Genomic DNA, 576,716 nt, shown 5'->3' on the forward strand with positions numbered 1-576,716 from the left:
TATTTCTTCTTGCCGTCGACCACTTCCCACGTGTCTAATCCACGCCATGACGGAACTTCGCAGTCTGTCAGAGTCGTCTTCTTCTTTTTTTCTAGGCCCTGACCGCTCCACGCGTGTCGAAACCACGCCATGAATGACCTTCGCAGCCCGTCAGAGTCGTCTTCTTCTTTTTTTCTCGCTGTCGACCGCTTCACACGTGTCTAACCCGGGCCATCACTAACCGTCTCAGCCCTTCAGAGTCGTCTTCTTCTTTTTTTCTAGCCATCGACCGCTCCATGCGTGTCGAAGCCACACCATGACTGATCTCCCCAGCCAGTCAAAATTGTCTTCTTCTTTCCTTCTCGCCATCGACTGCTTCACGCATGTCGAACCCGCACCATGACCTACTTTCCTAGCCCGTCAAAGTCGTCTTCTTCTTTCTTACTCGCCGGGGAAAGCTTCATGCGTCTCAAAATCGCGTTATGACTAACCTTCCCAGCCTGTCAAGGTCGTCTTCTTTCTTTCTCGCTGGCGACCGCTTCACTTGTGTCGAAACCACTCCGTGACGTACCTTCGCAGCACGTCAGAATCTTCTCATCGTAGATCACTTCCGGCGTGTCCAAACCGCGCCGTGACGGACGTTCGCAGCCTGTCAGAGTCGTGTTCTTATTTTTTTCTCACCGTCGACCGCTCCACGCGTGTCGAAACCACACCATGTTTGACCTTCCCAGCCGATCAAAGTTGTCTTCTTCTTCCTTTCTCGCCGTCGACCACTTCACCCGTGTACAACCCGCGCCATTACTGACTTTCCCAGTCCGACAAAGTCGTCGTCTTCTTTTATTCTCGCCGTCGACCGATCCACGCATGTCGATACCACGCCATGGCTGATCCTCCAAGCCCTTCAGAGTCGTCATCGTCTTTCTTCTCGCTGTCGACCACTTCACGCGTGTACAACCTGCACCATGACTGACCTTCCCAGCACGTCAAAGTCATCTTTCTTCATTCTCACCAGGCGACTGCTACACACATGTCAAACCCGCACCATGACTGACCCTCCCAGCCCGTCAGAGTCGTCTTCATCTTCTTTCTCGCCGTCGACAAATTACCGCGTGTCGAAACCGCGCCGTGAAGGAACTTCGTAGTCCATCAGACTCATCTTCTTCTCCTTTTCTCGCCGTCGACCGCTCCACGCGTGTCGAAACTATGCCATGGCTGGCCTCCCCAGCCAGTCAAAATTGTCTTCTTCTATCCTTTTCGCCGTCGACGGTTCCATGCATGTCGAAACAACGCCATGACTGACCTTCCTATCCAGTCTTTCTTTCTCGCCGTCGACTGCTTCACGCGTGTCGAACCCGCGCAATGACTGACTTTCCCAGCCTGTCAAATTCGTCTTATTCCTTCTTACTCGCCGGGCGACCGCTTCACGCATGTGAAACCCGCACCATGACTGACCTTCCCAGCCCGTCAGAGTCGTATTCATCTTCCTTCTCGCCATCGACAACTTCCCATGTGTCGAAACCGCGCCTTGAAGGAACTTCGTAGTCTGTCAGAGTCATCTTCTTCTTCTTTTCTCGCCATCGACCGCTCCATGCTTGTCGAACCACGCCATGGCTGACCTCCCCAGCCAGTCAAAATTGTCTTCTTCTATCTTTTTCGCCGTTGACCGCTTCACGATTGTCGAACCCGCACCATGACTGACCTTCCCAGCCTGTCAAAGTCGTCTTCTTCTCTCTTTCTCGCCATCGACTGCGTCATGATTGTCCAACCAGCGCCGTGACTGACCTTCCCAGTCCGTCAGAGTCGTCTTCTTCTTACTTCTCACAAAAGATCACTTCCCGCGTGTCGAAACCGCGCCGCGATAGACCTTCGCAGCCCGTCAGAGTCGTCTTCTTCTTTTTTTCTCGCCGTCGACTGCTCCACGAGTGACGAAACCACACCATGACAGACCTTCCCAGACAGTAAAAGTTCTCGTCTTCTGTCTTTCTCGCCGTCGACCGCTTCACGCGTGTCGAACCTGCGCCATCACTGACCTTTTCAGCCCTTCAGAGTCGTCTTCTTCTTTCTTCTCACCATCGACCACTTCCCGCATGTCGAAACCGCACCGTGACGGACCTTCCAAGCCCATCAGAGGCATCATCTTCTTTTTTTCTCGCCGTCGACCGCTCCACGAGTGGCTCCATGAAGGAGCTTCATAGTCCAATAGAGTCATTTTCTTCTTTCTTCTCGCTGTCGGCCTCTTCCCGCGTCTCGAAACCGCACCGTAACGGACCCTCGCAGCCCGTCAGAGTCATCTTCTTCTTTATTTCTCGCCATCGACCATTGCACGCTTGTCGAAACTATGACATGACCGACCTTCCCAGCCAGTCAAGGCTGTCTTGTTCCTTCTTTCTCGTCGTCGACCACTTCCCGCATGTCGAAACCGCGCCATGGCGGACCTTCCCACCCCGTTCGAGTCGTCCTCTTCTTTTTTTCTAGCTGTCGACTGCTCCACGCGTGTCGATACCACGCCATGACTGACCTTACCAGCCAGTCAAAGTTGTCTTCTTCTTTCTTCTCGCCGGCGACTGCTCCATGTGTGTCAAACCCGCAGCATGACTGACCTTCCCAGCCTGTCAAAGTCGTCTTCTTCTTTCTTTCTCACCGTCGACCGCTTCACGTGTGTCTAACCCACGCCATGGCTATCTTCCCAGCCCGTCAGAGTCGTCTTCCTCTTTCTTCTCGCCGTCGACCACTTGCCGCGAGTCGAAACCACGCCGTGACGGACGTTCGCAGCTCGTTAGGGTCGTCTTCTCTTTTTCTCGCCGTCGACCGTTCCACACGTGTCGTAACTGTCTGGCGATACATGAATAATAATAGATGTGAAGACTAAGCCAGTAATGCTGGGCATTTTGACAACATTTGTAACAAGATCAATTTTTAGTCAACATAAGAGTTCATTAATTTCCGCACTTACACAAATAAAGAGGAAGTGGAGGGTAAACTTATCTATCTTCCTGACTACCCTACAGACTGCCTTGTCAACAAAAACATTATTCTAGAAAAGTGAAAATATCGAAATTTAACGGAAAATCGTTCTGTACTAAAACACATTTGCGTGACGTAACGTGCTGATGTTTGCTAATACAGGATTGGGAGAAACAAGCTAACAGATTAGTTGTACTAAGTTCAGCTGACTGCTTCGGAAATTCCTGATTCAATGCTCCACTACGTAACTGTCAAAACGCGTCTTGCTTGATTTGACTTAGAGCCGTTAGTAATAGGATCATACTGTCCCAAGGTGTACGCAGTATCCTGACGGAAAATATTAGTTTAATACAGGATTGGTCCACGTTCTGTCATAGCATCGTATGTACTCGCAGAAGCAATGTTGCACCATTCCGTTCTGTTATTCATAACAAGCAGAATAGTCCATTTATGCATCACATGTGTACAAATACAAGCCTGTACTTGGAGAAAAAATTCAACAAAATGGCGCGAATAAGAAAAGAAATCTCGTCCGATCATATGCTTTTCACTCATACCTAAAGTCTGTAGAACAGCATTGTTAATAGGAATGTTAGTAGGACTTTGAAATATGAAGATTTTGTAACACGAAATTCGATAGCATTTTGAGAGTATAATAACCGAAAGCGGTTTTCTTTATAGGCAATAGTCTCTATGGTGAACTAAGAGAGACATTTCAACTACTGTGGCTTTGCAAAACAAAAAAAAATAACGAAAATAATTCTTCACAACGGGAACGCAATGAAAACGCTCGTCCTTACGTTATTAGGTATGTTTGTGTGTGTGTGTGGGGGGGGGGGGGGGGCTGTTGCAAGATCAGAAATGGAGAAAGGAGGAGTTGCCACATTCATCAGGAACTGTCATAAATTTAAGAACATAGACATTCATAAATCTTGCCTAGAACAGCATATGGAAGCATGTGCAACAGAATTAGAATTTCACAAAAAATCCTTCATAATATTAAGTGTATATCGAGCACCTGCAGGTAACTTTAATCTGTTTGTAAACCACCTTGAAGCTGTACCGGCCCATTTAACAACCAACAACAAAGAAATAGTGGTTGCTGGTGATTTCAATGTAGATTTCCTTAAAGACTCTCCCAATAAGAACTTATTTGAGTTAGTAACACTATCATGCAACTTAGTCAATGGCCTCTCAGACCATGACATGCAGTTCCTTCTGTTAAATGTTAATACTGAACAGGATATAAAATCTGTTAAATCTGAGCTCAAGAGGGTAACCAGTAAGCCAAAAATTGATTATTTTAGGACACTCCTCAGAGACATTCACTGGACTGATGTTTACAGTGCTCATGGCATGAATGAAAAATATAACATTTTTGCTAGTAAAGTGCTTACCTTATTCGAGCACTGCTTTCCCCCAAAACTTACCAAGGTTAGAGCAAAGTCTACAAAGAAGCCATGGATTACTCGAGGAATAGGGGTATCTTGTAAAACAAAAAGAAAACTATATCTGTCAATCCGAAACATTTCCAATGATGCTATAGCACATTATAAGAAATATTGCAAAATATTAAAGATTGTAATACGGATGTCAAAGCAAATATATTACAAGGAAAAGATAGTCATATCAGATAACAAAATAAAGACAGTATGGGATATAGTGAAGGAGGAGACCGGTAGAACCAGACATGAAGAGGAACAAATAGCCTTAAGAGTAAATGATACATTGGTGACAGATGTGTATAGTGTTGCAGAACTTTTTAACAAACATTTTATAACTGTTACTGAAAAGATGGGGTTGTCAGGTTCGATAGATGCTGCTATGGATTACCTTAGACCAGACATTTCAAGTAACTTCCATAATATGAATTTGACCCTCACTACACCAACATAAATAATGTCCATCATAAAGTCTTTAAAATCAAAAACATCTAGTGGGTATGATGGAATATCAACAGTTAATTAAAGAATGTGATTCTGTGCTAAGTAACATATTAAGCTATCTGTGTAACCAGTCGTTTATCAGTGGAATATTTCCTGAATGGCTGAAATATGCTGAAGTTAAGCCACTGTTTAAGAAGGGAGATAAAGAAATAACATCAAATTTCCGTCCAATTTCACTGTTGCCAGCATTCTCAAAAATTTTTGAAAAAGTAATGTACAGTCGTCTTTATAACCATCTTATTTCAAATAACATACTTTCAAAGTCACAGTTTGGATTTCTAAAAGGTTCTGATATTGAGAAGGCTATCTACACTTACAGTGCAGCAACTAAATCCCGCGAAAGTCTAGTTAAGTTAATTGAGAATATCCGCGAAGGAGGTTTCGTTAATGTGCAGATAACAGCCAAAGAGATAGCTGAAAGTTCACAGACTAAACCAAAATTTGGAGAAAGGAGAACTGGCAAGATGGCGAAGCAATATGATTATGAAGGTGACGATATGGTTTGCAGAGCTCAACCTTCAGAGGAGAATAACAGAACAGATTTTTTCTACCCTGTCGTTGACAAAGTGTTACAAAGTTTGAAAGAGGGGTTTACTGAGTATTCCGAAATACTCTGCTTTTTTTTCTCCAGACAGTTTTAAATACATCTAGCACGAAGAACTGAAGAAGCTATGTAAAAACTTTGAGGAACAGCTAAGTGTAAACATAAATGATGAATGTTCAAAGACATTGTTACGTCAGACCTTTTGACAAAAAATTAAAGTTATCAGGGAAACGGTGCCCGATGACGTGAATCTCCTACGTGAATACTGAACGACACTGCAAACCCGCTTGCCAACATTTACACCGCCCACAGAATTTTGCCAGCCGTGCCAGTAACTGTCGCCTCCGCTGAAAGCAGCTTCTCACGTTCAGAGCTCGTCAAGAATTGCTTCAGGAGCTGCATCTCGGGAGGACGCCTGCCTTCTCTGGCCGTGTTGCCAGTGGAACAGGACGTGGTTCCAACATTGAGTTCTGAAGATACTATTCATGAATTTGCTCGTCAAAAAGCGAGGAAAAGATGTTTTGTGTAAATTGTGAATACCCTTAGTGTTTATAAATTACAAGTCGTGTTTAATTTCTTGTAAACACGGAGCACAGTCGAGTGATGAAAACAATGAAGCATAAATCCTGAACAAAGCTTTTGAACCTTATCTGTTTTTGAAGTTCACTGAATTGGGTGGATTCCAATAGTTAAGTTAGTCTTGTTATTAACATTTTAGTAATTACGATAACTATTAAGATTCTTTCTCCAATTAACTATTTTCCTTTCACGACAGCAGGTCTCCAGCAGTAATAGTCCGCTGATACATTGGTAATATGTTAATAACGAAACTTGGAATACTTTTGAACATGACGGAGGTGTGTGTGACCTGTGTTGGAGGAGGGGCGGGAAGGGGGGGGGGGGAACCCCCTTGGCGGAACTTCAGCACTCGGGTCCCATGCTGGATGAGGTCTGCTCACCACTACTGGCTCTGTAATTTTATGTAAGCAGGATTTCACGCAAACACTGCTTTGTCTATTCGTATTACCCTTCTCTGTACGCGTTCAATATTCCTTGTTAGTCCTTTTTGTAATGGATCCCACACACTCGTGCGGTAGTCTAGGATGGATCACACGAGTGTTTTGTAAGATGTCTCCCTTGTAGACTCATTTCATTTATCCAATGTCTCGTCCACGAACCAAAGCCTGCGATCCAATTGACCTGCAACTTATAAAATAAATAAAATAAAATATATATATATAAGTTATTGTATATTTATGATGGTGATTGTAATTGTAATTGATATTTGCTTATCTGGAACGTGGACGTTTAATTATTCGTTATCAGACGCTTGACAATGGCTTTTTCGTAAAGGCAATGTTACTCGTAGTTGACCGTGAAATAAAACTGAAATAATCGGACTTCGTAATTAAATCGTTTCCAAAGACTGCTGCGGTAGGTGCGGACTCATAATCTAAATCTCAATATTTCAATAATTTGTCAGCCATGCCAATACGTCGTACAGAGGTGATTGTCTACTAAACATAAAAAAGTTACACAGTTAGTTAAATCAGATATATTCAATGAATAAGCCTACAGTTCATAATCCTACTTACTTTTATAAATATAAATTCTTTACAGAATCGAGTGCCTAGTCTGGTTGCAACTCGCAGTATTCTTCTATAACATGAAATGTGGCGGTGTGCCAGACAATAAAATAAAATACGTGCTTCTCGCACCACTTCTACCAGAGCTCTCGTTTTCTAATCAAACATAAGAGTAACGTAATTGTGCTTTTGTTTTATCAGTGACACAGCGCTCCAGTTGTGTGCCATAGGCTTTATTTATTTGTCACTGATTATTTATTTAATTAATATTTCGCGTTTCCGAGGAAACTCACGCTCGGCATGCAAATGTGCCTTTATATTGCCCCCTGAATTGCGAGGTGAAAGGACACACCTGCAGGCGAGCAATTCACCTAAAGGCACAAGAAAATCTAAGTTATCTACAACTATTTACATGACCTACATTATACACATTATACACATTATATACAAAATTTGAATGACGCGGGTGCGCCGTAAAAGTTCTTATGTTGGCAGATAGAGTGCGCGCATGCGCAGAAGCGTCTGTGTGACTCCGGCATTGCCGTTATATCGTACAGTTAGATCACGCGGCACAGTATTGCAGTTCATATTGTTCGTGTGCTCGCGTTTCTCAGTCGTTGCACAAAGAAAATATTCAACCAAGATTACATATGAAGACTACATTCTATGACAGGTAACTTAGTTTTAAATTTACAATATTTGTTATAACACAATACAACTTAGATTGTTGAATGTTCTTAGCTACATAGTATTGTTTTGAAATACTTCAAGGAAAAATGTCCGTATGTTTCAGGTGCGTTGACCTATACACATCGTGTCATTATTACAGTTCATATTCATCCGCTGCACAATAGTTTTTTTTTTACAGGTTAGTATCGTCGTGGTAAAGTTTTTTGATCACAGTAACATCGTTGTATAACAACGTGATTAATACATAAGCGTGTCCATTTCCCATTTCCATGATGCAGTTCGTTGTGACTAAAAGCATTGCTTATTACAGATCAGACGTGACCCGTCGAGTAATTGGTCCACGTGCAGTTCGTTTTTTACATTCCGTGGAAGCTTGGTTGCAGAACCTCGGACGGCACATAGCTGGCGTCGATCCTTGGACAGTCCAGGTAAGAGTGTCCGTCACATTTCGAGAACATTTCATTCCCTGAAGTTCCAACCAAAATTCTTCCACCCGTCGTGTTGTTTTCTGGACAGGCACTTTGTGTCCATTTAATCCAGTTAACATCTTGAAGTTGGGTACTGTAGTAATGTCACTAGACGATGCACGAATTATGCACTTCACATTTTCAGTTTTTTTTGCTGAATATAGCTCACCTAAATGTTCGTAGTTATTAATCAAAGAAATCGTTCATCGCGTTTACATAGATACGCTGCATAATGAATGGCATTAACCGTTTCTTTCACATAGGTTTCTGCGTAGTTGCAGAGTTAGTAATGTTCGTTAATGTCCGTGAACAGAGGTTCACTATGCAATGTCTTTTTGGCACTCGTTTTGTTCAAATTTTTACATAGTAACAGTTACATGATACATCAGTTAAAAAAAAAAAGTAATTGTACATACACACGTCACATATTTTCTTAGCATAAACATAATACAGTTGCACATAAACATGTTTGCATCATCATTACATAGCTATAGGTTATTACATTGTGTCACGTTTGATTACATGAATTGTCGATATTTACATCCTCTTTAGCGGTTTTGCTGGGATATTATCGATGTTTTTTTGTGATGTCATCTGAAATTAAGATAGGTTAGACACAACATTCATTACATCAGTAGGCAAGACCAGGCGTTTTCACTACTCAATAAATATTCAAAATAGTAAGAGAGAGAAAATGTTCGATTCCCCGCGTTTTGTGCGTGTGTGTAGAGTGTCTGTGTGGCCTTGACTACTGATAGATGCTTTTCGTGTTGAGAGATGTGCGTCTAATCTATTTCTCAAAGTAAAAGATCGCTTCACAGATGACGTCTGTCGGTTTGTCAGGTGTCATACCAAGTCAGTGGTACCTACAATAACAAATGTTCCGTGAAAAATTAATATATCATTCACTGCTACGTAATCATAAATTTTATTTTGATATTCCGTCTTCCAGGTGGTGGCGCGCGCTGAAAGAAGAGTTCTTCTGCCTTCAACTGCGACTCTGGAACCACTGAAATGAAAATTTCTACACTACTTATTATCTATGTTGTGATTTGTTTTAGTTCTTGCCACACAGCAGGTCGTTGAGATAACGGTACGTTATATGTCTTGTGGTAGAAGATCTTGTGAGGCTTAACTTCAATCTTGTATACATACGTGTTGATAACACCTAATCGTTTGGTAAAAACTTGTAAATATTTGGATAACACTTCCTGTAGTTTTTTACGTTCATGTACACTGAGAGCTGTAGCTTCACTTATCTTATGATCAAGCAATGTTTTCAAGTCCATTAGCTCTGTGTCAGATGAGTGTGTTTGCATGTCTTGAATGTCATTGTCAAGTACTAACTGAACCTTGTACCCTGTACAGTGTTTGTCATGCTTTAGAGTTCTCCTGTCCAAATCAATAATAATTACACTGCCTTTATCATTTAAAATACATTTACCTTTGGAGAAGTCTATAATGCAGTCCTTCTCGCTCATAATATCTATTCCTAATATGCAATTTGTCACAAGGTTTTGTACAACCAGGAATGGCCATTGTACGGTTCCATTACCTATTTTAACGTTTACAAAAACTTGCTTCGTAACCCTACATGACTTATTACCTAGTGCAGTAGTTATTTTACAGTTTTGGGCAGGAAACTCAGGCACAGGTTCCAATTCACACATCTTTTTATAGAAATTAAAAGACAAAACGCTCACAGCTGCACCTGTATCTAGGATAATAGTAGTTGGAATCCCACCTACTACACCAGTAGTGGATGCTAAAACAATTTCATTTGTGTTTAACCGACATTGTGTACTGTCTTGTAAAAGTTCATCTGATATATTGTTATTGTAGTTGTATCTTATAAATAAAACAGGTAATTTTTGTTTAGAATTATTCGGCATATCATTATTCTGTTGTTCAAGTGTGGTGTCAAATAACTGATTAACATTGAAGTCGCCCCCCAAGAATTCTTCAGCCACGACCTGGGGCATAGAAGTGACTGTTTCTAGTTTGTTGGATTAGCATTTGTACTAGGTACTGACACAGATTGAGGTTGTGCATCAGGTGTCATTTCTATTATATTCACATTCGGATATTGCCTTTTATGATCTCCAAACTTTTGCGGTTGTTGTTGCTGTTGCGCATTATAACTTACCTGTCGGTCGTAAGGTATGCTCCAATTTTGTCCTGGTGGCTGCTGTGGTAAAGCAGAGTTTGAATGAAAGTACTGATCGTTACGAGTCCAACCTTGATGCTGTCTTGGCTCGTAGTTATTATTATTTCTATTTCTGTTTGTGTTTTTGTTGTTGCCTTTGTGTCCGTTGTTACCGCCGTAGTTATTACCGCGGTGCCTTTTGTATGGATTGCCGCATGAAGTGTTATTACTGTTGTAACTATTGTTTGTATTGGAATACGCGTGTTGATTTTGATTTTCGTATTGAGACGGCATGTGAGTTTGCTGTTTTTGCTGTACCGCGTATCCAACTGTGGGCGCGCCAGAATTGAGTTGGCAAGCCTGCATGTTTTGCATACCACTAGTGTAAACATTGTGGCTGCTGTTTTGCCGCGCGAAGCGCTGATCTTCAAGTAACACGTCAACCGAATCTAGAGCTGTTAAAAAATAATCTGAATCGTCATCCGGGATATGTAGGAGTTTTTCTTTAATGTTGAAAGGCAATTTGGCCTTCAACGCACGGAGTATATCACGCGTTGCGACTGGTTCGTCTAAAAAGTGTCCCATGTTCAAGTATTTTTCAAAATATCTGCGTAAGTTACCATTTTTACTGTTAAAAGTTTCAGGTTCTAAAATTTGTCTTCTGAGTCGCTCCTGGACGGATTGCGACCAGAATTTGTTCAGAAAAGCACGCTCAAACTCACTGTACGTGGTACATACGTCAGCTTGACTGTATGCCCAGACAGCTGCATCGCCTTGGATGTAACCGACAATATATGAAATCTTTTTCCGGTCACTCCAAGTGCGTGGAAATGCGTTACTAAAAGATTTAAGAAAAATCACCGGATGAATGGTTCGTTTTTCTGGGATAAAAATCTGAAATTGCCTGTGTTTCATTAAGCTTTCTTCTTCCTTCGCATTGTGATATGGATTTATTCCACTGTAATTACTGGTATGTTCAGCTGGCGAGTAATTACGATAATGTTGCTGTGGTTTACCATGATAATAGCTTGTGTTAGTGTTTGCACATCGTGGTATGTGTTGTAGTCGTGGTGTGTTTTGTTCTTGTGTGTTTGTCGTGTGCGGTATGTGTGTGTCATACTCGAATGTATATTGGTTCCTGAACTGTGCATTTTGACTGATATTTTCGTTACATTCAGACTGTGGTCGATCGGTGAATTGTCTCATGGGTGCAGTGACGGATTGTACTGCGTCACTGATCAGCTGTTTGTTATTAGTAATGTATTGCGCTACGGAGTCGTGCACAATTGTTGGTAAATTTTCACGTAAGCATCTATCAAAATGTCTGTCTTTGTTCACTACCCAATCATGAAATTCTTTATTAATATTTTGAAAATGAGCTGTGGCATCAGATTGTAAGATGTCAGTCAGGTGTTGTTCAACATTGTCAAATTTATTCTGTACGTCAGTAATTCGTTTTTCAAGGTTGTCATGTACTGAAGGATATGTTTGAATTTGTTCAGTAAGAACTTCACACGTGACATTAAGGTTTTTTACTTGTGTCTGTAAAAGTGCTACGTCAGTTGTAGTCTTTTCTTGTCTCGTATTAAGCTAGGAAAATTTAGTACTGAGTTCAGTCATCTGTTTGGTCAGTGTGGCGTCTATAAGTTCCACACGTTTACATAAAGTGTCATTACCTGTCTTGAGTGCTATGAGGTCAGATTTAATTGCGTCATTTTGCGTCTGTAAGATTGCCATGTTTTCGGCGTTTTGTTTCATTAGCATTTGTAACATGTCGGCAATGTTTACTGTTTGCAAGGTCTGTGCCCCCGTCGCGTCATTAGACGTGACGTCATGCATCAACATGGGCTCTGACTGAGACTTTGAAATTTTTGTAGTGGACGGCCTATTGTCAAAATTTCCGTCAACACTTGCGTCAATGTTTGATAAATCGTCACTACCGGTTACTGTCGTAAAATCATTTTCTAACATTTGTCTCTCGTCCGAGTCGGATTGCGTCTGAATAGTACGTCTTTGCTGTTCCATTTTTGCGTATTGATTTCTAGTTATCACCATGCCACACGTGATATATGTTTCAAGAAAATATTTGACACTGATTTTAAAATAAAATGCAGTTGAGCATGAATCGCTCGTAGCAACAATGGCTGTCTGTTAATTTAAAAATATAAACTGAATTTGAGATTATTGGTAATGGCTGCTGGCCATGTTATTATGTATCGTACAGAAGTCGGCCATATTGTACACTCGTGTATTGGTATTGTTGCATACGTTATTGTTTAAGGAAAAGTACTGAGAATGAAATTTATCACTGAAAACTGTTATGTGCGAAAGAAACACTACAGAATCTACTGAAAAGCTAATACACCGAATTATACGTCTGGTCAAGCCTGCTAATGCAAAGATGCTGCGTCTTACCTTATTTTGCTGGAAGTTTCATTGCGTCTTCCCGCAAAATTTTAGAATTGGAAAATATCTTCAGATTTTTTGTTATCTCTCATACATTCACGTCCAGGTCCAGAAAGTTGATTTTTCACATGAAACAAAGAGAACAATGTAACAAATGACAAAATAACAAGTCCGACACGCAGTCGCCAATATAAAATAAATAAAATTAATAAAAAAAATATTGTTTTTTTTTAGATATTGATTATTCTATCTGTATGATGGTGATTGTAATTGTAATTGATATTTGCTTATCTGGAACGTGGACGTTTAATTATTCGTTATCAGACGCTTGACAATGGCTTTTTCGTAAAGGCAATGTTACTCGTAGTTGACCGTGAAATAAAACTGAAATAATCGGACTTCGTAATTAAATCGTTTCCAAAGACTGCTGCGGTAGGTGCGGACTCATAATCTAAATCTCAATATTTCAATAATTTGTCAGCCATGCCAATACGTCGTACAGAGGTGATTGTCTACTAAACATAAAAAAGTTACACAGTTAGTTAAATCAGATATATTCAATGAATAAGCCTACAGTTCATAATCCTACTTACTTTTATAAATATAAATTCTTTACAGAATTGAGTGCCTAGTCTGGTTGCAACTCGCAGTATTCTTCTATAACATGAAATGTGGCGGTGTGCCAGACAATAAAATAAAATACGTGCTTCTCGCACCACTTCTACCAGAGCTCTCGTTTTCTATTCAAACATAAGAGTAACGTAATTGTGCTTTTGTTTTATCAGCAACACAGCGCTCCAGTTGTGTGCCATAGGCTTTGTTTATTTGTCACTGATTATTTATTTAATTAATATTTCGCGTTTCCGAGGAAACTCACGCTCGGCATGCAAATGTGCCTTTATAAACTGAGCATATGTGATATTTCCATTTGATATTCGTCCAGAGTGCCACACTCAAGTCTTTGTATGAGTTGACTGATTCCAAAAGCGACTCACTAATATTACAACAACCATAGAATACGACGTTTCTGCGTCTTTTTATGTGCACAATTTGTTATGTAACTACTCTGTAAAACAGACTCAAATCTCTGGCAGAGTGTTCGACGAACCACTTTAACACGATTTGTCTTACATTTCTGCCCTCTTAAGGCAATCTGTCAAAGCCTGCTTTACTTTGAAATCATGTGAAGATATGGATAAATATTTGTGCAGCTCCTTTCTGACACTCCTTCGTTACAGATAACGTATCATCTGCACAGACTATGTCCTTACTGTCAGCATTGCCTGCAAGGTGATTACCATACGACATGGACAGCAGTGAGTGCAACACACATCCCTGAGGCGTGTCTCAAGCTACTTCCACATCTGTTGATAAGTCTCCTTCTGAGGTAACATGCTGCGTCCTCCAGATACACAGATAGATGAAGTGGGGAGAGGGAGAGAGAGGGGAAGACAGAGAGACAAGAAAGAAACGCTTTATTAGCGTGTAGCGGACGGCCCACGCAGTTGTTCTGCTCTCCTCGTGGTGAGTGTTGCCACAGTCCGACACGCACACTCCCTGCACTGCTCCCCGTTTCTTATACACTCCTGACAGCAGCGCTCCAAGCGGACACTGAGCTACACTCCTGAATACGATGTACAAGGAATGCGAATAGTATCGTTTATATTGATTTGTAACACAGTTTTTACGAAAGGGGACGTCTGTAATGCCTTAAAACTCTGCATTAACTAAAAGGTTACACCTCATTTTTCTTTCTTGAATTTCCTAAGGACCGTTGGTCTTATGAAGTGGTACATTTATTAACGATTCTCTGGTAAGTAACAGATATGTAATGAAGGATGTAGTTTTCTTACGAGGAAAAGAAAAATGGCTAGTAAACAGCAGAAGACTTGACCTTTAGCAGAAAGACCTTGTATAAATTCGACGACGTGAAGTTTTGTTCACTACACTTCCAGTCGAATCAATGAACGCGGACCGTCGGAAACTTGTACGGAATGTAATATCTGCAATATGTAAGGTACCAAATAAGCCACCACAGCTGTAAATGAAATGAAAAACAGACAAATGTGATAATAAGACATCAAAAACGATTAAACTTTTTCCAACACGAAAGAAAATAAATCCGCAATTGTTGCTACATGTGTGCCAGAAACGACAAGAATCTTACAACACATTCGCTCTCGAAGCAAGAACTATAAAATTTAAAGAAATATTCCTGTATTAGAAAATCGATTGAAGTGTAGGAATCTGTGAATCACGAGACTCCACACAAAATTGTTTCGTGTCAAAGAGAGTGTCCATCATGACAAGAACAGAGAGCAGCGACCATGCCTGCTTCTCATGCTTGAAACGTGTGTTTACGTTCTCTTCCTTTAAGAGGAGTAAGCTGCAGTTATACAAATTATTGCTTCACGAGTAAGTTGTAGCTTACGTCACAGAATCAATGAGATTCGACAGTTTTTACATTTATTTCACCATTATTCATGTCCCTGAGTAATTTCCTAATGCTTGGATGCAACAGTAGAGTAACAATTTCGTTACGTAAGTAGAAACGTTAATCTTACGGCCGGCTTTCTCGCCGCTAGGGGCGCTAGTCTACATCCAGTGGTCAGACGCTACAGACTTTTTAAAGCACTGAGTGCCACGACTGTGTGTGTGTGTGTGTGTGTGTGTGTGTGTGTGTGTGTGTGTGTTGATTTTCGATTGTCAGTTATTTTTAGCGCTCATTGCTGACTTATCAGTCACCTCCGATGCGATTGGCTAGTGAAAAGCCGAGTCTGAGTTCATAGTTCTGATGCTGATGTGCCATATTTGAGCTGTGTTTCAACACACGTGGGACAAACTTTACACTCCGTGCCCTTCTAGCTGGCGATCAGCGACACCAAGGACGACTGCGATGAACCTGAGGATCGTGGGTCACTCAGAAGGTCGATGTTACCATAACGACTCTTCAATCTGCGAAGACGTAGGGGATAGCGGGGCAATGCAGTACAACGGGGTAATACCGTGCACCGCTTTACCCAGTTTCCCACAGAGCGCAAAGAGCGCTGCACGGTGCTGCCACATAGCAGATGTAACTATAATCAGATACAGAGGGGTCTATATCGTCCAACGGCGCAGACGTCTTCGACAATGTTTCAAGTGATTTCGACTGTTTTCTTATAAAATCTCAAGATAATAAGTCTAGAGGTCAGCGAAATATGTTAATAGCAACAATATTTAAAGTAGCTCTATTTAATTACGCATTTCTTGATCTTCTTTTAAACATCAAATGTTAGACGTTAAATTTCGTGATTGTTGGGGGAGAATTTACAATGGCGAGTCATGTTGTCTCGGGGCAATACCGTGCCCGATGCAGGGTATTGCCCAGTGGTGAACGGTATTGCCCCATATGGTAATTTCTTTTGGTATTTTCGTGAACTATATATTTGGAAGTGTGTGTGTGTATGTGTGTCATCTTACAAGTTTTCTTTCTTCTTTTTAATCACAGATGGTGAGAAACAAAGCCAGAACCACAGAAAGGGGCAAAGGGTGGACGGAACATGAAATTAATTGCGCACTCAACAATGTTATAGAAAATGCAAAGCTACAGAGAGTAGCTGCAAGAATGTATGGAATATCTTTTTCTACTTTAAGAGATAGGCTAAAAACAGGAGATTGCACTAAAGTAACAGCTGAAAACTATATTAGCGACTACTGCCATTAAAACAGGGGATAAATGTGTTTGGAGACAAGTTGAAACCATAATCCAATAATTTAGTTTTACCAGTAAAAGGATTTTCTGTCTTTAGAAACTTTAATAAGTTGTAAAATTTATGTTTTTCAGTTCTAAATAAATTCTGAATTTCGAGTTTCTTAATTTGATTTATTTTTACAGGGTTTTTGTCATTTTATGTGCTATGCTGTATTATAAGATATATTGCGCGGTATTACCCCACCCCATGGGGTAATATTGTGCTACGTAACACTTTTGTAAAACAGCTGTAGGAACGTAAATCGATTTAATATAGCAAATATGAAGCCATAAACGTGTAGGGCATTGATTGCATGCCCAAAAAAAGATGTTCAGCATTTCAATTGAATTCGAAAAATACGAAATGTTTGAAAAATGGCTTACGTGCACGGTATTTCTCCGCTCTCCCCTAACGTATTCATTTGCAAAGGGGTATTGTTAGATATATGTCTGAAACGCTTTAATGTTTCTTAAACCGTCAGTGAATTACATGAGACTCTACATGTAGCAATATTTTGCTTACCTTGTGGCACCTATTTATGTTTGTTAGCCAAGTGATACATTTTCAAAGCTTACAGATATTCAGGCATAACAAGGGTAGGGAATTTTTTCTGACATAGCACAATAGCATCTTATATATTTAAACTATTCATCTTCTCGCTCTTGGTGGAGAAAGAAAATTTCATAAAGTGAGTGCCAGAATTCTGATAAATGACTTTGTGGGTATCGATATATACTGTACACATTTTATTGAAGACAATATATTATTACATAACTTATTTTTAATAAAATGCATTCTTTAGTGAAATTATTTATTATTGTTATTTTTTGTGTTTTAAGATTGTAATGAACTTGTAAGGTATACAGTTGAGCGATTCGAAGATAGTTTCAACTTTGTTATTTGTTTACTAATCCTATCATTACAATTTTCCATCAGACGTCTCCATCAACTGTTCCCATTGGAGAGAGAGCTGGTACACACATTTTCCAAACTTAACAATATGTTTTTCTGTAAGTGCTTACAAAATTCACCAATAGTGCTTGTTTTGCATGTCTAGTCGAACTGTTACCAAGTCAGTTTCTTTGTTAGTGTTTCGGTGTTTAGCCTATTACGTTTTATAGCTTCATATATCTGTCATCATCGGGAGGGCTCGTTCAACATTGCATTGCCATGGCGCAAGGCTAGTATTATTTTTGCTAGTTTAGAAAGATCCGAAAACACATATTGTTCGTCAAAATAAATGTGGGAGGGTGCAGTTTATACTGTATGCAACATGCAGATTACAGTACACATTAAATCTTTGTTATTCTGTAACTTACTGATGATTCAAAGTTAGCGTAATACTGAATTAAATATTTTTCTAGTTCGAAATGAAAATTTACGGGGATATTACTTTCGGGCAAAAAAAATTAAATTACGCAATTTTTTTACAATTTTAGAATGCTGCAGCTACGCTGTAGAGATAAAAAAACTCGGCTGGGCGCAGCGGGATTGCGCTACGGTTGGCAGCACTGTCTCCCCACCCCGCGCCACTTACCCTGCGGCGCCGCGACGCCTCGGCGCTTTGGCGCGAGTTTTCCAAACCGGGCGACTGCAGCAACTGTAACCAGAAAACAGTTCCGAGCTTTCCACAGTAACGATCGTTTTACAAAAATTAAACTATTTTGTATTTGTTTCGATGTTCTGAGGGAGTATTTTATTGGAGGAATCAGTGCATGTTTTGTGGAACTAATTTATTACAAATCAGTTTTTGTGATACAGTTCAAAGAATCGTACTGCACAAAGTCCAACATCGCACTCTTCACAACAGACACGTGCTTTTCTTCTCGCTTTTTCCCGATTGGCAACACATAAGGCACTTTCTCTTTGGCGCGTGCTTTTTCGCGGAAGACCGTACGTGTTACTCTGGAAAATGTCGTCCCACCAGGCGTGTGGCACTGACATCTGGCGAGGTCGTCCAGCTTTTCCACGCTGAAAGGATCAACTGTGTCTTCCGAGCAACCTCTGAGTGAGATTAATTTGAGAGCCAAGTCTCCTGAATTTTCCACGGAGTGTCTTGTACAACAGGTACGAATTCAGAGCTGCTACGTCCATGAAATGGCGAAATCGCTGCATATATGTTTTCGAAGACGTTTCCTTGTGGCCGTGTAACTGGTCCTGTATTGGTGAGCTAAATCAACGCCAGCCGTCCTGCCCCTGCACTCCAGTATCACTCCAGGTTTCCACTGCACTCTAATCTCCTCAGTCTACTGCAGCTCGCCGCTGTAAACACAGGGAAGCGTGTACGCGTCTCTCCCGCCTCGCCACCGCACTTCCATCAGCTTCCCTCTGTAAGAGGTCTTAACATTACCTCTCTCGAGTTTTGCCTCCTTCAAAACTGTTGGCATTTCTTTCTCGTTAATAGCAACAATTCCAATGCACTCGTTGCTTTTAGAAACAAGAAAGTCGAACCACTGAGGAATAATAGAGAACCTTACGGTAAACAAGGTATACTCATTGTTAAAACATCCGTGAAGCTAAGACGAAACCACTTTAGACTCTAGAGGATATTCGCTCTAACGTGGCTTGAACACAATGTCTTTTTCAGTGTAAATTACAAAGTGACACAGAGAGTCGCTACCTGTTTCACACAAGCGAAACTATTTACCATCAAAGCGAGCTTGACAGAGGCCCTGTCCTTTCGCCAATAAACAGCGATTCATCAATGGATAACACGTCCAGGAGTAAAAAGCCTCCTCAAATGTTTTCTGTATATGACCAATGAAAGATCTGTATCTGCACAATTCAGCACGAATACCAGTCATGCACCAACGCCAATTAAAAGTTAATCGCGGTAAGGTCAGCATTTAACCCTGATTAACGCGGTATTCGGCTGCAGCAACTTCGATCCGAGTTAATCGAGGGATTTGATCGTGATTAAAGTTAACCGAGCTCGAAGAGTCGATTGTCTTGAACTGATCGCGGTTAACTTATTGTAAACACGTAACACGGCAGAGCGTATTGACGTTGTAGATGGCATAGAAGACGAAGAAACGCTATATCTTGAACATATAAATCGTCGCAACCGTGTTGGTGTACTTGTGGAAAGGGGAAATCGTTTCGAAGATTATGGTGACCGGAAATTTGAAGAGAGGTTTCGTCTTTCAAAAGAAACAGTGTGGTAGTTATTGGATCAAATCCATGGTAGGTTAGAATTTCCAACTTACCGAAAAATCTGGTGTCGCCCATGAACAGACTTCTGATGACATTAAGGGCATACGCAACTGGAGCATTTAATATAGTAATTGGTACATTTTACAACGGCACAAAGAATTATAAGTGAAGCGTCAGGAATCATAGTAACAATGTTTCATCAATACATAAAGTTTCCTCCTCGAGCGAAAATACGCTCTGTGATGGATGGTTTCAGGACACTGGCTGGATATCCTGGAGTCACTGGTACAGTGCATTGCACTCACATAAGGATTCAGTCACCTGGGGGACAGAATGCAGAACTTTCCCGCGATAGAAAGTCATATTTCTCCCTTAATTGTCAAACAATCAGCGACCACAATTTAATAATACCGTAGAATGTGGCTCGGTGGCCTGGCTCTGTGCACGATAGTACATTTCGTAAATGCGCTCGAAGGGCACAGTTTTAAAATGGTGAAATACCAGTCGGTAATTTGCTGGAACCTAGTGGCTGTGCATGCAGACCTTGCTTATGGACATCACTTTCACACCCACAGAGTACGGCAGAGCACCGATATAATCCGTCTCAAATTACAAGGAACACTGTGGAGAGACGATATGGTTTGTGGAAGAGGAGATTCCCCATTTTATCTATGGGAATGAGGTGTAATCCACAAAAGAGAATGGCAATTGTAGTGAGTATGGCTGTCTTGCGTAATATTGCAAGGATAAAAAGCAAGGAAGAGCCAGCAGAAGATACGGAAATTATGCGGCTGCTGAGGCTATTACGTAGCGAGATGTCCGCGATATCGAAGATAATGAGCCAATGCCTGCCGGTCAATAAATGTATCGTGATCACACATTACCAGGACGAGCAGTTCGTCGCACTGTAATGATGAACATTTTCACTGAGATAAACTGTTACTTAATACATGTGAAATATGTAATTATTTTTATTTGAAATTATTACAGTGCACAAATAACAAAACGTTCTTTAAACATGTACATTACATTCGGTAGAATTCTTTCGCTTCCAATATTTTAATTTTTCTTTTAGCGCCAAAATTTTGATATTTTTTTCTTCTCATTTCTTCATCATTTCCAGCTGCTGCTGTAGTACTTCCACCCTCTTCTGCGTCACACTGTCCAACGCAGAGGAGGACGTTGCTTTAGGTCTCGGTGGCGTCCTTCTCCGATGTGTTCCTGCACTTGAAGGTCTGGAGAAGGGTTGTTGAACATTCTCCATAACAACGCGTGCTGGGATCACCCTTTCGCCAGCTGCAGCAGCAGTTACTGTTACGTTACTGTTTATGGTGCTGCTGGCATCGCCAACTGCTGCATCATCAACTACATCTACATTTAGATCCATTATTACGCTGTACTGTACATTCGAATCAAAGATATTTTCCAGTGACTTCAATGATGACTCAACTATTTCCAGTAGTTTTACATCATGTGGAATCTTTTTAGGTTCTGGCACTGCCTTCCCTCCTCCGGTTTTGTAGACTTGAACCTTCTCTTCAGCCAAATCCTTCCGCAACCTCCTCTTCAAATTCCGGTAACATGTTTTAAGAGTTTCAGGCCTTTTTTTTTCTTACACCTGAAATGGATATACACTCCTGGAAATTGAAATAAGAACACCGTGAATTCATTGTCCTAGGAAGGGGAAACTTTATTCACACATTCCTGGGGTCAGATACATCACATGATCACACTGACAGAACCACAGGCACGTAGACACAGGCAACAGAGCATGCACAATGTCGGCACTAGTACAGTGTATATCCACCTTTCGCAGCAATGCAGGCTGCTATTCTCCCATGGAGACGATCGTAGAGATGCTGGATGTAGTCCTGTGGAACGGCTTGCCATGCCATTTCCACCTGGCGCCTCAGTTGGACCAGCGTTCGTGCTGGACATGCAGACCGCGTGAGACGACGCTTCATCCAGTCCCAAACATGCTCAATGGGGGACAGATCCGGAGATCTTGCTGGCCAGGGTAGTTGACTTACACCTTATAGAGCACGTTGGGTGGCACGGGATACATGCGGACGTGCATTGTCCTGTTGGAACAGCAAGTTCCCTTGCCGGTCTAGGAATGGTAGAACAATGGGTTCGATGACGGTTTGGATGTACCGTGCACTATTCAGTGTCCCCTCGACGATCACCAGTGGTGTACGGCCAGTGTAGGAGATCGCTCCCCACACCATGATGCCGGGTGTTGGCCCTGTGTGCCTCGGTAGTATGCAGTCCTGATTGTGGCGCTCACCTGCACGGCGCCAAACACGCATACGACCATCATGGGCACCAAGGCAGAAGCGACTCCTCTCATCGCTGAAGACGACACGTCTCCATTCGTCCCTCCATTCACGCCTGTCGCGACACCACTGGAGGCGGGCTGCACGATGTTGGGGCGTGAGCGGAAGACGGCCTAACGGTGTGCGGGACCGTAGCCCAACTTCATGGAGACGGTTGCGAATGGTCCCCGCCGATACCCCAGGAGCAACAGTGTCCCTAATTTGCTGGGAAGTGGCGGTGCGGTCCCCTACGGCACTGCGTAGGATCCTAAGGTCTTGGCGTGCATCCGTGCGTCGCTGCGGTCCGATCCCAGGTCGACGGGCACGTGCACCTTCCGCCGACCACTGGCGACAGCATCGATGTACTGTGGAGACCTCACGCCCCACGTGTTGAGCAATTCGGCGGTACGTCCACCCGGCCTCCCGCATGCCCACTATACGCCCTCGCTCAAAGTCCGTCAACTGCACATACGGTTCGCGTCCACGCTGTCGCGGCATGCCACCAGTGTTAAAGACTGCGATGGAGCTCCATATGCCACGGCAAACTGGCTGACACTGACGGCGGCGGTGCACAAATGCTGCGCAGCTAGCGCCATTCGACGGCCAACACCGCGGTTCCTGGTGTGTCCGCTGTGCCGTGCGTGTGATCATTGCTTGTACAGCACTCTCGCAGTGCCCGGAGCAAGTATGGTGGGTCTGACACACCGGTGTCAATGTGTTCTTTTTTCCATTTCCAGAAGTGTATTTTGTAGTACCGGTAGCTGATATCATTTTTGTTGTGTGTATCTTGAACCGTTATTCAATATTAATCTAAGCACCATAAAAATAGTGTTTTAATTTACATTAGTAATAGATGTTTATTGATTTACGATTCAAATAAAATTTAATATTACCTGAATTAAATTGCGTCGCTATATTTTCCCAAGCATGCCGTTTTTCCCTAACTGTGCAACCATCCGTTTCTTTACACTCCAATATACTTGAATTGGAGGCAATCACCCCAAAAAGTATGTCTACCTCGAATGTGGAAAAATTCGGTGTCCTTTTCTTCTTCTCCATAGTGCAGTAACAACATTCACGTTACGCCAACAATATGTAAAGCGTGCGTAACTACCACAGACTAGGGCGGTCACAACACGCTTGCAACAGGGCAGTCAGCGAATATCATTATCTTTGCATGTATATGGGCGCTTACCTTTGTAACGCGCGGAGTTAACTGCCGTCAAACTCCCGTTTTGTTAATCGGCGTTTAACGTTGGTGCAGCACACAGACACCTTAACCGCGATTAAGTTTCAGGTGTGATGACGGGACCCTCGTTTATCATGCTTTTTAATCGGCATTGGTGCAGTTAGTCATAAATCTGCTTCCCGACTCAACTTTCCGGAACATTGGTGTCTCAAGGACTTCTTTCCTGGAATAGTACATTTCAAAATTCAGTCAGTAAATAATCCCTGAGAGGAATAAGATAGCGAATAAAGATTACAATTCCGCTCTTTTTGTTTCTACCCAGCTGCGAACACGCGATCGCTGTTTCCATATGTCCAGCATGTGCGTTTATAGACTCTTCAGCACATTTGTTCGTCTAGCTCGTCATATATTTACTACAAGCTGTCATAAAAAAAGTGATGCTGTTAGGTGGGCGTGGAGGATCTGCAAAAGAAATTTCTACATCTGGATTTCCTGTCGAACGGATTTACTCCTATCTGCACTGCAGTGTAGCTAATTGCAATTAGCAAACCAAGAAATCACCGAACCCGAACCATTGTCATAAGTTATCTCTTCTTGTCTGACGTCCCGCTCACATGTTTACATTTCTGAGTCACTGTCATTAAGTCATCATCATCGCAGTCTTCACCACTACTCGACACTCGATATCTTTTTTTTCTTTGAGTCATCACTCTTCTGTCTGGTTTGATGCTGTCCGTCACGAATTCCTCTTCCGTGCCGACCTCTTCATCTCAGAGTAGCGCATGCAGCCCAGGTCTTCAATTATTTGCTGGATGTATTTCAGTCTCTGTTTTCCTCTACAATTTTCACCGCCTCTAGTACTGGAACTATCTGCGTGATGTCTTCACAGATGTCCTACCACGCTGTCCCTTGTTCTTGTAACTGTTTTCCATATATTCCTTTCCTCACCGATTCTGCCGAGAACCTCCTTTCCTTCCTTACCTCATCAGTCAACCTAATTATGAACATTCTTCAGTAGCACCATATTCCCTTCTGTTCAGGTTTTCTGACATTCCATGTCTCACTGTCACATAAAACTGTCCCCCAAGCATACACACTCAGAAATTTCTTCCTCAAATTAAGCCTATTTTTGATACTAGTAGACAAACCAACATCTCTTTTTCTCAACACATGTTAATCAAATGGTTAAAATGGCTCTGAGCACCATGGGACTTAACATATGAGGTGATCATTTCCCTAGAACTTAGAACTACTTAAACCTAGCTAACCTAAGGACATGACACACATCCATGCCCGAGGCGGGATTCGAACCTACGACCGTAGCGGTCGCGCAGTTCCAGACTGGCCGGCCAGTGTGGCCGAGCGGTTCTAGGCGCTTCAGTCTGGAACCGCGCGACCGCTACGGTCGCAGGTTCGAATCCTGCCTCGGGCATGGAAGTGATGTCCTTAGGTTAGTTAGGTTTAAGTAGTTCTAAGTTCTAGGGGACTGATGACCTCATATGTTCAGTCCCATAGTGCTCAGAGCCATTTGAACGATTTTAGTTCCATACTGAAGGGCCTAGAACCTCTAGGCCACACCAGCCAGCACATGCTAATCGTACAGGGGTAAATGAGGTATCGTTAGAAAGTTTTTTAACCGGCTTCTTACATTGCATAGTAGTATTGCGCTAAAACTTGCTATTTGTGGAAAATTTAGCATAAAGGAGACTTTCAACTGTCACACCCAAAAGAGTATAGTTAATGCCGAGCTTCTTACCTATGTTCTACGAGGCTAACTTATTAATCAGGAATAAGAGACTCCCTCTTCATACCATCTTGTTACAAAAATAATTTTATTTGTTGTAAAGCACTGGATAATTTGTTTACAGTACTGTCGTGGATAATATGTGTGGGCACTGCAGTTGTCCATTATCTCTGCTCGTTGTACAAGTTGACTTTCCTACTCGATATATCGATATACTTTCTCAAACGACATATCTGTCATTGCCACCTTCAATTTACGTGAAAGTTACAGGTTATGTGGATGTACTGACAGTCCCTGATCCCTGCCAGGCGTACAAACGAGGACAAACAGTCCGAATGCTAAACACATTTCTGGAAACAGGAACGTATCGTAATTCACGATTATTATTTCACGGCCGTTCAGTTAATTTTTAAAAATGTTTTCTCTTGTTCCCACAACTAGCCTTATCCCAATCACTTAACTTACTCGAAATCCTGGCATTATTTAAAACTATAAAAGTGAGCAAGTATCGTACAGGTCCCGTGGTTATGTCGTGTATTCCATCGTCATGGACATGGATAAGTAGGGGATTTTCCAGTCGATTCTAGATAGGTTTCATAAGGTTTATGGGGCCTTTATAGCAATTTCAAAGTGCTAGAGATTTTGACCTGGCTGCATCATAAAGTTTTTGTATGAATTGGTTTGAGCTATCGACTTACTCATATGTCTTTTAGCTATTCCATTTAATGTGCGTGACCTGTGTCCCTCCTTGCTTTACTTTCTTGTGATGGCACTATGGGTCATCAGACGATTTGTGTGCGCTTTACATTGAACAAACAATAACGGCCAACATATAATGTGTGCTCACGACTAACTGCCTTTTCTAATAACTAGGGTCATGGTCATACTCACTTGACAGGCACGCCTTTGGTGCCTGTTGCGCCATCTGTAACCGTCGTGCAACAAATGCCACACTGAATGAATGAAAACTACGTTGCACCACAGAAAGAAAGCAAAGTCGTGGCAGGCAATGTTCTTACTGGAGCTGGAAATTTAGCTTGGAATTCTACACGAGATGAGTTTAATAGTTTCCACAACGAAACTCTGTCTCGGAAATTGGCAGAAAATCAGAGAGATTCAGATCGTAGTAAAAGTACACCAGCGCAAAGACACAGACACCACCCACACTCTGATGTTACCGATGACAATCACTGAACACGATTTCACGAAATTCGTTCACCGAAAAAGGTGAAGCAAGTATTCCACAATTCGAGTCAAGAACTGCTCCAGACATGAGAAACTTGGAAGCCGAGATCTTCAGTGTAGTTACGCTGTTTAAATCACTCAATGACGGCAAGTCCGTTGGTCCAGATTGTATACCAGTTAGATTCCAGATGTAACAGCCCCGTACTTAGCACTCGTATACAACCGCTTGCTCGACGAGAGACCCGTACCTAAAGACTGGAAAGTTGAACAATTCACACCAGTACACAAGAAGGGGAACAACAATATCCACTGAATTACAGAGCCATATCACTGACGTCGATTTCCAATAGCATTCTGGAACACAGACTATGTTCGTAATCAAACTGCATGCCTTTGGACTACCGTCTAAGTTGAGCGACTGGATTCGTGATTTCCTGTCAGAAGGGTCACAGTTCGCAGTAAATGACGAGACGTCGTCGACTGAAGCAGACGTCCTACCTCGCGTTGCTCAAGAATGTGTTACAGCGCCCTCTGCTGTCGTTAGTCTCGTCGCGGCGAGCTCTATTTACGAAATTTCAGTCACCAACTTTCTCTTCCGAATGCGAAAATATTTTGTTGAGCCCAACCTACATAGGTAGGAATGACCATCCAAATAAAATAAGAGAAATCAGAGCTCGAACAGAAAGGTTTAGGTGTTCGTTTTTCCCGCGCGCTGTTCGGGAGAGGAACGGTAGGGAGATAGTATGATTGTGGTTCGATGAACCCTCTGCCAAGCACTTAAATGTGAATTGCAGAATAATCATGTAGATGTAGATGTAGGGGTGTCCAACGCGTGGCGCACTGCACACATGCGGCCCAAAGCAAGTATAACGCGGCCCAAGATTTCAACATCTCACACGCTATCGGAAAAAAATCCGTTTTTGTAAATTTATGGTAAATGAAATGTTTTCAATTTGAAACTCTCGCCGCGCAGCTGCAAACTATAAAATATCTGCGTGATACAAGAAGCGACAGTTGACTCGATCCACATGAGTACTAAAGGGAATCTACTAAATATCTAGAGATTAAAATTACGAACAACTTCAACTACGACGATCACGTAAATAACGATGCGGGGAAGGCTCACTAAGGACGGCGTTTACTGGCAGAACACTTAAAAGGTGGAGCAGGTCTTCCAAGGAGAATGCCTACGCGAAACACGTCCGTTCTCCTCTGGACTGTTGCTGCGCAGTACAGGATCCTTACCAGACATGACTCACGGGAGACATCGAAAAATTTGAGAGAGGGGCAGGACATTTTGTGTTATTGCGATATTGGGCCACAGTTAAACGGATATGAGAGGCGAAAATATTTTGTTGACGCCCACCTACACAGGGAGAAATGATCACCGTGGTGAACTAGGAGACAACACACCTCACACCGAAAGGTTTAAGTGGTCGTTTTCCCCGCACGGTGTTCGAGAACGGAAAGGTGGAGACAGAGTGTGGAGGTGGTCTGGTGATTCCTCTGCCAGGCACTTAAGTGTGAAATGCACAGCAGTCATGTGGACGCAGGTGTGTGCGTAGGTGGGACAGAGGTAACCCGGAAAAGAAAAGAAAAAGAATCAGAATGTGTTTAAATGGTATTTCACTAATGTGTATTAGTTAAATGCCATTGAAGCAAATTAAATTTATTTTCATGACAACACTCAAATTGTATGTTATTTTCACATAAATATTGCCGAGGTACTGGAAAACGTACAATGAATTTTATATAGTATACTAATCGGTGAATTTAACTTTAGACAGATTCGTACATTGTTTGTGCTCAGCAGGACCACACAGGTGTCTCTGCCGAATTGTTTACATTGGCCGAAGACGAACAAAAGGAAATAATATCACCACAAGGCGTCACCATTTTGAAACAAAGATGTTCAATTTCTTTCAGTTTCCTCTTCCTATCTGAAATCGTTGAAGCCCCAATAACAAACTACACAACAATTTTGTTCAACAGTTCACCTTTATCCATCCTTTGCAAGACACCCATCTTGTTGACCGTGGACACGACCGCGTACCTTCTCTGTGACGTACCTTTACATTCGTAACAGATGGGCCTAAAGAGGCCACTACACACCCCCATGTTGACTAGTTGACTGACACTGCGCTTGGATCCCTGTTTACCGGCTGGCTGTGTTTGAATTTAATGATTGTCACCATCGATTATTCCCACTGCAGTACTGTATAGCTACCGTACTTAAGAAAAGAAAAAAAAAAGATTCAGATGAACCAAATATCTGGATTAAAGAGGGTCGAGTAACTGAAGTTCTACTGTTTCCACACCTATAATTACCTGCGCCCATTGGAACAGGAATCATTATATTTTCCTTGAAGTCTGGGGATACATTGCTTGCCTCTTATATTTTGCATACCAGGGAGAACTGCTTTACCGTGGCTGGCGTAGCAAGCATCTTAGCAACTCTGACGGAATGTCATCTATTCCGCAGGCCTTGGTTCTTTTGGTTCACGTTTGTATCCTGAGAATTTAAAAGCAAATTGCATAACATGTGTTAGTGATTAAATGGCAGCGGCCGCAGCCTTCCAGCACCAGAATCACTTTGCCTTCAATCACTGAAGGGTCGCTCTCATGTGGAGCTGTAGACGGACGCCCGTAAAACGAGTGAGGCCACATTAACACACTGATCATTCATCGCCAGATACACGGTGATGTAGCTGGGCAGCAAAAGTCATATTTCTGGACTTGTTTAAGATAATGATATTCGATTTTCATCTACATTAAATATTGTGAGAAAGGCTCCAGCGAATGACGTATAGTCTGAAACTTCCTGGCAGATTAAAACTGTGTGCCCGACCGAGACTCGAACTCGGGACCTTTGCCTTTCGCGGGCAAGTGCTCTACCAACTGAGCTACCGAAGCACGACTCACGCCCGGTACTCACAGCTTTACTTCTGCCGGTACCTCGTCTCCTACCTTCCAAACTTTACAGAAGCTCTCCTGCGAACCTTGCAGAACTAGCACTCCTGAAAGAAAGGATATTGCGGAGACACGACTTAGCCACAGCCTGGGGGATGTTTCCAGAATGAGATTTTCACTCTGCAGCGGAGTGTGCGCTGATATGAAACTTCCTGGCAGATTAAAACTGTGTGCCCGACCGAGACTCGAACTCGGGACCTTTGCCTTTCGCGGGCAAGTGCTCTACCAACTGAGCTACCGAAGCACGACTCACGCCCGGTACTCACAGCTTTACTTCTGCCAGTACCTCGTCTCCTACCGTCCAAACTTTACAGAAGCTCTCCTGCGAACCTTGCAGAACTAGCACTCCTGTAAGAAAAGATATTGCGGAGACACGACTTAGCCACAGCCTGGGGGATGTTTCCAGAATGAGATTTTCACTCTGCAGCGGAGTGTGCGCTGATATGAAACTTCCTGGCAGATTAAAACTGTGTGCCCGACCGAGACTCGAACTCGGGACCTTTGCCTTTCGCGGGCAAGTGCTCTACCAACTGAGCTACCGAAGCACGACTCACGCCCGGTACTCACAGCTTTACTTCTGCCAGTACCTCGTCTCCTACCGTCCAAACTTTACAGAAGCTCTCCTGCGAACCTTGCAGAACTAGCACTCCTGAAAGAAAGGATATTGCGGAGACACGACTTAGCCACAGCCTGGGGGATGTTTCCAGAATGAGATTTTCACTCTGCAGCGGAGTGTGCGCTGATATGAAACTTCCTGGCAGATTAAAACTGTGTGCCCGACCGAGACTCGAACTCGGGACCTTTGCCTTTCGCGGGCAAGTGCTCTACCAACTGAGCTACCGAAGCACGACTGACGCCCGGTACTCACAGCTTTACTTCTGCCAGTACCTCGTCTCCTACCGTCCAAACTTTACAGAAGCTCTCCTGCGAACCTTGCAGAACTAGCACTCCTGAAAGAAAGGATGTTGCGGAGACACGACTTAGCCACAGCCTGGGGGATGTTTCCAGAATGAGATTTTCACTCTGCAGCGGAGTGTGCGCTGATATGAAACTTCCTGGCAGATTAAAACTGTGTGCCCGACCGAGACTCGAACTCGGGACCTTTGCCTTTCGCGGGCAAGTGCTCTACCAACTGAGCTACCGAAGCACGACTCACGCCCGGTACTCACAGCTTTACTTCTGCCAGTACCTCGTCTCCTACCTTCCAAACTTTACAGAAGCTCTCCTGCGAACCTTGCAGAACTAGCACTCCTGAAAGAAAAGATATTGCGGAGACACGACTTAGCCACAGCCTGGGGGATGTTTCCAGAATGAGATTTTCACTCTGCAGCGGAGTGTGCGCTGATATGAAACTTCCTGGCAGATTAAAACTGTGTGCCCGACCGAGACTCGAACTCGGGACCTTTGCCTTTCGCGGGCAAGTGCTCTACCAACTGAGCTACCGAAGCACGACTGACGCCCGGTACTCACAGCTTTACTTCTGCCAGTACCTCGTCTCCTACCGTCCAAACTTTACAGAAGCTCTCCTGCGAACCTTGCAGAACTAGCACTCCTGAAAGAAAGGATATTGCGGAGACACGACTTAGCCACAGCCTGGGGGATGTTTCCAGAATGAGATTTTCACTCTGCAGCGGAGTGTGCGCTGATATGAAACTTCCTGGCAGATTAAAACTGTGTGCCCGACCGAGACTCGAACTCGGGACCTTTGCCTTTCGCGGGCAAGTGCTCTACCAACTGAGCTACCGAAGCACGACTGATGCCCGGTACTCACAGCTTTACTTCTGCCAGTACCTCGTCTCCTACCTTCCAAACTTTACAGAAGCTCTCCTGCGAACCTTGCAGAACTAGCACTCCTGAAAGAAAAGATATTGCGGAGACACGACTTAGCCACAGCCTGGGGGATGTTTCCAGAATGAGATTTTCACTCTGCAGCGGAGTGTGCGCTGATATGAAACTTCCTGGCAGATTAAAACTGTGTGCCCGACCGAGACTCGAACTCGGGACCTTTGCCTTTCGCGGGCAAGTGCTCTACCAACTGAGCTACCGAAGCACGACTCACGCCCGGTACTCACAGCTTTACTTCTGCCAGTACCTCGTCTCCTACCTTCCAAACTTTACAGAAGCTCTCCTGCGAACCTTGCAGAACTAGCACTCCTGAAAGAAAGGATATTGCGGAGACACGAGTTAGCCACAGCCTGGGGGATGTTTCCAGAATGAGATTTTCACTCTGCAGCGGAGTGTGCGCTGATATGAAACTTCCTGGCAGATTAAAACTGTGTGCCCGACCGAGACTCGAACTCGGGACCTTTGCCTTTCGCGGGCAAGTGCTCTACCAACTGAGCTACCGAAGCACGACTCACGCCCGGTACTCACAGCTTTACTTCTGCCAGTACCTCGTCTCCTACCTTCCAAACTTTACAGAAGCTCTCCTGCGAACCTTGCAGAACTAGCACTCCTGAAAGAAAAGATATTGCGGAGACACGACTTAGCCACAGCCTGGGGGATGTTTCCAGAATGAGATTTTCACTCTGCAGCGGAGTGTGCGCTGATATGAAACTTCCTGGCAGATTAAAACTGTGTGCCCGACCGAGACTCGAACTCGGGACCTTTGCCTTTCGCGGGCAAGTGCTCTACCAACTGAGCTACCGAAGCACGACTCACGCCCGGTACTCACAGCTTTACTTCTGCCAGTACCTCGTCTCCTACCGTCCAAACTTTACAGAAGCTCTCCTGCGAACCTTGCAGAACTAGCACTCCTGAAAGAAAGGATATTGCGGAGACACGACTTAGCCACAGCCTGGGGGATGTTTCCAGAATGAGATTTTCACTCTGCAGCGGAGTGTGCGCTGATATGAAACTTCCTGGCAGATTAAAACTGTGTGCCCTACCGAGACTCGAACTCGGGACCTTTGCCTTTCGCGGGCAAGTGCTCTACCAACTGAGCTACCGAAGCACGACTGACGCCCGGTACTCACAGCTTTACTTCTGCCAGTACCTCGTCTCCTACATTCCAAACTTTACAGAAGCTCTCCTGCGAACCTTGCAGAACTAGCACTCCTGAAAGAAAAGATATTGCGGAGACACGACTTAGCCACAGCCTGGGGGATGTTTCCAGAATGAGATTTTCACTCTGCAGCGGAGTGTGCGCTGATATGAAACTTCCTGGCAGATTAAAACTGTGTGCCCGACCGAGACTCGAACTCGGGACCTTTGCCTTTCGCGGGCAAGTGATCTACGAACTGAGCTACCGAAGCACGACTGACGCCCGGTATTCACAGCTTTACTTCTGCCAGTACCTCGTCTCCTACCTTCCAAACTTTACAGAAGCTCTCCTGCGAACCTTGCAGAACTAGCACTCCTGAAAGAAAGGATATTGCGGAGACACGACTTAGCCACAGCCTGGGGGATGTTTCCAGAATGAGATTTTCACTCTGCAGCGGAGTGTGCGCTGATATGAAACTTCCTGGCAGATTAAAACTGTGTGCCCGACCGAGACTCGAACTCGGGACCTTTGCCTTTCGCGGGCAAGTGCTCTACCAACTGAGCTACCGAAGCACGACTCACGCCCGGTACTCACAGCTTTACTTCTGCCAGTACCTCGTCTCCTACCTTCCAAACTTTACAGAAGCTCTCCTGCGAACCTTGCAGAACTAGCACTCCTGAAAGAAAGGATATTGCGGAGACACGACTTAGCCACAGCCTGGGGGATGTTTCCAGAATGAGATTTTCACTCTGCAGCGGAGTGTGCGCTGATATGAAACTTCCTGGCAGATTAAAACTGTGTGCCCGACCGAGACTCGAACTCGGGACCTTTGCCTTTCGCGGGCAAGTGCTCTACCAACTGAGCTACCGAAGCACGACTCACGCCCGGTACTCACAGCTTTACTTCTGCCAGTACCTCGTCTCCTACCTTCCAAACTTTACAGAAGCTCTCCTGCGAACCTTGCAGAACTAGCACTCCTGAAAGAAAAGATATTGCGGAGACACGACTTAGCCACAGCCTGGGGGATGTTTCCAGAATGAGATTTTCACTCTGCAGCGGAGTGTGCGCTGATATGAAACTTCCTGGCAGATTAAAACTGTGTGCCCGACCGAGACTCGAACTCGGGACCTTTGCCTTTCGCGGGCAAGTGCTCTACCAACTGAGCTACCGAAGCACGACTGACGCCCGGTACTCACAGCTTTACTTCTGCCAGTACCTCGTCTCCTACCTTCCAAACTTTACAGAAGCTCTCCTGCGAACCTTGCAGAACTAGCACTCCTGAAAGAAAGGATATTGCGGAGACACGACTTAGCCACAGCCTGGGGGATGTTTCCAGAATGAGATTTTCACTCTGCAGCGGAGTGTGCGCTGATATGAAACTTCCTGGCAGATTAAAACTGTGTGCCCGACCGAGACTCGAACTCGGGACCTTTGCCTTTCGCGGGCAAGTGCTCTACCAACTGAGCTACCGAAGCACGACTCACGCCCGGTACTCACAGCTTTACTTATGCCAGTACCTCGTCTCCTACCTTCCAAACTTTACAGAAGCTCTCCTGCGAACCTTGCAGAACTAGCACTCCTGAAAGAATAGGATATTGCGGAGACATGGCTTAGCCACAGCCTGGGGGGGGGGGGGGGGGGTGTTTCCAGAATGAGATTTTCACTCTGTAGCGGAGTGTGCGCTGATATGAAACTTCCTGGCAGATTAAAACTGTGTGCCCGACCGAGACTCGAACTCGGGACCTTTGCCTTTCGCGGTCAAGTGCTCTAACAACTGAGCTACCGAAGCACGACTCACGCCCGGTACTCACAGCTTTACTTCTGCCAGTACCTCGTCTCCTACCTTCCAAACTTTACAGAAGCTCTCCTGCGAACCTTGCAGAACTAGCACTCCTGAAAGAAAGGATATTGCGGAGACACGACTTAGCCACAGCCTGGGGGATGTTTCCAGAATGAGATTTTCACTCTGCAGCGGAGTGTGCGCTGATATGAAACTTCCTGGCAGATTAAAACTGTGTGCCCGACCGAGACTCGAACTCGGGAGCTTTGCCTTTCGCGGGCAAGTGCTCTACCAACTGAGCTACCGAAGCACGACTGACGCCCGGTACTCACAGCTTTACTTCTGCCAGTACCTCGTCTCCTACCGTCCAAACTTTACAGAAGCTCTCCTGCGAACCTTGCAGAACTAGCACTCCTGAAAGAAGGGATATTGCGGAGACACGACTTAGCCACAGCCTGGGGGATGTTTCCAGAATGAGATTTTCACTCTGCAGCGGAGTGTGCGCTGATATGAAACTTCCTGGCAGATTAAAACTGTGTGCCCGACCGAGACTCGAACTCGGGACCTTTGCCTTTCGCGGGCAAGTGCTCTATCAACTGAGCTACCGAAGCACGACTCACGCCTGGTACTCACAGCTTTACTTCTGCCAGTACCTCGTCTCCTACCTTCCAAACTTTACAGAAGCTCTCCTGCGAACCTTGCAGAACTAGCACTCCTGAAAGAAAAGATATTGCGGAGACACGACTTAGCCACAGCCTGGGGGATGTTTCCAGAATGAGATTTTCACTCTGCAGCGGAGTGTGCGCTGATATGAAACTTCCTGGCAGATTAAAACTGTGTGCCCGACCGAGACTCGAACTCGGGACCTTTGCCTTTCGCGGGCAAGTGCTCTACCAACTGAGCTACCGAAGCACGACTGACGCCCGGTACTCACAGCTTTACTTCTGCCAGTACCTCGTCTCCTACCTTCCAAACTTTACAGAAGCTCTCCTGCGAACCTTGCAGAACTAGCACTCCTGAAAGAAAAGATATTGCGGAGACACGACTTAGCCACAGCCTGGGGGATGTTTCCAGAATGAGATTTTCACTCTGCAGCGGAGTGTGCGCTGATATGAAACTTCCTGGCAGATTAAAACTGTGTGCCCGACCGTGACTCGAACTCGGGACCTTTGCCTTTCGCGGGCAAGTGCTCTACCAACTGAGCTACCGAAGCACGACTCACGCCCGGTACTCACAGCTTTACTTCTGCCAGTACCTCGTCTCCTACCTTCCAAACTTTACAGAAGCTCTCCTGCGAACCTTGCAGAACTAGCACTCCTGAAAGAAAGGATATTGCGGAGACAAGACTTAGCCACAGCCTGGGGGATGTTTCCAGAATGAGATTTTCACTCTGCAGCGGAGTGTGCGCTGATATGAAACTTCCTGGCAGATTAAAACTGTGTGCCCGACCGAGACTCGAACTCGGGACCTTTGCCTTTCGCGGGCAAGTGCTCTACCAACTGAGCTACCGAAGCACGACTCACGCCCGGTACTCACAGCTTTACTTCTGCCAGTACCTCGTCTCCTACCTTCCAAACTTTACAGAAGCTCTCCTGCGAACCTTGCAGAACTAGCACTCCTGAAAGAAAAGATATTGCGGAGACACGACTTAGCCACAGCCTGGGGGATGTTTCCAGAATGAGATTTTCACTCTGCAGCGGAGTGTGCGCTGATATGAAACTTCCTGGCAGATTAAAACTGTGTGCCCGACCGAGACTCGAACTCGGGACCTTTGCCTTTCGCGGGCAAGTGCTCTACCAACTGAGCTACCGAAGCACGACTCACGCCCGGTACTCACAGCTTTACTTCTGCCAGTACCTCGTCTCCTACCGTCCAAACTTTACAGAAGCTCTCCTGCGAACCTTGCAGAACTAGCACTCCTGAAAGAAAGGATATTGCGGAGACACGACTTAGCCACAGCCTGGGGGATGTTTCCAGAATGAGATTTTCACTCTGCAGCGGAGTGTGCGCTGAAATGAAACTTCCTGGCAGATTAAAACTGTGTGCCCGACCGAGACTCGAACTCGGGACCTTTGCCTTTCGCGGGCAAGTGCTCTACCAACTGAGCTACCGAAGCACGACTCACGCCCGGTACTCACAGCTTTACTTCTGCCAGTACCTCGTCTCCTACCTTCCAAACTTTACAGAAGCTCTCCTGCGAACCTTGCAGAACTAGCACTCCTGAAAGAAAAGATATTGCGGAGACACGACTTAGCCACAGCCTGGGGGATGTTTCCAGAATGAGATTTTCACTCTGCAGCGGAGTGTGCGCTGATATGAAACTTCCTGGCAGATTAAAACTGTGTGCCCGACCGAGACTCGAACTCGGGACCTTTGCCTTTCGCGGGCAAGTGCTCTACCAACTGAGCTACCGAAGCACGACTCACGCCCGGTACTCACAGCTTTACTTCTGCCAGTACCTCGTCTCCTACCTTCCAAACTCTACAGAAGCTCTCCTGCGAACCTTCCAGAACTAGCACTCCTGAAAGAAAGGATATTGCGGAGACACGACTTAGCCACAGCCTGGGGGATGTTTCCAGAATGAGATTTTCACTCTGCAGCGGAGTGTGCGCTGATATGAAACTTCCTGGCAGATTAAAACTGTGTGCCCGACCGAGACTCGAACTCGGGACCTTTGCCTTTCGCGGGCAAGTGCTCTACCAACTGAGCAACCGAAGCACGACTGACGCCCGGTACTCACAGCTTTACTTCTGCCAGTACCTCGTCTCCTACCTTCCAAACTTTACAGAAGCTCTCCTGCGAACCTTGCAGAACTAGCACTCCTGAAAGAAAAGATATTGCGGAGACACGACTTAGCCACAGCCTGGGGGATGTTTCCAGAATGAGATTTTCACTCTGCAGCGGAGTGTGCGCTGATATGAAACTTCCTGGCAGATTAAAACTGTGTGCCCGACCGAGACTCGAACTCGGGACCTTTGCCTTTCGCGGGCAAGTGCTCTACCAACTGAGCTACCGAAGCACGACTGACGCCCGATACTCACAGCTTTACTTCTGCCAGTACCTCGTCTCCTACCTTCCAAACTTTACAGAAGCTCTCCTGCGAACCTTGCAGAACTAGCACTCCTGAAAGAAAGGATATTGCGGAGACACGACTTAGCCACAGCCTGGGGGATGTTTCCAGAATGAGATTTTCACTCTGCAGCGGAGTGTGCGCTGATATGAAACTTCCTGGCAGATTAAAACTGTGTGCCCGACCGAGACTCGAACTCGGGACCTTTGCCTTTCGCGGGCAAGTGCTCTACCAACTGAGCTACCGAAGCACGACTCACGCCCGGTACTCACAGCTTTACTTCTGCCAGTACCTCGTCTCCTACCTTCCAAACTTTACAGAAGCTCTCCTGCGAACCTTGCAGAACTAGCACTCCTGAAAGAAAGGATATTGCGGAGACACGACTTAGCCACAGCCTGGGGGATGTTTCCAGAATGAGATTTTCACTCTGCAGCGGAGTGTGCGCTGATATGAAACTTCCTGGCAGATTAAAACTGTGTGCCCGACCGAGACTCGAACTCGGGACCTTTGCCTTTCGCGGGCAAGTGCTCTACCAACTGAGCTACCGAAGCACGACTGACGCCCGGTACTCACAGCTTTACTTCTGCCAGTACCTCGTCTCCTACCGTCCAAACTTTACAGAAGCTCTCCTGCGAACCTTGCAGAACTAGCACTCCTGAAAGAAAGGATATTGCGGAGACACGACTTAGCCACAGCCTGGGGGATGTTTCCAGAATGAGATTTTCACTCTGCAGCGGAGTGTGCGCTGATATGAAACTTTCTGGCAGATTAAAACTGTGTGCCCGACCGAGACTCGAACTCGGGACCTTTGCCTTTCGCGGGCAAGTGCTCTATCAACTGAGCTACCGAAGCACGACTCACGCCTGGTACTCACAGCTTTACTTCTGCCAGTACCTCGTCTCCTACCTTCCAAACTTTACAGAAGCTCTCCTGCGAACCTTGCAGAACTAGCACTCCTGAAAGAAAAGATATTGCGGAGACACGACTTAGCCACAGCCTGGGGGATGTTTCCAGAATGAGATTTTCACTCTGCAGCGGAGTGTTCGCTGATATGAAACTTCCTGGCAGATTAAAACTGTGTGCCCGACCGAGACTCGAACTCGGGACCTTTGCCTTTCGCGGGCAAGTGCTCTACCAACTGAGCTACCGAAGCACGACTGACGCCCGGTACTCACAGCTTTTCTTCTGCCAGTACCTCGTCTCCTACCTTCCAAACTTTACAGAAGCTCTCCTGCGAACCTTGCAGAACTAGCACTCCTGAAAGAAAAGATATTGCAGAGACACGACTTAGCCACAGCCTGGGGGATGTTTCCAGAATGAGATTTTCACTCTGCAGCGGAGTGTGCGCTGATATGAAACTTCCTGGCAGATTAAAACTGTGTGCCCGACCGAGACTCGAACTCGGGACCTTTGCCTTTCGCGGGCAAGTGCTCTACCAACTGAGCTACCGAAGCACGACTCACGCCCGGTACTCACAGCTTTACTTCTGCCAGTACCTCGTCTCCTACCTTCCAAACTTTACAGAAGCTCTCCTGCGAACCTTGCAGAACTAGCACTCCTGAAAGAAAGGATATTGCGGAGACACGACTTAGCCACAGCCTGGGGGATGTTTCCAGAATGAGATTTTCACTCTGCAGCGGAGTGTGCGCTGATATGAAACTTCCTGGCAGATTAAAACTGTGTGCCCGACCGAGACTCGAACTCGGGACCTTTGCCTTTCGCGGGCAAGTGCTCTACCAACTGAGCTACCGAAGCACGACTCACGCCCGGTACTCACAGCTTTACTTCTGCCAGTACCTCGTCTCCTACCTTCCAAACTTTACAGAAGCTCTCCTGCGAACCTTGCAGAACTAGCACTCCTGAAAGAAAAGATATTGCGGAGACACGACTTAGCCACAGCCTGGGGGATGTTTCCAGAATGAGATTTTCACTCTGCAGCGGAGTGTGCGCTGATATGAAACTTCCTGGCAGATTAAAACTGTGTGCCCGACCGAGACTCGAACTCGGGACCTTTGCCTTTCGCGGGCAAGTGCTCTACCAACTGAGCTCCCGAAGCACGACTCACGCCCGGTACTCACAGCTTTACTTCTGCCAGTACCTCGTCTCCTACCGTCCAAACTTTACAGAAGCTCTCCTGCGAACCTTGCAGAACTAGCACTCCTGAAAGAAAGGATATTGCGGAGACACGACTTAGCCACAGCCTGGGGGATGTTTCCAGAATGAGATTTTCACTCTGCAGCGGAGTGTGCGCTGAAATGAAACTTCCTGGCAGATTAAAACTGTGTGCCCGACCGAGACTCGAACTCGGGACCTTTGCCTTTCGCGGGCAAGTGCTCTACCAACTGAGCTACCGAAGCACGACTGACGCCCGGTACTCACAGCTTTACTTCTGCCAGTACCTCGTCTCCTACCTTCCAAACTTTACAGAAGCTCTCCTGCGAACCTTGCAGAACTAGCACTCCTGAAAGAAAAGATATTGCGGAGACACGACTTAGCCACAGCCTGGGGGATGTTTCCAGAATGAGATTTTCACTCTGCAGCGGAGTGTGCGCTGATATGAAACTTCCTGGCAGATTAAAACTGTGTGCCCGACCGAGACTCGAACTCGGGACCTTTGCCTTTCGCGGGCAAGTGCTCTACCAACTGAGCTACCGAAACACGACTCACGCCCGGTACTCACAGCTTTACTTCTGCCAGTACCTCGTCTCCTACCTTCCAAACTTTACAGAAGCTCTCCTGCGAACCTTGCAGAACTAGCACTCCTGAAAGAAAGGATATTGCGGAGACACGACTTAGCCACAGCCTGGGGGATGTTTCCAGAATGAGATTTTCACTCTGCAGCGGAGTGTGCGCTGATATGAAACTTCCTGGCAGATTAAAACTGTGTGCCCGACCGAGACTCGAACTCGGGACCTTTGCCTTTCGCGGGCAAGTGCTCTACCAACTGAGCTACCGAAGCACGACTGACGCCCGGTATTCACAGCTTTACTTCTGCCAGTACCCCGTCTCCTACCTTCCAAACTTTACAGAAGCTCTCCTGCGAACCTTGCAGAACTAGCACTCCTGAAAGAAAGGATATTGCGGAGACACGACTTAGCCACAGCCTGGGGGATGTTTCCAGAATGAGATTTTCACTCTGCAGCGGAGTGTGCGCTGATATGAAACTTCCTGGCAGATTAAAACTGTGTGCCCGACCGAGACTCGAACTCGGGACCTTTGCCTTTCGCGGGCAAGTGCTCTACCAACTGAGCTACCGAAGCACGACTGACGCCCGGTACTCACAGCTTTACTTCTGCCAGTACCTCGTCTCCTACCGTCCAAACTTTACAGAAGCTCTCCTGCGAACCTTGCAGAACTAGCACTCCTGAAAGAAAGGATATTGCGGAGACACGACTTAGCCACAGCCTGGGGGATGTTTCCAGAATGAGATTTTCACTCTGCAGCGGAGTGTGCGCTGATATGAAACTTCCTGGCAGATTAAAACTGTGTGCCCGACCGAGACTCGAACTCGGGACCTTTGCCTTTCGCGGGCAAGTGCTCTACCAACTGAGCTACCGAAGCACGACTCACGCCCGGTACTCACAGCTTTACTTCTGCCAGTACCTCGTCTCCTACCTTCCAAACTTTACAGAAGCTCTCCTGCGAACCTTGCAGAACTAGCACTCCTGAAAGAAAAGATATTGCGGAGACACGACTTAGCCACAGCCTGGGGGATGTTTCCAGAATGAGATTTTCACTCTGCAGCGGAGTGTGCGCTGATATGAAACTTCCTGGCAGATTAAAACTGTGTGCCCGACCGAGACTCGAACTCGGGACCTTTGCCTTTCGCGGGCAAGTGCTCTACCAACTGAGCTACCGAAGCACGACTCACGCCCGGTACTCACAGCTTTACTTCTGCCAGTACCTCGTCTCCTACCTTCCAAACTTTACAGAAGCTCTCCTGCGAACCTTGCAGAACTAGCACTCCTGAAAGAAAGGATATTGCGGAGACACGACTTAGCCACAGCCTGGGGGATGTTTCCAGAATGAGATTTTCACTCTGCAGCGGAGTGTGCGCTGATATGAAACTTCCTGGCAGATTAAAACTGTGTGCCCGACCGAGACTCGAACTCGGGACCTTTGCCTTTCGCGGGCAAGTGCTCTACCAACTGAGCTACCGAAGCACGACTGACGCCCGGTACTCACAGCTTTACTTCTGCCAGTACCTCGTCTCCTACCTTCCAAACTTTACAGAACCTCTCCTGCGAACCTTGCAGAACTAGCACTCCTGAAAGAAAAGATATTGCAGAGACACGACTTAGCCACAGCCTGGGGGATGTTTCCAGAATGAGATTTTCACTCTGCAGCGGAGTGTGCGCTGATATGAAACTTCCTGGCAGATTAAAACTGTGTGCCCGACCGAGACTCGAACTCGGGACCTTTGCCTTTCGCGGGCAAGTGCTCTACCAACTGAGCTACCGAAGCACGACTCACGCCCGGTACTCACAGCTTTACTTCTGCCAGTACCTCGTCTCCTACCGTCCAAACTTTACAGAAGCTCTCCTGCGAACCTTGCAGAACTAGCACTCCTGAAAGAAAGGATATTGCGGAGACACGACTTAGCCACAGCCTGGGGGATGTTTCCAGAATGAGATTTTCACTCTGCAGCGGAGTGTGCGCTGAAATGAAACTTCCTGGCAGATTAAAACTGTGTGCCCGACCGAGACTCGAACTCGGGACCTTTGCCTTTCGCGGGCAAGTGCTCTAGCAACTGAACTACCGAAGCACGACTGACGCCCGGTACTCACAGCTTTACTTCTGCCAGTACCTCGTCTCCTACCTTCCAAACTTTACAGAAGCTCTCCTGCGAACCTTGCAGAACTAGCACTCCTGAAAGAAAAGATATTGCGGAGACACGACTTAGCCACAGCCTGGGGGATGTTTCCAGAATAAGATTTTCACTCTGCAGCGGAGTGTGCGCTGATATGAAACTTCCTGGCAGATTAGAACTGTGTGCCCGACCGAGACTCGAACTCGGGACCTTTGCCTTTCGCGGGCAAGTGCTCTACCAACTGAGCTACCGAAGCACGACTCACGCCCGGTACTCACAGCTTTACTTCTGCCAGTACCTCGTCTCCTACCTTCCAAACTCTACAGAAGCTCTCCTGCGAACCTTCCAGAACTAGCACTCCTGAAAGAAAGGATATTGCGGAGACACGACTTAGCCACAGCCTGGGGGATGTTTCCAGAATGAGATTTTCACTCTGCAGCGGAGTGTGCGCTGATATGAAACTTCCTGGCAGATTATAACTGTGTGCCCGACCGAGACTCGAACTCGGGACCTTTGCCTTTCGCGGGCAAGTGCTCTACCAACTGAGCTATCGAAGCACGACTGACGCCCGGTACTCACAGCTTTACTTCTGCCAGTACCTCGTCTCCTACCTTCCAAACTTTACAGAAGCTCTCCTGCGAACCTTGCAGAACTAGCACTCCTGAAAGAAAAGATATTGCGGAGACACGACTTAGCCACAGCCTGGGGGATGTTTCCAGAATGAGATTTTCACTCTGCAGCGGAGTGTGCGCTGATATGAAACTTCCTGGCAGATTAAAACTGTGTGCCCGACCGAGACTCGAACTCGGGACCTTTGCCTTTCGCGGGCAAGTGCTCTACCAACTGAGCTACCGAAGCACGACTCACGCCCGGTACTCACAGCTTTACTTCTGCCAGTACCTCGTCTCCTACCTTCCAAACTTTACAGAAGCTCTCCTGCGAACCTTGCAGAACTAGCACTCCTGAAAGAAAGGATATTGCGGAGACACGACTTAGCCACAGCCTGGGGGATGTTTCCAGAATGAGATTTTCACTCTGCAGCGGAGTGTGCGCTGATATGAAACTTCCTGGCAGATTAAAACTGTGTGCCCGACCGAGACTCGAACTCGGGACCTTTGCCTTTCGCGGGCAAGTGCTCTACCAACTGAGCTACCGAAGCACGACTCACGCCCGGTACTCACAGCTTTACTTCTGCCAGTACCTCGTCTCCTACCTTCCAAACTTTACAGAAGCTCTCCTGCGAACCTTGCAGAACTAGCACTCCTGAAAGAAAAGATATTGCGGAGACACGACTTAGCCACAGCCTGGGGGATGTTTCCAGAATGAGATTTTCACTCTGCAGCGGAGTGTGCGCTGATATGAAACTTCCTGGCAGATTAAAACTGTGTGCCCGACCGAGACTCGAACTCGGGACCTTTGCCTTTCGCGGGCAAGTGCTCTACCAACTGAGCTACCGAAGCACGACTGACGCCCGGTACTCACAGCTTTACTTCTGCCAGTACCTCGTCTCCTACCTTCCAAACTTTACAGAAGCTCTCCTGCGAACCTTGCAGAACTAGCACTCCTGAAAGAAAAGATATTGCGGAGACACGACTTAGCCACAGCCTGGGGGATGTTTCCAGAACGAGATTTTCACTCTGCAGCGGAGTGTGCGCTGATATGAAACTTCCTGGCAGATTAAAACTGTGTGCCCGACCGAGACTCGAACTCGGGACCTTTGCCTTTCGCGGGCAAGTGCTCTACCAACTGAGCTACCGAAGCACGACTCACGCCCGGTACTCACAGCTTTACTTCTGCCAGTACCTCGTCTCCTACCTTCCAAACTTTACAGAAGCTCTCCTGCGAACCTTGCAGAACTAGCACTCCTGAAAGAAAGGATATTGCGGAGACACGACTTAGCCACAGCCTGGGGGATGTTTCCAGAATGAGATTTTCACTCTGCAGCGGAGTGTGCGCTGATATGAAACTTCCTGGCAGATTAAAACTGTGTGCCCGACCGAGACTCGAACTCGGGACCTTTGCCTTTCGCGGGCAAGTGCTCTACCAACTGAGCTACCGAAGCACGACTGACGCCCGGTACTCACAGCTTTACTTCTGCCAGTACCTCGTCTCCTACCTTCCAAACTTTACAGAACCTCTCCTGCGAACCTTGCAGAACTAGCACTCCTGAAAGAAAAGATATTGCGGAGACACGACTTAGCCACAGCCTGGGGGATGTTTCCAGAATGAGATTTTCACTCTGCAGCGGAGTGTGCGCTGATATGAAACTTCCTGGCAGATTAAAACTGTGTGCCCGACCGAGACTCGAACTCGGGACCTTTGCCTTTCGCGGGCAAGTGCTCTACCAACTGAGCTACCGAAGCACGACTCACGCCCGGTACTCACAGCTTTACTTCTGCCAGTACCTCGTCTCCTACCGTCCAAACTTTACAGAAGCTCTCCTGCGAACCTTGCAGAACTAGCACTCCTGAAAGAAAGGATATTGCGGAGACACGACTTAGCCACAGCCTGGGGGATGTTTCCAGAATGAGATTTTCACTCTGCAGCGGAGTGTGCGCTGAAATGAAACTTCCTGGCAGATTAAAACTGTGTGCCCGACCGAGACTCGAACTCGGGACCTTTGCCTTTCGCGGGCAAGTGCTCTACCAACTGAGCTACCGAAGCACGACTGACGCCCGGTACTCACAGCTTTACTTCTGCCAGTACCTCGTCTCCTACCTTCCAAACTTTACAGAAGCTCTCCTGCGAACCTTGCAGAACTAGCACTCCTGAAAGAAAAGATATTGCGGAGACACGACTTAGCCACAGCCTGGGGGATGTTTCGAGAATGAGATTTTCACTCTGCAGCGGAGTGTGCGCTGATATGAAACTTCCTGGCAGATTAAAACTGTGTGCCCGACCGAGACTCGAACTCGGGACCTTTGCCTTTCGCGGGCAAGTGCTCTACCAACTGAGCTACCGAAGCACGACTGACGCCCGGTACTCACAGCTTTACTTCTGCCAGTACCTCGTCTCCTACCTTCCAAACTTTACAGAACCTCTCCTGCGAACCTTGCAGAACTAGCACTCCTGAAAGAAAAGATATTGCAGAGACACGACTTAGCCACAGCCTGGGGGATGTTTCCAGAATGAGATTTTCACTCTGCAGCGGAGTGTGCGCTGATATGAAACTTCCTGGCAGATTAAAACTGTGTGCCCGACCGAGACTCGAACTCGGGACCTTTGCCTTTCGCGGGCAAGTGCTCTACCAACTGAGCTACCGAAGCACGACTCACGCCCGGTACTCACAGCTTTACTTCTGCCAGTACCTCGTCTCCTACCGTCCAAACTTTACAGAAGCTCTCCTGCGAACCTTGCAGAACTAGCACTCCTGAAAGAAAGGATATTGCGGAGACACGACTTAGCCACAGCCTGGGGGATGTTTCCAGAATGAGATTTTCACTCTGCAGCGGAGTGTGCGCTGAAATGAAACTTCCTGGCAGATTAAAACTGTGTGCCCGACCGAGACTCGAACTCGGGACCTTTGCCTTTCGCGGGCAAGTGCTCTACCAACTGAACTACCGAAGCACGACTGACGCCCGGTACTCACAGCTTTACTTCTGCCAGTACCTCGTCTCCTACCTTCCAAACTTTACAGAAGCTCTCCTGCGAACCTTGCAGAACTAGCACTCCTGAAAGAAAAGATATTGCGGAGACACGACTTAGCCACAGCCTGGGGGATGTTTCCAGAATAAGATTTTCACTCTGCAGCGGAGTGTGCGCTGATATGAAACTTCCTGGCAGATTAGAACTGTGTGCCCGACCGAGACTCGAACTCGGGACCTTTGCCTTTCGCGGGCAAGTGCTCTACCAACTGAGCTACCGAAGCACGACTCACGCCCGGTACTCACAGCTTTACTTCTGCCACTACCTCGTCTCCTACCTTCCAAACTCTACAGAAGCTCTCCTGCGAACCTTCCAGAACTAGCACTCCTGAAAGAAAGGATATTGCGGAGACACGACTTAGCCACAGCCTGGGGGATGTTTCCAGAATGAGATTTTCACTCTGCAGCGGAGTGTGCGCTGATATGAAACTTCCTGGCAGATTAAAACTGTGTGCCCGACCGAGACTCGAACTCGGGACCTTTGCCTTTCGCGGGCAAGTGCTCTACCAACTGAGCTATCGAAGCACGACTGACGCCCGGTACTCACAGCTTTACTTCTGCCAGTACCTCGTCTCCTACCTTCCAAACTTTACAGAAGCTCTCCTGCGAACCTTGCAGAACTAGCACTCCTGAAAGAAAAGATATTGCGGAGACACGACTTAGCCACAGCCTGGGGGATGTTTCCAGAATGAGATTTTCACTCTGCAGCGGAGTGTGCGCTGATATGAAACTTCCTGGCAGATTAAAACTGTGTGCCCGACCGAGACTCGAACTCGGGACCTTTGCCTTTCGCGGGCAAGTGCTCTACCAACTGAGCTACCGAAGCACGACTCACGCCCGGTACTCACAGCTTTACTTCTGCCAGTACCTCGTCTCCTACCTTCCAAACTTTACAGAAGCTCTCCTGCGAACCTTGCAGAACTAGCACTCCTGAAAGAAAGGATATTGCGGAGACACGACTTAGCCACAGCCTGGGGGATGTTTCCAGAATGAGATTTTCACTCTGCAGCGGAGTGTGCGCTGATATGAAACTTCCTGGCAGATTAAAACTGTGTGCCCGACCGAGACTCGAACTCGGGACCTTTGCCTTTCGCGGGCAAGTGCTCTACCAACTGAGCTACCGAAGCACGACTCACGCCCGGTACTCACAGCTTTACTTCTGCCAGTACCTCGTCTCCTACCTTCCAAACTTTACAGAAGCTCTCCTGCGAACCTTGCAGAACTAGCACTCCTGAAAGAAAAGATATTGCGGAGACACGACTTAGCCACAGCCTGGGGGATGTTTCCAGAATGAGATTTTCACTCTGCAGCGGAGTGTGAGCTGATATGAAACTTCCTGGCAGATTAAAACTGTGTGCCCGACCGAGACTCGAACTCGGGACCTTTGCCTTTCGCGGGCAAGTGCTCTACCAACTGAGCTACCGAAGCACGACTGACGCCCGGTACTCACAGCTTTACTTCTGCCAGTACCTCGTCTCCTACCTTCCAAACTTTACAGAAGCTCTCCTGCGAACCTTGCAGAACTAGCACTCCTGAAAGAAAAGATATTGCGGAGACACGACTTAGCCACAGCCTGGGGGATGTTTCCAGAACGAGATTTTCACTCTGCAGCGGAGTGTGCGCTGATATGAAACTTCCTGGCAGATTAAAACTGTGTGCCCGACCGAGACTCGAATTCGGGACCTTTGCCTTTCGCGGGCAAGTGCTCTACCAACTGAGCTACCGAAGCACGACTCACGCCCGGTACTCACAGCTTTACTTCTGCCAGTACCTCGTCTCCTACCTTCCAAACTTTACAGAAGCTCTCCTGCGAACCTTGCAGAACTAGCACTCCTGAAAGAAAGGATATTGCGGAGACACGACTTAGCCACAGCCTGGGGGATGTTTCCAGAATGAGATTTTCACTCTGCAGCGGAGTGTGCGCTGATATGAAACTTCCTGGCAGATTAAAACTGTGTGCCCGACCGAGACTCGAACTCGGGACCTTTGCCTTTCGCGGGCAAGTGCTCTACCAACTGAGCTACCGAAGCACGACTCACGCCCGGTACTCACAGCTTTACTTCTGCCAGTACCTCGTCTCCTACCGTCCAAACTTTACAGAAGCTCTCCTGCGAACCTTGCAGAACTAGCACTCCTGAAAGAAAGGATATTGCGGAGACACGACTTAGCCACAGCCTGGGGGATGTTTCCAGAATGAGATTTTCACTCTGCAGCGGAGTGTGCGCTGAAATGAAACTTCCTGGCAGATTAAAACTGTGTGCCCGACCGAGACTCGAACTCGGGACCTTTGCCTTTCGCGGGCAAGTGCTCTACCAACTGAGCTACCGAAGCACGACTGACGCCCGGTACTCACAGCTTTACTTCTGCCAGTACCTCGTCTCCTACCTTCCAAACTTTACAGAAGCTCTCCTGCGAACCTTGCAGAACTAGCACTCCTGAAAGAAAAGATATTGCGGAGACACGACTTAGCCACAGCCTGGGGGATGTTTCCAGAATGAGATTTTCACTCTGCAGCGGAGTGTGCGCTGATATGAAACTTCCTGGCAGATTAAAACTGTGTGCCCGACCGAGACTCGAACTCGGGACCTTTGCCTTTCGCGGGCAAGTGCTCTACCAACTGAGCTACCGAAGCACGACTCACGCCCGGTACTCACAGCTTTACTTCTGCCAGTACCTCGTCTCCTACCTTCCAAACTTTACAGAAGCTCTCCTGTGAACCTTGCAGAACTAGCACTCCTGAAAGAAAGGATATTGCGGAGACACGACTTAGCCACAGCCTGGGGGATGTTTCCAGAATGAGAATTTCACTCTGCAGCGAAGTGTGCGCTGATATGAAACTTCCTGGCAGATTAAAACTGTGTGCCCGACCGAGACTCGAACTCGGGACCTTTGCCTTTCGCGGTCAAGTGCTCTACCAACTGAGCTACCGAAGCACGACTCACGCCCGGTATTCACAGCTTTACTTCTGCCAGTACCTCGTCTCCTACCTTCCAAACTTTACAGAAGCTCTCCTGCGAACCTTGCAGAACTAGCACTCCTGAAAGAAAGGATATTGCGGAGACACGACTTAGCCACAGCCTGGGGGATGTTTCCAGAATGAGATTTTCACTCTGCAGCGGAGTGTGCGCTGATATGAAACTTCCTGGCAGATTAAAACTGTGTGCCCGACCGAGACTCGAACTCGGGACCTTTGCCTTTCGCGGGCAAGTGCTCTACCAACTGAGCTACCGAAGCACGACTGACGCCCGGTACTCACAGCTTTACTTCTGCCAGTACCTCGTCTCCTACCTTCCAAACTTTACAGAACCTCTCCTGCGAACCTTGCAGAACTAGCACTCCTGAAAGAAAAGATATTGCGGAGACACGACTTAGCCACAGCCTGGGGGATGTTTCCAGAATGAGATTTTCACTCTGCAGCGGAGTGTGCGCTGATATGAAACTTCCTGGCAGATTAAAACTGTGTGCCCGACCGAGACTCGAACTCGGGACCTTTGCCTTTCGCGGGCAAGTGCTCTACCAACTGAGCTACCGAAGCACGACTCACGCCCGGTACTCACAGCTTTACTTCTGCCAGTACCTCGTCTCCTACCGTCCAAACTTTACAGAAGCTCTCCTGCGAACCTTGCAGAACTAGCACTCCTGAAAGAAAGGATATTGCGGAGACACGACTTAGCCACAGCCTGGGGGATGTTTCCAGAATGAGATTTTCACTCTGCAGCGGAGTGTGCGCTGAAATGAAACTTCCTGGCAGATTAAAACTGTGTGCCCAACCGAGACTCGAACTCGGGACCTTTGCCTTTCGCGGGCAAGTGCTCTACCAACTGAGCTACCGAAGCACGACTGACGCCCGGTACTCACAGCTTTACTTCTGCCAGTACCTCGTCTCCTACCTTCCAAACTTTACAGAAGCTCTCCTGCGAACCTTGCAGAACTAGCACTCCTGAAAGAAAAGATATTGCGGAGACACGACTTAGCCACAGCCTGGGGGATGTTTCGAGAATGAGATTTTCACTCTGCAGCGGAGTGTGCGCTGATATGAAACTTCCTGGCAGATTAAAACTGTGTGCCCGACCGAGACTCGAACTCGGGACCTTTGCCTTTCGCGGGCAAGTGCTCTACCAACTGAGCTACCGAAGCACGACTGACGCCCGGTACTCACAGCTTTACTTCTGCCAGTACCTCGTCTCCTACCTTCCAAACTTTACAGAACCTCTCCTGCGAACCTTGCAGAACTAGCACTCCTGAAAGAAAAGATATTGCAGAGACACGACTTAGCCACAGCCTGGGGGATGTTTCCAGAATGAGATTTTCACTCTGCAGCGGAGTGTGCGCTGATATGAAACTTCCTGGCAGATTAAAACTGTGTGCCCGACCGAGACTCGAACTCGGGACCTTTGCCTTTCGCGGGCAAGTGCTCTACCAACTGAGCTACCGAAGCACGACTCACGCCCGGTACTCACAGCTTTACTTCTGCCAGTACCTCGTCTCCTACCGTCCAAACTTTACAGAAGCTCTCCTGCGAACCTTGCAGAACTAGCACTCCTGAAAGAAAGGATATTGCGGAGACACGACTTAGCCACAGCCTGGGGGATGTTTCCAGAATGAGATTTTCACTCTGCAGCGGAGTGTGCGCTGAAATGAAACTTCCTGGCAGATTAAAACTGTGTGCCCGACCGAGACTCGAACTCGGGACCTTTGCCTTTCGCGGGCAAGTGCTCTACCAACTGAACTACCGAAGCACGACTGACGCCCGGTACTCACAGCTTTACTTCTGCCAGTACCTCGTCTCCTACCTTCCAAACTTTACAGAAGCTCTCCTGCGAACCTTGCAGAACTAGCACTCCTGAAAGAAAAGATATTGCGGAGACACGACTTAGCCACAGCCTGGGGGATGTTTCCAGAATAAGATTTTCACTCTGCAGCGGAGTGTGCGCTGATATGAAACTTCCTGGCAGATTAGAACTGTGTGCCCGACCGAGACTCGAACTCGGGACCTTTGCCTTTCGCGGGCAAGTGCTCTACCAACTGAGCTACCGAAGCACGACTCACGCCCGGTACTCACAGCTTTACTTCTGCCACTACCTCGTCTCCTACCTTCCAAACTCTACAGAAGCTCTCCTGCGAACCTTCCAGAACTAGCACTCCTGAAAGAAAGGATATTGCGGAGACACGACTTAGCCACAGCCTGGGGGATGTTTCCAGAATGAGATTTTCACTCTGCAGCGGAGTGTGCGCTGATATGAAACTTCCTGGCAGATTAAAACTGTGTGCCCGACCGAGACTCGAACTCGGGACCTTTGCCTTTCGCGGGCAAGTGCTCTACCAACTGAGCTATCGAAGCACGACTGACGCCCGGTACTCACAGCTTTACTTCTGCCAGTACCTCGTCTCCTACCTTCCAAACTTTACAGAAGCTCTCCTGCGAACCTTGCAGAACTAGCACTCCTGAAAGAAAAGATATTGCGGAGACACGACTTAGCCACAGCCTGGGGGATGTTTCCAGAATGAGATTTTCACTCTGCAGCGGAGTGTGCGCTGATATGAAACTTCCTGGCAGATTAAAACTGTGTGCCCGACCGAGACTCGAACTCGGGACCTTTGCCTTTCGCGGGCAAGTGCTCTACCAACTGAGCTACCGAAGCACGACTCACGCCCGGTACTCACAGCTTTACTTCTGCCAGTACCTCGTCTCCTACCTTCCAAACTTTACAGAAGCTCTCCTGCGAACCTTGCAGAACTAGCACTCCTGAAAGAAAGGATATTGCGGAGACACGACTTAGCCACAGCCTGGGGGATGTTTCCAGAATGAGATTTTCACTCTGCAGCGGAGTGTGCGCTGATATGAAACTTCCTGGCAGATTAAAACTGTGTGCCCGACCGAGACTCGAACTCGGGACCTTTGCCTTTCGCGGGCAAGTGCTCTACCAACTGAGCTACCGAAGCACGACTCACGCCCGGTACTCACAGCTTTACTTCTGCCAGTACCTCGTCTCCTACCTTCCAAACTTTACAGAAGCTCTCCTGCGAACCTTGCAGAACTAGCACTCCTGAAAGAAAAGATATTGCGGAGACACGACTTAGCCACAGCCTGGGGGATGTTTCCAGAATGAGATTTTCACTCTGCAGCGGAGTGTGCGCTGATATGAAACTTCCTGGCAGATTAAAACTGTGTGCCCGACCGAGACTCGAACTCGGGACCTTTGCCTTTCGCGGGCAAGTGCTCTACCAACTGAGCTACCGAAGCACGACTGACGCCCGGTACTCACAGCTTTACTTCTGCCAGTACCTCGTCTCCTACCTTCCAAACTTTACAGAAGCTCTCCTGCGAACCTTGCAGAACTAGCACTCCTGAAAGAAAAGATATTGCGGAGACACGACTTAGCCACAGCCTGGGGGATGTTTCCAGAACGAGATTTTCACTCTGCAGCGGAGTGTGCGCTGATATGAAACTTCCTGGCAGATTAAAACTGTGTGCCCGACCGAGACTCGAATTCGGGACCTTTGCCTTTCGCGGGCAAGTGCTCTACCAACTGAGCTACCGAAGCACGACTCACGCCCGGTACTCACAGCTTTACTTCTGCCAGTACCTCGTCTCCTACCTTCCAAACTTTACAGAAGCTCTCCTGCGAACCTTGCAGAACTAGCACTCCTGAAAGAAAGGATATTGCGGAGACACGACTTAGCCACAGCCTGGGGGATGTTTCCAGAATGAGATTTTCACTCTGCAGCGGAGTGTGCGCTGATATGAAACTTCCTGGCAGATTAAAACTGTGTGCCCGACCGAGACTCGAACTCGGGACCTTTGCCTTTCGCGGGCAAGTGCTCTACCAACTGAGCTACCGAAGCACGACTCACGCCCGGTACTCACAGCTTTACTTCTGCCAGTACCTCGTCTCCTACCGTCCAAACTTTACAGAAGCTCTCCTGCGAAACTTGCAGAACTAGCACTCCTGAAAGAAAGGATATTGCGGAGACACGACTTAGCCACAGCCTGGGGGATGTTTCCAGAATGAGATTTTCACTCTGCAGCGGAGTGTGCGCTGAAATGAAACTTCCTGGCAGATTAAAACTGTGTGCCCGACCGAGACTCGAACTCGGGACCTTTGCCTTTCGCGGGCAAGTGCTCTACCAACTGAGCTACCGAAGCACGACTGACGCCCGGTACTCACAGCTTTACTTCTGCCAGTACCTCGTCTCCTACCTTCCAAACTTTACAGAAGCTCTCCTGCGAACCTTGCAGAACTAGCACTCCTGAAAGAAAAGATATTGCGGAGACACGACTTAGCCACAGCCTGGGGGATGTTTCCAGAATGAGATTTTCACTCTGCAGCGGAGTGTGCGCTGATATGAAACTTCCTGGCAGATTAAAACTGTGTGCCCGACCGAGACTCGAACTCGGGACCTTTGCCTTTCGCGGGCAAGTGCTCTACCAACTGAGCTACCGAAGCACGACTCACGCCCGGTACTCACAGCTTTACTTCTGCCAGTACCTCGTCTCCTACCTTCCAAACTTTACAGAAGCTCTCCTGTGAACCTTGCAGAACTAGCACTCCTGAAAGAAAGGATATTGCGGAGACACGACTTAGCCACAGCCTGGGGGATGTTTCCAGAATGAGAATTTCACTCTGCAGCGAAGTGTGCGCTGATATGAAACTTCCTGGCAGATTAAAACTGTGTGCCCGACCGAGACTCGAACTCGGGACCTTTGCCTTTCGCGGTCAAGTGCTCTACCAACTGAGCTACCGAAGCACGACTCACGCCCGGTATTCACAGCTTTACTTCTGCCAGTACCTCGTCTCCTACCTTCCAAACTTTACAGAAGCTCTCCTGCGAACCTTGCAGAACTAGCACTCCTGAAAGAAAGGATATTGCGGAGACACGACTTAGCCACAGCCTGGGGGATGTTTCCAGAATGAGATTTTCACTCTGCAGCGGAGTGTGCGCTGATATGAAACTTCCTGGCAGATTAAAACTGTGTGCCCGACCGAGACTCGAACTCGGGACCTTTGCCTTTCGCGGGCAAGTGCTCTACCAACTGAGCTACCGAAGCACGACTGACGCCCGGTACTCACAGCTTTACTTCTGCCAGTACCTCGTCTCCTACCGTCCAAACTTTACAGAAGCTCTCCTGCGAACCTTGCAGAACTAGCACTCCTGAAAGAAAGGATATTGCGGAGACACGACTTAGCCACAGCCTGGGGGATGTTTCCAGAATGAGATTTTCACTCTGCAGCGGAGTGTGCGCTGATATGAAACTTCCTGGCAGTTTAAAACTGTGTGCCCGACCGAGACTCGAACTCGGGACCTTTGCCTTTCGCGGGCAAGTGCTCTACCAACTGAGCTACCGAAGCACGACTGACGCCCGGTACTCACAGCTTTACTTCTGCCAGTACCTCGTCTCCTACCTTCCAAACTTTACAGAAGCTCTCCTGCGAACCTTGCAGAACTAGCACTCCTGAAAGAAAAGATATTGCGGAGACACGACTTAGCCACAGCCTGGGGGATGTTTCCAGAATGAGATTTTCACTCTGCAGCGGAGTGTGCGCTGATATGAAACTTCCTGGCAGATTAAAACTGTGTGCCCGACCGAGACTCGAACTCGGGACCTTTGCCTTTCGCGGGCAAGTGCTCTACCAACTGAGCTACCGAAGCACGACTCACGCCCGGTACTCACAGCTTTACTTCTGCCAGTACCTCGTCTCCTACCGTCCAAACTTTACAGAAGCTCTCCTGCGAACCTTGCAGAACTAGCACTCCTGAAAGAAAGGATATTGCGGAGACACGACTTAGCCACAGCCTGGGGGATGTTTCCAGAATGAGATTTTCACTCTGCAGCGGAGTGTGCGCTGATATGAAACTTCCTGGCAGATTAAAATTGTGTGCCCGACCGAGACTCGAACTCGGGACCTTTGCCTTTCGCGGGCAAGTGCTCTACCAACTGAGCTACCGAAGCACGACTGACGCCCGGTACTCACAGCTTTACTTCTGCCAGTACCTCGTCTCCTACCTTCCAAACTTTACAGAACCTCTCCTGCGAACCTTGCAGAACTAGCACTCCTGAAAGAAAAGATATTGCGGAGACACGACTTAGCCACAGCCTGGGGGATGTTTCCAGAATGAGATTTTCACTCTGCAGCGGAGTGTGCGCTGATATGAAACTTCCTGGCAGATTAAAACTGTGTGCCCGACCGAGACTCGAACTCGGGACCTTTGCCTTTCGCGGGCAAGTGCTCTACCAACTGAGCTACCGAAGCACGACTCACGCCCGGTACTCACAGCTTTACTTCTGCCAGTACCTCGTCTCCTACCTTCCAAACTTTACAGAAGCTCTCCTGCGAACCTTGCAGAACTAGCACTCCTGAAAGAAAGGATATTGCGGAGACACGACTTAGCCACAGCCTGGGGGATGTTTCCAGAATGAGATTTTCACTCTGCAGCGGAGTGTGCGCTGATATGAAACTTCCTGGCAGATTAAAACTGTGTGCCCGACCGAGACTCGAACTCGGGACCTTTGCCTTTCGCGGGCAAGTGCTCTACCAACTGAGCTACCGAAGCACGACTGACGCCCGGTATTCACAGCTTTACTTCTGCCAGTACCTCGTCTCCTACCTTCCAAACTTCACAGAAGCTCTCCTGCGAACCTTGCAGAACTAGCACTCCTGAAAGAAAGGACATTGCGGAGACACGACTTAGCCACAGCCTGGGGGATGTTTCCAGAATGAGATTTTCACTCTGCAGCGGAGTGTGCGCTGATATGAAACTTCCTGGCAGATTAAAACTGTGTGCCCGACCGAGACTCGAACTCGGGACCTTTGCCTTTCGCGGGCAAGTGCTCTACCAACTGAGCTACCGAAGCACGACTCACGCCCGGTACTCACAGCTTCACTTCTGCCAGTACCTCGTCTCCTACCTTCCAAACTTTACAGAAGCTCTCCTGCGAACCTTGCAGAATTAGCACTCCTGAAAGAAAGGATATTGCGGAGACACGACTTAGCCACAGCCTGGGGGATGTTTCCAGAATGAGATTTTCACTCCGCAGCGGAGTGTGCGCTGATATGAAACTTCCTGGCAGATTAAAACTGTGTGCCCGACCGAGACTCGAACTCGGGACCTTTGCCTTTCGCGGGCAAGTGCTCTACCAACTGAGCTACCGAAGCACGACTCACGCCCGGTACTCACAGCTTTACTTCTGCCAGTACCTCGTCTCCTACCTTCCAAACTTTACAGAAGCTCTCCTGCGAACCTTGCCGAACTAGCACTCCTGAAAGAAAAGATATTGCGGAGACACGACTTAGCCACAGCCTGGGGGATGTTTCCAGAATGAGATTTTCACTCTGCAGCGGAGTGTGCGCTGATATGAAACTTCCTGGCAGATTAAAACTGTGTGCCCGACCGAGACTCGAACTCGGGACCTTTGCCTTTCGCGGGCAAGTGCTCTACCAACTGAGCTACCGAAGCACGACTCACGCCCGGTACTCACAGCTTTACTTCTGCCAGTACCTCGTCTCCTACCTTCCAAACTCTACAGAAGCTCTCCTGCGAACCTTCCAGAACTAGCACTCCTGAAAGAAAGGATATTGCGGAGACACGACTTAGCCACAGCCTGGGGGATGTTTCCAGAATGAGATTTTCACTCTGCAGCGGAGTGTGCGCTGATATGAAACTTCCTGGCAGATTAAAACTGTGTGCCCGACCGAGACTCGAACTCGGGACCTTTGCCTTTCGCGGGCAAGTGCTCTACCAACTGAGCTATCGAAGCACGACTGACGCCCGGTACTCACAGCTTTACTTCTGCCAGTACCTCGTCTCCTACCTTCCAAACTTTACAGAAGCTCTCCTGCGAACCTTGCAGAACTAGCACTCCTGAAAGAAAAGATATTGCGGAGACACGACTTAGCCACAGCCTGGGGGATGTTTCCAGAATGAGATTTTCACTCTGCAGCGGAGTGTGCGCTGATATGAAACTTCCTGGCAGATTAAAACTGTGTGCCCGACCGAGACTCGAACTCGGGACCTTTGCCTTTCGCGGGCAAGTGCTCTACCAACTGAGCTACCGAAGCACGACTCACGCCCGGTACTCACAGCTTTACTTCTGCCAGTACCTCGTCTCCTACCTTCCAAACTTTACAGAAGCTCTCCTGCGAACCTTGCAGAACTAGCACTCCTGAAAGAAAGGATATTGCGGAGACACGACTTAGCCACAGCCTGGGGGATGTTTCCAGAATGAGATTTTCACTCTGCAGCGGAGTGTGCGCTGATATGAAACTTCCTGGCAGATTAAAACTGTGTGCCCGACCGAGACTCGAACTCGGGACCTTTGCCTTTCGCGGGCAAGTGCTCTACCAACTGAGCTACCGAAGCACGACTCACGGCCGGTACTCACAGCTTTACTTCTGCCAGTACCTCGTCTCCTACCTTCCAAACTTTACAGAAGCTCTCCTGCGAACCTTGCAGAACTAGCACTCCTGAAAGAAAGGATATTGCGGAGACACGACTTAGCCACAGCCTGGGGGATGTTTCCAGAATGAGATTTTCACTCTGCAGCGGAGTGTGCGCTGATATGAAACTTCCTGGCAGATTAAGTCGTGTCTCCGCAATATCCTTTCTTTCAGGAGTGCTAGTTCTGCAAGGTTCGCAGGAGAGCTTCTGTTAAGTTTGGAAGGTAGGAGACGAGGTACTGGCAGAAGTAAAGCTGTGAGTACCGGGCCTGAGTCGTGCTTCGGTAGCTCAGTTGGTAGAGCACTTGCCCGCGAAAGGCAAAGGTCCCGAGTTCGAGTCTCGGTCGGGCACACAGTTTTAATCTGCAAGGAAGTTTCATGTCAGTGCACACTCCGCTGCAGAGTGAAAATCTCATTCTGGACGTATAGTCTCTTTCATAGGTATACAAATCACAGTGATGTCGGTATCAATTTAGATTTTTGAAATAGGACTGTTGTAGTTTCTTGTGTTAGTATTGTACTTCTAAAAGAGACAAAATCTACAGCATTTCGCTCTTCAAAATCTAATTAGTACTTTCCGAGTAATGACACTATTTATAATTTAGGGTTTGCGAGGGACGTTCAGTAAGTAACGCTACACATTTGTTATTCTCCGCCAGTTTCGGAATATGTTGTGGGGAGTCGTGGAATACTCCCGCTTCAGCCCTCATAGTTTCATGAAGTTCCGATAGGTGGTGATACGATACGTAGCCTTCACAATGGCGTCTGTAACGGAGGTGCTTTCCAAGCCGGAGCTGTCAGTGAACAAAAGCACGGTGAGTCGTGAGGCGAGGCGTCCGTCGTCTCCAAAGCAACGCTGCGCAAACCCGTCCGACCTGCCGTGTGCCGGCCGGCCGGCCACGCACAGCTGCGACTCCTGCGACACTGGAGGCTGCGGACTCTCATTCGAGGCAAACGAGAGGCCGCCGTCAAACACGTCGCTGCTCAGCTGAGCGTCTGCGTTGGTAGCGCTGGCACACTCGTCCACACGCACATGCAGTGCCGACGACTCAGCGCCGCCAAGCCAGCCCTGGAGACGCGTGATATGCAAGTGTAGACACCTGCCTGAGAAAATTTACGTACATTCTGTACACAGCGTGGCAGGCCTCGCTCCACGGTACGCAACCGAGACCTCATAACATCGACACTGGCGTCTTGTTTATTACGACCTACTCTGCAACGCAACACGCGAAGCCCCTACAGTCCACAGAGCTTGTCCTAATACTCTTCTCACTAAAATGATTCGTCATAATATCAAGTATAAGCATTTTAAGGGCTTACTTTTTGTCTTGCTGCAGCTTTAACACGTTTTTAAAACGTGTAAAAGGTGCACATACAATCCATCGTTAGGAATACGGCGGGCGACGAGCCTCGACAATCGAACTGCCCACCCTCTGTTGCCAAAGTGGTTTCGCTGTAGTCCCTTTCTGGCTCCGCGAAGTAGTGCAGCGACATCTTACACATTCCGTCCACGTATTAAACATTACCGTAATACCTTTCATGACGCCAGAGGAGAAATGTATCATTAGTAGCTGCCCATATAAAATGCAGTGGCCGCACTCCGAAGTGTTTGAATAGTCCATAGTAGAAAACGACTGGGAACTGGCGCGATTAATCCAAACATATTTGCTATTCAAAATTATGAACAAAAGATCCGAGACCTATTAGATCCGACGCAGCGGTTCACACGGAATACGAATCGGTTAATCAAGGTGTTTTCTCTGCCGTGGACATACAGAGGAACCTGCGCAACACAGAAGCCCTACCACCTCGGCTGTATGGATTACCTAAGATCCATAAGAACAACGTTCCACTAGCACAGATTGTTAGCGCTCCTGGCTCACCGACGTATAAACTGGGAAAACACTTGGCCTCTCTGCTCCAGCCACACGTGGGGGAGACCGACACATACTTAAAGGACTCCGGATATTTCACTGAGAAGTTCAAGAAACTCAAACTTGCACCGAACGACATCCTGGTCAGCTTTGATGTCTTTTATTTTGTTTACGAAAGTGCCACTCAGTGACGCTCTGGAGCACATCGGTTCCATTTTCCCACAAGACTTCACAAACCTCTCTCACCACGAGCTGTTCCACGTGGAATGGCAATTTCTACGAACAGCTGGAAGACGTCTGAGGCCAGTGGTGGCCAACTTCTTCATGGAACATTTCGAAACACAGGCACTGGATTTGGCGACTTGCAAACCTAGGGTGTGGTGCAGATACGTCGATCATACTTTCGCTGTGTGGAGCCATGGTGAAGAACAACTCGGTGACTTCGTAAGACACTTGAACAGCTCCCAAGCCAACATAAAATTTACCATGGAAGTAGAGAATGTTAAACTACTAAAACTCGCACTTTTTCAAAGAAAGTATAGACATTACGTTACTTCACTAAAAAAAAAAAAAAAAGATTTTCTGTCTTAAACCTAGTGTTGTACTTAGTCATCTTGCCTAATAGACGCTATTATTAATGACATAATTGAAAAAAATACTTAATAAAAATGATAGCATCAAAAATTTGTCGTCAAAGTGTTTGATGTCTCCCACCCACCTCATTGACGATGGGATATGTGTCAGAAGAGACTGGTGCTCACAAAGGGCTTGTTTCAGCTGTATTACATCTGCATGTCAGTGGAGTTCAACAATTGGTTAACAAAAACGTCCTGTATTCAAACTAGTGGACAGTTTGGAAAGAATTATCACAAAATGTGACAGCTGAGTAAAGTATAAAATGGACTGTGAGAACGTAAAATGGAAAGTGAATGAATATTTCGAGGAGAGTCTACTGCTATACGTTTTTACCTCATTCACTGACTGTTGGACTGTCTTGTATCATGGAACGGACAGTTTTAGATTTCTAATTTGTTGTTGGACAAAACTTTATTCAGAATTGCTTGCACTTTCGTTTCTATGATAATTTTCTTCATTTGATGTGAGTGTTCATGTTAAAGTATAAGAACCTAAATTTTTTGTCCAGGAGACTCCTGGAGAGGAAACAGGTGGGAGGCGGATCCAGGGTGCTGAGGAGGAGGAAATGGAGATCGGTGAATACTGTGGGCAGCTGGGGCAGATGTGGATGGGAGGGCGACAGGGTCACTGTGCACTGGGCTGCAGACGGGCGACACGTGAGGGCAGTGGGGCGTCTGGTGGAAGGCTACACAGGGGATTCGGGTTCGATTCCTCGTCAGATCAGAAATTTTATCCACTTTTGGACTGGATGTTGAGTTGTCCTCATTGACATTTCTTCATCATCGACGGCAAGAAGCGGAAGTGGCATCACATAACGAAAGGATTTACACTACACAGCTGAACAACCCCCAGGTGGAGTCTCCCAGCTAAAAATGCCAATAGGTCATTTCATTCCACCTGCTTATAAAGATGTTTCCATCAACCTTACCATCCTGTGACCATATGCGAAGTTAAACAAGACGTAACTAAATAATTTTTTGCTATTTTTAAAACAGGGAATACGAAATATTAGTCCTATCACCATTCATTTGCATCCATGTTTATGTAGTACATATAACTACTCGAGTAACACTATCATAAGAGCAGTGCTGAAGAGATCCTTAAGGTAATGTAAGTAGTCATCGTCTTGAGGAAACAATACAGTTATATTTCTCGAGTGACCTTTACAAAACACAACAACGATTAAAAAATGCTCCTTTCATTACCAATAAACAATACTTCTATGTCTGAAATTTGCTTTTCCCAGCATTTTGTTGTTGTGGTCTTCAGTCCTGAGACTGGTTTGATGCAGCTCTCCATGCTACTCTATCCTGTGTAAGCTTCTTCATCTCCCAGTACCTACTGCAACCTACATCCTTCTGAATCTGCTTAGTGTATTCATCTCTTGGTTTCCCCCTACGATTTTTACCCTCCACACTGCCCTCCAATACTAAATTGGTGATCCCTTGATGCCTCAGAACATGTCCTACCAGCTGATCCCTTCTTCTGGTCAAGTTGTGCCACAAACTTCTCTTCTCCCCAATCCTACTCATTACTTCGTCATTAGTTATGTGATCTACCCATCTAATCTTCAGCATTCTTCTGTAGCACCACGTTTCGAAAGATTCTATTCTCTTTTTCCCAGCATATAAAACGTTTATACAACTTACAGGACTACAGCTAAGTGGCATCTTCAACACGTGCTGATGTTTGGACAGGTGAACACTCCATCATGTTCAAGTCGAAAGTGGCGAAATATCGGTGTTTGCCGAAGACTTCACCCAACTGCATACTCACAAGGTGTTTGAAGCAATCTCTACATTATTTCATTAGTAAAAAGTACTTGGTAAGGGCAGAAATAAGCCTTATATTAAACTAGCGAAAACTGCGTCATACACAGCTTACTGCCATATAATCTATATGATTGGAATGCATCGTAAGTTCTTATCTCAGACTGAATTTACCACTGTGTCTGCAGTATGGATTAGACAGTAAGTAGTGTGGGACTGCTGGCACTGGATAACTATGATCCTGACCTAAAGGTCTTTTCCAGAAACGCCATACAATCTAACTTGTTATATTTCGCAGTCGTCAGCACCAGCTCTTTTTTATCTTCAGTGTCATTCCGTGTATGCTACCATACTCATGCAGTTGTGCTTGTTATATTTTGCTGAGGTCATTACGAGCAGTTCCTTACCTCCAAGGAGTTCATGGGACTCATGACATCCAGCTACCTGACAAAGCCTAGGAGGTGGAGAGCGAGGGGACTGGGACTCATGTCATCATAATGAGCTCGTCTTTGTCTCCAAGGTCATAGTGGGAATCATAACATCAGCATCGTTGCATCTGGCCACGTGTCAGGGGTGTATGGAAGAGGAGGAGGAGGAGGGGAGGTACTTCCACGCCCCCTGCGCCACTGTAACCCCGCTCCTCAGCCAGACATGATAGAAATGCAGAAAATACTGTAAATTTTGTCAACTGTGCTTGCATTACTGACTTCCAAGAATTCTTTTAAGGACTGGCTCACCAGTCACATTGACGTCATTGCCTATTGCGTTCGATCAAAAGACATTAAGCAAAACCTGATTCTGACGTGTCTGTTACCAGTTATTGTAAAATTCCCACGACTGTGGTGACATTTCTAAGCCTTCGCTAGACTGTGGCGACTTATCGCCGACCAACTCAACTTCTTAATTTGCGTATTCACTACCTATCACTTGTTCTGTTTCATTATTGTTTGATAAATTGGTTAATAATTGTGGATCCGCGCAATTTGCTGGAGTCTGACGTAAACTACCGGTATTTGCAAATTGCTCAACGTAGTTCGTTTCATCCTGTACTAAATCGTTACTTTGCAACAGCCTGTTCACTTGTGCTACGACGGATTTTGATATTGTTTTATGTTGTACCAAACATGGTGAAATACTGATTTTTAGGAAAAACAGAATTCCTACAGTGACCAAGCAAACAAAAATAATACTTTACTACTGTCCACGCCAATACTGAACAACGAATCAAATTCACACAGAACGTGTACTATTATGCCGACAGTTTATGTAATAGAGTAATCAATAAGCGTCACACGACATAAAATTTCACAAATTGGGCACATGATTTTAAAGTCATTGCCTAAAGAAGAAGTGCAACATTAGTAAAATGAGCGCAGCGACATCTCTTACTTTCGAGAAAATCAACATTATCTGACTACATATTACCAAGAGAATCAACTAACTAACCTGGCACCAAGGTCGCCGTATGTATCCTCCCCACAATATTGTTTCTTATGAAATTTAGCCCACATTTACCCCCCACGGTTTAAAAATCTCCATGTTACGAAAACTATGTACTCACAAACTGTTATCCAACATAAACTCGTATGCTAACCCTTGACTAAACAGAGCCTAATTTGAACTGAACTGTAACTGATCTGAATTCAGCTTCTCTTTATATTAAACGCCCAACTTAAGTAAAACCATTATGTCGCGCTGGCCGGGATGGCCGAGCGGTTCTAGGCGCTATAGTCTGGAACCACGCGACCGCTAAGGTCGCAGGTTCGAATCCTGCCTCGGGCATGGGTGTGTGTGATGTCCGTAGGCTAGTTAGGTTTACGTAGTTCTAAGTTCTAGGGGACTGATGACCTCAGAAGTTAAGTCGGATAGTGCTCAGAGCCATTTGAACCAATTATGTGGCCCCAATCAAAATTTCCACTTACCTTGCGTCTTGAAAATATTATTGCAGATATCTCGAAAGCCCAACAGCAAACAGAAAGCATACAACGGCTAAGCTAGATTTCTGTTTCTAAATATATATTCTAACTGTTTCATGTGGTAATGCATAATGATAAGCAGTGGGGTGGGGAGAGTAACCGTTCCTATGAAATGATGTTCCAAGAAACGATTTTAGAGAAGTGTTTATTCAAAAAGATAGAGTAAAATCTCGAGTCATCTGTACACATAACATTGGTCTGAACAGTACCATGCTTAACAAAGTGAACAATGACTAACCAACATATACATCATATTCACCCTTGCTGTCCTTAACAATCGTTCTTGCTTCATCTAACAGACTCCATCACAAGTCGACGCAGAACCACTGAACACGTCCATCAACTACCACACTTCAACTAAGAATGAATCAGACTGCGCAGAGGCAAAGACCGCACCACGACAGGAGCAAAGATTGCTTAACAGTAACGTAACATGCTCTCTTTCTCTCTCTCTCTCTGGCATGCACATCGACAACACAAAAAACTCAAAATGACATAACCACCTTACAACCTAAAAAGAGCTGCTCAGGGATCAAGCAGCGATCCATTCTGTAATCGTCTCCAGCTTTTAATGCCATGTTTTTTTAGCCAAGAAATAATTAAAACTTTTCTGTAGTTGGATGCTTTATTAAATCTATAAGATAGTTACCAATAACTACAGGGATTGTGATTTGAAATATAAATATATTATGTAGTTTTACTTCACAGTTATAGGTCATCCAAGATTGCTTAACAGTAACGTAACATGTTCTCTTTCCCTCTCTCTGGCATGCACATCGACAACAAAAAAACTCGAAATGACATAACCACCTTACAACCTAAAAAGAGCTGCTCAGGGATCAAGCAGCGATCCATTCTGTAATCGTCTCCAGCTGTTAATGCCATGTTTTTTTAGCCAAGAAATAATTAAAACTTTTCTGTAGTCAGATGTTGGATGCTTTATTAAATCTATAAGATAGTTACCAATAACTACTGGGATTGTGATTTGAAATATAAATATATTATGTAGTTTTACTTCACAGTTATAGGTCATCCACGTTGAACAGTCGATTCCAACGGTTTTATCGTATAGTATAGCCCTGTATAATGTAGTATATACTATAACATACTTCGCTGTATAATTTGTAAATCCAACGTGTGCAGTGTATAAATTAATAATCTCGTAACATATTTCGGAGAACAATGTTTCCCCCTGTACCAATATACACTGAAGCGCCAAAGAAACCGGTATGCGCAAGCGTATTCAAATACAGAGGTATGTAAACATGCAGAATACGGCGCTGCGGTCGGGAACGCCTATATAACACAAGTTTTAACGCAGCTGTTAGATCGGTTACTGCTGATACAGTGGCAGGTTATCAAGGTTCAAATGAGTTTCAACGTGGTGTTACAGTCGGTGCACGAACGATGGTACAAAGCATCCCCGAGGTAGCGATGAGGCGGGGACTCTGCCGTACGACCATTTCACAAGTGTACTGTGAATGTCACGAAACCGGTAAAATATCAAATCTCCGACATCGCTGGGGCCGCTAAAAGATCCTGCAAGAACGGGACCAACGACGACTCAAGATAATCATTCAGAGTGACAGAAGTGCAACCCTTCCGCCAACTGCTGAAGATTTCAGTGCTGGACCATCAACAAGTGTCAGCGTGCGAAACATTCAACGAAACATCATCGATATGGGCTTTCGGAGCCGAAGGCCCGCTCTTGTACCCTTGTTCACTGCACAACACAAAGCTTTACACCTCACCTGGGCCCTTCAACTCCGACGTTGGACTGTTGATGACTGGAAACGTGTTGCCTAATCGGATGAGTCCCGTTTCAGATTCTATCGAGCGGATGGACGTGTACGGATATGGTGACAAAATCATCAATTCATGGACTCTGCATGCCAGCAGAGGACTGTTAAAGGTGGTGAAAGTTCTGTAATTGTCTAGAGCGTTTCCAGTTGGAGTGATATGGGACCCCTGACACGTCTAGCTACGACTCTGGCAGGTGACACATATGTAAGCGTCCTGACTGATCACCTGCATTCACTCATATCCATTGTGCATTCCTACAGACCTGGGCAATTCCAGCAGGACAATGCGACATCCTGTACATCCAGAATTGCTACAGAGTGGCTTCAGGAACACTCTTCTGACTTTGAACAGTTCCGCTGGCCACCAAACTACCCAGACACGAACATTATTGAGCATATCTGGGATGCCTTGCAACGTGCTGTTCAGAAGAGATCTACCCCCCCGCCCCGTCGTACTCCTACGGATTTATCGACTGCGCTGCAGGATTCATGATTTGAGTTCCCCCCACCACCAGTTCACACATTAGTCTAGGCCATGCCACGCCTTGCTGCCGCACTTGTGTGTGCTCGCGGGGGCCCTACACGATATATTTGTCGGGTGTACAAGTTTCTTTGGCTCTTCAGTGTATATCTTCAGTCGTTAAAACAAAATATTCTCTGTGATTTTGTGATGGTCTCAACGAAATTAGAGTTCTTACAACAATTTATTTCATTAAATTGTTTTCAGTTTACGAGATGTAACATCTCATTCATTTTCGTTCGTTAAAATTACCAGCTTTGCTGGATTTCTAGGCTGCTCATACTTTTACATAGAAAGCATACCGAATATTCTTATAAATGTGACATAGAATAAAAACCAGATATAATAGATGAGTACAATGAAAACCCATATTCAAGTGCAAAAAATGAGGTACTGCACAAAAGAAAACAAAGATGGTATCGTACGACTCAAAAAAACAGCAACTCGCATCTATTGATTCAGTTTGAGAAAAAAAATTGTAACTAGGACTGTAACAAAACGGACGAATAATATATACACTATACAATATGTCATAGTTTACAATTCACATACAGAAAATGGACATGTTAAATGCTAAATTACAAATTAACATGAATATTAACAAATTATGTGGAAAATAGAAATAAAACATTATTTATGAACTAGTGAAAATGATGAGTACCATGAAGTGTTGGTGTTATAGAATACAAATCCGACGAAATCGTAAGCAAGCCGATCAAATATTTTAACCATGTGTAAATGTATGAGTCACATGGCGTGTTGGTCCATCTGTGGAAAGCAATACAGCCGGCATTCAGGATGGCATGTCTTCGACAAACCCACGGTAGGTTTACGGAGGTGTACAGCAGCAGACGTATGCGCACAGGTCACGCATAACACTTTCCCCACCGACTCACGTCTGGGGCCTGCTGCAGCTGCTCGTGTGGATGATGGCGTATCAGCAACCCGACCACCGATCTGACGTATCAAACAAATCTGTTTATCTGGAGACGGGTTACCATTGATCTACTGTTCAAACTCGGTGTACTCTCTGCAGTCGCAGCTGACGATGTCGTCGTGTCACCACGGTAACAGGTAAGGGTCGTCAGCACCAGGGTTGTGCTCTGCCGTCAGGTTGGCCACAGATCACCGCCAATCCTGCACTACAGAGCGGGCTAAATTTTGACCTCCACAACCTGCGATAAGGCGTCCCCTACCGACACCTTATCTCCTTCCTGTAGTTTCTCTGTCCTCCAACCAGTTCCATTCCCATGCATCGGCTAATAACACTCTGTGCTTTGTCAGAGTTGCATGTGTCAACTGTTTTCCCACTTTGCGGCCCTGGTCGTTTCTAGAATTACTCCACATTCTTCTCTGCTGCGACTCTGCACACTCCTCAGCGCGTCACGTTCCCACAGCCCCTCCTCCTGGGGTTCTGTCTCGCGCTGGGCAGTGGTCCTAATCCTTTGACTCATGCGAAGGAACGGCTGGCCTGACGATTTTGGTATCGGAATAGTAAACCAGAATTTCTGGACATGGTCCACAAAACTTTTAGTTAAAGTCGTTGTCGTTCTGAAAGCGTAGAGTATAAGTAAGTACACATAAAAGTAACGAGTAATTTTCTGTTACGACTGTGTGTTGGCAGCAGGTCATTCTGAATGGAAAATTGAATGAGGCTGAGATCCGGTGGATTATTCATCCTGCGGAAAGACTTCCGCTTCGCTCGTCGCTGTACTGGGACTGTTCTCCGTGCGCCGCGCACTGCGTGTGTCGCCACCTCAGTCAGCCCCGACAGCCGACGACGCGTCCAGCGGGCGTAGCTGCGTCGCCTCTGGCTCTGCTTGCATCAAACGGGGCCTCCGTGCTGGACTGCGTCTGCTGGCACGTCGACCGCAGCCTGAAAGAAAACAGCGATGGTGATGGGGAAATATGGAGAAGCTACTGTCGATATCTACGTGGTGAAAGTATGGAAGTCACACTTATTCTGAAAATGTGATGCATTATTTATACAAAATTCCATTAGCGAATATATGTGTCGTCATAGTGCAATTAAGATGCCTAACTCCTTGAAAACGACACACCTACATGACGATCATGGGTGACCACCATACATTATCCTTACTGCTCACTTATGCTGTGTTGGTTTTTGTTTGTTTATTTCGAACACGCTCCATTAAACCAACTTGGTGTAATACTACATATATATCCTATGTGTGTGTGTGTGTGTGTGTGTTTGTGTGTGTGTGTGTGTGTGTGTGTGTGTGTGTGTGTGTGTGTAGTGCAGTGTAGCGTAATGCTTGTATTGTGTGATGATCAATATGACTATGATGATTATGATGATGGTGAAATAAGGGAGCCATTCCCGGCACATAACCGACTACTTCCGAATAGCACCATGTGGGCCGCAGAGCTTAACGTCCCCATCCGACAGACGGATCACCATCGACAGTGTCGCACGCCCTCACATCATCAGGCACTGCAGAGAGGCCTGGCAGTTAAACCAGGACGTTGGCGCCAAGTCTGGTGACCAGGAACATTACGTCACCACCTCTCCTCCCCTTGACGGCCAAATACTGGCAGTGGTAATTTTTTCCACCACTGGGGCTCTAACCAGTTTAGCTCTGGGTATAGAGCCCCTGCACAAGGGTGCGTCAGAGACCTCGGCCAAACAGGTGGTTAGACTGTGGGTTCAAGTAGACTACACATTTACTGTCAACAATACGGAATCAGTGTACACCATCTGTCTTTCTGTAGAGTAAATCCTATGTGGAAGTGTGAAAACGTGTACTAAATGTCTATGTAGCATGTAACGTGGTAACCAGCCTGGAATTCATTTAGCCAGATGTCAGATGATTCGAAAAATTTACCTGATTTGTACAGTTCCTACGTATCGAACCTAGCGGGACGTGGAAAACCACCTAAAACCCATGCCCAGTCCGGCCAGCTCGCCAGCCTTCCAGCCTAAATCGTTAACGCGCGGGCGGATTCTCTCTGGTGTCAGGCTCAGCTCCCCAAATCCCAGAAACGGCGTGTTACCTTGCGTGACTATCTGCGCAGGTCTTACTCCTCGCTTTTGTGTAATATTTTCTTTCTAAGTGATAAGCTACCCCAGACAATTATTCTGTAAGAATTTTTTTTAGTGAAAATGTGTAAAATTTGTCAAGAGTTTGATTCGTTTGTTTCCAAAACCATAATTATACGAAGAGTAAATGAAGTTCAACTCAGTTTCTTGAGCAGCAACTTCCTCCAGTTCTAATTTTCGTCAGTATCTACACTCAAAGAACTGCAGCATTCTGCACTGTTTACTGACTCCTGTTCATGTGCTACATCAGCTGTTGGTGTGGCTCTGTTTGTTTTACAGAAATGAATGTAGCATGGATTTTCAAAATTTGTGGTGAGGTCATCTTCAGAGAATCACCAAACAATTCTCAGAAAACACCATTAAAAGCTCATCTATATTAGATTAGATGAGATTAGATTTGTACTTGTTCCATAGATCATGAATACAACACTTCCTACTGATGTGGAACGTGTCAGGTTAATAACAGGTGTCTATACAAGATATTACATAACACAACATATTAGATGACACTATTTTTAATTTTTTTGTGGGTGTTGGGGAAATTACCCACCTATTATATCCCAAAATTCATCTAATGAGTAGAAGAAGTTGCCATTAAGAAATTCTTTTAATTTCCTTTTAAATACTATATGTCAGACTTTTGATGCTATTAGGTAAATGACCAAAGACTTTTGTGGCAGCATAATTACCCCCTTCTGAGCCAAAGTTAGATTTAACCTTGTGTAGTGAAGATCATCCTTTCTCCTGGTGTTGTGGCCATGTACACTGCTATTACTTTTGTATTCATTTGAACTGTTAATAACATATTTCATAAGTGTATATATATATATATATATATATATATATATATATATATATATATATATATATATATATACATATATAGTGAGGGTACAGTGAAGATCTCTAGCTCTTTATCTTTAAATAAGTGTTTGCAGGATGATCTTGGATGAGCTCCAGCAATTATTCTGATTACACGCTTTTGTGCAATGAACACTCTTTTACTCAATGATGAGTTACCCCAGAATATGATGCCATATGAATGCAGAGAATGACAAAAGGTGTGGTAAGCTAATTTACTGAGATACCTATCGCCAAAATTTGCAACGACCCTAATAGCATAAGTAGCTGAACTCAAACGTTTCAGCAGATCTTCAGTGTGTTTTTTCCAATTCAACCCCTCATCAATGGATGCACCTAGAAATTTGGAATATTGTACCTTAGCTACCGATTTCTGATCAATGTCTATATTTACTAATGGTGCCTTTCCATATACTATGTGGAACTGTATATACTGAGTTTTGTCAAAGTTTAATGAGAGCCCATTTGCAGAGAACCACTTAATGATTTTCTGAAAAACATCATTTACAATTTCATCAATTAATTCTTGTTTGTTGGTTGTGATAGCTATACTTGTATCATCAGCAAAAAGTACCAGCTTTGCATCTTCGTGAATATAGAATGACACATCATTAATATATATTAAGAACAGCTGAGGACCCAAGACCGAACCTTGTGGCACCCCATTCTTGATTGTTCTCCAGTTTGAGAAATCACCAGTTTTTGCGTATTATGTGAACTGCTTTTTTCGACTTTCTGCCCTTTCCAGTTAGGTATAATTTAAACAATTTCAGTGCAGTCCCATTTATACCACAGTACTTGAGCTTATCTAGAAGTATTCCATGATTTACACAATCAAAAGCCTTTGAGAGATCACAAAAAGTCACAGGGGATCACTTCTGGTTACTAAGAGGATTTAATATTTCATTAGTTCTTAGGTGTGCTTTTTGATGAATACTTGAACTGGGAAAACCTTATAGTACTCCTGCTAAAACTATTACAAGTAGCTATTTTTGACATGAGAACAGCTTCCAACTTTTGGGATATAACAGTCAGTAAGTCAATTTAATTTGCATTTTTTTTCTTTCAATGATGCCTTATGGGATAATATTCTTGGGTAAATCGAAACTTAAGTTTCCCAAAAGAAAGTTATTAGAATGAGGTGTGAGGTTCACACCAATACATCTTGCAGGTATCTCTTTAATCCATCACTAGCTCATTGTACGGGCATTCTCTTATGACTCTAGTAGTGTCATGGTGTCACCAGTAGCCCGGCTAGAGGCACATGCGACATTGATGCTGATGCAAGCTGGCAGTTCTCTGTGGTCCCTGATGACACACTAGATACATCGTGTCCTCCATTTATGCCCTAGATGGTGTTCGGTCGGCCACCGCCGCTCACACAACGCGTCTCCCTTGACGTGCGTCTGTACTGTATAGAAGCTCGGAGACCTAAACTAAGGATGATGTTCCGCAGACGAGTGTTGAAACTTGCGACTCTGCGCCGGTGCTTTGAGGTCTACATGTGTGGCAGTCTGTCTATAAATGTATGTTCTTTCTTGCCGGCCTACAACGCTATCCTGTACATATGGCTGAAGCTGTTAACCAGGAGTACTTATTCGTCGTCGGGGCGTGGTTGTACCACAAAACGAAACTTTCAGAAACTGTTTACCTAGACACTCAGCACCGTTGTGCCTATAGAGTGAAAACAGAAGCTGCACAGAGAGATTTTATCAGCGGCATTTTATCGCCAATCTCCGAGAGAAATGAATGACTAACACTCTTCAGTATTCAAATTACAGAAGCACCGAAGAAGCTGGTATGGGCATGCGCATTCAAATACGGTGATATGTAAACAGGCAGAATACGGCGCTGCGGTCGCAACGCCTGTGTAACGCAACAAGTGTCTGACGCAGTTGTTAGACCGGTGACTACTGCTATAATGGCAGGTTATCAACATTTAAGTGAGTTTGAACGTCGTTTTATAGTCGCACGAGCGATGGGACACAGCATCTCTGAGGTAGTCATCAAGTGCGGATTTTGTCGTACGACCATTTCACGAGTGTACCATGAATATCGGGAATCTGGTAAAACATCAGCTCTCCGACATCGCTGCAGCAGGAAAAACATCCTGGAAGAACGGGACCAACGATGACTGAAGAGAATCATTCAATGTGCGAGAAATGCAACGTTTCTGCAAATTGCTGCAGATTTCATCGCTAGGCCATCAACAAGTATCAGCGTGCGAACCAGTCAGCAAAACATCATAGTTATGGGCTTCCAGAACGGAAGGTCCACTCGTGTACCCTTGATGACCCCACGACACAAAGCTTTATGCCTCGATTGGGCCGTCAACACGGACATAGGATTGTTAATGACTGGAAACGTGTTACCTGGTCGACGAGTCTCGTTTAAAATTGTATCGAGTGGATGGACGTGTACAGGCATGGAGACAACCTCATGAATCCATGGACCCTGAATGTCAACAGGGGACGGTTCAAGCTGCTGCCGGCTCTGTAATGGTGTGGGGCATGTGCAGTTGGAGTGATATGGGACCACTGATACGTCTAGATAAGGCTCTCACTGGTGATCCTGTCTGTCACCTGCATCCATTCATGTCCATTGTGCATTCCGACGGATTTCAGCAATTCCAGCAGGACAATGCGACACCCCACACTTCTGGAATTGCCGCAGAGTGGCTCCAGGCACACTCTTACACAGCCCTTGACGATAGTGTACAGTTTTCCTCCGGCAGTGTATTTGGAACAGCGGCTGAAACATAGCAGTCAACATCTCCGAAGAATGGTGGCCCTGCAGGATCTGATCATTAGTGTGTGGCTTAAGCTGGGTTATACCTGAACACTCTTACTCTGTTCCTTGTTAATAGAGGACATTTACGAAGCTAGATGCGGTGTTTACGCCGTCATAGCCTGCTGTCTCCTAGTGGCTGGCCGATGTGTTGTCACTTACGCTTAGTCTAAGGACACAGGACAAGTGGCAGCAGACAGAACGAATGTAACAAGTGGAGAGGAGGATGAGATGCATAATCAGTGGTTGCAGCCTTCAGTGGTGTACGTACTGTGCACGGAGCAGGGGTTGGTGCAGTCGGCAGCGACGAGGCACGCGAGGCCACCGCTGAGTCCCCTGCCAGAGGTCCAGGTGATGCTGCGAACAGCCACCACGGCGTCGCCGCGCCCCTCCTCGTCTCTGGGCTGCTGGTCTCCCTCTGCAGGCGACGGTGGTCCGTGACACCAGCTACTCTGTGCCGGGTGCGCCACAACCGGCACCGCGGTGCAAGGCGTGTCGAGGTCCTGCACAGTTGCAACATCCAGTGACTTCCTGTAAAACATTTTCCGGTCATCTTGAGGGCTGCACTCTGCTCAGACAGGGCTTTAATTATCTGCCTCTACATCAACAACACCATCCATTGAAACTGCAACAACACGAGAGGGGCAATGGACAAACATCAACAAGGCATGAAGTGCACTACATGCTTCCACGAGCAGTACATCAGCGCTTCAGCTGGCTATCACCGCTGTGACAATGGTGGCGACTCACCTGGACGTGGACGCAATGAGAGGTGCGATGACGCTGGTGAGTCCAATGACGAAGCTGTAAACTGGGGTAATACCATAGGGTAGGGTGCCCTGTTTTCTGATGGTGGCCCAATACCAGGTGATTGGCTATTTTCTCTTTGGACAGTGCTCTCAAAGCGGAAACTAGATGAAATCCATGCACTGCCACCATTTTACTATCCTGCTAACTGCCAAGCATATCAGCCACGTTCTGTGCTTATAGCTGATTTTTTTCTTAATATCTTACGTTTGAATGTAATATTTTGTAGAAACAGTGTAAGAAACAGCCAACAGCCTTGCCGTGGTGGTAACACCGGCTCCCATCGGATCATCGAAGTTAAGTGCCGTCAGGCTGGGCTAGCATTTGGACAGGTGACCATCCGATCTGCCAAGTGCTGTTGGCAAGCCGGGCAGACTCAGCCCTGGTAACTAAAGGAGCTACTTGATCGAGAAGTAGCGGGTACGGTCTTGTAAACTGATATATGGCTGGGAGAGCGGTGTGCTGACCACATGCCCCTTCATATCCGCATCCAGTGATGCCTGTGGGCTCAGGATGACACGGCGGCCGGTCGGTACCGTTGAGTCTCCATGGCCTATTCGGGCAGAGTTTAGTTTAGTTTTTTAATGTAAGCAACGCAATCGCATGGTAAGTTGATTTTTTAGTCTTATTTATTGGTGATATATTATCGAAACCTGTGAGTAGCTTTCGAATGCAGTAATTCATTACATGTTTCGATAGGTCAACCATGTTTGTCAAGAAGTAAGGGTGCCTAATTTCGGATACTTTTATGGTGACAATTTCGACCATCTAACAAATGTGCTTCTTTCTAGATTTCGCTTTTTATTTCTTTTCAGGAGATGGCTGGACAGATGAGGATATGAGGAAGGCAATGAACTGGGTTTCTTAAAAGCGTCCAAAGTGTTTCAGGTGGCAAAATTCAGGCTTTTAGATTACGTAAAGTCAGGAAACTTGGAAAAGAAACTGGGCTCTAGGGTAGACGGAAAATGTGCTTTAGGAAGAGTCGTCAACTCAAGACAAGCTAGAATGCAACACAGCAATTTTAGAAGAAGTAGGACAATATTGTAAAAGGTAAAAACACTAAGGCACCCAAAAGGTCAGCCAGAACAACACCAAGGTGCCTATAACGAGTTGGGGGGGGGGGGGGAGGAAATAAAATGGACATATGAGTTATCATTTGCTAAGGATTCTGTTTCCCTCCTCTTGACAGACGACAAAGACAGCGCACATGACGACTGCCTCTATTATTCTGTCTCATACCATAAAGATAAATCAGGGGAAGATTGGGTAAGATGTTTAGAATGTTTCCGTTGGGTACATGAGCTGTGTACTGGGACTCAGAAACCTGGATGGAAGATGTACAAATGTGGAAACTATAAATGTAGTTATAAGAGTATCATTATTGTAATCGAACTGGAATATCTCAATATAACTTTTTGTAATAAAACGATATTTCTATAGGTATGGAATTTAGAATTTTCCTTATGAAATTAAGAGACAGAAAATTTGAAATTGCTCATCCTTTTAGTACACACTCCCAAATGAAAAACTTCTTTGATATAAATTATTAAATCTTATCTGTTGAGTTTTGCTATAAACGGATGTATATAACCAAAATATGTTATGTCGGACATAAATCCGTATTTTTTGGAAAATTTCAGCTGATTTTTAACCAACCATATCCTTAGATTTTCTTAGATACCCGAAAACAGGGCATCTCACACTATCGTCTATTCAGGATAGTCGCCATTCTCATTGCAGCATCGCGATGGATGTGTCAATGTGTTGAGGCTCCAAGAAGAGCATAGGCGGCCACGCTGCATTTGTCGTTCCCATGCATGGGCAGCAGCTGGCAGCATTGTATGGGGTGCTATTTTGTACGTAGCCCATAGTCGGTAAGGTGGACAGCAGCCGCCGATATTTCCGATTTGTCTAGTTCGGTGGCTGCCCACTGTTTTTAAGAGCTTGTTAACATTATCTTTCGAGCAAATAATTCAAGGCCTCATGTTGTCCATCGTGTCTGGGCTTGTGTTACAGTGGTAATGTTACGTAAATTGAAGGTGCAGGTGGGAGAAAGGAAAGGAAGGGAAAGAAACTAATAACATCAGCTGCATCTGGACTTTATACGGAATGAGCGGCGAAGAGTCAAAATGTGTGTCGGACCAGGCGAACAAGGACTCGAACCAGGGATCTTCTGCTTACTAGACGGTTGCATTAACCACTGCGCCACCCAGGCAGATCGTTTGTCGCAAACGCGCGGACTATCCCCGGCGTGCTCCCCGGCCGACCCAGGCGCCATCTACTTGCAGTCTCACACATGTCCTCCACACTCACTGATTTTAGATTCCCTCCAGAGATCGAACGCAGATGTCGTGGATTCATAGCCCGTCGCGACAAATCAGTTATCTGTATCCCTATTGTCTGTTCTTGCATTTCCTTTCACCTGACTCCACCTTCAATTTACATTATATTCATCCCAACTGCGGATTCTGCATGATGTCTGCTGCTTCAGACATCACACATTCATAAAACAGTTGTAATGGCCAGAAGTGTGTCTCTGTATTCATAATTTAGCAACCACTGTGACGTTCTTGGTACTAGGTACTTTATATTGTAGAATCATTTGCATCAGGTTCTCGGAAAGAGTGTCACCTCAAATTACTCTGTGTAATTTATCTAATCCTGTCTTCATGGTCCCAAGCACAGCAATGCGTGGGTGGCTGTAGTATAGTCCCAGATTCCATACTTAATATTCGTTGTTGAAAAAGCTGACCCCTATCTCCAAGCCCCAACCACTTTAGGCTCTACAGCACTCCTGTGACACTTTCGCAAAACACAGACTAGCCTGACACCCTTCGTATCTCTCTGTACACTCCCAAAATCCTCTCGTCGTGCTGTCTGCTGTGGTGCCCACAGTAATATTCTAGAATGGGCCCCACGAGCATTTTGGAAGCCAGACTGACTGAATTTCGCTTGTGTTCTACTGATAACCTGTCGTCTACCACCTGCTTTAACTACGATTGACCGTATCTGATTCTTCCATTTCCTGTCTCCACAAACTGTTTGTACAATTTCACTGATTTCAATAGGGGGGGGGGTGCAAAGTTTCGTATTTATGAACCTTTAAAGAAAGCTGCCAATGTCTGTATGAGTTCGAAATCATGTAAATTTGTGAGTGGGTATATGTGGAGCTTTTCAAGGTACAATTTCGTCACCTGAGAAATTTATGAGATTATTATTAGCATTGTATAGTAGGCAATTAACATACAATATGATCTGTAATGGTTACAGCACACTTCCCTTCGGTTACTTCTGCACATGTTGTATGATTCTGTATCCGTCTTGAGTCGTGGTACCACATGTATCAGTACACCTCTTAATAATATTTTGTATGATATATGTTCTTCACGAGTTAATAAATCCTCCACTTGATTGCCTTGAACATTAGCTCTCAGAATGCCTTGTGTATAAAGTGCTACTCGAGTTCCTCATGACCAATATTTTTGAGAATCTCGCTGGAATTAAGACGATCATTGTATTCAAAGTACCTCGATTTTAAACACGGTACGCAACAAATACGAGACAGTAATTTGAAATTTGTGGTAAGTTCCTATGGGACCAAACTGCTAAGGTCATCCGTCCCTAGGCTTACACAATGCTTAATATAACTTAAACTAACTTAGGGTAAGGACAACACACACGCTCAGGCCCGAGAGAGGACTCGAACCTCCGACGGGAGTAGCCGAGCAAACCGTGGCAAGGCGCCCGAGACAGCACGGCTACCCCGCGCGGCTGCGAGACAGTCGTAGATGTTAGACAGACAGTTTGAGTACTCACTACTGTCACTGAATCGGTTCGCACAGAGCACGACCACTTGGACGAGCTATCCATATACAGAAACAGGCATAGGTCGTAAGCTATTAGCCAGATGGGACGTCGAGCTGTGCTGAGGTGGAGAGGTGGTGAAACTCGTCCCCAACCTCCGGCGGTGGACTCGAATTGCTGCTGCAGGAGGGCAGTTGGGCGCCACTGTTCTGACTAGGTGAGGTTCAAATGGCTCTGAGCACTATTGGACTTAACATCTGAGGTCATCAGTCCCCTAGAACTTAGAACTACTTAAACCTGACTAACCTAAGGACATAACAGTCATCCATGCCCGAGGCAGGATTCGAACCTGCGCCGTAGCGGTCGCGCGGTTCCAGACTGTAGCGCCTAGAACCGCTCGGCCACCCCGGCAGGTTAGGTGAGGCGGATGCTTTCCGAGCCCAGGTTTTGCCCAGCTACAGACACACACATATGTGCACAGTAGCAAAAGGCGCTTGACGAAGACAAGGGGCGAACGGACGACACAGGTGAACATGGCGGTTGCAGATGCCAGAGGACCTCATTGCAGATAGTGATGAAGGGTGCATTCAGAATGGAAATTTGTTGGCGGGTTTGGGTACCCTCTGGAATGAGAACAGAGAGCGTTGTGGAACGGCTCTGAAAGTTGTAGTCAAGTGATTTGACTGGCGAAATGAAGATGGTGAGCTGGCCATTCTCATGTGTGGACATGCCGTTAGAAAAACTTCGCAGAGGGCCAGAAGAAAGGTCCTCTTACGTGAGTGTGGGTCTCCCTGTCTGCCAAAACAGCTCACTGGGCTCTCACTTCCTGCAACGACAAGTCTCTCATCATAGTATGCTGCCAAAGGTTGCTTCTGTGTTACAATAACCAGACGCTGGGAAGCAACACTGAGGATCCTCATTAACTTCTTATGTGCATACCGTTGTGTACTTGTCTTGGTCATTGTGATACGAACATATTAATTGTGTTGTAAATCGAATAACCAATTACCGATGGAGCAACGAGAACATAAAAAGCTGAGTAGCAGCGGCATCAAGAGCATTCCTGGCCAAGAGAAAGCTACTACTATCAAATACAGATCTTGATTTGAGGAAGAAATATCTGAGAATACGTTTGGAGCACAGTATTGTATGGATGTGAAGCAAGGTGTTTTGGAAAACCAGGACAGAAGAGAATCGAAGCGTTTGAGATGTGGTGCTACAGATGAATGTTGAAAATTAGGTGGAGTGATAACGTAAGGAATGGGAAGTTGTGTGCAGAATCGGAGAAGAAAGGAATATGTGGGACTTTTATTGGAAATTTTGTGGTAAGTTCCTATGGAACCAAACCACTGAGGTCATCGGTCCCTAGGCTTACATACTGCTTAATCTGACTTAAACTAACTTACGCTAAGGACAACACTCACAGCCATGCCCGAGGGAGCACTCGAACCTCCGATGGGGGAAGCCGCGCGAAACGTGACTACCCCGCGCGGCGAATATGTGGAAAACAGCTGACAAGGAGAAGGGACAGGATGATAGGACATCTATTAAGACATGAGGAAACAACGTCCGTGGTGCTACAGGGAACTGTAGAAGGCAAAAATTGCAGATGAAGACAGAGATTGGAATACATCCAGCAAATAATTGGGGATGTAGATTGTAAGTGCTACTGTGAGATGAAGTGGTTGGCAAGGAAAGAAATTTGTGGCGGCTACATCAAATCAATCAGAAGATTGGTGACTCAAAAAAAAAAAAAAAAAAAAAAAAAAAAAAGAACACGAAAATTGTGTGAACTAGTAATGTTCCAAAACAGCTCATTTTATGCAAGTACTCGGCGTAATCTAGTTTCAATTTTTCAGCTGGTGTTCAGATGCCTTTAGTTTCTGTGTAGCATGCGTCATTTTCACTCATGATAAGTAACTTTTCGGCCACATATCACTGCGTATGCTCAGGCTTCCAATTCAGTGCACTTGCTCAAAGACACATATAATTTGAAGTTTATTATAGATTCTCTAGAAGTATTGTTATCCTTTAAGCAGTTATAACCGTTTTTAGTGGCGGTATTGTTAGGCTATTGATCCCTTCTGTAATGTCTACAACGTTCATAATTATGTAAAAATTATAGAAATACATAAAGGGCACTTACATCACATCCTTTTCACGAACTTGCATCGGTGATGTAGGATCTGGCGAGTAGTTGGATTCTCCATCCTGTCTATCACTTGACTTCGTGTTATTCGCATACACCTGGAAAACTTTTTAAATCCAATAAACAACTGAAGATCATTAATTTAAAGCCTTGCCAAATCGAATTTTGTGTTATCTTCTGATTCGCAAAATGGAGAACAAATTCTATTCGTCTAAATGTTGACATTAAGTGTAGTTTCCCCCTAATGAACATGGTCCTTCACTGTGAGGCTGGCGACGTTTAGTCTTGCCTCGTAGCAGTATGCAAAAGCCCAGCGGCCTCTCACAAGTTCGAAACGACGCGGTGTATAGCGCCGTTTGACTGTGATGTACGAGGAAGTACTTACCCTGCGCTGACAGCTGCAGGAAAACACCTCTCTCTCCCCCACCGCGGCCGACGTGGCTGCAGACGCAGTCCAGCACGGAGGCCCCGTTTGATACCAGCAGAGCCAGCGGCGACGCAGCTACGCCCGCTGGACGCGTCGTCGGCTGTCGAGGCTGACTGAGGTGGCGACACACGCAGCGGGCGTCGCACGCAGAACAGTCCCAGTACAGCGAAGAGCGCACACGAAGTCTCTCCGCCGGTTGAGCGAAACCACAGGAAGTGCGGCGCCTCTCGCCTTGACCGCAGCCGTTTTCCTTCTTATTTTCAGAGCGGCCAGCTGCCAACACACAGACGTGACAAAAAATTATTCTTTCGTTTTCTGCGTACGTCTGCCACATGCTTTTTATGACAACAGTTAGTTCAACTAAAAGACTTGTGGGTGATGTCCAGAAACTCACATTTACTGTCCCCACAAAAAAAAAAAAAAGATTCGCCGTACCTGGCTTTTAGTGTTGAATTGGTAACTGAGAGAATTTGTACGTAACTGCAATTATTGTAAAAATATATTTGTGGATTGAAATGATTGATGCTGAACATACCATGTGGATAACACACCGCTGAGCCGAAACATCACGACAACGGCCAGCGCGGGATTCAATGCTACCAGAAGACGCTGTGAGAACGTGACTCGCTGAGGAGCGCGTACAAACGGAGTAGAGGAGAACTGGCAATCTTTCTACACTGAAGCGCCAAACAAACTGGTATAAGCATTCGTATTCAAATACACAGATACGTAAACAGGCCGAATACAGTGCTGCGGTCTGCAACGCCTGTATATGACAAAAGTGTCTCACGCAGTTGTTAGATCGGTTACTGCTGCTACAATGGCGCGTTATCAAGATTTAAGTGAGTTTCAGCGGGTTGTTTGGGTCGGCGCACAAGCTGTGGGACACAGCATCTTTGAGGTAGCGCTGATGTGGGGATTTTCCCGTACGACCAATTCACGAGTGTACCGTGAATATCACGAATCCGGTAAAACATCAAATCTCCTACATCATTGCGGACGGAAAATCGTCCTGTAAGAAGGGGATCAATGGCGACTGAAGAGAATCGTTCAGCTTGACAGAAGAGCAACTCTTCCCCAGATTCCTGCAGATTTCAATGCTGGGCCACCAATAAGGGTCACCGTGTGAACTATCCAACGAAACATCATCGATATGATTTTCAAGAGCCGAAGGCACACTTGTGTACCCTTGATGACTGCACCACACCAAGCTTTACGCCTCGTATGGGCCCATCAAGACCGACATTGGACTGTTAATGACTGCAAACACGTTGCCTGGTAGGACGAATTTCGTTTCAAATTGTATTGAGCGGATGGACATGTACATTTATGGAGACAACCTCATGAATCCATGGACCCTGCATGCCAGCAAGGGACCGTTGAAGCTGGTCGAGTCTCTGTAATGGTGTGGGGCGTGTGCAGTTGGAGCGATATGGGACCGCTAGTGTCTGTAGATACGACTCTGACAGGTGACACATAAGCGTCTGGTCCGATCACCTGCATCCATTCATGTCCATTGTGCATTCCGACGGACTTTAGCAATTCCAGCAGGGCAAGGCGATACCCCACATTTCCGGAATTGCTGCACAGTGGCTAGAGGAACACTATTTTGAGTTTAAACACTACCGCTGGCCACCAAACTCCCCACACATGAACATTATGGATCATATCTGCGATGCCTTGGAACGTGCTGTTCAGAGGAGCTCTCCACCCCCTCGTACTCTTACGGATTTATGGACAGCGCTGCAGGTTCATGGTGTCAGTTCCCTCCAGCACTACTTCAGACATTAGTCGAGTCCATGCCATGTCGTGTTGCGCCACTTCTGCGTGCTCCTGGGAGGCCTACACGATATTAGGCACGCGTACCGGTTGCTTTGGACCTTCAGTGCAGATACGGTAAGGGTCGCAAGTGGGGAAACTCACTGACGTACCTATAGGCGACTTCGTCAAAGAGACAGATTGTCATTAGCTGGTGCGTGGGAACGTCGACTGTTCGTGTGCTACTGCCCTCAGCATCCATGGAATCCGGTTGAAGGTCAAGGTGTTAGAAACTGCAGTTTCACTACAAAATTCTGTGGTAAAATATTCTTCAGTTGCAGTGGATGAGTTCATTATGATAATATGTCACATACACGCAGTGTCGGCAGTAGCACCACTACCAGCTTCACAGTACCAATCTTCCCCCTTCACTCGATGTTTCTTATAACTGGAACTTTTATATTTCAATTAACTTCTATCTTGGCGCACACTCGCTATACTATTCAGAGGAGAATTGCAAGATTTCTCTGTACCTTTAAAAATAGAGACTTCAAATGGTCGTTACAGTTGGACAAAATCTCGTCGGAATATCTACAGTCGACTAAAGTCTTTAGAAGCAAAAAATACTCTTTCCAATTATTTTCTTAACACTTTTCTTAACGGGTAGCACATCACTTTCAAAGTATCTGCTTTCTTCGCAACCACAGCATATTAGTAGAGTACACGACGCTCATTGATTGTACAGCAGGCGATATTGTATTAAACTGGGAACCTAGAAACGATGGAGAGGCTTCGTCCTGCTGTAGCCCTTTGTGGTTCACAACCCCACAACAGGCCACAACCGTCCACCCACCACTCCGCCGCCCCACACCGAACCCGGGGTTTTTATGTGGTTCTGGGGAGCCCCCTCCCCCGACCCCCCCCCCCCCCCCCCCGTTCTTCCCCCGCCCTCCCTCCCCGGGAACGTCTCATACCAGACGAGTGTAGCCCTAAATGTTTACATGGCAGAATAATTATGATGTATGCGTACGTGGAAACAGTGTTTGTGCAGCAATCACCGGGACACAGTGTAACTGAGGCGGAATTAGGGGAAACAGCCCGCATTCGCCGAGATATGTGGAAAACCGCCTTCCCGATCAAAAAGCAGCGAGTGAGACAGCGCTGCTAACCGGGTGGGCCTACAGGAGGTTTCTGGATTGATAAAAATTCAGCTCAAAATTATTTTTTTTCATTCATTTAATACTTCTTTTTCTTCGTGATTTATTTATGAAAATATTTTCACTACACATAAAATAACTTCATAAGAACTCAGCAAAAACGTGACGATAACTTATTAAAAACTCACACATAACAAGGATATTTTACTTGTTTCATTTAAGAAATTATTTCGTTTCCATAGACATTGAGGTGACAAACATCATGGCATACCTCCTAATGTCGTGTCGAACTTTGTTCTTCCCAGCATAACGTAGCACCTCAATGTGGCATGTACTCAACGAGTCGTTCCAAGTCCCCAGTAGAGATACAGAGCCATGCTGGCTCTGTAGCTGCCCATAATTGCGAAGGTGTTGCCAGTGCAAGATTTTGTGCACATACTGACCTCTCGATTACATCCCATAAATGTCAACAGGATTCGTATCAGGCGAACTGGGTGACTAAATCATCGCTCGAATTGTGCAGGATTGTCTTCAAACCAATTTCAAATAACTGTGGCCTGGCCATATCCGCACATTTCAATCCATAAAAACTCCATCGTTGTCTGTGGACGTGAAGTCCATGAACGGCTGCAAAAGATCCCCAAGCGCCCGAACACAACCAGGACCCTATACACTCCATGTAAACACTGGACACATCACTATGCAGCAACCACCAGCTTGCACAGTGCCCTGTTGCCAACTTGGGTTTATGGCTTCGTGAGGTCCGCGCCACACTCGGACCCTACCATCAGGTCTTACCAGCTGAATTCGGGACTCATCTGACCAGTCGTCATGGGTCCAACCCATTTGGCCACGCACCCAGAAGAGGAACTGCACGACGATATCGTACTGTTAGCAAAGCCACTAGGGCCAGTCGCCTGCTGCCAAAGCCCATGAGCGCCAAATTTCGCCGCACTGTCCTTGTGGATACGTTCGTCATACGTCCCACATTGATTTCTGTGGTTATATCACGCATTGTTGCTTGTCTGTTGGCACTAACGACTCTACGCAAACGCAGCTGCTCTCGGTCGCTAAGTAAAGGTCGTGAGCCGATGCACTGTACGTGCTAAGAGGTAATTCCTGAAATTTGGTTTCCTCGGCACACTCTTGACACTGTGGTTCTCAGAATACTGAATTTCCCAACCATTTCCGAAATGGCATTTCCCAGCTCCAACTACTATTTCAGGTTGAAGGACTGTCAATTCCTGTCGTGCAGCCATAATCATAATGGAACTTTCCAGAGTACGAATTATAGCTCCGCCAATCCACTGCACTTTGAGGCCTTGTGTATGCAATACTACTGCCGCCTGTATACGTGCATATCGTTGTCCCATGACCTTTTCACCCCAGCATAATGACAGACATTAACGTTCTTCACAACACGATCGTGAAAATCTTTCATTCGCCGGTGTCGGCTGACTCTTTTTGGTGACCTGCACAGCGGCATGTGAGAGGGCCATGCTGTCACGAACTCGAGTGCTGCACATTTCAAAACAGAAAGAAGCACATTTCTTTAATACACTGATGACCACCTAAGAATATACGTTCCAACAACTAATTGCTACTTACCTGCGTCGTTCAGGCAGGAAAAGACGTCGATGTTTCGGCTAATACACTGAAACACTACATATCGTCCCTCAGAGCCGAGCGTACTCCAGTTTTAAGGGTGTTATGGAGCTGAAATCTTCGTCTGTTGAAACTGAATTTAATTAACATATCTCCGCTAAGTATGCTCTTAAAATGTCCATTTTTGTTTGTTTATTGATTAATGGGAATATTTAAACACTAATATGATCCTAATCTCATGAAACGGTTTACATACACAGAAAAATACTATTCCTTAACAAAACTTGTTGTAGTTAACTGCACAGTATATGCTCAATGGTTTCCATCTTGTTACTAATTGCTCAGAGCTTTAGCTTCATTACAGAATATGAACAAACGAAGATGTCCCATTTGGAGTCCCATGAACATCATGCACAAGATAATACGTCACATTTGATCTATGTTTGTGAACATTTTGATGATTACGACAGTTTCTAATTTCCCTGTAAATGTCAAGGAAATTCATGCTGTAGTGGTATTCATTATGTTTCCTTTATTTTCTAATTGTAATAATAATTCTAATTTTGGTTCTATACAGCTTTGAAGAATAATGCGCACTAAACGAGCAGTTTGCATAGCCCCATTATGTAACACATTATCATAGAAATGGAATTCTAGTTGTTCTGTAAACATTTAACAGCGCTTCACAGGTTATGTGCTCATGTTAAGTGTGTTATGTACAAATCCCAATACACTATCTGCAGTGCTGACATATGTATGTTCTCTCTTCAAGTTAAAAGATATTTTTGAGATTTACAATATTCTTCAACTAAACGGTTTGTCTGCAAGAATTGCAATCAAAATATAACCTTTCTTTCAATTATACATCCTTAGCAGTAAATAGGGCATACTATTATTAGTTTCTGTAGGTGATGTATTTGGAAATCAATGAGATCCGCTTATTGGCATTAAGAATAACAAATCTTTGTGTTACAAAGAAAATGAATCTTCTATTTCAACTACTCCCTTCAAACTTAATCACAAAACTGTATTCTGAAGGAACAAACTGAAGGTACTCATTGGATATACATTCTAGAAAACACAATGCCTTGCATTCAAATACCAATATCAGGTGTGTACACAGGTGTGTGTATGTCAAGTTACATAGGGCTTACTAATTTATTCGTAACTCTATGCGATTGTGTATGTGTATGCTTTAATCAGAAATCCTAAAAGAACAGCACACCTTATTGGATTAACACCAATACTTGCTAACAAAATAGCATCACTGGCATTGGCAAATTGCTCTCATAGAAGTATTATTTCGGAGTTTGCTCCCCCACAACACTCCCCCAGTACTTAATAAATTAGTTATTACGAACCATCCATCTCTCTTCATCTAGTAATCTTTTCCACTACATCTAGGACATTACAGGTCTATAACCACATGAACGATTTATACTATTTATGTGACTGCATATTGATATACAGATCTTCATATCATTCACTCTCAGATTTACTGACTCTTAGCAATTCCCCAACCATTCTTAAATAGTAAATGTTCCTACTCTCCTAACACCAGCTCTTCTGGAATAACTCAAAACTGGATCCAGCTGTACTTTTCCTCAGCAGTGGCGTTATCCTCAACATATTAGCTACCTATGTACATAGCACAGTCTTGGATGGGAGCAGAATATGTATTCCAGATATTGGAAATTTATTAAATCCAATGTCCTTGTCATGCTTCTCTGTCATCTAGCAAGTAAAAAATTTACAAAACAGTAAACCCCTTTCCCAGCTAAAATTAACAAACAGTATACAACCAAAAAAATACAAAAGATGCCTCTACATTTGTCTGTGACACTGATAGTCGGGTGATTGGGAGGATTCTTAGGTATTTCAGGGTAATTTTGTCTGCCACACTTCTCAATACTCCAGCACATTTCAGGCTTTATATATTTGCTCTGCAGTTTCGTTTCCTGGATCTTCTAACAGCAAGGCCAGTATAATATTCCTTTGTAGAGTAACCAATTACTCTTCTTATAATTTGCTAAACTGATTTCTGGTACAGATTTAAACTTCATTCAACACAGGATTTGTCATCTGTTCCTTGATGATCATTTTAGCTAGTTTCCTGACACCTCTGTTATTGTCACCTCACTTTATATAATAAATTCTAAACTTTGTGCTTGGCACAAGCAAGCTCTGGGCTTCCTTAAAACCGATAGTTATCTGTGTAATGTGATAGTCATAATATTCTTAATACCTGTAGTATATTTCATTTCAAAATTGAATTTCTATTGAACTTCCTGTATAATTCCATTAATCTAATTAATACAGGGCTATTACAAATGATTGAAGCGATTTCATAAATTCACTGTAGCCCCATTCATTGACATATGGTCACGACACACTACAGATACGTAGAAAAATTCATAAAGTTTTGTTCAGCTGAAGCCGCACTTCAGGTTTCTGCTGCCAGAGCGCTCGAGAGCGCAGTGAGACAAAATGGCGACAGGAGCCGAGAAAGCGTATGTCGTGCTTGAAATGCACACACATCAGTCAGTCATAGCAGTGCAACGACACTTCAGGACGAAGTTCAACAAAAATCCACCAACTGCTAACTCCATTCGGCGATGGTATGCGCAGTTTAAAACTTCTGGATGTCTCTGTAAGGGGAAATCAACGGGTCGGCCTGCAGTGAGCGAAGAAACGGATGAACACGTAGCCAGTGGAAGTCGACGAATAAAGCAAGCAGGGAGCTAAACGTACCACAGCCGACGGTTTGGAAAATCTTACGGAAAAGGCTAAAGCAGAAGCCTTACCGTTTCCAATTGCTACAAGCCCTGACACCCGATGACAAAGTGAAACGCTTTGAATTTTCCGCGCGGTTGCAACAGCTCATGGAAGAGGATGCGTTCAGTGCGAAACTTGTTTTCAATGATGAAGCAACATTTTTTCTTAATGGTGAAGTGAACAGACACAATGTGCGAATCTGGGCGGTAGAGAATCCTCACGCATTCGTGTAGCAAATTCGCAATTCACCAAAAGTTAACGTGTTTTGTGCAATCTCACGGTTTAAAGTTTACGGCCCCTTTTTCTTCTGCGAAAAAAACCTTACAGGACACGTGTATCTGGACATGCTGGAAAATTGGCTCATGCCACAACTGGAGACCGACAGCGCCGACTTCATCTTTCAACAGGATGGTGCTCCACAGCACTTCCATCATGATGTTCGGCATTTCTTAAACAGGAGATTGGAAAACCGATGGATCGCTCGTGGTGGAGATCATGATCAGCAATTCATGTCATGGCCTCCACGCTCTCCCGACTTAACCCCATGCGATTTCTTTCTGTGTGGTTATGTGAAAGATTCAGTGTTTAAACTTCCTCTACCAAGAAACGTGCCAGAACTGCGAGCTCGCATCAACGATGCTTTCGAACTCATTGATGGGGACATACTGCGCCGAGTGTGGGAGGAACTTGATTATCGGCTTGATGTCTGCCGAATCACTAAAGGGGCACATATCGAACATTTGTGAATGCCTAAAAAAACTTTTTGAGCTTTTGTATGTGTGTGCAAAGCATTGTGAAAATATCTCAAATAATAAAGTTATTGTAGAGCTGTGAAATCGCTTCAATCATTTGTAATAACCCTGTATATTGTGAATTAGTTCACTATTCCTTAAGAAGGTAAGAGTTTAGTGATCAGTATTCACTACAGCTTTATTGCCAGCTTGAAGATCCTTAAATAATTTAAAGTTCTAGGTAACTGCAAGTGCCTCTTTCTCAGTCATTGAACAATTAAGGTCACCTTCATTTAGTATTTGAGTGGCAAAAGCTATGCTACAGATGTTATTCTGTGCATTGCTTAAATCTTCCAGGAAGGCTTCATGTGCTAATTCATAATCCTAAGCATTAGTTGAAACCCTCAATATTTCGTCCAGATTGCTATAGTGTAACAATTTTGTCCAGTGCAAGGTTCTCCCTGATTTGGGCAAAAATTTTCCTGTCCTTGTCACTCCATTGCTAGTAAGATCTCTGTATCAAAAACTGCATAATAGAGGATTATTGATTTGATTCATTCATAGAAATCTCGTGAGATATTAACTATTTGCTTTTTGCTCCCTAGGTATGGGCATTAAGCAATTGCCTCCACCTTCTGGGCATTACCTCAGATTTCTCTAGAATCTATTATGTATACAAAAAGTTTATGCTAAAGAGAGATTTAGATAGGTTCATTGCAACGTGTACTTGTTTAAAATTATCAAATACCTCTTTCAATAAAGCTGTATTAATTGACGATATTTCAGACATAATAAGCAAATCACCAATATACAGAATAATACCTTGCACTAATTTATAGCCTAATCCCAAATTTAAGGCTCACATGAACACTGGTACTGGCACATTTAAACCAAAGGGTAACACTAAATTGATGAGATCGTCCTTTGAAAATAAAAGCTGGGTATGGTTGTGACTAAGGATGGAGGCACTTACCAATAACTGGTAGTAAGATCTATACTACTGATATATATCACATCATTTAAATAGGCCACTAATTCTTCTGTAGGAAGGGACTTGTCCTTATTCATTTCCATTGTTTTGATTTATAGTCTTTGTATCCGAAATCTTTACATCTGAAATTAACTGAATCCCTCATTGGATTTTCTAAACACTAATAGTTGATTACAATATTCACTTTGTGACTTTTCTATTATTCCTTGTTATAACGTTTTCCCAAATTCGGTAACTGCAGATGGCTTAAAAGTCATGGGCATAGGATATCATTTTTTTTAAATGGTTTATTGTCTTGAATACTTTTACACTCACACCTTTTCTATCAGTGGAAAAATGTTTTTGTCAGAACACAAAAAGAGGAATATATTCGTCTGTAAAATACTCTGACAGGCAAGTGCGAAACCAGCTGCCCCAATCTTCTTTCCGTCTACTTCAACAAGAATTTTGGCAAGTGAACTTATTCATGCTGTTTTAACACAAAACATTTTAAATAATTTTATCCAATCTATCTCACAGTAAAGCCTTCGTACACAGCATCTCTCTCACACAGCCACTGCCTATATTTGTCTGTCTGTTACTGTCTTCTTTCTCTCCCACTGACATGCAGTATATTCCACTGCCATTATCTCCACTCTCACTTACATTGTTTCCCTTTGTCTCTCTCTCCTTTCCCTGATACTCTCTTTCAGCACAAAAAGTGTGAATGTGTTTGTATGCCACAATTTTTCGTTAGTAAGATGAAATAAGAATTGAGGTAGCTTGTTGCCCACTTTTCTGTCAGAGTCTTGCAAAGAGGAACATATTCACATTTTCTGTGAATTTTTCTGCTGATTCCTTTCTTTTTCCTGCTACAATAAATGTGCTGCTTATATAAAACGATTTCTATAGGTTAGTAGTTGTTTTGACGCTTTATATATATATATATATATATATATATATATATATATATATATATATATATATATACTTCGACACATTTATATATTTTGAGGCACATAAACAACAAAGAAGTATGCATAATATGAGGGTGACAGAAAATCGATGGCTTGACATTTTTCTGACAACAATTACCATGGCAGGAGGGGACACTAGGACAAGACATATGGAATACAGTACCACTCAATTTGGCTCTGAGCACTATAGGACTTAACATCTACGGTCATCAGTCCCCTAGAACTTAGAACTACTTAAACCTAACTAACGTAAGGACATCACACAACACCCAGTCATCACGAGGCAGAGAAAATCCCAGCACTACCACTCTCAAAGAGAAAACCACGCACACTGGAACTGTGGCTGCATGGTACGGCGCATAGTGAGCCGCAATCTCTGTAGCAACGTAATGGAATAAATGGTCTCTAACATGGAAGCCCTGCATTTCCGGACATAAGTTTATTAGAACTCTTTTGTTCCATATCCTCTCATCCATCAATCCCTAGAGTTTGTGTACGGTGAAAACAATCACCCTGTGTAACCTGAATGGCATAATTATCCTGTGGAACTGAACTATCAGATATTTCAGAAAACAAACACTGTAACAAAGTACTTGCAGTTTCTCAACAACTCTCGTGACCATGCCAAAAAGAAAACGACATGCCCAGCCAAGTAACAGTAATTTGAGTTACTAATCTACAAAGTCTCATGATACAAACATATATAATCTGAAATGGGACGAATTATTGTACACAACTCGCGTATCAGGTGTTGCAAAACGCGAGGAGTGCAACAAAATACGTGCAGTTTCTCAGGAACTGCCGCTGCATCGAGGAACAGAAGATGTCCGAGTTTTGGGGGCTGGTCACCTTAAAACCTTGTAGCTAGAAACGCATTGGTCTGATATTAAGGAATTTCTTATAGGTTACAGGCATGCATACATTGGCCTTCTCAGCAGGAATTCGGCCCTAGCAGTCGCAAAAGGGTTCAACCGCTCTATGTCCCTCGAGGAACAATGTTCGCGATAATGGATCTCTGGCTGACCCATCAAAATTAGCCAACAAAGCAAAAGTATTACTGGGCAACATAGGTGAACCATATGTGGGACCTGTAGCTAGGCCATTAATAATGGAGAGCTGTTAGTAGTGTTACTAGTAGTAGCTTTACTCATCCCTAGATCTCTTTTTACAAGGATATAGGACATGTCACAGTATTTAAGAGTTTAGTGAAATTTAAAATAAGCTAATTCGTATACACATACATTTACAGACATCTAGTTAGGGACAATCATTAGATTTATTCCTGGTATACAATACTTTTTTTACAAACAACTTATTAAATAATGTAATGGCTCACTGTTCACTCATATCTCACTATCAGTCACTGCACACACAATACACACATTGTTTCATAACACTTCACTCACTACACACACACACACACACACACACACACACAGGTGATCTCTGGGCCGTTTTCTGTACCACAACTTCCCATTTGCTAGCCAGAAAAACTGAGTCAGCATCCTTCTATAATGAGTGAGATGTTGAGCTCAGAAGGAAGAGGTGTTACTACTGTGCAGTGCATATCTTGAGGGTACGATTTTTTCTAGAAAAAGAAAAAAGAAGGAAAAAAGCATAGTGCAATGGTGTTACATGGAATGTTGGATGTTTTATAATCACTATTATTATTTATTTGTCTAACATTTTTCTTTACCAAACCCCTACTTTGTTTTATAGAAGTAGTCATTCAACACATAAAATGTATTGCATAACAGGTACTTTTTAGCTACCCTTTTAAATAAGTGTATTTTTGCAATTTCTTTTATGTATTTTGGTAATTTATTGTACAGTGTCATTCCTTGGTAGAAGATGCTGTTTTGAGTTTTATGTTTATTTTTTCTTGGCAAATGTAAGGTGAGTCTAGCTCTTGTTCCATGGTCATGGAGAGAACTGTTGTCCATAGTTCGTGGTTGTGCGGTAGCGTTCTCGTTTCCCGCGGCCGGGTTCCCAGGTTCGATTCCCGGCGGGGTCAGGAATTTTCTCTACCTCGTGATGACTGGGTGTTGTGTGATGTCTGTAGGTTAGTTAGGTTTAAGTAGTTCTAAGTTCTGGGTGACTGATGACCGTAGATGTTAAGTCCCATAGTGTCCGGAGCCATTTTTTGAACAGAACTGTTTGTGCAGTAATTACCAATGTTATTTTTGATGTGAACAACTGACTGGTAAATGTATTCACACGAAGCAGTTAAAATCCCCAGCGTTTTGAACAGATCTTTACAATGGGCTTTACTACCACTTTTAGTTATGATTCTTATGGCTCTTTTCTGGAGTTTGAAAAGTGTGTTCATATTTTGTGCATTTGTTCCCCTACAAAAGAATGCCATAGCTAAGAATTGAGTGTACATATGAATAATATGTAACTAAATGACACTGCATGTTACACACTGATGATAGGATTCTAAGGGTATAACATGCTGATGACATCCTGCTTGCAAGTACCTTGATTTGTTCACCCCACTTCAACTGAGAATCAATATTTATTCCTAGAAATTTTGAATTTTTTACACAGTCTATAGAGATGCCATGTAAGTTCAATTTAACATTCTCATTTTCCCTCTTCAAACTGAAATTCATGGCATTAGTTTTCTTTATGTTCAATGTCACTTTATTGCTTTTTGAGCAATTGTAAACTTCCTTGAGGGATTCATTTGCTTTCTCTGCAAGGAGTTTTCTTGTTTACTCAGTGACAATGATATTGTTGTCATCAGCAAAGAGAATTTTTTCGCCAGGAGTAACACTACTGGGAAAAGTCACTGTTAGTCCTAATACACTACCTTGCGGAACCCCTATATTAATGTGTTTTCGTTCTGATAAGTGTTTTACTAGATATTTAGACCTATTTGAAGTATGTATTATCTCTGCTCTTTGTACCCTATCTGCCAGGTATGGTCGAAACCAGTCCTTAGGTACCCATCTTATTCCTAATGCTTTTAATTTATTTAATAGGACCTTGTGGTCGACTGTATCAAAGGCCTTAGTAAGATCGAAAAGTATGCCTGTGACACACTCATCTTTGTCAAGAGCATCAGTTTGTGAATTCTACTATGGCTGACTCTGTATTTTTGCCACTTTGGAAACCAAACTGTGATTCGCATAAAAGATTGTATTTATTCAGGTACTTCATTAGTCTGTATTTCATACTTGCTTCTATTATTTTTGAGAATGGTGACAGCAGGGAAATGGGCCAGTAATTTCCTATGACTTCTGCATTACCTTTCTTAAGCAAAGGTGAAGTGAGGCAACTGGGTAAGTGGGGCCACTGGGTAAATCTTTTATAGCGAGAGGAATCAATAAGGAATCACTAAAAGAGTGGATATAATTATAGCTTGTGTATTTTTTTGATAGATTCTCCAGTCATGACGTCTAGAGAATGCAACCAAGGCAGTTTTACAGTGGATAGGTAAACTGTCCTGATTTGCTAAGGTGCGATATGACAGCACACACACGCTATGAAGTTTATTCTGGCCAGTATCGCCAACAGTATGGTAGTGAACATACCAGTCAATTCACAGAGGTCAGTTTGGTCCCCCATAGGTTAAAGAAGAATTTACAGCAAGGTAAGTGTATTCTACTTTATAGTCATTATTCATGGGTAGTAGTTATTTCCAACGGCCTTGCTGCAGTGGTAACACCAGTTTCTTTCAGGTCACCAAAGTTAAGCGCTATTGGGCTGGGCTAGCACGTGGATGGGTGACTGTCTTGTCTGCCGAGCGCTGTTGGCAAGCAGGGTGCACTCAGCCCTCGTGAGGCAAACTGAGGAGCTACTTGACTGAGAAGTAGCGGCTCCCATCTAGAAAGCTGACATATGCCCAGGAGAGCAGTGTGCTGACCATCTCCCCCTCCCCCCCCCCCCCCATAGGGGCCTTTTCGGGCGGAGTTTAGTTTAGTTTGGTTTTTAGCAAGTTATTAGATTACAGTGAATACGCCAGAGCTTATGTTGCAGTTGGTTCACAGACAGGAATATCGAGGGCCACTTCTTCCTATGGGGAAAGAAGTGTAATGCTATGGGTCACAGCCACAGACCGTGTCGTATGTACGACATCATCAGCTGTTTCCAGCGTCCTCGGTTAGGAAAATGCCAAATCCAGCTGTATCAACCCTCAACCACGTGCCTGCTTCCACTTCAACTTCCTTCCGCATTGTTGCAGCCAGAATCTAGGACACGGTGTCGTTTATGGTTGACACAGAAACGTTATGACTTCCTGATGGTCAGTGCCAGACAGCAGTAGTTAACCCTTGTTCGCATAACAGTGGGCTTATAGACCCGACGTCGTTCATTTTCATAAAAATATAGAATTAAAATTAGTTTATTGTAGTTGATGTCCTGTGTAAACTACGGAAATACAACTGACTTTCTTGAGAAGAAACATTATTTGTTGGAACTCAGATTACTTATTTTATATTTTCAATTTTGCAATGTTACATGTCTAATGCAAGGCAGTTGTCTTTTAGATCACTTAGCAAACGAACTGTCTGTCCCATAGTATATTTATCATTTATCTGAATGCTGTGTTAAAGTACTCACTCGTAGCTAGTTTTCTGTTAACAATTGTCAATTTGCTATAATTATACTATTTGTTGAGACATTGGAAATACGGCAAAAGCTACAACCGAATGCAGTTTTGAATGTAAGTGTATTCCTCATTACATAGACAGAAAGGCCCTTCACTTTACGACCACATAATTGCTACCTCCATAAAATATCCAGGAGCATGCATACAGAGCGAGTTGGATTGAAACGACCACAGATTAATCGCGAGTAAGGCAGATGCCAGACTGAGATTCATTGGAAGAAAGCCCAGAAAATCTAGCCCATCAGCAAAGGAAGTAGCTCACGCTTTCGACAAATACTTTAGTATTGCTCGTCGATCTGGGATCCATACCAGACAGGACTGATAGAGGAAATGGAGGAGATAGAAATAAGAGCGGTGCATTTCGTTACAGGTTCATTTAATAAGTACACAAGCCTCACGGATATGACCAGTCAAACCCAGCACACAAGCCACCCTGCATAACGGTGTGGTTTACTGTATAGTCGTGGTGCGGGAAGCTGTCGCAGCTGCGGCCATCGCTCAGCCTGCTCTCGGTGTAGCCCCAGCTCCACCTTTGCTCTGGAGTTCCTGGATAGGAAATCAGCAAGAGCAACGGCCTTCCACCCGTCAGGCTAGCGGGTCAGGCCTGCAACAAGAACATCAACAGCAGCGAGAGCCATGACCACAACCAGGCTGCTCTCACTGGCCTGACCCAGTAGCAACACTTCCTACTCCATCATCTTACCCTCTCCAAAATCAGCGTCAACGAAAGGTGTGTGTGGCTTGGCACATACCCCTGAACACCTTGCTGTAACCACTTTTGGCAATGTGGTGGACACCGTCATCACCTACTTATACTATTAGTAGTAGCAATGTTCTTTTACTGAAGAAAATCAGAGTAGTAACACCATACCACGATTAGAATACTCGGTGATTGCGGACACCATTGAGGTGCGAATCTCCTTCACTAGCATCGAGAATTCGGCAGGAGGGCGCCGCAGCGTTGTCGGATTTCTAGGAGCGTGCCTTACCGTCGTGGAAACGGAGTTCCTTAAGGGTGTTAATGATCTGCAGATCTGCAGTATCCTACCATTAAATGGATCAAACTGTCGCAACCCCCCACCCGCCAATGTTGCCTCTGGAGTTGAAGGCACAAGTCTTCATTATCTTTGGGAGGATAATGCTGTGATAACGCCGAGAATATCAATCACTGAGTGATTTCGTGAGACCCCGTTGTGAGCTATACTGGCCCAGTTTTTCAGGATGGAAGTTATGGGGTCAGCTAAAACACTCAGCCACAGGACTTCCATATACATGTCTATGATAGAGTTAAAGGAGAGTCTAGCTGTACTGAGTTACCTAAAGATATAGCAAATAAGAAGGCATGGATTAATGTCAAAAATGAAAAAGCCTGGTTTTGAATGGTCAATCCTGGCTTGCAAAAGAAATTATACAAAAGGTCTGTAGTGTACAGATAGATACCATTTGCGTAAAAATACTATCCCTGGAGGGCCTAACTTTGATGTTATCGAGTTCCCCATTAAGATCGAGAACACACCTAAATTTGAGGCTCAGAATACTGGAATATCGGTTCATGTTTATGGCTTGGAGAAATGCATGTCAGATGAGCAGGTGTATAGCCATCAGCCTCCTCCAATTATCACAATTTGCCACTGATTCTAAGGTGCATGTGCCGACCGCTGACCGCTGTGGCCGAGCGGTAGTAGGTGATTCAGTGCGGAACGGCGCTGCTGCTACTGTCGCAGGTGCGAACCCAGCCTCGGGCATGGATGTGTGTGATGTCCTTAGGTTAGTTAGGTTTAAGTAGTTCTAAGTCTAGGGAACTGGTGACCTCAGATGTTAAGTCCCATAGTGTTTAGAGCCATTTGAACCACTTTTAGGATGCATGTAAACATGGTCTTATTCTATGATGAGAAAACTAAGGAGAAACGCAATTATCATTTTGTTTGGATCAAAGACATGTCCCATTTTTTCGTCTCCAGATGAGTAAAAATAAGGGTAAAGAAAATAGGGGTACAAAACATATTTGCATAAGGTGCCTCAATGCCTTTTCGAGAAGCGAGTATTTAGCAAGCATCTTGTAGATTGTGCTTCCAAGGACCCTGTTGGTGTTACTGTGCTTACTGAGGAAAACAGGAATGCCAACCATCAGGAGTGATGTCTGTTTGTGATATATCCCAACTTTGAATGCCTCCTTGCTCCTGTGACACGCTGTGCAAGTGACCCTCCAGCCTCAGATACTGCATTTACAGAAAAACATGTATCATATGTTCTGTGTTTCAAATGGTATGGTCCTATGTTTCAAGTCTAAACCACCAGAAATCTTATGTCAGGGACAATCCTGCAGTTGGCTTCTCACTGAGCTAGAAAAACTTTCATTGTTGTTGTGGTCTTCAGTCCTGAGACTGGTTTGATGCAGCTCTCCATGCTACTCTATCCTGTGCAAGCTTCTTCATCTCCCAGTACCTACTGCAACCTACACCCTTCTGAATCTGCTTAGTGTATTCATCTCTTGGTCTCCCTCTACGATTTTTACCCTCCACGCTGCCCTCCAATGCTAAATTTGTGATCCCTTGATGCCTCAAAACATGTCCTACCAACCGATCCCTTCTTCTAGTCAAGTTGTGCCACAAACTTCTCTTCTCCCCAATCCTATTCAATACCTCCTCATTAGTTACGTGATCTACCCACCTTATCTTCAGCATTCTTCTGTAGCACCACATTTCGAAAGCTTCTATTCTCTTCTTGTCCAAACTAGTTATCGTCAATGTTTCACTTCCATACATGGCTACACTCCATACAAATACTTTCAGAAACGACTTCCTGACACTTAAATCTATACTCGATGTTAACAAATTTCTCTTCTTGAGAAACGCTTTCCTTGCCATTGCCAGTCTACATTTTATATCCTCTCTACTTCGACCATCCTCAGTTATTTTATTCCCTAAATAGCAAAACTCCTTTACTACTTTAAGTGTCTCATTTCCTAATCTAATTCCCTCAGCATCACCCGACTTAATTTGACTACATTCCATTATCCTCGTTTTGCTTTTGTTGATGTTCATCTTATATCCTCCTTTCAAGACACTGTCCATTCCATTCAACTGCTCTTCCAAGTCCTTTGCCGTCTCTGACAGAATCACAATTTCATCGGCGAACCTCAAAGTGTTTACTTCTTCTCCATGAATTTTAATACCTACTCCGAATTTTTCTTTTGTTTCCTTTACTGCTTGCTGAATATACAGATTGAATAACATCGGGGAGAGGCTACAACCCTGTCTTACTCCTTTCCCAACCACTGCTTCCCTTTCATGTCCCTCGACTCTTATAACTGCCATCTGGTTTCTGTACAAATTGTAAATAGACTTTCGCTCCCTGTATTTTACCCCTGCCACCTTCAGAATTTGAAAGAGAGTATTCCAGTTAACATTGTCAAAAGCTTTCTCTAAGTCTACAAATGCTAGAAACGTAGGTTTGCCTTTTCTTAATCTTTCTTCTAAGATAAGTCGTAAGGTCAGTATTGCCTCACGTGTTCCAACATTTCCACGGAATCCAAACTGATCTACCCCGAGGTGGGCTTCTACCAGTTTTTCCATTCGTCTGTAAAGAATTCGCGTTAGTATTTTGCAGCTGTGACTTATTAAACTGATAGTTCGGTAATTTTCACATCTGTCAACACCTGCTTTCTTTGGGATTGGAATTATTATATTCTTCTTGAAGTCTGAGGGTATTTCGCCTGTCTCATACATCGTGCTCACCAGATGGTAGAGTTTTGTCATGACTGGCTCTCCCGAGGCCATCAGTAGTTCTAATGGAATGTTATCCACTCCCGGGGCCTTGTTTCGACTCAGGTCTTTCAGTGCTCTGTCAAACTCTTCATGCAGTATCTTATCTCCCATTTCATCTTCATCTACATCCTCTTCCATTTCCATAATACTGTCCTCAAGTACATCGCCCTTGTATAAACCCTCTATATACTCCTTCCACCTTTCTGCCTTCCCTTCTTTGCTTGGAACTGGGTTGCCATCTGAGCTCTTGATATTCATACAAGTGGTTCTCTTCTCTCCAAAGGTCTCTTTAATTTTCCTATAGGCAGTATCTATCTTACCCCCAGTGAGATAAGCCTCTACATCCTTACATTTGTCCTCTAGCCATCCCTGCTTAGCCATTTTGCACTTCCTGTCGATATCATTTTTGAGACGTTTGTATTCCTTTTTGCCTGCTTCATTTACTGCATTTTTATATTTTCTCCTTTCATCAATTAAATTCAATATTTCTTCTGTTACCCAAGGATTTCTATTAGCCCTCGTCTTTTACATCCTACTTGATCCTCTGCTGCCTTCACTACTTCATCCCTCAGAGCTACCCATTCTTCTTCTACTGTATTTCTTTCCCCCATTCCTGTCAATTGTTCCCTTATGCTCTCCCTGAAACTCTCTACAACCTCTGGTTCTTTCAGTTTATCCAGGTCCCATCTCCTTAAATTCCCACCTTTTTGCAGTTCCTTCAGTTTCAATTGCAGTTTATAACCAATAGATTGTGGTCAGAATCAACATCTGCCCCTGGAAATGTCTTACAGTTTAAAACCTGGTTCCTAAATCTCTGTCTTACCATTATATAATCTATCTGATACCTTTTAGTATCTCCAGGATTCTTCCAGGTATACAACCTTCTTTTATGATTCTTAAAACTTTCATAGGAGTTTGATAAGCTTTACCATGACAATGTTCCCATGACGAAATCTAAGGAAAATGAAGATTTGTACAATAACATGGTTGACTGTCAAGTTTGTGGGCTGCCGTTAGGTAGAAAAACAGAAACTCCTCATAGGGACCACTGTCATCTTACAGGGAAGTTCCGTGGCGGAGCTCACAAGATGAGGAATTTGAAGTACCAGTGAACAAGGCAGATACCATAATTTAAGCGGGTATGCACTCACTTTCTTGTTGAGTACTTGGCTGAAATGGCTGGGAGAAAAATTAGTTCGGTGTCCTGCCTGAGAGTGTCGAGAACTATATTTCATTCTCCAAACGAATGATGGCAAGACTCACACCCTGCTTCCTTGACTCGCTTCGTTTTATGCAGAGACCACTCCAGAAACTTGTTAAAACTCAACCTCAGGAGGATATGCATATCACTAGAGCTGCTTTTCCCTATGAGGAAAAGTTTCAACCTGTGGCTAGGAAGGGAGTTTTCCCACACAATTATCTGGATATCAGGGCAAAATTCAACGAAACCAGGCTACATATCTTAAGTGCGTTCTCCAGCAATGTAACAGTCGGTGCCATAATGGATGCAGATTATGAACATACCATGAATATCTGATGGGAATTCAGCATCTCCACTTTAGGACAGTATACACAGATTTACCTGGATACAGGACGTGAGCTTGGTTGCAGATGTTTTCGAGAAACTTCATAGTCTATGCATGACCACACATTCTCTGTATCCCTCCCTTTGTCAGATGGCACCTGGGTTGTATTGGGTCGCAGTGCATCAGGGAACGAAGCGCAGCATCAAATTATTGACTGGTTCCAACATGTTTCTTTTCTTTGAGTGAGAGATTCATGGGGGAGTTTGCTAATGTGTCCAAAGGCACACCAAGGAAAATAGCTCACAGATGGGTGACAGGTTCAATGCATCCTTTGAATCGAATTACATCATGTACCTGGATGTAAAATCTTATGCAGGCATGCCATGCAGCGATCACTGCCAATTGGCGAGTTGCAATAGGTGTCCAGACAAATGCAGAGGATTAGTTGGAAAAATCAAGGGCAGTATGGCAGCTGCTGCTGATGTAGGATACGGGGTGGAGGCAGAACTCACATACCCTATTAGTCTGAATGATGCACAATCTGCTTTGCCACTGTGTCCAGAGCAGCTAACTCTGCGAGGATGCTCCACCCCAAAACTGATGACAACACTGGGAAATGAGGAGAAATATATTATTTACTATTACAATTCCAACAGTGTCTAAGCTTGGGGATGGAGCTGGTTAGAATCACTCAGGCTACCTCCTTCAAGCATTCTACCTGGCTGAAAGAGTATATTCATTTGAATACAAGACAGAGAGCTTCCATGATGTGTGCCCTTAAGAAGGACTTTTATAAATTAATGAATAATTCAATTTTTGGCAAAACAATGGAGAATTTGAGAGATCGTCGTGAAATTTTGATTGAAACTTAATTGGATGGGCGTTATGCCGTAAGAGAACGCATTGCGGAACCGAATTTTAAGTGGGTTGCCATATTCAATGAGAGCTTTTCTGCTGTGAAGATGGGGAAGACTGCAGTGGAGCTTATGAAAATTATTTACATGCAGATGTGTGTACTGGACTTATCCATATTCCTCATGTTCCACTTTCATTATGAGTTAGGGAAAACTTATTTCGCAGATCCAAAGTTACTTTATATAGATACAGGTAGCTTCATCTATTGGATGAAGAACTGTGATCCTGATGAGGTAATTAGGTGCCATGGTAACGAATACGGCATATTCTCATACAAAGCCCACAATCCTTATGGTATTGTTCCACAGAAAAAGAAGATTATTGGCCTTATGAAAGATGAGGTGAATGTATTGCCAATTGCGGAGTTTTTATATCTGTAATCAAAAATGTATGCGTATCACACATTGGAAGGTGCCACCTAAATATTTATTTATATAAACTCTATGTGTAATGCATCACGCAAATAGAATAGTTTTTAAGTTTCGCCTGCCAGTAACTGTCCAAGAATGGATAGTTGTTAAGTATATATAGCTCACAGTCCATCACAATTTTTGTAAAACATCTGCTATGGGACTGTGGAATTTAGTTGCAGTGAAAAAGTTCCCCTGTGTTAGTTTTTACCATAGATTTATATATCTGGGAAATTGTGAATATTCACATCCATTGCTACTGGCAAATTGTAGAAATATTCTCAAAAACTGTTGTTGCTGGGAGGGTTTTTTTCCTAGTTATTAGTACTAGCATGTAAGTTAAAAGTCTCTCTGCACTGAAGTATCAGAGCCAAACTGTGTCTCAAGAACTGAACTGTACCTCCAGAAATGACCTATACCTCAAGAACTGAACTGTATCTCAAGAACTGAACTGTCTCTCAAAAATCAAATTGTTTGTGTGTGAACTGAACAAATGAAAAATTCGTTACTATATATATCTTCATTGTTACTTAAAAAAAAACTATCCCCTATTTCGTTGTATATATAAAAGACATGCAGGACACAAATTACATTAGTTCTGAAGATGAAGGTGAAGTTTAACATGTAAGATAACAAAATGTATAGAATGGTTGCATGGGATATGCCTGTCGTGCTGTACATACTGGGTTATGGGTGCAGGTGGCACGTAACTGTGTCTGCTTCCACATACATACAGCAAACATGTCTAAAATTATATCTCCTATGCATGAAGAAAACTATAGACATAGTATCTGAGTAAAACTGTATACTATCAAAGTGGAAAAAGGGGTTAAGAGAAATCATATGCAGACTTTGAGATGAAAATTTTTCACAAAAAACAGATATTTTACATTTTCATACGCAGACACAACACTATTTTTCACACATTTTCTTCTGTGTCTTGAGTCGACGGAGAGCAGGACACCTGTAGACTTTCAGGTCTTGAATAGCAGCAAACTTGAATATTCGACGTATCCATGTGATCTTCTCTTTCCTCTTCACATAGATGATGGTATCTGTGTGGTTGAATAATAGAAGTGACGTCACTATATCTTTATATGGTACTCCAGGATCATGCCAGTGAATTCCAAAGTAGAAATATGTTAATCACTTGCACTCCTTTGTGTATTATCACACTTCACATCTTAGAAAGACCTTGGTGATACAATGTTTGCTGAGAATGTCTTTTTTATAGCTGCATCTTCTTGTGTATGCTACGAATGAAACATCTTCATCATCGTCATAGAAACCCTGAGCATTTGCAATGATGTTCACACCTTGAAATCCCATTGTGGAATGCTCTGTGTATGGCGCAGCACATGTTCATTTGTACAGCTTGCTACACAACGCAGGTGAGCGGGCAGTAGTTGACCACAAGGTCATGTATAACAAAAGCATACACTGCAGTGTGTTCTGGGATATTTGCCACAGATTCAAATTCAAATTGTACACCTTTAGATCCAGATTTATTTATATTATTCTGTTTTGAGCAATCTATTACAATGATTGGCGCCAGCTCCTTGAATTTCTGAGGAATGAATAGACATTCTTCCTCTTCATATTATGAAACATAGAACCTCGCATGCATGTCATATGCTAGACTGTATACATTTTCATCCCCTTTCAGGTGTAAATTATCATACAGGTAGAATTTGGAGTTCAGGATGTCTCTGGCATTAGTTAACTTGCAGTTATCAAATTTGGTGAATCATTTGCTATATTTCCTCTTTTATTGGTCTGAAACGCAAGTATGATGAACCTGGGAATCTTCAGATAAGCGGAAGTTTTAATAGACCATGTTTGTCTGCTTGCAGTCGGTAGCATTGGGTAATCAAAACCTCCTATGAACAGAAAGATCACGGTAGAAATACACCAGCATTCAGAACTTGTAAAAGCTTCAAACACTGCTTATCTGATACTATGATGTATGGTATTTTCCATATGGTGATCTCGTTCTCCTCTTGAGCTCCTTGAGTGAATGAATTGTTATGTGTTGCACTCCATAACACAATAAGTACCTGTTTAGCATTCATAACAATTCACCACATGTCCTCAAAGTATCTCATAAGCAGTTTTAAAGGTATACATGCAGTATATCTCTTGTACTCATCCATTGTTCTATCCATTGGTTCGTCAATGAGCGATCCAGCATTTTCTAAATCGTTCATATCCGAAGGAGAACCAGATACATACGTTTTAAGAGTTGTTACACCTAGATTGCGTGTACAATAAATCTCGACCTCATTAAGTTCTTATCATATCTCGGGAAACAAGAACGCTAAAGCATTACGCATAAGGTTCGATGCCACTGTAGCAGTACCTCCCATTTTCGTAACGATCCATCAAAATATATACGAAACTCTTGCATGGGAGGGTTAAAGTGTCTTTGTGTTGGAAGACAGTCCTGATTTCAATGCTCTTGTTTAAACGTGGTTGATGGTTCAAATGGCTCTGAGCACTATGGGACTCAACTGCTGAGGTCATTAGTCCCCTAGAACTTAGAACTAGTTAAACCTAACTAACCTAAGGACATCACAAACATCCATGCCCGAGGCAGGATTCGAACCTGCGACCATAGCGGTCTTGCGGTTCCAGACTGCAGCGCCTTTAACCGCACGGCCACTTTGGCCGGCAACGTGGTTGATGCATAAGGTTTCTGCAAGAAGTAATCCTAGCGTAAAATACACTCGTCATATTCCATCGGGCTAGTTATACTGAAAGATGTCATTGCATGGCTTCAGACCCATCGATTTAAGAAACTCGTAGTCTGCTTGTATTATCACCTTGCTGTTCTGATGTGAAGAGGCACACTGTGTGTTGAGCAATTTGGTTTCATACCTTATGCCCATATATATATATATATATATATACTTCTATGTAAATGTTAGGAAGAACATGGTGTACAGATACTCGCATAAGTAGGTATTAAAGTCTTTGTAGCGATGAAAATTGTAGAACACATGTGTTCTGTCGGTGAAATATGGCTGTAACTTTTCTGGTGGTTGCAGGTCTCCAAATGAGTCGAAACAGTTGACGTTATTTGTATTTTTCTTAACATATGCCATTCAATGGCGTTCTAACCCCCAAGCAACAACTAAATTCACAATTCTACATTCTCCAGATTTCCACATAGTCTTTAATAATGAATACCGCATAAAAACACCTCGCAATCTTGGAATGTTGAATTTTTTCCTACGAAACTTGAGCAGATCTGTATTTGCTGTATTTGTAAGCGGTCCATCCGGCAGGATAGTTAAGGGCTTTTTATCTGTAAAGGGACCTAGACCTTCCTTGTATGGTTTAAGGTATAGTCGTTTTTTGATGGGTGCTGCTTCCCTCATGTGTTTACGTCTTCTTGCTTCCTCTTGCCGCTTCATTGTTCTGGCAATAGCTACAGCACCACCAGCCAGTGAACCCATCGCTGAGAGACCTGGGAGGGCAGAAAATAGGAAGGGGATAATTCAACCTGATATCTTGGGTGTCAGTGAGACTCTGAGTGCTTTAACCGGTCCTTTATCCTTCAGGGTTGCATACAATGCTGTCAGGATACAGTTTTTTAAACATCCCTTCTTGTTTCTTCGTCGTTGTCTTCTTCTTCAGTGCATGACGTGCAGCGTTTATAGCTTGCCTGAAATCTACACTTAGACACAACTTCACATTACCATGCATTGTTTTACCAATTACAAATGCTGCAATGCGCTGTCCTATACCAGTATCCTTTCTTGAACATAATGCTTTGCCTTTACCAGCTAAAATTTGATCTGCAGCGTGATGTAGTGGGAGGTCTTTATGTTTTGCGCATACAATGTCATGTTCCAAACAGGGCTCGTCAAGCAGGTTAATCCCCTTATCACCACAAGGCACACTCATCACTATTTTCATAGCTGCATATATAGAAACTCCTAAAAATTTTGTCTGTTCCTACCATCATTCGGTCTTCTTGATTTGTCAATAACAAGAAACCTGTATGTGTGATACCAGCAACTCCTTACCAACATTTTGGCCACCATATTAGCACATTGCAGATCATCCACTGCCATCTGAGGTGATCAAACACCCTATTAAGAATGATGTTTTATCTTTAGTGTTGTCTAGGGGCACCATTAATCGTGGTGACATCAATGTAATCACTTTATATGAATAAAAGTGTTATTTCTGTTCATCTCATTCTGTATTTCTTTCAGTTCCTTTCTGTACCATACTGTGGTAGTTTTCCCTCTGTGAGGTTCATCTTCCCTCAAGCCATGTTACTCGGCTGTAACATACCATGCAAAGGTGTGTTTCGTACATAAGTCTTGCACACCAGTATAAGTACTAAGTTTTGGAATAATTCCAATTAAGGTTGTTTTATTCATCAAAATCAGCACATTCGCCCTATAAAATAATCCTCTCACAATATCAGAGTTTTCTGTCATGGTTATAACTAGTTCTGTGTTTAGTGAAATCTGTGTGGAGGTTATTAGTGCTCAAACAACAATAATGCAGCACCTCTTGGTTTGGTACGCTGTGCTGCTTCTCTTGTGTTTGATGCTGCTTTCTTCAGTGTAGCGACCCGTGGTGGGTGGTAGTTTGCGGTATAAATTAAATCTAATGGTGTCAATTTCCCTATTTTTGCCTTAACTACCACTTTTATTCGTATTTAAGTAATTCTCGGTTTTTGCTGGGGAGATTCTTTTATTAACGAAATTTTCAGTTGTTACTTTTTATTTATCCTATTTAAATAAAACAAGAACATTCAGTATGTTATAAATGCAAAAATATGAATACCTGAGAGAGTTAGTCTTCCTGTTTACATAAAAATAAGTCAAATATTATATTGTGTGAGGTAGAAATAATTTAAATGCCACAATATAACACAGCAGTCCTATTTTTGTTGTCAGTATTAAAAGAACACAGTAAATATTTGCGTTGTAAACACTTAAATATACTTGGTGTAACAGTAATGCATGCCAGATATTGCAGGACGCATTCCTCACATGTAGATGAAGAAATTATGTTATATGAACGTGGGTCTGGAAACGCTTTGTTTCCATGTTACAACTCACTTTTCCACCTGATTAATCATGAGAAATACACAAGAACAGAACACACTGGCATACTGCACGCTACTCTTTCTCGCAGGAGATGTTCAATATGCCCTTCATTGGCATTAAAATGTGCATGAAGCCCTCATTGTAGTGTATCTTAGATGCACTGATGAATCCATTGCGTATTGCGTCTGGTTTCACAGCCTTCCATAATACAGGCATGGAGACTTTGAGTATATTGTACTGAAGCCTCCACTCACAAGAGCTAAGAGCTCTCATTCAAATGCCCCCACAAACAAAAGTTCAGCAGGTTTAGGTCTGGATAGCATGGATGCCATGTTACTACCTAACCATCTGTCACCAAATCTGTTATTTAGAACCCAGCAGGCAGTAACACTAAAATGAGGAAGTGCTCCACCATGCATGCATTATATGTTTTGTCACACAGATAAAGGCACATATACTAACATATCTGATAGAAGATTTTCTACAAAATTATGATAACTTTTCCTGTTGAGCCTGGGTGAAAGAAAATGAGGTCCTCCCAAACAGTAACCAATAATGCTGGCGCAACATCGAGAAGAAAAATCTTTGTTGATGACTTGATTCTACAGTTGCATGAGGATGACATTTGCCATATATGCTGACTGTGAAAATGTACAATGTGATCTAGCTGAATATACGACTAATCTTGAACAGCACTGTTGCACTAAAATTAGGATTGACTCTATGATGAATAAACCATTTCCAGAAGGGTACCCTCTGCAGGGAAATTACCTGATGATACTGTCTGTACACACTGTAAATGGTATGGATTAAGCTGGTCCTAGTTCAACACTCGCCAGACAGACATGTAGCCAACATTCAGTGCTGCAGCTATACACTTCTACTAACTCAAGGGTCGTTTTCAACTGCATGAAGAATTGACACCAGCAGTAGCAGTGTCCTCATCCTTGTAGCCCCCCCTAGCTCCTCCCCCCCCCCACTCGTGAGTATCAGGCTTAAATGACCCATGTTCCCTAAGGTGACGACCAATGGCTTCAAACGTTTTCTGTTGGGGCACCTTCATCCTGAAAATCCGTCCCAGTACAAAAGTTGAGCACTAGCGCCATTAACATCATCTAGTCCATACATCAAATGGGGCATTTGGGTACACTGCCAATGCATGCACCAAGTCCGTGATTAAGTAGCAAACAGTGTGTCTGCAACGTTTGTACTGATCTCTGAAACAATTGTTACCTGTAAACATGCAATGACATACGTAGCATGGCAACAGGGACATGTGAAACAGAACACGTGATATAAAATGCAACCAGATATCACCAAGAGCTCATTTTCCCCCATGATTCTAATGATCTGTTCTCGTGTGTACTCCATGATTATGGAGTTGGAGAAAAAGAGTTATAATATGGAAACAAAGCGTTTCCAGATGCATGTTCATATAACATAATTTCTTCTTCTATGTGTGAGAAATGTGTCCTGCTCTTTGTGCCATACATTTTTGTTACATATGTACATCTCTGCCACAGAAACGTCTTTGGATCTGTAATAGTGAAATAATGACATGCTGGTAACTAGTTAGTTACCTGAAATGAGTTAATCATGGTGTAACTGTTCTGTGACTAACTACAAGATGTGTGATATCTTCTCTGTAATTGCAGAAACTGATCTGCCAATGCACTTATAAAATAAAACAAGTTGAAATGAATATAAAAGTGCACCACATAATTGGCGTTTCAGTCTCGATCTACAACCCAGACCTGCCTATAGGAAAACTGAAATGCACTATTGGAGGCTATAGACTCTCTCGCCAGGAAGAAGATGAGTACCACAATTACTTTACATTCTCTCGTGGAAGATTAGTAATATAATTACTTTATGTTCTCTTACTGATACTATTAAACTGCTTTAAACAATGATATAAAACCACAGACTGAAATGTTTTTCAGCAGTGAAACAGTGTCCAAAATGTATAAAGAACGGTGGATGACAAATGCAGAATAATGAGGGACTTTGGATCATACAAATTTCTAGAGAAGTTGAGAGCAGAGCACACTGACGGAAACAGTTGCTGAAGTGAACTGTAGCACATGGAGATAAGTGCAGCCAACAATATTTCTTAAATAGCTCAGTGTTATCAAATACTTTATTTGTCGTTATTTTATCTATGGGAAATAAAAGGAAACACTAACGACGAAATCTGTGGTGGAAAGATACTCTCAGTAACAGTGGGATGGGGACAGATGTGCAAAATCGAGGTAAAAACTCAAGGTTTAGAAGAAATAATGAGAACATTAATAGTTCAGTTGGAAAAGATGGAAGCAAGATTAATGCACGATGCTGGCGAACAATTACATTCAAAACTTTAGAAAACAACATTCAAATAGTTCAAAAATCAGATGCTAAATTTAAAGAAAGAAATTAAGGATGGAAGGAAGGAAGATAGTGTTTCATGTCCATCGACATTGAGGTTGTTAGTAATGTAGCACACATTCAAATTTTTCAAGGATGAGGAGGGAAACTGGCCATGCCCTTTCAAAGAAATCACGCCAGCATTTGCCTGCAGCAATTTACGGAAATCAAGGAAAACTTAAATCTTGGTGGATCCATGCAGATTTCAACTGACTTCCTCCCAAACATGTGTCCAGTGTGCTAAGAAATGCGCCACCTTGCTTACTAGAAATCAATGGACAGCTGTAGTTGCAGTTAGCAGAAAACACTGATAAATTGTGAGTGCATAGGAAGAAAATGAATCAAAGACTCAGCAAAATAGAAAGTTAAACTGAAATTTATTGCGAGAAAATGTCAAATTTGAATGAGTGTATCAAAAATCGGATTCAATAATGCAATAGTTAGGAACATTAATAGCAATGGCAGTGACAACTGTTTTATTTTTGGAGGCGAAAATTCAGTTGAAGTAATAAATAGTATTTCTGTAGAACAAGACGAAATTTTGAGTTGTAGTATGATGCCTGAAACACATTTTCATCAATTTCAACTTCTTGTCCAAAATACCAAAATAATATGTGGAATTTGCAGAATTTAACAAAGAAGATTTTCCAAAACAAATGTTAGGAACTTGCAGCGTTACATTTTTTTAAAAATATCTGTAGAAAGAAAGACGAAAATATTTTTGTGTTCACTCACTCTCATCTTAACAAAGTTTTGGCTCATTATAGCGCTTTCCACAGTATTTACTCTGACGATAGTTTGAAAATGCTGAAAACTATGTCACAGAGAAAATTGTGAAAGACTATGTTACATTCACGTGCAAGTTTACAAAGGGTGCAGTCAAAAGGAAGTTAACGTTTATTTCTCTGCAATATGTTGCTAAAATTTTGATTTGGAAGAGTTGAAATTCACTTTCACTTTTGGAGTCCTAACAGAGATTAAACCAGAAGCTGTAGTGGCAAGTGATGCTATGTGTGAATATTAATGATCATGTTCTCACCGAGTCATGAAACTGTGATCATGGTAAATGTATGGCCCCAGACAAAGCAGCATTACTTCTGAAGTTTTCACCCTTCCCTGCTGCACCTTTTGTCCTATTCTTATGTTGAGCTTTAAATGTAATCTTCTACCTCAGTCTCTCGTAGTTAGGAATCATCCTTACTAGAGATTAATAATAGTTAAAATTACAATGTAATCTTACAGAACAGGGAAAAAATCATTTATATGTCGTGTTTGCGTAAAGAGAAATAAACTGATACTTTTGGAAAGGGAGTGTTCTTATTATATATATCTGAAAACACTGCTGCATAAATTAATAATTTTTATATCTCTCTGTATTTTGGTTTTTTTCTGAAGTCAATGATGCATAAGACGCAATGATTACCATATTCAAAGAAAGGTTGATGAAATATAAGATTCATACTATTTTAAAGAAGTGCAAGTGGATTTGGGGAAATTTTGCATTTTCAGAATGATTTTTCCTTTGTTGTGAATAACTTGCAGGTAGAGAGCACCTTACTTGTTTTTGAAACTGTTTGAGTAAATAGATGAACATGTGAACACATATTAACCTTGGTTAGGGAACTATTGTCCATTTGTCTTGAAATTGATTTTCTGTTGACCTGTTTGCTGAAAGATGGTATTTCACACTTATTGCCGTCTTAGCATAATATTGTGGGTGTAGTCAGCTATAAACCTGGATACTGAAGTGACATCTGACTCATTAATGAGGAAACCTGATTATGGATCTCTTTGAGCTACAGTTTTGCAAATTGTGTTAACTCTGTTTACTATCCCTGCAGCAATTAGAGATAAGTGTTAATTTGTGAAAAGACTTACTTTTCACCACATCTTCAAAGAAAAATTGTTATGTTGCTACTTATGTGAGAATCTTGAAGAAGAGTTGATATGGTAGTTTGGTGTAAGTGCTACGTTGTCATGAATGTTGTATGGAAGATATGACCAGAACAGCTTTGTAACTTTGGTATTATCTTGAGGGTCTTAGAGTTTTGTGACATTATGGGGATATATTATGTGCTATATGTTTATATGGTGGCGAGATTTGAAATAATGATTTGTGATCGTCATTTTGATGGAGATGATGACAATGGTGTTGTATTCATTGTGTCAACTTCGTGTATGTTTTGGGCAGAGTATAAGTTGATTTTGTGCTATCACTTGTAATATTTTGTCTGTCATTGCTAAGACAATCTTGCAGTATGTTATTTGTGAGTCTGGTGGTGTTGCAGTATATGAATCTTAGTTAATAGATTTGAAATAATGGTATGTGACTGGGACTAGGACGTTATGATTGCTATAGGCCTGAAGTGTAGAATAAATTAATCTTATAGCGGACTACAGATAAGTTACATCTGATTACGGTTTTGCCAAAACTGCCTCACATTTTAGAGATAAAAACCATATAAAACTCAGTGCAAAACTAGAAAATGGATAAAACATAATGTATGATGTTGCAATTGGAATAATATTAGCAAGGTAAGCCTTTGTGAAACTTGGCTGTTGGATAAAATAATGTAGAAGCAATCTTATGAGACTACTGTGGAACCAATTTTAAGTATTCACCTATTTTCTAGTCGAGGCAGTTCATTACCTTCTAATTTTCGCTCTTTTTTCTTACCATAGAGCAACTCCTCAGGCATCTTTATAAAGCTTACTTTTCTGTTAAATTTATCTCTTTCTAGCAGTGTGAATTGCCTCTGCCACTTTTAACACACCTGTAGTAATCTAAAATGAATTATAATAGTAAATTAATGTGTTCTTTGTTATTTGCAGAATTTGTTGATGATCATCCTTACATCTTTTACTGAACTGTCCGTATGTGACACAATTTTATGAATTTGTATAGGGGAGACAGCGGACAAAAGTTATATTTGGCATATTGCATTTTTTATTAGGTCCCTGAAAATGTATGAAACAAAACGGACTACTGTACAAGTTCTGTGGGGCTTTTCTAACACGACTGCATTTAGTTTTCCCAAAATTACGTACACTTTGTTTTGTGAAATTAATTTTAAAGGATCAATGTATGTGCTACTTTTGTCCCTCTTACCGGGGACATTAATAACACTAGTAAGCTACAAAAGTAACATAATACGTAAAACTTCATTTTGCCAAATAAATGGTTTATAGAGTAGCTTAAAGTAAATTGCCATTACAAAAGATTAAAAAAAACACCAATAAACGGTGGAAAATATAAAACTTCAGTTATATTTGCAATTTTCAAATTAACTAAAGTAAGTGTTAATAATACTGAATAAATCCAGGCATAATGATTAAATGTTCATGAGTCAATCAAATAGAAGATTAATGCATATCATAAGTTCTGTTCAGATTCGCCGTTCTGATACACATACATATCCTCTGCTTTGGTACAAGCAACATGAGAGCAAGCCTTACATACCCAACACCGAATCCTCTTCTCTTTGGATGACTGTGGCAGTAAGATTCGTGACAAACAAGGCACTAGCTATCTTCATCTTCCGATGATCTTTCCTTAGGTTTATTCTGCTGACGCGATCTTGGCCTGCTGCTTTTTAAACTTAGCTTCTTCGCTTTATTCGTCTGTGAATGGGCTCTTAGCTCTTCTTCTAAAATCAATTTCTCTGGAGTAACGATCAAAATTGCTGACTTTACCCTGTTCCTCCCTTTTCTTGTGTTTTGCCTCGGACCTGCTTTTGGGAACTGAAGAATAGCTTCAGGTGAAAAGGCTAGGCGAACTGAAGGAGATAACTGTAAACCACTAGGCTCCACGTCGCAGGTTATGACACCTGGAAGTGTTTCCTCATGTCTTGATGCTGGATCGGTATTAGATATGCTCACAGCTTCAGATGGTCCGCTGATAGTCTCAAATCGCCCTGTCAAGGACATAGTTTGCTGTTCATGATCAGAAGCTTGTGGCGCTGCGCGATCAGAGACAGCAGGCTGCGCAAAATCGGTTTCACTGAGCACACTCCAATTCAATGGTACTATGCCTGTGCAATGAAAGCCTGCTGCAATGTTTTTGCGAGTTACAGCAAGTGGACGTGCTTCCCTTACAATTGAAGGGATGTAGAAAATTGACATGGTCTTTCCTGGATGATTTCTGATCCAGCTCTCGGCAAAAGCATTTACCATCTTTTTAAATGATCATAAACTGAACGATCTAAAGGCTGCGTCCTGTGGGTATAGTGCGGCGGGGATAACAACATAACTATCCCTTTGCTTTAGCAAACATTCAGGCTTCTATGGATACATTGTCAAGAAGCAGCAAACATTTGAGCTTAGGAGTTGGTTTAGCAAATTTTGCAAAGTGGTGCAGGAACAGCAAGAATTCTTCATCCTGCATCCTACCACTTGCATTTTCTGCTCCAGTGCAACCAATAGGACCATCTCAAACCAAATAGTCATGATACCTTAAGCGAAGGAGTACAAAAAGAGGAGTAGTTCTGCTTCCCCGAGCAGTGATAGCAATAGCAACTGTGACAAGGGTGCTCCTTTCAGCCAAAGTGATGGCTCCTATCTGCATTATTGCATGTTTAGCGACAATCCTGTTTGGCTTCTGGACAGTTGTGATACCTGTCTCATCCATATTCCAGATGTCCATGGGCTCGAACTTGTATCTCTCCATCACATTAGCCAAGTTGTTGGATTAAAACTCGTAGCTCGAGCAAGACTTGAGGCGACGGAAAGGACAACTGTGGATTCGTCTTCATAAATGCTGAAAACCAGTCAGGAACAGCAGTTTTATTATCTACCCAAGTCGATGGAGTTTGTATGTTATTCTTGCTGCCAATTCGTGAGCTAATTTATGGATATCCTTAGGACAAAGTCTGTAAAATATCGCCGGTGCAATAATCACATATTCAGCCATTATTTTTTCTTCTTCGTCAGAGAAAACTTTTTTTATGCATCTGTATCTGACATGACGTATCAGTGTGCTACCATCACTTACACACTTCTCTTTCTTGTTAATGCACCAATGCAAAAATCACATGGCACATACTGTTTTTTGCTGCTGCTGTAACACTTACGCTATAATTTTTAGCATCATGTGGCGAAATGTAATACACAGGTGTAGCAGTTAGTCCTTTGTAGTTGTCTTACCTATTGTTCTTTACTGTAATAAAATAACTAAGTAAATAACGGATTTGTTGAATAACACATTGTATCAATGTGTCCTAACAGTATTATACATAATTTACTGACGCTAATGAGAAAAAGCAGGGGATCTGAGTCTCTAATACTGTTTTCTCAGTGAAAGGGATGAAAGTAACAGTATTACTTTTGTCCCCAGCAGCAATGTTACTTTCGCCCCAGCCACAATTTTCTGTTAAATTCGTATTTTTGGCAAGACCTATACAAATAATAAAAACATTGATACTAACTGTGGCACAAAAATGAGCGTAACATAGTTACATTATTATAGTAGACTTACCCTTACAGCATTCCGTTGCCCTTATCACAAAACTAAGGGGTTTGAGAAAACTTACTCGAAGTACTGAAAACACGTTTTATTGCATCACACTAAACAGTTCCTTTCCAATAACAGCCATCGACTGATAGGCAGTGCAGAATGTTAAAGGACATTCATTGTTCGAAACATGTGATTTTCGGAGCTACATGCAAAGATGGGGTGGGAATGTTACTTTCATTCCCTGTTACTTTTGTCACCGGCCTCCCCTACTATGATTTCAGATACAGCTATTTTGAATAATCATTATATGGATTTACTTGTGAAGTTTGAGTCTCAAAGAGCTGTTTAAAAAGTAATAATAATTTGTGGTTGTGGAGGGATCAAACTCTATGACGAAGATATTGGCAATATTCTATGAAAATTAACTATTTTTGAACAGTATTGTCATGTCATTTGGTAAAGTTGTTCTCAGTAGAGATTTTCCAGGGATAATGTTTTCCTTACATTTGAAGGAATAAGTGGAGTAGTTACATGAGATAAGGCTGAGCATTGGCAATAATTTCAGTTTACAACTATGTTCAGGAATATATCTTATTATATAATTGGTGCATTATTCGTTTTCAAATTTGTGTGACAAGTAGTTAATTTAGTGCTTCTGATTGCAATTTAATGAGTTTTGTGAAAGTATTTTTGTAATTTCATTATTCTCGGCTTTTATTTCCTACTAGTAGAAGCGTGTAAATGGGTTTAAAACCTACCTTTGTCAAAGAAGTGCAATAATTATTCTTTGCCATGAATTTGTAATTGCACCTTTCATTTTAAAACTAACACCACAATACATATTCATTCATTTGCATCAATCTGATTTCTGGAAGATAATATAAAATTCTATAGTTGTCAAATATCAGTTCACATCCTGCTTGTTGTCATAGATTTATGAACTTTGTTTAAAATTTATTGTAAATTCAGTCCATATGATTCATTCATCCAAAGTTCGATTATGTTTGAAATCATTTATTGATCTTGGTTCCATATAAAAGTAAACTTTGATAAGTCTTATCAGCTTGTTACTTATGGATAAAACACACACACACTCACATAAACTACGTCTTTTGCAGATTTAACATCAATTTCAGAAACAATGTAGCCATTCTCTACACACTTTACGTCTTTGGGTTAACAGATCTGAAACTTCTATATTTTGCTTTTGTCTTTGTGACCTAATTAACCAATAGTATGTTTATTTACAACATGTTGATAAAATCCAGGAATTTTGTTTTGTTAAAACAGTATTGTTCAGTTTGTAATATGATGCATGATTAATTGCTGCTTTGTCACACTTTTTACTGACAATGGCTACTTCCCTCAAAACTTCTCATATCATAAAGACAGTTCGACTATTTGAAAACTTTGCTAAATGTCATATTGAGCTATGCATGACATTCTGTGAGGGTGATGAGGTTGATAGCCTCTTATCAAAACTGAATCTACCAATGGCAGTTTCCGTATATATACATATGGTACCACTTGTGATCTTATTTGTGCAGTTACTGGTTTTTGCTGGGAGCTAGGTTTATTAGCATACTTTTTAGTTGTTACTATTTATTTATCCTCTATAAATATAATATACATAACTGACTATGTATACACCAGACATTTAATCATACAGATACTGGATTACATCCAGTAGACATAAAAATAAATAAAATCATATATTTTGTGATGCAGAAATAATTTAAAAGAGAAGAATTAATAGATGAGTACTATTTTTATTTACAATATTAACAAATACATTAATAATTTATATCATTGTATATATATGCATAGCAGTACCTTTAGGGATGCGATTGTGACATTTCTGCATGCTGGTAATCAGTTAGTTACCTTGAATGAGTCAGTCTTGTGAAATTGTTCTACTATTAAATTACAAGATAAGCAAAATTTTCTCTCTGACCCTAAAAAATTATCAATCAATGCCATGAAGGAAAAACGTTGTTATAAATTCACAAGTGTAACATATAAATGGTGTTTCAGTCTTGATATGGATCTGATTACTGAAAACTGATATCAAGCATTTGACCACTGGACATTATTGCCAAGAAGATGGTAGTAATGCTATTTTTACTTTCTGTCACCATTACTATAAAATTACCTTAATTTTTGGAAAAATAATCGTTCTTGCATTTCGATTGCTATATAAAGGAGTTTTTTTAGTTCACTATTATCAGTATAACAGACAGTCGTTAGAAGATGCATAAACAAATGGTAGTAAACACTGTTTAGTTGTCTACAAATGCTTGTTCACTTATTCTGCTCGCATTTGCGCCACTGTAAATAAGGCTTCAGGTTAAGAGTTTGTTACTGGTCAGTTGCCACTGCACATGATGGCACTGCAGCCAGATCCTCATTGCTTTCTGATGCCACTGTGATATAAGTGGCACAGCTAACAATTGCCACACAGTTTTCCTTGTGCTTTCGCTACCACCACAGCAGAGAATGCTCCCTGTGTCATAGCTGTTTGTATCTATGGGCACTGGAAGCCAAAAAGAATAAATGTTATGCTGCTTGTGTTAAGCCTATTGGGAACTGGGTATGCAGGAGAAATTCCCATCTAGTAGATGCTATTGTTCGCTGCAGGTGATGGTGAAGAGCAGATTTGCAAGGAAATATTGCTTTATTGTATGTCTCACTTGTATTTCCTTTCAAGTGCTGTCTCCTGTATATTCGAAAACATTGCTAGAGGGGTGCATTATTTGATGGTTGGTTGATTGATTTAGGAGACAGGACCAAACAATGAGGTTCTCAGTCCCTTGTGATTAGTAAAGGATGGGAAAGAAAGTCAGCTGTCCTCTTTCACAGGAACCACCCTTGCATTTGTCTGAGGTGATTTAGGGAAATCATGGAAAACTTAAATCAGGATGGTCAGAGGCCAGTTTTAACTGTTGTCCTCCCAGATCTGAATCCAGTGTGCTAACAACAGATCCACCTCACTTGGTGCACTATTCGTCAGATTTATATTTTATAATGGGTGTTTACTACAGTATGTGAAGATGCTGCAATTTAGCTAACAAGGGGGCCTTACAGATGCTCTGCCCTCTACAATTTTCTCTTTACTTTCAAGATTGGACAACAGTTTCCAAAAGGAGTTTCTAAAACAAACTCGAAATAACTGCTTTTGAAGAGTATAAGATTTCCAAGAGCAGTGAAGTATAAAACGTGTAGTAAATTAACAAAATAAGTGGTAATTCAATGTATAGTGTAAACGTCTGGTAATTGTAAAGTAGCTTGTTAGAACATGTAAAATATCGAGTAAACTAAAAGCTGAGAGGCATGCAAAATTCCTTATTCTTGAAAATATTATATATAGCAACAATACTACTCAATCTCCAGAAACATGAATTGACAGCTTAGATTGATTAACACTACACATCAATAGAATGGTAAATAGTGGCTGGCAACGTAATGGTTGAAAGGCAACATCTTCACACTAGATGGAACATCAACATGATATCACTTTGCTTTCACAGTACTGAATGGCGAAAGTCAAGTTATGTCCTCCATAATTCAAAAAATCTGAATATAGCGTCAGAATAAAAAACCTAGCAATGATCTCTACATCTACATCTACGTGATTACTCTGCTACTCACAATAAAGTGCCTGGCAGAGCTTTCAATGAATCACCTGCAAGTTGTCTCTTTACCGTTCCACTCTAGAACGGCTCACGGGAACAACGAACACTTAAATTTTTCTGTGCGTGCCCTGATTTCTCTTATTTTATTGTGAAGAATATTTCTCCCTATGTAGGTGGGTGCCAACACAATGTTTTCGGAATCGGAGGAGAAAACTGGTTATTGAAATTTCACAACGAAAAACGCCTTTGTTTTAATGATTGCCACTCCAATTCATGCATCACATCTTTGGTACTATCTCCCCTATTTCGCGATAACACAAAACGAGCCGCCCTTCTTTGTACTTTTTTTATGTCATCCGTCAGTCACACCTGATGTGGATCCCACACCGCACAGCAATACTCTAGAATAGAGTGGACAAGCGTGGTGTAAGCAGTCTCTTTAGTAAACCTGTTGCATCTTCTAAGTGTTCTGCCAATGAATCGCAGGCTACCCACAATATTATCTATGTGATCGTTCCAATTTAGGTTATTTATAATTGTAATCCCTAAGTATTTGGTTGAAGTGACAGCCTTCAGATTTGTGTGACTTATCGCTTAATCTAAATTTAGTGGATTTCTTTTAGTAGCCATGTTCGTAACTTCACACTTTTCTTTATTCAGGGTCAATTGCCACTTTTCTCAACACACAGATATCTTATCTAAAGCATTTTGCAATTCGCTTTGGTCATCTGATGACTTTACAAGCTGGAAAATGACAGCATCATCTGTAAACAATCTAAGACAGCTACTAAGATTTGTCATGTACAGAGAGGGAGTTAGATCGACACTCTTCTCGAAGATTGGAAGGAAGTGCAGGCAGCTTCTGCAACTCCAACCTCTTGAAGGAATAAGCTATTGCTAAAGAGAAGGATACGTAACTCGGTAAGGAGTGGTTACTTATTCAGGGCAGAATTCATAAAATTCCTATAGCTTGACAACTGAAAAGTCCTACTGGCAATGCCTTGCAATAATTTTATCAGTTGAACCCTTTTATCCGGAATCTATCTCCCTGAATGCTACGGAGCTGAGGCTTGCGATTCGTACAAAGTTCCCACGTCTGTCGTAGAACGACACTGAGCTTGTGTCGTTATACTCAGCAGATCTCGACTGACTACAGGGTCCTCCTGAGCCCCCGTTTATACAGCTTTCGTGTGTCACAGAAAGCTTCTAGATCATATTATATCTACAGCAGAGAGGCTGACAACTTACTTGGTGTATTTCCATCATCATGTGATGTTTGAAAGATACTTGGATCCCTGTTTTGAGTCTGACCACAGCAGTCACTTACTCACGTAACGTCATTTGTCTCTTGGCGTCACTCCATCAGCGCTGGTGAGTATCACCTACAAATACTGTTGCAATGCTTCCTGGAGCGTGAACCTAGCTGCTCTTCCAGCTGAATAAGTCATAATACATTTAATTTATAATCGCCGCTGATTGAGATTCGCAACACCTCCCTCCCCCGGGGGAAATTTTATAAGCTCTGTTCTGAGAGGCTATAAAATTTCTGAAACCTCTGTTTCAGTGCCAGTGGAACATTGCTCTTTTGTTTATTAGCTTTATACATTCTTACAATACCTTTCCATCAAAATACATGGCGACCATTAACATTGATTGGACACATGAAAATTCACTCACACATAATTTTAAAACATTTAATATTGAATTCTCTTTTCCATTTGTCACTTTCCTTTATACGTAATACAGCAATTACCATTTCTTTTTAAATACATATCAACTAAATTTTTCTTTTTACACATTTTCCTTAATACTCTTTCAGTGGACATTTCCTTACACAATACCTTTTATTACTACAATTTACAAGTTTATCTATCTTTTATCTCTGCATATTCTTGGCGATCCAACCATGGGGGTGGTTGCTCTTGATGTTATGGACATGTTTGGTGATTTATTTTTCTCTCTCCATGCTCTGTTAACTGGAGTGGTTGAGAAACTTACAGTGTTTAGTTCGTCTTCTGCCTCATAGGTTTGGAGGCCTGTGTGTGCTTATACCTCACTATTTCCCTTTTTGGCTCCTGCTTACAACATTGTTTGTTACACAGATTTTCGCACAACAACCTCTACTTATTTCACACATGCTTCGTCCACATTTTCGACAACATTTGCAATATACAACAGATAGAAATAATTAACACTATTGTTACAGACCACGTGTATCCCCACATGGAATATGTACTCATTGACCAGCCTCGGAAGGTGGTCCACTGTTGATATTATATTTCGTTTTGCAGGTCACCTATCTTATGTCCTGCTGCTTTTAATTCATCTAAATGAGGTACTATATGCTCCAGTAGTAACATCACTAGTATTTCTGACACCTTCTGCTTCTCATCTTCCAGTGTACAACAATCAATATCTATATTTAAGGGTGGGACTATATCTTTTACAGTATTATTGGTAAGAATTATCCTCTCTGATTGTAACATTATTGGAGCACCATATCCTTTGCATTCACTCTTAAAACTCAATTTTCCTGTTCCTCTTATTATGAGATCGGAGGGTGGCAAGTCATTACATAGTATAGTCAATCCTTCCTCTGTTGGGACTATGAATAACCATTTGTTTCCCCATATCTGCGTCCAGATACTTTCGTTTAATATAATATATTTCAGTTTGCAATCTTTCAGTATTGTACTAACTGATTGAAGCATTCTGGCTTCATACCTCTCATGGTCATACGTCGAAATTAATACAAAATTCTGTTTACATTTTTGGTGCTTCATGGTTATCGTTTCACACACAAGTTTGTCTCCTGCCATTTGTGTGTATTGCCTCTTTCCATAATCAATTCTGAGAAACTCTTTCTCTGGGGTAATATATGTAAATAACCTCATATTACTATCATAGTCTGCATGTAAAGACCATATTTTATATAAAGAGTACTCATTGCTATCACTGATGGTACATTTAATACATTACTTAATGTACTGCTGGCTAAAAATACATCTAAGTCTATTACAAGTAATAGCTGATACCCATAGTCTTCAGTGAGTTCAATCAGAAGCTTTTTATCTCTCAATTCATTCTTAATTAGCCCCAAATACTTTACCACTGGAATAGGATTTATTAAGTGCAACTCTAATAATTTTTTGAACAGATCATATTCTGTTTCTAACTCATTAAACATCATCGTTAGCTGAACTAAATGTTCCGTGACTGCTACTAAAATCAATGTTAGCGGTATTTTCTTATCCGTACTATTTTCGAACTCCTCTATATGTTTGCTCAATTTATGTATTCCATTTCCTATAATTTTCTCATTTTTTAGTTTACTGCAATTATTTTCTGATTGAACCCCACTGATGATATCCTTACGATCGTTACTTGTTCCTTTGACAGCCTCAACAATTCTCACTGCTTTTCTTCAAGGAAATCTATCTTTGCTTCAAAAAATTACACATCTTCCTCGTATAATGTACTGAATAACACTTTACTTTTTTCCCCTATATAATTCAAAATGCCTCGTTTCGCACGTCCTTGCTGGTGTCGGGCTAGTTGATTTATTAATGTCCTCGCTTCCATTATTTTCCCGCTATGCCAGCTGATGGTTTGGTTCGCATTCCCACATTCTACGGTACTTAGTTTTGCCTTCTTTATTTCTCTTATGCAATTTGCCACTGCCCTCGTGGATACCCGATTTGTGCTTTCAAACTTATTGTGCCATGCCTGCAAATTAATATAACTTGCTATTCGCCGCGTTGTGCTGTGTAGCTGTACAGTTCCTTGATTATCGTTATATGTATCAGGTGCTGACTGGATTCTCTGCACCTGCACCTCCTGTGGAAGTATCTTGTTTTCTGTTACACTGGCCACTGAGAAGCTTCCAATTATTATTACTCTCCAATCTTTGCTGCCATCATGTGTAATTAAAAGAACTCTTTTAGTCTATTTGGATGCACTTTTATGTACTTCTGTCCTTTTATCCATACTACTACATTTGGCCCCCTTACATCTACAACAGTGAATGATCCTCTCCAGTGACTATCTAGTTCCCTCGAAAGCCCTCATCTTACACTTTCGGATTCTGTGTCTGTCATATTGTTATTTACTTTGTTCTTTGCGTTTCTGCGTGTTAGCCCTAGCCTCTTGATGTAATATCTGCATCCTTTGCCTTCTTTCTGTCACATAATCATTGTAATTATATATTACGTTCTCTGGCTTCTTCTGTAATACTCCCAGAATATTGCCGATCCTTTGCTATAAAATTTCTTAACATTTCCGTTAGTGTATGATGTGTGCACTCCAGAGCCCCATTCATTTGTGGATGGAAGCTGGTTGGCTGTATTTTCTCAATCTTTAATAATTTGTACACCCACTTCATAGTCTCTCTTAAATATTTACTTCCCATAGCGCTTAGCAGTGATGTTGGTATTCCGAATTTCAAGATTTCACTATCTACTAGTTTTCTTGCAACTGTATCAGCATCTTGCCCTTCTATTTGTTCTGCTATAACAAATTTAGTCAGAGAATCTTGGAACTTCAGGATGTATCTGTTTCCTGTATTCGATAGCGTCATAGGAACTACTATGTCAACGGCGTTGGCGTTGGCGTTATCTCCAATGACTGTTTTGTCTTCGTCTGTGTTATCTTATTCTTCTGGCAACTCTCTCAAGAACGTATAAATTTTTCGATCTTTGTCTTCATTCCAGGCCCACTGCAGTACTGTTTTACTCGCTCATATGTCCTACCCATTTCTTTATGTCCCCCTATCGGTGACTGGTGCATCTGCTTTAAAATATCCATTTTCTCTTCCTGACTCAATGCAATCTCTGAGTCCATCGGTGGCGCCACTTCTTGCTCTGCCTCTTCTATGCCTTTTTGTTCCTGTTGCACCTCCCTGGTCGCAGTTTCTGTTTCTTCCGGTGCTTCGTCTTCCGTCTTCGGCACTGATTCTGTTATTCCTTGTTGCATACTCGTAATCCGTGATAATGTGTCTTTCAGTACTGTATTTGGTAGTCGTATTCTTCTAGCTTCAACAGGAACTTCAGTAATCCCGATCATGGATCTGATATACTTCCTAATTACACAAGTGTCTTGTGGTCAGTGACGATTTTAAACTTCACACCAAATACATATGGCCTAAAATATTTCACAGTCCATACAACGGCGAGTAATTCTCGTTCCACCGTACTATAATCTTGTTCCACGTTATTTAATGTTCACGATATGAATTCTATGGCTAAACCCTTTCCCATTCCTCCCTGCCTTAGATAAACTCTGACTGCATGATTGCTGGTGTCCTTGGTTACTATAAATTCTTTTTCAAAATCCGAGTATTGCAATATCGGTGGACTAATCAGTTTTTCCTTCAACTGCTGGATTGCCTCTTCTTGGTTCGATCCCCACTCATACAGAATTCCCTTCTTCAATAAATCATGTAGGGGTTTGGCCATTTTGCTAAAATTCCTTATAAAGCGCCTGTATTATCCAATCAGCCCCAGATATGATTTCAATTGCTTCGTTGCCTTTGGCGGTGGGCACTTTTTGATGGTCTCTATCTTTGCAGGATTTGTCTGTAGTCCTGAAGCAGTTAGGACATGGCCCAGAAAAGTTACCTCTTTTCTTAGAAACTCATATTTATCTACTTGTAATTTCAAGTTTCCTTGTCTTAGCCGTTAGAATACTTTTTCCAGGTGTGCATTATGTTCCTCTAACGTTGCACCCACTACCACAATATCATCGAGGTAAATAAAAACCCTGTTGCCCTGTACTCCACTGAGTACCGTATTCATTAGTCTCTGGAATATCGACGGAGCGGTTTTTAGTCCCATGATCATTTTATTGTACTCATAATGTCCTGTGGGAGTGCTAAAAACTGTTTTCTCGGTCCTTTTCGTCTATCAACACTTGATAATACCCTTTCGCTAAATCTACATTGAAAAATACTTCGTTTTTCGCAGGATGTCTAATATCTCATCTATCCTGGGAAGGGGATAAACCATATTTAATGGAATGTCGTTTAACTTCCTATAATCCTCTACTATTCGCCATTTTTGCCGACCACTGGCATCTAGTTTGTTTGGCAATATCAATATGGGGAAATTCCATGGGCTAGTACTATGGGATATTATGCCATCAGCTAACATCCCTTGTACTTCTTTTGTTGCGAGTCTCGCTGCGCCTGGGGTATTCTATACGGCCTTTGATTTATTATCACTCCTTTTGCTTCTGGTATTAACGGTATATTATGTTTCACTACTGTAGTATGAGTCAATACATTTCCTAGTAAATGAAATACAACATTATATATGGCACATATCCTCTTGAAAGCCTGTACTTCCTAACTATTTAAATGTTTTGTTGGCCTGCTTTCTCTTTACATGAAGAGCCTTGACGTATTTACGCTCTTCATTCTGGTGGATACTTGTATAATTTTATAACTACTTGGTGGCGGAAATTCTTCTGCTAACACGTCTGGCATGTCTAATTGTACCTTTTCTTCACGAGTATTTAATATACTAGTAATACAAGTCCCTCTTTGGACTGTTACTATTGCCTCGGGGATAATCACGTCCCTGTTTCGGAATTATCACTTCTGTACTGTTCACTTTCGATACTCATACGAATCTTTCCTCCCTGGAACCGATCGTAATTTTGCGCCATGCTAGCCCCTGCTGGCTATATTAATCATACTTAAAATCTTTTACTGGTTGCCCTGCTAGCTACATTTCACTGATTGCCCCTTACTGGCCTTAAGTAGCAGTTTCTCTCTTGTGAACCTATGTTCTTCTGGCTTCTTGGTGCTATTCTTCATGTTAATTATATGACCTTCAACTGATTTCCTAGGATGAGCTATTTCCCTTCTCAGTTTTTCTATCTGCTTTTTGGCAGCTTCTAATTCACTCTCCACGAAATACACTTTAGCTTTTAAATAACGGTTTTCCTTCCTTATTTTATCGTTTTCTCTTCTTTCCTCTTCATATTTCTTAATTTCCGTATTTACACTCACTTTCAACGCATGGCACTCTGTCTTTATCTGTGAGATTCCCTCTATGTCTCTCGATATATGTCTATCCGGTCCTCATGGCCTTCGCCTTGCATACCTTGCTTATCTGCTAACGGTGACGCTCCCGATCGTCCGTGTTTGGTAACTGCAGCGTAACTGGCCCGTTCTCTGTTTACTACTCGAGATGGCTTCGATAACAGTGCGTCTTCTGTGGCTTCCTTCAACTCTAACCATTAAACTCAAAACTTAAAGCTTCTACGTACATAATCTAACACTACTCTGTGCTTTTCTAGTAAACCCCTTCTTAGTAAGCCTTCGAATGGCAAATACATTTGTGCCCTTACAACTTGGAATTCGTGGTAATATCCTTTACCTCTTTTCGTCTGCAGCTGTATTCTAACCTGTCCTTCAGTTCTAATTTCCTCATTTGCGATACTCCTTATTGTCACTGCCTTTCTGGTGTCTACTAATTTCTGCTTTAAAACCTCAGCTTTAATTATACTTACGTGTGCTCCGCTGTCCACTAACAGCCCTATCTTGCTCTCTATTGTAAGTAATCATTTTTACTAATGCAGTCTGCTGTACGTACTATTCCTGTCACCACAACGTAATGGAACTGCTGCATTACGTTTGTGGTCCGTTTCCCGGCTTCTCTAGTTGATGTATGTTGGTCCTCTCTAGTTGATGTATGGTGGTCCAACGACTCTCACTACATTCACAAGCATAGTGTCCTGTGTGACGGCATGTGAAAGATGTAACAGGTTTTGCTCTATTACAAGGAGGGAATGGCCTACTAGGTTACACTTTACACACCTTATTGGCAGAGGACATTCTCCGTGAGCACCATTTCCTTACAGTTGGTCAACAACTATTTCCTTTATGGGTAGCTTAGTTCTCATGGCTTTGGACTGAGCCCCCTTGTTCTGGTTGAACTTATTTGTACTCTGCTTTTGCATTCTCTCGGTAAATGCCCTATTTTCCCGCAGTTATGGCACCCCTTCTAATTAATTTGCTTTGAATATCCTACCTGCCGATATTTTTCTTTTTCAGAGGGGATTGCTCTCTCTTCTGTCGATGCTAAATCAAATGCTTCTGACAAAGTGCTTCTCTCTCCCTGTGCTCGCACTATCGTCTTTATCCTTTCGATAAATAGTCCCTGTATAAAAACAGCTCTCCCTAATTCTCCTATCAATGCGCAACTGCCTGGAATTTCGTCTGCCATCATTGCCTTCCTCATGGCTTCTCTGAAATGAAACTGCAGAGAATCTACTCGGGCTCCCCATTGCACCACACTTTCATCCCTCGTTTGCTGGTTATTAAAGATTTTGCACGTATAGAAATCTAATGTCATAATGTTTGCATAATTCTCCATGAGAATCTACCTCACTTCTGACCATGTTTCAGTGTAATCTCTAACGATAAGTTTACTGCGCGGAGAACCCGTTATTTGACCTATAATATATTTAAGAAACATATCTTTTATACTTTGGTTCTACTAGTTCGTAATCACTATTGAAATTATCTATAAATTCAGAGTGTTGCTCCTATATCGTTGATATAGATCAGGAACAACAGAGGGCCTGTAACACACCCTTGGGGAACGCTGGATATTACTTCTGTTTTACTCAATGACTTTCCATCTATTACTATGAACTGTGACTTTTCTGACAGGAAATCACGAATCCAGTAGCATAAATAAGGCGATATTCCATAGGAATGCAGTTTGGTTAGAAGACACTTGTGAGAAGTGGTGTCGCAAGTCTTCTGGAAATCTAAAAATATGGAATCAATCTGACATCCCCTGTCGATAGCACTCATTACTTCATGAGTATAAAGAGGCAGTTGTGTTTTGCAAGAACGATATTTTCTGAGTCTATGCTGACTATGTGTCAATAAATCGATTTCTTCGAGGTTTGAATACCGTATACGTTCCAAAACCCTATTGCAAATCGACGTTAGTGATATGAGCCTGTAATTCAGCGGATTACTCCTACTTCCCTTTTTGGGTATTGGTGTGACTTGAGCAATTTTCCAGTCTTTAGTTATAGATCTTTCTGTCAGCGAGTGGTTGTATATAATTGCTGAATATGGAGCTATTGAATCAACACTCATCATCTGAGAGGAACCTGACTGCTATACAACCTGGACCCTTGCCTTTACTGATTTAAGCTGCTTTGCGACACTGATGATTCTATGTTTCTGATCTTGGTAGTTTTTCTTGATTGGAAGTCAGGAATATTTACTTTGTGTTCTTGGGTGGAGGAGTTTCAGAAACCATGTTTAGTAACTCTGCTTTACGGCCATTGTCATCAGTGACTTCATCGTTGTGATCGCGCAGGGAAGGTATTGATTGCGTCTTGCCACTGGTGTGCTTTATATATGACCAGAATCTCTTTGAGTTCTTTGCCATATTATGCGACAGAGTTTTGTTGTGTCAATTATTAAAAGCATCTCGCATTGAAGTTCACACTATATTTCGAACTTCTGTCAAACTTTACCAGTCTTGGGGATTTTGCGTTCTTTTGCATTAGGAGTGTACTTACGCTGCTTCGGCAGCAGCGATATGACCTGTTTTGTGTACCATGGGGGATCAGTACCATCACTTATTAATTTATATGGTATGTATCTCTCAATTGCTGTTGTAACTATCTCTTTGAAATCATTCCACAACTTTCCTATGCTTACATGATCAGATCGGAAGGAGTGAAGACTGTCTCTTTCAACGGCGTTGAGAGCATTTTTATCCGATTTTTTAAATAGATATACTCGTACTTTGCTTTTCTTTTTGATGGTTGTACGTGTTACAGCATTCAGCCTAGCATCAACTGTCTTGTGTTCACTAATCGCTGTATTTATCACGATACTCACTATTTGTCCAGGATTATTTGTTGCTAAGAGGTCAAGTATGCTTTTGCAACCATTTACGCTTCGAGTAGGCTCATCAACTAATTGTTTAAAATAATTTTCTGAGAAAGCATTCAGTGCAATTTCGGATGACGCTTTATGCCTACCACCAGCTTTAAACGTATAATTTTTCCAGCATATCGAGGGTAGATTGAAGTTACCACTGACTATAACTGTATGAGTAGAGTACCTATTTGAAATGAGACTTAGTTTCCTTTGAACTGTTCAGCAGCTATGAAACTTCCTGGCAGATTAAAACTGTGTGCCCGACCGAGTCTCGGTCGGGCACACAGTTTTAATCTGCCAGGAAGTTTCATATCAGCGCACACTCCGCTGCAGAGTGAAAATCTCATTCTGTTCAGCAGCTATATCTTCTGAGTTGGGGTCTCGGTAAAATGATCCAATTAATAGTTTTGTTCGATTTTCAAGTATAGCCTTTACCCACTCTATTTTGCAGGAACTATCTTCTTCAATTTCACTATAAGGTAAACTACTTCTGACAGCAATAAATATTCCCCAACAACTGTATTCAATCTATCTTTTCTGAACACTTTTAGATCGTTTCAAAAATTGCTGCTGAACTTATTTGTGGCTTTAGCTAGCTTTCTCTATCTATAACTATTTCAGCTTCAGTGCTTTCTATTAGGGCTTGGAGCTCTGGTTCTTTTCCGTCAGAGCTACGACCATTTACAACTACAATACCGATCGTTTCTACAACTAACTTACTGTGTTTTAGCCGTCCCCTTTTCGACAGACGCCCTTTCTATGGTTCCCTGAGACCTTTTAACCTAAAAAACTGCCCAGACGCTTCCACACAGCCACTGCTACCTGTGTAGCCACTTCCTGTACGTAGTGGACTTTTGACCCATTAAGCGGAAACTGGAAACCCAACACCCGATGGTGCAAGTCAAGGAATCTGCAGTCTACACGGTCACAGAACCGCCTAAGCCTCTGATTCAGGCCGTGCACTCGGCTCTCCGCCAACAGACCACAGTTGGTTCTGTCAACGATGCTGCAAATGGTGAGCTCCACCTCAATCCCGCAAGCAAGACTGGCAGTCTTTACCATTTCCACTAGCTGCCCGAAACCAGAGAGAATCTCCTCTGCTCCAAAGAGACACACGTTATTGGTACTAATATGAGCCATGAATCGACATAAGCTTATTAATAACCAAAGCTAAATTCATAAGGATGTTCCTTACAACGAATGCACGTTAAATTACTGGGATCTGAATCACTAGGAAAAGTGTGGCCTAAGCATTTCTGAACATCGACACTAACATTTGCTAAAGAAATTATAAATGTAGAAACATGTCAAACAAAACTGGAATACTATGCAGTCTTTTCAACACACACACACACACACACACACGCGCGCGCGCGCGCGCGCGCGCGCGCACGCACTCTGTGTTGATTTTTTTCATCTGTGCTGCTACTGAAAAACCTACCACATATTGTGCATTCAGATATCTAGCCAGTCTTATGGAAGAACATTCAATAAAAAAAACAATTTGCCATAGAAAGTCTGCAATGTGCCAAGAAAGCAAAGTATAATAATAAAATAAGAACTAGGAAGATGCAGATGTACGAAATCCAGTACTGTAACATGAGTGAAGCATTATGAATGTAGATTGACTTGTGGTATTAGATGACAACAGCATCTTCATCGTCATCATCGTCATCATCGTCTCCTCTCCCCTCCACCCTGCATCAGTGTCAATACTTTCTTCCCAAAAAACCTTGACATTGCTATAGTGTTCCATGCCATTCACACTCTGTGTGAATGCCATCTTGAAATACAATGTGAAATGCTTTTGCTGTTCTATTCTCTCATGTGTGAGTCGGCCTTTATGGCAGTGTGTCTAATGACCATGTAGTGTTGGAGTTATGTGGGACGTTTCTTCAATTTTTACTCTTCCTGACATCACACTTGATTATTTGCGATTTATAATTCTACGTTTTTCAACCTCATTCGATATTACTGAGAACCCCTGAGACACCCGTAGGACAGGACAGACAGTTTAACTTGTGGAAAGCGACCAAAATGAGTGGCTGTCAGTTGCACTCGAACATACTACTTCACTCATTTTACAAACATTACAAGAGTAAAGGAAACATTAAAAACAGAGCAAGCCAAACATTAATTTTAGAAGTTAATTCCCGGCTAAATGCGCCATTCAATGTCACTCCTCAAGGGCAAAACAACTTTAATTTAAAACTGGCTGAAGGCTAACCACTTGAGACTCAAAAACAAGAATTTGGTTTTAAAATGCAGAAGGCCTCATCTTAAAACATTTCTCTAAATTAGGCAGAAGGCCCAAACAATCTCACTCCTTAAGGGCAAAGCAACTTTAATTTAAAATCGGCTAGAAGCCATACATAAACAAACAACAAGGACAAATAAGAAAAGACAGCACATCAAACGGCGCTCAGAAGTTTCCAAAGGTTTGCCTGTAACTCAAACACTAATGCTCGTTTATGTGAGACACAATGTGAACAGTTGGCACTGGCTGGTAGATTAAGTAAACACTCAACTTTCGTGCCCGTGATTGGTGAACCACAGACTGTATCAATGGGAACAGCCCCTCACACTCTGACTGCATGTGGACTCCGCCAGTAGGCCCGGCGAGACACGCACCACAGAGACTTCCTCGCTGCCCCACGGCAACCAACCAACTGCCAGCATTGCACAGTCGGAAAGTATAAACACGAGGCCAAAGATACTACAAGGGCGCGAATATCGATATACGTTGCTGCTATCACTTGCGGAGGGAGAGGATAACAGCACGATCATGATAACTGCAGGGGACTAATCACAGAATAGCAACCAAGGTTTAATGTAAGGCATAAGGCGAACCAGCCATGGCTCAATTACATTGAGGCTAAATGCATTTGACAGTAAGAGGGCAAATTCTAAAGTAGTATTGCGCACCTGATAATCAGCAGCATGACTGAGTTGAAAATATATAATTTACGCAACTGTTTCATTTCACTCTTACAGTGAGTATTGTAGATTGGGAGGAATGGCATGTGCACTGAAAGTTTTATGTTGATACATATTTTGATTATATTTTCAAGCTTTCTTACAAATTTATGTTGTCATAAGAGTTTTATGACGATGATGACACTGATGAGAATAATAAAAGTTTCTAAAATCTTGACGAATTATGTTACAGACGTTGCGTATAATGAATTTAATGATCATGAGATAAAAGCATATCTTGCACTGGTATCTTACACAAGCCAGTAAAGCCTAACTTCAAACTATTTAATGAAAATTGTGTCATAAATTTTTGTTCGTATTTATGTGCAATTACACACACTCACTCACACACACACACATGCACATGCTCAGGCACACACACACACACACACACACACACACACACATACACACACACTAGAGGTTTTCTCTTCTGTGCTGGTCTTGAAAATGTAACTCATATTGTACCTCCAGATATCTAGCTAGCTGGAAGAAGCAGAAGATGTGCTTTGTTGGTGCTGCACATTTTTGTATATTTCGACTGATTAACACATGTTGCAGTGTTCTTCTTCAGCACGCCAGGGAAGAAGTTGGCACAGAAACAGCTAATATAAAAATTCGTGCAATTAGCACGTTTATTTATATATAAAAGTCGACTTCGGAATTTTCCTTTGTGTGAGACTGAAGAGCCGAGTTGAAATTCTAGATTCGCATACTTTACTGATCACGTCAGTTCCTCATAATGTTTTATTTATTGTGTCAATATCCGTTTGTATTGTGGTCTATTGTGAAATTCGAATATTCGGGAGTGTCACAATCAATACATACTGTTATTGTTAATTGTAGGCTTTAACTCAATTTTGCTCTCATAAATTTTTTTAGAACGGTAGGCCTATCCTTTTGAAAACAATCCTTTTCTAATTGCACTGTATCATTAATTGAGAAATACGTTACTTGTGAGAAATTTCAGTCGCTTACAAAACTATATTTTCGCAAGTGTTTTTGGATAACTTATTTCGTAGAAAATCAGTGTTTGTCTTTCACAGTTACTGCCAAAGAGTAGATCACCCCAAATTTCACGGTGTATCGACGCAAATAAACGTGCATTTTTGAGAATTTTCAGAAGCTGCTTGTCATGTGCATAACCTAACTTGTTGTCAATCAAAGTTTGTGATTTAGGTACTGTAGCAGACATATAGTTTTCCATTAAAGAACGTACATATTACCTACATTTATCATAAATTAACTCCATTTTAAAGTTTCCTAGTAGCTATAACTAACCCTAAAACTTTTACTCTCTTGTCTTAATAGAAATATCGTTCTCTATGTTTGCTTCAGTTCTTACGGGAATTAGTAGCTTTATAGCTCAATGGACATAAAAGATAATCAGCAGGGTTAATTTGAAATTATTTGTTCAATGTCCTGCAATACAATATGCCAGCCAAAATTCAGTCCTGCAGTGAATGCTATTCTCAGTCATGGGATGAGCTGGTTGAATTTTGTAGGCAGCTGTAAATCGCCTTGACAACTGTCAAAGGACTGTCAGACGCTGCATATAAGTGTGATGAAGAGTTACCGAGAGTCATATACCTGTGGTGTCAGTATCAATGGTGACTCAAGAACTGTCCTCTTCTATGGACCCTGTGTCCTCTGCAGAGGGTACAGAATCTCTCATTACTCGTGCACTTGACTGTGAGTGGCGTTTCAGTGGTAGATCCAGGCATCCTCCACAGTGTCAACAGGGACCATGGAGAACTCAGGGTATTGTACTGATACCCTAAATATCAATTTCGAGGTGCTGTCTTTCACTGAAATTGAAACTGAAACTAAGCCAGTGGGACTCACTTCACCTGTTTTCGGGAAACCTTTTTTGTCCAGTGTCAGTAGGAGGTAAACGCAAAAAGGTAGAGGTGTTTGAACTGTTGGTAGTTCAATTGTACAGGGAATGGTGGTACCCCTTAGGGAAATGGCAGCAAGGGACAGGAAAGGGCATGAGGTGCACCCAGTGTGTATATCTGGAGGCCTCATTCAACATATTGAAGAGGCTATTCCAACAGCCATTGAGGGAATGAGGTGAAAACAACTGCAGATTGTTGCACATGTTGGAATAAATGAAGCCTGTTGTCTGGGCTCTGAGGTCATACTGGGATCATTTCAGAAACTGATAGAGACAACTGAGAAGACCAGCCTTGTGCACAGACTTTCAGCAGAGCTCACAATTTGCAGCATTATCTCCAGAACTGATTGTGGATCATTGGTTCTGCACTGAGTGGCAGCACTGAACCAGAGACTTCAAAAGTTCTGTGACAAGCTAGAGTGCTACTTCCTGGAGTTATGCCATTGTGTGGAGAACTGTAGAGTGCCTCTAGATGGGTCAGGTGTGCACTACACATCAGAGGCTGCTATCCAGGTAGCTGACTGTATGAGGGAGCAAACAAAAGTTTTTTAGACTACGCGACCTTCCATGCAATCCTGGGAACAAGAATTGCAGTAAATCCAGAAGTAGTATCTGTGTAAAATCGAAACAAATGCCTCCCACAGGTGAGAGTATTAAAATCCTAGTGGTTAACTGCTCAAGCATTCGCAACAAAGTGCCAGAATTCGAAGCACTACTGAAAAGCAATGAAGCCTCCATAATACAGAAAGCCATTTGAAACCTGAAATTGATAGCAATGAGGTTTTTGGGGAAAATTTAAGTGTACATCGTAAGGACAGGCTAACCGAAATGTAAGCAATGTTTTTGTCACAGTACTGAAAAACTGAAATCCACTGAGATAGAAACTGAAGCTGGGTGAGAGACTGATTGGGCAAGACTCAGTATCAGAAATTGAAGCTAGATGAGAGACTGATTGGGCAAGATTCAGTATCAGTGGTTGACATGAAAAGGTAATTGGACCCTCTACTGCCTACCAAACTCATCTGCTGATGTAACCGGATACTTAAGAGAAAACCTCAGTTCACCTCTATGTAAGTTACCCAGTCATAATGTAATCATTGATGGAGACTTCAGTCATTCAAGAATCAATTGAGAAATTATAGTTTTGTTAGTGGTGGGCATGATAAGTCATCCTGTGAAACAGTATTAAATATCTTCTCTGGAAGCTACCTAGAACAGATAGTTCAGAACCCCACTCATGATGGAAATATATTGTATCCAATGGGAACAAACAGAACTGATCTCTCTGAGGATGTCTACATCCAAACTGGTATCAGTGATCATGATGAGATTGTGGCAAGACTGATTACCAAAGTACAAAGGACAACTAAAACAAGCAAAAAGATATGTGTGTTCAGTAAACAAGATAAAAAATCGGGAGTGTCATATCTCCATGCGGAACTTGAAACTTCCAGCACAGGGCGGGAGCATGTAGGGGAACTATACCTCAAGTTAAAGGAATGGTTCACCATACAGTGGACAGATATGTACGCAGTACAACAGTTCGTAATGGGAGGGATCATCAATGGTAAGTCACTGTAACGAAACTTCTAAAGAAACGGAAACTAGTGCATACCAGGTGTATAACAAGGAACAGCACTATAGATAAAGAGATGTTGAATGAAACACATTTCCTTATCAGGAGGACAATGTCCTCAGTGATTACCTTTGCAGAATATTGTCAAATGATCTTGTACAAAACCCAACGAGATTCTGGTTGTAAGTAAAGGCTGTTTGTGGCACCAAAGTTAGTGTCAAGTCCCTAGCGAATGAGACAGAAACTCAAACTGAGGGCAGCAAAGCAAAAGCTGAAATGCTTAATTCCGTTTCCAAATGTTCCTATTCAAAGAAAAGCTAGGAGAACTGCCCCAATTTAACCCTTGTGCAACTGAAAGATGAGTGAAATAATTTTTAGTGTCAGTGGCGTTGAGAAAGAACTGATTTCGTTAAAATTCGTTAAAATTGCACAAAGCTCTAGGCCCCAACGCAATCCCTGTCCGATTCTACATTGAAATTTCGGATGAGTTCCCCAAGTATTGCTCACATAGGGATCATGAGAACAGGATTAGAACAGTTACAGCATTCACACAGGTGTTCAATCATTCTTCACACGCTCCATATGTGAATGGGACGTGAAGAAACACTGATAACTGGTACAATAGGTCGCACCCTTTGCCATGCACTTCACAGTGGTTTGCTGATATTGATATATATGTATATGTAGATGATGAATGATGTTTTTAGTTATTACAAAACGTTCCTGTGAAACAGCGGTAAATAACAACTAAAAGACATCGGGCATCGCTTCCAAAACACTTATTTCTTAGGTTGCAATTACAAAAGAATTTAATGGAAGTAATCCGTGCCCTTGTTGGGAGAAAGATTATTTTGTATATTTTTCTGGTTATTACAATGGACATGGAAGAAATACATCAACGTCTGCATGATTACTCTGCAAGTCAAACTTAATTGCCAGGCCGACGGTTATTCGAACCACCTTCAGACTATTTCTATAGCATTCTGCCCTCTAACAGTGCGTAGTAAAATATATCTATATGTTCTCTGATTTGTCTTATTTTTCCGATTACCACCTCTGTACGTTGGCGACAATAAAATATTTTCACATTCATGGGAGAATATCAGTGCTTGAAATTTTGTGAAATGATCTCGCTATAAAGAAAAGCGCCTTTCTTTTAATGACTGTCATACCAACTCGCTTATCATATACATGACTGTCTCTCCACCATTTCGCGTACTACAAAACGTGCTGCCATTATTTGGTGTTCCTCGACGTCCTCCGTCATTCCTGCCGGATAAGAATCCCATAGTGCACATCAACTCTCTAAAAGAGGTCGGAGAAATGTAGTGTAGGCAGTCTGTTTAGCAGATCCGTTGCATCTTCAAAGTCTTCTGCCAATAAAATGCGGTCTTTAGTTTGCCTTTCCTTCAACATTATCTACGTCATCATTCCAATTTAAGTTGTTCGTAATTCTAATTCTTAGATATTTAGTTGAATTGACAGCTCCTAGATTTGAGTAATGTATCACGTAACCAAAATGTAACGGATTTCTTTTCGTACTCATGATGAGGATCTCACACTTTTCGCATCATGTAGATATTTTTTCTCAATCATTTTCCATTTGGTTTTGATCTTCTTGTGACTTTACTCCGCTATAAATAACAGCATCATCTGCAACGATTAAGAGGGCCGCCCAGATTATCTTCTAAACAATTTATGTAGATTAAGAACGGTACAGGGCCTATAGCACTTCCTAGGGGAAAATCACTTTTGTTTGACTCGATGATTTTCCCTTGATTACTACATACTATGATCTTTCTGACAGAAAATCATGAATCCATTTGCATAGCTGAGGAAACATTCCATAGGTACGCAGCATGATTACAAGTGTCTTCTGAGAAATGGTATCAAAAATTTTCAAGATATCTAGAAATATGGAATCAATTTGAGATCTGTCGAAAGCATTTGCCTCTTCACCTGAATAAAGAGTTAAATATGTTTCAGTGAAAAACATAATTTTTTTCTGTTTCAATCTATTTGTTCCTCCTCTACTGCTTTGCTCTGTGTTTGTTGGTAAAAAATTTAATTTCGTCTAAGCTCAAAGTGTTTTATAACACTCGAAGCCTAATATGTTTACACCAATGTCGGTAGTATCTGTCAACTATATTTTAATTCTCTGTAGTGTCGGAAATGTAGTTTGTCTTCTTTCTCGCTATCCATAATAGTTTCCAGATTTGTTATATTTCTTTCATCAGGCACTCTTTGGGAGTGAAAAGGACGTGTCAACTTTGCCTTGCAGTCTATTCCTTTCTGAAATCTGCCATTTATCTGGGAGCAGTCTCAAAGGATGACAATTCTTCGTCTACATGTACATCTACACCAATGCTCTACCATCTGTCTTAAGGGCGTAGCAGTTCTCTGTAACAAGTTTACTTGTCAGAGGAATATCGATGTTTTCCTGCAAGGTATCACATTTTCCGTTCGTTGTTACTTTTATTTATGTGGTATGCAAGGTGGATTCAGTATACCTGAACACTTATTCTATTTCAGAAATACGTACTAATGTCTCAGCACCAACTGCACCAGACACTCTGAGAATCTTTTGTGAATGCAGTACTCCAATCCTCTGAAATTAAACTCATTATGTTCTATTCTGAGAGATCTTTTCCCATTCTTGTGTCAAAGTATCTCACACAACAAGTGAAAATAATCACATATTTTCAGCTTCATAATTCAGTGAGGTTTTTTGAATGAACGACTGTTTCCCACCAGTGTTGCCAGTACTGGCTCATGATCATACGTTCTGTGTGTTCACAAATTAACCGACTCAGATATATAGTGAGAGTATGAAATTAATAGTATCTTCTGTATAATCAACATAGTTACACAACTGCAGCCTCTGCCAATAATAAGAACAGTAGTAATAATAATAATAACAATAATAATAACAATAATAATAATAACAATAATATGCAAAACTTGCCTGAAAAAAGAATTGTTTTTGATTGATTTGGTTAATTTGTACATAATTAAATACAGTTTAGGGCAACAACGAAATAATGTGCAAGTTGGGGTTACTCTCTGTTTCGCATTTTTGTGCAAACGGCAGTCTGCATGCTTTTTAATTTTTTCGGACAAATCTACAAGATCCCTATCACATGCATTAGCTAACGAATTAACTGGCAGGCTGAAAATCAGACATTGTTACATTACACCCACACAACTTACGTTTATTACACACTCCTTTGTTCGCTTGTAATCACGCTTATTTGATTTCATCTCTTTCGCAGGCAATGGAGGTGATCTGGGAAGCCCTAATTACATTGCAGCCAACATTTTCTACTAATTTTCTTTTCTGTTAGAACTTAAAACATATTCGACAGAGTTCATGTTGACACTACACACGTAAGCAGATTCTAGCACACTAAACAACCAACTCCTAACACAAACTACCGTTTATGGAAATGATTATATTCATGTAGTATTGTCTACCAACACTATCAATTGACAACAATAGAAATGAGGCGCTGAGTACCATACAGACCAAAAGCACACTATCATTGATCCCACATTTAACTAAATATCAAACAAACCAGTGAGAGAGCTTCTGGCGATTGTTCATATTTACAATGTGGGCCTACAGCACGGATAAACCTCACCCACCATGAAATCAACAGCTATCTGAAGCATGAAATCACGCTACAGCATCACAATTGACAATGATATACTTCATGGTCCTCAGTGATTCAAACGGAATACTGTATGATAAAATCCATTACTTAATATATTATATCTTACTGATAATACTACAAAATATATTTTTCTGTCAGTGTAAGAATAACAGCTATTGATATCCCATCCAATTATACTATATAGTGAGTGAATTGACGTATCTGAGGAGTGTGCAACGGTGTAATGGGATTTATGAGAAGCGAATGGCGAAAAGAGTCTGCTGCAGTCTGCTACCACTTGGGGCCACTGACATGAACTTCTAGTCGAATAGAAAGGGCTAGCTGTGCACACCATGAACCGTGCACGTTGTTTATCAAATTCTTACGTATCTGGCCCATAAGTCAATTGCGTCACGCCAGTTGTGCATGAGCAAAAGCTCCTTAAATCGCGCTCAACTGAAGGTGTGCTCTCGACCGTGAAACCAAGTTTCACACACTCTATAGGAGTAGCAATGTAGTGCAGCGTGGTAGATTTAGCGCCGTATGTTTCAGATTATTACTTCTACATTACTTTTACTAGCATTCAAAGGAAAATCATCAAAAACTCTGAAAGGTGTCAAAAGTGAGGGTGTTCACATGCTCTCGTGCTCTTACACAACAGCTGCCACCGAGTGTTTCTTTGTAAATACCACACCAATGTTACCCTCCCAACGTCTGTGGTCAGAGAAATTCACGTCGACTCTTGCACTGCCCACTTGAGCTTAGGGGCATTATTTTACCTGAAATTCCATTCGATCTATTCTGTAACACTCCTTAGCACTTTCCCACATCGAAACACTTGTCGTTTTAGTACATTCGTACTGTGATTTCTATACAGGTAACGAATATTGAAGATAGTGCGCATCGTCTTTTGAGCGTCTTGTTCAGTGTGACTTCACGCAAAACATATCTCAGAATGTTGTCTCATTTATGTCACATGCAGTTGCAAATCGTTGTAAAGTTAGTGGTTGCCATATGGCAGACAGGTCTGCAAGTGGAATCAGGTATCAAAGTAAGCTATTTTTGTCCTGTGAGAAATCCGATATTTTCTTCTGTTTTAATTATTAGCCTTATGGCTACCTGATTGCACAATGCAGTTGCACCAAGGCCTTGCCTGGAGGCACGCACAGAGCCTGTGACCAGCTCAATAGGCAATGTCACAGCAGGGGTGATGCAGGCTCAGCAACCACAATGAATGAGTTTTCTTGGAAAAGAAGCCGTAATCAGGGGGGTGATGACATTGCCCTGGCCTTCTGAAATAAGTTACTACACAATTAAAGCACTGTCAATGGTGTGAACTTGCTGATATGACAGGCAAGATGGAGCAGTGATGTCGTGATTGCTCTGTGGTCAGTCTCGACGCTGTTATTAATTACAGATCAGGAGCGCTACCATTTCCCAACCACAGCACATCAGCTTATACACATAGCGCCAAATTTCGACAGGTATTATGAATCCTCACCAGAGGGGAGGTCCACGTCAGTCCACTAAATGTGTAGAAAGCTGCCACTGTCAGACTCTGCTTCCACCAAGTGTGGGCCTGCTACCTGGACTGCATCTGAATGCTGCTGACTTCGCACCCACTAGCAAACCACTGACCACTATTTGTCACCTAACCTGGGGTTCTGTGTTCCAGAGCCAAGGTGCACTTGACTGAGCACGTAAACACTGTTGTCGATTATCTTCTCATGTGGGCAAACACAGTAGTTGTTTTCCATTGTCTGTGTTGGTACTTATCATCGCTGTGAATCACGGCCATCCACACTTAGTCTACAGTCTCATTCTGCACATTCTGGCGTGCCTCAGCCCAAGCTGTGTAACTGTGCCAAGCCTGTCTGACCTTTGTTGCTGGCTGCCACTCGCTGTCTAAATCGGCATCTGTGCTGACCACATCGCTTCACCTGACTCTACATACTGCCCAATATAACAGGCCATTGCTGAGGCAAGCGTGCTGTCACTGTCTGAGTCTGTCCTGTGACTTGAGGATGTTGCCCTCCTTCCAGGAGCGTCACGAGTGTTGCAGTTTGATATGGAATACAAGGAATTTTCAGCTATGCTTTTTCATCACGAAATGTTAAGACAACAATCAGGTATCAACGCACCATGTCACTGCAACACCGCCTACAGTAACGTACTGCAGGTCTCCTGACCATCCATTCTCTCGTGATTCATTTTTCTTTCACAGAAGTTCACAATTAAAATCGTGTAGGTCTTTGCTCTTCAAAAACAAGTAAACAAGCAACCGCCATTATAATTCTTTAAGGTTATTTTTGGGAACAGAAAAACAACACAGTATTTCTTTTATAATGTGTGGAAATGAGAAATTACAATTTCTTCTATGACTGCTGCTCTTGTTGCTGCCATTTGCTTCACATCTTTATTGGGTTAAATTATCTGTTATTTATATAACTCTGATGCTGCAGCCTGTCCAGATAGCCACACATGTTTATGTACCACATACACGATTTGGGGAGGCGAGCTAACACTAGTTTGAATTAGCCTCATGGAGGGCTGATGAACCAGGGTATGATTTTTAGGCGATTTCCCAGAATTAATTATGTAAATACAGGCTGGTTAGTGTTGTCGTACCTCAGATACTCACTACACAAAAATTTAAAACAAAATGTTCTCAGTTTCTCACTTGAAATTTACTGTAGATGCAGACTGAGAGGATATATGAACTCAATAGTGGAGGAATAGTGGCATCAGGAAGGGCACACAGTCACCCACTGTCACTAACATCACCACAACCCAAACAAAAATGTCAACCCCCATCGTAAAATGGGACAAAGCAAGCAAGAATTAGAGAAAAACATGTAGTTGTGACTATGGGAGATAGAATGTTCATAATATTTAATACAAGCATTTGTAAGTTTTTCATGCTTGTTAACAGTTAGGGTTACAGTTGTCTTTTACATAAATGCTCTGCTATATTTTTCTCAACCTAGTTCATAGGAATATTAGGTTTTATTGTAATAGGTTTTAAAATGAGCACACTTCATATGCCACCATCACAGTGTAGACACTCTTGTGCTCCAATATGGCAGTCTTATGCTGCCATCATCTGATCTTCTGTAACTTGCTATAAAATTGCCATGAAGTCAAAGCATAAAAGGCACTCTGCATGTATAAATTTCATGATAAAAATCTAGTTGATGAAATACATGCAGTTGGTAAAATGCACACAAATGGTAAAAAAGCACACAGCCAAAATCCTCATATTGTCCATGCAAGTGGTGGTGAATATTATCATATAAAACTGCCTGCATTCTGATCTCAGCATATGAAGTGCGTTTATTTTCAGCCATACTGGTCGCTCCACAGCGCAGCATGTGTGCATCACACAATTGATTTTGACACAGCATATCTCTGTTTTTCGTTTTTGTGAGATAATTTTATGCTGCTGTATACTGGGTGTTAAAAAAGTACTCCACTTTGTTAGATGTGGTAGTATGAATCAAAACAAGACAAAAATGTACAGTCAATATGGACTTCAAAATGCATACTGTAAGAACTATGAGAACTTGTTCATCTTCTTCACTGTGAAACACATCAGCTCTTCTACTGCAACCTTTATACTACCAAACGCTAACAAACATGTTGATTGGTATGAGGTATCGTTAATTCCTAACAATTGACTTGTCTGCACTGATAGACAATATAGCATTCCACCAACGAATGGAGATGGAGCATCAGCCCAATTTCTGCTGAATGTATGAGAACGCCACTTGGACAATGGATTTTATGAGGTGACCCAGTACTTTGGCCAGCTCAATCCCCCAACTACCATCCCTTGAATTTTTGTTTGTGGGGACACTTGGAACGTTTGGTGTATGGACGCGCCATTAACAATGTTCAGACACTACAAAAATACATCATCAATATCCGCCAACACATCTGTCACACACGAGAGTATCTCCACAGGATGTGGTTACCCAAGATTCCCTAAGAGACAGATAGAAGCTTGCATTACTGTGAATGGACATCATACTGGACACGTCCTTCAGTGATGGCTCACAAATGCTGGCTGTATACATTAGCAGATGCATTGGAAGCTCTACTGTCCCACAATAACAGAATACAGTTGTCTTACTTGTTGTAATCTACTCATTTGTTTACTACCTTCTATAGACTGTTCAATTTGTTTGGTAGCTTTTGGAAAAAAAGAGCTTGCAGGAGAAGAGATGTTTCACAGCACGAAAATCAACAAGTACTCTTATCTCTTGCAGTGGGATGTAGTGGGTTTTGGTCAAAAAAATCGATTTTTTAAAAACCATTATTTTCTTGATCTACAGAGTTTAATCTATGTTTTGTGTGAATTTCACCGTGATAGCAACTTCAGAAAGGCATTTAAATTATTAAACTGATTAACTCTGCACTGGCAGCCACTCCCACCTTTTCCAACAATTGGGAAACTGCTTGCTTCAGCGGAATCTTTATCAGTGTAATGGCTATATTCTTTCGATATCTTCGGCTGACATCTATACCTCTGCCTGAAAACTTTCTTGCTTGTGGTTTATTTACGTTTTGACCATAATAACACATATTAGTAGGTGTGGGTTGAATTCGCCAAACTTTACGTGGAAATCAAGATTTACGCATAATGGGTGGTGGAAAACAGTGTATAGGAAACGGAGGTTTCATGGAAATCGATTTACTAACAAAAAAGAGGAAGCAACTCGAATTGAAGAACATAAGCTCTCAGCTTCAGCTCTCAGCTTCTGGATAATTGTACAGGTTAATGATGTTGATATGGATTCCACTGGATTCAGACTTATTGATTTAGAGCTTCTCTGCCAGGCTGTAAAATTTTCATGTTCATGTTTCTTGCAAACCCTGATTTATTGAGGAAGTGTCTTCAAGCAAAGACACAATATGCAAATGAAAGTCTCAAGAATTTAATGTGGATTAAATGCTCAAAAAGAACATTCTGTGGACTTGAAGTACTCAAAGTAGGTGTCTATGACGCAGTTTTATGTTACAACAACGGAAATAATGGCAGAACTGAAGTGATGGATAGAGCTGGTGTAGATCCTGGTGTGTTTGAAACAAAATCATTTTACACCATCGATGAGGGCTAGGTCAAGAAAGCTAACAGATCAGTGTCTGACCTGTAAAAAAGGGGCAGGAAGATTAGAAAAGATAAATCTGGAGGATGTATCAGTATGGACGACTTTAAAACTGAGGTAAGCTTATTACATCTAGAAGTATGATAAGAAAATTTTTGAACCTCATGTCTCTGTTTTACATTTCTCACATTATTAGAACATTTTCTCAGAAAGTATATGCGCTAATGCTATGAAATTTTCAGGAACTGCTTGCTATTAAATTCAAATTTTTAGATATGTAGACATTTTTAGGTATATAGAAAAAAATTTATTTTGGATATGTAAAATCAGAAACTCTGTTAATAATACAATTTGTACCACAAATTAATAACTGTAGTTCAGCGGTCTTATAACCTTCTCAGAACACTGAAATAGAATTTTCAGATTAATTGCATGATTAGAATTTGAGTTGAGGTTTTTCATAAAAAAAGACAATAAAAAATAAAAAATTTAAATTTCTTGCAAAATATTATTCCTGCATATTTTATTATATTTTTCCGTTAAAACACAGCTCATTTGGTTTACACATGTAAAATTTTAGATTTGTACATTAATAAATATGGCTGTAATGATTTTTAAATAAATGTTTGCATTTTCCATTATACCCCCCCTTAAGGTACAGTAAGTATTTCAGAGCCTATGTCTCCTACACGGTTTTTCTTGTTATGATATATACTACTGTCTCTCAAAATATGGAATACTAGTTTCTAAAACAATGTACACACTTTTTTTGAATTTGTCCCCTTTTACTGTATTTTCTTCTTTCTTTTAATTCTGTTGCGGACTGGGTAATAAATTTTCAAATTTCGACCATTTTTGAACATATTGTAAGTTTTGCACAATATCATTCTATTCATAGTAAATATGTTGGCACTTTGCCGGCCGCGGTGGTCTAGCGGTTCTAGGCGCTCAGTCGGGAACCGCGTGACTGTTACGGTCGCCGGTTCGAATCCTGCCTCGAGCATGGATGTGTGTGATGTCCTTAGGTTAGTTAGGTTTAAGTAGTTCTAAGTTCTAGGTGACTGATGACCACAGTTGTTAAGTCCCATATTGCTCAGAGCTTTTTTTTGTATTGGCACTTTGTACTTCTAATTAATTTTGATTCCCACAGTTAAAATTATTATTGCTTACTACATTTATCCTCAGTATCAACACAGCCTTTTTATTTATGTTGTTGTTACTACTACTACTACTACTACTACTACTACTACTACTACTACTACACTATTTCTGAAGACTGCTTCCATTACGACTGTCCAAGTGTTTCAAATACTTTCTTTTCCTGAGTATGTCACTTCAACAGTTCTGCTAGATCTGGAATACCACAACAACTACCCTGGGACATCTAATAGCCAGCAAACCATTTATTATGGACAGATTTTTTTTTTTTGTTATTGTAATATAAACCAAACTCAGATCTGAACATACACTGTTGCCCTTTAATTTTTCGCCCCTAACAATGTCCTTTCTCCTACATTCGTAGCCTATTCGAAAGGGTGAAAGGTTAAGAATGTACAACTCTGTGTGCCAGTCCCAACAAGGATCCCTAGATATTATTAATTTCTGTCTTTTCTTTGTCGTTACGGTTCCACTTTCTGTGCTCAGTCATAGCTAGGTGCACATGCTGGTACAGGGGAGTTGATTTAGTCCAATATGCTTGTGAGTCTTTTTTTATTTACTTGTGCTAAATCAAACATGGTTTGTGCCATCTACAACAGCGTCAATTGTGTTTTATCTCTGCTACAGAGCAGCTGACACATCCCTGTTTCTATCGAGACTGGCAACTTTATCTTTCCTGGAGGGCCCAATAGAAACTAGCACTGCAATAACTGCGGACTTCTCTGACTACATTTATGACTCTTAATTGGCCCTCACACAATCACGAAACCATCAACTATATCTTGTCCACAATCCACCTGGTGTTCTGCACTGCAGCAGCTCCTATATTCCCTCAAATGATGCTGATACTATTTCATGCTAGGATTTCACTCGTTTTTCTTTTTGTTCAGGCACAACTCTTGTAGCTGCTGCTATCCATCATCCTTTTAGTGTTTGCTAATTTTCATACACAGAGTACTAATATTTTCCACCATATCCTTACTGTCTCTGTTCTTGTCAGAAGGAATATCAAGTTGTGTTTCTATTAAGTAGGTTGTGCATCTTCGTACCTGCAAAATGATGAGAGTTAATGCTATGATTGTGGCATTCCATCTAGTTAACCACAAAAAGGATGCCGTATTAGGTTCATTTCGTTGCTAATATCACTGTACCAAAAACCATCTTGTCATATCTCCTCCACTAACATATTAATCATCTTTTTTTCCACTGGACATTAAAACCAAATGATACAGTTTTTTCTTGAAGTTACTATTATTAGATTATTTATTTGTCATGTCAAAAGAACAGAAGTGTCAAAAATATATATACAAAAGAAGACCAAAAATTGGACACGTCAAGTGCATTTGGTGTAGCTCTCAACAGGTCTTGCATGGTGCAGGTGGTTGGTGATGAGGAACACTGAGGGGAAATGGCTGTTAGTCTGCTCAACGCCACACTGGCAAAGAACTGAGTCTACAGAGAAACCCCAAGTCTGCAGACTGGTCTTGAACGTTGTGTTTGATCATAATCTACTGAGAGACCCCATATTGACCACTTCTCTGAATATCTATGAGGGAGTTCTTTGTTTGGAGCGATCCATTCTCCCACATACCGACATTTCTCCCGCCATCGCAAGTTCCTTGCCATATGTGGATTCTCAATGAGAGCCTCAATAGTTGTCAAGAAGCTCTTTCTTGATTTCAGCCTCATGTAGTGGTTGGGCTTCCTTCGTTGTGGCCTTACTTTTCTCATATTTCGCAGCTACCTAACATCTCATTTCAGGAGGAGCTATGCCAGTGAGGCAATGGAGTTTGTCCACAGGAATAGATCTTAAGCAACCCATGATAATCTTGCAAGGCTGATTTAGAGCCTCATCTACGTTCCTGGCATGATTGGACCTGTACCATGCATATTCAGCAGTGGAACAACACGGTGCATGGTTTAGCACCCCATGATGTACCTGTCAATTTTCGCACTGTTATTATCTCTGGATGCCACTTTCTGTTTGGTGTTTAGTCAACGCATTTTATATGTTAGCGTGCAATCCAGTATTACTCTAGGATTTTTGCGAGTAGGATTATGCTCGAGTACGGTATCTCCCCAGGATATATTTAACGATCTATTTGCCCGTTTATTCTTCAGGTGGAAAGTGCAGATCTGAGTCTTGGCAGGATTAGGTTTCAAGTAATTCCCATAACAGTAAACAGTGAATTTTTCCAGATATTTTGATAGCATATCTTCTACAGACTGAGAACAGTAAGCCTGAGTGGTGATAGTGCAGTCATCAGCATAAATAAAGCTTAAGGTTCCTTCAGGGATAGGTTGATCGTTGGTATAGATGTTGAATAATAGCAGTGCAAGCACACTGCCTTGTGGCAGCCCATTTTTCTGATTTCTCCACCTACTTTTCTTACCCTGAAATCCCACAATAAATAAATAAATCTGTAATTCTGGAGAAGGTTTCTAATATTGCACATGCATGTGAAGCCTTTAGTTATGCCATAACCTTTATTTAGAAGGACCCGATGGTTGATCATATCGTAGGCTGTGGATAGATGGATGAACACAGCACCTGTAATGAGCCATTTCTCATACCCATCTTCGATATGTTGTGTTAAGTTTAATATTTAAGATGTGTGGCTCTTCCCTTCTCTGAAGCTGCTTGATGTGGTATTAGAAGATGCTCCACCTTTCTAATCACTCTCTGAAGAATAAGTCTCTCCAGTATTTTGTAGAGGTGACAGAGTAAAGAGAGTGGTCTATAATTTTTGGGATCTTTCCTATCCTTTCCATGTTTCGGTATGGCAGTTACTCTTGATTTTTCGCCTACTTTAGCGATCTTGCTCTCTCAAATACAGTTTCCCATAAATTGCAGTAACCAAAGCATTTTAGCGGAACCAAAATTCTTGATTTGTTCAGCTCTAACATCTAATTTACATTTATTCAGGACTGAATTCAATTCTTCACGAAAGAAAGATGGAGATAAGACACTATTCTCTTGATCTGTTTGCCTGAATAATTGTTTCCTCTCTATATTTGTGGGTTTAGTTGATCTGTCATGAATCAGGAGTCGGTAAGCAATTTGGTCTGGTTTAATATTAACATACGTGTTGACCTGAGTGTTCTTACTCAGACGATGTAATAGCCTCCTGGCCTTTTGTCTTCTTTTACTCACGTCACAGTCTGTCATTAATTGTATCCATTCTTCTTTCTTAGCCTCAGATATTAAAGAGAGGACATTCTGTGCAAGGCTTGATGTGGCTTCACTGAAAGGATCTTCTTCCAACTCCCTGTAGTACTCTTGAAGAAGAGAGGTCGTTTCAGGGGTTATACCCTTGATATAGTTCATTCTGCATCTCAGGAGGAGGCATTAACGATGTTAACAAAATTCTCATATTGATCTATCACAGGACCTATAGTTAAATTTTCTCATCTAATAATTTTGAAAATTTCTGCCAATCAGCCGTTTTGAAGTTGTACCTTCGTCTGAAAGGGATTTCATGAGGTCTTACTTATGGGAGAACTTGACACATAATAGGTCGACGTTGTGTATTCGGTATGGGCTTAGAGACGTATTTAGTGCAGGTATTAAAAATACTTTCACTAACGAAAAGCAGATACGGATTATAACCAGTGTCCACTGTAGAAGGAATGAGGTAGTTTGCTGTCATGAAGGAGTGAGAGATGGAAAGTTTCAGCCCACATGAGGACAGCCTCACCATTTTGATCCTCTTGACTGTACCCCCAAGCAAGGCTGTGACTGTTGATATCAGGTATCACAATAGAATATTTCCCTGTAATAAAATTTTCAGGTGGGGTGAAGGAAAAATCTGTTGCTGGAGGTTTATATGCTGATGTGACTCTACAGTTACTTAACAGTAATAATTTCATTATTCTTATCTGACCGACGAATACTACAGACTTCAAGGTCAGGTCTTATAAGGATGGCGCTTCCATACTGTACATAATGTGTTTCAGCAACCAGTTTCATTCCAGGAACAGAAGGACATCTCTGCTGGGTATCTATATATTTCTTCAACACAAGGTATCACAGTACTTGGTGTGGCACATGTCTTGCAAGAGTTGTTGCTTGCAGGAAGGTATTCCTTCAATATTCATGGATATTATAGTCAACACTGGCCCAAAAACGACTGTTGATTAGATGTCTCTAATACTTCTGGTGTGAAAGGATCGGCTGCCGGGTTATTGTGACATTTCCCAGGGTACACATGATTGCAATTCGTATCTCTGTATTTATCATCAAACATTGCAATCTTCAGGCAGGCTCCTTTCGTGTACCCCATTATTAGATGAGGCACTAACTCTGGAGAGATCATAATTATTTGTAGTAATGCAAATGCTTAAAAAATGTCCCCTAGCATGCTTTACGGTAACATTTGTTGAAAATCAACTAACCTGAGTATAATCAAATAGACTTAGCTAATGGGACATCCACAGGGGGATACTGGTGCATCTCAATCTGTTCTTTATGAGACAATGTATGAATTGCATAGATCTATCTCTTGTGCCATGCACTGTAACCAAAGATATGAAACTATGTCGATGTGCAACTGCCTAGCTCCAACGTGTACAAATTTATGGGTATAAATGTATGAGTGAGCTACACCTGCAGTCCTATGTGGCACACTATTTAACTTACCTTTAGTAAACGTAGCCACATTAAACATAAACCATAAAAAATTTTAATAGCAGGAATACGTAATACAGAATCCAAATAAGTAGCATGAATCTGCAAACTATTTTCACAATTTTATATTTTAGTGAAAAGCAGCTTTTCTAGCTTTATATGAAACCTGTATCATCTTCCAACAAACTTCATTCACTCAAGTAATTTCAAACAAAAAATACTCCAATTCTGTTAACAACAATATTTAAAATCATAGTTTCTTGATTTATGATTCAGTTTGGACTCAAGATAACACTAACATTAGTCTTTCGACAGATGTCTAACAATACATGTTTCAAAAAGATCCATTTTGGACAGGAGTGCAAGGCAACAATTATAGTGTCTACATGATGTTCCTAAGAACTTTTTGGTTATAAAATGCCACGCATATTAGCTTGAAGTGCAGTGGTGATAATGTGAAGACATTCATTACAGCCTTTTTGGAATTTGCCACATATATTTCAGCAGTACTATTGTCAATATTTCCCATTGCTTCTGTCACTTGAACTCTTATTTTAATATATCACTGTGGGTTACTTAATTTTTTTCAGAATCTTTAGAATCATCACAAGCGTATTTTCAGTGATGAGTCCATTAAAATAGAAGAGTTACAAGCCAGAATTTAAGCTTCATGTGAGTATAGTATTGTAAGTTTGTGAATTCAAGGCTCTGTTCTTACCTGAATAATAATAGTAATGATTTTTGTCTCAGCAAGCATTACTGAGAGAACAAAATATTTTTGTTTTGATTAAAATAGACCAACCACAAAAAGCACAGTACCAACAGGAACTGAAGTAGAAATATGCAAATAAGTAGCTGGAGTCAATAGTGTAACAACATTACTATAATGAGAATGAAACAATTTAAAATCCATGCAATTTCCTTCCAAGTCACAACCAAAATTTCTAATGAAGTGTGTATGAGGATGGGAGCCGACAAACGATGAATAGATCAGCATTCCCTAAATATTTAAAAGCCACTGCAGTATTGTAGCCTAGATAGCAGCACACAATTATGTTGCAAGAACCATCATGAGAGATACATTCTCATTACAGTAAAAAGACACACAGCTGAAAGTGTTGCAAACTTCAGATATGCCTATCACTTAATAAAAATAGTCTCAAGTTTTGGAAAGTATGACAAAACTTAATAAACGAACTACCTTACACCAATAAGAAATTGGTGAGAAATCGAAAACACTGACCAAAAACAAACACTATGAAATATAAGACAAAGCATTAGTAAAGATTTCTGAAAACCTCACATTTAGTCAGAGAAATTATGGAAAATACACACTATGAAATTATGTTTAAAGCAGATAAAAGACAACGAAAAAAATCAGGTTAAAATAAAGCAATTAGAAAGAAAGCAAATTTAATAAATTAACTTATTACAATAAAAATTATGCATTTGGATTAAATTCATATTCTAGTAATCACACTGAGCTCTTATAACTGTCCTCATGTTTATACAAACAATTGGAATTATTATCTGACACTACATCATGACAGTTTTCCCACTGATGTTTGTACAGTAGTTACATGATATTTAAAAACAGACAAATAATTAAAAGATTTGATGCATAGAATTAATCATCATTTAATCAGAATTATGTACAGGGATTTTTAATACAAATATTTTTCACAAGAAATATGGCACTTAAACTGACAATAGTATATTGGCATAAAATTTAATGAAACATGAAAATTTGAATTACTACATAATTTACCAAAAGATCCTTTTGTGTCAAGATACACTGTTGATCCAAATCATTATACCCACTTCCCTAGGAGGAGTGTGTGCTACCCAGTGGCATTTTTGTTATGTCAAGTAGTAACGAAACTATATAACCAGCAATGAATGGGTGATCATTCTAGTTACAGTATGTGTAAAAAACTGGCATAAATAACTTTGCCAAAGAGCAGATGGTTTTGCCTGGTGCCTGGGTAAGTGCAGCTAAAAAACAGTGAATCTGGTTGGCTGCTCAGATGCTTCTATCATTAGCCTCTATGGAACATCTTTGAAAGATGGTATATCCACAAGTTGACAAAAGGTTGTAGGATTACCATGCATTACCTAGAACAAGGAGATCAGAACCTAGCTGCTCTGTAAAATGGGATTGATGGCAATCTGTGGAGACAGGAGAAAATGCTTGAGCAGGCACATGAGTTTCAAGCTATTCAGCAGACACTGTTGAACATGAGGCCCCAAGTTATATAACAGCTTTGTATTCCCATGTTGATCTAACAACATTGTCAGTTACTATAGTAATACAAATGGGATAATTGAGATTGGACTGCATACCAATAAAGATGTGTCACGTGTTGGGATAAGTGACATTTCTTGTGGACCAGGTCACTGGTTGTGCCCTGATGTGCCATCACCCAGATGAACAGTTGTTCAACACATGCACAACACAACAGGTGCAGAAAGTTGGGGGCAATGTCATGCTATGGTGGATATTCATATGAGACGCCAAGAAACAGCTGGTCATAATTGGAAGCACCATGACAGATGTGGAGAACACGAACATAATTGCAACCTCTGTGTCACTTAATGGTTGATGTATTCCCTGGTCACAATCACAAGGTCAGAATCACACTGTAATGGTTTGAGCATCATGATAGCTCACACTGTTGTCTTTCCCACCTCATTAAATCATTATGAAACGAATTTGGGATGCTATTGCACACCAACTACACAGCAACAAACTGATAGCCTGCAGTAAATGGGAACTGTGTGAGGTGTGTGTAGACATATAGTCCAATTTACTAGTGGAAAACTAACGGAGTACTAATGAGTCCATACCATACAGAAGCACTGTTGTATTGCAGTCTGAAAGTGCTACTAGGCAGATGATTACAATTTTTGCCTGATCTCTGCATACTTGCCACCATCAGTTATTTCCTAATGTAGAAGTAGCACAGATAGTTCACATGTGTGCAAATTTTGATCACACAAACAGCATTCCTATTAAGAAGGCATACCTCAGTAACATGTTTGCATAATCATGATATTTTTGTATCTTTCTCCATCGTTGAGAAAAATAGCCTGAGTGATGGACGTGTAATAAACACATTTATGCTGTCGCCTGGGTACTGCCTACAGCTTCATGAATATTGAAATGGCAGTTTCTTTCAAATAATTAGCACCATACTGGTAAATTCTCTTGAAGAATATGGAGTCGTGATTACTGCATAGGACTTCTACTCAAACAAGTAACAGATATCTCTCAATGCACCAATTTCTGGTAGACAGATCGTTATAGCATGGAGCATTTACAACAAAAAATTGCAATGTGTGCTTCATATATTGTATTTAGTATGCAACTTCTTTGAACATGAAGCTGTGAAAACGGATTTGTCGTATTTTTTGTGACCTTTCTGTAGCACATGCGAACAATATTCATAACGCACTTGTGGTCTCCTTTGAACATGTTTAAGTCTACAGACCTCAACAATACTTTGAGTGGTCTCTACGTAATGTGTATTATTGCATGCTTCTAAAGATGATAGACTGGATTAAAAGATTCCCAGCAAATATCACATCTGTGTAGCCTTCTTTTCAGTGTGTAGTGATAGCTGTTTCTTGAGGTTACTCGAGTTTTTATACAATTTGCCAAAAATACTACATTTGTGTGGTCGTTTACCGGTGTGTACTAATGATTTCCTTGAGATTACCAGAGTAAGAAAAATATTTGCCGCAAGTATCATATTTGTAGGGGTTCATTCCTGCGTGTATTTTCAGATGACCCAGTTCTGAAAACGATTTGCCACCAACATTGACTGTGTGCCCCTGTTCAGTGTGTATTAATTCGTGTTTCTTGAGACTGCCCCACTGAGGAAACGATTTACGCAACACTATATTTGTAGGGTCTCTTTCCAATATGTGTCAACAAATGCCTCTTGAGATGGCCCGACTGAGTAAATGATTTTCCACAAACTTCGCATTCGTGGGGTCTCTTTCCTGTGTGTATTAACATGTGGGTCTTGAGATGGCCCGACAGAGTGAACGATTTTCCACAAACACCGCATTCATGGGGTCTCTTTCCTATGTGTATTAACGAGTGGGTCTTGAGATGGCCCGACAGAGTGAACGATTTTCCACAAACACCGCATTCATGGGGTCTCGTTCCTGTGTGTATTAATTCGTGTACCTTGAGATTGCCCGAACGAATAAACGATTTTCCACAAACAGTACATTTGTAGGATCTCTTACCAGTGTGTATTAATCCGTGGCTCTTGAGATGTCTCGACTTAGTAAAAGATTTTCCACAAACATCGCACTCGTGGGGTCTCTTTCCTGTGTGTATTACGTTTTGGGTCTTGAGATGGCCCGACTGAGTAAACGATTTTCCAGAAACACCACATTCATGGGGTCTCTTTCCTTTATGTATTAATTCATGTCTTTTGAGATTGCTCGACTGAGTAAACGATTTTCCACAAACACGGCATTCGTGGGGTCTCTTTCCCGTGTGTATTAATTCGTGAGCCTTCAGACTGCCCGAAAGAATAAACGATTTTCCACAAACACCGCATGCATGGGGTCTCTTTCCTGTATGTATTAATTCATGTCTTTTGAGATGGCTCGACTGAGTAAACGATTTTCCACAAACATGGCATTCGTGGGGTCTCTTTCCCGTGTGTATTAATTCGTGTACCTTGAGACTATTTGAACGATTAAACAATTTGCCACAAACATCACATTTGTGACGTCTCTTTGCACTTAGCACAGTGTGGACATTAACATGATCACTTGTACACAAAATTCCATAGTCATCACATCTGAGTTGCTCTGCAACTTGTGTCACAGTATGTGTATTGCTTGTGTCACTAAAGGATTTCCTTAAAGTTTTCATGGTTTCCTTGGATGAAGATTGCTTCTCAGTCTGTTCCACGATTTCTTCTCGTACACTTTGTAAGGAGATGATGTTTTCATGGTAATCACTGCATTCAAGTTTCTCACTGTTGGCAGCTGATAATACTTGGTCACCCTCACTCATTCTCAAATGTTCTTTCAAGCTGTCATCAGTGGGCAATACCTCACCACATGACTTACACACATATGCAGGTGCCTGCACACCATCCATGTGGATGAAGATATGCATTATGAGTCTGTATTTTGAAGGGAAGCTCTGTAGGCAGAAACTACAGTTAAACTTATGGAATTCCTTTTCCCTGATGCTACAACTTAATCTAGTGCCACATAAGCTGTCTTCATGTGAAGTCCGTAACTTGGTATAGTTATGAGACATACTGAAATCTGTTGACATCTCTGTATCTATCTTCTGATCGTCATCGACTAGTCCTTGATGTAATGCTTCTTGATACGAAACGTTACAGCTGTCACCAGCACTTTGAATGAAACTGAGGAAGGAGAAAAGAGGTGTGAAATGTTGATTTACATGATACAAAAAGCAGTATTTCACCATCCACAGAATCAGGGACTATAAACCGAAAGAAAAAATGTATGGGTGTCACAGATAACTTATTCAGTACATGTAAGTGATTTAAAATTATCATGACATTCTGCCAGAGCAATATAATTTTTATAAGGCAAATGATCACAGGAAATTCAATAACGACCAGTCTCATTCAGTGCTGACTGGGTTTCCTAATTTTTTAGTAGGTACTGTTGTTTAAAAAAGTCTTGTAATATTTTTAAAATACTGTTCAACAATCTTTTAGATCAAATTATTACTTTTATTAGATATAATATCCCCCAGTTCTTGACGTAACAGTTTCCTCCCAAAAATAAAGGAAAAGAAAAGAGAAATTAATGATTTTAAAATAAAAATAAATCACTCTCTCCAAGTGGATCTTTCTTTGTTTTGGAGAACACTTTGAGCTTAGAGTATAAATTCTTAAAAGCACTCATGATAAATTTATTTCACAAAGCAATTAAGCATGGCATTTTATTTGATTCCAAATGAATCCCCAACTACCACAAACATCACATTTATTATTGGCTAGGTAGTATGGCCATCAACCAGGTGGACAACACCTGTACAGGAACACATACATAAATTTCCAGACTGATGAACAAATGTGAATGACACACACAAATTATTCCGAATTTAGAGTGCGTTGTTAGCAGCACAGCTTATGTTTAGCCCTTTCTAATTGACATATTGTCTGTCAGGCAGGATGCCAATGCAGTTACAGCCTCCCATTCGATAGTATCTTCACAACTCCTGGTCCCCTGGAGTTTCAATACATCCTCAACTGAATCACACACCCCTATCAATGGTGACATCAGCACAAATCATGTACAGTCCATCCTACCATAGTCTCCTGCGAGCAAGTGATGGCAGTAGGCGCATGGTCTACCCGTGTGATATCTGGGTATAATCATTCCACCTGCAGCTACCCCATTCCATCACAATAGAACTGGACATCTTTGAGCTTCCCAATGAGGTCATTGGAGTGTGGATATGGCTGTGGGTGTGTAGGAGCATGCACATACTTGCATGCTATTATTCTATCCTGATTGCTGCTTTTGACTGTTTTGTCTTTTGATGGATATGTGGTTTCAAGTAACCAATGACAGCGAAACATTACAGTTTGATTACATCAAAAACTGAAATTTTGCTGCCGTAGATGGCTATGCAGAGAAACATTTTAAGAAATATTTCTGTCTTGAGTTCGCTCATAGAGGTTAGCCTTAAAAGCTCTGAACAAAATAATCATGATCTCAGTTGTGCTGCAGATTGTTAATCTTTGTTTTCTTGGATATATTGCACCTCATATAGTTGTGGTAAGGTTATGACATAAGTTTAAATTCAAGGCTACAAAAGGCTGTCTAAAATCATCAGACACTAAGTTAATGTAGAATATTGTATCCCACTGACTACAGTACTGTATGTTGAATACCCTTTTGGGTATGCCCTATGTAGGTATATTTCTTATACAGTCGCTTCCACATCTGCCGGATTATAAGAGTAGATGCCTGGTGTGCCCATAATCAACGTGGCTGAAAACACCTCCCACTTTCAAAGCTTACAGATAGCATAGATGGCAGGCACTGACTTTCCCGAACACTCCTATGTAAACATATACAAGGAGGACACAGCCACAATTACACATATTTCCCACATATCAGATAAGGGAAAGGCAGTGTATTCCAGCCATTCACATTCTCAGGGTGGAGCAATATCCTTCAAATGTACACTGGATGTGGGTGCGCAGTTTCTTGGATGCTACAGACGAAGTATGCCACATGCTGATCGAATTTTTCTTGTCATTTGGCTTACACCTTACAGTAATTATTGTGCAATGTATCATTTTCGCCTGGGTTCAGTAGAACAGGCAAGATTGCTTTCTCACATAAAGCGGAAATTTTCCTTCTAGTTCAGCTGTTATGTGGCACTACTTGAAAATAAAAAGTCATATCTAGGTTTCTTGTGGCATTACATCCACCCTGTCTGAGCTATCTCCTTTTCTCCCCTCAGGTTTTTAGATTTGTTCCTGACTGATACAGCAGTTTCATGGGCTATCACAACAATAGTAAATCCTCCTCATCATTACTCATACTTTTGTTGAGCCAGCAGACAAAAGAAATGACGTTGACAGCTGTTCTGGGCTAAATATTCACTGTAGATGAACAACATTGGAACTATCACCACGCTTTGCGCGAGGTGAATACTGTGGGTTGACACTCACTTCCACAACAGGACAAGTGCACCAACAGTGTGGTGAATCTACCTTGCAATAACCATAGTCTGGCAAGATGTAAGCAATTTTGAATATCTCCAGATGGTAAAACAATCCTCTGTTTGCTCCATGTGGTACCCACCTCAGTGACCTTTTGACATACCTATGTGTGTAGGTTACAATTATAATGAAGCAGGATTAGAGATTAGTTGTGAGAAAATAAATAACTGTGCTGAAGTAAATTCTAGCACTTGTAATCAGAAGACATAGCTCATCTCACAACGCACCAGGAGATGCTGGTATTACACCTGCAAATTACTGACATTAATATCTCCTACAAATGAAATGGCTGGCAAAATTTTAGGGCAATATTAGCAATGCTTCTTGCAAAGAGGATCTTGGCAAATCAAAACAAAATCTATTGTTATCATTGAGTAACTGCCCTAAGAATTCATACAGCTAGTGTCTGATCTCAGTCCTCACTTATCCCTCACACACAGCAAATAATACAGGTTGCCCATCCAGCTGTCCTTACCCCCACTGGAAACCAGTCAGATACTGTGCCCTGACAGCATGGGAGTATTGAAACATTTACAAAGTGACTCGCATGAAATACAGTGATCTTCTACAGATAAAAAGTTTCATTTACTCAACATGTGCTATCAAAACATGAATTTTCCATTGCAGTATAATAGTAATTAAACCAATGATAAGCTTTTGGTGTTATTACTACAAGGCATTAGGGAGATGACAATTTGAAGGTTTTCACTGTGGAACTTTATGGTTCCATCACAAAACCATCAATATTTGCATCACATGTGATTCATGGGATATAGGGTATTTGTACCTGATGCTCTGAAAGTGCCAAGTCTCATTATTTGGACAGCTATTATCTTATATGTTTTTTCTCCAGTGAGTATGGTGGTGGTGTAGGTTTCAAGTATTTTCTATCTAGTTCTTTTGGGATAGAGTAGAACATCAAGTAACACCCCCCATCAGTTGCCACAACCCTCAAGCCATCATCAAATGTGTTCTTGAAGACATTGCTAGTGAAACTTCCAACACTGAATATACCAAGATGTCCCATTGGAACAACCTTCTCATAACGAAAGTGAATGACACAGCAAATATCCTAGTCTTTTGCTGGACAGTCATGGTTCAAGCTGGTAGAATTGTTGCAACACATATGTTCCTGATTCATATACAGCTTTCTGATATTTCTCATAGAGTTCTTGTCCTTTAAATGACACAATGAAATCCCACAACAAAGCTTGTGATATTTGGGACTTATGGCATCATGTCAAGATTGATTACGTGAGCAGTAACACATGCTGTTAACCCTTATGAACTTCAGTTTAATATTGTATCTCTTAACTGCATCTTACCATTTTAGTTATTCATAATTTTCCTCAAGAATGTGTTGCCTCATTTCTACCAGCCCTTCTTAATTGCTGTGTAACGCCTGAAAAATAACTTATGATAAACAAAAACTTACTATAGTGTTGTGAGAATATATGATATTTAGTGTACAATTAAAAAGTCTATCAGCATCTCCACGGCACAATGTCATGATTTCCTAATTTTGTGACGTTTTGGTAATAGCTAAGTTATTTCACATGTTTCAGTTGTGTGGCACCCACTTACCATATTAAACATTTATCTTGCCAAAGTGAAGTGACATGCCTGCCTTAATGAAACTGGGAGACATACAGTATATAAAACTGCAATGGAAGGATATCTACGGAGAGTCCACACGCTAACATGAGGTTAATGAAGATGGATGGCCGGTCTTTCTAGTAGTACAGGTACCAGCCACAACCATACCATATGCTAGGGAAATTATTTTGCAATTCCTGAGGACATGGTGCTCTGCTGTATAGTTTAATGATAATGACATCCAATTGGGTAAAATATTCTAGTAGCAATATAGCCTCCCAATAAGATCTCTGGGAGGGGGCTACTCTGGTGGATATCATCAGGGGAAAGAAACAATATCACTATAAGTGAGAGTGTGGAATGTTAAGTCCCTTGATTGATTAGGTGAGTCAGAGAACATGAAATCAGAAATGGATAAGTTGAAGTTCGATATGGTGGGAATTAGTGTGGTGCATGGGAGGAAGAACAACATTTCTGGTTAGGTGGGTGCAGAGTTATCAACACAAAATGAAATAGGAGTAATGCATGAGTAGAAGTAATTATAAATAATAATACAGAAAAGTAGGTAAACTATTATGAACAGTACTGTTGACTCCAAAACGGCCTTACTGTGCTGGTACTGCAGACGGCTGAAAGCAAGGGGAGACTACAGCCGTAATTTTTCCCGAGGACAAGCTGCTTTACTGTATGATTAAATGATGATGTCGTCCTCTTGGGTAAAATATTCCAGAGGTAAAATAGTCCCCCATTCGCATCTCCGGGCGGGGACTACTCAGGAGGACGTCGTTATCAGGAGAAAGAAAACTGGCGTCCTACGGATCGGAGCGTGGAATGTCCGATCCCTTAATCGGGCAGGTAGGTTAGAAAATTTAAAAAGGGCAGTGGATAGGTTAAAGTTATAGTGGGAATTAGTGAAGTTCGCTGGCAGGAGGAACAAGACTTTTGGTCAGGTGATTACAGGGTTATAAATACAAAATCAAGTAGGGGTAATGCAGGAGCAGGTTTAATAATGAATAAAAAAATAGGAGTGCTGGTTAGCTACCACAAACAGCATAGTGAACGCATTATTGTGGCCAAGAAAGACACAAAGCCCATGCCAAGTACAAGTTTATATGCCAACTAGCTCTGCAGATAATGAAGAAATAGATGCAATGTATGACAAGATAAAAGAAATTATTCAGGTAGTGAAGGGAGACGAAAATTTAATAGTCATGGGTGACTGGAATTCGTCAGTAGGAAAAGGGAGAGAAGGAAACATAGTAGGTGAATATGGATTGAGGGGAAGGATTGAAAGAGGAAGCCGCCTTGTAGAATTTTGCACAGAGCATAACTTAATCATAGCTAACACTTGGTTCAAGAATCATAAAAGAAGCTTGTATACCTGGAAGAATCCTGGAGATACTAAAAGGTATCAGATAGATTATATAATGGTAAGACAGAGATTTAGGAACCAGGTTTTAAATTGTAAGACATTTCCAGGGGCAGATGTGGATTCTGACCACAATCTCTTGGTTATGAACTGCAGATTGAAACTGAAGAAACTGCAAAAAGGTGGGAATTTAAAAAGATGGGACCTGGATAAACTGAAAGAACCAGAGGTTGTAGAGAGTTTCAGGGAGAGCATAAGGGAACAATTGACACGCATGGGGGAAAGAAATACAGTAGAAGAAGAATGGGTAGCTCTAAGGGATGAAGTAGTGAAGGCAGCAGAGGATCAAGTAGGTAAAAAGACGAGGGCTAATAGAAATCCTTGGGTAACAGAAGAAATATTGAAATTAATTGATGAAAGGAGAAAAAATAAAAATGCAGTAACTGAAGCAGGCAAAAAGGAATACAAACGTCTAAAAAATGATATCGACAGGAAATGCAAAATGGCTAAGCAGGGATGGCTAGAGGACAAATGTAAGGATGTAGAGGCTTGTCTCACTAGGGGTAAGATAGATACTGCCTACAGGAAAATTAAAGAGACCTTTGGAGAAAAGAGAACCAGTTGCATGAATATCAAGAGCTCAGATGGGAACCAGTTCTAAGCAAAGAAGGGAAAGTAGAAAGGTGGAAGTAGTGTATAGTGGTCTATACAGGGGCCATGTTCTTGAGGACACTGTTATGGTAATGGAAGAGGATGTAGATGAAGATGAAATGGGAGATATGATTCTGCGTGAAGAGTTTGACAGAGCACTGAAAGACCTGAGTCGAAACAAGGCCCCGGGAGTAGACAACATTCCATTAGAACTACTGATGGTAGACTTTTGTCATGACTGGTTCTCCCAAGGCCATCTGGTGAGCACGATGTATGAGACAGGCGAAATACCCTCAGACTTCAAGAAGAATATATAATTCCAATCCCAAAGAAAGCACGTGTTGACAGATGTGAAAATTACCGAAATATCGGTTTAATAAGTCACAGCTGCAAAATACTAATGCGAATTCCTTACAGACGAATGGAAAACCTGGTAGAAGCCCACCTCGGGGAAGATCAGTTTGAATTCCGTAGAAATGTTGGAACACGTAAGGCAATACTGACCTTATGACTTATCTTAGAAGAAAGATTAAGAAAAGGCAAACCTACGTTGCTAGCGTTTGTAGACTTAGAGAAAGCTTTTGATAACGTTAACTGGAATACTCTCTTTCAAATTCTGAAGGTGGCAGGCGTAAAATACAGGGAGCGAAAGGCGATTTACAATTTGTACAGAAACAAGATGGCAGTTATAAGAGTCGAGGGGCATGAAAGGGAAGCAGTGGTTGGGAAAGGAGTGAGACAGGGTTGTAGCCTCTCCCCGATGTTATTCAATCTGTATATTGAGCAAGCAGTAAAGGAAACAAAAGAAAAATTCGGAGTAGGTATTAAAATTTATGGACAAGAAGTAAAAACTTTGAGGTTCGCCAATGACATTGTGATTCTGTCAGAGACAGCAAAGGACTTGGAAGAGCAGTTGAACGGAATGGACAGTGTCTTGAAAGGAGGATATAAGATGAACATCAACAAAAGCAAAACGATGATAATGGAATGTAGTCAAATTAAGTCAGGTGATGCTGAGGGAATTAGATTAGGAAATGAGACACTTAAAGTAGTAAAGGAGTTTTGCTATTTAGGGAGTAAAATAACTGAGGATGGTCGAAGTAGAGAGGATATAAAATGTAAACTGGCAATGGCAAGGAAAGCGTTTCTCAAGAAGAGAAATTTGTTAACATCGAGTATAGATTTAAGTGTCATGAAGTCGTTTCTGAAAGTATTTGTATGGAGTGTAGGCATGTATGGAAGTGGAACATGGACGATAACTAGTTTGGACAAGAAGAGAATAGAAGCTTTCGAAATGTGGTGCTACAGAAGAATGCTGAAGATAAGGTGGATAGATCACGTAACTAATGAGGAGGTATTGAATAGGATTGGGGAGAAGAGAACTTTGTGGCACAACTTGACCAGAAGACGGGATCGGTTGGTAGGACATGTTTTCGGGCATCAAGGGATCACAAATTTAGCATTGGAGGGCACTGTGGAGGGTAAAAATCGTAGAGGGAGACCAAGAGATGAATACACTAAGCAGATTCAGAAGGATGTAGGTTGCAGTAGGTACTGGGACATGATGAAGCTTGCACAGGATAGAGTAGCATGGAGAGCTGCATCAAACCAGTCTCAGGACTGAAGACCACAACAACAAGAACACTGTTGACTCAGTTCCATAGGCAACACAGATAAAAAGGCAAAACTATCTATAATTGTACAGGCACGTATAATTACTAGCTCTGTCAATTATGAAGAACTTAAAAGAATATATAAGCTTGTACCTAGATAAAATTTTGAAGTGGAGCAAGCCTTCAACCATTAGGATTAAAAACAGTGAATTTCACAAAAAGGAGAAACATAGTGCCCTATTACTACACTCATAAATTCTTGAAGGTAGCAATATGTGAAGATACCAATGATATCATCACACTGGTTCAGTTGTAGGTACAGCAGTCAGTCCATTGCTGGGATACCACAGAAATCCAATGCTTTCAAAACAACTGTGTGACTCACCTCAGAACATTGCCAAAGGGGTGTGTGATGCATATCAAATAGGTCTAACCAGGGATATTAATCTTTTACTTCACATTGCTTTGCAAGGAACAGATATAGATCTAGACATAGTGGTCACACTCATCTGTGAGCATTTACTAGGTGAAAAATGGTAAATGTTTACCATGGATATACACAGTAAATGCAGAATTGAATCATTTCCAAAAAATGATTTTGCAACCTCATGAGTCCAGCCTTCCTATACAACAGGTCAAGTGGCTATTACAGTTCAAACACCAAAAAAGCACAGCCACAATTTGGGATGAGGACATCTTGTGCCAGGAAAAAAGAGCTTTACTGAACACAAAGGAAGATCTGATAGTGCATTACAGACAGAACAGCAGAATATTTCACTATGCACAGTTTGTTGTCTTCTGAAGTAGTTAGAGCTCTGTCTACCTTGCACAAGATACTTAAGTCCAAGGAGTTATTCTTCCCTTGCTCTTACTTCCATTCTGTATCATGGTTTTTTTAGAGAATAAGAATATTAGGAAAATTATTAACACAATTGATAACATTTGTCCTGTAATTTCACTCTAGTTCTGTGGTGACAAAACTTTCCTTCTATGATCGAAGCACAACTGATCAGTATTCATTTTACTGTCATTGCCAGATAAATCACTGTCAGTTTTGCTCCCAAATCAGCCAAGTTTGCAATGTGTGCATTAAGCCCTTTTGGGGAATTGTACTGTGTGAGATTTCCCAAATTCAGACATTGGTAATTCTAGGCATCCTTTGTTGTAGCTTCTCAAGTCACAAAAGATGACTCACCAGTTAAGTCTTCATGGCCTTACTAAAGCTGACTACAGCAGCTGCTGAAATTTAAGATCATGATGGTGGCCTGTAAACTGTCAATACAACAAGCTTATGTTTCCCAATCCACATTGCTGACACAGTATTCAAAGAGCTGTTCACCCCAACATTCATTAATCTGAAGGGGCTGAAACTTGACTCCAGTTTTTGGGTATATAACCACTCACCCTTTCCTCTTACTCATTCTACATGGTAGGACATTAGCTTGTACCAATCACATTGAATTTCTGTGACTTCCATGTCATATTCAATTAGAATAGTTAGCACTATACAGCTGCTGACACTTCACCTGCACTTTAGTTTGATTCTTTTTCATAAAAGAAGTACACTGTTTTTATTAAGGAACCAATACACAAACTAGCTGGTGTATAGAATGTGTTAATATCCTTACTTCTCTGTAATATTTTTACTTATCAATAATAATAAACTCACTCAAGGTGAACACTTGGTTAACACCAGCAAAATATCTGTACTGGCAGTGATGTTCTTGATATTATACAATGTTTTAATCGTTAACAAATTTCAGTCAGCATGAATTACTAACTTTTTTTGGTCTGTTGCATCATTACATTTTTCATTAAACCTGAATTGTCAACGTTTTTCCCTTTTCCTAATGTTTCTCTAGCTGACTTTTATGCATATCATTGCTCAACAATCGCCATCAACAAGGAAAACAATTGTGACACCAACGGTGTGGAAAACTAGATTCCATCAACAAGTGCAATTCCATGTTGAAATGTGCTTTTATGTTCTTTAAACAGGGCCACTATTAGTAACATTGAGTTCCAAGCAGTGAAAGGGTTGTCATGCCATAGGAATGACAAAGCTTAGATCAGCAATAGAAACTGAATATTCGTCAGGAAGCAGAACATGGTGTATTGAAAAACAGCACAACAGGCAGGAAGCTTAGACTCAGCAAATTTAGATTATCCACACTATGTAAATGAAAAGTTCTTAATTCTGCTGCACTGGGTTCCAGGTGCAAATCAAAGTGATTTCACAGTGTTATGCATGAAGATGCTGAACATTTACTTTTAAATGGTTCAAGCTATATGTGCACTTCCAATGTATCTTTAAGTGGAACTATAATTCAATCAACAACAAATGAGACTGCAGAAAAAATTTAGACATTCAAAACAGACATCAGGTGTTTTGCTTATTGACTGTGTAAGTTCCAAAATAGAAGCCTAATTTCCTGCTAAGTGATTGGAAATGAAATGAATAAAGTTGATGAAGAAGGGGCAATTATTGATTGCATGAATTGGACCTAGTGAGAGAAAAGTTTGCTATATATTACGCCAGCAATGGAGGCAAAACTAGGATTTCTTTACAACTTCTACCAAGTCAAACCCACAAAATAAAAGATGACATGTGGCATGGTGGAGGCCAGCTGTAAACATTGTTTTTAACTTTTGTACTTGTCTGTAATTCATACAACATAGATGAACAACAATCTTGTGTGACCAGTAAGTCTGAGAAACTGATATGTTTTAAGAACATGAAATTAATGCTTTACCTTGCATCTACTCTCATTATTGGAAAGCTTGGATTGACAGTTAATGATAAATGGCTTTTTTGTTTTAATATTAACTAATTTAAATGTTCACTTTTTACTGCCAAATATGTTAAGTTCCCTTCTGCCTTTGGATCAAGGCATTATTGTTGCTATGAAGACATTGTATCACAAGCCATTTGTGCTATCCTTATTGCTGAAAACGAGATGGAAGCATTGGATGCAATACAAGCTGGGAATCAGTTCCATCAGTTTACTTATAAAACTTACAGAACTGTTTTAGCAATTCCTGGAGACATTATGTTGGCAAGTTAGATGGTGACAACAATATCACGTCACCTGACAATGGAAAATTTTGCAAGACATTTAAAATCCTGAATCTGGTGTACAAACATTTCTGTCTGAGGTGTAAAATACATCATACGAATGTGAGGAGGACAAGACCATTTTGCCTACCCACCATGAAGTGTTAAATGCCTTGGACACTTTAGAAAGTTTTGCTGCAACATCTGAACAGATCATTAGTTTTACAGACGTTCTTACAGCTGGCCATCTAGTTAGCAAGCATTTTTGTTTCTTTCTGTGGCAGCACAATGTGTTGAATGTTTGCCATTAGAAAATTATCTGCAAGTGCAATTTTTCTGGAATTTTTGTTCCTCTCTGTGACAACATAGTATACTAGATTTAGAACATTATTTGAGTGTATAATTTTTCAGGATACAGTACAGTATCTAATGTAAGGGCTTTAGTTTTCATTTTTGTTGTTTATGTTGTTACTGCAAACCAATGTTATAAGTTGGACTGATGTACATTGTAATATCGTAAAGCTCCTTTTTAATCTTCTGCAATAATAGAACAGTTGATATAGTAGCGTTTTCTCTGATAATATGCATAATATTGCTGTAGTCTGTATATACTGTGTGTATATACAGCAAATGGTTAATATACAGAAAAATAGAACTCCAAAAACAGAACTTTTGAAAAATAACTTCTGGTATTTTGGTCCATAGGGGTTATTATTTTTCTTTCACTTTGAGTAACTAAAAATTTATACTGCTCAAAAAATTCTGCAGTGAATAATAAAAAACGTACCTTAAACTATCAGATGCATTTCTTATTGAGGCTGCCACCTGAAACAATACAAAGAATTATTGGCGATTTAAAATTGATGAAACAGTAAATAAATAAAATTGTATTAACACCCACTAACATCTGATTGTTCCAAACAATAGTTGGAAATATTATTATCAAAGAGACACAACATAACTGCAGCAGTTATTGAGGAAAATTATAAGTAAAAATTAACACTTCATTTCAGCACTTTGCTTTTAGCTTTGTAAATAATTATAAAGACACTGATTTATTTGAAAACAAATTTCCAACTTGATACTTCAAAATTAAAAGTGTGAAACATCATTCACCTGCCATGCACATACAGTAAGGTGAAGTACCAGAGAAAAATGTAAAAAATCGTCAAATTTTTATTGATGAAACAGGTAAAGAAAAGAACAGAAAAAAGTTCTATCTGAACTGGTATTGAATGTATTTTCTTCACAACTGTTGCACTGAATATTATGCCATATCACATCAGTTTCATCCACAGAGGAAATTAAGGAGTACAGCATGACATGAAAGTGATAGGAATTATTACATGAAGTGCTGTTATTTTATAGGCATATAAATGGCAAAGATTCGTGTATTATCATAAATAGGAAATAAACAACATGGTTAACGTGAGGACAGTGTGCTCTTCAAATGAATGAATAGGCTTTCATACATACAATGAATACATATGAAGAATCAATGAGCATGTGGACAACTACAATAGCACTAAAATAAGTGTTACTCGAGTCTAGCAGAAGACCATTAAGATCAAGGATAATCAAAAGATTCAGTCATCAAACCCAGAGATGATCACCTAATGCGAAACATGTCAGATTAAACAAACTATTTCACATTAACAGTAAAGACTGAGTCATCTCTGAAAGCAAGTTGAATTAAGGTAACTAAATCAGGTAATTTTTCTCAAAAATAACAACTGCACTGAAAATGAGTAATAACAAAGATAAGGGTACTGACAGTCGGATACCTCTAATTTCCTCACACTGATAATTATGGGCGATGTTTCCAGATTGCATCGTCATCATCATCATCGTCATCGTCATCCCATACATTAACTTATAAGAGATAGTGTCTAAATTTAAAATTTTCTTGTTACTCCTATATCCTTCTCAATTTCTTTACATACACAATGTGATCAAAAGTATCCAAACACCCCCAAAAACACAGGTTTTTCCTGTTAGGTGCATTGTGCTGCTACCTACTGCCAGGTACTGCATATCAGCGAACTCAGTAGTCATTAGAGATCATGAGAGAGCAGAATGGGGCATCCTCAGAACACACGGACACTTCGAATGTGGTCAAGTGATTGAGTGTGACTTGTGTTGTATGTCTCTTTGCCAGATTTCCACACTCCTAAACGTACCTAGGTCCACTGTTTCTGATGTGATAGTGAAGTGGAAACGTGAAGGGACACATACAGCACAGAAGCATACAGGGCAACCTCGTTTGTTGACTGACAGAAACTGCTGACACTTGAAGAGGTTCGTAATGTATAACAGGCAGACATCTATACAGACCATCACACAGGAATTCCAGACTTCATGATTATTCACTGCAGGTATTACGACTGTTAGGTGGGAGGTGAGAAAACCTATACTTCACCGTCGAGCAGCTGCTCATAAGCCACACATGACGCAGGTAAATTCCAAATGACGCCTCGCTTGATGTAAGGAGCGAAAACATTGGACGATTGAACAGTATAAAATCGTTGTGTGAAGTGAAGAATCAAGGTACACAATGTGGTGACCTGATGGGTGTGTGTGTGTGTGTGTGTGTGTGTGTGTGTGTGTGTGTGTGTGTGTGTGTGTGTGTGTGTGTGTGTGTGTGTGGCAAATACCTGGTGAACATCATCTGCCAGTGTGTGTAGTGCCAACAGTAAAATTCGGAGGTGGTTCTGGTGTTATGGTGTCATAATGTTTTTCATGGAGGGGGCTTGCAGCCCCTGTTTTACATGGCGCTATCACAGCACAGGCCTACATTGATGTTTTAAGCACCTTCTTGCTTCCCACTGTTTAAGAGCAATTTGGGGATGGCAATTGCAGCTTTCAACACGATCGGACACACCTGTTCATAATGCATGGCCTGTGGCAGAGTGGCTACACGACCATAACAAACCTGTAATGGACTGGCATGCATAGAGACATGACGTGAATTCTTTAGAATAGTTTTGGGATGTTTTGGAATGCTGACTTAATGCCAGGCATCACCGACCGACATCGATTCCTCTCCTCAGTGCCAACACCTGTTGAGAATGGGTTGCCATTCCCCAAGAAACATTCCAGCACCTGATTGAACATATGTCTGTAAGAGTGGAAGCTGTCACCAAGGATAAGGGTGGACCAATGCCATATTCAATTCCAGCATTACGGGTGGAGGGCGCCACGAACTTTCAAGCCATTTTCAGCCAGGTGCCTGGATACTTTTGATCACACAGTGTATGTCATCGGTGGTCTTCCGAATATTTATATCCATTTCTGTTTTCCATGTGTCGCTGTTTAAGTATGTTTCATGGTCTTTCTGGACTCTTCTTCGATTTATTGTCATCTTGTGAGAGTCCAACTTCTTCTGTACCTATGATCCATTTTGAACTGTTTTTGCTAGTGCTTGCTACCTCGAAGATTTGCCTTGTGAGCCTGTCGTCAGTCATCCTGTGATGTGTCCACAGAATTTTATCCCTTTTTATCTATAGGTGTCCGTTATTGTTTCTGTCTATCTATAGATCTCTCTAAAGGGCCTCTTTATCCAAATTCGTTCACAGAAAACTGGCCCAAATATTTTCCTGAGAATTTTCTCAGTCAGTCATTTTTGCTTGACCATGAATCACAGTATTTTCTACTGTAAAGAGTTACTCCAGCAGTACTTTCGCATTGACTAAAATAGATTTTTTGTTATGACAACTCCACATCAGTTGACAAGCTTTTGAGCAAGAAACTCCTGAAGTTATGTTTGACAATAAGGGAGGATCACACTTTTCAAAGACTGAAGATTTTGAACAGTGTGATCTCAAGATTTCAGCTGCAAAACTTGTGGACAAATGATGGCAGGATGATGGTGAAGACCGAAAATAGGAATGATCAGTCTGCAATGCAGACAGGACGTTTGAAGCTAAAAAAAATTTCAACTCTTGTTGCCTCTAATTTTGTGTGTTTACTTTCATGTCTATTTTGCAAAGAAACAATTTATTTTACTAATATTATACTTAAAACAGTTTCCCCTCTTATTATTCTCTGTTTGTCTATGTTTACTTTTAGTACAAATTTTCTGCTCAATTCTCATACCTCCAAGACCAATACTATTAATTAATTCACTATTACTTCAATATGTTCACAAGACTCTGATTCAGATGATAAATTACAGTCTTATTTCTACTTTAATAATTTATCATCATATTACTGTGGTTACTCATCATTAGCATCAATAGTAAGACAGACTGCTTTCATTCCATTTACCTTGCTTTCAGTATTGTTGTGCAGAGACTGTTCTAGCTCTGTTCAGGAACTTTCTCCTCCTGTCTTCAGCTGACCATTCACTGACCAGTGCAAAGCCTGCTGGCCTTGGCCGCAAAACCTCCCTCCTCCTGGAGATATCTCCCACTTTCACGTCAAGGAACCTTGCTCCGCCACCACAATGCACTCTGGTATTCTTTGTTCTCCCAACCTCACCAGCCTAAAGACGCTACTATCTAGCACCTTCATATGCCTAGTAGCCAAATGCACTGAACATCCCACTGCACTCGCAAATGTTCGATCACTGCCACCTCATCATAATTAAGTGTCACGTATTTCAAGACATGGACATACATCTGATACTTCTTTCAGAGATGTGGCTCGAACCAAGTATGTCCACAAGTTGCGTAAATTGAGAAGACTACATCTTTTCAGGATACAACAGGTGTAACTGACAACTGGGTGGACTAGCAGCATACGCATACTCTTGATTTATCACATAATGTGCTACACACATCCAACAATCATGAAGATAAACAAGAGGAATATGTTCATGTAGATTACATCCATTAACAGAAAGTCACATATGTGTGTACTCTACAAATGTCCTGAAGTATCCACGTTTGGCTGCTTTTAAATAGCTCTTTGAACTGAAATGTGAGCATATAATGATGCTCCACCCAGATCTTCCTTTTTTCCCAGAATTCCTAGCTGGTGAAGACTTCTTAAATTTCCTTTCCACGGGACTCACTATATCTGAAAACTATCTTGTATATTTATAAATCCTTTTTATACCTGTCACTATTATTGTTGTCATTACTACTGTTACCACCACCACCATTTGTGGCAGCAGTTGTAATTCTACTAGTAATGTCATTATTAACTTTATTAGTTCATAGTATTACTTACTCACATTGCCACTTAGGACACTCAAATCATTTTAATACTATTTGTCATATTATAACTGTTGTTTCTTAGGTAACTATGATGTATGTGTGAAACCCTGGTCCAGTGCAGAAGAGAACCTGATGGCCCTCATCGGACTAACATAAATAAATAAATAAATAAATAAATAAATAAATAAATGCTGATTGGATTATCTCTCCTGGATATTTAATTTATATGTCTTGTGACACTTCCTCATACCAAGTTATAGTGGAGAGATTATATGCAGGCTTCCTGTCAATTACTGGGTTTTCTCACAGATGATTTGTAGACCAGTTTTCTGTGACATTTTATGAAGCTTCTCCAGGACAAGTTTGGCTTCTTTACAGTTTCTTAGAAATGTGAGTGTCTATAAGAGCCATACACCTCAGGTTGGTTCTCTGCTCTTTTTTAATATCAATTTGGATTCCCTCATCTCCTTCCCTATGGCTACATAACTTTTTTCAGAATTATTTTAAATTGGAGGGGATTGTGGATCTCTGGCTGCACGCTGTTGTGCATTTCAAATGCTTCTGAAATTTCTCCAATCAATTTAACATTTGAAGTTGTACCTATTAATGTCTGTTGGATAATTGCCACTATTTTCCTGTCAATTTTGAATTCCTTTGAAGTACTGAATCAATATTTTCTTCTATCAAATCTTAAGCCTTTCTGACACTTGTCAGAAGTTGTCACAGTATTTACACATCATCATCTTTAAAAAATTGACTTTGGTTCCCATATCTGTTCTCTACACGATTACCCTCTGCAAAATCGTGCCTTATATTAAACTATTAATGGGCCTATATGTTCATCCAGTTGACTTCACAGGACTTTTTCAAGAATTTTGGACATAACAGGATGCTGTGAAATTCCCTGCAATTATTCAGACTGGTTTTATGTCATTTTTATGAAGAGGAACAATTAATGCACATTTCCACTCTTCAGTAATTTTTTCAATTTTACAAATGTTTAACATAATTCTGTCAGTTGCTTCTGTCAGATTACTGTTGCTCAGTATCCGTATCCGCATACTTCTGCTATGAGTTTCTGTTTCCGCTGATGACTTCTCATTTTCCAAAGTACTGATTTCCTTCAGTTCCTCAACAGATGATTTTTAATCTGAATTGTTTCGCCTCCAAAATCTAGTTGTTCTTTCAGAGGCACACAGTCAAGAATTGAGTGAAAGCCATAGACTAAAATTGTTATTTTTATGTTGGTTTCAAGTGACCAGTTTACATTCTTTTTTATAGCCTTGAACATTATTTTCTATACTTTCAAGAATTCCTGCCATTTTCTAGGGTTTGTTACTATTTAAAACTTTCAATGCTTGTTCCCTCACATCTACTGGACCATGATCATAGACAATGTTCCACTACCTGTGTTTTCTCCTCTTTTGTGGTTAGCATAATCTCATAATGGTTTTCAATATGTCTGCAAGTTTCTTACAATATATGGTATATGAATGAACAATTTCTTACTCATAATATGAGTGTTAATGGATTAATGATGACTGATTTATTCATATGTCTTTCTTTTCCGACAAGTTGAAATCTAATCTTTATATGCAAGAGACGTTGAAATGACTAAAAAATTCCTTTCTTGCTCTTACACTGCCTATTTTTATATCCTTATTGGCTATAACACCAGAGCCTATCTGAAACACACACAAAGCGGAGTTCAGAAAATTCCATTTTTGTAGCTTCTTCGCAGATTTAAATTATGTGGTAGTGATTTTCCCAGCTGTGTCTCACGATTTTTATATAATCTCTTTTGAACTCCTGTTTCCCAAAATTTTTTTGTTGGAACGTACACATTCCTGACAATGTGACATCCCACCAGTCAGACACTGAAGCAATTCAGTGGCATGCTTTTAGATTTGCTACTGTTAGCTTTCATTAGCACACAAATGTTATGGATATGGTTCAGCAACCCAGACAGGAATCCTTGGAGGGAAGGTGGTGATGTTTTTGAGAGTCAATGTTGAGAAAATTTAGGGAACTGGCATTTGAGGCTCACTGCTGATGTAACTGTTTATCAGCGTGTAATATAAACATAATAAAACTTTATTGGTCTGATTTGTATACTAATATTAGCCTACAATATAATGAATCACACTTTGTGTATCCTCCATAACTATCAGAGACATACTGAGTTTTATTTTTCTATGCTTACTGTTTTTTCATCTTATGTCTTTTGTTAATTTTGAAATCACCTGTTTGTGTATACTGAAATAGAAAACGTTTAATAGGATTTAGTGATGGTAATATTGCGGAAGACAGAGTTTAGATGTGTACCAATAAATAGTGAGTTTTGTCATAACAATGGGAGGAGATAAATTATGTAAGGTTGCTGTTGGGCAGTATACAGTCATGGATCACGAACTTGTAAACATAGACAAATACTTTTTTCTTGTGCGCTGTGGATTGTAAAGATAGTGGACAAAATGGAACTAAAATTTATGCATTCCAGATTGATTATCCACACAATAGCATGAAGGCAGCAACTTGGAAATCATGCAGAGGCACATTTACTAATGGAAAATTCTATGAAGCACAATGCCAACAGCTAAGTTAATAGTCCACGGCGTCGATCTACCTCTTATTGTGAACTGATGTAATGTGGGAAAATATCAGAGCAGTGACAGTAAAGGAAAACTTCTGCTAAATGAACTGATTTCAATATTGAACACATTCTCCCAAGTGAATACCATACGCAAAAACTACTATGACTGTGCCCCATAGAAATTTGTTATTACACCATGCATATACAATGGAATGAAGCCTAACAAACAAATGCTTAATTTGGGAAGAGAAAATGTGATGCAGGAACCGGTTATGCCAGGTTCACTCTTTTTTATACAGGGTGTTACAAAAAGGTACAAACAAACTTTCAGGAAACATTCCTCACACGCAAAGAAAGAAAATATGTTATGTGGACATGTGTCCGGAAACGCTTACTTTCCATGTTACAGCTCATTTTATTACTTCTCTTAAAATCCCATTAATCATGGAATGGAAACACACAGCAACAGAACGTACCAGCGTGACTTCAAACACTCTGTTACAGGAAATGTTCAAAATGTCCTCCGTTAGCGAGGATACATGCATCCACCCTCCCTGATGCGCTGATGTAGCCCTGGAGAATGGCGTATTGTATCACAGCCATCCAGAATACAAAGAATCTCTACATTTGGTACTGGGGTTGTGTAGACAAGAGCTTTCAAATGCCCCCATAAATGAAAGTCAAGAGGGTTGAGGTCAGGAGTGTGTGGAGGCCATGGAATTGGTCCGCCTCTACCAATCCATCGGTCACCGAATCTGTTGTTGAGAAGTGTACGAACACTTCGAATGAAATGTGCAGGAACTCCATTGTGCATGGACCACATGTTGTGTTGTACTTGTAAAGGCACATGTTCTAGCAGCCCAGGTAGAGTATCCCGTATGAAATCATGATAACGTGCTCCATTGAGCGTAGGTGGAAGAACATTGGGCCTAATCAAGACATCACCAACAATGCCTACCCAAACGTTCACAGAAAATCTGTGTTGATGACGTGATTGCACAATTGCGGGCGGATTCTCGTCAGCCCACACATGTTGATTGTGAAAATTTACAATTTGATCACGTTGGAATGAAGCTTCATCCGTAAAGAGAACATTTACACTGAAATGAGGATTGACACATTGTTGGATGAACCATTTGGAAAAGTGTACCCATGGAGGCCAATCGGCTGCTGATAATGCATGCACACGCTGTACATGGTATGGAAACAACTGATTCTCCCGTAGCACTCTCCATAACTGACGAAATTAAAATGAGCTCTAACATGGAAATTAAGCGTTTCCAGACACATGTCCACATAACATCTATTATTTATTTGCGTGTGAGGAATGTTTCCTGAAAGTTTGGCTGTACATTTTTGTAACACCCTGTATACCATATCAGCTGTCCCTAGCATTTTTCCTTGAGTGGTATGCTTGCACAATCAACAGGCATCAATGTGTATGAGGGTCATTTACAGACCTCAAAAGAAGACGAGAAATTAGGGCTTTTATGGAGGCAACAGACAGTTGCTTTTCCCTCACTCTGCTAGCAAGCAAAAAAGAAAAGGAAATGACTAATAGTGGTGGAACATACCCACCGCCATGTACCATACAATGTCTTGCATAGTATGTCTTCGGATTTACGTTTTTCAGTTTAAATGGTTCAAATGGCTCTAAGCACTATGCTTACGTTTTTCAGTCCTCTACCTTATATTCCCAAATGTTTGTTAGGTTTCATTCCTGTGAGAAGTTTATGAATCTAACCATCAACTTTCTCTTATGCAAGATGGACAAAATTAATACAACAACATTATATTTTACTGGATTAAGTTTTATGCCTCATATAAGCAGACCTTATCAAAGCTGTAAATTTTGCCAAAAAGATAATTTATTTGGATCTGCTATGACTTCTATGGTGAGGTAATATATGGATTTATCTGCATACGTCCAAGAGTTTTTCTGTGACTGACGAATCTGTGAGTAATTCAGCATGTACCATTGAGGTAGCCATACTGTAACTATTTTGAGATCAATGTATCATGGGTGGTCTGTCACATAAAAATAGTAACGCACTTTGTACCTTTGGCAACTTTGAAAATTTTTAGTTCAAACTGACAAATATCAATGATTCACTGAAAAGATAAACCATGTCACTGTGTTCTGCAATCCGTTAATCATAAGTTACTGGAAGGAGGAATATTTTTCAAATGATCTACACTCTCATGGTTTAAACTTATACGAACTGTTTAACATCCAGAAGGGTCACAGAAAGTATGGTTAAACATATTGTTACAAATTCCGTTTGGATTCTATTCAGAACAATAAGCAAATAACAGTTGCTAATCCACATCAAGTGGAATATCACAAGAGTACTGTAAAGTTATTAATTGCACTTAGGTCAAGAAAACTCACAATCTGTGCCTGTTCCACAGTAATGCATTTCTTACATCAATTACACAAATACATTTTTATCACTATACATGCAATAAATCAGAGATGGGAGTGCTTACAGTATTCTCAGTTCCACCCACCTCCAAATTTAGTTCAGGATCCTCCTTGATAAAATCATTTGGCCAAGAGACTACCAAATTATCTTCAAGACACTGAAAGAGAGAAAAAGTCTCAGTTAAAACTACTTGTACCCTTCTGTACTTATGACATGGCTCCCAATATTTCTTTTTTTATGAATATAGCAGTTATTCTTCCAACATGTATCACCATAATTTCACACTCTGCTATACTGCACTAATTTTACACATAATCAGTCAGTACATAGCGTACTCCATGGTGCTTACTGACCCTTATCCTTCATTTGGGAACCTCACACTTTGCCCATAGCAAGAAGAAGAGAGAGAGTGTGCTTACTCGCTGTGCATTAACGTAGTTGGACAGGAGAGGTGGCGAGCCTGAGAACTACAATGAAATGAATATCCCTAGCTGCATACAGGCATTGATATAAATCAATAGGGACAGTCCAAAATAAGTGCCCCAACTGGGACTCGAACCTGGGATCTCCTGCATACATGGCAGATGCTCTATCCACCTGAGCCACTGAGGACACGGAGGATAGTGCAACTGCAGGGATTTATCTACTTATCTCTGGCATGCCTACCGTGAGACCCACATTCCCAACCTATTGTCCCGCACTATACTCATACTGCTCCTGCCCATTATACTCATTACTCGCAGCTTTTTGCCGATTCCCGAAAGAGTTCAGGCACTGTTTGTGCATCCACATAGAAGAAGACGGTCAAATGGCCAGTGAGCCTTGAAGATGGTATCTGTTCTTTTGGAAATGACAGAAACAACAGGTACCATCTTCATATACCCAAGAACTACGAGCAGCACTGTCACTTGAGACTCAAGTTGACATGTAATGGGATGGCGTTTGTTGCTTCTGCCCCGATTTATTTTGAGAGTTTGTTTAGGACTTGTGAGTGAATGGTTCAGAGTTGAAGGCTGTGGTTATAAAGAGGTGCTGAGAGTTGTAGTTACTGGTAATTACAGAAGAAAACGAACAAAACATATCCACGTTTTTCGATCCAGTGAACCGATATGGCTGAAGAGAAACTAAGGGTAAATATTTTGTAGGTCTCCAAAAACTAAAGTATAATTTCAAAATGGTTGACAGCAATTCCCCAGAAAGACAATTTGACTCAAGAGTTGTTTTGTATGTTATTCTCATTTTGGTGAGGAACAACAAATCCCTAGCATCAGTAAACAAGTTGTAATTGTAAGACATGGGTGGTCTCTTAAAACGAGAGCGGCTCAGTTGTTCCTCGTGTATTTCCCAATTTACTGAAGTATCTGTCGAAAATATTACACAAAAGAAAACTGTCCGTCAAGCAGTCGCTAAAGGGAAGCTGTGGAAAGAAGACAGTAAACAAGCTGCAGTTTTGATGTCTGCCAGTGCTGCTTTTGCTGAGGAAAATATAGGGAGCATATCAGTACTCAACGGAGTAGTAATCACATTAAAACGATGTTGATGTACCAGGAACTGGAAACTGTCCAATTACGTGATAAATGACGAAATAAATCTCTTCCAAAAGCAAGTCTTAGATGAAAACCATAAAATGGCTCAGTCAAATGTCCTAGATCATTGTAAACTCAGTAAAAACAGAAAATCATATTTGCCACTATGTTAAAGAAATACCAATTAAAAAGAAAAAAAGAGAATACAGTATGTGATGTGACAATTAATTCATTCTGGATACCGGGCTCTTGAACATTAACAGCTCAAAGAATATAGACACTGAAGCACGCATTGTTGCAACAACCTTCTGAAAAATCTCCAAAATTAAATGATTTCAAATGTTCGTGTGAAATTAACAAAGAGGCTTTAGAACAATTAATAACTATTTTCGGAAAGAACGAATAAAAACAAGATACGCTGATTTTTGATGAAGTAAAGCACGACGATATTTACATTTCAGTAACACTTTGCTGAAAATTTGTATCGTCAGTTTATGGGTATATACCTCGGACGACTGAAGTAATAACTTTGCCTATCATTGCTCTGGTGTTCATATCTGTTGCTCTGATGCATAACCGTATTCACCCTATTTTAGTGTACTCGAATCACAATGTCACTCCTAGTGATGTCTAGCATATATTGATTCAAGTAATTATCCAGCTAGATCAAGCCAGAATGATACTTGTTGCATTCACTTCTTATGGTACAGTACAGACTGAATAAAGACGTCCAGCAGTGTCTAGGAATTACTGACATAAAAAATAAAGTTCCTTGCTCAATATCAATTTGAGTGTTCCAGGTAGCAGCAATATGTTTCTATATTGAAGCGTATTGTCGAAGGGCGACCAGTTACTGTTAATGTTAAAAATAAACCTGGAATGGTTACTAAACACCGTGGCTTGGTAATATTTGTATCTAATGAGTTTAGTATTGATCTTAATCCTCAGCGTTCTACAGGTGTTCCATGGCGTAGATATACTACGAAGAATAGGTTTAAGTTCGTAACATATTCTAAACCCAAAACTAGTGCAGATATATCTAAAGTGAAATCCTGGACAGATCTAGAGAAAGAATGTAAAGTTAAGAATCGCCTTTTTCAAGGTACTAATCCATTTTATATTGGACTTCAAATAGCTGGAGATGAACCTGAGAAGTCAGACAATGTTCAAAGCGAAGTGAAATATGTAACTATGTAGTAAGAAATAGAGTGTATATGACATTTTGTAAGAGGAAAGGTAATGTTACTTTCTGAATAAAGTTTATTGTTTACAGCTAATGTCTGCGTTGGAGTTTTTTATGCTAACTGGGACCATATCCGAAATTATCCGGACGACCTACGCCTGGCTTTCCCTGTTCCCAACAATCAACAGAGGATTGATGAATTAGCTGTAACATTCTATGGCAACAAGATTAATTATGCAGCAGCTGTTATTGTTTTAGAAGAATTGTGGTATTATAAGCCTAATTTGGACGATTTCATTCTTCAATTTAGGGACGCATACAGAGAATATGTATTTATGTGGAATGGTACAAGGTGTGCTAATAGATATTTTGATTTTAGACAAGATCGCTATAGGCCATTGTGGTACAATTATTAGAACCTCAATAAATTAAACTCACAAGTCATAAATTGAGTAACAAATGGTTGATGTGATAAAACTGATGTACTTTTTAACAATGGCATCATCAACTTCAATTATCGACAAGATAGTTCTCCAGAATCAACGGGAGTATTTTTATTAGATAGATGAACAACTTAGTCGACACACTTATATTCTCTTGGTGATGCTTTGTACAAAACGCACAGGCTCACAAAAAGTTGATGAAATGGGGAAGCTTTGGTTCTGAAAGAACATACTGGCCACTAAGAGTAACCACTAATAGTACCTTAGAAATACCTAAATACCTATGGAAAAGAGGTTGCATTTCTCTCCCAACAGCAGCATCATTTCGGTATCTCTAGGTCTCCGAGTTGCAATCGTCACTCATCAGTAAGACTAATTCTGCTTGGACAAGTTACAATTTGCTTGCCAGTAGAGTTCCTGTAAAACTTTCATTGTCTGTTGCAGAAACTGAACATAAACGCGAATTTTCGTTGACGTCATGCATAAGAGAAATGCAGATGTTTGCTGGATATTTGCAACAAAAGAACCAATACAGAGTTTTGGAGCAGAAAACATATTTGAAAAAAAAAAAACCTTTGTATTCCAAACAATATCGAAGATCCACAATGTAGGTCAGTCTGCTGATTTTGCCATTGTAACACATAGTTCTGTGGGTCACAATTAGACGAACTGACATCTCACTGCAGCACTGCTGAACTAGGGTAGTCAGCACGTTTCCTCTTCTACTCAATATCGTTTGCCTGCAGTTACAGTGTTGTTTCTTCCATCCACTCAACGACTTGTCCTAAATTTTTAATTAAATCACCTGCCTATTTATTTCTGTTTGGATTTATCAGGTTAACATTCTGATGCTCACAGCTCTGGTTTGAATATTTTCAGGCGTATGAGACTTTTCCAACAATGCCATTTCCAACAATGCCATTTCCAACAATGCCATTTCCAACAATGCCATTTCCAACAATGCCATTTCCAACACTTTTTTCTTTCTGTCAAGATATCATCATTGTCTAAGAATGGAGAAAACATCATAGAGATCAGATTTTCTCTCAGTTGTGTTTACAATACTTAAGAACTAGGTTTATAGACCAACCCTGGGCCTGTAACTATTATAAGCCTAAATTTAAGTGTTGCTGTAGATACTACGTTAAGTCACAATCATTTTCATAGTTTCAGAGCTTTGAATGACTAATGCTACCTCATTTAACATCCAGCTGTAAGTTTGTGCCCACACAACAAAATTTCTCTACGGTTGTAAATGCAATTTCCAGTATGCACTGGGTCACTTTGCACCACTCCTGAGGGCAGAGTCAACACATCGGGCTTTTTAGCGTTTTGGACTACAAACCTCACTGTTATTTCATGTGCCCTATCAAGTTGGGATCCTTGCTATTTCCATTAATCTCTCAAATATTATGTTGAGCATTCATGGTGACAAGTACAATCTTGTCCCAAATCAGTACGCATTTTAAATGTACAGGGCATCTTCTTTCTCATATTTGTACCTTTGCTCTTTCCCTGTCCATCTCCTCACTACACCCACTAACTTCTTTGGATTTCAACACTCCCTTACATTGTTGTGTAACCTCTGTGTGACCATTGTCCTGTGATGGAAAAATCTATTAACATTGAAGCAATGTGTTAGTTAAATTCCTTGCACTTCTCCCATTGTCTCGTAATATGGAGGCTCATTGAAAAGTAATGCTGCCGATTTTTTAAATTCTGTCCTCAGTATTAATTGAGGTATTACTTATCATGCATATTACGTGGTCAAATTCCCATTTCACTGACAAGTTGCAACATTACTATTATGCAGCTTCTAATTGTAGTGTGTAACATTGCAGTGTGTAATGGAACTACGTTATTGCATGTGAAAGAGTGTGCTCTAATCAAGTTTGTAACTGCACGAAATGGGTCTTCAATTGAATCCACAGAAGAACGAAACCAGTGCATTGTTTTCACTATATCAACGTCAGGAATGTCACAACATTCAATTGTTCATACTCATAATGAGGCAAACAGAACTCCTAACCTCAGCTCAAAGTGGACAGCTGCCTAGGCCAACACTTACAGACATCTTTCAAGAATTGAGTCTTATAGTGATAAAGTTGTGCAAGTAGAGGTGAGGCTGTGGCTCCATCAACGAAGTTGAACAAGCTGCAGCGACAGTATCAATGAACCCATCACTCACTGGGAGAAACGATTTCATTGCCAATGTGGCTTTGTTGCAACACAAACATGTAGAGATGAAGAATAAAGGTGTAGAATGTTTATAAAGCTTTATTCAAAAATCTGTACGAGTTTTCACATAAATTTGGAGGCATTACTTTTCAACATGCCCTCATAAATGTGATTTACAGTTCACATTGCTGCCTACTGACTTCCAATTGCTTCTACAGTTAAACTGTGCAAGGCAATTTACATTATGTGTCGGAGTATTTGTGATACCAATACAACTATCTTTCTCCAGTAACCCACAACAGAGGCAATATTGTAGAAACATCTGACGTTTGCAAAACCAGTTTTGTAGTTCAGGTGTTTGTGAATGCAGTGCTTGTATCAACAAGTGTCAGGAAGCATATGTTGGTGCTCAAAACTGTAATTTAGACATCATAGTCATGTTGTCTGATACTGGAATAAATATTATATCACACTGTTCTTACAAAATTCTGTGCAGATGGATGTATAGCATATAGTTCTCAAAACACACATTACCTACCAGTTCTGAGCTGCCTTTGTACTACATGTGTATACACTATGCACCACACAAAATGCACACATTAATTACACTCCATTTACAGTACCTATTTGACATATGTAACATTAAAATTGGCATTCTTTGTCCACGAGAGGGGAGGATACTTCTGACTGGTTTGACGTGGGCTGTCATGACTTGGGGTCCAGTGCCAGTCTCATAATCTCATAGCAGCAATGGTATCCAACATCTTCAACTACTTGTTTGGCATATTCCAATGTGTATTACCCCATAGTTTTTACCCTCTACAGCTCCGTCTACTATCACACAAGTTATTCTCTGTTGACTTCATATACACATCATATTACACTGTCCCTTCCCATCAGCGTTTTCCGTAAGTGCCTTTTTAGTAATTCTATGGAGACCCTCATTCCCAATCACCCAGTCATATCAGTTCAATTATTTTTATCGGTCTTTTGTAATAAAACATCTCAGATGGTTCAGTTACTTTATTTTCTGTATTCCACCTCCATGTAGACAGTAATGATTCTAGCTCTTCTTGTTTTACAAAGCTAGATACTATTACCAAAAACACAAATATATACAGTGAACAGACAGAACATTATAATCACCTAACTAATAGACAGTATGTCCACTTTCAGCATGGATAACAGCAGCAAGGCATTGTGCCCTGGAAGCGATGAGGCCTTGGTAGGTATTTGAAAGGAGTTTTTTTTTTTGGGGAGGGGGGGTGACCAATGAGCTCTGAAGCTATGTTCAATCACATTCCAAAACTATTCGATTGGGTTCAGATCTTGCGAGTTGGGGGAGAGGGAGCCAGCACATCAACTGGGACTCACCACTGTGTTCCTCTAACCACTCCATACTACTCCATCACACTCTTGGCCTTGTGACATGGTGCATTGTCTGGTTGAAAAATGCCAGTGGTGTCACGAAACGTTACTTATGAAGCGGCATATGTGGTCTGCAACTAGTGTATGATAGCCCTTGCCAATTACTCTGCCCTGAGTTCCATTGGATCCATGGATGGCCACATGAATGATCCCCAGATCATAATGGAGCTGCCACCAGTTTGTCTCTAGCTGTAGTACGAATTTCAAGACAAAGAATTGTTCCCATGGAAGACGACAGATCTGCGCCCTCCCACTGGCATGATGAGGGGGTTCATCAGACCATGCAACACACTGCCACTGTGCCAACGTTCAGTGCCAATGGTCACTTGCCCATTTCAGTTGTAGTTGTTGCTGATGATGTGATGTTAACATTCGCATGTTCAAGAGTCGTGGGCTGCAGGGGTCCATCAACATTGTTATGTGCACTGTGTATTCAGACACCCTTTTCTCTGACCAGCATTAAAGTCTGATGTTAGTTCTACCACAGTTTGCTGTCCATCCTCTTACCAACCTGCCTAGCTTATGACATCTGTAATGAGGGGACGTCACCCAGCTCCACAACGTCCTGATGTTGTTTCACCTTGGTTTTGCCGCAGCACTCATCGAACACCTGACAAGTCATACATTTTCCGAAATACTCGTGCTGAGCCTCTGGGCTATCACAATCTGCCCTTAGTCAAACTCAGATCACACACCTTCTCCATTCTACACATAGAGGATGCTCACTGATACTACATGTACCATGCATATGTGACAGTCATCCTTTGCCAGGTGACACTGTTATCACATGGACGGGTTTATATTGAAACTATTGCAGAGGATGGAAAAAAGCAGTTTTAACGGTATATAATTAATTTGTAACTTTAAATGAAATTGGTTAAAATCAAATATTAAAGTTTTGTACCACATTTAAGTGCAATACAGTAATATTAACATATAAATTATGTACCGGGGTGTGTGGGTATGTGAAGAGCGGGATGTGTTGAGTAGAAGCACAATGCAAAGTAAGTTGCAGGATTGCGTTCATACACTTCACTCCTTAATAAGCCTGCAAAATGGTGAGAAGGAAATTTCCCACTCTCTTAACAGCACTGTTACAAATATTAAGAGCAGGGTATTTCACAAAATTATATGGACCCTTCCACAGTTTGGTTAAGGAATTACTGGGAACCAAGTATGAAGATATGCCCATGGCATGGGCAGGGGAAGGTGGAGGGTAAGCGTGAATGTGTTTTGTTTCTTTTCAACAACATGCATTAACACTTCACTAATAATGGTAATAGAAGAGCCGAGTGGAGGGTCTGAATCAGAGGCTGAGACGGTTCTGCGACCGTGTGGGCTGCAGATTCCTCAACTTGCGCCATAGGGTGGTGGAGTTTCGGGTTCCGCTGGATAGGTCAGGAGTCCACTACACACAAAAAGCGGCTGCACAGGTAGCAGGGGTTGTGTGGCGTGGGCTTGGCGGTTTTTTAGGTTAGATGGCCTTTGGCAAGTACAGAAAGGGCAACAGCCTCAACGGGTGCAGGGCAAAGTCAGGACATGCGGGGACCAAGCAGCAATCAGTATTGTAATTGTAAACTGTCGAAGCTGCGTTGGTAAAGTACCGGAACTTCAAGCACTGATAGAAAGCACCGAAGCCGAAATCGTTATAGGTACAGAAAGCTGGTTGAAGCCAGAGATAAGTTCTGCCGAAATTTTTACAAAGGTACAGACGGTGTTTAGAAAGGATAGATTGCATGTAACCGGTGGTGGAGTGTTCACCGCTGTTAGTACTAGTTTATCCTGTAGTGAAGTAGAAGTGGATAGTTCCTGTGAATTATTATGGGTGGAGGTTACACTCAACAACCGAGGTAGGTTAATAATTGGGTCCTTTTACCGACCTCCCGACTCAGCAGCATTAGTGGCAGAACAACTGAGAGAAAATTTGGAATACATTTCACATAAATTTTCTCAGCATGTTATAGTCTTAGGTGGAGACTTCAATTTACCAGATATAGACTGGGACACTCAAATGTTTAGGATGGGTGGTAGGGACAGAGCATTGAGTGACATACTGAGTGCACTATCCGAAAATTACCTCGAGCAATTACACAGAGAACCGACTCGTGGAGATAACATCTTGGACCTACTGATAACAAACAGACCCGAACTTTTCGACTCTGTACGTACAGAACAGGGAATCAATGATCATAAGGCCGTTGCAGCATCCCTGAATATGGAAGTTAGTAGGAATATAAAAAAAGGGAGGAAAGTTTATCTGTTTAGCAAGAGTAATAGAAGGCAGATTTCAGACTACCTAACACATCAAAACGAAAATTTCTATTCCGACACTGACAATGTTGAGTGTTTATGGAAAAAGTTCAAGGCAATCGTAAAATGCGTTTTAGACAGGTACGTGCCGAGTAAAACTGTGAGGGACGGGAAAAACCCACCGTGGTACAACAACAAAGTTAGGAAACTACTGCGAAAGCAAAGAGCTTCACTCTAAGTTTAAATGCAGCCAAAACCTCTCAGACAAACAGAAGCTAAACGATGTCAAAGATAGCGTAAGGAGGGCTATGCGTGAAGCGTTCAGTGAATTCGAAAGTAAAATTCTATGTACCGACTTGACAGAAAATCCTAGGAAGTTCCGGTCTTACGTTAAATCAGTAAGTGGCTCGAAACAGCACGTCCAGACACTCCGGGATGATGATGGCATTGAAACAGAGGATGACATGCGTAAAGCTGAAATACTACACACCTTTTTCCAAAGCTGTTTCACAGAGGAAGACCGCACTGCAGTTCCTTCTCTAAATCCTCGCACAAACGAAAAAATGGCTGACATCGAAATAAGTGTCCAAGGAATAGAAAAGCAACTGGAATCACTCAACAGAGGAAAGTCCACTGGACCTGACGGGATACCAATTCGATTCTACACAGAGTACGCGAAAGAACTTGCCCCCCCTTCTAACAGCCGTGTACCGCAAGTGTCTAGAGGAACGGAAGGTTCTAAATGAGTGGAAAAGAGCACAGGTAGTCCCAGTCTTCAAGAAGGGTCGTCGAGCAGATGCGCAAAACTATAGACCTATATCTCTGGCGTCGATCTGTTGTAGAATCTTCGAACACGTTTTTTGCTCGAGTATCATGTCGTTTTTGGAAACCCAGAATCTACTATGTAGAAATCAACATGGATTCCGGAAACAGCGATCGTTTGAGACCCAACTCGCTTTATTTGTTCATGAGACCCAGAAAATATTAGATACAGGCTCCCAGGTAGATGCTATTTTTCTTGACGTCCGGAAGGCGTTCGATACAGTTCCGCACTGTCGCCTGATAAAGTAAGAGCCTACGGAATATCAGACCAGCTGTGTGGCTGGATTGAAGAGTTTTTAGCAAACAGAACACAGCATGTTGTTATCAATGAAGAGACGTCTACAGACGTTAAAGTAACCTCTGGCGTGCCACAGGGGAGTGTTATGGGACCATTGCTTTTCACAATATATATATATAAATGACCTAGTAGATAGTGTCGGAAGTCCCATGCGGCTTTTCGCTGATGATGCTGTAGTATACAGAGAAGTTGCAGCATTAGAAAATTGTAGCGAAATGCAGGAAGATCTGCAGCGGATAGGCACTTGGTGCAGGGAGTGGCAACTGACCCTTAACATAGACAAATGTAATGTATTGCGAATACATAGAAAGAAGGATCCTTTATTGTATGATTATATGATAGCGGAACAAACACTGGTAGCAGTTACTTCTGTAACATATCTGGGAGTATGCGTGCGGAACGATTTGAAGTGGAATGATCATATAAAATTAATTGTTGGTAAGGCAGGTACCATGTTGAGATTCATTGGGAGAGTCCTTAGAAAATGTAGTCCATCAACAAAGGAGGTGGCTTACAAAACACTCGTTCGACCTATACTTGAGTATTGCTTATCAGTGTGGGATTCGTACCAGATCGGGTTGATAGAGGAGATAGAGAAGATCCAAAGAAGAGCGGCGCGTTTCGTCACAGGGTTATTTGGTAACCATGATAGCGTTACAGAGATGTTTAACAAAATCAAGTGGCAGACTCTGCAAGAGAGGAGCTCTGCATCGCGGTGTAGCTTACTCGCCAGGTTTCGAGAGGGTGCGTTTCTGGATGAGGTATCGAATATATTGCTTCCCCCTACTTATACCTCCCGAGGAGATCACGAATATAAAATTAGAGAGATTAGAGCGCGCACGGAGGCTTTCAGACAGTCGTTCTTCCCGCGAACCATACGCGACTAACAGGAAAGGGAGGTAATGACAGTGGCACGTAAAGTGCCCTCCGCCACACACCGTTGGGTGGCTTGCAGAGTATAAATGTAGATGTAGAATGTAGATATGGACAAAATCTGTATGAATGTCTATACTGTTTTACACTGCTAGAGGGAGAAATTTGGTGTCATCCAGTACAGTAACTAAGATGTTCTTCCAGGGAAAGCAACTTCCCCCACTACAACTGTAGTTCGATTTTCAATTTATATACAGTCTATACCTCCCCAGAATTCCCTGTCCAGTTCTCTTACTGGAGAACTTCACTCAGCTGGCCTTTATACATGGTGATTTTTTTCCACCATGTACAAACTCTAGGGATTGATTGATGAGAGGATGCAGAACAAAGAAGGTCTAATGAACTTATGTCCAGAATGCATAGTTTCCTTGCTAGAGACCATTTATGTAATCATACAGAGACTGTGACCTAGACTGTGCTGTACCAAGCTGCCACAGTTGCAATAAGTACTGAAATCGTTTCCATGTGACTCACTGCATTTGAGTATGTGCTGTAGCACGTTCTGTCTGTAGCTGTTTGGTCAAGCTGCAACTGAACAGTGGCAAAGCCAGGATGAATAAATTGCTCCAATGTCTTCACATCTGGAATGGGCTGTGCATATACAGTACTTCTGAGATAACCAGAAATCGAATGGGTTGAGATCTGGTGAATGAGCAGGACACGCAACTGGACACCACCCCCCCCCCCCCAATCAGATACAGATACATCTACCAGTGGAGACAACTGAGAGGGGTCCAGACATCAACAGTGAAGTGGGCTGGAGCACCATCATATACAGCCACATAATCCTTTGTTCACTGATCCTGATGATTCACTGTCACCATACCACAGGGGCTCTGCATACTGTCCCATAGATGACTGTTATGAAAGCTGACGATACCACTCTGCATAAAGGTAACCTCATCTGTGGATAGGATGGATGACAAATTTTAGAACTGTGGTTGTCTGGTGAAGGGACTAGAGACGAAACTGCTCCTGATGTGGAAAATCTGTCACTATCAAGCAAGCCCTGTTGTCTTAAGAGTTAATGGTAGCAACAATTGTCACAGAGAATGTTCCACACGGTCATCTGGGCTACACTGTACTGGCAGGCCAACTGTCTGGAACTAACAAAGCAGTTGCCTTCCACAGCGTTAATTACATTGTCCTCCAAGTCTGGTGTCTGCATATTTTGGGTACACCCTTCATGATTTCCTGCTTCCTGAAACAACCGTGTCTTCGACAAACAGTGAAACACTGTTGCCAACATTGAATGGTGTGGTTCTTATTGGCGGGGATAGGTCTCCTGATACAACCCTGCTACCCATCGCCATTCGCCTTTCCATAAGGAAACACCACGTTTGCAAGCTCTCAATACGAATATGGAACGATTGTGTACAATGCTGTATCACATCCACTACAACGTGAGTCGATAAGAGAAGTGAATCGGAGACATTACCAATTACTATGTTAGGAGAGGATCCTATGGCAAGATGTATGAGAAACAGTATTACTTTCTAGTAGGAAACCATGCATACAGTAACTGTGGCTGGATGGTATGGTACATATTAGACCTCACTATGTAACAATGTGTGATTTAATCAATGGTCTCTAGCATGGAAATCGTGCATTTCTGGACATAGGACCTTCCCTGTATTGTATTCCCTCATCCAGCAATCCCTGTAGTTTGTAAACGGTGAAAAGTACACTCTATATGGCAGTGTTAATTTCTGATTATTAAATCAATACTCACTGCATGTATTATGCGAGGTAATGCATAAAATACAAGCCTGAATTTTAAACCGAGAAGTACTTAGTTTGTAGATGTGATAGTGTTGGTGGCAAAGGGACTGGATTGGTAAATGTGTCACCTTGTTGCTGTCTACCATTGAAAGCATGTTGTAAGGCTGTGTAATTATGTTGCTGTCACTTGGTGAATTAACAAATCATCAGAAAGGCACTGCAGGTCTCTCACTATTAATTGTGTTAGTGATAGGATGCATAAATCTTTTACGTTTAGGAGTAAGTGGAACTTATTGCAGTTGTGAAATGGGCTGCACTGAGTGGACCTACGTACCATACATCGATAGTATATCTTCCAAGATGGGCGTGAGTATGTCTGATGGAATGGGACTGACCATATTCCATCTAGAACAGTAGTCTGCTGTAATGCATTGCTTGTCTTATGCTGAAATATCTTACATTCTATAACAGGTTACCAATCTCTGTTGTAGAGAAATGCAATTTAAGACTCTGGGTCTCTTCAGATGTTGGTAAGCAAAAGCGGAAGAGGTGCATTTTGAAATCCCTGATGCCACGAAAAATATTCCAGAAAGGCATAGAAAAGACAAAGAAATTGACATTATCACATATATATTGATGAAGTGTTACAGTTCAGACAGGCTCTTCTGTGTGGGGGACACTCACAGTCTTCTGTTCAGATTTTTTTTACATAATACCTCACCAAACAACTACAACAAAGTACTTCCTTAACAAACTGAAAATAACTCCACTGCACAAACATGAGCTCAGTGAAGTTATTTTGTCTACTCACACAGGCGAACTGGACAATAAATGCTGGGGAGGTATAGTCTGTCTTAATTGAAAAGCAAGCAGCACTCATGGTGAAGGAATTTTCACCTCCCACAAGAAGGCTACAACCTCCATAAAGGATGACACAATCAGTTTCCCCTCTAACAGCGTAGAACAGTCTGGAACGATTTTCAGAGACTCTGTCTGTATGTGTTTGTGTTAATGTCATTAGTAACTAATATCAGGTTTCCATTAAGTCTTGACGCATTCTGTGGAAAATAAATGGCCTCCAGGCATGACTGCAGACTGTGGTAGTGAGCTCTTCATAGGCACATGGTGGAAAGTTGTAATAACTTTGTGAGACACCGTTTGGTTGCTTATTGTGACATAGTGGGGTAGATCGAATGGAGAATCACCACCTTTATCTTCAGTTTGGAGACCTGTGAAGGAAGGAAGGAAAAGCATGAACATAATCTGACAACATATATTTCCTTTGCTTCTACTCCCCATACCTCCCCATCACCCTGTTGCACTCCCAGAACATGATTTGTACTGTAATATGGCTGTACTACACTTACACATGGTACACAAATTTGTTTCTAAACCCCTCCATGTAAAGATAATTAATTTCGTATAGTTAAAGCAATATTTTTAATAATTGGTTTTTCTATTCCCTGAAATGCAGAAGCTATTAGTCATAGATGCAAAAGGAACATTCTTAGCAAGTTTCATGTAGTTTGATTCTGTGTGGGGAAACATTTTCAGTCGAAACTCAATTTTTCAGTTACTCAAAATAAATCGTAAAATGTGACCTTCAAACATCACTGCCCCATCCCAAGACTCACATCCTACCATTCTGGATTTTTAGCATACTGATCAGGCCACTCCCTCTTGGCACTAGGCAAAAATTAGTGGCTACACGATATTTTTCCCATAATCGAACATCTTTGGGCTTCACAGACTGGGCTACAAAAAGAGAGTTCAGTGATCATTAGACAAATGAACACAGCATTCCTTAGTGTATCACCATAATTTACAGAATTCCATACTGTTCTCACAATTTCTCACTATGTCACCACACCTGTTCAGTCCACACATTGCATCCTCTATACCTTTTAAAGTTCTCTGTGAAATATTCTCATTACTGCCATTCTGAAGCTTACAGCACTGGATATGAATCAGACCATGATTTGATGTTATTCCTTGTAACATTATCACTATTTTTATGGTGTTACACACACGTAATATTTATATTGTCTTCTCTCCTTTTTCCTTTTGCAACTTTTATATGCGACTTACTGCTATTCCTACGAAAACTGACCATCTTTATTACACATAATAGTGATGCAGGTGGTGGTTTCCATTCTTATACCAATGGTGATAATGCATACATGAAGTGCAAACAATTATGACGAAAGTATCTGGTTGATCCATAACCAGTGCCCAGTGACTGAAGTTTCTCACTTCCAGGAGATCACTTGATTAAATATTTCTTATGCCATTCCTAACAAATCCCATTGTTCTTCCCCTCATTAGCGTGGTGTTAAATATTCTTTTCAAATAACCAAGTGTTTCTTCCTCTCACATTATTTAATGGTCTCACTGTGTTAAAAATCCACACAAGATTCCTGTGTATATAAAAAAAAACATCAGCATTTTCCTGTCTCATAAGGTATCAAATACATTCCTCTGTAGTTCTCTCATGCTCATATTATGCAGTGTTAAGGCAGAAGAAGAGTCACCTGTACTGTATAGTGATGGCGCAATTTAATTATTGTATAAAAGCAAGGAATACGAATTTGTTGCTTGCAGGTCATTTGTAATGCTGTTTATATTTTGTCACCCTACAACGGGAAAAGCTGCATGAATGGTCAGTCACATCTGGATAAGAGAGCAAAGTGGTGCAGAGATTGTGAACTTGCTGTAAATGATCAGAAAAGTGACAAATGCTGAGGTCATCAGTTCGTTCAGAAACATAAAACTGCACTTATATAGCACACTTTGGTTCACTGGTAAAATGCAACTAGTCCACAAAGGAGATTGCTTATAAACCAGTTGCACAATTCATACTGCAAGCCTGCTCAGGTGTGTGGCACCTGCACCACATATGACTATCACATCAGAGCACTACAAATGTTCACAAGTTTGACCCATGTGACAGTGTCATGCAGATACTAAGAAACGAGACACATCGATGTTTTTAAGATGGATGCCAACTGTCCTATGAAAGCCTAGTTACAGAGATTTAAGAACCAGCTGTAAGTGATGAATCTAGAAATGTACTACATCCTATTATGTATCACTTCCCCAGGGAACGTAATGACAAGACTTGACTAATTACAGCATGCACAGAGTCAAATGGCTCTGAGCACTATGGGACTTAACTTCTGAGGCCATCAGCCCCCTAGAACTTTCAACTACTTAAAACTAACTAACCTAAGGGCATTAAACACATCCATGCCCGAAGCAGGATTCGAACCTGCGACCGTAGCGGTCGCGCGGTTCCAGACTGTAGCGCCTAGAACCGCTCGGCCACACAGGCCGGCTTCACAGTCATTTTCATGGCCATTTTCCTGCACTCAGTTTGTGAATGGAATGGAAGAATCCATACTTACTGGTACAGTAGGAAGTACTATCTGCCGTATAACTCTCAGCAGATTCTGGAGTATGGATTTTTATGAGGACATGGATGTAAATGCTTTTCACTCTTTTTCCATTTTTCCTTCCATTCACCTATAATAACACAACACAACATCTCCACTGAGTTAGACTCTACACTTCGAGTGCACTGAAAGGATGTTTGTTGTACTTGCCATCAGTAGAATACCCACCCCCCACCCCCTAACCCCTCTAGACTCAACCTATGCTAGTCCATATCCTCTACCCATATCCCCTTCCTTGCTCTCACTTCAACACACACACACACACACACACACACACACACACACACACACACACACACACACACACACTTCCAGTCCCTTCAGAATAGTGGCATGTGAAGAACTGCACTGCTAGTCGTCACTAACAGTTAGGAGATACAGATAAAAGTCTAATTCTGCCCTCTTGAGACTACTTGCATGTGTATGGATAGACAGAGACTAATCTAACAGTGCTGAGATTAACAATTCCCATTGTGTATGCCCTGATTCCTCTTATTTATCATCATTTCTCCTGATGTAGATGTGTCGAAGCATATTTTGGCATTCAGAGGAAAAAAAGTCGGTGATTGAAATTTTGAGGAAAGAACTCAATACAAAGAGAAACGCCTTTCTTCTGTTTGCCACTTCATCTCATAACGTACACATTACACTTTCCCCTCTATTTTGCAATAATACGAAACAAGCTGTCCTCCTTTGAACTTTCTCGGTCCCCTCCATTAATCCTATCCACTAAGGACCCCATACTGTTCAGCAATACTCCAGAAGATAGCAGACAAGCATAGTGTAGGGAATCTACTTGATTTGTTGCACCTTCTACGTGGACTGCCAATGAAACACTTCAGTTCACCTTCCCCACAACATTTTTTATGTTAAGGTTTTTGTAATTTTAGTCCCTGGGTGTTTTGCTGAATCTCTAATCATTAAATCTATATGATTTATCATGTAAACCAAAATTCAGTGGCGTTCTACAGTTCTGGTGTGGGGGACTTAACACGTTCTATTGTTCAGTTCAACTAGAATTTCCCACAGCCTTCATGGCAACAATCAGCACAGAGCTGTTTACAGCCAATTGAATTGAGTGATTACAAACTCCTTGCCAGGTCCTTTTATTCCAAATACGATTCTATACATCACTACCATTAATTTATATATCGAGGAAACAACATAGGATAGAAACAAAGTATTTCATGATCTAGGATTGTTAGAGAAATCAATAAATATACACTCCTGGAAATTGAAATAAGAACACCATGAATTCATTGTCCCAGGAAGTGGAAACTTTATTGACACATTCCTGGGGTCAGATACATCACATGATCACACTGACAGAACCACTGGCACATAGACACAGGCAACAGAGCATGCACAATGTCGGCACTAGTACAGTGTATATCCACCTTTTGCAGCAATGCAGGCTGCTATTCTCCCATGGAGACGATCGTAGAGATGCTGGATGTAGTCCTGTGGAATGGCTTGCCATGCCATTTCCACCTGGCGCCTCAGTTGGACCAGTGTTTGTGCTGGACGTGCAGACCTCGTGAGACGACGCTTCATCCAGTCCCAAACATGCTCAATGGGGGACAGATCCGGAGATCTTGCTGGCCAGGGTAGTTGACTTACACCTTCTAGAGCACGTTGGGTGGCACGGGATACATGCGGACGTGCATTGTCCTGTTGGAACAGCAAGTTCCCTTACCGGTCTAGGAATGGTAGAACGATGGGTTCGATGACGGTTTGGATGTACCATGCACTATTCAGTGTCCTCTCGACGATCACCAGTGGTGTACAGCCAGTGTAGGAGATCGCTCCCCACACCATGATGCCGGGTGTTGGCCCTGTGTGCCTCGGTCGTATGCAGTCCTGATTGTGGCGCTCACCTGCACGGCGCCAAACACGCATACGACCAACATTGGCACCAAGGCAGAAGCGACTCTCATCGCTGAAGACGACACGTCTCCATTCGTCCCTCCATTCACGCCTGTCGCGACACCATTGGAGGCGGGCTGCACGATGTTGGGGCGTGAGCGGAAGACGGCCTAACGGTGTGCGGGACCGTTGCCCAGCTTCATGGAGACGGTTGCGAATGGTCCTCGCCGATACCCCAGGAGCAACAGTGTCCCTAATTTGCTGGGAAGTGGCGGTGCGGTCCCCTACGGCACTGCGTAGGATCCTACGGTCTTGGCGTGCATCCGTGTGTCGCTGCGGTCCGGTCCCAGGTCGACGGGCACGTGCACCTTCTGCCGACCACTGGCGACAACATCGATGTACTGTGGAGACCTCACGCCCCACGTGTTGAGCAATTCGGCGGTACGTCCACCCGGCCTCCCGCATGCCCACTATACGCCCTCGCTCAAAGTCCGTCAACTGCACATACGGTTCACGTCCACGCTATCGCGGCATGCTACCAGTGTTAAAGACTGCGATGGAGCTCCGTATGCCACGGCAAACTGGCTGACACTGACAGCGGCGGTGCACAAATGCTGCGCAGCTAGCGCCATTCGATGGCCAACACCGCGGTTCCTGGTGTGTCCACTGTGCCGTGCGTGTGATCATTGCTTGTACAGCCATCTCGCAGTGTCTGGAGCAAGTATGGTGGGTCTGACACACCGGTGTCAATGTGTTCTTTTTTCCATTTCCAGGAGTGTATTTTGTAAGAAGTATGAAGAATTGACATTACATAGGTTAGAATCAATAGGTTTTCTGTGGAAATATAATGGTAAAAATAATAAATGTAGGTCTTTGGAGAATCAATATAAAGCAAAGTATGAAACGTTTGCTGAGCTACTGCACTTGTACTTTGGGTCATGAAGTGACAAAACTGCTATGCACTGTTCTGTTCATGCATTGGATTTGGAGGCTGCCAGACTGAAGCACAGAACATGATTTTGTTTGAAGAAATTGACTGATTGAAATGGTATCCTTATCTATTCATTTCAAAATATACTGTTGAGGTATGACCAGTTACTGTATGTATTGAAAACTGACTAGTATTTAGTGTATGGTTATATTTCATATGAATGAGTTTATAACTGTCACTGAAGTTATGGTAACAATGTTACATATTGTTAAAGCAGAATGCCACGTACCAGTCTACCACAAAATGGCAATATACATAAAAGGGAGAAAATAAAGCAATATTTTGATATCGGAATGAAGAATGTGCCAAGACCGCTATACAACCATACAGACACCAATGAAAGTTAAACTCCTTTTTTGGAACGAAGTGTATCAATGTAAAGTAAAGTAATTAGCAATAATGCCAATCAATAATGTTAGTTTAAGCAGTGAAAAGTAACACAAGATATAAACAAATCACACTGAACAGATTCAGAAGGATGTAGGTTGCAGTAGGTACTGGGAGATGAAGATTGCACAGGATAGAATAGCATGGAGACCTGCATCACACCTGTCTCTGCACTGAAGACCACAACAACAACAACAATAAACAAATCCTTTTGTAATCCACAAGGATTGTTAGTATTAAATGCCATCATCGAGTTCTTTAAGTATGAAGAATGTTTATTAAATAGGTTTGAATTGATAGGTATTTGTGGGCACTTCATGGTAAAAATAATGAACTGGTACTTACAGTATTATATAAATTGGAGAGGTCTGTCTACATTCACATCTTAATTCTGCAAACCACTGATGCGCACGGCAGAGGTAACATCCCACTGGCTTTTTCCCCATTCTATTCACACATGGAGCGCAGGAAGAATGACTGTTTAAATGTGTTCATGAAATCTGTAATAAATCTAATTTTGACACGACACATATGGGAGCTATACACATGGGACCTCAGCACCAGGTGCTTGTAATTAAAGAGCAGCTACTTGCACAGGTTCAGTATGGAATTTGATCATCATACCAAAGCAAAACTTAGTAGCTGCATTAATGGGGGAACTGGATGACACTGGAAAAAGCCAGTTCCGACTTTGGACACCCCAGTGCAAAATTTGACACTGTACAGTGTTTGTCTGACACTATGACATACATGCTGTCATTTGACAATCCATAACATGAGTGAACAGTGTGGCTATCAAGTGAGACCATGGGCTGTTAGTGAAACAGTTTTCTGTTAAGAGCAGAAATTACAGTGCTGAACTGACACAGTAAGGTCTGCGGAGAGGACCAATGTCATTAAATGGTTTAAAGGAGATGATAATGAAATTATAAAACATAAGTGAGCTTGATGCAGCATCTGGAAGAGGGAGGCACTCTATCTGGATGGAGTTGTTGTTTGCTATAACTGACCATGTGGCCGTGTCCCAGATAGGGCTAGCGTTCGTATTGTGTCATGAGAACTGTTCATTCCACAGTGTGGCGTGGAGTATCTGACTGACACTTTTATGGATCCCTGTATTATAATGTCATTTTTTGTTTTTGCTTTGTTTTCATTGGGTCAGTTTGGCTGGACCACCGGAGTGCCTATCTTATGTGCTGCTACAGATAAGGTGAGTACACCATTTGTTTGCAAATTGTATTTACAAGCATCAAACAGCAGCGACTTATTTTCAGTTATCTTTGTGGATACAGTTTACTTTCTAATTTCTTGCATGTCTGAATACTTACCAGGCGTAGTCTAGCATCCTAATAACTGGGTAGTGTAAAGTTTTTCCATCTTTGGTATGAATAGGGACTGACTGCTCTGCTCAGATTTGAGCCTAGTTGGTGACTTAGCAAACAGCTCCAGGTGGTGTTGGCTTTGGCCACACAGCTCCAGGCTGTTGCCAATGGGCATCACTATAGAGGACTAGACATGTATGTCCCACACATCTCCCGATTGGTCAACTACTGTGGCCCTCCTAGAAACTGCCTGCACTGGTGCTGATCCCTCACCTGCAGTCGGGTCATAAGTAGCTCCAGCAAAAGAATTTCTGAGGGGCTGATCAGAGTTCCACTCCAGATAGTATGACAAACAAGTTCTGGGAGCTATTTGTAGCTGACGAAATTCCTGAGCCAGATGAAGTCGTTCCTCTTTTCCAGAACAGGCTTCTCAGTCCACAAAGTCTGGGCATTCACGGGGGGGGGGGGGGGGGTTACTGGTAGTTGGGAATTCCAACATTAGGGGATATGGCTGCTGAGGAGGGGAAGGAATCCATTGTGCACTCTGCAGATATAAGGACGAATTTTGGAAGGCATTATCCTAGAAGGGGAATTTGTGCTTCCAGATACCATGAAAAACAAAGTGTGCTGCCAAGTGCAGGTAGTGGCTCATTTTGGAACTAAAAAGATGTCTTGCATTGGAAGAGATTCTCTATGGTTTTGAGTGACTAGTTGAAGTAGTGAAGACCAAGTCTTGGTTGTGAGATGAAGGCAGAGCTCGCCATCTGTAGCACCATATGCATAACCAACTGTGGTCCTAGGGTACAGAGGCCAGTGGATGGCTCGAATCAAGGGTCCAGATGGTTCTGCCCCCATGTAGGCAGAAGATTCCTTGACTTGCACCATAGGGTGGTGGGTTTCTGGGTTCTGCTTAGTAAGTCAGGAGTCCACTATACACAGGAAGTGGCTACACACGTAGTGGCATTTGTGTGAAGGGAACTGGGCAGTATTTTTTAGGTTCCTGTGGAAGGAACATGTTCTTACAAACTGCTAGTGAGAAAGTTCAGATAACCAGCTTATGCAACAGACTGTACAACGATACATTGCCACCAACATACATCTCAGAAGGCTTAAGAAGACAGGATAAAAAAAATGAGGGCTCCTATGGAAGCATATAGCCAATCAATTCTCCATTATTCCAGTTGCAAGTGTGACACAATGTTAATGATCATTGGTGGCCTAAGGTATCATCCATCATGCACTGTATGTCGGCTGAACAAATATATATCTAGTTATAGATAAATGGGAAGACTTGGGGGCTCTACCAAATAGTGACTAAAAGCATCATATATTGGCTAGCAGGATTGGAGCTAGGTTGGCTTTTAACCCTCTCAAAACTCACAAACTCACTCAAGGGGTCTGCACCTGGGATTATTCAAAAAGAAATCACTTTTGACAGGAATTAGCATTGACCCACTCAAGAGTCACCACACATGGTGCAACCAGTTAGGTTTCTGTTAATAACCTGCCTAATGAATGAAAAACATAATAAATTTAGACAGCGTTGTCTATGGAGTGCAGCAACCTGACGCTAACTTTGATCCAAACGACTGTCAATATCACGTTAACATTTGTTTATTGTTATCTGTTTCGGCTTTTGTTGAAACCATCTTCAGACTTAACGCCCCCTATGGCTGGTGCTGGCAACTGATCAGTTCTTCACAATAGCATGATCGTGCACAGCACCAGCCATAGGGGTTCAAAAAATTTGAGGATGGCTTTAACATAATCTGAAACTGGTAATAATAAACTAATGTTATGGCAATCTCGACTGCTGTTTTAATCAATGAAAAACATTATCTCGTTTACTATATTTTTATTAAAACGGCCAGTTTTGGTTTGAATGACCGGTCACTTCAGATCTAAGTTGGTGTATGGAAGAATGACGTGCAACAATACATGAAATTATTTGAGTACCACTATAATGCTGACGCTTACAATGGTACTGCAAATGACATTAAAACATGAAATTATTTGTACTTGTTTCAGCCAGGTGTAGTTTGTCACTGGTGCTAAAAATGTAACATAAAACAGTGTTACACAAAGTAAAACAGCACAAGGAACACATTTGTCAACAACCATAAAATCAGAAGTGCTTACAATAGCAACAAGATGATTTTACGTAGCTGGAAAGAGGGGTATCTTGATTGCTTGAAGAGCAGCAAATTTATACTTCCAAAAGAAAAGAGTATTAATGAACAAAACATTTTCCTACACCACTTATTTATATTTATGATAATGTTCTCCAGTAAACATACGGTCTCCAGTGGCTCACTACTCCCATCAACGTGCATTTTTTTCATGTCTGCCAGCCATGGAAAGATGGTGGTTGGTGCAGACTGTGGCCTGCATAAACACACAGGTGTGATTTGTCACACAAACTGCTGTGGCATGTGGTACACCTCTGTGGCCATTCTGTTTCCCCTCACTATTATCTTGCAACTGTTTCAATACATACTGTAATTATTTTCTAAAACACAGCTGTTTTTATAAGCAGATTCTGTTTCCTACTTAAATCAGATTTTCTAGTAATAATCCTTTATTCTATAAATGATAAGTTCTTCCAGTTGTGTTTTAAGAAATGAAGCATCAGAACAATACAGGTCTGATGTGTGTTTTAAAAGTACTATTCCTATCTCACAAAATATATAAACATACACTGAAACATACACTTTACAGTAAGATTGTTTCTCACATGTGTGGTTTCACTTTTATCATGAGAGACACATTGTTTCAAATTTCAAGATCTTATCAATATCATTGCAAGAATTTCATCTTATGCCACAACCATGACACTGAAAGTGAGTTACCTGTTCCAGTATTACATTATTTATAACAATTTTTGATCTGATATATGATTTTTCCCTTGACTACCTTAACACTGGTTTTCTTAATGGAGATTTTCATGTGACATTCAGAAACCAACAAATCAAGATGATAGACAGCTCTCTGAAGATTCTCTTCATTTTCTTCAATTATTATGTATCATATGGATATGAGCAGGGAACATAGTTCCAGAAATGAAGACATTAGGAATGAATTGCAAGTTGATTCAATGCACAACAAACGGAAATAGATGGTGGGAACATGTAGACAGAATGCCTGAAAGCAACTTCCTAAACTAATTCTTGATTACAAACCACAAGGGAGAAGAAAGAGGTGAAGGTAACAGAAGGGATTGCTAGAACGTGTTGACCAGCAGAGGTGAAATCACCTAACACATGATGGGAGAAGAACAAAAGGAAGAATCATGTAGTGCAATGTACACAATCATATGTATTAGATCAACGTAATTTCTCTTTACAGATAATAAACTTTAGAACGCGATCGGCTGAAGCATGTCATCTGCTAAAATGGAAGATGTATCAGGCGACAGCTGTAGACGGGCGTGTAACAGAGTAAAATAGGGGCACTCAAGTAAAAGGTGTCTCACTGTCCACAGTTGAGAGCAATGGGGGCCAAAGCGGGGGAGGATCGCCACTTAAAAGATGTCGATGTCAAAAGACAGTGCCCTGTCTGGAGTGTAGTTAAAATTACCTCCTCCTGACAAGTTCGGGAGGAAGAGGTCCAAGCACAAGGAAGAGCTGTCACGTGCCTCAATTTATTATTGGGAAGTGTAGACCAATGTGCTTGCCATAAAAGAGCAACACGACGACATAAAACACTCTGTAGATCGGCGAAGGGAACCATGCGAACAGCAGGCTGAAGAAGAGAGACTGCAGCCTTGGTCGCTATATTGGCCGCCTCATTTCCACGGATATGAACGTGTCCTGGGATCCAGAGAAACACCACAGAAATGCCCCCCCCCCCCAAGTGGAGCAAGTGGAGGCAGTCCTAAATCTGGTGGATCACAGGGTGGACAGGGTAGAGAGCTTGAAGACTGAGGAGAGAGCTGAGCGAATCTGAGCATATAATGTACAGTACACGCTGATGGCGATGGATGTATTAGACAGCCTGGAGAACAGTGTGAAGCTCCGCAGTAAAAACCGAACACTGGTTGGGAAGCCGAAATCGATTGGGCATGTCGCCAACAATATAGGCACTCCCAGCACCAAATGATGTTTTTGATCCATCAGTGTAAACAGATGTGGCATCCTTCATTTGCGCACATAGAGCGGCAAATGGCCGACGATAAACGAGAGAATGGGTACCATCCTTGGGAAACTGACAAAGGTCACAGAGCAGGCAGGTCTGTGGGCGGAACAAGGCAGTGCTGTACACCAAGTTGTCAAGAAAGTTTTAGGAAAGTGGAAGGAAAGAGAACGTAGCAGTTGACGGAAGCGGTCTCCTGGTGGTAGTAGAGAGGAAGGGTGGCCTGTGTACCCTAAATCCAAGGCGGCGTCGAAAAAAGGTCATAGCCCAGATTAGCAAGCATGCAAGACAGATGGCTAGAATAGCGACGCAGAAGGACAGCGCGCCGATTGGACAGTGGAGGTTCAGCAGTCTCAGCATAAAGGCTTTCCACAGGGCTGGTGTAAAAAGCTCCAGACGCTAAACGCAATCCACGGTGGTGGACAGAGTCTAGATGCCGAACAATAGACTGCCGTGCAGAGTAGTAAACTATGCTTCCATAGACCAATTTCGAGCGCACTAAGGCGCGATAGTAGCGGAGAAGGACCACTCAGTTCACTCCCCAGGAGGTACCGTTCAGGACACGAGGGGTGTTGAAGGACCACAGACAGCGAGCTGAAAGATAGTAAATGTGGGAGGACCAGCACAGTTTTCTGTCAAACATAAGACCCAATAATTAAGTGACGTCCGCGAGCAGAAGGTTGACAGGGCCTAAATGTAGGGAAGGTGGAGGGAACTCTGCACGAGTCCAAAAATTGACACAAACGGTCTTACTGGGAGAAAATCGGAAGCCGGTTTCGATGCTCCAAGAGTGGAGACAATCGAGACATCCTTGAAGACATCGTTCAAGAAGGCTGGTCCATTGAGAGCTGTAGTAAATCGCAAAATCGTCAACAAAGAGGGAGCCCGAGACATGGGGAAGCAGACAATCCATAATTGAATTAATGGCAATGGCAAACAGCACAACACTTAGCACAGAGGCCTGGGGTACCCCGTTTCCTTGAGAGGAAGTACGAGAGAGAGTAGTGTTAACCTGCACTTTAAATGTGCGCTCTCCCATAAATTTACGAATAAAAAGGGGCAGCCGACCTCGAAAGCCCCAAGTGTGTTGGTTGGTCGGTTGGTTTAAGGATTAAAGGGACCAAACTGCAGAGGTCATCGGTCCCTTTTTCCAAAATACTAAAAATACCCACAGGGAATAAAAAATGTTCAACAGAATAGGAGACAGACGACACAGAACAAAAGAAACATAGACAAGGACCAGACAAAGCGAAATAATATCAGATGGAGTGTGACGGTGGTTGGCCGACCATAGGAACAAAAAAAATGGGAAAGCTAACCACCGAAAACACATTAAAACTTAGTTTAAAACCGTAGGCCAAAGGCCAGAATCAACACAAAACAATAAAATAAAACAGAAACACTCAGATTAAAGAATAAAAACTCCCTGCCCTAATAAAACGTAAAACTAAGGCAGCCATAGCAGGGTTATCAGATAAAACGGCAGGGAGCGTATCAGGCAGCGCAAATGTCTGCCTGACCACAGCTAAAAGGGGGCAGGCCAACAGAATGTGGGCCACTGTCAAAGCCGCCCCGCAGCGACAGACAGGAGAGTCCTCCCGGCGCAGTAAATAACTGTGTGTTAGCCGGGAGTGGCCAATGCAGAGCCGACAAAGGACGACTGAGTCCCTGCGGTTGGCTCGCATGGATGACCGCCACACAGTCGTCGTCTAATTAATGGCATGGAGTTTATTGGGTGTGATCTGATCGCGCCATTCAGCGTCCCAATGCGCAAAAACTTTTCGGCGGAGGACTGCCCGCAAATCAGTCTCTGGGAGGCCAACATCCAGAGATGGTTTACACGTGGCCTCTTTCGCCAGGCGGTCAACATGTTCATTGCCCGGGATACCGACATGACCGGGGGTCCACATAAAGACCACAGAGCGGCCGCAACGCGCAAGAGTATGCAGGGACTCATGGATAGCCATCACCAGACGAGAACGAGGAAAACACTGGTCGAGAGCTCGTAAACCGCTCAGGGAATCGCTACAGATAACGAAGGACTCACCTGAGCAGGAGCGGATATACTCTAGGGCTCGAAAGATGGCGACTAGCTCAGCAGTGTAAACGCTGCAGCCAGCCACCAAGGACCGTTGTTCGCAATGGTCCCCTAGAGTTAGCGCATACCCGACACGACCAGCAACCATCGAACCGTCGGTGTAAACAATTCCAGAGCCCTGATACGTGGCCAGGATGGAATAAAAGCGGCGGCGGAAGGCCCCTGGAGGGACCGAGTCCTTCAAGCCCTGTGCCAAGCCAAGCCGAAGGCAAGGACGAGGAACACACCATGGGGGTGTACACAGAGGCGCCTGGAAAGGGGGTGGAACAGGGAAAACCCCAAGCCTGCAGAGAAGCTCCTCGAAGCGTACGGTGATCGGACAACCCGACCGGGGCCGACGGTCCGGCAGATGGACGGCCGACTGCAGGAACAGGACACGGTAATTTGGATGCCCGGGCAAGCTAAAAACATGGGCAGCATAAGCAGCCAGTAATTGTTGGCGTCGCACCCGCAGTGGAGGGACACCTGCCTCAACAAGGATGCTGCCCACAGGGCTGGTGCGGCAGGCACCAGTGGCAAGTCGGATCCCGCTGTGTAGTATTGGGTCCAGCACCCGCAACGCAGAGGGGGATGCTGAGCCATAAGCCAGGCTCCCATAATCCAGACGGGATTGGATTAACGCCTGGTAGAGCCGCAACAGGGTAAATCGGTCGGCGCCCCAGCGGGTGTGGCTCAAACATCTCAGAGCGTTTAGATGCCGCCAACACGCCTGTTTAAGCTGCCGGATATGAGGCAGCCAAGTCAACCGGCATCGAAAACCACCCCCAAAAACCTGTGTGATTCCACCACTGAAAGAACTTCGCCGGCAAGATAAAGCCGCGGCTCCGGGTGGACAGTGCGTCGCCGGCAGAAATGCATTACGCAGGTCTTGGCTGCCGAAAACTGGAACCCATGAGCTACAGCCCAAGACTGCGCCTGGCGGATAGCACCCTGTAGCTGACGTTCAACAGCTGCAATGCCAGTAGAGCTGTAATAAAGGCAGAAGTCGTCAGGATACAGGGAAGCAGAGACAGAATTTCCCACGGCCGCAGCGAGCCCGTTAATGGCTATTAAAAACAGGCAGACACTTAAAACAGAACCCTGTGGCACACCGTTCTCCTGGACGTGGGTGGAACTATATGAGGCTGCGACTTGCACGCGGAAGGTACAATACCACAGAAAATTTCTGATAAAGATCGGCAGAGGGCCCCCGAAGACCCCATCCATGAAGCGTAGAAAGGATGTGATCATGCCATGTCGTATCGTACGCCTTCCGCATGTCGAAAAAGACAGCGACCAGGTGCTGACGGCGGGCAAAGGCAGTACGGATAGCCGACTCCAGGCTCACCAGATTGTCGGCGGCGGAGCGGCCTTTACGGAAGCCACCCTGAGATGGAGCCAGAAGGCCCCAAGACTCCAGTACCCAAGTCAAGCGCCGGCTCACCATCCGTTCGAGAAGCTTGCAAAGAACGTTGGTGAGGCTAATGGGGCGGTAGCTGTCCACCTCCAAAGGATTCTTGCCTGGTTTCAGAATGGGGATAACGATACTTGCCCGCCACTGCGACGGAAACTCACCCTCGACCCAAATACGGTTGTAAAGATCGAGGAGCCGTCACTGGCAGTCCACTGAGAGGTGTTTCAGAATTTGGCAGTGGATGCTATCTGGTCCAGGAGCGGTATCAGGACAAGCGGCAAGGGCACTGCGGAATTCCCACTCACTGAATGGAACATTGTACGATTCTGGATGGTGGGTGCGAAACGAAAGGCTCCGATGTTCCATCCGCTCCTTAATGGAGCGGAAGGCCTTAGGATAATTCGCAGAAGCGGAACACATAGCAAAATGCTCTGCTAAGTGGTTTGCAATGACGTCGGAGTCAGTACAAACTGCTCCATTCAGTGAGAGCGCAGGGACGCTGACAGGTGGCCGATAGCCGTAGACGCGTCGAATCTTGGCCCAGACCTGCGATGGAGTGACATGGAGGCCAATGGTGGACACATACCGCTCCCAGCACTCCTGCTTGCTTTGGCGGATAAGGCGGCGGGCCCGCGCACGCAGCCGTTTGAAGGTGATCAGGTGTTCAATGCAGGGATGTCGCTTGTGACGCTGTAGCGCCCGCCGGCGATCTGTAATCGCTGCAGCGATCTCAGGCGACCACCAAGGCACAGTCCGCCGCCGAGGGGACCCAGAGGAGCGAGGAATGGCAGATTCGGCGGCAGTAACGATGCCGGTGGTGACCGATTGAACCACCACATCAATGTCGTCATTAGAGAGAGGCTCAAGAGCGGCAGTGGAGGAGAACAAGTCCCCATCAGCCTTATTCATAGCCCATCTGCTAGGGCGCCCAGAAGAGTGATGCTGTGGTAGTGACAGAAAGATCGGAAAGTGGTCACTACCACACAGGTCGTCATACACACTCCAGTGGACAGACGGTAAGAGGCTAGGGCTACAGATTGAAAGGTCAATGGCGGAGTATGTGCCATGCGCCACACTGAAGTATGTGAAGGCACCATCATTTAAAATCGAGAGATCGAGCTGCGACAATAAATGCTCAACGATGGCGCCTCGACCTGTTGCCACTGACCCACCCCACAGAGGGTTATGGGCGTTGAAGTCGCCCAATAGCAAGAAAGGTGGCGGCAATTGGGCTATCAGCGCAGCCAGGACATGCTGCGAGACATCACCATCCGGTGGAAGGTAAAGACTGCAGACGGTAACAGCCTGTGGCGTCCACACCCGAACAGCCACAGCCTCTAAAGGTGTTTGGAGAGGGACAGACCCGCTGTGCAGAGTGTGAAGGACAGAGGCAGACGCCACCAGACACCCTTTCATAAGCAGCCCGGTTCTTATAATAACCCCGATAGCCACAGAGGGTGGGAGTTCGCATTGCTGGAAACCAAGGTTCCTGAAGAGCAATGCAGAAGAAAGGGTGAAGGCTGATAAGTTGTTGGAGCTCAGCTAGATGGTGGAAAAAACCGCCACAGTTCCACTTGAGGATGATATTGTCCATGGCTGAGAAAGGCGTGAAAGGACTGGGAAGGCAATTTACGCCACTTGTTCACTCACTGCCACCGATTCAGTACCCATACGAGAGGCATCCATGGCGTCTGAGGGACCAGCGAGATCAAGGTCCTCAGCGGACGCTAGAATCTCGACTTCATCCTCAGACGCAGAGTGCGAAAGGTGCGGTGGGGTTGGTGCCACCGCAAGTTCTTTGGCCTTAGAGGTCTTTCTCTTGGACTTCTCTTGCTGAATCTTGGGTTTCACCGGCTGGGAAGGCTTCACCGATTCAGTCTCCGGGACAGAGGAGGATCGTGAAGCCCTACGCCTGGCCGCTGGTGAGGACTTATGCCACTGGCGGCCGTCATCCTTCCCGCTGGTGGAACCCTGGGAAGGGAGGGTCCCAAGGGAACTCCTACGGGCGAGAGTAGCCGAAGAAGTTAGACGCTTCTCCGGCTGAGAAGCGGGGACGGACGTCCCCGACGGGTGGGAGGAGGTTGCTCCTGAGATAGGTGGTGCAGGAGCAACCGGTTGGGTAGAGCCCCCCACGGGCAAGGGGGCAGGAGGAGTCTTACTGCGTATCGAGCTGGCTGGAAGTCTCGACACTGATGGGGCTAGCACAGTTGTTGTAGCAGCTGCATAAGAAGACTTCATTCTCACAGGATGGAGTCTGTCATATTTCCTTTTGGCCTCAGTATTGGTCAGCCGGTCCAGGGTCTTATATTCCATGATTTTGCGCTCTTTCTGAAAAACTTTGCAGTCAGACGAGCAAGGTGAATGGTGCTCCCCGCAGTTGACGCAGATGGGAGGCAGGGCACATGGAGTATCGGGATGAGATGGGCGTCTGCAATCTCGACATGTGAGGCTGGAAGTGCAGCGGGAAGACATATGGCCGAACTACCAGCACTTGAAGCACCGCATCGGGGGAGGGATATAGGGCTTGACGTCACATCGGTAGACCATCACCTTGACCTTTTCCGGTAACGTAACACCTTCGAAGGCCAAGATGAAGGCACCGGTAGCAACCTGATTGTCCCTCGGACCCCGATGAACGCGCCGGACGAAATGAACACCTCTACATTCTAAGTTGGCGCGCAGCTCGTCATCAGACTGCAAAAGGAGGTCCCTATGGAAAATAACACCCTGGACCATATTTAAACTCTTATGTGGTGTAATAGTAACGTTAACATCCCCCAACTTGTTACAAGCAAGTAACCTGCGTGACTGGGCGGAGGATGCCGTTTGTATCAGTACTGACCCAGAGCGCATTTTAGACAAGCCCGCCACCTCCCCAAACTTGTCCTCTAAATGCTCGACGAAGAACTGAGGCTTTGTGGAGAGAAAAGACTCCCCATCAGCTCTCGTGCAAACTAAGAATTGGGGCGAATAACTGTTACCTCCATCCTGAGACTTAGGCTCTTCCCACGGCGTGGCCAGGGAGGGGACCGTTTTCGGATCGTACTTCTGAGCATTAAATTGAGCCCGAGAACACTTAGAGACTGCTGGCGGCTGGCCGCCAGCGAGAGATGATGTACCACGCTTCATTGCAGGTCATCCGCCCTGATGCCACCTACTCCGACCAGGGGCCCTCCCCACGGGCGCCACCCAGCCACAGCAAAGGCCACCTGGCAGGATGGCCGTTGCTGGGAGTCCCGATACCCCAGGAGGATAGGCATCTACTCCTTGGCATACGTGGGGATTTAACGGCGCAGGCATCAGTAGAGCGATCCCTGTGTTGTCAGGGGGCTACAACCAAGAGGGTACATGGCGGCCCCACCGCAACGGAATGGCTACCGTGCTGGATCTTAGGTGCAAAAATGTCCAAAGTCGTCGTCGTCGCAGTTAAAAGAAACACTGCAGAGTGCAGCGTGGTAATCGCACCCAGGGACGTATCCTCGCCCAAGAGATCGAAAACGAGCGGGACACCATTGCAACGACGAGAAATCCGGCTAAAGGTCTAATTGAACGACGGATACAGTGCACCATGTAAGACGGCCTTCCCCAATTGGCTCGCTCTTCGGATAAATTTAGAAAGATGGAGGTCAAGTGTGGAGGATGCCCGTCCTCCAAGAGGTATCATATGCTCTCTCCAGGTCAAAACATATTGCTACTGTTTCGCGTTTCCTGAAAAAACTGTTCATGATGTAAGTGGAGAGAGCAACAAGATGGTCGACTGCAGAACGATGCTTTCGGAAACCGCATTCGGCAGGTGTTAAAAGGCTTCAGGACTCCAGCCAACACACTAAACAGCAATTCACCATACACTCCAAAATCTTACATACACTACTTGATAGAGAAATGGGGCGATAGCTAGATGGGAAATGTTTATCCTTTCCAGGTTTCGGAACAGCAACGACGATAGCTTCCCGCCATCTTCCGGGAAAAGTACTGTCGGTCCAAATTCGATAATAAAGGTGAAGGAGGTAGCGCAGACTAAGGTATGATAAATATAGCAACATTTAGATGTGGATTCCATCCAGTCCTTGGGCGGAGGTCCGAGAAGAAGAGTGTGTGTGTTGGAGTTCCCGCACGGAGAGAACAGTATTATAGCTTTCGCTATTTTGAGAGGAGAGAGCAAGAGGTCGCACTTCCGCTGCATGTTTCTTCAGGAGAAAGGCTCACGGGTAATTTGAAGAGCTCGAAATCTCAGCAAAGTGTTGACCCAATGAGTTAGAAATTGCGACGAGGTCCACCAAGGTATCATGCATGACAATGAGCTCAGAGATCAGGGAGAGACTAGGTGCGCCAGACAACCGTCGAATTCAACTCCAAACTTCAGCGGAGGTAGTGAAAGTGTTAAAAGAGCGAGTAAAAAAGTCCCAGCTTGCCTTCTTGCTATCGCGGACGGTATCGCGCACGTAACTGCTTATAGTGGATACAATTGGCCAAAGTAGGATGGTGGCGGAAAACGCTAAGAGCGCGTCGCCGCTCACGTATTGCGTCACGGCATGCCTCGTTCCACCAAGGAACTAGGAGGCCCGAGGACAAATCGGAGGTGCAAGGTATTGAACGATACGTGGCTGTAGGAATAACTTCTGTAATATGAGTGACCTGTTCGTTGACGCTGGGGAAGTGACGGTCATCGAATGTTGCTAGAGACGAAAAAAGTGTCCAATCGGCTTGGGAAAACTTCCAGCGTCTCGGGCACATCGATGGCAGTTGTGGCTGCAGTTTAAGGACACATGCAAAATGGGCACTGGAGTATGTATCAGCAAGAGCGAACCATTCCAAGCGCCGAGCTAGCTGAACAGTACCGCCCAAAAGGTCCAAATGAGAGAAATTTGTCGTGGAGGCAGACAAAAATGTAGGGTCCCCAGTGTTGAGGCAAACTCGATCCGCTTGGTGGAAGACATCAATCAATAGGGAGCCTTGCGGACAAGGACGCGGAGATCCCCGAATTGGGTGGTGGGTATTTAAGTCCCCAACCAGCAAATAGGGCGGTGGCGGGGGGGGGGGGGGGGGGCTGACCAAGGATATGAAGGAGATCACCTCTTGCCATCGGTGTGGACGATGGAATGTATCGGTACAAAGAGAGAAGATGTATCCAGAAAGGGAAAGACGGACAGCAACAGCTGGAAGGAACTGTTTAAGGGGATTGGGTGAAAATGGACAGTATAATGGAGGAGAATGGTGATTCCTCCATGTGCTGGAGTGCCATCAACAGAGGGGAGATCAAACTGGACCGACTGGAAATGAGGGGAAAAAAGTTATCATGGGGATGCAGCTTCGTTTCCTGAAGACAAAAGATGACCGGCAAGTAGAATCGTAAGAGGGTCGACAATTCATCCCGATTGGCTCTAATGCCGTGGATATGCCAAAGGATAGTGGACATAGGGGGGACAGAAAAGGGAAGAATCTTATCACGGTGGCTCTCAACTCAACGACTGCTAAGGGCCGGCGCCCGACAACGTGGAACAGCAATCAGCCAAAGGCAGAAGATCCTGATCCATAGGTTGTTTGGGAGCAGCTCCTGCCACAAACGATCGGTCAGTTGAACGGCCGCCAGCAGTGCGCTTTGGCGACACAGAAGATGGCTGAGGACGGTTACCGCCAGGTGGCGCTGTAGATGAGACATGCCGTGTCGGAGGAGAGGAACTGGGTTTCTTATGAGCCTTCTTGGAAACAGGACGTTGAGATGAGGGAGGAATCGATGGTTGTTAAGTCAGGGTACATAAAAAATCTTCACGAGTAGGCTCCTTTTTGAATGCTGGATGTCTGATTTTGGGGCTCGTGATTCAGCAGAGGATGAAGGGCGAGTCGTAGAGTGAGCAGGTGATAGTGGGGAGGTCGAATGGACGACCTTTGCGCTGGCCGATCTGACGATCGTGGCACTAAAGGTGAGGTCACAAGTCTACATCTACATGATTACCCTGCAATTCACATTTAAGTGCTTGGCAGAGGGTTCATCGAACCACAATCATACTATATCTCTCCCATTCCACTCCTGAACAGTGTGCGGGAAAAACGAGCACCTAAACCTTTCTGATAGAGCTCTGATTTCTCTTCCTTTATTTTGATGATCATTCCTACCTATGTAGGTTGGGCTCAAAATATTTTCGCATTCGGAAGAGAAAGTTGGTGACTGAAATTTCGTAAATAGATCTCGTCGTGACGAAAAACGTCTTTGCTTTAATAACTTCCATCCCAACTCGCTTATCATATCTGCCACACTCTCTCCCTTATTACGTGATAATACAAAACGAGCTGCCCTTTTTTTGCACCCTTTCGATGTCCTCTGTCAATCCCACCTGTTAAGGATCCCACACTGCGCAGCAATATTCTAACAGAGGACGAGCGAGTGTAGTGTAAGCTGTCTCTTTAGTGGACTTGTTGCATATTCTAAGTGTCCTGCCAATGAAATGCAACCTCTGGCTCGCCTTTCCCACAACATTATCTATGTGGTCTTTCCAACTTAAGTTGTTCGTTATTTTAACACCCAGGTACATAGTTGAATTGACAGCCTTGAGAATTGTACTATTTATCGAGTAATCTAAGTCCAACGAATTTCTTTTGGAACTCATGTGGATCACCTCACACTTTTCGTTATTTAGCGTCAACTGCCACCTGCCACACCATACAGCAATCTTTTCTAACTCGCTTTGCAACTGATACTGGTCTTCGGATGACCTTACTAGATGGTAGATTACAGCATCATCTACAAACAACCTAAGAGAACTGCTCAGATTGTCATCCACGTCATTTATATAGATCAGGAACAGCAGAGGTCCCAGGATGCTTCCCTGGGGAACACCTAATATCACTTCAGTTTTACTCGATGATTTGCCGTCTATTACTGCGAACTGCGACCTTCCTGACAGGAAATCACGAATCCAGTCGCACAACTGAGACGACACCCCATAGGCCCGCAGCTTTATTAGAAGTTGGTTGTTAGGAACGGTGTCAAAAGCTTTCTGGAAATCTAGAGGTACGGAATCAACTTGAGATCCGCTGTCGATAGCGGCCTTTACTTCATGCGAATGAAGAGCTAGGAACGATGATTTCTGAAACCATGCTGATTACGTATCAATAGATCGTTCCCCTCGAGGTGATTCATAATGTTTGAATACAGTATATGCTCCAAAACCCTACTGCAAACCGACCGCAATGATATAGGTCTGTAGTTCGATGGATTACTCCTACTACCCTTCTTAAACACTGGTGCGACCTGCGCAATTTTCCAATCTGTAGGTACAGATTTATCGGTGAGCAAGCGGTTGTATATGATTGCTAAGTAGGGAGCTATTGTATCAGCGTAATCTGAAAGGAACCTAATCGGTATACAATTGCCCGTATCAAGCGATTTGAGTTTCTTCACAACCACTAAGGTATCTAATTCTAAGAAACTCATGCTAGCAGCTGTTCGTGTTTCAAATTCTGGAATATTCCATTCGTCTTCGCTGGTGAAGGAATTTCGGAAAACTGCGTTTAGTAAGTCCGCTTTAGCGGCACAGTCGTCGTAACAGTACCATCGGCACTGCATAGCGAAGGTATTGACTGCGTCTTGCCGCTTGTGTACTTTACATACGACCAGAATTTCTTCGGATTTTCTACCAATTTCGAGACAATGTTTCGCTGTGGAACCTATTAAAGGCATCTCGCATTTAAGTCCGTGCCAAATTTCGCTCGTCAGTAAATTCTAGCCAATCTTCGTGATTTCGCGTTCTTCTGAACTTCCATTGCTTTTTCCGTTGCCTCTGCAACAGCTTTCTGACCTGTTTTGTGTACCATGGGGGATCAGTTCCATCTCTTACCAATTTATGAGGTATCAATCTCTCAATTGCTGTTGCTACTGTATCTTTGAATTTGAGCCACATCTCGTCTACATTTGCATAGTCAGTTCGGAAGGAATGGGGTTATCTCTTAGGAAGGCTTCCAGTGACACTTTATCCACTTTTTTAAATAAAATTATTTTGCGTTTGTTTCTGGTGGATTTGGAAGAAACGGTATTGAGCCTAGCTACAACGGCCTTGTGATAACTAATCCCTGTATCAGTTATGATGCTCTCTATTAGCTCTGGATTGTTTGTGGCTAAGAGGTCAAGTGTGTTTTCGCAACCATTTACAATTCGCGTGGGTTCATGGACTAACTGCTCGAAATAATTTTTGGAGAAAGCATTTAGGACAATCTCGGAAGACGTTTTCTGCCTACCACCGGTTTTGAACAAGTATTTTTGCCAACATATCGAGGGAAGGTTGAAGTCCCCGCCAACTATAACCGTATGAGTGGGGTATTTATTTGTTACGAGGCTCAAATTTTCTCTGAACTGTTCAGCAACTGTATCATCGGACTCTGGGGGTCGGTAGAAGGAGCCAATTATTAACTTAGTTCGGCTGTTAAGTATAACCTCCACCCATACCAATTCGCACGGAGTGTCTACTTCGACTTCACTACAATATAAACCACTACTGACAGACACAAACACTCCACCACCAATTCTGCCTAATCTATCTTTCCTGAACACTGTCTGAGACCTCGTAAAAATTTCTGCAGAACTTATTTCAGGCTTTAGCCAGCTTTCTGTACCTATAACAATTTCAACTTCTGTGCTTTCTATTAGCGCTTGAAGCTCAGGGACTTTCCCAGCACAACTACAACAATTTACAACAACAATTTCGACTGTTCTTTAATCCAAGCACGTCCTGTATTTGCCATGCACCCTTTGAGATGGCAACCCACCCTGTACTTTCCCGAGGCCTTCTAACCTAAAAAACCGCCCAGTCCACGCCACACAGCCCCCGCTACCCTTGTAGCCGACAGCTGAGTGTAGTGAACTCCTGACCTATTCAGCAGAACCCGAAACCCCACCACCCTATGGCGCAAGTCAAGGAATCTGCAGCAAACACGGTCGCAAAACCGTCTGAGCCTCTGATTCAGACCCTCCACCCGCCTCTGCACCAAAGGTCCGCAGTCGGTTCTGTCAATGATGCTGCAGTGGTGAGCTCTGCCTTTATCTCTTAAGCAAGACTGGCAGCCTTCTCCAAATCAGATAGCCGCTGGAATCCAGAGAGAATTTCCTCAGATCCAAAGCGACACACGTCATTAGTGCCGACATGTGCCACCACCTGCAGCTGCCTCCACCCTGTGATCTACATGGCATCCGGAAGGACCCTTTCCACATCAGGAATGACTCCACCCGGAATGCACATGGAGTGCACACTGGATTTCTTCCCTTCTTAGCCGCCATATCCGTAAGGGGCCCCATTACAAGACAAATGCCTAACGACTGCGCTACAATCTGCCTGAATTTACGATTACAGTAACTAAAACTCTAAATTACACTTCCTATACGAAACTCACACGAAATGTAAGTAAGAATTTACGAAGTAAACACAGAAAAGAAGCTACATACGTATCTTTCTGCGCTGTCGATGTGCACCAACTGGGAGCTCAGGCCACCTTAGTGGGCCGAGGAGATGCAAGGACAGTGCTGTATTTACCTGTGAGAGGCACAGTGGGGTTTTTACTGGCGAATAACTTACGAGCAGCAAATGTCGATACCTTTTCCTTCACTCTGATTTCCTGAATAAACCGTTCACCTTTGAAAATGAGGCAATCTAGAGGCAGCAGCGTGGTCACCCAAACAGTTGATGCAACGAGGGGATGGAGGTGAACAAGCACCCTCATGGGCAGCCTTGCCACATGTAATGCATTTGGCCAGATTGGAACACGACTGGCTGGCATGATTGAACCGCTGACACCGATAGCAACACGTAGGGTTGGGGATGTAAGGGCAAACTGAATTATCTTATAGACCGCTTTTATGTTCGATGGGAGCTGAACTCTGTCAAATGTGAAGAAGATAGTAAGGTTTGGAACCAAGTCCTTGTCAACCCTTTTCAAGACTCGATGAACAGCCGTTACACCCTCTTTAGACAGGTAGTTTTGAATTTCCTCGTCAGACAATCCGTGGAGGGAGCTGAATTTAGTGTGCAGTGCGCTTCCACCTGGAAAGGAAGTTTGCAGCGATTTTTGTGGCAGGAGGGCACTGACTGCTTCTAACTACAAGGTGCTATTTCGTAATCAGGAACAAGACTTTCAGGACCTGCAACTGCGTTGACACCTTTCTGAATGATGGTTTACTGTGGAGAAGTCGTGACCTCCGCCCAACCGAGAAACAACAAGTAACTGTGGCACTGATCGAAGAATTGTCTGTGACCGAGATTCATTTAACTTTCACTTGTGAGCAGAAACTGTAGTCGTAGAGGAAACCATTGCGGAAGTATCCCCCATGATTACCAGCGTCTCCGATGGCGCGCTCCTTCCTTGTGGGGGCCCTCTCTAAGTGCTTTCCCACCTTAGGTGATTGTCCACACCTCAGGTCACACCTCCCGAGAAACGGACGGAGGGACCAATCGGCACGTTCGGAAGGTACCAGCTCGGGTAATCACCCCTCCCAGGGCCTGGCCGTTACCAGGGGGTACGTACGTGTCCTACCTGTCTACCCGGGGCGGAGAATTACGCGTTACTCCATCACCGGCTACACGTGGGAATGCATGGGTCGGCCTTCAGACATGCACAGGGAGGGAAAAAAGAGAAGGGAGGAACAACGGAAAGGAAAGGAAAGGTCTCAAACGCCATAGCATTTAAGAGGGTAAAGAGAAGAGGCAAGGAGAAAAGAAGGACACAGGAAGGACAGACTTTCCAGCATAGAAAGTGAAGAAGAGAGACTGTCTTACAGTTACGAGCGTCCATCTCCAGACATAGGCACAATCCATACTCCCAGAGGGGGAGAAGGGCAAGGGAAGAGTCAGAGGCAGAGGCGAGGTGAGAGACATGGGGGATGGGGAGGGATGTGGAAAAGGAAGGTATGCAGTCCAGAAAGGAAAGAGGGCCACATTATCTCGGGGTCCCGTGCTCGCCACGCACATATCCACGAAAGAGTTGTGGACCCCCTGGGGGGGATCCACATGGTGTTTCCCATACATTATACCAATGGAGGTATTTTTTCTGGACACATGGTGGCAATTATGAAGTGTAACCAGTCAACCTGCAGGCATTTCCACATGACTTGCCATGCCAGTTGCCAGTGACTGCAGGACTTCCAGGAATCATGTATGTTTTTTGTAAAGACAAATGAGCAAATTTTCAATACTGAATTTTTATGATTATATTTTAAATGCACATCCATTTATGGTTCTTCCTCTGCTTAACATGTGGATAAACGTTTTTAGCATAGATTTACCCACTTTTTTATGAATGGTCTAATATATAAGCATGTTAAAGGTTTCTTTTGTTACATAATAAATATTTTACATTAATCTTGATGAGACAGGACATTTTCACCCAGTACTCAACTGCTGAATATGAAACCTTTCTCTAATTGTTGATCCAGAATAGTGTGCCTTTTTTATTGTGCGGTTGATTGCTTTAAATCTTGGACTAAGCATAAGCATACAAGCTGTTTAAGATTTAATTCACTCATTTTTCTGTGTGTCACTCTAGGAGCAAGCTCATACTCTAGCCCACATGGAAGGAAAAATGGTAGTATTTACAAATTCATTTTGTTCTAATATTAAATCTACACTTGCTGTGGGTATCAAACATTTCCTTATCCCAGAGCAACACAAAGCTGTTCCCATTTAGTTATCATGTTTATATTATGCTGTGTTAAGAAAGAAAGAACCACACCAGAGTAAAATCAGTGTGGAACAATTTAATCGTTCAACCAAAAAGCTAGGAATTTAATTTTATCGATATTTTGCACCTTCAAACGCGTACTCAGTACACTCGAGTTGTGAATTAAAAAACACATTTAGTCACAATTTGTCGCGTTTTATTCTGTACACGATGCATTTCGGTCCCTGTGGGTCCATCTCCAGGAGTATTTCGTCTTAATACATGCTTTATTCGGCTTCTTGAATGAGATTAAATGCATATTCCTGTCATAGAAAGGTGTGATATTAGGTTAAGAATTTCGAAAGCCACACGCAGAAAAATGTGCAAAATAGTAGAAAAGATGGATAGTGTAAACTTACCAAATAATATAAGAAAAGCGTTTTTAACGCTTTAGTAACACCGTAAGTTTTCTGCTCCATCGTTTTCTTGCGTATCATTTTATTCCAGAGGCACCTCTGCGAACAACGTCTGTAAACACTTTGCAGATGTTTTTCTACATGGTGTGGTCTGAGGTGCAATTTTCATAGTGCTAATGATACAAATATTAAACAATTGACATATGCTGGAAAAACTGACATACGCAGGAAATAACTTGAGGACAGGTATTTATAATTATAAAGGTAACTGTAGCTTGCGAAATTTGTTTGTTCATTTAACACCGACTCTGGTTTTTTTGATTCAGTGGAGCTGTATCTCCAATTGTTCTAACGGATTTAGGGTCTTACCATTGGCTTCATTATGTAATACTACCAAATTGTTTTCTAGATTGTTAATGACGTGTTTCGTTTCCAACATGTGTTGTGCAACGAGTGATTTGTTCAAAGTGGTTAAACTTTAAAGCATGTAAATACATGTTCTTGAAAATGAGTTTTTACGTCCCTGCTTGTTTTCCTTACATAGTGGGCAGGGCAACTGGGGCGTGATACTTTGTACACCCAACTGTTTTTGTTGTTTGTATGCATATTTCATTTTGTGTTATGGATGAGTAAGTTTCCTAATTTATTATTAGTTGAGAATGAGACTGTTACATTCGTTTTTTTTTTAAAAAAGGTTAGCTATTTTTGTGAGATGGGGGTCCAGGAATGGGAGACTGGTGAATATATTCTCTTCTTTAATAGTGTTGTCATTTGTTGTCTTGCTTTTGTGTATTTGTCTGTCTAAATTGTCAGTTGATTTGCTTGTGTAGCATGTACTCTGTGCAGCATGGACCTAAATGCAGCTTGTTTATGTGTGGTGGATGACATGATGAGTTGTCCAGTGTAATATCTCTGTATGTGTGTTTTCTGTGTATGCTGAACTTATGTTTTTGTTGATGGTTGGTAATTTTAAGGTCCAGGAAATTTATGCTTTTGTTGTCCTCGTGTTCTACTGTGAATTTTATGTGTTTGTGCAAAGAATTGAATACTGCTAGTAGTTCTTTGAACTGATTTTTTGTTCCATCAAATAGAAGCAAGGTATCATCAACATATCTCCAGTAATATCTCATTTTACTTTTGAATCTATTGTTTTCATTAAAGAACTTACTTTCCAGATGACTGAGAAATGTGTCTGCAAGAACAATTGATAGGGTACTGCCAATTGCAAGACCTTCATTCTGTTGGTGAACTTTGCCATTGAACGTAAAGTAATTGTGAGACAATATTAGCTGCAACATGTCCTTGACTTCTGATATTTCTGCAGTGGACAATTTTTTTATGTGACTAAGTTTTCAAAAATTATTTCAATTATTTCTATTGTTTCTACAGTTGATACATTTGTAAATAGGTTAGTTACATCAAAGAAGGCAAACCTGACACCTGCAGGAATATTTATGTCTTTAAGGAATAAGGAACTAAAATTAATGTTCTTAACTGAGTATGATTTATCAAATATATAGTACTGCTTCAGAATTTTGTTTAGTAATTGGGAGACTTTGACAGGTGTACTCCCAGAATTAACAGTAGACCTCAATGTAACTTGGTGTTTATGGGTCTTAGGTTGAGCTCAGTCTTTGGTCTGTGGGATTCATTAAAATCCAAGTTTTTGCTTCTTTTTCTGTGAAGGAGAAATTGCATTTATTAACCATTTTTCTGCTTTGTTTAGGAATTTTATAGTTGGATCTTGCTTGAGCTCTTATGTTATTTTCAAAAAAGAAACTTAATGTTTTAGTGATGTATTCATCTTTGTTCATAATTACTACAGAATTGCTTGTCAGCTTTCAGAAACACGGTGCTTTGGGGTTTCATTATGGTTACTTATGCTTTTCAGAATAATTTAATTTTTGTTGTGTGCTAGGTCAGTTTGTTCATTGTTGTTTAGGTCAGCTAAATCAGCTGCTTTTTTTGGTGTGTATGCTGAGGCTTTTTAGGGTATTCTTAGTTAATCTGGGTTATACATTGTGCCTAAGTGCTTTCTTTAGTAGATGTTCTTGTTCACCCAATGTGATATCAGTTTGGTTAACGACTTTCATAAACCTGTGTTTTGTTGGAAGGTTGGTTGTCCTGCTGCTGATGCAGTTTTAGTTTCATGGCTTCTAATTTCTTTCGGTGCATGTGTGTGATTTCAGTTTGCATTTTGTTTACAGTTCTTTCTAAATACTCCTCAGCAGCTCTTAGTTCTAATGGTGTAGTGTATTAGCTAATTGTAAATACATGTTATAACAGCACTTAACAATATATTCTTTCTACATATACTGAGATTTTACTTCTCACTTCATCCATATTATCTCATTTCCTTTTGGCAATCTGGGTTCCAGCAGATTTGTTTTTGATCTTCAGTTTGACATAATCAGGACGAAAAACACACACTAGACATTCATTGGTGAATTTAACACTAGCTTGTAATTCCTATATGAGTATGCTGCTTTCAGTGCCCGGCTGGGCAAATTCAATTTAATTTTATCCATGTGTTGGAGCTTCAAACGTGACTGTACTGAACATGCACGAGGTATGAATTAAAAACGCCTTCCATCCCAATTCTTCCAGTTTTATTCTGTACATTATGCATATCTGACCGTGTGGGTCCATCTTCAGGTGTAATTCGTCTTAATACATACTTTATTTGTTCTCTTAAAAGGGATGAAGTGCATATTCTTGTCATGAATAGGTTTCATATTAGTATATGAATTTGCAAAGTCAGACGCAGAAAATATATGCGAAAAGTGAAAAAGAAAAATGTAACAGTTTAATTCTCAACTAATAATAAATTTGGAAACAAGCAGAAACTTCCAAACCAGTTCTCAGGAACATGTAAATGCTTTCAGGCTCAATCACTCTAAAAAAATCAGTCATTTCACAACATATGTTAGAAACGAAGCATGTCATCAATCCAGAAAACAATCTTGTAGTACTGCATAATGTAGCCAATGGTAAGACCCGAAATCTGTTTGAACAACTGGAGATACACCTCCAGAAAACCAAATACCAGAGTTGATGTTAAATGAACAAACAGATTATGCAAGCCAATGTTATTTTTGTAATTCTTAAGATATGTTATGAAGTTATTTCCTGCATACATCAATTGTTTAATAATTACATCTTTAGCACTATGAAAAATTCACCTTTGACCACTCCATGTACAAAACATCTGTTAAGTGTTCCCAAGCATGTGTTCGGAGAGGTGCCTCTTAAATGAAATGGTATGCTTGGAAACGATGGAGCAGAAAACTTACGCTATTACTAAAGTGTTAAAAACGCTTTTCTTGCATTACTTGGATAAGTTTACACTATTCAACTTTTCCACTATTTCGCACATTTTTCTGCGCGTTGCTTACGAAAATTCGGATCTTAACATCAAACATTTCCATTACAGGAATATGCATTTGATCTCATGCAAGAGGACCAATAAAGCAGGTATTAAGACGAATTACACCTGAAGATGGCCCCACACGGTCAGATATGCGTAATGTACTGAAAAAACACGAAACATTGTGACAGAAGGCGTTTTTTAATTCATACCTCGAGTGTGTTGACTACAGCCACGTTTGAAGCTGCAAAATATGAATAAGATTAAATTGAATTTGACCAGCCAGGCACTGAAAGCAGTATACTCATACAGTAATTACAAAATAAAGTTCATGAAAGCAAGTGCTAGTATTAAGTTCACCAAAGAATGTCTACCATGTGGATTTCGTCCTAATTATGTCAAAGTGAAGATCAAAGACAAGTATGTTACAGCCCAGGTCGCCAAAATGACATGTGAGATAATGTGGAAGAAGTCAGAATTAAAATCTTAGTATAAGAAGAAGATATTGTTAAGAGCTTTTGTAACACGTATTTACAATTACCTAATACTCTACACCATTAGAACTAAAAGCTGCTAAGTAGTATGTAGAAAGAATTGTAAATAAAATGCAGACTGAAATCACACAAGCACCAAAAATGAATGTTGTCTGTTATATAATTTTTCTAAGGATATTGTTATTTCTTGATAATTGCTTGAATTGTCAATATTTATAGTTTCAGTATTTATGAAGAAGTCTATAAATATTGTTATGTCTAGGATAATTAATATTGATATAGTAAATACTCATATTGTTAGGGTGATAATTATGGTAATTGATTTAGGTTGAAGTATTTCGTTTGATGCAATTTTTGTAATATAAATAAATAGAACTAATATACCACCAAGAAATGTTAAGAATAAAATATATGATAGTCAATAGCTTTCCATTATTGTTCCTGTTACTAATCTAACTAAGAAAGTTTGAATGATAATTAAAAATATTCTTGATATTACATGTCTTAATTTAATAAAATTAATATTTATTAAATTTGATAGTGTTATAATTATTATTTTAATCATTTCAGGGGTTGGTTTATTTAAAATATCGGTTTTGGGGACCAACGATGGAAGCTTACCACCTCTGAAGTTTTAAAAGTGGGGGCTAGACTTATATCTGGTTTACATGACTGGTGTGTTTTTTTTTAAACTATTGAAACTAATGCATATATTCTCTGTTTTTACATCTTTGTTGGTATATTTCGCTGGTGTTCATGTTTTTCCTTCTAAATGTAACCATTTACTAATGGTTCTTTTGAGATTGGAGTGTATTGTTCTTTCTTTCTTTATATTATTAATGTTTTTCTTATTGAATTTGATTACGTTTCTTTCCGGTTATTGTTTTAGTTTTTTCTGTTTGTGAAGGTGCTTTGGGTCTTTCTGTTTTGGTTTCAATGATTCGGTCTCATGGTATTGATTTTTTAAATTCTTTTGGGTTATCTTCATGTTAAAGTATTTACTTTTAACTATTTTTGATCCCTCTGTTTAGTAAATAATTCTTTAATGTTTCTGTCAAGTTTTGTTTTTATAATTTGCGTGTATTCATATGCTGATTTAAATATAATTAGATGTTATTTTTGTATTATCTTTCTTTTAGTTTGATTTTGTTGAGTTTTAGAACTTGTTCTTTAATAATTACTGCTAGAGATTCAGTTTATTTGAGTTAGTACCATTCTAATTTTTTGCTTTTATGGTTTTAATTTTAATGATTATGCTTTACTGTTCATTTGCTAGGTTGCATCTTCTTTGTTTTTATATATTTTTTGAGGCTATATTAGTTCCCACTTTGCTTTTGATTGTTATCAGCCTGAGTGTTTGCAGGCTGGTGTTTTTTTATACTTTGGTTGCTAGATTACCTTTGTTGTTGGTTTTATTTAAGGTTTATGATTTTTCTAACACTTTGTATTTCCCTTTATTGGTTGATTTTGGTTCTTATTATTTTATATTTTATGTAGCTTTTTTAGTTAAGACACCAATATTTTTGGTTCATTAAGGTTATTTCTTTTTTCGGTTTAATGTTTAATTATTTCTGATTATTCTTAGGTTTATCTGGTGGAGTTATTAGATTTATTTGTTTTCGTCAGATTGATGTGGGGTCTTTAACTGAATATTCTTCTGTTGCTCGTAAGAATGGTTATTGGTGGATTGGTAACTATAAATTGATGTGGTTGTATGGCTCACTTTCTTTAATGGTTGTCATAGTTTATATTCTTCTGGATTATTTTGTTTATCTAATATTATTTATGAACATTTAGGTACACACAGATTATTAATTAACAAGGGTTTAATTAATTTAATACCTAGAATGGCTTTATGGTGATCCCTTTTAAGATCATCAAATATGGCTGATCCTTCATCACTGAATTTGGTAGGTGAACTTAGATTATTAAACAGAATTATGTCTTTATCTTCTTTTAGATTTTTTGCTTTAACCTTTATCTTTTTTTGGAGCTGTTTATACTTTCTATATACATTCTTATTCTCAGCATGGAAATTATTATTCTGGGGTTTATACTTGTTCTCTTGGCTATTTTTGTGAATTTCATCTTTTACTTTTGTATTGATTGCCTTTGAATATTCTTTCTTTAAAGGGTGAGTATATCTTTGTATACATTACTTAAGTATTTCAATTTAAAATATTGTTTTGTGGAATCAATGATATGAAGTTTTTCATCTTAGGCCATGAATTTATGTTCTATTTGTTCTTTGAGTTTTTTCTTTGTTCTTTTCTGGAACTACAATTTTTATTTTAAGTATTTATTATTTAGTAATTGATCATAGAGTTTTTGTTGAATGAGCACTTTTTAATTTGAATGGTTCTACAGTTGTTGTAACTCTAATTTTGGATTCAATATCTCTTATTTTTATGTCTTGTTATGTGTATTTCTTCTTTTGTGATTTATTACAGGGAGGATTATATATCAGGAGAAGCAAATATCAATCGTTTTGTTGTTATTGTTTTAATATTTATTCTTTCTAGAATATTTTCAATTATTAGTCCTAACTTGATTAGAATTTTTTTAGGATGGGATGGTTTAGGTTCAGTTTGTTATTGTTTAGTTATTTATTATCAAAATGTAATATCCTATGGTGCTAGTATATTAACTGCTCTCTCTAATAGTATTGGTGATGTTGCTATTTTAATTCTATTGCTTGAATATTAAATGTTGGTGGTTGAAATTATATTATGGTTTTATATCTAATTGTTTTGAAATACAAGTTATTTCTATATTAATTGTTTTTGCAGCTAGAACTAAATGAGCTCAAATTCCTCTTTCTTCTTGACTTCCTGTTGCTATGTTTTCTCCTACTCCTGTTTCTGCTTTGGTTCATGCTTCTACTCTTGTTACTACTGGAGTTTATTTATTGATTCGTTTTAGACCAATATTACATACTTAAAATTGTTGTCGGTTTTTACTTTTAATTGGTTGTATAACTATATTTATGGCTGGATTGGGTGCTAATTTTGAATTTGATTTAAAGAAGATTATTGCTCTTTCTACTTTAAGACAACTTGGTTTAATAATAAGAATTTTGGGCTATAGGTTATCCAAATTTAGAAATCTTTCGTTTATTGGGTCATGCTTTGTATAAGGCATTATTATTTGTGTGTGCAGGTTCAATAATTCGTAATTTAAAGGATTCTCAAAATAGTCGTTTTATAGGCTCAATTGTTAATTTTATACCTTTAACTTCTGTTTGTTTTGATGTTTCTAGTTTGTGTCTGTGTGGTATACCTCTTTTGGCAGGATTTTATTCAAAGGACTTTATTCTTGAAATAGTTTAAGATGAATTGCTTAATTTTTGTATTTTTTCTACTGGTTTTACAGCTGCTTATTCTTTCGTTTATTATTCAATATCTGGGGATAATTTTTATTCTAGATTTTCTCTTGATGATGAGAGTTATTATATTTCATTTGGTATGATTCGTTTATTAATTGTTGCTGTTTTTGTTGGTAGTCTTATCTTGATTGATTTTTCCCTATTCCTCATGTGACTGTTTTGCCTTATTATTTAACGTTTTTGACGATTATAGTAGTTGTAGGTGCTTATTTGGTTTATCTGATTTCTAAGTTTGATTGTTCTCATAATTTATTTTCTGGAAGTATGCTTTATTTTGTTAGATTTGCTGGTTCTATATGATTTACACCTTTTCTTTTGACTACGTTTGTTAGAAATGTTCCTTTAAAGTTGGGTTATTATTCATCAAAATCATTTGATATGGCTGGGGCGAGTTATTTGTTGGCCAAGGTTTATATAGATTATTTATTTAGTTAATTGGTTATATCCAAGATTGATATGGTTTATCTTTTAACACTTATTTTTTTGAATGTTAATTTTAAGAATGTTATTTTTCTTATACTTAAATAGCTTATAATTAGAGTGTGACACTGAAGATGTTAAGGAAGTATTTTTACTTTTAGGTATTTACAAATATGAATATTATTTTTACAGTGAAAATGTAATATTTTAATTGAACTATATAAATTTTAGGAATGTTAACGGAGTTTAACTGCTAATATAAAAATTTAGCAGCTTTCATATTGGCTTTACATCTCCTTAATTGGAACCTTATAGTTCAATTATATTATTAACAGTAATACACCTGTTTTTGGTTTCAATTAATAAGAATAAGGGTATTTTATTTACCAATGTTTCAGGTCGAAAATGACTGCAATATTTCGCTTCTTATTCTATTTAAGGTTGATTGATTGTATCAATACTTTTTGAATGCAACCCAAATGTTATAGTTGACTACAAACCTTTTTTCTGCTCATTGTGAGGCTCCTTTATTTCATTTGTGGCATAATCCGCGTAATAGGACTAGAATAAAAAATACAGTTGATACGGTTCAGATTATAATGTCCGAGGTTTTGAAAATAATTACAATTGGATAATTAATGACATTTCTACATCAAAGATTAGAAAAATTACTGCGATTAGGAAGAATTGAAGGGAGAACTGTATTCATGCTGATCTTTTTGGATCGAATCCACACTCAAATGTTGATCTGGTGCTGCATCAGCAGCAGGACAACCAACCATCCAAAAAAAGTTTTACGAAAGAGTTATTAACGGAACTCATATCACATTTAGTGAAAAAGGACAACATTTACTCAGGAATGAGCTAAAGTACAACATAGAACCCAGATCAAGTACTAACAGCCTTAAAACCTCATCACAGATATTAAAAAAGCAGCAGATTTAGCTGATCTTAGTAACACTGACCAGGCTGTCCCAGCACACAATATAAATACAATTATTCAGGAAAGCTTAAGTAACCTTTATGAAACCCCCGAAGCAGTTCATCAAGGGAGAAAGCTATTAAACAGCATTATCATGAAACACAATAACAATGGCATGATTCTGAAAGTTGATGAAAGCAATTCTGTAGTAATTATGAAAAACCATGAATACATCTCTAAAGCGCTTTCTTTTCTGAAAATAATGTAACAGAGCTCAAGCAAGATCCAATTATAATTTTCCAAAACAAAATCAGAAAAATGGTTAATAAATGTAATTACTTCTTCAGAGAAAAAGAAGCAAAAACATGCATTTTAATGAATCCCACAGCCCAAAGACAGAGCTCAACCTGAGAGACCGAGCAGGGTGGCGCAGTGGTTAGCACACTCGACACTCATTCAGGAGGACAACAGTTCTAACACATCTCCAGCCATCCTGATTTAGATTTCTGTGATTTCCCTAAATCATATCAGGTTAATGCTGGGATGGTTCCTTAGAAACGGCATGGCTGATTTCCTTCCAAATCCTTCCCTAATCCGAGCTTGAGTTCCATCTCTAATGACCTCATCGTTGACATGACATTAAACACTACTTTCCTCCTCCTCAACCTAAATCTCAAGTTCCATTGAGGTCTACTGTTAATTCTGGGAATACACCTGCTTTCAAAGTCTCCCAATTACTAAAAAAAAAATCTGAAGCAGTACTACTCATTTGATAAATCACACTCGGTTAACAACATTAATTTTAGTTTCTAATTCCTTGAAGAGATAAATATTCCTGCAAGTGTCAGGTTTGCCTCTTTTGATGTAGCTAACCTATTTACAAATGTACCAACTGAAGAAACAATACACATAATTTTTGAAAACTTAATATCATATAAAAAATGTTAACTGCAGAAATATCAGAAGTCAAGGACAAGTTACAGCTAATATTGTCTCACAATTACTTTAAATTCAATGGGAAAGTTCACCAACAGAATGAAGGTCCTGTCATGGTCAGTACCCTATGAATTGTTCTTGCAGACATATTTCTCAATCATCTGGAAAGTAAGTTCTTTAATGAAAACAATACATTCTAAAGTAAAATAAGGTATTACTGGAGACATATTGATGATACCTTGCTTCTATTTGATGGAACAAAAAATGAATTCAAAGAACTACTAGCAGTATTCAATTCTTTGCACAAATACATAAAATTCACAGTAGAACATGAGGACAACAAAAGCATAAATTTCCCGGATCTTAAAATCACCAACCATCAACAAAAACATAAGTTTAGCATACACAGAAAACATACATACACAGATATTACACTGGACAACTCATGTCATCCACCACACAGAAACAAGCTGCATTTAGGTCAATGCTACACAGAGTACACTACCTTGCTCTAGAAGGAAACACCCTCATGAATGAGATGGATACAATAAAGAGCATTACCATAAGGAATGGCTACACAATGATATCAATTGACAATTTAGACAGACAAATACACAAAAGCAAGACAACAAATGGCAACACTATTAAAGAAGAGGATATATTCGCCAGTCTCCTGTACCTGGACCCCATCTCACAAAAATAGCTGACCTTTAAAAAGAAAGAACTGTAACAGTTTCATTCTCAACTAATAAAAAATTAGGAAACTTACTCATCCATAACAAAATCAGATACTGAAACACAACAGTGGAGTGCATGAAGTATCATACCCTAGTTGTCCTGCCTACTATGTATGGAAAACAAGCAGAAACTTCAAAACCCATTTTCTAGAACATGTAAATGCTTTCAGGCTCCACCACTTTGAAAAATCAGTCATTGCACAACGTAAGTTGGAGACGAACCATGTCCTCAACAATCTAGAAAATAATTTGGTAGTATTACATAATGAAGCCAATGTTAAGACCCTGGATCTGTTAGAACAACTGGAGATACACCTCCACAAAATCAAGAAACCATAATCAATATTAAATGAACAAAGATTTCGCAAGCCACAGCTTTTTCTGTAATTTTAAAGATCTGTTCGAAAGTTATTCCTGCATGTGTCAATTGTTGAATTATTATATCTTTAGCACTATGAAAAACGCATCTTTAAACACACGTTGTACAAAAAGTCTGAAGTGTTTACGAACATCTGTTTGTGAAGGTGTCTCTTGAATGAAATGATGTGCTTGAAAACGATGGAGGAAACAACTTATGCCGTTACTAAATCGTTAAAAACGATTTTCTTGGATTATTTGCAAGTGTACACCATCTTTACCACTATTTTGCACGTATTTTCTGCATATGACTTATGAAATTCGTAACCTAACATCAAACCTTTTCTTCACAGGAATATGCACTTCATCACATTCAAGAGAACAAATAAAACGGATTAATATGAATTACACCTGAAGATGGACCACAGGATCCGAAACGCAGCGTGTAGTGAATAAAACGCGACAAATTGTGACTAAAGGCGATTTTTAATTCATACCTCGAGTGTAGAAATTTCTAATTTCTTTGTTGCTTGAGGGTTCTCATCTACTACAAGTAGAACGTTGTCTATATTTTGCCAGTCTATACAAGGAAAGTTCTGCATCTTGATCGGATTTCGTAGTGCTAAGATGGGTAACTTGCAGTAAGTGTTCAGAATGTAAAATTTTACACTTCGCAAAAAATGTAGGATCCCACTACTACAGTATCAGTGAGTGACAGCTAGAAATGGTCCACTCATACAAATATCTGAATGTAGCAATTTTTAGGAATTTGAAAGTCAACAATCACACAGGCTTAGCTATATGTAAAGCCAATGGCAGACATCAGTTCAGTGGTAGACTACAGGAAAAACACTATCTGCCTCAAAGGAGATGGCTTACTAACTCTTATCACCCATTCTGGTACAAACCTGAAGCATTCAGCACTTTTATGAAACAGGACTGACATGAGATGCTGTACATATACCATGAAGAGCAGCTCAAATGGACACTGGTTAATTTGAACCGTGAGACAGCATTATGGACATGCTAACAACTACTCCTTCACCAATGGTGCAGCAGCAAGTAGTGTAAGTGCTTCTACATCTAAATCTGCATCTACAAAGCTCTGCAATTCGCACAAGTGTTTGACAAAAGTTCACAGAACCACTTCCAGAATATTTCACTCCTCTTCTACTCTCAAAAACGATGTGGGGGAAATATGAACACTATCTTTCTGTGCAAGCTCCTTACTCTAACGTTGGGGACCACACTTTATAGTTTACGTAAGTTGCTATTTTTCCACCATATAGTTATCTTTTCTAAATCATTTTGGATTTGTCTTCATCTGATGAGTTTACTAGAAAATAAAGATCTGTAAACAAAGACAGCTGCTCAGATTGTCTCTTGTATCATTTACATAAATTAGGAACAAAAGATGCCCTAAAACATTTCCTTGGGGAACCAACTAATTACTTCAATCCCATTAGAAGACTTCCTGTCAGTTCCTATGAACTGCGACCTTACTGACAGAAAATCAGGAATCTAGTGCCATGAGTATGACAATCTGAAGGCACATAATTTGACTGGAAGCTACTTATGACAAATGATGTTAACAGCCTTCTAAAAATCTAAAATTATGGTATCAACTTGAGATACGCTATTACTAGCACTCATCACTATATGTGAATATGATACCAGTCATGTTTCACAAAGACATTCTGAATCTCCGCTGATTATGTGTGTCAATAGATTATTTTCTTTGAAGTATTTCATAATGTAGGAACTCACTATTTGTTCCAGTAGCTGGGTCCCACATTTCGCATATAGTGACAAAATGTGGGCTGCAATATGAACATGACCTCATGCTTGTGAGGAGCTACCTAAGACATGAAGACGTTTACAGTGACTACAGCTACATGACATCAAAACAGAAGTGAAGATACACTATGTGATCATAAGTACCCAGAGACCAGACTGAAAATGTCTTACCAGTTCATGGCGCCCTCCATCAGTAACGCTGGAATTCAATATGGTGTTCAGCTACCCTTAGCCATGTTAACAGCTTCCACTCTCGCAGGCATATGTTCAGTCAGGTGCTGGGAGATTTCTTGGGGAATGGCAGCTCATTCTTCATGGAGTGCTGGACTGAGGAGAGGTATCCATGTCGGTTGATGACGCCTGGTTCGAAGTCTGTGTTCCAAAACATCCCGAATGTTTCCAGAATGAGATTTCCACTCTGCAGCGGATTGTGCGCTGATATGAAACTTCCTGGCAGATTAAACCTGTGTGCCGGAGCGAGACTCTTTCTCGGGCCCTTTGCCTTTCGCGGGCAAGTGCTCTACCAGCTGAGCTACCCAAGCACGACTCACGTCCTGTCCTCACAGCTTTACTTCTGCCAGTACCTCGTCTCCTACCTACCGGTCCAGCACACAGCTTTAATCTGCCAGGAAGTTTCATATCAGCGCACACTCCGCTGCAGAGTGGAAATCTCATTCTGGAAACATCCCCCAGGCTGTGGCTAAGCCATGTCTCGGCATTATCCTTTCTTTCAGGAGTGCTAGTTGTGCAAGGTTCGCAGGAGAGCTTCTGTGAAGTTTGGAAGGTAGGAGACGAGGTACTGGCAGATGTAAAGCTGTGACGACAGGGCGTGAGTCGTGCTTGGGTAGCTCAGCTGGTAGAGCACTTGCCCGCGAAAGGCAAAGGTCCCGAGTTCGCGTCTTGGTCCAGCACACAGTTTTAATCTGCCAGGAAGTTTCAACCCGAATGTTTTCTGTAGAATTCTGGTCAGGACTCTGTGCAGGCCAGACAATTACAGGGATGTCATTGTCGCGTAACCACTCCGCCACAGGCCATGCATCATGAACAGGTGCTCGATCGTGTAGAAAGATGAAATCGCCATTCCTCAACTGCTCTTCAACAGTGGGAAGCAAGAAGGTGCTTATAATATAAATGTAGACCTGTGCTGTGATAGTGCCATGCAAAACAATGGGTGCAAGCCCCCTCCATGAAAAACATGACCACAACATAACACCTCCACCTCCGAATCTTATTGTTGGCACTATACATGCTGGCAGATGATTTCCACTGGGCATCTGCTGTACCCACACCCCGCCATCGGATAGCCACATTGTCTACCCGATACCGTGATTCATCACTCCACACGTTTTTCCACTGTTCAATCGTCCAATGTTTAAGCTCCTTACACCAAGCAAGGCGCCGTTTGGCATTCACTGGCTTGATGTGTAACTTATCTGCATCTATGTGATTGCTCTGCTATTCACAATTATGTGCCTGGAAGAGGATTCAATGAACCATCTTCAAGCTGTCTCTCTACCATTCCACTCCAGAACGGCATGAGGGAAAAACGAACAACTTAAATTTTTCTGGGTGGGACCTGATTTGCTTTATTTTATCGTCATGATCATTTCCCCCTACGTAGGTGGGTGCCAACAGAATGTTTTCGAAATTGGAGGAGAGAAGTGGTGATTGAAATTTCACGAGAAGATCCCATCGCAACGAAAAACGCTTTTGTTTTAATGATTGCCACTCCAATTCACGTACCATGTCTGTGGCACGATCTCCCCTATTTCGCGATAATACAAAACGAGCTGCCCTTCTTTGTATTTTTTCGATGTCATTCGTCAGTCCCACCCGATGCGGATCCTACACTGCACAGCAGTACTCCAGAATGGGGCAGGCAAGTGTTGTGTAAGCCGTCTCTTTAGTAGACCTGTTGCACCTTCTAAGTGTTTTGCCGATGAATCGCAGTCTTTGGTTTATTCTATCCAAAATATCTATGCGATCGTTCCAATTTAGTATATTTGTAATTGCAATCCCTAAGTATTTAGTTGAATTTACAGCCTTCAGATCTGTGTGACATATCACGTAATCGAAATTTAGCTAGTTTCTTTTAGTACTAATGTGAATAACTTCAGACTTTTCCTTATTCAGGGTCAATTACCAAGTCGTTTTGATCATCTGATGACTTTACAAGACGGTAAATGACAGCATCATCTGCCAACAATCTAAGCCAAATACTAAGATTGTCTCCTGTCATTAACATGGATCACGAACAATAGAGTGCCTATAACTCTTCCTTGGGGAACGCCAGATACTAGTTCTGTTTTACTCGATGACTTTCCATCTATTACTACAAACTGTGACCATTCTGACAGGAAATCATGAATCGAGTCGCACAACTGAGGCGATACTCCGTAGGCACACAGTTTGGTTAGAAAACGCTAGTGAGGAACAGTGTCGAAAACCTTCAGTAAATCTAAAAATATGACATTATTTGACATCCCCTGTCAATAGCACTTATTTTATGAGTATAAGGAGCTAGTTGTGTTTCAGAAGAACGATACTTTCTGAAACCGTGCTGACTATGTGTCATTAAAGTTTTCTTCGAGGTACTTCATAATGTCCGAACACAGAATATGTTCGATATAGGCCTGTAATTCAGCGTATTACTCCTACCTCCCTTTTTGGGTGTGTGTGACTTCAGCAATTTTGCAGTCCTTAGGTACAGATCTTTGTGAGAGAGTGGTTGTATACAACTGCTAAATATGGAGCTATTTTGTAAAGATTATCTGAGAGGAATCTGACTGGTTTACAATCTGGACCAGAGGCCTTGCCTTTATTAAGTGATTTAAACTGCTTTGTTACTCTGAGGATATCTACTATGTTTCTCATCTTGTTTCTCTCTTGTTTTTACCCCTTGTACCTGTTTCTTGCTTCTCTCTGTGGTTTTCTTTTCCTGTTTCCTCCACAGTAGTGTTGGTTGTCCGACTTGTTATTTTGGTTCTGCCTTTCTCCTGTCATTTTGGTGTATGCCTCCTTTTCCTTCTTTCCATTGCCGAATTCTTTTATGGATGACCTTGCAGTTTGGTCCCTTCCCCCTCCCCCTCTTTTGTACCAACAAACCACCCCTTTTGGGGTTCTCCCACAAACTGTCAGACAGGTGCCCACTTAACCACTTCTATCTTAATACAGGAGCACCCACATCCGTTTCCCACTCCTTACACACCTAGTCCTATTTGGACATATACTTCTGCATCACCCAGGTTGCCCATGGTCTCAAGCGGTCCATTACTTCTGACACCTACTTGAGCGACCATTTCCTGTGCGCTATCCATATGCTGACTCCTACCACACCTGCATGCACACCCACATAGCAGGTTACTAAGGCTGACTGGAGGCTTTACTCCTCCCTGGTGGTCTTTGACGAAGAAGATTTCACCAGTTGTGATGACCAGGTGGAATATCTCACAAACGTAATCCTTACTGCTGCAGAACGTTCCATTCCTCACCCTTCTTCTTTACCACGCCATGTCCTGGGGCATGTAGATGTGCTATCTGCGTTTTCGACTACCATCCTACGAAGGCAAATTGCATTCATTATACAGCAATGCACACACAGTGTTGTGTTTTTCAGGACAGCACAAAACCTTGCTGGATTTCATTTACAAGTTTTTTTAACAGTTCCACTCCCACTGTCATGTGGGTCAACCTCTGACAGCTCTCTGGGCTGAAGATCTATTCTCCAGTTTCCAGTCTGACAGTAGCAGATGGTGCTGTTGTGGACTCCACTGTGATCTCAGAACGCCTTGGGCCGCCATTTTGCGGAAATTCCCAACTTTTCCCAGTATCCCTCTCCTTTCCTCCACCGGAAACGAGCAGAGGAGGCTCGGGCAATACCCTTCTCAAAATCGAGTGTGCTACAATGTCACTTATACTATGAAGGAGCTAGTTCATGCTCTCACTTCATCCCGATCCTTCACCTCAGGGCCAGATCTGTTCACATTCAGATGTTTTAGCTCCTTTGTTTTGCAGGCAAGCACTTTCTGCTTAATATGTACAACCTCACCTGGGCAGATGGCACGTTTCCCAAGTACTGGTGTGAAGCCAGTCACACCCATACCTAAGCCTGGGAAGGACAATCACCTTCCTTCTAGCTACCACCTCATCTCTCTCACGAGCTGTGTTTGCAAGGTAATGGAACATACGATTCATGGCCAGCTGGTATGGTGGCTAGTGTCTCGCAGTTTGCTTATGACTGCACACTATACATTTCGAGTGTGCCATTCTGCAGTTAATCATCTTGTCGTTTTGCCCACCAATGTCATGAATGGTTTTCTGCACAAACCCCTGGGTGTGGCTGTGTCTCTCGATTTGGAGAAAGCATACGTCGTGTGCTGGAGGACTTATCGTCTGCAGTCTCTACATGTGGGGCTTTCGTGGTTACATGCCCAATTTCCGTGAGGAGTTTTTAAAGCAAACTTTTCAAGGTATGTGTGGGTTCTGCCTTGTCAGACACCTTTATCTAGGAAAATTGTGTGCCTTAGGGTTCTGTCCTGAGCATCGTCCTCTTTTCTATTGCCATTAACCCTATAATGCCCTGTCTCCCTCCAGCTCTCTTTTTGTTGTTTTTTTCCATCCACTGCAGTTATCCACGGACCTTTCTCATTGAGTAACATCTTCAGCGATGTCTCGATCGTCTTTTCTCATGGAGCATCAACAATGGCTTTCGCTTTTCCACTGACAGAACAGTTGGTATCAATTTGTAGCATGCAGTTGATTCCTTCCACTGTCTTTACATCTTGGCCCTGTTGCTCTTCTGTTCATGGAAACTTAAATACCTAGGTCTCTTGCTTGGTAGGAAAGTTTCTTGCTCCTCCCATGTCTCACCTGCAGCCCACTGTATGCGATCCCTCAATGTTCTACACGTCCTCAATGGTATGCCACCATCCTCAGTTTGTACTGATCACTTGTCAGTTCGAAATTAGACTACCAGTGATTTGTTCATGCATCTACACTTACAGCTCTTGCTCCAGTAGCTTAACTTCACACCACCTGCAACTTTCCTTGTAGGTGTGAACCCTTGACAATCTCTGATTCATGTGGTGGCCCACGTCCACCTTGGCATTCATTTGCTTCCTTGGGACACTGCTCCAGCCTTGCTCTATTCCATTGTTGCACGACATGCGTATGGAATGTCATGATAGTACCTTTGTGTACACTGACATTTCTCAGACTGACTATGGTGTCGGTATGTCTTCATCATTGGCAATGTTTTTTAGTATCGGCTTCCAGCACACTGCTCAGCTACAGAAGAGCTCTGCGCCCTGTATCAATGCTGGATTACATCTGGTGACACAGCCTTTTAAATTGTCATCTGTTCACTCTATCAGTGACCTTCAAAGCCTCTGTGCACTGTACACTGCCTATCCCTTAATGCAGTGGGTCCAGGAAAACTGTCACTTGCTCACTCTTGATGGAGCCACTGCGATGTTTGTGGGTTCCTAGTCGTGTCGGTCTGACAGGAAATGTGGCTGCTGATGCTGCCAAGACTGCATTCCTTGTACCTCAGCCCACTAGTTATTACATTCCGTCTGGTGATCTGTGTGTTGCTGTCTGGCAGGAGGTGGTGTCACTTCGGCATTGCCACATGTCCTCCCTTCATGGGAATAAGCTCCAGGTTTTTCAGCATTGGCTTGGACAATCTCCTCTCGACCTTCCCCCTGCTGCAGACAGGTCATTTTAATTTTGTTGTGTATTGGGCGCTGCCTTTTTAGCCATCAGCATTTGATAAGTGGCGCTCCCCCACCAATTTGTGTGCATTGCACCCAACTTGTAACTGTCTTCCACTTCCCAAGGAATGCCCTTTTTTAACTGTTCATGTACCTGTTTGGATTTGCTGTCAGTTTTTGGCCTTCTTTTCTTAGTGAATGATGTGTGGGCTGTCGACTGCATTATACTTTTTATCCATCATAGCGATATGGCAAACCCCATTTAATTTTTAGTTATGGACCTCTGTTTCTCTTTAATGTATTTTGTAGACATTTCTCCATGTCCTCATGTTTAGCTGTCTTCTCTTCAGTCGATTGGGATTAATGTGTGGCAATTGTTATCTCCTCTTTTTCTCTATGTTTCACAGTTTTTACATGGGCGCATATGATCCTAGTTGTTTTTACACCCTGACACAAAATACCAGCAAATGTGCCTGGGAACAACCAAAATTTTATCTCAGAACTTTATATTTTGAGGTACTGGTTAAATATTGGACTACCCCACACGTACACTATGTGATCAAAAGTATCCCTACATCCCCAAAACATATGTTTTACGTATTAGGTGCATTGTGCTGCCAGGTACTCCATAACAGCAACCTCAGTAGTGATTAGACATCATGAGAGATCAGAATGGTGTGCTCTACAGAACTCATGGACGTTGAACTTCGTGAGATGATAGGGTGTCACTTGTCATACATCTTTACACGAAATTTCCACACTCATAAAAATCCCTAGGTCCACTGTTCCTGATGTGATAATGAAGTGGAAAGGTGAATGGACCTGTAAAGCACAAAAGCCTACAGGCTGACCTCATCTGTTGACTGACACAGACTGCCGACAGTTTAGGAGGGTCATAATGTGTAATAGGCAGACACCTATCTAGACCATCACACAGGAATTCCAAATTGCATCAGGATCTGCTTGATGTACCATGCCAGTTAGGTGGGAGGTGAGAATACTTGCATTTCATGGTCAAGTGGCGGGTCGTAAGTTCAGTTAGACAGTCAGTGAGAGCAGCACCACTAGTTCCTGCTACTAATAATGCAAGTAAACCACTTGCGTCTTAAATATTTTTACCAGCTTCAAACAGCAGTGACTGCAGTAATCGATAGAAACAGTGACTGTTGTGTACAGATGTGAGCTGAGTTGGCGACCCTTCACTCACAGCTCCAGGCTGCTTTGGCTTCCATCACACAGCTTGGAGGCTGCTGCCCAGGGACGTCACTGTGGGGGATCAAACGCAGGGACGTGAGGGTCGTCGAGCACGTCCCACACGTCCTCCGATTGGTCCACTGCTGTGGCTGCCCCATGTACTGCCTGCACTGAGATTGATCCCTCACTTGTGGTCGAGTGGGAGGTCATTCTAAAGTCTTGCATGCAGCATAAAACTTTCCAAGGGGCCCGATCGTATTGCCTCCTCAGTTTGTTTGATGAACAGGTTTGGTTCAAATGGCTCTGAGCACTATGGGACTCAACTGCTGAGGTCATTAGTCCCCTAGAACGTAGAACTAGTTAAACCTAACTAACCTAAGGACATCACAAACATCCATGCCCGAGACAGGATTCGAACCTGCGACCGTAGCGGTCTTGCGGTTCCAGACTGCAGTGCCTTTAACCGCACGGGATGAACAGGTTTCCGGTGTTATCTGTGGCTGATGTCTCTGACCTAGATGCAGTCATCCACCCTGTTCCAAAGGAAGCTTCTTGTCCCACGTGGTCTGGGCATTCACAGGGGGTGGGTTTGCTTGTAGTTGGGAGCTCCAACGTTAGGTGTGTAGTGGGGCCTCTTAGGAACATGGCTGCCAAGGAGGGGAAGAAAGCCAGTGAGCATTCCGGGGGAGTCATTCCAGATATGGAAAGTGTGCTTCTGGATGCCATGTTTGTCTCTTTGGATTGGAGGAGACTGTCTGGTTTCAGGCGGCTAGCAGAAATGGTGAAGACTGCAAGTCTTGCTTCTGAGATTAAGGTGGAGCTTATCCAAAGAACCGACTGTGGTCCTTTGGTTCAGAGCCGAGTGGAGGGTCTGAATCAGAGGCTCAGGCGGTTCTATGACCATGTAGGCTGCAGACCCCTTGTCTTGTGCCATTGGGTGGTGGTTTTCCAGGTTCTGCTTAATAGGTCAGGAGCCCACTACACACAGGAAATGGCTAGATGGGTACTGGCAGTTGTGTGGAACGGACTGGGAGGATTTTTAGGTTAGAGGGTCTCAGGGAACGACAGAAGGGACATCTGTCTAAAAGCAGTCAGGTAAAACACTGTAAGGTAGTTGTAGAAAAGATTGGTATTGTAGTTGCAAATTGTCGTAGCTGTGTTCGGAGAGAAACAGAGCTCCAAGACCTAATAGAAAGCACTGAAGCTCAAATACTTGTAGGTACAGAGAGGTGGCTAAAGCCAGAAATAAGTTCAGCCGACATTTTTTTGAACGATCTAACAGTGTTCAGAAAGGATAGATTAAATACAGTTGGTGGTGTATTTATTGCTATCAGAGGTAGTTTGCCTTGTAGCGAAGTTGAAGTAGATAGTTCGTGTGAAATAGTATGGAAAGACCTGACAATCGGACTAGACTATTAATTGGATCTTTTTACCCACTACGGTGGGTCTTCACAGCACAGGAGGTAGCCGTGGGTCACCCAGGCATGGCCGATGCAGAGCTGGCGGAGAACCACGAAGTCCCTGTGAGAGGCTCTCATCAAGGACTTCCACCCACTCGTGGTCTCCTCAATGGCTCGCAGTTTGTTGTGCATACTGAGATTTTGCCATTCCGTCTCCCAAAGCTGAAAAACCTTCTAACGTAATAAAGAAAGCAGGTTAGTTGCGGGCATGCTGATCTCCAGAAGTGGTTTCCGTGTAGCCTGTTTGGCCAGCCTGTCACTAAGTTCATTTCCTGGTATTCTGGCTTGACCAGGGGGTCGAGATAAACACCACTGAACGAATGCACCACTACAGGGCATAGATGGAATCCTGGATGGATGATACCAATGGATGACGAAGGTAGCACTGGTCCACAGTTTTCAGGCTGCTCAAAGAGCCTGTACATAAAAGAAATGACTCCCCAGGGCATGAATAGACACACTGAGGTCCACGATAAATGGCCACCAGCTCTGCAGTTAATACATTGCTGCCATCAGGTAAGGAATTCTGTTCACAATATGGCTGCCTTGAACGTAGACAAAGCCAACACGACCATCAGCCAACGAGCCATTGATGTAAACCACTTAAGAGCCCCAGAACATGTCAATAATCGAGAGGAAGTGAAAGCAGATAGCTGCAGGGTTAACAGAGTCCTTATGGCCAACTGAAAGGTCCAGACAAAGCTGCGGTCGATGTGTACACCATGGAGGTGTATGTGAATGGACTGCAAGTAGAGGTGGTAAAGGGAAGGATTCCAGTTCGGAGAGAAGGGACCACACACGAACCACAATCATTAGCCCTGACCTGGGCTGCCGATGCAGGAGATGAACCTCCATGGGTGCGGAAAGGAGACAGTGATTTGGATGTGCAGGAGAACTAGGAGTGTGTGGAATGTAACTGGCCAGCAGTTGTGCATACTTAATCTGAAATGGAGGTACTGTGGCCTCCACAAGGACATTGGTCACTGGACTCGTTCTAAAAGCTCCTGTCGCTAAGTGTAGGCCACAGTGGAGCACCAGGTCGAGTAAACGCAACGCTGAGGGCGCCTCCAAACCATAAACCAGATTCCAATAGTCAGGGTGGGATTGAATGACGCCTCTGTAGAGCTGCAGCAGCATAGAGCTATCAGCACCCCAGTTGGTGTTAGGCAGCGGAGAGCATTGAAGTGCTGCCAGCACTTCCACTTAAGCTGATGAAGTTGAGGATGAAAAGTCGATCGGGTGTCGAAAACCACTCCTAAGAATCGATATGGCTCCACTACAGTTACTGGATCGTCATAAAGGTAAAGTTCTGGTTGCGGATGAGCGGTACGATGCCGACAGAAGTGCATGTCACATGACTTGTTGTTGTGTTGTTGTTGTTGTTGTCTTCAGTCCTGAGACTGGTTTGATGCAGCTCTCCATGCTACTCTATCCTGTGCAAGCTTCTTCATCTCCCAGTACCTACTGCAACCTACATCCTTCTGAATCTGCTTAGTGTATTCATCTCTTTGTCTCCCCCTATGATTTTTACCCTCCACGCTGCCCTCCAATACTAAATTGGTGATCCCTTGATGCCTCAGAACATGTCCTACCAACCGATCCCTTCTTCTGGTCAAGTTGTGCCACAAACTTCTCTTCTCCCCAATCCTATTCAATACTTCCTCATTAGTTATGTGATCTACCCATCTAATCTTCAGCATTCTTCTGTAGCACCACATTTCAAAAGCTTCTATTCTCTTCTTGTCCAAACTATTTACCGTCCATGTTTCACTTCCATACATGGCTATACTCCATACAAATACTTTCTGAAATAACTTCCTGACACTTAAATCTATACTCGATGTTAACAAATTTCTCTTCTTCTGAAACGCTTTCCTTGCCATTGCCAGTCTACATTTTATATCCTCTCCACTTCGTCCATCATCAGTTATTTTGCTCCCCAAATAGCAAAACTCCTTTACTACTTTAAGTGTCTCATTTCCTAATCTAATCCCCTCAGCATCACCCGACTTAACTCGACTACATTCCATTATCCTCGTTTTGCTTTTGTTGATGTTCATCTTATATCCTCCCTTCAAGACACCATCCATTCCGTTCAACTGCTCTTCCAAGTCCTTTGCTGTCTCTGACAGAATTACAATGTCATCGGCGAACCTCAAAGTTTTTATTTCTTCTCCATGGATTTTAATACCTACTCCAAATTTTTCTTTTGTTTCCTTTACTGCTTGCTCAATATACAGATTGAATAACATCGGGGAGAGGCTAGAACACTGTCTAACTCCTTTCCCAACCACTGCTTCCCTTTCATGCCCCTCGACACTCATAACTGCCATCTGGTTTCTGTACAAATTGTAAATAGCCTTTCGCTCCCTGTATTTTACCCCTGCCACCTTCAGAATTTGAAAGAGAGTATTCCAGTTAACGTTGTCAAAAGCTTTCTCTAAGTCTACAAATGCTAGAGACGTAGGTTTGCCTTTCCTTGATCTTTCTTCTAAGATAAGTCGTAAGGTCAGTATTGCCTCACGTGTTCCAGTATTTCTACGGAATCCAAACTGATCTTCCCCGAGGTCAGCTTCTACTAGTTTTTCCATTCGTCTGTAAATAATTCGTGTTAGTACTTTGCAGCTGTGGCTTATTAAACTGATTGTTCGGTAATTTTCACATCTGTCACCACCTGCTTTCTTTGGGATTGGAATTATTATATTCTTCTTGAAGTCTGAGGGTATTTCGCCTGTTTCATACATCTTGCTCACCAGATGGTAGAGTTTTGTCAGGACTGGCTCTCCCAAGGCCTTCAGTAGTTCCAATGGAATGTTGTCTACTCCGGGGGCCTTGTTTCGACTCAGGTCCTTCAGTGCTCTGTCAAACTCTTCACGCAGTATCGTATCTCCCATTTCATCTTCATCTACATCCTCTTCCATTTCCATAATATTGTCCTCAAGTGCATCGCCCTTGTATAGACCCTCTATATACTCCTTCCACCTTTCTGCTTTCCCTTCTTTGCTTAGAACTGGGTTTCCATCTGCGCTTTTGATGTTCAGACATGTGGTTCTCTTATCTCCAAAGGTCTCTTTAATTTTCCTGAAGGCAGTATCTATCTTACCCCTAGTGAGACAAGCCTCTACATCCTTACATTTGTCCTCTAGCCATCCCTGCTTAGCCATTTTGCACTTCCTGTCGATCTCATTTTTGAGACGTTTGTATTCCTTTTTGCCTGCTTCATTTACTGCATTTTTATAATTTCTCCTTTCATCAATTAAATTCAATATTTCTTCTGTTACCCAAGGATTTCTACTAACCCTCTTCTTTTTACCTACTTGATCGTCTGCTGCCTTCACTACTTCATCCCTCAGAGCCTCCCATTCTTCTACTGTATTTCTTTCCCCCATTCCTTTCAATTGTTCCCTTATGCTCTCCCTGAAACTCTAAACAACCTCTGGTTCTTTCAGTTTATCCAGGTCCCATCTCCTAAAATCCCCACCTTTTTGCAGTTTCTTCAGTTTTAATCTACAGGTCATAACCAATAGATTGTCAGAGTCCACATCTGCCCCTGGAAATGTCTTACAATTTAAAACCTGGTTCCTAAATCTCTGTCTTACCATTATATAATCTATCTGATACCTTTTAGTATCTCCAGGGTTCTTCCATGTATACAACCTTCTATCATGATTCTTAAACCAAGTGTTAGCTATGATTAAGTTGTGCTCTGTGCAAAATTCTACCAGGCGGCTTCCTCTTTCATTTCTGTCCCCCAATCCATATTCACCTACTACGTTTCCTTCTCTCCCTTTTCCTACACTCGAATTCCAGTCACCCATGACTATTAAATTTTCGTCTCCCTTCACTATCTGAATAATTTCTTTTATTTCATCATACATTTCTTCAATTTCTTCGTCATCTGCAGAGCTAGTTGGCATATAAACTTGTACTACTGTAGTAGGTGTGGGCTTCGTATCTATCTTGGCCACAATAATGCGTTCACTATGCTGTTTGTAGTAGCTTACCCGAATTCCTATTTTCCTATTCATTATTAAACCTACTCCTGCATTACCCCTATTGGACTTTGTTTATAACGCTGTAGTCACCTGACCAGAAGTCTTGTTCCTCCTGCCACCGAACTTCACTAATTCCCACAATATCTAACTTTAACCTATCCATTTCCCTTTTTAAATTTTCTAACCTACCTGCCCGATTAAGGCATCTGACATTCCACGCTCCGATCCGTAGAACGCCAGTTTTCTTTCTCCTGGTAACGACATCCTCTTGAGTAGTCCCCGTCCGGAGGACGCCATCATTTAATCATACAGTAAAGCTGCATGCCCTCGGGAAAAATTACGGCCGTAGTTTCCCCTTGCTTTCAGCTGTTCGCAGTACCAGCACAGCAAGGCCGTTTTGGTTATTGTTACAAGGCCAGATCAGTCAATCATCCAGACTGTTGCCCTTGCAACTACTGAAAAGGCTGCTGCCCCTGTCACATGACTTAGCGGCCGAAAACTGGATACTGTGGGCTAGAGACCATGACTGCATCTATTAATTGCTCCGTTAGGCGCCACTCAGCAACACCCATACTGGTGGAGCAGTACAAAATGCAGAAGTCGTCAGCATACGGAGAAGGTGAGATGGACGACTCAACACCTGCTGCTAGACAATTAATGGCCACCAAATGCAGAGAAACACTTAATACATAGCCCTGTGGGAGCCCATTCTCCTGGATATGGAGCGAACTATGAGAGGCACTAACTCTGACACCGAAAGTGCCAAGTGACAGGAAATACTGGATAAAAATCGAGAGCATGCCTCGGAGACACCCTTGTATAATGTGGCAAGGATATGATGTCGCCAGGTGGTGTCGTATACTTTTCGTAAAACAAAAAAGTCGGCAACCAAGTGTTGGCAGCTGGAAAAGGCTGTTCAGATGGTAGGCTCAAGTGACAAGGTTATCAGTGGTAGAGCGACCTGGTGGAAACTGCTGACATGGCATCAGTAGGCCACTTGACACCAAGACCCAACCCAACTGCTGACGTACCATACTTTCCAGCAGCTTACAAGTAACGTTGGTGAGGCTGATGGGGGGACAGCTATCCACATCAAGTGTGTTTTTACTGGGTTTGAGCACCGGATTGATTGTGCTCTCCCGCGATTGCAATGGAAAGATGCCATCACACCAGATCCTGTTGCAGACGACGAGGAGATGACGCTTGAAGTCAGATTAGATATGTTCACTCATCTGACTGTGTATCTGATCTGGCCCAGTAGCTGTGTCAGGGTGATGCGCAAGGCACTGAGGAGCTTGCACTCTGTAAATGGGGCGTTATAGGATTCATTGTGAAGTGTAGTCAACAAGAGGACTTTTCCTTCAACAGGCCATTTGGAAGTGTGAAAGCCTGTTGGGTAGTTCTCCAATGCAAAGGCTCGAGCATAGTGTCCAGCAAAGCGCTTGGCAATTACATTTGTGTCGGTAGATAACATGCCATTTATGTTAACACTGGCAACACCTTTTGGAGTCAGGTTCCTGAAAACAAGTTTGATTTTGGCCCAGACTTCGGAAGATGATGTACCGCACCCAATGGTCAAAATATACCTCTCAAAACACTCCTGCTTCCGTTGTTTGATAAGTAGGTGAACATAGGCATGGAGCCATTTGAAGGCTATGAGGTGCACCAGAGAAGGGTGCCACTTATGCCGCTGTAGAGCTAGCCAACGCTTCTCAATTGCTTCAGTGACTTCCGGCGACCACCAAGGGACTGCCTTTCGCTGGGACACCCTGAAGAGCGAGGGATCGTGTTTTCTGCCACAGAAACGATTGTTGTAATTACCTGCTCAACCATCACATCGATGTTGCCGTGTGGGGAAAATTCGATGGTGACAGCAGAGGCGAAAGTTTCCCAGTCCACCTTGTTTGAAGCACATCTGGGCAGGCGCCCATGGGCCTGACGCCAGGGCAGTGGCAGGAAGATGGGGAAGCGGTCAGTACCGCACAGGTCGTCATGTGCTCTCCAGTAGATAGATGGGAGAAGTCTTGGGTTGCCAATTGATAAATCAATGGCCAACTAACTACCATGAGCCACACTGAAATGTGTGGCAGCCCCAGTATTTAAGAGGCAGAGGTCGAACTGAGACAGTTAAGTTTCAACGTCTCTGCCTCAGCCAGAAAGCATGGTGCCTTTGGATTTCTCTCACTGGGTTCCCTGGCTGGGAGAACTTCAATGATTCAGTCTCCAGGACTGAGTATCAGCGTGAAGCCCTATGACCAACTGCTTTTGGGCTCTTCAACAAATGGTGAGTATCATCTTTCCCACTAGCAGAAACCTGGGATGTCAGTGACCCAAGTGACCCCTTCCTAGCAAGAGGATCCAAAGAAGACTTACGTTTCTCCAGCTCAGAAGTGGGTACCGATATCCAGAACAGTTTGTGTGTGTATGTGTATGTGTGTGTGTGTGTGTGTGTGGGGGGGGGGGGAGGGGGGGTTTGCTCCCATAGTAGGTGGTGCGGGACCAACAGGAAGGGAAGTGCCCTGCATCATCAAGGGGGCAGGTGTAGGCTTCTGGTTCCGAGAGGAAACAACTGTTCTCATAGTGGCTGTGTAAGAGGTCATAGCTAAATGATGTAGGTGCTCCAATTTCCTCTTAGCCTCAGTCGGTCCAGGGTCTTATATTCCACGAATTTCCTCTCTTCCTGTAAAATCCTCACGATCAAGGTGAATAAGGCTCTCCACAGTTGAAACAGATGGGAGGCAGGGCACGTGGAGTATTGGGATGTGATGGACATTCACAATATCGACGTGTGACATTGGAAGTACAGCAGGCAGACATATGGCCACTTCCGGCACTTAAAGCAGCTCATCGGGGGATGTATATATGGCTTGACATCAAAGCAGTAGAACATCACCTTCACCTTCTCAGGCAATGTATCACCCTCCAAGGCCAAGATGAAGGCACCAGTGGCCAACTGATTCTTCCTCGGACCCCGATTTTTATTTGTTTTTTTTTTGTTTTGGTTTTAGGACGCAAAACTGCTATGGTCATTAGCGCCCAGCCCGTGACTTAGGAAACAGTAAAAAACCGAAATTGAAAACCAGCAGCAATGGGAACAAAGTCATAAAATTGGAGAAACTAAAAGCAGAAGGAAGGCTTAAAAATCCACTACAGAAAGGGGTTGGTTGTCCCCAAAAAAAAGCTTCAAATGACTGACGTCATTTCACTGGCACTAATAAACTGGAGAACATGGTCGGCTGAGCGTGTGTCATCTGCTAAAATCGACGATAGATCAGGCGATAGCTGTAGAAGAGAGTGTAACGGATTAAAATAGGGGCATTCAATTAAAAGGTGTCTTACGGTCCACAGCTGAGAGCAGAGGGGACAGAGTGGGGGAGGATCGCCGCTTAAAAGATGTCGATGGCTAAAAAGACAGTGCCCTATCCAGAGTCTAGTTAAAATTACCTCCTCCCGACGACGCGTTCGGGAGGAAGAGGTCCAAGCGCAAGGAAGAGCTTTCACTTCCCGCAATTTATTATGGGGAAGTGTTGACCAATGCGCGTGCCATAAGTGAACAACACGACATAAAACGCTCCATAGATCGCCGAAAGGAATTGATTGAATAGCTGGCCAAAGAAGAGAGACTGCAGCGTTGGCTGCAATATCGGCCGCCTCATTTCCACAGATACCAACGTGTCCCGGGAGCCAGAGGAACGCCACCGAGACGCCCCCTAGGTGGAGCAAGTGCAGACAGTCCTGAATCCGGTGGACCAGAGGGTGCACAGGATAAAGAGATTGGAGACTGAGGAGAGAGCTGAGAGAATCTGAGCAGATAACGTACTGTATCCGCTGATGGCGGCGGATGTAGTGGACAGCCTGGAGAACAGCATAAAGCTCCACAGTATAAACCGAACACTGGTCGGGAAGCCGAAAGTGATTTGGGGTGTCGCCAACAATATAGGCACTCCCTACACCTAACGATAATTTCGAGCCGTCGGTGTAAATAAATGTAGCGTCCGTCATTTGTGCACATAGAGCAGCAAATGCCCGACGATAAACAAGTGTAGGGGTACCATCCTTGGGAAATCGACAAAGGTCACGGAGCAGGCAAATCCGGGGATGGAGCCAAGGCGGTGCTGTACCCCAAGTTGTCAAGAAGGTTTTAGGAAAGCGGAAGGAAAGAGAATGGAGCAGTTGCCGGAAGCGGACTCCCGGGGGTAGTAGGGATGAGGAGCGGCCTGCATACCCTACATCAAAGGAGGCGTCGAAAAAAAGGTCATGGGCTGGATTAGCAGGCATGGAAGACAGATGGCTAGCATAACGACTCAGAAGGACTGCTCGCCAATTGGACAGCGGAGGTTCAGCAGTCTCAGCATAAAGACTTTCCACAGGGCTTGTGTAAAAAGCTCCAGACACTAAACGTAATCCACGGTGGTAGATAGAGTCGAGACGCCGAAGAATAGACGGCCGAGCAGAGGAGTAGACTATGCTTCCATAATCCAATTTCGAGCGCACTAAGGCGCGATAGAGGCGGAGAAGGGCCACTCGGTCCGCTTCCCAGGAGGTACCATTCAGGACACGGAGGGTGTTAAGGGATCGCAGACAGCGAGCCGAAAGATAGGAAATGTGGGAGGACCAGCACAGTTTTCTGTCAAACATAAGACCCAAGAATTTAGCGACGTCTGAAAACGGAAGGTTGACAGGACCTAGATGTAAGGAGGGCGGAAGAAACTCCTTACGTCGCCAAAAATTAACACAAACGGTCTTACTGGGAGAGAAACGGAAGCCGGTTTCGATGCTCCATGAGTGGAGGCGATCGAGACATCCTTGAAGACGTCGTTCAAGAAGGCTGGTCCGTTGAGAGCTGTAGAAGATCGCAAAATCGTCCACAAAGAGGGAGCCCGAGACATCAGGAAGTAGACGATCCATAATTGGATTTATGGCAATGGCAAACAGTACAACACTCAGCACGGAGCCCTGGGGTACCCCGTTTTCTTGGGAGAAAGTACGTGAGAGAGTAGTGTTCACCCGCACCCTAAATGTGCGCTCTGCCATAAAGTCGCGAAGAGAAAGGGGTAGCCGACCCCAAAAGCCCCAAGAGAACAGTGTGCAGAGAATGCCTGTCCTCCAACAGGTATCGTATGCTCTCTCCAGATCAAAAAATATTGCTACTGTTTGGCGTTTCCAGAGAAAATTGTTCATGATGTAAGTGGAGAGAGCAACAAGATGGTCAACTGCAGAACGATGCTTTCGGAATCCGCATTGGGCAGGTGTTAAAAGATTGCAGGATTCCAGCCACCATGCTAGACGGTAATTCACCATACGCTCCAAAACCTTACAGACACTACTTGTGAGAGAAATGGAGCGATAGCTAGAGGGGAGATGTTTGTCCTTTCCAGGTTTCGGAACAGGAACGACGATAGCTTCCCGCCATCGTCTGGGAAAAGTACTGTCGGTCCAAATTCGATTATAAAGGCGAAGGAGGTAACGCAGACTATGGGTTGATAAATGCAGCAACATTTGGACGTGGATTCCATCCGGTCCTGGGGCAGAGGAGCGAGAAGGAGACAGTGCATGTTGGAGTTCCCGCATGGAGAAAACAGTATTATAGCTCTCGCGATTTTGAGAGGAGAAAGCAAGAGGTCGCACTTCCGCTGCACGTTTCTTCGGGAGAAACGCTGGCGGGTAACTGGAAGAGCTCGAAATTTCAGCAAAGTGCTGACCCAACGAGTTCGAAATTGCGACGGGGTCCACGAATCTATCATGCGCGACAGTGAGCCCAGAGACCGGGGAGAAACTAGGCGCGCCTGAGAACCGTCGAAGCCGACTCCAAACTTCCGAGGAGGGAGTGAAGGTGTTAAATGAGCTAATAAAGAATTTCCAGCTTGCCTTCTTGCTATCGCGGATGACACGACGGCATCGCGCACGGAACTGCTTATAGCGGATACAGTTGGCCAAAGTAGGATGGTGGCGGAAAACGCGAAGAGCACGTAGCCGCTCACGTATGGCATCACGGCATGCCTTGTTCCACCAAGGAACTGGGGGGCGCCGGGGCAATTCGGAGGTGCGTGGTATTGAATGTCCCGCAGCTGTAAGAATAACGTCGGTAATATGGGTGACCTCATCGTCGACGCTGGGAAAGTGACGGTCATCGAATGTCGCTAGAGACGAAAAAAGTGTCCAATCAGCTTGGGCAAACTTGCAGCGTCACGGGCGCTTGTATGGCAGTTGAGGCTGCAGTCTAAGGACACATGGAAAGTGGTCACTCGAGTGTGTATCACCAAGGGCGAACCATTCGAAGCGACGAGCTAGCGGAACAGTACCGACCGCAAGGTCCAAATGAGATAAATTTGTCGTGGAGGCAGATAAAAATGTAGGGACCCCAGTGTTGAGGCAAACTAGATCCGCTTGGTGGAAGACGACTAGCAATAGTGAGCCATGTGGACAAGGATGTGGAGATCCCCAAAGCGGGTGGTGGGCATTGAAGTCCCCAACCAGCAAATAGGGGGGGTGGAAGCTGACCAAGAAGATGAAGGAGATCAGCTCGTGCCATTGGTGTGGACGATGGAATGTATACAGTACAAAGAGAGAACGTGTATCCGGAAAGGGAAAGACGGATGGCGACAGCTTGGAAGGAAGTGTTTAAATCGATTGGGTAATAATGGAGAGTTTCATGGAGAAGAATCATGAGTCCTCCATGTGCTGGAGTGCCTTCAACAGAGGGGAGATCATATCGGACGGACTGAAAATGAGGGAGAACAAAGCGGTCATGGGGACGCAGCTTTGTTTCCTGAAGACAAGATGACCGGCGAATAGGATCGTAAGAGGATCAACAAATCATCCCTACTGGCTCGAATACCGTGGATATTCCAGTGGATAATGGACATAGGTTGAACAGAAAATGGAGGAAAGTGACCAAAGTTGCTGTCAACTCCAAGACTGCTCAGAGCTTGCGACCGACAGCATGGAATGGCATTCAGCTGAAGGCAGAAGATCCTGATCCATAGGTTGGTCAGGAGCAGCTCCTGCCACCATCGATCGGCCGGTTGACCGGCCACCAGCAGTGTGCCTCGGCGACACAGAAGACGGCCAAGGGCGATTTCCGCCAGGTGGTGCTGTAGATGGGACACGCCTTGGCAGAGAAGGAGAGGAACTGGGTTTCTTTGTAGCCTTCTTGGAAGTATGATGTTTAGATGAAGGAGGAACCGATGGTTGTGAAGTTGCGGTACGTAAAAACTCTCCACGAGTATGCTCTTTTTTCTAAGTCTTGGTGTCTGACTTTCGGGCTCGAGATTTAGCAGAACCCGACGAAGGGTGAGCCATAGAGTGGGCAGGCGAAAGTGGTGAGGTTGAACGGGCGATCTTTGTGCTGGCCGATCTGACGACCGTGGCACTAAAGGTAAGGTCGCAAGTCTGCGTGGCCGCCTCCTTTGTTGGCCGAGGAGAAGCAAGGACAGTGCTGTATTTTCCTGTCTGAGGCACGGTGGGCTGTCGACTGGCGAATAATTTTCGAGCAGCAAAGGTCGACACCTCTTCCTTCACTCTTATTTCCTGGATGAGCTTTTCGTCCTTAAAAACGGGGCAATCTCGAGAGGAAGCAGCGTGGTCACCCATACAGTTGATGCAGCGAGGGGATGGAGGTGGACAAGCACCCTCATGGGCATCCTTGCCACACGTAACACATTTGGCTGGATTGGAACAGGACTGGCTGGTGTGATTGAACCGCTGACATCGATAGCAACGCGTAGGGTTTGGGACGTAAGGGCGAACGGAAATTATCTCATAGCCTGCTTTGATTTTCGATGGCAGTTGAACTTTGTCAAATGTTCAGAAGGCAGTGCGGGTTGGAATGATGTTCGTATCAACCCTTTTCATAACTCTATGAACAGCCGTTATGCCCTGGTCAGACAGGTAGTGCTGAATTTCTTCGTCAGACAATCCATCGAGGGAGCGTGTATAAACGACTCCACGCGAGGAATTTAAAGTGCTGTGCACTTCAACCCTGACAGGGAAGGTGTGGAGCAGAGGAGTACGCAGTAATTTTTATGCCTGGAGGGCACTGACTGTTTCTAACAACAGGGTGCCATTCCGTAATCTGGAACAAGACTTTACAGGACCTGCAATAGCGTCGACACCTTTCTGAATAATGAAAGGGTTGACCGTGGAGAAGTCGTGACCTTCGTCAGACCGAGAAACAACAAGGAACTGTGGCAACGATGGAAGAACTGTCTGTGGCTGAAACTCAATGAACTTACGTTTGTGAACAGACATAGTGGAAGGTGAGGAAACCATTGTGGAAGAATCCCCCATGATTACCGGCGTCCCCCATGGCGCGCTCCTCCCTTGTCGCGGCCCTCACTGAGGGCACTCCCGCCTTAGGTGATTGTTCACACCTCAGGTCACACCTCCCGACAAACGGATGGAGGGACCAATCGGCACTTTCGGAAGGTATCAGCTCGGGTAATCACCCCTCCCTGGGCCTGGCCGTTACCAGGGGGTACGTATGTGTCCTACCTGTCTACCTGGGGCGGGGAATTACGCGTTACCCCGTCACCGGCTACGCATGGAAGTGCGTGGGTTGGCCTTCAGACATGCACAGGGAGGAAAAAAGAGAAAGGGAAAGGAAAGAAGAGGGGTCTCAAACGCCGCAGCAGAGAAAAGGGCAAAGAGAAGAGGGAAGGAAAAGAGAAGGACAGAGGAAGGACGAAGACTTGCAAGTGTAGAAAGCAAGGAATTTGTAACAGTTTTGAGCGTCCGTCTCCGGACGTAGGCACAAACCATACTCCCAGAGCGGGAGAAAGGGAAGGAAAGAGCCAGAGGTGAGGAGGGGGGGGGCGAAGATGGGGGACGGGGAAGGATGAGGAAAGGGAAGGTATGCAGCCCAGAAAGGAAGGAGGGCCACATTAGCTCGGGGTCCCGTGCTCGCTACGCACGTGTCCACAAAAGAGTTGTGGACCCCCTGGGGGGGTCGGACCCCAATGAATGCAGCAGATGAAATGAACACATCGCCGCTCTAAACTGGCATGCAGCTCGTTTTCAGACTGCAAAACTAGGTCTACATCTACATTTATACTCCGCAAGCCACCCAACGGTGTATGGCAGAGGGCACGTAATATGCCACTGTCATTACCTCCCTTTTCTGTTCCAGTCCCTGTGGAATGTAATACCCTGGACCAGATTTAAGATCTTATGGAGTGTGATGGAAACAGAAACATCCCCCAATTTGTTACAAGCGAGTTATACCTGTGATTGGGCAGAGGATGCTGTTTTTGTAAGGACTGACCCAGAGCGCATTTTGGACAAACCCTCCACCTTTCTCAACTTGTCACCCAAATGCTCCACGAAAAATTGAGTTTTCATGGACATCAAAGATTCCCCGCACATACGAGGTACTGAGGCGAATATGCTTCACTGCCATCTTTAGCCTGGCGTTCCTGCCATGATGTGGCCAGGGAGGGGGACGATTTGGGCTCATATTTCTTAGCATTGAAGTTAGACTTTTCCCACTGAAAGACTGCTGGCAGCGGACCACCAGCATGAGATGACATACTACACATCATGGCGTGTCATCTGCCCTGATGCCACCAACCCAATGCCACCCACACCGAACAGGGGCCCTCCCCACAGGTGCCACCCAGCCTCAGCAAGGATCACCTGGCAGGATGGTCATTGCTGGGAGTCCCGATGCCCTAGGGAGATGGCCGTCTACTCCATGGCATATGTGGGGAGTTAATGGCGCAGACATCAGCAGAGTGATCCCTGTGTTGTAGGGGGATGCTGCAACCAACAGGGTACACACACACACTGGACTAGATACCGTGCTGGATATGAGGTGCAAAGAAGTCCATGGTCACCATAGGCACAGAAAGTGACGCTGCATAGTGCATGGTGGAAATGCACCCAGGAGTGTGTCTCACCCAAGATATGCAGAATGGGCAGGACTGCAATGCGATGACGAAAAAGTGTTAAGGATCTCAATGCACGATGGACATGATGCACCATGTAAGGCACCCTTCCCCACTTGGCTCGCTCTTCAGGAAAATTTAGAAAGATGGTCAAACCAGATGGGGGACCATCACAAAGGCCAAGACATAGGAGACTCCTTTTAGTCGCCTCTTACGACAGGCCGGAATACCTCGGGCATATTCTAACCACCGGACTTGCAGAATTGAGGGGTGGGGGGGGGGGGCAGAAGTGATGGTGTGCTTTAGTCACTGAGCAGGAGAAGTGGGTGAGGAAGTTGCCCAACAAGCTGCGAGAGTCTTCCCTTGTGACATTGAATGATGGAGGGATGTAAGTGGTGCAAAGGGAGAAGGTCAAATGAGGAACGGAAAGGCGAACTGGAACAGCTTGAAGACGGGGAGTCAGGGAGACGGCTTTACTATGAGCATCATCCGGTATGAGCAGCTTGACTCCCCAATAGATGAGCTTGGGGAAAGTAAAATCAGACCAGGAAGAGGTGCAAAATCTCAATGCAGTTATGAGGACACAATTTTGTTCCTGAGAGCAGAATACAAGTGGATGCTGCAATCCTAAAAGCCACCCTAAATCCTCTTTGTTGCATTGAAGGCCACGAACATCCATTCAGGGAGTCATGATAAGGAAACAATGAATGGATGTCACCTCAGAGGATGCCGATTTCCATCCTGTCATGACTCACTGCTACAGGGCACAGAGCCACGGCAATTGTGTTCCATTTAGTCTACAGACGTGTCGGCTTTGTTGTGCAGACAGCTTGCAGAATTCAATACAGAGAAATGGTTAGTGGTGCACAGCAGAGACACAAAGGCCAGCCAGGCCAAGTTATCACGTGGCGACACCACCAAAGAGGCCCTTTGAATTGGCGAAGGAGGTCATTTGCCTTTCTTGGACTTCTTCGGACCTTTCTGGCTAGCAGATGAAGACTCAGGCTGTGGTTGGCAGTAGAGTCATACGAGTTCTTCACGGGAGTATTCCTGCTGTCCTTCCTTGGCTGCCGGTTGTATAACTGGTGACTTCACCCTGTGTGGCCAGAGTTGGAGAAGGAATGGCCATTATTACCATAACACTGGGTAATTTCACAACCTCAGAGTAGAATTTAAGGTCTCAGGTTTGCATGGAGCGAGATTTAGCAAGAACAGTACTCTAAGTACCAGACAGCAGAAGACAGGGTTTGAGACTAGCCAGTAACTTTCGAGCGACCAGCTAAGGTACATTTCTGTTAGCTAGATCTCCTGGACACCCCACTCATCAAGATACATGGGGCTATCTCAAGAGGAGCAGCATGGTGGCCATTTCTGTTTATACGGTAGGGAGGAAGAGAACAATTGCCCTTGTGTGCATCCCCACCATAGGTTAAACATTTGGCCAGGTGTCAACAAGACATTCTAGTGATTGAAACAATGACACTGGTAGCAGCACATCAGATTCAGAATACATGGTTGGACTGTGATAACTTCATAGCCTGCTTTGATCTTTGACGGAAGCACCAATCTATCAATGGTGAGAGAGAGAGAGAGAGAGAGAGAGAGAGAGAGAGAGAGAGAGAGAGAGAGTGCACGTGCATGCACACTAAGGAGGCACCTACTTTTTTCATCACCAGATTGACGGCAATGGCACCCTGGTCAGAGTGGTATGTTTGGATTTCGGCCTTGATCAGACCATCCAGCAACCTACTGTAAACACCAACCAGAAAGAGTTCAGAGTTCTATGGGCCTCAACACGAACAGGATGTCATCGAGAAGCAAAGCAGCAAGCAGTCGTCATGCTTGAGAATCAGGAGCAGTTTCCAAAAGCAAAGTGCTATTCCAGAAAATGAGAGCAGGACATCACAGGGCTTGCTGTTGCATCAACAACTTTCTGAATTAGAAACAGATTTACTGTTGTGAAGGACTGACCATCTTCAGCAAGTGAAACCATGAAGAGTAGACAACATTCCATTAGAACTACTGATAGCCTGATAGACAGGCAAAATACCCTAAGATTTCAAGAAGAATACAATAATTCCAATTACCAAGAAAGCAGGTGATTGAAAATTGCCAAGCTGTCAGTTTAATAAGTCACAGCTGCAAAATATTAACACGAATTCCTTACAGATGAATGGAAAAACTGGTAGAAGCTGACCTCAGGGAAGATCAGTTTGAATTCCATACAAATGTTGGAACATGTGAGGCACTACTGAACCTACAACTTACCCAAATCTGCATCACCTGTATCTACATGCATACTCAGCAAATCACGTGTAAGTGCCTGGCAGAATTGAACTTAGAAGATAGATTTCTGAAAGGCAAACCAACATGTGTAGACTTAGAGAAAACTTTTGACAATGTTGACTAACACTGTGTCAAATTTTGAAGGTGGCAGGGGTCAAATAAAGGGAACAAAAAGGTATTTACAATTTGTACAGAAACCAGATGGCAGTTATAAGTCAAGTGGCATGAAAGGGAAGCAATGGTTGGGAAGGGAGTGGGACCGAGTTGTAGCCTATCCCTGATGCTATTCGATTAGCATATTAAGCAAGCAGGAAAGGAAACAAAATAAAAATTAGGAGTAGGAATTAAAAACCATGGATAAGAAACAAAAACTTCGATGTCTGCCAATAACATTGTAAATCTGTCAGAGACAGCAAAGGACCTGGAAGAGCAACTGAACGGAATGGACAGTGTCTTGAAAGGAGGATATAAGATGAACATCTACAAAAGCAAAACAAGCATAATGGAATGTAGTCGAAGTAAGTCAGGTGATGCTGAGGGAATTAGATTAGGAAATGAGACACGTCAAGTAGTAAAGGAGTTTTGCTATTTGGGGAGCAAAATAACTGATGATGGTCGAAGTAGAGAGGATATAAAATGTAGACTGGCAATGGCAAGAAAAGCGTTTCTGAAGAAGAGAGATTTGTTAACATCGAGTATAGATTTAAGTGTCAGGAAGTAGTTTTGAAATTATTTGTATGGAGTGTAGCCCTGTGTGGAAGTGAAACATGGACGATAAATAGTTTAGACAAGAAGAGATAGAAGCTTTCGAAATGTGATGCTACAGAAGAATGCTTAAGATTTGATGGGTAGATCACATAACTAATGAGGAGGTGTTGAATACAATTGGGGAGAAGAGGAGTCTGTGGCACAACTTGGCCAGAAGGAGGGATAGGTTGGTAGAACATGTTCTGAGGCATTAAGGGATCACCAATTTAGTACTGGAGGGCAGCATGGAGGGTAAAAATCGTAAAGGGAGACCAAGAGATGAATATACTAAGCAGATTCAGAAGGATGTAGGCTGCAGTAGGTACTGGGAGATGAAGCTTGCACAGGATGGAGTAGCATGGAGAGCTGCATCAAACCAGTCTCAGGACTGAAGACCACAACAACAACATATCAATATCACTCTTGTTCAAGGCATTGCAAAATAAAATCAGTTGAGAGAAATGGTTTGTGCATAATCTGCCTACATCATCAACACCTTTTGTTGATAGTGCTCCCAAATGTACTGTTGTTGATGAGAAGCTTACGCTAAAATAAAAAAGAGGAAATTATTGGCTTCAGCATCCGTAACTGGAAGTTAGTGAAAAATTTGAAAAGATAGAGCATATAAAGCCAATACCTCTCAATAAACCAGTTGGCCACATACAAAAACTTACACGTTGACAAAAACATACAGGCATAAAATAATTAGGCTGATAACTTCTCACTGGCACTTCAACCAAACAGAATTGATATGGGCCTAAATTGAAGATTATGTTGCAAAACATTGATGAGACAAGTAAAAAAGGTACACTGTTCAGTTGGGGAACTCACTAATTAAGCTGTTAAGAAAATCACCACAGATTTTGTGGTGTATTTACCTGCAGAGCAGATTGTATTTTCATTACTAAGAAGGCTTTAATTGGCGACTACAATCAAATGAAGTGCACCTCAGGAATTCAGCACTAGTGACACTAACGAAATGTTAATTTTTTGTATCATAATTGTCATAATTAGAGGGTAGTGATTGATGTTATCACTACTCTTCTTACTTTCAAACTTAAATTTCCTTACCCGTACCAAAATTGGTAACTTTCTTGTTACATGGATTTGTAATGTTTGATCAGAAAATGTAAGGCCATGTTAACCGTAAATCCTGTGCTGTGTTTCTCTCAACAAAACAGATGGCTGATACCTTATCACATGAGCAGAGCATCACACATAATATTTAATTTAAATTAATCTTATGTTAGACATGTCTGACAGAGTTTGGAGCTGTTGAAAATAAGATATATTCTAAGTATTTTGTTAACACAATTGGGTCTTTTGAACTCAGTAACAAAGTTTCCCTATGACTGAAATTTTCAGGAACATTAGATAATGGATTTTCGAAAATATTCAGCATATAAAACTAAAAATTTATTGCCACAAACAAATCTAAAATGAGAATGTAGTGCAACTCTTCCAGAACCCACTTCCACCTTTTTACACTGATTAGTATGCAAATTAGGGTGTGTTCAATGAAATGTCAGATCATACGAACAGTCAAGGAAGAATAAGGCAACTGCATTTTGCATCTCCATGTGTTCCTGCTCTAGTATCAATACCAAAGTACTTTTGGGGACAGTATAGATGACAAGCCTCAGTTTTAATTTTACTGTAGATTGTGATTTTACACACGATCATTTTCATAATTTCAATGTTATTGATCTACTAATGTTCTAGTGCTTTAAATTCAGCTGTAGCTTGTACCCATGTGTCAACAGTTCTCAACCTGTTTCCTCAGGTAATGCTCTACAGACCAACTTTCATGCATGCTATGGACAACCATTTTAGCTCTGGAATTTGCTATGACAGTGCCAAGCACAGATTTTCCCATTCAATGTATCACTGTTAATTTATCAAGTATTATGTTGAACACACTTGAACAATGATCATGTTTTTCAACACCCTCACAGTGCTGTGCAATCATTGTCTCTGAGTACTGTGATCTTTAAGAAATGGGTTCCTTATTCTCTCATAATAAATGTGTGATTACAGTCCATATCCCTGCCTATTAATATCCAATTCTTTGTACACCTACATCTACACCAGACTAGTCACCCAATGCTGCATGGAAGAGTGTACAACTGGTACCACTACATCCATTACTTCACCTTTTCCTACTCCATAACAAGGTGGTGTTTGGGGGAGAACAATTGCCAAAAAGCATCTATATTAGCTCTAATGCCTCCTATTTTGTTGACACACTCATTTTGCAAGATATATATTGGAATAAATAGTACATTGTCCAAATCTTGCTGTGTACTGAATTACACTATATCCTCCTCAAAAAAGGACTTCTTTCTCTACTAGTTTAGAGTTGCAAGTGCGTGATGAGGTTCCACTATTGACTATGTAACTAATATAAAAATTAACTACACTATTTAAAGTTCTTATTTGATATGTGTAATAGTAGCATTTTTCCCCAAGTGACATGGAAACATCTGACTAGTTCACTACCTGATGTCTTAACACTTACCATATCATCCTGTCCCTTCTTTTAGTCAGCATATTCTGTACATTTCTTTCCTTAACAGTTCTACTGAGGACTCCATATTCCTTGTAAGTTCACTTAATTTTCAATGGCATTCTCTAATCCCACATCTGAAATGTTTCAGTTCCCTTCTTTTCATTTTCCAATCACGTCTACCCAGTAAAAATTCCAATATTCACCACAACTGATCTTAGTCCACAGAGCTGGATACTGTTACAAAGAATAGATTTCTACTAAGTGTTACAAATTTTTGTAAACAGCATTAAATTTGACTGTTTGCTTTCCCGGCAAAGACTGTTGAAGGTTTCTTCGGTCTCCAGCTGGGTGGTAGCATTGATATCTTGCAACGTTTTTGACAAAAAAGGAGATGAATGACATCAGAGCCATGATCAATTCGGCTGGAAAAGAACTTTACACTGCCACAATCGCAGTCCTCAAGAAAGAACTGAATTTTGCCCCTATCCCCAGAACAAACCTGAAACGAGACATTATAGTGGTGTGGAAGAAGCAGTAAGGGCTTCCAAAGGAGGAAGCAGAGGAAGTCAGGTGGGAAACTTCCAGAATAATCGACAGATCTCAGTTGCCTACAAATAATGTATCTGCGGAAGAACGAGCAGCTCTCTGGTCCCTTTGAGATGACAGTGATATAACGATCCTACCAGCAGATAAAGGGAACGCCACAGTGCTACTAAGCACTGTCGAGTACCGGTAGAAAATAAACCTGCTGCCACAACACGAGGCCTATAAGAGACTGAAGAAGGATCCAAGCCTGACGATGAGTAGAAAGATGATAGCTCTGCTGCAGAAATCTGGCTTACCTGAGCCAATAAAGAAGTGGCTGTACCCCAGAGTGCCAGCAATACCACACCTCTATGGACTCCCTAAGATCCATAAGGAAGGGGTACATCTCGACCGATTGCAGACTCCAACTCTCACAGTTAAGGACTTGCTAAATGCCTAGCAACACTGCTCCAACCCTTTGTTGGACACTGCCGCCACCATGTGAGAAACTCAGCCAAATTCGTAAAAATACTCAGGGACATGCTACTACAAATCGAGGACCTACTCGTGAGCTTCAACATGACGCCGCTTTTCACGAAAGTGTCCTTCAAGTCTCCTTGACACTTTTAGCCCAGCACTTTGAACCACAAAGTCAGCCTCTTCGAACAAGCACTAACAACAACCAACTTTCAGCACCACAGGGAATTCATCGAACAGATTGACAATGTGACCATGAGCTTTCCACTGACTCCTGTGAATTCAAACCTCTATACCGAACATTTCGAGGAGGTGGCCCTTCAAAGTGCCAGTCAGAAACCAAAGCACTTCTTCCGCTATGTCGATGACACTTGTGTTATATGCGGACATGGCAAACAGGTGCTAGATGAGTTTCAGGAACACCTCAACAGCATCCATCCTAACACCAAATTTATAATGATGGAGGAAAATTTATGCCTCCCCTTCCTTGATATTTTAATTAAGAGGAAGGCAGATGGTTCACTAGGCCATGCAGTACATAGGAATAAGACACACAGACCTATACCTTCATGCAACAAGCTGCCACCATCCAGCACAAAGACAAACAGTACTTAAATGGCTCTGAACACTATGGGACTTAACTGCAGTGGTCATCAGTCCCCTAGAACTTAGAACTACTTAAACCTAACTGACCTAAGATCATCACACACATCCATGCCCAAGGCAGGATTCAAACCTGCGACCGTAGCGGTCGTGCAATTCCAGACTGCAGCGCCTAGAACCCTCGGCCATTCCAGCTGGCCAAACAGTACTTACCACACTGGTACGTAGGGCGCATGCCATCTGCAACTAAGACAGCCAACCATCCGAGCTGCAACACCTGAGGGAAGTCTTCCTCCAAAATTACTGCAGTGAAACGCAGATCAACAGGGCACTTAAAAGGAAGAAGGAAGCAGTGAGAACCCCAGATTATGATGAAGTAGGAGAAACGACTCGCTTTCCTGCCGTACACAGTTCCGCTCTCAGCCAAAATTGCACTATTTCTTGGCAAATATAATATCAAAACCGTTCTCCAATCACCACCAATGACAGGGAGCTCCTAGGTACTGCCAAAGACCCGCTGATCCTTAACACACCAGGAGTATAAAGCATACCATGCAAATGCATAGAACAATACATTGGGCAAACACAGCACTGTACATCTAAACGCTGTGACGAACATATCACATGTGTATGACTAGGCCACACAGAAAAATCAGCCAAAGCAAAATACAGCATAAATGAAAAACACACTTTCAACTTCAAAAATACAAAGGTACAGTGCCGAGCACCTGGCTTCTGGTAAAGCATTATCTAAGAATCCATAGAAATAAGGTTTCACAACAATCTGGTCAACAGAGATGAGGGATCTCAACTCTGTGCAGCATGGAACTCTGCGATAGCGGGAGTCCATCGGCAGCTTACCCGTCAACGTCCTCTGCCAGGGACTTAGACAGAATGCTTACACCGAGAACCAAACATGGCTGCCAAGGGCGACTATTATCACCATCACCGTGTGCACGCCACTGGTCCACCGCGGCTACCCAAGGTCTAGTGGAGGGGGGTGACCGCACATATAAATAACCCGCTCTCAACCAATCTCGACACTTCGCCATAAGATGGGTAGTATGACAATTCCTGAAATGTTGCGAGATATCAACACTACCATGCAGCTGAAGACCTGAGAAACCATCAGCATTAAATTTAGTACACTATGGTGATAATTAAATGAATACTGAATTTCACAGACTATCACTAATGTGCTAAATTTAATGCTGTTTACAAGGATTCTTGCTATGACAATGTTTTCTCTTTGCAAGCAGTTTGGGATAAGCAATGTTCCATTACACTGTAAATTTATGTCATGCATACTGGATAAACCCATTGTCTACACAGAGCAAACATAATTCCAGTAATGCAGTATGTTTTTCATTAAATACTTCAGAGAAAAGAAATAGTATGACAAATACCATACTTATCTGATAACATACTGCTTACAGTTGATTGCTTTACCTCCTACATCTTACATATTTTCTATTATAGAACTCTAACAGAGACAAATAAATTGACAGCTGCTGCAAGGAAGGCATCTTTGGTACATTTGTTCCAAGAACGAATTTGAGGCATTCATTATTTACATGTACAATAAAATTACTGTGGGTTACTGTTAATAAACTTATGTTTCCCACAAGTTTCATTCAAATACCATTACACAACAGAACAATATACCTACAGCCAATTGAAATACTATAAAAATTCTGGACAAGTGCTAATATCCTAGGTTTTAATGATTCATCATTTATGATCATTGGAATTTACTGCACCCAATGCATCTCATGATATTCATACAGTACTTCATGCACAATACATCACTGATGTGAGAACTTACATCACGCTCAATGCCATCCTCCTGTTTTAGTTCTAGGTCTTGCTTTATATGGAGACTAGGCATTACAATCTTTAGCGGACCTTCAAGAAACTGAAAAAAGAAAGAATGGCATATTCAAAGCTTCTGTTCTTGTGTTACACATCAAGTGGGGCTAAAAAGCTATTGGTCACATGTATTCACTAACTGGCATTAGGTAACAAGAAAATGTGTCACATTAAATTAGATTTACTTTCATTCCAATTTATTCATACTGGGGAGGTCCTACAGGATGTAGGAAATGTCAGAAAAACATGACAAACATCTGAAATCAAAGTTCTGTTTACTTTGGAGGTAGACACATCAGATATCAACCAAACAGAAATTATTTCATCCTTGCCAAGCAGCTACTACTACTACTACTACTACTACTACTACTACTTCCTCTCTCTCTCTCTCTCTCTCTCTCTCTCTCTCTCTCTCTCTCTCTCCTATAAATGTGCCAAGGTGAAGGCTCCAATAAGAACATTTTTTGATTTTATGATGATCTCAGCTCCCTATTTTCTGACCTATGTTATTCAGTGGAAGATGATAGGGTACCTCTGCAAAGCCAATGAGGGCACTATGGTCAAGAAGAAACTAAGCAACTAGCAGGTTATATGCAGAATGCATTTTTTAGGTCAGAAAACCACCTGTAAAGACAATAAGCACGTAAATGCAGATCTAAGTGTGGGTCACCAAATTTTGGTACTGAGGAAAATACATGTCTAATGTCACAAAAACTAATGCAAACCTGAAGTAAAAGTAAAGCTTTCAACAACCTGGTGTTAGTTATTAACACCTTAGTGCTCTGTTAGACATTGTCTTACTGGATGTGGTACACCACTGGCTTCCTCCAATATTTGAACTCACTGACACAGGAAGTTACATGAGGACCTAGAGCTTCACACTGGAATGGAAACTGTCGTTTTCCACATAGACAATTTCCATGTGAAAAAGTGACAGATGATGCCTGGGATGGAACCCAGAACACTTAAATTTTTAACCTCACACCCATTCAATAAGCAATCGTCTTACTCTTAGAAAAGTGTATATGCATTCAAGACAAGATCCAGAGTTTCATTAACTAACAGTAGCATTGTACACAACACGGTAGGAAAACTAGAAATAATTAGCTACAAAATCAGATATTCCATTCCAAGGACCCACTAGAAAGATGCACCACAGAACAGAGGCAGTAATACATTATCATGAAAAATCAGTACTGGGCAATGAGATAAATCTGCATTTATCTCATTGCATGTTACTGAAATTTGCAATCTGCATGCAGGTAAGTATCAAATGTGAGGAAAAAATAATTCTGAAGTGTCAAATGTGATGTGGAAAAGGTAACTATTTGAGTTCCAACATCCACCCACCATAGTACATTAATGCTTAAGAAATAGTCTGGTAAATATTGTATACAAATGAAAATACTTTATCATACTGCAGTGACAGGATATATATACATGTCAGCTACATAATTGAAGATGCATGAATTCAAACAGTGAAAAAGATTAGGAGGAAAATTACATCAATAAAGTACAACATGACATGAGGTTGACCAAATATAGACAACATGAGCCATGCTGTCCATTTCATTGAAGACATTTAGAGAATCCATGGAAGATGTAGATCTAAATTTTGAGACGACAAACTGAACTCTCATCTCAAAATCATGTCCTGTGACATTAGCACAGCTGTGAAAACAAAAATTCCTGTGAAAATCTAGAGACATGTTTTCCCAAAATTAGCCTGTGTAACTCTTTAGAAAAACCACACAACAGGAAAATATTTATTCTGTTAGTAATAGACAAGCACAAAATAATAAATTCTCTAAATACAGAGATTGGAACATGAGCACTGGACTACTGAAGCATCACAGATTGCTACTGTTAAAAACAAACTCTGGAAGACAGGAACATACTTCGGCCTAACAAACCTGGTAAAGTGATCAGACATGACATAACACCCAATAAACCTAGCATGGGGAATGTTGTGGAATACAGTGAGGACCTGCAAATGTTAACAACATTACATAGTTACATGACAGCAGATATCTGTACAGCAAATTCAAATGAAGCTAAATCACCTGAATCCCCATGGCCAACCAAAAGTTGAACATATGAGAACCACCAAGACAGCTTATATAAGAGGCCTTCCATTAATTTATAAGTAACATCATATCTTGCAAAACATGAAACAAAAAACGAAGATCCCAGAACTTCTGAACAAAAACATTAGAAAAAGGATCAAAGACATCTCTACAGCTGATAGTTGACAATGATGGAGATGGTAGCAGAACAGAAGACAGTAACAGAAAAGACATAATTACAATGCTTTGCCTTAGAAATTTTCTCCACTAAAGAACATAAAAATGCATTTCACATTTCTTACTACACCACACATACTAAAATGACAGATACAAAATTGACTAAAGTGGGGACAGGAGGGAGAAGGAAAAACCAAACTTTTTCTACACAATTGACCACTAGACCTGAAAGGGCAGCCATCAGATGAAATAAAAAAGTGGATGTTGCAGGATCACCTCTGGCAATGGAACTGTTATTTTATGGAACAGTGGCGTTTCATGGGAATAGAAAAAATGCACAGGTCATTTCAGGTTGTAAGTAGAGGCACAGCAAACATGTTTGGAGCTAAAGACCTAAACAGCAGATAATTTTGTTCTCCTATATGATTTTGGAAACAGAACAGTTCCTCTGCATGAATAAAAATGAATCCTACAGTCATTCATCAAGTAAAATTGACTGCTCTATTCACTCACTATTCTGCTGAATGCAATCAAATACAATTTTGAATACCGGGTGATTTAAGCTAATCAGAAACATTCATATAGTGATCTAGTGACTGTCTAATATTAGAGATTTGTCTAACAACAGATGTAAAAATTTATTTTGGCTGCACTGATAAGTTAAACCTGGATTTCTTGCATTTTATGGGCTGCCACCTTAACCATTATGGACACTTCCCTGTGACAATAAGAACTTGACTGTAAAGGGTATCTTGCAGATCATCCGCTTCAATTTCCTTCAGACTTACAGTATTTGGAGTTTAGTGCTGGAACATCAATTTCCTAAGCCAGCACTAGGAAGTAACCAAACTAAAAAAATGTGACTTTGAAGATCAGAAGACTTCTGAGTGCTGCCTACTACAAAACATTTCCTATTTATTAACACAATTGCTGGTAATTGGAAGAATAGCATAAAAGTGCCTTAATGAAAAAGTTGCTGGTTCGAATCTCCTAGCAGGAACTACTACTTTTTAAAAACTTCCTTGTCTACTAACAAATTGCAAATTAAACAAACACTGAATTGTAATGGTTTGGCAAAAATTACATGTTTTTTCATCATTCGACATGTTGTTGTTGTGGTCTTCTGTCCTGAGACTGGTTTGATGCAGCTCTCCATGCTACTCTATCCTGTGCAAGCTGCTTCATCTCCCAGTACCTACTGCAACCTACATCCTTCTGAATCTGCTTAGTGTATTCATCTCTTGGTCTCCCTCTACGATTTTTACCATCCACGCTGCCATCCAATGCTAAATTTGTGATCCCGTGATGCCTCAAAACATGTCCTACCAACCGATCCCTTCTTCTAGTCAAGTTGTGCCACAAACTTCTCTTCTCCCCAATCCTATTCAATACCACCTCATTAGTTATGTGATCTACCCATCTAATCTTAAGCATTCTTCTGTAGCACCACATTTCAAAAGCTTCTATTCTCTTCTTGTCCAAAATGGTTATGGTCCATGTTTCACTTCCATACATGGCTACACTCCAAACAAATACTTTCAGAAACGACTTCCTGACACTTAAATCTATACTCGATGTTAACAAATTTCTCTTCTTCAGAAACGATTTCCTTGCCATTGCCAGTCTACATTTTATATCCTCTCTACTTAGACCATCAGTTATTTCATTCCCTAAATAGCAAAACTCCTTCACTACTTTAAGTGTCTCATTTCCTGATCTAATCCCCTCAGCATCACCCGATTTAATTTGACTACATTCCATTATCCTCGTTTTGATTTTGTTGATGTTCATCTTATATCCTCCTTTCAAGACACTGTCCATTCTGTTCAACTGCTCTTCCAAGTCCTTTGCTGTCTCTGACAGAATTACAATGTCATCGGTGAACCTCAAAGTTTTTATTTCTTCTCCATGAATTTTAATACCTACTCCAAATTTTTCTTTTGTTTCCATTACTGCTTGCTCAATACACAGATTGAATAACATCGGGGAGAGGCTACAACCCTGTCTCACTCCTTTCCCAACCACTGCTTCCCTTTCATGTCCCTCGACTCAGAACTGCCATCTGGTTTCTGTACAAATTGTAAATAGCCTTTCGCTCCCTGTATTTTACCCCTGTCACCTTCAGAATTTGAAAGAGAGTATTCCAGTTAACATTGTCAAAAGCTTTCTCTAAGTCTACAAATGCTAGAAACGTAGGTTTGCCTCATCTTAATCTTTCTTCTAAGGTAAGTTGTAAGGTTAGTATTGCCTCACATGTTCCAACATTTCTAAGGAATCCAAACTGATCTTCTCCGAGGTCCGCTTCTACCAGGTTTTCCATTCATCTGTAAAGAATTCGCGTTAGTATTTAGCAGCTGTGACTTATTAAACTGATAGTTCGGTAAGTTTCACATCTGTCAACACCTGCTTTCTTTGGGATTGGAATTATTATATTCTTCTTGAAGTCTGAGGGTATTTCGCCTGTCTCATACATCTTGCTCACCAGATGGTAGACTTTTGTCATGACTGGTTCTCCCAAGGCCATCAGTAGTTCTAATGGAATGTTATCTACTCCCAGGGCCTTGTTTCGACTCAGGTCTTTCAGTGCTCTGTCAAACTCTTCACGCAGTATCTTATCTCCCATTTCATCTTCATCTACATCCTCTTCCATTTCCATAATATTGTCCTCAAGTACATCGCCCTTGTATAAACCCTCTATATACTCCTTCCACCTTTCTGCCTTACCTTCTTTGCTTAGAACTGGGTTGCCATCTGAGCTCTTGATATTCATACAAATGGCTCTCTTCTCTCCAAAGGTCTCTTTAATTTTCCTGTAGGCAATATCTATCTTACCCCTAGTGAGACAAGCCTCTACATCCTTACATTTGTCCTCTAGCCATCCCTGCTTAGCCATTTTGCACTTCCTGTCGATCTCATTTTTGAGACGTTTGTATTCCTTTTTGCCTGCTTCATTTGCTGGATTTTTATATTTTCTCCTTTCATCAATTAAATTCAATATTTCTTCTGTTACCCAAGGATTTCTATTAGCCCTCGTCTTTTTACCTACTTGATCCTCTGCTGCCTTCACTACTTCATCCCTCAGAGCTACCCAATCTTCTTCTACTGTATTTCTTTCCCCCATGCGTGTCAATTGTTCCCTTATGCTCTCCCTGAAACTCTCTACAACCTCTGGTTCTTTCAGTTTATCCAGGTCCCATCTCCTTGAATTCCCACCTTTTTGCAGTTTCTTCAGTTTCAATCTGCAGTTCATAACCAATAGATTGTGGTCAGAATCCACATCTGCCCCTGGAAATGTCTTACAATTTAAAACCTGGTTCCTAAATCTCTGTCTTACCATTACATAATCTATCTGATACTTTTTAGTATCTCCAGGATTCTTCCAGGTATACAAGCTTCTTTTATGATTCTTGAACCAAGTGTTAGCTATGATTAAGTTATGCTCTGTGCTAAATTCTACAAGGTGGCTTCCTCTTTTATTTCTTCCCCCCAATCCATATTCACCTATGTTTCCTTCTCTCCCTTTTCCTACTGACGAATTCCAGTCACCCATGACTATCAAATTTTCGTCTCCCTTCACTACCTGAATAATTTCTTTTATCTCGTCATACATTTCATCAATTTCTTCATCATCTGCAGAGCTAGTTGGCATATAAACTTGTACTACTGTAGTACGCATGGGCTTTGTGTCTATCTTGGCCACAATAATGCGTTCACTATGCTGTTTGTAGTAGCTAACCCGCACTCCTATTTTTTTATTCATTATTAAACCTACTCCTGCATTACCCCTATTTGATTTTGTATTTATAACCCTGTAATCACCTGACCAAAAGTGTTGTTCCTCCTGCCACCGAACTTCACTAATTCCCACTATAACTTTAACCTATCCACTGCCCTTTTTAAATTTTCTAACCTACCTGCCCGATTAAGGGATCGGGCATTCCACACTCCGATCCGTAGAACATCAGTTTTCTTTCTCCTGATAACGACGTCCTCTTGAGTAGTCCCCGCCCGGAGATCCGAATGGGGGACTATTTTACCTCCGGAATATTTTACCCAAGAGGACGCCATCATCATTTAATGATACAGTAAAGCTGCATGTCCTCGGGAAAATTTACGGCTGTAGTTTCCCCTTGCTTTCAGCCGTCCGCAGTACCAGCACAGCAAGGCCGTTTTGGTTAATGTTACAAGGCCAGATCAGTCAATCATCCAGACTGTTGCCCCTGCAACTACTGAAAAGGCTGCTGCCCCTCTTCAGGAACCACATGTTTGTCTGGCCTGTCAACAGATACCCCTCCGTTGTGGTGGCACCTACGGTACGGCCATCTGTATAGCTGAGGCACGCAAGCCTCCCCACCAACGGCAAGGTCCATGGTTCATGGGGGGCATTCGACATATTAAAACAAAAATTTTGATACATTCATGCGGGTTTTTTTTTTATGCTCTCCATTTTTGTACCAAAATGTAATTTTTTAACAATACTCGCATCTTTATGTAACTTTTAACTAAAAATAACTATTGGAAAAGTATGACTCAGCACGAATTAAAATTACCATTTGTTTTACATATGGAATGTAAATAAAACTAAAAGAACTGGTAGCACTTAGTGTGATCTGAACCACCAATTTTATGATTATTATAATATTGAACATCAACAAAAGCAAAACTAGGATAATGGAATGTAGTCAAATTAAGTCGGGCGATGCTGAGGGAATTAGATTAGGAAATGAGGCACTTAAAGTAGTAAAGGAGTTTTGCTATTTGGGGAGCAAAATAACTGATGATGGTCGAAGTAGAGAGGATATAAAATGTAGACAGGCAATGGCAAGGAAAGAGTTTCTGAAGAAGAGAAATTTGTTAACATCGAGTATAGATTTAAGTGTCAGGAAGTCATTTCTGAAGGTATTTGTATGGAGTGTAGGCATGTATGGAAGTGAAACATGGACGATAAATAGTTTGGACAAGAAGAGAATTGAAGCTTTCGAAATGTGGTGCTACAGAAGAATGTTGAAGATTAGATGGGTAGATCACATAAGTAATGAGGAAGTATTGAATAGGATTGGGGAGAAGAGAAGTTTGTGCCACAACTTGACCAGAAGATGGGATCGGTTGGTAGGACATGTTCTGAGGCATCAAGGGATTACCAATTTAGTATTGGAGGGCAGCGTGGAGGGTAAAAATTGTAGAGGGAGACTAAGAGATGAATACACTAAGCAGATTCAGAAGGATGTAGGTTGCAGTAGGTACTGGGAGATGAAGAAGCTTGCACAGGATAGAGTAGCATGGAGAGCTGCATCAAACCAGTCTCAGGACTGAAGACCACAACAACAACAACATAATATTATCCTATGCACTTAGCTACAGACAACTATACAATACATTTTTTACACTTGCCAGCACTCACAAATCACTCAATTGCCAAATGCATTTCTTGTTTCTACTTTTATGGAGAACAGTATCATGCTGCTTTACCAAATAATTGGCTGGCCACTGACCTTCAAATCCTGAACCTAAGACAAAAATCTATGAGGACACACAAGTGAAATCCCCTTGGCAGCCCTGGAGGCATGCTTGGTTAGGCTAATAGTTTAAGTAACTGATCCTTAAACTAGGAGTTACAGCCTCAAATCTGAGACATAGCAACAGTTTTCATCTGTTTGTTTGTATGTGTACCAATGCAGTCTCACAGAATTGTAATTTATCTTCATATAGATAATGAAGTAATTCTACAGATATACATGCTAGAACTATTGCTCCTGCTCAGAGACAGCACTTTAGACAATAGTTCACAGTCCTCACCCCAAATGAACCATGGACACTGCCGAGGCAGGGTTGCTTGCATGTCAACAACATTGAAAACAGTGTTAGGTGCAAACACAAATAAGTATTATCTGAGGAGATATCAAACTTAAACATGGATCCTCAAGAGGGGCAAAATACTTTCCAGCAGTTGCAGGAGCAGGACCTGGCCTTGTAGCATTAACCAACTTCCTGTGCCAATAATGCAAATGGCTGAAAGCAAAGCGAAACTGTAGCTCTCTCTGTCTTTCTCCTCAAGAGCATGCAGTTCTATTGCACGAAATTAGCTTAGGCAAAATATTCAGGAGGTAAAATAGTCCCCCATTCAGATCTCCAGGCAGAGTCTACTCAGGATGTTATCAGGAAAAGCAGGCCAGGCAGTCTATATGTCTGAGTGTGGAGTATTACATATCTTAGTAGGATAAGCATATATCACTAGGGGTAAGATAGATATTGCCTACAGGAAAATTAAAGAGACCTTTAAAGAAAAGAGAAGCACTTGGATGAATAACAAGAGCTCAGATGGAAAACCAGTTCTAAGCGAATAAGAGAAAGCGGAACGGTGGAAGAATTATATAGAGGGTCTATATAAGGGTGATATACTCGAGGGAAATATCATGGAAATAGAACAGGATGTAGATGAAGATGAAATGATACTGCATGAAAAATTTGATGAAACAGTGACAGACCTGAGTCGAAACAAGGCCCTGAAAGTGTACAACATTCCATTACAACTACTGATAGCCTTCGAAAGGCCAGCCCTGACAGACCTGTACCATGTGGTGACTAGGATGTAGGAGATAGGTGAAATACCCTCAGACTTCAAGAACAATATAATAATTCCAATCACAAATAAGAAAGTTTTAACAGACGTGAAAATAACCAAACTATTAGTTTGGTAATTCATGGGTGCAAAATACTAACACGAATACATTACAGATGAACGGAAAAACTGGTAGAAGCTGACCTTGGTAGAAGCTGACCTTGGGAAAAATCAGTTTGGATTCCATAGAAATGTTTGAAAACATGAGGCAGTACTGACCCTACAACTTGTCTTACAACACAGATTAAGGAAAGGCAAACCTATATTTCTAGCATTTGCAGACTTGAAGGAACCTTTTGACAATTTTAACTTCATTACTGTCTCTCAAATTCTGTATGTTGCAGGGATCAAACACAGGGAACGAAAGGCTATTTACAATTTGTACAGTAACTAGATGGCAGTTATAAAGAGTCGAGGGGCATGAAAGGGAAAGAGCAGTTGGGAAGGGTGTGAGACAGGGTTGTGGCCTATCCCTGATGGTATTGAATCTCTATACTGAGCAAGCTGTGAGGAAAACAAAAGAATAATTCGGAGCAGAAATTAAAATCCATGGAGAAGAAATAAGATCTTTGACGTTTGCCGACGACATTTTAATTATGTCAGAAACAGTGAAGTACCTGGAAGAACAGTTGAACAGAAGGAACAGTGTCTTGAAAGGAGAATATAAGATGAACATCAACAAAAGCAAAATGAGGATAATGGAATGTAGTCGAATTAAATCAGTGATGCCGAGGGATTTATATTAGGAAATGAGACACAAAGTAGTATATGAGTTTTCCTATTTGGGGAGCAAAATAACTGATGATGGTCAATGTACACAGGATATAAAATGTAGGGTGGCAATGGCAAGTAAAGCTTTTCCCGAGAAGACAAATTTGTTAACATCGAGTATAGATTTAAGTGTTGGGAAGTCTTATCTGTAAGTATTTGTTTGGAGTGTACTCTTGTATGATGGAAATCGACAACATGGATGACAAACAGTTTAAACAAGAAGAGAATAGAAGCAAACATCAAACAATGGAGAATCCAGGATGGAATGTAATCATACCAGAGAAGGAAAGTCACTACTCATGATACAGCAGTGATGCTGATTCACGATAGGCACAATAAAAAGATTCACACAATTAAGGCTTTCGGCCATTAAGGCCTTTGTCAGCAGTAGACACTCACTCGCACGCAGTCTCAGAGAACTGGGAGCACAGATTGGCAGTGTGGTCTCAGCTCCCTGCACATGTATGGGTGTGTGTGTGTGTGTGTGTGTGTGTGTGTGTGTGTGTGTGTGTGTGTGTGTGTGTGTGTGTGTGTAAGAGAATAGAAGCTTTTGAAATGTGGTGCTATGGAAGAATGGTGAAGATTAGATAGGTAGATCATGTAACTAATGAGGAGGTACTGAATAGAATCGGGGAGATGACGAATTTGTGGCATAACTTGACTAGAAGAAGGTATCTGTTGGTAGGACATGTTCTGAGGCATCAATGGACCCCCTATTTAGTATAGGATGGCTGTGTGGAGGGTAAAAGTCAAAGAGAGAGACCAAGAGATGAATACACTAAGCAGATTCAGAAAGATGTGCAGTACGTACTTTGAAGAAGCTTGCAGAGGTTAGGGTAGTATGGAGAGCTGCACGAAACCAGTCTCTGAACTGACAATGACGACGACGACAACAGCCTAGGAAGGTTAGAGACTTTGAAAAGGAAAAATTTACAGGTTATTTTCAGTTGTAGTAAGAGCTGAAGTGCAGTGGCAGAAAGGACAAGACTTCTGGTCAGGTCAGTACAGGATTATGCACAAAAAAATCAAATAGGAGTCATGCAGGGAGAGCCGTAGTAATGAGCAAGAAAATAGGAACATGAGTAAGCTATTATTAACAGCAATGTAGGCATGAAGGAAATACAGCAGTGGTAGAAATTTGTATGGCAACCACAGCAGCAGAAGAATGGAATAGAGAAAAGTTTGATGAGTAATTATTCAATAGCTAAGGAAGACGAAAGCCAATTCTAGAAGGTAATGAAATTCAATAGTAGGAACAGGATGCACAATAGTTAAGAGAACATCGAATGGCATAAATGACTGAAAGGGGGAAGCTCCCTGGTAGAATTTTGCACATTGCATGAATTAGTCACTGCAAACACTTGTTTCAAGTATCATGAAAGAAGCTTGTGTATGTGGAATAACATGGAGAAACCAAAAGGTTTCAAGCAGATTATGTAATGTCAAAAACAAAGATTTCAAAATAGGATTGTACACTACACAACATTTCCAGTGACAGATGTGGACTCTGGCTAGAGTTGTTTTTATTAACTGGAGAGAAATGTTGAAATGGTAAAAGTAGAATTTAAGTACATGGGATTTGGGTAAGTTGAATGAACCAAAAATCATTGATAGTTTGAAAATGAGCATTAGGCAACAAGTGATAAATAGAGGGTAATTATACACTGGGTGATGAATAGGCAGCTTTGAGATGAAACAGTGAAGGCAGGAGGAAACATAGGTAAAAAGTAAGGCCTAGTACAAATACCTTAACAACTCATGAGATGCTGAATTTAACTGATGAGAAGAGAAAATACAAACATGTGGCTATTAAAATAGACAAAAGGGAATACAGACATTACTGGAATGATGTTAACACAACGTGGAATATGGCTAAACAAGAATGGTTGTAAGGCAAAGGGGAATAAACTTGCTCCAGAAAGGGGAAAGGAAGTAGCTGTAGACAAGACTGGAGATATTATGATATGGCCAGAATTTGATACAACACTGAAAGAGCAAAGTCTTAACAAGGCCATTGCAGTTGATGACATTGGCTCTGAGCACTATGGGACTTAACATCTATGGTCATCAGCCCCCTAGAACTTAGAACTACTTAAACCTAACTAACCTAAGGACATCACACAACAACCAGCCATCACGAGGCAGAGAAAATCCCTGACCCCACCAGCAATCAAACCCGGGAACCCGGGCGTGGGAAGTGAGAATGCTACCGCACGACCATGAGATGCGGGCATTGCAGTTGATGACATTCCCTCAGAATTATTGGGATACTTGGGAAAGCCATCCATGACAAAATTATTCCACTTTTGTGCAAGATACGAGATAGCTAACAAAGTTATACATCAACCAGAATGTAGTAATTCAAATTCGAAGAAAGGCAGCTGATAACAGGTGTGAATACTATCAGACCAGACCATCAGATATCACGCTTGCAAGAATGGAAAAGCTTTTAGAGGGTTAACCTTACATAAGATCACTTTGGATACTAAGAGCATGTAACACAAGGCAATACTGATACTATGGCTTACCTGAGACGAGTTAAAGAAAGACAAAATTGTGTTTACAGCTTTTGCAGATTTACTGAAATGCTTTTGAGAATGTGGAGTTGACTGCACTCTTTGGAATTTGGGCAGCAGCAGAATAAATAGACAGGAAGCAGAAGTTTGTCTGCAACTTTCACAGAAACCAGGCACCAGTTGTAAGACTTTAAAGACATGAAAGGGAAGCATTGAGTAGGAAATGAGACAGGCTTGTAGCCTACATCTGATATGCACTCTGTACGACGAAGACACAAAGGAAATCTGGAAGAAAGTAGAGCAAACTGTGTGTTTACAAATGACAATGTAATTCTATCAAACAAAACAGGCATCTTGAAACTGTCAATGAAGGGATGTGTGGGAGGTAAAACTCTGAACAGTAAAATTGGATATCACCACTAAAGGAGATTGTGTGACATACATAAATAAAAGCAATGGATTCTAACTGAAATAAATCAGGCAATGTTGAGTTTAGACTAGAAAATGAGACAGTAAAAGTAGTAGACAACTTTTGCTATTTGGGCATCAAAGTAACTGACAATGACCGAAGTAAGAAAGAAATAAAGTGAAGACTACCAATATCAATGAACATGTGCCTAATAAAGAGGACTGTTCACATCTCATATAAATTTAAGTGTTAGGAAGTACTTTCTGAAGATATTCGCAGTGCAGCCCTGTATGGAAGTCAAACATAAATGATAGGCAATTCAGACAAGATGAGAATGGAAGCATCTGAAATGTGCTACAGAAGAATGCTGAAGATTTGATGGGTAGATGAAACAAATGGAGGAACATAGGGACCAATTTCACTAACACAAGGGACCTGTCAATAGCACCAATTCTGAGGCATCTAGGGATAGTCAATTTGGTAATGGAGGGATATGTGAGGGTAAAAAGTGTAGAGGGAGACTATGGCATGAAGACAAGAAGCAAGTTCGAATCGATGTAGTAGGTGACAGTCATCAGATATTAAGAGGTTTATAGAGGGTAGACTAACATGGACAAGTGCATCAAGCCAATCTATATTATATTCACCAAAACTAAGCCATAACATAACACTGCTTAATTTCATACAGTCACACAAATTCTAGACTTACCTGTTGGTTCACTTTCTCATCCAATTCTTCTTTTAATTTCATGGTAGATGTGTGTAACTGAACCTGTGGAGAATAGTAAAGAAATATCTGCAAGGAGTTCTTTTAAGAAGACAATTTTAGATATATTACAAACAAGTATCACATATTGTAAGTCTATGACACTTCTAAAGAATAAATGACTCATTCTTTTCAGAGTGTGGCCTTCTCGGTGACAGTCAGTAAGGTGCATTTCAATGATCAGTGACAACATATTTGAAAATTTATTAGCCTCTTGTACTTCAGTTTCCTATGCTGCTATTGTCAATCATATTTCCTACTTCCATAATCTTTATTTACTTATCATTAACTATTTTATACGAAATGCGCATCATATAAAAAAACAGTAGTGTAATGAAATCAGTGGGTACAACTAGAATCTTTAATATTAAAATCAACAATACCCATATCATACAACTAATTGCAACATGAATTTCCTATCAGCCAATCACACAGTTTTAATTTGAAATATTAAAATGATGTGGATGAAGCAGGGAGGGAATAATAAGTAAGATTTTTGAGGCCATTCACTTACTGACAGTTTCCTGTTCTTGCTAGCCTATGTTTTGGGATGTGGATTTTTGCATTACTTACAGTATCTTGTTTGTAAACTGCTTTCTGGGAACACATTCTTTAACATTCTCCCTGATGCCAACAGCAGAGTCACAGAGATATCAAAAACCAGTAGCATTCTAAGCCTGGTAAACAAAATACAGATGGCACTATGTTCCACCTAGCATATCACACGGACCTTTTTTTTATGTTACTGATATCACGGGAATTAACACATATCTGAACCAAACACTCCTCTCAGTTTACACACGAGGTAGAACAATCTTGAGGACTTTTCTTGCAGATTTGGTTGGTGTGTTTTTTCCAAAAAAATGGTTCAAATGGTTCTGAGCACTATGGGATTTAACAGCAATGGTCATCAGTCCCCTAGAACTTAGAGCTACTTAAACCTAACTAACCTAAGGGCAGCACACAACACCCAGTGTTTTTTCCAGTTCACTTTCCCATTAACTTGAAATTTGGCATGTTTACTTTCTATACTGACTTGCAGACAAATACAATGAAACAGTATTAAAAAAATTGAGGTTCTGGACAAAGCCCTTCTGAAATAGAGAACACATTCACAGGAACACAACAAACACACACATGGCCACTGTCTCCAGGAACTGGGAATGACCATCTGCTTTTGGTATGAGCAACCATCTGTTAGGGTGGGTTGTGAGATATGAGGAGGCACAGGGCACCGAGAGAGGGATAGCAGTGTAAAAGTGGGAGGAGGGGTGGGGGGAAGATAATGTGTTCTCTGTGATAGCACGCAAGGATGTGGCAGAGACAGTATGAGTTGCTAAAGGTAGTTTTGGGAAGCTGTACTGTGGGAGGGGAAGGGGAGGAGAGAAATTGAGAAAGGGAAAATAGTAATTGCACTGGGAGGAAAGAAGAGAGTGTGTGTGTGTGTGTGTGTGTGTGTGTGTGTGTGTGGTGCTGAATTGAGAGCAGGGAAAGGGGACATGGGTAGAGGACATGGACTAGCATAGGCTGAGTCTAGAGAGGTTACAGGAAATAATATGTTGTGTTAGAACATAGAATCCAGTTGGAGCAAGCTGTGAAGCAGTCACTGAAGTGAACCACATCATGCTGGGGGCACTTCCAGCAAGTGGGTGGTCCAGTTTTCTTGGCCACACTTTGCCACTGGTCACTCCTGCAGACAGAGCGATTTAGTTGTCATGCCTACGTAGGATACAGCACAGTGGCTGCAGGTGGGTAGTTGCCAATCACAGGGTTGCTTTCACAGGTAGCCCTGCCTTTGTGTTGCAGATGTCTGACAGGGCTGCAGGAAACATGCTTGTCCTGCATGTAGCTCTGTTTCAGGGATATGAGACATGAGGCAAGAGGTTGGAAGCAGGGCTGGAGTAGCGATGAGCAAGAATATCTTATCAGTTCAATTGGAGACAAAACAACTGTGTGAAGGGTGGAGAGATTATTCCCGATTTCAAGGCATGAGAGGCAGGGTAAATCCCGGCAGAAAATGTGATTCAGTTGCTTCAGTCATGGGTAGTACTGACTTGCAAGGCAAGTGCTACTCTAGGAGTATGTGGGAGATGGGGGTCGACCAAAGTGTCCGATCCCACCTGTCGGCTTTGACCCGTGACTTAAGGCTATTGTGGTGTTTGACATCATGGCGGTGTGGAATTTAGTTTGTGAGAGTGGCGTATTTGTAGGTGTTCTGATGTGATCGGTGGTGCTCTCTGGTGGTGTGTTCATGAGTTGTGTGTTAGGTGATGTTTTTGGTTTAGTTTGCATGTGTGGCGAGTTTATAGGTGGTGTATTGTTGCGGTTGGTGGTTCTCTCTGGTGGTGTGTTTATGGGTAGCGTGTTACGTGGCGTATGATGTTCATTTGCATGGTAGCATTGCACGTGTGTGGTATTGGTAGTGACTGTGCTTTCAGCGGAATATTTTTCAGGGAGTTAACAATTTTGGTTTTCTTATGTCAATGTTACTTTTTTTTATTGGCGTGTGTTAATTTTGGTAAACTGCTTTTTTTATGTCTTTGGTAGGTATGGATATGACTGGCAGGGTCAACAGTTTTTGGTTGTCAGCGATGATGGGGGACAGTGCATTGTCTCTAATAAAATTTCTTCAACTATTCGGATTTTTGGATGAAGTCTTGAAGTGTTCAGTATGTTGTGAAGAAATGTGGTTTACTAAACTTCTGGCATCTCTGATCAGGGATGGCTATATGTGGAGGTGTCTTAAGGATAACAGGTGAAGGGAAATGTTCGATTCCAATTTGTGGGATCGGGAGCTGCTGTTGAGCTACGTAGATCAAGCGAAATGTCCGATTCCACTGTATATTGTGTTTGGTGAAATTTGAGTAGTTTTGTGCCTTTTTTGTCGTTTTGTGTGGTTTAGTATGGAGGTGTGTGTAAATTTGTTTTTATTTACTTTGTCCCCACCCAAAAACCCCCAATTTTCCACACTTGTCCCGTTAGTTGGGTCTAGTGTAGCAGGGGATACAACCCGTCGGCTTTGGACAATGACGTCACAAGTTGCCAGAGAACAGTTTACCATTTTCACTTTTGCTGTTATGTTTCAGTTTAGTTTTTTTTACTGATTGCTTAATAAAGTGGATCTGTTTACTCTATCTCGTGAGATTTTTTTTTAAAAGCCAAAAAACACTTATCAGCTACTGAAGGGAGCTACAACACTAAGAAGAATCGCTTCTCGTTTGGCGACTTGTGACGTCATTGTCCAAAGCCGACGGGTTGTATCCCCTGCTACACTAGTCCCCGTTAGTTTCCTTGGGTTTTTGTGGAATGTGTGTGTTGGTTTTAATTGTATTTTCGTGTTAGTGGTCATGTTTACATAGGCGCCATATTGGAGTCTTAGTGTATGGTCGTTTCCGCCATATTTGTGACGTCATGTGTCAAAGCAGATGGGTGGAATCAGACGATTCTGTATTTGTGACTGACAAGACAAGGCATGGGAATTCCGTTTCTGGGAACAGGCTGTAAAGGAAATTTTAGGCTGTGCACGCCTCAGTGTGAGCCTTGGCATTTGATTCAAACCACGTTGTTTCCCAATATTCTTAGCTGGTGGAGTCTCCTTACATTTCCTTTCCCCGTAACACTCTGCACCAGAAAAAGTCTACCTTGCACACCTACAAATTCTTTCATCACCACCACTACCAGAACCACTAGTGATAGCAACTGCAGAAGTACTGCCAGTATTAACTTTTAGTTCATAGTATTATTCACTGACACTGCTACTTCAGACACTCAAATCATTGTAATACTATTAGCCATATTAAAACTTAGTTTCAGAAAAATATGATATAAAAAGGGAAACCATGGTCCAATTTAATAGAGGGTCTGATGGACTTAATCAGATCAAGTTCAATAAACAAACCAAGAAGATCACAAAAATGTCATCAATGAATCTTGATCTGGTGAGCAGTTTGTGATTCTGGGTGGTTAGTAAGGAATCCTCGAGGTGGCCTACGAATAAATTTTCAGAACATGGTGACATACAGTTGGCCTTTGATGTACTGCAGATTTGTTTGTAGGCAATCCCTTCAATAGAGAAGTAATTGTGTGTGAGAATGTAGTTGGACATGGCGACCAGGAATGGGCCGTAGGTTAGGAGACAGTCAGACACTGAGGAAGGTACTGCTCAGTGACAAAGTCATGTGTGTTGGGGGATGTGATCATAGAGGATGATAGCACTTTCCTAAATTGTACAAAATGGAAACTCTTCCTACAACATACCACTCATCCCCATAACCCCCCATAGCGTCAATGTTTGCTAGTCTGTTTGCTCCGCCCCACCTATTCCCTACCATGCTCATTCTAGCACTGAGCAGTGCACACACCTGCCCCACAACTCCCCCCCCCCCCCCCCCCCGTAAAGCCTCCCAATACTGCACCTAGAAGCCCTATTCTGTCACCCTATGTCCTTGACCAATCCCACAGTCAACACAGCATCACCTCCACCCCTACCCTGCTATCCCTCACTTCCCACCCCACAGCACCTCTTTACGTCACCAGTCCTACCAACAGATTTCTGCTTGCATTAGATGTATTCATGATCTAGTGTTGTTCTGTACTTCATTTGAATGACTTTGTCCAAAAGCTTACATATTTAGCAGTCAATTGATTCTACCTACCTGAAACCAAAGGCCTCCTCAATGTGTTGAGTACAAATGTATCCCTTGTATACCATTATTCTATCCTGACATTTTCTGTGTTTGATTCTACTTTCTCTGTTCTTTGGAAAATGTAACTGAGGCACCTGAGTTGTCGGCAACTGAGTTTTGCTTTTCACTGGTGGACCAGTTCAGATACAACCTCACATGAAAAGCTGGAACAGCGACTGCTCAGTCACACAGCTTTGAGCTAATGGAAAAACAGATACATTTACAATAAAGATGTATCACATGATATGAAAGTGCATTGTAGTCGTCACTTCTGTAGTTGTTCCAAAAAGAAGTGATAAGAAGACTGGAACACCAAAGGCATGTGTGCTAAATCTACGATGACTTGCCTTTACCAACTGCTTACATTTTGAGATCAATGCTAGACCTACAGTACCAAGAGAAGAATGAACATCCTGAATATGAGCAAGACACTACACACACCAAGTTCAAGTTCATAGAAAGAAAGGTAAGTGAGACATTGAAAGTACAAAGGGGTTAGGGGTTGGATTGTTTGAGGGAAGAGGCCAAACTGCGAGGTCATTGGTCTCATCAGATTAGGGAAGGATGGGGAAGGAAGTCGGCCGTGCCCTTTCAAAGTACAAAGGCTTTCTTCCTTGATCTAGCTACAAAAACACAAATTAATTACAGCACTTTGATGAAGAAAGGAATGAACAATATATTTTCAAAATGAGTTAATGAGGAGAGAATTATCCGTAGAATGTTGATGGTCACACACTGGGAACTTCAAATCCAGCTGATCTCAGAAATACTGAATCAAGAAGTGAGCTCTAACAGTAGCTTTAGCATGTTTTAATATGCCAGAAGCTGACAGTGACATTCTGCTATAATTATTTCTTTTATGAGCACCAAATCTGTAGGCATATGTTGTGTGTTACAGATGTGTCATATTTGAGCCTACACAGTTTAACTGTCAGTATACTAACATTTAAGTAATTTGTGTGTTACCAAATATTTAGAGTGGTAATGTGAAAATCTACTGGTTAAAGAGCATTGCAAACATTCCGTAGTTAAAACTGTAACACTCCTTTACTCTTTCAGTATCAGCATTACCACAATTTCCTTCTTAGGGTTGTAAATTACACTACCAACTACTCTTTCATTTAATAGTATTTAAGCTCCTCAAAGGATTTCAACAACAGCTCCGTCACCTACCACTTCCCAATATTTAATAGATTCTGAATATCTACCCCCAAATCAAAAACTGATCAAGAACAGTAATATTGCTAACAAGAACACTGAGTGCATAAAACCAATTAGATGAGCAATAGCAAAAATAATGCACCAGGAAAACAATATTGTAGGCCATGAGTTTCAATTTCTCCATCAGGCACCATGACAAATAGACTGCCAAATATTGTCTTTGCAATAAATCCACAGATATATATCCCTCTTGTCTGAGAAAGCAACTATGCTCAACTTAAAAACTGACCACAAATAGAGCATCTGATCAATTCATCCAGCAAGCCATACAACTGATCTACAGTAGCAGCTGAATCATCTGTACTCTAGCACGTAAAGTCCTACTCAAATATTACTATATCATATCCATTAATAATACCACTTTCTAAGAAAGAAACAAATCTAGACATTAACAACACACCAAACTAAATATCAAAGTAGAAAATTAATTTGTAACAGGTGATTGCAAACACCACAATAATTCAAGAACATGTGACAATTTCCTAGTAGACAACAAACCTGTAATCATTAACTACTGGCATGCCAACATCACACTAACAATAAGCTACAGAAATTTTAAAACAAACTAAATATTGGAGAGCAGCATTATATACTACAAGATACCAATCCATTGCAAATATGTTGCACAGCCAAGAGTCACAACTTCGTTTGGTCAAGAATCAAAACCAACAGCCAGTACCAAATATTTCATCTGACAAACAACAGGGAAGGTAATCTGCTTGTTTACACACCACATGGCACACAGAAATTAATGAAACAATGGTAAAAAACACAAGAAGCTATTTACGAAGGAGCCTGGTTCAGCATATACTTCATTCTTCTCTTTTTTCAGCCAACTAGTTCCCTTGGAGTCCATGAGTGCTCTCCTAATCCACTGAAAATCAAGAAAGCAAAAGTGATTTTGTTTAAATTGTTACTATTCAACATAGTGCACAGGCAGCATTTTCTGGCTGCAGCAAACGAGTCAATGCATATTAAAAATTTAAAACTGGCTGAGGAACAAAAAACCTAATAAAAAGAACGGATTTACAATTTGCTGGTGATAAGGACTCTGAAGCCTCACTGTCATTAATGGAAAACATAACTCAATTTGACAGAAAACAAAAACCACACACAATGGAAACAAGTGACTTACAGTTACTGCTGTTAGTAGCATTTGCTTGTGGTATACAATCCTATTCTGAATATGGTAGCTGACATATCTTGCTTTTTCCACATAAATTTCTAAGTGTCATGTGAAGCTACTAAGATAAAGTGAATTTACCAGACAAATCTATTTACTGTAGACAATTTTACATATGAAGAATAAAAGATTAAAATGAGTCTTGGGCTATATCTAAGCCTGCCAATGTATCCTGCAAATTCCTTAAAATACAGAATAATGTAAGAGGTTTATAATTATGTTCTTAGCAACGTATGCAAGGACAGAAAAGAATTATTTCTCAATGATACTGGCTGCACCTTCAATCAATCTATAAACCCACATTTGCTCATGGTATTCAAAAAAGCAGAACATGAAAATCCACCCATACAGACAGAACTTTCTTCTTTTTCGGTCAGTTTAGTATGTATTTTTAACAACAGTTTCCTTATACAGTCATCTATATTCAACATTATCGACTCAATATAGCGTAATGCTGCAATCTTTACCCAGTCACTAAAAAACACACACTGCTGCCTGAACGTTGCATGGAAAAATAAATGATTCTTGACTGTCTAGATTTAACACTTATTAAATTCCTCTAACAAGATTTAGTGAAATTACTTTCTCATAAGCGTACCCATGACAATGTTCTGTGGTTTTGGGATGCTTTTGTCGATGGCAATTGCACATACCCATTAGGCCTTACAGAGTAAATTACATTTCCCATATCCTTCCACAGAGTGAAACGTGCACATTACTACAAACAACAGTTATCACTATTTACTAAACTATGGAGCACATAGGCACATTGAAAATCCATGGAAAACGCAACACAATGAATTCGCTCTACAGCATTATCTTTCATACCAACATAACCAATCCCTGATACTCAGTATTAACGTGTGCTAACGAATCTAATGTATTGGCAGTACAACTGTTTGCGCTACAACCCGGGCGAACTACAGATCAGATTACAGTGAACTCTTACTGTCCCTATTCCTTCCTTCACAAATATTGTTACCGAACTTCGCATGCACAAGTAAATATAACAATACGAATGCAGCGGGCGTGTGAACTTCATGAGGGCCTTTTATCGTCAATGACCACGTATTTCACATTGACCTGCACTTTCTCTAACCACCACATATAGACACTTTTCCGGTAATTACAGACAACATCAAAATTTCTGGCGGTTCTTTTGCTAAATCACGGGAAACATTTAGCAATTTTATCGGACAAAACGAAAACAGCAAGCATATTACATACCAACACGTCGATCTGGTATTTTTCGTAATTGCCGACCAGCACAGGTACGTAATGTGCACTAATATGTTTGTCTAAACACTAGTCACCTCCTGCTCGCAATGCGGAAACATAAGTTCACTGAAAATAACAAGTGTTTGGTTCTGATGCACATAACCTGAAATAATTACTTATTAAATTCTGAGGCTATCTCAAACCATAACCAGAGGCGCCAAAGATGATACAAGAATTAAATGTGGAACAAACTTGTCATTCAAATGTGCCCAATTAATGAAATTAAACCGATATAATAACTGTACGAACAGTTACGACAGCATCATTACAAGGCATTGGCAAACTACTTCATTCGAGGCAGTTAGCTGTAATGATAATTAAGTATTGACTTACTGCCACACTCAATATGCGTCTTTCCGTGATTTCCTGTCTCCACCATCAAATCACTTACATGTTACACAGAAAACGCATCATAATACCGTACAAACGTATGACACGAACTACTAAACTCTACAAGTCTACAACCATCTGCTGCTGTGGTCAAAGTCAATAAATGCGGAAGAAAAAACCTACCACAGAGGTCGTTCTAACATTCTTGGAATCGGAGCTGCATATCTGCTAGGAAAAAAAGTTAAAGTCGTTTGTTGGTTAATTTGGGGGAGGAGACCAAACAGTGAGGTCATCGGTCCCGTTGCCTTCTCTGAAAACTAGCTAGAACAGACAGTTACGAACCTAACTCATGATGAAAATATATTGTTTCTAACGGCAACAAATAGACCTAACTTCTTTGAGGATGTCCACATCAGTGAACTTGATATGGCTCTGGCAGCAAATGACTAACAGAGTACAAAGAATAAGTGAAACAGTATTCAGTAAAGTACATAAAAAAATTAGTAGTGTCGTATCTCTATGAGGAACTGAAAGTTTAAGCACAGGGCAGCAGTATGTAGAGGAATGCTGGCTCAAGTTTAAAAGAATAGTTGAGCATGCGCTGGACAGATATGTACCCAGTAGAACAGTTCATAATGGGAGGCAATCTCTACAGTATACAGTTACTGTAAAGACACAGCTAAAGAAATCGAGACTACTGTGTCATAGATGTAAAACAAAGCATAGAGCTGTAGCTAGAGAATTGCTGAATAAAACGCATTTGTCTGTCAAGAGATCAATGTGTGAGGCTTTCAATGACTGCCGCAGCAGAATATTGTCAAATGTTGTGTCAGCTGCCCACGTCGAATATCGATGCTGTGACTCTGACGTGGAGCTATGAAAGAATAAACATAGATAAACCGAGACCAGGCAGACCTCACGTACTGATGGGGAGGAATTACCGGGCATTGTTGTCAAATGATATTTCACAAACCCCAAAGCAATTCTGGTGGTATGTAAAGGCTGTTAGTGGCACAAAAGTTACTGTCCAGTCCCTAGCGAAGGAAACAGGAACTGAAACTGAGGGTAGCAAAGCAAAATCTGAAATGCTTAACTCTGTTTTCAGATTTTCCATTTCAAAGAAAAACCCAGGAGAAATGTCCCACTTTAGTCCTCATAACACTGAAAAGATGAGGGAAGTAAGTACTAGTGTCAGTGGTGCTGATAAACCACTGAAATCGTTATACTTGAGTAAAGCTCGAGGGCCCAATGGAATCCCTGTCAGATTCTACACCGAATTTACGCTAAGTTAGCCCCCCTTCTAACTAAAATCTGTCACAGATGCCTCAAACAAAACATGGCGCCTAGTAGTTTAAAGAAAGCACAGGTCACGTCCATCTATAAGATGGAAGTAGAAGTAATCCACAAAGTTATAGTCCAGCATCCTTGACATCCATTTGGTTTAGGATCTTAGAACATACTCCGAGCCTAAACATGATGAGGTATCTCGAAAAGAATTACCTCCTCCTTGCCAGTCAGCAAGGATTCCGAAAATATCAGTCATGTGAAATCCAACTCATTCTTTTCTCACGTGACATACTAAAATCTTTGGATCAAGGCAGTCAGGTAGATGCAGTATTTATTGATTTTCGAAAAGCATCTGACTCAGTACCACACCTGTGCTTGTTATCAAAAGTACATTCATATGGAGTATTAATTTAACTTTGCAACTGGAATGAGGAATTTTGGTGGGGAGGATGCAGCATGTTATTTTGGATGGAGAGTCGTCGTTACATGTAGTAATAACTTCAGATGTGCCCCAGGGAAGTGTGTTAGGCTCTTGCTGTTAATAGCGTATATTAATGACCTTGCATACAATATTAACAGTAACTTCAGACTTTTTGCAGATGATGCAGTCATCCATAATGAAGTACTGTCTGAAAGAAGCTGTGTAAATTTTCAGCCAGACCGTGATAAGATTTCAAAGGCATGTAATAACTGACAACTTGCTTTAAACGATCAGAAACATAACACTGTGCACTTCAACACGAAAAACTGTAGTATCCTATGACTATAATACCAATGAGGCGAGCTATATAAATACCTCGGTATAACCCTTTGTAGGGATATGAGGTGGCTCAGTTGGTGCGAAAGCAGAGGGTAGACTCCAGTTTATTGGTAGAATACTGGGGAAGTGCAATCAGTCTACAAAGGAAATTGCTTACAAATCAGTCATGTGATTGGTTCTAGCATATTGTTCGTGTGTGTGTGACCTGTCCCAGAAAGGCCTAACAGGGATATTGAAAGTATACAGAGAAGGGCAGCACAAATGGACACAGGTCTGTTTGAGCTTTGTGAAAATGTCAGAGAGATGCTGAAGAAGCTGAAGTGCAGAATTTGAAGAGAGACATAAACTATCCTAAGAAAGATTACTAACAAAGTATCGAGAACCGACTTTGAATGATGACTATGCGAATATATTATAACCCCTTATGTATCAATCACATAGATATAGTGAGGGAAAGATTAGATTAATTACAGCACATGCAGAGGCGTTCAATCAGTCATGCTTCCCATGTTCCAAGGGAATGAAATGGGAAGAAACACTAATAACTGGTATTTGGACATACCCTGTGCGATTGACTTCAGGCTGGCCTACAGAGCATAGATGTTGATGTAGGTACACGGGAAATTGTCTACAGTTGTCATTTATTTGTGTCAAAAGCCAAAACAAGAATTAATCGCTATGTTTAAATCAATGAACATAACAAATCGTTAAAATCTTCGAAGAGTGGCGTGTGTACAGATTTATCTGGCACCTAAAAAGGTTGTTTGCTGAAAATGTTTGGCACTACATGAAAAAAATTGTACTCTAAAAACCTGTTATTTTATTTAATGTGTCTACAAAAGCTGCTCACGGAAATTGACAATGGCTGGCAGAGTGGTGTACTCACCATGTGCCCCTCCATATCCCCATCTAATGATGCCTAAAGATTGAGGATGACATGGCGGCCAGTCAGTACTATTGAACCTTCAAGGCCTGTTTGGATGGTGTGTGCTTGTTTTTTTTTTTTTTTGTTAGAAAAACAATCTGTATTGTCTTTAAAATATGTTGCGATAATCTGAGAAAGTTCGGTAGAAATACTGTTATTACTCTGCTTAGCCAGTGAGACAACAAGAAGATATAAAGTCTGGTATCATTCTGTAGGTTGTGTACAAGGTGAGTACCAAGCAATTCTTACAACATAATATGTATGTTTATAGTTAAATTATTTCAGTAGGAGCATATATCAACTTCCTACTTTCGAAGTTGTTCATAGCTAAAGTTTTTTGATATTGCAGATATGAGCAAAAATGGTTAATCTATGGGGTGGAAATGTATCATATCTGTGCTATCAGGCAAATGGGTAGGTTCTGGTTGTGTGTAATCATGTGTCATTGTGTAATTAGTGGAAGGGGATTTGTAGTTTCACTGCAGCTCACTGAATTCTACAAATGTTGAATGTCAACACAATATTGGCAAATGTATTCAGATCATAGTACTGGCGACATACATTTGAGCATCTATCCAGTGAATTTCAGAAAGGAAGTAAAGAAGGTTACTGTTCAACTTGACTCTAGCTTTTAATACAGGAACATGGATATTCAATGTTCAATTATATTATAGTGCACTTGAACAAAGCATAACTACAAAAGTTATTATAGAGTAACATTATTGTTTTGTCATTTTTAACTGACATTAGGTGCAAGGATGAAAAAATATTAGCTCTCAATTGTATCTTCAGGTCATAGTACACAACATGGAACAGAACATGCAAGAATTTAAAAATTTGTATTTGGGGACATGATATAAATATTGGAGAGATGACAGGTAAATGCTACATGTCAAACATCGAAGTGCCATTTGCAGTTTCACTCGAACTTATAATGCATCTTTAATATGAATATCGGATTTTTAAATGGTGTCCAATATGCAGCTCTACAACTATGCAACATCTGTTCTTGTTATTCGAAAGTGGTCCACAGATAGAAATTTTATTATGATTGCTACATCTGTAAACATCATCCAGCATCTCATGTAAGTACCCCAAAAATGTATTTTTGAGGATACTGTAGAGGCACTATAACGCTGACATGCCAATATCTATCACCTGCAGTTTCCGGCAAACTGGGTTTGCATCCAAAATTTGTGTTCCTCATCTTTAAATGTAGCTTGATACATGATTCAAGAAGTACTCTAAATTTGTTTTTGTAATTCAGAAAAGATTTATAAAACAATTTTCAGGTTTGAATGGTAATTCTTTTAAAGGTGAATGTGTGATTTCCATTTTATTCCTGCCTGAAATCTGTTTTGGTATTCTTTGCATTTTCTTTCATGTGTAATTAATTATTCGAATGTCACGCTCTATACTACTACATAATACCTGCCTCACTAATTTCAGTTGACACAGATGCCATATAGAAAACTGTGTAACTATGCAGAAATTGCAGCACCCCTATTACTGTGGCATCACTCAATTGAAGCCACTTTTAGTTATGTCATAAAACATAAAGTCGTTTTAACTGTTTGGCACCACTTTCATTCACCCACACTAATTAGTGCCAGAAGTAAATCGAGCAATTGCCATTATGGTTTCAGTGATTCTGAAGCTAGTATGCAGTATTGGTAGCTTTGATATTTATACCTGTGTATTAGGATAATATGCAGATTCAGTTTTAGACTATATCAAAGATCTCTACAAAAATTGTCGGTTTTAGTAATGTTTGTTGTGCTAGAGCCACTGGAAGTGGTGTGTCTACCAGTCCAACTGGCACCCATACAGACTTATTTCTAAAAATTATGTTGCAACTGTATGGTTGTAATTAAGTTATATTATAGCCTACTAAATGAAATTATTAGTTAATTTTGTGTGCATGTTGAAAAATATCCTATATATTCTTTGAAATGCAGAGAGACAGTTGTGAAAGTCTGATCACAATAATAATGTTACCGTACTTAAGCCAAAAACAAGAAAAAGATGTGGAGCATTATTTCATTATTCGTAAGCACCAAGTAACTTTGACAACATCATGCGTGTTTTTATTCCAAACAGCATGTGGCCTGACTGTGACTATATGATGTGTATATTAACAGGAATATAATATTTAATTTCTACATTTTGGGTTGCTAGCAATGAAACGTTTGGCCACTGCAGTAGTGGGCACATCATTGTTAATTTATATTGTTTATGCTGTCCCATTATATGATGCACAATTAAGATTTCTGTCTGAGTAAGCGAGTATTATTGGATAGTTTATGGAAGGTGATTTGTAGTTTCACATTAGCTCACTCATTTCTACAAATGGTGAAACTAAATACAGTATTGGCAGTGTATTCGGATTTTAGGGTTGGCAGCTTCAATGCTCACAGTCCTTCCCACTCCAATGACCAGTGGCGATCGATATTCCAAATATTGCTTTTCGTAGCTCTTACATGACCCATTCCTTAGCCTGATTGCTTCCCATTTAAGGAAGTCTGAGTTAACTCGGTGTCGAACTATAACCACTTTGAGAGAAAGTTGTTATAACAAAGTTAAAGTAAGTTGGTGTGAAATGGCTAATTCTTCATATACATTCCTTTCTGAGGTAGACAGTGTAGAGCTTGTACAGAAATCTTAAAGTGAAAACTAGAAAAACAACGATTTCCATGACAATAGTCTTTATAATGACAGTGATTCATTTGTAAACAATTCGAGTAAAATGATAGCGGAAACAGACCACCCTGAAGAGATTCGAAAAATATCAAACAATGAAAAGTTTTGGTTTGTAATGGTTATGTAAATATGCTTGCATGAAAGTGCACTTCTTTGTTTAATGTATATCCCAATTGTTGGCCAGTGACCTTATTGTTTCCACAAAGAGGCTTGTGCAGTTCCCTGTGGCACGCTCGCCACCAGGTGGTGGCGATTTAAATATGAGTGTACACAGATGCCCTATGTCTCCATTACAGAGTACAAAGCGTTAGACACTGACGTAGTGGATTTGAGGAAGGAAGTAAGGAGGTTTCTGGTGACAGTATAACTTCAGATTAAGTATACTCTTTAATATAGGAAATGAACGAGATTACAGAGATTAAGTGTAGTTTTTAACAATGCAAATGAATTGTATTAGAGTGTCTTTAAGTGCGCTTGCACGAAGCATTATTCCAAATTCGTTATAGAGTAACTTCAATATTTGCTCTTATTTAACTGATGTGGGGTGCAGGAGTAGCTTGCAACCAAAGTGACACCACAGCAAGTGGCATAACAGAAACAGTTTCATCAGTTGGTAATTATTGTTATTCTTGGATTGATTTAATTTTGCTTCAGGAAGCGATTAATAGCATTCAAAATACAATTACTTCATGTAAACCTCTTGTTAATAATTGTTACAGGTAATGTAGTATTTATATTGAAAAGTCACATGGAACTCCAATCCTCAGGAAAAAAATAAGAAGACAATTGAAGCTTAAATGTCCTCTTTAAAAAAGTGCTAACAATGACAGAAAACATTATAATGTTGTAAGAGAATAATTGTGTTAAAGAAATGTGTGAAGTGCATTAGATGAATATTTAACTGTTTATTTTCACATTTTTACTAAAAATTAGTTTAGAAATAAAGTCCAGAAAAGAATCCAGAAGGTAAAGTCACAGTTTGTGCTTTGTTCCTCTCCAAGTCTGTGTGTTTTGTTAACTTGAGCATCTACTGTAAGCTGCATACTGGTAGAAGAAAGTCTATGACAAAAGTTCATCAATCACTTTTTATTCTAATTTGCTAATGTCAATTAAAAAGACTCCACTTTCAAAAGTTTCCTTACATTAGAAAGGTACTACAGCCAGTTATAGATTTCTACATAAATAAATATCAAGCAGCTGTACAAAATTTTTGTTTTGTTTGTTCACAAAATTTGTTTTCTAATGGCACCTTTGTGATATTTCATCCCATATTTCCACCAGCCTACTCATTCTACATCTGTTCCCTAAGCTTAAACTGGCATATAACTTCTCTGAATTTTTTTATAATGAGAAATGAGAATCAGCGATCTCTATGTACTTCAAAGAAATAGTCTATAGGCAAGATTTCGATCTAAACAGTTTCTTATTGACTGGTTTCAACAGCTAAGATTGTCATCTTCAGATCTTTAAAAACTGGTTCGGGTCTACATCATGTTCCATTGTGCATTCATCACTCATGTGATGTTCACATTTGAAAGGAGATCGGATTGCACATTCCACACAGGTTTGACAAAAAGTTCATTACAAATAGAATTGTCGCAAGTAAAAACATACACAGCTAAAATGCACCTTGTGAAACTTGTCTACACAGCACTCTTTTGATGCTTGTCAGTTGTTAAAATTCATAATGTATAGCAAGAGTGCGCATTTATACCACTGTTTACATTTACATAAAGAGTGAAGGACATGTTGGAACCTTTTGACTCAAAATTCATAGTGTTGTTTAGCATCTCTGGCTGCTTGTGGTGAACATGTCACAACTAGTTCACTTGGTCTCTGCCACATGCCGCTCAGGGCAACACGTCCTTCTCCACAAACGCACTGTAGAAAAATGAAAGAATAAAAATGTGTTAGTCTCTTCATATTAGCTCAAGCTGCTCAAAATAATTAGCAGTACCCTAAGGTTGTCTAGTTCTAGAGTACATCATTTACTGGTGTCATGCTGCTCATGACTAATACTTATGTGAAATTTTTCAGTGTCAGATGTACATATCATCTGCTATGTATTTACTATCAGATAGGAATACAGAGAAATTTTTATCACTGTTTGGCATACAAGCCCAATCCATTTTTTGAAATCGGTTTTTTGCGTTCTTTCATGTCAGTCCGAGGAAGAGTTCATTGCATTTCTCATACTTCTGAAGAATTGGAAACTGAATTTTCTGTTTTATGCCATAATGTTATGTTATCTGTCCTTTTAAATCCGTCCAAGGCAGTTTCTATCTATATTACCAATTAAAATTGTCAGCGACCATATTAGTCCTTCCTTTCAACTCTTCCAAATTAAGTGGCAATGGAAGCAGGAACGTGGTGATCTTTGACTTAACCCCATAAGAAGAAATCATATGAAGCTAAGACAGGTGACTGTGGGGGGCCACTGGAGAAGATGGTCACAATGGGAACCATGCGCATTTCGACACTGAGGCAGTTCGGCATTGAGATAATAATAAATCTCTGAAAGGAAGTAAGGTGGAGCGTTTTGTAGTTGCAAAATGAACCCTTCACTTGCTTGCTATACTTCTGGCATAAGCCACAGCTGCAGTGTGTGTAGGTACACGAAATCAGGCACGGTTTTCTCCAGGAAGAAAAGTAGTCTGTAAACTTTTGAAGAGGACGTGGCACAAAAGACGTTAATGTTAGGTGAACTACGAATTTTTTTCTATAATCTCGTGTGTATGATTCACCTTTCGAGACACACAGAACTTGGCTTCACCACTGAAAATAAACATTGTCAAAAATTGTCTTCCACTTGTTGTCACTTGAAGTCGTCGCTTGTAGCTGGTATGGTTTTAAGCCTGTATTACATGATGTACCTAAGATGCAGTCCTAGACCTATGCAGCAGAGCCCCAAGCATACATGTTTGGAACTGCACCTTGGTTAATGTCACTTGATTACATCATGCAGACAGAGTAGTCCTGGTGTAAGTCCAGGCGTTCACACTAGATGGTAATTATGTGCTAATCTTGAAGCGGGCTGTCTGATTTCTTGTAAAGGTGTTCATTCAAATTAAAAATGTCTGAGAACTAGAAGTTTCTATTTATTAAGTAATTGCTTCTATTTCTTGTTATTATTATTTATTATGTAATTGTTGTTCTCTTATGTAACTATCATCGAACTACATTATTTCTGTTCTGAATTATCGGCTTAACTGTTTGTTTCAAGTTATGACACATGGAGTCACAAGAATATGTTTGTATGAACTGCGCTGTTACAGCATTATGCACTTGGAGGATGCAGTTGTTTTTGGGTCTACTGGACAGGCAGTATTTGTCACTCATAGGGTTAGGGCAGTATAATGGTGACCACAAGGCAGATATTATTGGGATCAAACCAGGCTGGGAAAAGGGTGGAAGTTGATGGCATGTATTCCCTATTGCTGAAGGAACTGACACAGATCTACAGGAATTCTGGAACTTCGTGGGAATGGGGTGACTTATTTCGACAAGCGGCTGTCGATGATACAAGAAGTAATTCACTCAACTAATACCGTAATGTTAGACACTTTCATCTAGTCAGAAGGGACCATTAAATCATTTTTTACTCATTTTGTAATCGAGCACTCTCACCTACTCTTGCCAGTTTCTTCTTCCTGGCATGATGAAATACAGCAAAAGATGAAATCAAATCAAATGTGACCTTCCAGCAATTATGGCACTACATATAGAAAACGAAAGTACACATATAATGTTATATACTTAATCACTCAGAACTAAACGTTTGCCGACGTGCTGATGACTGTATACAGACACGTTTCCTCACCAAACACACGATTTAGACCGCTAAATGCTTGTCTATTACTTTCTATTTGTAGGATACGAAACAATCAGTACAAAGACTGATTTCCAGTAACAATTTCTGTAAAAGAAAGTTTGTAGGCAAAATATCGATGTTGATTAATTATTATATTTATGAAAATTTAATCGCTGAAAACTGTGGTAAATTTACAGTATGGAAACCTGAAGCTGAAGTGCGTTTACAATAAGTTGCGACTCTCAACAGTTCAGTATGGAGCGAGTGGAGAGAAGAGCAGTTTGGCAGTGTATGCTGGGCGGGCGAGCAGGTGACCACAGTGTAATGCTAGTACAGACCTACTCGGCGCAGAACCATTCAGGCTCGCTTAACTGCCGCTCAAGCCAGCCAATCTGCGATCTTTCTGAAACGATTTTAACGAATCTATTCGGTAATAAACTGTCATTCTCGCGCATCTTATAGCTTAATTCACCAGCTTCATGATGAACGACCTAGCATTTCGTTAATGGTCATATTATTGGGATATTTCGCTAGTAGGTAGACTATGCAAGAATTTTGTAGTCTGCAGTGAAAAGTAGGTACCGCTATGAATCTGTGTTTGGTTCACGTCAGATTACATGTTATTGTGTATTAAATGTAGATAATATATTGAATCATTCTTTAAAATTGGAAGTATATCGCTGTCTGTTTCCAATCTCGAGAAAATAGGATGTATTTAAATCTCTCCATCACGAACTCGTGTGTCAGTGAGAAACTAGAACGACGTATTCAAAATTTCAAATGGTCTGTGATACCGCGACAACATTTCTGCAAATGATAGCACGAGAGCGTTTTGGCATATGATTAATATGTGAAACTTCCATTTCTGCCTCGACATTCGAGGGACTCCAGGCTTTTTCAATGAAATAATGTAATTATTGAGAACCATAGATAACTTGTGAAACGAGAACTGCTGTAGGTTTTGTAACAGTACAAGCAAAGAAGTTACAAGTTTATCTCTATACTGAGACTCGGCTGTTCCACAAACTATTGACCTGACTTGCACTTAGTTGTTAGCTTAATAATCCACCATGTCATTATTCTGCAGCAATTTCAATTGTATTAGTCCAGTAATGGGGTGCTTTTCGTTGCAAAAGCTGAGATAGAATTTTCATCTTGTGCATATAGTTGAGAGCATGTAGAATCCACGTTTTCGACCTCCAAAACCCTCAGGACAATTTCTGTGGACAGAAAACCACAAACTTTTGCTACATTTCTAGGGTTTTCACCTATTACTCGGTCACTATGCATCCTACTCAGAATTTAACTATTACCAAAATGAAGGAGCATTAAATTTTACATCGAATGATTACCTAAATGCCAATGTCGGTGTACCCATCTGGCTGCAGTAAGTTGTCAAAGTTCGTTCATTTTTAGCAACTGGTCTAAAAAGTCGTCTTCAGCTCCTGTAACTCAAAAATGCCTACCCCAAATGGTAAACGTCGTCAAAGTTGTAGAGCATGAAATTTAATGTTACGAAAGCATCTCGTTTTGCAGTTTTAGTCACTATAAAGTGTTCATAGTATTGAAACCAAAGGTCTCTTTTTTCTTTTCAAGCAAAGTTATTCAATGAAATGAATTTCCAGTGGGAAGACGGCTCTCTAATGAGCACATATATGTTTCTATGTACATATTTTCATGTTTCTTCATTCGTGTGTATTTTTATTCATTTTTATCCATCACTTTATTGGTGGCAGTGGGTTGCTAAAATGAAAACCAAGTACATAGTAATGGCCAGTATGTGTTTATGTACGAGTAATACACAAGTGTGTACAAATGAACAAATAAAAGGGCATGAGAGTATTGAAGAAAGCAGAATTTAAATAACAGTGATTCACAGTGTGTCAAATCTCAATTCTATCGAGATCGTTTGGGAGACTGCGGCAGTTACCGGTCCAGCGTCCGATCCTAGGGTTCCATTATGTCACCTTCACCACTTACTTGTTCTGTAAGTTATCTTCGATCCCTTCCTCACCCTCGTCGAACACAATTTTTGGGGCATTCACGCAAGATAAGCCCCAACAGTATTTGCATGTCGAGGAGTAGTTCTGTCCATATTTGCGACATCCATGTATTGCTGTGCATCCTGTTTTGCAAGTGCAGGAAACCATCTTCAGTACCGTGAGTGCTGCCACATCTTTCCTCATCACCATGGGAAACAAGTCTGATAAGTTTTCCTTCCAGCTCAGCTGGCATGGATCAGTTTTCTTCCCCAGCCAAGATTGCACCTGATGGTAGGATCGCAATGAGTGGCGCCTTGCTGCGTCCGATGCTGCCAGTAGCCTTTCAAGTTTGGGAGATTTTTTCTGGAAGACTGTACGAAAAGCTCGTAGAAAGTTACACAGTTGGAATTCCATAACAGTGCAAACGTCAGCTGTTCTCCTACCTGTGCTATAACTTCTCGAGAGACTAAGATGTTAACGAATTCAGCACCTTGCACTTTGATGTGTGGCTGTTGCTCCACAAGGCTTATTAATTTCCTGTTTCATTCGCAAAAAAAAGTAAAAGTTGTGGTAGCGCATGATGTAAGGCATAACTGAAAAAGCAGATTCAGGATACAAAGTGAAAAAATTACTGGAGTATCACACTCCAGCTTACTTTCCTTCTTCCCTGCTTATGGAAGCACAAGTTGTTGTAGTTGTTTTGTCGACCCATTAGGAGAACAAGCAAGTGACTGTACTCGCTCACGACTGGCACACTGTCGGACCCAGCAACTTGGGAAATAGCCGTTTTCACAATTAATGAATCCGCAACTTCTTCTGCCTGTTCCATTTTAATATCTCCGTCCTCAAAATATTTCATACAGATGATTCCAAACTTTTCTTTGATGTGCCAAGCAACCTTATGGAGCAGATGACCTCCATTCACAACAAGGCTTTCTATTTTGGGTACTTCACCTGTTGAAGAGGTGTAAATGCATCATAGCAATATGATTTGGTACCCTTATTGAGACCATCTTCTGTGAACAATGACATGGGGGATGGGGAAAGTTCAAATGAGGAACAGAACTTCACATCTTTATCAGATTGCTTGGTAACACATATTCTGTAAAACAATGTTAATGAGTTTATGGTATATATCCTCCTCTTCCCTATCTTGAGTGCTGTAGTGCAGGACGCAAGTGTGGTAAGGCACATTGGTGTTGTGTTGAAATGAGGTGTTCTTCAAGTTCTCTCTTTTAATTCAGGTGATCCGTTTTATTTCCTCTACTAATAACTCATGGAAGTTCACCCATTCATCACCAATTACTCCACTGTTTATTGACATAATCATATAACATTTTGGAAAAGATGGATGTTTTAACAACCAATTATTCAGATTGTCATTGTCTGCTACATTTCCATCTGTGCGTGAGGCTCTTGAATCTACATGTTGCTCGCTTGTTCCTTCTTATATACCAGAGAATTTTTAATTTTTTTACAAATCTCCTGTAAGGTTTCCATCCCTGAAGTCCACTTTAAGAACAAAGAATCTGAAAACCCCCATCTGTGAATTAATCCACCTTTTGCTTTCATTGTCCTCATTAAAGTTTACTCTATCGTCATATCAGACCATATGCCACACTAAAATTTAACACTTCACCTAATGGTGAAGTAGCCTTCAGATGTAAATTTGTTGAATTCAGCAGTATCCATTCAGTCTTCCAATATGACCATCTCTTGGGAGTATATTTGCGGCGCCTTTTATTTATTTATATTGTCAAAGACGATCTAATCATGTTAGCATTCTTGTGCTTCTTCCGACAAGAACTGTGCACTTCAACTTCAGCCAGGTTCAAATCTTTGATCATACGAGAAGGTATTTGATTTTAATAAACATTGCTTTTGTTGTGGTTAGGAAATTGATGCTCATTGGGAGAACCTTAGCAGACTTCCATACGCAAAGCGAAAAATTGTTGATAAAGTGATGAAACTTGAATTAAAAGATACCTGACTCGAATGACTACACACTGATAGCAAATTAAAGTCCCAGGCACACTTAACCCTTATAAAATAGATGCTGTTGTTCCGTTTGAACCCCAAGACGATTAATATTGTTGAAAACTGAGAAACTTGATGCTTTTGTAACATGAAATTTCATGCTCTACAACTTTAATAACTTGATATTTTAAATTTGGAGTAACTCTTTCTAAGCTAAGGCGTTGGAGCCGGCTTTCGAACCAAGTGGGGAAGAAATGACCGAATTTTGACAACTGACTGTGGCCAAATGGCTGCACAGATTTGGACATTTAACAGTCATTCGAAGAATAATTGAATGCGCTTTCATTTTTGTAATGATAAATATTCAGTAAGATGCATAATTTTCGATTAATTGGAGAAAATCTGGAATAGCGGCTAAATTTCGTGCTTTTTCTGGCAGAAAAGGTTGTCCTGAGGATTTTGAAGATCGAAAACTTGTATTCTACATATTCTCAACTATACACACAAGATAAAAAATCTCCTACGCCCATTTTTGCAAGCAAAGGGCTTTTTTGTGACGCTGTTACTGGACTGGTATATATTAGTATGTTAATGAGATGAATATTTCTAAACTCTGCTGTGTTTTGGCAAAAGAAGCATATATTAATATGGCAACAAGAGAAAACACATTTTTCAAAACTTATCACAGTTCTTCATGAATCAATGTCTCCTCAACTATCTTCTTGTTATGGCTGACACCTCAAGCCTAATCCTGCCATGTACCACTTGAAGTGGGCGCTTTTGTCAGTATTTCAACCTCAGTGAACATAAACTTCTTGTTGTTTTTTGTCGGATTACTTTTCATTTAAACCCATGTTCTCTGTCGGATTTAAATGTGCATGATAAGGAGGAAGTCTGATTAAACTACTCCCTTTACCAATAGCCAGTTCGTCGACCTGGTAGTGCGAGATTTTGGCTTGTACAGCATTACAAGTTACACCAACTTCGCCTTATACATGCTAGGTTCAGCTTTATCCTAAGGAACAACTGTTTGAACCCAGAGCTCCCCTGCATTGTTGGAGCTTTATGCATCTCAGCAGAGGGGTGTGGCGTTTCGTCCATTACTGTTGTCGAATTCCGAAGAATGTTTTGCAGCACAACGTTATCTTCCCAGCCAGTGAACGTGTTATTGGGTGATACTTTTGCTTAAAATCTCGTGTTCAGATATACTGTATTGTTTTTATTAATGCAGTGCGAACACTACAGAACCTCACGACTACAGAACAGTGTGGTAGGTAAATCCAGCTCGCCACTGGTGTTACCTCAGCAGTGGGTGAGGATGTCACATTCCCCTCCTGTCAGCCAAACGTCTAAAGTCGCAACTAATTTTAAATGCACTATAACTTCTGGCCACATATGTCAACAACAGCAGACCATAAACAACAACAAACAGAAATCATACTAATACTCAGAGTACTCCCTTCTGAGTACGTGCAAGTTGTGGCCATCTAATGTACATGTCCAAATTTGTGCATGCAAAATTCACAGGAGTCTAGAACTGCACTCTCTTTCTGAGTGCAGATAATGTGTCTGCTAATTCTCTCAGTTCCTCTCAATTCCATCCGTTCTACTGCCAGATGGCTGTCACAAGTGCTGTCTGTGGCGGATCATTTTCTAATGCCCCTTTACACACAGACTTTCTTGTAGAATGCACCAGACAGCTGACTGCGGTATTTGCAGTTCTCTGCTCAGATGAAACGTTGATTTCTTCAGACAAATGTTTCTCCTGCACACATACTCTGTCTTCTCTACCTATGCTTCCTTCCATTCTTTTTTTCTTCATGACACATAAGCAGTTATAATGAACATGTGACAACTATTATATTCATACATGTAGTGTACTTTTATCATCTTTTATTATGGTTGGCTGCTCATATCTGATACACTACGTAACCTTACTACTGTAGTGGGTCGGGTTTTGTGACACTAGATATTGAGCATCAGTGACAGAGGAGAGCACAGGTCATTATTTTGTCGGGGATGGCGGGAGGGAAAGCGACACTTTGTGGGCGGTGGATGGGCTCTTTCCTTGATTCAGTGGGTGAGGTGTAAGTGAAACATTGGTGGTTCCACTATCAGTCATTTATTGAGACATGAGACCCTTTAAACTAACAGAGTAATACAATGTGTTCTGACTCGCTCCATTCCTTGTGACAGCAGAGCGGCGCAGGGTGGTAGCATGCAGATTCCAGTGACCACAGATACGGCGACGGCTCGTGTTGCAGCAAAGCGCCAGGTGGCATATTCTTCCATCAGTCCCATGCCCGGGACACTCTGCAGTGGCGGCGCGGTTTTCTCCTTGTGAATTCGCTCGCTGCGTTCGTAACAAAAGGCTACCACATGGTGTGGCACGCTCCATCGCGGAATCGAACCAACGACCCTCAGGGTCAGCTTCTTCTGGCACAGATCATCAGAGCGTATTTTTCTGCCGGATCCCTGCTTTGTACAACCATAAATAATACCATGATACATAATTATTATACACAACCTTAAATGAAACATCATTATTATACAGCCTACAATCTCCCTAGCCAGAAAAATTTGTCCTCGAATTTTCTCCTATGTTCATCCACAAATGACTAACAAACAACAAAGCGGAAGCCTTAGCCCACTAGGAAAAGTATATAATACATTCATTCTGTAATAGCTTGAAATACAACAGTATTAAGATATCTTCGTAAAGTAATGTTACAAATACGGTAGAATGACGATCAGTAACATTACAATGAAGTAGCAAGCAACAATTATCTCTACATACATTTTAGTAGTAGAGTGTATGCTCTGGATTTTTGTAACCATTCAACCGGAATTTGATGCAGTAATAAGTTACTGTTTTTCAGAAACAAGAAGACAAAAATACGCATTGAGACTAAAGAAATAAAATACTCTTTACCTGTCATGCAGTATTAGTGTATTTGACGTGCTGCATGTAACCTGATCTTTTAAAATAGTGGCTTCTTTGCCCTCATAGACACTTTATTCTGCACCCCCTGCAGTGATGGAATGTGTAACAAATTATCTATCACTCCACTAAGGGGTTTGACGTGGCAAGCACGAATAATAGATGTCTTCGTTAGAAGTTGCATCTTCACATTTACGAGTTATATCAACTCTATCATTTCATATAAACTATGATAATTAAAAACTTCTTTGTTCTGCACTTTGGTGTGTAAGGTTTTGTCACTAAAACCCACTGGCCCATCCAATATGGTAGCAGTTTTCCAGTAAGTTTCCCCATCCATTCTTGATGTTCAAGTGCCTTTCTTTTAGTTCATTTGATCTTCTGCCAAACCTCTCTTAACTGTTTCCCGACCTTGTCCACCGATTCCTCATTAGAACCTAATTTAGGTTTCCAAATCTGTAAAGGAGATGGCATCTTCCTACCACATACCATCTCAAGTGGTGAAAGACCTGTTCCTGTGTATACTTTGGAATTATACACAGAGAAGACGTGTTGCAGACACATATCCCAATTATCATGCTGATTATTTACATATTGACTCAAAATTCTAAAAACTATGCGATGAACTCTCTCAGTATGTCCATTTGTTGAGAATGGAAAGAAATAGTGCACAGTTTTCCGATATGAAGCTGGCAACACAGTTGCTTCAACAGATCTGACACAAAATTTGTACATTGATCTGCAATTATAGCATTGAGAATGCCAAATGTTTATAGCCAAGTGGTAACTATCCGTTTCGTGATGTGCTTGCTCACTGGTCTGAAATCCATTGCAACCATTGCTACAAACTAGGAAAAGTGGCTAGTATCGTCAGAATATATTTATTTCCTGCTGCTGTCCTATTAAATGATCCACAGGTATCCAAACCCAGAATTTCAAAAGTTTTTAACTGTACCACCAATCTTTGCTCTTTGTGCACATGGCACACTGTATTTCATATATTGTAGAGCATCCTGTTTTCTGGTGGTCCACCAAACCTTGTCAGTTTCACACCTGTCTGATGTCATATGTCCACCATGATAGTCATGGTCATGTGCCGGTCATAATAATTTATTTCTGTGATGTCGGAACCACCATGAGTGGTCTGCATTTCGTATTTCTTCTGCATAACAAAGATTCCCCCAGGCGTATCAAACTATGGCTGTGACCTAAATGCCTGACAGTTTACTTCAGCTGCTTGTGCCTTCTGCCACTGTAACAGACTTTCATCTAGTGCTTGCATAGCTCCAATCTTCCTACTCGGTGTGTCTGCATTTGTGTGCTTTTTCCCATGTATGGTATGTGCACCCCTTTATAACTGAATCTACTTGGCTTCATCACCCATTGTGTCAACATACTGAAAGTGTCTATCACTCTCAACAATCACTAAAGGCAAGTATGATCCAAAAATACCTTAAATGTTTGTCCATATAAATATAAACTGAAAGTAGATAGTGCTATAAATGACAGCTATTACTTCCTTCTCTGTAGTGGAATAGTTACATTCTCCTTGTTCTATTGCCTTGGCACATAAGCCACTGGAAGTATCCTGTTATTCACAATGTAGCTCAAAACACAGCCAATTTGGTGTATTGATCACATCACGTGATTGGATGAACACTTGCTCAAATGCAGAAAATACCAAGACATAACTTATATCAACGAATGTTTCAGTTTCTCAAAAGCAGCTTGACACTTAGCTGACCATTCGAATTTGAGTCTTTTCTTTCTCAATACACGATTCAACGACTTGGATGTTTGTGCAAAATTTATCAAAAATTTTTATAATAATTGCAGGACCTAAGAATGACTGTACTTGTTTCATAGTATGCAGTGCCAGAAAGTCTCAGACTGCTGATATGAGATGTGGATCAGGTTTTACTCCTTCCTGACTAGTTAAGTAACTGAGCTAGTTTACTTCCATACTAGTGAAATGGCACTAATGGGCACTTAGTGTCAGATGTGGTACCTGCAGTCTTTTAAAAACTTTATCTAGTTGACTCATTTTCTTCCATATCCTTTAAAAAGACAATCATGTCGTCAAGGGAGACCACACTTCTTATTAGGTTTCAGTTCCTGAAACACTCCGTCCAAGAGTCTAAGGAATTTAGCCTTCACATTCTTTAGGACAAATGGCATTTTTTTTTCTTGAATTTTCTGACTAGTTTGATGTAGCCAGCCATGCCATCCTATGATGCTGGTAATGCCCCCATGTAAAGGCTGCTGTTGGCCCATAGTTTCGAACTGCTTTAGGTTGGTGGTAGCCCCTCTTGAAACACATGGTTGAAAAGTGTCAGGATTGTTCCAAATTGTAGAATGTTTCCTAATTTTATGGATGGTATATGCATCACGGACAGTCCTTCCACTTAGGAAGTCACATACGAAATAGAATCTATAGTTCTTGGTACCATCTGCCGATATTTGAGGTTGATGACAATGCTCACACCTCAGTGATATCATTGTGTTCAATGATTACTTTGGCTAACTGCTGGCAGGTGAAACCCTCCATCAATGGTTGTACATGCTTTGGGATGCTGTATGACATCCTATGCTCTGGAGTGTTCCATCCTGTTGGTGTCCTATGTTGCGTTATAGGCGTCGCTAGTAATGGACCCATCACACGGAACAAATCTATGAGTGTTAATTACGCTTCCATATCTTCACTATCTTTCCAGTGCATATGTTTAAATCTCTCATGTAGTACTGAACTGATAACCTTATATCTGTGGCTATGGGTGTCACTCGGTCTGTCAGTGTTACTTTATTTTAAGATACTCAAACTGATAACCATTCAGCCTCTAGTAGTCTAACCTCAGCCATGCCAAAAATCATCCATTTTTACAGCAGCCATAAACTAAAAACGGGTAGAGGTCGCTTTTTACGTTAACCTGGTCTAGCATCACCATTTTAGATATTTTGTTTTTTTTATATCTTTATATCCCTTATATTTTTATGTATTTTTATACATATTTTTTGTATTTTTATTGGTTTAATACATTTTGCTATCCAGGACTAGGGTTTCAGTTGGATTGCGGCTGTAACCAGGTGGTTGAGTTTCCTTAGCTGTAAGCAATTATAAGTGTCTCTTATTTCTCATAAGTGTAATGGGTAATATTCTCTGTATGCTTTAGAGGATTGTTATTTGAAACTGAGATCATTTTGTTGTTGTGATTTGCAAGGTCCTGCCTATGTGTTCTTTTAATTTTGGTTTCTACCACTAGATGTCGCAGTCTTCAAGCTGCAATGGGATGGCGCGTGCTTGGCTTCACAGTATTCAGTGTGTGGCTAGTGCTGTAATGTGTAGTTTCGTTTGACGCTTGCCAACATATTTTAGTATGTTGACGAGTTCTGAGGATTATGTGTCTTTTAATTGTTTGTTTCTCCCATGGATTTTGACGTTGGCAGTTTTCTCCTCCCTTATATCCTACTGACACTGCGAGGTGTGTTTTAATTTACATTACATTCATTCTAGAATGTTTTGTGCTCATAGGTTTCGTCCTACCATATGAAGTTCATCATCAGCTGCCCGTCTTTTGAATGTATTTTGAAGTGTATTACTGGAGTTGTATGGTTTGGATCAGATGCCCATCTGGTGTTTCATCCAAGGTTTTACGAAGGAGTGACATGTTTTTATGCGCACTTGTACCTTGTAATTTGTGGCACATAAACTATTAGTTTAGCGAGTACATTGCTTTAGTGTATACTTTGTTCGGTAGGTTATGTTGGCTATTAGCGCTTTTACTTTTGTAGTTTCATTCTATATGCAGATACGACCTGAAGGTGTACCTTCATGGTATGAAAACGGTCGTCATACAGTGAAAACACAATAAACAGCTTGTGAGGATTTAGACTTTCACTCAGTTTAATATAAACTATGTCACCATCTCTGATTTTAAATTGTCCTTCACATTGTGTACGAAAGCTGTTGGATAACCATCTTAGGGCTATAACAGTGGATGATAGGATTCAGAGGTTCTTGAAGGTGAGCGAATGCTAGTAGTTAGGAAATCTTTTAGCATTTGTTGAAACAATTGGAGTTTGCACTTAGATGTTTCCTTTAGTTTCAAAAAGGAATTCAAATGATCACCACATGGTATTTCACAAATACACGATCCATTTGGTACAATATGGATGTGTTCATCTCAAGTGCATTAACAAGGACAAGTGAACAACATTAAGTGACGCTATAACGGAGCTAAGCAGATGAACCATGAATTTATTTACAACATGTACTTATGGTTTCCCTCAAGGCACGTGCACTGTTCGTTCGTTACTGCCAGCATTAAAAGAATGAATTCTTGTATTGTAAACAGATGTTAAGCACAAATATGCATAAAATGAAGAAATATCTTCATGATGACATGAGATTTTCAAAAATTAAATGAAGTGTAGAACTTGCTAGTAATATGAAATAGGGGAAAATTAAATTTATATTTTATGACCAGAATATTAGAGATTTTAGTGCTTAAGAACACTGTATAGCTCCCAGGGAAGAAGACAAACACTGGGCGATACTAATAAGTTATAATACAGTGAGATTAAGTTACTGATCAACTGAATGGTGAAACTACTAGACTATATGTGTACACCATCCGCTGAAAAGGCCATCAGCGGTGAGAGTTCTGTCTCGGAAATGTCTTCCTAGGGAATGGAAAATTCAATCCCCCAATTTCCACGTCACTTGGAATGCACGTATTCATAAACGTCAAGTGGCTATTTATGCAATAAAGCAGTTGCACAAGAAAACATACTCGACAAAAGCTTGCTTCTTCAAAATTCAAATAATGGCCTACAACTCTTAGGCGCTAACTGAAAGTAGCATATTATGTTACATTTCTTTTCATCTGCTGAAGAGGTCTTCATTTGTACTGTGTGGCAGCTCATGAGTACTTTGCAGTAGACATAAGAAGACATCATCATTCAAATTACAGCTGTCTTCACTTAATTTTATAATTATTACTGGAAATAAGCATCACATTTGTGCACAAAGTTCTCTATAGTGCACTGTCATGAAATTCAGCTAATCTGTATGCTGCGAGAGTGTTGTGGGCAGTAAATGAAAGTATATCTCGGTTTTCCATTGTCTACAATGAGTTTTAAATGTACGCTTTTGCACTGAATGTGGCTTACTTATAATTTTGTGAGTTGTGAGTTGTAAAAGCATAATGAAACCTCAAATATCTGGATTAAAAGTCCTGGTACAGTTGGAGAAAATATAGACCTCGCCAGTATCTCAACTGGCTTTAAGTGCTTGGCAAAACGAATAGTTGTCTCCCAGTCACTATTTCGGAAGCCGAAAATTGCGTTGTAGAAAACGAGAATGACGATTTGCTGACCCCAAACGAAGATGTTACATACTGGTTACTTCATGGGGATAAACGACAGTAGCAATGCAAAATTCTGTGTAAAGCATGTTCTCTACAATATTGTCAAAAATGCCATCATATTTATTAGAACAGCATCCACTGGATACAATGGTATCACACGTCAAATGACTAGCCTCTACTGCCCATTATGCATTTTCAACCACTCCTTAACCACATGTGTTGCACCTGAGGCTTTGTAACAGGGTCTAGTAAAGATACTACCTAAAAAGTACATTGTCACAGCACCCGCTCATTGCTGACTGATTTGAATCCTTCTAACACTGTTCAAGACCTCACACTATGTAGTCTGCAACCAGCTAACCCTCTACATAATTACAAACAACCTTCTAGTCGAACACCAATCAGGTTTTCAGAAATATAGCAGCTTGTCACCCCGCTTAGTAAAGAACAGACGATATGAAGCTTCTCAAAGATAGACAAGAGGCACTCTCTTGCGCTTATTAGACTTCAGCAAAGCCTTTCAAGATGTTGTCATCGATAAATTTCTGGACCAGTGCAGTGCAGTGATTACTTGCGCACCCAAAATCTGGTGTCCAGCTCTATATGTGACAATGGTGATAGGCAATAACAGGTATTCCCCCCCACTGTTCGGCGTTGGGGCCTGTACTCTTTTCATTGTATTTCAATGATGTATCATCACTTTTGTTGTGCTGTGGATTCCACATGTATGGTGGTGACCTCCACTTATAACTAAGTGCGAAACTAGTAAACTAGAAAACAGCTTTGGAGAATTTAAATATCGACATCTGTGCAGTTTCAAAATGGACACTGAGTGAATATAAGTTTAAACTTCAACCGAAACGAAAACCAAGTGGTCCTGACTGTCTCCTGGACTCATTACACGAAATATCGGAAATCCTTTACATCTTTAATCCTAAATGTCACAAATGTCAACATCTCTGCCTCAGCAAAGATTCTACGAGCAATGAAACATAAAAATCTGAGCACGTAACTGCAGTGTGCAAGAGGGCATCACTGTGTATACATGTCCTCATCTCCCCTTAGACATCAAAAAGGAGCACATATAAACACTTATACTTCCAATTGATTACAGCAAGGTCGTTCACAGAAGAGCTCAAGACTCTTGCTACTGGCTATGAACGCCTTTGAATAGATGTACATTGGGACACAAGCGGTCTTACAAATAGGTACTTCTATACACAAATAACGTAATAAATCAAAAGCCCCTATGTTTTTAAATAAAACGAAAGGCAAATATGCACACAGAAAACGACATTTTCGTACATAAATAACCACAAAAATGCAATTTACCCGCTCATGTCATCATATGAGAGCAAAATGACAGGTATAAATTTAATAAGGTAGTTGAAAATATACTTTCAAATACACTCGAAGTAAAGTAATGCAGTCAGATACAGAATAAAAATTTCAGATCATGGAACTCGTTTCCATTATTTTTTAGCTTCTTCATTCCTTTATACATCAGTTTAATAATACCATCATCACGATCTGGAAGCTCCAACAAGGTCATAAATTTTGAGTATCTATCAGGCAAAATGATTTTAAACTCATTATTAAGCTTCACACAAATTTTCTCCTCTTATCTAGTTTCTAAATAGACTGTAATATACAGTAATACAGTTGATTTACTTTTAGCTGTCTCATCTCTTTAAATAAATTGCAATAACTTGCGTTATTAAACTTCTTCAGTAGAATATTCATTTTATAAATTAAAAATGTAATAAGTTTTTAAACTTACAAACATGAATAATGAATGGGATGAATTGCTATTTTACATTTTTGTTGAGAGAAATAATAAATCAGGGGAGAGAAAAATTGAGTGTAATATTTGTAAAAAAAAAATATTTTAAATCGCCTTCAATTATAGAACATTTGAGAAGTAAGGACCACACTAACAGTACTAATATATTGAAGCAAATTTTTGGAGATAGAGAATACAAAATTAGATTTGATAGTTATAAGGAAAGTTATATAGAGATATAGAAAGAAATAGAAAATTCTGATTCTCTCTCTTTCATGAGTGTAAAAAAAAAATAGCAAATTATAATTTACCAATAAAAAATTTTACCAAAAATATTACAAAATTATATTAAAGTCTATTCACTATTTTTAAAAGTTTCTCACTCAGTCAATAGAGGTCTAGTAGTCAAAGATTACAATAAAAATCTTCTAATAAAGTTGTACCATTTGTAATATAAATATAGTAAGGATTTTTATTTTATATTAGAAGTAACAGAACAGCTTCAGTTTCCATAAGGCAAGTATCATAATTTTCTATTGTGAGCTTCTTCAGTTAAGTCTCCATTTATGAAGACAAATTGTTATTCATATTTTTGCAATTAAATTTTATGTTATACATAGAGTCAGAAAACAACAACAAAAACTCTACACCACTTTATATGGTTGAACACGTAGCAGAAATGAGAAATAATAAACCTGAATTAAGGGGTTTCTTTTTTAAAGATGATAATAATTATGAATATGAAAACTATACAGAAGATGATAATAATGAAGAATGCCAGTATGGTAAAGTATCTATTCTAATTTCCAGAACATATTTTTATCATCATGAGGGCTCAGTGCTCAATGTTTACCTCAACTGTGCAGATTTCATTTTTGGCTCCAGTCAAATTCATCATATTGCATTGTTTTTTGTTGTTGAATAAACAGTTTTTATAGTCTTCTGAACTTGTTTTAGTTTTAACAACATATTTCTTGAATCCTTTAGATTTTTCTTTGCTTTATCACCAACTTTATATGCTTACAGTTTTGCTTTCAGTTTTCAAAATTCTTCTATTATTTTTCAGTTACATTCATCTCTCAGTGTTCCTAAGCTTTCTTATTGAGTTGTGGCATATTGCATATATTATCTGATCTATAGTCACTTGTATCGAAGTGATTAATCATCGATTTCGTGTCTTCATAGAAATGTTCAGTTTGTTTATTGGATTTGGTTGACAGTTGTCCATCTTTTTTAATATACTCTCATAATCCCCATAGATAATACTGGAAACTTCAGTGTATTCCGATGATGAATGATCCTTTCTGTGGCAATTCTTCATATATTGGTTTGGTAACTAAGCAATTAGGTTTGTTTCTATATAATTGTTTCTTCACTGCTGAAGCACATATTCCAAATAAATTTTGGTTCTTTATGTTTTGAGATATGGGCTGAAACGAGTTGAAATAAATCTTTAATCCAATAATAATATGAGTTTCCAACTTTCAATTCTTTTAAAATATAATAAATTTACATGTTTTTCTTTCTTACTTTTTGTAATCTTGAATATTCCATCAAATGAATAAATGTTCATATATACATTATTTCTACTCTCAGTTTTTGGAATGTTGTGAACACCACAGGAAATTCAAAATTTTCTAGTTTTGATCAAGGTCAAGACCAACTTTTTTATATTTTGTAACCTTTTGCCAATATTTATTTGCAGGAGGTAATGCATATTTTATAGATCACAGAAAACATTTTTGATCACCATACATACATTAAGACAAGCTCATTTTTCTTTTATTTTTTCTGGTAATTCAATGTAAGAGGATCGTCTCAGTGGAACATATGTGTTCATTCCTAATCTGAGTCCAATAACTCTATTTAATGTCCATCCTGATCCTCTTGCTTGAAAATTAGATAATTTCATTAAAATATCTCGCCTTACATGCTCGGATTTTTTAATCAAATCCTACTTCACCATGCTAGCATTGGTTTTTTTTTGTTGTTCACATTGCTAAAGTTTATCATTTGCTGCAGTCTGTCATCACAAGATAAATTAAAATTTATTTGAAAACCATTAAATAATTTTAAATTTTCTCTGACTATTTTCTTAATTTTTAGTTCTGACACATTTAAGAAATGATTAGGCTCATTTGAGTTTATATTATATTCAGAATTTATAGTTTTCAATCTGCTTTTAAATGCTGTATCACCTAAATCTCTAATTGTTGTTTTGTCTTTGCTTCTCACATTCATTATAATAAATTGGAAATATTTCAGTGATTTCGATTCTTTATTTGAAAAATTTCATCATTTCCAATTTCATAAAACGGTAGATGTTTCCAAAGATTGCCTTTAATTGCAGAGCCCACTTTTGGTATGTGATTTTCATTAATAAATATGACTAAATCAGCTTCCCTTAATCTACTATATCCTCTCAAATAATTCCTTCTGTAATAATCAAAAAGTTGGGTGTCTGTAAATCACTCTTTTTATGTAGTATAAAGACACATTAACTTTCTGAAAAACGGGATTAGCAAAATTAAATTTCATTTTCAGTTGATTTGGCTGTCAAATGGATTAAATGCTTTTAATTACTTGTTAACCACATTTGCACACCATTGTTCTTTTATTCTTATCTTCTGGTTGACAAATTTGACATCTATTAGAGAGCTTGCTCCTAGATGTAGTAAAGTATAAACAAGCAGAATTTTTAAATACTTTGAGGTTCTTCATCTTTTATCATTGACTATAATATTTTTGGAATATTTATCTCTTGAAAGTTTCTTATAGTTAGATATAAACTCCTCAAGAAGAACTTACTTATTCTTACATATATTTCCTTTGAGAATTTTATCACATTCCTTACAAATATGTGTATGCCTATCCTTTGTATACTTCTGTGAATAAATGTTATCAGTTGCCTTATCCACTTCACAGCATTTTCACTGTTTGGAAGTTTCATTTATTTAGAAAAATTTTTATTCTTTTAATTAAAACTATCATATAATAAATGCAATGACATTGTTTGAATTGCTGACGCAAAATTTGAGAAGATATAGATCAAGGTCACAGTATTACATTATTGAAGAGAGAAAAAACAGAAAAAGATTTTAGAAAAAATTTGGTAGTGGTGAAAATGGTCCTATAAAAAGTAGTCACTAAGAAGAATGAAACAGTATAAGAAACATATTGAAAACCAGGCAAAAGAAGGGAACAGTTATCCCTGTTATGGTGAACTACCTTTCATTTAACATATTGTTTGCTATCAAAAATGCTTTCCATACTACAAAAACTAGAAGATTTGGAAAAAGGATTTAATTTTTATGCTCAACCAGTTGAGCAGGTGAAGGACTGTCATATAAAGCCATTTAATTTTACCAACAATATACTAGTATCATTTACTCATATTATTTCACTATAATAAATTTAATTAAAAATATGAATTATAATTATTATTGAATGTTAGTGATAATGCATACAAGAACAAAACCAATGTATGAATCAATCAAACAACACCAACCCATTTATTACATTTAAAATTTAATTAATAAAATTTACAAAGGCAAGTGTGCAGAATGGAAGGTAAACATCCTAAATTTGAAGAAATTTTAAGACTTAATTATAATGCTAATTCAATAAATTTGTATCAACAAATGAAAGAAACAATAAGAACTATTTGTTGACAGACTTGTTTTAATAATTACAATCAATAATACTTGATTTATGAACTAATTAGCGTGACTCAGACACAAACAAAAGACAGCTTTGGCAGTCTCCAGTCTAAAGACAGCTTTAGCTCTTCCTATGTGAAAATTAATTACATTCTTTTTAATAACTTGATCCATTATTTAATAAGGATTTTTTATTGATTTGTGAGAGTGACTCAGATAAAAAAGTTCCCAAACAACTTTATCCTCAGATTCTATTATAAAATCTTCATATAATTCTTGTCTCATTGATACATTATTCTAGTTTCCTTTATCTTCGAATCTGCTCATAAAATCTTTGGAGATTTTTCATGACATTATATAACGTTTTTATTCTGATTTTTCTAGAATTTCTCTCATAAAATTTTCAGACTATTTTTGATTATGTGATATAATTTCCCAATCTAATTTATCCACAAATTCTCTTTTAAGACCTTCAGATAATCTCTGAAAATCTCATGTATTATCCAATTCAGTTTATCTGGAAATTCTCTTATGTAGTTTTCTGACAATTCTATTTCAAAAAATGTTCAAATTTGTGTGAAATTTTGTGGAACTTAACTGCTGAGGTCAGCAGTCGCTAAGCTTACACACTACTTAAATTATATTATCCTAATGACAAACACACACACCCATGCCTGAGGGAGGACTTGAACCTCCGTTGGAACCATCGCCACAGTCCATGACTGCAGGGCTTTAGGCTACTCAGCTAATCCCAAGTGGCATTTCTTTTTGATATGAATAAATTTCCCCATCTAATTTGTCTTGAAATTCCTTTTAAGATCTGCAGACAATTTATCACTTTATCAAGAAGTTAAATTAGATTTATCTTGAAATTCTTTAAAAAATCTTGTGATAATTTGTAATGCATTTTACCAGTTGAATTTATCTTCATCTTCTCTCAAAAAGTTTTCTGGTAATTCGTAATAATGTGATACTTAATCCCATTGAAGTACATTGGTTCGATTTTCATATATAATATAATAGATGATATTATTACTGTATGTTGAAGCTGTTGTTGAGTACCATTTATATTATTCCTTAAAACGTAAATTTTCGAAATTATAAGTAATCAATAGAATAATATTTTCCATTTCTAATGTAGACAAACCATTAATTCCTAGCTCTTAAGCTCTTTCTTTGAATATTTAGACTCACAATTCATATAGAAAATAATAGTATTGGATTTGTAAAAAATATGAAAATATTCTTGGAAGGAACATTTTACAAAATTTAACTATAAATTCATTATTGAACTGCAAGGTCTGGAATGGCAGACTCTGAAATTTTAAAGCAATGAAAGAGGATCTAATTAAATCAATAAAACTTATAGTTCATATACAATCTTTAGACACTAAATTGTTTTTTATAGTATTGATAAACAATACAGGTTTCATTACCTTTTAGAAAATATAAAGAATTCTAATTTTCGTCTGTTAAATGACTAATAAATACAGATTTATCTTCATTAAGATAACACATGGTTAGAAAGAATGAAAGAGTAAGTTTCTCCATTCTTATCTCATCCACCTATACTTATAATTTTTTTGAATTAATTTAAATTATTTTTAATAAATTACAGCTCTTGCAAGTATGTGTAATGCTGAAATGAATGGATTTGAATTAAATCAGAACGACAAGATTTCATGCACAACAAGCAAGTGTGTATTATTGTTGATAAATGTAATGAACCCTTGTGTAAAGGTACAAATTTTGCTGAAATAATGGAGTATAAAGAGATTAATGATGCTGTCTCTAAACATGTAGATGTTTATCATAAAATAAAATATGAAGATATTTTCAGCCTCGGTGATTTGCCAGAGTTAAAAGGCAATCAATTATTTATAAATTAATCTGGTTTACATGTTTATATTTAATCTTCTAAGAAACAAGAGGCGCAGCAGTTTAAAAATGGGTAGCTAGTGAAGTTTTATCTTCAATTAGAAAATATGACAAATACAAACTACAAATGACTATATGGCAATATATAAAGATAAAGAATAACTAGCTATAGATTTTAGAAATCAGTTGACAATCATAAATATAAAAAAGAATAATTAGGAAATAAAAATTAAAAGCAAGAGCAAGTCAATATGAACTGGATATTCTTTGCTGACAAGGTTAAACAAAAAACTAGAAATGGTTATATCTAAAGGCCATCTCAAAAAGATATTCTTTACTTAATACTTTTAAAGTAGGGAGAACAAACAAGTTGTCTATTAGAAACTCTAATTTTAATTCTTGTTCATAAAAATTTATTTTAGCATCTTCACCAATAAATTCTTTTGATTTCTATGCGATTGGTTTAAAATTAATAACAGATTGAATTTTAAAAAGGTTTGTTGACCAAATAGTAATGTATCCTTTTTCAAATATTTCTTTAACTTTACTGATGCTAACTTTATCACCTTTTTCAAATTTCGACTTTTCATTGGCTGCTACAACAGTTAATTCTCATCATTAACTACTATCGGATTCATTTTTACTGTTGAATGTTTTGTGATACCACATCCATTAACTAATTCAGAAACGATGTCTATCCATTTATAGTTACAAATAAGAACAAATTGTTTCCTCATCTTTCCTTACTATAGAATTCATTCATGTTATCTGTTTGTAAATTTTTTGGTGATGTCTGAGTAAATATTTTTTCAAAAGACACAATTATAGTCCCACACATTTTATCTTTAATTGGAATATACCAAGCACATTTAGAAAATAATAGTTAACAAAAATTTATATCCTTTATTTATATTTAAAATACCTTTCAAATTACTTGAATCCCTTTTTGGCTATATCAGCTTGCCATATACTATCAATACTGAGATAAATTACATTTCTTCTTTTAAATTTTTTTCTCATAGGTTTATATAATTCGTTAATAATTCATAAGTGATCGATTGATTCTCCCATTCACCTACAAAAATCTTTAAGGATTTACTTTTTTGGCTTTTATATACTGTACAAAGATATTTAATCCTATTTTCCATTTTTAGTGATGACTCTGTGAGGATCATGTATATTAGAAAATTTTTTACACTTCAAACTTTAGGTCTGGTTGCCCATGTATACAGAAGAAAAATTTAATAAGATTTAAATTTTTTGAGAAAATATAATTAGTTTTACATCTGCAGTAACTGTTTGTTACTCTTGCAGTAAGAAAATTTGACTTAAACACCACTATTGATTGGTTATTATTATATTTTTCATATAGCCTATCAGATACACTTACAGTGATATCAAAATCATCAAATTTAAGATCTTTGTTAATATTCTTACCAACAACAATAATACTCTCCAGTCTAAACTCATATTCATCATTTTGAATTCTTTGTTTGCCTACAGTATAAATTTAAATTCAATCATTTTACTTTAAGTTTACTTAACTCATTTATGTATAGAGATTCTGGGAAATAATCTGAAAGACCGCCATCTTATTAGCAAAATAATTTGCTAGATTAGTTTTATTAAGTTGATTAATATTTTTATAAAGATCCATTTAAAGGTATAATTTTTCAGGTGTATTAGAATACTTGTGAATACTGGTTTTCCAACAAGATTGGATAACTCATTCTGTAAGTATTGTTTGTTCACAACACCTGTTACAACAATTGGATTGCTTATATTCATAATTATTCTACCTTTAAAATTTATATAACCTGTAGTTACTATAAAAATGGTGTGTTATTCTTTATGAAGTTGTTTCATCATTATGTATTTTTGTGTCTACTTATTGAATATCTCTAATTTTGATTTGCAGCAACTCTGCTGATGATTTTAATTTATTGTCAGTCTGATGCTAATTTTGGGTTACTTTTGTATATCTACAAATACTTTGTGTATCTAATACTATCACTATCATCATCAATATTATTATCAGTAGCAAGTGGTAGAAGTTGTATACTCTAGTATTAGCTTTACTAGTTTTCAATCAGAACTATTTGCAAACATTTCTTCTGCATACATTCAAATAATTTTTAATTTATTACGCAATTTCTATACTATTTATCATATAAAATTTGTGTTATTTGCTAGGTAACTGTTACGTAGAGTAAAAGAAATACTGTATGTGTGAAACCCTGGTCCCGTATTGGATCAGATGTGATAGCTAAATAAAAATATAAAAACAATAAATAAAGTATAAGATTTTATTGAATCTATGGCAACCTGACTAACATTAAAATTTGAAGAATAACGTAGATGGCATAAAGAGAACATTTCAAATAGACTCAGTTAAGAGCTCACTTTGTATGGTGTGTGTGTTTCTGGCACAAAATAGCACAATTATAAGCCGTCTGTACACCAGTTTCCAAATGTTTCACGAATCTGAATGGTGTTAAAATGCAGTAGAAAAGTCAAGTAATTTTTTAAAATAGTGACACACAAAACTAAGATTGTAGAAGAACTTGTCAGTACGAACCTTGTGAAATTAGTACAAAGTAGTCCCTCTAACTTGAAGTCAAATGTTTCTTGCACAGTGATTAATGCATTACATGATATGTCTGTAAGGGAAAAAACAATTGAAATGCAGTTTTTGATTTTGTGTTAACTGCTACTAATTCAGGTTAGGCTTTGCAGTGACTGGTATTGATATTGAATAACACGACAAGTTTATTGTTACCAGGTAATAGCTAAGAGAGAACTTGCAGTTTTTAATGATTCGCTGCAGTGTAGAATGTAGTCAGGTGACGAAACACTGCAGAAACATTTTGAAAGTGCCTTAAAATGTCACTTCTCTTTCTCATGGAAACTAAAACGATGTAGATTCTAGAACAAACTGTACTGTTTGTGCATTATCCTGCATGCTGTGTATGAGTGGGATCATGTCATAATTTCCATATAAATAGCTTTGGAAATTGATGTTGGAGCTTATAGTAGCAGTTCAAACACAGACCTTGTAAAAATAACTAGACTCTCTGAGGCTACTGCAGGCACAGGGTATTTTGAACCTCTGGGTGGACGCCAGTGGGGTGGTAAGAGTCTGGCACTTGAAGTGTATGGTGGCTTGTAAGGACAGATAAAACATTACATTTTACTCTAAGGCAAAGGAAGCAAAGTGCCATGAAGGAATTATGTGAATGGTTCGGAAATCGGTAGATGTGATGTACATGTAGAGACAAACGAATTGTTACAGTTTCAGAAAAATTGCATGATTTATTCAAGAGGAAGAGGTTCAGAAATTGAGCAAGTTAGTAACGTGTTGTTCCAGCTATGGCCCTTGCAGTTGCTAGGCTGTGCCCATAATGCTCCAAACGATCTCAATTGGGAAGAGATCCAGCGACCTTGCTGCCAAAGATAGGATTTGGCATGCAGGAAGACAAGCAATGGAAACTGCTGCGGTGTGCAGGCGGGCATTATCTTGCTGAAATGTAACCACAGAATGGAATGCCATGAAGGAGAAGTAAACAGGGTATACAGTATCGTCGATGTACAGCTGTGATATAAAGGTGCTGTGGATGACAACCACTGGAGTCCTATTATGAAATGAAATGGCATCCCCAGACCATCACTCCTGGTTGTCGGGCTATATGGTGGCCAACAATCAGGTTGTTATCCTACAGCTTTTCGAACTGATTCCCAGTGACCAGTGAGGATGTGTCTGGAGATGCCCTGGATGGCAGTGGGATACCGACCTGACTGTCACCCGCCATATTGGATGACATCCAGGAGTAATAGTCTGGGATGCCATTTCTTTTCGTAGCAGAAGCTCTTTGGTTGTCATACACTGCATTCCTACAGCACAGCGCTATGTGACGATATTCTATGCCACATTTTGTTGTGCTTCATAGCAAACCTTCCTGGGCTTACTTTTTAGCAAGATAATGCTTGCCTGTACACGACGAGCATTTGTACTGCTGGTCTTTGTGCTTATCAAATTCTTTCTTGGCCGGATTTCCAGCCGGCTGAAATCGATTGGAGCATTATGGGAGGACCCTACAACCAGCTCGGTATTTTAACGATCAATGCACCAATTGGACAAAATTTGGCATCACATCCTTTAGGAGGATATCCAACAAATCAATGTCAAGAGAAATAACTGCTTGGATAATGGCTAGAGCGGACCAACGCATTACTGACTCACTCAATTTGTGAAGATTTTTCTCTTGAATAAATCATCCAATTTTTCTGAAGATGATATCATTTGTTGGTCTGTGTACATTTACATCACATGTACCAATTTCTGTTCCCTTTGGATATTCCGTTTGTGGTGCATCGTTTTTTCTGTTTTAGATTTATTTATGCATGCACACATATAGTATTTGTTAGTCATAAGTGTAATATTTATGTATCACAGATTATGTGAAGAAAAATGTTGAGGGTTACACAGTGTTTAATTGCACGAATGAAATCCCGAACGACACCAATGATTTTCGGAGTGGTTGCGTCACTGACTTTTTATTGTAGCTGCCTTTTATTGACATTACTTGTGGGCATGAAACTCAAAATTTCTCATTTTGTGGTGCTGTAAAATAGTTTGGATGTTTGTGAAAACACCATGCAGTTACATTTCATGATTCACCAGCCCACAACACATGCTACCATAATGACCTGGCCAATTCCGAGCCACTATGCATTAGGATGCATGAGAAGAATGGTGACAGAGAAGGTAGATTTACGCTAGGGCATAGAGTCAAACAATGGGAGTACTCACAGGTGTTTATTCAAGCAACCTTATACGGCACTCCATCCGCCCTTAGGGCCATGTTATGTACTGGCAAATGTAGGTGATCACAGAATGCACTGACTTTCCAGTCTGCTAGTGATGCTCATTGTCCTGGGTCATTGGCAGTAGCTACCACAATTACCAAGCAGTCCACCGGCAGTAGATGTCTTGCATGCTCCATTGGTGAAGAACGAGTATGGCCCTCCCAGGTCCTCTGGAGTCTTGACAGATACATATCCCCACACTTACTTGTGGTCCCCATGTCATGCTCTTGAGTGCAGTAGCCGACACCAGATGCCTGATGCTGAGCAACAATGCCCTAGTCACTCCCAGAGGGAGCAACCAGGATAATGGCCAATGGTGTCTAGGTGGCTTGGAGGCTGCAGAAGATGGCAGGTAATCTTCATCACCAATGATTCCTTTGAAACTCAAAAGCCCATCATTCTCTCCATCTGATGATACAGAGAGAATAACGGCATGACTGGATGGTTTGAGCCCCTAAGCTCGATTGTGTATATGCTTATAGCTATGTTTGTGATATAGACTCACGAGAGGTGGATGAGTAAGTTTACTAGTACTGTCAGCTTTTTCTCTCTTGCTCTGGACTGAACACAGGTTGCTAGGCCCAGTTAAACACACAATGTGTGATTTTCTCAAAAGTCACCTGATTTACAAAATGTGCTTCATTCTTTATCATACATGTTAGCTGTCCCATGCACTCGACCGCTGACTGGTGTCACAAACCCTCATCCACCCAAAGAGTTTCGTCAAAAATACCATTCAGTGGTTTACTTGATTAGCACACCAGCTGGGCTGGGCTCTGTGTCTGGCTACAATAGGAATAAATCTTTAAAAATTCACAATTTATGTGCCTAATTTTTCTGGGAAACAGTACACTTTCCCTTTTTTGAATGACTCGCCCCAAATTTTCCAAGTTAGTCTTTAGTTAAACTGACTTGTAACCCCAAAAAAGTCTCTGTGCCATGCTAACAGCAACACCCAAGTCCAACCATGAGTTGGCCCATATGGATTTCTCCCTTACCCACTATTAACATGAGCTTACTAAGTGCGGTCTCCAGGACCTTATTATACCACAATCCTTAATCGAATGCTTATACTATTTAATACAGAGTTTTACGTTCATCAAGTCTTCCCTCAGCCTATCCTCGCTAACCTCTCGATTTGCAGATGATAGGTTGATCGATCTGTAGACTGCACTCATCTGTATTTATTACAGAAATAAAATATGAAAATACCAAGTAAAAAACATGCCACAACTGGTAGCTGAAATACTTAGCGATACAATCCCGTGATTACGATTTCTTCGTAAATTTTGAACATATTGTTACATCTATTTCACTGAAATTTTTCCCAGTTGTGGTTCAACAAATTTGTCTAATGAACACCTAAGATTGGGGTTGGGGATGGCACTGAGGTAATGTAATTTCTGGTTAGTTAGTATCTTTAATGACCTTTCCAGCCAATGCCCTGTATTCTAGATCAGTTTCATGACAGTCCTACCGGTGAGCATGTCCATAAGGTGGAAATCCTTCCTGATTATCTCTCAAGCTGTACTGTTCATGATAATATTGCTTCCCTGCTACTCTAATTTTCTCATCCCCTCAGATTTCCCTTTTTTCACAGTAGTTTGTCAATTGAGTTTCTGGCGAGAAGGCCGAGTACAGCCAATGCCTTCCTACCTCCTACAAGTAAGACCATGTGGGCAAGATTTCTTTCTTGCAAACTGTCTCACTTATTTTCCCTGAAAACATACTGACCTCATGTTTCTGCATATCAGTCTGTAGTAGTCTTCCTGGATAGACAACAGTACTCCATTGAGAGGCTGCTAACGACGTAACCACATGAATACTACCCGAAACTGACAATATGTCCCACCTCCTTATCTGTATCCATTACCCTATTAACCCCTTTTTAGCTGATATGGATGAATGATGTAACACTTAAATTTCGAACCAATCCCTACTACAGGTAAGGGAACCACTGTATATACCCCTGCTCAATCCGTTCTTAGCCTTATCTTACCCACATGAAAAAATAATGCTCAATTACTTTCTCAGCAGTTTGTCAATAGAGTTTCTGGCGAGAAGACCGAGTACAGCCAATGCCTCCCTACCTTCTAGAAGTAAGACCACGTGGGCAAGATTTCTTTCTTGCAAACTGTCTCACTTATTTTCCCTGAAAACATACTAACCTCATGTTTCTGCATATCAGTCGGTACTAGTCTTCCTGGACAGACAACAGTACTCCATTGAGAGGCTGCTAACGACGTAACCATATGAGTACTACCCGAAACTGACAATATGTCCCACCTCCTTATCTGTATCTATTACCCTATTACCCCATTTTAGCTGATATGGATGAATGATGTAACACTTAAATTTCGAACCAATCCCTACTAAAGGTAAGTGAACCACTGTATATACCCCTGCTCGATCCTTTCTGAGCCTTATCTTATCCACATGAAAAAATAATGCTCAATTACTTTCAATCATTTCTACTACACACTTTAATTCTGCTGAGAAATCCTTCTCTGCTAGGCATAATTCTTACATAAACTATTGTGCAGGAATGAACACCAGTTCTTAGCCTTCATGTACTACGTGATGAATTGCTTTCTGCAATATGGTCATCTCACTCCTTGCATCACCCAGCCAATCTGCTAATGCATGCAACAACCTTGCAATGGCCAACCTGTTATCCAACAAACTTAATTGTCGCAGTACCTTCCACAAATCGATTTTCAAAATCTTCTGTGTCTCACTGCTATACCACACTTAACTCCCATACTACCCTCGTATTGTTTAATACACCATGCTCTAAAACAGACAACCGAGTTGCTTGCCATTCTACAACACCCTTTGTAGAACTCGCCATTTGCTGGATGTGACCAAGTCTTAATGTCCTCGTCATCCACTGTCCCAAACATCGATTTTTATAATTTACTTCCAACATTCAATTCACTAATTTCCACAGAACGATGATCTGTGGTACGCTATCCACCAGCTGTGATAACTGTGTCCTTAATTTGTCGTAGGTAAACTGTAACTCATGGTACTTCCCATGCACTTTCCTATAAATGTCATTTCCCTGGGCCTCTTTACATAATTCCGAAAAAGCATCTTCCAAACTATGGATTTCATCCCTAACTTCCCGTGTCTCTACTATTGATTTCAGTGTCCATTGATGGCTTGTAGGCAAGATACCCGATTGCCTAAAGAACAACACATGGTTCTAATGGTTAAACGATTGTTAAGCGCTCTGTTCTACTTCCAATGTAGTATGGCCAACCCACGACCATTGACATCATCCAGGATGCCCTCACGATGTCACCACCTGATGAAAGGAACCGTCCATCATCCCTTATCCCTTCCCTTCTTCTGAAACGAGGAACTGACTACATTTAGAAACAAGAAATAACAGTAATAGAAACTAGAAAATAACCCTACAACAATAAAAGAGAAATACCCATGTACCAAAACATTAAATCCATCTGAACACAACTCAATGCAAAGCATATCCATAACACAAATAACAAGAATAAATCTGGCACTCACATAAAATTGCAGAGAATATAACAACACAAATAACTGCTATTTATCGAAGCACAAGGTACGTTCTGTGTCTTGTGCTGTCTAGCTGCTAGAGGTTCCTTTTTCTGCCTACTGAACTTCTGTGTACTAGCACCATGGCACCTAATTGTGGTACCACGTCCACCATACCCTTAAATGGTTTCACCCAACTGAAGTGCACAATGGACGTTTTGATAGGAAACTGTACCTTTGTATTAAATTGGTGAGATGATCTCCACGATCTAATATAGTCCGTGATATATGGTCAACAACTTTTTCTGTTTCCCTCTGGTGTATAGAGATTAGTGACCAATATCCACTACCCTGTACGATGCTGTGGTGGTCTGCCCATGCTTCTATTTGGCTGTTCCTGGCGTGCCAGGGCACTTATGTTCACCTTTTGTACATTTCTTCATACCTCCCACATTCTTCTCTCAAACTTCTTCACTGATTCGCAGTTCGGTCCTAATTTAAGACTTAAAATGTGACATGGGGACAGCATCTTCGTCCTGTACACTACCTCAAATGGTGACAAGCCTGTTCCTGCATGAACCTTTGAGTTGTACATGCAAACCACGTATGGAAGACAGATATCCTAGACGTTGTGCCTACCACTCGCGTCGAAATGGTCTTATGAATTCTCTATGTCCTACCATTGGTCCAACAGCTGGTTAATAACTCCCAAATACACTACACATGACATACATGTCTCACAACTTACGAAACAAAGTTCGTACCCCTATCTGTGACAAAGGTATCAGGCACTCCAAACTTCAATATGCAATTATTAACTATTGCCAATGGCACAATACCTTCCTGTTGGTGAGCAATTCCTATCACTACTATAAAGCGAGAAACATGGTCAATGATTGTAAGCATACTCCGATTCTCTGCAAGTGTTCTGTTACATGCCACATAAATGTCGAGCTCAAACATTTAAAATGACTTCGACACCTTTAGTAACCTCTGTGTAGCGATTTTCTGATCCGAAATATCGTATTTCTGCGCACATGGTAAACACTCTCGAACATACTCTTCATATCATGCTTCCAATTTTTCCGCCAAACTATTCGCCAACACACCTATCAGCGGCTATGACCTGTGGACACATAGTCATGAACCTCCTGCAACACACCTCCGAGGACCATGATACATGTCCTACGTTTTGTGGCTGTGCATAACAAATCCCCATGTATGATACAGTGCGCCTGTGATCTAAAAGCCTGACAGTCTTTGTTCTCTGCTTCAGCTTGTTGGCATTCCAACACCCTCTTGCTCAGTGTACTCAACATGGCTACTCTGCCATTCATTAAGTCTGTATTTGTGTGTTTGACTTGTGGACAACCTCGCAATAAAACTAACTGAGCCTGAGGGCCCAATGTTTTAGACGAATAGATGGATCTTCTAGACCAAGCCACCATTTCAATGATGCATGAGCAGTCACAACTTTAAATCTATCATACAGATAACCATGGAAATATTTAATACTGTAACAGCCCCTAAATGGTTTCACTCAACTGTAGTGCACAATAGATGTTTTGGTAGGAAACTGTATCTTTGTGTTAACTGGTGAGGTCATCACCACGACCTGATATAGTCCATGATATCTGGTCAAGAAGTTCTTCTCTTTCCGTTTGGTGTATAGGGATTAGTGTCCAACACCCACTGCTAGCACTTCCTTTTCTCAAAGCATCTGCTACTAGGTGTTCTTGTCCATCATTCATTTGACACAAATTACAGCGAACTGCCCATTGAGAAGCGTCACAAGAGAGGATGAATTCCTTTTCAAAATCTGGAAAAACCAGCATGAAATCCGAAATCAATGACTCCTCACTTTCTCGAATGCTTGCGGACATTCCTGTGTTCACCGAATCTTTACACCCTTTTTGAATAAACTGTTCAAATATTCTGCTAATTTTACGAAATTACAAATTTACGGTAGTATTTGCACAAGCCAACGAATGAGTGTACCTGTTTGGTCGCCTGCATTATTGGAAAATTCAGAATTGCTTCTGAAAGATGAGGATCAGCTTGCAGAAAACACTCACTAAACACCTTACACAGATAGCTAACTCGAGTTTGAGCAAAATGCCTCTTTTCCATGCTCATTGTCATATACGCTAACTGTAATGTACTAAAAACACCCTACAATCGTCTCACATGACTATCATCTTAATAGACCATACAGGTCATAGGCCTTAACCCTTTAATAACCGCTGCAAAGTAGCACGTACAATTTAAAACCAAATGCCATCTGCTTATACTGATAATGACCACATGATGTGGTAAATGCTGTCTTTGTCTTATCCTCAAGTACTACTCCTCATGATGGTGACCACTTTTGAGATCCATTGTAGTAAGTAAAGATATTGATCGAAATTATCCAAGGTTTCTCTAATATTAGGGATTGGATAAGCATCTGTAATGGTCTATGCGTTAATAAACCGATAACCACAGCGAAACTTATATTTCTTCTTTCCAACCAATGATTTATGAGGGAAGGTTAGGATATTTGCACTTCAGAGACTGTCACTAGGTTCTGTGGTCCCATTATGTAGTTGCTGTTCAATGAACTCCTCTATTAACGACTGTAAATGTCTCGCTGTGCCATGTGGTTTGCTATAAATTGGTGTTCTATGCCATGCTGGTATGTGATGCTAAGTTACTGGAACTGCTAGTAATCACCCATCTGTACGAAACAAGTCGCTAAACATCCACAGTGCTTCTTCCACAGCAATCACTGCCCATCAAGTGACCCACCTTTCACATGACACTGCTGGATCAGCTCTTTGCTTGTGGTTTACATCCAGACTTGATCTACAGAAGTCTTCCTCCTCTAATACTGCTACAGCTGTAACTTTCTTTAGGCTTATTTCACCTCTGCCAAAGTTATCTATTCTAACTGGAACCATACATGTCCCATTAACACTCCTCATGCACGTTTTGCTTCTCATACAAAAGCTTACCTGTTTGAGTTCTCGTACAAAACTGTTGAACCATCCAAATCTTTATTAATTGAGACTGGCTCAGCTACGTATGAAGTCCCACGAGGCAAATCTGTACCCACTGAAACCCTCACTTCCTTTTCTGTACTTGCCAGTATTTTGTCCTGTTGATCAATCTCTAATGAACTCGTCTGCATTTTAGTTGGCAACACCTTCAAGACAGGTGAGCCTTGCAACATGGCTTCGTTTGCAACTATATAACCCAACCGAAACAAAGTTTCACTGAGATCAACTGTGCATTGACAAAGATCAGTCCTTGTATGACGTTTGTTGAGAAAATCCAGTCGAAAGATCACTGAATATCCTTCAGCCACATGGCAAACCTTCTATATGCTCTGTAAACATACGAGGGTTATTCCAAAAGTAAGGTCCGATCGGTCGCGAAATGGAAACGACTATGAAAATCCGATAAAGCTTTGCACAGATGTGTTGGGTAGTGTCTCTAGTATAACCCCAGTTAGCATCACGTCGCTCTTCTCATTTCTGAGCTCGCAGTGAGTGCGTAAAGATGTCTAGAAAATAGTGTCTGCCGCCAAGTACGAGGCCCTGGTGAGAAATTTCGCCTGAAGCTATGCAGCCAACATTACATAACTGTCGTGCTGTTTCGTCTTCACGACAATTCTCAGCCGCATTCTGCAGGGGCAATGAAGATGCTCCTGCATCGTTTTCAAATGGAAATGTTAGATTACCCACAATACAGTCCGCAATTGTCTCCCCCTGAGTTTCATCTCTGGTCACATGAACCGCTGTCTTTGAAGACAACATTTTGACACAGACAACGAGGTGTAGGCCAGCGTGGAGAATTGGCGGAAAGCACTGGCGGCTGTCTTCTATGATGAGGCTACTGAAAAGTTGGTACAACGCTATGACAAAAGTCTAAGTCAGAACGGCGACTACGTAGAGAAGTAGCTGAAAGTTGTAGCTAATTGTTACAAGTAAAACATTTCTGATGTTCACTGTGGTTTCAATTTGGTAATCAATCGGACCTTACTTTTGAAATAACCCTCGTACTTTCCTCAATGGTAAACTCAAGTACCATCATAGCCAAGGACTCAACACTACTATCACCTATCCAAGATAAAATTATTGTGATGGTCTCAGTCTCCTCCTACTCACTAGGTCCAGACTGATGATGGAAACATGCACCCCTGTGTCTACAATAAATCTCTGTTGCACACCACTATCTAAATTCAATAAGCAGCATTCTATCTGGGCGGTTTTACGGTCTATCAGAACTGATTTCAGATAGTTGAAGCATACCTGTTTGAGTTCAACGGCTGCTTTTCTGAATAGTGCTTCCCATTCTTTCTATTCCGACAGTCAGACACTCAGTGGCCCACTTTCCTATACAAGTAACACTGGATGTTTACACTGTTTCTGCATGTGTCCCTTTGGTCCACACCAGTAGCGTTTGACCTCAGAAGCGAATGTGCAGCGATCTACCCATTGCTTCATGCCAAAATATCCTGCAATTGAGTGACGATTCTAGGAGCTGCTGTTAAATCACTCACATTCTCAATATGAACCTCTAGTGGCAATTCTGCGGGAATTCTGCGCAACAAAACGTCTAGCATCCTGTTTTCTGCCTCCTGCAGTAACACGTTATTCGCCTCTGCATTCTGGATAGAAACATAGGTCTAAGCATTGACTTTGAAAATTCTGTCTGAAAATTGTTCCACTGACTAATTACGTTTCAAAATCCTAAGCTTCTCAGGAGAAAACTGGCCGTTATTTTGTTTTTGGTAACGCCGGCACAGTCCAGCAGAGAAATGCTCAAATGACTGTGCTTTACTGAGGATCTCATGATATGTCACACACGCCTTGGCTTCCCTGTTGAACGTAAGTTAGCCACACAGAGGGTAACTTTTTCTGACCAACCGCTCATTGCGGCAGTAGCTTGAACATCATTAATGAAAAAAAAAACACATCTTCCACTGTTTTTCCCAAAAGGGATTAATAAGTGTGACTACTGCTGGATCAAAAGGAGAAGTTATCCCAAACTCTGCCTTATTTTCCTCTAACCGGCTTCCAGAGCCTCATATCTAGAAAGGAGGTCCTCATGTTCCTGCTTTTGGCGAAAATTTTCCTCTGTTAACACCTGCACATGCCCTGTTACAGCAGCAACAGACTCTGCAGTAGTAGCAGCAGCAGCACATTATTTCTACCAGTTTGCGTATTTTACTTCTACTCTAATTACAAGGTGCTTGAGAAAAGTATTAAGACTGATTTTTTTATGCACCAAGATTTTTTTTCATACATCAATATTGTCCTCTTCATAGTATCTTCAAAGCAGTTCCCTCTGGTAGAGTCACTGTTGCGTCTTGGTATCAACATTGAAACGTTTCAGCTGATTTAACATGCTGATCACAGTCTTTTGAATGTTCTACAGTGTCTCAAAATGACGTCCTTTTAAGACATTTTTCAATTTTGGCAAAAGAAAGAAGTCACAAGGGCTTAGATCAGGTGAATATCATGGGTGTGGAACAATAGGAATGCCTTTTCAGGTCAAAATACCAGTGATGGAAGTGACTGGGTGATATAGCACATTGTCATGATGTGGCATTCATTAGTCTTCAGTGTCCAGTCTGACTCGCTTCACCCTTTCTATAAGCCTTTCAAGGACATTTTTGTAAAGCATTTGGTTGCTGATTTGTCCTGGAGCAACAAATCCTTTATGTGACTTGTTCATTCGAATTTGTTTGGGTTGAGATGTCTTAGTTTGTCTCGCTTCTAATTCATCACCTGTGATAACACAGCTGAAACATTCATGGTCACTGGCAATCCCTTCAAGAATATCAACGCACACGTTTCTTCGATTGCACTTCTGCTCAGATGTGTAGCTTTTTTGGCACCATTTTGGCACAAACTTTTCGCGTGTGCGAAACTTCGGTCAGAATTTGAAATTCACTGAAGGTATCTGAGCAGTTGACCCTTCTCCCTTAGTGTTAAACGTCGGTCCAATCTCACAAGAGTACACGCAAATTCGTCAGTTTTTCAAGTCGAAAATCTCCCTGAGCGAGGGTGATCTTCAACATGTTCTCAGCCTTCCAAAAATGATTTGTGCCAGCGAAAAACTTGTGCTCTTGATAAGCATGTTTCAGTTTTTCAGAGGTCACACTAACGGATTCCCCAATTTTAACACAGAATTTGAAGGTGTATTGTTGCAATTTCGCTGTTCCATTTTCTTGAAACACAACGAGAACACAATTTCACTAATAGCGATGTCAAAAATCACGTGATGACTGCACGGAGCTGAAAGTCTGACTGAACATCTGTTAGGATGATCACACTGATCTACACAAGCAGAACAACGTTGTTATCCTCATTACTTTTCTCAAAGTACGCCTGAAACACAAATAACCCACTAATACATTCAATAAACCTTATAAATTATTTTTCCCCACGTATCATCACCCATCTACTCTCTGAATAATTACGAGCCAATGAGCAACACATCTAAATGTAAAAGATGTGGCTGCTACAGCCTTAGTGGAAGGCAGTTCATATCCCGCAAGACTGCAGAACAGACGCCTTACTGGCACTAGATTACAGTAGGAACAAAATTTTAAGGATTCACAATTCATGTGCCGAATTTTTCTGTGGTGCAGCAGTACGAAATGGTAATACGTAGTGTACCATATATCGGAAAAATCATGCGATGCTAATATTTTTTACTTCAAAAATTGGTTTACTTAGTAACCAGGTGTTAAAGTAAGAAGTTGCATTTAGTTTTGAACAAACAGTTATGGAAAATTTCTTGTAGTATATAACAAAATCGTTTGACAGTTACTGATTGCCTTCCGTTCATAAATTAAATTGCTATCTTGTAATTACATACTTAAACAAGACACTCCGCTGCAGAGTGAAATTCTCATTCTGAAGACATTATGTTTCTCACATAACACAAATGAACACGTGTTACAACCAAAGGAACGTAATTTTACCATCACAACGATGACTGAGTTGTCAAGAAAACTGTTAGCTGTTCACTGCAGATCAGTTATGGGATCATGGGGCCTTGAGTTCAAAAGCGTAAAATGCGGGAAATATCAACCACACATAATTTGTAACAGCAGGAAAAACAGATAACTGAGAGAATTTGCTTACGATGGGAGTAACAGAAACACATGGCGGGACAAAATAAAATCTGGGATTCTAGTAACACGCTTTACTAGGTGGAAATCAGGTATGGTATGGATATGATATAAATGAGGTATAACATGGTACGGTAGACTTACACCATGTTGAGTGACTGTATGCACGGGAAAAACACACCATAGATGCTACGGACAAACTGAAATCTCTGGTCAATTCTCAATTATTGCACTCACAGCACATTAACGACATATGTCGCTGTGGGTGACCCCACACAGTCTCTGCCCTATAGTGCAGAGCGCTGAAGGGAGGACGAGAATAGAGGTCAGGGACGAAGGATGTGGTACGTTCAGATGTACATGACCGGTCATTCTGTGACAGTCTCTTTCTCAAGACTCGACACGACCATTTCTGGAATGATACTGTGCATCTGCACTTGTCCAGTCGTTTACCATGGCTGTCATTTGTGTGAGACATGACTGGACCATTTCTCAAAGTAGTGGTGGGCGTGGTATGAGCACTGAAATAGTGGTATAGCTGTGGCTCGCATGAGAAGCATCCAGTGTATCCACATGGGATGCTGGTGATGCCATTGAAAAGACAGGATTGGGGTGTCAAGACAAGGATATTGAGATGTGGAGGCCATGCAGGCCAGAGTGACTTTGATCTGATCAAAGTGAAAGGCTACATTGAGGGAGCAGTACCTTTGATGTGAGTCGCTAATTTGTTAGTAAATGTGAACTTTGATAGACTCAGAACGTGCGTCGGCCATCCATGTTTGGCTGGCGGCCATGTTGACCCAGGAATATTGAGTACCAACCTTTTTGGGCCATTGTTGAAGCCGGTGTAAGCAAAGGAGCTATCACAGAGTCTGGCATTTTTGCATTGAGCTCACATTAGGAAGGGACTCCGTAAGTTGCCAGCTATAATTGAAGGGGTATTGTGCAAATGACAGCAGTTGAAATGGCGTCATGTTGTGGTCAGTTCCTCCTTTATGTTCTGTATGTGATGTGGTAAAACATCGACCCCCTGTGGTGGATGTGTGAGAGTCGTATGTGGAACCAGATGAACCCAGCCTGTGAGATTGATGTTAATGTGTGAAGATCTACATTGGGCGACAGTCAGGATGCATAGCAGTGAGTGATGCAGAAGACACATGGAAACTATATGCTGTATAGTGAGAGGGTGTGGCTGATGATATCAGTGGTGGGGTAGCTGTGTGTGCTTCACTGTATGCCCAAGATCACTGATAGAGAGGGTCTGACATAGAGCAAGGAGTGGGCATGGTCGGATTTTGGGTGGGCGTGACTGGCTGGTGGAACCAATCCACCCTTTAGCTCTCACTCTCGTCATGGTGGATGTTTCTCAAGGCTGTCAGCTGCCTGCCCACGAGGGCGAGACCTGCGAATATGTCGCTATGATCTTGTGGAAGCAGTGTCCTCCATATGAGGTGCATCCTATGATGCACAGCAGATGGCATAGTCTTTTGTAGATCAAGTATCTCAGCTAAAATCAGACAATACAGAGATGCAGAATCAGCTGGCGTGAAAGAAGATAGTGCTTCCTCCAGTTTGACATCTCCTTCATTATATTCAGCTAATGCCAGTTTTGTTAGCAACGTTTTAGATGAGACAACAGATGTAACCACAAAGCTAAATTTTTGAGAGATGAGCAGGTGTTGCAGATGACCAAACTAGCGGAAGAAGCAAAGACTTACATGATGTATTATGAAAACTTAAGAAATGTGTTTTTGTTTGAACAACTGAAAGAAGGTGTTTTGCTGCACTGTAAGAACCGAAATAGGTCTACGTCCCTTCATGAACAGTTGAGTGAGGTGTCCACAGAGGCAAAATGACTCAGTAGTAATATTTGTCGAGAGGATAAAGAAGAGTAATGCTAATATCTATGATTTGACAGGAAATAACAAAACAAATAAGTTATTTAATTTTACGTCACATCGATCATTTGCACGATATTTTGTACTGTTGTGTAATGGACCATTCTACATTTATGTAGCAAATTAATATGAAAATATGGATACATACTGAATATTTATAAGCTTTTTGTTATTATTACTATTATTATTATTATTAACAGTAGTATTAGTAGTGGTAGTAGTACTAGTAGTGGTATTTGTAGTAATAGCAGTAGTAGTAATAGTAGTAGTAGTAGCTGACATAGTAGTAGCATTAAATATATAGACATGAGTTGGGAATTCCTACTCATCACCTTTCACACAGTACAATAACAGAAATTCTTCAGTGGAGGAAAATGCGTTGTCAAGGAGAAACTTTTTCAGTTTATTTTCAAAGTTGACTTACTTATCTGTCACATATTTTATGCCGCTGGGTGAATTATCAAACATTTTAGTTGTAGTACTGTGTACCCCTTTTTATGCTAAAGACTACCCTGATGTGGAATAATGAATGTAATTTTCCTTTCTGGTATTGTAATTACGTACATCACTGATACTTTTGAACTGCAATAGATTTCAAGATGGAATAAACATACTGGGAAGCAGTGGTCAGAATGACTAACTCCTTCACCATATATCTTCATGATGACGTCCACCCCTGGTAGCTGAGTGGTCAGCGCGATGGAATGTCATACCTATCGGCCCAGGTTCGATTCCCTGCTGGGTCGGAGATTTTCTCCACTCAGGGACTGGGTGTTGTCCTTATCATCATCGTTTCACCCCCATCGACACGCAAGTCGCTGAAGCGGAATCAACTCGAAAGACTTGCACCAGGTGAAGAGTCTACCCGAAGGGAGGCCCTAGCCAAATGGCATTTACATTTTGTACATGATGATCATGGGTGAGCACCAAATATTATGCTTACAGCACGTTTTTGAGCGGTTAAGACTTTCTTCCTTAAAGATGAGTTACCCCAAAACATTATTCCATATGACATTATTGAATTAAAATATACAAAATATGTCAGCTTACTGATTTGCCTATCCACAAGATCTTCAATTACTGTAAGAGGAAATGTGGTTCGTCTAAGTCATTTTAGGAGTTCCCATATTACCTTTTCCCAGTTTTAATTTGCATCAATATGGACATCTAAATATTTTGAAGCCTCAACCCTATTTACTATTTCCTCACCATGTGCTAGACTTGTCATTAGTGTGGTACCACACATGTCCAGAATTAATTTCTTGTGTCTTTTCAAAATTGGGGGTGGGAGCATTGAGATAAAACCAACCAATGATACTGTTAAGAACCTCATTTACCATTCATCTGTCACTGTGTGTATGCTTTAACAGACTAAAATTCTAGCCTCATCTGCAGAAAGAACTAATTCTGATTGTTGTATATTAGATGGAAAATGATGTATGTATCTGAGGAACAATAATGGACCTAAGATTGAGTCTTGGGGAAATAAGCTACCCTTTTTTCTGTGCATTCTTAAGCATTTTGTGGAGTTTTGATGCAATATTGACTTGTTTCAAAACAGGGTGTCTGAATTCTGATTCTAACATAAAAACGATATCTCTCTGACACAAGTAACCACAAGGATATTGCTTTGTGAGACGGTGGGCACTCATAAATTTTCTGCAAGAACCTTAGTTAACCTCTCTTTCCCTCTCCTAGTCAGATTTCTAGTACACCCCCATTTCCCAACTGTAGCAACTGGCACTGTGCTCATCTGATGTTTCATTTCAGCCAGCAACAGCTTGTTCACAGCAGTGTCAACCCATGCCTGGCCATGGTGCTGTAGAGCCTCCAAAACACTCAGATTTGAGTGTGCAGTTGCTACTCATATTTCATCCAGGTCACCTCTGAAGCTGTAATTACCATCCTTAGTCAGGCAGCTCCCAACTCATCTAAATGCTTCTAACCTGGCACCCTTTTCCTTATTTGTCCTTTCCTTTACCAGTTGGCAAACATCCCTCCCATCGTTAATACTTAACAACAACACACTTTTCTACCTGATCTCTTTTGGTACTGATTTCCTCTTAGTTTCTTTACTGCACCCTATAGTAACTTAGAACTGGATGAGGTTCTTCCCTTACAACTTCAGATAGCAAATCGAATTTATTTTGTAGCGTAATGCTGAATGTAGATTAAAAAGTTGGAAAGCTATTCCCCTTTCTCCCATTGTTTGTTATCTTACCCATTTCCTTGATCCCCCCCCCCCCCCCTTCCCTCATCCTATCTAATTCCAATTTCGCGTTTTCTGATTCAGGTTCAAGAGCAAAAATCATTGCCTCATGTTGGTAGATTTTCTTGCCTTTTTGTCAGAGCCTACAGTTTCATGGGAGATCCTCTTTGAGTTCCCCATTCAGGTAGCCCACTACAATCACTTAATTGAAACTCCAACTCACAACCAAAACGTACCAATCCCTCTCTGACTATCGTACAGCAGCGTCCATACTTTCCACGTTTTAAAACACAGTTCTAAAGCTTAACTCACTTTACACTCCATGAATTTTCGTTATTTATGAGCCGCAAAAATTAGGCATACAAATTGGCGCTTGGTGTATGATATAAAATAAAAAGTTTTGTTATTTCCGCTTACAACACGACTTCAGCGCTCAGTAACTGCACTGTATGTCAATTAACTTACTCACAACAGAATGTATCTTGTAACGGAACTTTAATGTACGCATACTCTGTGTGAAGAAACTGGTAGCGCAAAAGCTTCTAAATCGAACAACTTAAGATTAACGAAGCTTTACAAAAACATGCACTTAATAATAATGGGCGCATTATACTTACATTTCTATGACGAAATGGGACTTTTTCAGTTTACTGCACCAAGACGTAGAAAAAAGTGCGATAACAACTCGATATTTTTGCTTTTTCTGGAATATAGTACGATAACAACTCGATATTTTTGCGTTTTCTGGAATCTTACATAAAAAGTAAAACCTTTAACACCAAACTTAAAAATCACACTAGGGCACGTATTTAGTGAGTAATCTGTACTAAAACATCTGTCATTACAATCTAGATAACTTATCTTCAGTGCAAAAACTGCACGTCTCGATTGATGCAAGGCTGCCAACCTCTGCAGGAAGAGGAGCATAAGGTACTGGGCACCTACCTAAGGGGTCTGCAACCCAATTTGTCGAGGAGCGTACATACAGAAAACTAGAAAGATCTGGCTGTCATCATAAGGGGTTCGAAGTGATAGATGTAGTGAGATGAGTGTGGGATAAAAGAAATATCCTTTCTGCTGATATATAAATGGCTGTTTGTGCTACATTCAGAGACAATGTAAGAGGAGTGGAGTAGTTGGGCACTGATAATATGACTATGAATAAGAAGCAAAATGGGCATGAGTGAGGTAATCAGTTGTTAAACACATATGGGAACTCCAAATATGCTGGATAGCGTTCTCAGTAAGTTTAAGTGGTAGGAAGACCTTAGCAGAGTCAGAGTGTTTTTTAAATGGCCTAATGAATAGAAGAGAGCATAAGTTCTTGTCAGACACAGGGGTCATGTGTCTGTGGTGAGTGGACCCCTTATGTAAGAGGTGCTTGAACCCATCATGTTGTAGGTTACATCGGATAGGAAATAATGATGAAACCAACGATATTAGATTTTCAGTTTGGAGTGCAACAACTCAGGAGAGTATGGAAGTTTCCTCACGTAGGTGAAGTGTACGGGGCAATCCTGGGTTAATATTTCTTGGATAAACACATATGTGTTAAAGAAATGGACAACTGGTAACGGAACTTCACCAAAACATTGAAGGATATGTCAAAGAGGGTCCAAAAAAGGAAAGCAAAATCCTAAATTGCCAGGAAAGAGATTCCATGCTGGTGTTTCCAGAGTTTTTCTTATTTTGGCGCTCCACCTGAAGCTGCTGCTATCCATCATTCATTTGGGTGTTTGCTAGGTTTTCACTTACAGAGTGCTGGTATTTTCCATCAACTCCTCTTGTTCTCATCAGAAGGAATGTCCGACTGAGTCTCTAGCCAGTGGCGTAGCGTGAGGGGAGACTTTGAGACTTAGTCTCCCCAGTATTCGTGGTTAAAAAAGATGCAGTAGTAATTCATAACAAAAATATAAACAACTTTCTACTAAGAGCTCTAAATGTGCGAAGACATCAGTTTTGTAGCCCGCGCCGCCGCACCCTGAGTATTGGTAAGTCTGCCTGCTTGAGACTCGACTGCTCTCAGTCTCCGCCTCCCTCCCCTTTCCCGACTGTGTGCCCCTGAGCGTTAGTGGCATTCTCGGCTCCCCTCCACTTCCCCTTCCACGATGGCCGGTGCGCTGCATTTGCTAGCAGGTATCGAGATAGTCTTTGCCGCTTCTATGCTGACTTTTAACACGGAAGTGAACAGTCGCGCAGTTTGTGTTCATAGTCATTCTTGTGTGATTTTAGTGCATATTTTCGTTGTGTCGCCAACATGAGTGAGCCAGCAACTGAACAATTATAGAATTTTTATAAAAAACGCCTTTTTCTACATTACCGTACGACAAAAAAGTGCGAATTGAATGACAAATGACCTACTCTTATACTCGGTGTAGTTTCAAGTTAAGCCAAACAAAAGTCATTTTTCAGACAGCCTGGTACGAAAAGTATGCTTGGCTAACTGCGAATGCAGTTAATAACAGATTATTTTGTTATATATGTCTTGTGTTTTGGTGGTGAAAATGAATGATGCAATGAGGGCATTTGTACAATAAAGAACTTTAACAGGAAAGCACAAAGCATCAGATATGAAAACGTCACCTGCAGAACAAAGAATCATTTCAGTTACTGGGCAAAAGTAGAATTGAGCACGCCCTTTCTCAAGCCGCTCGTCTGCAGCAATAAAATACAACAAACAAGCTGCATCCAGCAGAAGAGTATTGGCCCGTCTTATTGAGGCAATTGTATTTCTTTGTAAACAAGAAGTAGCCTTTTGCGGCCATGTAGAGGACGAATCCTCCAGCAACAAAGGTAACTATCTGGAATTTTTGGATTTACTAGCTCAAGGAGAGCAGTTAATCCGAGACCATCTGTCATCATCTTCAACCTTTAAAGAAACTTCTCCAGATATACAGAATGATGTAATAGAAATGATAACTTTGGAAGTTAATGAGAAAGTAAAATCTGATATTCAGAACAGCAATTTCATTTCGATTCAGGCTGATGAAACATTAGACGTGGCATGCAAGAGTAAAATGAGTATAATATTCAGGTACTGTATTGCAGACAGAATTGAGGAAAGATTCGCTGGATTTTACAATGTTTCTGGAGATAAAACTGCTGAAGGTTTGTCAAACATTATTCATGCAGTATTGAAAGAACAGAATGTGGAAGGAAAAGTGGTTAGTCAAACATATGATGGCTCTTCAGTAATGGCGGGCAGAGAAAGAGGACTACAACAATTGGTGAAGCAGTTCTGCCTCTATGCGCTGTTTATTCATTGTTATGCACACCAGCTGAATTTGGTGCTCTTACATGCCTCCAAAACCATCCGACAGGTATGCACGTTTGTAAGTGAACTTACTGCATTCCATTAGTTTTTCAGCAAATCATAAGAACGAACTATATTGCTAACTGAGAAAGGATTTAGACTGCCACCTGCAAGCAACACTCGCCAGAACTTTCGTTCCAGGGCAGTTTCAAGAACAGCTACTCATTTATCAGGACTATATAGTGTTTTTAATTGTATATTTGATGATACAGACTCTCAGTGGGACCCAGAATCTTTGAGCTGTGGTGTGGGAATGAAACAACGGATGTATGATCCTACATTTGTCTACTTGCTTTGCTTCTACCGAGGGTGCTTGGTTTATGTTGAACATCTATTTAATGTTCTTCAGAAAAATCTGTCAGTATAACTGCTTGCCACGGCGAAGTATAAACTCTTTTGGGTAACTTAACGACAATTAAGAACGGAAACATTCGCTAATGAATGCATTAAATGAAGCTTGTGTTTTAATGGCAACTTATCATTCTGTGACAGTCAAAAGACATCTCTCAGGGCACGAACTTACGAGATACTGGATTTACAAATTGTTCAGATGGAATGAAACGAAAAGTGTTTCACAAACTATCAAAAAGAATTCCAAAAGTTGAAACTGCTTCAATTATTAGAACAGTATTCTTTTTTCAAACAAGAACAACTTGAAAGTGAACAGTGTAACATAAACGATGATGAGAAAAAACACTTACCTCAAAGAATCCTCTTTAAGTACATTGTCAACAATGATTTAGATTCCATTTATGAAGAATCTTCGAAGTTCCTGCGTTTGGCTTGACCCTAACCGCAACTACAGCAACAAGTGAATGAAGCATGAGTGCTCTTAAACGAATCAAGAATTATTCATTATGCCGCCAGAAGTTGAAAATGCACATCGAGTGAAGAATTATTTAAGGAATTCAATGTCCAACATCCGGCTGTCGTTTTTGAGCGCGTTGATGTTGTTGAGTTGTTGTGGTCTTCAGTTCTGAGATTCGTTTGATGCAGCTCTCCATGCTACTCTATCCTGTGCAAGCTTCTTCATCTCCCAGTACCTACTGCAGCCTACATCCCTCTGAATCTGTCTAGTGTATTCATCTCTTGGTCTCCCTCTACGATTTTTACTGTCCACGCTGCCCTCCAATACTAAATTGGTGATCCCTTGATGCCTCAGAACATGTCCTACCAGCTGATCCCTTCTTCTGGTCAAGTTGTGCCACAAACTTCTCTTCTCCCCAATCCTATTCAATACTTCCTCATTAGCTATCTGATCTACCCATCTAATCTTCAGCATTCTTCTGTAGCACCACATTTCGAAAGCTTCTATTCTCTTCTTGTCCAAACTATTTATCGTCCATGTTTCACTTCCATACATGGCTACACTCCATACAAATACTTTCAGAAATGACTTCCTGACACTTAAGTCTATACTCGATGTTAACAAATATCTCTTCTTCAGAAACGCTTTTCTTGCCATTGCCAGTCTACATTTTATATCCTCTCTACTTCGACCATCATCAGTTATTTTGCTCCCCAAATAGCAAAACTCCTTTACTACTTTGAGTGTCTCATTTCCTAATCTAATTCCCTCAGCATCACCCGACTTAATTCGACTACATTCCATTATCCTCGTTTTGCTTTTTTTGATGTTTATCTTATATCCTCCTTTCAAGACACTGTCCATTCCATTAAACGGCTCTTCCAAGTCTTTGCTGTCTCTGACAGAATTACAATGTCATCGGCGAACCTCAAAGTTTTTATTTCTTCTCCATGGATTTTAATATCAACTCCGAATTTTTCTTTTGTTTCCTTTACTGCTTGCTCAATATACAGATTGAATAACATTGGAGAGAAGCTACAACCCTGTCTTACTCCCTTCCCAACCACTGCTTCCCTTTCATGTCCCTCGACTCTTATAACTGCCATCTGGTTTCTGTACAAATTGTAAATAGCATTTCCCTCCCTGTATTTTACCCCTGCCACCTTTAGAATTTGAAACAAAGTATTCCAGTCAACATTGTCAAAAGCTTTCTCTAAGTCTACAAATGCTAGAAACGTAGGTTTGCCTTTCCTTAATCTTTCTTCTCAGATAAGTCGTAGGGTCAGTATTGCCTCACGTGTTCCAGTGTTTCTACGGAATCCAAACTGATCTTCCCTGAGGTCGGCTTCTACTAGTTTTTCCATTCGTCTGTAAAGAATTCGTGTCAGTATTTTGCAGCTGTGGCTTATTAAACTGATTGTTCGATAATTTTCACATCTGTCAACACCTGCTTTCTTTGGGATTGGAATTATTATATTCTTCTTGAAGTCTGAGGGTATTTCGCCTGTTTCATACATCTTGCTCACCAGATGGTAGAGTTTTGATAGGACAGGCTCTCCCAAGGCCGTCAGTAGTTCCAATGGAATGTTGTCTAGTCTGGGGGCCTTGTTCCGACTCAGGTCTTTCAGTGCTCTGTCAAACTCTTCACGCAGTATCATATCTCCCATTTCATCTTTATCTACATCCTCTCCCATTTACATAATATTATCCTCAAGTACATCGCCCTTGTATAGGCCCTCTATATACTCCTTCCACCTTTCTGCTTCTCCTTCTTTGCTCAGAACTGTGTTTCCATCTGAGCTCTTGATGTTCATACAAGTGGTTCTCTTATCTCCAAAGGTCTCTTTAATTTTCCTGTAGGCAGTATCTATCTTACCCCTAGTGAGATAAGCCTCTACATCCTTACATTTGTCCTCTAGCCACCCCTGCTTAGCCATTTTGCACTTCCTGTCGATCTCATTTTTGAGACGTTTGTATTCCTTTTTGCCTGCTTCATTTACTGCATTTTTACATTTTCTCCTTTCATCAATTAAATTCAATATTTGTTCTGTTACCCAAGGATTTCTACTAGCCTTCGTCTTTTTACCTACTTGATCCTCTGCTACCTTCACTGTTTCATCCCTCAAAGCTATCCATTCTTCTTCTACTGTATTTCTTTCCCCCATTCCTGTTAATTGTTCCCTTAAGCTTTCCCTGCAACCCTGTAAAACCTCTGGTTCTTTCAGTTTATCCAGGTCCCATCTCCTTAAATTCCCACCTTTTTGCGGTTTCTTCAGTTTTAATCTACAGGTCATAACCAACAGATTGTGGTCAGAGTCCACATCAGCTCCTGGAAATGTCTTATAATTTAAAACCTGGTTCCTAAATCTCTGTCTTACTATTATATAATCTATGTGATACCTTTTAGTATCTCCAGGGTTCTTCCATGTATAAAACCTTCTTTCATGATTCTCAAACCAAGTGTTAGCTATGATTAAGTTGTGCTCTGTGCAAAATTCTACGAGGCGGCTTCCTCTTTCATTTCTTAGCCCCAATCCATATTCACCTACTACGTTTCCTTCTCTCCTTTTTCCTACACTCGAATTCCTGTCACCCATGACTATTAAATTTTCGTCTCCCTTCACTATCTGAATAATTTCTTTTACTTCATCATACATTTCTTCAATTTCTTCGTCATCTGCAGAGCTAGTTGGCATATAAACTTGTACTACTGTTGTAAGTGTGGGCTTCGTATCTATCTTGGCCACAACAATGCGTTCGCTGTGCTGTTTGTAGTAACTTACTCGCATTCCTATTTTCCTATTCATTATTAAACCTACTCCTGCAGTACCCCTATTTGATTTTGTGTTTATAACCCTGTAGTCACCTGACCAGAAGTCTTGTTCCTCCTGCCACCGAAATTCACTAATTCCCACTATATCTAACTTTAACCTATCCATTTCCCTTTTTAAATTTTCTAACCTACCTGCCCAATTAAGGGATCTGACATTCCACGCTCCGATCCGTAGAACGCCAGTTCTCTTTCTCCTGATAACGACATTCTCTTGAGTAGTCCCCGCCCGGAGATCCGAATGGGGGACTATTTTACCTCAGGAATATTTTACCCAAGAGGACGCCATCATCATTTAATCATGCAGTAAAGCTGCATGCCCTCGGGAAAAATTATGGCTGTAGTTTCCCCTTGCTTTCAGCCGTTCACAGTACCAGCACAGGAAGGCCATTTCGGTTATTGTTACAAGGCCAGATCAGTCAATCATCCAGACTGCTGCCCCTCTTCAGGAACCACACGTTTGTCTGGCCTCTCAACAGATACCCCTCCATTGTGATTGTTCCTACAGTACGGCTATCTGTATCGCTGAGGCACGCAAGCCTCCCCACCAACGGCAAGGTCCATGGTTCATGGGGGGGGGGGGGGTTGAGCACGTTAGCCATAGAAAAGACACTACCTGGAGAGCTATCGAGTGATCAGATCTTTGTAGACTGTGTTATAGACTTATTCGTGGAAAGAAAAGACAGGCACATTGCACTTGTGTACAAGAAAATATAAGTGCTTCTTCTCTTGCTGCTGGGGTTCTACAAATTTGTCATCGTTTCTTGAACAAGTTAGTTATTATTATTATTATTATTATTATTATTATTAGTGGCGGTGGTAGTGGTAGTGGTGGTAATAGTAGTGATAGTAGTAGTAGTAGTAGCTGTTGTTTTATTTGATGCATTTTTTTCATTTGTTTAAATTATTGTACTATTTTGTCTCCTTATAATAACTGAAGAGTCTCCCCAACCTTTACAACCACACTGTGCCACTGGTCTCTACTGAGCACGTTGTGCATATTTCCCCCTTAAACGTGAAGAGATTTTATGCTGTGGTTGTTGTTCGACACATGATCAATTATATTCAAAATCTAATGTTGGATAAGCTTCATTTTTAGTATCACTGTACCAAAAGCCTTCTACTGTCATTTCTTCTCCACTAACAAATGAATAATCTCTTTCTCACTGGACAGTTATTCAGACCGACTGGATAGTTATTCAAGCCAAATAAAACATACATTTTTATGGGAAGTTATTGCCTTAGGTGAAGCCTTAACTCTTTCTGAAGAGATAGTGCCTACTGATTGTATTGTGGGTACTTAAGAAGTCTAATAGCTCGCATTATATCAATATTTGTTCAAAACCAACTTATCACAGTATAATTAAATAGATTTATCTTACATAATTGCCCCAATGGGATACTAGTGTACTCTTCCTTTCTGTACATACAAAGTTCTAAATCTCACAACTCTCTCATGTGCAATGAACTGGAAACAACGACATGAAACTACATACATGTGCAACTCAATAGCTCCATTTTGTACAAATTTACAGGGATTAATATATGAGTGGGATAACTCACGTGGCACCAAAGTTAAATTACTGTTGCTCCTGACACATAATTAATGAAGGGATGAAGGAATTAATTTATGCATGTTAAACAAATGGTTACTTCATAAACTTAAATCACAAGATAATTTTCATAGAACAAACATTTATGCACAGAATCCAAATGAATAACATGAATGAGCAAATTATTTTCACAATATTATATGTTAATAAAGATTAGTTATCTTCATCTTCAAATGTAACCAGTCTCATTTTTCAACAAACTCCATTCACTCAAGTATATCCAAACATAAAGAACAGCAATTCTGCAAAGGCCAATATCTAAACTTATACTCAATTTGGACTCAAGTCAACAATAACGTTAGTCAAAAGATATTTTGACTGATGTTCGATCATACAGATCATGCTGCCTTTAAACAGAAGTACTTCATCCAGTTGTGCCACGTTGTTCTGAGCTCACTTATGAAATAAAAATTGCAGTTATTATCATTTGCTAATGATTCTTGTTAGCAAATTTAGGTAGGCAACATGTATGATGTAGATGTATGTTGCTCTTATGAAATAAATAACTGTGAAATAGACAACGTTTTCTTGAAACTGGTTACTTAACATTCAATTACAAAGTAATTCTCACACAGTGAACCTTTGCAACTCCAATGACAGATTACGCTAGAAAGTCCACAAAAAGTGTTTTGATAATGGTTATTACAGCACTAATGGTATCTGACAGCCAAGTTTCAACAGAAACATCATAAAATGCTCAAGAACACCACATGATGATGATAATGATGATGATGACATTAATGAGTATTTCATAATATTTGTTTCAACCTTGTTATCTAAGTAATACCAAAAAATAGCATTCCATATTGAAAAAGTAATATAGTTGAAACGGAAGTCCATTTTGTCATTTAAAATCCTGTTTGAATATGCTACCTAATTTTACTGCATTGATCATGTTGAGGAATTCCATATTCTCATATTGAGCAATAGGACTGTTAAAATGGAAGAGTTGTGTACCAAAATTTACACTTCAATATGAGGAGTACGATTGTAAGTTTCTGAATTAAAGGTTCTGTTCTTACTTGAGTAACAATGACTATATTTCTCATTTCAGCAAGTCGTTACTGAAAAAACTACATACAGTTCTATTATTACTAAAATAAATGATCCTCCATTAGGAAATTAGGCAGAAATCTGCAAATAAGTAGCCAGACTGAGCATTGTAACAAAATTATAAGGAAAATTACACGATTTAAAATCTATACATTTTCAATGCCAGTCACGACCAAAATTTATCATGTGTGTATGAAGGACAAGAATACATAAACAACAAGTAAATCAACAATATTCATATATTTAAAAGCCACGGTAATACTGCAGATAGAAACACATTATTGTGTTGCAAGAACCATAATGATAAAAACGCTCTAACTTCACTAGCTGAAAGCATTTGAAAAATGAAAAATGCCCATCACTTAATGACAAGTATCTCAGGTTGACGAAATGACAAAATGTAACGAACCACATGCTTTACATCAGCAAGAAAAACACAGGAAACCTTAAATTGACCAGAACAATAAATATTTAGAAATATAATACAATCATAGTGAGAAATTTCTGAACAAGTCACATTTAATCACAAAAAATATATGCTGTTTAATCTACACAATAGTTACAATTAAAAAGAAGACAAATAAAAACAAAGCTATTAAAAAAAAAGATCATTTGTTATATTTACTTATTACATTAAAAATGTGCACTTGATTATGTTCAGCATCTAGTGATAATGCCCAGAGTTCTTTCAAATATCCTTGTGTTTTATACAAACAATTGTAATTACTATTTAACTCTAAATCAGGTAGTATTTTCCAATTTATTTTTGTCCTGCTTTAACACAGTAGAAAAAACTAAAGAAATAAATAAGATTTGAAGTATAAAACCAATCTCCATTACATAATCACCATGTACAGAGCTTTGGAACACACAAAGAGAAATACAGCTCCTAGCTTCACGGTAGAGTGATAATATGAAGTGTAAACAAGCACGATAAATGAAATGAAACAAATGGCAGCTTATTACAGCCTGGTGCCTGAGTATGAGCATCGTACAAGTTGTGAATCTGACGACTGTTCATGTGCTACAATTGCTAACAATAGCCTCTAAGGAAGTTGGCTGATGGATGATGAAACCACAGGTTGATGACAAGGTTTAAGAAACTCACACCTTTTCAATGAACTTTAAGATAAGAGGTCTGCCCACTCTGTACAGTAAGATGAGCAGCAATCTGTGGTAAATATGATGATGGAAACAACATGGTGCAGACTCAAGTGTTGAAAACCACACAATTCAGCTGACACTGTTGAGTGAGAGTGCTCAAAGCATATAAGGCCTTATTCTCATAGGTTGATCCAACAACACTGTCAATTACAATAGAAATGAAAATCGCATCATCAAAATTGGATTGCAAATCAATGGAAATGTGTCACCTTTTCAGATAAGCAACACTCTTTGTTACACCATGTCAATGATGGAGCTGAGGTACACCATTAATGAGATGAATGGTTGCTTGCAATATGTGTAAGTCTACAGAAGCAGGAAGATGGAGGCAGTTTATGCTGTGGGTGACATTTGTCTGGACTGCTATGGGACATGTAGTTAGTTATAACTGAAGGTACCATGACAGCTGTGAAACACATGAACATTACTGCAACCAATGTGCCACTTAATCCTTGAAGTCCTCCCTGTTGGTGATGGCATCTTCTAGGAGGATAACTGTCAAAATGTCATAGCGAGAACTGCACTAAAATGGTTTGAGACAAACACGGATGTCTTGGCCACCCAATTCACCTCATGAGAACCTGATAAAACACATCTAGGCTGCTACTGGGCACCAGATATGTATTCACAAATCACTGGCCCACAATGTATTGTAATTATGTGAATTTTTTGGAGAAATATAGTCCAACATACTACTGCAAACCTAGCGAAGAATTTTTGAGTCCGCATCACACTGAAGCGCTGCTGTATTGCATTGGAAGGTTGAGTAAAATGCTACTATGCAGAGGATTACAATTTTTGACTTATCCCTGCATATCTGCCATTATCAGTCACATTGTAGTGGAGGATTAGCACAAAAAACGGATACACTATGTGATAAAAAGTATCTGGACACCCCCAAAAACATACATATTTCATATTAGGTGCATTGTGCTGCCACCTACTGCCAGGTACTCCATATCAGTGACCTCAGTAGTCATTAGACATCGTGAAAGAGCAGAGTGAGGTGCTCTGCATAAACTCACGGACTTCAAACGTGGTAAGGTGACTGGGTGTCAGTACTGGGACAAAAGGGTTTCTACACACCAAGTACCATTATCCAAGATGACGGTGAGACGTCATCCAAGATGGCGGCGATGACGTCATTCAATATGACGGATTTTTGCTGGAAGTTTGAATTTTGACAGTAAGAAGGTCAGTTGGGCTACCTCCACTTTCCTAACACCCCCGACCCCCCCCCTCCAAAAAAATTACGGGAAGTTCAAATTCCAACAGGATAATGCACGACACCCCAGTTATCCCTACTAAGCAAAGAAAATCGCGGGAAGATAGCTCACTTGGGCTACCTCCACTAACCTAAGTCACCCGGCTGCCACTTCTTCCTATGAACTGACATCAAGTTTGAATTTTGGCGGTAAATAAATCTGACTTGCATATAGCTGTGTAATTAGGCCCTATCTTTGTGATTAATTGCATAATTAAGATCGATCTTTGTGTCAGTTTCCTGACGAAAATAAATAAAGTACACTAACCTAACTTTCCTCTCCTTTCCCACATGTGGACCAGTTCAATATGTCGGAGGGGGGGGGGGGACACTTGAGCTTTCCGTCCAGTAGAATCAGGCTTTGAGTCGCAGAAAGGGCAGAGCCATTTTTAATTTCCCGTCAATTCCAAGTGCTTCTGCTGGTTTAATTGTGTTACGGGGTACACTTGGGCATTCCGCCCTAGAGGATAAGGGTTCGAGTAGTAGAAAGGGTACTGACAATTTTATTTTCCAATCAATTCTGAGGTGGGGGTGTTGTGGGTTGTCAGCACAGCCCTGGGACAAAGAAATTCCCGCCAAAATTCGAAATTCCCACCAAAATTCAAAATATCTGCCAATAGGCAGGTTGGTGTAGGGGGGAGGTGTGGGGGAGGGAAGGGGGAGGTGCTGAGGCACACAAGCAGCTGGGAAAAACATGCGATGTCATCTGGAGGCATTGGTGGGCGTGGTCGGGGTCAGGGTGGGTGGGAGCAGCACGATTAATTGGTCAATTTAATTAATTTGCATATCAACTTGATATCAAAATTGCGCTCATAACTCCACTATACTACTACTACTGTATTCGCGCAATGTTAATATTAGCACACTTATAACCCAGTTAATTAGCTTAGTGGACAGTCACAATTTTGCAACATCGGGGTTGTTGGGATTGGTCTCGGGTTGGAGGACATCTAGAGCTTATACTGCAGGGATTTTTACGCAACTGTCCAGCTGAACCGAGACTTTTTTTCCTGTCTGGGGAAGTTCGATTAAGTGGTAATAAATATATTGTAATAAACGTTAGTTAAATTCATCAAATGAGGACTGGTGCATTGGTAGTTCATTCGTTCTAGTCCATTAAAAACCCAGAGGCAAGTGTGGTTAGACACTATACTATAAACTTACAGTATGTTCCAAAATTATCTCCCCAACTTTGATCATGTATAATTCAGAAATGGGAATAGTTATACCGGTGCTGCATAATGTTCACATACACCTAAAGGTGATGTTTTTCCCCTATTCCCCCCCTCCACCCTCCCCTTTGGCCACCTCCAGCTGTTGGCACCGAGTGTGGTATGGTTTGACGTCCAGGTCCTGCAGAACCTATTAAATTTCTTTTGTTTGGGCGAGACCTGCAGGAACTGCGAGCTCGCTTCAGAGCAGCAACAGCACACGTGGACGGTGGCACTCTGGGCTGGACACTGAACTGGAACACCACCTGGGCATTCTGTGTGCTACAGGCGGCTCACGAATTTGAGGCGACGATATGTGGCACCTGTTCCCCCCCCCCCCCCCCCCCGCCTCCCTCCTGCCTCCTCACCAAGTCATCTAACACACCCGTTTTTTCGAGACAGTCACGATTTTTCCATCTGCTACGTATTTTTTCAAAATTCATTTGGGACACCTGTTTGCCGGCCTGTGTGGCCCAGCGGTTCTAGGCGCTTCAGTCTGGAACCGCACGACCGCTATGGTCACAGGTTTGAATCCTGCATTGGGCATAGATGTGTGTGATGTCCTTAAGTTAGTTAGGTTTAAGTAGTTCTAAGTTCTAGGGGACTGGTGACCTCACAAGTTAAGTCTCATAGTGCTCACAGCCATTTAAACCATTTTTGGGACACCTGTTTGTTCCAGCTTTAACGATTACAAAAGGATTAATCCCAGAGTAGATGTTTATTACAGCTGTATCAGAATTTTGCTACTGAAAGGGTATTTTTCCAAATAAGTAATGTATGGAGCAGTGAGTAAACATTTCGTTTCAGAACCTACGAAAGCAATGTTGTTGACTAGAGTGATGGTTCAAATGGCTCTAAGCACTATGGGACTTAGCATCTGAGGTCATCAGTCGCCGACACTTAGAACTACTTAAACCTAACTAACCTAAGGTCATCACTCACATCCATGCCCGAGGCAGGATTCGAACCAGCAACCGCAGAAGCAGCGGGATTCCGGACTGAAGCGCCTAGAACCGCTCGGCCACAGTAGCCGGTGACTAGAGTGAATTATCACCCAACTTGAGTTCAATGTTTCCATATACTGTTGAAGAATACAGACATGCTGAAGAAAATTTACAGAGCTTATAAATACAGTATGTCTGGTCGCTGTCCTTCATCTTGGAAGGTGGTAATTAAATACAAATGAATATACTTTCGTAACAAGTGAGAGTGATGGTTTGCATTTACAACATTTTATTAAGACATTTTTGATGTATCAGATTTTTAATGTGTTCCGCATTTGTCTACAAAGTAGGTGACCTTAACACACTGAACTGTGTCAAGCGTCTACTAGAAATTTCGGTGTTATCAACATTATGCCGCAAACCGTACGTTTGTCTCCCTCCATCTGTCTCTCTCTCTCTCTCTCTCTCTCTCAGTTTCTGAAATATTTATGTGATCGAGGATATAAGGGTAATTTTGAAACACTCTTCTTTATTGAAACGATTAGAGACCGGCGACAATGGGCGATCGCATGCACCGCTGCGCTGCCCCGCTCGCCAAGTAACCGAATATTGTAAACATCACTTGCCTTCTACTCGTTGGCATATATGAAAACAGACTAAATTTACGTTCATATTCGGTTCTACAAATGACTTCTACGCTTGTTCTTTAACGTCTGTACAACGCGCTTTCACAGATCCGCGTTGCTCTCGCGTGTGATTTGAATCGCATCTGCTGGTCGCTAGGAGGCGCGCGACCGCTGGCGGTGGCAGCACTGAAACGCCAGGAAGGAAACAATCCCTGTCTCACGTCCTCGCTCCCCGCCGTATATGGGCATATCGGCCATCGTATCGTCTACAGCGACTGTGTGCCCGGGACAAAAATCGTATTTGACCCAGATGTCCGGGGTTTTCGAAGTTTTTGTGTGGTGTAGGCAATTAAAGTGATGGCAGGCCTACCCCAGTAGTAATTGAGCTTAATTAGTTACGCGTTAATGCCGCTGCGAAGAACTTACTACACAACAGTATATGAATCAGTTTTAAACGATGAAAAGAAAAATTAATCCACGCAGCACATAATTAAACAAACGTGTGTAATGTTTCTCTTGACGCGATCGCCGCGCGGTATTAGCCGAACAGTCTAGGGCGCTGCAGTCATGGACTGAGCTGCTCGTCCCGGCGGAGGTTCGAGTCCTACCTCGGGCATGGGTGTGAGTGAGTTTGTCCCTAGGATAATTTAGGTTAAGTAGTGTGTAAGCTTACGGACTGATGACCTTAGCAGTTAAGTCCCATAAGATTACACACAGATTTTTTTTCTCTTGACGTCTACATACCCCCTGAGATAAGTCTACACTTACCTCTTGGGACGACGGTTCAATCCTGCGTCCGGCCATCCTGATTTAGGTTTTCCGTGATTTCCCTAAATTGCTCCAGGCAAATGCCGGGATGGTTCCTTTCAAAGGGCACGGCCGACTTCCTTCCCCATCCTTCCCTAACCCGATGAGACCGATGACCTCGCCGGCCGGTCTCCTCCCCCAAACCAGCCAGCCAGCTAGCTCTTGGGGGTAGGGCTACCCTCTGGCGCTATAATGTAGCACTGCTTTAGTTCAACTAGCGGAAGCACAGCGGGCTGGTTTCACTCAGAAAAACGGATAGCTCGGTCAGCGAAAACGCTAAAGAATAGTTTCAGCTGACGGAATGAATACATGCTACAACCAACAGAAAAACTACTGACTTTTCACTTGAAAATAAATTCTCAAAAAAGAAATTCCTGGCAGATGAAAACGGTGCACCAGACCAAGACTCGAAATCGGGACCTTTGCCTTTTACAGGTAGGTTGTCTGCAGACTGAGCTACCCAAGGACGACGCAAGAATCTGTTGCTAGAACACTCGCCTGCAAAAGGCAAATATCCCCAGTTCAAGTCTCAGTCCGGCACACAGTTTCAATTTACCAGGACGTTTCATATTACGGCAAACTCCACTTCAGAGTGGAAATTTCATTCTGTAAGAATGAGTAATCCAGTCAATACGCAAATCTACAAGGGTGCCGAAACTTTTCATTCGGTTGCACCCACAGACTAATTCCAGTCAAAAGCATGAATGAGTAATTCAACCGATATGTAAAACTACAAGCGAACGAGTAGATTGTATTCCAACTGAATCGGTTGTTCTCATTCGGTTGTTCCCAGCAGCATCGTCCCTTTCATAGTAATTGACCCCTGACTTAGAGCTCATATTCTGCTCACGCCGCATGACGTACATCAACATATTCTACTTTGCCGGTGTAGTGGAATTGTCTGCTTTAATTTGGTGATGAATATTACGCTTTAGTGGGAAAGGGGGCGGTATATGCGATAATATTTAAGAGGAAGCATGCTTTTTAGACCATTTCCTGGCGAGTGTCAAATTTGAGTCACGGAAGTCAGACCGCAACTAGGAGAAACATTTCTTTTGCACAGTTTGATATAACCGTTCTCCACTTGTTTAGAGGATTTGATTTTGCGTTTCTATGCACTGCGTGCTCGCGTCTGCCATGTTGCCGGCCCTCTGGACAATATTTCCTCCGCGCGGTCTGAGGCGCCTTGCCAAGGCTCGGGCGGCTCGCCCCCTCGGAGGCTCGTGTCCTCCCCGGGTCATGGGTGTGTGCGTGTTGTGCTCAGCGTAAGTTAGTTTAGGTTAGACTAAGTAGTGGGTAAGCTTAGGGACCGATGACCTCAGCAGTTTGGTCCCATAGAAGTTACCACAAATTTCCAAATTATTTCCACTTCATTGTTCACATCTCGGCTTCGCGTCAGATAAGAAACAGTCGTGCTCCCATTCGTTGTTGTGTGTTCTTGTGAGACAGTGCCCGAAACATAATTATGTGCTTTGTACTTGTGTGAAACCATGGTCTTACTGAGAGTACAGTGAAGCGAATTTCAAGAAAATATAGAGAAACTTCGTGTCTCGTATCAGCAAAAAAGTTCTGACACGCGACAGAAGTTTGTATTGGACGAGTTTACACAGGGAGTCATACGGATTAAAATCCACGACACCTGTGTGGAAAAGCAGTTTGCAGCAGTGGCAGCCGTGTTCGAAAAGTTGAAGGAGGATTTTCCTGGTATCAGTGTAACAACCGTATGGCGTGCTACTCGTAAATTGGGCTTCGGATACAAAAAAGTTCAACAAGAAACCTGTGCTGATGGAAAATAACCAAGCAGCAGGAAGAAGAGACGAGTTATTACGGGAACTGAGACACATGGGCTACATTGGACGGACTATATACACTCCTGGAAATGGAAAAAAGAACACATTGACACCGGTGTGTCAGACCCACCATACTTGCTCCGGACACTGCGAGAGGGCTGTACAAGCAATGATCACACGCACGGCACAGCGGACACACCAGGAACCGCGGTGTTGGCCGTCGAATGGCGCTAGCTGTGCAGCATTTGTGCACCGCCGCCGTCAGTGTCAGCCAGTTTGCCGTGGCATACGGAGCTCCATCGCAGTCTTTAACACTGGTAGCATGCCGCGACAGCGTGGACGTGAACCGTATGTGCAGTTGACGGACTTTGAGCGAGGGCGTATAGTGGGCATGCGGGAGGCCCGGTGGACGTACCGCCGAATTGCTCAACACGTGGGGCGTGAGGTCTCCACAGTACATCGATGTTGTCGCCAGTGGTCGGCGGAAGGTGCACGTGCCCGTCGACCTGGGACCGGACCGCAGCGACGCACGGATGCACGCCAAGACCGTAGGATCCTACGCAGTGCCGTAGGGGACCGCACCGCCACTTCCCAGCAAATTAGGGACACTGTTGCTCCTGGGGTATCGGCGAGGACCATTCGCAACCGTCTCCATGAAGCTGGGCTACGGTCCCGCACACCGTTAGGCCGTCTTCCGCTCACGCCCCAACATCGTGCAGCCCGCCTCCAGTGGTGTCGCGACAGGCGTGAATGGAGGGACGAATGGAGACGTGTAGTCTTCAGCGATGAGAGTCGCTTCTGCCTTGGTGCCAATGATGGTCGTATGCGTGTTTGGCGCCGTGCAGGTGAGCGCCACAATCAGGACTGCATACGACCGAGGCACACAGGGACAACACCCGGCATCATGGTGTGGGGAGCGATCTCCTACACTGGCCGTACACCACTGGTGATCGTCGAGGGGACACTGAATAGTGCACGGTACATCCAAACCGTCATCGAACCCATCGTTCTACCATTCCTAGACCGGCAAGGGAATTTGCTGTTCCAACAGGACAATGCACGTCCGCATGTATCCCGTGCCACCCAACGTGCTCTAGAAGGTGTAAGTCAACTACCCTGGCCAGCAAGATCTCCGGATCTGTCCCCCATTGAGCATATTTGGGACTGGATGAAGCGTCGTCTCACGCGGTCTGCACGTCCAGCACGAACGCTGGTCCAACTGAGGCGCCAGGTGGAAATGGCATGGCAAGCCGTTCCACAGGACTACATCCAGCATCTCTACGATCGTCTCCATGGGAGAATAGCAGCCTGCATTGCTGCGAAAGGTGGATATACACTGTACTAGTGCCGACATTGTGCATGCTCTGTTGCCTGTGTCTATGTGCCTGTGGTTCTGTCAGTGTGATCATGTGATGTATCTGACCCCAGGAATGTGTCAATAAAGTTTCCCCTTCCTGGGACAATGAATTCACGGTGTTCTTATTTCAATTTCCAGGAGTGTATTACACTGACGAGAGCTGGCGTGGAGCAAGCCATTCCAGAAAGGTTTGTTGGCAGGGACAAAAAATGGCTTAGGCATCAGAAAATGTATACGGTTATCACAGAGGAATTGTTCGTGTGGAATGGCTGGAACAGAGGAATTCAAACACTGTCCGTTTCTGGACGGATTTTAATGTGCCACATTGGGAACGAAAATGAGTTCGTGGAAAATGCTGGCTTACTTTTAATGGGCAGAAAGGGACGTGCAGATTGTCGTTTTGAAAAGAATCCTAGACACTAGGAAGAGTGGTTTCGGGACGTTCTTGAAAAATTACCGAACACATTGTTTTAGAACAGGTTGCATATCGCACAGTGGTAAATGCAGTATCACGAAATCCACCTACTAAATGGAGAAAGGTTTCTGTTACTGAATGGAAGAAAAGGAGTAATGTAGAGCTCCCATCTAATGTCACACTGTATGAGGAATTTACGTACTGGAGCATGCGCGACCGCGCTTAAGGGCGCAGGAAGGGTGTTGCGACCACTGGACAAGGAAACTGAACTTCCGTGGTTGCCTGTGGCGGACTGCGAACTAAACGGCAGTGAACTTATTTGGGCATTTGTCGAGAACAAACTGGAAAAGGGGAACAAGAATTTTGAAATGTGTGATACTTTGCAGTTGTGTCGCTCCGCTGTTGAAAGTGTCCCTCCGAGGGTCTGGAGGAATTCAGTTGAGTCACGTGAACAAACTTGAAAACAGTTATGCTTAAAGAGCCCACTGCCTCGACATAGCAAGAGAACCGTCGCTGAGCCACGTAGACGACTGCAGTAGCAGCAACGAGACCTCAGCCAGCAGAGAAAGTGATTAAGGACGGTCTTATTTATCGTTCTTTACTGCAAAATTTATGCGACGTAATCGACTTTTACACTTACTGTTGAGACGTGCTACAGAAACGTTGATTAGTGTGAGCTGCTCGCACACGGAGCACTTGCCTGCGGTTCCCCGCATTACTCCCGCCTGCCCTCAGCCAGAGCTGAACGCGGCCGCGCTGCACTGGGGCGCGACCACGGAAGCCGGCGCTGTCCGCTGGCGAGCAGCAGGGGCGGCGCGCCGGGGCGACAACCACTCTCCACCGCAGCCTCGCAGATACTGCGGCTGCCGACGAAGCTGCTCTACGGGCTCTTAGCTAACGAACACGAGGAGTATTCGTTAGTAGAGACATGTTATGCAACCAGCAAAAGTTGACGTTTCCAACATCAGTGCTTTCTCCGTCGCAATAGCTACAACGGTAAGAACACTCGCAACGTCTTGCGTTTGATGTTATAGCGGTGAAATAAGTAATCAGAAAATAACGAAAGTTCGCATGTAAATGGAACAAAGTTGTATGTTTAAACCATGCAAAGGAAATTTTTCTCCTGATTACGCTCCGATTTTCATGCGTCCTTGAAGTTTTGACTCGTGAAAAGAAGCTAGAGAAATCACTGTTCTTAAACACAGTATGTTTCACGAAGGACTTGACAACTTTAAAAATACATATAAATTTATTGAGAGGAGGTATAGAGCTGGGTTTAGTGTCATTTTGTAAAGAAATACGTCAAGTCTCCTTACCTTAAACTAACGATGTAGTATGTAGCTTCCGTTGGCTATTCCGCACACATCCCATCAGAAGTCCATTGCTCAGTGGCTGCGTAATTTCTTGCTCCAAGTTGAGGTAGATACGCCGGCACAGGAGCTACAAACACGATATCCTTGATGAATCCCCATTTAAAAAATCGAATGGTGTCAGGTCTGGGGAACGTGGGGGCCATGAAATTGGTGCACCACAGCTAATACATTGACCTGGAAAGCGGACGCTGGAAAAATCCCAGATGTCAGCCAGGTACTAGGGTGGTGCACCATCTTACATGTAGTAAAAATTTCGTTCTTGGTCATTTTGATCAATGTGTGGTATCAAAAATTGTTGTGTTATCCAGTTACACTACCCCTTTGATGGTTGTCTCAGGGGGCCATACACTTTGTTGTTGCTCAGTGCTCAATAAACGTTCAGTTTAAGTCAATCACGAACATGTTGCAATGTTTGATGTGGATTTTCACTGCCCCACATCCTACAGTTATGTGTGTTAATCTTGCCACTCAACTGAAAAGTCCACTCGTCAGAAAGATGATTTTGGGCAAGAAATGTTCATCTTCACATAATCGATTTAACATATCTGCACAGAAGTTCCTGCGAGCAATTTTATCAGTGTCCTTTATTTCTTGTACGGTTTCATAGCCAAACGACTCCTCAACTCGCGCCAAACGGTAGTATGTGGGATCTGCAATTCACGATATGCGCGCCAAGTCGATTGCGCAGCGTTGTTCACAAAATGTTGCCTCACTCGCTCAACGACGTCGTCAGACGTGCTTGGACGACCTGATGATTTCCCATGTCTTACCGAGAACCCTGTTTCTACAGCACATTTATGCCACTCATAAACTGAAGGTCTACTAGGAGAATCTTTAGCGTACTTGGTATGGAAAGTACACCGAACTGTTGTCGCCGAATTTGATTCTTCAAACCAAAACACACAGGTAGGGCGCTCAGGTCCAGCGAAGGCAACCATCTCTAACGCAGCTGCCGCTAGAGCAGTGCCTTTCAGCACTAGCGAAATAAAAGAGGCAAAACTTGATGTATTTCCGTACAAACTGACACTACAATGGCCTCTATAAGTACTATGAATTTTTTTTCAAAATTGTTCTCTTTGGAATACCCTATGTATCGCTCCCGTTTCAACTAAGATGTAACATTCACGCACAAAACAAAAATAGATATTTCCACGATTCCGACAAGGTGTAACACATCGATGTTCGTGGTGCCGTGGAACCAGAATAGGAGCTCAGTCTGGGGTGAATGACAGTGGAAAGGGTAACAATCGTCCGCCGGCAGGGACGCCCAGGGTCGCGCACTCGACTCCCCGTTACGCGGAGCAGACGACGTCACGTGGCGCCGCCTGCCTGGGGGTGGGGGTGGGAGAGGGGCTGCGAGGAGGGGCGTTCCGCTGTGTCCGGCGGCCGACGCGGCTCTGCCTCCCACCCCCGGAGTCGAGGGACCAAGTATCAGCGTTTACTTTTGTGTGTGTGTGTGTGTGTGTGTGTGTGTGTGTGTGTCGAGCTGGAACAGCGGTTCTGCCCATTTGCTCGGCTGTGCTGCTATGAAGTTCCCTGCTAGGAACAAATTGCTGCAGATCAATGCTGGGGCATCAACAAGTATCAGCGTGCGAACCATTCAGCGAAACACCATCGATATGGGGTTTTGGAGGTGAAGGCCTACTCGTGTACCTTCGATGACGGCACAACACAAACCATTATGCCTCACCTGATCCCATCGACACCGACATTGGACTGTTGACGACATAAACTGTTGCCTGGTCGGACGAGTCTCTTTTAAAATTGTACCGAGCAGATGGATGTGTACGGGTATCGAGACGACCTCATGAATGCACGGACCTTCATGTGAGCAGGGAACTGTATAAGCTGGTGGAGGATGCTCCGTAATGGTGTGGGGGGTTTGGAATTGGAGTGATATGGGAGCCCGCCCCCACCCCGATATGTCTTGACACAACTCTAACTGATGACACGTACGTATGCATCCTGTCTGATCCACTGCATGTATTCATGTCCATTGTACACTCCGACGAACTTGGGCAATTCCAGGAGGACAATTCTACACCCCATACGCCCAGAATTGCTAGGTTGGCTCCGGGAACACTCTTATGAGTTTAAACACTTCCGCAGGCCACAAAACTGCCCAGACGTGAACGTCATTGAGCATATTTGGGATGCCTTGTGAAGTGCTGTTCAGAAGAGATCTCCACCCCCTGGTACTTTTACGGATTTATTGACCGCCCTGCAGGATTCACGGTATCAGCTCCCTCCAGCAATACTTCAAACATTAGTGGGGTCCATGCCACGTCGTGTTGCGGCACCTTTGTGTGCTCGTTGGGGCGCTATACGATATTAGGCCGGTGTACCAGTTTTTTTGGTTCTGCAGTGCATGACGTCAAACACCGATATGCATGAAAACCATGCTTTTGGTTAACGTAGCGGTCAAATTCCCCTGGCTGTCTTACCTAGTGTTTCATAATGACGCGACGTATATACCTTGAGTATAATTTCAAATGTTATCTAAATTTTTTGTCACTTACGTGCTTACAGCCGGATATTTGACATATTAACTCACTTGCAATGTAATGGGAAGCTTAAAGCTGTTTTATACATGGAAGTGGATTCTTTAAAGAATCGGAGGTTTGGTGGCTAAACGCTAAGACAGACAAACTGGGATGAAGTGCGTCACAACACGTTTCACCCATACATGTGATCTCACGATGTTCCACTGATCGAGGGCGTGCTTTGTAACGTACCTACAGCTAACGTGTAACGTAGCTACAACATATATTGTCTATGTTCAGCTGTGAGAATGGAGTCGATAAGTAACCTGAGGTATCAGTATTCAGTATCTAACCTGCATAACACTGTGTGCGTGTTGTATGAGTGTCGGTTTCCCTGTCATTTAAGCCCTCAACAGATCGTTACATGACAAACGTAAAACTAATAACATTTGGATGAGCTAACTGACTGCGTATTTGAAGATGAAAAAGTACAGTAACAAATGAACCTGCAACAACGAATACCTAAGCTATCTGACTGCGTTTTTGAACAATAATTTGCAAGTGATACGGAATCTGGCTTGTGAAACGGAATTTACTGGATTAGAGTACATGACATGTTGAGGTGTGTCAGTGTCTCTGTTTGGGCCCTGAGTTTGGACTCACCCCTTTAGATGACTGTCTTTTTCCATGTGGTTTACAGCAATTCGCAGCAGCAGCGGCTGCAGCTCATTGTCACTAAGAATCAATTTAATAAATCTGAGTTTGCTTGGGTTTTGTTAACTGCTAAATAACTTGCAAGAAGGAATTTCACAAATTAAGTCTATTTAAAAACTTTAGAAATAATTGTGACCAATAACACACAATGAAAACTAAATATCAATAATGGCTGAGGGCCACATTAACGAATTATTTCGATTTCAAAGTTACATTAACATTTAATAACCACAGCATATTTATTAATGAGATGTGGAGAATAATTATTATTATTCGGGGGATAAGGAGGTTTCTTTTTAACTCACAAGAAAAACGTGGGATTATTGCAAACTCGGTCTAACAATCAGGAGCCTAACCCTGCAATTATGCTTTACGCAATGCTTGTGAATTTTACCCTGAATTCCATCTTCAGGCGTAGTTAGGCCATGTAAATCTCTCCTGGCTATGTAAATGGAAGGGCAGCGTGACACGCCTTCTGCCTCCGAGCTCTCCACCGACACCACTACCTCCACTCCCGCAGACAGACCTCGTCTCACAACAATGCTTAGAATCGCGCTGCCGTGTTTCGCCCTCAGATTGTTACTATCGATATCTGAGTGCTTATTTATTTCCAATCTTACACGACGCAAAGAATAGCGTTAAGTTGGCTATATTGTTTTCAATGTAATGGAGAGTCCTGACACACTTCTTACAGCTTGTGGTTGTTCTGGCATTTTTAGAAACTGATGAACACAGGTGACTCAGTGGTCCAAGTATTGTGCATAATTTGGAAATAACTGGGCCGAAGACCCGAAAACCCACCATTGTTTCACTAACATTCACAACAAGGCCCAAAGAACGGAAACTAAAAACCTATTCACTGAGCACATATGTCATCAGTTGCTAAACGATATATTGACCACGAACTGTTTCCAATTGCCGCAAAAGGGATCGACTTAGGAAACAAGGGCAGGTGGCATTTACAGATGGACAGTTGTCTGGGACGTTGCTGTGGCCATCAGTACATGGCAGAAGATCATTAAAAAACCTCGCATCTCTCCAAAGTTATGACTGAATGAACAGCTTTGTCACGCGCCCCATGGCAACGCCAGTAAAGAAACACACACACACAGACAGACACACACACACACACACACACACACACACACACACACACACACACAGGACGATCAAATGGTGAGTGGTATGCCGTCCCACACTCGACCATGTCAGATTTGGGCTTCTCTGACTAATCACAGGAATATGTACTGATTTGGAGCCCACACAGTGAGACTGGTAGTTGAATGTAGACAAAAAATACCGGAGACACAACAAAATTTTGGTCGAGACTGGAGCACCGTATTTCAGTGTATAATTGTGGTGAGACGGTAAAACCTGGAAGGCTGGTTGGACTATTTACATTGTAAGATGGCAAGAACTATGCCTCTTACATGAAGTCATTAAAGATCACCTAACTCACGTTGAGCACAAAGTAGGGCTGAACAAAAATTACGGACAAGGTACAATGCATCTTGTAGAGGGTGTAGCATTGACGTATTGGAATAATTAATGTCGGGTGATGGTTTTAAAGTAATTCACACGACATGAAAACTTTGTGGAAACGCGTCGATTTACTGGAGGCTAGTTTATCCCTGGGAAATATACAGAGTTGACCGTAGACGGCTGGGGAGCGGCTAAGGGAAGCGACAATAGGCAGCTTAGGGTGGCTCAAGCTCTGAGAAAGCGGTAACGGGGCGCAACCTCCAGCGGCCTTAAGATGAGTGACAGTGAGTGGGTGGTTGACCCCGACTCCATGCTGGTGAACTGGGAAACAGACGGGGAACTTTACACCTGTTGATAAATGTCCGTCGTCCCGTTTTCTGTGAAGCATGCAAGAAAGCCGCGCAAAGCTACGGTGTAGCGGTCAACTGAGGTCAAAATATGCATGTTCGTGATTATAGCAACTTCACAGTGAATTCACGGTCATCAGAGCCTGAAGTAAATCAGGTGAAGAGCGGCAGTATGAAATACGCCGGCCTCCGATGGGAACATAGGACCAAGGAATTTGAAGTACTCCTCAGGGAGTCAGAAGTCCGAAAAAATTGGTGTTTTGTGCAGACGCTAACCTTGATGGGTGGCCTGGAAGGAGCTAAATAGCAGAAGTTGAGAGGAAGGGAAATTTTGTGGGCATTTCTTCACTTCCCAGAGCAGGCATTGGTCGGCGCTGGGAAGCGATTCGTAATTAACGCGAGTTGCGCTGCAATTGGCGTAAGTGATTTTTCTGGAGGGGAAACAGAGGCGAAGAGTGGACTGCGTGAAGTCTCCGTAGAGGTCTTCCGTCCCCAGCTTGCCTAGAGTGCGGACGCGGCGTGCTTTACTCAGCTTGCCAGAGAGAGAGTGAGCATCTCTGCAGTTTAGGACTTAGCAAATAGAATGATTGAGCTTGGAGATAGAAAGTTTTGGTTCAGCTATGTACTGAGCAAGATAGCTAGGAGTGAATAGACGAGCGCAGCCTTGCAGCACCACGAGGTCGGCCGACGTCCGCACAACGACGGTTCTCCGCCACGCTGAATTCGGTGATATTGCACCCACTCTGGCTTGACTTAGGCCACATTAATTTGTTGGATCACGTCGGCAAAGTTTCCATGAGGATTTCATGGGCCGTGTATTAGGGAATTCTTCTCGCACTTCGCGTTACGCCTGGGTCTGTCGATAGGAATTAATTTTGATTTATCGCGCTTTACTCCACGTAAATGCAATTTATTACCACTGCCTGACAGGAGGGTCATGTAATGTGACGATGGAAGGTTTGGAGTTAAAATAAATTTGTGCTAATCGACTGCATCTGTTTTCAATCAAGTAGTTGAAATCCCAAGTCATTTCCTTAATTAATTTTATGTTCAACCTTTGCATCTGGTGTTCAATTGCTGAATATAATGTCAATGTGCACCCCTTTTTAATTAAAAGTGATCAATTCTGAATCAATTAATGAACACTGCCACTGCAGTTCAATCAGGAGTCACAGGGGCTTATTACTTTCTTTACGTTATCCGATATTGCGGCAGTTTTGCACTCTCTGTTGATCTGTTAGTCAATTAGCTGGGGTGAACACACACCAAAACGAGATAAGTGACAGGTGGTGTGTTACATATGGCAGACCCATGCCAGGATACGATACTTCGGGTTTTGCTAGGAAGTAGTCTTGAAAAAGCAAATTTTTCCACACGATCCATTACTTAGCAAATTTTAATTGAAACACGAGTAGCATTAGTTACAATAAGTTACATTGTCTTCTTGATGTGCTGTCCTTTCAAATTGACATTTATAGGTGTCTGTGCAATGTACTTGTGATTTGTTGGAGTACTTGTGATGTGCAGTGCCGTAATCAGCCGATGCTGAGCACACAGAACACAATCATTGGTACTAGCCGCCTTGGGGGAATGCTTCATGAACTGTTTGTCGGGTCACTGCTCACACCCAGTGTATCAATTTGTGTCCTGATATATGTTTTGCGTTACCTAATTATTGAGAGTAAAGGGTACCTTGGTTTTGAGTTTTCATGTAACATTAAAGTGCAAATGATAACGAGGGGAAAAGCCAAGACAACGGCAGAATATAATAAGATTGTTACTCGGGAGAACATGGGTGATAGTAGGGATAGCTCTACCGATGAGCGTGACGAACGAGAGCTGCAACTTCGTGAAACTGTGGCTCACGAGTGGTTTAGTCCGCTGAATTGCAAGGACGTTGATTCAGGCAGTGATACTGAGGGCTCGGGGAACGCAGGGAGTACAGGATTAATCCATAAGTATGGAAGATCCAGCCTAAGAAGCCAGAGTGTGTTGGAACAAAACGGTGTCCGACGATTATCAAACGATTCATTCACAAGTGATCCGACGGGGGCGCGGAGGCGGTACTTGTCTGGATATCGAAGGGTCCCTCAGAACAGACGAGAAGAGTCGCATTTTCAACCACAAAAGGACGAGGATCAAAATGAGGCTACTCTCAAAATCATTACGGACCTGTTGCAAACAGATGCAAACGGTGAACTTAGAGCAGAGCGCCAACCTTAATACTGAAATTAATAAGGCGAATATGGAGCTGAAAGAGCAGAGCGCCAACCTTAATGCCGAAATTAAAAAGGCGAATTCGGAGCTGAAAGACAACCTTAATGCCGAAATTAAAAAGGCGAATTCGGAGTTGAAATATAGGCTCACAGAAGTTCATAGGGAAGTAAAAGAAGAGGTAAAGAATCTCGGCGTCAAAATAGAGAAAGAGATTGCCATCATCAAACGAATGGCAATTGAAGCCAGATTAATTGCGAAAGGTGCAAGGAAAATAGCGAGAGAAACTCGGGACTCCACGCAAAGCATGGCAAAAGTAGGAAAGGTCATGTTATCAAGGCTACAAAGCCGGATAAAACGTGCTGAAGAAAAGCAACAAGAGCAACCGGACATAGGGCCTAACGAGATGTTGAAAAAGGAGGTGGCGATATTAAAAAGAAATTTAGAGGACGAGGTAAAACGTCTCATTACAGAGACATCAGGAAAGGAGAAGGGTGTAATTACTGCGTCGACTGAACCGCCACTTGTCGGAACACAGATAACTGCTTCACGGTGTGACGAAGTTGACACTAAGCAACGGCAGCCACGCCTTGATTCACAGCTCTGAGGCAACGACCGAGGTAAACACGGACGGCGCGCAGCAGTCCAGTGAGCACAATTGCTGTCGGCTGATTAGATGTACCGAACAACTGTCGAACATACAGTGGGGGAAGAGATGACGTTAGCGTGTCGAAACGAATTAGTCCACATAATGAAGTTCATACGAATCGTAAGAACGGTCGAAATGATAACTGGAATGATGACTGATTTGACTACAAGCATTTTGTATCAGTCCGAAAGTTCCATCACTACAAGTACGAAGGTAATAGGTTTCATTGAAACACCTTTATGGGACAATTCGAGTTATCTTTGCCCCCACACTGGCCATTGATGTACCAGCTGGATGTTGTGTGCTCCCATATGGAGGGCGCGACCGCTGAGTCCATGAGAAATGTAGCGAAGACGAGCGTCTCGTTCGAAGAATTCAAAAATTCTTCTTGGGCAAGTATTGGTCTAAAGAAACCCAAGAAAGGATCAAAAAAGAAATTATGATTTCCAGAGATATGGAAGGGGCAGGATACCGGAGTCCGGTCAAATTTTTAGAAAATATGACAAAAAGGAACCAGTACCTAGACAACCCATGTAGCAGTGCGGAAATCATCAGATTATGCTACATGAAACTTCCCATCTCGTATCAACAATCACTTGCCGGTCGTTGTGGTAGCGATACTGAGGTATTTAAGGGCATTTTGCGTGAACTGGAATTCGCATTTCCAGAGGAACAGGCGTGGGAGAAACGCCGACAGCGTGAACAAAATAACAACCGTCGCAATAATGGACCTCAGTGGGGTAGTAGGCAGGTGCCGAACTACAACTGCCACAATCAAGATAAGAGTAATGGAAACTCGAAAAAAAGGTACACGGAAGATGAGCGACACCCTCCGGTGCAACATAATAAATTACAAAGGACTTGGGGCGGTAATCAGCAATCGGGAAGGAACAGGAATAATAGTTACCAAAATAACAACCACAAAGAGGTCGAAGTCCGCCCTCCGAAGCCTGGTCCATCCCACCTTAACGGGCAGGATTACGAATGACTAGACCAGAGCGCGGACAGGAGTTGCAAAACGTCCGTAACCTTGGAACTAGTCAGTAACATAAACATTATCGAATACTACGATGTCACCGAGTTACTCCTCGAAGAAAAGGAAGGGCAACAAAATAAAGACATATACCCCGTAGTGAAAATCAAAATGGGTGGCTTAACGGTGGCCGCTATAATTGATAGTGGAAGGCAGCTTTCAGCGATCTCAGAAGAGGTATTTAAGACATGTAAGAATGTGCTGAACCCACCGACTCTTGCCACACAAAAGACGAAGGTCAGGGGTGCATTACTTGGAAAGAGTATAGAAATATCTCACCAGACACGTTTAGAATTCGAATGTCAGTGACATCAGTTGACTGCTAATCTTTTTGTCATTCCTAAACTGTCCACCGATATTATCATTGGTATGGATTTCCTATCAACGAACAAAGCCATAATCGATTTGAGTCGAGGAGAAGTCATATTAGGAGAGGGTGACAAAATCCATCTTCGTTTCGATGAACAGACAATCCCAGGGCAGTTACAAAAGAGCTGTCTCAGACTACAGTTTCCAAACCAGGAGGAGTCAACAGGTGAAGCCGACGGCGGACAGGAAAATAGAGATAATACTTCGAAAGAAGCACAGTAAGTAGAAATACATAAGGAAATAAGCGAGAAATTGCAGGGCATAAAGGTCATAAGAGACGCAGACAAAGAACGGTTACACAATGTGCTAAGAAGGAATATTGAAGTTTTTCTACCCAAAACGGGCTCCATAAAGGGCTATCAATATAAATTTGACGTAAAGAGGCACAAATCGTTTCGAGTACCGCCGTACCCGATTCTGTGGTCGTACCGAGATCGTGTTTTTATCGAACTCCAGCGAATGCAGAGGGAGGATGTGATAGAGCCAGCAAAGTCACAATACAACAGCCCCCTCAGGATCGTAGACAAAAGTAACGGGGCAATTCGACTTGTGTTAGATTCCCGGCAGATCAATAAGATCATAGTTCCGGGAACCGACAGACCCGAGAGGCTCGATGAGTTGCTGCAGAAATTCCATGGAGTTTCGGTGTCTCCCTGTCTGGATTTGAAATCCAGCTTGCGGCAAATCGAGTTGGATCAAGAATGTAGAAGATACACGGCGTTCATCGCATTTGGTAGGTGCTATCAATTTAAGAGACTCCCCTTTGGCCTGAATATTTCGTCTGCAGCATTTATAAGAGGGTTAGGAACAATTCTGGATGAGGGGTTAAGGGAGAGGATAACATGTTACGTTGATGATATCCTCATTGCGGTAAAGACATTCGAATCTCACAACAATCTTCTAGGAGAAGTGATCTCCAAATTAAGAAAACATGGGGTGACGGTAAATATAATAAAGTCCTGTTCTGGAGGAAGACAAGTACATTTCTTGGGTCATGTCATCTCAGAGGAAGGAATTATGCCAGACCCAGAGCAGATGAGGGCAATCGCAGAATTTGCAACGCCTACCACAAGGACACAACTGAGAGGCTTCCTCGGTGTCGTGAATTTTACAATAAATGCATATATATAGAGGCATTGGCGACACCACAGCTGTGGCAATTAACCGGAAAGAATGCGGCATGGGTATGGGACAATGATGCAGAAAGCGAATTCAGTATGCTAAAATCAGCTCTGGTAAAGGCTCCGATTCTGTCACATCCTGATGTGGCGCAGACTTCTGTATGGCCATGGATAACGCGAAAACTGGGCTAGGCGTAATGATCTTCCAAGAATATGAAGAAGATGGCGTAAAGATACACAAAACGATCGCGTTCGGGAGTCGGATGGTGAGTAAAAGCGAAAGGAACTACTCAGTAACCGAACTGGAGGCCCTCGCAATAGCATGGGGGTTCCAGAAGTTCAAGTACTTTTTATTCGGACGTAAGACACATGTCTATACCGATCGTAGAGCTCTGGAGTTCTTACTTACTGACAAATTAACGCATTGGAGGCTTGCGAGATGGGTTGCTGTCCTCCAGGATTTCAATTTCACAATAGTCTACGTACCGGGACCCAAAAATGTAATAGCGGATGCGCTATCCCGTTCCCCTCTGGGGATAGGCGATTATCAGGCTGAAGAACTGGAACAAGAATAGGCCGGCCGAAGTGGCCGTGCGGTTAAAGGCGCTGCAGTCTGGAACCGCAAGACCGCTACGGTCGCAGGTTCGAATCCTGCCTCGGGCATGGATGTTTGTGATGTCCTTAGGTTAGTTAGGTTTAACTAGTTCTAAGTTCTAGGGGACTAATGACCTCAGCAGTTGAGTCCCATAGTGCTCAGAGCCATTTTTTTGGAACAAGAATATTTCTCCTTGTTCTATCTACGAAAAGTGGCATTTGAAAATTATATCACAGTGACAATGCGTGATATTGGGCGAGAACAAGACAAAGATCCTGTGCTGAGAGGAATAAAAGAAAAGTGTAAAGACAGAACGCAAGCCAGGCTTAGGCAGCATTATCTGTTGGGAAAGGGTGTCCTGTTTTACAGAAGAAATCCGGGTGAGACGTTGTGGGTCGTGTGTGTGCCAGAGGAAGTAATAAACAAACTCATCTGGTATACACATCTCAGTTATGCTCACTTCGGACCCAGGAAGTGCTTCTTGAAACTCAAAAGCGTATGTCACTTCAAAAACATGGAGAAACGAATACGCAAGTTTCTCTCGGTATGTAAGAAGTGTCAGAAGGCGAAAACAATTACTGTAGCCATGCAGCCACCTCTGTACCCCATTATTCTGGAGAAATTAAGACAAACAGCGGTGACGGACTTGATGGGTCCGTTATCAATCACACAAAGGGGTTTCAGATACATCGTGGTGGTCATAGAATTAACGTCTAAGTATGTCACCCTGACACCATTGAAAAGAGCAACCGGGACAACGGTGAGCAGGGTGCTACGTAGAGATTTTCTGGCACAGGTAGGGCCAATAGAGTATATTTTGTCAGACAATGGGCCACAGTACAGGTCGGAGGTATGGAAGAGAACACTTGAAAGTCATGGAATTAAACCAGATTTCATATCCCGCTTCCACCCCAGCTCTAATCCCTCTGAAAGGACAATGAAGGATTTACTTAACCTTTGCAGATTGTACTGCAGTAAGAAGCACGCCACATGGGACTTCTTCATCAAAGATTTCCAGGAAGTAATTAATGAGATACCCCACAGCACCTCCCTGTTAGCTCCAATCACGGTACTAAAGAACCGGGACCCGCCGGACAAGCTCCGTCTGTTAGTGGAGTTTCCTCCAAAAACATGGCAGCGACATGGGACTGTCGAAGAGAAAGCCCTACAAAATTTCCGACGTGCAGGCAAGAAGCGCAAAGCACGCGCGGATAAAGGGGCACGAGTACGACAATTTGTGGTTGTGGAAAAGGTACTCATTAAGACACACCGACTGTCAAACAAGCAAAGGAAGTTGCGCCACAAATTCTTCGCCGCGTATAGTGGGCCTGTGCAAGTGTGGAGAATAGCGCACGCCAACGCATTGGAAGTAGAATCCATAAAAACAGGAAAATCGCTGGGAGTGCATCCGATAGCACATGGAAAGGCATTTGTGGAATGATGAACTGCAGACTTTGCACATGGACTTGTAGTAAATATAGGCTTACAATAAGGATTTTTGTTAAAGTGTCTTGTTTGTTTGTGTATATACTGATCTTAGTGGTAGAATGTCTAATTTATATGAGCCGATATTTTGGGTTTTCATTATTAATAATTATATCTCGCCTCTCGATGTGGTGAAAGTAAAGTGCACTAGAGTATTTTGTAAAAACACATGATAAAAGAATGGAAAAACAAGTATTTCTTGAAGTACCCCTAAAAAAAGTATTTATTAGGAACTCTGTAAATTACAGAAAAGTTCCCTGTAGTTGTATCTCTGTCATTGGAGAACGTATTTAAGGTGGCCAGTCCCGTAGGTCGTTACGAGGACGCACTGACGCATCTCGTATGCCCCTGAATACGTAAGAGGTGGACAGCTAAGCGCAGTAGCGTGAATTAGCGCACCCAGTGCATGTTACACAAGAACTGGATGTAATCATCTACAGAGTGAACAGCAGCATTTTTTTTTTTTTTTTTTTTTTTAATGGACTTGTAGTCCGGGGTGATATGTTACAATACAGCATCACCGGTCTATTGCGGTCTAACTGTGTTGGTGAGCCAGTAAATTTCCACTGTGCAGTGACTGCGTCACTGCAATTCACTTTGGAGGTGTGGCGGTGGGACTTGTAGTCCCGTACCACCCTCTGACGGTGATAGTACTGCATGAGTCAGGCAGAATTTATTGCCTAACATGGGCAGGTGAAGGTGTGGCGGTGGGACTTGTAGTACGCCAGAAATACTTGTTGATACCAAGATAGTGTAACAACTGCGAGTGTGAGCAGTGAGCTATATCTGTGTCGTGCCATTGTGACATTGCTAATCCGAAACATGTTCACAGGCCTTATAAAACCATTCATAACAAAAGGAGAAAACGGGAAGAAAATAGAGGAGAGAAGAAGTGTCGCAATAGCACACGATAAGGGACGCTATCCAAACTTCCAACAAATATCTTGGTAAGACTGACACATGTCTAAGTTTGTTGTGTTTTACACATGTTCGCAGGCACAATAAGAGGGACGTCTGCCACATAGGGAACTCAGAAGAAAAAACAAGATTAGAGAAAAAAAGTAGTAAATAGTAAATATGTAGTCGGGTTGGCCAACACCAGGTTAGTCGTAGTAATTGGTAGTTAGAAATGGTGGTGGGATCCTGTCCAGATAATCTTGATTCCCTGTCCCTTGATTGTGTGTGTGTGTGAACGACTGTGATGCAAGTTGTCTTGTACATTTTTATGTTTTTGTATAAAAAAAAGTACTGTTTCATTTCAATTTTAATTGATCCTGATGTTGTTTTACAAACAAGAAAATCATTCCTTTTGTAACGAGACAATTTCATTGTCTTCAGAAAAAATAAATGTATGGTACTGATGGTTAAACATCAGCACTTTCCATGTACTAAAATTAGTTGTTTTTGTGTGTTAATGAGGCGTAACTGAGCAAGAGGGAGTTGAAGCTACGACACCTGGCACACCACACACGAGCTGACAAGGAACGAGGACGACACCAATGAGGGGAGCACACAGCTGACGATGGTGATGGCATGCAGACCACGCCCTGAATCGATGGAGACGGTGGTCAACTCAGCAGCCAAGGAGAGGTGATATCCAGCACCTCTGTGTACGACAAAGAGGTCGGTCCTGGTCTCTGTACATGGTACAGATCGGGGGCAGCAATGAAGAGGTCCAAGAAAGTTTCTATATTTGTTGCTTGCCACGTCAGGTGGAGCGACAGCCCAGATGACGTTTCGTGCGTAATGACACCAACTTTGAAGGCCTGAGCAATAAATAGGCTCTTGTCTGATCACGGTCCCTCCCTTGCCCTAAAACGTCTATCGAAGGAGCAATGACCTGTGGCTGAGCCGCGAAAGGTCACCAATCATAGATGCACCGATGGGGTCTTGTGCCTGTCGGACAAGATGTCAACAAGGAGCTCTTAGGTGAGAGCCATCCTGCCTCAAGAAGATGCGGGCGCCTGTGGCGCCATCTCCGTAATCGACGCTGCTCTCTTCTCAGCTGTTAGCCATCCCTCAACTTCTTAGTCAGAGCTAATGTCACTTCCATTCCTGCAAGAAACTTGTGCCGTGTGTGTGAGTGTGTCAGTGTGGATTCAAAAGAATAACATGCTCCACAACGAACGTACTCATTTGTTCTGTTTATGAATTATGTTATAAGAAGATTATGATTTTATAAATATGCCATGTGTTAAAACGTCATATATTTGTCATGCCACGTCTGTTTGTGTTATAATAAGATTTCATACTTATACCTTGTTACAAATACACAACAGTGGTTGCTCAATACGCAATGATTCTTGTCATTTTGCTTCTGTTTTATATATATATATATAAAAGGTACATGTGCGTACACAATCCAGACACTGGACTGGGCCAGACCTTGTTGAATTGTGTAAAGATGACACTTACACCATGCACAATATAAATGTCCAGAGACAGTGAGACACAAAAAAAACCAACAAAGAAAACCTTTATTTAGAAAATGCCAATCGGGCGTTCACATATAACTGAATGAAAGCAACCACTACCAAATTCACAAAATGTTACACAAATATTGTTCATGTATGTTTTTAGTAATTTAAGTCGAGTAGGGATGGATAAGTGAGAGTGAATTGACCTTAAGTTATAATTGTGGGTCTTGCCATTCAAATGACAAGCACAGACGTGCTTAAAAACGTGTATTTGCCCTTTGCGACGTGTGTCCTTGTAATATAATTGTAGTTTTCTTTTGAGTACTCTGACCAATAACTGTCTCAGGAATCGGCAGAGATCAAGGTAAAATTAGACTAAATAATGACCATGTATTTAACAGTAAATCCAGTCACCAAAGGCAGGTACCCTAGGAATGAGTGGGAGTTTGCATCAGAGAGGAGGCAGTGGTAATCAATCGCCAATAACTAACCACGCGAATGGATTAAAATAACAGTTACGGAGATATTAATTTTGTGCCCCAGGTACCTGTACAACAAAATTTATTTGAAGAGAGGGGCTATGTAAGATGGCAAGAACAATGCTCCTTACATGAAGTCATTGAAGGTCACCTAACTCACGTTGAGCGAACAGTAGAGCTGAACAAAAATGACTGACAAGGCACAATGCATCTTGTAGAGGGTATAGTATGGACGTATTGGAATAATTAATGTTGGGTGATGGTTTTAAAGTAATTCACACGACATGAAATCTTTGTGGAAATGCATCGATTTACTGCAGGCTAGTTTACCCCAGGGAAGTACTCAGAATTAATCGTGGCCGCCGGGGGAGCGGCTAAGGGAAGTGACAATAGGCAGCTTAGGGCAGCCCAAGCTCTGAGAAAGCAGTAACGTGGCACAGCCTCCAGCTGCCTTAAGATGAGTGACAGTGAGTGGGTGGTTGACCCCGACTCCATGCTGGTGTACTGGGAAACAGACGGGGAACTTTACGCCTGTTGATAAATGTCCGTTGTCCCGTTTTCTGTGAAGCATGCAAGAAATCCGTGCAAAGCTACAGTGGAGCGGTCAACGGAGGTCAAAATATGCGTGTTCATGACTATAGCAACTTCACAGTGAATTCACGGTCTGCAGAGACTGAAGTAAATCAGGTGAAGAGCGACAGTATGAAATACGCCGGCCTCTGATGGGAACATAGGACCAAGGAATCTGAAGTACTCTTCTGGGAGTCAGAATTCCGGAAAAATTGGTGTTTGTGCAGACGCTAACCTTGATTGGTCGCCTGGGAGGAGTGAAATAGCGGAAGTTGAGGGGAAGGGAAATTTTGTGGGAATTTGTTCACTTCCCAGAGCAGGCATTGGTTAGCGCTGGGAAGCGACGCATAATTAACGCGACTTGCGCTGCAATTGGCGTAAGTGATTTTGCTGGAGGGGAAACCGAGGCGATGAGTGGACTGTGAGAAGTCTCTGTAGAGGTCTTCCATTCCCAGCTTGCCTAGAGTGCAGACATGGCATTCGTTACTCAGCTTGCCTGGGAAAGAGTGAGCATCTCTGCAGTTTCGGACCTAGCAAAGGGAACGATTGAGCTTGGTGATAGGAACTTTTGGTTCAGCTATGTACTGAGCAAGATAACTAGGAGTGAATAGATGAGCTTAGCCTTGCAGCTCCATGAGGTCGGCTGATGTCAACACCAAGACGCCGCTCCGCCATGCTGTATTCGGTGATATTGCGCCGGCTCTGGCCACTGATTAATTTGTTGGATCACGTTGGCAAAGTTTCCACAAGGGTTTCATGCGCCATGTATTGTAGAATTCTTCTCGCACTTTGCATTACACCTGGGTCAGTCGATAGAATTTACTTTTGAGTTATTGCGCTTTACTCCACGCAAACGCAATTTATTACCACTGCCTGATGGAAAGTCTTGTAATGTGACGATTGAAGGTCGCGAGTTAAAATAAATTTGTGCTAATCGAGTGCATCTGTTTTTAATCAAGTAGTTGAAATCCCAAGTCACTTTCTTAATTAATTTTAGGTTCAACATTTGCATCTGGTGTTCAATAGCTGAATATAACATCAATGTGCACCCCTTTCCAATTAAAAGTGATCAATTCTGAATAAATTGATGTCGACACTGCCACTGCAGTTCAATCAGGAGTCACAGGGCCATATTACTTTTTTGCGTTATCTGATATTGCGGCAGTTTTGCACTCTATGTTGATCTGTTAGTCAATTATTTGGGGTGAACACTCACCAAAACCAGCTAAGTAATGGGTGGTGTGTTACAGTTTAAATTGATGCGACTGATACAAGTAACCATAAAATCCGTATTCTTCCTTCTCGTAAATATTTGTCTCTCTATTTCGCTTAATTGTCGTCTTTCGAGTGTGATGTTCAGCTAGAACCTAAGAGGACAGCTTAAAGTGCTGCGAGTGAATCGAGGTGCAATAACATTCAGATGCTTCCTTGTCACAAAATCGATAGCCGATCATGCAGTCGTCGATATTGCGAGTGATGTCAAAATGACGTGCTGTCTGCAGGAATTTCGTGAAACGAGATTTACCCTTTCAAACATCCAAATGAAACATCAAAAAGTCTTGCCTCTGATTGCTCCTTTCAAAAAATAAAAGCAAAATATGTGTAGCCTGACAAAGTTCATTTTTTCTCATTTCAGTCAACAGTTACCTAATGCCCCATTAAAAATCTCCACGACCAATGGTATTTAAATTTATCAAATACCCATATGCGGAAGTCCACACCTTCCCAGAGTTTCTTCAGTATTAGTAAGTCTTACCAAGGATGAAATTATGCATACAGCAATAACCCACCAGGTCAGTCCATGTTCACCTACCATTTTTCTTTCTCTTCGTATAACAGAATTCCAGCCTGCATCACAACAATATTTTCGTCAATATTAAACTCTTAAATAATTTATCTCAACATACACTGTCCACGTCTCTCCACAAACTGCTGAGCTAGCAGGTTTACGAAGTTTTTCTTCTTTGGTTACATTCATACATACCTTGTCTACGATGATTCATTCACTGTGCTGCTCGAAGTAGCTTACCTACATTCTAATTTTCTTATTCATTATTAGACCTGTTCCTGCATCAACTCCGTTTAATTTAGTGCTGCTGATCCCATACTGACCTGACTAGAAGTCTTGACCTTCACTTCTGTGACTACATCCAGCGTTTCAATTTCTCTAACATATACACCCACTTAAGAGCACTAACACTTCACACTCTTACCTGTAGAATGCCAGTTTCGTTCTTCTGACTACATCACACTTTTCAGTAGTCACAGTCTGGAGATTGGTGTGGGCGATTACTTTACCTTTGCAATATTTTAACTAAGACTGTACCATCACCATTTAAGCATGCAGTAGAGGTACATCTTCCTGGAAACAACAGCTGCTGTTGTTTCTTCTCGTTTTGAGACATTCGCAGTAGCAACACAGCAAGGCCATGTTGGCTGATGTTACAAGGCAAGACCAGTCAACCATCCAGACTGTTGCCTCTGCAGCCACTGAAAAGCCTTCTGCCCTAAGTAGAAGCCACATGTTAGTCTGACCTCTTCACATATACTGCCACAATGTGGTTCCACGTACAGTATGGCTATGGTGGATGCACGCAAGACATTTCACCCTGGGAAGTCCACGGTCCATATAACCTACAGATTTGATCATTTATGTTTTGTACCATACTGTATACAGACAATAAGTAATAATTTGTTAACTGCCATTCTTCGTGGTGTTTTTATTTTAGTGGACAGCACACTGAAGAAGGAACAAGATACTGATAAAACCTAGAGCTAAAGAGTCTTGCGCCACCAGGAGGAGAGAGCTCTATCTACTAGGGCCCTTTTTTTTCACCCTCCAATCGCTTAGTACAGAAGCTACGCAAGCGGCAGAAAGTGGATATGCGCTGTAGGCTACTGCGCAACTCTCGCACTACACACGCCGCCATTGACGACCTCAAGGGCTTCAGACTGCGTTGCACTACAGCCACGTAAACATGGCTGCCGTCATTGTTGCTCCCGCCAAGTGTGAATTACGAAGTGTAATTCGGTTTCTGCAAGAACAAGGGAACAGAGCAGCAGTAATTCATCGGAGAATTAGCAGTCTGTATGGTGATAACTTCATGACTGATTGTGTTGTGCGTGAATGGTGCCGAAAGCTTAAAGATGGCCGAAACGACGTGCGTGATGAAGGGGGCCAAGGACGCAAGTCTGTCGTTACAGCCGACCTTGCTGAACGAGTTGACAGAATGGTTAGAGAAAATCGTAGGTTCACCATAACTTCTTTGTCTATCGAAATTGTGGAAGTTTCAAAATCTGCCATACACTCTATCGTTACTGAACATTTAGGCTACAAAAAACTTTGTGCTCGTTGGATTCCTAAAATGTTCACTGACGCCCACAAAAGTCACCGAAGGGCGTCAGCTTTGAATTTCCTTGACTGTTATCACGATGAAGGAGACACGATTTTGAAATGAATTTTTAGTAAAGATGAAACTTGGATCCAGCACGACGCACCAGAACCAAAAGCGACAATCATAACAATGGATCCATCCAAATTCACCAAACAAACAAAAAATATTCAAACAAACATTTAACAACAGAAAGGTTATTGCTACAATGTTTTGGGACCAAAAAGGTGTGTTGCCTATAGAGCTTATGCAGCCTGAAACCACCATCGGTGCAGCTGCTTATTGTGAAACTTTATGACGTTTGCGGAGGGCCAAAGAAAAAAAAAACAATGAGGAATGCTAGAAGGAGATCCTCACTCAACAGCGGAGTGTGCGCTGATATGAAACTTCCTGGCAGATTAAAACACTCTGCCTGACCGAGACTCAAACTCGGGACCTTTGCCTTTCACGGGCAAGTGTTCTACCATCTGAGCTACCCAAGCACGACTCACATGCCGTCCTCACAGAGAGTTCTAGTCTCGGTTCAGCACACAGTTTTAATCCGCCAGGATGTTTCAAAGAGGAATGCTGACTTCAGGAATTGTGTTGATACATGACAACGCTCGTCAAAACACTGCTGACATAACCCAACGGCTCCTTGAACAATATCAGTGGAACATTTTCGATCATCCACCGTACAGCCCTGACTTGGCACCTAGGACTTTCACATTTTCCCTTAACTGAAGACTGGGCTAGGAGGGCAGCACTTTCAAACCAAAGAAGATCTTTAAAATAACGTCAATGCTCATTTGCAATCATTGGCGGCAAAGCTTTTACACGGGTACGATAAATTTCTCAGTCTTTTGGATGATTATGCTGAAAAGTAACCATAAGTGTAAAAAAATTTTGGTACAAAAGTAATTGTTTTCTGTGAACTTGTCTTTTATTTGTAGCCTATTGGAGGTTGAAAAAAAAAGAAAAAAAAAGCAGCCCTGGTAATTCCGTGGGCAGGCTGTAGAGGAGAAATCCCGTAATGTGCAGGGCTGCAAAAACCTCCAATAACAAAACCGAACGACGCACGAGTTTCAGATTTATTCTAACAGACACAGTGTATACCATCGACAGTCATTCATACAAAAGTTACGCGGATCGTTTGATAGGCGAGGTCAATTTTTACATCTACATCTACATCTACATTTATACTCCGCAAGCCACCCAACGGTGTGTGGCGGAGGGCACTTTACGTGCCACTATCATTACCTCTCTTTCCTGTTCCAGTCGCGTATGGTTCGCGGGAAGAACGACTATCTGAATGCCTCCGTACGCGCTCTACTCTCTCTAATATTACATTCGTGATCTTCTCGGGAGGTATAAGTAGGGGGAAGCAATATATTCGATACCTCATCCAGAAACGCACTCTCTCGAAACCTGGCGAGCAAGCTACACCGCGATGCAGAGCGCCTCTCTTGCAGAGTCTGCCACTTGAGTTTATTAAACATCTCTGTAACGCTATCACGGTTACCAAATAACCCTGTGACGAAACGCGCCGCTCTTTTTTGGATCTTCTCTATCTCCTCCGTCAACCTGATCTGGTATGGATCCCACACTGATGAGCAATACTCAAGTATAGGTCGAACGTGTGTTTTGTAAGCCACCTCCTTTGTTGATGGACTACATTTTATAGGGACTCTCCCGATGAATCTCAACCTGGTACCCGCCTTACCAACAATGAATATTATATGATCATTCCACTTCAAATCGTTCCGCACGCATACTCCCAGATATTTTACAGAAGTAACTGCTACCAGTGTTTGTTCCGCTATCATATAATCATACAATAAAGGATCCTTCTTTCTATGTATTTGCAATACATTACATTTACATTTTTCATTTTACATTTTTCTGAAATGCTGTAGAATTTTTCAGGTGGTAAACATGATTCTTGTGGTACTCGTAACGAACTTTGAACTGAATGCGTCACGCAATTAACTGATGACTGTAATCTGAAATTGCTACTGTATCAATTGCGTGGGTAAATGAGCAAGAAAAATTTCGCACTGTTATTAAACATTTTACTTCGAAGGATTGGGCATTCGAACTGATGAAAACTGAATCATGTCAAGACCGAGGGACTTTGCACAGCGCGTACTCCCAGGAACAAAGCTGAAGATGGAATGCACTTTGGACACTTAGTGACTTCAGCAAAGCAGAAGATGGTGATGAGCCCCGTTATTTCGTAACACATAGCAGCTGACACAGGCTGAGTTTAAACCGAGAATACAAAGCAGTGTCAGGTAGCGATTAATATACATGTACAGGGAATTTTACATCACATCAGAGACGAAAAAGCTGACAAAACATGAATCATGAGTCTTTGAAGTGTGCAAGTGGAGGCGGAAACCATTTAGTTAGCTGATACTTCCGTTGAGCAATATACATACAAAACAATGGAAAATCAATTTCATTGGGAGACATAGTACTTGCTTATCAGTCCTTTTACTAGGCATTAAGGATTAATCTTTTGGTGAGCAATATTATGATCCGTTGCCCTTAAACACTTGAAACTGAGTCACATGCAATGTCAAAATATTTAAGGGCAACTGAATATAAATTGATGTACCACAAGATTAATCGGTAAGGCCCATAAAAAGCACGCCGAAAGAGAAAACTATAATTCGCAATAAAATTACTGTAATACATTTTAACCAGAAGTGCATATCGCACAATGATTCGGACATGACATATGAAACCAACTGAGAGAACTTTGGAGGCAAGTGGACAGTTAGCAACTAACCTATAAAACCTGTAATGTTGGTCATATAATGCTTCACACTGCAACAGTAAGTTGAGAAAGTTGATGTTGTTCTATTCCTGTAACAAGGAATCGTGAGATGGACTATTTTGGTCCTGATCTGGCGAATCCTATGACTTTTCTGTATCTCTGAAACCAAGGAATCTCGTATTTCCTTATGAGAGTCTCAGTTAAAACTCTGATTCTCCTATAATAGTAACTAATGATTGAAATTTGCATTAAAGTCTCCGTTTAACATAAAGGAGCGAGGTGCAGACATGGATGATATGTCATAAACAACTGCAAAATTTATTGATCACACTAAGTTTAATGCATTAATGGATAAAATATCCATTGGAAACAATGTAAGTTTCATGACTAAAACAAGATTCACAAGTTCTACATTCATTTAAATAACAATAGGCCTTTATATTCAGAAGCAAGATAATACGATTGATGCTCTGGTTTCATGTCAGTCTACTTATGGTATGATCTGGTGAACTGTGCACATTATGAGGTGAATGTCACTTATATTTAATTACTGTGACACGATTTTTCTCGTGTTAGAGACAGACATTCCTTTTTTTCTTTTTTTTTAGTGTAGTCTAAGAAATTGCTTCGCGTCTGTGATGTTCTGATGTTCTGGGATTTAGAAACCATATTAGGCTCTGACTCACCTCTTTATCTTCACAAGCAAAACAGTAAGCATGTACAGTTTCTGAATATTGCTTGTGGTAGTACAATTTCTATTCTCTGAAAAGCTGTTCCCCTCTCTTGTGTAGGGTATTATTTTTTGTCAGTGGTGTGAAGTAGTGTGTAGCACTCTTTCATGTTGCTCAATGGGAAGTGAAGACACAATTAATATATGCTTTAGGAAATTATTTGTGTTGTGGAATTTTTTAGTAATTATTTTTCCCTTGCTTCAATTTGCGTTGTTCTTTGCTTATATTGCTGTGAGTAGGAGACGAAAGCTCAAGCTGCCACAGTCTGCATTGTTGTCAAATTTATTCAAGATGGCAGCTGCCCAAAGTGGTCTCCTCACCTCCTCTCCATGGGGAATAGACGTGGTAACATCACACCAATTACATCATCACCACCATTACTCCCCCTTCCCCATTTCCCCTCCCTTCACCCACTTGGGAGTTTGCGGGAAAAGCACCAGATCTATGTTGAGCTACTGAAAAGGATTTAAAGCACTGTACTTATTTATATGTAGATTCTGGTCAGTTACTTTCCCTCCTCCACTTGTGAAGTGCTGGGAAAAGCTCATTGAGCTATTAGCGAGGAAGGTACTGTATGTGTGCACACTGTGTACAATTGATGAGATATAGATATCGAGCTGAGAGCACTTTAATAATCATATTACCTGTAAACATGGAGCTGCGGACTGTAACCATAGCTTCATACTTGATAGTTGGAATTCAAACTTGGCACTAATTTGTAGGGGGAAGTGGAGGTTGGGTGACTTAGGTTAGTGGAGGTAGGCCAAGTGATCTATCTTCCCACGATTTTCTTTGCTTAGTAGCGAAACCGGGGTGTGATGCATTATCCTGTTGGTATTCAAACTTGGCACCATTTTTCTGGGGGGGGGGGGGGGGGAGAGTGGGTTAGGTTAGTGGAGGTAGCCCTATTGACCTTCTTCCCACCAAAATTCAAACTTGGAGCCAAAATCCACTGTCATGGATAATGGTAAATGCGTCATCAGCTGATGTCATGGCTACCATCTTGGATGATGTCATCACCAACATCTTGGATGATGTCACAGTCGCCATCTTGGATAAAGGTACTTCGGGGCCACGACCCTGTTGCTCCAGTACCAAGGTCACCAGTGTGTAGAAGCGTGCTCAAGATGTGTTATGAAAGCTAAAGTTAGGACAGTTGGATCAAGAGCCAATGTGGAGAGAAACTTTTAAACCATTTGATGAACCTATTGATCAACACTCAGCAAAACTAGACAAAGAAGTTAGAGTTGCAGGTTCATTAACTGTCACAATAGTACTAGAATAGACGAAACAGTCCATGTCAGTGTAGAAAAACCATATATGTTGGACAAGCAGCCTGCAGGTTTAAAAGTAAAAACATAACAGGTATGTAATAGTGAATTTAAAAGAACATATGGACTAATGAAACTCACTTTTCTGCATCCCACAAAACACTGAAAATTATTCACTCAAATATCTTGAGATGTATTGTGAGATAAGGGAATTGACGAGTGTACATAGGGAAGTCGGAAACCAGCACAATGTGAAACATAGAACTATTATAAAACGTAGACATGATGCTCGATACAGCATTGGCAATGGTATTGACATTCAGCATAAAAGAGTCAGCAATCGACACATATGGTATATGAAGTACAAAGGTAGCAGTAAACTTGTAAGATCGACTATGACTGTTCATGGTATCAGCTGCTGCTGGTAAAACTTCTCATTCAAATGAGCTTAGAGATAAGAGGTATAATCAAATAATAGTTCAAGAAATGCACAAACCAGCATGCAAACCAACGTTGTGGGCATGTTATGATTAAACGTTGGATAATTTATGGTAGGCTGATCTTGTAGATATGTGGGTATATTTACTTTCAAGTAATGGATTGAAGTGTATTTTAATGGGGCATTGACACATACACTAAATTCGCCTCAGCATTACCCATTAAACAAAAATAAGGGATAAATATACGTCAGGATAACCTCAAAACCGGTTCACAGTGGAGTTTTAAAACAGGTATTTCAAGGCTGTGACTCAGTAGTATGAAATACATCACTAGTCAGCATTCACTGGCGAGTACTGTGGAATTTTTGAACAGAGCTAAAAATGCTCAAATGTGTATGCTTTTTAATCTTCACAGTTCATACAATTGAATGGATATTCTCCCAGAAATAACCATATAGTATAATCAAACCAAACATAGCAGAATATAAATGAGGCTAATTGATGTTGATGATAATAGACTCATGGAAACGGTGTACTGTCCTATGAAAACGTTAGATCAACGTAAAAATGTCATGTGGTTGATTTGGTCAGTTGGTTTGAGGGATGAATGGACCAAACTACAGTGGCATCAGTCCCTTGTTCCAAACACAAACAAGGCTCAGAGTAAAACAACTCCCAAAGTACGTTTGGGAAAGTAAAAGGGGAAAAATGAATGTTGAACCATAACTAAAAAGAAAACGTATGATACAAACAAATAATGGTGAAAAAGTACACCACAAGGAAAAGTAGAAGATTGTATTAAAACCATAGAGCAAATGGTCTGGGCTGGCTGATCATATGAAAAAAAGGGGATGAGCTAGCCACTCTGCAACACATTAAAATGTCCAGCCAAAAACGACAAGGCGAGATGAACACACAAATGGAAGAGACAAAAACCAAGACAAACAAATTCAAAGAAAGTTTGACAGAGAGTTAAAAGGGAGGGAGGGTGGAGACCCCTGAGAGAAGGTCAAACGCCCACCCTTAGATGGTATGATAAAAACCCCTGTAATGAATAAAATGTAAAACAAAATCTGCCATTGAGGCATTGTCGTCCAACACCGAAGGTAGGGTGCTGGGAAGGTTAAAAATCCGCCGCAGAGCGGTAAAATTGGACAGTCAAGCAAGATGTGCATGACAGTGAGAAGGGAGCTACAGCATCACCAAGATGGGTACTCACAATGGAGAAGGTAACCATGCATTAGCCACATATGGCCAATGCACAGCTGACAACGACAACTGATACCCTGTGAGTGGCTTGCATGGATGACTGCTACACATTGTCTTCTTGATAGCATGGAGTAGGTAAGCCCAGTTCTAGGCTGCCATTGCAGGAGATGGACCACCGTGTTGGGGAAAAGAAGGCGGTAATTTGTACAGCGAGGCGAACTATGTATGTGGGCGGTATAATTTGCGCAGTGGAGGAACGCCAGCTTCCACAAGTAGGCTGTTCATGGGGCTAGATCAGAAGACACCCATCGCGAGGCAAACTCCATAGTGGTGGATGGGGTCTAGTTGACTCAGTGTAGAGGGGGCTGCCGAACCATATATCACGCTCTCATAATCAATACCGGACTGTATGAGGGCTTGGTACAGCTGTAGCAATGTACAACGATCAGCACCCCAGTCGGTGTGGCTCAGGCATTGAATAAGATTAAGGTGCCGCCAGCACTTGTCCTTAACTGATGAAGATGGGGAAGCCAACCAAAGCGGGCGTCGAAGACGAGTCCCAGAAAGCGGTAAATCTCCACTACATCTAGTAGTTGGTCATCGAGGTAAAGTTCTGGGTGGAGGTGGATGGTACAATGACGATAGAAGTGCATCACGCAAGCATGTCTTCAGCTGGATGTTCACTGAAACTACACGTAGTGAGAATAACCAGCAGGAAGAAGGAGACGGTCTTCATTGTATGGTGTTGGGTGAAATTACCTTCTTGTTTGAAGATGTGGGTCACCATCAGGATCAGGACCCTGTTTGGGCCCCCATTAAGCCACGTGTGTTGTCAGGAGAGCTGTCGGATGAGTATGTTGTTAAGAGTGGTATTCTCTGTAAGAGGGTGGGAGAGGCTAAGCTATGCAGGATCTGTTTTCCTATAACTTTGGTGCACCCGGTTTTCCGTTATTTTCATGATTCGTTGGTCGGTGGCCATTTGGGTACTTATAAGACTCTCCAAAAAATCAAGGAGCATTTAACTTGGCCCTCCATGAACCGGGATGTGAGAGAGATGATATCTCAATGCCGCTGGTCTAATGTAGCCAAACCCAAGAATGCTCCTGAACCGGGTTTGTTGAGTTCTGAACGAGAATCGTGTCCTACGCACAAGCTCTTTATTGATTATTTAGGACCTTTACCTCGTACTAAGACGGGTCATTGATATGTACAAGTTATTATCGATGCGTTCTCCAGATTTACTTGGCTCCTCACGACCCATAACGTTACCGCTGCCACCACTATTTATCATTTTACTAATATTTTCAATATTTTTGGCCCACCCAAGCAGCTTGTTAGCGATAATGCCCCTGCTTTTCTTTAATCTCCTTTCAAGGCTGTCTGTTCTCATAACGGTGTCAGGCATATCACTAGCACCCCATATTATCCCCATGGGTCTTTCGCGGAGAGAGATAACCGAAATCACAAGTCCACATTGATTATTTATCATCAGAAAACCCCTAGTAAATGGAACTCCAGTCTTCCCTTGCTTAGTTTTGGCTTTAAAACAGCCAGTCATGATACGTCCTCCTCCTTGTTCTTTTCCTATCTGGTTAATTCCCATTTTTCAAACTTATGGTGAATTCAAGATCTTATTCCAGCCGATATTAGTCCTCGTTTTATCAAGGAAAACTGGAACTGGGCCAGGTGCAATACACTCAGAGCCCATAGTAAATAATCTGAGCATTATAATAGCAATAAAAAAACCTTTAAGGGTAGGTCAGGGGATCATGTTTATGTCCGCTATTTCCTGAGGAGGCAGGTGCGTGGCGGGAATCTTAGTAAATTTACTCCTAGTTTCCTGGGGCCTTGCACTATCATGTGTTTTTTTAGACGAGGTAAACCTGTTGGTCAAGGAGAACAGTTCAGGTAAGCAGTATCAGGTTCAACTTAGCCAAGTTACGTTCAGGTAGCTCAGGGGTTGAATTACCCCCATCCCACCTTAAGTTTGAGGGGGTGAGATTAAGTCGTTGCTGGCTCAGGCTATGTGCTGGATTAAACCACCGTTGCGATTCTGTGTTTAGTCCCCTGCAGTTATTGCGGTTATGCTGTTATCCTCTCCTTCTGCGGGTGGCAGCAACAGTGTGTACCGATGTTCGCACCTTGGACTATCTTTGACCTGGCGCTTATATTTTCCATCTGGCTGATGTGCGACCAGTCGGTCGGTTGGCGTGGAGCAGCGAGGAATTCTCGGTGGTGCGTTGTTTGGCCGGGGCCTGCTGGTGGTCGCTATGCAGTGTCGGAGTGTGAGGCGTTCTTCCCATTGCTACGAGGACCATGGATCATCGACCCAGGACACGAAAGTTGAGTTTAGATTTAACCTACCAGCAAGTTAAGACTGTTCACATTGTGTCGTTGGGAGTTCGTTGTCGCTGTTGGGGTATTCCCTTGAGCAACAACATGGTTTTCAAGTCAGAAAATTCTATTCACCCTCCGGTGGAGTATTACTGTATTTGGTTATTTGAACTGAAGTTCAGCAGTGGAATCTTCTGCCTTGTGACCGTTAACGTTCCGATTACCTGCTCTAGCAGTTGACGTAAATTTCTGGCAGTGTAGTTTCCTCATTGTGTTGTTGCTGTCCAGCATAGTGTGTAGTTTGACTGCTCCATGTAAGATTGGTTGTCGTTTTTCTCTTAAAGCCTTCAGCCGAATTTAAAATATTGTTTCACGTTAGTCCTTTGGTTTTTAAAAATTTTAATGTTGCAGAATTTTAAGTCTTGGTCCTTCAGCCGATTTCTAGTTTGACTTGTGCGTTTAAGGCCTGCAACCTAGTTTAAAGTACTGTTTCACATAAGCCCTTTGGCATTTTAAAACTTTTAATGTTGTTGAATTTTAAGTCTTGGGCCTTCAGCCGATTTTGAGTTTGAGTTCTTTTGCTCTTAAGGCTTTAAGCCTAAATTAAAGAGCTTTTTCACGTAAGGTCTTTGGTATTCTCTAAAAAAATAATGTTATGGAGTTTTAAGTGTTAAGCCTTCAGCCGACTTGAATTTAATTTGTTTACTTCAGCCTAACTAAAGAACTGTTTTAAGTAAAGGCTTGCCTGTTAAATTTCTGATTATGGTTGCGTCTTAAATTATTGACCTTCAGACATTTTTAAGTTAAAGTAGCTTTCAGCCGGTAATTAAGTCCCAAGGATTAAAGCTGTGAGTATTTTTTTTGGGGGGGGGATCTTGTAATGTTTGATCAAATAAATAAAGTTGTATGTTTGAGTGTAGCTGACAACCATTATTTTGGACCCTTTACACAATTTAGACTATCTGTCCTGTCCTGCAGGATTAGCAGGGCGTCTCACTATTGTCTTTGTCCCCTTGTAAACGTGTCAGACGAAATGTACATCCCACCATTCTAAATTGGCATGTAGCTTTTCATCAGACTGTAACAGGAGGTTGCGATGAAAATTAATTCCCTGCACCATATTGAGGCTTTTGTGGGGAGTGACTGAAAGCGAAATATCATCCAGCTTTTCACAGGCGAGTAACGTCTGGGAGTGGGTTGGGTATGCCATCTGAACAAAATAGACCCATTGTGCATTTTGGACAGTGCTGGCACATTCACAATCTTATCCTCTAAGTGCTCAATAAAAACAGAGGTTTCGTTTCGAGAAAGGGGTACCCATCAGTTCTGCTGCCTAAGTAACATGGTGAATATTGATCATGTCACTCTCAAGCACTATGTTGCTCCCAAGGTGTTGCTAGAGAGGGGAACGAGTTAGGGTCATACTTGTCAGTGTTGTAATCAACCTTTCCTTTTTTAGAGACTAATGGGGTCATTCAGTCCCCAGCAAAAGATGACTTAGCCTGCTTCATTGCAGGTCATCCATCCTGATGACACCACCGTCGATCAAGGGCTCTCCCCACAGGTGCCACCCAGCCATAGCAAAGGCCACCTGGAATGATGGGTGTTGATGGGAGTTTTGATGCCCCATGAAGACAGTCATATACTCCTTGGCATACATGGGGAGTTTACAGCTGAGGCATCAGCAGTGCAATCCCTGTGTTTTCATGGGACTACCACCAAATGGGTACATGACGGCCCCAACCCAACGGACTGGCTACTGTGCTGGATATTAATCGCAGAGGAATCTTATAGTGTCATGGGGTCGAAAGAGAACAGGAGACGACGGAAATAGATGGCATACCCCATAAAATGTCCTCACCCAGTTTCAGGTAGAGATGCAAAGCCATGATGACAAGAGATTCAGGAGATAGAATCTAAGGGCACTATAGATAACTTGTGCACCAGGTAAGGCATCCTTCCCCATATGGTACGCACTTCTGTAGAATTTGGAAAGTGGAAGGTCAAACCATAGAGTGGGACCTGAACATATGGCCAAAATGTGTGTGACTCCTTTTAGTCGCCCCTTACGACAGGCAGGAATACCTCGAGCCTATTCTAGCCCCTGGACCTGCTGGTTGAAGTGATTTGGTATTTATCTCGAAGCACAAGACACCAAATGGGAAGTCTTACCTACCAAACTGCTCGAGTGAGATATTCGAAAAAGTGCAAAGGACAAATACCAGGACTTACATCTTAAAGGATAGAAGTGGCACTGAAATTGCCGGATGCTTTTACTCAGAGGAATTGAGCTCAGAACCACATGTATTTCTCTAAGTGCACATCACAAATAGTTGAGGAAATAAGCACTAGTTAAATACCTTAGTTTTACTGCAACAGAAAACAAATGGACTGACGATGAGGATTTGCTGTATAATGTGGTGCACAGAGGACAACCAGCACAGCAGCTTAATATGCTCAAAAGGATATTTACTATAGGAGGTGGTGGTGTTCTCGACAAACTACGAGTCGAATTACACGTTCTGTGGTATAACAACAGCTGAGCTGGTACAAAGTCTCAAAAACGTTTTCCTCATGGTGATAAGGGGATTAAACTCTTTGCTCAGGCGTGTTTGGAACATGACGCTTTATATGCAGGAGACAAAGGTCTTCCAAGCCGTCATGCTGCAGACCTTATGTTAGCCTATCAAGCCAAGGTAATATGTGTGAGAAAAGATATTGTTCTAGGACACTGTAGCACAGAATTTTTAGTGGCTACAACAATGCATGGTAAAAGCAAGTTGGGCATGGATGTGAATTTCAAGCAAGTTATGAACGCTGCACATCGTGCTCTGAACATTAAGAAGAAGAAAACTATGATGAAGAAGAAGAGGCTAGGGCAGATTTGTTCAAAAACTGTGTCCTGCCAGCAATGTGTGCAGCGAAAAGAGCCCTGAACCGTAAAGGACTGGTTAGAGCACCAGGGTTCTACTGATACCTCAGACATTAGGAGGTGTTATCCCCTTCCTAATTCCTGCATTTCTGTACTCTCAGGTCTCTCAGCGCTAATTTCACTGGCAGGTGGTGCTGCAGCTATTGCCAGAACAGTAAAGAACGCACAGAACCCCCATGAGACATAAATACATGATGGAAGTGGCAGCCATCAGAAATGGACCAGACCAGAAACCATATAAGGAAGCATTAGGGCTCTTCATAAATTGAAATAAGGCTCATTAGCTATCCTACCAGACAGGGTGCTTACAAATTCAAATCTCCTCAGGTTTGTTAAGAAAAAATTCAGGGTTCCTAGATTCTGTGGTGTGTTTATGCAGTATATTTTACCAAAAACTATGTGGAATTTAAGATAATGTGGAAATGTGAATGTAGATATTACCAGGCCCAGGATGCTAGTGGGTGGCATAAGCTAAGAAATTAGAAATAATGTCTACTAACACTACTTTGGAGAGGTGCAGCCATCAGAAGAATTGCAAAGATACTTAACAAACAGAAGACGTTTGCTCTACAATCTTCATCAATACCAAGATATTAATACCTGTGTGGGCATCTGTGAATCATATTCCCACTACTTTTCACCAAGAAGGATATATAAGTACGTGTGTTAAACATCCACTGATCAATTGAGGTTCAGTGGGAAAATAATCTGACTTTAAAATAACGATCGTCTGTATTACCGGATGCGGAGTATTGCACTGATTGGATTGGAGACGCACAGCACCATTCAGAATGTTAAGAATGTTAACAATAAACTTCATTTGGAAATTAATGATAGAAAAGAAATTGCAGATATACAGCATGCTGCAGTGGATGACTGCTACCTATGGATTATGGCTCGGAGACACCCTGACAGCATCACTACCATGTTGAATAATGCTTTTCATGTAGCCACATGATGTTGTGCGCAATAGGCTGCATGATGCGCAACTCCACTCCCAACATCCATGGCGAGGTCAATCTTTGCAACCACAACACCATACAGCACGGTACAGATGGGCCCAACAACATGGCAAATGGACCACTCAGGATTGGCGTCAGGTTCTTTTCCCCGATGAGTGTCGCATGTGCCTTAAACCAGACAATCGTCATAGACGTGTTAGGAAGCAACCTGGTCAGGCTGAACGCTTTAGACATTCTGTCCAATAAGTGCAGCAGGATGGAGGTTCCCTACTGTTTTGGGGTGGCATTATGTGGGGTTGACGTACTTGCCAAAGGTGGCTATGGAAGACGCTGTAACAGCTGTACAATATGTGAATGCCATCCCCAACCTATAGTGTATTCATATTAGCAGCATGTTGGCGAGACATTCGTCTTCATGGACGAAAATTTGCGCCCCAATCGTGCACATCTTGTGAACGACTTCCTTCAGTATAACGACATCGAGTGACCAGCATATTCCCCAGATATGAACCTTATCGGGCATGCCTGGGACAGTTTGGAAAGGGCTGTATACTGACAACGTAGCCCATCAACCACTCTAAGGGATCTACAATGAATCCCCATTGAGGAGTGGGACAATCAGGACCAACAGTGCCTTGATGAACTTTTGGAGGCTTTGCCACGACAAATACATGCATGCATCAATGCAACAGGACTTGCGACTGGGTATGAGAGGTACTGGGATGTAAACCAGTCTGGACCACCACCTCCGAACGTCTCGCTCTATGATGGTACAACATGCAATGTGCCATTTTCATGAACAATAAAATGGGCGGAAATGATGTTTATTTTGAACTCTTGGAGCTGTGGTGATGCATACATTTTTTGATGTATTTATCTGTACTGCAGGCACATCAATAAATTCTGTCTGGCATCTGAATTAATGTAGTGTGAATACTTCTAATAATATGACATTGTAACTATGGGCACAGATTATTGGACTATCTGCCCAGTAGAGACACAGGAAAATTCCTTTCTAAGCGTACTGCTTACATGGCAGTAATATGTATATTGTGAAATTTACAGCAGTTTCACATAGCACCTTTGCTGCTCCTATCAAGTACTCTTCAGTAATTATGTGTTATAGAGACTTGGTGTATTTTTCGGATTCTCTTGTTTTCAAGAATGGACTTGCTTCTGACGACTTGCATTACTTTGTAAATATCTTACGTTGTTAATCTTGTCTCAGTTGGGTTGTCTAAGTGATGACCAAACAGCAAGGTCATTGGTCTCATCAGATTAGGGGAGGATGAGGAAGGAAGTCGGCCGTGCCCTGTCAAAGGAACCATCCCAGAATTTGCCTGAAGTGATTTACGGAAATCACAGAAAACCTAAATCAGGAAGGCCGAACATGGGATTGAACCATCGTCCTCCCAGTTTGAGGCCAGTGTGCTAACCACTGCACCACCTGAATCGGTCTCTTGTTCTGGTGTTAGTGGAGTAGTTAGATGTAGATCGAAAATACAGTTACAAAGAATGGCTGCTGATTTAGCATGTTGCATATTTTATTTTAAAGAGAAGGATAAATCATGTATCAAAGCTTTATTTAGTTCACATCACAGTCGTTTGTTGGAATGCTAGATAGGATTTCTACCATCCATTGTCGCTTGTTCACTCTTGCTAAGTCCAGTGCGGTGTTCCCTGCGTCCTCCTTGGCGTCCCTATCGGCCCCTGCTTCCAGCAGCGCCATCGCCGCCTCTGCGTTGCCGTAGGGTGCCGCCCAGTGCAGAGGCGTCCTACCCCACTGATCCTTGGCATCGACGTCGGCCGAGGACGCTGCCAGCAGCCGCACCACTGCCGCATGGCCTCTCCATGCAGCCAAATGTAGAGGCGTCTGCCTCACATCGGTCCTGGCATCCACTTCTGCCCCATTCCCGATCAGACACCTCACAATATCAGCATGTCTCTGCTTCGCTGCATAATGTAGAGCGGTCCACATGGTCCATCCTCTGTGCCCCACATCAGCACCAGCCCCAAGCAGCACCTGCACTTCCTCCATTGACCCCCGTGTAGCTGACTGGAGCAGCCCCCTACTGTTCATGTCTGCAGGAAGGGTCCTGCAAGAAACAGAGAAGTTCTCGTATTTTTCTCAATATATACACTGTTTATGAGGTAAACTATAACGACCAGTTCTAAAAACATGTCAGAATAGTGAAAACTAATGAATCTTCAAATTTTCCTCCTCTATCATATAATACAGAATAGTGGAAAAGTGCCCCTCCATTGAAGTACAGATATACAATCGCATCATCCTCATAAAGCTTCACTCACTCACCATAAGAAAGTCTTACATTCCATCACTCCACAAATTCAGACGTTACATTTTGCCACATAGATTCCTGATTGTGATTCATATGAGCTCAGGATGCTATTGTTAATCAGTGTTTGCACTTCATTGAAAGAGATGATTAACGCAGACTCTACTTGTCCTCTACACTCAGCAAATCATCCTAATGCTAGCAATTGCAACTAAAAAAAACACTTATTCCCGTATTTAAATAAAATTTCCTACTGTGGGAGAAAAAATTTTGAATCTATTTACTAGAAAATTTACTGACACAGCCCCTTCAAACAGAGAAAGCTAAATCACTTAACATTTCCAGGCTGAGATGCTGTGGTCTGTACTTAAGACTCTCCCCTGATGTTTCGCCTTCGACTGCGGAAGGCATCCTCCAAGAACAATTGGCGAACTGCCCAGTTGGCAGTTCGCCGATTGTCCTCGGTGGATGCCTTCCGCAGTCGAAGGTGAAACGTCAGGGGAGAGTCATATGTATGGACCACGGCATCTCAGCCCGGAAATGTTAAGTGATGACAACAACTGCCGCGAAAGCCTTCATTCTATTAGAGAAAGCTAAAATTTACCAGCAAACCTTTTAGACGAAATATTTCAGGTATGGCTATGACACTAATTCGATTCCCCTGCCCCTACACACAAACACATTTGATGGGACATGCACATGAGTCCACATGCACAGATAAACACGACTGCACAGTAACGAGCAAGCACACATGCATTCAGCACACACACACATACACATGCACACATGCAGTTACTCACTCACTTACTCACACACACACACACACACACATACACACACACACACTCACACACATTCTTAACCCATGTTCTTGTCGGTGCAATGCACCAGAAAGCAGCTGAGAAGTCTGCAGTTTATGAGACAAAATTAATGCTTCATCTACAGACCTGAAGTTAAGCTAGAAGAAGGCGTTAGCGACCACAATGTCGTTGTGGCTTCTATGTCAGTGGAAGTTACAAAAAAGATAAAGAAACAGCGTAGAGGCTTCTTGTTTGGGAATGCAAATAAAAGTGTCATTAATGAATATCTTCATAGTCAGCTCCAAGGTTTCGCTGTGGGACACAAAGACATTGAGCATCTTTGGTCAGAATTTAAAGGTACTGTCCCCACGTGCTAGAGAAGTGTGTGCCTAGCAGATATGTAGGGGAGGGAAAGGCTCCACCTTGGTACAACAAACAAATTAGGAAGTTCCTGAGAAAGCAAAGAATTTTGCACAGTCGTTTTTAACGTAGTCACTGCCCCACTGATCAACAGAAATTATGTGAAATGAAAGTAGCTGTCAAAAGATCAATGAGAGATTATTTTAACGAATTTGAAAATATTTCATCTGCAGATTCTAAAAACAATCCCAAAAACATTTGGTCGTACGTAAAATCTATGAAATCACAAATAATTCAATATCTTCTCTTGCTGACAGTACAGGTAATGTAGTGGATGATGGTAAACAGAAGGCCGAAATTCTAAACCTAGCTTTCAAAAACTCGTTTCGGTAGAGGACTGCAGCACCTTTTCCCCTTTCAATTATCAAACAAACGCAAGGATGGCTGACATAGTGTTTAGTGTAGATGGGATTGTAAAACAGTTAAGATCCTTAGACGGCAGGAAGGCACTGGCCCAGACAGTATCCCTGTAAGATTATATGTTGACAATGCTACAAATATAGCACCATTCTTATTCATCATCTATCAGAGATAATAGCAACAGAGGATCGTTACACAGTACTGGAAGAAGGCTCAGGTCATAGTAATCAATAAAGAGGGTAGAAAATCGGATGCACATAATTAATGACTAATTTCACTGACATCGATTTGTTGTAGAATCATGAACATATTCTGTGTTCACACATAATGAACTTTTCCGACTCTGAGAAGCTCATCTGCAGAAACCAGCACAGTTTTAGGAAACAGCGGTCATGCGAGACACAGTTGGACCTCTTTGTGCATGATATACGACAGGCTCTACATACTGGCTCCCAGGTTGGTGCCATATTTCTCGACTTTCGAAAGGCGTTCGACTCAGTTCCTTACTGTCGCTTGCTGCATAAAGTGCGTTGCTTTTTACTATTTACTTAAACGATCTGGTTGATGGTACTGACATCGGCATTAGACTGTTTGCCGATGATGCTGTAGTTTACAGGAAAGTAGTATCACACGAAAGTTGTGAAGAAATCAGTGAGGAATTGCAAAAAATAAATGTGTGGTGTAATGACTGGCAGTTATCTCTCAGTATTAATAGATGTGATCTACTGCTTATAACAAGGCGAAAATCCCCATTATTATACGAGTACAAAATAAATGCCCAATCTTCAGAAGCGGTAATATCCGTCAAGTATCTGGGTGTGACTATTTGAAATGATCTCATATGGAATTATCAAGGAATGGTCAAGGCGGTTCCTAGATTTCAGTTTATTGGTAGAATCCTGAAACGATGCAGCCCTTCAACAGAGGAAATGGCTTACAATACGTTAGTCCGTCCAGTCTTAGAGTATTGTTCGTCTGTATGGGACCCTTATCTGTTGGGTCCGATTCAAGAGATTGAGAAAGTCCAAAGAAGAGCGGCAAGATTCGTGACTGGTACATTTAGCCACCGCTAGAGCGTTACAAATCTCATAGAAAGTTTGAAATGAAACACACGACGCGCTAAACGGAAGGGGCTGCTCACTAAATTTCGAAATCCGATCTTCGCCAGGGATGTAGAGCTTATATTATTACCACCAACTTTCAGATCGCTCAATGATCACCATTCAAAGATAAGGGTAATTAGGGCTTGTACAGAGGCGTTCAGACAGTCGTTTATCCCTCCCGCGATCGGCGAGTGGACCAGAGGGGGGGAATATGACTTTGCCCCAATTGTGCACTCCGCACACACCGCTTGGTGGTTAGCGGAGTATATATATAAATGTAGATGTGGATGTACATTGCAAACCGAAATATTGATCCAAATAAACTCCAGTTTCCTGACACACTGTTGACCTCACAACGATGATGTATGCCTGCACACCATTTCATTCACATGTGACAGCATCACTATAATGTGGCTAAGATGTGCAGCAAAATTTTTTATATGTTAAAGAAAATTAAGAACAAGTAGCTTCACTCATTCTGCCAAGTAAGATGTTATGGCTGATAAAACCAATTTCCATCAGTCGATGCAGCAGTCGCCCGTTTTCCTACTAACAATAAAATCATAGAGTTCACATACTCAAAATAAACCACAATACTCTGACAGATGTGTGAGACTCTCCTTGATCTCTCCTATGGAATGAAGAAATAGCAAATGAAAATTCTGAATTACCATAAAATCGTTAACGGCTGGTATGTGGTTTTGAGCCACGCGGGATTAGCCGAGCGGTCTTAGGCGCTGCTGTCATGGAGTGTGCAGCTGGTCCCGGCAGAGGTTCGAGTCCTCCCTCGGGCATGGGATTGTGTGTTCGTCCTTAGGATAATTTAGGTTAAGTAGTGTGTAAGCCTAGGGACTGATGACCTTAGTAGTTAAGTCCGACAAGATTTCACACACATTTGAACCTTTTTTTGTGGTTTTGATGCACACAGTGCTACACTAAGCTTAGACTTCGGCGAGTTATTTCCCTTTGCCAGCTACTGGTTTGTGCATCGGTTCACGCATACCCACAGTTTGATGAGGAATTCTCGGAATAATGCCACTTAGAGAGGTTAAAGTCATGTCTAGAGATTCAAAGAGTCCAACAAAATAGAAGGGAGTGCACTTGTACACTTTGCTACAGAACAACCAAGATTATCCACAGTCAGACATTTAGCTATCACTACTCCTATTGTAAGGAACCTGATGCACGCTGATTAGGGACATTGTAAGAGTCACCATATTCTTTCTATTAGTGCACATTTTATTGTCAGCTGGTTTCCCCACTATCACTTCCAGTGCAAGAACTTCCCTGCTGCTGTACAACAGATTTTGTGGATGGCAGAGCTACTCGAATCCGGTATTTTCCTAGGGCAGTTATATATGCACATCTGTGCCTCAGTGTTTTTTGGCCATTTAAACGTGGTAAACACATGTCTTCAGTGGGACGAGATTCTGCGATGTGTAAGTGTTGTTTCTGGTTCCAACAGTGACGTCAAGCTGTAAAGGTGCCCTTGAGGTGCAAACTCTGGACAACATCCTGCTACATACAAGTGAGCTGTGGCAGGACACGGTGTACCAGTCAGTCTGGTGAATGGCGTTCCTGGCACTGACGTCAGTAGGTATAATGAACGACTCGTCATCCTGACGAAATATTACGCTTCCCACATGGAAATCTATTAGTTTCTCAGGAACTACTCTGCAATTTTCCTCTACGCAACATATATATGAACTTCATTAATGGCAGTGATATACTCCAAAATACAGTCTGCCTCTACATGTTACTTGCTACTCTGACACATTTTGGATTGGTGTATGTGCAATTATTAATGGGACACTGCTTAAACTTACGATTTTGTTAGAAAAGTACCACCCACATTAGGTATGGAAAGAAGTTTGTTATACATTATGTAATTTTAACTTTATGATTCTGGAAAGATGTTTATCACTTGTATTTTTATCTTAGTTTCCACCATTCTCAGAAGAAAATGATACAATAGTAACAGGGATTTTCTCTGCCTCGTGATGACTTGGTGTTGTGTGATGCCCTTAGGTTAGTTGGGTTTAAGTAGTTCTAAGTTCTAGGGGACCATAGATGTTAAGTCCCATTGTGCTCAGAGCCATTTGACCCATTTTTTTGAGTATGATATTGTTTACAGCATTCCTTGTAAACACCTAGTATCCATGCAGTACCGTTGAATACAATCTATTTTATGATTTATCTGGCCCACATTGATCTAGATGTTTTTGCTGTGGGGTGGGAGCGGAATAAAATGACATTTGGATGTAGTACCATGGTTGTTTTGCAATGTTTCCTTGTTTTACATGTTATTGAGCACCATTCTTTGACCACCAACATCTGTGACTAGCAACAGTATTTGGGTGCATGATAGAGTTATTACACTCCTGGAAATGGAAAAAAGAACACATTGACACCTGTGTGTCAGACCTACCATACTTGCTCCGGACACTGCGAGAGGGCTGTACAAGCAATGATCACACGCACGGCACAGCGGACACACCAGGAACCGCGGTGTTGGCCGTCGAATGGCGCTAGCTGCGCAGCATTTGTGCACCGCCGCCGTCAGTGTCAGCCAGTTTGCCGTGGCATACGGAGCTCCATCGCAGTCTTTAACACTGGTAGGATGCCGCGACAGCGTGGACGTGAACCGTATGTGCAGTTGACGGACTTTGTGCGAGGGCGTATAGTTGGCATGCGGGAGGCCGGGTGGACGTACCGCCGAATTGCTCAATACGTGGGGCGTGAGGTCTCCACAGTACATCGATGTTGTCGCCAGTGGTCGGCGGAAGGTGCTCGTGCCCGTCGACCTGGGACCGGACCGCAGCGACTCACGGATGCACGCCAAGACCGTAGGATCCTACGCAGTGCCGTAGGGGACCGCACCGCCACTTCCCAGCAAATTAGGGACACTGTTGCTCCTGGGGTATCGGCGAGGACCATTCGCAACCGTCTGCATGAAGCTGGGCTACGGTCCCGCACACCGTTAGGCCGTCTTCCGCTCACGCCCCAACATCGTGCAGCCCGCCTCCAGTGGTGTCGCGACAGGCGTGAATGGAGGGACGAATGGAGACGTGTCGTCTTCAGCGATGAGAGTCGCTTCTGCCTTGGTGCCAGTGATGGTCGTATGCGTGTTTGGCGCCGTGCAGGTGAGCGCCACAATCAGGACTGCATACGACCGAGGCACACAGGGCCAACACCCGGCATCATGGTGTGGGGAGCGATCTCCTACACTGGCCGTACACCACTGGTGATCGTCGAGGGGACACTGAATAGTGCACGGTACATCCAAACCGTCATCGAACCCATCGTTCTACCATTCCTAGACCGGCAAGGGAACTTGCTGTTCCAACGGGACAATGCACGTCCGCATGTATCCCGAGCCACCCAACGTGCTCTAGAAGGTGTAAGTCAACTACCCTGGCCAGCAAGATCTCCGGATCTGTCCCCCATTGAGCATGTTTGGGACTGGATCAAGCGTCGTCTCACGCGGTCTGCACGTCCAGCACGAACGCTGGTCCAACTGAGGCGCCAGGTGGAAATGGCATGGCAAGCCGTTCCACAGGACTACATCCAGCATGTCTACGATCGTCTCCATGGGAGAATAGCAGCCTGCATTGCTGCGAAAGGTGGATATACACTGTACTAGTGCCGACATTGTGCATGCTCTGTTGCCTGTGTCTGTGTGCCTGTGGTTCTGTCAGTGTGATCATGTGATGTATCTGACCCCAGGAATGTGTCAATAAAGTTTCCTCTTCCTGGGACAATGAATTCACGGTGTACTTATTTCAATTTTCACGAGTGTATATTCCTACAGGCATTATGCGATGACACTTTCCCATACACTACAGTCTCATCAACACACCGTCGCAGATTGCTGCTGTCAGATCACTTACATATAAAGAATACAAAAGCGGCCCCATCACACTTCCATGAGGCTCTCCTAACTGTAGCCTCGTCTCTGCTGAAAACTGGCAGTCGAGGTCAACACAACTGGTCGGCTCTTTTTACCCTTCTTGTACACAAGAGTCACCGGTGCTTTATCCAGTCCCTCGTGACTTCGATGTGGAAGAGCGATTTGCGTTAAATGCTAGTTAATTAAAGGGACAATAAAATGAAGTACTCGCTGTAAAATTCCATCCAGACCTGGCGACTTACTTGTTTTCAACTCTTTCAGCTGATTCAGTATGGTGGGGGTGGCAATTGCTACGTCCCCCATACGGGTATCTGAGTGCCTTCAAACGACAACATGTCAATATAATCTTCCTGTGTGGCTGATATCCTGTACGCAAAATTTAAAACTTTGGCTTTCATTTTCCTCTCATTTATGGGCACATCGTACTTGTCAATGAGTGACTCGATTGAAACCCTCGGTCCATATAATGATTACACTTATTCCAAACTTAAGTCATGTTCTGTGTTAGATGTTTATCCAAGGCTTGGCTGTGGAGTTTGTTGTGTGCTTCGTACGTCGATGTCGTGACATATACGTGACTTGCGACTAATTTTGGGTTGTGGACATTGCTGCGCTCTTTTCTGATCACTCTGCCATCCCTCAGCATTTTCCGAGTTTTATTATTCAACCATGGTTGGGCTTTTACATCCTTATTGCATTTATAGGGACATTTACGATTTGTACAGAAACCAGATGACAGTTATAAGAGTCGAGGGGCATGAAAGGGAAGCAGTCGTTGGTATGGGAGTGAGACAGGGTTGTAGCCTATCCCCGACGTTATTCAATCTGTATATTGAGCAAGCAGTAAAGGAAACAAAAGTACAATATGAAGTAGGAATTAAAATCCATGGAGAAAAAATAAAAACTTGGAAGTTTGACGATGACATTGTAATTCCATCAGAGACAGTAAAGGACCGAGGAAGATAAGTTGAACGGAATGGAGTGTCTAGAAAGGAGGATATAAGATGAACATCAATAAAAGCGAAATAAGGATAATGGAAAGTAGTCGAATTACATCAGTGGGTGGTGAGGAAATTAGACTCGGAAATGAGATACTTAAAGTAGTAGATGAGTTTTGCTTTTTGGGGAGCAAAATTAATGACGGTCGAAGTAGAGAAGACATAAAATGTAGACCTGGCATTTACTAGGAAAGGGATTCTGAAGAAGAATAATTCATGAACGTCGAGTATAGATTTAACTGTCAAGAAGTCTTTTCTGCAAGTATTTGTGTGGAGTGTAGCCATGTATAGAAGTGAAACATGGACGATAAATAGTTGAGACAAGAAGAGAGTAGTAGATTTCAAAATGTGGTGGTACAGAAGAATGCTGAAGATTAGATGGGTAGATCATGTGACTAATGCTGAGAAGAGTAATTTGTGTCTTAACTTGACTAGAAGAAGGGATCGTTGGTAGGATATGTTCTGAGGCACTAAGTGATCAGCAATTTAGTACTTGAGGGAAGCCTGGAGGGTAAAAATGGTAGAGGGAGACCAAGAGATGAATACACTAAGCAGATTCAGAAGGATGTAGGTTGCAGTAGTTACTCAGAGATGAAGAAGCTTGCACAGGATAGAGTAGCATGGAGAGCTGCATCAAACCAGTCTCAGGACTGAAGACAACAACACCTCCCTTGCACGATTTACAGTCACACTATACTTTGCTCTCATTCGTCTATGTCCGCTCAAAACGAACTAAATAATCTCTATTAATTATCAGAGCAGGATGCTAACAATTGTACTAATTCATGATCTGTCCAGGTTAAACACTCTCCATATATTTTTGATGAACTTCAGTTATCATTGGCGCTGCAGTGACCTAATGATCGCAAGTATCAGTATCTCTAATGATACTGTCCATAACGTCACACCCATCTTTGGTTTCGAGGTCTAAAATTCTTTTTCAGAGCTGCTTTAGCCTGCTCTCTACTCGGTATCAGGGATGGTCTCTGCATAGGTTTCCACTACCTCCAAGGGATACTGCGATTGATTCTTGAGGTTTCTACACAAGTAAAAAAGTTGTGTGCCATTTATCCTGTCTGTAGTGTCCGTGCACTGAGCACCGAAAGCAGTGTTGTGAGACTAAAATATGCTGCCAGTGACTTGGGTTGCTCTGGGTTTGCAAACGTGGACCCAGACGTTCTAGAGTGGTCGAGTGGAAGGGGGGGGGGTGGAGTATGGAGGCAATTCTTGACGACACTGTACTGGACCCTCATGGTAGTTGAAGGTGAAGCTGGGAGTATGTGGAGCAGCATTCGCTCCCAACAGGTGCACGGACATGACCTACTTGTCACACAGCGAGTATGACTGGATAAGTGGACACAAGCTGCAAAATCACTTGTACTTCAGACATTCATTGCTATGATCACCAGTAGAATCTCATTACGTTTAGAGCCGCTCCATTTTTAAAAAAAGAAAATCTGCGAATATTTTTCGTCAGACTTAAGGGACTTCGCAGCTCCTTTCCATTACTTCCACAAAGAATAGCACTTCAGAATTTCGAGAAGGGACAGTAACTCTCGTTGATACAGTTCGAAAATGGCCTGCAGCACTTAGCGCCTACTCATTGGAATTTACAGTCATGGAGCATATTATCAAGTATGGGAGCATGAAGAAATTGCCAATGGGGAGAAGCTGGTGGAAGTATAGTTCCGCAAGCCCGCAGCTTACAAGGAAGCCCTCAAGTGCGAGTTCGCAAATTAAATCTTTAGAAAGGCTCATTTGAAAGCATTGTGTTAACAATAGTGACTGGAAAAATATTAGCTGATAATGCCTCATCATGTGCATCAGGAGGGAGACAGGAATTGACTGAGCAGGAGGTGATGACACCAACCTTTTACGGGGTGTGTGTATTCCACTTCACAAAATGGAAATCGTCGACATTCAAGATATATTAAAAGCAAACCATTAACTTCCACCGCGAGCACCAAATGAAAAATGGTGTGCCACAGTGACCACAGAGGTTCACACCATTACGATTTAAGGCGAACTCCTTGGAAGTTGCAAACTTTGAAGAATGTTCAGCTGGGTATCCAGTCTCAAAGAATGCATATCGAATCATATTGGTGTAACCTGGTGATGAGAACTGATGGACTATGATGACATGTGACCGAAAGTGAAAAAGTGTGTCTAGGAGCTTATCGTGGAATTGGCTATACTTTAAGGCATAGCTGCAGACAGTGCGATAATATGTTTTACAGGCTCAGAAAAATCAAACATCCAGAAGCTGTATTTGTTCATCTTGCAATGTCGGACACTTTTCAGGGTGGATGCTTTGTGCTAAAGGAGTATGATTTTTATATGCAGACCAGAGGTCACACAAAAGCCAGTTATTTTGACCAGTTATTGGATAATAGCAGTGCTCATACCATAGTTGTAGTACTCTTACGCCCATTTTCCCTTTCTTGCTTGGTGTGACGTAAATGTTCCCTGTTGCCCTTACAATATCATGCAAACGAGAAAGAATCGCAGGGGGCTTAACTCCTCCAACTTCTAACAGCAGCCGGCCGCGGTGGTCTCGCGGTTCCAGGCGCGCAGTCCGAAACCGCGCGACTGCTACAGTCGCAGGTTCGAATCCTGCCTCGGGCATGGATGTGTGTGATTTCCTTAGGTTAGTTCGGTTTAAGTAGTTCTGAGTTCTAGGGGACTGATGACCAGAGCTGTTAAGTCCCATAGTGCTCAGACCCATTTGAACCATTTTTTTTTTCTGACAGCACAATATATAACTATCCAGGATATCTACCATCGAAATTAGCAGTCGACATAACTGAATAAGAGTCTGTTAAGGTATTTGATATTGATACAACACCCTTGGTACTTCCTCTTCAAATCCCGACTGGTCGGAGTTGAAAACGACTTCCATGTTGAACGATGCGATAAGTTTATCTCATCCACAAATTATTGGGCCAATTTCGCAGTTTGCTGTGACTCGTCAAGTTGACACTTCGCATGAAATTTCGTTATCTTATATCTTTCATTTTGGTAGCACTCTTTAAAATTATGAAACCTCCACTGCATGAAAAGAACTAATCAGAATGGTGCAAAATGATTACAGGATGACTGAGAAAAGAGAAGTAAATTTATAATGAAGACAGAACAACATTTTGTCACAAGTAACAAAATCCGCATAATTGTCCAAAATTGTGTTGTACGTTATCTCAGTGCTGATGTATGCCACAAGGGGACGTTGAATAATATTCTGTGGTTTTAAAATGTCAAACCAAAACACTTTTAGCTGCCTACATTTTCAGTTATTTTATTTAAGCAAAGAGTTTCAGCACTACATTGCACCATCTTCAGGACCCCTGACTGACGTGTAGGAAGAATCTCATCTTTGGATCATTCAATACATAGTCCAGCATTCAGTGACTGGTAACCGATATATATATATATATATATATATATATATATATATATATATAAGGTGGTCCATTGTTCGTGACCAGGCCAAATATCTCACGAAATAAGCGTCAAACGAAAACCTACAAAGAACGAAACTTGTCTCGCTGGAAGGGGGAAAAGCAGATGGCGCTATGGTTGGCCCACTAGGTGACGCTGCCATAGGTCAAACGGATATCAACAGCGTTCTTTAAAATAGGAACCCCCATCTTTTATTACATATTCGTGTAGTACGTAAAGAGATATGAATATTTTAGTTGCACCACTTTTTTCGCTTTGTGATAGAGGGCACTGAAATTATCACAACTGAAAATATGTATCCTACCCCCATGAAAATGTTGATTAGAATACTTTGAACAAATTTGATTTCTGATAACAACACTTCCCCTTCATGTATACACTTGTCCTTACCCAGTGTCTTCATTTGCATAAACATTCGATACATATATTGCACAAATCTCCTCCCTCCTCTCTGTGTCCACCTCTTCTTCCACCATTTCTCCATCCACCCTAAGCGTCCACCTCAGCTGTCTCTGTCTTTACATATCCTACGCCCCCTTCCTGCCCATCCCTTATGGCCTGTCTCTTCCACCATGTCTCCCTCCCCCTGCCTCTGCCCATATCTTTTTCTCTCTTTCTCTGTCCTCCTACTTCTCCTCCACCACACTTTCTTCTGTCATCTCCTCCACCTCCCCTCTGCCTATATCTCCCTCCTCAAATCTCTGACCATCCTCTCCTGCCCCTTCTCTCTGTCCATTTTCTCCCTCCATTTCTATCTCATCCTCCCCCATCCACCAGTCATTCTCCTATCTTTTCCTCCCTTCACTTCCTCTTCCCCACCTCATCCTCTTCATTTCCTGCATGTCACTTTTCCCATCGGACTCCTCCTCTTTTTCTTGTGTATATCAATGACCTTTCATCAGTAACATTACCAGATGCCAAGTTTGTTTTGTTTGCCGATGATACAAACATTGCAATAAATAGCAAATCAAGTGTAGTCTTAGAAAGATCAGCCAATAAAATATTTGTGGACATTAATCACTGGTTCCTAGCCAATTCTTTGTCACTAAACTTTGAAAAAACACACTACATGCAGTTCAGAACTTGTAAGGGGTGTCCCAAGAGTATATGTCTAACATATGATGACAAGAAGATAGAAGAAGTGGACAGTGTTAAATTCTTGGGATTACAGCTTGATAATAAATTCAATTGGGAGGAGCACACCACAGAACTGCTGAAGCGTCTTAACAAATCTCTGTTTGCAATGCGAATTTTGTCAGACGTAGGGGATATAAAAATGAAAAAGCTGGCATACTATCCTTACTTTCATTCCATAATGTCATATGGGATTATTTTTTGGGGTAATTCATCAAGCCAAGCTAAAGTTTTCCGGGCACAAAAACGTGCAGTAAGAATTATATGTGGTGTGAACTCAAGAACATCCTGCAGAAGCCTGTTTAGGGAACTAGGGATACTAACTACAGCTTCCCAGTATATTTATTCCTTAATGAAATTTGTCATTAAAAATATATCACTTTTTCAAACCAACAGCTCAATTCATGGAATCAATACTAGAAATAAGAATAATCTTCACAAGAATTTAAAGTCACTTAGTCTTGTACAAAAAGGTGTGCATTATTCAGGAACACACATTTTCAATAACTTGCCAGCAGCCATAAAAAGCTTAACAACCAATGAAATTCAGTTTAAGAGAAGCCTAAAGGATTTATTGGTGGCCAACTCCTTCTACTCCATTGATGAATTTCTTAGTAAAACCAACTGATTTGTATATAAGTACAACATAACTTCTGCACAATTTCAGTGCAGTAATGTGTTCACTGAAAATGTGTGTGTGTGTGTGTGTGTGTGTGTGTGTGTGTAAGTATAATCTAACTTCTGCACCATTTCAGTGCAGTAATGTGTTCATTGTAAATAAGTATTACAGTAGTTGTATTACATGTTTATTACCTTGTAAATAAATAAAAAACGTTTTTTATTTTAAATTCAGTGCATTAGTATTTGTAAAATGACTCTTAGTGTTCATTAAAAATGACGATCATTCCACTTGGGACCTGTGGAATGGTACATTAGCTTATTTGTTTTAGTTGTAAATATTTGTCATGTATTGTTGTTTTTCTGACATGTTCCACATCCAGGAGGACCTCCTCACTACGGATCAATTGGAATGAAAGTAAATCTAATCTAATCTAATCTCCCCCAATTTCTATCCATCTTCCGTTCCTCCAACTGTCTCTGTTCCCCTTTTGCCCCTCTATGTCCCCATACTCCTAATCCTCTCTCTCTGTCTGTCCACTTCTGACCTTTGCCTTTCCCATCCCCTATTAGCGTCATCACTGTCTTTCGCCTACTGGCCCTCTCCATATCCTTCCCCTCCTCTGTACACATGAAACTTTCCCCAGCAAGTCCACCCATACATATACCACCTGCAAAACACTTCTATAAAACAGGAAAATATTACAACTGCCTACTTGTCAGGACTTGACAACTATTTTTGTGCCTGACATGTAGGTGTTCATGTTAAACAGACCGATAAAATCAGTTGTACCATTCCAATAAATCATATCTGTCCTGCAGGGTAACTGTTCCCTGCCGCTTACGAGTAGATTGTACTGCAAAGCAGGTCAGTAAGGCAGGCTGATATCGTCCCCATACAACATACCTGTCGTGCAAAGCAGGCAGAATGCCAGAGATCAGGAAAAAACACCTCTTAAGCCATATCTTGGCTGTTATTGGGGGTGTAAGGTTTCAGTGCCAAATTAGGTTGGATTGGAAACGGGGTTTTGAAGGATATCCTGGACATATATACACGTTCTCTGTTATATATATATATATATATATATATATATATATATATATATATATATATATATGCGACTGCTATTAAAAATATATGGTCTATGTCCAGAGGATCATGAAAAAATTGAAGTAAAATATATGTATGTATATAGTAAAGTGTGTGTGTGTGTGTGTGTGTGTGTGTTTGTGTGTGTGTGTGCGTGTGTGTATGTGTGTGTGTGTGGTTATGTGTGTGTGTTTTTGTGCACCCACACATGTGTGTGTGTACGAGTATGTGTTCTTGCTGTGCTGTGTAAGCAGAATGATATGGAAGTAGTGTGATGTCCAAATCAATGTATTTAGTAAAATTAAAGTTTGGGTTCTGAATGTATCTATGAATAACACAGTTATATTGCTCTCCTAATGAGGGTGCTTGGTCTTAAAAATTAGTTAAAATGTATTCCCTAAAGAAACTGTTCCCACATTTTCCATTTTCCATTCTGAAATTTGCAAAAATATTCACGACCTTTGCCATATCACTACCCCTATTACATTTTTTTTTAACTCTCGATGTTTCACGGTTCATCTGTAAATAAAATTGTTCTTCCACCCAAATAATCTAAATTTCACACAATGTCACAACTATGGATTTAGTTTTAATTGGCTTGTACATGTAGTTATAAAATTATATTTACTTTTGCTCTTTAATGGCAGTTTTTTAGAGTTCGTATTTGCTATTTATTTTTAAATTGGTTGGTTTAGGACTTCCATGTTCTGTGATTTGTATATAAGGCCTTTATAGGTCCCTACAATCGTCTGCTTCCCACATAGTGGGATGTCTTCATGTATTTCGCCATGTACTTACGTTATTCTTATTAGTATCATACCTGCCTAGTAATTCCCAACACAAGACCTTCTCTGCAATCTGTTTTTCATGTTTTATCCTACGTCTTTGTATTTTCTGCTCTAACTGTTTTACTTCCTCCTCTGATTGTTCTCTTGTCGTTTTCTTCAGTTCTTGATAACCTGTTTTGGTTGCTTCCTACAAGTGTTACTCAGTCTTTATAATGGGGTTTGTGTGCTGTTAAGTTCTCCCATATCCATATCCTACTTCTACGCCGCTGGTGGTCATGGAAGGCGCCGTAACGGCTGTACGATACGTGACTGCCATCCTGTGACCGATAGTGCAGCCACGTCGGCAGCATATTGGCGGCGCATTCGTCTTCATGGGCGACAATTTGCGCCCCATCGTGCACATCTTGTGAATGACTTCCATCAGGATAATGACATCGCTCGACTAGAGTGGCCAGCCTGTTCTCCAGGCACAAACCCTATTCAGCGTGCGTGGGATAGATTGAAAGGGCGTGTTTATGGACGACGTGACCTACCAACCACTCTGAGGGATCTACGTCGAATTGCCGTTCATGAGTGGGACAATCTGGACCAACAGTGCCTAGATGAACTTGTGGATAGCATTCCAGGACGAATACAGGCATGCATCAATGCAGGAGGACGTACTACTGGGTATTAGATGTACTTGTGTGTACAGCAATCTGGACCACCACCTCTGAAGGTCTCGGTGTATGATGGTAGAACATGCAGTGTGTGCTTTTCATGGACAATAAAAAGGGCGGAAATGATGTATCTGTTGATCTCTATTCCAATTTCCTGTACACGTTCCGGAACTCTCGGAATCGAGGTGATGGAAAACACTTTTTGATGTGTGTATATTAAATCATTCGAAGAATGATGTGTTTTTTAAAATATCCGGTGCTTGCGCATTAAGTCTTGTCAGTGGCTTGTATCGGAGGCTGACGAAAGTCGATAGCCAGTCATGTCGTCGATATTGCATATGACGTCTAGATGACGTCACGTTTGCGGGAAGTGTGGTGGAACGAGCGTTACCCTGTTTGGAAACATAGCACGGAGTAAATGAGTGTTCATATCCTCAGTCCTCGTCACTGACGAAGTGCTTTAAAAAATAATTACGAAATAATAGTGGATTGGTAAAATTAGTTTTATTCGGTTCCCTAACGTGAAAAATTACGAACACAATATTACGCGCAACTGAGGGAAACAGTACATCACAAATTAAAGAAGAAAGGAGATCAGTGCAAGACGCACAGGGCCGCCTCGTGGAAGGCATTCACCTGTCGTTAAACCCTCCCACTGTGATTGCTGTGTCCCGCCTCTGCTGACTGAGACTGCCTTCCAGATCCATTGCTTACTTCACGTGACGCTGTATTTCAAAACACGCCGCTTCAGTGTAGGCGAATACCGTCTCATCACTGGTGACCCAGGGTCCCGGAAAATCAGCAACTTTATTTTTGCCTCAGAGGAAACCACCCACCTACGAAAGGAAAGGAGCTGTGAACGGGGAGACAGTGATCTTTTATATTTTCTCTGAAATTGTCTCCATATATTGGAATGTTCAGTTTTTCATGTTACCAAATACTCACTTTTGTGCTGCAAAATTATGATAATCTTAATTTCTAAAAATATAATTTCATACAAACAAATTATAAACTACAAGTTAAGCGTGATTGGAAAATGATAATTACACGGATATACGTGACAACAGGCTCATTTTTTTTGAATAACGATTATACTAACGTATACGAAACTGAGAACTACTTAACAAACGTACATAGGCCAACACTAGAACATGTAGTGTTGAGTGATGCATAGTCGTCGAATATGGGGTTTCTAAGAAACCGGATTTCTCGCATCGCTAGACAACAATTCAGGCTAATCGTGTTAATGTATTTTATTACAAAAGGAAAAAAATAGAATAATTAGCTTTATGTTACACAGATGTGTCCCAAGCAACGCGCGACATGTAAAATAAGCAATGTTCTTCAGTATAACAATTTCAAAGTCCGTGTTACATACGCGATGTGATCAAAAGTATCCAACACCTGGCTGAAAATGACTTACAAGGTCATGGCGCCCTCCGACGGTAATGATGGAGTTCAATGTAGTGTTGGCCCACCCTTAGCCTTGATGAGGGCTTCCACTCTGCAGGCGTACGTTCAATCAGGTGCTGGAAACTTTCCTGGGGAATGGCAGCCTTTTCTTGATGGAGTGCTGCACTGAGGAGAGGTATCAATGTCGGTCGGTGGGGCCTACGACGAAGTCGGCGTTCCAATACTTCCCAAAGGTGTTTTGTAGGATTCAGATCAGTACTCTGTGCATGATAGTCCATCACAGGGATGTTGTTGTTGTGTAACCGCTCCGTCAATGGCCATGCTCGATCGTGTTCAAAGATGCAGTCACAATCCCCGAATTGTGCTTCAACAGTGGGAAGCAAAAAGGTGCTGAAAACATCAATTCAGGCCTGTGCTGCGATAGTGTCAAGTTTGCCGCTACACACGCAGACAGATGACGTTCACAGGGCATTCGCCATACCCATACCCTCCCATCACATCGTCACGTTTTGTACCGTCATTCTTCACTCCACACGTTTTTCTACAGTTCAATCGTACAATGTTTACGCTCCTTATACCATGCGAGCCGTCGTTTTTCATTTACTAGTGCGATGTGTGGCTTCTGAGTAGCTACTCGACCATGAAATCCAAGTTTTCTCACCTCCCACCTAACTGTCATAGTACTTGCAGTGTATCCTGATGCAGTTTGGTAACCCTGTGTGAAGGTCTGAATAGATGTCTGCCTATTACACATTACGACTGAGCCGTGCGTGGCTCTTGTCCGTGCCCTTATTGATTGCATCTTGGCTTGGCAGTATTGCTGTCTCGTTTCTTATTCGATTTACTGGCGCCACTGGGTTGCTGGCTTGCCCGTCTATGAGTGGCAGCAGTAGCGCTTGTCGATAAGAGCACTGTTGTACTGTCTTGTTTAGGGAGTTCAGTCAGGATGGAGCAACAGTGAGGTCCAGACAGCCATGACTCGCCTGACCATTGCCGATACACATGACTTGAGTGTGGAGCATATCATCTGGAGTGCCCCACGGAAGTGTGGTAGGTCCGCTGCTGTTTTCTATCTACATAAATGATCTTTTGGATAGGGTGGATGAGAATGTGCGGCTGCTTGCTGATGATGCTGTGGTGTACAGGAAAGTGTCGTCGTTGAGTAACTGTAGGAGCATACAAGATGACTTGGACAGGGTTTGTGATTGGAGTAAAGAATGGCAGCTAACTCTAAATATAGATAAATGTAAATTAATGCAGATGAATAGGAAAAAGAATCCCGTAATGTTTGAACACTCCATTAGTAGTGTAGCGCTTGACACAGTCACGTCGATTAAATATTTGGGCGTAACAATGTAGAGCGATGTGAAGTGGGACAAGCATGTAATGGCAGTTGTGGGGAAGGCGGATAGTCGTCTTCGGTTCATTGGTAGAATTTTGGAAAGATGTGATTCATCTGTAAAAAAGACCGCTTATAAAGCACTAATACGACCTATTCTTGAGTACTGCTCGAGCTTTTCGGGCCCCTATCAGGTCGGACTGAGGAAGGGCATAGAAGCAATTCAGAGGTGGGCTGCTAGATTTGTTACTGGTAGGTTTGATCATCATGTGAGTGTTACAGAAATGCTCCAGGAACTATAGTGGGAGTCTCTGGAGGAAAGGAGGCTTCTTTTCGTGAACCGCTAGTGAGAAAATTTAGAGAACCAGAATCTGAGCCTGACTGCAGTACAATTTTACTGCTGCCAACTTACACTCCTGGAAATGGAAAAAAGAACACATTGACACCGGTGTGTCAGACCCACCATACTTGCTCCGGACACTGCGAGAGGGCTGTACAAGCAATGATCTCACGCACGGCACAGCGGACACACCAGGAACAGCGGTGTTGGCCGTCGAATGGCGCTAGCTGCGCAGCATTTGTGCACCGCGGCCGTCAGTGTCAGCCAGTTTGCCGTGGCATACGGAGCTGCATCGCAGTCTTTAACACTGGTAGCATGCCGCGACAGCGTGGACATGAACCGTATGTGCAGTTGATGGACTTTGAGCGAGGGCGTATAGTGGGCATGCGGGAGGCCGGGTGGACGTACCGCCGAATTGCTCAACACGTGGGGCGTGAGGTCTCCACAGTACATCGATGTTGTCGCCAGTGGTCGGCGGAAGGTGCACGTGCCCGTCGACCTGGGACCGGACCGCAGCGACGCACGGATGCACGCCAAGACCGTAGGATCCTACGCAGTGCCGTAGGGGACCGCACCGCCACTTCCCAGCAAATTAGGGACACTGTTGCTCCTGGGGTATCGGCGAGGACCATTCGCAACCGTCTCCGTGAAGCTGGGCTACGGTCCCGCACACCGTTAGGCCGTCTTCCGCTCACGCCCCAACATCGTGCAGCCCGCCTCCAGTGGTGTCGCGACAGGCGTGAATGAAGGGACGAATGGAGACGTGTCGTCTTCAGCGATGAGAGTCGCCTCTGCCTTGGTGCCAATGATGGTCGTATGCGTGTTTGGCGCCGTGCAGGTGAGCGCCACAATCAGGACTGCATACGACCGAGGCACACAGGGCCAACACCCGGCATCATGGTGTGGGGAGCGATCTCCTACACTGGCCGTACACCACTGGTGATCGTCGAGGGGACACTGAATAGTGCACGGTACATCCAAACCGTCATCGAACCCATCGTTCTACCATTCCTAGACCGGCAAGGGAACTTTCTGTTCCAACAGGACAATGCACGTCCGCATGTATCCCGTGCCACCCAACGTGCTCTAGAAAGTGTAAGTCAACTACCCAGGCCAGCAAGATCTCCGGATCTGTCCCCCATTGAGCATGTTTGGGACAGGATGAAGCGTCGTATCACGCGGTCTGCACGTCCAGCACGAACGCTGGTCCAACTGAGGCGCCAGGTGGAAATGACATCCAGCGTCTCTACGATCGTCTCCATGGGAGAATAGCAGCCTGCATTGCTGCGAAAGGTGGATATACACTGTACTAGTGCCGACATTGTGCATGCTCTGTTGCCTGTGTCTATGTGCCTGTGGTTCTGTCAGTGTGATCATGTGATGTATCTGACCACAGGAATGTGTCAATAAAGTTTCCCCTTCCTGGGACAATGAATTCACGGTGTTCTTATTTCAATTTCCAGGAGTGTATATTTCGCGGGAAGACCACAAAGATAAGATAAGAGAGATTAGGGCTCGTACAGTGGCATATAGGCAGTCACTTTTCCCTCGTTCTGTTTGGGAGTGCAACAGGGAAAGAAAATGCTAGTTGCGGTACGAGGTATGGTGGATTGCGGAGTATGTATGTACATGTATATGTAGGTGGAGGACCTTGGTTGGATATTCGGTCAGTCGTCTCATCGGACGACGTGTATCTGGTTGCCAACCGCTTCTGGGTTCTTCGTGTGTTTCGACTTGTGAATCGACTTTGTTGTTCCACAGTCACTGATTTTAGTATTGTTCGAGTTGTTTGTGCAAGAGTTTCGTGCCACCATGTGTAGCTTGTGTGGTTTTGACTGAGCAGCTATTGTAATGCTGTCTGTGTGCTGCAGGTGGTCAGTCGGTTGGGACGGAGCAGCGAGGAAGTCTTCGTGCCACGAGGCGAGGCCGGAACTGCTGGAGGCGTGTGTGCGCTGTCTGATCGTGAAGTGCTGGCTGCGAGAGTGACAAAGTTCGTTGCCCACCGAGCCGGGATGCTGAAGCTGAGTGATCAGTTAACCTGTTACGAAAACTCAACTATAGTGATATCTCTTTGTTCATTTTCGGGTTGCTGGTCCCTGGGCCGTTCAGGCTAGCAGCGACATATTATGTGTTGAAGTTGCAGAAACCTTGCATCTGTCTTCTTATATTGTGATTAATTATTAAATTGACTGTTACTTGCCAGCGAAGTGCACCAGCGGTATTTTCTGCCCTGTGGCCGTTAACACCCCAGTTACCTACCATGGTCGTTAGCATAGTTTTCTGGCAGTGTGCCTTTCCTTGTGATGTTGATGATGTCTGGCACAGAGTGTAGTTTGATAGCCCTTAAGTTGTTTGCTTCATATTTTACTTAGGGTGGTTATTGTTCCCTTGGCTGCTTTTCGACACCAATTTCTGAAGTAGTGCTGTTCCTGTCCTCGTCCTCAGCCAGTATTTTCCATCGTTGTGCCGTCGGTCGGACAGAAGGGAATTGGTTAAATAGTTGATCAGTCCTTGGGCCATACATAGTTTGGTTTGCCATCCAATTATTTAACATCAACTCTTGGCTGCCTGTCTCAGCTCACCTTACGTTTGAGTAATCTCCTCAGGCCGACTCTTGGAACACTTCTGAGCACCACTTGTTCTGTTTGGCTGGCCGCTGGTGGCCGAGCGGTTCTAAGCGCTTCAGTCTGGAACCGCGCGACCGCTACGGTCGCAGGTTCGAATCCTGCCTCGGGCATGGATGTGTGTGATGTCCTTAGGTTAGTTAGGTTTAAGTAGTTCTAAGTTCTAGGGGACTGATGACCTGAGATGTTAAGACCCATAGTGCTCAGAGCCATTTTTTTGTTCTGTTTGTTTTAAATTGTGAATTTCATTTTAGTATGAAGTATTGTGGGAGACCTTCAGCTGTGTATTAATTCAGTTTTGTAAGTTTTACATAAAGGGCGTAAGCTGTATTTAACTAATATTTTGAAGATTGGTGTGATTGTAAACAATTTTTTTGTTTGTAATGTAGGCTCTAAGCCGTAAGTTGTTTAATGTGTTATGTCTGGCCTTAAGCTGAGGATTTACATGTACCCCTTTTAATAAGGCCTTCAACCATGTGTATTCTATAAAGGAAAACTATTTTATAAGAAGGAACGGGTTTCTTTAAATTGTTTGTCTGACTTCTTGTTCAGCCTTCAGCCATTGTTTCAAATTTGTTTGTGGCCTTCAGGAGTGCAGTAAATTTACATTTCTTTAATAGGCTTCAGCCATTCTGTTGTAAGTTTAAAAATAAATTTCTTCGTTAGAAAATTTATTAATGTGCTTTAATTATAGTTGTCCTTCAGGCGTGTAGTGTAGGCCTTAGGCGCTAATTGTTTTCAATTGCATGTATTTTTCTTTAAAAAATTATCTTCCATTTTTAATTGCTTTTGATTTCTAAGCCAAGATTTTAGGTATTCTTGTATTTACTGTGGTTTTGGGCCTTCAGCCCAGAAAGCATCTCAAGTTTTCTTTTACGAGGCCTTGCTTAGTTGTGATCTTTTAAAACAATGTGTAAATAGGTGGTTCTTAGAAAATTAAAGTTGTGTGTTTGATTGTGCAACTCACAGTAACATTTTATGGCCCCATCCACAATCTTAATCTTATCCTGTGGGCTCTTTGAATACCTACCAACCTGGTTTCAAGTGGTAGCAGAGTGTGGCTACATTTGTGATATTGCCATTGCTGTTACTGTTTGTTTGAATTGTATTTCTGTTAGTGTAGAACCATATTGTCTTGGTTGTTGGTTGTTCCAGGTGACCTATTTTAATGGCAGTTATACCTATTTAAATGTCGGTCAATCAGTGGCTGGGGATGGCCTGTTGAGTTCTCAATAAGGCGCCACTCTATTGAGGGCAGTGTTCCAGATTCAGTGGCTCGTTTGTGTGCTACAGTTCTTCACCCAGTTGATGTCATGCTGGATGTGGTGGGTGAGACAGAAGCAGCGTTTGAGTTTTGGTTTAAGGCCATTAGGGTCCTTTAGGACACCATTTGTGTTTTGGAAGGCACTCAACCCAGTGGCAGTCAGTTAGACAGGGTGTGGGTACAGTTAATCCATTTATTCCTTGACATCATGTTATTGCCTTAAATTCTGGTAGCTCTTTTCGTTGTCAACTTCGAATAGTTTTCGGAGTTGCGGCTTAGCTTGGTACCTTCTTCAGTGCAGGGATGTTGGGTTGCCTATCTGTGTGTGTTCCCTCTGCCTGATTGGCTTCTAGTGGGTATATCGCTTCTTTTTGTTGCTGCACTAGCAGTGGTACTGGAATTAGTCATCTTGCAGGACTTAAGTTACGTTGTGCAAGACGCGACAGTTGGCTGCGACTGCGACGCTGCCCCCTCCTCTTTTCCCACCCTGGCAGACGGCGACACGGCCGCAAGACGACTGGAGTCGTCGCTGTTTCCCAAGCTCCGGTCGGCGGCGGCGGATTCAAATACATAAGAAAAATAAGAATTCCGATTTTCTTGCTGTAAAAAATACTGTATGTAAATGCAACAAAGTTACATCGGCTCCCAGAGTTAGTTTTTCGATACAGATTCTCCTTTTACTTTAAAAAATTGAAAAGTATCTCTTCCGGTTTTGCGTGTTTTTTTCGCTGTATATTACTTCTCTATAAATTGTGAGGAAAGTAAAAGGCACAAAAAATTGACGTTGCGTATCTTACAGTTTCACATCACAGCTTGATAATGAGGTGTCTATTTTTCCGATATTCGTCACAGTTATCCCGATACTTAATTTACAAGTAACCTACTGCATAAAATTTGCGTTGTGTACAGTGAAAAATGTGGTCGCTGGCTACTTTACGTATGGTTTACGTTAGGTCATACATCGTTGCCGATGAAAATAAGCTAACATATCGAAATTATTTCTAAAGTTGAGATCAGAATGATATCGAACTCCGTTACCGAGATTTGGGCTCATATATCTCCGGGAGCGTCGCGACTAGCCGCCAGTTCTGTCGACGCGCAACGAGAATCGTGTGGTCATCACACGATAGAGAATGCATTTGTTTTGTTTCGCTGACACATTTGGACCTAATGAAACCATTTTATGTCATATTTCTCTGGTATGAGTTACTAATATTTCTCCATATGCTCTTGACAATTTCATTTAAAATGCCACGAAACGTAGGTTTCTTAAAACCAAGTGATCAAGCAGAACCCATTTTCGTGGTTTTGCTGAGGCATCTGAACCTGTTCCAAGCTTTCTTTCTCGTTTATTTCTCTGATACGAGTCCCGAATATTCCTCCATCTGTTTTTGCACATTTCACCTAAAATTCCAATGAAAGATAAGTTTATTAACAATAAGCGCACGCTTGCGTCATTGCATTGTTTCAAGTTCTTGACAACAAGATAGGGTTACACCTTAAACATCTCTAGAATTTTCATTCTGAACGTCTACAGTATACACTGGCAGAAATGTGGAAGAAATAATGTCCGTGCTTGTTCACAAAATTTCCCCAAATTATACTTGTCAGTTTCTCCCATGCAAAAACTTTTGGAACATCCTAAGGCAACTTTCATAGCCTACTGAGTCTTTATTCCCATCCAAATGAACTTCCATATTCTTATATTCTGACAGCATACATCGTTATGGATGACATGAACATTTAATCTTGCCAAGCTGCACTCAAAAGATGACTCCAGGATTTACAAAAGACGAATTTCAATTGTGAACTGTGTCAGACCAGAAGGGCCTTGTAAAACAGTAGTGCACTTTTGGCACAAGTTTTTTGAGCACCATCTTCTACCAATGAATTGAAGTGAATGTGACAAATTACTTATTGCAGCATACTGTTTGCGTAATCTGTTGAGAAACGCCTTCCTCAAAAACGAGCATCTATTGATTACAGAAAGCTGTACAACAATCTGGTGGTGGTTTTTCACAACTAGAAGGTATCATCAAGACACCAATCTACCGTTTACTTTCAAAGTGAAGGTATTGTAAAATGTAACTTTCTCGTTGTACTTTAGATTGTTCATTTTATAATGTACTTGCCGTTTTCAATTTTTATCGTCACAAAAAAGAGTAATGCGAAAATTGACCTTCAAGTTCATTTTCATCATTCTAATTCTACATCTGAATGGATTATACTGATTTTCATAACAGGCCTGAAAAATTTGCATTAATGGGAAAATATTATATATTTCACTCACCTGCCAGTGCAACTGTGCACCAATTTCTTCCCAAATTCTGTCTCTGAAAATAGTGTCTCTATATTTAGGGTTCTTCAAATGGTAAAGGCAAGGATGTTGCGAGACCAGCTCACAGAGAATCACATCCTATGAGTGGCTCATTTCAGTTTTCCTTGACTGGCTCGACATCTTTCTGGCAGCCCTACGTCTTTGTGTCGTGCGACTTCCGTCGCAACACTGCTCACTGGTGCAGTGCTGCGGCAGCTGCCGCAACAGTCGCGCGTCGCATCCCAAACTCGAACTGCGCATGCGCCAGCAAGCAACTTCTGACGTCACGCAGCGACCCGTCGCAGTCGCTAGTGCGCGTCGCGTCTTGGACAACGTACCTTTAGGGTGGTCCCTTTCTGGTGATTCGACATCGGGCGCACAGTGGGCAGGTGCTCCCTCTGCATGGATGGGTCCAAGCGAGTGTCTCACTTGCAGCTTTTTGTCTTTGGCCTTTGTTAAGGAGCGTCCAATCAATTTTATTTGGGCATGTGACCCTGGGTTGATACTTGAAGGGGGGAGGTTGAGCCATGTGCAGCTCATGTCAATGCATTATTGCTTGACATCTTGTCAGGGCAGTACTGCTGTCTCGTTTCATATTAGATTTATTGGCATCAATAAGTTGCTGGTTTGCCTGCCCATGAGTGGCAGCAGCAGCACTTATCGATAAGAGCACTGTCATACTATCTTTGGAGCGACCGCTAGTATATCTGTGTCTTCATGTGTTGGGAGTTCAGTTGGGACACAGCAACAGTGAGGTCTGGACAGCCATGACTCGCTTTACCATTGTGAACACATGACTTGATTTGGACGACCTTGGTTGGTCATTAGGTCAATCGTCTCATCGGAAAATGTGTATTTGTTCGCCTACCGCTTCTGGGCTCTTTGTGTGTGTCGACTTGTGTTTCATCTTTGTTGTTCCACAGTCACTGGTTTTAGAATTGTTCGAGTTGTTTGTGCAAGTGTTTTCGTGTAACCATGTGTAGCTTGTGTGGTTTTGACTAAACAGCTATTGTAATGCTGTCTGCGTGCTGCAGCTGGTCAGCCGGTTGGAACGGAGCAACAAAGAAGTCTCCGGGGTGTAAGGCCAGGTCGGGACTGCTGACGGCGTGCATGCACTGTCGAACTGTGAGGCGCTAGCTGCGAGAGCAAGAGGGTTCGTTGACCACCGGACTTGGACGCTGAAGTTGAGTGATCAATTAACCTGTTATAAAACCTCAACTATTGTAATATCTCTTCGTTCATTTGCGGGTTGTTGCTCCCTGGGGAGTTCAGGCTAGCAACAACATATGAAGTGTTTAAGTCGGCGGCATCTTGTGCTTAATTACTAAATTGGCTGTTACTTGCCAGTGAACTGCACAAGCGATATTTTCTGCCCTGTGGCCATTAACACCCCAGTTACCAGCCATGGTCGTTAGCGTAATTCTCCAGCAGTGTGCCTTTGCTCGTCATGTTGATGACGTCTGGCACAGCGTGTAGTTTGACAGCCCTTAAGTTGTTTGGTTCCTTTTTACTTAGAGTGGTTATTGTTCCCTAGGCTGTTTCTCAACGCCAATTTCTGAAGACCTAGTGCTGTTCATATCCTCGACATCGGCCTATATTTTCCATCGTTTGCCGTTGGTAAAATGGAGGGGAATTGGTTAAATTGTTGGCAGGTCCTTGGTCCAGCCCTAGTTTGGGTTGCCATGCGATTATTTAACTTCAGCTCCTTGTTACCTGTCTCACCTAACCTTACGTTTGAGTTACCTTCTCAGGCAAACCCTTGGAACACTTCTGAGCACCGCTTGTTCTCTTTGTTTTAAACTGTGATTTTCATTTTAATTTCAAGTATTGTGGGAGATCTCAAACCGTGTATTAAATGGTTCAAATGGCTCTGAGCACTATGTGACTTATCTTCTGAGGTCATCAGTCACCTAGAACTTAGAACTAATTAAACCTAACTAATCTAAGGACATCACACACATCTATGCCCGAGGCAGGATTCGAACCCGCGACCATAGCGGTCACTCGGCTCCACACTGTAGCGCCTAGAACTGCACAGCCGGCTGGAAAACCGTGTATTTATTGAGTTATTGAAATTTCACATGAATATCTTCAGCTGTGGTAGTCGATCCTTGGTCCAGCCCTAATTTGGGTTGCCATGCGATTATTTAACTTCAGCTCTTGGATACCTGTCTCACCTCACCTTATGTTTGAGTTACCTCCTCAGGCAAACCCTTGGAACACTTCTGAGCACCACTTGCTCTCTTTGTTTTAAATTGTGATTTTCATTTTAGTTTGAAGTATTGTGGGAGGCCCTAAGCAGTGTATTAATTCAGTTTTTTAAAGTTTACATGAATTTCTTCAGGTGTGTAAATTAAAATTTTGAAAGTTGACATTATTTTAAAAAATTTTTTTCTTAAAATTTGTACTCTCTGAAATTGTTTGTAATCCAGGATCTAAGCTGTTAGTTGTTCAATGTGTTATGTGTAGCCTTCAGCTGAGGAGATACGTGAACCCCTTATAACAAGGCCTTCATCCGTGTGTATTCTTTAAAGGAAAATTCTTTCATAAGAAGCTAATGGTTTCTTCTAAATTGTTTGTCTGACTTGTTGATCAGGCCCTCAGCCATTGTTTCTAATTTCTTTGTTGCTTTCAGCTGTGCAATAAGTTAATATGTCTTTAATGGTTGTTCTGTTGTAAGTTGAAAAAGAAATTTCTTGGTTAGGAGATTTATTAATGTGCTTTAATTATAGTTGTCCTTCAGATGTCTAGTGTAGGCCTTCAGGCGCTAATTGCATGTTTTTTTTAATTTCCTTCGGTTTTTAATTGCTTTGATTGCTTCAGCTGTTCTTCTATTTGGTGTTTTTTTGGGCCTTCAGCCCAGAAAGCGTCTCTAGTTTTCTTTAACAAGGCCTTAGTTGTGTTCTTTTAGAGCAATGTGTAAATAAGTGGTTCTTAGGAAAATAAAGCTGTGAGTACCGGGCGTGAGTCGTGCTTCAGTAGCTCAGATGGTAGAGCACTTGCCCGCGAAAGGCAAAGGTCCCGAGTTCGAGTCTCGGTCGGGCACACAGTTTTAATCTGCCAGGAAGTTTCAGCCCATATTGTTCTCCTTTGCCTGTTGTACCAAAGCCAGGAGGAAAAGTTCGATTGGTATTAGATGCAAGGGAAATTAACAAAATTATAGTACCTGTGTGCATACATCCGAAGAACATCGATGAGTTAATACAGAAATTTCAAGATGTATCCTATTTAACCAGTATTGATTTGAGAAGTTCGTTCTGGCAAGTCCAGTTAGACAAGGACTCAAGAAAATATACCACTTTTATATATGGAGGGAGAATCTATCAGTTCAAGGTCGTTCCGTTTGGTCTCAATATCAGCTCTGGAGTTTTTATTTCTGCATTGGACTATGCCCTACGACCAGAACTACGTAGTGGAATAACAATTTTTGTGGACGATCTATTAATTGCCTCTAAAACTTGGGAGGAACATGCACAACTTATTAGGAGGATTTTTGCTGTGTTCAAACAAACTGGTATAACTGCAAATCTAAAAAAAAAATCCCAATTTTCTCTACAGAGAATTAAATTCTTAGGACATATGATTAATGCCAAAGGCATTCTTCCAACAGAAGCGAAGATTAGTGCGATAAAAAATTTTCCAACTCCAAGAAACTGAAGACAACTGAAAGGCTTTATAGGCTTGGCTTCATTTTTCCGTCGATTTATTAAAATTCAGGCAATGAACTCTGAAGCACTAAACCAGCTCCTGGGGAAAGATGTACCATGGCAATGGTCTAATGAGTGTGAAAAGGCTTTTTGTGAAATTAAGGATCAACTGATAAGTGCTCCGTTATTATACCACCCTGATATGAATGTCAGGTTCTGTTCAGCCACTAATTCATCAGATGTGGGATTAGGATCTTGTTTATTTCAAATTAGGTATATTGATGGTGTAAAAACCTTTTGTCCAATTGCATTTGCTAGCAGAGTTTTATCCACCTGTGAAAGAGCATATACCACTACGTAATTGGAAGCTTTAGCAGTTATTTGGTCTTTAAAAAGGTTTAATTATTATGTATAGGGCTCAAGGTTCAAATGGCTCTGAGCACTATGGGACTTAACATCTTTGGTCATCAGTCTAGGGCTCAAGGATAACCGTTTATTGTGACCACCAATCACTAACTTTTTTACAAACTAGTAAGTTGCTGCATCCTTATTTGTCAAGGTGGAAGCTGGCACTGCAAGAATACCAGTTTCAAATTATTTATGTAGCAGGAAAAGAAAATATTATAGCTGACACGTTGTCAAGATCTCAAGAAGGAATAGCACCTAAAATGGATGTAAATAATAAGGCAGAATTACCAGTGCTTTTTCTTCAAGAAAATAATTACAAGTTATATTATATTCATTTATGTAAGACAATGGCTCAGCTTCAGAAGAAGGATCGATGATGCAATGCTATAATACCACAATTCAATCAACAAAATCCTACGGTCAATTTGGAACACTACCAGCTTGTGAATAATATTTTATTTTTTGAATCTGGGAAGACTGAGAATCCAAAGTGGTGTGTCTGCATACCCGAAGAATATGAAGAACGATTAATTAGGTTTACACATTTGACCTGGGGTCATGGTGGTGTTGTAAAGTGTGCTAGTAAGATTAGATATTATTGTTACTTCCCAAAAATAAGGCGAAATGTGCACAAAGTCATACAAAAATGTGTTCTCTGTCAAAAGGCTAAACTGGACAACGAAAGAAATAAAATGGCCCTTCACTCGATAATACCTGAAGCACCAAGATCACTTATATCATGTGATATTTGTGGACCACTTCCTAGAGCCAGGAGTGGTATTAAGTACATTTTTGGATTCTGTGATGTTTCTACAAAATATGTAAAACTATATCCTATAAAATCAGTAACTGCAAGAGCTGCCGCAGTAAACTTTGTAAATGACTACATTCCTCATGCAGGGATTCCAAAATCTATAATCTCTGACAATACGAAGATATTTACTGGACATTTATGGAGAAAATTAGTATAACAACTAGGAATAAAACAGATATTTTCATCTTGCTACCATCCACAAGGGAATTTATTTGAATGGGTTTTCCGAGAACTATACAGATTCATGAGAACGTACTGTCATGATAAAAAAAAACTACCTGGATAAACTATTTGAACGAGTTTGAGCAGATTTATAATAATTTACCACATAGTTCTACAAACTTTACCCCCGAATGAACTGATGTTCAGAGATAACGAAAGAAACTTTTGGGTAGATAACTTGCCTAAACTCGAGGACACCAAAATGTCATGGGAAGAAAAAATTCGCAATGCTCTCATTAATATTACGGAGAAAGCGAGACTGCGAAAGGAAATCCATGATAGAAACATCAAACGGATTCAGACTTTCAATATCGGACAGAAAATTCTTTTAAGAAGACACATCAAGTCATCAAGGTTGAAGAAGACCATCAGAAAATGGAATCTAATTTACACAGGTCCATATATAATAGTTGATATACCGAATCCCGGTGCGTATTTATTAGCATGTCCGGATTCTGGAAGAATAAAAGGATTATTTCCCCATGTAGACCTAAAGAGGTACTTTTAAGGAAAGTGTTTCAAATTAAATGAAAAGTCTGTATGAAGTATTTGGGTGTTGAAAAAAAATAAAAGTGTGAAGGACAGTATGCCTCAGCTACTGTGATAGATTAAATGACAGCATGCCAAGCATCTGTGATAGTTAAATGAACAGTAAACGATTGCTTCTGTGATAGTATAGGAATACTTAGAAAAGTAAGTGGAACTGTAGCTATTGCTGCTGTGAAGACTTATGGGTTATCTGTCTACGCGATGATCACCAAAGAAGCTTGTGCGTGTGATATAATATACATTCAGGGAGTGTTAATCTCCAGAGACTAAGTTTACTGAAACTATATGACCGAATACGGCGCTTGCGTGTGAAGTTAGTGTTTGTAAACTGAGAGTTCACAGGAGAACAAATGAACTGCGTTAGGAAATTAGAATCGATTGCAACTGTCCACAGACATAAAGACCCGCTGTTTTTTTTTTTTTTTTTTTTTTTTTTTTGCGCGAGCTAAATTCTATTCAAGAGAATTTCATTAACTAGCTTAGTGTGTGTTTATAAAATTAGAGTTAATAAGAAATTTCTTCATTGAACTTATAATAATATGTCATTTTCCAGCTGGTTTTGTTTATTGTTATATTGCATTCATATATGTTCATGAGAAAATGCGGCAATCGGAGTATAAAAGAGAAAAATTTGATCGTCAATCACTACTAACAAAGATTAATTTCAGCTGGAGAGGTCATGCAGCAAGACTTAATTAAACGTTCTCTTTCAGCAAAATTTCATTGTAATCATGTATGAATAAGATATAAATTTTTTGGAAATTGTCTCAAATTATAAAGTTTTTAATATTCTGACATGCTATTCACATTCGTACTTGAAACCAAATTAAGAAAGAATCAGATCTACTTCCACCTGGAAAAGCCAACGAAACACAAAAAAAAATTAAAACCAGGATTAGAACCTTTCGGCTTATTCAAGAAGATGGATGAAATTATCCATGTTTTCAAAAATTGTTTTCCGATTTGGAGTTGTGATATTGTGCAACTGCAGAATCGATTAAGACACCTGGGTGTGGAAAGTATAAGACGAATGGATTTTCCCATTCCTCAGATGCTAGATTGGGTGGATCAGGTCCATATTTGAGTTCAAAATGAATCTGGAGAAATTCGACTAACCCTTCTCTTCCAGGAATCTTTAATAGTTGACCATTCCTTAGATGAATTTCGATTGTTTCACGCCACAATCCTGAGTACCAGTTCCCGAAGTTCGTTCAGGTCTCTAAAATCCGTTACGTCTCCTGTCCGGTACGCCAATGCGACGGCTGTCCTCCGTGCCGTGTCCCATGTTCCTGTTCGATCAGTTTCACCGCAGTTTAGCAAGACATCGATGAAGAAAATTTTTCAGAAGATTGTAAAAATTTGCATGTGAAAAGATTTTTTTTTTGGCTATGAGGCAGATCTTATACTTCCTATGAAATCTAGAATATCTCTTAAATTTCTAAATTATTCTGTCTTTCCTATCATCTGTGATACGTAGTTGGGGTCTAAGCCTCCAGGTTTTCCGGGGTTTCCCTGTGAAGGTCAGTTCCTGAATAGGTGGACATGATTAACAACTATAAAAGTCCATCTTCCCTGGTTGTGTACGTGGGATGCGGGTATGCTCCAGTACACGTGAAAGCAACAACTAGGTATATAGATAACGAAGATCGGTGTTACCTATACCAAATCTCTTTCAATTCTTGTGATCAAAAAATCATACTAACTTCTTAAAATTTATAGGAACGTATGTTGCACAAACGAGTTAGCTAAGCCAATAGTTAGTTCGCAAAGTGGATACATATCAACTTTGCTCGCTGCGAGGAGCGATGTAATGTCTCTTGTAGCGGTCTCTCCACGATATTTTCAGAAATTTTATAAATTATATAACTCAGTACATATCTCGAAATATCTCTTCTTATCTTACCGATTCCTAAACTTTAATATACGATGATTATCAATGCAAAGTAGTTTCAAGCCCTATTATTCCTTGGAGCGTCCATTTACTCCATGGAATAGCTTCTCTGCTATCTATCTTTTCTCTTATGAAAAGAATGAAGGGGTGCTTGCCGATTAGCCGTGAAAGAACGAAGATGTATATGTAGGTATTGTTGAGCTAGTCGCCATCTTGATGAGATTCTGTATGAGAAGGAATTTAATACACGAACTAAACAAAAGTAAGTGTGTTCGCGTACAATTTAACTTATTATTATTGACAGAGTCTGCTTACTACGCTGTGTTGCTCGGGATCAGTGGGGAACGTCTGATTTACACTGGACGAACCTGCCGTTTTGTATGCTCAAGATATCCAGTTTATTACTTCCAATAAATAGGCTAACACGATCTTACCAGCAGATCTCCGGTCTTCCCCATGTGATCACCCAAAGTCAATAATTATTACAAATGTTTTTAGGAGATCGGCTGACAATTTTCGTCGCACCGAGACTTCGAAATTGCTTCACTGCCTTATGGAATTTAAGTTAAGGTCAATTTAATCAGGATAGAACAGTATTGAACTGTGTGAATGTTATAAGCCTGCTTTGTGAATGAAAATTCCCTTAATATACGCATGTTGTTTACTATCCTGATCAGTGAAGCTAAATCACGGCAGTGTGAGAGAGCTTTTCAAATTTTAGATCCCACAAAAATATTAAAAGGGTGAAGAGACTTCTCGATCGCGAAATGCGGCTCCTCAGTCCCCCAGACGCGACAGTCTCGCCTGCTGACGAAGCCATCCAAATGAGAGTAGGCTGCGTAACCAAGCGAAACCATACAGCATGCCCCGCGGCCATCGGTGCAGTTTGATTGTCCTGACGCAAAACCGTTCAGAAGTTATGACGATTTCATTTCACGTCGTTCAATAATTGTGACCCTGTATAACGAAAATTCAACATTTTTACCCCTTGGTTCTACAACTTATTCTCATTTATATTCGTACTTCAATCAAATTTTATTACTTATATTTCCACTTTATTTACATTTAGTACTGCTAAGGAGTATGTTTTTCAGGCCTTTTACAATTATTGTATGATTAAAAAGTTAAATTAATATCACTATAGCATTTAGTACTACCTGAACAAAATAAAAATTCGTCATTTGATGTAAATATACTCTTTGTCAGTTGCTATAAGCGTTTCATTTATTGCGTCGTACAGATCCAGCCTGACCGTTCTTGAAGTTATTTTTCGCCCGACCGTTCTAGGGTTAAAGGCAGTCTTGAGTAACGTCAACTCACCACTTGCTATCTCAAACGTGGCTGACGCTCACGACCGTTGCAGTGTGAATTTGAACGAAATCCGACCTGCATACTCAGACTAGCGCCACTCTCATGCGACTGGCGCGAAATTCGGATAGACGTTATCTTCTAGATGTAGAAACACGCCTACTGTGTTTCGTTTGTGTCGCACAACTCCTTGTTAGTGGTGTGATTTTTTTCCATCACTGTACGAATAGCGAACCACGAAGATAAGCGTGAGGACGTAGTTACTTGCTGAATGATGGAAGAGTTGGACTGGAGAACCTTCAGCAGAGGGAGCTACTTCCGAGACGGAAGACGTAACTCGCTTCAGATATAGTGCGGGTAGAGGCAAAATGTAGCAGCAGTGATGCAGTTGGCTGTTTCTGACACGACTGTGATGATTTCACTGAGCTTTTCGACAGGCACGAAGGAGCCACCGCATACGCGGTGACGCGGCCGACACAGCTCGTGTGCTCTGGACCGCTGCAGGCACATTGTTGGCTACTGATTTAGCGAAGCAATTAAAGCCACGCGTGTGTAGATAACGCTACCAGCTTATTGTGCACCGCGGAAGGACGCCTACCGGACTGAATCAACACGCGAACGCGATGTACGTCGCGTCAGGATGTGTTTTCGTTTCCAGGAATGCGTCCTACAGAATGTGAATGTGCTATGTGGCATGTAATGTAGATTACTTCCTCCTGATTAGCCTAAACGATAAAAGCACGTTCGTAGGTAGGGCTACCGGCCTATTTAGCCCTACGGAAGGTCGTCGGTGGCGCTAAATTGAGGCGCGAACGCGACTCTTGTGAGGTCGAGGCGTGGGGTCAGCGACCTCTCTCTAACGCCCTCGGAATGACCGCTTCGCACCCGATTGGTTCCTCAGCTGGCATCACGAGGCTGGATGCGTCCCATTCCAGTTCTCCTACCGAGGAAAAAAATATAGAACTGAACGCGAGGCCTCCGCATAGCAGTTAGAGAAGCAGACCACCTGGCTACGAAGGCAGACTTACTTCCGACATTGGCACCTTAGGTCTGCAAAGAACTGCAAGCGCTTCAATGCGCCATTTGTTTACCTGTGCGTAATAGCGCTGTCTGCTTGGAACACCTTCAGTTAAAGCTTTCCCCACATGGAGTACATTTCTCATCTCGAACTTTCCCCCTTCGGCTTACTGGTGTGATATTACTTTAGATGTTCCACAGGGTTCGATCATGGGTCCCCTTCTGTTCTTGATATATGTAAATGACCTTCCCTCTTATCTGAAAAAGAAGCTAAATTGACACTTCCAATCGTTTCAGTTGTATTTTGGTCCTTTATTACTATACTTCTACTGGTGTCGTGTCGTTAAAGCCACATCTTCAGGTGACATGATTAAAACATTAGAGCAGAAAAGCTCGGAATCTTTTTCTTCACGACATTCATTATTCCATCTAGTACCATGGAAGTCATTCCCTCATGTCTTAACAGATGTCCTATCTACCTGTCCCTTCTCCTTATCAGTGTTTTCCACATATTCCCTTCCTCTCCGGTTCTGCGCAGAACCTCCTCATTCCTTACCTTGTCGGCACACCAAATTTTCAACATTCGGCTATAGCACCAGATCTCAAATGCTTCGATTCTCTTCTCTTCCGGTTTTCCCACAGTCCACGTTTCACGACCATACAATGCTGTACTCTAGACGTACATTCTCAGAAATTTCTTCCTCAAATTAAGGCCGATATTTGATATCAGTAGACTTCTCTTGGCCAGGAATGCTCTTTTTGCCATCGCTAGTCTGCTTGTGATGTCCTCCTTGCTCCGTCCGTCATTGGTTATTTTACTGTATTGGTAGCAGAAGTCCTTAACTTCATCCACTTGGTGACCATCAATCCCGATGTTAAGTTCTCGCTGTTCTCATTTCTACTACTTCTCATTACCTTCGTCTTCCTTCAATTTACTCTCAGTCCATACTCTGTATTCATTAGACTGTTCATTCCGTTCAGCAGATCATTTAATTCTTCTTCACTTTCACTCAGCGAATCGTATCATTGATATTCTTTCAGCTTGAATTTTAATTCCACTCCTGAAGCTTTCTTTTATTTCCATCATTGCTTCCTCTATGTACAGATTGAACAGTATACTACATCCTTGTCTTACACCCTCTTTAATACGAGCACTACGATCTTGGTCGTCCATTCTAATAATTCCTTCTTGGTTGTTGTACACATTGTATATGACCCGCCTCTCCCTATAGCCTGCCCCTACTTTTTCAGAATTTCGAACATCTTACACCATTTTACATTATCAAACGCTTTTTCCAGGTCGACAAATCCTATGAACGTGTCTTGATTTTCCTTTAGTCTTCCTTCCATTATTAACCGCAACGTCAGAATTGCTTCTCTCGTGCCCTTTCCTTTCCTAAAGCCAAACTGATCGTCATCTAGCGCATTCTCAATTTTTTTCCAGTCTTCTGTATATTATTCTTGTAAGCAACTTGGATGCATGCGTTGTTAAGCTGATTGTGCAATAATTCTCGCACTTGTCAGCCCTTGCCGTCATCGGAATTGTGTAGATGATGCTTTTCCGAAAGTCGGACGGTATGTTGCCAGACTCATACATTCTACATACCAGCGTGCATAGTCGTTTTGTAGCCACTTCCCCAATGATTTTAGAAATTCTGACGGAATGTTATCTTTCCCTTCTGCCATATTTGATCTTAAGTCTTCCAAAGCTCTTTTAAATTCTGATTCTAAACTGGATCCCCTATGTCCTCTAAATGGACTCAGACAAATCAGACAAATCTTCCTCCTCGTAGAGGCTTTCAATGTCTTCTTTCCACTTATTCACTCTTTCGTCTGCATTTAACGGTGGAATTCCCGTTGCACTCCTAATGTTATCGCCCTTGCTTTTAATGTCACCGAAGGTTGTTTTGACTTTCCTGTATGCTGAGTCTGTCCCTCTGACAATCATTTCTTTTTAGATGTCTTCACATTTTTCCTGCAGCCATTTCGTCTTAGCTTCCCTGCACTTCCTATTTATTTCATTCCTCAGCGACTTGTATTTCTATATTCCTGAGTTTCTCGGAACATTTTTGTACTTCCTCGTTTCATCGATCAGTAGAAGTATTTCTTCTGTTACCAGTGGTTTCTTCGCTGTTACCTTCTTTGTGCTTCTGCGATGGCCCTTTTAGAGATGTCCATTGCTCTTCAACTGTGCTGCCTACTGAGATGTTCGCATATTGTGATCTGAGTCTATGTCTGCTCCTGAGTACGCCTTACAATCCAGTATCCGATTTCGGAATCTCTGTCTGACAATGAACTAATCTAACTGAAATCTTCCCGTATCAGCCGGCCTTTTCCAAGTATACTTCTTGCTCTAGCGATTCTTGAACAGAGTATTCGCCATTCCTTGCCCCAAGCCCATATTTCCTGTAACCTTTCCTTCTATTCCTTCCCCTACAACTGCATTCCAGTCCACCATGACTATTAGATGTCATCCCCATTTACATACTGTATTATCCTTTCAATATCTTCATACACTTTCTCCATCTCTTCATCTTCAGCTTGCGACGTCGGCATGTACACCTGTACTATCTTTGTCGGTGTTGGTTTGCAGTCGATTCCGATAAGAACAACACTGCCACTGAACTGTTCACAGTAACACACTCTCTGCTCTAACTTCCTATTCATGACGAATTCCACTCCAGTTATACCATTTTCTGCTGCTGTTGATATTACCCTATATTCATCTGACCAGAAATCCTAGTCTTCCTTTCACTTCACTTCACTGACGCCTACTACAGCTAGATTGAGCCTTTGCATTTCCCTTTTCAGATTTTATAGTTTCCCTACAACGTTCAAGCTTCTGAAATTCCACGCCCTGACAAGTAGAACGTTACCCCTTCGTTGATTATTCAATATTTTTCTCACGGTAACCTGCCCATTTGCAGTCCTCTGCTGGAAATGCGACTGGGGGAATATTCCAGAATCTTTTGCTGAAGGAGAGATCATCACGACACTTTTGCAATTACAGGTCACATGTCCTGTGGATACACGTTCCGTGCCTTTAATGCAGTGTTTCCCATTGCCTTCTGCATCCTTATGCCGTTGATCTTTGTTGACTCTTCCGCCTTTAGGGGCAGTTTCCCACTGCGAGGACGACAGAGAGCCCTGAACCTCTGTCCGCCCCTCCGCACTCTTTGACAAGGCCGTTGGCAGAATGAGGGTGGTGACTTATGCCGGAAGTCTTCGGCCGCTAATGCTCATTATTAATCCAAGTTTAAGCAGCGGCGGGATTCGAACCCGGGACCGAAGGCATTTTAACCATCAATCAAAGACGCTAACCCTAGACCAAAGCTCCTGTAACTCTTTCTTATACGCAGTGGTTACAATTTTCATTTGCGTTTTGGGAATCGCCATGAAGACATCTCGTCAAAGAAAGTATCAATATCAATAGTCATTTGTTTCACGTATAGCAGTCTCTGACACGAATATAAACATTCGAAGTTTGCAGAGCGAAATACACTTCGTATGAACGACGTATGCTGGCGCTGCATCTTGGTACACTTAAGACCAAATAATGTGCCTTATAATGTCTCATATATATATGTTTCATACATCAAACTATTTAGGAAGATGTTCGCTACTAAATAAGCATATCTGTGAAAAATCGAATTTTATTTACATTTTTGGCGTCCTATCCCCCTAAAGCGCCTATGCCTGGGTTTCAAACAGAAATTACATTTTGTCCAGTGCTGAAGTGCTATGCCAATACAGTTGGAGAGCCCCTACAATGCTGCTGGTAGATGTGAGCCGCTGAGAACCAAACTGGTCTAAGCAGAAAATTTTTTTGTCTCTAAGCTAAAACACTCAGTTTACTAACAATGCACGGAAATTTGTTGTGGGGAAAACCGCAACGATAACTCCCAACGGAGCCACTTGAGAGCTCCAAATACACTATGTGATCAAAAGTATCCGGACACCCCCAAAAACATGCGTCTTTCACATTAGGTGCATTGTGCTGCCACCTACTGCCAGGCACGCCATATCATCGAACTCAGTAGTCATTAGACATCGCGAGAGAGCAGAATGGGGCGCTCCGTGGAACTCACGGGCTTTGAACGTGGTCAGGTGACTGGGAGTCACTTGTGTCATACGTCTGTACTCGAGATTTCCACACTCCTAAACATCCCTAGGTCCACTGTTTCCGATATGATAGTGAAGTGGAAACGCGAAGGGACACGTACAGCACAAAAGCGTACAGGCCGACCTCGTCTGTTGACTGACAGAGACCGCCGACAGTTGAAGAGGGTCGTAATGTGTAGTAGCCTGACATCTATCCAGACCATCATACAGGAATTCCAAACTGCATCAGGATCCACTGCCAGTACTATGACAGTTAGGCGGGAGGTGAGAAAACTTGGATTTCATGGTCGACCAGCTGCTCATAAGCCACACATCACGCCGGTAAGTGCCAAATGACTCCTCGCTTGGTCTAAGGAGCGTAAATATCGGACGATTGAACACTGGAGAAACGCTGTGTAGAGTCACGAATCGCGGTACACAATGTGGCGGTCCTATGGCCGGGTGTCATATGGCGAATGCTCAGTGAACATCATCTGCCGGCGTGTGTAGTGCCAACAGTAACATTCGGAGGCAGTGGTTTTATGGTGAGGTAGTGTTTATAATGGAGGGGCTTGCACCCCTTGTTGTTTTGCGTGGCACTATCACAGCACAGGCCTACGCTCTTAATTCCCACTGTTGAAGGGCAATTCGGAGATGGCGATTCGATCTTTCAACACGATCGAGCACCTGTTCTTAATGTACGGCCTGTGGGGGAGTGGTTACATGGCGATAAGACCCCTGTAATGGACTGGCCTGTACAGAGTCCTGACCTGAATCCGACAGAACACCTTTGGGAAGTTGTGGAACGCCGACTTCGTCCAGGCCTCACTGACTGACATCGATACCGCTCCTCAGCGCAGCACTCCATGAAGAATGGTCTGCCATTCCCCAAGAAACCTTCCGGCACCTGATTGAACGTATGACTGCCAGAGTGAAAGCTGCCATCGAGGCTAAGGGTGGGCCAACACCATATTGAATTCCAGAATTACCGATGGAGGGCGCCACGAACTTACAAGTCGTTTTCAGCCAGGTGTCCGGATACTTTTGATCACATATTATACATTCTTTCCCTCACGCCGAATGAAGTGGTATAAGTCAAGTGGCAAGGCCACATGGTCCTCTTGTTCTGTGTTGTTTTGCGTGGGGCCGGCCGGTGTGGCCGTGCGGTTAAAGGCGCTTCAGTCTGGAACCGCGTGACCGCTACGGTCGCATGTTCGAATCCTGCCTCGGGCATGGATGTGTGTGATGTCCTTAGCTTAGTTAGGTTTAAGTAGTTCTAGGCGACTGATGACCTCAGAAGTTAAGTCGCATAGTGCTCAGAGCCATTTCAACCATTTGTTTTGCGTGTTTATTTCCACTCTAAAGCAAGGCAGAAATTGTCTTTATAAGGTAAGTTTGCACTCCGTGTCGAAGGAGAGATGTGACGACACTTCTCCCGTACAACGTGTCGGTGCACCAAGCTTTCGTCAACCTACTGACAAGTGCAAGTTGGGATCAGGAATCTGCACCTGAACACGGTGAGGCTTTGGCAGAGGAAGTTGATGCGGACGCTGAAACTGAGTAAACAGACATGCTGCACTGTGAAGTCTCCTCAAGTATCTGCATGAGAAGAATTACATTTTTAGAAATTTCGACATTTCGAATCAACAATTTGTTTATAACCCATAGATCAACGCACTAATGAACTATTAGACACACTCTGTAGGTAGCATTCTAGTAATTAGCAACTATAATGCAATTATTTTAAATCAATTTGTGAGAGAAAAGTGCATAATGTGAGCAACAAGTGCAGGCTCGCATTAACTGTATCACTTTGTATTTACGTTTAATAAATAATTTGAAATTATGGAGATTAAAAGACAGCGTATTCCTTGTCAGGTGTTCAACTTCACCAAAACTTTGAAAGAAGGGTGCTAAAATTCTTGTTTTATACGACTTTACCTTGCACTATAAGTGAATTTCTGGCAGGGAAAGTGGTTCTCCAACTCTTAGGGACTACAAAATTTAAGGACAATACATAAGTAAAACGGCTCTTGTGAACGTAATTGTAACACTTAATTTATACATATCATCTGAACGTAATTGTAACACTTAATTTATACATATCATCAGATGAATTACTATAAAGAGTGAATTTACATTAAACGACATGCAAAACCTTTCATTTCTCAGAAGTGCGATAATTGCGTTGTACAACTTTGGCTCCCAGCGGCTCATATACACTGAAGTGCCAAAATAACCGGTATAGTCATGCTCATTCAAGCATACAATAGTGCAGCGCTTCGGTCGGCAACGCCTATATAAACGACAAGTGCCTGGCACAGATGTTAAATCGGTTACTGCTGCTACAATGGTAGGTTATCAAGATTTGGTTCAAATGACTCTGAGCACTATGGGACTTAACTTCTGAGACCATCAGTCCCCTAGAACTTAGAACTACTTAAACCTAACCAACCTAAGGACATCACACACATCCATGCCCGAGGCAGGATTCGAACATGCGACCGTAGCCGTCGCTCGGCTCCAGACTGTAGCGCCTAGAACCGCACGGCCACTCCTGCCGGCAGAGACACGCAACAGGACGAAAATATGTAAGCATGTAAGTACAGAAACGCACATAAGCTCTACCCACGAAAGAGTTGTTGATAAATACGAATTGATTTGCTTCATGCCTAGATTGCTGATGGCATTCTGTACAAAAATGATGGAAAAGAACACAAAAAGCGGTGTATAATAACGCAATTTATTTACCGATGTAATTTTAAGGTGAGCGAGTCAACAAAACAAAGCAAATTGGACATATCGCAATTCTTAGGCTTACAACAGTTAAATTATAAATTTCATCTTTTACTTTACAAAAATAAAAAAATTGACCCACAGAAGATGACACATAGGTGTCGAAACATGTCTGGTTAAATACGAAAATAAACTAATTGTGTTTGCATAAGGCTCGTTTTCAAAACAACCCAATTTGCTTCTCGTAGTTTGTCTTCAGAATTTAACATTAGTGCCCTGCCGACAGCACGAGCACTGATAACGCAAAACATTATGACCACCGACCACCGTGACGTTGCATCCAGCCAGATTCGGACGGGAGATCACCCTAGCGAAGATGCGGGCTTCGAATGGGGAAATCCATGAACGTAACAGATTACGAGTACCTTGAAAATGGCGAAGCTGGTCGAATGTTCACGTGCTACTGCCGTGAGCACGTACAGGAAGAGGCGGAACGACAGTCAAACTGCTACTGGGCGCTAAATGGTTGGACGTCCACGGCTCTTCACAGAATGTGGGGTTCGGAGGCGTGTCTGCTGTGTGAAGTGGGGCAAGTGATGGTCAGTGGCACCTCTGCCGGAACAACACAGTGCTGGTGTTTCGGAGCACACCGTCCATCGTCCACTGTGGAACATGGAGGTGTGCAGCAGACCACCGCTACGTGTGCGCGTGTCGAGACAGCGACGTCGTCATTTACTACTGCAGTGGGCACCAGACCATCGCTATTCGACCGTCGGTCAATGGGAAAGTGTCGGCTCTTGGGGTGAGTCAGATTTCTGCTACACTAAGTCGACGGCCGTCTCCACAAACGCCGCCAGGGAGGCGAGCGGCACCTCGAGACGTGCAGCGCCCCACAGATGCGGGCTGGTGGCAGCAGTGTTATGCTGTGGCAGGCATTGTCCTGCGCTCGCATGGGACCTGTGGTAGCAATGGAAGACACGCTGGCAGCTGCTAACTACCTGCATCCCTCCAAGCTCGGTGTCTCCCCTGACGGCGATGTCATCTTTCGGCAGTACAACTGTCAATGCCTCGGAGTCAGACCCGTCCTACAGTGGTTTGATGAACATTTCAGTGAACTCACGTTGACGTCTCGGCGTCCAGACTGGCCTGACGTAAAAGCTGTGGAACCCATGTGGATAGCTGTCGGGCACATTCACCGCGTACTCAATTGAGCGACCCCATATTTACGCGAATTACGCAGCCTGCGCGTAGACATCTAATGCCGTACCTCCAAAAACCTACCGACAAACTATCTGGTTCCTGATACGCAGAATCAGTGATGTATCTCGTTCCAAAGACGGACAAACAAGCTATTAAGCAGGTAGTCATAATGATTTAGCTCATCAGTGTATAGTACGATAACATTAAATCCTGTTTATTTGGATACCTTTCGGTGCTCTTTCTTTCCATTTTCGAATGGCATCGTATGTATAAACATTAAAAAGAGTAGGCAACGAAATGAATTCTTGTCTTGAACCTTGTTTTATTAAAATCTTTTACTCTCTTTAATTCGTGGCGTCAAGAACAATGTAAGTCCCACTACGCAGACACTTGATGCAATTTATTAAATGATTTGGGTATCCAGGTTCTGCAATAATTTTCCACTTACTCTACATATCAATCTGTCAAATGATTTTTCAAAATCTATGAAATCTGCTGAAGTTGGTAAATTAAATTACCTTCTTCGTATTAGTTCTTGCACTGTAAATAAATTATTGCTACATTACCTTACACTTATGAAGGCACTATAAACAACAGATCTCTCATATTCTTTAAGCAGTTATTTAATACAGCTAAATATATTTTGTAGGCAGTGTTTAACAATATGAAACTTTCGTAATTTCAAGTTTTCCTGAGATCCCCTTCTTCTTTTTTAACACTGGAGACATTTTTTGCTGTATAAATATGTTCTGGAATTCTAGCTTTCAGTTAGCGGGTATTGATCGGATGTATAAATAAAACAAAATCAGTAATCAAACACGTATAATATGTTCTATATTTATCCCATCAAGTCCTGGACATTTTTTGCAGTTTTGCCTTCTTCTTCTTCTTCTTGTGGATTATCTTTGGCTGGCGCCGCATCTTCGCCCTTCTGTCTTTAGTTCCTGAACGTTCATATTCCGTGTTTCCATTGCCTCCTCCACATCATTTTGCCATTTGCGTTGTGAGCGACCTCTTTCCTTCCACTGGGATTATTTCCACCGTGGTATGCTATTCGGTATAACTACCAAGTTCCACTAAGTTCATCCTATCCTCACGGCCAAACAACATAAGCTGTTTCTGTTCGACGTCGTCACAGATATCCCCATCCATTTTCACCATTTGTCGGATAGCGTCATTTCTTATTATATACATCCTAGTACAGCTTGAGCTTCACCTTAAGCAATCCATCTCAAGGCTGCTACATTGTGCACTGCAGGTTTATACATTCTCTTCTGATCTTTTTCTTTCTCAGAACAGAGTTAATTGCTCTTCTTACAGCTCCTTCTTTATTAAACCTACTTGTGATTTCATCATTACTTGCGCTCTGTTCATTAAATAATACCACATTTTGCCTTTTCCATACGGCCAATCACTTTTTCATCTACCTCCAAATTATTTACTTTTCCGTTCCAACGGGCAACTACTCACACTTCTTCATGTTCACCTTCAGGCACTGAGCGAGGTGGTGCAGTGTTCAGCACGCTGGACTCGCATGACGATTCAATCCTGTGTCCAGCCATCCCGATTTAGGTTTTCCTTGATCTCCCTAAATCACTTCAGGTAAATGCTGGGATGGTTCCTGTGAAAGGGCACGGCCGACTTCCTTCTCCATCGTTCCATAATCTGATGGGACCGATGACTTTGCTGTATGATCCCCTCTCCTGAATCAACCAACTAACCGTAATATTCAGGCCAGCCTTATTGTATTCCTCTTCAAGCTTGCATATCATATACCTCATACCATATTCTGCTAGTACAATCCTACTCTATTTCTTTTAGTTTTCCCACAATTTTCTTTTTCAGTAAAATATTCTGTATCTTCTAGGGTTATTAAATTAGTGTTAACATAATCAGTTATATTTTCATAATGATTACTTGCCCATGGATTATACTACAGATTCTTGTAATTTTCTATCCGTTATTCCTGACATATTACATTTATTTGTTCTACATCGTATCTGTTTTAGTCTCTTAACATTGTTAAAGCAAAGTGCTATCTGTCATAAACATCACATTCTGTCTCTGCTTCAAATGTAACAACCACGATGCGCCTTTCTTGTTAGTGATTCTGCTTTCTTCTCATCGGTCTATATCTTTCGCTTGCTTGATCATTGCAGCAAACACTCATATAGTCTTTGTTTCTCTTAAACTATTTCTTTAATTTTTTCATTCCAAATTACAATTCTTTTCTCCTTTCGCTATTTAGTTTGCTTACTTACTGCTTCAACTGCTGTCTCCCCAAGGGGAGTGGCGGGTTCAGCGGTGTTCGCGGCGCACGAGGCGGAGGGTCAATGTGGAGGCTGGCCGTGTGGCATCGCCCGCTCTGCCTGTGAGTGGACATGTGGCTGCTCCTTCAGCAAGGTCCGAGCAGGCACACGGGGGGAGGGGTTTATTAGTTATTGGGAGCTCCAACGTTAGGCGGGTGATGGAGCCCCTTAGGGAAATAGCGGGAAGGTCCGGGAAGAAGGCCAGTGTTCACTCTGTCTGCTTGCCGGGGGGCCTCATCCGAGATGTGGAGGAGGCCCTGCCGGCGGCGATAGAGAGCACTGGGTGCACCCGACTGCAAATTGTTGCTCATGTCGGCACCAATGACTCCTGCCGTCTGGGTTCAGAGGTCATCCTCAGTTCGTACAGGCGGTTGGCGGAATTGGTAAAGGCGGAAAGCCTCGCTCGCGAGGTGGAATCAGAGCTAACAATTTGTAGTATCGTTCCCAGAACCGATCGCGGTCCTCTGGTTTGGAGCCGAGTGGAAGGCTTAAACCAGAGACTCAGACGATTCTGCGGAGATCTGGGGTGCAAATTTCTCGACCTCCGCTATCGGGTGGAGAAATGTAGGGTCCCCCTGAATAGGTCAGGCGTGCACTACACGCCGGAAGCGGCTACAAGGGTAGCGGAGTATGTGTGGAGTGCACATGGGGGTTTTTTAGGTTAGAGAATCCCCTCCCTAGGCCCGACAAGACGCCTCCTGAGACGCGGCAAGGTAGGAGTAGGCAAAATGCAACAGGGAATAACAATATTAATGTGCTAATAGTAAACTGCAGGAGCGTCTATAGAAAGGTCCACAACTGCTCTCATTAATAAACGGTCACAATGCCCATATAGTACTAGGGACAGAAAGTTGGCTGAAACCAGACGTAAACAGTAATGAATTCCTAAACTCAGATTGGAATGTATACCGTAGAGACAGGCTGAACAGTGAAGGGGGAGGCGTGTTTATAGCGATAAGAAGTGCAATAGTATCGAAGGAAATTGACGGAGATCCGAAATGTGAAATGATTTGGGTGAAGGTCACGGTTAAAGCAGGCTCAGACATGGTAATTGGATGTCTCTATAGGCCCCCTGGCTCAACAGCTGTTGTGGCTGAGCACCTGAAGGATAATTTGGAAAATATTTCGAGTAGATTTCCCCACCATGTTATAGTTCTGGGTGGAGATTTTAATTTGCCAGATATAGACTGGGAGACTCAAACGTTCATAACGGGTGGCAGGGACAAAGAATCCTGTGAAATTTTTTTAAGTGCTTTATCTGAAAACTACCTTGAGCAGTTAAACAGAGAACCGACTCGTGGGGATAACATATTAGACCTTCTGGTGACAAACAGACCCGAACTATTTGAAAAAGTTAACGCAGAACAGGGAATCAGCGATCATAAAGCGGTTACGGCATCGATGATTTCAGCCGTAAATAGGAATATTAAAAAGGGTAGGAAGATTTTTCTGTTTAGAAAAAGTGACAAAAAGCAGATTTCAGAGTACCTGTTGGCTCAACACAAAAGTTTTGTCTCAAGTACAGATAGTGTTGAGGATCAGTGGACAAAGTTCAAAACCGTCGTACATTATGCGTTAGATGAGTATGTGCCAAGCAAGATCGTAAGAGATGGAAAAGAGCCACCGTGGTACAACAACCGAGTTAGAAAACTGCTGCGGAAGCAAAGGGAACTTCACAGCAAACATAAACATAGCCAAAGCCTTGCAGACAAACAAAAATTACGCGAAGCGAAATGTAGTGTGAGGAGGGCTATGCGAGAGGCGTTCAATGAATTCGAAAGTAAAGTTCTATGTACTGACTTGGCAGAAAATCCTAAGAAATTTTGGTCTTATGTCAAAGCGGTAGGTGGATCAAAACAAAATGTCCAGACACTCTGTGACCAAAATGGTACTGAAACAGAGGATGACAGACTAAAGGCCGAAATACTAAATGTCTTTTTCCAAAGTTGTTTCACAGAGGAAGATTGCACTGTAGTTCCTTCTCTAGATTGTCGCACAGAGGACAAAATGGTAGATATCGAAATAGACGACAGAGGGATAGAGAAACAAAATCGCTCAAAAGAGGAAAGGCCTCTGGACCTGATGGGATACCAGTTCAATTTTACACAGAGTACGCGAAGGAACTTGCCCCCCTTCTTGCAGCGGTGTACCGTAGGTCTCTAGAAGAGCGTAGCGTTCCAAAGGATTGGAACAGGTCATCCCCGTTTTCAAGAAGGGACGTCGAACAGATGTGCAGAACTATAGACCTATATCTCTAACGTCGATCAGTTGCAGAATTTTGGAACACGTATTGTGTTCGAGTATAATGACTTTTCTGGAGACTAGAAATCTACTCTGTAGGAATCAGCATGGGTTTCGAAAAAGACGGTCATGTGAAACCCAGCTCGCGCTATTCGTCCACGAGACTCAGAGGGCCATAGACACGGGTTCACAGGTAGATGCCGTGTTTCTTGACTTTCGCAAGGCGTTCGATACAGTTCCCCACAGTCGTTTAATGAACAAAGTAAGAGCATATGGACTATCAGACCAATTGTGTGATTGGATTGAGGAGTTCCTAGATAACAGGACGCAGCATGTTATTCTCAATGGAGAGAAGTCTTCCGAAGTAAGAGTGATTTCAGGTGCGCCGCAGGGGAGTGTCATAGGACCGTTGCTATTCACAATATACATAAATGACCTGGTGGATGACATCGGAAGTTCACTGAGGCTTTTTGCAGATGATGCTGTGGTGTACCGAGAGGTTGTAACAATGGAAAATTGTACTGAACTGCAGGAGGATCTGCAGCGAATTGACGCATGGTGCAGGGAATGGCAATTGAATCTCAATGTAGACAAGTGTAATGTGCTGCGAATATACAGAAAGATAGATCCTTTATCATTTAGCTACAAAATAGCAGGACAGCAACTGGAAGCAGTTAATACCATAAATTATCTGGGAGTACGCATTAAGAGTGATTTAAAATGGAATGATCATATAATGTTGATCGTCGGTAAAGCAGATGCCAGACTGAGATTCATTGGAAGAATCCTAGGGAAATGCAATCCGTAAACAAAGGAAGTAGGTTACAGTACGCTTGTTCGCCCACTGCTTGAATACTGCTCAGCAGTGTGGGATCCGTACCAGATAGGGTTGATACAAGACATAGAGAAGATCCAACGGAGAGCAGCGCGCTTCGTTACAGGATCATTTAGTAATCGCGAAAGCGTTACGGAGATGATAGATAAACTCCAGTGGAAGACTCTGCAGGAGAGACGCTCAGTAGCTCGGTACGGGCTTTTATTGAAGTTTCGAGAACATACCTTCACCGAAGAGTCAAGCAGTATATTGCTCCCTCCCACGTATATCTCGCGAAGAGACCATGAGGATAAAATCAGAGAGATTAAAGCCCACACAGAGGCATACCGACAATCCTTCTTTCCACGAACAATACGAGACTGGAATAGAAGGGAGAACCGATAGAGGTACTGAAGGTACCCTCCGCCACACACCGTCAGGTGGCTTGCGGAGTATGGACGTAGATGTAGATGTAGATATTTGATGTTCCCGATTCCATCATTTTGTGTAGGTGAATTTACTAAATAATAATGCAATCTTTGGTGGTAGAGATCTGAAGATGAAGGATCTTTTAAAAACTGTAATGTAAAATTGATGACTTTTCTTTACCTGTAGGGGATGAACCCACGAGTCTCCTCCACTATATTAGAAATGCTGTTTTGGCCGTAACAAAAAATGGTCTCTGAAAATATCACACTGCGTGAAAATTTTAATGTGTTACACTAAGGAAAGAAACAACTCACTTACTAAAATATATAACTCATTTATCTCATGTGTTGGGCCAAGTGTTTTTATGAATAGTTTTCTTTCGGAAGAACGTTTTAGTTACCATGAACTTAGCGTATGTAAAAAAACTTCTTCTCTCATTACCATTTGAATTTACAGTATATCCTCCGTATCTCCCTACCACGCCTTTAATCCTGTTATTACCCACTCAGACATTCCAACCCTCACATAAATAAATCAAGTATGGTTCGTTTACTTCCGCACACACAAGCAGGAGCTTTTCGTAAACATTATCTGAGTCCTATATTCATCTCTTTTCAGACCAATGATCTCCAGTCACAGGTAGGTGACCTTGCTCTGTTTTCGACCTTTAAAGCGTTAATCACTCATTATGAAAAGTGCAGGGTGTAATTCTCTCCTTCCACTCTGAATCCGTTATCATGGCTATGCCCGTCTTCCCATGAACCTGTTTCTCAACGCCTCTGTATAAAAACGTATAATGATGTAAATCTGTTGTTTCTCTTAATTTACTGGTTATAAACTGCAGATTGAAACTAAAGAAATTGAAAAAGGTAGGAAATTAAGGAGATGGGACTTTGATAAGTTGAAAGAACTAGAAGTTATTGAGAATTTTAATGAGAGCAATAGGCATCGATTGACTGAAACAAGGAAAAGGAGTACAGTAGACGACGATTGGGTAGTTCTGAGAGATGAAATAGTGAAGGCAGCAGAGGATCATATAGATAAATCCTTAGGAGAAATCCTTAGATATTACGGGATATAATGAATTTAATTGACGAAAGGAGAAAATATAACAATGGAGCAAATGAGGCATGTGGAAAGGACTACAAACATCTAAAAAATGAGACTGACTGTAAGTGCAAAATGGCTAATCATGGATGGCTAAAGGACAAATGTAAGTATATAGACCCATATATAACTAGGGGAAAGCTAGACACCGCCTACAGGAAAACTGTAGAGATATTTGGAGAAAAGAAGAGGAACTGTATGGATATCATGAGCTCAGATGGAAAACCAGTAATAAGCAAAGAAGAGAGAGCTGAAATTTGGAAGGAGTATAGAGGGTCTTTGCAGGGAAACTAGCTTGAAATATGTAAATGAATGTCAGATAGAGGATACGATACCGCGAGAAGAATTTGACAATGAGCCGTACGGAATTTCCTCAGAGCTACTGATACTTCTGGGAAAGCCAGCCATGACAAAAACAAAACTCTTCCATCTGGTGTGCAAGATACATGAGATAGGCGAAGTACCCCCAGACTTTAAGAAGACCACAAACAACATTAATGGCTGCAAATGATCTCCAGGCAGAAGAACGTAACTATTTGAAGTCAGTGATCGGTTCCGCTGGACTAAAAGGCCCAGTCTACTCTATGTAAACACAGACCGCACCATTGTGGAGCCGCCGCCAGCTTGCACAGTCTCTTGTTGACAAGTTGGTCTATGGCCTTATGGCATCTGCGCCACACTCAGGACTTACCATCAGCCCTTACCAATTGAAATCCGTACTCATGTGGCCAGGATATGGTTTCCCAGTCGTCTAGGCTTCAGCCGGTCTGGTCAGGAACCCAGGAGAGGCGCTGCAGGCGACGTCGTGCTGTTGGCAAAAGCAGTGTGACCGGCCGTCTGCTGCCACAGCCCATTAACACCAAATTTCGCCTCGTCGTGACACACTGATTTCTGTGGTTATTTCATGCACTGTAGCTTGTCTGTCAGCACTGACAACTCTACACAAACGTGGCTGCTCTCGGTCGTTAAGTGAAGGCCTTCGGCCACTGTGTCCTCCGTGCTGAGAGGCAGTGCCCGAATTTTGGTATTCTCGGGACACTTTTGACGCTGTGGCTGTTGGGATATTGAATTCCCTAATGATTTCGGGCGTCGATTCTGTAGCTCCAACTACCATCTGCGGTCACAGTCCGTTAATTTCCCGCGTGCGGTTATAATCACGTCGGAATCCTTTTCACACGAATGAGTACAAATGACAGCTACAGCAGCTGTACCTCGTGTATGCGATCCTATCGACATCTGTTTATGTGCATGCCGCTATAACATCACTTCTGTCAAATCTTAATGAGTAGATTATGACAAAATTTTAAATTTCTACATACGGCGAATAATTGTGTGAAATATTGAAAATGAAATTTTTTGTTGCCACTGGAGTCCACTACGTAGAGAACCTGGAAGTGGTACAGTGTTCTGGGATAGCGGTATAATAATGTATGCAATTGTAATCGTAATCAGAAAAACAAAAATTTTTCCTAAAGGAAATGTCTGATACCACAGTACCAGATTTACAGGCTTGTGTGTCGATAGTAATGCTTCTGGAGTCAAAGCATTCATCTGACCTGACAAGGAAGAGTAGTAGACAATTCAAACTTCGCAAATTAGAGAAAAAAAGGAGAGAAGGTCGTTGGGAAATGAAATGAGGAATTCCATTTCGCTAGCAAACCACGCTAACCTGGCAGCGGCGAATTACACTCCAACAGCTGACACAAGCTGCAAAACAGGAAGAGCAGAAGGACAGGGTCGCACACATACGACGGACGAGGAGTGGGGGAGAGATGGTATCGGCGGTGGACAAGCGCGCAGTTCGCAGGGACCGCTTTGTGGCATCTGGCGACGCAATTACAAAAGAGCAGGACAGCCGGGGGCGACAGACAGTGCAGGGTCGCAGCTCTGCGACCGGGACAGCGCAGAACGGAGGTGGAGGCGGAGGCAGAGGCAGGCGTAGAGAGGCAGAGAGACGCGCCGGCTCCAAGCATGGGGCCCGGAGCGCTGCTGATGTTGGCGGCGGCGGCGTCGGTGGCGGGCATCACCAGCGCCAACATCGCCCTCGCCGTGAGTACCCGCCCTGCTTCTTCTCTGCGTCAACCGCTCAAACGACGGTATTTTTCCCCGTGGAATTTCACACGACCTCCCCCTCTTACGGCTCATCATTGCGGTTCTACGTGACTACCACTACTGGAGCTTTTCCCAACTGTGATCAGTCCCACATGCAGGTGGGAGGAAGTTGGGGACGCACCCTCCCCCACCCTCCCCCCCACCCCCCGAAAAAGTTTGGGCTTAAACTGAGTACAATGGAAAGCCGAAGAAACTGATACACCTGCCTAATATCGTGCGCGGCTCCTACCAGCACACAGAAGTGTTGCAACACGACGTGGCATGGACTCTATTAGCGTCTGAAGTAGTGCTGGAGGGAACTGACACCACGAATCCTGCGGGGCTGTCCATAAATACGTAACAGTACGAGGGGGTGGAGATCTCTCCCGAATAGCACATTGCAAGATATCCCAGATACGCTCGATAATGATCATGTCTGGGGAGTTTGGTGGCCAGCGGAAGTGTTTAAATTCAGAAGAGTGTTCCTGCAGATACACTGTAGGAATGCTGGATGTATGGGGTGTCGCATTGTCCTGCTGGAATTGCTCAAGTCGGTCGGAATGCACAATGGGCGTGAATGGATGCAGGTGATCAGATAGGATACTTACGTACTTGTCACGGGTCAGGGGTCCAATATCACTCCAGCTGCACACAGCCCACACAATTACAGAGCCTCCACCAGCTTGAACAGTCCCCTGCTGACATGCAGGGCCCACAGAGTCTTGAGGTTGTCTCCATACCTGTGCACGTCCATCCACTCGATACAATTTGAAACGAGACACTTCCAACCTCTCAGCATGTTTCCACTCATCAACAGTCCAGTCTCGGTGATGATGGCCCCAGGCAAGGTGTAAAGCTTTGTGTCGTGCAGCCATCGAGGGTACACGATGTTTCGTTCAATGGTTCACACGATGACGTTGACGGCCCAGCACTGAAATCTGCAGCATTTTGCGGAAGGGTTATACTTCTGTCACGTTGATCGATTCTCTTCAGTCATCTTTGGTCCCATTCCTGCAGCATCTTTTCCTGGCCACAACAATGGTGGAGTTTAGATGTTTTACTGCAATTCCGATATTCACTGTACACTCGTGAAATGGTCATACGGGAAAATCCCGACTTCATCGTTGTCTCTGAGGCGCTGTGTCCCATCGCACGTGCGCCGACTACAACGTCACGTTCAAACTCACTTAAATCTTCATAGCCTGCCACTGTAGCAGCAGTAACCCATCTAACAACCGCGCCAGACACTTGTTTTCGCAGCGACCGCAGCGCCGTATTCTGCCTGCTTACAAATCTCTGTATTCGAATACGCATGCCTACAACAGTTTCTTAGGTGCTCCAGTGTACTTTCTTAATATTATTCAATCTTGATTATGACTGAAAGTGAAAAGAGTTTCAGGGGTAAAGAAGTTGATGAACAACAGCAGATTCACCAACCTAAATGAGGCTAAAACTCTTGTGAAGCAGAGTAAATGGTGGACAGTTTCATCACTAAATCTGTATTCACGCAAGGTTTTCCCTGTAGTTGGAAATAAATAAATAATCTTAGGATACGTTTCAGATAACTATCTTCCTGTCTCGAGTCTCAGTGCCATACTTAGACATACAAGTCTGCATCTGGGCCATTTCCGAACAGGAAATAATAGACTCAAGGTCTTTCGAACCTTTGTTCGAAAACTTGTATAAATTAAATTGATACCTTTCGTGTAGAAAAAAATAGTGACTGAATTCAGCAGGAACTGTCACTTGGAGTGGAATAGACCTATAAATACGAGCATGATCTCAAAGCCCCTGTCCAATCATGTCAAAGTAAGCATCTCCAACCACATAAAAAGTGAAGACATTCGCTCGCTTAACTAGCGATTATTCATCGAACAACTAGTAAGACAACTTTCGATCCAATTTGTTTGTTATAGTGTGGGTGTGTTATCAGTGAAGAAGGAAGTGCGGTAAACCAGCGCTTCACTATCCTGTATCCTTACTTCAACTGTACTGCAGATACAAAGAAGATCACCATAGCATCTCCAATCACTGGAATTAATGCGAGTGATGCGAATCATTTAGTTCGTAATTTCAATTTTTAAAAACAGAAATGTCATTAAGCATCCAATCCACGCCATAATAACTTCTAAGCAAGACAAATTTATTTAACGAGTTGTAAAGATGCCTCTCTTCGAAAGCCGACAAAAAAGTCGTTTTCAAGTAAATATATCTGAAATTCTAAGTCACAGCGATCGGCGTTTGATCACTCGTTATTCCTAAGCACGAGACTGGACAGAATTCTTGTCCATCAATTCGATATAACAAACAAATAAACAAGACTACCCCCCCCCCCCCATGATCTTATTTCGTGTTTCTGCTGTCTAGGTAGGCTACATCAAATAATTAAATTACAATCTTACTAGGGAAAGGTAGGACCTAAATAAAGGATAAGGCTAGATAAATTAATAGTAAACGTCGAAGGTGCCGACTCATGTAAGTGGTAACGCGCACTAACCAGCCAGTCCCGGAAAAATTGTATAAAAAGGCACAGCGAAGGGAGTACTAAGTGAGATTGATACTTCAGTAACACTGTTGTAAATTAAACAAATATTCATCTAGTTTGTGCTATTAACACGTTCACGGATCATTTAATGCGAATGAAAACAGAGAGTCAAATCTTGTCGACCTGACCGATCTACTGAAAGGTTTAATCGAGACTGTATTTATATTATAACGTAAAAAGTCACCGTAGGTAAAATTAGCTTTCCAATTTGCGCCCCTCCCCGGAAAAATAGTTTTGCGTGCAAACTTCCCTGTGGTCTGCAAAAATGGCGCTAAGCACTATGGGACTTAACATCTGAGGTTATCAGTCCCCTAGACTTAGAACTACGTAGTCCTAACTAACCTAAGGACATCACACACATCGATGTCCGAGGTAGGATTCGAACCTGCGACCGTAGCAGCCGCGTGGTTCTGTGTTTTGAACTTACAAAAAAATGATTGGGGTATGATACAGCTCATGGAATCACTTGTTCATGCGTGCAGGCCGGTCAAAAACAGGTAACCCTTAATTGCTGCAATCGGAAGTGTGACCTGTACCCGACACGGCATTAATTAAGAGAAGAAGGGGTGGGATCGATTGAGAACTATACTATGGACGTGAGTCGGCGTCGGTCTGAGGTGCCTATTTGTCTGCCTCTTTAAAGCACCTCGCATTGTAATAAAGATTTTCATCAGCATTTTGTAACTCCCGAATGTTGCACTGCCATAATGCACGCAACATTTCCAAATCCGAAAGGGAGTCGTTTCGTCAGTGCCTCTCATCTTAGCAGCAACGGAATTCCGTAGAGAAGCTAGAATGAGATATCCGTAAAGACAGCAAATGGTATTCAAGTGTAGTCGAACTGAGCACCGCCATTTCGATTTCACGTGAGCAGATGTTAAGCTGACTGTTACAGAAACGTGGACGGAGTATAATGGGTCGTATGTTTCCGTTCGTTCCTCAGATAGGTTCGTTTACTAAAAATTAAGGAGACCGAGCCATATTAGTTGAAGCTGAACATTTGTCTTTCTTTCAGTTGCTCGAACCTACGTCAAAGAGTCACACAGTAAGCAATTACTAAAAACACTAAGCAATAGAGCAGGCTAGTCGTAAAGCTTGGTGTTGTGCAGTAATCAAGGGTACACAAGGGGGGATTTCTGCTCCGAAAGCCCATATAGACGATGTTTCGTTGAATGGTTCACACGCAGACACTTGTTGATTGCCCAGCATTGAAATCTGCAGCAATCTGCGAAAGGGCTATACATCTGGCACGTTGAACACTTTTCTTCAGTAGTGTTTGGTCCCGTTCTTGCATTATCTTTTTTCCGACCGCAGCCATGTCGGAGATTTGATATTGTACCAGATTCCTGATATTCACGGTACACTCGTGAAATGGTCGTACGGGGAAATTCCCACTTCGTCGCTACCTCGAGATGCTGTGTCCCATCGCTCGTGCGACGACTATAACACCACGTTCAAACTCACTTAAACCTTGATAACCTACCGTTGTAGCAGCAGAAACCGACCTAACAACTGCGCCAGACACTTGTCTTACATAGGGGTTGCCGACCGCAGTGCATATTCTGCTTGTTTACATATATCTATATTCCAATACACATATCTATACCAGTTTCTTTGACGCTTAAATGTAGTATACGTATCAATAAACGTTTCATGTAGAGTAACTGTGTCTTGCTAATAGCTGGATATCTACTAGGAACCATCGCTATAACAGTTGTAAATTGACGTGGATGTGTTGGGAAAGTAACAGAGATGAAGGCGCTAATAGAAAACTGCTGAAATCGTTATAGGCACTGACAGTTGAGTAAAGTCGGAGATAAGTTCATCCGAAATTTTTTAGCAGGACCTAACGATGTTCAGAAACGATAGGATAAATACCTTCGGTGACGGCGTGTTCGTTACTGTTAGAAGCAGTTTATCTTGTGTACAAACTGAAATAGATACTTCCTGTGAGTTAGTATGGGTAGAGGTCAATCCTGACAAGCGGAATAAAATGACAGTTGGATCCTTTTACCGACCTCTCAATTCAGATGATTCGATTGCTGAAAGGTTGAAAGAAAACTTGAGTTTAATTTCTAACACGTATCCGGCGCGTACAATTATAGTTGGTGGTGGCTGCAATTTACCCTCGATATGTCGGCGAAAATACATATTTAAATACGGAGGTATGCATAAAACATCATCCGAAATTGTGCTAAACGCATTCTCTGAAAATTATTTCGTGTAATTAGTTCACGTGCCCACTCGAATAGTAAACTGTTGTAAAGACGCACTCGACCTCTTGGCAACAAATAATCCTGAGTTAATGACGAGCTGCAGAACGGATACAGGGATTAGCGAACACAGGGCGGTCGTAGTGAAATTGAATACTGTAACGCCCGAATCCTCCAAAAATAAATATACATTTATTCAAAAAAGCAGATAAAAATTCACTTACGCTTTGCTGAGAGACAATCTCCTCTCCTTCCAAAATAACAACGTAAGTGTAGACCAGCTGTGGGTTGCACTTAAAGAAATAATATCGACAGCAATTGAGAGATTTGTACCAAATTAATTAACAAACGACTTTATACGCAAAACAGTGCACAATATTGTGTCAGAAACAACGAGAAAAGCGTGTCAAATTTATCTACAAGACTGACAATCTATTACAGAAACTCGAAATTTAGCGCGCACTTCAATGCGAGATGCTTACAGTAGTTTCCACAATAGAACTTTGTATCGAAACCTGGCAGAAAATCCAAAGAGATTCTGTTAGTATCTAAAGTATACAAGCGGAAAAACGCAATAAATGCCTTCTCTGCGCGATATTTAAGTTGGGAGCTAATTGCCGCTTACCTGGTCCAGCATAATTTGTAGCCCAGTCTTTCTGTTGAGTTTACGAACTTCGATAACAATCGAAGCTATTTTGACATCATTATCACTAATCTCTATTTCTATACTTACACTGTCGTTAAGCAGAGGCCTGCCTGTAACTGCAAGGTCTAAATTAATTTCATTGCGTGTAGGTTGTAGAAATGTGTGAATTCCTAAGGGACCAAACTGCTGAGGTCATTGGTCCCTAGACTTGTTGTTGTTGTTGTGGTCTTCAGTCCTCAGACTGGTTTGATGCAGCTCTCTGTGCTACTCTATCCTGTGCAACCTTCTTCATCTCCCAGTACCTACTGCAGCCTACATCCTTCTGAATCTGCTTGTGTATTCATCTCTTGGTCTCCCTCTACGATGTTTACCCTCCACGTGGCTCTCCAATAGTAAATTGGTCATCCCTCGATGTCTCAGAACATGTCCTACTCCCTTCTTCTAGTCAAGTTGTGCCACAAGCTCCTCTTCTCCTCAATTCTATTCAATACCTCTTCATTAGTTATCATCTTCAGCATTCTTCTGTAGCACCACATCTCGAAAGCTTCTATTCTCTTCTTGTCTAAGCTATTTATCGTCCACGTTTCACTTCGATACATGGTTACACTCCATACAAATAGTTTCAGAAACGACTTCCTGACACTTACATCAATACTCGATGTTAACAAATTTCTCTTTTTCAGAAACGCTTTCCTTGCCATTGCCAGTCTACATTTTATATCCTCTCTACTTCGACCATCATCAGTTATTTTTCTCCCCAAATAGCAAAACTCCTTTACTACTTTAATTGTCTCATTTCCTAATCTAATTCCCTCAGCATCAGCCGACTTAATTCGACTACGTTCCATTATCCTCGTTTTGCTTTTGTTGATGTTCATCTTATACCCTCCTTTCAAGACACTACACACTACTTAAACTAACTTATGCTAAGAACAAGAGAGAGGACTCGAACCTCCGGCAGGAGGGGCTCCGCAATCCGTGACATGGTGCTTCAAACCGCGCGGCCACACCGTGCGGCTGGGTTGTACAACTAGCTGTTGAAGACCGTCTTCGCAAAACGCATTCAAGCACTACACTGCGCAACAGAATTAAAGGACCGCTTTTACGAAACCCCGTAACTGTCTCCGACTGAAACGCATAAGTTTCAAATGTGGCCCAGAGGTGCCTACAGCGTTCCTCAGTAATAGTGGAGAAGCGTGGACCCCTGCGATATTGCCCTCGAGCTCCGCGACGCTTTCAACTGCAGGCTGTCGACACATGCGAAGAAAAAGTCTGACCTCATCTTCGTCTACAACTACACGGATACTCTGTAAATAACATTTAAGTGCATGGCATAGGATTCATCGAATCACCTTCACAATTCTCTATTATTCCAATCTCGTATAGCGCGCGGAAACGGTGAATACCTATATCCTTCCGTACGAGCTCATTTTATCATGGGGATCGTTTCTCTTTACGTAGGTCGACGTCAACAAAATATTTTCGCATTCGGAGGAGAAAGTTGGTGATTTAAATTTCGTGAGAAGATTGCTCCACAACGTAAAACGCTTGTGCTTTAATGATGTCCAGCCTAAATCCAGCATCATTTCAGTGACACTCTGTCTCATATTTCGCGATAAATCAAAACGTGCTGCCCTTCTCTGAACTTTTTCAATGTACTCCGTACGAGTACAGCAACAAGGCAAAGATCTCAAGCACGATTTAATGTTCCAAAAGGATCCGATGCGAAAACCATTCGTACGCTCTTCGCAAAATTTCAAGGAACAGGCAGTGTAACTGATGATCTAGAGGGGCATGTTGGCCGCAAGCAAACCGCAGTTACGCCTGAAAATATCGCCACAGTTTCTGGAATTATTCAGCGAAATCCAATGTCATCCGTCCGTAGAATTGCATCTGAGACTGGTTTGAAGCGTTTCAGCACGCAGAAAATACTGAGAAAGAGCCTACACATGTTTCCATTCAAAATTCAAACGCACCAGGCCATACCCGTACGAGCTGTGCAACAAAGGGTTGCCTTTGCTAATCAGATGCTCACAATGATTGATAGTGAAGGATTTGATGTTGGGCTGCATCTGGTTTACAGATGAATGGATACGTGAATAAGCAGAACTGGCGATTTTGGGATTCCGAAAAGCCATATTGGTGTGAAGCGAAACCCGTGTATTCTCCTAAAGTTACTGTGTGGGCTGCAGTATGCAGCAGAGGCATTACTGGCCCTGGTGCACGTTACGTTGCAATTTTGGAACAATTTGTCGCCACACAGCAAGCGTTAGGGGATCGACCAGGTACTGAATGGTTTATGCAAGATGGAGCCCGACCACATCGGACCGAACAAGTGTTTCGCTTTCTTGGGGAATGCTTCGGGAATCGAGTCATTGCTTTGGAATATCCCAAATTTACTGCTGCAGGCATGGATTGGCCTCCATATTCGCCGGATTTGACTCCCTGTGACTTTTTTTGTGGGGCACAGTGAAAGACACGGTCTACCCGAAGCATCCCGCCACGCTGGACGAGCTCGAATCGGCGATCTCTGTGGCATGTGAATCCATTTCGGTTGAGACACTACGAAATGTGATGGCGAATTTCATTCTTCGTTTGCGTCACCTCTGTAGTGCCAATGGTGAACATTTTGAAAACATTGTGATGTGATTGTTTGCAAAGATTGTTTTCATACGATTATTTGACTTATGTATGCTGATATGAGCTGTATAGCGTACAGCGCCATCTGTTAGCAGCTTTTGTAACTATTATTTCAAACTGCTGTATAAACTTATTACAGCTTTCACAATAAACATACCGTTTATTGTATTCCTCTATCAATCTTTGTTTTCGAGATACCTAATTTTGAAATCAGGGAGTCCTTTTCTGGACACCCTGTAGGCGGTGCACGGTGAGTGGCTCTTGATCCACCTCGCCATACGCCTTGCTTCTGCTGAGGACGCCTCTCATTTGTTGTTTCTTTACTTGAAGGAGTTTCGCCTCGGTTCTCCTCAGTCGCGGCAGGTACTGCTGGTCGTCTGCTGGTGTGCCGAGTGCGCCTTTCAGGCACCGCCGGTAGAACTCGGCCGTGGTTCGCCTCCAACAGCACCAACCGTACAGCGCTGGATGTGTGAGTTGACAGAGGTCGTTACTGCACATGTGGTGGGCTGCGAAGCCAGAGTGCGTGAATTTCGCTTCACCCTGTACACTCATGTACTGTTGTTTGTACAATAGTTGTTGTAGCCTATGCCCTGGTACTACAGAGTACAATTTTAGTTTCTGTGCTACTGTGTGCCAAGTGTCAGTGAAACGGTAAATACAGTTCACGACGGTGCAAACACTCTGATCGTAGATCCGTTCCAACGTACTTGTATGACAGACCGTGAGCATTCTCTGTTATTGCAAAATAAATGTTGATTGACGTAAAATGAATGGATAGATCGGTTACGATGATTGGTATCTGGGGTACAAGAGAGACCTCAGCAGCTGCTTGATATGTGAGGGGAGCATCTTCAGTGACATTACATCGCAGTCTTAATCCACGGAGAAATGGCATTACAAAGTTTAGGATCATTCACACAGCATAAGCCTATAAGGTAGAAATAAAAATTTCTGATCATACAAGTTTTTGTGAAAACCGACTTCGAGGAAGAAAACAAAAGAGCACTTTGTTCGGTAGACATATATTGCTTAAAATTATATTCCCTGAGAAACGATATATGAGGGATAAAAATTTTGTATAATGGTTTAAACGTTCTGCTACCGTAACAGAAGCCATCTGTGAGAAAGGAGTCGAAGTCACACTTTTCATAACACAGAACAGCACTGTTTTTCTCGGACTCGGTTTTAACAGAAAAATATGTGCATTGTTGTTTAAGAAAATGTGTAGCTTATGTTCTTTCAATCGCTTATAAGAGCCTTGTGTAAAACTTTGAGGTAAACTATTAGAGATTTTTGGGAACAATGTTAAATAACGTTTCTCCTTTATATAGGGTGATTTTTACCACCATGTGCAAACTCTAGCGTTCGATCGATGAGAGGATACGGAACAAAAATAGTCTAACGGACTTATTTACGGAAAGGCATGGTTTCCATGCTAGAGGTCACTTATTTTGTTACAGAGAATGCATGGTTTCCTCCTAGAGGGTGGTACTGGTCCTCGTATGTCATGCCCTAGCGCCCTCTCAAGCCACAGTAATTGGTAACGTTGTGTCCGATTCACTTCTCTCGCTGATTCACCTTGTAGTGGACGTGATGCAGCGTTATACACAATCCCCCCATATTCGAATCGAGAACTTGCCGACATGGTGCTTACTTACGGAAAGGCAAATAGCAAAGGGTTGCTGGAAGTAACGTTGTATCAGATCTGTTCCCGCCAACAACCACAGCTCTCAATGAAACTGGCTGAAATAAAGCTGTGAGGACGGGGCGTGAGTCGTGCTTGGGTAGCTCCATAGATAGAGCACTTGCCCGCGAAAGGCAAAGGTCCCGAGTTCGAGTCTCGGTTCGGCACACAGTTTTAATCTGCCAGGAAGTTTCATATCAGCGCACACTCCGCTGCAGAGTGAAAATCTCATTCTGGCACAGCTCTCAATGTTTGCAACAGTGTTTCGCCGTTTGTCTGACACGGGGTCGTTTCAGGAAGCTAGAAATCATGAAGCACGTACCCCAAATGTTTGGACACCAGACTTGGAGGAAAATGTGACTAACACTGTGTAAGGCGACTGCCGTGTCCGTACCATAAAGTTGCCCCTCCTCCCCCCCCCCCCCAATACACGGTGCGTCAGACGACCGTGTATTTTAATAGCTTTTAATAGCAGGGAATACATGCTCTTCCACAACGATGGCGTGCAGCCATAGAACGTGATGGAGATTATGTAGAAAAGTAGGACTTGGACAAAACAAGTTCATGTACAGGGTGACTATAATTAAAGTTAAACTTTCAAACCGCTGCAGAAATAACGCCACTGGTCAAAATAAAATCAAATTGCAACGGAATATTAACGGAGAAGGGGGAAAATCTATCGTAGAAGAAAAATAAATAGTTACAGAATGTAGCAATAGATGGTGCTGTAAGAGTCATTGTTTAATAGAGGTTGACTACAAATGAATCATACAACAAAGCCTAAGGTGTACGTTTGACGTCAAACAAACTGTACTGCCCAATGTGCATGGGTGTATAGGTGTCATACTGTTAATTACGTAAGCCCATGGGCTCGCGTCACTTTCTACTGGGGCCCGAATAGGGGGAGCACTCGCAGTGGATGGCCCTGGAGCTCCGAGTAGGTGCGCTGGCAAGCGCGACAACGGCACCTCCCATCCGTCGTCAAATTGATGTTGTGAAGTCTGCGACGAACTCCTATCGTCCTCTGGACTATTAGAACTGTTATATTCGCTGGCTTGGGATGATTGTAGACCACTGGTTGCAGCTTCATACACATCTCTTCTGTATCCCAGAGCGGGACGGAGGTTGTACGCCATCCTGAAATATCGAGGACGTAATATAGCCTCGCCAACAATTGCCAACGATAATGCAAGCAGAACTCGTATTTACATGTACATTGCCAACGTTTCTTCTCTGCTTCTAACTTGTGAACAAGCCTATATGTTGGTTTACCCTGATTAGGAGACCTCACTACCCGTGAGGCCATTTTCTAGGATGGCCTACGGCTGTGTGTCTGAGAAGGACTCTGAGGTTTTATTTATAGAGGTTCTAATACAAATACCATAGAGGCCTATATCTTCCCTGACGAAAGTCGAAATATCTGTTAGCACACCTTATTCCATTTGGCATGAACACATATTCTCTATAAGCAAGTCTAAATTGTTCCAACAACTCTTCCAAATTGGGTTTATAATACCAGAGTTCTTCCAGTACAATTACTGCTGCAGAATAATTAATTTTATTTCCATAGAACGTAATCGCCAACTCGTCGATGCGTTGCTCCGTAGTAGGGACGAGGAATGCAAGGCGGAGATCATCAGGATAATTCCTTATGTGCTCCCAGTTTGCATAGAAAAACGCCAACGCAGACATAGACTGTAATAAAATAAACTTTATTCAGAACGTGACCGTTCCTTTACGCTTACAAAAGGTCATATATACACGGTTCCGTACATTAAATGTAACATATTTAACTTCACTCTGGACAATATCATTTTTTTCAGGTTCATCACCAGCAACCTGAACACCTATATAATATGGATTAGTTCCTTGAAACATTTTATTTTTACATTTACACTGGTTTTCAAGATCAACCCATGACTTTACTTTACTAATGTCTGCACTACTCTCCGGTTTACTATACGTCACAAATTTGAATGCAAGACGCCTACTATACTTCCTCCACGGTACACCCGCGGATTTATCAGGTTTCAGACTAAAGGCACCAAGCTTATTACTACATGCAATCCTCACCCTTTCTAGGGCTCCTTGATCTTCAAATATTTTTTTGTTAGCTCTCTCGTCTAATGTTAGTCTTTCTATCCTTACATTTACTCTATAGATATATGTTACAACTTTATTAATAATAACACCAGCATATTTATTAGCAAAAAACTTGAATTCATCAGATATGTCATAGTGCTTCAATGTTGACAGGTTCTTTGCACTCTCATCACACTTCTCCTGACTACCCATCTTCCCATACTCAAATATAACGCCATCCGACTGCGTGTACTCTGTACGCCATTTACACATACGGGAGAAATACGGTCTACTAAGCATTGGGCGACGGCGGCGTATCCAACGCCTCGTTCGCGCACGGCGATACCGGGTCCTCATCTTCATCCGACGATACATATATGGCCTGCGTCTCCTCGTCCATGTCCGAACTGTCCGACGCCATCTCCTGTTTCACATTCATACAATGGAGGATATGACAATCGGCATGTACGACACCAAATCCGAATTCGGAGCAATATGGCATATACACGTGCTGTTTACGGGAAATCACTTTTTCCACTAAAGTAGACTTGCCAATATTGGTATCGCCATACAAATATAATTGTTTCTTTCTTACCGCCTTGGACCGAAAGGCCGCATTATACCATTGGACAACGCGACCCGCCCAGCCATTATACTTCAAATGACACTCAGTAAATCCACGAACCACGCACTTCTTTGCCTGGAACGTTTCAAAATACTTTTCTATAAATCTTACTCGGGACCAGTTGTTAACTAAAAACGGATCTGTATAATCTATAACCTGTGTACGTTCTGCCCATCTACGTAAACGGACATTAAATGACAAAGCCGATTCATTTACATTACAAATTGGATCTGCATCGGCTTTAGTAATATACGCTAATGCTGTTTTCCGACTACGGCACTTTTGCACATCAAAAACACCGTTAATACTACCAAACATAAATACCAACCTAACATCGCTCAATAGCTTCCCTTCAGCCAGTTTAATATATGCATGCAGATGAGTACTATTACCTTTGGCAAATAACTCCTCTGCCACATAATATTCCACAATATTCCAAATCGACAGCAAATCGACAGCAGAGTGCAAATAACCTGTCAACATTGAAGCACTATGACATATCTGATGAATTCAAGTTTTTTGCTAATAAATATGCTGGTGTTATTATTAATAAAGTTGTAACATATATCTATAGAGTAAATGTAAGGATAGAAAGACTAACATTAGACGAGAGAGCTAACAAAAAAATATTTGAAGATCAAGGAGCCCTAGAAAGGGTGAGGATTGCATGTAGTAATAAGCTTGGTGCCTTTAGTCTGAAACCTGATAAATCCGCGGGTGTACCGTGGAGGAAGTATAGTAGGCGTCTTGCATTCAAATTTGTGACGTATAGTAAACCGGAGAGTAGTGCAGACATTAGTAAAGTAAAGTCATGGGTTGATCTTGAAAACCAGTGTAAATGTAAAAATAAAATGTTTCAAGGAACTAATCCATATTATATAGGTGTTCAGGTTGCTGGTGATGAACCTGAAAAAAATGATATTGTCCAGAGTGAAGTTAAATATGTTACATTTAATGTACGGAACCGTGTATATATGACCTTTTGTAAGCGTAAAGGAACGGTCACGTTCTGAATAAAGTTTATTTTATTACAGTCTATGTCTGCGTTGGCGTTTTTCTATGCAAACTGGGAGCACATAAGGAATTATCCTGATGATCTCCGCCTTGCATTCCTCGTCCCTACTACGGAGCAACGCATCGACGAGTTGGCGATTACGTTCTATGGAAATAAAATTAATTATTCTGCAGCAGTAATTGTACTGGAAAAACTCTGGTATTATAAACCCAATTTGGAAGAGTTGTTGGAACAATTTAGACTTGCTTATAGAGAATATGTGTTCATGCCAAATGGAATAAGGTGTGCTAACAGATATTTCGACTTTCGTCAGGGAAGATATAGGCCTCTATGGTATTTGTATTAGAAATGTACATTGCCAATGTTTCTTCTCTGCTTCTAACTTGTGAACAAGCCTATATGTTGGTTTACCCTGATTAGGAGACGTCACTACCCGTGAGGCCATTTTCTAGGATGGCCTACGGCTGGCCCTATAGGTTGCCCCTCAGTCTGCAAGATCCGGGCAGTCGCAGAGGGTGGGCTTACTGGTAGTTGGGAGCTCCAACGTCAGGCGCGTAATGGGGCCCCTTAGGGAAATGGCAGCAAGAGAGGGTAGGAAAACCAATGTGCACTCCGTGTGCATACCGGGGGGAGTCATTCCAGATGTGGAAAGGGTCCTTCCGGATGCCATGAAGGGTACAGGGTGCACCCATCTGCAGGTGGTCGCTCATGTCGGCACCAATGATGTGTGTCGCTATGGATCGGAGGAAATCCTCTCTGGCTTCCGGCGGCTATCTGATTTGGTGAAGACTGCCAGTCTCGCTAGCGGGATGAAAGCAGAGCTCACCATCTGCAGCATCGTCGACAGGACTGACTGCGGACCTTTGGTACAGAGCCGAGTGGAGGGTCTGAATCAGAGGCTGAGACGGTTCTGCGACCGTGTGGGCTGCAGATTCCTTGACTTGCGCCATAGGGTGGTGGGGTTTCGGGTTCCGCTGGATAGGTCAGGAGTCCACTACACGCAACAAGCGGCTACACGGGTAGCAGGGGTTGTGTGGCGTGGGCTGGGCGGTTTTTTAGGTTAGATGGCCTTGGGCAAGTACAGAAAGGGCAACAGCCTCAACGGGTGCGGGGCAAAGTCAGGACATGCGGGGACCAAGCAGCAATCGGTATTGTAATTGTCAACTGTCGAAGCTGCGTTGGTAAAGTACCGGAACTTCAAGCGCTGATTGAAAGCACCGAAGCTGAAATCGTTATAGGTACAGAAAGCTGGCTTAAGCCAGAGATAAATTCTGCCGAAATTTTTACAAAGGTACACACGGTGTTTAGAAAGGATAGATTGCATGCAACCGGTGGTGGAGTGTTCATCGCTGTTAGTAGTAGTTTATCCTGTAGTGAAGTAGAAGTGGATAGTTCCTGTGAATTATTATGGGTGGAGGTTACACTAAACAACCGAACTAGGTTAATAATTGGCTCCTTTTACCGACCTCCCGACTCAGCAGCATTAGTGGCAGAACAACTGAGAGAAAATTTGGAATACATTTCACATAAATTTTCTCAGCATGTTATAGTCTTAGGTGGAGATTTCAATTTACCAGATATAGACTGGGACACTCAGATGTTTAGGACGGGTGGTAGGGACAGAGCATCGAGTGACATTATACTGAGTGCACTATCCGAAAATTACCTCGAGCAATTAAACAGAGAACCGACTCGTGGAGATAACATCTTGGACCTACTGATAACAAACAGACCCGAACTTTTCGAATCTGTATGTACAGAACAGGGAATCAGTGATCATAAGGCCGTTGCAGGATCCCTGAATATGGAAGTTAATAGGAATATAAAAAAAGGGAGGAAGGTTTATCTGTTTAGCAAGAGTAATAGAAGGCAGATTTCAGACTACCTAACAGATCAAAACGAAAATTTCTGTTCCGACACTGACAATGTTGAGTGTTTATGGAAAAAGTTCAAGGCAATCGTAAAATGCGTTTTAGACAGGTACGTGCCGAGTAAAACTGTGAGGGACGGGAAAAACCCACCGTGGTACAACAACAAAGTTAGGAAACTACTGCGAAAGCAAAGAGAGCTCCACTCCAAGTTTAAACGCAGCCAAAACCTCTCAGACAAACTGAAGCTAAACGATGTCAAAGTTAGCGTAAGGAGGGCTATGCGTGAAGCGTTCATTGAATTCGAAAGTAAAATTCTATGTACCGACTTGACAGAAAATCCTAGGAAGTTCTGGTCTTACGTTAAATCAGTAAGTGGCTCGAAACAGCATATCCAGACACTACGGGATGATGATGGCATTGAAACAGAGGATGACACGCGTAAAGCTGAAATACTAAACACCTTTTTCCAAAGCTGTTTCACAGAGGAAGACCGCACTGCAGTTCCTTCTCTAAATCCTCGCACAAACGAAAAAATGGCTGACATCGAAATAAGTGTCCAAGGAATAGAAAAGCAACTGGAATCACTCAATAGAGGAAAGTCCACTGGACCTGACGGGATACCAATTCGATTCTACACAGAGTACGCGAAAGAACTTGCCCCCCTTCTAACAGCCGTGTACCGCAAGTCTCTAGAGGAACGGAGAGTTCCAAATGATTGGAAAAGAGCACAGATAGTCCCAGTCTTCAAGAAGGGTCGTCGAGCAGATGCGCAAAACTATAGACCTATATCTCTTACGTCGATCTCTTGTAGAATTTTAGAACATGTTTTTTGCTCGCGTATCATGTCATTTCTGGAAACCCAGAATCTACTATGTAGGAATCAACATGGATTCCGGAAACAGCGATCGTGTGAGACCCAACTCGCCTTATTTGTTCATGAGACCCAGAAAATATTAGATACAGGCTCCCAGGTAGATGCTATTTTTCTTGACTTCCGGAAGGCGTTCGATACAGTTCCGCACTGTCGCCTGATAAACAAAGTAAGAGCCTACGGAATATCAGACCAGCTGTGTGGCTGGATTGAAGAGTTTTTAGCAAACAGAACACAGCATGTTGTTATCAATGGAGAGACGTCTACAGACGTTAAAGTAACCTCTGGCGTCCCACAGGGGAGTGTTATGGGACCACTGCTTTTCACAATATATATAAATGACTTAGTAGATAGTGTCGGAAGTTCCATGCGGCTTTTCGCGGATGATGCTGTAGTATACAGAGAAGTTGCTGCATTAGAAAATTGTAGCGAAATACAGGAAGATCTGCAGCGGATAGGCACTTGGTGCAGGGAGTGGCAACTGACCCTTAACATAGACAAATGTAATGTATTGCGAATACATAGAAAGAAGGATCCTTTATTGTATGATTATATGATAGCGAAACAAACACTGGTAGCAGTTACTTCTGTAAAATATCTGGGAGTATGCGTACGGAACGATTTGAAGTGGAATGATCATATAAAACTAATTGTTGGTAAGGCGGGTACCAGGTTGAGATTCATTGGGAGAGTGCTTAGAAAATGTAGTCCATCAACAAAGGAGGTGGCTTACAAAACACTCGTTCGACCTATACTTGAGTATTGCTCATCAGTGTGGGATCCGTACCAGGTCGGGTTGAAGGAGGAGATAGAGAAGATCCAAAGAAGAGCGGTGCGTTTCGTCACTGGGTTATTTGGTAACCGTGATAGCGTTACGGAGATGTTTAATAAACTCAAGTGGCAGACTCTGCAAGAGAGGCGCTCTGCATCGCGGTGTAGCTTGCTCGCCAGGTTTCGAGAGGGTGCGTTTCTGGATGAGGTATCGAATATATTGCTTCCCCCTACTTATACTTCCCGAGGAGATCACGAATGTAAAATTAGAGAGATTAGAGCGCGCACGGAGGCTTTCAGACAGTCGTTCTTCCCGCGAACCATACGCGACTGGAACAGGAAAGGGAGGTAATGACAGTGGCACGTAAAGTGCCCTCCGCCACACACCGTTGGGTGGCTTGCGGAGTATCAATGTAGATGTAGATGTAGATGTAGAAGGCAAGGTCATATCACATGGTTTGGGAAAAATCAGTTTTTAATTGTCCTGAGGACAATATCCGCATAAACAGCACCAATCATAATGAAATCGGATTATTAATTTCCTTGTGACTGGTGCAAAACGTGTTCAATATGCTGTCCACCGTTTCAGTTGAAATCGAGAAACAGCATGTTCCACAACTCTTCAAAGTGTTTCCGGGATGACGTTCAGAATGTGTTGCGCAATGCGTGTCTTAAGTTTGCAGTCGGATCACTGAACGCAACATCTTTCAGACAGCCGCACAGCCAGAAATCACACGGATCAAGATCAGGTGATAGAGACGGCCAGGCTGTAAGGAAATGGCGGCTCAAAATTCTAGCATTTCCGAAATGGTACCTCGGCAGCTGCTTAATTGGAATTTCAGTGTGCGGAGATGCGCCATCTTGCATACAAACGACCCCATCCACACACCCACGCTGTTGAAGAGCTGGAATGAAGTGGTTGCGCAAAACAGACTGATAGCGCTTACCAGTGACGGCACAGGTAACAGGAGCGGAAGCACCTGTCTCTTACAAAAAATATGGCCCTATGAAAAATGGTGCCGTAAATCCGCAACACACAGAGACCTTTTCAGCACGGAGTGGTACTGGTTGGTTTGCGTGTGGATTTTCCGTTGCCCATATTTGACAATTCTGTGTACTGACATATCCTGTCTGATGAAAGTGGGCTTCGTCTGTCCACAAAATCTTCCACGGTCAATCATTGTCCACTTCTGTGCGAGCAAGAAATTCTAAAGCAAACGTCTCTCTCTTGCTGGCAGGCCAACAGGAAGCAACTCGGGCACATGGGAAATTCTGAATGGACAGCAAAGAAGAATGTTTCGTAGGATTTTACGCGCCGTGCTCACGGGTACGCCCAACGTTCTGGCAGTTCTCCGTGCACCACACGTTTGCACTCCACCACTCGCCTCCTCCTGCACTGCTGTGGCTTCTGCAGAGCGACGTGTGCACAGCCATCGTTCTTGTAATGCAGCTTTACGAGCAGAGTGCGATCCTGCACTGAGACAGTCACGGCGAACGTTGCAGATGCGGAAGGAGGAAAAGCCGTGGACCCGGCGTGTTTATACCAACTTCACTGGGTCGTGCGCATGGCAGGTGTTTTCATTTACGTATTCTGACACATAGAGCGCCATCTACTGATCAATCTTCACAATTTTTTTTTCTTCTGACGTACGTTTTGCTCCTTCTCCGATAATATTCCGTTGCAAATTGACGTAATTGTTACTAGAGGTGTTATTTCTACAGCGTTTTGAAAGTTTAATTATAATCACTCTGTTAGTGTCACCAAATTCTGACTCTTAACAACAAATATGTTGTGAGAAAAGAAATGTAGGGCATTACTTATTGAACGACCCTCGTACGGTTGAATAAATGGCCTCTAGCATAGAAACCATACACTTCCGGGCATAAGTTAATTAGACCTTTTCTGTGATTCTTGAGTTTCTCCGGCGTATTTGATAATCAAAATATCCACGGGTGTACTGCCGGTCTACAGTGTCCAACGGGCACAATATTTCGGCGATCATACAGGTCGCCATCATCAGGTGAACTGACGGACTGAGCTCCTGTGAACGTGCCGGCACGGAGATCCGTACACTATGGCTGCTCAGGGGGAACTGGGTTCGGTCGCGGCGGCGGCCCATGTAAATACCCTCCGCCCGCGGCGCGCTCACTCCGCCGTCCGCGCCCCGCGCCACGGTCGCGCGGTGGAACAGATTGCGACGGCGTCTGAGATGACGTCGGTGTGATGGTTCTGTCCGCCGTGGTCGTCACAACTATACATTTGCTGGATTTACTCTTGATTAACCCAATCGCTGGTTCCCAAGCCTTGCTAAGAGTATAGCCACAGTCACGGTTTATGAGTTCGTCATTGGTGCGAATTTCGATGGCTTACACGGCGGACAGAACCATCACACCGACGTCATCTCAGACGCCGTCGCAATCTGTTCCACCGCGCGACCGTGGCGCGGGGCGCGGACAGCGGAGTGAGCGCGCCGCGGGCGGAGGGTATTTACATCGGCCGCCGCCGCGACCGAACCCAGTTCCCCCTGAGCAGCCATAGTGTACGGATCTCCGTGCCGGCACACTCACAGGAGCTCAGTCCGTCAGTTCATCTGGTGATGGCGACATGTATGATCGCCGAAATATTGTGCCCGTTGGACACTGTAGACCGGCAGTACACCCGTGGATATTTTGACAGACCTTTTCTGATCTGTATCCTCTCTTCAGTCAATCCCTAGAGCTTGTACATGGTGCAGAAATCATCCAGTATATTAGTGAAGATGAAGCACCAACGTATTGTTTTGTCAGCACTTGGTTTCGTTGTGTCGACACGAGTGCTGGAAGACCCCTTGCAATGTATTGTTTGTGCCCGGCAGGGCCCGTACGCTTTGAAGACCGTGGACTTTGGCGCCTGCGACGACGGGGAATACCCGGGGATGCTGGTGAACGTGTCGCTGATCTTGGACGAGGCTGTCAACGAGACGGCCTACACGGGGGAGTTCACCGCCAGCTACGACTACCTGGCGGACGACTGCGAGGTGAGCGCTCGGCGGCAGCGTCTCTCAGCTCTGGAGCACACGCGTGTTGTCCGATGTAAGGGGCTATTAGGCTAAGCTCTGCACCTCAGCTGCTTCCGAAGCCGTTTACGATGTCGTAATATCGTTCCCACTGGGAAGCACTCACTAAGCGGCACTTAGCGTATTCCCATTGCTAATTACTTACAGAGAAGGCAACGGCCTTGCCGCAGTGGTAGCACCGCTTCCCGTCACATCACCGAAGTTAAGCGCTGTCGGGCTGGGCTAGCACTTGTATGGGTGACCATCCGGTCTGTCGAACGCTGTTGGCAAGCGGGGTCCAATCGGCCCTTTCGAGGCCAATTGAGGAGGTACTTGAATGAGAAGCAGCGGTTCCGGTCTCTTAATCTGGCATACGGCCTGGAGAGCTGCGTGCTGACCACATGGTCCTGCATATCCGCTTACAGTGAGGCCTGTTGGCCGAGGATGACACGGCGACCGGTCGGTACCGTTGGGGCTTCATGACCAGTTCGGGCAGAGTTTAGTTTAATTACAGAGAAATAGATATCGATATTTTTTCCTTTTCTTTTTAATGCAACTGTAGAAATTTATCCTGGTAGAATCGCAGTTGCACGAAGACGTTGCACTCTTCGGAATCCCGTTACTATTTTGGGAGTAGTTACAACACCTATGTGGTTTGATCTTGAAGTGGTTTGCCGTCTTAACGCGGAACTCGTAATTTCTTAGCCAAATAAGATATACGTCAGGTCTGATAAAGACGAAACAAAGTTTATAGAAAGACGTCTTCAATACACCATGAGCTCCATTAGAACTATTTCATTTCCCAAAATCGGTTTTCCGGTTAATAACACATCACCAGTGGCATTTGATACACAGGAACAAACGATTGTATGTACATATATTTCTGCAAAATGATAACTGTACATATATAGCAGTAATATAAGTCTACTTACATTATGCTCTTACATAGCAATGACACATTTGTCATTTAATATCACAGGATCTGAAATATTTCCCATAACATACACTGAAACGCCAAAGAAACTGATATAGGTTTCCGTATTCAAATGCAGAGATATGTAAAAAGGCAGAATAGGCGCTGCGGTCGGCAACGCCTGTATAAGACAACAAGTGTCTGGCGCAGTCATTAGGTCGGTTACTGGTTGGTGCTACGGCCATCGGTCCCTAGGTCGGTTACTGTTGCTTTGCAGGATATCAAGATTTAAGTGAGTTTGAAGGTCGCGTTATAGTTGGGGCATGAGCGATGGTACACAGCATATCCGAGGTAGCGATGAAGTGGGGATTTTCCCTGATGACAATTTCACGAGTGTACCGTGAATATCAGGAATCCGGTAAAACATGAAATCTCCGAGATCGGTGCGGCCGGAAAAAGATCCTGCAAGAACAGTACCAACGCCGACTGAAGAGAATCGTTCAACGTGACAGAAGTGCAACCCTTCCGTATCTTGCTGCAGATTTTAATGCTGGCCCATCAACAAGTGTCAGCATGCGAACCATTCAACGAAACATCATCGATATGGGCTTACGGAGCCGAAGACCCACTCGTGTGCCCTTGATCACCACACGACACAAACCTTCACGCCTCGCCTGGCCCGTCAACACCGACAGTGGACCGTTGGTGACTGGAAACATGAGGCCTGTACGGACGAGTACCGTTTGGAATTGTATCGAGCGGATGGACGTGTATGGCTATGGAGACAACCTCGTGAATCCATGGACCCTGTATGTCAGCAGGGGACTGTTGAAGCTGGTGGAGGCTGTGAAATGGTCTGGGCCGTGTGCAGTTGAAGTCATGTGGGACTCCTTATACGACTAGATACGACTCTGACAGCTGAAGCGCACGTAAGCATCCTGTATGACCACCTGCATCCACTCATGTCAATTGTGTATTCCTACGAACATGGGCAATTCCATCAGGACAATGCGACACCCCACACGTCCAGAATTGCTGCAGAGTGGTCCCAGGAACACTTGCGTTGGCCACCAAACTCCCTAAATATCTGGACTGCCTTGCAACGTACTGTTCAGAAGAGATTTCCACCCACTCGTAATTTTACGGATTTATGCACAGCCCTTAAGGATTCATGGTGTCAGTTCCCTCGAGCACTACTTCAGACACTTGCCGAGTCGATGCCACGTCGTGTTGCCGCACTTCTGCGTGCTCACGGGGACCCTACACGATATTAGACATGTTTCTTTGGCTCTTCAGTGTATTTCAGATCCTGTCGTATTGACTGACAGCATGTCACTGCTACACAAGTGCATGATGTAAATGAACTTATATTAGAGCTATATACGTTCAGTCACCATTTTGTAGAATTCGATGCACGCACAGTTGTTTGTTCCTCTGTACTAAATGCCTCTGGTGATGTGTTTTAAAACCGAAAAACGATTTTGACAAATAAAACAATTCTAGTGCAGCTCATGGTACGCTGAAGACGTCTTTCTATACCTTACCGGTACGCAGGGCAACGGAGGAAGTGTAGCCTCCATTCTGTCTGCGTCGTACGCACCTGTTGAGTGATGGGCGGCACTTGAGCAGCCGGTTAATTAGAGGGACTGCAGAAGACGCGTGGAATTCTACCGCTCGGATCTGATGCGACATCAGGACAAAAGGCCCTTCCTTCAAAGAATTCTCTTTACCGAAACTCATGAAACGTACTTACCTGTCTTTATACCTCTGTTCCTTGTTTTATAGATCCATGTAATTTTTTACATGCACCTTCCTTGCAATGGGCAGGCAGAAACGAGACCAGAAATTTTAACGTTAGATACCACTTGCTTTGTTTTCCAGTGGAAGCGTCTGTTCTATCACATATAGCCAAGTACTATTAGCACCAGTATACAAAATGGTTCAAATGGCTCTGAGCACTGTGGGACTTAACTTCTGAGATCATCAGTCCCTTAGAACTTAGAACTACTTAAACCTAACTAACCTAAGGACATCACACACTTCCATACCCGAGGTAGGATTCGAACCTGCGACCGTGGCGGTAGTGCGTTTCCAGACTGTAGCACCTAGAACCGCTCGGCCACCCCGGCCGGCACCAGTTTACACTTTTGTAAGCAGACCCACATGGCGGCAACACAAATTTCCATGTGAGGCACCAATAGGTTTCATGTTGAAAACAGGTAAAGTCAATGTTGTAAGTACTACAAATTCTCCGAAACAGCTATTAGGATCTAAAAGAGTGAAACGCAATTGAATTTGTGTCCCTTGAACTAAGATATTACCAGCACAAAGTCCTGAAGTTCCATTTGAAAGATCGAAACTGATACCGATATGCACCAAGTGATCAAAAGTACCCCGACACTCCCAAAAACATACGTTTTTCATATTAGGTGCATTGTGCTGCCACCTACTGCCAGGTACTCCATATCAGCGATCTCAGTAGTCATTAGGCATCGTAAGAGAGCAGAATGGGGCGGTCTGCGGAACTCGCGGATTTCGAACGTGGTCAGGTGATTGGGTGTCACTTGTGTCCTAAGTCTGTACGCGAGATTTCCACACTCCTAAACATCCCTAGGTCCAATGATTCCGATGTGATAGTGAAGTGGAAACGTGAAGGGATACGTACAGGACAAAAGCGTACAGGCCGACCTCGTCTGTTGATTGACATAGACAGGCGACAGTTGAAGGTGATCGTAATGTCTAATAGACAGACATCTGTCTAGATCATCAAGCAGGAATTCCAAACTGCAACAGGATCCACAGCAAGTACTATGATGGTTAGGGAGGTAAGAAAACTTGGACTTCATGGTCGAGCGGCTGCTCATAAGCCACACATCACGCCGGTAGATGCCAAACGACGCCTCGCTTGGTGTAAGGAGCGTAAACATTGGACGACTGAAGATTGTAAAATTGTTGTGTGTAGTGACGAATCCCGGTACGCAATGTGGCGATCCGATGGCAGGATATGACTATGGCGAATTCCCGGTGAGCGTCTTCTGTCAGCGTGTGGTTCAAATGCCTCTGAGCACTACGGTACTTAACTTCTGAGGTCATCAGTCCCCTAGAACTTAGAACTACTTAAACCTAACTATCCTAAGGACATCACACAATCTATGCCCGAGGTAGGGCTCGAACCTGCGACCGAAGCGGTCGCGCGGGTCCACACTGAAGCGCGTAGAACTGCTCGGCCACAAAGGCCGGCCGTGTGTAGTGCCAACATTAATATTCGCAGGCGGTGATGTTATGGTGTGGTCGTGTTTATCATGCAGGGGGCTGGCACCCCTTGTTGTTATGCGTGGCACTATCACAGCACAGGCCTGCATTGATGTTTTAAGCACCTTCTTGCTTCCCACTGTTGAAGAAAAATTCGGGAATGGCGATTGCGTCATTCAACACGATCGAGTATCTATTTATAAAGCACGGCCTATGGCGGAGTGGTTACACGACAGTAAATTTCTTGTAATGCACTGGCCTACATAGAGTCCTAACCACAATCCTATAGTTTGGGATGCTTTGGAACGCCGTCTTCGTGCCAGGCCTCATCGACCGACATCGATACGTTGAAAGGGTCCTGTAGCCACCTTTCATTAGTCCGGTAGCCCATTTTCTCTAGCATTTCTCTTTCTTTCCCTTGTTTATAACTCTCATAGTGGTGTGATTGAATGAATGTGTTTATGTGTCGTTGCTAGAGGGTGGCGTAGTCTGCTACAGAAAGTCTGCAATAGTCATGCGTACAGAATAGCCAACTCTCGTAGTGGTTAAGTAGGCAACGAGGTTTGCGCTACTTGTGAGAAATCCATCTGCATTAGGTTGGTAGCGGAAATGGCGTCTTTGGGTTTTCCGAGCCACGCGGAGCGTGGAAGAGGACGGAGAAGAAAAGGCGAGGCAGTCTGCCGCCGGTACGGGAAGCGTCCACAGCTGTGCTCCACACGAAGAAGGGTGAGTTAGACTGACCGCGTGGCGCGTTGCTACTTGGCGAGAGGAGAGCTGTTAGCTTTTGGTCTCGCTTTTCAACTCTGAAAGATTGCTTTGCCTTGTCGCAGCAAGGAATGCAAAACTAGGGCGGATTTTTCTTTTAGTAAATGGATCCGCCGGAAGAGCGCCACACAAAGGTGTCGATAAGAAGTGAGCACTCGCTTCTGTATGAATGTCTGTTTGCCTTCAGCTCTGCCTGTATGAGCTTTTATTTTCCTAAATATTAATAGCTTCACCTTCTCGTAGAATTTCCTTGCTTTATGTATCTTTCGTCCATGGGGGGCCAACCACGGGTTTGAGTTTGTCGGGCTACCGTCATCACTAACTGTCCGATCTCATGTTTGTTTTAAAGAATGTTAACTGTTCATAATTGTGTGAAGTGATGTTGTTACAACTTGGCCACGATACCTAGAAATTGCGTCTACACAAACCACGTGGGCACGCGGATGTACTGCGAAACGTGTACCGCTTCACGAATTATAAATGTATCGGGCAACAGCAGTTGTATGAATGATTCACACCAATGATTTTAGGTGTAGATTATAACGGTGAATGTATCGATGCTTTTCTTTAATGTTTTAGGAATTAATGTTATCAGGAATTGTGTACATGCCTCACATCCATATCTTAAGATTAAATGATTTTATCTACAATTTTCTCTTCTGCTCCGAGGTTACATTTTTGCACCTAATCACAGGTCCAGTGGTTAGTTTATCCCTTTATTTTAAAACAAATGCCTTAGTTAAGTCTTATTTTCAGGTGTGTTGCTGGGAACTGATCTATTGCACAGTGTTCTTGCATGTGCTATTTTATTTTAAATGGTTGATTCTCGTGAACAGTGCACGGGCAATACTACTAATTACATCGCATCCCCTATGAGCGATATCACGACGTATGCATTTTTATGAGTTTTTGCTGTGTGATCGAATTAATTTATTTTCAAAAAAAAATAAAAAATGGCTCTGAGCGCTGTGGGACTAAACATCTGTGGTCATCAGTCCCCTAGAACTTAGAACTACTTGAACCGAACTAACCTAAGGACATCACACACATCCATGCCCGAGGCAGGATTCGAACCTGCGACCGTAGCAGTCGCGCGGTTCCGGACTGAGCGCCTAGAACCGCTAGACCACCGCGGCCGGCCAATTTATTTTCCGACTCAGCTAAACCTGTGATTAGTGGTATGGTTAGAGTCGGTGGAACATCTGTGGTCATCAGTCCCCTAGAACTTAGAACTACTTGAACCGAACTAACCTAAGGACATCACACACATCCATGCCCGAGGCAGGATTCGAACCTGCGACCGTAGCAGTCGCGCGGTTCCGGACTGAGCGCCTAGAACCGCTAGACCACCGCGCCCGGCCAATTTATTTTCCGACTCAGCTAAACCTGTGGTTAGTGGTATGGTTGGAGTCGGTGGCGACCCTAATCTTAACGTTATAACCCGTAGAAATAGGTTAATTACAACCTCTCCTCAGTGCTGCACTCCGTGGAGAATGGGCTGCCATTCTCCAACAAATATTCCAACATCTGAACGTATGCCTGCGAGAGTGGAAGCTGTCATCAAGGATAAGGGTGGGCCAACACCATACTGAATTCCAGCATTGCCGATGGCGGTCGCCACGAACTTGTAAGTCATTTTCTGCCAGGTGTCCGGATACTTTTGATCACATAGTGTAAATGTAACATAGATATGAAAGTTGACTTAACGTCATTTAGTGGTAATTAAATGCATATCCTGGTAATAAGAGAAACGACAATGAAACGATCTGGACAAGAAGTAACTGCCAACTGAATTTGGTTTTGGGGCGTAGTGGAAAGACCAAATCATAAGAAGCAGTTCTTATAAACGAGAATGGAAACATGCAATACTTAATTGGAAGGAAGAGAATGAACGATAGTCAGTGTAAGAATAAAAATTCAAGGAACAAAAACTGGAATTAATTTGTGTATGACCCTAACAAAGCAGCAACTGACGAGATGAAGACGAGTTTATTCGACGGCTTGCAAGAAGTGGTTGACGAATTTCCAGATGGAAGCAAATTATTAATAATGACGGACTTAAGTGGGTGAAGTGGGAAAAGATTAAATGATTAAGCTGTAGAGAACGGTAACGGAATGAAGCTGATTAACTTGTGTAAGGTTCACAAGAGTACTCGTATGAATGCCCCATCCCAGGACAGAGATATACATAAATACACTTGGGTCAATCTGTCAAGGGACCTAAAATCCATTACAGAATGTGTAAGAGTGCTGAGGCACCGGGTAATTCAGGTGCAAGATGTAAGGTTAAAAACAGGAATAGACTGTGGCTCTGATCATTTATTGCTTTTCTGATTAAGACCATGATAAAACAGGAGCAGAAGGAGCAGGACTCTGGAAGTGCAGGGCGAGTCAAAAGTCGCAGTACACCCCTCTATGTCGAAAACCCTGCAGGAATGGGGAGACCTGAACATTGCGCTAAGGTATGGTGAGGTGATCTATCCGTTGCTGTATATACACAACATGGGCGCCATCTTGCAATCTGCTATTTTGAATCGAAGTCGGTATTTTTAAGTGGAAAGACGGTTACGCGACATATCAAATAACATCAGCATTTTCCGACAGGCACATTCCTACAAACAAATTCGAAGTAGCAGTTATGGTTCTAAAGTTATAACACATTTTTCTTGGAATTACGAGGGGGACTGTTCTCCATAAAAAAACAGTCATTGAATGTCTTCAGCACGATGTCCCTTTCGGTCAACGCTCATTTCAAGGCGCTGAATCCTGTCGTCATGCACTCGCAGAAGGATTTCTGCAGAAATGTTGGCACACATTTCTTCAGTGCGTTCTTCGAGATGATAATCAGTTTTTTATTTTCGCTGCATATACGAGCTGCTTTAAATGACCCCATAGGTAAAAGGCAAGTAGTGTGAGATCAGACTGTGTGGACGATGTGGCATATTTTACACCATATTTTAATTCTATGCGACGATGCTTTGCTGAGTGTATTTATATGTTTTGATGATGCCATTACGGTTTTAACACATTAGGACACGGTGTAGAACAGGTACGTTTTACCTTATTTTATCTGTACATTCCCAGTTTGTTTAAGAGTATATCGTGATAGGAAGCACTGTATTGTTTTGAAAGATAGACTGCCCACTAGTCATTACTGATTGAAATCGGTCACTGTCGAAAGACTTTATGTCGTGGTCAAAGACTGGAATAAAAAACATTTGACAGTACCTGGATCACTGTTTATCTTCGTGACTGTGTAGAAGCTTGTGAAACTTCCTTCTGTGTTACCTATATAAACCCGACCCCAATTACAAGGAATTTGATATACACAGGGTGTAGTCAAAGGATGTCGTATATCTTTTGTCGATCTTAAACATCCTTTTGTTTTACTGGTGGGTCTGAAGGTAGTTTACATCAGGCTTGTTGGTATTTTTAAAAATATCGGGAGTCTGATATATCAATATTTAACAAAGTAACAATACCGGCTCTCGGTACACCGAGACAAAGTATTGATTTATATGGACAACAAAATATATCGACGTACGGGCTTCACATTGTATATATGCTGCCGGTCTTAGAGTTGTATATTTATGTATTGATTTATTACTAGATACACACTATCAGCCTTCCTATCCCCCTTCGAGCAAGAATTGGAAGGACAACGATGCACGTTCGCGCCTGGTGATAACCCCTTTGCTGACAATGGTAACTGCAAGTAAGTGGAACAATATGAGGCGTCCGATGGATCCTTCGTTCCGTTTCGTCACGCATCGGATGTGTCCGGAACACTTCATGTCGACTTCCATGCTTTTTTTTTTCATTTCTGCCAACGCCAGCGACGTAGCACTTGTGTCAAAACCACGTGGTGGAGCTAAAAGCTACAGTTTCTGTTGGTAGCGCCAAGCGCCGGTTCCGTCAGCATTTCTCCTCACACGTATCTGCCCACCGCAGAGACCAATCTAGTCATTTATGTTTTTCAAATGTGCAAATGTGTGTGAAATCTTATGGGACTTAACTGTTAAGGTCATCAGTCCCTGAGCTTACACACTACTTCACCTAAATTATTCTAAGGACAAACACCCATGCCCGAGGGAGGACTCGAACCTCCGCCGGGACCAGCCGTACAGTCCGTGACTGCATCCCCTAGACCGCTCGGCTAATCCCGCGCGGAATTTATATTTTTGTTCATCCTTTTCAGCAACTGTTTTAGAATGCCGAATCGAAGAAATAACACACTAGTTGCGCTAAAAATTGTTTTTTAATGCAACTGGTGTACTGTTTCCACATTGAAAATCTTGTCATCCAATTCACACTGCATACATCCCGCCCCCCTCCCCCTGGTGCTATCGGACATACTTCTCCTCGTGTACCACATATGTTTGCTTCACACAGTCAACGGGAGAGACTGTATGTCATGATACCTCAAAATCAGTAAGAGTCCTTCACACATCGGCACTCGATATCGCCATTTTCATGTCTATATATCGTGGAATACATATCACCTATACTTATCGATATTTTTGGAAGAAATATCGTTATATCGATATTTTATCAACAGATCCGGTTTCCACACTATACTTGCTCAACACTTTCCCAATGCGATCTGTAATCATACTGATGAACGGAAGGATAACTTTCCCTTTGGGTGACCGTTGGTCCTCGTCCATCCTGATTCTCTCCCTATTGCGAAGTGTTCGATCCTTGTTCCAATAACCATCTTTCTTGAATGTCGACGATAGATTTCAAGTTCATCTTTTAAATAAGTCGGTTCACAAGTTTTGTCCACCCTGACCACCAAGGTTTTAATCATGCCTCTTTTTGGTTGGGGTGGTGGTCAGAATCTTTGTGCAGGCAATGGTCAGTCTGCGTCGCTTTTTCGTGCACCCTATAGCGCAACGTCCCGTATCCTCACTTGATAAGAGACACACGCGAGCAAGCCAGTTGGCCATTATTCTCCGTCTCCGTACCAAATTGTAGTTTCGGGTTGATACTCTTGAGATGTCTCAGGAAGGCATACAATTCCTCTGCACCGTGCGTTCACACTACGAAAGTATCGTCGGCGTAACGGTACCACGGTGCTGGTCTTTTACTGGCAGTTGCTCAAAATTCCCTGTAAACAAGTCGGCCACAGCCGGACTAAGAGCCACCCCGCCAAAGGAGTCGGAGAGGAAATGTTAGGAGAGAGTTTTATATATCTAGCACGGCGTATTAGCCCAGAAGTTTTAAGTGACGAAATCCGTAACACTTAATTTGACAGTCCACAGTCCTGAAAAGGCATTAAGTTGTGAGACTTCTCCTTCCTTTAAAGCAATTTTACAGCTTCCTGCGATGCCTCCTTCTTTTTTGCCCCATTTCTGCAAGAACAGCACCTCTCCTTTTGGACGACGACATGTAGGCTAATTAATAAAATTTACAAACTGCCTGTGGTTTTCTGTCTCGGGTTCTTTGGCCGACGTTTGTCTGATGATTTTTCCCGACATCGCTGCAGCACGAGAGTCCAGAATCCGCTTACCTTGATGCTTTCTTCTTCTTGCTGAAGCTATTCTCGTGTTTGTGTATTTCCACAGCTTCTATGAACAAGCGGGTGTGGTAGTTCTTCTCTACAGCCAGAACTTCCGTGTCGGCGAACTGTACTACGTGGTCGGCCTCATACAGCGCGAGACCTCCCACGGCCGATTTCTTTCGGAGCCTGCAATGTCGCTTATGTCGTGTGATCCTGGTGTTGACTGATCGTCCACTCATTCCGACATAAACTTTTCTGCATGTGCACAGTATGCGGTATATTCCCGACATTGCAAGTGGATCCTTTCTCCTTTGCCGAATTGAGACGCTCTTTGATCTCCTTTGTCGGTACGTAAATAGTCTTTACGCCGTGTTTGCGCAATATACGGCCGATACTGTCCTTCACTCTGGGAATGTGTGGCAGTAACAAGCGTATTAATCACGCCTCTTTTCTGGCTCGGGTGGTGGTTTGACAGTTTGTGCAGGTAGCGGTCCGTGAGCGTCGGGTTTCGATACACCTCGTCTCCCACGTTTCCACCGTCGCTTGTGCCCAGCACGTCCAGATATGGTAGGTGTTTGTCCTTTTCTGCTTCCCTGGTAAATTTTGTGCTGGCGTGGAGGCTGTTCAAGTGTCTTAGGAAGCTGTTTGTAACCATGGTTCCGCGCATCAAACGTATGATCTACGTGTCTGTACCGCACTTTAGGTTTACAAGTCCAGTGCCTGTGCTTCGAAATGTTCCATGAAGAAGCTGGCCACCACTGAACTAAGATGGCTACCCACGGCGACGCGTTGCTGCTGTTCATAGAGGTTGCCATTCCACGTGAAATAGCTCGCGGTGAGACACGCATGAAAGAGCTTGGCGACGTCTTGCGTGAAAATGGGACTGATGTGCTCCAGAGAGTAAACAAAGAAACAACATCGTATCTGACCAGGATGTCGTTCGATGCATGTTTTAGTTTCTTCAACTTCTTAATGAAATATCCTGAGTCGCCGGCCGGTGTGGCCGAGCGGTTCTAGGCGCTACGGTCGCAGGTTCGAATCCTGCCTCGGGCATGGATGTGTGTGATGTTCTTAGGTTAGTTAGGTTTAACTAGTTTTTTTTGTCCTGAGTCCTTTATGTATGTGTCAGTCTTCACCACTTGCGGCTGGAGCAGAGAGGCCAAGTTTTTCGCCAGTTTATACGTCGGTCACCCAGGAGCGCTAACAATAGGTCTTAGTGGAAAGTTAAACGGTTAAAATGGCTCTGAGCACTATGGGACTTAACTTCTAAGGTCATCAGTCCCCTAGAACTTAGAACTAGTTAAACCTATCTAACCTAAGGACATCACACACATCCATTCCCGAGGCAGGATTCGAACCTGCGATCATAGCGGTCGCGCGGTTCCAGACTGTAGCGCCTAGAACCGCTCGGCCACTCTGGCCGGCAGTGGAAAGTTATCCATACAGCCGAGACAGTAGAACTTCTGTGTTGCGCAGCTTCCTCTGTATGTACGCCGGCAGAGAAGATGCCTTGATTAACCGATCCGTGTCCCATGTGATACGCTGCGTCGGATATGCGCTTAGCTTTCAGTATGTCGTGGGACCTAAGAGGTCCCGGATCTTCAGCTCATAATCTTCGGTGTTCATTACGACGGTTGCATTTCCCTTATCGGCAGGCAGTAACAATATACTACTGTCGACCTTAAGCATCTTGACAGCTTGTACCTCTTCTTTCTTCAGGTTGCAAGCAGATTGTTTAATAATCGTTCGGGGAAATTCTGAAAGCACAACACACTAGCATGCAACATTTTTTTTTTTATTCATGCCCTTTCAGAATAATGAACTCATGCTGCAAGATTCTAATAACACTTAGGGTTCTGAAATGGTTCAGTCTGGAATGACGTTTCCAACACTAGCGTCGACATTAAGCATTATTCACGTACGCAGCCAGAGCACTTACAGTAGCGCTTCTGTAATGAAGTACGGTGTCTTTAACGGCTCCGGCCAACTCCAAACGACAGCCCACGACTGCCCCGCGCTGCACTCTCCAAACGAGCAACGTCGTATCTGGTTGAGGATACCAGAGAGCATGGCGAGTAGAAGAGAAAGTGTGTTGACTCCTATAGTTGACCGGTTCCGCCGAAAGGGCGTAGGGAGAAGAAGAGGAATTGTGTTGACTCCTCTAGTTGACCGGTTCCGTCGCGAGAGAGCATAGGGAGAAGAAGAGAAAGTGTGTTGACTCCTCTAGTTGACCGATTCTGCCGCGAGATGTTAGCTGCTCCGCTTGTAACCCACGGAAATTTCAATGCACGAACACGGTTAACGAACCGGATCTTATATAATTGAATGTAAAATTTGTGGGTTTAATTAACGTACCTCAGCGGACATCAGTTGCCAGGTGGTTTTGATTAGTTTCTAGGAAGAGTTCGACACTTTTTGAGGCCTTTATGTAACGATTAATCAGTTTAGATTTGTTGACTCGATGCCATCTAATCTTGTGGCTTATTTTCCCCTCGACAATATTTTGCCATTGGCTACTGAGTTACTGAGCAATGCAAAGCTAATCTTAAAGTCGCTTCGTTGAAATGGCGTCAGATACAACTGAATTCAAGTAAATTTGTGGCAAATTCTCAATTTCATGAATTCAGGACAATTATCCTTGCGATCAGTTCCTTGACAAAGTTATGAGTGACGTCATTAAGGAGTACATTTCTTTTATCACAAAAATTATTTCTTACGCATTTTATTATATAAATGGTGTGTGAAAATTACCACGTTCTGATTTCGTCAATTGGATTTGGTATAAAACACGTTATTTTTTATGCCATCAGTTCCAAGACACCACCAGACCTTTTTATTCGGATGACGGTCATCAGAAGAGAATACACTAATTCTTGTTCCACCTTGCTCGAGAAGTTTAGTTACGGCTTACATACACTGTGAAAAGTTTATTCGAGCTACAGAGCAGAAAGGCGTGATTTGAAAGTTTACCCTTACAATCGTCTGGATTATATTTCCCTAAATTAACGGAATAGTTCAGTTTCAGCCAAGTTCAACTGAACGGCAGTTTTTCTTGGAACTTATTTTCGTGAAAAAGCAGCATACCTATGCGTTTATTTTTATCTTGTAATAATTCCCAGTTGCTTCCAATGAATATGTATTAATTGCGTTTGCCTATTTGAGACTGTTTAGTAAATTTCTGAGTTATTTCGTAAGGAAGTGGCAACAATCCGTGATAAAAGCAATATATGTATCCTTTGGACGACTTAGTTTTCAAAAGTAGGATGTCAATAACAAATACATTATCATACTGCAGTGATCTATTATTTATCATTTACCATGTGTCAGCTATGCTTCTTACTGAGTTTAGAATGATATAAATTGTACAAGGTCTCATTCACTCGTCTTATGTTTTTAAGAAGTGAGCAGCTTTTGCAGTAGAGTTATTTTGGAATTCTCTGTTCCCATAACCTCACGTAATCACACAATTTCCAGTTTCTTACACGTGTGTGTTCTTTTTACTGAAATTACTGCTGCGTCCGGCATTGATTTGTTCTGTATATTTTCCTCGACTGAAGAAACACTGGCGCACATCACAACTTAATCTCCTTTACAATATTCTGGCCTTTTTGTGAGTGCTTTACTGGCAATTTTCTTTTCAGTAATATCTTAAAAAGATACACGGTAAACAAGGAAATAACCGGGGAACAACTCCGGCTTTTCGAGACTATATTTTTTGTGACGTAATTTCAACTTGTTTACCGCCGACGATAAACATTTTCGTTTTTGTAAGAAGTTCCCCTGCGAATCATGAGCCGCACACTAATTAGTTTCGACTCATATCTCTGTCTTTTGGAGGAACCGTTGTCTCTGATTTTAAAAGTTCAGCTCCGTTCTTCATTTATCTGAAACATATTTCCTTTATTTACTCTGTAACTGGATCTGTACGCTGCAACTAACATGTAGATTTTTTCCTTCTTCTCCGTATTTCAACACCGATAGAGAGATGTCATAACAGGAGACTGGATCTCTACAACGTTTCCGACACAACACCGTTAGCAAAACCACAAAGTAAGCACACAAAGTACACAGTCCTATACAGAAACGCACCACGACGGTTCTACATCTACATTTATGCTCCGCAAGCCACCCAACGGTGCGTGGCGGAGGGCATGTACGTGCCACTGTCATTACCTCCCTTTCCTGTTCCAGTCGCGTATGGTTCGCGGGAAGAACGACTGTCTGAAAGCCTCCGTGCGCGCTCTAATCTCTCTAATTTTACATTCGTGATCTCCTCGGGAGGTATAAGTAGGGGGAAGCAATATATTCGATACCACATCCAGAAACGCACCTTCTCGAAACCTGGCGAGCAAGCTACACCGCGATGCAGGGCGCCACTCTTGCAGAGTCTGCCACTTGAGTTTATTCAGCATCTCCGTAACGCTATCACGGTTACCAAATAACCCTGTGACGAAACGCGCCGCTCTTCTTTGGATCTTCCCTATCTCCTCCGTCAACCCGATCTGGTACGGATCCCACACTGATGAGCAATACTCAAGTATAGGTCGAACGAGTGTTTTGTAAGCCACCTCCTTTGTTGATGGACTACATTTTCTAAACACTCTCCCAATGAATCTCAACCTGGTACCCACCTTACCAACAATTAATTTTATTTGATCATTCCACTTCAAATCGTTCCGCACGCATACTCCCAGATATTTTACAGAAGTAACTGCTACCAGTGTTTGTTCCGCTATCATATAATCATACAATAAAGGATCCTTCTTTCTATGTATTCGCAATACATTACATTTGTCTATGTTAAGGGACAGTTGCCACTCCCTGCACCAAGTGCCTACCCGCTGCAGATCTTCCTGCATTTCGCTACAATTTTCTAATGCTGCAACTTCTCTGTATACTACAGCATCATCCGCGAAAAGCCGCATGCTACTTCCGACACTATCTACTAGGTCATTTATATATATTGTGAAAAGCAATAGTCCCATAACACTCCCCTGTGGCACGCCAGAGGTTACTTTAACGTCTGTAGACGTCTCACCATTGATAACAACATGCTGTGTTCTGTTTGCTAAAAACTCTTCAATCCAGCCACACAGCTGGTCTGATATTCCGTAGGCTCTTACTTTGTTTATCAGGCGACAGTGCGGAACTGTACCGAACGCCTTCCGGAAGTCAAGGAAAATAGCATCTACCTGGGAGCCTGTATCTAATATTTTCTGGGTCTCATGAACAAATAAAGCGAGTTGGGTCTCACACGATCGCTGTTTCCGGAATCCATGTTGATTCCTACATAGTAGATTCTGGGTTTCCAAAAACGACATGATACTCGAGCAAAAAACATGTTCTAAAATTCTACAACAGATCGACGTCAGAGATATAGGTCTATAGTTTTGCGCATCTGCTCGACGACCCTTCTTGAAGACTGGGACTACCTGTGCTCTTTTCCAATCATTTGGAACCTTCCGTTCCTGTAGAGACTTGCGGTACACGGCTGTTAGAAGGGGGGAAAGTTCTTTCGCGTACTCTGTGTAGAATCGAATTGGTATCCCGTCAGGTCCAGTGGACTTTCCTCTGTTGAGTGATTCCAGTTGCTTTTCTATTCCTTGGACACTTATTTCGATGTCAGCCATTTTTTCGCTTGTGCGAGGATTTAGAGAAGGAACTGCAGTGCGGTCTTCCTCTGTGAAACAGCTTTGGAAAAAGGTGTTTAGTATTTCAGGTTTACGCGTGTCATCCTCTGTTTCAATGCCATCATCATCCTGGAGTGTCTGGATATGCTGTTTCGAGCCACTTACTGATTTAACGTAAGACCAGAACTTCCTAGGATTTTCTGTCAAGTCGGTACATAGAATTTTACTTTCGAATTCACTGAACGCTTCACGCATAGCCCTCCTCACGCTAACTTTGACATCGATTAGCTTGTGTTTGTCTGAGAGGTTTTGGCTGCGTTTAAACTTGGAGTGAAGCTCTCTTTGCTTTCGCAGTAGTTTCCTAACTTTGTTGTTGTACCACGGTGGGTTTTTCCCGTCCCGTCCCGTCTCATTTCTCAAGCGACAGTGCTGCTCATAGTTTGCGGGCACGCCACCTGTCCTGTGCTACCTGTGTTAACGAGTACTTCCTCTTCTACTCGCTACGTAGAGAGGTTTAACCACACGTTGCCACAGCTCACAGATACCATATTCGTTCTAACGAAAAAAGGCGCTGCAATTGTACCCTCACATCCAAGGAATTCTTAAGTTTTCGACGTGGAATTCCTCATGTACAATGCGAATTTCAAGGAAAAAAATTCAAATCTAATACCGAATGGCCAGCCGGAGTGGCCGTGCGGTTCTAGGCGCTGCAGTCTGGAACCGAGCGACCGCTACGGTCGCAGGTTCGAATCCTGCCTCGGGCATGGATGTGTCTGGTGTCCTTTGGTTAGTTAGGTTTAAGTAGTTCTAAGTTCTAGGCGACTGATGACCTCAGAAGTTAAGTCGCATAGTGCTTAGAGCCTTTTAAACCATAATACCGAACGAAATATTCAAGTCGTCCTAGCCGGATTACAAATAGCAAGAAATATCAGTCGATTATTAACGTGTTGGCGTTCCAAAAACTAATGTCTATATTGTGTACCTAACATAAATGTAACCAGTGGAAATTGATAATGTCAACAAAATCATACAATAACGAAGGTACCAGCCAAGTACACAACATACAATTACATAGAAAACTTGTCAGTGGAACATTGCCATAAAGCAAAAAGAGAGGAATTTTATCTGACTTCGAAGCTGTGGAGGTAATTTACTTGTAAAGACAGAAGTTAATGAACAAAAGACACTTCCACGTAGACACAGGCAATTACTGTGTGAGCACTCTGTCTGATATGCAGTTAATTAGGATGAAAGCAGTGTCGGATCCCTAAAGGCCTTAAAAGTCCTGTTCGGTTGGATGGCGCACGACAGATCAGTCGGTGCAGTTACCTGACATAACAGTAGAGCTGCGAATAATTACCAAGGAAGATATTTTTTCATACAAGTTATGCGACAAACAGAGATTAAACACGTAGAAAACATCTTGTAGTGTTATAAAAATCACAGAAGACCTAGATGAATGTAGAACTAATCCAATAATATTATTACACCACTATGTTATACTGTAGTTAAGTAAAATTCTCCCTTCAGAAAGAAAAGTGCACAAAATGTCGTATTATTAAATTAGGCCTGTGATCTTTGCATAGTGTCTTTCATTAGTAATCCACACGTCACGGGTCCTAGGCTCGAACACAACCTCAGTTTAAATTCTAAATAAAAATCATCAGCATTGGTCGGCGAAGACATCCGGTATGCGAAGTTATCCTCACGCTGCCAGCGCCTTTATCAACAAGGGGTGGGATGCTGCCCCAAAGTGGCAGAGGAATCAGTGATGATCAACGGCTTGAGGCTGCAGAGGGCAATGGAAATTACTGCATTAAAAACGCATAATGTGTATCTACAAGATATGTGGCCTGTAATTGAAAAAAGTGAAGTTTGAACTTGGTAGGGTAGCTAGGAAATCTAAATAGGGAAATGCATCTTGTGCATACAACCTGCTGTCATGAACAACATACAAAAGAATGGAAGAGAAAATTGACGATCTGTTAGATGACGATCAGTTTTGGTTTGGGAAACGTAGATCACCAGAGAGGCAGTTCTGCTTTTGGGCTTGATAGTGTAAGCAAGACTGAAGTATAATCAAGATAACGCTCATAGGATTTGTCAATCTAGGAAACCGATTATGTGAAATGATGCAAGATGTTCGAAGTTTAGAGAAAAGTAACAGGAAGCTACAGGGGAAGACGAGTGACATACAATATGTACATAAACCACGAGGGTAAAATAGGATAAGAAAGGAATTAAGATAGGGGTGCAGTCTTTCAGCTCTATTGTTCAATCTATACATCGAAGAAGCAATGAAGGAAATAAAAGGACGGTTAAAGAGTAAGATTAAAGTTCATGGTGAAATTATAACAATGATAAGATTCGCTGATGGTATAGCTATTTGGATGAAAGTGAGGAAAAACCACAGGATGTGTTGAATAAAATGAACACTCTGAGATGATAATGATGCTGTTTGGTTGTGGGGTGCTCAATGGTGCGGTTATCAGCGCCTGTACGAAGTCCCAATCTTTCCACAGTCCAATCTCGCAACTTTGACAGATGGTGATGAAATGCTGAGGGCAACACAAACATCCAGTCCCCAGGCAAAGAAAATCCCACAACCCAGCCAGGAATCGAACCTGGGACTCCTTGACCCAGAGGCAGCAATGCTAGCCAGAAGACCACGAGCTGCAGACTAATGAGTACAGAATATGACAGAATATGGACTGAGCGTAAAGGAAAATGAGCAAAATAGACCCATGACAAATGGAGCAAGAAGAATATAAAAAGCAGACTGGAACAGGCGACGAGGGTATTCCTGGCCAGGAGAAGTATACTAGTGTCAAACATAGGCCTTAATTTCGGGAAAAATGTCCAAAAACTTAAGTTTGGAGCATCCAATTGTATGACAGTGAACCATTGACAGTGGGAAAACTGGAACAGAAGATAAATGTTCAAATGTGTGTGAATTCATATGGGACCAAACTGCTGAAGCCATCAGTCCCTAGACTTACACACTACTTAAACTAACTTACGCTAAAGACAACACACACACACACAGTCCCGAGGGAGGACTCTAACAGAAGATAACTGAAGCATTTGCGATGTGGTGCTAAAGAAGAATCTTGAAAATTAGGTGGACATAAGATAAGGATTGTGGAGGTTCTCTGCAGAACGGACGAAGGAAAAGGCATCTGGAAAACACTGATTAAAGAGGGGACAGGATGATGAGCAATTTGTTAAGGCTTCAGGGATAAACTCCATGGTACTAGAGCGATCTTTAGAGAGTTAGGTAATTTGTTAAGGCATCAGGGATTAACTCCGTGGTGATATGGAGTGGGTAGAAGCTTTAGAGAAGACAGAGATTGGAATAATCCAGCAAAATGTTGCGATGAATTTAGAATATGGCTCGACAGTACCTTCAGCAATTGTAAATTCCGGCCGCGCGGGGTAGCAACGCGGTTTAAGGCGTGTTGTCACGGTCTGTGCGGCTCTCGCGTCGGAGATTCGAGTCCTCCCTCGGGCATGGGTGTGTGTGTCGTCCATAGCGTAAGTTAGTTTAAACTAGATTAAGTAGCGTGTAGGCTTAGGGACTGATGACCTCAGCAGTTTGGTCCCATAAGACCTCACCACAAATTCCCAAATTTGTAAATTCCCTTCTAATATCAATACATGTTCATGACGCTCTATATTTCAATATTTTACTACGCTGGTATCTTCAGAATATAGTTGCATGGGGTACAAGCTGTATTAAGGGTTCAAATGGGTTCAAATGGCTTGGGGCACTATGGGACTCAACTGCTAAGGCCATTAGTCCTGTAGAGCTTAGAACTAGTTAAACCTAACTAACCTAAGGACATCACAAACATCCATGCCCGAGGCAGGATTCGAAGCTGCGACTGTAGCGGTCTGGCGGTTCCAGACTGCAGCGCCTTTAACCGCACGGCTACTTCGGCCGGCTGTATTAAGGGGTCCAGGAATCAGTAGATGATGTGGTGGATTACATGTATCCTCCATCAAAGGGGTGAATGCATCATGTCGTTTGCTGATCGCTCGACGTCATTGACCTAGATATGTTAGTGGTTGCACTGGCTAGCACCAGTGGCAGGCTGGTAGATATCCTCCCGCACCAGTCACACGGCAGGCGCACTGGCGACAAATAGATGGCTGGAATCGGAGTGCACCATCATACCAAATCAAACAGACATTCTGACAACATTAGTTACTCAGCAACAAAGCAATCGCATGATGCACACTCACAGAGGTTACTGCACGGACATCGCAGAGTGGTTACTAGTTTCCACACTAGACAAGCATGCCACATGTAAAACAGTGTGCACTGATGAGCGAAAACATTGTGACCACCTTCTTAATATCTCGTTTATTCGTCTTTGGAATGAAATATATCACCGATTCTGTGAATCAGGGATCCGACTGTTTGTCAGTAGGTTTGCGGAAGTGATTGTAGCGGGGTAGCTGTTATAGTGACAGGATGAGGCTCGCCAATGGAGCAGTAGCTGACGTAGCCGTGACAAGAAAATCGTGGAACAGGGAAAAAAGATTTGTGCCCTGCAGGCAGAACTAGAAACAGTGTACTTCGAATTAGACAGGCTGAAGGGGGAAAGAGACAATGGGAGCTGGGAACAAGTAACAAGTCGTAGTCAGAAGGAGAAAACCTCAAAAATCACTTTTCAGATTCCAGTGAGCAATCTGTTTGATTTGTTACCTGAAGTAGAAGAGCCTCAAACAGTTTTTGAGCAAAGTAGGGTGCATCGGACTACTAAAAAATGTAATGCTAGGTCGGGTGTAAAGTCAAGCAGAAAGAGAAGAGTCCTGCTGTTGGGTAGCAGTCATGGGAGAGGTGTAGGCCGGTTGCTACACTGTAGCCTAGGAGTCAGAGTAGCAGGGTACAAGCATTGTGAAACCTAGTGCTAAGCTAAGCCAGGTTACAGAAAATCTAGGGGCCTTGTGCAAAGATTTTGATGGTGAGGATCATGTTCTTATAGTAGGAGGAGCAGGAAACCGCCGGGATAGCAATTGAGACTGTAATATTAGGTGTGAGATGGATGCAACAGGAGCAGCAACAGCTCACACTTGTGTGGGGTTTGTGGATGTTTTGCACCGCCATGACCAACCCTGGGTTAATACGGCTGTCAACCGTGTTAACAGAGTGGTTGGGGGAGGGGCGGGGGGGAGGGTTACTGCTAGCAGAAACTGAAACTCGTATCTGTGCTGTGCCTTTTGATGCAATTGGGAGGTGGGGTTACACTAGTCATGGCCTGCACCTGAATAGGAGGGGGAAGGATAGATTAGTTGATCTTCTTGCAGAAAATGCAAGGGGGGCCACATGCACATAAGACAAAATACCTGTGACTACTGGAGTCAGAGGGACACATTTTTTAGGTTAGTCAGGTTACCGACATAGAGTTTTGAAAGAGATTAAAACAGAACAGTTTCATAATGTTTGTAGCCGTATCCAAAGAAATAAAATTTGTCTGTTTCATCAGAACATTAGAAGATTGAAAAATAAGATAGATGAGCTTCTTGTATGCCTAGAAAATTGGGTAAATCCTGAAGGTATAGATGTTTTGCGTCTCTCTCAACACAATGTAACAGCGGGGATGGAGAAATTAAATTTAAGGGATTACAGATTAGCATCTTATTCATGTAGAGTCAACATGGAAAAAGGAGGAATTGCTGCTTATATAAAAACTGGACACAAAGTCAAAAATATTGAAACAAATAGTTTTTGTGTAGATCAGATCCTTGAAGCACGTGCTTGTGAGTTGCTACTGCAATATACTTCTATAGTAATTGTAACAATCTACAGATCCACTCAAGGTAACTTTCAGCAATTCATGAAAAATCTAGAGGCATTATTGAGCTACCTGTCAGACAAAAAGAAGCAGTTAGTTGTTTGTGGTGATTTTAATGTAGATTTCTTAAAAGATATGGATAGGAAAAATGAGCTAGAATCTTTGTTTGGTCGTTTCAATCTAGTACCTGTTGTAAATTTTCCAGCTCGTGTGCAGCAGGATAGTAGGTCATAGACAGTGCTCAGGCAGAAATAATTAATGTGTACTCAGTTGTTAAAGGGCTGTCTGATCATTATGCACAGTTAATGGAAATAACACATATATCACCTTACTGTCTTCAGGCAGGTTCGTACAAGGCAGGGAGGCTTATTGACGAGAATGGGGTATAGAGTTTTAAGAGAATGGGATGAAGTATACACATAAAATGATGCTGATGACTAATTCAATTTATTCCACCGTAAATTTGTCTCAATATTTGAGAGTTGCTTTCCTGAAACGTTATCCAAAACAGACATTACAAAGTCAAGTAAGCTATACATTACTAAGGGAATTAAGATATCGTGTAAGAGGAAGAGCGGAATGTATGGAAATGCCAGAGTAAGTCAGGATCGAACATTACTTGCTTACTACTGTAATATTTTAACAAAAGTCATTAAAAAGTCGATAAGCTTATGTGTTCTAACAGAAATCAATAATGTGGATAATAAGATTGAAATCATATGAAATATTGTCAAATGGGAGATGGGGCAGCATACCATAGCAATAAAGCTAAATGATATTGTTGTCAGTGATAATTCACAAATTGCAAGTATTTTTAAGAATGACTTTCTGAATGTAACAGCAAAAATCGGGTTAAAGAGGTCAGTTGAAGAAGCAATAAAATGTGTTAAAAATGTCATTCCCAAGCACCTTAGGCCTTTAGAAATGGCAACAACATCCTCCACTGAAATTAAGGGGATTATAAATATACTGAAAAACAAGAGCTCATGTGGTGTTGATGGAGTCTCTAACAGAATTTTGAAGTGTTGTTCTAATTTAATAAGTGATCCTTAGTGATTTTTGTAATGCTTCGCTGGCACAGGGAATTTTTTGAAAGATTGAAATACGCAATTGTCGAACCTCTTCAAAGTAAATGGGGTCAAAAGTGACTTAAATAATTATAGACCCATCTCATTGCTGACTTCATTTTCTAAAATATTCGAAAAAGTTACGTATTCAACAGTAGTCTCACATTTAAGTGAAAATAATTTACTCAGAATGTCACACAGTTCGGATTCCGGAAGGGTTACTCACTGGGAATGCTATCTACACATTTACCCATCAAATAGTACAAGCCCTAAATAACAAATTATCGCCAGGTTTTTTGTGATCTTTCCAAGGCGTTTATCTGTGTGGATCATTTCACACTCTTAGAAAAACTCAGGCTTTGTGGAACTGAAGGCTATACACACAACTGGTTTGAATCATACTTAACAAACAGAAAACAAAAAGTTGTGCTGAATAACACAAATAATATTGGGAGGGTGGTAAATTCTTGTGAATGGGGAGTTATCACAAAGGGAGTCCCACTGGTTCAGTTTTGGGTCCTCTGCTGTTCCTTATTCATGTGAATGACCTCTCACTTAACGTTCTGAAAGCATAACTAGTACTTTTTGCAGATGACACGAGTGTTATAATATATCCCATTCCAGAAAAAGCAGCTGAAGATATTGTTAAGGATGTCTTTCAAAGAATTATTAGCTGGTCCTCAGAAAATGGACTCTCCCATAATTTGGAAAAAACTAACTATATCCAGTTCTGTACACCGAATAGAGTCATACCGACCATTGATGTAGTGTATGAACAGGGCTCTGTTAAGAGGGCAGTTTTCTCCAAATTTTTGGGTATTCACATTGATGACAACTGTAAGAATCATATTACTGAGATTCTCAAACAATTAAGTTCAGCTTCTTTCGCTCTTCATATAATCTATAGTCTTGCTAGTAAACAGATCAAACTCAAAATGTACTTAGCATATTTCCACTCAATAATGTCTTATGGAATAGGTTTCTGGGGTCACTCACCACTTAGACATAAAGTATTGATTTCACAAAAGAGAGCAGTGAGAATAATTAGTGGTATTCACCCAAGGGCGTCATGTAGGCACCTAATCAAGGAGTTAGGTATTTTTACTGCACCCTCAGAATACAGATATTCAGTAATGAGATTCGTTACAAATAATCCATCTCAGTTTGCGAAGATCAGTGATGTTCATACGTACAACACTAGTGGGAAACATGACCTTGCCTATCTGTTATTGAAGCTGTCAGTTGCTCAAAAAGGAGTACATTATTCAGCAACAAATATCTTTGATCATTTGCTCAACAGCATAAAGTGTCTGGCAAGTAGCAGATCAACTCTTAAACCTAGCTTAAAATCATTTTTATGGACCGCTCCCTCTATTCTATGGACGAGTTTCTGTTTCAGAACCGGTAAAAAAATAAATAAATAAAATTTTTACCTCTAAATGTAGTTGCATGTGTAGAACCAAAATATCAGTAATATTAATATTAGCACTATTCATGAGTGCATATATATCTTGTAATCTGACTTGTTCCACATCATATCGATAAAATAATCGCGAAAATGATCTACAGAACATGACATAACCAAACTAAACTAAACTATGGCATTAGATGTCTACACACAGGTAATGTAATTCACACAATAACGGCCGCTGATTTGCGTATGCTGTGTTGGCGCCCGATAGCGACTTAGGTGGGAGTCACATCAGACGAATTTGGTCTCCGAGACGTCAACGTGAATTCACTAAAATGCTCCTCGAACCACTGCAGGACAATTCTAGCTCTGAGGCATTGACAGACTCTTTCAAGATGATATCACCGTCGGGTGACACATCAGGCATGAAGGGGTGCAAGTGGTTCGCAGCTGGCAGCGTGTCTTCAGTTACTATCACAGGTCCCATGCAAGCACACGAAAATGTCTCCTGTAGCATAATATTGCTCCCACCAGCCTTTATCCGTGGCGCGCTGCTCATTTCGAACCACCGTTCACCAAGTTTCTTCACCCTCAACGGGTGACTGTGTGATGTGCAATGTCCAGTCACGGCATAGTCGGTGCGATATTTCTAGATTGTACGGTCACTACCGAAAGGAGCGTGGAAGAAGATTTCATCCCCATTATCCTAAGTGAATCTGATTTTGACAAAATGTGATTCATGCAAGACGGAGCTCGAACCCGTCGAAGCAGGATAGTGTTTGATGTCCCTGAGGAGCACTTTTGGGCCGCTTTTAGCCTCTGGCGCTTCCAGAATCCACTGGCATGGGCCTCGATTGGCCACCATATTCTCCAGATCTGAACACATGTGATTCCTTTTTGTGGGGCTATTCTACAGACAAGATGTACAACAATAACCTCAAAACCACTGCTGAGCTAAAAACAGCCATTCAGGAGTACATCGACAGCATCGATGTTCCGACACTTCAGCGGATCATGCCGAATTTCAGTATTCGTCTGCGCCACATCATCGCCAATGATGGCATGCATGTCGAGCTCGTCATAACCTAAATCCGCACACCTGTGGTGACGTTTACATGTTGAATAAAACGTGTGCACGCCGCAGTTCGTAACTAATTTACGTTTGTTTCATATAGTTCAATAATTGTCATCCTGTGCGTTAACCCATAAGCTACACCAATAGTGTCAATTTCGTAATTGAATGAAACAGCTACAGCCATCCTTATGATGTTATTTATTCTATGGCTACTAGTTTTGGCACTTCAGCGCACTATCTTCAGGCGTTAGCTGATGCTGATGGGTTTAACACCATCTGCATTCACGATGCATCAATGGACAACATTGCTGGTTTATGCAGACTACCTGTAGCAGTGGAGTTGCTCTCCAACAGTCAGCTATCAGAGTTGACAGTCAGAGATAACACCATCCATATACATGATACATCAATGGCCAACATAACTGGTTTACACAGCCTACCTGTAACTGTGATGTCTCTCCAACAATCAACTGTCAGAGTTGGCAGTCAGACATAACACCATCTGTATACACAATGCGTCAGTGCCCAACATAACTGGTTTCCACAGACTACCTGTAACTGTGATGTATCTCCAACCATCAACTGTTAGAGCTGACTATGAATGGTTATAGAGGCAGCATGATAGTTACAGGCAGTCTGTGTAAAGCAGTTATGTTGGCCACTGATGCATCGTATATACGGTTGGTGTTAACCCTTTCAACATCAGGTGAGGCCTGAAGATGATGCCCTAAAGCGCCGAAACTGGTAGCCATACAATAAATGTCGTCATAAGGATGGTTGTAGATCTTCCATTTTTTTTACAACAGTGAATGGCTGTAGTCCTTCAGGTCTTGAATCACAGAGATTGACATACAAAAAGTAGTGTCAATGTCTTTATTTACTTCGATTAATAATACAGACAGTTTAGACGTGGAAATGACGTCGTAACTCTTAATCTGAGAGCTCACAGTCGTGTTTGAGGCGTTATGTCTATCTTAACCGGTAGGTTGCACCCCTAGTATGAATATTTTGATAAGTAGTACAGACATTTCAGACATAGGAATGACAATATGATTAGTGCATTTTGCCTTCAAGCAAGTGGGAAACAAATATAGAAAATTAATCATCTTGCAAATAAGAAGATGGGCAACTCTGGGATACATACTAATTGCCTGTTTTGTTTTTCATGTGCGAAAAAAATCTTGGAGGGGAAGCAGTCTAATTTGATGGCTGGTAAAATACTAGGTCGCGATTAGGAGATCAGTATGTGTGTGTGTGTGTGTGTGTGTGTGTGTGTGTGTGTGTGTGTGGGCGGGTATGTGTGTGTGTGTGTGTGTGTGTGCGCACGACTGTGTATTCTGCTGATGAAGCTATGTGAATTTAATGTGAAAGCTGATGAAACTGTTCACGTGTTCTGGTGACGAAGCTGTGTCGCTTCTATGAATTCTGACAAGATGGCGGATCTGGGATACATACTAATTGGTTGTTTCATTTTAATGTCTGGTAAAAACTGAGTGTGATTTGTACTCCTACATATAGGGGTATTTTCCGCTTTCTGCTTTCTGCTTGGCCGGTTTCCAAGAAAATCGTGTGAATTTAGCAGGAGTTGAAAAGTGTAATCCCAAGTTGTTATACTGGGCTAAGATTGGAAGATCTAGGTACACTATCCGGACACCTGGCTGAAAATAACGTACAAATTTGTGACGCCCTACATCAGTAATGCTGGAATTCAATATGGTGTTGGCCCACCCTTAGCCTTGACGACAGCTTCCACTCTCGCAAGCATACGTTCAAACAGGTACTGGAAGGTTTTTTGGGGAATGGTAGCTCATTCATCACGGAGTGCTGCACTGAGGAGAGCTATCGATGGCGGTCGGTGAGGCCTGGGCACGAAGTTGGCGTTCCGAAACATCCCAAAAGTGTTCTGTAGGATTCAGGTCAGGACGCTGTGCAGGCCAGTCCATTACAGGGGTGTTATTGTCGTGTAACCATTCCGCCACAGGCCGTGCTTTATGAAGAGGTGCTGGATCGTGTTAAAAGATGAGATCGCCATCCCCGAATTGCTCTTCAACAGTGGGAAACAAGAAGGTGCTTAAAGCATGAATGCAGGCCTGTGCTGTCATAGTGCCACGCAAAACAACAAGGGGTGCGAGCACCCACCATGATAAACACGACCACACAGTAACACCATCGCACCCCATTTTCGCCGTTGGAACTACACACGCTGGCAGATGATGTTCGGCGGGCATTCGCTGTACTCACACCCCGCCATCGGATCGCCACATTGTGTGCCGCGATTCATCACTACACACGACGTTTTTGCACTGTTCAATGGTGCAATGTTTATGGTCCTTACACCAAGCGAGGCGTCGTTTGGCATTTACCAACGTGATTTGTGGCTTATGAGCAGGCACTCGACCATGAAATCCGTTTTCTCACCTCTGGGTTAACTGTCATAATACTTGTAGTGGATACTGATGCAGTTTGCAGTTCCTGTGTGTTGGCCCGGATAGATGTCTGCCTATTACACATTACGACCCTCTTAAACTGTCGGCGGTCTCTGTCAGTGAACACATGAGTTCGGCATGTACGGTTTTGTGCTTTATGTGTCCCTTCACGTTTCCACTTCACTATCACACCGGAAAAAGTGGACCTAGGGACGTTTAGGAGTGCGGAAATCCCCCATATAATTGTATGACACAAGTGACACGCAATCACCTGACCACGTTCGAAGTCTGCGAGTTCCGGAGAGCGCCCTATTCCGCTCCCTCAGGATGTGTAATGACTACTCAGGTCGCTGTTGTGGAGTACGTGGCAGTAGTTGGTAGCACAATGCACCTAATATGAAAAACGTATGTTTTTGGGATCGTCCGGATACATTTGGTCACACAATGTGTGTACCTGTTGGCGTAGAAGCTGTCTGACAAGCCTGTTTTCAGGAAAGCGATTTGGCTCTGTTGATGGGGAGATGCATGATGTCGTCATCCGAGCCAAGCCTCCCCCACACTGCAGTCAGCTACACTCGTCACTGTCTGAGGAATGGCAGCTGTACATACCTGGCCCTGAAAGTGGGATGCTCCCCTACACACAAGCGCCCACGTCTACTTAGGTGTAGCTTGACACACACAAGCAGAACTAGAGTTCTACAAGAGGACTTGCCGAAAAGGAACTGACAAATTGGAGAAATATTTTTAAAATATTGGACACATATACAGTATACAGTTACAACATATTAGAAACATAATCCATTCTGTTACACAGTCAAATCCTGCATAGGCAACAATGTACCTAAACTATTAATATTCATCAACAGATAATGCTCTTATTAATCCTGGCAAGCAAGTGGTAGAAGAATACAGGAAAAACTTTGACAATGTTGTACTTAACATCAGCAAACACTAAGGGTTACAATATTACACTACTGGCCATTAAAATTGCTACACGAAACAGAAATGCAGATGATAAACGGATATTCATTGGACAAATATATTATACTAGAACTGACATGTGATTACATTTTCACGCAATTTGGGTGCATAGATCCTGAGAAATCAGTACCCAGAACAACCACCTCTGGCCGTAATATCGGCCATGATACGCCTGGTCATTGAGTCAAACAGAGCTTGGATGGCGTGTACAGGTACAGCTGCCCATGCAGCTTCAACACGATACCACAGTTCATCAAGAGTAGTGACTGGCATATTGTGACGAGCCAGTTGCTCGGCCACCATTGACCAGACGTTTTCAATTGGTCAGAGATCTGGAGAATGTGCTGGCCAGGGCAGCAGTCAAACATTTTCTGTATCCAGAAAGGCCCGTACATGACCTGCAACGTGCGGTCCTGTATTATCCTGCTGAAATGTAGGGTATCGCTGGGATCGAACGAAGGGTAGAGCCACGGGTCGTAACACATCTGAAATGTAACGTTCACTGTTCAAAGTGCCGTCAGTCCGAACAAGAGATGACCGAGACGTGTAACCAATGGCACCCCATACCATCACGCCGGGTGATATTCCAGTATGGCGATGACGAATACACGCTTCCGATGTGCGTTCACCACGATGTCGCCAAACACGGATGCGACCATCATGATGCTGTAAACAGAACCTGGATTCATCCGAAAAAATGACGTTTTGCTATTCGTGCACCCAGGTTCGTCGTTGCGTACACCAGGCGCTCCTGTCTGTGATGCATCCTCAAGGGTAACCGCAGGCACGGCCTCCGAGCTGATAGTCGATGCTGCTGCAAACGTCGTCGAACTGTTCGTGCAGTTGGTTGTTGTCTTGCAAATGTCCCCATCTGTTGACTCAGGAATCGAGACGTGGCTGCACGATCCGTTACAACCGGCGGATAAGATGCCTGTCATCTCGACTGCTAGTGATACGAGGCCGTTGGGATCCAGCACGGCCTTCCGTATTACCCTCCTGAATCCACCGATTCCATATTCTGCTAACAGTCATTGGATCTCGACCAACACGAGCAGCAATGTCGCAATACGATAAATCGTAATCACGATAGGCTACAATCCGACCTTTATAAAAGTCGGAAACGTGATGGTAGGCATTTCTCCTCCTTACACGAGGCACCACAACAACGTTTCACCAGGCAACGCCGGTCAGCTGCTGTTTGCGTATGAGAAATCGGTTGGAAACTTTCCTCATGTCAGCACGTTGTAGGTGTCGCCACCGGCGCCAACCTTGTGTAAACGCTTTGAAAAGCTAATCATTTGCCTGTCACAGCATCTTCTTCCTGTCGGTTAAATTTCGCGTCTGTAGCACGTCATCTTCGTGGTGTAGCAATTTTAATGGCCAGTAGTGTACTTAACAATGCAATCTCTAACCAGTGAAGTGTATGTATTTCCAAGACGGTTTAAAAGTCCTGTAACAATGAAATTCGATGTATTTCGAAGAAAACAAAAAATAAGTGGTCAAGGAAAGGAGAAAACGTATTTAAAATTAAAAGAGACATATTAGACATGTTACATGAGCAACATACTTTACATCCATGTTCAGAAATAAAACAGAATACCTTAAACGACTGGAGATACAACGTTTCATATTCACAGCACATGTACATTAGTACGTTCTGCAGAAGTGGGCTGGTCGGTGTGGCTGAGCGGTTCTAGGCGCTACAGTCTGGAACCGCGCGACCGCTACGGTCGCAGGTTCGAATCCTGCCTCGGGTATGGATGTGTGTGATGTCCTTAGGTCAGTTAGGTTTAAGTAGTTCTAAGTTCTAGGGGACTGATGACCTAAGATGTTAAGTCCCATAGTGCACAGAGCCATTTGAACCATTTTTTTGCAGAAGTGGTAAGCATTTGAACAATGTCCGCCCGGGAGTTTGAGGTCAACATCGACATCACGGCGAAACACCACATACCGGTAACATGCGCCTGTTGCTCTCGTTGTCGCTGCAAACCGAAGATAATGGGTCAGTGTGACTCGAGCAGTGGTGCAGGATGGCTAAGAGGCTTATGCGCGTAGTGTACCGTCAAATGAGTGAGTTTGAAAGAGGGTGTATTACTGGCATGAGAGAATGTGATGCGTCCATCGGGGAAATTGCTGCTCTTGTGGCACCAAGTGTCTCGGCAGTGCAACGGGTGTGTGCAGAATGGTTCACGGAAGGCCGCAGAACACCACGAGATGGGCCAGGTCACGCAATCCAGCCAACTCCCTGATAAGATAGACGCGTCATCCAAATGGCATTCCAGGACAGATTTGTGTGCTCTTCGGCTGTGCCGCAACAGTGGAATAGTGTAACACACCGTACACTGTCAGGGGTGACAGTCCGTCGCCGTTTGTTTTGTTACGGCACGGGTTACACTTGCGCGTCGTCCACTTCTCCACGTGCCATTGACGAACGTGTATAAACATGCTAGACAGCAATGGTGTATGGAAAGACGTCACTGGGGACAGGAATAGCGTCATATAGTGTTTTCCGCCGAATCCAGGTTCTGTTCGTTTGAAAACGATGCCCTCATTTCGGTTCACCATACACAGGGGGAGCGGCGTCACAGTGACTGCATTCGCACGAGGCATACAGCTCCAGTTCGAGGCCTTATGGTGTCGCGTGCCGTTGGGTACAACCACAAACCACATTTGGTGCATGTCCAGGGTATAACACCACAACTCTCTGTGTGGTCATACGTTTTCTACGTGTTTTACGATGTATTATTAGTTGTGCTGCATATTATTCTTGTAAATATGTTGTCAAGTTGCAAATGTTCTTTGTTATTTTAGAAACATAATACGCATGGAATGTTAAGATTTTGTAAATAGACACGCTGGCCTAGTCAGGGAAAAGCTACTGTCAAAGAGCGTAATAAGTTGTAAATGCATTATCGCTGGGCGTGTGAGCGCGCCAAAAAGAAGGAGAAGTTGGGAGTTGCGAGGAGACGATTGGTGTCGTCGCTTGTGTGTATTCGCCGGTGTGGCTATGCAAAAGCGCGGAGGCAAAAAATCTGTTTCCCAAGTGCGGAGCAGTGAAAACTGAAATGGTTGTTTTGGCGGATGTTTAATATGGGCAAGCTATGTGTATGGCATTTATTGGGCACAGCGCAAATGCAGCAAGAGTAATTCGCATAACATCAAGAGTACTGTGGGCCCTTGTTATTGGCTATGGTATGGCAAGAAGATCAACCTGTGCCCTATTTTACCGCTGAATGAAGCCGCTCGACAAACCAACGGCATCATAAAGTGAAGTAGACCTAGACTTTTTATAACTATAAGTGTAACAGGCTGACCAGCGTACTTGGAATTTTATTGCTTATATAACACTGTTTTCGTGCATATTGTCACATAAATAATTTTCATACGTCGTTATCCAAGTATCACAGTACCCATCGTATCCCTTTGTACGAACCGAGATAGTCAGAAAATGAACTGAAAACGAAGTTAACATAATTTATTAGATTATCAAAACTTTTGGACAATTATGTAATAATGAAATATTTGGCTGTAGTATGACTAATGTCAGAAACAGAATGATGCAGAAGCCATTATTAATTAATTTGCTGAAAATAGAGTAACTTTCATAATCAAAAATTTCTAGTAAAACTTTACTTAATGTGGACACTGAATTTCACTGTCAAAGCGTAGTTTCTAATTTATACCTTGTGGCACAATTTACAACAGTCCTTACCAATGAGTAAATTCACGCAATCTTCCCGCTTGCTACAATTACAACAGTCAGTATTACGGTGAGTGACGTAACAAAAGTTTCTATCCACAGCCAATAGACAATCGTACTGTAATTGATTCTTACCCAAGACTGCTCAAAGTTCAGTTTCTATTTAATTATTCGTGTTGTGGTGAGAAATTGACGACCGTTGCTTATTTTCATTAATGACATACTTTGAAAACCTTTTTTCCAAATTTCCCACTAACTACTGTTTATTAAAAATTAGTTTACGTAACAAAAACATATAAAATTAACCGAACTTTGTGTATAATCGTCATTGCTAAAGTACTGAGCAGTGGCGATTCGGTTATAACTTCATCTACTTCTCTCGGTTTTATATTATTCTGTGGAGTAAATACCTTTTCGCCACAGATTAGGGTCATAACGAAAAGTCTGATTAGACGTAGAGACAGGAGTGAGTCAAGGGCACTGTGACCAGTGTGACCTACGTGAATTACATCCCGCGGCCTGTAGCCATACCCTTTGTGCACAACACCCCAGATGCTGCTTTCCAGTATGACAATGCACGACCGCACTCTGCTGCACGAACACGTGCCTTTTTGGTGGCAGTGCTGTGAACCAATGCCAACCACCACAGATGAACTTTGGAACCAGGCGAATACAGCATGATGCCTATACCACAGGACGCCATTCGCGGGTTAAGCGTGTCGATGCCATCACGCATGGAAGAAGGAATCAGGCCCCATCGTAGTCCCTGTGGCTACTAGGCAACAGGATGCATGCTGAACCGACGTGACTGAAGTGGTAATCATCTATGCAGGTCATATTAATTAATGTGAATGTGAATGTACTTTCTCTAGTCGTTCAAGGTGTTCTGTTTATTCTGATCATGAGAATGTTTTAATGGCAACTTAAATATTTTGTTTGGAGAACACTTTCTATCCCAAAGCAAACTTTTTCACACAGGGATTCTCAAAATTGATATATTTGTCTGTAATGCAGATCATGTTGGTATCGTTACTGTACACTATTACTCTATTTCGTATTACTACACTACAGTCTGCCCCCAGTATCTGAGTGGTCAGCGTGACAAAGTGTCAGTCCTAAAGGCCTGGGTTCGATTCCCAGCTGGGTCGGAGATTTTCTCGCTCAGGGAGTGGATGTTGTGTTGTGCTAACCATCATCATTTCTTCCCCATCGACGCGCAAGTCGCCGAAGTGGCATCAAATCGAAAGAGTTGCACCCAGCGAACGGTCTGCCTGACGGGAGGCCCTAGTCACACGAAATTTATTTTACTACAGTACAATAATGCTTAACTTTAGTTAGTCTATTTTATTTCACTTAAATAAAGTGTCTGTCTTAGCTTCGTTCTGTATACTAGTTGACTCATATCTGTTGGACACAATGAATTCCGTTCGTGGGTCTTAATATAACACGAGGAAGCAGTCTGTTACCATTTCTCGTAGGTATTTACCACGGTGAAGCAACCCTATCAGTCATCTTCTAATGTAGTTGGATGTCAATAGATTTTTCTCTTCGGCAGCTAACAAATGTTCAAGTCAGCTGACGAAAGGCTCTGAATGATTGACAAGTATTCCTTTACAGAGTGAAATACGTTTTCCTTCCAACTTAGTTTGGATATCTGAGAATTATCTATTACATATCTCCTTTCTGAAGAATGTCTGCAGACAACGGAAACTGCACAATAGTAGACACCTTTCCGTGTCTTGGTTTAAGAAAGTATAATCGAAATGGAAATCTTTTCTCTTCGCTTAGAGATTGATACAACAATTTCTTTAAACCTACTATTTTCTTTCTCCCTGTACGCAATCTGGCGTGCTTTCGAAAGAGCTGAAAATGTTTGCACTTGATCCCATTTAATTTCCTCTAAAATTGTCTGCAAGTGAACTGCACTGAGAAAGTTTTCGTGAACAGTTCTCTGATGATTTTCTGTGGTGTCGTTGCAGATGGAGATCACCGTTTACAAGTGGGGCAGTACTGGTGGATGGCTTAAATTTTACGACCTGACCTTCACCAAGCCATTCGACTACTTGCTGGCTAACTTCCCGGCCGTCTTTGAGTACATCTGGTACCCCATGGGCATCAACAAGAAGCCTGTGCCTGCGGCAAGTATCCAATCACGACTCTGGACGGAGCGTATCTTCAGAAGCGTGAATGACAAACTGCATGCAAAACATCCATTAAAGTGATACTTAGAAGGCTGCTATTCATACTGGAACATCTAGAACAGCTCCATATAGTTTTATTTAATGTCATGCTTTGTGAAACTCGTTTACGATGACTTTGAGGAACGGCAATAAGAAAAGGAATATGTTCGAAATTAATCAGTTTGACGCCTTTCTGGTGTTAAGCACCTCTCCTACAAATTATCAGATCCTAAAATTGAAACTGGAGGCAGACGCTAATGTGTAAGCAAAACGTTGTCAGTTTGAACTAGAGATGAGATATGAACAGAGAAAAACACATTACTCGCACCAGCTGAAGTTTACGGATACTTTCTTGCATGGAATGTAATAAAACTCCTTTCGTGAGAGTTTAGTTTAATTACTTTCATGTTCTGTGCACTGTAATTTCGACCTCTGACTACGATGTGGAGAGAGTCACTTTTGCAGCTGTAATGCATGTTCTCGCCGAGAAACAAGACAACTTGCTGACCATTTGTGCTGTTGTCTTAACTGTCTCAATACACTTTTTTGTATTGTATATCTCGCACGATCTCTCTAAAACAACATGAGTGCCCACGTACACAAACACACACACACACACATACACACACACACACACACACACACACACAAGGATTATTAACAAGTAGATACAATTTCAGACAGAGTTTGATGTTAATTTTATTTAGCATCGAATTCCTTTCTGTAGTATACTATGGATTAGTGGTGGGTAGGGTAAGTCAATTCTCCTTGTATAACTGAATTTATGAAGGGTGCTGTTGTTTCTGAACGTGATTTATTACGGAAAAAAACTTAATAAGGTAATAAATGTGCTCTGAGTCTTGTGTTGGTGTGCCGAAATCAACCGTAGAAAGAACCTCCTCCGAGATGGCCTCTTTTCCTGAGAATACGTATCACGTATGTCTGGGAAACGCCTTTCTATAATACCACTGGTCGTGTTCTTCTTGACAATTGTGCACGATCTTGTTCAGCAAGACTGAAGACTTCTTTTCTTTACCCATAAGAAGATTTTAAGGACTTTTTTTATTGGAATGTCAACAATTTGTTACCTGAAGACAGCACTGTGATGTCATGAAACCAGTCGCGATTAGTAAACCATTTTGACGCATCTTCTGCCGTTTTCATCGTTCGAAATGCATCATTACAGCTGTTGCTACCCCTCATACCAAGTGATTTGTAACGTGTTATACTACCTACAGAAAAGGGCCCTCATTAAATTGTCCACCTACAATGTATGAATAGTTACCCACAAAAGATTTAATTTAACGTTACCTGACGTCATGTCAAGAAGACGCTAATACAGCCCCGGATCTACGATATTTTGGGACCAGAGCCAAGACGTGACAGTGGCGGCTTCCCGCCCCGCACCCTCCCCCTCGAGAGTTTGAGATAGACAGCCAGAAATTTTAAAAAAAATCGAATTTTCAAAAATATGTTCATTTCGTAACGCACATCTTTCTCAAGAGTATGATATATAAAACATACATATTCGGCGAAATGTAAAACACCTTATTTGGTCTGAAGTGTGCCACAGTGCAGTGCCACAACTTCATCGCAATAAAGACAAGAGAGAAGCAAGACACTACACATTTCATCAATCCTTAGGTCCCAGCATTTTTCTCTCTTATCTCGCTACAGCTTTCACGGCGTGCTTTCCTTTCTGCGAAAGAATCTACATATATAAAAAAAAAAAAATTGCATCACCTTCGGTTCCCAGAGTTCCGGAACCTGTACAGAAAATTGGAATAGAGATCAACAAAAACATCATTTCCGTCCTTTTTATTGCTCATGAAAACCATACATTGCATCACCATACAACGAGACCTTCAGAGGTGGTGGTCCGGACTGCTGTACACACCGATACCTGTAATACCCAGCAGCCTGTCCACTTGCATTGATGCATGCCTGTATTCTTCGTGGCATACTATCCACAAGGATAGGCAATCTTGGTCCAGATTGTCCCACTCCTCAACGGTGATTCGGTGTAAATCCCTCAGAGTGGTTGGTGTGTGACGTCGTTCATAAACAGCACTTTTCAATCTATCCCAGGCATGTTCGATGGGGTTCATGTCGTTATCCTGAAGGAAGTCATTCACAAGATGTGCACGATGGGGGCGCGAATTGACGTTGATGAAGACGAATGCCTCGCCAACATGCTACGGATTTGGTTGCGCTATCGGTCGGAGAAAGGCATTCAAGTATTGTACAGCCGTTAGGGCGCATTCCATGACCATCAGCGGCGTACGTCGGTCCCACATAATGCCACGCCAAAACAGCAGGGGACCTCCACCTTGCTGCACTCGCTGGACAGCGTATCTAAGGCATTCAGCGTGACCAGGCTGCCTCCAAACACGTCTCTGGCGATTGTCTGGTTGAAGGCATATGCGACACTCATCGGTGAAGAGAACGTGACGCCAGTACTGAGCTGTCCATTTGGCATGTTGTTGGGCCCATCTGTGCCGCATTGCATGGTGTTGTGGTTGCAAAGATGGACCTCGCCATGGACGTCAGGAGTGAAGTTGCGCATCATGCAGCCTGTTGCGCACAGTTTGAGTCGTAATACAACGTCCTGTGGCTGCACGAAAAGCATTATTCAACATGGTGGCGTTGCTTTCCTCCGAGCCATAATCCGGAGGGAGAAGTCATCGACTGCAGTAGCAGCCCTTGGGCGGCCTGAGCGAGGCATGTCATCGACAGTTCGTCTGTACATCCTCCATGTCCGAACAGCATCGCTTTAGTTCACTCCGAGACGCCTGGACACTTGCCTTCCTGGTACAAAGTAATGATGTGGACGCGATCTAACCGCGGTATTGCCCGTCTAGGCATGGCTGAACTACAGACAACACGAGCCGTTTACCTCCTTCCTGGTGGAATGGCTGTAACTTATCGGCTATCGGACCCCTTCCTTCTAATAGGCGTTGCCCATGCATGGTTGTTTACATCTTTGGGAGGGTTTAGTGACAGTTGTGAACAGTCAGAGGGACTGTGTCTGTGATACAATAGCCACAGCCAACGCTTAACTTCAGGAATTCTGGGAACCGGGCTGATGCAAAACATTTTTTGATATGTGTATTACGCCATCAAAGTTGGTGAAACATTTTGCTACATGAAAAATTAAAATGGTGTTGCCTAACACTGAAAAAGCTGTTAATACGAGTAGTACCCAAGACTGGCGGGGTTTCTCGATTTGATTACGTCTATTTTGTCACTGTCTGCTAGATAAAACGAAATACGCCTTTTTAATATTGAAGCAGTTGTAACACTCGCCAAATAGGCGCGACTGCTTTGGCACAAATGGTTATGTTTATCTACCTTATTTATATAAATAACACGACAGAATATAACTCACAAAGTACGAATATCAAATGCCTATTATGCTTACTACAAGCAAAAATTTTATGTTAGGAGTTTCACTTTTCGTTCATAAGCTCCAATTTCTCAAGCATGAGATCGAGAAGTAGTAGTAGTACGAAATTTTTGTGTTCTTCCATATAATTTGTGTGACGTTCTCGTTTTTTCTCCTTACTCGTTCTAACAAGCAATCTTACCATCCCTATTTCTGTAACTATTCCTGCCATTGTCAAACCCAGCCAGTATCACCTGTTTAGTTATCCCGCGTCCATTCTCCGGTTAGGCGTTTTTTACATGTTGGTAAAAAGCATTTTCCGCGCTATTCCGAGAATAGAATTACGCTACTGCTAACCGGAGACTGTGCAACTGGCCCTTAGTAGTGTAGCAATCTAACAAAAATTTGCTCTCAAAATTTCATTTTCTTGGATACATCGGGGAAATAATATGTAATTTTCTTTACCTGATGTTGCTGTTAGTCGCTTATTTCCACTCTGGTTGTCTGAATCTATGGACTTCGCTAAATGTTACAATAAGGCTCATCATTTGCACACCTAATCAACCACATAAAAAACAGCGATTGGTATTCACCCGTTCTCGTTTATTGGGATCGGCTCATACAGGCACATCCTCTTTTGTCTGCGGGAAAGTTATTAACCTCTGGATGCGACGGGGTTTCCCTGGCAGAGACATCGCGTACTCTATGCACGCATTGAGTCAACTTATGATACGTTCAGAAATGAACTTAGAATGTTCGAAAATCAATAAGGATATGTTTCAGAATCATATGAATAATCGACACGTGGGCTGTCGCTTTGTAAAACAAGATTTTTTCTTCAATAATACGAATTTGGCGCCCCTTGAAATTGCCGTCCTGGACAAATAACCCAGGGGAAATGTTCGCAAACGATTGTCACTGACGTCCGTTCTGTGTGATGTGTGACGCCTTCTTGTTGGAATCAGACATCCCCAACACACATTTCTTTAAGTTCTGGAAGAGTAGCTGTCTGAATCATCTGGTCATAACGCTCAAAAGAGACCGTAACTGCCCTACCATTCTCTTCGAAAAACCATGGGCCAATAATGTCAGTTTTTGATAATGCCCACCAGACAGTCACACGTTCCGTAGGCATGGGCTCCTCGTGAAGTTCTTGGGTTTTCGTGCCACTCCAGTATGGCATGTGTTGTTTATTCACGCATCCAGGGAAACGAAAATGTGCCTCGACGCTGGAGGAGACGAGGCTGTCACGAGGCAAGTTTTAGATCAAGACTTCACAAGCGGTTTTCTGTGAAGCGAGAATGTGTGTCGTAAGAGTGTACACTAGTCTCAGTGTGTATGCTAGAGTTTTTAAGCCCTCGTGGAGATTTCGCCTAGCTGTGCGATCAGGAACAGCAGGAGCAGCTGCACGTTTCCGCGCTCGTAGCCTGGGGGAGTTGAAAATGGCCAGTTGTTGAAGATCCTGGTTTCTTTCCCTGTATCCACAAACACGTACACCGACACAACAATCGATTTTCGATCAGGAACGCAACCTGCAGGCGAGATATTAAACCATTCGCTGAACCCTCACTAGGCTGTGATGACAGAATGGCCATTGGAAAAGAATGATATTGCAGTGCCTGTATAGTTCAGAAGTAGGACGCGATGTTCTTAAGGACGAGCACTCTTGCGTGACTAACGAACGTTGCATCGTGCTTCTGAACGACACAGGCTTTTCCTTTTTTTCCTTTATTGTTATTTTGACACCTTATACAAAGGTAGGCCGGCAGCGGCAATACTACGTCGCTCTTCGGCCATAGGTAATACATTTATTACAAGTGGAGACATCGAAAAACGAAACAACACCGCGCATAGACACCAGTAGACACACAAATTTAAAAATACATGAAGTCGGTCACAAGTGCAGCACTCTGGCACTAACAGAGACGACAGAAACGGCGCACGTGAATGAAGGAACACAAATGATGAGCACTGAATCACTAACACGATGGTACACACAAAACACTGGCGACGATCTCCGGCGCGCGAATGTTCACTTGACGTGTACGAGTCCGGGGACCTGCCAAAAGGGGAAAAGGTGGGGGAGGAGGGAGAGGGGAGGGTGGAGATACCAGTGGCAGAGGAGATGGGAGGGGGGAAACAAGGTAGGGGGTAGGGGAAGCCTGGGGAGGGGAGAGGGGCAGGAAGGGAGGAAGGAGAGAAGGGAGATAGGGTGCCCTCAGGAGAAAAACACAGGGTGTGGAAGGGTAGGATCAAAGTTGGTAGGAGGGTTAGATGCAGGGGATGAGGGCATCACCAGGGAGGGGGAGTTGGTGGAAGCCACCTTGGGTGAAGGTATGGAGAGTGGAGAGATAGGGAGCAGGTGGGATGTGGGAATACAGGCACAGCAGTGGACGGGGGTGGGGAAGGATGGGAGAGACAAGCAGGTGAGGGGGAACAAGTTTACGGGAGGTGTAGAGGATCCGTATCGGTTAGAGGAAAAAGAGGAGGTGCAGGAACGGAATAAGCTCATACAGGATCCGCATGGGGGAGGGGAGATGGATGCGATGGGCGAGGCAGAGCACATGGCGTTCTAGGATTTGAAGGGATTTCTGAAAGGTTGGAGGGGCGTAGCAGAAGATAGGGCAGATGAGGGATTTCTAGGTGTGGAGGATGGTGTAGGGGGCCAGACCCCATGTGCGGCCAGAAAGGAGCTTCAGGAGATGGAGGCGGGAGCGTGCCTCAGCTTGGATTGTCCAGAGATTGGGGTCCATGAGAGGTGATGACCAAGGCCGACGACAAGGTAATTGAGGGTGGGGGTGACGGTGATAGGACAGCCATAAATGGTGATATAGAAGTCGAGGAGACGGAAGGAAGGGGTGGTTTTGCCTACAATGATCGCCTGCGTCTTCGAAGGATTGATCTTGAGCAACCACTGGTTGCACCAAATGGTGAACCGGTCAAGATGGGATTGGAGAAGGTGTTGGGAGCAGTGCAGGGTGGGGGCGAGGGCAAGGAAGGGGGTGTCATTGGCGTACTTGAGAAGGTGGAAAAGGGTTGGAGTCAGTGGCATGTCTGCTGTATACAGATGGTAGAGAAGAGGGGAGAGGACGGAACCTTGGGGCACACCGGCGGAAGCGTGGAAGGTGCAGGAATCTGTGTTATGGATGCTGACATAGTAAGGACGTTGGGAAAGAAAGGACCCTATCAGACAGACATAGTTGTCAGGAAGAGTGAATGTTTGGAACTTGAAGAGGAGACCAGAATGCCATACACGGTGGTAAGCACGCTCAAGGTCGAGGGAGAGGAAGATGGTGGACTGGCGGGAGTTGAGCTGTTCGGAGAGGAGATGAGTGAGGTGAATGAGAAGGTCATCGGCAGAGAAGGACGGTCGAAAGCCACGATGGGTAGTGGGAAGGAGGCGGTGCTGGCGGAGATGCTGGTGGATGTGTCGGGTAAGGACGGATTCCAGGACCTTGCTGCTGATATGGTTGCTGATATGCTGCTGATATGGTTGCACTAACATGCTGCTGATATGGTTGCACTAACGGTCCGAGGATGGCATTCACATATCGTACAGCCGTTACAGCGCCTTCCATGATCACCAGCGGCGTACGTTGGCCCCACATAATGCCGTCTAAAATCAGCAGGGAACCTCCACTTTGCTGCACTCGCTGGTGTGTCTAAGGCATTCAGCCTGACTGGGCTGCCTCTAAACACGTCTCTGGCGATTATCTGGTTGAACGCATATGCGACACTCATCAGTGAAGAGAACGTGACGCAGTCCTGAGCGATCCATTCGGCATGTTGTTGGGCCCATCTGTACCACGCTGCATCTACATCTATATCTACATGGATACTCTGCAAATCACATTTAAGTGCATGGCAGAGGTTTCATGGAACCACCTTCATAATTCTCTATTATTACGTTGGTGATTGGAATTTTGTGAGAAGATTCCGTCGCAACGAAAAACGCTTTCTTTTAATGATGTGCAGCTCAAATCCTGAATCATTTCAGGGACACTCTCTCCCATAATTCACCATAATACGAAACGTGCTACCGTACTTTGAGCTTTTTCGATGTACTGCGTCAGTCCTATCTGGTACGGATCCCACACCGTGCAGCAGTATTTTATGAGAGGACGGACAAGTGTAGTGTAGGCAGTCTCCTTACTAGTTCTGTTACATTTTCTAAGTGTCCTGCCAATAATATGTAGTCTTTGGTTAGCCTTCCCCACAACATTTTCTATGTGTTCCTTCCAATTTTAGTTGTTCGTAATTGAAATTCCTAGGTACTTAGTTGAATTTACAAATATTAGATAAGTCTGATTTATCGTGTACCAAAGTTTAACGAATTCCTTTTAGCACTCATGTGGATGACCTCACACTTTTCGCTATTTAGGGTCAACTGCCACTTTTCGCACCATTCAGATATCTCTTCTAAGCCGGCCGGTGTGGCCGTGCGGTTCTCGACACTTCAGTCTGGAAGCGTGACCGCTACGGTCGCAGGTTCGAATCCTGCCTCGGGCATGAATGTGTGTGATGTCCTTAGGTTAGTTAGGTTTAAGTAGTTCTAAGTTCTAGGGGACTGATGACCACAGATGTTCAGTCCCATAGTGCTCAGAGCCATTTGAAACAAATCTCTCTTCTAAATCGTTTTGCAGTTTTTTTGATCTTCTGATGATTCTATTATTCGATAAACGACAGCGTCATCTGCAAACAACCTAAGACGGGTACTTCGATTGTCTCCCAAATCGTTTACATAGATAAGGAACAGCAAAGGGCCTATAACACTACCTTGGGGAACGTCAGAAACCACTTCTGTTTTACTCGATGACTTTCCGTCAGTTACTACCAACTGTGACCTCTCTGACAGGAAATCACAAATCCAATCACATAACTGAGACGATATTCCATAAGCACGCAATTTCACTACAAGCCGCTTGTGTGGTACAGGGTCAAAAGCCTTCCGGAAATCCATAAATACGGAATCGATCTGAAATCCCTTGTCAATAGCACTCAACACTTCATGTGAATAAAGAGCTAGTTGTGTTTGACAGGAACGATGATTTCTATGCTGAACGGCCTAGCCGAGCGGTTCTAGGCGCTTCAGTCCGGAACCACGCTGCTGATGGGGTCGCAGGTTCGAATTCTGCCTCAGGCAAGGATGCGTGTGACGTCCTTAGGTTGGTCAGGTTTAAGCAGTTCTAAGTATAGGGGACTGATGACCTCAGATGTTAAGTCCCACAGTGCTTAGAGCCATTTTTAATGTTTTGTGAACCCATGTTGACTGTGTGTCAATAGATAGTTTTCTTCGAGGTAATTCATAATGTTCAAACACAATATATGTTCCAGAAATCCAGCTGCATATAGACGTTAACGATATGGACCTGTAGTTAGTGGATTACTCCTACTACCTTCCTTGAATATTGGTGTGACCTGTGCAACGTTCCAGTCTTTTAATACGGATCTTTCGTCGAGCGGACGGTTGTATGTGATTGTTAAGTATGGAGCTAATCCATCAGCATACTCAGAAACGAACCTAATTGGTTTCCAGTCTGGTGAGGAAGACTTGCTTTTATTAAGTGATTTCAGTTGCTTCACTACTCTGAGGATATTTACTTCTACATTACACATGTTGATAGTTGTTCTTGATTCGAATTCTGGAATATTTACTTCGTCTTCTTTTGTGAAGGGGTTTCGGAAGGCTGTCCTTTGGCAGCACTGTCTTCGGTAGTATCTCCATTGTTATCGCGCAGAGAAGGCATTGATTGTTTCTTGCCACTAACATACTTCACATACGACCAGAATCTCTTTGGGTTTTCTCCCAGTTTTCGAGACAAAGTTTCGTTGTGGAAACTGTGAACTGTGGATTTAATTTCAAAGAATATTCTTAAAAATTTACTTTATGTACTAGCAATTCATCAAGAACATTAACACATTTAGTCACACTATGTGAGCGTGGAAGTAGTTGCCAGGGAGTAACTTATGAAATCAAAATAAAATTGCTTGCAACAAATGGGAATTTTATTCCTAAAAGCATTTTTTTTAAACAGATTTAAAATTATAAGCAGAAAGCACCCTCCAAACATCAAGTTACAATTTATTCAGAGGCAGAAAGAAACAAATTTTTGAGTGTATGAGCTTTCGGACTGAGAACCTTGCCGCCCCCTTTTGACACGGCCGCTCACAACAGCCTCTGAAAGACTACACTGGTGCAAATCTGCAACACACCAGATTACCGTAAAGTAAAAGTTTTAACAATTCACACAAGCACACAAACTATGCACCCCAAAGGAGGGATGGAAATGGTACAAAAGACTAAAATTAATAGATAAACGTGCCACTGAAGGCGCAACTTGATTTTAGCTTCTAAGAATGTCTTATGGTGGAAGAGTGGCAATTTTATTTACTAAAATGACCATTTAAATAAAAGCCCATGAAATGCAATCTAACATAAAATTATGCAAGGTTGGCCAAACATGCTCTACAGTACACATATACCGCCTCTCCAGATGATAGGCAAGATAAAAACATATTTAAGGAATTAGGCCGTTAGCATTAAATTCGTTCACACACCGAATCCGAGAAACATGACAGAGGCAGCTCCGAACGACAGACAGACACTAACTGCCTAACAAATGCGGACGAGAGGCAGAGGAGCAAGCTGGGGACGAGAGACTGACCCAGACTGACCCACTGGCGAGCTGACAGCGCCCCTTACATGCACGTGAACAGGCAGCCTTTCCCCTTTCCCACCAGAGGGAGACAGCAAGGCTGCGATTGCCACAGCGGCGCCACCGCCAGAAACGGAGGGCGACTGCTCCACACTACGCGCTGCGGCGCGCTCTTCAAAACAGAAACTTTTACCACGCCTCAAACTGTTATAAGCATCTCACATTGAAGTCCGCGCTAAATTTCGAGCTTCTGTAAAAGATCACCAATCTTGGGAATTTTGCGTCTGTTTAAATTTGGCACGTTTGTTTCGCTGTTTCTGCAAAAGTGTTCTAACTCGTTTTGTGTACCGAGGAGGATCAGCTGCGTCGTTTGTTGATTTATTTGGAATAAATCTCTCAACTGCTGCCAATACAATTTCTTTGATTTCAAGTCACATCTGATCTACTCTTATTTTATTAATTAGGAATGAGTGGAGATTGTCTATCAGGAAGACGTCAAGTGAATTTTTATTTGCCTTTTTGAATAGGTATATTTTTCGTTTATTTTTTGAGGATTTGGGGATTACAATATTCAGTCTCGGCACGACAACCCCGTGTTCACTGATCCTTGTATCGGTTTTGATGCTCGTTATTAACTCAGGATTATTTGTTGCTGAGAGGTCAAGTGTGTCTTCACAACCGTTTACTATTCGCATGGGCTCATGAACTAATAGCTCGAAATAATTTTCAGAGAATGCGTTTAGAACGATTTCGGATGATATTTTATGCGTACCTCCGAAATGAAACATGTATTTTCGCCCAACATATCGAGTGTAAATTAAAGTCACCACCAACTATAATCGTGTCGTGGTTGCGAAGATGGACCTCGCCATGGACGTCGGGAGTGAAGTTGTGCACAGTTTGAGTTGTAACACGGCGTCCTGTGGCTGCACGAAAAACATTACTCAACATGGTGGCGTCGCCGTCAGGGTTCCTCCGAGCTATAATCCGTAGGTAGCGGTCATCCACTGCAGTAGTTCAGTTCATAACTAAAAGTGCCATTGTGATTTCTCAGAATTTTTGCAAAATAAATAATAATTTTCGTTAGTTTCATGTTTTTCTTACACTAACTAGCACTACACCAGTACCCAAATATCCGACTAGCTACGTAAGAAATTTTGTAAATTTTTGTGTCATTACCTTACAGCAGAGGACTCCAGAAGATATTTATTGCTGAAAGTTTTTCAGGCATTTCTCTTTAGGAGCGTCTGTCTGACTTCTGTAGTAGTGTGGGGATGTAAATTGCATCTTGCAGTAGCCACAGGGTAAAGGGTACATCTCAGATTAATCCCTTGCGCAGAATAACAGAATAGCAACCCCACGCACACAAGAGCCACAGTGGCAGAAAGTCAGATGCCCCTTCCACAACAGATACGACACTGCTACGGCGTCACAGGGCACGCAGTCCTGATGTTGTCTTCGATTTGCAGAGAATGGGAGTCCATATTTCATTGGATATTACGTCCAAGTTCTCATTCAAATGAACAAAAAATACAAAAAATATGCAAAGTTTCGAAATTTTTTTGAGACAATGAAAAGACATACGTTCAACTATATTTTAGATTTTCGATACAAAAAAGAAGAAAATGGAGCCCATAATCGAGGTCTGATCGAAAACCTACGAGTTTGAAGTACACCTGCTGCGTAGAGTGTAGCCTCTAGAAGTTATCTCAAATCAAAAATGGATAACATCTGTAGATACTACACTAAATTTATGGGAGCTTGTACCTAACTACAATGAAACAACGTTAAATTTAGCGATATGATGTTAAAGCGAACTCTGTGTTGGATTTTTTTTTACTCTTTATGGCTTTACAAAAAGGAGTTATTACTTTTCGGGAGTCAAAGTTAGAAGCTAATAGGTTGAACCGTTTTTATTTTATGCTGCATGGAGTTTCAAAAAATCGTCTCTCGAGGAAAACCATGACTAAAGTTTAGGGCTAACTTTTATATTAATTATTAACTGAATTTGCGTAAAAACTATGTCATTACACACTTTTGATGTCGCTGAACACAAATCTGAAGTTAGATTTTCAAAATTCAAAATCGATAATCCATTATGGCTGACCGAATATTATCTTTTGGCCAATTTTAATCAAAATGTGATAAAAATAGTGTTTTCGTTACTTATGTTTAGTCTGCAGCCGGCCGCGGTGGCCGTGCGGTTCTGGCGCTGCAGTCCGGAACCGCGCGACTGCTACGGTCGCAGGTTCGAATCCTGCCTCGGGCATGGGTGTCTGTGATGTCCTTAGGTTAGTTAGGTTTAAGTAGTTCTAAGTTCTAGGGGACTTATGACCTAAGATGTTGAGTCCCATTGTGCTCAGAGCCATTTTTTAGTCTGCAATTCCAAGACCTATATCAACATTCCTGACGCAAATATCTTTCAAAAATGCAACAAAAAATCGATTTTTCGACCATTTTGAATGAGAACCTGGCCTTAAGACTGAGTGATTTAACGGACGACGTGCAGTAGGGTTTGTAAGCCTTCGTCACACCAGGAACGAATGCATGCAGTCCTGTGGACACGGATACGTCTTCACGGAAGACCGAAGTATAGCCAGGACCTCCTCGAGAAACAACCACCTGCTCTTTCTGATAGAACTGTTGATATTTTTAAAGGTATCGAGTATCCGATAATCGATATTTAAATGGCATCAACATATAGATATTCGATAAACATACTGATAAAATATCAATCTATCGGCTCATGAAAGTATCTGCTTGAGATTGTAAATATACTGCCGGTTTTAGAGCTCCATATTTAAGTATCCATTTACACACACCAAAAAAATGTTTTGCATCACCTCAGTTCCCAGAACTCCTGAAGACAGTCACTGATTATGGATTTTGTACCACAGACACAGTCCCTTTGACTGTTCAGAGATGTCACAAAACCTGCCAAAAAATGTAAACAATCGTGCACGAGCAGCGCCTATTAGACGGTTGGGGTCCCACAGCCGATCAGTTCCGGTCATTCCACCAGGAAGGACGTACACGGCTCGTGTTGTCTGTAGTTCAACCATGCCTAGATACCGCGGTTCGATCGCGTCCACATTGTCTCTTTGTGCCAGGAAGGGCTCTCAACAAGGGAAGTGTCCAGGAGTCTCTGAGTGAACCAAAGAGATGTTGTCCGGACATGGAGGAGATACTCAACTTGAATAGTTATCCTTTAGAATGTTGCTAGGTACGGTCGCGGCTGTCGCTTGTGAAATGCAGTGAAGTGTACTGTTGTGGAGGAAATACGGGGCTCGCAAGAACTGTAGTGCACAATACTGTAAGCTGCGATGACTGCCGTCCGCGCCGCTCGCTGCTGACAAATAAGATAACTCTCCTTCTGTCTGGATTGACCTCCGCCAGTCAAACTCTCCCTATGCCTTGATGAACTCAAGGACTTCTATTCGCCCCTACTACTAACTATTGGCGTGGTACACTGGTCAGATAACCAGTCCACCGCGATGCCACTCAAAATTCGCTCGCAGGCCTTTAACTATTACTTAGTCCGTTCACACCGCACAATAAGTGTGTCGGCCAATACAGTGAACAACGCTTAATCGCAAGGACTCAGTATAGACTCACACTTCGATTCGCTCTCGACAGAGGTGCTCTCCCAGTGAAGTACTGAGGAGAGACTTGTTCCTCGCTCTTTGAGTACATGTACGAGCGCGCACGCTCTCGTTACGCATTCTCGCTCCAAGAGCGACAACGGAACGGCCCCTCTCCATGCCAGACGTGAAGGGGTATATCTTTTGGTCTCTTCCATTGCTCCTTCAGCTCAAGGCGTCAGAAATATCGTCTGCCAATCAGCATTGCTCTTCTAGGGAGTATGACGCTCTGTTTAAGGCGACCAATCCGGAAATCTGTAGTATCGGCGTTTGGCGTTTGCTGTCTCTCTGCGAAAATCTCTGAAACTGTGTGCTATGTGTAAAGAATGCGTAGGCTGGCCGCTCCCACACAGTGTAGCGGAATTTGCTTTTAAGCCGAACATGGGGTCGTCCCCCCTTTCACTCGGGCAAACGCTGTCTGCTCTGCAGGCGGTCACCGGCCGACGTAGATGGGTTGGGACCGGCCTCCTGGCGTGCGGTTTCGCCTCTCTCGAGCTAAAAGCTGCTGTGCCGTCGTGTCTGGAATGTAAGTGTGTACGCCAGCCTCGAGTATTTCAACCACGGTGCGCACTTGCGATTTATTAGTTATTTGCATATAATATACATGAATTCATACAATACTGACTTTATCTTATCGAGTTTGGGTTCGAATGAAGCGTCTTGATGTGCAGAATATAATTGTGAGGGTGGAGTATGTAAGCAATGAAGGTCAGGAGACCACAACGTCTTAGACTCTGTTTCTTAATTTCACTCGTGTTAGGCGAATGCCTTGAGATTTCGGCTTTCCTGTTCCTGTCTTTGTCATGCTCCTGATTGCTGAGAAGTATCAGGATGTTCACTCATTGCTATGTTAACTATTAGAGTGTGAATTTCGACATCCTTTGTTATTTCCTTAACTTACATGTACCAATATATGATGGCCAAAATGCAATAAGCGTGTCTAAGTTATGAAAGGAGCAGAAAAGAAAAATAGGAAGAGACTGCTACATCTGATACTCAGTAAAGACCTCGACAAAGAATAATCCTACAAGTTGAAGTTTTGATTTAGTCACAAAACCTGTATTGTGTAATTACATCGCTACCTCTGTTGGCAGGGCACCTACTACATGCATCGGTACTGGACATGACCGATCACCTTAAAAAAGTTCGTCGCCTTACCTTACGGGAAGTATAAATTGTACATGAAGGGTCTGAAGGATGGAAAAAGACAAGTTTGTGTGCAGCTGGTCATCGATATCTACGAAGTCGGATTTTTCCAAGGTAAGAATTTGATCTTTGAGTAACACATGATCACGAGTAATTGTTTCAGTAGAGTTATGAAATTCCACAACCGAGGGCTTCGCGGTCATTGAAGAGCTGCACGTAGCAGGTAAAAGTCCTGTGGGTAGAAAAAGTTTCAGTCGTAATCATTTAGCGGAGAAGCCAAAAAGAAAAAAAACTGGCTGCACACAGTGCCCTCCCGTCACTGACACCGGCTAAAGCCAAGCCTGCCTCGGCGTTGTCTCCTGGGGAGAGAGAGTTTCCTCCTTGAAGTTCGATGTAATACACAGCAGTCAGCTGCATTTATGTGAGTGGTATACCTGATGATGTAAACAAATTTATGTTCGTACATTCCAAGCACATACAACATGACAACAAAAAACTTCACGTAATGGCAATGGGAAACAAGTACAATTCTTCTGGATTGTTACAGAAAAAAGCGTAAAGAGCACGTGCAAATACACTAATTTGTTCTGAAGCGATATGCAATTTTCTGTTGGTTAAATCATAGTTTCCAATGAAACTGTGAGCTGGACCGAGACTCGAACTCGGACCTTTGCCTCTGGTGGGCAAGTGCTCTACCAACTGAGCTACCCGAGCACAACTCATGCACCGTCCTCACAGCTTCAATTGTGCCAACATCTCGTCTCCTACCATCCAAATTTCACACACGTTCTCCTGCGAGCCGGCCGCTGTGGTCGAGCGGTTCTAGGCCCTTCAGTCCGGAACCACGCGGCTGCTACGGTCGCAGGTTCGAACTCTACCTCGGGCATGGATGTGTATGACGTCCTTAGGTTAGTTAGGTTTACGTAGTGCTAAGTTTAGAGAACTGATGACCTCAGATGTTAAGTCCCATAGTGATTAAAGCCATTTGAACCATTTTTCTCCTCCGAACCTCGCAAAACTAGCACTCCTTAAGAAATTATATTGCGGAGACATGGCTTAGCCACAGCCTGGGGGATGTTTTCAGAAGGAAATTTTCACCCTGCAGAGGAGTCTTCTCTGATTAGAAACTTCCTGGCAGGTTGTAACTGTGTATCAGGCCGAGACTCGAACTCTGGACTTTCGTGCGCGAGTTCTCTACTGGCTAAGCTACCCAAGCACAGCTCACACCCCGTCGTCACAGCTTCAGTTTGGCCAGTATCTCGTCTCATACCTTCGAAAGTTCTATTGGAAACCATGCAGGAAGGTTAGCTGGCAGAGCACTTGCCCACGAAAGGCAAAGATCCCGAGTCTCGGTCTGGCATACAGTTTTAGTCTGCCAGGAAGATTCAGAGGAGCGCATATTCCACTGTAGAGTCAATACTTCATTCTGGAACCATCCACCTGTCTGTGACTGAGCCATGTCTCTGCAATATCCTTTCTCCCAGGAGTTCAAACTCTGCAAGGTTTGCAGGAGAGCTCCTGTGAAGTTTGGAACCTAGGAGACGAGGTACTGGCAGAATTGAAGCTGTGAGGGCTGGTCGTAAATCGTGCTTGCTAGCTCGGTTGGTAGAGCAATTGCCCGCAATAGGCAAAGGTCGCGAGCTCTGATCTCAGTCTGGAAACATAGTTTTAATCTGCCAGAAAGTTTCATATCAAGTGCAGAGCACATGTCCGCATAAGGCATAGGTCCTTTGTTCGAATCTCCGTCTGGTACACAGTTTTAATCTGCCAGGAAGTTTCATATCAGTGCACACTCCGCTGCAGAGTGAATATTTCGTTCATAGTTTCCGATGTTTCCCATGAACCACGGACTTGCCGTCGGTTTGGGTGGCTTGTCTGCCTTAACCGTACATATCTGTACTGCGTGTACAACAACAATGGAGTGATGCCTGTCGAGAAGCCAGACAAACATACGGCTCCTGAAGAGGGGCGGCACCCTTTTCAGTCGTTGCACGGGCATCAGTCTGGATGATTGACTCATCTGGCTAACCAAGACGGCATTGCTGTCCTGGTACTGCGAGCAGCCTACAGCAAGGGGAAACTACAGCTGTAATTTGCCAGTTGGCATGTAGCTCTACTCTATGGTTAAATGGTGATAGTTTCTTGTTGGGTAAAAATTTCTGGGAATGAAAGAATCTCCCATTCGGATCTCCATGCAGGAACTACTCAGAAGGACGTGATCACCAAGGAAAACAAATCTGGCGTTCTACGGATAGGATTCTGGAATGTTAAATGCCTTAATCGGGCAGGTAGGTTGAGAGGTGGCATGAGCCCCCTCTCATATTTCTATCTTACGATTCTCCTCTCTAATTGCATGCGGTGGAAAGTTGCTATTCCTTCACACGCGGACTTCCCACGCAGCGTCTCTCGTCACCCGGGTGGTCCGGTGACAGGCGGGCTCTGCTGATCTGGAAAGCTTTAAGCCGACGGGTGTGAGGAAGTCGAGTGAATGCTTTGCAGACACCGACATTGTCAAGAGGCACGCCCGCAGAGCTTGAAGTAGTGGCTGGGCTAGAGGTTCCATTACTTCGCAGAAACTTAGCGAAAACACTTTCTGGCGGGCTACCAGCGAGGCGTGGGAATGACTTGTGTACCCAGGCAGCTGTGGCGGGAAAATTCCCGCACTTTCTGCAAAATAGTAACTGTGATTGGCTTGCTCAGAGCATAGCTCCGTGACGTAGCAAGATCGGCGCAGAAATTGGCGCCAAGAATCTCCATTGGTGGAATGGTAGTGTTCCGGCAATGGAGTGGAATTTCCGCCGGTTTTCGAGTTGCTGATTGGAACGTTTAACCACGGCCACTGTCGTGGGGGCGGGAATGTTCTGTGTTCGGTTTTTGTACGGGTGCTCTTGTGGGTAGTCGGCTCTCGCCTTTCGGTCGAGGACGTCGAAGCAACCAGCCAACGGCTCCGGTACGGCAGATCGTGTCCTGGGAGTCAAGAAGTCGGTTTGGTAATGTATGTCCGCAGCACCGGCAGATAGGGATTTTCCTAGGTGACAATCAGAGCTCAGCAGAGCGCGCCTGTTCGTCTTTTTTTTTTAACTTTGTTCTGTCTTGGGTAGCAGCAATTAATGTTGGGTTGGCTATGTGTTTTCTCTAAGAATTGAGTTGCTAGGAATTGGCTGCACATATCACTTCGTCATAATCCTCACAATCTAGTTTAGGGACAACTTCACATTCACAGCGTTTGTTTAAGTATCCAATTAGAGCCAATTTGATGTATTGTTAATGTTTCATGTGTTGTTGTTTATTATTTTGTGTTTAGTCTTAATAAATCATATTGTTATTTTGGACAGAACTTTCATTCTGTTAACAGGTAGAGCAACCCCATCATTCCTCACTATGTTAATGAAACCTTCGTTTAATTAACTTATTTATCAAATTAAATTATTGCAGGTGCCAAACTCTCTTCTACTCCACCGGCAGGGTTGATTAGAGTCAGTTCGCGTATTTTTTTTATCCTTGTGCAACAGCAAAAGTTGGAGTTAGAATAGGGGGGGCTTAGAGCATCATGTACATATGTAAATTCTCTAAGAATTGAGTGTTAAAAACACTGCTAGCCCCGGCACCTCGCATAAAATGGCGACCCTTAGCCTCGGATCTTTCCTGAGAATCACTGATTAACAAACAGTATTCTTAGTACGAACAATCAAATTTTTTTTCTCTAATTTTTTTTATTGATTAATACCCAAGTTTTTTCTGGTAGTTCCGCGTTTAGTTTTAAGTAGCGGCGCATGATTACTGTTTTTGTTTTCAGTGTATATTTTTTTTGGTCATTGTTTTTGTGTTCCTTTGATGGTGTGTCCGTATCACATCACACTTTGTTGGGTTTGTGTGCGGTTTCTGTACCACAACAAATCGTGCGTATAATTACAGCGTTGGAGCGGCGTTGTTGAAACTTTATGTCTATGTGTAAAAATATATGGAGTAGATTAATTTTATTGTGCATTTTAGATAAATTTGTTTTTCATGAATGATAACGAGAAGTAAGGCACGACTATTATCGAGCGACGCTAAAACAAAAGAGGATAGCATAATGGATAAGGGGCAGTTTACCAACGGGAATAGGTTCGGAGATGAGATGGGCACATTTTTAGCAGGACAGGACGCCAGGGTCATTGATGAGGAAGGTGATTTGGACGCGATCTTAGAGCAGCGTTGCAGCCGTGATTATGATAGTGAGGTAGAGGATGAAACAGAGACAGTCACACAGGTCGAGACGGTAGCAGAAGTTTATAATCAAACGAACGAGAGCAGACAGGGGCCAGCTCGGCCACGTCAGAGCTCTAGCGCCCAGGTGTCCAGAGTTACATCACCCATGTGTGACGAGGATCAAAATGATGACATTAACCCAATACTGAGCTTCCTACGATCAATGAAAGAAGAAGCTGACGAACAACGTAAGAAGGAGAAGGAAGAAGCTGACGAACAGCGTAAGAGGGAGAAGGAAGAAGAGGAGAAACAACGTAAGAGGGAGAAGGAAGAAGCTGACGAACAGCGTAAGAAGGACACTGAGGCAATAATTTCGCATATAGGGAAAATTCGTGGGGAATTACTAACAATAAAGAAAGAATGTGGAGAAGTAAAACAAATGTCAATGGCTGCACAAAAAGTAGCAGGCCTGGCCAAAACGGCGGCAATAGGAGCAATGAAAGTCGCGGAAGCAACTTCTAAACTCGCAGGGCGCTTGCGACGTACAACACAATCCCACTCAAAATCCCTAGCGTTCTTAAAAACTCAGGGTAATATCGCGGTTGCGAACAACACGAAACGAATGGAAGAAGTAGAGAGTCGGATAGCAAAATTAGAGCAAAACGGGCACACGAGCACTGCGCGTTCGGATACCAATGATGGAGTACACAGAATTATGTCTCCGAGGAAAAGCCCGCCGTGCTCTAGCCCAATGACCGAGTGCGGAACTAACAATGCACACGCAGAAACAGCGAGTAATAGCTCCAATAATTGTAGCCCACTTGTGAATTCTGAGTGCCACTTCCACTGTGATACAGAGGTAGCACATCACAGTTATCACCAAGATAGAACAGGACACTCAGCAGACGTGCAAGTATCGGAAACGAGTGACAACACCAGTGCGAGGATCAGACAGGATTTTGATCAGAATCATTTCCTGTCGATACTAAAATTCCAGAAGTTCAAAGAAAATGGAGGGTCGATGCATCCGAAGAGCTGGGTGATGCAGTTTACAAATTCATTACCGGCATCATGGCCAACCCAGGCAAAATTAGAATTCATGTGTGGACACATCGAAGGCCAAGCCGCGGAGAAGATGCGGGGTGTAGCAGTGACGTGTCGGACTTATCAGGAATTTGTTGGTGCATTCCTGCGGACCTACTGGTCAAAGGAAACGCAGGACACGATTAAAGAGGAAATAATATTTTGTCCTGAACTGGAAGTGTCCGGCTATAGGAGCGCAACCAAATTTCTTGATGAGTTACTCAAGAAGAATCAATTTTTAGATAGTCCATATAGCAACGGAGAAATCATTAAATTTTGCTTTTCCAAATTGCCAGTTAGGTACCAACAGACACTTGTCGGCAAGTGTGGATCTGACATAGAAGCATTCAAGAGTCTATTGCGCGAACTCGAAGTAGTCTTTGATAAACAAGACGCAAAGGACAGGAAGAAGGGGCAAAGTAACAAATACCACGGGCCAGGAAGGGAAGACGACAACAGATCGCATAATCGCACTGGTCAGTTAGGAAACCAGGGTTACGGAAGTCAAGGTTACGCTGTTCAAGGTTATGGAAACCAAAGACACGGAAACCAGAACGTCAGGGAGCAGGGTCAATCTAGACAAGGAATCTGGGATAGGAGGAATAACGAACGGCAAAGCGACCGTAATTGGAGAGAGCGAAACCAAGGACAACAGTGGAACCAGGAGATTGAAACTAGACCCGCAAATCCTAATGCACGTCAGAGGAGGGGGAGCTTAACAAGAAATTGACGCCAGACTAGTGCGAACACAGGCCGCCGGAATTTCGCACGTAATCTCGGACCTGGCCAACTACGGATGATACATTACGAAGATTTATCAGAAATCCTGCTCGAGGAACATAAAGCAACTCCTCGACAAGATCGGCAGCCTCTTATCACAGTAGCAATAGCTGAAAAGAGTATGAATGCGATAATAGATAGTGGAAGCTACATAACAGCAATATCTGAGGCAGCATACAAGAGGTGCTCTCAGGAGATGGACTGGCCTGTCCTATCGGTTAAGAAAACCAAAATAAAAGGGGCATTAGCGGGTAAATGTACGGAGGTCACCCAACAAACAAGACTGGAATTCTCCTGCCAAGGACACAAAATAGAGTCTAACTTCTGGATCGTGCCAAATCTGGCGATCGACATGATAATAGGAACGGACTTCCTAAATGAACATGAAGCGATAGTTGATCTAGGACGAGGTGAAGTGGTTTTGAGGAAAGGGAATCCCGTCCACATTAAGTTCGACGACCAGCTGATCCCAGCTCAACTACCGTCTAACTGTGTACGGATAAACTATGCGTGTCTGAAAGACAGAAAGGAAGAACAGGTCGACGTTGCGGGTAGGGGAGAGGACACGGATGAGAATGAAGTCGGAATAATGGGAGAAATAAAGGAGAAAATAGGAGAAAAAGTGGAAGCAATAAAGAATATAAGGTGCGACCACCGCAAAGAACTTCATAAATTACTAGTAGAACATGCGGAGGTCTTCCTTCCCAAGACAGGATCAATAAAGAACTTCCAATATGAATTTCGTGTACGTCCGCACAACCAGTTTCGTGTGCCACCCTATCCAATCCCCTTGGCATATCGACAGAAAGTAGCAGCTGAAATTGCGCGAATGCTGAGTGAAGGAATAATAGAACCTACGGCTTCAGCCTATAATAACCCGTTAAGAGTAGTCGAGAAGGCAGATGGTAGTATTCGTTTAGTCTTGGACTCGCGACAAATTAATACCATAATAGAACCCGAAACAGACAGACCGGAACGATTGGAGGAACTCTTACAAAATTTCCATGGAATATCAATCTTCTCATCAGTTGATCTAAAATCGAGTTTCTGGCAGATCGAGCTCCATCCAAATTGCAGACAGTACACAGCCTTTTTAGCATTTGGAAGATGTTACCGGTTTCGTCGTCTCCCATTTGGTTTGAACATTTCGTCTGCCGCATTCATTCGGGGACTGGACGGCATACTAAGCGATAATTTGAAACGTCATGTCACCAGCTATGTGGACGATTTGCTGATCGCGGAGAAATCTTGGGGAGAGCACAATGCGGTCCTCGGTGAACTCCTTGCGACATTCAAGGAATACGGAGTGACTATCAATATCGAAAAATCGAATTTTGGGACGTCCTCTGTCAAATTTCTAGGACATATCATCACGGGTGAGGGCATTGCGCCAAATCCCGAAAAGATCGAAGCGATTGAAAAGTTTCCCATTCCTACGACAAAGAAGCAGTTAAGGGGGTTCTTGGGGATCATAAATTTTTACAACCGCTTTATACATGTCAAAACTCAGAGCAGTCCTAGGTTGCATCAACTTACAGGAAAGAAGATTCCTTGGGAATGGGATGAGGCGGCCGAATCCGAATGGAAAGCATTAAAATTCGCATTATTACAAGCACCCATCCTATCACACCCTAACTTAGCAGAAGAGCTTTGCATAGTAACGGACAGTTCATACTCAGGTCTGGGTGTCATGGTGTTCCAAGACTATGTACATGAAGGAAACAGGGGGTGGAAGACAATTGCGTTGGGTAGCAGAGTACTAGCCAAGAGTGAGAGGAATTACTCAGTAACCGAGTTAGAGGCGCTGGCTATTGTATGGGCGTTTGAAAAATTCAGATACCTTCTGTTTGGTCGCAAGACGAGGGTGTACACAGACCACAAGGCACTCGAGTTCTTGATGACTGCAAAGCTTAATCACAGGCGGCTCATGAGGTGGGCATCATATCTGCAGCAGTACAACTTTTCGATAGAATATATCCCCGGCAGTCAGAACATTATTGCAGACGCCTTATCACGGTTACCGATCGGATTTGAGCACAACACGGAAGAAGATCTGGAGGAAAATCACTACTGCCTTTTCTATATGCAGAAAGTAGCCTTTGAAAATTTTATTACCTGTAGTATGCATGACATCAAGAAGGAGCAAGACAAGGACCCTGCCCTAGTGTTATTGAAACAGAAATGGATAGACAGAAGACACGCCACCATCAGGGAGTTCTACCTCTTGCGGAAAGGCATAATTTTCCACCGAAATTATGCCAATGACACTGAATGGGGGGTATGCATCCCTGAACACCTAATAAACAAGGTTATATGGCATACTCACCTCAGCTATGGACACTTCGGACCACGCAAGTGCAATCTCAAGCTAAGGACCATGTGTTACTTTCGAAACATGGAGCGTCGAATTCGGAGGGTACTGTCGGTGTGTAAAGACTGCCAAAAGGCTAAGCACACCACTGTGAGCATGCAGGCACCATTATACCCAATCGTACCGACCAAATTAAGACAATTAGCAGCAACAGATTTGATGGGACCTTTGCCAAGAACAAGAAGAGGATATACTTACGTATTAGTGTTTGTTGAACTAACGTCCAAATACGTTACCTTTACGCCACTGAAGAGGGCGACAGGACGAACCGTATCACGAGCCCTAATCCGGGATATCCTACCACAGGTTGGTCATGTGAGTAGAATTATTTCTGATAACGGGCCACAGTTTAAGTCAAAAACATGGAAGGAGACGTTGCGTCGATGTAAAATTGATCCCATCTTTATATCTTCACACCATCCGAGCTCGAATGCTGCAGAACGGGTTATTAAAGAACTCGGAAACTTGTGCCGGTTGTACTGTAACAAACAGCACACGACATGGGACGTTTTCCTTAAAGACTTCCAGGAGGTGATCAATGAGGCACCCCATGGGATAACAAAATTGGCACCCATTACAGTACTGAAAAACCGGATTCCTAAGGACTTGATATCCAAGGTCGTAAACTTCCCACCAAGATCGCGAACGCAGCACCAAGCCATAGTGGATTTGGCTCTCAAGAGGATACGGGCTGCAGCAGAGGTCAGGAAGAGACGTGCCGACAGGGGAGCTCGTCTACGACACTTCCAAATTGGACAAAAGGTGCTCGTTAAGTCTTTCCGACTTTCGAACAAACAAAAAATGAAATGCCAAAAATTCTATTCTGTTTACAACGGCCCGTACCGTATAAGGAGAGCAGCTCACCACAATGCTTATGAATTGGAGACGCTGAAAGGAAAGAAGTCCATAGGACTCCACCACATCTCTCACATAAAGGAGTTCGTGGAATAGTAGTAGTGTAAGTGGTGTACATAGTAGAATGGGCAAGTACATGAACCTTGCTATAGTAGTAGTGTAAGTGGTGTACATAGTAGAATAGGCAAAGATATGAACTTTTCTTCGGGGAACAATACTCGTCGCATTAATAGATTAAGATTGTTAATAAAAGTAATAACACGCTGCGTTTTCTCGCATAAGAATGTACTGCTGTTAATTTTTTGTCTATGTTCGGGATCTCCTCTGTCGTTGCGATAAAAGGCACTACCTTTCCATGAGAAATGTTTTTGTCCTTTCCTATCTGGTGTCCATGTTGAGGGATAAGGATGAGTGACGAGATGTCGCACAAACGGGCGCATACAAGAACGTGCTCTTAGAAGCGTTCTGAGAAGTCGTGATACGCTCCATAGCGGCCACAGCCAGTTCGTGAGACGTTCATACCAATGCTTGCAGGCACGCGTCAGTGCACTGCAAGATTGTGGTATATTGCGTGATTTCGAGGATGAATATTGGCAGTATAGTTTTTACAGTGATGCGCCAACATCGTTGTCTTGCAAGTCGGGGTGAACCTGTGAGCGTTTGACTCCAATGGTGCCCTAGGGCCTAGACGGTAGAAATGCGAGCATAAAGCCTACCATGCCAATGTGCTGGTTGGGGATTTAGCATGCTGCTTGCGACTGTCACAGATGAATAACCAGTGACTCATACTAGGATATTCGTGAAATACTGTGTAACTGGCATGTGGTGGGCGACTGAATCCTCAACAGGAACCAGACTTGGCTGGGTCAAATTACATTGCCTCTGGAAAGGTGCGCTTTCATTGCTAAGACTGCATCACATACAAAATTAAGTTCAACTATAAATTTATTGTCTTGTATAGCCATGGCTAACCCAGTCTCCGGAGTTTCAGTGAGGCGTAGTGAGAACTCGGAGGCCATGTCGTACGGCGCGCACATCACTGTCGTCAATAGCGGCGAGCAGCGAGATATCTCAGCGTAACAGTAATTATGTAAGAGTGTTGTATAAGGTAAAAAACAAAAAAAAATAATAATAATAATAAGAGAGTACCATATACTAGGATAAATTAAACTTTAGGATTTTACAATAACTAGATCCTTAATATTGTGGCGGTTTTCTACCACAAGTGTTTGGCGCGCTTGTTAAGATGCTATTCTCCAGGTCACCAAACCACAGACCCGAGATGGAGGGACGACGGGCGAGCGAAAGTAGCATAGTTGCATGTTCTTTATAGATCAGTTAAACTTAGACCTGCGTAACAACATAATTTAATTAAAAGACATTGAATGTAGATCGTTGGCAAATGGTAGTTAATTCTTGAGCATGTCTACTGTCGATCTATATAAGTAATAGTAATATTAGTGCGGGCCTGCACATTTAGTTGTTCATCCATTACATAGCATCAGTTATCACACACCATGTACAATACTGAGATCGGTCTCTACACAAATATCAAGATAAATTATTTCCATTTTTTTTGTTATGATAGCTACAGATAAATAACTATAAAATTAAAATTACAGTGTCTGAAATGACAGACCATCAATGTATCGTTATGTAAATTTATTATAAAATAGAAGGTCATGGGGAAAAGTTAGGCATAGGATTTTTGTAAGAATTGTGCAGATGACGGGGATTGTGGCAATCCAGAGGCCAGCTGGAGGTCATCGGCTACCTGCAGGAGGAGAGCGTCGGCGCGCTACCTGACGTGAGGTGCGCGAGGGCGTCCGGTCCTACAAGCTGACAGTCACCGGGCCGTGTACCTGAGGGATTAGGGAGGATCCTCGCCGGGCCACAAGCGAAAGTGAGGCTGGCCGTTGACACTGACACGCGACCCACACGAGGCAGCCGTTTGGAGGGATTCCCTGCGGCAGACCACGTAGTCGTGAGTACACGAAGAAGATCACATATGGTGTCATAACCGGCGTCTCATGTGCCTCAGGACAGAAAGGGACGCTATATACTCACCTGTTTGGGTTTTTACAACTCACTAGCATTGGCCGATCTGCTTACACAAAGCAGTATCGTGCCACACTAACAAATGTATGGTCTCATTTCTAACTTCTCCTCTCTATTAGAGAGCAGTTTTTAGCAATCGTCGCTCCTAGTTCGATCCTGTATGGATGACCTCACACACTTGTGGAGTCACTCCACGTGCCATCATCCCTCGTCGAACTGCAATATTGGGAAACGTAAAGTACTGCCCAGCGAGAGAAGAGACCTAGACTAGTGATGTATCCCAACAAGTAGACATCAGAGACAATTAATCGACGTGAGGAGGGCCTATCACTGTGTCTTCCTACCGTACTGCCGTGATCATATGCGTGGGTCTGACTACAATCTCAACAGCGTACTGCAGACGCTCCAGCACTCCCTATTGCTGTTGCAACAACGTAGCAACAACACCCGACGTTTAGCCATATGTGATGTCAGTACTGTGTCCCCATCCCAAAAGCCGCCCTCCAATGCTCAAGACATGGAACCACGTGCATCAATGCATGTGACTCAACATACCAACCCCCTCAGAGAAACTAATGAATTTGTGAAGTGCTTCGAACATTTCTAACAATGTGATTTAGTGCCTCATTCTCAGCACGGTCGTGAACAGTGTGCAATGTGCACGCACAACTTAATGTCCCATGAACCTTGTTTTTTTTTAATTTCTTTCTCTAGTGTTGTTTTTGTAATGTATGTGATACCTTGTATGTGTTTGTTTTACACTGTAATTCTTATTACAAATTACTGTATTGTTCTCCACACCATTTTTTTTATCTTGTATTTATTGTTGAGTGTATGGAAACAGTGTGCCTGAAGTCCCCATAAACTGAAGCAGATACCACCACTGTCATTGTGAATGGACCATCAGTTCAGGGAACATTTTGTAAAGGTTATTCTTGCTGCAGGGAGACAGAATGAATCGGAGGTCGTAATTAGATTCTGAAAGCTCACAAAGAGATTGTTAACTTAAATAGTATCATGTGTGAGTGAGTTCAGGTTAGTTTAATGATTAAAATTGTTGTAACATCTTGGGCATTTAATTCCGGAGCACTCCAACTCTGATTGTAAAGAATAAATTGCTCCATATTTGGCTCACATGCCCGGGCCATATTTAGAGAGTGAATGTCTGTGTGAATCGGTGTTTGGAAGGGGCTCCCTGGGTATGGATGTGTGATGTGAGTGTTAGTGTTCCATATTAAGAAGGTGAAGTTGGCTACATCATAAATAATCCTCCCTCTATGAGCTGCATTTTTCAGTTGCAGTTATTTTCTTTATAGAGTGCGGCATGTGCAGCCAGTTTGCGAGATTGTTCTTGGGCGATTACTCACTACCTTGCTCCTAAGTGAGCCAACCGCTCACCAATTACAATCTAAAATGGCGTAGGGGCTATGAGAGGTGGCATGAGCCCCCTCTCATATTTCTATCTTACGATTCTCCTCTCTAATTGCATGCGGTGGAAAGTTGCTATTCCTTCACACGCGGACTTCCCACGCAGCGTCTCTCGTCACCCGGGTGGTCCGGTGACAGGCTGGCTCTGCTGATCTGGAAAGCTTTAAGCCGACGGGTGTGAGGAAGTCGAGTGAATGCTTTGCAGACACCGACATTGTCAAGAGGCACGCCCGCAGAGCTTGAAGTAGTGGCTGGGATAGAGGTTCCGTTACTTCGCAGAAACTTAGCGAAAACACTTTCTGGCGGGCTACCAGCGAGGCGTGGGAATGACTTGTGTACCCAGGCAGCTGTGGTGGGAAAATTCCCGCACTTTCTGCAAAATAGTAACTGTGATTGGCTTGCTCAGGGCATAGCTCCGTGACGTAGCAAGATCGGCGCAGAAATTGGCGCCAAGAATCTCCATTGGTGGAATGGTAGCGTTCCAGCAATGGAGTGGAATTTCCGCCGGTTTTCGAGTTGCTGATTGGAACGTTTAACCACGGCCACTGTCGTGGGGGCGGGAATGTTCTGTGTTCGGTTTTTGTACGGGTGCTCTTGTGGGTAGTCGGCTCTCGCCTTTCGGTCGAGGACGTCGAAGCAACCAGCCAACGGCTCCGGTACGGCAGATCGTGTCCTGGGAGTCAAGAAGTCGGTTTGGTAATGTATGTCCGCAGCACCGGCAGATAGGGATTTTCCTAGGTGACAATCAGAGCTCAGCAGAGTGCGCCTGTTCGTCTTTTTTTTTTAACTTTGTTCTGTCTTGGGTAGCAGCAATTAATGTTGGGTTGGCTATGTGTTTTCTCTAAGAATTGAGTTGCTAGGAATTGGCTGCACATATCACTTCGTCATAATCCTCACAATCTAGTTTAGGGACAACTTCACATTCACAGCGTTTGTTTAAGTATCCAATTAGAGCCAATTTGATGTATTGTTAATGTTTCATGTGTTGTTGTTTATTATTTTGTGTTTAGTCTTAATAAATCATATTGTTATTTTGGACAGAACTTTCATTCTGTTAACAGGTAGAGCAACCCCATCATTCCTCACTATGTTAATGAAACCTTCGTTTAATTAACTTATTTATCAAATTAAATTATTGCAGGTGCCAAACTCTCTTCTACTCCACCGGCAGGGTTGATTAGTCAGTTCGCGTATTTTTTTTATCCTTGTGCAACAGCAAAAGTTGGAGTTAGAATAGGGGGGGCTTAGAGCATCATGTACATATGTAAATTCTCTAAGAATTGAGTGTTAAAAACACTGCTAGCCCCGGCACCTCGCAAGGTTAGAGGTTTTAAAAACGGAAATGGATAGGTTGAAGTTCAATATATTGAGACTTAGCGAAGCTCGGTGTCAAGAGAAACAGGATGAATGCAGGGTTATAAATACAAAGTCACAAAGGGATAATGCAAGAGTGGGTGTAATAATGAATAAGCAAATAGGAATGCAGGTAATCTACGTGAAACAGCATAGTGAACGCATTGACGTAGCCAAGATAGGCACTAAGTTCACACCTACAATAGTTGTACAAGTTTATATGCTAACTAGCTCTGGAGATAATGGAGAGACTGCAGAAATGTATGATGAGATAAAAGAAATTATTCAGCTAGTTAAAGGAAACGATAATTTAATTGTCATGGAAGACTGCAGTTTGGTGGTAGGAAAAGGAAGAAAAGCAAAAATTTAATTTCGACTCAGGGAAAGAAATGAAAGAGCAAGCCGTCTGGTGGAATTTTGCACAGAGGATAATTTAATCATTGTTAACAATGGAAATTTATAGTAAGGTCTTATGGGACCAAACTTCTGAGGTCATCGGTCTCTAGGCTTACACACTACTTAATCTAACTAAAACTAATTTACGCTAAGGACAACACACACCCATGCCCGAGGGAGGACTCGAATCTCCGACGGGGGGAGCGGCGCGGACCGTGACAAGGCGCCCTAGACCGCTCAGCTACCCCACGCGACCATCGCTAACACCTTGTTTGAGAATCATCAAAGTAGCGCGTATATATGGAAGACTCCTGGAGACACTGGAAGGTTTCAGATTCATTACATAATGGCAAGAAAGGGATTTCAGAACCAGATTTTGAACTTTAAGACATTTACGCGGTTAGATTGGACTCTGACCACAATTTATTGGTAGCGAACTGTAAATTAAACCTGAAGAAACTGCAAAAAAGTAGGAAATTAAGGAGAAGGAACATGAATAAGTTGAAAAAACTAGAGGTTGCTGATAGTTTTAGACGAAGTATTACGCAGCGGTTGAGTAGAGCAGGGAAAAGGAATACAGTAGAAGACAAATGGATAGCTATAAGAGATGAAATAGAGAAGGCAGCAGAGTGTCAAATAGGTCGAAAGGCAAGGCATAATAGAGATACTGAATTCAATTGACGAAAGTAGAAAATATAAAAATGCAGCAAATAAAGCAAGCGAAGGGGAATACAAACTTCTCTCAAAATGAGTTGGACAGGAAGTGTTAAATGGCTGAGCAAGAATGGGTAGAGGACAATTGTAGGAATGTTTCACTAGGGGATAATGGATTCCGCCTACAGGAAATTTAAAAAGACTTTTTGAGAAAAGGGCAGCAACTGTATGAATATCAAGAGCTCAGATGTAAAACCAGTCCTAGCCAAGGAAGGGAAAGCTGAAAGGTAAAAGGAGTATATAGAGGGTCTGTATAAGGGAGACGAGCGGAAATATTATAGCCAAGAAATTCAGAACCCAGGATATAGCAAGGAAAATCGTCGTGTCAGTGTTTTGGGACAGGAAAAGAGTTTCGCCCGTTGATTTTTTGGAATTAGGTGGGACCATAAATGCTGCAAGATACTGTGGGATCATGAAGAAACTTCGCAGAGCCATACAAAACAGACGTGCTGACAACGAGACTCTGTCTCCTTGATGAGAGCGCGCGTTCGCACACCGCTCATTCAACGCAAGAGTAGCTGACTTTGTTTGGTTGGGATGTTTTAAGCCAACTCTGTCACAGCCCCGATCTCACACCTAGTGACTATCATCTGTTCACTAAACTGATGGTCCAAATGGCTCTAAGCAGTGTGGGACTTAACATCTGAGGTCATCAGTCCCCTGGACTTAGAACTACTTAAACTTAACTAACCTCAGGACATCACACACATCCATGCCTGAGGTAGGATTCGAACCTTCGACCGTAGCAGCAGCGCGGTTCCAGACTGAAGTGCATAGAACCGCTCGGTCACACTGGTCAGCCAATAAATTGAAGAAAAACCTTATTGGAAACACATTTCCAACGACTACGAGGTGAAAATCGAAGTGAAGAACTGACTGAAAAAAGCGGTGGGAGACGTCTATGACACACGAATCAAAAAACTCGTCCTACTTATGACGAAATGTGTAAAGATACATGGTGATTGCTTGGAAAAATAATGCAACACCTGTACTACAATGCATCTAAATTTTATTATGATAAATTAAATTTTTTGCACCTCAAAAAATTTTTGTAACCTTAGTTTCTGGATTAGCCTCGTACATGGATACAGATGCTTCACTAACGTAATGCTGCCCAAAAACCTTTCTCCAGTAGCAAATAAAATGATAGATACTACGGAATCATTCCATGACACGCTGTAACACGCCCATGTACGCAAGATAATACAATTTGTTTCATCGTATGGCAAGTCGCGTAAGGGATTCATTTGCTTCCAGGGTCTGTAGCAGGAACACTGAAATTCTTCTGTGATGTGGCCTTTCCACACAGCGTATGGATTTCGACAACGATCGCCCATTAGCGAGCGACGGAGGTGGTTTGTTGCAGAGGTAGCAGACTCCTTCGGCAGTGCAGAGAGTAGGGGGAAGGCCCTGATTGTACATGTGATGACGTTACACAATACCAAAGAAATAATTTATTAATGTTTCTGAGGACAGTTTCCAGTGAAAGACCTGTCAGATAATTATTAAAAGTTTTTTGTGCCAAAGTGGCTTCAGGTCACAGCTATGCTGGTGGTAAAAGGAGGATTCTACATGGACGAGAGGTCCTCACAGATTTCGATTTTGTGCACACTTGTAGCAGATGGAGTTCAGTGCACGCACATAAATTTTCTAAGACAGTACGACAAAGAACTCTGAAATATCAAAAAAAAAAAAAAAAGGCTCAAATGGCTCTGAGCACTATGGGACTTAACATCTATGGTCATCAGTCCCCTAGAACTTAGAACTACTTAAACCTAACTAACCTAAGGACATCACACAACACCCAGTCATCACGAAGCAGAGAAAATCCCTGACCCCGCCGGGAATCTAACCCGGGAACCCGGGCGTGGGAAGCGAGAACGCTGAAATATCACCTTTCAAAATTAGCAGATCTCCAAGTGCAGTTAAAAACAATTTTCATTATTTCGACGAATTCGTCGGTTTCTCAGCACGTTAGTACGTTCGATGGTTCGAATCTCGCTAGTAAGATAAATACAGGGTGACACAGAATAACGGGAAAGTTTGAAATGAGTAGTGGCAGCCATGCACACGTGGCAGCACTGCGGATTCGTGACAGACAGGAAGTAAACAGTTCGCCATTTCACTAATCGTGCGTCAGTGGAACGGACAATAGCGTGCGTTAGCCATAAAAATGTTTTACAAAAACAATGCTAGTTTGCTAGCGGCACAGAGGCAGTTTCGAAGTTTTTGTAATTTAGGATGTCATGATGTCGTTCCGTCGAAAGACGCGATAAAATGTTGGATTAATAACTTTGAAGACACTGGATCTGCCCTCAAAAAGAAACCAACAGGACGACCAAGAAGTGTGCGTTCTCCAGCGAACACTGATGTTGAACGCCAGTCTGTCTTACGGAGCCCACGGCGTCAATTCGTAAGCAAATAGCAGCGATTGGAGTGTCCCGGGAGAGTGTTCGCAGAGTCCTTCATCTTGATTTAAAATTTCATCCGTGCAAACTACAGATGGTGCAACAATTTAAGGATCACGATTTCCGATTACGATTAGGATTCTGTCAACAAATAGTAACAAAAATAAACAATGACGATGAATTTCTAAAAAAAAGTTGTGGACGTCAGATGAGGCACAAGTAATGTGAACGAACGGAGCTACCGCTACTGGGGAAACACAAATCCTAATGACGTTCATGAGCGCCCTTCACACGCCACTAAAGTGACTGTATGGCGTGGTGTTTCATCACGTGGGATTATCGGACCGCATTGTCTCGCAAATGAACAACGAAACACAATAACTGTCAACGCCGATCGGTTCGCGGAGATGTTACGAACTTTCGTTACTCCTGCAGTGAACAACTTTGCAAACGTTCAAGAAGCCTGGTTTCAACGTGACGAAGCGACATTACACACTACACGGCAATCAGTGGCATACGTGCGAGAATTGTTTGGCTCCCGTGTGATCTCACGATTCGTTAACATACCCGGGCCTCCTAGATCGCCAGATCTATCCGTTTGTGATTTTTTCTCGTGGAGCTACCTCAAGAGCAAAGTCTACACGACTCGACCAAGAGCCCTGGACGAGTTAAAACAGAGAATTTGGGATGCAATCCACAGTACCCCAGCTGAGATGTTGCAGCGGTCAATGAGGAATCTCAACAGCAGGTTTCACGAATGTATTCGTACAGGAGGACGCCATCTAAAGGACGTAATTTTTGAAAAATGATAAATGCCATCAAAGTTTCCTAAATGGCAAAGTTGGGAGGTTTCAGTTACGATGAATGCAATTTATTTCCTTCTTCACTTCTAGTTGTGGAAATGTTCCCGTTTTTCTGCGTCACCCTGTATCTTTTGATTTTTTAAAAAACTTCTATATTTATTAACAAAGTGTAATCTTAATTGACAGATATGGAACGATAGTGTTTAATAAGAATAACATCTTGGTTATTCGTTGCTACTGACAGTAAATTGAAATATGGCATACGAAGTCGATACATCAGATAGATAATGAGAAAGTATCATTTTCACAGACTCACTAGTGTTATTGAAATATGTAATTTTTTCATTGAATAAAATACGTTTTGGCATATTCCTAAGAAGTTTAAATTTATTTTTAGACATCTAGTAACCGTCAATAAAAGGATGCCACTTTTATTTCTTACTTAACGTTGTTGATAAATATTACATTCAAAAAAGTATGCTACTGGCTAGATTCCACTTTCGTGTTCATGATTGAAAATCCGACTATGCTACAAGCTGAGTTAGTCAAATGCTGTTTCGGTAACAACACTCGGACGTCTTGTTTCCTTCGAAGCCAATTTTGTTTTGTTTGTTTGACAACTGCGTGGTGGCACCTCAGCAAATTTACGTCCAGACACTGAACTTGAAGCCCTGTGGGTACGAAAGGAGTGGTAGAGGGCAGGGCGCTCTGTAGTGTCGCGTTGTGAGCGTCTCCGTGCAGAGTGAGTGAGTGCTGCAGGCAGCTCGAGGGCCTCAGTGGGCAGAGAGGTGGGCACACGTCGTGCAAACTGCTTATGTCTCTGCGTCAGAATTGGTAACGTGAACATCCAAACGAATAAACCATATTGCCCTTAATTGTATTTTTTTCCCGTGTGGCTACATGGAGTATTCAGTGTACAAAACTCAAGCAGAGTCAGGGGAGCAACTTTCACGCCTCACAAGGCGTGCACTGAGAAGAGTGGCTGTCATTTTGCACTGTCAGTATTAGCCTTGACTGCTAAAGTAAATAAGACAAAACCAAGTATTCATTGCTGAGCGTTAGTTCTAGATCGCATAGTGCTAATTTTGGTACTCTCTACCATCTGATGTTTTTGACCATAAAGGCCTTCAAAAACATCTACAACCTGTATGAGTGGTGTCTTTTCTTCCCGACATGTCCGAAAGAACAGGCACCACTTGTACAGATATACAGCGATAAGCCGAAACGTTACGACGACTGCCCACCGCGTCGCCGGACGCCGCCTGCTCGCGCTGCGGGCACGTCACGCAGTGATGAAAGTGCGTAAGTGGAGCAGCCACGGGCGGCGGAGATACGGGCTGCACATGGCGAAATCCACCGAGATAAGCGACTTCGACAAATGGAAGATTATTATTACGCAGAACTTGTGAACGAGTACCTCTAAAACGGCGGAGACGGTCGACTGTTCACGTGCTACTGTCGTGAGCATCTGTGGGAAGGGGTTCGACTGTGAAACTACTATTAGGCGCTGAATGGTTAGACGTCCACTATTCTTCACAGGACGTTGGGCTCGGAGGCTTCTCTGCTATGTGAAGCAGCACGGATGGTGATCTGTGGCACCTCTGCCGAAAGAGCACAGTGCAGGTGCCCGCACAAGTGTTCCGGAGCACACCTCTCACCGTGCATTGCTCAACACGGAGCTCCGCAGCTCACCACCCCCACGTGTTCACATGTTGAGGCAACGACATCGTCAGTTACGGTTGCAGTGGGCACAGGACCATCGGGATACGACCGTCGATCAATGGAAAAGTGTCGGCTCTTCGGGTGAACCACATTTTTGCTACACAACGTCGATGGTCGTCATCGAGGTGAACGGCGGCTTCAGACGTGCAGCGACCCACTGACACTGGCTGGTGGGAGCAGTATTATGGTGTGGGAGGCATTCTCCTGCACTTGCGTGGCACCTGTGGTAGTAACCGGAGACAAAATTCAAATGGCTCTGAGCACTATGGGACTCAACATCTTAGGTCATAAGTCCCCTAGAACTTAGAACTACTTAAACCTAACTAACCTAAGGACATCACACACACGCCCATGCCCGAGGCAGGATTCGAATCTGCGACCGTAGCAGTCCCGCGGTTCCGGACTGCAGCGCCAGAACCGCTAGACCACCGCGGCCGGCAATCGGAGACACATTGACAGTTGCGTACCGCCTGCATCCCTTCATGCTCGGCGTCTTCTCCGACGGCGATGTCATCTTTCAGCAGTATAATGGTCCGTGTATCGGAGCGAGAACCGTGCTACAGTGGTTTGAGGAGCAATATAGTGAACTCACGGTGATGTCTCGGCGACGAAATGCGTCTGATGTAAATCCTACGGTACCCACCTGAGTCGCTATCTGGTGCTATCACTGCGTAAGCAAATCAGCGTCCCGTTATTTACGCGAAGTACATGAGCTGTGCAAACAAACCGTCGGGGCCACGCGGTTTAGCCGTGCGGTCTCAGGCGCCTTGCCACGGTTCGCATGGCTGCCCGCATCGGAGGTTCGAGTCCTCTCTTGGGCATGAGTGCGTATGTTTTCCTTAGCATAAGTTAGTTTAAGTGAGATTAAGTACTGTGTAAGCCTAGGGACCGATGACCTCAGCGTTTGGTCCCATAGAACTTACCACTAATTTCCGAATTTTCAAACCGTCGGAACCCTGTTACGCGAAATCAGTGCAGTATTTCGTTCAAAAGACGGACACACAGGCTATGAAGCAGGAGGTCATAATCTTTTGGCTCAGCAGTCAGAACTAACATCGTCATTCAGTGCAGGGACTTTGTGCGATGCGGTGAGCGAAAAGGGGGAAGAGGGCTAGGGCACACAACTTTGGTAGTGTGAGGCGAATGATGGTTCAAACGGCTCTGAGCACTATGGGACTTAACATCTGAGGTCCTCAGTCCCCTAGACTTAGAACTACTTAAACCTAACTAACCTAAGTACATCTCTAGGCGCTTCAGTCTGGAATCGCGTGACCGCTACGGTCGCGGGTTCGAATCCTGCCTCGGGCATGGATGTGTGTGATATCCTTAGGTTAGTTAGGTTTAAGTAGTTCTAAGTCCTAGGGGACTGATGACCACAGATGTTAAGTCCCATAGTGCTCAGAGCCATTTTTGAAGCTAAGGACATCACACACATCCCGGCCCGAGGCAGGCCTCGAACCTGCGTCCGTAGCAGCAGCGCGGTTCCGGACTGAAGCGCCTAGAACCACTCGGCCACTATGGCCGGCTGTGCGGCGAATAGGAATATGGATGTAGCATGGGTAGCACACTTGTGTAGTCTGCGCAGTTGTGTCTAACTGCTATGTCAAGGTAGCGTAGTTAGTTTACGGATCTTCCTGCCAAACAGAAGACCCGGTATAGAACCCCAGCGTTGATAGAAATTTTCATTTGTCACCTATGAATTTTTTCGTTGCTCGAATGCGGCAGAGGTCAGGATTTCTTCTTTCTCAACATTTCCTCTGTAACGAGTATATAATATGTGTATTGAGTGACACTGTTTGTATGGGTGTTCAGAAAGTAACTGTGTGGTCACTATGTACAGTATGTTGAGAATGACATCGACGGGTGACTATACAAGGCTCAACCCGCCTAATTTTATTGGGAATCCCTTTCTGTCCACCTGGCTATGGTATGCTTCTCATGTATGAAGCTATTTCAATATTTAAATCTCCAATCAAGCATTGGCGTTTGCGGTACACTACATGCTATTCCCCAAAGAAAAAAGTCTGTTAGCGTAAACTCCGAGGGGCTAGGCTGCCATAGGTTCTTTGAGATGAAAATTTCTCCAAAAAACTCTTCCATAAGACGCATAGTGTGTTGTAAGCTCTGTTAGCAGTAGCGTCATCTTGTTGAAACACTGAGTAGTTGGTTTCGTCTTCCCTCAGATGGGCGATACAATCCTGGATCATTAAACAACAACGTTTACTGTTCACGGTTTCGTGAAACAATAAACGTCAGACGATGAGCCGTATAATATGCTAACCAGGTCCTATTATAAAACTGCATCTTCCACAAAAGTAGCGAAACCTTACTTAGCTTCCGAGAGCTAGTATTCAGTATGACCACAGCACTCTATTATCTGATGGCATCTGACGTTACAAAGGATTCTAAGTATCGTAGGTTTTGATATTCAACACCTGTAGCAGGTGCCTACGAATATCTGACCCTAAATTTCAACATAAGTTATTGCTGGACTCCTTTGGATCCAGTGGGTACTTCTCTCTGTTTCATTTTTTTCCCAACCCGTCACAATCCTCTATCTTTTTAAAAGTTATTCTTTTTTCTCCTTCTCACAATGGAATTTACAGAACGCAGATTTCTCCCGGCTGCCCATGCAGTGACCACGCAAGGCGTCCCACATCTGTCCCGCGCTGCAGCTGCTTCCCAGTGTGTACCTGGCTGCATTCTGTCCCTTTCAGCGAAAAAACGTTTTGCGAACCACTTGCCATTCTCGCCGTGCAGTTCTCGACTTTCCACAGCCAGCCAGCAGACCCAGCTTACACAGAAACGTTACACACATCAGTCACAGCATAGACTTGCAATAACAAAGAACTTATTAGATTCCCAATCGCTGGCATTTGTTTCAGTTACATGTACACTTTCATTTATCGCTCGAAAATTGAATTGAATTTGTAGTCTAATCTGATGAATGGGTCATTAATTAGATTACAGAGCAGTTATGGGAGACACTGTTCCATAACACTGCCCCTAAATGTATTGGCAATATACAAGCCATTTGGGTATACTGAGCGCATCCAAAATAGGGCAGCACATGCAAGTCTGGGCTTTTTGAATTTCTCGCGGTCGTAAGTAGGCTTCTTAAATTTCCCATCATTCTAAAATTTGGAGAAGTGAGGTATTTCCATCATCTTGGATATTTCAGTACTTGCTCTGTCTTGGATTTTTTAATTTCCTGCCTTGCCATCTTCGATTCCACTATCTTGGAATGCGATGTCATATACAAATAAGGGGAGCAAACTCTGTGACAGGTTTTGTCCCAGAGTGCTCATTGCATCTCTACTCTAGAATCTATCTTATTCTGAATGCAAGACTTTACTTTATTCGCAGTTAGTGTAAAGTGTACCTTATATATCTTTACATCATTAAATAGTTAATATCTTTAGTAATTAGCCTTGGAATAATTTCATTTTTTAATTTTAGCTATGGAAAATTTTCCTAACGTTCTTCAAAATATTATTTGTTAAATAAGGAACAACCCTTTGCCTTCCTAAGCCACTGACAGATGACAACTATACCTCACAAACACAGATAAAATTATTTGTGACTTATGGCTAAACATCATTACAAATGAAACATAAACTTGTTTCTGTGTTTGTTGCTGCAGTCAGAACAGATGAAAATAGAACAGAATTTACAATTTTAGCCTATTACTTATATAAATGAAACTTAATTTAAGAGAGGGGTAAAAGGAAATTAAGTTTGACCGTTTAAAACTAAGGTATCATCTTGTCTCACATATATTTCTAAATCTCACAGACTTTTTAAATGATATCTTCCAATATTTGGGGTTACTTTGGATGAGTCTGAAGATCTTATATGAATGAAATTCAAGATATGCCTTGTGAGAGCTGAACTCAAAAGAACTAAAACTAAGACAGATTTCACTGTAATGTCCTATAAACTTCAAAGACATTGAAAGTGAATAACTAGTTCTGACTGGCAAAACAGGGAAAGGAACACGCCAGAGTGCTATAGAAAGCTGTTTTGATTGTTCACATAGGCACTGTGCTGAGTGTGTTTTATTGATATAATTTTGTTTTCATTTTATTTGTTGCCATGCAGATTCCTAAGACTGATAAAAATTACGCAATAAGAACATCGTTAATTGAAATGTGTCTGAAATTAAGCTTTTAAACCATCAGTAGAAAGTTTTCTTTTTTGCTTCATGATTTAGATATGTGTCTATTGTGTACAAGCGACTGCCATTGCTGAAAAAACTTAGAACTATACTATTCTCCTGCACTTATCTCATTTACTTTTGTACATTTATATTTATTAAAAACAGACTCTGTTGACTTTATATATTTACACTACTTTTCTTTCTGCAGCTCTGGGATTCAAGCCACCTTTGGGAGGTATGTATCGTCCACATAACCAAACTTTTTGTTATTGTTGCGGATATGTTCTCAGTTGTGCAACAGTGTCTTTACAGCATTATTTATTATGTGAGATGTTATATCAAAATCCAATTTCAATGAGCATGCCATGTAATCAACTGGCATCAAATGGTTCAAATGGCTCTGAGCACTATGGGACTTAACATCTGAGGTCATGAGACCCCTAGGACTTAGAACTACTTAAACCTAACTAACCTAAGGATATCAAACACATCCATGCCCGAGACAGGATTCGAATATGCGGCCGTAGGAGTCGCACAGTTCCAGACTGAAGCGCCTAGAACCGCTCAGCCACCGCGGCCAGCTCAACTGACTTCAAAAGCTTTTATGTATGTCTACTGAATCATTACTTCAGAATGTTTTGGTCCATCGTTTTGTCCTTCTACCTGAGGACTCAATCCAGAACAGTATTCACCCAGGACGCTGGACATGGTGATTGTACAAGAATTATGCTGTAATAAATAATACAAAAGAACTGTTAACATCATGACAATTGCTATTCTGATAAAATTCTCGTTACAAAATGGACAGAATTACCACACATTCTGAAAAGAAGCAAGAGGTTGGCAATTATTAAATTAAATCTTTAATGCTTGTTTTAGTGTTTTATTAGAAAATAGTCACAGATGCGACTCTTGGGCTGAATGTTAGTTTGATACACTTTGAAAGAAGACGAAAAGAGACATTTCTCCCTTCTGTGGAGGAGTTGATGGATTCCTTGATAGAGTAATCCCCCACCCCACTGTGTCCCAGCATTGCCAGCTATTGAACCCAGCAAGGTGGCGCAGTGGATGGCACACTGGACTCGCATTCGGGAGGACGACGTTTCAATCCCGCGCCTGGCCATCCTGATTTAGGTTTGCCGTGATTTCCCTAAATCACTCCAGGCAAATCCCTGGATGGCTTCTTCGAAAGGGTACAGCCGACTTCCTTCCCTAATCCGATGAGACCGATGACCTCTCTGTCTGGTCTCTTCCACCAAACAATCCAACCCAGCTATTGATATTACTTTCTACATAAGACGCAGTTCGGAATTCGCAGGCAACATTTTACATAAGGCTTTTCTGTGACAGTTGCTAGTCTCTATTGAAACTTCAAGTTTCCAGTACACAGTCACAATATGTTTTACATTATTTCCACTCTGTGTGGGCCACCCACTTAGAGGTGCCATGTCCCGAATTATACAGCCCCTCCCACTGGAGTTTCGAGTCCTCCCTCAGCCATGGTTATGTGTGTCGTTATTAACATAGTTTAAGTAGTGTGTAAGTCTAGGGACCTCACCAGTTTGGTCCCATAGGAATTCACACGCATACAGAAACACACACACACACACACACACACACACACACACACACACACATAGCGAGAGAGAGAGAGAGAGAGAGAGAGAGCGAGAGAGAGGGAGAAAGAGACACTATGATGTATTAAATCATGATTTGTAAAGCAGTCAACTAAAAGAGGAAAGGTACAATCAAAGATTTTAAATGGAGCAGCAGGAACTGCAGCCGACTAAAGGTTGGACTGGTAAGGGATGAGACACCGCTCTGAAACTCCTTCAACCTAACAGCTTAGAGTGTAATCTGGACAGTTCAACGAATTTCGGAAATGGCTGGAACTTTCTACGGAGAAAACGCCACCCACAAAGAGCAACGGTGACAAGCCACTCACCTTCCCATTCACGCCTGAGCTTCTGGCTCAACGGTGAGTTCACTGGTTCCAAGGGAATGATACTTTCTCCAACTGCCACTCCCTACAGGCCTCCTTCACCTCTATATACCTGCTGGATTCCAGCCCAGGTACCTGGCAGAACACCACCACCTATCCACAATGTGGCCGCAAGAGAAATGTAGTCCGTATATTTTACGAAACCTTTTCACCTACATGCTTATTGTGAAGAGCCTGTAGAGCACTAAGGGCATTGGATCAGTTTAGAAACATGTTTCCCTTGGATCATCTCATACCATACAGGGCTTTCCAAATATCCTATAACTCAGCATGACAGATTGTGAAAGCATTTGGTAGGCAGACTCTGAGGACACAATCAGAGATAACCATCGAGCACCCAAGGGATCCTCTCTGTCTAGATACATTTCAATAAACAATCTTAAAATTCATATGTTCATGTAAGACGTTAGTAAATATACCTAAAAAATTACGACCTTTAAAATCAGTCAAATTAAGTAATGGCTTCTAAACATAATATGGTGGTGAATTACTGCACCTGTGTTGTAAGGCTTAGTATTCGCCACAACCATTTTTAAAATACAGCTCTTTGTTCGGTTCCCAAATGGTCCCACTGCTCACAGACGATTATCGAAAAGTCACTCTATGAGTGGGAGACAATCAGTATGGTAAGCTGGCAATTAGATTTTACAAGACATTTTGTAAGCTTGTTGCACAGTGAGTAGCTTCTTTGTTTTATTTTTATTTACAACGTGATCCATTACAATATTTGTAATATTCCATGTATGTGTTGTGTGTGTGTTTGTTTTGTGTGATGATGACAGGGGAAAGGAGAGGGTGAAAGCCAGTGCTGGCACATGGCCTGCTCCTCATGATTGGCACAAAGGGAGCCACCAAGCTAAACATCCCCATCCAGCAGACAAACCACCATCAACACTGCTGCATGCCCCCACTTCGTGAGACACTGCAGAGAGCTTTGGTATTCAAACGAGAACACTGGCGTAGAGCCTGGTGACCAGGAGCTTTACGCCACCACCTGTCCTCCCCTCGCCACCCAAATACTGTCAGTAAAAACTTTTTTCCGCCGCCAGAATCCAAACTGCCTTACCACCAGGTCAAGCGCCACTGCACAGGATTGCATTAGCGACCTCAGCCATGGAGATGGGTTACGGCAAGCAGCTGCCATCAGATTAGAAGTGGTGCGTGGCAAGCTTCGGTGAAGAGGCTCTAAATGCACCTGTTTCCAGCCTAATGCCCACCCACTGGACCTCCAAATATGATGGTCTAGAAGGTCTGATCATCGGAGATCCATAATGAAGCTGGGACCAGACAAACTCTCTTTAAAACTGGGGCAGGTCTGCTCGATCTTCTTCCCAAACTCTGTGTGCTGCACGCTTTAAAATTTCAAGGGCTTTGATGGATCGAGAGCAAAAGTTCCTCAGATGTGGCAGGCACTTGAACGCCTGATGAAAATGGATGCCCATATACCTCACCGACGCCTTCATATTTAAAAAGATGTCCCTCAGTTTCAGTTCTGGAAGACGGAAAGGATGACGGGAACTGTTAACAAGCAACACCTGCAGTTTATTTTCTGACAATTACTTGAATCCAGGTCAGTGTGCCCATCTCTCTAGTCATCTGCAGTTGGTGCGTACTTGCTGCAATTGTGAAAGATGTATTGAAAACTGGAAAACTCTCCGCAACTAAAGCGCCCGAACAGTCCATTGAGGTATTGTTAGTTATAGCCATCAGAAACCACGTCACAGTTGAAACATCTCCTTGAGGGATATAGTTTTCTTCCATAAAAGTATTCGATAAAACTTTACTAACTAGATACCTAAAGTAATGTGGGGAGGAGAAACATGTAAGAACATGAAGACGTTCCTGTACGTCCTTTTTGTATAAACATGGGACAACCTGTAGCACTGTCTGGTAGCAGAAGACAACGAAACACAGCTTCAGTAATGGTTTTATGATGAACTTTGATTGCAAATGTCAATGGAAATTCAAATATATTCAGTAGTCAACGCTCTCTTTCCTGTCATTTGAATATCAGACGCACTTTTTATTGGCAGAAGTAAGCAAGAATGCCAGTTAAAAAGGCCAACAATCTTCTAAATCGCCATTTTTTTTTCGTTGATCAATGTCCCTACAGGTTTTCCAGTGGCCGCAACGGTTCCCCCTCCTGTGCCAATTTTTCGCCCCAGAGCAGCAGTTGCGCCCTCCGTCCTCAGTTGTTCTTTCCGTATATTCCAGTCTCTGTCTTGCCCTACGATTTTCACACTCTGTAATTCCTTCAAGCATCATAATAGTTATTCCTTGATTCTTAATACATGAGCCATCATCACGTCTCTTCTTTTTGTAAATGTTTTCCATATAATCTTCTCCGCTCCCCATTCCGTATCTCATCAGTCCTCGTAATTTTCAACATCCTTCTATAGCACCACGTCCAAAATGCTTTGACTCTCTTCTTTCTGGGATTTCCTCGTCTGACACAAAGCTGCAGTCCAAACACACATTTTCAGAAATATCTTTCTCAAAACAAGGAAAATTTTTTTGATAACAATAGACTTTCTCACAAACCACGTTTCTTCCGCACCTCACTATTTTCGCCTTTCTTCGATTTACTCTCTGTCCATTTTCTGTGCTCTGTAGACTGTTCATTCTATTCAGTATGTTCTGCCAATATTCCTTGCTTTCACTGACATGAACAATGTCATCTGCGAGTCTTATCCCTGGTGATCTTTCACTCTGTGGTTTAACCCCACTCCTGGACCGACCTGTCACTGCTTCTGCGATGTACACGTTGAACAAAATTTTCAAATGTTTGTGAATTCCCAAGGGACCAAACTGCTGAGGTCTGGGGTCCCTAGACTTACACATTACTTAAACTAACTTATGCTAAGAACAACACACACACCCATGTCCGAGGGAGGACTCGAATCTCTGGCGGGAGGAGCCTCGCAATCCGTGACATAGCGCCTCAACCCACGCGGCCACTCCGTGCGGCCACATTGAACAGTAAGAATGAAAGAGTTCATCTCTGTCTTATACCTTTCTTAATACGAGCACTTCGTCATTTGTCTTCAGTACTAATTGTTACTTTATGATACTTATACATATGTATATTTCACGTCTTTCCGTAATGCTCACTGTTATTTTCTCAGAAATTCGATAATCCTTCACCATTCGACATTCCCTAACGTTTCTCCTAGGTCTGCAAATCCCATAAAAGAGCCTTAATTTTTCTTAAGTGTTGCTTCTTCAGAACTGCCTTTACCTTTTCTAAAGCAAAACCATCGGTCACGTCCACAACTATTTTTGCACCCTATGCTATTTGTTCCTGAAACTTGCATTCTTGAGCTACTGTACTGATTGTGCAATAGGTCTCGCATTTATTTCCCTTTACTACCTTTGGAATTATACCGATGATATTTTCGAAAGTCTCCACCACAACATGAAACGACGTTTTGTTGCGTTTAATCCCAGCGCATTTAGGAATTGCAAAACTTGAGTATCTATGTCTTTTACCTTATTCAAGTGCAAGTCCTCCATAGCTGTGTCAGACTCTGACAGTAATAATGAACCCCTTATTGACGTATGTTTCTTCTTCCATCTCGTCACTGACAGCTCTTTTTCCTCTTAAAGCCATTAAACACCGTCTTTCCACATATCCTCTCTCTCCTCTGCGTTTAACATCGTAACTCTTTCTCCACTATTAATGTTGACACTCCTCCATTTAATTCAACGGATGTGGTTTTGGTTTTTCTGTATGCTGAATTTATCTTTTCCGACGATCATTTCTTTTTCGATTTATTCACAATTTTCGTGCAGCTTTCTTGACATGGTATCCCTGTGCTTAGTTCCTAAGTACATATTGCTTTATTCCTGTCTTTTCCGGAGTATTTTCCTACTTCTTTCATTCAAATATCAGTTTAAATACTTCTTCAAATGGTTCAAATGGCTCTGAGCACTATGGGACTGAACTTCTGAGGTCATCAGTTCCCTAGAACTTGGAACTACTTAAACCCAACTAACCTTGAAACGTCCCCTTTTGAAAATTTATATACGTGACTGGGCTTAAACTGACACACAATATTTTTAGCGCAACGCAATCTGACTTTCAATAATCCCTACGAAAGAGTGGCCCTGACTAACATTAACATATACCTTTCACAAATCACTTACCTCACAAAAATCTTCGTTACTCGAACTACTGCAATACAGCGAGCGCCACTACTGCCAGCTAAATAAAAGATTCAAACTACGGAAGGCACTAACTACTGATAGGCACAGTTAGCAAATGAAAGATTTTGATAGAGAACAAACAATGTATTTACCTTAATAGTGTTGAAAAATCATAATATACATAGCAGTTCATGATATCCAGTATTACAAATTTCAAAACTCCGCCATCTCTCTCCCCAAATCCACCACTGCTGGCGGCTCACCTCCAACTGCGCAACGCTATGTGCTGTTAACATCCAGCTGCCCAACACTACAATGGCAGACAACAATGCAAACTAGCCACCGACTGCACACAGCACAGCCAGTGATTTTCATACAGAACGCTACGTATTGTTGCCAATAAGAAAACATAAACAGCCTACTTACATAGCGCCTATGCTCCCCACAAAAAATTTTACAAATTGTTTTGGGCAGTGGCCAATACAGATTTGAAAAAAATTTTCATAATTACAATAACGAAGAAATCAAATGTACACACGTATTGATACAATGTTGGTCAAAAGCTAAAATTTTCTCACAGTCCATAAAGACAGTCCTGATCATTCATCACAATAACATTGCAGTGTTTTTCTCAAAGTCTGAGCAGTAAAAGAAAATGCACACGGAAGTAGTGGATTTCCATGCAATCTTGAAGAAGTAGTGTTGTCCTTCCAATGGAAAGACAGTGCTGACTCTTGACATGCAGACATAGCAAACCCACAGCAGAGTCAGTCGAAATTTTGAAGAGTATTGGTAGGTAGGTCATCACAGAGCAGACCCACTGTAGTCCTGGTAGAGATTACGGTATTGGTGGGCCACCAGAGGTGCAGACCCACTGCAGTCCTTGTAGAAATAATGGTACTGGTAAGTCAGCAAAGGTGTAGACCCACTGTAGTCCTTGCAGAAATGGCTAGCAGCCATCTGTTGTGACTGTGCAGGTGCACAATGACCATTGAAGAGTCTTGCGGATAATATAGCAAGTCCATAAACCACCACTTGTGCACTCACAAAGTTTTTGAAATTGTCCTTAGAACCAGCAATGCTGTTATGCAGTCCCTTGCTGAATTATTAACACACGTGCAAACACTAACAGTCCATACTTCTCACATATTGTCCATATACTATGACCAACAGAAACATGTACAGTGAAATGTAACTTACAAGTTACTTAATTTGATGAACTGGTGTTAATTACAATTTTATAACATAAGAATATAATAACAAAGGTACAAAATACATCATTAAAAACATAATAATACAGAATACATTTGCAGTAATACAGGCTTTACAAAAGAATAGAAATAGACATATACATCAGTGTTACAGGAATTATGACATAAGTACATACATAAAAGATCAGAATAACTTTTGAAACATCACCTTCACATATGAGCAACAAAACAGGATAAATAATGTCTAAACATCTTTTCAAAGTAAATAACATATTATCAGAAAAGTTCTACAATGTAACTCTCATCAGATAAACACATAAGGACAGGAAGAACACAAATATACAAAAGTACACAAACACATAGCGGAATAACAGAAAGGGAAAGGGCAGGGTTTGTTTTCAGTGTAACATTTGGTACTGTAGTCCAACCTAAAAACTTCATTCCATAGATCTTTCGTTTTATTTCAACATTTGTTTCCACAAAAAAAATCCTATCCAAGTATGCTTTCTGTATTTATATGTTCACATGTTTCTTACCTCATTATTTATTTCCAAGAAAATCGTACCTAAACCTGTTGTCCCTAAACCCTACTTTCTTGGTTCATATCCTCTTTCAAAATACTTTTTTGGCCAAACCATTTTCTTACAGCTTCTCAATGCATTTCTTCCAATTCATCACAACTCGTTCTCTCATATAGCCTACCCCATCTTAAGCTAACTTAAATCTACTGAGCTCAGATGCTAAACTAAGGGACGAGGCAATGCAGCAGCACAAAACAATTAACACAAACAGCAATGACAAAAAATTCAAATTGGCAAAGTAAGCAACAATATTACAACTAGTATAAGGCAATGAGCAGCAAACAAGAAAAATAAATCAGTAGTAAACTGGCTTAGCAGAGTAACACAAATTCAAATTCAGTAACACTATGCCTGGCAAACAGCAGCAGCAAATGAAATAACTTATATTTAAACATGACATAGCTCAAGCAGAAAAAAATATTACACTAAAGACAACAATGCAGACAAAGGAAATGTATATTCACATCTTAATGTCAATGTAATTAAAGTAATGCACCACAAGAAGTTATTCTACCAAAAAAAGTTACCAAGTAGTTGAAAAGAAAATTCCGTATGCAATTCCTGTGAAGGGAAATGTCTTTTTATGCTCCTTCGTTTTTTTGAATAGATCATAAAATTATTTACTGGATCTGTAGGCATAAAATATTTATATTAGTACATCTATTAAATTTTATTTTAATCAATGCTGCAGTGCAGCTAGCAACTAGATATTAAACAAAATGAGTAAATAAATACATAAAGCAAGCCATATGGCATTTCTCTCAACTAGCAAGACAATAGCCGTGAAATGTTTCTCATCATTTCATTAGGCATTTTAGTAAATATCATAAATTAAGAGCTCCACAGTATAATCATATGTTTTCAAGTTTGAGCGTGTCGTATTTGCGATGCTTTCTACAAAGGAATGTCAATAGCGAGGATAATGGCCTCCCTTTTTTTTTTCTACCTGTGCCTCTGAAAAGGCACACACTAATAGCTTTTTCTCCAGGCGTCTGACACAGCTGGGTGCCCATGACGCATTACGTGCAGGTGGTCACTTAACTTTCTTACGGAAATATTTACGACAGCAGTTTCCGCTACAGTGACAGTCTCATATAGAAAATTTCACAGGTCGACAATTTGTGTTGCAAATGTGTAGATACAAAATTTTATGAATATAACAGTGTCCAAAAAATTTTCGCCAGCATTGTGATACATTCACACATTTACACACATTTCATAACTCTTAAAGTACGATTCTTGGTTTACAGCATCCTTTTTCACAAGTCAGAGTCCCTAACCACTATTCATTACTCCTTACCTTATTACACATATAAATATTCGTCGGCACTTCTTCAATATTTCATCATAACAGATACGTAGCATAATCAAATTCCTCATATAGCATCAGCTTATTGACCATAAACATACCTCAGCAGTATAATATGCATCGTCATTGTAAAAATAACATCATAACACCTCAGTCAAATCTCAAAAACGTCGTAGCTTTCTGCAATAATTTCAAAACCAAAAAAATATTCTCTGCTCATTTCAATAGTTTCATCTACCTCAAACGTACCTTAAAAATAATGATCTCATACCAAAAACATCATTCAAAGCTCTCATAGTATCACAATGGTTCTGAAAAAATATGAAGAGTTCACAAAGTACAGACAAAATACAATTTCGTAAGTGTGAAGTTATCCAACTGTGTAATTACGTAAACATCTGTCACTGACGTAGTAAAAAAAATGTTTGTCTCTCTCAGTTAAATGATCAGATAGCTGTGTAATTTGTGTGTTAGAGGAATATGGTACTGATGTGTAAAGTTGTATAAGCAAATACTACATTAGCTAGGGCTCCTTGTGCTTGCCACACACATGGTACACAAAGTAGGTGTGTACCCCCCTGAGGATTAATGTAATTATACCCTCAGGTGTTACAGATTACAGCAATGGAATGAAATGTATCACAGAAAACCCTTGTATCATTGTACTTCAAATATCTAAAAAAAATAAATGTTTTAAGTGCAAAATTAATCACTCAAATACGTGTACTGTAGCGCTAAGCTGTGCATCATGTTGTAAGATAATCTCTGTGGAAGTCTCGTAGTTATCGTCCTCCGAAAGCTAAGTTCTGCAGAAGTCAATTTACTTACCTCATGATAAACAAAAGTGAAATGCTTTGCGTATAAATATCGTAGTTATTACGCTTATTGTTGTGATGAAGAAAGTACTGTACTGTAACGTATTGTTGTGCTACGGAAAAGGCTGTCTCATTGTAGCTGTACCACAAAAGTTACTACTAAAACATGTTTTACTTTCCAGAATAAAACAGAAAACTGGGCAGATATAAAACAGAACCACTGCAAAAGCAAAATTGTAAATTGTCACTAATTAGTAGCGTCGTGATAAAATCGTGTAGCTGTCACATAAACTAACCACTGTGTCGTCTGGTATCTCACAGAAAGTACTTTAAATCCAGAATTTATTTTCAAGTAAACCAAAATGTTGCATTAAAATCTCATTAGCAGTACCAGTATATGTTCCAAGTATGACAGCCTTATAGTCGTTACGTAATCGTGCAACTAACAAGCAAGAATGTACGCACACAGTAACACTGTGACATCTGTTCACTATAACAATGCATTCGTAATTTCTGTTTAAATAAGTTCTCTTGTTTCTTGATTGGATATTTAACTTCAAACATTGTTGCATGGTAACAGTTTCTAAGTCTGACAATGTATACAAGAAAAGTGAAGTGAAAGGATTTATGGCAAAGACAAAGTTAAAAAGCAGATTATCTTTCAATAAACGGTTTTACATGTGAAATGTGGTGTAAACCATTACTCTTCCTAGTACGCAGAGTTTCAGCTTCAGTGGAATTATCATGTGGTATACGGTACATCGGTAAAGAATGCTAAAATTTTTCTCAATGTTAGGGTCTATGTAATTTTTCTCGGAGCCAGCCGGTGCACGTGTCTGCCTGCGGTGCGAGTCATTGTCTGTCTCTTTGTTGCCGCGCGTCGTTACTGGGATTTGGACGTCTAACATCTACAAGTTCACCTTGTCGAGAGGGCCCTGCCCTGTTTGAAACCCGCCAGTTCTGATTAAATTCTGGCCTGTTGTTACGATTATATCGTCTGTCGTCATATCGGTAGACTCCATAGTTTCTTTCTTGTTGGTCACGTGGTAGAGAATTTCTCCCTGAATCGTAACTGCGCGCTGGACCGTTGCGTCTAAAGTTATTCTGTCTCCCTTGATAATAATTGTTTTTGTCCCCATATTGTCTGTTTCTATGGTAATCTCTGTCATATTCATTACTACTGTAATGCGATCTTTCTCTGTAACTATTATTACTCTGCCAGTGGTTGTCATATGGGTGGTGTCTGTTTCGGTCACGATTTGCGTTGTAAGAATAGACTTGTCGTGTCCAGTTATTGTTTCTGTCATCACAGAATTCTGACAGATGTGACCTGTAGTGATTGTTTTCCTGTTTTCGCGTTCCGCGATTGCCAGTGTCAATTTCCAGTTCTTGTAACAGTCCCTGAAAAGCTTCATTGTTGTCTTTGCAACGTCCTGCCAAAATAATATGTCGTAAATGTTCAGCTAATTTGATTAAGCAAATGCGGATGAGTTCTGAATGGCTGTATGGATTTGAAAGATACTTATTCTTATGCAACATGTCTTCAAAATATTTCACAAGACTGGAAAATTCAGATTGTTCGAAACGTTTCATCATTATGATGCTATGTTTTACTCGGTCTTGTGTAGCTTGAGACCAATACGCTGAGAGGAAGGCATGATAAAATTCTCCTTCACTGTGACAATCGTGAATGACCGATCGCACTCTTACAGCTGGTTCATTCTCCAAGTAGCCACACATAAATTCTAATCTGTGCTCTAATGACCAGTTGGGAGGAAAACAATGAGAGAATTGATGGAGCCATGCTTGTGGATGAATGTCGTTGCCAGAATTCTTAAATGTTTTGAATTTACGTGTAGTAATGAACAGCTTATAGTCAAAATCATAATGTCGACGAGTCACATGTCGGTCATTGTCACGTCGTTTCGGCGGTTGCATCTCAAAATTCGGTGTGCCTTGCCAATTTCTTTCATAATTTCCAAAGTGTCTTGTGTTATTATTTTGTGGTTGTTCCATATTTCTAAGTCCCTCTTCCCGTGTTGGAGCGCGAGTGTCCTCTGAAATATGTAATTTTTGTATTACTTGTGTCAGCTGATCTGGTACTTCCCGGATTTCTCTTTAGTGTTGCGTATTAATTTGATTCTGATTTTGTTTCAGTTTCCTAATTTGTTCGCACTCTTCTGTGTCATTAAAGACTACCGGTTTTGTGTCATTCAGATAATCATCTACCTTCATAGATAAATTATTTAGCTGATTCAAAAGTTCAACTACTTTCTCTGATAATGAACTAATTTCCTCCATGTGTCTTTCTACTGTGTCCTTTAAGTTTTCCTGAGTTTCTACAAGTTGCGTAACCGAATCGGTAGATGCAACTGAGTCAATTTTAGCTTGCAAGGTCTCATGATTTTCATGAACAACAATTTGCTTATGGCTGCTTCGTGATTTTGTAACGCATTTTCATGCCACGAAAAAATAGGTTGAAAATGCTCACAAATTTGTGTTTTTACGTCGTTACAGACTTTTTGACATTTCGATTCGATTTTATGTAACTCAGTAGTTAAATATTCACGAGTTTGTTCAAGTGTGGTGTGAAGATTTTGTTCCATTGCGTCTAACTGTTGCTGTGTTTGTCTCTGGTGTTGTTCCATTGTGTCTAACTTTTGAAGATTTTGTTCCATTGTGTCTAACTTCTGAAGATTTTGCTGTGTTTGTCTTTGATTTTGTTCCATTTGTTGCATTAGCTGTAATAACAATGCATTAATGTCTGGAATCTGTTCCTCTACGCTTTTTGGCAGTGCATTTGCACCGGCAACATTCACATTTTGACAAGCAGAAAATGTGTCTTGACTTATTTGAGAAAACGGTGAGGACACGAAACCTGAATCTACAGAATTTGCAAAATTGTGTCCTGTCATTCCTGATTCCTGAGGCGAGCTGTTTCCGACCGATCGATCGATAATGCTTCCTTGTTCACTAATTGTTTCACTGCCTACGCCATTGTTTGCCGCCCGTTCCATTTCCCTATGCACAGTTACCAAACTACTATGTTGAACATTAGTTAATTGATTACACGGTGGCGCTAACACACTGCTTTCATCTTCACTGTCATTTCTCAGTTTACTTTGGAGCCTAGTATTACGTTTTTCACACGCCATTATTGTCACAATATTTCACACGATAACAAAGAAAAACACAATTTGAAGAGCAAAAAGAAGAGAACACATTAACATAGCACTGAAAATAATATCTACTTAATTGCAGCTGCGAAATACTTGGTGCAAATCTACATGCGTGCCACTCCTGTTTTACTGTACAACAATGAAAGACTGCGACTACAAAGGAAATTCTCTCTATAATTATGCGCTAGCGATAAACAATAGCTACACTAATTACACAAACTACAAGAAAAAATCTGAAGATTCCAGTGAGGTATCCTGGCAGGGTCGCCATATGAAACGTCCCCTTTTGAAAATTTATATACGTGACTGGGCTTAAACTGACACACAATATTTTTAGCGCAATGCAATCTGACTTTCAATAGTCCCTACAAAAGAGTGGCCCTGACTAACATTAACATATACCTTTCACAAAGCACTTACCTCACAAAAATCTTCGTTACTCGAACTACTGCAATACAGCGAGCGCCACTACTGCCAGCTAAATAAAAGATTCAAACTACGGAAGGCACTAACTACTGATAGGCATAGTTAGCAAATGAAAGATTTTGATAGAGAACAAACAATGTATTTACCTTAATAGTGTTGAAAAATCATAATATACATAGCAGTTCATGATATCCAGTATTACAAATTTCAGAACTCCGCCATCTCTCTCCCCAAATCCACCTCTGCTGGCGGCTCACCTCTAACTGCGCAACGCTACGTGCTGTTAACATCCAGCTGCCCAACACTACAATGGCAGACAACAATGTAAACTAGCGACCGACTGCACACAGCACAGTCAGTGATTTTCATACAGAGCGCTACGTAACGTTGCCAATAAGAAAACATAAACAGCCACAGCTTACTTACAACCTAAGGACACCACACACATCCATGCCCGTGGCAGGATTCGGACTTGCGACCGTAGCGGTCGCGCGGTTCCAGACTGTAGCGCCTAGAACCGCTCGGCGACTCCGGCCGATAATATTCGTTCCATTACAGAAAGCTTTTTCTCAGTTATTCTACTCGTACCTGCACTGATCAGCCAGAACATAATGGCCTACTATCGATATAAATCCATCCAGGCGATAGCGGCGTCAGCCGGCGAGATATGCCTTGTGATCAGACACACGTACGGTGCATGTGGTATCAGTGAGTGTGCTGTCTGTGTGTAGAATTGTGAAGGCGCGCGCTCTGTCTGAGTTTGACCGAGGGCAGACTGCGATGGCGTGGAGGTTAGGTACGAGCATTTAAAAAACCGCAAGGAGAGCTGTGGTGAATGTCTTCAACGCCAAGGACAAACCACATCCAGACGTCGTAGGGTTAGGTGGCCACCTCCCATTACAGATGTCGGATGTAGTAGGCTGGGCAGACTGGCAAAACAGGACAGGCTGCCAACTGTGGCGGAACTAACACGAGACTTTAATGCTGGGCAGGGCACAAGTCTGTGTGAACTCACAGTGCATCGAACACTCCCAACGATAGGCCTCCGCAGGCGACGGCCCGTGCTTGTGCTAATATGAACAGCACGACACTGACGACTTCGCCTGGAATGTTCAGCACTGGGCAGTGCAACAGTGGCAGAGCCTTGCATGGCTGTATGAATCCCGATACCTTCTTCATCCCAATAGCAGGGCGCGAATCTGTCGCTTTCCAGCGGAACAGCCCCTTGAACCCCCGCAATACCTGACATCTGTCTTTCTACATGCTTCCCTGGGTTTGTTGGACGTAATTCAACCTCCCTCTGTGGTTCATTTCTCCTGTAATTACCTGACGTATTTAGCTGTAGTTGCGTTATTGCACCACCTCCACATCTACTTTCTCTCCATTGACCTGGCGATCGCTGATTAAAATCAGTCTGTCGGTTTTCCCGAAGTCCCGAATTTCCATTCCTATTCTCGTCCACATATGTCCTGTTCCAATTATTATTATTATTATTATTAAAACCATACCCATGACGTTGTGGTCCCGTATTTCCACTACTCCTACTTATTTATTTCCATTTCGTGTGGAACTCAATCCCATTACCAATCTACCCTTGTTACCATTACTAGTCTCTTTATTGCTTGTCCTTTAAAACTTATTCTGTCCTGACTCACGACGTCTTGGAGCGTCATTTCCATACATGAACTCAACCTCTCCCAAAACACCTTCAAAGGTTTCAAAATTACCGCCCTCACGTCCTATCAGTGCTTGTTGACATTTAATTGGTAATTTAGTTTTGCATATCTGTATCAATTCTCCATCGCTATATGGGCTGTCTAAACATTGATTTCTTTTCGTCATATTCTCAAAGAGTTAGACCGCAGTTCTCTCTTGCGAGTTTTCAAATGAGACGTTTTGCAATACGCCGTACTTTATTCTCTTTTGCGCCACAGGTGACCAACATCTAGCTATAAAGGCTGCTCGAAACGAATTATACGAATTGCAAGTTTCCACTGTTTTCTGCATGGTTTCGGCTACACTTCCTTCCATGCATGCACAAATGAAATCTAATTTATGTTTCACAGGCCAATGTGCTGGTGTTCCTACTTTGAACTGACCAATAAATGTGCGAGAATGTAGACTATTTGTATCTTCCTTAGAGTGCAGGTTATTGCGCGCTGTAAGAAAGTGGTTACCATCAAAATTTCTTGCTTCGCTCTGTGACATCATACCTTCTGTGTTTTGAGAACTCGAATTCTGTTCTATGTTTGCATCAAATTTACGCAAACATTCTGTGACAATTGTGCCGCAGAATCACTTGCAGGTTTCATTGCGCAATACGCGTGCATAACACCTACTACCGGCTCTGTATCTTGTCTTGTAAGCAATTCTGGCTCTTGAGACACTGTACTGTAACCCATTGGTATTCATCCTACATGTTGTGGTGTTGCGTAATGTGTCGCTATTGCTTGGTCTGCGTATGTCACGCTTTGTGCGTGATGTACGTAACCTTGCTGCAACCCTCATTCTCAACTGACCTGCTATTCTCTCTTCAGCAAGTGGTCGCAAACCACATTGTTCCCTACTGTTACCGTATTCTTCTGGGATATGTTGTTTTGGACTAATTTCCCGATCTCTGTTTGTGTTTTCGGACTGACATTCACATATGCCTTTCTGTCACTTCACCTGTACATTCCCTTTTTAGTTCTGTCGTATTATCGGCGGCTGTTGAATTTGCCGTCTTCACAGTATTATCTACCAACATTAAGGAAGATTCTGTCGTCGTTTTCGACTCCCCACTAACGCTTTCTGCGTCTCCTCGACTTTCTTTTGAATGCAAAACTTCCTTTCTGGGCCGTTGAAATTGATGTACGTTTTTCTCTTGTATCTTTAAAATACGAGCATCGAATTTCCTAAATGCAGCTTTCGTTGTTGTTTTGTGAGACATCGTTTTAGCAATGATATGAGCCGCTTTCGTCGACGCTCTGATGGCAAAGTTTAACTTTTTTGACACTTTGTTGTGTATCTTCATGTAACATATTCATGTCTACTGGGACAGTGCCAATGTCTGTTCTCATTCGTGTTTTCCCTGTAACAAGCGTTTGAAGCGTAATTTGAGCTTCTTGAGCTTCAGTTCGGATTCGGTCTAAATGACCTTGAATATTATCACTGGTTTTTTCTATTTATTTGTTAGTTTCTCTCAGCCTCAGTGCTTTGCGCCCTTCTCACTCTTTTTGCCTTGAGTTATGCCCCCTTCTAAACGCCCTGTTAATTCTTTTTGTCCTTGGGTTATGCGCCCTTCTAAACGATTTTCGGATTCTTTAGATTATTGTAACAAACGATTGTCTGATTCCTGAGATTGTTGTAATAACCGCTGCAACATACTATATATGTTGGCGTTTTCCACTCCTGCATCATTTTCGCCCGTTGCCATTTGATGTAACCATTCCCTCTCTCGTTTTTCGTGAACCGTTTCCTTCTCTTCTGAACACAGTGTAGGTGCACTAACACTCGTTCTTCCATGTGGTTGCAAACCTGTCTGATTCAATATGTTCACGTTCGGTTCTACAAACTGTAAATTACTGTCAACGGATTCTACATCTGAATAATGTGTAATGCTGTCCTCTTGTCCATTTCTTTGACCATATTGAACACCATGTGTTACATTTTCAGTCTCATTCGGTATTACTGCGTCCTCTGTTTCGTGTTTTTCTCGCTGATCTGGCTGTTGCGTGTCCAACTCGATCCTATCAAGGTCTGCCATGACTTCTCTCTACCTTGACCTACTGTTTTCTGTCATTTTTGATCGTTCCTCTTAGCGTTGCTGTTGGTTGGTTTTTCGAACCTGACCACGCGTTAACATCTGATTATACGACTTGACTCTACCCCAAAATATGATTCACACAGTCCTATATTCAATATGTTTCCTCGTCTTTCCTTTAGCCTTTTTTCTTGCTGGTTTTGAGACAGAACTCAACACAACCGAATACAACAATGTTTTGCTCCAGCAATTGAAACATACACAAATACACATCTATCTACACTTATTTACTTAACTTTTTTACTACTACACACTTGAGTCACATTTAAATGAAAACTATTTTTCTCCATTTTGAGTTAGCTTTTTGTTTATCCTCGATAAACCATCAGAATGCTGTTAATTCAAAATCCTGTATTTTATATCTCAGCCGAATGCTGTTTATTCAGTATCCTGGCAGAGTAAGCCATTTGTAAAGTGGCTGAAATCTCTTACAGTTTTATGCAAGTGGATAACGTATTTTACACGCCAATGGATAATGTATCTTGCGATGTGGAGGTAAAATAACAAAGAAGTGCGGTTTAAGCGTTTTCCCACGAAATGCTTCATATACAAATGTTGGTTAAAAATGTTATTGCAAATTTTGGCTCTCACGGGGATGATTTCTACACTTGGTGCATTAGTACACTTCCACACCCGCGCATTTGTTATAGATTTTGAATTAATTATTCACTCAGATATAAGTACAGTTTATGCTAGGGAACGAGAATTGGGCGACTATTATACAAAAATCAGTTTTTCACGACACAGTTCAATCACTACTTATTGGCGTTGTCCTTTTCTTTCATACAATGAAATTAGCACTGGTGAGACGGTTTACAGCTATTCTTTAATAATAATTTGACTCCGAGCCCCCAATAGCAGTAATGTGGGCTGCTGTAATCGCAGGTTATTGAATCACTTCGAACAGAACCACAAGTCCCACTGTCGTCTTTGTTCTAACAGTTTTGGCGCGAAATCACAGTTCGCCATATGTTCACTTACGACGTATGCACCTCGTAAATCGCACTCACACAAATAATCGTAGCACCTCAAGTTCACCAAATATATTCCTGAGCACTTGCACTATTAAACAATACTCTTTGTCGAAAAACATCTGCGCGAAAAAGGATTCTCAAACGACCACATGGGCCACCCTCAAGTGGGGCTTGCTCGCCACCCACCCTCCAATACGACTGACCAACTGTAACACCTACAGCGCCTATCGGTGTTGAAAAAACAAAAATATCTCCCAAATTAGCTCCCACGTCCTTAAAATATCAATTCACAAAATGACCCAAGTCCCTTCACAAGTAGTAGTTACGAAAAACAAATATAAAACAAATAGAGGGAAATATCTAGCATAGAAAGCAAAAGAAAAGAAAAGGAAAATTAAATTATAAATTTTAGAAACATGGGAAGGGGGAGAAACAGAAAATATTAAAATATTAGTTATTCCAATACGTAAGAAAATCAATATTATAGTCATAGAACGTAGGCCTGGGACACCAAAGACAGTATTTATTAACGTATAAATAACCATACGTTGTAATTACGATACTCCAGTCTCTAGTCTGTTCTAGTTCGGAAGATATTTAGGACGTACAGCTTTAGAGAACAACAATTGGGACTTTATTGAACGGGGATCAAAATGGTTCAAATGGCTCTGAGCACTATGGGACTTAACATCTTAGGTCATCAGTCCCCTAGAACTTAGAACTACTTAAACCTAACTAACCTAAGGACATCACACACATCCATGCCCGAGGCAGGATTCGAACCTGCGACCGCAGCAGTCGCGCGGTTCCAGACTGAGCGCCTAGAACCGCGAGACCACCTCGGCCGGCAAAACGGGGATCAAGAATAGATCGTGACGAGATTGTTTTTGAGGATTGTCAATTCAAGACTTTAATTTGGACTTTTATCAGATTAGATAAATGGGAAGGTGAATAGTAATTTCTTTGGCTTTAATGTCAATTCGTGTGAATATTTAATCGCTTTACTGAATGGAAAATTATAACCGGATTCGGACTTTGAGTTGTGATGATGGGAAACTTTAACTTCACGCGATTAGTGATCATAGTTAATGACAGTTTGTGGATATTAAATAGAAATAACTTATTTACCAAAAATGACAGGATATTATCTAACATCTCTGATGCTAGTGGGAATCCTACTTAGACATCTAATTAAAGAACTTTTTCGAATGAGATCGTATGAGTTAACCTATTTATTAATAATTCTTGTCAATAAACTGACGTTGTTAATTTGAAACATAATAAAAGTCATGAAGATTAATTTAAGTTAGATTAAGAAACGTGAAGGTTACGTGATCTACGCCAAGAACAAACTAGCGATTCGTAACTAAAACAATTGAACGAAATGTTAAAGTATCGTCGTCTGTAAACATTGGTAGTACAGCTACTAAAGATTTTTTCTCTCAGAGTTGGGAAGACTATACGTGTAGTGACCCACGTTTAACATTGGGTTTTAAAAGTGGTGAAATTGATACTTAGCTAGGACAATATTAAATAAAAGTAAAACCCTTCAATTAACAGTCAATGTGTAAAAAACGAAATCAGACTTTCACGTAGTAGACGAAAAAGCGAAAACAGAAAAAGGGCGGCTACACAACGACTGAACTCTGGCCAAGATTATATTAGCTCGGACGTCAACACCCCTGATAATGCAAGTACCAATATCACCAGTCAAGGTTACAAATTTTGATACATACGTCCCTCGACAGAAATAAGTACACCTTCGGAACCGCGCTAAAAAGCACGTCTAATCTACTATGTTACATTAATTTCTAGGATTATTCTATCGCCCGTAAATCAAGTTTCAGTTTTTGCAAACTTTCGCCACTTGGCGCAAATTTGTGTGTTGACATCTGTGCTGCAAAGTTTTAACATAGGACTGCGTATGGCACCGTTTTTAGACGAAATCAATAGCGATCTACACATTGCGATGCTCAAAATCTAGGTCTCTGGAAGAGCGTAGCGTTCCAAAGGATTGGAAAAGGGCACAGGTCATCCCCGTTTTCAAGAAGGGACGTCGAACAGATGTGCAGAACTATAGACCTATATCTCTAACGTCGATCAGTTGTAGAATTTTGGAACACGTATTGTGTTCGAGTATAATGACTTTTCTGGAGACTAGAAATCTACTCTGTAGGAATCAGCATGGGTTTCGAAAAAGACGGTCATGTGAAACCCAGCTCGCGCTATTCGTCCACGAGACTCAGAGGGCCATAGACACGGGTTCACAGGTAGATGCCGTGTTTCTTGACTTCCGCAAGGCGTTTGATACAGTTCCCCACAGTCGTTTAATGAACAAAGTAAGAGCATATGGACTATCAGACCAATTGTGTGATTGGATTGAGGAGTTCCTAGATAACAGGACGCAGCATGTCATTCTCAATGGAGAGAAGTCTTGCGAAGTAAGAGTGATTTCAGGTGTGCCGCAGGGGAGTGTCATAGGACCGTTGCTATTTACAATATACATAAATGACCTGGTGGATGACATCGTAAGTTCACTGAGGCTTTTTGCAGATGATGCTGTGGTGTATCGAGAGGTTGTAACAATGGAAAATTGTACTGAAATGCAGGAGGATCTGCAGCGAATTGACGCATGGTTCAGGGAATGGCAATAGAATCTCAGTGTAGACAAGTGTAATGTGCTGCGAATACACAGAAAGATAGATCCTTTATCATTTAGCTACAAAATAGCAGGTCAGCATCTGGAAGCAGTTAATACCATAAATTATCTGGGAGTACACATTTGGAGTGATTCAAAATGGAATGATCATATAAAGTTGATCGTCAGTAAAGCAGATGCCAGACTGAGATTCATTGGAAGAATCCTAAGGAAATGCAATCCGAAAACAAAGGAAGTAGGTTACAGTACGCCTGTTCGCCCAGTGCTTGAATACTGCTCAGCAGTGTGGCATCCGTACCAGATAGGGTTGATAGAAGATATAGAGAAGATCCAACGGAGAGCAGCGCGCTTCGTTACAGGATCATTTAGTAATCGCGAAAGCGTTACGGAGATGATAGATAAACTCCAGTGGAAGACTCTGCAGGAGAGACGCTCAGTATCTCGGTACGGGCTTTTGTCAAAGTTTCGAGAACATACCTTCACCGAAGACTCAAGCAGTATATTGCTCCCTCCTACGTATATCTCGCGAAGAGACCATGAGGATAAAATCAGAGAGATTAGAGCCCACACAGAGGCATACCGACAATCCTTCTTTCCACGAATAATACGAGACTGGAATAGAAGGGAGAACCGATAGAGGTACTCAAGATACCCTCCGCCACACACCGTCTGGTGGCTTGCGGAGTATGGATGTAGATGTAGATGTAGATCTTCATATCTATAATAATTAATTAATTATGGGCGATAAATGTTAATAATAATTTGCAAACAATGATAACTATTGCAAGTTAAGTGTATAGTATAACTTAACTAGTTTAAAATACGTGTGATGCCACCCAAAATATTATATAGTGATGTTCTTTACGTCATGAACTTTCTATTGAATTTTATAATCAGTGATGGCAACATAGTGAAAGAACTGGAAGCGAGGTGTAGCAAAGCTAATGCAGTGAGCGCTCAGCTACAATCTACTCTCTTCTGCAAGAAGGAAGTCAGTACCAGGACTAAGTTATCTGTGCACCGTTCAATCGTTCGATCAACTTTGTTGTATGGGAGCGAAAGCTGGGTGGATTCAGGTTACCTTATCAATAAGGTTGAGGTTACGGATATGAAAGTAGCTAGGATGATTGCAGGTACGAGTAGATGGGAACAATGGCAGGAGGGTGTCCACAATGAGGAAATCAAAATAAAAACTGGGAATGAACTCTATAGATGTAGCAGTCAGGGCGAACAGGCTTAGATGATGGGGTCATGTTACACGCATGGGAGACGCAAGGTTACGCAAGAGACTTATGGGTTCTGCAGTAGAGGGTAGGAGGAGTCGGGGCAGACCGAGGGGAAGGTACCTGGATTCGGTTAAGAATGATTTTGAAGTAATAGGTTTAACATCAGAAGAGGCTCCAATGTTAGCACTGAATAGGGGATCATGGAGGAATTTTATAAGGGGGACTATGCTCCAGACTGAACGCTGAAAGTAATCAGTCTTAAATGATGATGATGGTGATGATTTTATAAACAGTTTCCCATCAAACTTTGTTTATTGCCCTTTACGAGCTTAATTATTTATGAATCTTAACGTATGACTACGGCACTCGATCCGCTATGACGAAACGTTTTTAATGAGTGGCCGCTCGTCCCTGTAAGTTGTTGTTTACTATTTTTATTAATCTTTCAGTATTTGTGATATTAACCGATTTTGAGGTTGCTATAACTTTTGCATCTCGTGAATTGAAATAAACATCTATCTTTCAGAAGGTGCACATTGCAGACCACAATCCACTGCCGCATTGCTCTTCATAGTTCTCGCGTAATGCGCAGAAAACCAAACAGTGTCCCCAGCTGCGGGCCGCGCAGACCAACCTCTGCAAATCTGGCGTGGGCGCGGCGCGCGCTTCCGGGAATGTCCACAAAGCTGTTCTTGCCTACTAGAAACGTCCATCTAGTAACGGGGGATTGTACCGGCACAATCTTAACTGTCATCTCAGGCCCAGGGTGGCAAAAAGGCACACCACACAGCTTCAAATTTTGGTCCTGTCTAAAATTAATTAAAATGCCACTGTGACGTTACAAGAATACACAAATTACTATATATGACTAGTTATAAGATTTATCCTAAAATGATAACACAACCTCTCCTTTTCTCATTCTACATTTTAATTTATCAAACCTTTAAAGGTTCATATGGTAAATACAAAAATATTTAATTACTTTCAACTCCCAACAAGTCAATTACCATGTAGACATTGAATACGTGATTATTAAAACTTTATCTCTATATATGAAAATATTATAACAAATGAAACAATTAAACCTTTATCAATGATATTTACATCTACCTTGCTGTACATGAGCAATGGGCTAAGTTGGTGGAGAATGAACTTTATTTTTTGAAGTAATCAAAACTATCATGTACTCTTGAATTTCTATATTCGAAACGTACGCAGGTTGGAGTGAGCAAATATCGACTCAACATTTTAACTCGCCTAAAGGGTGTTGGTACATTACCGATCGGAAACAGTGGCGGCATTGTCTCCGTGCTGGATCTGAAACGCTAATTCCCTACTCTGGCTTTGACTGAATTAAATCAGTCTTAACTTCCCTCCATTCCGTACAATGTTAAATGTTCCCTAGTCGAAATTAATAGCAATTCCACACTTGCTATAGGATGGAGCGACATGCACAAATCTCAGCCCCCACAAATTCCCACAGGAATATGAACTACCAATGTCCATTTGTCGCCACGATACGTGAAACTTACCGCCATCACTTCGCAAATGTAAAGTTTGAGTCTCAACGTCTTCGCTACTTTTACCACACACATGTGAGTATCCCATCACGAGACCAGAGCTCTCTGTGTGTTAACTTAATTCTCAAAATTCTTTTATATGACGTTACTCTCCCCACCGCGGTTCTACTACGTCACACAGTATCGCTTCGGCCAACTGCTTCCTCGTTATATGTGAATTCTTATTTTTCTTGCGTGGGTCGCTGCTACCATCGTTAATGTAGTATCACAATTTACCCACAGTCTCGGCTGTGTTTATTCTAAAAAGTACTATATTGTACTCGCCTTATTTCTTTCTGCACTGCAGTTGGGCCTTCTTTTGTTAATGTTAATTGGGGTTTCCCAATGCCATTAGCCACTTGCACTGCTCTCCAAACTCCGTTCACTTTATCTCATTTGGGCATGCCCCTGCCGTTATAAGGGTAGACATTGTTTTGTTATTCAGTACACGAGATTGCCAAATTACTTCCTGTTGACAATACAGAGATATTTTCTGGGGATTTTATTCTGTCTCATACGTATGAAGCTTATGTAAGGTCCAAAAAATGCGGACACCTTACAAAGGCCCCAGAGAGGCAATTCTCACGTTGCGGTTGACAATGGAAGCAAGACTAAAGAAAAATCATGGCACTTTCATAGGATTTGTAGAGCTGGAAATAGCATTTGACAATGTAAAGTGGTGCCAGATGTTCGAAATTCTGAGAAAAATAGGGTTAAGCTGTAGGGAGAGACGGGTAATGTACAATATATGAAAGAGCCAGGAGGGAATAATGAGAGTGGACTACCAAGAACGAAGTGCTTCTATTAAAGGGGGTGGAAGACAAGGATGTTATCTATCACCCCTACTGTTTAAACTGCATAAACAAGAAGTACTGATTGAAATAAAAGAGAGGTTCGTGGGGGGGGGAGGGGGTTAATATTCTAGTTGAAAGGATATCAATGATAGAATGAGATTGGTATCCAGAGTTAAAGTGAAGAAGGGTTGCAATGTATGCTGAATGGAATGAACAGTCTAATGAGTACAGAATGTGGATTGAGAGTAAATCGAAGACAGACGAAAGTAACGATAAGTGGCAGAAATGAAAACAGCGAGAAACTTAACATCAGGATTAATGGTGACGAAGTAAATGAATTCTGGTACCTAGACAGTAAAGTAACCAATAACGGATGGAGCAAGGAGGACATCAAAAGCAGACAAGCACAGGCAAAAAGGACTTTTCCGACCAAGAGAAATCTACTAGTATCCAAAATAGCGCTCAATTTGAGGTGGAAATTTCTGAGAATGTACGTTTGGACCACAGCGTTGTATGAAAGTGAAAGTTGGACTGTGGGAGAGCTGGAACAGAACAGAATCGAAGCATTTTAAATGTGGCGCTACAAACGATTGTTGAAAATTAGGTGGAGATGCTGCACAGAATCGGAGACGAAAGGAATATGTGGGATACACTGACAGGAAGAAGAGACAACATGATAGGACATTTGTTAAGAGATAAGTAAATGGCTTCCATGGTACTAGAGGAGACTAGAGGAGACTAGAGAGACTGGAATGCTTCCAGCAAGCAGTTGAGCACATGCGTGGCAAGTGCTACGCTGAGATGAAGAGGTTGGCACAGGAGAAGAATTCGTGGCGGGCCGCATCAAGCCAGTCAGAAGAATCTTCATTAAAAAAAAAAAAAACAAGAGGTAGGAAATCGGCTGTGTCCTTTTCGAGGGAAACATGCCTGCAGTTTCCCTAAGAGATTCAGAAAAACCGGTGAAAAACTGAATCTGGATGCCGTAGTTGGGATTCAAAAGGCTGTGATCACGGATGCGAGCTCAATGTCGCACCACGGAGCCTCATAGGTAAACTTTCCCAAATAAAGTCGTTTAATTCTGTGGTACAGAACTTCATTGATAGTAACTACATATGTGCTCGAACTTTACAGTAGTAGTTTCAGTTTCGACTTCTAAAATCCATTCCAATATCTCTTGTTTTATTAAGGGGAAATGTTACTATGTATTCGTCATTGTAAACACTTATGCTTACGTTGTTAACAGGTTCAGCATGGGGCCGAGGCTGATCAACAGGTACTTCAGCAATGGTTGTGCACGGATAGTGGCCTAACATAGCATCTTACGTACAGCTGAAGTAAGGAAATACAGTGTATTTACTTTTTAATAAATAAAGGTTAATAGTCTTCATTGTTTTAAATGCTGCTCCAATCTCACAAGCCACGATGTTTCAATTGGCAGTCCTTGAAATGTCGTATCAATTCCATATACCAGAAAGAACTGTAAAATTTATTGTAATTGGTATGCACATCATGCAGTTGACAGTGTATTTAAGAAGGTGTATATACGCATTGAAAAAGATTCTGACAGATATTCAAGTTTGCTTTTTTTTCAAATATTGGACGATATACTATGTGATCAACAGTATCCAGACACCACCAGAAACATATGTTTTTCATATTCGGTGCATTGTGCTGCCACCTACTGCCAAGTACTCCGTATCAGCGACCTCAGTAGTCACTAAATATCGTGAGAGAGAAGAATGTGGAGCTCCACGGAACACACGGACTTCGCATGTGGTAAGGTGAGCGTGTAAGGAGCAAACATTCAACGATTAAACAGTGGAAAAACGTTGCGCGGAGTGACGAATCACGGTACACAATGTGGCGATCGGATGGCAGGGTGCGGTTATGGCGAATGTCTGGTGAACGTAATCTGCCAGGGTGTGTAGTGCCAACATAAAATTCGGAGGCGGTACTGTTATGATGTGGTCGTGTTTTTCATGGAGGGTGCAAACCCCTTGTTGTTTTGCGTGGCACTATCACAGCACAGGCCTACATTGATGTTTTAAGCAGCTTCTTGCTTCCCACTGTTGAAGACCAATTCGGGAATGGCGATTGCATTTTTCAATACGATCGAGCACCTGTTCATAATGCACGGCCTGTGGTGGAGTGTTTACACGACAATAACGCCCCTGTAATGGACTGGCCTGCATGGAGTCCAGACCTGAATCCTAAAGAAAAACCTTTGCGACGTTTTGGGACGCCGACTTCACGCCAAGCCTCACCGACCGACATCGATACTTCAGAGTAGCACTCCATGAAGAATTCCCCAAGAAACCTTCCAGCACCTCATTGAACATATGCAGCAAGAGTGGAATCTGTCAGCAAGGCTAAGGGTGGACCAACACCATATCGAATTCCAGCATTACTGACGGAGGGCGCCACGAATTTTTCAGTCATTTTCAGCCAGGTGTCCGGATACTTTTGATCACATGGTGTACATTCCGTGTATCGGTATTCCGAAATCACATCGCGGTGGATATCGATTCCTGAGCTTAATTACTTTTTATTAGTCTTTCGATCTGTCTCGACTGATGATTACTGGAGTTTATTCCTTATTTCCTCTAGATTTGCTTACATACACTCCTGGAAATTGAAATAAGAACACCGTGAATTCATTGTCCCAGGAAGGGGAAACTTTATTGACACATTCCTGGGGTCAGATACATCACATGATCACACTAACAGAACCACAGGCACATAGACACAGGCAACAGAGCATGCACAATGTCGGCACTAGTACAGTGTATATCCACCTTTCGCAGCAATGCAGGCTGCTATTCTCCCATGGAGACGATCGTAGAGATGCTGGATGTAGTCCTGTGGAACGGCTTGCCATGCCATTTCCACCTGGCGCCTCAGTTGAACCAGCGTTCGTGCTGGACGTGCAGACCGCGTGAGACGACGCTTCATCCAGTCCCAAACATGCTCAATGGGGGACAGATCCGGAGATCTTGCTGGCCAGGGTAGTTGACTTACACCTTCTAGAGCACGTTGGGTGGCACGGGATACATGCGGACGTGCATTGTCCTGTTGGAACAGCAAGTTCCCTTGCCGGTCTAGGAATGGTAGAACGATGGGTTCGATGACGGTTTGGATGTACCGTGCACTATTCAGTGTCCCCTCGACGATCACCAGTGGTGTACGGCCAGTGTAGGAGATCGCTCCCCACACCATGATGCTGGGTGTTGGCCCTGTGTGCCTCAGTCGTATGCAGTGCTGATTGTGGCGCTCACCTGCACGGCGCCAAACACGCATACGACCATCATTGGCACCAAGGCAGAAGCGACTCTCATCGCTGAAGACGACACGTCTCCATTTGTCCCTCCATTCACGCCTGTCGCCACACCACTGGAGGCGGGCTGCACGATGTTGGGGCGTGAGCGGAAGACGGCCTAACGGTGTGCGGGACCGTAGCCCAGCTTCATGGAGACGGTACCCCAGGAGCAACAGTGTCCCTAATTTGCTGGGAAGTGGCGGTGCGGTCCCCTACGGCACTGCGTAGGATCCTACGGTCTTGGCGTGCATCCGTGCGTCGCTGCGGTCCGGTCCCAGGTCGACGGGCACGTGCACCTTCCGCCGACCACTGGCGACAACATCGATGTACTGTGGAGACCTCACACCCCACGTGTTGAGGAATTCGGCGGTACGTCCACCCGGCCTCCCGCGTGCTCACTATACGCCCTCGCTCAAAGTCCGTCAACTGCACATACGGTTCACGTCCACGCTGTCGCGGCATGCTACCAGTGTTAAAGACTGCGATGGAGCTTCGTATGCCACGGCAAACTGGCTGTCACTGACGGCGGCGGTGCACAAATGCTGCGCAGCTAGCGCCATTCGACGGCCAACACCGCGGTTCCTGGTGTGTCCGCTGTGCCGTGCGTGTGATCATTGCTTGTACAGCCCTCTCGCAGTGTCCGGAGCAAGTATGGTGGGTCTGACACACCGGTGTCAGTGTGTTCTTTTTTCCATTTCCAGGAGTGTATTTAGCTCTTCCTATGTTTCGATGATTACTTCACTCTCCTGTCTTGTAAAAATTCTTATCAAATTGAAATCATTTCAGATGGAATTCAAACGGAATTCCTTAACAAGAATACCAAAATAATTCACATGCATATAAAATATTGTCCTCACATTTCATATTCATGAAATGGAGAGACGTAGAAAGAAACAGGAGCCTGGTAAGCTTTTGAGGGTACCATAGCCTACAGTCCGGTTGAATGCAGTTTCCGGAACCTGACAGTGTTACCTGCCTCACCAGAGGTATGACGTTATGTGTCCTGTACGCTAACACTATCACATTCTTCACTTCCAACATTATAGGACAAAGTAAAGTATGTAGCAATAACATTTTCTCAACCCACAAAACTATCTGTCAGGCAGCATAAATGCTTGTAACAGCTGACTGATGCTTCACTTCACCGATTTCTATACGGCAGATAAATCATAACAAAAATAAATGTCTGCGCTACAAGAACTACACACAATTCGTTCAATAAGTTCTTGTAACAGCTGCGGAAATAACTTTTTATCTTATTGATTTCTTTGTGAATGAAGACAGTAGAACATACGAATAAGTAATTAGCTGTCCGTAATACACGGAAGCGCAAAAGAAACTGGTATAGCCAAGCGTAATCGAATACAGAGAGATGTAAACAGGCAAAATATGGCACTGCGGTCAGCAACGCCTATATAAGACAGGTGTCAGGCGCAGTTATTAGATAGGTTACTGCTGAACGTGGTGTTATAGTCGGCGCACGAACTTTGGGACACAGCATCTCCAAGGCAGCGACGATGTGGCGATTTTCCCGTACGACCATTTTACACGTGTACCGTGAATATCAGGAATCCGGTAAAACATCAAATCTCCGACATCACTGCACCCGGAAAAAGATCCTGCAAGAACGGGACCAACGACGACTGAAGAGAATCGTTCAACGTGACACAAGTGCAACCCTTCCGAAAATTGCTGCCGATTTCAATGCTGGGGCATCAACAAGTATCAGTGTGTGAACCATTCAACGAAACATCATCCTGTACGGCTGGTCCCGGAGAGGTTCTAGTCCTCCCTCGGGCATGGGTGTGTGTGTTTGTCCTTAGGATAATTTAGGTTAAGTAGTGTGTAAGCTTAAGGACTGATGACCTTAGCAGTTAAGTCCCATAAGATCTCACACACATTTGAATTTTTGAAACATCATCGATACGGGCTTTCGGAGCCGAATGCCCACTCTTCTACACCTGATGACTGCACGACAGCAAGCTTTACGCCTAGCCTGGGCCCATCAACACCGTCTCTGGACTGTTGATGACTGGAAACGTGTTGCCTGGTCCGACGAGTCTCGTTTCAAGTTGTATCGAGTGGATGAACGTGTACAGATATGGAGACAACCACGTGAATCCATAGACCTGCATGTCAGCAGGAGACTGTTTAAGCTGGTGCAGGCTTTGTAATTGTGTGGGGTGTGTGTAGTTGGGGTGATATGGGACCCCTGACACGTCTAGATACTTCTCTGGCAGCTGATACGTACGTAAGCGTCCTGCCTGATCACCTGCATCCATTCATATCCACTGTGCATTCCGACGGACTTGGGCAATTAGAGCAGGACAAAGGACACCCCACACTTCCCGAATTGCTACAGAGTGGCTACAGGAACACTCTTCTGAGTTTAAACGTTTCCGATGGCTACCAAACTCCCCTGACATGAACATTATTGAGCATAACTGGGATGCCTTGCTATGTGCTGTTCCTAAGAGATCTCCATCCCCTGGTACTCTAACACATTTGTTTACAGTCCTACAGAATCCACAACTTCAGACATCAGTCGAGTCCATGCCAGCCCTGCAGGTTTAATGGTGTCAATTTGTTCCAGCGCTATTTCAGACATTAATCGAGTCCATGACATGTCATGCTGTGGCCCTTCTGCATGCTCGCGGGGGCCCTACACGATATTAGGCACGTGTACCAGCCTTTTGGCTCTTCATTGTACAAACTATGTCGATCTTCCAGAGACCTTCGTTCCCTCCACTAACACAAGTAATGATTCTTCAGTAACAAAAATGTAGGAAGTTGATAGGCTTTCAATGGCACCGAACAAAAAGTTAGTGACCCCCAGTAAACACTTAGCCAATTCTGTGTGGCACCACTTCATTTCGTCAAGGGATAGATTCCAAGAGTGTCTTCAAGTATAGTAGATCAAACTAGAGACACTCATTGATGTTTGGGAGCCGAAAAGCTGTCAGACTGCGGGAATTATGATGGCACAAACAGCTACAGACGTGTTTTCTGGGACAGCTGTCGGGTAATGTAGCAGACCATTCGAGGTACGACACACTGCCGGAGCGATCAAGCACCCAGGAATGCCCTGACCTGCCCTGGGAAAACAGGTGTTGTCGTATTGGAATGTACAAGGGTGCACCATGTGCACATCATAAGGTGTAGGAGAATTCGAAGCGCTTGGTATCGACAATGTTGAAATAAAGATCACTGTTCCCGTTCGAGGTAATGTAACTGAACGGCCGCAATCCACGCTCCCAGAAACACCCATAAAATTTCACGGAACCACCTCTGGTCTCAACTATACCGTCCACAGGCAGCAGCTTACACGCCTCATACAGCCGTCGGTCCAATCAACGGTCTGCATTGTTTGAAAAGAACTCGTCAGAACGTGCTACACTCTCCAGTCATCCAATGTCCAGTTGCGCCGTTGTGTGGCCAATGGATGACGTGTAGCTTTAGGTGCAGCTGTGAGGGACAGACTTCCACGAAGTGTCCTACTCCAGTTTTCCACTGTGCAGAATTCCCTTCACAATCATGGCTCAAAAACTCACTGAGATGGGCAAGCATTCACTAACAGCTGACATTTCTGTCGGATTTGTAGCAATTTTGTGCCGTATTAAATGTTTGCGAGATGGAAATCATTCGTTGCAGACATGCTGGAAAATACGCATTGATACGCCAACAGATCAGGCAACTTCATTCACTGTGTGGCTGCGGGCACGTCAAAACACTACAGCTGCTTTCTCTCTGTCACGCCTCCACGCCGACACATCTTCCCGTGTTCATTCTACACAACCGAGTGGCACCTGTCATCGACAGTCGCGTCTGCACTCTTTGTATCGCTTCTGTTGTGTGCGCAAATCGGTAGGAGTGGCCGCTATGATACAACGTGTGGTCACACTTCTGAAGAGTCACTAACTAGAAGATGTCTCCAAAAGCGGGCTCGACTTTTTGAAACCATTATACAGTGATGGTCCAAGGCGTCACACCCTGCAGTCCTTCACACAGGTGGGACCTCGTCTCTGAGTGATCGATGAAAAGAAATTCTGAATTTCGTGAGCAGCTCTACTACAGCTTTGAATAAGTTCGTATCTCGTTACAGACTTCGAATTCTTTTATTTTTTAACCTTTATTGAATTCATTTTGATCGTTTTTTTATTCAAATAATTGTTTCAAATGAAACTATTTACTTTTCTATTCCTTTGTAACGTCATTTTATTTAGAATGTTCACTCTTTCAATTGCTCTCGCTTTTTCTTCCTAGCATTCTTTTTCCACTTGGGATAATTGTGCATGTGAATTTCATTATTGTTATTTATTGACCCTGACAGCAACGCCACCATGTTGAATAATGCTTTTCGTACAACCACAGGACCTCGTGTTACGACTCAAACTGTGCACAATAGGCTGCATGATGCGCAACTTCACTCCTGATGTCCATGATGAGGTCCATCTTTGCAACCACAACACCATGCAGTGCGGTACAGATGGGGCCAACAACGTTCCGAATTAACCACGCCAATGACTGTCGCATATGCCTCCAACCAGACAATCGTCAGAGACGATTCTGTAGGCATCCCAGTCAGGCTGATCGCCTCAGACACGCTGACCAGCGATTGCAGCGAAGTGGAGGTTCTTTGCTGTTTTGGGGTGACATTGTATGGGGCCGACATACTGCACTGGTGGTCATTAAAGCCGCTGTAAAAGGTTGTATGATATATGAATGCCACCCTATGACCGATGTTGTTGTGGTCTTTGATGCAGCTCTCCATGCTACTCTATCCTGTGCAAGCTTCTTCATCTCCCAGTACCTACTGGAACCTACATCCTTCTGAATCTGCTTAGTGTATTCATCTCTTGGTCTCCCTCTACGATTTTTGCCCTGCACACTGCCCTCCAATGCTAAATTGGTGATCACTTGATGCCTCAGAATATGTCCTACCAACCGATCCCTTCTTCTGGTCAAGTTGTACCACAAACTTATCGTCTCCCCAATACTACTCAATACTTCCTCATTAGTTATGTGATCTACCCATCTAATCTTCAGCATTCGTCTGTAGCACCACATTTCGAAAGCTTCTATTCTCTTCTTGTCCAAACTATTTATCGTCCATGTTTCACTTCCGTACATGGCTACACTCCATACAAATACTTTCAGAAATGACTTCCTGACACTTAAATCTATACTCGATGCTAACAAAATTCTCTTCTTCAGAAACGCTTTCCTTGCCATTGTCAGTCTACATTTTATATCCTCACTATTTCGACCATCATCAGTTATTTTGCTCCCCAAATAGCAAAACTCCTTTACTACTTTAAGTGTCTCATTTCCTAACCTAATTCCCTCAGCCTCACTCGACTTAATTCGACAACATTCCATTATCCTCGTTTTGCTTTTGTTGATGTTCATCTTATATCCTCCATTCAAAGACACTGTCCATTCCGTTCAACTGCTCTTCCAAGTCCTTTGCTGTCTCTGATAGAATTACAATGTCATCGGCAAACCTCAAAGTTTTTATTTCTTCTCCATGGATTTTAATACCTACTCCGAATTTTTCTTTTGTTTCCTTCACTGCTTGCTCAATATACAGATTGAATAACATCGGGAAGAGGCTACAACGCTGTTTCACTCCCTTCCCAACCACTGCTTCCCTTTCATACACCTCGACTCTTATAACTGCCATCTGGTTTCTGTACAAATTGTAAATAGCCTTTCGGTCCCAGTATTTTACCCCTGCCACCTTCAGAATTTGAAAGAGATTATTCCAGTCAACATTGTCAAAAGCTGTCTCTAAGTCTACAAATGCTAGAAACGTAGGTTTGCCCTTCCTTAATCTAGCTTCTAAGATAAGTCGTAGGGTCAGTATTGCCTCACATGTTCCAACATTTCTGCGGAATCCAAACTGATCTTCGCCAAGGTCGGCTTCTACCAGTTTTTCCATTCGTCTGTAAAGAATTCGCGTTAATATTTTGCAACTGTGACTTATTAAACTGATAGTTCGGTAATTTTCACATCTGTCAACATATGCTTTCTTTGGGATTGGAATTATTATATTCTTCTTGAAGTCTGAGGGTATTTCGCCTGTTTCATACATCTTGCTCACCAGATAGTAGAGTTTTGTCAGGACTGGCTCTCCCAAGGCCGTCAGTAGTTCCAATGGAAAGTTGTCTACTCCGGGGGCCTTGTTTCGACTCAGGTTTTTCAGTGCTCTGTCAAACTCTTCACGCAGTATCGTATCTCCCATTTCATCTTCATCTACATCCTCTTCCATTTCCATAATATTGTCCTCAAGTACATCGCCCTTGTATAGACCCTCTATATACTCCTTCCACCTTTCTGCTTTGCCTTCTTGCTTAGAACTGGGTTTCCATCTGAGCTCTTGATGTTCTCACAAGTGGTTCTCTTATCTCCAAAGGTCTCTTTAATTTTCCTGTAGGCAGTATCTATCTTACCCCTAGTGAGATAAGCCTCTACATCCTTACATTTGTCCTCTAGCCATGCCTGCTTAGCCATTTTGCACTTCCTGTCGATCTCATTTTTGAGACGTTCATATTCCTTTTTGGCTGCTTCATTTACTGCATTTTTATATTTTTCTCCTTTCATCAATTAAATTCAGTATTTCTTCTGTTACCCAAGCATTTCTACTAGCCCTCGTTTCTTTACCTACTTGATCCTCCGCCTACTTCACTACTTCATCCCTCAAAGCTACCCATTCATCTTCTAGTGTATTTCTTTCCCCAATTCCTGTCAATTGTTCCCTTATGCTCTCCCTGAAACTCTGTACAACCTCTGGTTCTTTCAGTTTATCCAGGTCCCATCCTCTTATATTCCGACATTTTTGCAGTTTCTTCAGTTTTAATCTACAGTTCATAACCAATAGATTGTGGTCAGAGTCCACATCTGACCCTGCAAATGTCTTACAATTTAAAACCTGGTTCCTAAATCTCTGTCTTACCATTATATAATCTATCTGATACCTTTTAGTATACCCAGAATTCTTCCTTCTTTTATGATTCTTGAACCAAGTGTTAGCTATAATTAAGTTGTGTTCTGTGCAAAATTCTACCAGCCGGGTTCCTCTTTTCCTTTTTACCCCCAGTCCATATTCACCTACTACGTTTCCTTCTCTTCCTTTTCCTACTATCGAATTCCAGTCACCCATGACAATTAAATTTTCGTCTCCCTTCACTATATGAATAATTTCTTTTATCTCATCATACATTTCTTCATTTTCTTATTCATCTGCAGAGCTAGTTGGCATATAGACATGTACTACTCTCGTAGTCGTGGGCTTCGTGTCTATCTTGGCCACAATAATGTGCTCACTATGTTGTTTGTAGTAGCTTACCCGAACTCCTATTTTTTATTCATTATTAAACCTACTCCTGCATTACCCCTATTAGATTTTGTATTTGTTCCTCATAGTACTGATGTAAATAATGAAACATGGCAGTTCACCATTGGCACGTGACAACTTCACTACAGTGACCCAACAAGACAATACGTTCATTCTGACACTGTTCCAAAAACTCTGTGTTACATCTGCATCTATGTACATAAGTCAGCAAGCCACAGTATGTTGTATTGTGGAGGATACCATGTACCATTACCAGCATTTTCCTTTTCTATTCCACTCGAAGCGAGGGAAAAAATGATTGCTTACATGCCTCCGCAAGAGCTCTAATTTATCTAGAGTTTGTGATATTTATGCAAAATATATGTTGGTCACTGTAGAATTTTCTGCAGGCAGCTGTAGCTATTTCATGGGAACTGTCTCGTCTTCCCTTTAGGGATTCCCATTTGAGTTTATGTAGCGTCTCAGTAGCAGTCTCACGATGGTCAAATCTACTGGTAACAAATCTAGCAGAATGCTTCTGTATTGCTTCAATGTCTTTCTTTAATATTACTTTCTGAGGATACCAAATACTCTAAGAGTACTCAAGAATAGGGTTGCCTTAGTGTTGTATATGTGGTCTCCTTTTGTAGGTGAGCTACACGTTCCTAAGACTTTTCCAGTAAACTGCAGCTGAAAATCCATCTTCCTTACTGCTGTTTCAATGTGCTCATTAGATTTCATATCACTTTGCAACGTTATGTGTAGATATTTAACCAATGTGAATTTGTCAAGTAGCACAGCACTGTCACTGTGCTCAAACATTACAGGATTTTTCTTCCTACTTATCTGCATTAATTCACATTTTTCTATGTTTAGAGAATACGGCCATTCATCCAGACAGAACAGAAATTCTGTCTAAGTCACACTGTATAACACTACAGTCACACAAGGAGAACATTTCCGCATATAATACGGCTTCATCATACGGTGAGGATTAAAAATTCTGCAAATTCTTTACTAAACAAAGGCAATTAATAACAAACTCCTTTTCTTATTATGGAAAGAAAGATGTTCCAGCTAATAAATCCAATATCTTCCAGCCAAACAGTTTCTTCTTCTCTAAATATTATATGCACCTGCAGATATTAATGGTACTGTATCACTTGGAAGTGAGTCTGTACAGCCAAACTAACTTACTGTGTTTCCATCCAGCTCGCATACTCAAAGTGTAACTATGTTCTGACAATTACGTCAAATGCATTTTCATCTTTAGTATGGAATGGAGATGTAGACGAAGAGAATTTTTAACGACTGTGCAGTGGCCAATAGCCAAGTAGTGCTTTTCGCAACCACACTTCTATCATAGGTGTGGCCCTGGTGGAGTCGGTGCAGCTTTGCCCTTATCTGTAGTGTGCACAGGATCACACGGACCCACTGTCCCACCCGGACTTCTAACACTGGTCTTCTTTTCTTTTAGTATTCAACCCTGAAGTTGGTTTGCAGCAGAGCGCCATTCCTCTGTTCTGTCTGCCTTTGTCTTCATTTCCACGTATGTGTTACATCCAATGTCATTCATGATGTGTTGCATGTGTGATATCCTTGGTCACCTCCGCCGATTGCTTCCCTCAGTAGCTCCTTCTGCTATTGTTCCAATCATTTTGTTGTGTCGTAGTACGTGCCCTAAAAGTTTGTCTCTTCTTGTTTAGATGTGCCTCCACAGACATCTGGTTTCCTGTACTCTTCTAAGCACCTCTTCATTTGTTACATTTTGTCTCTCCAGCTGATCTTCATCGTCCTTCTATAGCACATCTCCAGGGCCTCTAGCCGTCTTGTCTCTTGTCTTCCAATTGTCCAAGTTTCACACCCTTATACGGCCACACTCCAAACGAAAGCTTTCATGATACGTTTCCTCATTTTCAGACTGATGTTGTTGCTGGTGAGTAAGTTCCTCCGCCAGTTAAATGCAATTTTGGCCTTTTGTATTCTGGTCGCAATTTCTTTCCAGCTTCTACCATCCCTTGTGATTTTGCTTCCCAGGTAAGTAAATTCCTCTATGACTTCCAGCTCTGCTCTTCCAATTCTCATTCTCAAACGTTCGTATTCTGCTCCTGTACTGCATACCATCACTTTAGTCTTTTTCTTGTTTATTCTCATTCCACACTGATTGCATATAATTTTTTCCATTGTTCTGAGGACTTCCCATAGATCTTCTTTTGTCTCCATGACTATAGCAGTATCATTTGCATAACGTACCATGTCTATCTTCAGCCCACTAATTTTGATACCCACCTTAGTAGTTTCTCGAACTTGGTCTATACCTTCCTAGATGCAAGCATTGAATATAAGAGGAGAGAGAGCACATCCTTGTCTTACCCCTTTTCTAATATCTGCTTCTTGTTCCTGGTGACAGTCCCTAATCTCTGCCACCTCATTCTTATAGAAACAGAGTATCACACGGATGTCTTTGTACTTTATTCCATTTTTCCTCAGCACTCTGAACATTTCTTGCCAGATAACGTTAACAAATGCCTTTTCCAGTGTAAGTAGGCTCTTCAAATTGTGTTTTTCTGTGTTATCGTGTGAAATATTGTGACAATAATGGCGTGTGAAAAACGTAATACTAGGCTCCAAAGTAAACTGAGAAATGACAGTGAAGATGAAAGCAGTGTGTTAGCGCCACCGTGTAATCAATTAACTAATGTTCAACATAGTAATTTGGTAATTGTGCATAGGGAAATGGAGTGGGCGGCAAACAATGGCGTAGGCAGTGAAACAATTAGTGAACAGGGAAGCATTATCGATCAATCACTCGGCAACAGCTCGCCTCAGGAATGATAGGACACAATTTTGCAAATACTGTAGATTCAGGTTTTGCGTCCTCACCGTTTTCTCAAATAAGTCAAGACACTTTTTCTGCTTGTCAAAATGTGAATGTTGCCGGTGCAAATCCACTGCCGAAAAGCGTAGAGGAACAGATTCCAGACACTAATGCATTCTTATTACAATTATAGCAACAAATGGGACAAAATCTTCAAAAGTTAGACGCAATGGAACAAAATCTTCGGAAGTTAGACACCACACTTGAACAAACACGTGAAGATCTAACTACTGAGTTACATAACATTGAATCGAAATGTCAAAAAGTCTGTAATGACGTAAAAACACAAATTTGTGAGCATTTTCAACCTATTTTTTCGCGGCATGAAAATGCATTACAGAATCACGAAGCAGCCATAAAAGAACTGCAAACCATTGTTCATGAAAATCATGAGACCTTGTGGGCTAAAATTGACTCAGTTGCATCTACCGATTCGGTTACGCAACTTGCAAAAACTCAGGAAAACTTAAAGGACACAGTAGATTCGATTTCAACACAAATGGACACTCTGAAACTTGGTTCAGAAAAACACACTGAGGAAATGTGTTCACTATCGGAGAAAGTAACCGAACTTTCGGATCAGGCCACTAACTTATCTACAAAGGCAGATGATGATCTGAATGACACAAGACCTGTAGCCTTCACTGACACAGAAGAGTATGAACAAATTAGAAAATTCAAACAAAATCAAAATCAAATCAATACACAGTACAAAAGAGAAATCCGGGAAGTACAAGATCAGTTGACGCAGGTAATACAAGAATTACATATTTCAGAGGACACTCACGCTCCAGTACGGGAAGAGGGACATAGAAATACGAACAACCACAAAATAATAACACAGGACACTTCGGAAATTATGAAAGAAATTGGCAAGGCGCATTGGATTTTGAGATGGAACCGCCGAAACGAAGTAACAATGAGCGATGTGCGACTCGCCGACACGATGATTTCGACTATAAGCTGTTCATTACTACACGTAAATTCAAAACATTTAAGAATTCTGGCAACGTCATTCATCCACAAGCATGGCTTCATCAATTCTCTCATTGTTTTCCTCCCAACTGGTCATTGGAGCACAGGTTAGAATTTATGTGTGGCTACTTGGAGAATGAACCAGCTGTAAGAATGCGATCGGTCATTCACGATTGTCACAGTGAAGGAGAATTTTATCATGCCTTCCTCTCAGCATATTGGTCTCAAGCTACACAAGACCGAGTAAAACATAGCATCATAATGATGAAACATTTCGAACAACCTGAATTTTCCAGTCTTGTGAAATATTTTGAAGACATGTTGCACAAGAATCAGTACCTGTCAAACCCATACAGCCCCTCAGAACTCATCCGCATTTGCTTAATCAAACTGCCTGAACATTTGAGACATATTATTTTAGCAGGACGTTGCAAAGACGACATTGAAGCTTTTCAGGGACTGTTACAAGAACTGGAAATTGACACTGACAATTGCGGAACGCGAAAACAGGAGAAAAACAATTACAGATCACATCTGTCACAATGCTGCGATGACAGAAATAATATACGACAAGGTTATTCTTTCAATGTAAATCGTGACTGAAACAGACACCACCCGTATGACAACCATTGGCAGAGTAGTAATAATTACATTGAAAGATCACCTCTCTGCGGTAATGACTATCACAGAGACAATCAGAGAAACAGACAATATGGGAACCAAAATAATTATTATCAAGGGAGACAGAATAACTTTAGACGCAACAGTCCAGCGCACAGTTACGATTCAGGGAGAAATTCTCCACCACGTGACCGACAAGAAAGAAACTATGGGATCTACCGACATGATGACAGACGATATGATCGTAATGACAGACCTGAATTGCATCAGAACTGGCGGGATTCAAACAGATTAGAGCCCTCTCGACATGGTGAATTTGTAGAAGTTAGGTCTCCAAATCCCAATAACGACGCGCGCCAACAAAGACACAATAGGCAATGACTCATACCACTGGCAGCCACAAAACGTACTTATGAAACCGACGATGCAGCTGCCATAGCTAGTAATTACGTAAAAATTGAAGACATTAGGGACATCTTACTCCAGAAACACGACGTAAAACATAACAACATTGCGTATCCTGTGATTCACATTACTGTAAATGACGTAAAATTTACGGCATTACTTGACTCTGGCAGTCCCATTTCAGTAATTAGTGAAACAGCTTTTAGCAAATGCAACAAATGGAACGATTGCCCCACACTTCCGTTACGTAAGATTAAATTACGAGGTGCAATCTTTGGAAAAAGTGTAGATGTACGCCAACAAACCAATTTAGAATTCTTTTGCCAAAGCCACAGCTTCTCTATGAACTTTCTTATTGTTCCATTATTGTCGACGGAAATCATATTGGGAGTAGACTTTTTGAATGAATACAAAGCAATCTTAAACTTTCACGATGCTGAAATAAGTTTAGAGTAGGAACGTAAGTCAATAGCTTTGAAATTTGAAGATTGGCTCTCTAACCATGATGAGGAAATTAATCGGCTTTACCTTCTCTTAGACAACAGTTCGGAATTTTCTACAGAACTAGACACTAACAATCACTCTGCAAGTACTGACAGGGATGATATCGATGGCATATTTGAAATTAATGAGTTAATTCAGAATAAAATTCAAACAATTGAGAATTGTATTGACATTGACAGGCAGGACCTTTTTGAGATTTTACAAGCACATTACACAGTTTTTACTCACAAAACAGGAACAATCTAGGGATTTCAATACCAATTTCGTGATAGTGAGCGTACTAAATTTTGTGTTAGATCATACGTAATTCCAGCACATTATAGGGACTGTGTTAGATCAGAAATAGAATCTATGCTTGACGAGGGCATTATTGAGCCTGCAGTAAGCTCATACAACAATCCATTACATGTTGTTGAGAAGAAAAATGGATCGATCAGGCTTGTCTTACATTCGAGACAAATCAATACCATCATTATTCCTGAAACAGACAGGCCGCAAACGTTGGAAGAACTTCTCCAAAATTTTAATGGTGTAAAAGTGTTGTCTTCCATTGATCTCAGATCCAGCTTCTATCAGATCGAACTTCATCCAGAATGTAGAAAATACACAGCTTTCCTTTGTTTCGGCGTTTGTTATCAGTTTCGGAAGCTTCCTTTTGGTTTGAACATTTCTTCGGCAGCATTCATTCGCGGGCTAAATTCCATACTACCTGAGTTCTTAAAACGTCACATCACCTTATATGTGGACGATATTCTAATAGCAGAAGCTTCATGGGAACAACATAATCGCGTCCTCAACAGTTTGTTACGTATTTTTGCAGAATCTGGAATTACAGTTAACTTGGAAAAGTCTGAATTCGGTAGGTCAAAGGTGAGGTTTTTGGGACATATTATTTCTTCTGAAGGCATTCAGCCGGATCCTGAAAAGTTAGAAGCAATCAGAGCCATTCCAGTTCCATCCACAAAAAGGTTAATCCGCAGTTATCTAGGTCTCGTAAATTTTTACCGTCGTTTTCTGTATATGCAAATTCTAGTTACACCAAAACTTTGTTCTCTCACTGGGAAAAATACTATTTGGAACTGGGATGAACAAGCACTGTTGGAATTCAATTCTTTGAAAGAATCGCTACTTAACGCGCCAATACTAGCTCATCCAGATCTGTCACAAGATTTCTGCCTTAGCACGGATTCTTCTAAAGTCGGTCTTGGTGCCCATTTATTTCAAGAAGCCACAGAAAATGACACTACTGTTCAGAAAACCATTGCTTTTGCTCGCCGAGTGCTAACAAAATCTGAAAAAAATTATTCCGTTACTGAATTAGAAGCTTTACCTATCGTTTGGGCATTTCACAAATTCCGTTTCTATCTTTCTGGTAAGCACGTAACAGTGATCATCGTGCATTACAATTTATTATGTCTTCAAAATTAAATCATGACAGGTTAAAACGTTGGGCATTGTTTCTGCAAGAATTCCGCTTCACAATAGTCTACATTCCCGGCAAGGAGAACATTGTTGCGGACGCGCTGTCACGCGCACCGGCTGGGCTTGAAAAAAGTAACACAGAAGGCAACCTTACGAAAAATTTCAGTATTCTTTACATTCAGAAAGTCGCCTTTGAAAACATCATCACCACATCTTTAAAGAACATTGCTCATGAACAAGATAAAGATCCGATTTGGAAAGACAGCAAGAGCAAATGGCATGAAAAGACACACACACAGATTCGGAATTATTATCTGGTGAGAAACAACATACTGTTCAAACGCTGCACTGTTGTTGACAAGCTATGGGTACTTTGCATTCCAGACGATTTTGTTAATAAGCTCATTTGGTACATTCATTTCAGCTACGCACATTTTGGCCCACGAAAATGTTATCATATTCTTCGAACGACTTGTTATTTTAACAATATGGAAAAGCGAATTCGAAGAGTCTTGCCTATTTGTAAACTTTGTCAAAAGGCGAAACCATCTACTATCTCACATCGTGCTCCGTTGTTTCCTATTATTCCTTCTAAATTAAAAGAATTTGCTGCTGTTGATCTCTTGGGACCCCTTGTCAGAACGTCTAAAGGATTTTCGTACGTTCTAGTCGCTGTTCAACTTACTTCAAAATTTCTTTCTTTCACACCGTTACGTAATGCCACTGAACGGTCTGTATCCAACGCCTTTGTTAAAAATTTCTTACGTGAAGTTGGACACGTCAGTAAAGTCATTTCAGATAACGGACCGCAATTCAGATCTGCTGTTTGGTCACGCATGCTTCGGAATCATAAAATCAAACCTGTTTTTATTTCATTGTACTCACCACATTGTAACCCGTCTGAACGGATTATGAAAGAAATCAATAAGCTTTGCAGACTTTATTGTCACAGAAAGCATCAGCATTGGGACAGATATTTACACTTATTTCAAAACGTGCTGAATGAAATGCCTCATGACTCCACTGCTGTACCACCTACTCTTGTACTGAAGAATGAAGAACCACCGAACAGAATCAGAGAGCTTGTACCTTTCCCGAATACATGTAAACTTCGACACAAAGACATCATTGATTTGGCTCTTAAAAATATAAAATCTGCAGCAGACAAAAGGAGAAAACTACACGGTAAAGCAAATGCAGAGAAATTATATATTGGTCAGAAAGTTCTCATTAAAGCTCATTCATTGTCACATAAGAAGAAACACTTGAGTCACAAATTCTTTCTAGTTTACAATGGACCTTACAGAATCCGATGTATACCACATGACAATTGCATCGAAGTTGAAACACTACATACTAGGAAGAGTAAAGGTTTACACCACATTTCACATGTGAAACCGTTTATTGAAAGATAATCTGCCTTTTAACTTTGTCTTTGCCATATAACTTTTCACTTTACATTGCTAGTATGCTTTGTCAGACTTAGAATCTGTTATCATGCAACTATGTTTGAAGTTAAATATCCAGTCAAGAACCAAGAGAACTTATTTAAACAGAAATTACGAATGCATTGTTATAGTGAACGGACGACGCAGTGTTGTTGTTTGTACATTCTTGCTTGTTAGTTGCACGATCGCGTAACGACTATGAGGCTCACATACTTGGAACATATACCGGAACTGCTAATGAGATTTTCATGCAACATTTTGGTTTGCTTGAGAGTGGATTCTGGATTTGAGGTGCTTTCTGTGAAATGCTAGATGACGCAGTGGTTGGTTTGTGTGACAGCTACACGATTTTATCACGACACTATTAATGAGTGACAATTTACAATGTTGCTTTTGCGGTGTATCTGCTTTATACCTGCACAGTTTTTCTGTATTATTTTGGAAAGTAAAACATGTTTTAGTAGTAACTTTTGTGGTATAGCTACAATGAGACAGCCTTTTCCGTAGCACAACAATACGTTACAGCACAGTACTTTCTTCATCATGGCAATAAGCGTAATAACTAAGATATCTATATGCAAAGCATTTCACTTTTGTTTATCATGAGGTAAGTACATTGGCTTCTGCAGAACTTAGCTTTCAGAGGACAATAACTACGACACTTCCACAGAGCTTATCTTACAACAAGATGCACATTTAGCGCTACAGGACACGCATTTGAGTGCTTAATTTTGTACTTAAACCATTTATTTTTCAAGATTTTTGAAATACAAAGGTTTTCCGTGATACATTTCATTCCATTGCTGTAATCTGTAACACCTGAGGGTATAATTACATTAATCCTCAGGGGGGGTACACGTTTACATTGTGTACCATGTGTTTGGCAAGCACAAGGAGCCCTAGTTAATATGGTATTGCTTATACAACTTTACACATCGGTACCATATTTCTCTAGCACATAAATTACACAGCTGTCTGATCATTTAACGTAGAGAGACAAACATTGATTTTACTACGTCAGTGACACATGTTTACGCAATTACAGAGTTGGATTACTTCACACTTACGAAACTGTATTTTGTCTGTACTTTGTGAACTGTTCATATTTTTTCGGACCCATTGTGACATTATGAGAACTTTGAATGATACATTTGGTATGGGATCACGATTTTTAAAGTACGTTTGAGGCAGATGACACTTTTGGCATGAGCAGAGAATTTTTTTAATTATTTTAGGAAGCGACGACGATTTTGAGAGTTGACTGAGGTGTTATGATGTTATTATTATGACGACGATGTGTATTATGCTGCTGAGGTATGTTTATGATTAATAAGCTGATGCTATATGAGGAATTTATTATGATGAAATATTGAAGAAATGTCAACGAATATGTGTATGGCTAATAAGGTAAGGAATAATGAGTAGTGGTTAGGGACTCTAATTTGTGAAAAAGGATGTTGGAAACCAAGAATCGTACTTTAAGAGTTATGAAATGTGTGTAAATGCGTGAAGGTATCACAATGCCAGTGAAACTTTTTTGGACACTGTTATATTCATAAGATTTTGTTTCTACACATTTGCAACGTAAATTCTCGACCGGTGAAATTTTTTATAAGAGACTGTCACTGTAATGCAAACTGCTGTCGTAAATATTTCGGTAAGAAACTTAAGTGACCACCTGCACGTAATGCGTCGTGGGCACCCAGCTGTGCGGCAGACGCCCGAAAAAAAAAAAGCCATTAGTGTGCCTTTCAGAGGCGCAGTTGGAGAAGAAAAAAAAAAGGGAGGCCATTATCCTCGCCATTGACATTCCTTTAGAGAAAGCATCGCAAATACGAAACGCTCATTACTTGGAAAGAAACTTACATCTGCACACCTGATTATGACAAGCGTCTTTCTACGGGAGTTGAGAGAATTTCTACTAACTTATGAAATGTCACATGACTATTGAATGATATTCTTATGCTTTGCTTTAGATAGTTGCTTATTTCATTTGCTATCTGGTTTCCAGCTATGTTACAGTATTGGTTTCATAAAATAAAATTAAATGCAATTGCTAATGTGAAAACTTCCTGTCAACAGATCTATTAAATAATAATTTTATGATCCACATTCTTCGAAAAAGGAGCTCTTGGAATGGAAAGAACAATAAGAAGGGACTGATAACAATAACTGCATATATAATTTTCTTTTCAAGTACTTGGTAATTTTTTTTAGAATTAGTTTTTGTGGTGCACCACTTTAATTACATAGACATTAAGATGTGAATATACATTTCCCATATCTGCATTGTTGTTTTTACTGTAATATTTTTTCTGCTTGAGCTATGTCATGTTTAGGTACAAGTTACTGCTGTTTGCCAGGCATAGTGTTACTGAATTTGACTTTGTGTTACTCTGCTAAGCCAGTTTATTACTGATTTATTTTTCTTGTTTGCTGCTCATTGCATATTAGTTGTAATATTGTTGCTTACTTTGCCAATTTGAATTTTTTGTCATTGATGTTTGTGTTAATTATTTTGCGCTGCTGCATTGCCTCATCCCTTAGTTTAGCATCTGAGCTCAGTAGATTTAAGTTAGCTTAAGAGGGGGTAGACTATAAGAGAATGAGTAGTGATGAATTGGAAGAAATGCATTGACAAGTTATACGAAAAAAGTACAGAAAGCAGCTATAGGTAGGATTTTCTTGGAAATAAATAATGAGGTAAGAAATATGTGAAATAAATATAGAAAGCATGCTTAGATAGAGTTTTTTTGGTGAAAACAAAGGATGAAATAAGACGAAAGATCTATGGAATGAAGTTTTGGGTTGGACTGCAGTACCAAATGTTACACTGAAAACGAACCCTGTCCTTTTCTTTTGTGTTATCCCACTATGTGTTTGTGTACCCTGGTGTATTTGTTTTCTTCCTGTCTCTGTGTAGTTTCATAGAATTTTTTCTTCTTCTAATACTAAGCTATATTCACTATGATGAGGAATACTGTTATCCTCAAATATAATTGGCATTAATAATATGTTATTTACCTTGTAAATATGCTTAGACATTATTTATTCTGTTTTGTTTTAATGCTCATGTGTGAAGTTGATGTTTCAATAATTATTCTGATCCTTCATGTATTTACTTACGTCATAATTCCTGTAACACTGATGTATATGTTTATTTTTATTCTTTTGTAAAGCCTGTACTACAAATGTTATCTGTATTGTTATGTTCTTTAATGATGTATTTTGTACCTTTGTAATTGTATTCTTATGTTATAAAATTGTAATTGATACCAGTTCATCATATTATTAACTTGTTAGTTACATTTCACTGCACACGTTTCTGTTGGTCATAGTATATGGACAATATGTGAGAAATAGGGACTGTTAGTGCTGGCACGTGTGTTGATAATTCAGCAAGGGACTGGATACCAGCATTGCTGGTTCTAAGGACAATTCCAAAAACTTTGTGAATGCACAAGTGGTGGTTTATGGACTTGCTATCTTCTCTGCAAGACTCTTCGATGGTGATTGTGCACCTGCACAGTCGCAGCAGATGGCTGCTGGCCATCTCTACAAGGACTACAGTGGGTCTACACCTTTGATGGCCCACCATTACCATTATTTCTACAAGGACTGCAGTGGGTCTGCCCCTCTGGTGGCCCACCAATACCGTAATCTCTACCAGGACTCCAGTGGGTCTGCTCTGTGATGACCTACCTACCAATCCTCTTCAAAACGTCGAATGACTCTGCTGTGGGTTTGCTCTGTTGTGGCCCATTACCTGTCAGCATGTCATGAGTCAGCACCGTCTTTCAGTTGGAAGGACAACACTACTTCTTCAAGACTGCATGGAAATCCACTACTTCCGTGTGCATTGTCTTTTACTGCTCAGACTTTGAAAAAAAAAAAAAAACACTGAAATTTTACTGTGATGAACAATTTGGACTGTC

General features: G+C 42.1%; 4 protein-coding genes and 4 non-coding genes across 14 annotated transcripts; 1 reads left to right on the plus strand and 7 right to left on the minus strand.

The window, feature by feature from the left end:
- Positions 1-42,144: 42,144 nt before the first annotated feature.
- Positions 42,145-42,219, minus strand: Trnas-cga. The gene has a single exon. It is a non-coding gene; the product is annotated as a tRNA-Ser (tRNA).
- Positions 42,220-45,756: 3,537 nt separating this feature from the next.
- Trnas-cga lies at positions 45,757-45,831 on the minus strand. Its single transcript has one exon. It is a non-coding gene; the product is annotated as a tRNA-Ser (tRNA).
- Positions 45,832-50,572: 4,741 nt separating this feature from the next.
- Positions 50,573-50,647, minus strand: Trnas-cga. The gene has a single exon. It is a non-coding gene; the product is annotated as a tRNA-Ser (tRNA).
- A 5,343-nt stretch (positions 50,648-55,990) lies between these two features.
- Positions 55,991-56,065, minus strand: Trnas-cga. Its single transcript has one exon. It is a non-coding gene; the product is annotated as a tRNA-Ser (tRNA).
- Positions 56,066-65,826: 9,761 nt separating this feature from the next.
- On the minus strand, positions 65,827-79,027 carry LOC124720303. Its single transcript, XM_047245612.1, has 3 exons — positions 78,787-79,027; positions 72,301-72,532; positions 65,827-67,196 (listed from the first exon to the last, which is right to left on the minus strand). The coding sequence occupies exons 1-3, from the start codon at positions 78,810-78,812 to the stop codon at positions 67,146-67,148; spliced, it is 309 nt and encodes a 102-aa protein (XP_047101568.1). The 5' UTR covers positions 78,813-79,027; the 3' UTR covers positions 65,827-67,145.
- Positions 79,028-79,423: 396 nt separating this feature from the next.
- Positions 79,424-280,424, minus strand: LOC124720389 (zinc finger protein ZFP2-like). 7 transcript variants are annotated; one of them, XM_047245727.1, is made up of 7 exons: positions 280,287-280,424; positions 278,280-278,366; positions 271,530-271,592; positions 258,219-258,308; positions 174,194-174,265; positions 164,718-164,755; positions 79,424-79,489 (listed from the first exon to the last, which is right to left on the minus strand). In XM_047245727.1, exons 2-7 carry the CDS (start codon positions 278,346-278,348, stop codon positions 79,477-79,479), a joined length of 345 nt encoding a protein of 114 aa, XP_047101683.1. In that variant the 5' UTR covers positions 278,349-278,366; positions 280,287-280,424; the 3' UTR covers positions 79,424-79,476. The 7 variants fall into 7 exon arrangements, with proteins under 7 accessions (XP_047101683.1, XP_047101681.1, XP_047101679.1 ...); XM_047245725.1 differs by lacking the exon at positions 79,424-79,489 and adding an exon at positions 149,538-153,300; XM_047245723.1 differs by lacking the exon at positions 79,424-79,489 and adding an exon at positions 149,538-153,300 and having other exon boundaries at positions 174,173-174,265.
- A 102,689-nt stretch (positions 280,425-383,113) lies between these two features.
- Positions 383,114-395,642, minus strand: LOC124719813 (GA-binding protein subunit beta-1-like). The gene is made up of 2 exons (XM_047245003.1): positions 395,503-395,642; positions 383,114-383,624 (listed from the first exon to the last, which is right to left on the minus strand). The coding sequence occupies exons 1-2, from the start codon at positions 395,640-395,642 to the stop codon at positions 383,114-383,116; spliced, it is 651 nt and encodes a 216-aa protein (XP_047100959.1).
- A 39,492-nt stretch (positions 395,643-435,134) lies between these two features.
- Positions 435,135-555,259, plus strand: LOC124720404. The gene is made up of 6 exons (XM_047245741.1): positions 435,135-435,300; positions 455,161-455,322; positions 489,844-490,002; positions 504,821-504,986; positions 529,402-529,428; positions 555,120-555,259. The coding sequence occupies exons 1-4, from the start codon at positions 435,223-435,225 to the stop codon at positions 504,851-504,853; spliced, it is 432 nt and encodes a 143-aa protein (XP_047101697.1). The 5' UTR covers positions 435,135-435,222; the 3' UTR covers positions 504,854-504,986; positions 529,402-529,428; positions 555,120-555,259.
- Positions 555,260-576,716: the final 21,457 nt, after the last annotated feature.

The sequence above is a fragment of the Schistocerca piceifrons genome, chromosome 11, assembly GCF_021461385.2.
Source record: "Schistocerca piceifrons isolate TAMUIC-IGC-003096 chromosome 11, iqSchPice1.1, whole genome shotgun sequence".
Lineage (NCBI taxonomy): Eukaryota > Metazoa > Arthropoda > Insecta > Orthoptera > Acrididae > Schistocerca > Schistocerca piceifrons.

Coding starts and splice junctions, on each gene's coding strand:
- LOC124720303 (XM_047245612.1), bottom strand. CDS start 78,812: ATGCAAGTTCGTGAAAAGGATGTGAT. Junction 72,533..78,786: donor GTTCGTGAAAAGGATGTGAT/GTAAGTGCCCTT, acceptor GCAACTGTGCAG/GACCTCGACACGCCTTGCAC. Junction 67,197..72,300: donor CAACCCCTGCTCCGTGCACA/GTACGTACACCA, acceptor GTTTTCTTTCAG/GCTGCGGTCGACGTGCCAGC.
- LOC124720389 (XM_047245723.1), bottom strand. CDS start 278,348: ATGGACTCCAAGGGAACTAGTTGGCTGAAAAAAGAGAAGAATGAAGTA. Junction 174,266..258,218: donor AGGATGGCATTGAGCGTGAT/GTAAGTTCTCAC, acceptor TCTCTCTTTCAG/TGTCTTGAAGATAATTTGGT. Junction 153,301..164,717: donor AATGCATCTGATAGTTTAAG/GTACGTTTTTTA, acceptor CTCCTTCCTCAG/TTTCATTCAAAGTGCTGGTG.
- LOC124719813 (XM_047245003.1), bottom strand. CDS start 395,642: ATGGGGGAGGATGAGATAGAAATGGAGGGAGAAAATGGACAGAGAGAA. Junction 383,625..395,502: donor GAAAGTGTGGTGGAGGAGAA/GTAGGAGGACAG, acceptor TGTTTCTTGCAG/GACCCTTCCTGCAGACATGA.
- LOC124720404 (XM_047245741.1), top strand. CDS start 435,223: ATGGGGCCCGGAGCGCTGCTGATGTTGGCGGCGGCGGCGTCGGTGGCG. Junction 435,301..455,160: donor GCGCCAACATCGCCCTCGCC/GTGAGTACCCGC, acceptor TGTGCCCGGCAG/GGCCCGTACGCTTTGAAGAC. Junction 455,323..489,843: donor ACCTGGCGGACGACTGCGAG/GTGAGCGCTCGG, acceptor GTGTCGTTGCAG/ATGGAGATCACCGTTTACAA.